The following is a 476,265-nucleotide window of genomic DNA, read 5'->3' as shown; positions in this document are numbered from 1 at the left end:
GATCCTGGAATCATGGTCGATACTAGAAACTGACGTGAGCTTTCATAATCATTGATTTAGAGTTCTTAAATGTTTATTTCCTAAAATGTATCGTACCTAACCATTAGATGAAGCTGGAACTTATCAAGGAAACCTGATCACCTTCCTCGGTAATAGCCAAGCTTATTTAATTGAATATTACATGTAGTTTGAGAAGCACTTGAATGTTATATAGCATGTTTTAATAGGCATTCGAAATAGCCTGTTTTGTTCTGTCATGCTTGAATATGTTTTAATAGGTATTGAAGAAATAATCTGTTTTGTTGTGCTTTGTCATGTGTACTTTGGTCATTTTGAGTCAAAATCTGTATTTATTGCGTTGATGATAATGTTTATAACCGTAAGGCCTCAAGGGGGGTCTCACGACAATGTAGGTAGGCCTTAACCAAGGCCCACCATGTGGTACCCGACTGTTGCGTGCTGAGCTGTTTGCTAGCACAAGTGGGTACATCTGAAACCGTGATGAATTAGAATTTGGTACAATGATATTCTTATCTGGTAAAACAGTCTCATGGTTTTCTTACAAAAGGTTAAAATATTGTGTTTTCTTTCTCCTTATGTATTGTATAAGTGGTAGAATGAAGAATCCAAATGGTGATAGTCTAATGTTAAAGAGACACGCTGTGTCACATGAGGACTTAATTTGAATCCAATATAGTCACAGCCTTAAAAAAGGGTAATACAGCTAAAGTGAGTTTACTCCCCACAATAAAAATGTGATGTATTTTAAATGCTGAATTGAGTTTGGTAACATAATAGTTTCTCTTATTTGTATTTACCAATGATAACTGGGATAATACTTGTGTTTTTAAAACCAACGCCTGATACTCTTTAATGGAGTTTAAATTCTAAAATGGTAAATTGACTAATGAACAAATAGGGTATTGATGTAACAGTGTTTAAGGCCTACATTGAGTTTCCTTTGGATGACTTGTTGTACCTTGATTTTAGTGACGTCATACATCTGTTTCCTGTCTACATTGCCATTGTACAGACAAGTGTATGGGCCTTGTAATGTTTTTCTTTAAATCTTTGATAGGGGGGCATGTGGAATCTGAGCATTAACAATTACAATATGTATTTACATTTCATTGGAAGTGAATGTGCCTAGATAATGAGAACAACAGAAACCTCTCTGTTTAGATTATCTCTCTGTAGGTTGCACTCTGATAACCACAGGAATGTTTACATTGACCATTTGGCATGGGGTTACTGTCTTGGAAACCTGATCTTTGCTAGGTAGAAACACCCTTCAATGTATATATCAGCTTGTAACCAACATTACAGTGAGATTAGACTGAGTTAGATGAGATTGAGGTTGTGTAAGGAAGACCAGGTCCGTAACCTCATGAACAAGACTTTCTAATGCTGCAAAAAATAATATAATTTCTCTCTCCGTTGAGATAATTATTACAACCACTATATGAAACGGCCGATTTCTAACAGGGATGACCTCATATGAATGTCCCTGATAATAATAAATACGAATGGGTTAAATTATGTGACTCGTTGATATGCTTACACAAATTCTTCTTCCTTCTCATAGCAGCAATAAAATAATTTCCCATTCACCCTGAATAACAGACAATCCAATCAGCAACGAGACTTAAAGCTGACCCAGATAACAAAAGGTATCCATGCCGGATGTTTAATTCAGCTCATCTAAAAAAAATATTAATTGACCAGGTGAGTTGACATACAATTATTTTAATTATATACAAAAATGTATTAAACTAAATGTATTTGATGTAGCATACATAGGAAATGTGAGAATCGTCAGCTACTAGTCTAAACTCGCTTTGGTAATGTTTTCCGATTACAGTACTACTAGCTGCCCAGCTAGCATGTGACCGACGGGCCAGTAGCGGGCCCCTGCCGGCAAAGTCAGTGGCCCACCAGTGGGCGCCGCTAGCGGAAAGGACCAATTATAAATGGCTATACTAAAAAGTGAAGAATCATCAAATATGTAAATAAACAGATTTGAAATGTCTTTCAACTCGTTGTAGAAAACCAATTGTATATGATAGAGGGGGTGGTAAACAACTTATTAATCACGGCTGGACTAAGGTGCTTGGTTAATGCCTTGTACCTATGAAAGTTGTTACCATGTCGTCATGTATAAATGCTTGATGGCATATATTTTTTAGTAATTACAAGTTTCTCCTGAAGCTCAACATCTTAAGCAAGCCGATGTTCAAGGTCTTCCAGCATTAGCCGGTCTTTCAGAGGAAACAGAATGTCCTCTGGTAGAGCTATGTCCAAATGTGTCCCATTGGTAATTCATTGTGTTCTGGTGGGGCAACTCCCTCACTTCCTCTGCCAATTCCCTCAGATGCTGAAGAATGAGCCTGTGGAAATCTAAAACTTAGCGTTGTGCAAGTTATGTCAAAAAAGCCATTGGAAACCCATTCTTAAATGTAAGTCTAATTTTGAACATGGGTCCACAAGGGACATGCATGAAATATTGGATTTACCATCAGACTGGCGGGCAGTAGGGCCCAATGAGGAAAAGGACTGATTTGAACTTGTTTGAAAGTGTACAAAAAGGCCAGTGAATTAGGATACATTGAAATACTGTAGTAGAACCTCGGATTCAGGAGGAACAGTGTGGTTTTCGTCCAGGCCGTGGAACACTGGACCAGCTCTATACTCTCTCCAGGGTGATGGAGGGTTCATGGGAGTTTGCCCAACCAATCCACATGTGTTTTGTGGATTTGGAGAAGGCATTCGACTGTGTCCCTCGCGGCATCCTGTGGAGGGTGCTTCGGGAATATGGGGTCCTGGGTCCTTTGCTAAGGGCTGTCAGGTCCCTGTACGACCGAAGCAGGAGCTTGGTCCGCATTGCCGGCAGTAAGTAAGACTTGTTCCCTGTGCATGTTGGACTCCGGCAGGGCTGCCCTTTGTCACCGGTTCTGTTCGTAATTTTTATGGACAGAATTTCTAGGCGCAGCCAGGGGCTGGAGGGTGTCAGGTTTGGGGACCACATGATTTCGTCTCTGCTCTTTGCGGATGATGTTGTGGTGTTGGCCCCTTCAAGCCAGGACCTTCAGCACGCGCTTGGACGGTTTGCAGCCGAGTGTGAAGCGGTGGGGATGAGAATCAGTACCTCCAAATCCAAGGCCATGGTCCTCAGTCGGAAAAGGGTGGCTTGCCCACGTCAGGTTGGTGGAGAGTGCCTGCCTCAAGTGGAGGAGTTTAAGTATCTAGGGGTCCTGTTCACGAGTGAGGGAAGGATGGAACGGGAGATTGACAGACGGATCGGTGCAGCTTCTGCAGTAATGCGGTCATGTATCAGTCTGTGGTCAATGCGGTCAATCTATGTTCCTACTCTCACCTATGGTCATGAGCTTTGGGTCATGACCGAAAGGACAAGATCCCGGATACAGGCGGCCGAAATGAGCTTTCTCTGCATGGTGGCTGGGCGATCCCTTAGAGATAGGGTGAGAAGCTCGGTCACCCGGGAGGAGCTCAGAGTAGAGCCGCTGCTCCTCCACATGCTTGGGCATCTGTTTCGGATGCCTCCGGAACGCCTTACTGGGAAGGTGTTCCGGTCTCGTCCCACCGGGAGGATACCCCGGGGAAGACCTAGGACACGCTGGAGGGACTATGTCTCCCGTCTGGGAATGCCTCGGTGTCCCCCCGGAAGAGCTGGAGGAAGTGTCTGGGGAGAGGGAAGTCTGGGCATCCCTGCTTAGACTGCTGCCCCTGCGACCCAGCCCCGGATAAGTGGAAGATGATGGATGGATGGATGGGGCCTGAGTACTATCCAAATACACTGTATATTGGCCATATAACTCTGGCCTTATGGCTTAATTGTTTTTGTCACGCATGTCTTTGACTTTTCTTACCTTTCCTTTTTGGACTATTTATGGTCAAATATTCTAAAAGCCAAATTGCCAACTAGAATTTTGTGGCCATGTATTTTATGATTGTCAAATTGTGGAATAAAGCAGAGTATGAAAGAATTTGTGTCGTGTCATTGTGATATGTGCAGAATGTTTCACTTTACTGAATGCAGAAAATGACCACTTTATAATATTATAGTAATGCCTTATGGTGTATTATGTTTGTGTGATACGACATTTCATCACTTTACATGAATCAATCAAAGATGACTTTATAGTGGCTTATAATTATGCTATAACACAACATGAAAAAGATTATGATGCACACAGTGATTTGCTGCTCATTGACCCCATATTTTAGATGAATCACAGAGTTGATCATTATAATGCTGCATAATCCTTGAGGAAAGATTTCCCAGTAATTGTGAAGCACTATTTTTCTGTACATAATAGGTCATTATAATTGAACATATAATGCATTATGAGTACTGGTATACAACATCACACGCCTTCAGGAGTCTTTACGAGTGTCTATAACTATGTTTATACTGCACTATTAATGTATTATATTGCATTATGAGTACATGTATAATGCTGTATAATGCGTTACGCATATGGCCTTTAAATAAAGTGTTATCAAGCTTAATTCTGTCAGGGTTTTGGACATATCTTTGGCCACTAGAGGCCCCATTGTATCTCTTGTTGGTTTTCAGTTTGGACATTCCTTTTCATCCAATAAAAGATTTGAAGACATTGCAGAGAACTGTCATCTGGTTTTCTGCATTTGGGTTCACCGTTTTGATCTGTTCCAGTTTTCACACTTGTTCTAACCCTGTGTTTCTGACAATTTCTATATTACCCAAACACACTTACCCAGTTTGTCAGATGTTCATCCTCTTTTTGTGGATGATGCACAGCACACATGGAGCAGTCTTCCTTTTCTTTGAAGACTAATAATTGAACAACAAATTTGTATTTAATGTCAAAACATGCATAATTGTTTAGGAACCTGTAGCTATTAAATGAACACATGACAGATTAAACTGAATCTCTACCAAAAAATCTACTCTGGTATTTTTAAGTTCACACCTGACTCTTGCAGAATGATTCGAGCAAAGTCTTCTTTTTTTTCTCTAAAATCTAAAAGAAAAATCCAGAAAATCACATTGTATGATTTTTAAATAATGAATTTGCATTTTATTGCATGACATAAGTATTTGATCACCTACCAACCAGTAAGAATTCCGGCTCTCACAGACCTGTTAGTTTTTCTTTCTCCTCCTGTTCTCCACTCATTACCTGTATTAACTGCACCTGTTTGAATTTGTTACCTGTATAAAAGACACCTGTCCACACACTCAATCAAACAAACAGAGTCCAACCTCTCCACAATGGCCAAGACCAAAGAGTTGTGTAAGGACATCAGGGATAAAATTGTAGACCTGCACAAGGCTGGGATGGGCTACAGGACAATAGGCAAGGTCCCCCTGCTCAAGCCAGCGCATGTCTAGGCCCGTCTGAAGTTTGCCAATGACCATCTGGATGATCCAGAGGAGGAATAGGAGAAGGTCATGTGGTCTGATGAGACAGAAATAGAGCTTTTTGGTCTAAACTCCACTCGCCGCGTTTGGAGGAAGAAGAAGAATGAGTACAACCCCAAGAACACCATCCCAACCGTGAAGCATGGAGGTGGAAACATCATTCTTTGGGGATGCTTTTCTGCAAAGGGGACAGGACGACTGCACCGTATTGAGGGGAGGATGGATTGGGCCATGTATGGCGAGATCTTGGCCAACAACCTTACCTCTGCAAGAGCATTGAAGATGGGTCGTGGCTGGGTCTTCCAGCATGACAACGACCTGAAACACACAGCCAGGGCAACTAAGGAGTGGCTCCATAAGAAGCATCTCAAAGTCCTGGAGTGGCCTAGCCAGTCTCCAGACCTGAACCCAATAGAAAATCTTTGGAGGGAGCTGAAAGTCCCTATTGCCCAGCGACAGCCCCGAAACTTGAAGGATCTGGAGAAGGTCTGTATTGAGGAGTGGGCCAAAATCCCTGCTGCAGTGTGTGCAAACCTGGTCAAGAACTACAGGAAACTTATGATCTCTGTAATTGCAAACAAAGGTTTCTGTACCAAATATTAAGTTCTGCTTTTCTGATGTATCAAATACCTATGTCATGCAATAAAATGCAAATTAATTATTTATAAATCAGACAATGTGATTTTCTGGATTTATGTTTTAGATTCCATCACTCACAGTTGAAGAGTTCCTATGATAAAAATGACAGACTTCTACATGCTTTGTGTGGAATCTGAGTATTAATAATTCCCATATGAATGTACGTTTCATTGAAGGTGCATGTGTCTAGATGATGAGAACAACAGAAACCTCTCTGTTTAGATTATCTCTCTGTATGAATGTTTACGATGGCCATATGGCATGGGGGGTTGACTTCTAAAGACATGGTCTTAGTTAGAAACGCCCTTAATGTATAGGCTAGCTGGTAACCAACATTACAGTGAGAAGGTAATGGAACGTTCACCGAATGACATCTGTGCTGCAATTTTCCAATAAACGTGAACGAACTTCTCCCTCGATTTGATACGGGTTCTACATTATTTGACCACTATACGAAACCGCCGATTTCTAACATTTGTAAGTGGGAAAACTTGCAAAATCCGCACTGCATCAAATACTTGTTCTCGCCACTGTATGTTTATATTGTGTGAGTTTGTTATATGCCTGAATGTTTCAGCAAAGGCACCGTCTAATTTCAGTGCAGCATCTGTAATTTCATTACTCTTTCTGTGTAAAATCTTTACATTTATATGTAAATATTTTGACTTTTTTTTAACTATATAACTTTTGGACACACAGGGAAAAATGCCCAAAGACTGATGGTAGGGGCATTCTGTACAGCAAGGCAAAAACAACCGCTGATATACACTCACCTAAAGGATTATTAGGAACACCATACTAATACTGTGTTTGTCTCCCTTTCACCTTCAGAACTGCCTTAATTCTACGTGGCATTGATTCAACAAGGTGCTGAAAGCATTCTTTAGAAATGTTGGCCCATATTGATAGGATAGCATAATCACCTGGCTGCGTAAGTGAAAGTAAAAGGAAATTGATGGCAGATGAAATAGCAAGATGAGTAGTACAGAGTAGTACTTGAAAAACATGACATTTTAAATTTGCAATTTCAAATCTATGATATGGGTTGTGGGCAAACTGGGTAGGTATATTTGACTCATCATGTTTGTGAATTACCTTTCTGATAACTTGTGTCCAAGAATTAGATTTAAATTCATCAATCAAATCAATCAAATGCATTTATAAAGCACTTTTTACAACAGCAGTTGTCACAAAGTGCTTTACAGAGACACCCGGCTTTGAAAACCCCAAGGAGCAAACAACAGTATTGTTGAATTTCAGTGGCTAGGAAAAACTCCCTAAGAAGGTCGAATTTTAGGAAGAAACCTAGAGAGGATCCAGGCTCAGAGGGGTGACCAGTCCTCTTCTGGCTGTGCCGGGTGAGATATTAAGAGTCCAAATGGATTAATAAATGAATTTCTCTGGGCTAAATCCAGAGTCTATTTGATTTTAGACTAGGTCAGAAGTATGACCAGGTGGACAAGGACAGGGACAGCAACGGGCCCCCCAAACCAGGTAATCCGCAGGTGTGGACCAGGACCTCATCTCCTCCTAAAATGTAAAACTGGAGGAGACTGAGAAAAGTTAGTAGTACATCCCTCATATCCCCCAGCACAATAATATAGCAGCGTAACACCTTGGAACTGAGACGGGGGGGGTCCGGTGACACTGTGGCCCTACCCGGGGGAGGCCCCGGACAGGGCCCAACAGGCAGGAAATCAATCCAACCACATTGCCAGGCATCAACCAAAGGGACACCCACCAACCGCAACCCCCCTGAATGAGGGCCGAGTATTGCTAGCAGCGTACAGCCCAATTGCACAAGTGCGCAACAGAGAGTCAACAACAAGCCAGTGACGCTTCCCCCGAAACGCATTGGAGGGAGGGCATCCCAGTGGCGACGAGAGCCCACCTGGCAAGACAGCAAGGGTGGACAGAATCAAGCCTACTGGTCACCTTCACGCCCCCGGGCCAGGCTACACCTAATTATAAACCGTGCTGTAGAGATTAGTTTTTAGTAGGCACTTGAAAGTTTGCACTGAGTTTGCATTTCTAACCTTAATTGGCAGATCATTCCACAGGAGTGGAGCTCTATGAGAAAAGGCCCTGCCGCCAGCTGTTTGTTTAGAAATTCTAGGTACAATTAAAAGGCCTGCATCTTGCAATCTAAGGTTACGTGTAGGTATGTATGGCTGGATCATTTCAGCAAGGTAAGTAGGAGCAAGTCCATGTATGGATTTGTAGGTTAAGAGTAAAACCTAAAAATCAGCCCTAACCCTAACAGGCAGCCAATGTAAGGACGCCAGGACAGGAGTAATGTGTTCAATTCTTTTGGTTCTAGTTAGGATTCTAGCAGCCGTGTGCAGCACTAATTGAAGTTCATGAATTAATTTGTCTGGATAACCAGAGAGAAGAGCATTGCAGTAATCTAGTCTAGAAGTAACGAAAGCATGGATTAATTTTTCTGCATCAGTTTTTGATAGAAAGTTTCTCATTTTTTTTCTCATGTTTGGAAGATGAAAATAAGCAACTCTTGAGACATATTTTATATGTTCTTCAAAGGAGAGGTCAGGGTCAAGGGTAACGCCAAGGTTTTTTACAGTTTTTTGGGATACGACCATGCAGCCGTCGAGGTTCACAGTGAGATCTGCTAACAACGCTCTTTGTTTTTTGGGTCCTAAAACGAGCATTTCTCTTTTTGTTGAGTTTAAGAGCAAGAAATTCTCTGTCATCCACTTCCTAATATCTGAAACGCATGCTTCCAAAGTAGCAAATTTAGGGGCTTCTCCATGCTTCATTGAAATATATAAATGTGTGTCATCAGCATAACAGTGAAAGTTAATATTGTGATTTCGGATTACATCGCCCAGAGGGAGCATATATAGTGAGAACAATAATGGGCCCAGAACTGAGCCTTGAGGAACTCCAAACCATACCTTTGACTTGTCAGTGGATATGCCATCCACACTAACGAACTGATATCTTTCAGATAAAAAAGATTTAAACCAGGCTAGAACATGTCCATGTAGCCCAATATGGGATTCCAGTCTCTCTAAGAGAAGGGAGTGATCAATAGTGTCAAAAGCAGCACTAAGATCAAGAAGCAACAGGACGGATGCGGAACCTTTGTCTGAGGCCATTAGAAGGTCATTTGTTACCTTCACGAGTGCAGTCTCAGTACTATGATGGGATCTGAAACCGGACTGGAGTATTTCATAAATGTTATTTGTCTTTAGGAAGGCATTCAGTTGTTGGGAAACACATTTTTCTAAGATTTTTGAGAGGAACGGGAGGTTCGATATTGGCCTATAATTGTTTAATATGTCGGGATCCAGGTTAGATTTTCTTAGAAGAGGCTTAATTTCCGCTATTTTTAGTGAATTTGGTACGCATCCGGAGGAAAGGGAGCAATTTATTATGTTCAGCATTGGCTGACCTAGCACAGGAAATAGCTCCTTAAGTAATTTTGTTGGAATCGGGTCTAGCTGAGAGTTTGTGGGTTTAGAACTCATTACAAATGTTGTAAATGTGTCGAGCCATACGGTATCAAAAAATTCAAGTGTCCCCATTGACACTTGGTCAGGGATGTTCAGGACAGGACAGGAGAGGGCGCCGCGGGACGAGGCGGCGGCTGCAGGGCAGGAGAGGGCGCCGCGGGACGAGGCGGCGGCACCTGGGCAGGAGAGGGCACGGCGGGACGAGGCGGCGGCTCCTGGGCAGGAGAGGGCGCCGGTGGACGAGGCGGCGGCTCCTGGGCAGGAGAGGGCGGCGCTGGACGAGGCGGCGGCTCCTGGGCAGGAGAGGGCGGCGCTGGACGAGGCGGCGGCTCCTGGGCAGGAGAGGGCGGCGCTGGACGAGGCGGTGGCTCCTGGGCATATACACTTTTGTACTATTATAATAAAATTACTATTATAAAATAATTTTAATTACTACATGTTTTTTCTTTCTGCCGGATAACAAGCATCTCTGAACTGACCACATTTCAGCCCTCTAGGTCACTTGATATGACTTTAGAAACACAACTGAGCCCTAGCACCAGGTATTGTGAAGCTGTGTGCAAAAGCAGATCAATATAGAATGAAATTGAGTACTTTAGACCATTATTTGCCAAGGTATGGTCATGCGTATAGTAAAATGCCCTATGGAAACTCCCCATAGGACTTTGTCAGACAAAATGCTGACAATAAAATGCTTACTGTGGGGCAACCTCTTCGTGTAGAAGCATAATGAAATGAAATCAAATGAAAGGTAACACTGATGTTACTTGTAGACTATTTGGATTGTATGTCAGGGGTTCTGATATAGAATGACTACAAAAAATATGGAATCTCTATTTTTAAACTATTATAAAAGTGACATTTATTTGCACACAAAAAAATAAATAGGTACATGATTCCCCTTTACAAATATCCAAAAAAGAAATGCTGTAGAGAGAACTACACTACTGTTGAAGTAAAAGAGGACAGTACCTTGAAAACATACCTTGGGCTAATGCCCTTTGAAAAGGACAGTTTAATTAGGTTTCTGTTGCATGTTGTTGCTCTGTAAGCTGAGGATTGTAATTCTGGCGATGTGGTGCAGCCTTAACTTAAAAAACAGGGCCAGAGTTATTTTTAACAACACTATAGTGGTGGCTGTCTATCCCAACACAAACATCCTCTGAACTGATCCTTTTTCAGACAACCTCAAGCAGTTTGATGGGCTGTGATCGTCTGGTACTGCCTGATGACTGCCGAATGACCCACTGTGCTGTCCGGACGACCCTCACGGTTCCCTCTGATGGAATCACCAGACCTTTTTTAAATTCAGCAGGTGGTAGCTCTGGTCCTTGATGGCAGATGCAGCATCTGTCACCAGGCTGGCGAGGCAGACATCACACGACAGCTTCTTCAGAGCCTGTCGTACAACAAATCCTGAAATTTGAGTTAGTAATATCATAACTTATAACAATAATCATTAATAAGCATGGGGAAATTAAGGGAACACTTCTCTTTTTGGACAATCGTGAGATTGTTTTTCCCCCAGATTGTGACTATTGGCACTTTTGGTTATAGGGAAAATCAACTTTCAGTTAGCCTTCACCTGAAATGTACATGAGAGCGTTGTCCACAAGACCATCGAAGTTGACGGGAAGGTAGCTGTGATCATGTACTAGGGCAGGACTGTCAGCAAAAGGGGATGGAAGATCTTCTCCTCCTGCTGCAGAGGACACATCTACAGCTGACAGGCTCTCTGCATGGTTTAACAACCCCACACTGGGCCATCAGCTTTACATCCTAAAGATGTACTTGAACTGGCTGGCATTAGGGTTGTTATTCCATCATTTAAAAAATAAATAAAAAAGATATACGAGTATAGTAGAGATATTCAATACATGCTTTAAAATGTTTTATACTTAAAAGATTTGTACAAAAGACTAATTAGAACTAGCCACCCCTGAATGATCTTTCCACATAAAATAGGTTGAATGACATTATCATACAATTCAGACTGTATCAGTGATGATAAGTTCTGCAAACAAATAGTCAAACACAGGCATTTTTCTAAATACTCAAAATGGTTTGTGACACTTCCAGGTATTGTGTATGTCTTCAGAAAACATGTTACCAAAAGTTAAAAAAACATATGGACCGACAAACTGAAAACAATACAAGCATTTGCTGACACTGTGTCACTTAGTGTTGCGGCTGGTAAATATAAATTATGAACCCTACCAGATGCTCTAAAGGAGTTGAAGAGAAGCTCCAAGTGGTCCTGGCTGAACCTGTAGGTCAGGACATATTGCTGTCCTTCAAGCAGCACAGGAACCAACCGGATTGAAAATCATGTGCAACTTTGCTGGTTAGCAGCTAAACTGTAACATTAGCTGCCATAGGTCTCACTCAAAGCTTATTGTTATTAGCCAGCAAATAACTACAACCACATCCACAAATATTGTAATTTAGACAAAAGATTAGTTGTCATAAAATCGTTATTGGTGTCAGTAAAACCTTTATAATCGAACAGCTCGTTTGTGATATCCGCCTTGATTACTTACGCAAGTAGCCGTGATCCAACTATGCTGCACGATTTAGACGTTTTTAGAAAAGAAAAGCTGCAATTTCAACATTTTCAAGCATTCAGAATTATAGCCACGTTAATAACGTTTGTAAGAAACAAAACCATTTGTAAATCCGTCAATGTTTCAGCGAGATAAGAGTATTTGCGTTAGTGCTGATCACTCACCTTACATCAGGTACCACAGAGCCCGCCAAGAAGCCTGCCTGTGACAAGATGGCCACCGGTGATGCCGGAATTGACTGCGCCATGAGACGTCTAGCCTTTATATATGATGTCTATGGCGCGGGGTGCCCGCCAAGAAGCGGCTCCTGGGCAGCGCGGGGCGCTGAAAACACCCGGCGTCTTGGGGATGGCACCTGACGTAGGCCATGCGTTTGCCGCACCAAGCTGGACGGGGACTCGTCCACTGGCGGCGAGAACCGGTACGACGGGTCCCTAAAGCCCCACCAGTCCTCACTTCGCCCTACATCTGGGAAGGCCCCCACCGGCGTTGTTGCCCAACACCTAGGAGCTGGCACCGGGCAGGGCTGGGGCACCTGGACCACCCCGCATGTGAGCATAGGTGGCAAGGACTCGCCCTCCGGGGATGGCAGCCATGCCTCAGGGTCCTCCGATTGCCCCCACAGCACCCCCCCAAGAAATTCTTGGGGCTGACTCATGGAGGTTCGATTGCGTCGCCTCTGTCGACGTCTCCTCCTGGGTCGACGCTGGGTTGGCCCGGTGTGCAGCAGGGGATGGTAGGGGTTCTCCTCCTCCTCTGTTTCGCTGTCAGGCCAACAAAGGAGTTCCCCTACCGTCCATCTCTGAGGTGTCCTTTGGTGGTGGTTCATTCTGTCACGTACGAGGTTGTGGTAGGACACAGGCGCAGAGTTGAAGTTGTTCAAATAATCCATGTTTAATAACAGAAAGAATCAAACAAAACAAAACGCAGCAACCAGTGACATGGGTTATCTTCAACAGGGAAAAACCAAAATGAACCACATCAGCATGGCCAACTCAATGAACTTAAATAGGGTCCCCAATTGGAGGCAATGACCAACACCTGCCTCCAATTGGGGAGACCAAAAAGGATTAGAGGTGGCTAGATGACACCTCCTGTCCTGTCCTGGCTATGCCCCGAGCCCAGCGCAGAGATGGCTAGGGGCACAGCCAGGACGTGACACTGAATAAGTACTGTAATGGTAAAAGCAGGATATAATTGGGAACAATGCATTTAATTACAAATGTAATACACATTATCAGAAAATGTATAATAAGAACATTGGCTACGATATTATTAATCACAATATAATTATCAAATCCAGGTCTGGGTAATCTATTACTAATACATTTTCTAGCACATCTGAATTTTTTAAAAAGTAGCATGTATTGCAAACTAGCTAGCAGTGTTCGCTAACTAGAGAACCGCTATGCTATTTTACTAAAAAAGAAATACTGCGACTAACGTAGTCAAGTGTAGATATTGAACAATTTCCCAGGATAAATGTCCATCTACAAGTATCAAAATATGTACATATAAATGAACAGAATGCAACGATATTGTTCAAAATTTTAGTTTTACCCACCCATTGACGTTCTTTCAATAAAAAAGTTAATCTTCGGTTTTTAAACGAATCGTCAATCTTTGGAAAACCCGAGCCTCGATGATGGTGATGTCAATAGGCTTAAGTTGGTGCGTGTCAATGAAACAAATTTGTTCACCATAATTATTAATGGGAGTAAATCGCGTCACAACTGGACGCAAAAAATTACTTTGGCGTATGCATAGCACGAAATTGTAAAGTGTGAACCTGTGATATATGTACGCAAAAGGTACAAAGCTTTTGCACACCTGCAAATCGACCAGTGAAGAAAAAGTGTTGAACAAAAACTCCCGCACACTGTCTATATAACTCGCATTATCAAAAAACTTTAATTAAAACAACATTTTCAACCTGGTTCGACCTGATGAGGGTCCTCGGACTGAAACGTTGTTTTAATTAAAATGTAATTTAAAAAACATATCTGAAGTAACTTCTAGACGACATACCAAAACCTAACTTCGCCAGAGCATTGTTGTTACTTTGGTAACCAATGCAAACTCAGCCACCATAGCTGTCATGTGTACACCCCTGCATGGGTATACACATGGTAGGTGGATTTTAATGTCGTCTGCATGTGCCTTTCAGGCTACGTGCATCGTTAAACCGTCCACGTTATTGGGAAACCGGCCTCAGCTGTGTGAAGCGAAATAGAGGCTAACAAAAAATAAATAACAAAAAGTCAGATAAAGTGATTCAGGGAAGGGATAATAATTTTGGCTTGTGAATGGTTACTAAACAACTTTCAAGTTAATAGTGAATGACAGAACAGGATTTCCCCCGTTTACTATTGCTAATTGGTGGTACTTGAAGTTTCTAATCCTCGTGCCTGTTCCATCATTACCCCATCACGATTGTTGGAAAATAACTTCCTTATATAGGAGTTAGCACGGCCGTCCACGTAATGTAAAATAAAACAGGATTAATTGGACCAGGCGACCTTCTTCCACTGCTCCAAGGTCCAGGCACTTAAAGACAGCGGTCACAGGGGTCACCATGGGCATTTTGAACTGTCTGTGGCTAGACAACCCCATGTGCAGCAGTGTGCAATGCACTGTGTTGTGACACATTCTTCCTGTAACCATCATTAACATTTTCTATGACTTGTGCCTCAATAGTCCTTGTCGGTTCGGACCAGATAGTATGGTCTCATTATTTTCAGCCGTCTCACTTTATTTTTATTTTTTTACATGATGGAACTTTCAACCCATTACAATACTCTAAAATAACTGAAACATTTAAAATACATGTAGCATAAATACTGCCCATCTCTGTTTATGAAGAATCCTAGAAGATACCTTTGGCAGGTATTGAGACCTCTTAATTTCTTTGGGGTCTTCTTTTGTTGTTATATACAAATTTATATTTTTGGTCCATCAATCTACACACACTACCCCATAATTACATTGAAAATATGTTTTTAGAAATTTGTGCCAATTTATTGAACATGAAATGTCTCATGTATAAGTATTCTTCAGACCCCAAAAAAGCATGTGCACTTTATTTGGGAATAGGTTCCATTTCAGACAACCTATCATAAGGAATAGAAGGAGGGAGGTTACAGTATGTGTCTTCAATTTCCTGTCACTCTCCCGCAGCCTATAGCATACCATAGGAAGGGGAGGGAGGATGTGATAAGTTGTTGAAATGTACATTTATCACACTATTTCCTGACAGGATATTCACTCTTGTACCCAGTGGGCAGAGGAAGCCAAGCGACAGGATCGTACAGGCTGGCGACTTGTACCAAAACAACAGGATGCATGATGCTTACGAGATAAGGAGTAATACCCTTGACAAAGTTAGAGAACCTGTAAAAGTAATGCAATGCAATAAAAATGTATTCCCTCCCAAAGTGGAAATGCGTCCTAATTTGCTATCATACAAAGTACTGTACTTTGGGATAGGCAACTCCCTGATCCAGAGTTGCCTTTGAAAACAAGCAAGGATGCTGTCTTAGCCAAAACAACACATTATTTAAGGACAAGTAGCAAGGACGTAACATTAAACCGCATATGGTTGTCAATATGCATAACATTTTTAAGACTCTTGCTGATATCATGAAACATGTCTTTGTTGGGTTCCATTGCTTTAGGTCAGAATTGATATGATAAGAGTGAAGTGTTCACTTCAACAAAAAACATAATGTCAAAAAGATTGTTCCAAGGGAACACTTTTTTGTCCAAACAAAACTGTTTAAATGAAGTCTGCTTTTTTCCAAGTACACAAAAATCCAGAAATGTAGAGATCTTTATAACATTTATATTTTTCTGAATAGTAATGCTAAATGTACAAAAAATCATCCCCTATTGACTGAATTCATTTGGGAAGTTGAAACCGATGTTATGTCAAAATGTTAATGTCAAAATGTAACCACTTTGACATGCGTCCATGCATATCTTTTTTGTTCATAGAAATGGAATTGACAAACTAAGTGGGAGAACATGTTTGAGGTAGTCTGGAGATGTTGTTTTGCTGTTTGTTCCTATAGAGACAACAAATAAGTTTTACCTCAATGCTTTCTCTTAAGCCCAAATGGTCTCTATAGAGTTAGAAATGGGTATACATCTGCAATCCCACCTGAGTTTGTACTGTAGCTTTAAGCTAAACATCAGAGTCTAGGTTTCAGCCTTGACTTGCGTGTTGCTGGGAAGCTGCATTGATTATTCACACTTCACAGAAAGGCACAGGAAGGACCAGGCATCAGCATTGATTTACCAGTCATGTTTCCCGAGAGGCGTTGCTAGGACCGCAATTTTTAAGTATATAATTGTCATTCTTATTCGTGCTTATGAATTTACCATTTAAATTTGACTCATCTTTTTTATAATTATTTTATTGCAAGTTCACTCGTAGAATTAAGGATTTAAGAGATAAGAAAGATGATGCGCATTTCTCCGCTTTGCGCAACATTTCACCGCCAACACACGCTTTGGGCAATCGGTTCTTGCCAAACCAAAAGCCGCGTTGACATCAATCACATACAGGGGCGTCAGTTTGCGCCGCGCATCAAAAATAGGCATAGCGTAGGCCAGTCAACAACACGAAAATACTCAGCCTAAAAAATGACCGTTATGGTCGAATATATGGGATTTTTACTTCTGTGCCCCTGAGAGTATGGTCCCACATTGTATTTAGAATGTTCAGTGAAGTAGCTTAACTGGCAGATTCAAACTGTGCTTTCGCACGTGGGCTGGCCAGAGTCAGAAGCGTTCAGCGCTGTCATATATCACAACTATGCAGTGTTTTCAACCTCATAATGTTTATTTTAGGTTTCAGACATTTCAATATACATAAGCACGAGTAAAATAATATATTTGGAGTTTGTCAAATACACACTGATGGCTGTGGAAGCAGCAGTAACAATCTATTCAAATATAATTTGCCGAAGTGTTATTCATATCAGACAAACATAGGTTGAAGTAACTATTAAGTTTACTCTATTCTTCTCACAGTTCACCGGCCAATTTCTTGTATGTATTTCGGGAGAAACTGATAAAGTACGTGCTCTAAATCCAACTGACAGGACAACATTGCGGCACCCATCCCAAAGGTTTTTTAAAGACCAAACACACTCACTTACATGTATTTGAGAATCAGAATATCAGATAGTTGATGACATGGTAAGCAAGTTTGTGAATATTTTGAATAAAAAAGGAAATAAAAGCGATATCTGTCATAGAGTGTTATTGAGGTTGCGGTGTGTCACGTGACAAATATGACGCGTCGCCATGGAAACATTAAGGGAGAACGTTCTAAAATAAAAGTTGCCTTGAAAAAACTCACTCTGGGAGTCAGTTAGAATATTAAAATTAGACGTTAAAGGTTAATATATGCATAATAAATGACGCTGGCTTATCTTTTTATTAAGCGATTTATCAGTGTGTATTGTTAATTGATGGTATAAAGTTAAGCCCCCTTAACAATTTCAAATGCCCCCTCAGTCATTTCATTCTGCAGCCAGGCACTTCAGCGTTTGTTGGTTGTTGTTCCTGCCTCATTTGCTGAAGCAGAGAGAAGCTTCAGTGCCTTGAGACGCCTGAAGACCTGGCTGCGCTCTTCAATGTCACAAACCCGACTCAACAGTGTGGCTGTTTGTCATGTTCACAGAGAGAGAATGTATAACTTGGACAAGAAGAAACTGTGTCAAGAATTTGTTCAAGTTATTGTTTGGGGCATGCATGTTTTTGGGTCATTTTAGAATCAGTAATAGTTTATTTTGTTACTTTTTTTGGACAATGTACATTGTTTCTTTCTATATCTAAACTGAATTGCATGTTTTATTTTGTGCAAATAAACCTTTAACATTTATTGGTTTGCTTGATTTTTCAGAACATTTTAACCAAATGCTTTCAAAAAGTGGTGGAGACAAAATCAGCCATTTCAAAAAGTAGTAGGGACAAAATCAGCCATTTCAAAAAGTGGTGGGGACAAAATCAGCCATTTCAAAAAGTGGTGGGGACATGTCCCCAGCGTCCCCAGTGTAAATTACACCTATGATCACATATGTATGAATTGATTATAGATGCGTGTTACGAATCAAGCCACAGAAAGCACATCTGTTGGGTGTCCTACAGGCCCCAATGCTTCTCATAATAGGCGCCCACATTAATGTTTTTTTCTCCAATATGCCAGATCGAAAGCGCTACAATGTAGGCTATTATTTCATCGCGTTGAAAGTGAGAAGATGACTATTGAAATGGATAGGCTCAACAAATAAGAATGACAGATTTTACTGTTGTTGAGGACAACTAAACTCTTACATTAGAAGGCATACTTTAATGTGGATAACCAAAGGTGCCAGCTGGCTCCCTACGCAAATCTCCTAAATGTGTTTTTTCCAAATGTAGATACAAATAAGATCCATTAGCTTGTGGTGGAAATACACATTAAAACTAGTCTATTTCGTAATAACACCTGATAAAAAGAAAAATAAATGTGGTAAATTATCGTTTGTTTTAAGTTAATATACCTTCACACCATATTCTTTCCTATATCTTTTGAACTTCACCCTTACTCACCATGTACGTTCCTATAAGTCCATCATCTTTAACTAGTTCTTATATGGTACCAACAACACTTACAGTGTAAGTACTAGGAAAGAAGGCTTTAATTTGAAGTGGTGTCTGTTCCCACATAGTTACAGTGTAGTTTGAAGGAAAGAGGGCTGTAATTTGAAGCTCTGTCTGTTCCCACATAGTTACAGTTTAGTTACAAAGAAAGAGGGCTGTAAAGCAGTGTCTGTTCCCACATAGTTAGAGTGTAGTTACATGGAAAGAGGGCTGTAATTTGAAGCGGTGTCAGTTCCCACATAAATACACTGTAGTTACAAGGAAAGAGGGCTGTAATTTGAAGCGTTGACTGTTCCCACGTAAATACACTGTAGTTACAAGGAAAGAGGGCTGTAATTTGAAGCGGTGTCTGTTCCCACGTAGTTACAGTGTAGTTACAAGGAAAGAGGGCTGTAATTTGAAACAGTCTCTATTCCCACATAGTTATAGCGTAGTTACAAGGAAAGAGGGCTGTAATTTGAAACAGTGTCTGTTTCCACATAGTTACAGTGTAGTTACAAGGAAAGAGGGCTGTAATTTGAAGCTCTGTATGTTCCCACATAGTTACAGTTTAGTTACAAAGAAAGAGGGCTGTAAAGCAGTGTCTGTTCCCACATAGTTAGAGTGTAGTTACATGGAAAGAGGGCTGTAATTTGAAGCGGTGTCAATTCCCACATAAATACACTGTAGTTACAAGGAAAGAGGGCTGTAATTTGAAGCGTTGACTGTTCCCACGTAAATACACTGTAGTTACAAGGAAAGAGGGCTGTAATTTGAAGCGGTGTCTGTTCCCACGTAGTTACAGTGTAGTTACAAGGAAAGAGGGCTGTAATTTGAAACAGTCTCTATTCCCACATAGTTATAGCGTAGTTACAAGGAAAGAGGGCTGTAATTTGAAACAGTGTCTGTTTCCACATAGTTACAGTGTAGTTACAAGGAAAGAGGGCTGTAATTTGAAAGTGTCTGTTCCCACATAGTTACAGAGTAGTTACAAGGAAAGAGGGCAGTAATTTGAAGAGGTGTCTGTTCCCACATAGTTACAGTGTAGTTACATGGAAAGAGGGCTGTAATTTGAAGCAGGGTAAATTATAAACATTTTATTAAAACAAATAAAAACAAAGAATCAAATACTATTACAAACAACTACTGTACCACCACTGCTATCTGAACCTTCTGTTTTTAAATATATATATATATATATATATATATATATATACAGTACAGGCCAAAAGTTTGGATACACCTTCTCATTCAATGCGTTTTCTTTATTTTCATGACTATTTACATTGTACATTTTCACTGAAGGCATCAAAACTATGAATGAACACATATGAAATTATGTACTTAACAAAAAAGTGTGAAATAACTGAAAACATGTCTAATACTTTAGATTCCTCAAAATAGCCACCCTTTGCTTTTTTGATAGCGCTGCAAACCCTTGGTGTTCTCTCAATGAGCTTCATGAGAGAACATGGGGTTGGGACCATCAGTTGTGTTGTGCAGAAGTCAGGTTGATACACAGCTGACAGCCCTATTGGACAACTGTTAGAATTCATATTATGGCAAGAACCAATCAGCTAAGTAAAGAGAAACGAGTGGCCATCATTACTTTAACAAATGAAGGTCAGTCAGTCCGGAAAATTTATAAAACTTTGAATGTGTCCCCAAGTGCAGTCGCAAAAACCATCAAACGCTACAATGAAACTGGCTCACATGAGGACCGCCCCAGGAGAGGAAGACCAAGAGTCACCTCTGCTGCTGAGGATAAGTTCATCCGAGTCACCAGCCTCAGAAATCGCAGGTTAACAGCAGCTCAGATTAGAGACCAGCTGAATGCCACACAGAGTTCTAGCAGCAGACACATCTCTAGAACAACTGTTAAGAGGAGACTGTGCGAATCAGGCCTTCATGGTCAAGTAGCTGCTAGGAAACCACTGCTAGGAAACCAAGGAGAGGCAACAAGCAGAAGAGATTTGTTTGGGCCAAGAAACATAAGGAATGGACATTAGACCAGTGGAAATCTGTGCTTTGGTCTGATGAGTCCAAATTTGAGATCTTTGGTTCCAACCGCTGTGTCTTTGTGTGACGCAGAAAAGGTGAACAGATGGATTCTACATGCCTGGTTCCCACCGTGAAGCATGAAGGAGGAGGTGTGATTGCTTTGTTGGTGACATTGTTGGGGATTTATTCAAAATTTAAGGCATACTTAACCAGCATGGCTACCACAGAATCCTGCAGCGACATGCCATCCCATCCGGTTTGTGTTTAGTTGGACCATCATTTATTTTTCAACAGGACAATGACCCTAAACACACCTCCAGGCTGTGTAAGGGCTATTTGAACAAGAAGGAGAGTGATGGAGTGCTGCGCCAGATGACCTGGCCTCCACAGTCACCGGACCTGAACCCAATTGAGATGGTTTGGGGTGAGCTGGACCACAGAGTGAAGGCAAAAGGGCCAACAAGTGCTAAGCATCTCTGGGAACTCCTTCAAGACTGTTGGAAAACCATTTCAGGTGAATACCTCTTGAAGCTCATCAAGAGAATGCCAAGAGTGTGCAAAGCAGTAATTAGAGCAAAAGGTGGCTACTTTGAAGAAACTAGAATATAATGTTTTCAGTTATTTCACACTTTTTTGTTAAGTACATAATTCCACATGTGTTCATTCATAGTTTTGATGTCTTCAGTGAGAATCTACGATGTAAATAGTCATGAAAATAAAGGAAACACATTGAATGAGAAGGTGTGTCCAAACTTTTGGCCTGTACTATATATATATATATATATATATATATATATATATATATACAGTGGATATAAAAAGTCTACACACCCCTGTTAAAATGCCAGGTTCTTGTGATGTAAAAAAATGAGACAAAGATAAATCATGTCAGAACGTTTTCCACCTCTAATGTGAACTATAACCTGAACCATTCAATTGAAAAACAAACTGAAATCTATGAGGGGGAAAAAGAATAAGGAAAAAAATCACAATAACCTGGTTGCATAAGTGTACACACCCATAAACTAATCCTTATTGAAGAACCTTTTGATTTTATTACAGCACTCAGTCTTTTTGGTAGGAGTCTATTAGCATGGCACATCTTGTCGTGGCAATATTTGCCTACTCTTCTTTGCAAAAGTGCTCCAAATCTGTCAGATTGCGAGGACATCTCCTATGCACAACCCTCTTCAGGTCACCCCACAGATGTTCAATTGGATTCAGGTTTGGGCTCTGGCTGGGCCATTCCAAAACGTTTATCTTCTTCTAGTGAAGCCATGCTTTTCTGGATTTGGATGTGTGCTTTGGGTCGTTGAAAGGTGAACTACCTCTTTATCTTCAGCTTTCTAACAGAAGCCTGAAGGTTTTATGCCAAAATTGCCTGGTATTTGGAACTGTTCATAATTCCCTCCATTCTGATTAAGGCCCCGGTTTCAGAAAAACAGCCCCAAAGCACGATGCTGCCACCACCATGCTTTACTGTGGGTATGGTGTTCTTTGGGTGATTGCAGTGTTGTTTTTGTGCCAAGCGTACCTTTTGGAATTATGGCCAAAAGGTTCAACCTTGGTTTCATCAGACCATAAAACATTTTCCCACAAGCTTTTGGGAGACTTGATTTTAACAAACTTCAACTGGGCTTGGATGTTTTTGTTTGTAAGAAAAGGCTTCCTTCTTTCCACCCTACCCCATAGCCCATTCATATGAAGTATACGGGAGATTGTTGTCACATGTAGCACACAGCCAGTACTTGCCAGAAATTCCTGGAGTTCCTTTAATGTTGCTGTAGGCCTCTTGGAAGCCTCCCTGACCAGTTTTATTCTCGTCTTTTCATAAATTTTGGAGGGACGTCCAGTTCTTGGTAATGTCTCTGTTGTGCCATATTTTCTCCACTTGATGATGACTGTCTTCACTGTGTTCCATGGTATATCTAATGCTTTGGAAATAATTTTGTACCCTTCTCCTGACTGATATCTTTCAAGAATGAGATCCCTCTGATGCGTTGGAAGCTCTCTGCGGACCATTGCTTCTGCTCTGAGATGCAATTAAGAAAATGTCAGGAAAATCCTACTAGAACAGCTGAACTTTATATGTGATTAACAAGTGTCACTTTAAATGATGGCAGGTGTGTAATGACTTCTATTTAACATGAGTTTGAATGTGATTGGTTAATTGCCCACTTTCCTTGTAACTACACTGTAACTACTTGGGAATGGACACCGCTTCAAATTACAGCCTTCTTTCCTAGTACTTACACTGTAAGTGTTGTTGGTACCGTGTAAGAACTAGTTAAAGATGATGGACTCACAAGGAACTTACATGGTAAGTAAGGGTGAAGTTCACAAGGTATAGGAAAGAATAAGCAATAACAGGATGATGGCGTGAAGGAATGTTATGAAGTATTAACTGAAAACAAATGATAATTTTACAGGTGGTATTACGAAATAGACTAGTTTTAATGTGTATTTCCACCACAAGCTAATGGATCTTATTTGTATCTATATTTGGAAACAACACAACATTTAGGAGATTTGCCTAGTGAGCCAGGCACCTTTGGTTATCCACATTAAAGTAAGCCTTCTAATGTTAGAGTGTAGTTGTCCTCAACAACAGTAACATCCGACAAACTCTTATTTGTTAAGCCTATTCATTTCATTCCTCAGCTTCTCGCTTTCAATGCAACAAAATAATAGCCCACATTGGAGCACTTTCTAACCGGCATATTGGAGAAAAAACTTTCATGTGGCCAATTATGAGTAGAAGCATTGGGAGCTGTAGGACACCAAACAGATAAGTGCTTTCTGTGGCTTGATTCGTAACACGGATCATCTATAATTAATTCATACATTTGGGATTGACGTCAACGCGCCTTTTGGTTTTGGCGATGAAAAAAGCAGATAAATGCACATTATCTTTCTTTTCTCTTAAACCCTTAATTCTGCAAGCGAACTTGCAATAAAATAATTTAAAGTCACATTTAAATTGTAAATTCATAAGCACGAAAAAGAATGACAATTATATACTTTCAAAATTCCATTTTTATCACCTGTCTACGTAAGTAATTTTGGAGGAGTATCGTTCTTCGTTCATAAGTACACGTAACACCTACATTGTTCCTACATAACTACCCATTCTTACCATGTACTTACATTCTTGTTACTACGTAGTTACGTGGGAACTACCCTGTAACTAACGGGCTGTAATTTGAATGGTTACCAAATATTTATAAATATAGCTGCATGCAGCAATTAAGGTGTCCAAGCTATAAGAATGTAATATGAGGACTAAGCTATTGTTTTTTGGTTTTCACTACTTTTACATTTGGGCTTATAAACAATATGTAATGTGGATCATCATGAATTTGGTATCAATAGATTCAAAATAACCTAAGCTCATACAATCATGCATGTTAATGTACTTATAAAGGAGTATTTGAGTGAAAAATGCACAGAAGTAACAGAAGTAACAGTTTTTCAATTACAAATGTCCTTTGCAAACAATTTGTCTTTCAGAAATATGCATTGTATTACAATAAATGTGAACAGAACAATGATATAATTCACCTTTTGTGCAAGCAGCCTAATTTGTTTATGACACACATTATTATTTTCTATTTATGATTACATTCAGACCACACACAACCATGTGGAACAGTTCTCAGTTAGCGTGTTATTAGCATTCCTCCTTTGTGTTCTGGTCACTCAGCTATCCAGCTTGTGCAAACCGAAATGGACATTCCAAAACAGTCCTTTTGATTTGCTAGAATACGTAACAGATACCTTCCCCTGATTGGTTAAAAGACAATATTCTGCCTATCAATATCCTTTCATTCGTCGATGGAGCATTGAATTTTGAAAATCAGCAACCCTTCCATTGGTCAGGTGTGCCATAGGTTTAGGTTGCACTGGATGGATGACGACAACCAAGAAATGTGCCACATAAACACAATGCACATGGCCATTTTCAGCAGAACCTCAGGAAAACAGCAAAGAAAACTGAATCTCTCTATCATAATTTTGAAAATATGTAATACTAAGTCATAATACTGACTTAGTATTATGTAGGCAGAAACGCCTAAAGCACCGCCTAAGGATGAAAAAGTAGGCCTGATTGTATAGGGTGTGTTGTGGAAATTCTTGAACTGATGTATACTTGGTCCTATACATGTATGAATGGGTTACTAGTTAAAGGTACTGAGTCCCCATGTTTGGATGAGAAAAGGAATGTAGGAGAAGGGGATCTGGTATTTACCTAGGGGGCATCATTGACTAGTATCAGCAGATTAAAGGGTTACTCATTCATCTGTCCATCTGTATAACTCATCAGGGCATCTATTGTCTGTCCGGATGCTGTAAGAGCTCTTTAGAGTTCAAGAAGTTTCCCACGTGGGGAAGGACAGCTTGCCCCTTGTGTGAAGCCTACGTATTGACAGATCAAAGGGAATGTGTTTTATTGACAAGACAGATGGGCAGCATCTTACCACACCCCTTTTAACTGTAATAAATACGGACTGTTCATGTATCTACTTCAGAGACTCCTCTGATGATTATTTTTGTAAGCATTTGACCCGTCTCTCTATTTGCAAATAAACTGTTAATTGTGCTAGAGAATTTTGTCTCTGTCCTTACTCCTTTAAAATTTCTGATCTATGAAATTGCCATCACAGGTATTTGTGTTTAGGATTAATTAAACAATTAACATAAAGTTACTTTCTGGAATATCACCCCCATTTCAGGGTGGTTGCGGTTGGTTGTTGTCCCTTTGGTTAATGCTTGGCAATGTGGGTGGATTGACTTCCTGCCTGTTGGGCCCGGTCCAGGGCCACCCCGGATAGGGCCACAGTTTTACTGGACCCCCCTGTCTCAGCCTCAAGGTTTTACCCTGCTATATCATTGTGACTGGGAAGTAGGGTCATTTCTCCTTTTCCACTGTAAATCCTTGTAAACCTAAGGAATGCACTCTCTAAATGTTCCTTGTCTCCTGCTCCATTTAAACGTAGGAAGACATGAGATCTTGGTCCACACATTACGAGTACCAGGCTCTAAAGACTTGTTGCTGTCCCGATCCAAAGTCCTCCTGGTTGTGTTGCAGATCAAGTCAATACCTGACGATTCTAGCTGCCAGTCCGCTGACTTTCAGTGGGTCTAATGTCAGGACTCTGTGGTGGCCAATTCACGTGTTAAAATTATTCCTCATGCTCCATGAACCAATCTTGCACAATTTGAGCCTGATGAATCCTGGCATTGCTGTCCTTGAATATGCCCGTGCCTTTCAGGGAAGAAAAAAATCGATCGATGTGATAACCTGGTCATTCAGTACATTCAGGTACTCAGTTGACTTTATTTTATTGCCACATAACTTTGCTGAGATAAAACCTGACCAACTGAAGCAACCCCAGATCATAACACTGCCTCCAGATGCTTGTACAGTGGGCACTATGCATGGTGGGTGCATTTCTTAATGCGCTTCCCATCTTACCCTGACATGCCCATTGCTCTGGAATAGGATAAATATGGACTCATTAGACCACATGACCTTTCTCCATTGCTCCAGAGTCCAGTCATGACAGTTCAAAGATGAGGGTTCACCACTCTTCTTCCATGTTTTAATGCGTTTGACAGTTCTAATCCCAATTCCAGTAATTTCAGCAACCTCCTAAGTTATTTTCTTTGCTTGATGCAGGCCAATCATTTCAACCTTCTGAAACAAAGTAACATATTTTCTGTGACCACAGCATTTGTCTTCCAACATTTCAACCTTCTGAAACAAAGTAACATATTTTCTGTGACCACAGCATTTGTCTTCCAACATGGTTTAACACTAGAAGAGCCAAATGCTTACGCCAATTGGTGTTTGCGTTTGTAATTAAAATAAAACTGCCATTTTGAAAGCTACACCCTCCCCCTTCCATGACTTTTCCTAAATGGGCTTATAATACATTTTCCGTTGTCGGAATTCTAAACTGACAAACAGAAAGCGATTTAGAGACGCTTTACCTGTTTTTTTTACCCAGTTTTCCTACTTAATCCACCAACAGCCCACGCCACTTAGCGTTGGTACCCAAATGGTACCCAGGCGTTAATCACCCCTCAATGAATGCCTGACATCAATGGATGATCAAACCTTGGTTGAATCTGAATAACTTACAAATGGCTTAATTAGGCTATTACTGAAACATAAAAACGATATAGGCTACTTATCACACATTACTGTTTTTCAATAGGAAATTCAGCTTATTGCTTACTGAGGGAAAGAGGTTGTTGGCCAAGATCTTGTGATACATGGCCCCATCCATCCTCCCCTCAATACGGTGCAGTCGTCTTGTCCCCTTTGCAGAAAAGCGTCCCCAAAGAATGATGTTTCCACCTCCATGCTTCAAGGTTGGGATGGTGTTCATGGGGTTGTACTCATCCTTCTTCTTCCTCCAAACACAGCGTAGAGTGGAGTCTATTTTTGTCTCATCAGACCACATGAGCTTCTCCCATTCCTCCTCTGGATCATCCAGATGGTCATTGGCAAACTTCAGACAGGCCTGGACATGCGCTGGCTTGAGCAGGGGGACCTTGCGTGCGCTGCAGGATTTTAATCCATAACGGCGTAGTGTGTTACTAATGGTTTTCTTTGAGACTGTGGTCCCAGCTCTCTTCAGGTCATTGACCAGGTCCTGCCGTGTAGTTCTGGGCTGATCCTGCACTTTCCTCATGATCATTGATGTCCCACGAGGTGAGATCTTGTATGGAACCCCAGACCGAGGAAGACTGACCTTCATCTTGAACTTCTTCCATTTTCTAATAATTGCGCCAACAGTTTTTGCTTTCTCATCAAGCTGCTTGCCTATTGTCCTGTAACCCATCCCAGCCTTGTGCAGGTCTACAATTGTGTCCCTGATGTCCTTACACAGCTCTCTGGTCTTGGCCATTGTGGAGAGGTTGGAGTCTGTTTGATTGAATGTGTGGACAAGTGTCTTTTATACAGGTAACGAGTTCAAACAGGTGCAGTTAATACAGGTAATGAGTGGAGAACAGGAGGGCTTCTTAAAGAAAAACTAAAAGGTCTGTGAGAGCCAGAATTCTTACTGGTTGGTAGGTGATCAAATACTTATGTCATGCAATAAAATGCAAATTCATTATTTAAAAATCATACAATGTGATTTTCTGGATTTTTGTTTTAGATTCCGTCTCTCACAGTTGAAGTGTGCCTATGATAAAAATGGCAGACTTCTACATGCTTTGTAAGTAGGAAAACCTGCAAAATCTGCAATGTATCAAATACTTGTTATCCCCACTGTATATGTTGTTTACATTATTTTTCAGTTGTTAAATATACATGTCTACTGCGTTAACCTAGTCTAATCGAATCTAATGAATAGCAAGGGAATAGCAATGACATCAATGGATGAATGGGTGATAACCCCCTCATCAACCCAGACACATCTATGCATGTGATTGAAGTGTGATGATGAGGGTAGAAATTGTATATAATCTGAACTCTGTGAGCAAGTCGGATACAACTCAGACATTGAGTACACAATGGCAAACCAAACCCGATGATTTGACGCCCTGACAGCATTGCAGATGCTGCAAAATTTAGATGAGATGGACTCAGATGGAGGATCAGAAATAGATGCCGGGTCTTCATCTGAGTCAGATATTGAACCGCCACCACCAATGCCTGAGCCTCCTCGCAATAAAAAAATTAAACGAACCAACGGCGACCCTAAATGCCACTGTGAGATAGGAGTCTGGAAGAGATGCCACGATTTGGGTAAAATAAATTTTGTCAACTTTATCAATTGTATTTCTACAAATTGTCACAAACAGTGGTGTAGTGCAGTGTTGCATGGACAAGGAACCAGGTGCAGGCAGGGGTAGTCGGTGTGGATTCTTTAATTGATAAGAAAGAAACAAACACCGAGCACAAAACACACAAAGTAAAGGGCTGACTAACGCAGCAAAAAACGACAATATGAAATAACACAAGTACTTACAATAACGGCAACATACACGACATCCAAACATGACAAGCACAATGAGCCACCATGTGGGGAGCAGAGGGGAAACATACATACACATACAAATTAGCTAGATTGGGACCTGGTGTGGAAGATTGGAAACATGTGACAGTCCGGGATGTGTTCGTGAGAATAAGGGAACTTGTGAAACTATGGTACGGTGGCGCTGCTGCTCACCGCACCATGACACAAATAGGCTGTAGCCTATGTGTTATTCATTCTTTGACATTTATCGTGTTGCTCAAGCAACCGTGCTTCCGGCCTATGTATACTATTCATGCGCATAATCTTTGGTTGTCGCAAACTAGTCGATAATGTTTCTTATTTTACCTTGTACATCATCAAAATGAAAACTAAATACTAAAGGATTTACCTTTGAATAATTGAAGTGTTGAGTAATTTTCTTTTTTTACAGTAGGGCCCAATAAACAAATTAAAATACTATAGCCTGTGTTCTTAAAAATAATTGTTAGTTTATTTTTTCGTATGATAAAACCTTAAAGACACATTCTTGTATTTTTCTAATTAATTTACCATTTAAAACAAACACATTTTGTTATTTATTATTTTATACTATATAGATGATGACTCAGTAGATGAACTGATGCTCTGGCTGGATGGTGATGCTGCGGAGAAGAATATCCATGCTAATAGGGACGATTCATATGCTAATGACACCAACCGGCACTTGGCTCTGGCGGTTTTTGGGGGTAAAAAAGGGATGGCGGTTCTAGTGTCAAGAAATGAGTTAAGATAAAAATAATTGTAACCAGCGGAAACATATTAATCATTGCAGTAATTATTCAATCATAGGCTCTAAAGCAGAGGTGTCAGACCGGTTCCACGGAGGGCCGAGTGTCTGCAGGTTTTTGCTCTCACCTTGTACTTGATTGATTAATTAGGTCACTAATTGGTTAGTTTCTACCCTCACCTGGTTGTGTAGGTCTGAACTGGGAACCAATTTATAGGAAAAACCAAAAACCTGCAGACACTCGGCCCTCTGTGGAACCGGTTTGATACCCCTGCTCTAAAGTATCTCTTTATTTAAATCCAAACAGTGAGGTTTTTTTGGGTCAGGCAGTGTAACCGTTTGACGTTAGAAGTTTGGGGTAACTTCAAAGTCAGATGAAGTGTAGCAGTATGAGGCACTCAAAAGTCAAAACGTCTGGCATGAAATAGACAAAGCACCAGCATACCTTGAAGCGGGTGCAATGACATCAGAAGTGGAGCTATATGCATCTGATATTATTGCATCCCTGACAGGTTAATGAGTTGATGACACCGCTGCACATTAACAAAATCAATAGGTGACTGATTGTTTCCCAAGGCTGTGCTAATGGTCCCTTACTATTGAAGTAATTGTTTGAATAAGCAGCCCAAAAGCCTTAACGTTTTTAACGTTTAGGCTGTCCATGCCGATTCAATGCTGGCATCTATTTTCTTGTGGTTTTTTCTCTTTCATTCGTGAATGACATTGATACAATAACTATAGGTGACAATAACTGACTTTCTCGACAAGTGAAAAGACGGATTATTATAACGTAGCTACTGAATGTTGTAGCTAGCTACGTTTTTGTATATCTTGACACAAAAAGCATGCACGGATGCGTTCTTCGAAAATCTACCAAATATCCCTATGACCCTGGAGGTCACAAATGTCTCTGAGTGACTGACTGACTGACTGAGTTAAATAGCGTAGTGGTTAGAGAAGCGGACCTGCAAGCGATAGGTCCCGCGAACAAATCTCCAAAATCAAAACAAAGTATGCAAGGTTGTGTTAACCACTACTGTTATGTTTTATTCATGTTTCTAATTTGCTACAAAGCATTGTTGAAAAATAAATGCCAATTTCTCAAAAAGGTTATATTGATGTTGTTGTATATAAAAATAAATAAACACATCCGTAGCTTTTCGTGCGTACATTAATACAGTAGTCTGATGTTTTGCTCCACAATCACCAACATTGTCAAAACGGTGCAGAAACCCCAGGCACCCAAACGCACGTTTGCAATCGTGAACATCCGCACACAAATATGTTTTACCCGTGTGTCACGTCCTGGCTGTGCCCCTAGCCATCTCTGCGCTGGGCTCGGGGCATAGCCAGGACAGGACAGGAGGTGGCCTTTAGCCACCTCTACTCCTTTTTTTGGTTTCCCCAATTGGAGGCAGGTGTTAGTTATTGCCTCCAATTGGGGACCCTATTTAAGTTTAGTTTGTAGGCCCCAAGGCGTGGTTCATTTCGGTTTTGTTTATCCTGTGTAAGGAATATCAAAAAAATTGTTGCCTAATCATCAAAAACATTTCCTGTCTTGAGTTTTTCAGTGCAACTCTCGGGTGCATTTGACAAATAAACCTTGATACTTAAACTATATAACACTTGAACTATTATATAACACGAGGTAGGCCTATCACCTATCAATGTTCTGAGAAAGATGCCTCGAATATAACTAATCACCTTTAAATTAGTCGGCTAATATAGTTGCAGAATGTTTTTACCAATTAAACTAGCGCTTCATCAGTCACTAAACTGCTTATGCGCGTCCACATTTTGGCGCATTATGATCACACACACAACAACCGAGGCGCTCAATTGTTATTTTGGTTCAAATAAAACATTTAATTAAAAAAAAAACAAGCATGCAGCCTGTCATAATTATTTTGCGAAGTAATCCAAAAGTAATTATAATTTTTTTTCAAAAGTATCTGTAATCCGATTACATCAGGGGCTATTTCTTTATTATTATTATTTTTGGTCAATTTGAGACCCGGGGCTATTCATAAAAGAGGCGGGGCTATAGCCCCAGAAGCCCAGGCCTAATGATGCCACTGGTATACATGGTCTAAATTTTCATTGTGTCATAATGTAATGTACACAAGAGGTTTATGGATGCATTTGTTTTACAGTGGTCAGCCATTTCCTCTGCCATCTTGTACTTTTTCTCGTAGCTGTGAACACCCTATAGACATAGACCCTATAACACCCTATAGACCATATAGACATGTATTAGACCAATGGTTGCCGATTGCCAGGTGTTTCATGAAGTTTTCACTGTACAAAATATCCAAGAGAGGTCCTTGATGCAATTTTGTATGTACTGGGGAACAAGGCATATACACAAAGAATCAACATTCTAGGTCAATTAGGGTGGAAATGGCATAATTGTGGAAAAAATGCATTAAGGTGTGGCCTATGGCGCCCCCTGTAGAGACATTTTACACTGGTCAGTCATTATGTCCACCATCTATCCTAACTTTCAACATTCTCTGGGGAGACATGTTTAAGATGTGTGCTGCTGGCCAGGTCAATCAGAGATATTGTTGATTTTAACTACATTTTCATAGGTTTTGTAAAATTTTCACAGTACAAAATATCCAAGAAGGCAGACATGATAGGTTCTTGCAGTCTTGCAGCTCCTGGGGAATGAGGCATGTGAACAAAGAATCAGCATTCTAGGTCAATCAGGGTGGAAATGGCATCAGTGCAGAAAAATATATTAAGGCACCCCTTTTGGAGGATTCAGGTTGGGTGTCTGTGTGAATAATATACCTGGTGGGCATTTTCATTGTGTCACGATATAATGCACACATGAAGTGTATGCATCCATAATTTTACACTGGTCAGTCATTCTGTCCGCCATCTGTAATATATCTCTTATTTCTTACAACTCTATAGGGAGGCACATATGTGACACCTGTACACCAACAGTCAGGAAAATCAGATTACCGGTCGATTTTAAAGTAATTTTATAGTGGCCGTTAGAGTAAGCATAAAGGAATATTTTCGGGGTGGAATTGGCATGACTGTGGAAAAAATGCATTAAGACGTGGCCTATGGCGCCCCTTGCGGAGGAAACTACACAGCAGGACCTGATCAATGACCTGAAGAGAGCTGATAGTCCGTATTGCCCAGCGACAGCCCCGAAACCTGAAGGATCTGGAGAAGGTCTGTATGGAGGAGTGGGACAAAATCCCTGCTGCAGTGTGTGCAAACCTGGTCAAGAACTACAGGAAACGTATGATCTCTGTAATTGCAAACAAAGGTTTCTGTACCAAAATGTTCTGCTTTTCTGATGTATCAAATACTTATGTCATGCAATAAAATGCAAATGAATTTCTTAAAAAACATACAATGTGATTTTCAGGATTTTTGTTATAGATTCCGTCACTCACAGTTGAAGAGTACCTATGACAAAAATGGCAGACTTCTACATGCTTTGTAAGTGGGAAAACCTGCAAAATCAGCAGTGTATCAAATACTTGTTCTCCCCACTGTACAGGTGCTGGTCATAAAATTAGAATGTCATCAAAAAGTTGATTTATTTCAGTAATTCCATTCAAATAGAATATCCCAAATTTAGTATCTCCGAAAATTAGAATGTTACTTAAGACCAATACAAAAAAAGTATTTTTAGAAATGTTGGCCAACTATAAAGTATGAACATGAAAAGTACAAACGCAATTCCAAAAAAGTTGGGACACTGTACAATTGTGAATAAAAACAGAATGCAATGATGTTCGAAGTTTAAAATTTCAATATTTTATTCAGAATACAACATAGATGACATATCAAATGTTTAGAAAATGTATCACTTTAAGGGAAAAATAAGTTGATTTTAAATTTCATGGTATCAACACATCTCAAAAGAGTTAGGACAAGGCCATGTTTACCACTGTGTGGCATCCCCTCTTCTTTTTATAACAGACTGCAAATGTCTGGGGACTGAGGAGTTGCTCAAGTTTATGAATGAAGGAATGTTGTCCCATTCTTGTCTAATACAGGCTTCTAGTTGCTCTGTCTTAGGTCTTCTTTGTTGCACCTTCCTCTTTATGATGCGCCATATGTTTTCTATGGGTGAAAGATCTGGACTGCAGGCTGGCCATTTCAGTACCCAGATCCTTCTTCTATGCAGCCATGACATTGTAATTGATGCAGTATGTGGTCTGGCATTGTCATGTTGGAAAATGCAAGGTCTTCCCTGAAAGAGACGACGTCTGGATGGGAACATATGTTGTTCTAGAACTTGGATATAACTGTCAGCATTGATGGTGCCTTTCCAGATGTGTAGGCTGCCCATGCCACACGCACTCAGGCAACCCCATACCATCAGAGATGCAGGGTTCTGAACTGAGCGCTGATAACAACTTGGGTTGTCCTTGTCCTCTTTAGTCCGGATGACATGGCATCCCAGTTTTCTAAAATGAACTTCAAATTCTGATTCGTCTGACCACAGAACACTTTTCCACTTTGCCACAGTCCATTTTAAATTATCCTTGGCCCAGAGAAAACGCCTGCGCTTCTGGATCCTGTTTAGATACGGCTTATTTTTTGACCTACAGAATTTTAGTCGGCAACGGCGAATGGCACGGTGGATTGTGTTCACCGACAATGTTTTCTGGAAGTATTCCTGAGCCCATGTTGTGATTTCCATTACAGTATCATTCCTGTATGTGATGCAGTGCCGTCTGAGGGCCCGAAGATCAAGGGCATCCAGTATGGTTTTCCGGCCTTGACCCTTACGCACAGAGATTTTTCCAGATTCTCTGAATCTTTGGATGATATTATGCACTGTAGATTATGATAACTTCAAACTCTTTGCAATTTTTCTCTGAGAAACTCCTTTCTGATATTGCTCCACTATTTTTCGCCGCAGCATTGGGGGAATTGTTGATCCTCTGCCCATCTTGACTTCTGAGAGACACTGCCACTCTGAGAGGCTCTTTTTATACCCAATCATGTTGCCAATTGACATAATAAGTTGCAAATTGGTCCTCCAGCTGTTCCTTATCTGTAAAAAAATGTACGGCCTCTTATTGCTACCTGTCCCAACTTTTTTGGAATATGTAGCTCTAATGAATTCCAAAATGAGCCAATATTTGGCATGATATTACAAAATGTCTCACTTTCAACATTCGATATGTTATCGATATTCTATTGTGAATTAAATATACGTTTATGAGATTTGTAAATTATTCCATTCCTTTTTACTCACAATTTGTACAGTGTCCCAACTTTTTTGGAATCGGGTTTGTATGAGCATGTACAGCACTAAATACTTAGTTGGGGCTCCTTTTGCCTGAATTACTGCAGCAATGCGGCGTGGCATGGAGTCGATCAGTCAGTGGCACTGCTCAGGTGTTATGAGAGCCCAGGTTGCTCTGATAGTGGCCTTCTGCTCTTCTGCATTGTTGGGTCTGGCGTATCGCATATTCCTCTTATAGATTTTCTATAGGGTTAAGGTCAGGTGAATTTGCTGGCCAATTAAGAACAGGGATACCGTGGTCCTTAAACCAGGTACTGGTACCTTTGGCACTGTGTGCAGGTGTATACATTATACTTGTTTCACTTTTTGAATGGAATTACTGAAATACTGAAATAAACTTCTTTATGATATTCAAATTTTATGACCAGCACCTGTGTATATATATATATATAAAAAAAACTAGTTATGACTGACAGAGTTTTAGACATTTCCAATACTAAAACACATTGCACCTGCGCAGATTTTAATTGGAGTAGTACAAGAGAAGTTGCACATCATGATATTCAACTTGCACGACAGACCAGACATCATGTAATATTAAGATGATCAGGCTTTTTTTTCTTTATCAGAAGGCAAGAAAGGTACCTAAAACATTCTAGTAGATACTCCAGAGATGACTGATCTGTCATTTGCAACAACAATAAAAACAAAATTGTATGTAATTAAACAAAATAGTATGGTAGATGAAAATTTCACAGAAATTTCAGAAATTGTTATTAATGACATGCTATTTTAAAATGGTATATCGCTAATAATCGCAAGATTATTGATTAATTGATCAAATGATTATTCTGTACTAAAAGATTTATTTCAAAACTACTGACATTGCTGTTAGCTATGCCGTTAATAGGGTGTTCTACTAGGAGAGTTTTGAATAGAACCAGTAGCCTAAAATCCTATGTTATCATTGGCACAAACACAGTATGGCATGGCATGCATATAGCCTATAAAATATTAACTATTATCTAGCCTTGATCTGCAAATGCGATCTAAGATATGCTGTATTAAGTTAGCACTAATCTACAATTAATGTGTAACAACTGTAGTTAGTAAAAGCTTTCGAAAATAATTGACAGCTTTATGTTTTGCTTTTATATAGCTTAGTATTCCGTGCATGCTAAAATTATTAGCTCTCTGTCTATCATGCTGAAGTTAATAATCAATATCGGGAAGTAGGGTAAACATGCCCGCCCATGGAAATCAAATGCCTGTCCAACACGTTAGCGCTGGGCCTGATAAGGGTTAGGATTAAGGTTAGATAGCACAGCACTTGTAACAAGGTGGCGGTAGTGGAGGAACCAGGCGCAGGCGAATATACTCGATGTAGTCGTGTTTAATAGAAAAACAAACACAGCGCACACAAATCAAACTTAAGGAAAATAAAGTCGCTGAACAGTAAACGAAACACTCGCCGGTTACAAGCATAAAGCAACAACAATGATCGACAAATGTGGGGAGCAGAGGGGAAACATTTAAACACATACTAACCAGATGATTGGGACCTGGTGTGAATAGTTGAAGACATGTGACACGAAGTCAAGTCCGGGATCTGTTTGTGGAGTGATGGGAACTGGAGGTGTACGGGACGATCCTCACCGCACCGTGACAGCACTAGGGTTAATGTTAGGGTTAGAAAAATAAATCACTTGTAACATATTGTAGTGATCTTGGTATAACACCACTACTCGCAGCTGCTGACAAGATGTAACTATTTGGAGCAATGGGTAGTGCACCTATCTGTGGAGCTAAAGGATGCAGGTTCAAAACACAGCCTGACTCTTGTTCTATTTTTTAATGGATTAATGGACTACTGTTATAACTAACGTAATATATCTAACGAATTCGGCTGGCAAATATTTCTATTAAATAATACCTATTCCAATGAGACCAGGTTGCAGATATTATGTTTGTGTTTGCATTTACTTGATTTATTATTGTTATTGTGCCTCTTTGTGACATTTCAGAATTCACTGCCCTGTTAAATGCTCTCAATTTGTAAAAAAAATGTGCCTCATAATGGAGCTCAAATTTTGTTTGTGCTGTCGCTACCCCCTTTTTGATGAGATCTCCTATTCACCTGTATGGGTAACACCAAACTGTCCAGGGCCTGGTTTACCAAAACACTAAGATGATCGTAAGATGCATGTAAGTGCCTTGTTATTTCATCAGTGTGTTTCCCGAAAGCATGGTTACTTAAGTGGCTGGTAACATCGCTCGTTAATTAAAGAGCCGTCCGGACCACTCGTTAGTCCATCTTAACCGATCTTAACAAGCATTTTACTGGTTTTGTGAAACAGCGCCCCCCTCAACATGTTTTTCGTGGTGGTTATAAAGTGCATATAAATTAGTGGTTTGGGAAACAGGCGTAGGTTAGTTGTAACAAAGTCCATCTTAAGTAAAAGCTACGTGCATCTTAAGACAAAGTCCAGCTACGTGTATCGTTAAACCATCGTAAGTGCTACGTTATCGAGAAACGAGCCTAGGTTTATTGTTTCTATCAACGTTCCGCTTGAGCTCTTTCCTAAAGTTCTCTCCTTTGATTGGTTATTTGCCCACCTGATTCTATGTACCTACTTGATTTAACAAATGCAACTTGGGGTTCACTTTTTTATTTATTTTGTTTTTCTATTACACACATCAGATTGTTTGATTAAATAAAGAACACTAAAATAATCTATATTTGCTCAAGTTAAAATACTTTCAAGTAGCAATTTATACACTTCTATGTGCGTAAGCAAGCAATGACGCAGTATGTCACTTGGATGGCAAAACAACTCCAGGTGTTTTTAACAGGAAAAGTACACAATAGACTCAAGGAGGGAAGCAGTGAGTGAGACAGAGGGGGAGAGACAAGTGGGGAAGGAGTAGTGTATTGTGAGAAACTATGAATTACAATATTGCCTCCCTAAGGAATTGTGGAAATTAAACAATAACCTCTAATCTATTTACTTCCAGAAAGATTGTTTATATAATGAGATGTCAATAACCCTGAAACTGAAATGTGATTATTATAAATTCTGCCCTTTGAGAAGTCTTGAGGGTGATATTGGGAGAATTATGAAATGGGTATTTTTTGGGGGATGCGTGTGAAGGAAATTTCAGAAATAAACATGGTGACAGAAAATGTGACTCAAAGGAAAAATGTCACGAAAAACTGCATGATATAGAACGAGAGGTGAGACAGCTATTTTGGGCCACTGGGTTTCCTGCAGGTGATGGAAGTGAAACAATCTGTTGGGGAACAATCGTAACACAGTGAGTGAGGAAGGAGAGGAGAAGCAAGGGAAAAAGGAGGCGGTAAGTTTGCAATGACAAAACTTATTATAGCACAAACAAAAAGATAATTTATTCAAACATGACAATGTGTTTTATTATTGTGCAATAACACTGTAAAATGTTACGATTGGTTGTAGGAAGGGGAGTTGGCTTGAGAATATAGGAACACACACCTCTCATGCACCCCCTAACTTCAGTTTATAAAAGTAGAGAGCAGGAGATGGCAGAGTTTTTAAGAACTAGCATTCAGAAACAATCTTAAAAAAATATTGCAGGATTCATGTTTTCTCTAAAAAGGCATCACACAATTTTCTGTAATTTTTTCAGTGGTGAGTTTATATTTTTTTCTACACACGCATTTAGTTATTTCATTCTATGACTGTTGCTTTTCTATATGTATTCTGTATGTATATCAATTCATTAAAAAAATTACATTGGCTTACATACCTAGAGTCAAGTAATTCAGCATAACAATATTGCTTTACTTATTTCTAATTGTATTTTCAAATACCGGGGTTAAATGTTATGACTTGAGTTGTTTTAGAATATTTTCTAATAAAAATGCATGGCATTTAGTTTAAAAGATCGAATCCTGAATGCTGAATAGATGAAAAATGTGTTATACATGACCGTATAGCACAAGGAATTACATCAAATAACTTATGACAGTTCTAATTTGGTAAGCAATGTTAAAACCCATATGGCCAACATACCATATGTGCATATACCATGCCAATTACTGCCTTACTGCTGAATTATTTTCCTTTGTTATGTAATGTTATTTCAGATAATGTCATTTTATAATAATTTAAGATCTGACAATCTTTATCTTTTTATAGGAAACCAAAGTATGGAGATGGTGGTACTTCTGCTTTTGACTGTACCTGTGACGTTGGCCTCTGCCCTCAGATTAACACACAGGTGACTTATTGACAGTTTCTGTATGAACACAACTCTGATTTAACATTGTCATAACGATGTTGGACCATACAAAACCACCAGACCTTGATCAAATAAATATTTTTGAAAAACATATTAAATAGAAATGACTAAATAGCATATTGTACCTTCCTCCAGACAATATTGAGGGGCATTTAATATTACTATAATTATGGCATTGTTATAGTCAAACAATAAATGTGTCCAAACCTGTGGAGACTTCACTTTGCATGTCCTGATAAGTTTACAAAACTCAATTTTGCGCAGAGTGAATTATGACACCAACAAATCAGATGGGGGTCTACAGACGTTGGAGGTCAACAGGAGGTTAGATGACTTGTCAGATGTCATAGAACTAAAGGTCATTACACCATTTCAGAAGCATAACATGGATGCTTTTCAACATAGGTAAGCTGCCTAAAGGTGTAAAGGTATTTTCCTTTTTTAAATAATTAAAAAATCTATAAAACATTTTTAAAGGGGCATACTTTCTCTCTTCTCAGCATTGGTCGGAAACTCCGTCCGAAGCGAGCTCCTCAGCGCGGGTGTCAACTGGGCACGTGTCAACTTCACAACCTGGCCAACACTTTGTACCAGATGGGCAAGACCAACGGAAAAGATGAGTCGAAAAAAGCCCACGACGCCCATGGTTACGGGAGATAATGGGAAGAGATAAAGGAAAACCATTACGGACTAATATTATGGGTGGAGAGATAAAATAACACATATTCAACGTTATTATCCGTGTTATTACATTATATGACAACGTTACTATCCCGTCAGGTGACTGTTCATGGATGGACTGCATTCATTAATGTTATCGGATTGGTTTCATTCCAAATGTTACGTTTCATTAGATTAATCTTAATTGATTTTAGATTCTAAAACGAATTGGAGTTCAAGGGAGTTAATCGTTAAATAATTTATTTTAGATATTAAAAGTTCAAGGGACATTCTAGTGTCTGACTTTTTTTTAATTTGAGTATAATAAAAAAATATAATTTAGTCAACAGAGTATATGGGGGTGGGGCATTGCATCAACATAACCAACACATTTTGGGTGAATATCAATTTAACAATGCTCTGCATCTGCGGGATGAATGAGATTATTGTGAAAGAATGAAATATACTTTTGTACAAAATTAGATATTATATTTAATTGTATTGAAAAATGTATAATATAAAGGACTGTAAGCAATTTGTGTTTGTTGTTTGACCTTCCCATTGGGCTTATGCAGTGTTTAAACATTCCTGCTCAACCTAGCGTTTGTCAAGACTTGTCTGACTATAATGTCTGACTATAATTGACTGGTTATTTATGTACGTAATTGTTCATTCACATTTCCTCCGGTTATTTGTTTTTTGGCGAAGTGTAGTATATCTAGCAATTTTTAACTACACTTCGCCAATAAACACATACTATAAGTCTTCCCTTATGATTTTGAACCACACCCTCATGTCACCTGTTGAAGCCTAGCCTATAGGAAGGACTTGTGTGGCGCGGACGCAGACAGCTACCACAAACTAAACCGACTAGATTTTCGGAATATATTTTGAACCATCAGCTATACGTCTAATACATTACAAACGATGGGCGATATGGAGGAAGAAAGCGGCGATGTTGGAATGTCAAACAATGTAAATGATCAGGTGGGAAGTTACTTCTACTTTTCTTTACTTTACTACTTTTACAGCTGAATAGTTCACGTGTGTTATTAGTTATATAGACAGAAATTGTAGCAGTAGGCCTTTAGGGTTTCAGACTACGATTTTAATGTCCGTGGCGTGAAAACCTAAACGATTGGGAATCACAAGCTTTTCTAAAGTTTTCGATAAACACATATAGTAGTAGGCATTAATGTAAATTGGCTTAAACAACATGTTTAGGGTATTCTCTGCAAAAATATTTGAGCTGTTCCCTCTTGTATCCGCATTCCTAATAATGCATTAGCCTACATTTCTCCCTTAAGGTTAACGTCGGTCCAGAGTTATATTCATTCAACTTTTTAGCGGAACAGATGCACAACGTTTCGTTTTGGCGAAATGAATAGACCCAGATGCTAAACAATACCGACGTGCTGCATGACTTGCTATGTAAACAGCTTGTGTGTATGAATTGCTAATTAATTGGGATCAAAGTAATTGTTTAGTTGATTCCCCCTTCTCATAAGATGCTTTTCTTTTCCCATTAATTTGTCTGCTTCTCTTGTCACTATAAATTAGTACAACACATACTTTATATTGATAACATATTTGATTTCATTATACATTGCCTAAATTACCATTGAATAACTGTTTAACGAATCTACCCATAATCTGTCAAGTTTTGTAAATTACCAGTAGGCCCTAGTTTTGAGGGTCCAGCATTAGACCTCATTGCTCAGGAACCGTTCTACTACTATTGTCTCCCAAGCAGCTCTACAACTAAACTTCAAACTAGAAACTCAATTCCATTGTTTACTTGTTCAGGCTAGCCTAACCAAATTATTCACTAAGCTGTGCTGAAGTAATTTGAATGAAGTCTGCAAATGTCAGTGTTGGATTGTAGTTTAACGAAGTGACGAGATCTGCCTTTATAATTTCACTTCATATTAATTTACAATGGTCTAGAACAGAAGTGGGAAAACCTGCTGGCAAAAGGTTTGAGTTAAAAACAATTATGGGGAATGATTATGATGGGTTAAAAAAAACAGCTTTTGCTGAAGCCGGAATTTACTGGGAACTAGCCAAAAGGAACATTAATGTGAATGAAACTCCTGTACATATTTGGACATGGAAATGTACTCTTCCCTTCAACACTTGACAGATATAGGCCACCCAGTTGAACAAATTACATTGAAATGCTATACTTGGCATTCATTTATTCATATTTTATAATCTAACATGAATTCCTGGAGTTATTCCAAAAGCATGGAAAACTGACAATGTGCTATGGTAAAACTGCCCATGTGCTGCCATTGCATAAGGTGCTCATACCATTATCCTTGATAAGTTATCTCCTGTATAGAAATTGTCATGCCTAGCTACAATTCTGGAGTCTTTGGCAAATACATACTGCTGCATTATTTTTTAGCTAACAGCTGCATTCTGAATAAATGTCAATCTAGTATTAGACCTGGGCACAGTGCTATGAATACTGTAATAATCCTTGGACCACACTCAGGTGGGGCTGTCACTGGATTCTAAGAGGGTAATGTTAACACTGCCACCACCTTTTTCCCCCGGAGGGTCTGGAAGTCAGAAGCTGGAACACAACGAGGCAAGCACCACATATACAAAATAGCCTTTATTGAAAATAATTAATAGGGATACCTCATAATACAGGCGTCACAAGAACTGAACAGGGTGGATCGAGCAGTCGGACCAAGTAGCACAGCACACCATAGAGTAATTAGCACTACACACTGTAAGACCAATAGCACAGCACACCATAGATTATATTGCACTACACACTGTAAAACCAATAGCACAGCACACCATAGAGTAAATAGCACTACACACTGTAAAATCAATAGCACAGCACACTATAGAATAGATAGCATCACACACTGCAAGATAAATAGCACAGCACACTGTATAGCTGCCTATAGTAGCAGGATCTTCTAACTGGGCTAAAGGCCCACTAGACCCGTGCAAATCGAATTTGAATATAGCCTACATATATATTGCAGCATACACGCACAAAGTATTAAAGCAACATCTCCCGGGAAAAGAAGCCCTAACCCCACTCGATGCCCCTCCTGTCAGCTAGTGTCATGGGGCTTATGAAACAATCCATTTAAAACTCTATACAAACGAGACATAAAAAATAAAATAATAACGTTTTTTAAAAGTACTTCCAGAGCCGATGAGACCCCACCCTTGGGTCAGGGCTTATACAACCTTGTTTGGCCGGTGGGCACAGCTGGTTCAGTAACGGCAGTGGACACGCGTCCACGGTTCACAGGTGGTGAATATTAGACAGGGAAGCAGGAAGCTTTTCCCGATGCACAATTCAGTCCTATTACAATGACCCTGTCTTCTCCTTTTACCCTCCCGGCTCTGCGCTTTATAGTCCCAGAGTCCTGTCAGAGCTCCCCCCTAACAAGTCACAGGTGCATTCATTTAATGTCATAAGGCTACCACAGTCATAAAGATGAGTAGAGTACTCCAGCCGGCAGGAAGTGCAGCATTTGCACTACAATACTACTACATTGGTTATGACTTACACTGCCAAAGCACTGGATGAGAAATCTGATTGTTTAGCTTTGTTTATTGACCTTTCAAAAGCTTTTGATACATTTGATCATTCTATTTTGATTATGAAATGGACCTTGTTGAGCTTAGCTGTGGACACCTTTTCATGGTTTCATAATTACCTTACGAAAGCCGGGCATTATAATGGATGGGGTTCCCTAGTGTTTAATTGTGGGTCCATTTTGGACTTTGTTTATAAACGATATCTGTGACTGTGAGAACTGTATTTTTTTTTATTGCTGAGTACTGTACAGTACTGCACGCTGCTGCCCCGTCTCTTGCTCAAGCATTTGCATACTTACAGTCAGATTTCTAACAAAATTCCCTTATAGAGCTTAAGCGATTGTTAAATACAAGTAAAACAAAATCTATACTCTCTCAAATTCCAAATGTACTGCAAAAAAAAAACAAGAAAGCAGGCAAGCCAAGTTCAGCCGGCCCAAAATCATTTTTTTGCCCAAGATTCGAATCCCAGGTCACCCCTGTCAAAGACTGTGTCTTTAACCACTACACTACAGAGGTATACTTCTGCTGGATGTCGGTATAGCCTCTTGGCATTATATCATTTTGTCACGCATTAACATCATGCCAAGTTTTCATTAGACACCATTAACCACTGTGTTAAACTGAGTAACGTTTCTTATTAAGTTTTCCTCAATCACAAATAGCATCTGTGAACTGTATGGATTTTTGGAGTTTTAACAGCTTATTAGCCATTCGTGAATGACATTGATACAATAACTACAGTATCAATATAAGTGACGATAAGACTTTTTCATCAAGTGAAAAGACGAGAGAATCATGTAGCCAGCGAAGTTTTTGTCTATCCTGAACAAATCCTAATATCCACCAGAACTGTTTTATTTTAGGCTTCCTATTACGTAGATACTAAAGGTTGTAGCTAGCGAAGCTTTTGTCTGTCCTGAACAAATCCTAAGGCATAATATGTTTTGGCTGTGACAGGACCTGTTGTTCCTCAGTCCGCATCTCTAACCACTACGCTATTTAGTAAGGGGTGGGCGGGCAGGCAGGCAGGTAGGTCTTCTAGGCCGGTCCGCTTACGTGGTCCAGCAATTAAGGGAACACAGAGTCATCACAGTATAACACCAAGTCAGTTATACTAAGGGATAACAATCTGTCCAGTGAGGAGGCATACATGATTGTGAATCAGTGTCACCTGTGTTGGTGCAAATGAAAGTGACAACATATGCACTGGAGAGGCATCAAGCAAGGCAACCCCCGTTTTGCTATTGTCCATGTCACTTCTGGTAGCATGAGGCGGTACCTGCAGCCCATTTAGGTTGCACAGGTACATCCATACGTGCCATCACAAGAAGGTTTGCTGTGTCACCCAGTACAGGCTCAAGAGCACGGAGGTGATACCAGGAGACAGGCCGTTATACAAGGATTGCTGGACAGGGCCATAGAAGGGCATCAACCAAGCAGCAGGACTGGTATCTGCTCCTTTGTGTGAGGAGGAATAGGAGGAGCACTGCTAGAACCCTACAATATGACCTCCAGCGGGCTAATGTTTTGCTGTCAGAAACCAACTCCATGAGGGTGGCATGAGGGCCTGACGTCCTTTAGTGGGACCTGTGCTCACAGCCCAGCACCATGCAGCTCAATTGGCATCTGCCAATACGCTGTTACAGTGGGCAGGACAATGCCCGGCCTCATGTGGCCAGAGTGTGTAGGCAGTTCCTGGATGATGAAGGTATTGATGCTATTGACAGGCCCTCAGGTTCCCCAGACTTGAATCCAATTGAGAACCTCTGGGATGTTGTGTATCGGTGCATCCGATGCTGCCAAGTAGCGCCACGGACTGTCCAGGGGCACACTAATGCCCTGATCCAGGTCTGGGAGGAGATCCCCCACGACACCATCTGCTGTTTCATCAAAAGCATGCCCAGACATTGTCTGGAGTGCATACAGACACATGGGGGCCATACACACTACTGAGTCACATTATGAGTTGCCATGATGGAATTCACGCAAGTTGGAACAGCTTGTGATTTCAATTGTTTACTTTGAGGTTCAGTGTGAGTTTGAACCCGGCCTTCAAACGGTTGGTGATTTGGGTTTCCTTTGACCGTTGATATGTCATTTTGTTTTCAAACGAATTACACAATGTACAGTAAAGATTTTGATCTTTAATATATTTAGTTAATCAAGACCCAGATGTGTAATTTAAGTGTTCCCTTAATGTTTTTGAGCCGTGTATTTTCGGACGCTATATTGGTCAACATCAAAACCATGTCTGTAATCACCTAATGCCATGTATTCGCTTTCATTTTATGTAATTAGATAAAAACAAAGGGGCTGAACCATATTCAGTAATGCTATTACAAGAGATAATTGTACATAGCACTAATGTGATGTATTAAGCCTACTTGTAATCTTTTTAGAGCCTCATATATTTATTTATTTATACACGTTGTCCCAGAAGGAGCTAGTGAAGAAAAAAAACAGCTACAAGGCCAATATTTTCTCCATTTGAGCACTCTTTGACTGGTCTTAAAATATAAGAAAGTGTTTATTTTGGGAATGACTATTGAACAGTTAGACCTAGTGGAGTCCCAGAGTTTTTGAAAGTGTCTGAATGGAAACAGAACCTCTGCCATAAAGAACCAAAATTTTTATCTTGAATCATCACATATAGATCAGTCATTAACACTGGAACAGGCAAGTGCCTATGCCAATTGGCGTTTGAGATTGTAATAAAAATAAAAATTGCCATTTTGAAAGCTACCCTCCTCCTTCTGTGACCAGGGATTTTCCTGCAAATATAAAAGTCAAAGGTGGCCACCTTCTCAAAATATCATATGGTAAAATATAATTATGTGCTCATACACTAAATAGCCTATCATCGAAATACTGCGAATGTCACTGTAGGAGTAAACTTTTCATATTGACAGTGTTGCCATATGGATACGTTTCCCTATTTAATGGGCTATTTTTAATGGGCTTGGGCAGGTCCATTTACAGATAGGGTTTTATAGAAAAAATTGCGTTTGAGCGTTTATTTTGTCGAGGATGCGTATTTCACAGGTGACTGTTAATTATCTGGCAATATTGCATACAGGACCTTACCGGTCCTGTCGTAGCAAAGACAAGTAATATCAGAAAAACAAGTGGATCCTAGTTTTCATTGAACCTTAATAAAGCCTAAATTACACCCAATCCACATAACATTTGTTAACATTTCAGATTACTTCTAGTAGAATCACAGATTTTTTTCAATAGACTTCACGAGAAACAAAGATGACTGGTGAAAAGACGATTTGATTAGGGTATGTAGGCTACTATCCCCAACAACATAATATATTCAATATACAGTGTAAAAATATTAAATTTACATATTTATGTCACTAATAATGTAAATATATGAACGTGATGTGAAGATCCTGGATCAGTACAAACAGCATAGCTAACTAGTACAGCTGAAGCAAGTCAAGTGAAGGGGATGGACAATAAACAGTGCAACAAGGCTGTAATATATACTGCTCTGTTTCATTTTTAATGCAAGTTAAATTATCAAGAACATAATATAACAACAAAAATAGACAATAGACTGTGATTAATCTATAATGACATGTTTTTGAAGGACCGCGTAAGTGGAGCCGGTCAAGAAGAGCTTTTACTAAGTGTGTGAGTGAATGACTAACTCCCCATGGTAGTGGTTAGAGACACAGACTTACACGCAGGGCACCGGTGTTCGAGCCTTGCCACAATCAAAGCAAATGATGCATTAGGGTTTCTTCAGGATAGACAAAAACTTTACTGGTTACAACCTTCTGTAGCTACGTTATAGTAAGCATAAAATAAAACTCCTTACGGTTATATTGCGACTATTTCTGGTGGATTTTAGAAGTAAGCATCCGTATATGCTTTTTGGGTTGAAATAGGCTAGATCACAACCCCTTAGGCAGTAAAAGAGGAAGGGTTTCCACAATTTTCTAGTCTTTTCACTTGATAGAAAAGTCAGTTATCGTCACCTATATTGATAGTTATTGTATCAATGACATTCACAAATGAATGAAAAATTTGCGTTGTTGTGCCATGAAATGAAATAGCTTTGGCAGTGTAAAGTCAATCAGCAGTCTCGCTAGCAATTGCTCAGTTTTTATGACTATTCCAAGTTGTAAGTTAGTACATACTAGTAGGCCCTATTACTGGCTAATAAGCTGTTAAAACAGCCAGTTACAAGAGCCGCACATAGATGCTATTTGTGGTGGAAGAAAAATAAAATAAGAAACGTTAGTGTTAAACAATGCTTAATGGTTTCTAGCAAAATATTCAAACTTGGGGTTATGTTACAATGTGACAAACTGATCTAATGTCCAGATGCTAAACCGACACTAGGTAAATGTATAACTCTGTAGTGTAGTGGTTAAAGACATCGCCTTTGACGTGGAAGACCCAGATTTGAATCCTATGAGGGCAATAGCATTCATCCCTTTAAATTGTGGGCTGGAGAAACTAGACTTCTTTTTCTTGTTTTGTATGATTCCTAGATCTTCTAATAAACATAGTTTTGATGCTCAATGGCAAAATGTGTTTGGGTGGGAAGAGGGAATGATATGCTCTAGAAGCATTGTGGAGCCAATGGCCCTCATTTATCAAAAGTGCGTACACCAAATTTCCAGCGTACACCTGGCGTACACCCAAAACCACGATGACTTTGAGATTTATCAATATGGACGTTGGCGTACGGCACTCTCAAATCCTACGCCAGCTCAGGAGGTGGTGTACGCACGTTTTGAGTTAGTGCGGAAATGCACAGAAAAAATATCCTAACGCACTGACAAACTAAAAGATATGATATATTATGACCCACTGTAAAAAAAACAACAACATAATTACAAACTTCAGTGTTTATTTTTGTGCAACATGGACTTCAATGTTTAATTTGTGTGACTTTACCAAAGCATTTGATTTATATGTATTCCTTCAGATGCGAGCCTGTGCGCTTTACATGACGTTTCAGGGTTAGGCCCGGCAGTCACGGACTGGGTTCAGTAATAAAAGGCTTTTAATGACCAAAATATAATTCAGACTGACAAAATAATAAAAATGACATTCTTCATCTTTTAAATAATAATAATAATAGAAATAATAATAATAACGACATTCTTCTTCTAAATAACAATAAACGTCATTAATAATAAATATAAAATAATAAGACGAATATTACAAATTGTCATGCAATTATTGTGAATGAATGGTACTCCACATCACATCATCATCTTTTTTTCCGCTTTTTAAACTGCCAAATAAAATAATTTTATTTCTTTCTACCTCCCTTGTGATTGTCTCAATCTCCACGTCAGAGAAGTTTCTCTTTTTTGCCGTCTTCCGTGTGTCCATGGCGTAAAATGAGGGCGTGGGGGAAGCGGAGACTTGAATATATAGGGACGTGTTATTCTAATGACGATCGTTTTCAGCCGCGGCATTTATCAAGGGCAGGTATTGCGTACACCTGGATTTTAAAGGTACGCACTGCTTCATAAATCAGGCGGTGAGAGGAGTGTAAGCAAAATCTTACGCCAACATATACGCCCGTTTCTACGCAAGAATGATAAATGAGTGCCAATGTGTTTGGGGGCTGAGGAAAACAGCCAAGCAGAAACTATGCACTTAAGTCCAATAAAATGTCTACTAATCCTGGGGTCATAGAACCGCCAAATGCCTACCATAATTGGTGTTTGAGTTTGTAATTAAAATAAAGCTACACCCTCCTGCTTCCATGACTTTTCCTAAATAGGCGGTTCTCATCCACACGTATATTATATTCATTCATTACACATTCTTTTAATTGTGATGATTATAACTGACAACTAATGAAAATCCCAAATTCAGTATCTCAGAAAATTAGAATATTACTTAAGACCAATACAAATAAATGATTTTTAGAAATGTTGGCTAACTGAAAAGTATGAACATGAAAAGTATGAACATGTACAACACTCAATACTTAGTTGGGGCTCCTTTCACCTGAATTACTGCAGCAATGCGGAGTGGCATGGAGTTGATCAGTCTGTGTCACTGCTCAGGTGTTATGAGAGCCCAGGTTGCTCTGATAGTGGCCTTCAGTGCTTCTGCATTGTTTGGTCTGGCGTATCGCATCTTCCTCTTCACAATACCCCATAGATTTTCTATAGGGTTAAGGTCAGGCGAGTTTGCTGATCAATTAAGAACAGGGATACCATGGTCCTTAAACCAGGTACTGGTAGCTTTGGCACTGTGTGCAGGTGCCAAGTCCTGTTGGAAATTAAATGAAATCTGCATCTCCATAAAGTTGGTCAGCAGCAGGAAGCATGAAGTGCTCTAAAACATCCTGGTAGACGGCTGCGTTGACCTTGGACCTCAGAAAACACAGTGGACCAACACCAGCAGATGACATGGCACCCCAAACCATCACTGACTGTGGAAACTTTACACTGGACTTCAAGCAATGTGGATTTTGTTCCTCTCCTCTCTTCCTCCAGACTCTGGGACCTTGATTTCCAAAGGAAATGCTAAATCTACTTTAATCAAAGAACATAACTCAGCAGCAGTCCAGTCCTTTTTGTCTTTAGCCCGGGTGAGACGCTTTTGACGCTGTGTCTTGTTTAAGAGTGACACAAGGAATGCGACAGCTGAAACCCATATCTTGCATACGTCTGTGCATGGTGGTTCTTGAAGCACTGAGTCCAGCTGCGGTCCACTCTTTGTGAATTTCCCCCACATTTTTGAATGGGTTTTGTTTCACAATCCTCTCCAGGGTGCGGTTATCCCTATTGCTTGTACATCTTTTTACTACCACATCTTTTCCTTCCTTCCAGCCAGCCTCTTTAACTATTACCTTTTATGTCTTGCCCTCCTTGTGCAGCATCTGTTTAGCAGCAACTATCCCCTGGCATGCTCAAGGTGTACGCATGTGCGATCTTAGCGTGTCATGAAGGGTTCAATGGAGTGTCTGTATTTAGTCATCCCTTGGTGAAACAGTTTCTGGCCGGGTCCCGCCGTCTCTGGCTGGTGGCTTCGCGGACGTTGCCACAGTGGGATTTGGCGTTGGTTCTGGAGTCGCTGTGTGACGCGCCGGTCGAACCGATTGATCAGATACCGTTTAAGATGCTGTCCCTTAAAGCGTTTTTTTGGCCTCTGACCTCTGCTATGAGGGTCAGTGACCTTTGTGCGCTGTCGACGCCGCGTCATGGCATGTTCTCTGGGCTGGCCTCAGACGCTCCGATTCAGTATTGGCTGATGGAGGAGGTACTGGTTGGGTTGGTGCCGTGTGTGCATTTGTTTGGGGCTGTTTATCAGTGCGCCAGCGTATGTGTTTGGTGTGAGCGGGATGGAAGCAGTTCTGTGTCGTGGTTATTCCACGCCACGTCCTGTTTGACACTTATCTCGTTGGTGAGGTAGAAGACCAAGATGTACTCCCTCCCGGTCTCCTACCTCACCAACGAGATAAGTGCCAAACAAAACGGAATAACCACGACACAGAGCCGCTTCCATCCCGCTCACTCCAGTTCTATGAGTGGAGCGTCATACAATGTGATTTTCTGGATTCTTGTTTTAGATTCCGTCACTTACAGTTGAATAGTACCTATGATAAAAATTACAGACCTCTACATGCTTTGTAAGTAGGAAAACCTGCAAAATCGGCGGTTTATCAAATACTTGTTCTCCCCACTGTATGTCGGGAGACAGACCAGAGTATGACGACCTCTTTTATATCCATGGGGCAGATGGCTATGAGAGGTGTGATTTGCGAATTAAAATTTTCAATGCCTGCCTATTGGCAGAGGGGTAAACCAATAGAAGCTCCGCTCATAGAATTGGAGTTACGAAAGTAACTATCAGAATTCTGTGTTAAAAAAACAAACAGGAGTGGCATATCAAGATGCTGATTAGACAGCATGATTATTACACCGGTGTGCCTTAGGCTGGCCCATAGACTGTAGCTCTTTTCCATTGGTGAAAAATGAAGCCACCAGTGTCCTGATACGGCGCTGACATCTTGGACTTGCGTCTGCGCAGATAGCGATCTTGGGACCAGTTCTGCGCAGTAGTTATGCGCAGTAGCGAGCAGGAAGTAAAGCCGTACAGCCGTGAAATCAACGGCCCCACCCCTGTGCCCCGCCCTCACTCTCCCTCGCAGAATGCGCATACCGTAATCAATCGCAAGTCCAAGTACAGTACAACCTTTGCTTGTTAAACCTAGACGATATGTTATAGCCTAACTTACATCATGTTTAACCTTAATTTAGAATAGGGCTAATACAAAAATAATTGGTAACTTCTAGCTAACGATCACCTGCTAGCTATTAACATGGCTATTAACGAGGCTTGTTGTCTTTTTGCTAACGTTAGCTAGCCCATTACATTTATTTACTAATTAAATAGCTTATAAATTTAACTTACCGAAAAAAATTCAAAGATTGATTGGAAATGCCAGATCGGTTAGCACAATGTACTGCAGAACAACCCATTATGTCCGTGTGAAATTACATCAATTATAGAAATTTAGAGATTAAATGTAAAGTTCCAATCTCCTCAGTCCTCCGAAGATTCAGTGGCTCCTCGGCTCAGATAGCTGTCAATCACAGCTGTGAATCACGACGTCACACCATCGTTTTTAGAGCATTAAATAACTAACTAAAAACAAACTTATTTTAAAAACAAACTCTTGAATTTACATTAGCGTGATACAAACTACAGTAAATGACAGAAACCAGCTTCGGAAAAAAGATATTTGAAGGGTAATTTAATTGTTTAGTTGGTCTCGTGTCCCATTGAATAACATGGGGAGGGCGGGGTTTATGACCTATACTGGGACCACTCACCAGGGGGCGATCGAGACGTTTTGGCTTCACTTTTCAGGGCTTGTGTGGCGCGCTTGGGCTGGCCACAATAAAAGGCCACTCTAAAATGTGCAGTTTCACTGTATTCGGGGGGTCCCGGGGGGGGTCCGAAAACCAGTCAGATTCTGGTGTGACCACCATATGCCTCACGCAGTGCAACACATCTCCTTAGCGTAGAGTTGATCAGGTTGTTGATTGTGGCCTGTGGAATGTTGGTCCACTCCTCTTCAATGGCTGTGCGAAGTTGCTGGATATTGGCAGGACCTGGAACACGCTGTCATATACGCCGATCCAGAGCATCCCAAACATGCTCAATGGGTGATATGTCCGGTGAGTATGCTGGCCATGCAAGAACTGGGATGTTTTTAGGTACCAGGAACTGTGTACAGATCCTTGCAACATTGGGCCATGCATTATTATTAGGGGTGTAACAATTAATTTTAACAACGATTCGATTCGTATCACGATTCGTGGTTGTCGATACGATTCAGGGCCGATATTGGTTCATTTAGAAGGATACGATCCGAAACGATTCAGTGATTTGAAATCGATTCAGTAACTTTTTAGCCAAGAATTCAACCAGTCTGACTGAAATAAATACCTGGATACTGGACAGTCCAGGTGAAGTTTCCTAGATTCCTGTTGTTTCTTGTAAGGGAATCATGTATCAATTAATTATGGATATAAACAAACAAGTAAACAACAATTAATGGCAAATGCATTCACATTTTATTTGAATAAAGTGCAACCACTTTTGGGATTTGTTGTGTGAAATCCCATGGCGCCTTAGTAGGTGGTTGGAGAGATTTGTCGTGATTTGTACTTTACTTGACCTTTACATATCCTACAAACAGCGAGCGACTTATTTAGAACATCCCCGTCTTTGCAAAAGCCAAAATGTTTCCACACACTGGACCGAAATGGTGGCTTGATAATTTCTCGCTCGTCGGCTTCTTCTCTGCCATCTGCCATGCTATGTTTTGTTGTCTTTGCGCTGCTGCTGGCACGGGGCGATGACGTCACGGATAGGCAGACTGAATCGAGTAACGTTTATCGCCTTTATCATTAAAAGTGCTAAGAAAAAACATTCATATAAAGTCTGACATGCTTAAATCCAATGGGTTATTTCCTAGTATCGATACAATCGATTGATTACATTTTAAAATGATGTTAGATCGATATATGTCGTCTGGAAGGCCAACTTGCTGAGCACAGATCGATGTAGTTGGATCATAGGAATATAAATCGATACATCGATGTAGTAGATGGATCGTTACACCCCTAATTATTATGCTGCAACATGAGGTGATGGTCGTGGATTAATGGCACAACAATGGGCCTCAGGATCCCATCACGCTATCTCTGTACATTCAAAATGCCATCAATAAATTGCACCCGTGTTTGTTATCCATAACACACGCCTGCCCATACCATAACCCCACCGCCACCATGGGCCACTCAACCACAACGTTGACATCAGCAAACCACTCACCCACATGATGTCTGCCATCTGCCCTGTACAGTGAAAACCGGGATTTATCCATGAAGAGAACACCTCTCCAAAGTGCCAGGCGCCATTGAATGTTAGCATTTGCCCACTCCAGTCAGTTACGACGACGAATTGCAGTCAGGTCGAGACCCCAATGAGGACGAAAAGCATGCAGATGATCTTCTCTGAGATGGTTTCTGACAGTTTGTGGCCGGTTGGATGTACTGCCCAATTCACTGAAACGCCTTTGGAGACTGCTTATGGTAGAGAAATTAACATTCAATTCACAGGCAACAGCTCTGGTGGACATGCCAATTGCACACTCCCTCAAAACTTGCGACATTTGTGGCATTGTGCTGTGTGATGGAACTGCACATCTTAGAGTGGCCTTTTATTGTGGCCAGCCTAAGGCACACCTGTGCAATAATCATGCTGTCTAATCAGCATCTTGATATGCCACACCTGTGAGGTGGATGGATTATCTCGGCATAGAAGTGCTCATTTACACAGATTTAGACAAATCTGTGAACAATATTTGAGAGAAATAGGCCTTTCGTGTACATAGAGAAAGTCTTAGATCTTTGCGTTCAGCTCAGGATAAATGGGGGTGTTGCATTTATAATTTTGTTCAGGGTATTTTCTCTGTGATTTTTTTTTTTTGTCGACTGACATCCATCGCATCTTAAACTCCTTACAAATTGTGTGGACATTTTATAGAATCATGTTCATTTAGCAGCATGTTCGATTGAGTTTGATGAGTTTGATGCTTTGAACGCCCATCTGAAGCGAAAGCTCTTCTGTTAATAGTAGCTATCAGCCATTTCTAGTGGTCTGGGTAGTTGATCCTTTCAAGTTCAAAATTTAAATTGACTGGAAAGCAATGGTACGTTTTGCTAATCAATATACCTTTTCAGCTAGCCCACCTCCATTTTTAATTTAAATTTTTAAATTTCATGTATGGATATTGTTTTAGACAAGTTGCAATTTGTGAAATTCGACTTGTGCGACAGACCAGACTTCATGTAATACCAAAGTGATCCATATTTTTTTTCTTTACTTGAAGGCAAGAAAGCTGGTTAGAACTTTTTAGTAGACACTTCAGAGAACACTGCAATCTGTCATTTGTAATACAAAAAAAGTTATTATAATTAGTTCAACAAAATAGTAAGGTGGCCAATAATTGGGCACGATGGCCGATAATAGGGGGTAGTATTTTTGCCGGACCGCGTAAGCGGAGCCGGCTAAGAAGAGCGAATGTCTCTTACTGAGTGCCTGAGTGAGAGACTGACTGACTACCCAATGTTAAATAGCGTAGTAGTTACTGAAGGGCAATTCCAGCGTTATGGACGTGACATTTGCAGTCAAAACATAAAATATAAATTCTCAGAAAATGCATTTAATACCAATATATTTAAATGTCTGTTTATATGTCCATACTCCCTTAATAAAGGAGTACAGACATTAGAAAAATATCAATCTACACATGCGTTTTATATTTAATATGAGGGAAATACACATGCGTTATGGACGTGACAAAAAAAAGACGCACGTTTGTGGGAGACAATATACTTTGTTGAAATTCTGTGAATTAAAATGCACAAGCCAAAATAAATAATACTAGCCGAATGGATGAGTGTCGGCTCTCTATAGAACATACATTATTTATTTTATTTTAGTTTTAAAAAATCCATTCATGAGGAAAAACGGACGTTACGGATGTGACTTCTTTCCGTTATGGACGTGACCGTTCCGAAATCATCACTTGGCTGACGCTGGAAAACTTGAACAGAGACCTTTTTGTGTGTCTCTTTTTATTTGAAACAACAAACATCTGAGACATCAGTAAGGTAAGTCTGCACAATTAATCAAATTTAAACTGAAATCACCGTGTTATAGATTAGTTCACGCATATCTCTCATGCTGCTAAACTGTAACCGGCATGTGAGCATGTTCAAAACTCAATTCGGGCATGATATTGCTTGCTTGATAATGTGTTTTTATCATCAAGGTGTTTACTTTAGACCCCGAAAGATATGGAATTGATAATGCTAAGATACATAATCATTATATATGCAGTTTATCATATCTATATTCTCCGGAGTTAAGAGCACCGGTTTCCCCTCAGTCCCGTCAGTGAATTGAAACGCTGTCTGATTGTAACAGTGTGTTGGCCTGTGTCTATATAGAACAAACAGTCTGGAGAGCGTTTTTTTTTTTTTGCATGCAAAAAAGCAATCATGTCACAATGATCGCAATATTATGTTTTGTGTCAAACTAATCGCAATGTTTATACCCGTTTTGCGTTGTTGAATGCGCAATCGTGCTTTAAAATAGCCACATTATTGCAAAATTATTGTCTTAAGTCAAAATCACAATGATTACTTCATTTCATTAGGCCCGATGGGTTTTTGCCACGTTTATATTGGTTTGGATGTCAGGAGGATCAAGACGATCTGTGTGAAAGAGACGCCCAAAATACTTACCAATTACTGCAAATAAAGTAGAGATTTTGTCCAGAAATCGCAGATCTACAATCACCACAGAAATAACTGCCTTTGACCACAGAGGGCGTGCGCGGGAAAGAAAGTGAGTCATCACAGAAGGCGCGTCTCATATTTCTCTCTCTCTCTCTCTCACACACGTGCACGCACACTCCATGGTACTAGTATTAATTGATTTCTAAAAAGTTCTGATGTACAGTAATAGAGATCAATTTAATATATGTGTGGTGTTTTTTTAACAGTAAAATGATGAAAGACCAAGGTGAGTTTAAATAAGTTTGACTTCTTTCCACTCCATTTCAAGCAATAGTTCGATTTATATTGTAATGTTGATGAATTTATCTTTTCGTATTGATTTAATCAGAATGCTTCTTGATTGCCTTTGTTATGTGTCATTATATTGCTTGAAATAAATAAATGAATTAATTAATTAAACAAATATGCGCTGGTCAAATCATGCATGATTTAATCGTTACGGACGTGACACAGCACTTAAGCGTCGTGACTTCCTAAATATAGCCTTTATAAATTTAAAGGGAAATGCAGTTATAACAAAGTGAGTGTATTTATTTCTCAGTCATGCCCCCATCTTTCTGCAAAATCCTTACTATCAACATAAAGTATAATTAAAGGAGTCTTTGATCCCTCTTTTTAAAGCATGAAATAGGTTTGTATAAAAAAAGCTATTTTAGTATCTGTGCACACCTTATCTGAGGTGAATAAACAGAAATGTCCTTAAAATTTACATGACAGCACATCAATACAATAAAATACAGATCTAAATGGACAACTTAGAAAGGGTTTTGATTTTTTTATGATAACTTTAATTTTTCACAGCAAGGTTGACATTTGCGTGGAATTGCCCTGAAAGCAGACTTGGGAACTATAGGTCCCGAGTTCGCATCTCCTCGCAGGCGAAGCGAAGTACGCGTTATGAATAATTCCATATAGATGAAAACTTTGCTGGTTAAAACCGTCCATATCTACATAATAGTTAGCCTAAAATAAAACAGTTTACGGTTATATTACGACTGTTTCTGGTGGATTTTCAAAGAATGCATCCGTGCATTTCTTTTGGGTCAGGATAGACAAACTGGCTCAATTCTTATGACTATTCCAGTAAGTTATTAGAGACCGGTAAAGCTTATTACTGGCTAATACGCTGTTAAAACGGCCAGTGGCTAATGCAATAAATAGTCGCTATTTGTGCTGGAGGTAAACTTAGTAAAAAACATCAGTCAGTTTAACTGTATCAATGTCATTCATGAATGGCCAATTAACAATTAAAATGGCCAGTGGCAAAAGAGGATTTGTTCAGGATTTTTATGTCACTAACGATCATCATAAACTTTGATGACTTGATTAATCTGTGCAAGATTTTTCTTCCAAATTGCTGTTGGATATGCTGATATTAAGGAGTTCTACGAGATTAGGCAGCCAAGATGTGTTTTTGAAATCAAATTGCTTCATGCTAACAGAAAAATATACAAATCTGACTACTGTATTTACCATTGGTTTTTAATTATGGTTGAAGCGCACCAATCTTAAATACAACTCAAAGTACACCAAAATACAGGCCAGATACTACCCAGGCAGGCACAAATCACTCTTCATGGGCGATACCCCCAAATAAAGGGTTGTGCTCCTTGTGGTTGAATGTGAATTAACATGAGAATGAGAATGAAGTGTACCCTAATGTTGATCAACATAGTTGATCAATGTTGATCACATACAATGGGACAAAATCTGTTTAACCTTTTAAACTTATAATGAATGAAATTCCTTTTTTATTAGGAGACAAACAAAATATGAAACATATAACCTGTCTGAATAGGCCTATATAAAATTTCGCTGATTATTTTATAGAACCATGAAGATGATCCACCTTCCTATGTAATTCATCAAAGGTATCACAGTAATTAATTACTAGTGTTCCATAACTCTTTGATATTAGGTTAGCTTTATGCAAATCGTTTTATCTGTATGGGCCTAGTAATAAAACATTTGAATGGATTTATCTATCAAGAATTTAAATATGGTGGGTTTTCATTTAATGTATGTTTAGGGCCTTATTAAACAAACAAAAGTACTATAGCCTGTGTTCTTTGAAATAGTAATTTTTACTGGACCGCGTAACCGGAGCCGGCCTAGAAGAGCTGACTGACTGATTGACTACCCCTAGTTTAAATAGCGTAGTGGTTAGAGATGCGGACTATGGCACAACAGGTCCCGCGTTCGTCTCAGTCAAAACACTTTATGCCTGAGGATTTGTTCAGGAAAGACAAAAACTTAACTGGCTACAACCTTCAGTAGCTATGTTATAGGAAGCCTTAAATAAAACAGTTCTGGTGGATTTTTGGATTTGTTCAGGATAGGAAAACACTGGCTAAACGATTCTCTCGTCTTTTCACTTGACTAAAAAGTCATTTATCGTCACCTATATTGATAGTTATAGTATCAATATCATTCATGAATGGCAAATAAGCTGTTAAAACAGCCAGTGGCAAAAGAGGATTTGTTCAGGATAGACAAAAACATTGCTGGCTACAACCTACAGTAGCTACATTATAGGAAGTCTAAAATAAAATTGTTTACTGTTATATTGCAACAATTTCTGGTGGCATTTCGAATTATGTATTAGGATTTGTTCAGGATAGACAAAAATGTCGCTGGCTAAATGAATCTCTCATCTTTTCACTTGATGAAAAAGTCAGTTATCGCCACCTTTATTGATAGTTATTGTATCAATGTCATTCACGAATGGCTAATAGGCTGTTAAAACGGCCAGTGGCAAATGCCATACAGTTCATAGATTCTATTTGTGATGGAGGTAAACTTAATAAGAAACGTTAGTCAGTTTAACACAATGCCTTATGGTGTCTAGCGTCATATTTAAACTCAGCGTGATGTTAATGCATGACAAAATGATCTAATTTTGAAATGCTCTAAGGTTCTAATCCAGGGATGGCAACAACGATCAACGCTTTTTATTGTGGGCCGACTGAACTAAGCTTTCTTGTTCTCATGTTCCGTAAGACATCCAATAAAAAATAATTCATCTAAAAGCCCTGGCCGTTCTAGTGTTAATAACTGATTAAACATGTGACAGTACAAGTCTTGTAACAGGCACTTTGTCTCACCTGGTTCTCTTTTTCGGTTAAATGTGGAGTGATTAACAGTAATTTGTCGACTTTAGTACATTGTAAACAAACAAATAAAATGTTCTGTTCAAACACCATTTTAATAGAAACTTTAGAGGAAAAAACATTTACGTCACAATATTAATAAATCAATGATGGGTTGAACGTGTAGCCTATTGTCCATTTTACAACCGAAACGTGCTTTATGTAAATGCGCTATGTTACATACGTGAACTAGATTTTTGTTTGGGTCTTCTGTGGCATATTGTATTAAAGATGTCTGGTGGGAAAAACATTGTATTCGGCTACTTTTTAAAATCGGACATCTAAATTATGATTCAGTAATATCAGAGGTTGTGTGATAGTTGGGAGTTCATGGAATCGAACACAGCAACACATAGAAATCCATGAATAAGATTATAGTAGACAGTATTCCACCGATTTCTATGTTTTATTATGGCCATATAAAACAGTCACAGTCTTGAATTAAAAGCAGTAAACACTTCACGCTCATCCATGCTTTTATCTCTATTAGGGTTGGCTACTGTAATGGCCTCTTAACTGGACTCCCCAAAAAGACTGTAAAACAGCTGCTGCTCATTCAGAATGCTGCTGCTACAATGTTAACCAGGACCAAGAGAACAGAGCACATCACTCTGGTTCTTAAATCTTTGCACTGGCTTCCAGTCAGTTACAGAATAGATTTTAAAGTGGTGCTTTTAGTTTATAAATCACTGAATGGTTTAGGCCCCCGATTACATTTCTGATATATTTGAAGAATATAAACTGAGCAGGGCTCTTAGATCCATGAACACAGGTCAGCTAATAGAGCCCAGAGTTCAAACTAAACATGGTCAAGCTGCGTTTAGAAGTTATGCTGCACAGAACTGGAATTAATTACCAGAAGATCTTAGATGTGCCCCTAACATATTTTTAAATCCAGGTTAAAAACACTTCTCTTTTCACGTGCCTATGACGGAGCACTTAAATTTAACCACACTGTTTAGCCTTACAAATATTATAGCTTCAGGTTTTTATCCCGCTTTTATTCAATTTCTATTTTCTTATTCTGTTTTATTATTATGATGTTGTTTTGATGTTTTAATTTGAGTTTTTGTTTTATGCTCTTGTACTTTTGTATTTTTATATCTTTGTAAAGCACATTGATTTGGTTCTATGTAAGAATTGTGCTATATTAATACACTTTTTTTTTGCTTCAATAACAGCAGATTCAGGCAGGTGTCGACGTTTTCACAGATGCCACCCGGTGGCCATACTTATTTATTATTTTATGTTTTTGTCCTGTTTTTGTCCTGTTTTTTACACTGTTATGTGCCGTGGTGTACTGCAGTATAACGATGCATGCCCTGTCGCGGACCGCCCCCTTTGTAGTTGGCGAATATCATGAAGAAAACAAATTATTTTCGACATGATATGGGGTCTCGGGAGGGCATTTATTGTTTGATGTAATATTCTACTGACAGATGACTGAGATATACATAGTTCATCTGCTCTGCATAACTGCATTGTAGCTAAGTAGCGCAGAGTTGTCACAACCTTGATCATGTTATTGGATTGTTTATGTTTGTTGGTGAAGTGATTGCATCCATGACTAGCTCTACTATGATCATAATACCCTCGTGATTCAAGTGATACCTTGTTAAAACTATCAATAAATGTTTCTAAAACGTCAACCAGATTTTGAGACAGATAGCTGGCAGCAGCTTTTTCAGGATTGTTTCTGATTTAGTCTTAGAGACTTTGCACTGATTTAGGAGCTGGTTTTAGGGCTAAAACTCTTTGTGGAATAGTCTTAGAACGAAACTTTAGTAGTCCTAAATTTAGGACTGACACGCCAACTTTTGTTTATGAGTAACTCCTAAAGTTAGGAGGTACTTTTAGCCTTAAGATGAGTTGTGAATACAGCCCCTGGACATGTAGAGGAGAAAGAAAAGAAACACATACAGTGAGGGAAAAATATTTTATCCCCTGCTTATTTTGTACGTTTGCCCACTGACAAAGAAATGATCAGTCTATAATTTTATTTGTAGGTTTATTTGAACAGTGAGAGACAGAATAACAACAAAAAAATCCATAAAATGTTATTAATTGATTTTCTTTTTTTCCTTCACTATATATATATATATATATACACACACTCACCTAAAGGATTATTAGGAACACCTGTTCAATTTTTCATTAATGCAATTATCTAATAAACCAATCACATGGCAGTTGCTTCAATGCATTTAGGGGTGTGGTTCTGGTCAAGACAATCTCCTGAACTCCAAACTGAATGTCAGAATGGGAAAGAAAGGTGATTTAAGCAATTTTGAGTGTGGCATGGTTGTCGGTCTGAGAATTTCATAATCTGCTCAGTTACTGGGATTTTCACGCACAACCATTTCTAGGTTTTACAAAGAATGGTGTGAAAAGGGAAAAACATCCAGTATGCGGCAGTCCTGTGGGCGAAAATGCCTTGTTGATGCTAGAGGTCAGAGGAGAATGAGCCGACTGATTCAAGCTGATAGAAGAGCAACTTTGACTGAAATAACCACTCGTTACAACCAAGGTTTGTGAAGCCACAACACGCACAACCTTGAGGCGGATGGGCTACAACAACAGAAGACCCCACCGGGTACCACTCATCTCCACTACAAATAGGAAAAAGAGGCTACAATTTGCAAGAGCTCACCAAAATTGGACAGTTGAAGACTGGAAGAATGTTGCCTGGTCTGATAAGTCTCGATTTCTGTTGAGACATTCAGATGGTAGAGTCAGAATTTGGCGTAAACAGAATGAGAACATGAATCCATCATGCCTTGTTACCACTGTGCAGGCTGGTGGTGGTGTTGTAATGGTGTGGGGGATGTTTTATTGGCACACTTTAGGCCCCTTAGTGCCAATTGGGCATTGTTTAAATGCCAAGGCCTACCTGAGCATTGTTTCTGACCATGTCCATCCCTTTATGACCACCATGTACCCATCCTTTGATGGCTACTTCCAGCAGGATAATGCACCATGTCACAAAGCTCGAATCATTTCAAATTGGTTTCTTGAACATGACAATGAGTTCACTGTACTGAAATGGCCCCCACAGTCACCAGATCTCAACCCAATAGAGCACCTTTGGGATGTGGTGGAACGGGAGCTTGGTGCCCTGGATGTGCATCCCACAAATCTCCATCAACTGCAAGATGCTATCCTATCAATATGGGACAATATTTCTAAAGAATGCTATCAGCACCTTGTTGAATCAATGCCACGTAGAATTAAGGCAGTTTTGAAGGCGAAAGGGGTCAAACACAGTATTGGTATGGTGTTCCTAATAATCCTTTAGGTGAGTGTGTGTATATATATATATATATATATATATATACATATAATATATATTTTCTCACAAAAATTAGTACAGCCCTCACATTTTTGCAAATATTTGATTATATATTTTCAGAAATGACACTTTGCTACAATGTATACATCCCTAAGTTAAAATGTCCAAATTGGGCCCAATTAGCCTTTTTCCCTCCCTGGTGTCGTGTGACTTGTTAGTGTTACAAGGTCTCAGGTGGGAATGAGGAGCAGGTGTGTTAAATTTGGTGTTATCGCTCTCACATTCCCTCATACTGGTCACTGGAAGTTCAACATGGCACCTCATGGCAAAGAACTCTCTGTGGATCTGAAATTGTTGCTCTACATAAAGATGGCCTAGGCTATAAGAAGATTGCCAAGACCCTGAAACTGAGCTGCAGCACGGTGGCCAAGACCATACAGCGGTTTAACAGGACAGGTTCCGCTCAGTACAGGCTTCGCCATGGTCGACCAGAGAAGTTGAGTGCACATGCTCAGCATCATATCCAGAGGTTGTCTTTGGGAAATAGACGAGTGCTGCCAGCATTGCTGCAGAGCTTGAAGGGGTGGGGGGTCCGCCTGTCAGTGCTCAGACCATACACCACACACTGCATCAAATTGGTCTGCATGGCCCAGAAGGAAGCCTCTTCTAATGATGATGCACAAGAAAGCATTTTGCTGAAACAGTTTGCTGAAAACAAGCAGACCAAGAACATGGATTACTAGAACTATGTCCTGTGGTGTGATGAGACCAAGATAAACTTAATTGGTTCAGATGGTGTCAAGTGTGGGTGGTGGCAACCAGGTGAGGATTACAAAGACAAGTGTGTCTTGCCTACAATCAAGCATGATGGTGGGAGTGTCATGGTCTGGGGCTGCATGAGTGCTGCCGGCACTGGGGAGCTACAGTTCATTGAGGGAACCATGAATGCCAACATGTTCTGTGACATACTGAAGGAGACAATGATCCCCTCCCTTCGGAGACTGGGCCGCAGGGCAGTATTCCAACCTGATAACGACCCCAAACACACCTCCAAGACGACCACTGCTTGCTAAAGATGCTGAGGGTATACCCTAGACCTAAACCCCATTGAGCTTCTGTGGGGCATCCTCAAACGGAAGGTGGAGTAGTGCAAGGTCTCTAACATCCACCAGCTCCGTGATGTCATCATGGAGGAGTGGAAGAGGACTCCAGTGGCAACCTGTGAATCTCTTGTGAACTCCATGCCCAAGAGGGTTAATTTTTGACATGCGTTTTTCTGGTTTTATGTTGTTATTCTGTCTCTCACTGTTCAAATAAACCTACCATAAAATTATAGACTGATCTTTTCTTTGTCAGTGGGAAAATGTACAAAATCAACAGTGTATCAAATAAGTTTTTCCCTCACTTTATGAGTGTCCTTACACAGCTCTCTGGTCTTGGCCATTGTGGAGAGGTTGGAGTCTGTTTGATTGAGTGTGTTGACAGGTGTCTTTTATACAGGTACCGAGTTCAAACAGGTGCAGTTAATACAGGTAATGAGTGGAGAACAAGAGGTCTTCTTAAAGAAAACTAACAGGTCTGTGAGAGCCGGATTTCTTACTGGTTGGTAGGTGATCAAATACTTATGTCATGCAATAAAATGCAAATTAAATATTAAAAAATATGGATGCATACATTGCATGTGTGCATTACATCATGACACAATGAAAATGCAGACCAGGGAGAATATTCACACAGACAGCTGAAACGATTCCTCCGCAAGGGACGCCACAGGCCACGTCTTAATGCATTTTTTCCACAGTCATGCCAATTCCACCCAGAAAATATCCCTTTATGCTTACTCTAACGACCACTATAAAATTACTTTAAAATCGAGCGCTAATCTGATTTTCCTGACTGTTGGTGTACAGGTGTCACATATGTGCCTCCATATAGGGTTGTAAGAAATAAGAGATATATTACAGATGGCGGACAAAATGGCTGACCAGTGTAAAATCATGGATGCATACACTTCATGTGTGCATTATATCATGACACATTGAAAATGCAGACCAGGTATATTATTCACACAGAGACCCAACCTGAATCCTCCACAAGGGGTGGCAAAGGGGTGCCTTAATATATTTTTCTGCAATGATGCCATTTCCACCCAGATTGACCTAGAATGCTGATTCTTTTTTCGCATACCTCATTCCCCAGGAGGTGCAACACTGCAATAACCTATCATGTCCTATCATGTTTTCTAATTATTGCGCCAACAGTTGTTGCCTTCTCACCAAGCTGCTTGCCTATTGTCCTATAGCCCATCCCAGCTTTGTGCAGGTCTACAATTTTATCCCTGATGTCCGTACACAGTTTTCTGGTCTTGGCCATTGTGGAGAGGTTGGAGTTTGTTTGATTGATTAGATTCTGTCTCTCACAGTTGAAGTGTACCTATGATAAACATTGCAGACCTCTACATGCTTTGTAAGTAGGAAAACCTGCAAAAACGGCAGTGTATCAAATACTTGTTCTCCACACTGTATAATGTCCATCCATCCATCATCTTCCGCTTATCCGGGGCCGGGTCGCGGGGGCAGCAGTCTAAGCAGAGATGCCCAGACTTCCCTCTCCCTAGACACTTCCTCAAGCTCTTCCGGGGGGACACCGAGGCGTTCCCAGGCCAGCCGGGAGACATAGTCCCTCCAGCGTGTCCTAGGTCTTCCCCGGGGTCTCCTCCCGGTGGGACGGGCCCGGAACACCTTCAGGAGGCATCCGGAACAGATGCCCAAGCCACCTCAGCTGACCCCTCTCGATGTGAAGGAGCAGCGGCTCTACTCTGAGCTCCTCCCGGGTGACCGAGCTTCTCACCCTATCTCTAAGGGATCGCTCAGCCACCCTGCGGAGAAAGCTCATTTCGGCTGCCTGTATCCAGGATCTTGTCCTTTCGGTCATGACCCAAAGCTCATGACCATAGGTGAGAGTAGGAACGTAGATTGACTGGTAAATCGAGAGCTTCGCCTTGGGGCTCAGCTCTTTCTTCACCACGACAGACCGATACATCGACCGCATTACTGCAGAAGCTGCACCGATCCGTCTGTTAATCCCCGTTCCATCCTTCCCTCACTTGTGAACAAGACCCCTAGATACTTAAACTCCTCCACTTGAGGCAAGAAGAGGGACATCCAGTTCTTGGTAATGTCTCTGTTGTGCCATATTTTCTCCATGTGATGATGACTGCCTTCACTTTGTTCCATGGTACATCGAATGCTTTGGAAATTATTTTGTACCCTTCTGCTTACTGATATCTTTCAACAATGAGATCCCTCTAATGCTTTGGAATCTCTCTGCGAACCATGGCTTTTGCTCTATGACCAAACTTGAGATTTTGTCAGTCTTTAGAAGCCTGATAAATCCCCTGAGCGCTGTCACTGCCTTCTGCCATGTTTTCACACAAAAGAAAACCCCATGTTGCATGCTGCGGCTGCGTCAGACTTTTGCTAACTTTGGTTGATGCCAGACAGTATTTACCGTGGTTTTTCATACGGTTTTAATGAAAATTTTAATTAGAAGTGGTAATGCTAACCGTGGAATTTTACTGTGAAACCGGTAACCATTTCAAATTTAAAGTGTCATTTAAATGTAAGTTAAAATTAAGATTTGACCAAAATTCTAGTTTAGGTGTGGTGTAGGCTACCTTTTATTTTGAGAATTCTATAGCCTGAGTTTAAATTATATATATTTTTTTTGTTTTCTAATAATAAGACGTTCAGTTCAACCCCATTCTTGTATTCTTCAAAATCATAAGACATTTAATACAAACAGATTCTGTAATTCATTCTTTTTTAGAAGTATATCGTTTACTATATAGTTTGATAACAACACAGTAGATTAACTGATGCAGTGGCTGGATGGTGATGCTGTGGAGGAGAATGTCCATGCTAATAGGGATGATTTGTATGCTAATGATGCCAAAAGGTATTGGCTCTGGTGGATGCTGGGGGTCTGAAAGTCCTGGTGGTTCTAGTGTTAATTATAAGATTGTTATAACCAAAATTGTTATGAACAAACAGTTTTATAATTTCAGAGCTGGATACCCAAAGCTATCAAGAAACGAGTGTGCACAACCTTTGTTGAGGCATCTTTCAGGTAAAGTCAAATCGTATTTGTCTTTCAGTGCTGTTTATGTTTTACATTCATCCTTTTACTTTTTGCTAAAGACAATGCAGCTTACGAGGCTAATGACTGTGTACATATGGTAATGCTAATTAAATTGATGTTGAGCATATAATGTTAATGATGATAATGTTGCTTAATATAAGGATGAAACTGATGATTTTCGTTCATTAAAAAGTAAGGCAGAGTAACATTTGCAATGATTACTTTTTCACTTGGTGGGACCTTGAAAAGTGGGTATACCCTAATTTAACTATTGAAATGTTTTGAATCTTCTGATCTTCCCTTATCTTTACATTTCAAACTAGCATCTTCATCCATATCAATCAAACTGCTCGAACGATAATGTGTGTGCAGGACGCATTTTCGACCTGCTGATTTTAATTAGATGACACACATACTTTGCACAACGCTGCACTTATATTCTTAATAATAGTAGGCTATATCAACATTGTAAACAAAACATTATTATATGTTCTATCAGCCTTAACTGATATAGTGTATAGGTCCCATAAACTATTTTGGAGTTATGTGTATGCAATCCCCAGTGGAAAATGTGTATTGCCCCACTAAAAGATGAATATGTTGTAGTTGTTACATTCATACAATTTTGATTTAATTAAATGTTTTCTTCTGATTACCAGTGAAAGCTGTTGTAACTGATTTAATAGGGTTTGAGTTGTTTCAAATGTTTTAAAAAATACTTTGTTAAAATACTTTTCATCTCACAGTCAGTGAATGTTTTTGCATAAATTCTTGCCCTTTATCTGCTACAGATTGATGTGTTCTACCAATTTGAGAAGATAATCATCCAATATTATTTATGCAGAAAAATGTGTTGGTAGAACACGGCTGTGTATGTTTGTGTACATGGAAGTCTTTAGGTTGTTTCTATTTTTGTCAAAATAGAGACTAGACTAAATAAAAAAGAATGCCAATATTAACACTGGTTATGACCGTTTTTTTTCTTCTTAAATATAAAAATATCTGCACTCATTGCTGTTAGTTTTGTTCAGACTGTCAGACAAAATTAATTATATTTAATGTAATAATGTGTGCATTGAATATTTCACTATGCTGCTGTTGATTGCCCTATTCTTTTACATACCTCAGTAATGGCAGGATGTGTCAGTGTGGGGCTACTCGGGACACCCATCAGGCGGTGGCTTTGGGGGACTATTTCAGCACAGCCATTGTCAGCCACTGGGACAGCATCCAGCATTCTTCAGCATACCCCACCGATGCCTTCGGAGAGCTGGAGTTTGAAGGCGCAAGCAGGAGACATAGTAAAGTGTGTGTTTGTGTTTACGTGTGTACGTTCATTCAATTGTTGAGGTCTGTGTGTGTATGTTTTGTCTGCTTATTGTCCCAGGGAGGCCTTAATAACGTGTTGTTTTTTAATTCATTTTGTGATATCCCATTGATGAATAAGGCAATGCTTTGTTGTAGGGCTGGACTATACGGCCCAAAACATACACATTGTTAAGCTGCACGATGAGTCATGCTGTCAGTGTACGTGCCTGGATGAAAATGTTTAGCCTAACCTAATTTGTGCCAAAATAATTATGATGTCGTAGGAACAACACCAACACGGCAAAATCAGAACAGTCATCAATATTTGCTCCTTTTCTCACTCAACTCTATGTCACATGCTCTCCTTGCCCTGTTGACATCCTGGTGCTCTCGCTTTTTACTCTTTTCACCAGAGTGAACATGAAATAAATATTATCAGAAAACAAGTGGTTTTTCTTGCCATGTTGTTCAGGAATGGATTACTAACTATTTCTGATCGAATGGCAGTGATTATTTTATCAATACACACTGACTCACCTCTTTTGCTACTGTATACTTCTATCATAAGACTGTTACTTATTTTCTCACTCCTCTCAGCTTACTTATTTTCTGAGGCTGCCCAAAAAAACAGATTAATGTCACTGCCACCCTTCCTCTTGCTCAAGACTGACACTCACTGTGAATGAAAGCTGACTAATAAAACTGCTTGCACTAATGCATCCACTAAATGCTTACACTAATAATGCTATTTATCATAAGCAAGTACAACTATGCAGCATACAATACGAACATGAAATCAATTAAAAAGACTAATGTCTACATACATTATACATGCAGCGCATCATTAATGACTGACTACTCTGATTTCACGTGAGCTTTCTGACAAATCTAACAAAATAAAGACAGTAACGTTAGTTGAATACACACATGAGCACCAATGTTGGTCACTGGGTGAATGTGTGGCTAATTAACATTCTAGGTAACTTAGCTATGATAGATAATGTTAGTCCTGGTCGCGGAACAACCGACCAGCTCTTTACTCCTGCAAGGATCCTGGAGGGGGCCTGGGAATATGCCCATCCTGTCTACATGTGTTTTGTGGATCTGGAGAAGGCGTATGACCGGGTCCCCCGGGAGATACTGTGGGAGGTGCTGCGGGAGTATGGGGTGAGGAGGTCCCTTTTGAGGGCTATCCAATCCCTGTACAATCCCTGTACGTCCAAAGTGAGGGTTGGCCTCCGCCAGGGCTGCACTTTGTCACCAATCCTGTTTGTAACTTTTATGGACAGGATATCGAGGCGTAGTCGGGGTGGGGAGGGGGTGCAGTTCGGTGTCTTGGGGATCTCAACGCTGCTTTTTGCGGATGATGTGGTCCTGATGGCATCAACGGTCTGTGACCTTCAGCACTCACCGGACCGGTTCGCAGCCGAGTGCGAAGCATTTGGGATGAGGATTAGCACCTCGAAATCTGAGGCCATGGTTCTCAGCAGGAAACCGATGGAGTGCCTCCTCCGGGGAGGGAATGAGGTGTTACCCCAAGTAAAGGAGTTCAAGTATCTCAAGGTCTTGTTTGCGAGTGAGGGGACAATGGAGCGGGAGATTGGCCGGAGAATTGGAGCAGCAGGGGCGGTATTGCATTCGCTTTACCGCACCGTTGTGACGAAAAGAGAGCTGAGCCGGAAGCCAAAGCTCTCGATATACCAGTCAATTTTCCTTCCTACCCTCACCTATGGTCATAAAGGCTGGGTCATGACCGAAAGAACAAGATCGCGAGTACAAGCGGCTGAAATGGGTTTTCTCAGAAGGGTGGCTGGCTTCTCCCTTAGGGATAGGATGAGAAGCTCAGCCATCCGTGAGGAACTCGGAGTAGAGCCGCTGTTCCTTTGCGTCGAAAGGAGCCAGTTGAGGTGGTTCGGGCATGTGGTAAGGATGCCCCCAGGATGTCTCCCTAGGGAGGTATTCCAGGCATGTCCAGCTGGGAGGAGACCTCGGGGTAGGCCCAGGACTAGGTGGAGAGATTATATTTCGACACTGGGAACGCCTCGGGATCCCCCAGTTAGAGCTGGCAAATGTGGCTCGGGAAAATGAAGTTTGGGGTCCCCTGCTGGAGCTGCTGCCCCCGCGACCCAATACGGATAAGCGGATGAAGATGAGATCATGTTAGTGATGATTGGTTGATTAACACTTGCAAATCGGCCTGCTTTCACCAAAAACTTTTGTTTTCTCTCCATGCAATTACTGACACCTTTTTGCTAAATATTATTTATTTCCTACAGTTCCAGGGAAAAATGACGTGTTGATGTTATACTCACAATTGACAGGAAGATAGCCTACATAACACTCATATTACATTCTATTTTTCCACTTTAATTTTTCAATTTTAACTTTATTTTAACAGGGAACTCAGTGAGACCTGATTCGGCTGTGCCCTCTGTAAACATGTTGACAAGTACAGTTTTACAATACATTTGAAAGTCAGCTAATGAAACAGTGACAGTACAGCTTTGACATTGATTGTACCTACCAACAGCAGTCTACAAATAGCTTCTGCTTGGGTATGGCAACACCACTTGGACAATCCACACGAAAAACTGACGTAATATTGTAAAACTAGAACCAGTAGTAATAATAAAAAGTTTAGTTATGATTATGTTCACATTTGCTAATGAATATTTTGGACAGCAGTGCATGGTTGCCTGTCATACCACTGCAAATTTTTATTTTATTTATAATTTATATAATCAATATATTGGGCATATTTGAATATGGGGGGGATGTATCCGAGTGGACCATGTTCTCCACCGCCATTGTCGAAGCGGCCGCTCGGAGCTGTGGCCGTAAGGTCTCCGGTGCCTGTCGAGGCGGCAATCCCCGAACCCGGTGGTGGACACCGGAAGTAAGGGATGCTGTCAAGCTGAAGAAGGAGTCCTATCAGGCCTGGTTGGCTTGTGGGACTCCTGAGGCAGCTGACGGGTACCGACAGGCCAAGCGGACTGCAGCCCGGGTGGTTGTGGAGGCAAAAACTCGGGCCTGGGAGGAGTTCGGTGAGGCCATGGAGAAGGACTATCGGCTGGCCTCAAATAGATTCTGGCAAACCATCCGGCGCCTCAGGAAAGGGAAACAGTGCCCTACCAATGCTGTTTATAGTAGAGGTGGGCAGCTGTTGACCTCAACTGGGGATGTCGTCGGGCGGTGGAAGGAGTACTTCGAGGATCTCCTCAATCCCGCCGTCACGTCTTCCATTGAGGAAGCAGAGGATGAGGGCTCAGAGGTGGACTCGTCCATCACCCGGGCTGAAGTCACAGAGGTGGTCAAGAAACTCCTCGGTGGCAAGGCACCGGGGGTGGATGAGATCCGCCCTGAGTACCTCAAGTCTCTGGATGTTGTGGGGCTGTCTTGGCTGACACGCCTGTGCAACATCGTGTGGCAGTCGGGGACAGTGCCTCTGGGATGGCAGATCGGGGTGGGGGTCCCTCTTTTTAAGAAGGGGGACCGGAGGGTGTGTTCCAAGGAGAATACGGCCGATAGTAGAACCTCGGATTCAGGAGGAACAGTGTGGTTTTCGTCCAGGCCGTGGAACACTGGACCAGCTCTATACCCTCTACAGGGTGATGGAGGGTTCATGGGAGTTTGCCCAACCAATCCAAAAGTGTTTTGTGGATTTGGAGAAGGCATTCGACTGTGTCCCTCGTGGCATCCTGTGGAGGGTGCTTCGGGAATATGGGGTCCTGGGTCCTTTGCTAAGGGCTGTCAGGTCCCTGTACGACCGAAGCAGGAGCTTGGTCAACATTGCCGACAGAAAGTCAGACTTGTTCCCTGTGCATGTTGGACTCTGGCAGGGCTGCCCTTTGTCGCCGGTTCTGTTCATAATTTTTATGGACAGAATTTCTAGGCGCAGCCAGGGGCCGGAGGGTGTCAGGTTTGGGGACCACACGATTTCGTCTCTGCTCTTTGTGGATGATGTTGTCGTGTTGGCCCCTTCAAGCCAGGACCTCCAGCATGCACTTGGACGGTTTGCAGCCGAGTGTGAAGCGATGGGAATGAAAATCAGTACCTCCAAATCCGAGGCCATGGTCCTCAGTCGGAAAAGGGTGGCTTGCCCACTTAAGGTTGGGGGCAGGCTCACTTCCGAGTGCCTGCCTCAAGTGGAGGAGTTTAAGTATCTAGGGGTCTTGTTCACGAGTGAGGGAAGGATGGAACGGGAGATTGACAGACGGATCGGTGCAGCTTCTGCAGTAATGCAGTCGATGTGTCGGTCTGTCGTGGTGAAGAAAGAGCTGAGCCGCAAGGCGAAGCTCTTGATTTACTGGTTAATCTACATTCCTACTCTCACCTATGGTCATGAGCTTTGGGTCATGACCAAAAGGACAAGATCCTGGATACAGGCGGCCGAAATGAGCTTTCTCCGCAGGGTGGCTGGGCGATCCCTTAGAGATAGGGTGAGAAGCTCGGTCACCCGGGAGGAGCTCAGAGTAGAGCCTCTGCTCCTCCACATCGAGAGGGGTCAGCTGAGGTGGCTTGGGTATCTGTTTCGGTTGCCTCCGGAAAGTCTTCCTGGGAAGGTGTTCCGGTCCCGTCCCACCGGGAGGAGACCTCGGGGGAAGACCTAGGACACGCTGGAGGGACTATGTCTCCCGGCTGGCCTGGGAACGCCTCTGTGTCCCCTCGGAAGTTCTGCAGGAAGTGTCTGGGGAGAGGGAAGTCTGGGCATCCCTGCTTAGACTGCTGCCCCCGCGACCCGGCCCTGGATAAGCGGAAGAAGATGGATGGATGGAATTATCTAATCAACCAATCACATGGCAGTTGCTTCAATGCATTTAGGGGTGTGGTCCTGGTCAAGACAATCTCCTGAACTCCAAACTGAATGTCAGAATGGGAAAGAAAGGTGATTTAAGTACTTTTGAGCGTGGCATGGTTGTTGGTGCCAGACGGGCCGGTCTGAGTATTTCACAATCTGCTCAGTTACTGGGATTTTCATGCGCAACCATTTCTAGGTTTTACAAAGAATGGTGTGAAAAGGGAAAAACATCCAGTATGCAGCAGTCCTGTGTGCAAAAATGCCTTGTTGATGCTAGAGGTCAGAGGAGAATGGGCCAACTGATTCAAGCTGATAGAAGAGCAACTTTGACTGAAATAACCACTTGTTACAACCGAGGTATGCAGCAAAGCATTTGTGAAGCCACAACACGCACAACCTTGAGGCGGATGGGCTACAATAGCAGAAGACCCCACCGGGTACCACTCATCTCCACTACAAATAGAAAAAAGAGGCTACAATTTGCACAAGCTCACCAAAATTGGACAGTTGAAGACTGGAAGAATGTTGCCTGGTCTGATTTTGCAGGTTTTCCCACTTACAAAGCATGTAGAAGTCTGTAATTTTTATCATAGGTACTCTTCAACTCTGAGTGACGGAATCTAAAACAAAAATCCAGAAAATCACATTGTATGATTTTTAAGTAATTAATTTGCATTTTATTGCATGACATAAGTATTTCATACATCAGAAAAGCAGAACTTAATATTTGGTACAGAAACCTTTGTTTGCAATTACAGAGATCATACATTTCCTGTAGTTCTTGACCAGGTTTGCACACACTGCAGCAGGGATTTTGTCCCACTCCTCCATACAGACAGGCTAGGCCACTCCAGGACCTTGAGATGCTTCTTACGGAGCCACTCCTTAGTTGCCCTAGCTGTGTGTTTTGGGTCATTGACATGCTGGAAGACCCAGCCACGACCCATCTTCAGTGCTCTTACTGAGGGAAGGAGGTTGTTGGCCACGATCTCGCGATGCATGGCCCCATCCATCCTCCCCTCAATACGGTGCAGTCATCCTGTCCCTTTTGCAGAAAAGCATCCCCAAAGAATGATGTTTCCACCTCCATGCATCACGGTTGGGATGGTGTTCTTGGGGTTGTACTCATCCTTCTTCTTCCTCCAAACACGGCGAGTGGATTTTAGACCAAAAAGCTCTATTTTTGTCTCATCAGACCACATAACCTTCTCCCATTCCTCCTCTGGATCATCCAGATGGTCATTGGCAAACATCAGACGGGCCTGGACATGTGCTGGCTTGAGCAGGGGGACCTTGCATGCACTGCAGGATTTTAATCCATGACAGCGTAGTGTGTTACTAATGGTTTTCTTTGAGACTGTGGTCCCAGCTCTCTTCAGGTCATTGACCAGGTCCTGCCGTGTAGTTCTGGGCTGATCCCTCACCTTCCTCATGATCATTGATGCCCCCTGGGGTGAGATCTTGCATGGAGCCCCAGACCGAGGAAGTTTGACCATCATCTTGAACTTCTTCCATTTTCGAATAATTGCCCCAAATTGATGCCTTCTCACCAATCTGCTTACCTAATGTCCTGTAGCCCATCCCAGCCTTGTGCAGGTCTACAATTTTATCCCTGATGTCCTTACACAGCTCTCTGGTCTTGGCCATTGTGGTGAGGTTGGAGTCTGTTTGATTGAGTGTGTGGACAGGTGTCTTTTATACAGGTAACGAGTTCAAACAGGTGCAGTTAATACAGGTAATGAGTGGAGAACAGGAGGGCTTCTTAAAGAAAAACTAACAGGTCTGTGAGAGACGGATTTCTTACTGGTTGGTAGGTGATCAAATACTTATGTCATGCAATAAAATGCACATTCATTATTTAAAAATCATACAAAGTTATTTTCTGGATTTTTTTAAAAATTCCGTCTCTCACAGTTGAAGTGTACCGTAAAGCTCTATTTTGGTCTTGCTACTCCAAATAACAGTGTGCCAGAAGCTGTGAGGCGTGTCAAGGTGTGTTTGAGCATATTGTAGCCAGGCTTTTTTGTGGCATTGGTGCAGTAAAGGTTTCTTTCTGGCAACTCGACCATGCAGCAAATTTTTGTTCAAGTTTCATCGTAATGTGCTCCTTGATACAACCACACAGTCTTTTTCCAGAGCAGCCTTTATTTCTCCTTAGGTTACCTGTGGGTTTTTTTTTGTATCCTGAATAATTCTTCTGGCAGTTTTGGCTGAAATCTTTCTTGGTCTACCTGATCTTGGCTTATTATCAAGAGATCCCAGAATTTTCCACTTCTTAATACATGATTGAACAGCACTGACTGGTATTTGCAAGGCTTCGGATATAATTTTATATCATTTTCTTTATCTTTATAAAGTTCCATTACCTTGTTACGCAGGTCTTTTGACAGTTTTTTTCTGCTCCCCATGGGTCAGTATCTAGCCTGCTCAGTGTATCCACATGAGAGCTAAAAAACTCATTGACTATTTAGACACTAATTGCAATTTAAAAAGCCACCGGTGTGGGTAAGTAACCTTGAATTGCCATTTTCACCTGTGTGTGTCACCTTGTGTGTCTGTAACAAGGCCAAACATGCAAGGGTATGTCAACTTTTGATCAGGACAATTTGGGTGATGTCTGTTATATGGTTTATAACGGAGCCAAACAACTATGTAATGATAAATGGCTTCATATGATCACTATCCTTCAATAAACAACAGTTTTTTGCATGATCAGTCATATTTTCTAAATCAGTGCCAAAATGTCATAATTTCTGCCAGGGTATGCAAACTTATGAGCACAAATGTAGCTCCATAGTGCAGACCTGTCACCCTATTGAAACTTTTGGCGCATCATGAAACGAAAACTAGGACAAAGAGGACCCGAACTGTTGAGCAGCTGAAATGCGATACTAAGCAAGAATGGGCATACATTTCACTTTCACAACTACAGTAATTGAATGTTGTTAAAAGAAGTTGATGCAACACATTGGTAAACATTTTAGTGTTCACCACAGTGGTGAATTTTTTTTGAAAAGTGTTGCTGGCATCAAATTCAAAATGGACATGTATTATAGGGAATAAATATATGCATGAATGATTTGCACATCATTGCATTCTGTTCTCATTTGCATTTTACGCAGCGTCCTAACTTTTTTTGGAAATGGGGTTGTACCTCAATTGAACTCAAAGGCACCCAGGAAGCCACTAGATCGTCACAATGAGACAGGATGAGGTTGAATTAAAGCTGTCCACTCTTTCTTGTTATACATTTTCTATTATTGACTTGCCATTTTCTCTGTCTCTCTTTCTCTCCCCCCAATAGTTCCTCCGTCTCTCATGTGACACCCCTCCTTCCATCGCCTACAAACTATTGACGGCCGACTGGGGGTTGCCCCTGCCAAACCTGGTTGTGTCAGTGGTGGGTGGGGAGGGGAGGGCAAAGGTCAAGATGTGGGTACGGGAGGTCTTGAGGCAGGGACTGGTCAAAGCATCTCAAAGCACAGGTATGAATGTACTGCAACTGCTTTGAGTTTTTACATTTTTTAATGGTGTGTACAAATTAAGATGGCTGAATACAGATGTGATCCATATTCTACCAACATTGTTTTAAGTTCTGTCAACATTGCCTAGTTCCTAGTGACAGTTAACATCGGGCTAACTGTCACTAGGACCGCTATGAGGTCTGGAGCTGGTTTTCCATCCTTCTTCACCATTAATTGCTCTCACTAGATGTCCCAGGTTTTAATAAGTCCCTGAGTAGAGGTTTGGGAGAAAAACAGAGTGGAACAGGCTTTGAGGCCCAGATTTGAGTATATAAACAATGGCCCTCATACATGAAACATCTGTATGATCAAATTTGATCTTAAAATGATCGTACGATAATTTCACCGACAGGGCTGGTATTCATCAATATTATCTTTGTCATATCTTTACGATCACACTCACTTCTGGATGGAGACCGTGTTAACCAACATCAATAAATAAGATCATGCTTGATTCACAATAAGACCATCATTAACACGAATATTACACTCTTAAAACAAATGTGTTGAAAACAACACAACATGTGTCATTTTCAACACATGTTCTGAGTGTGCTCAGGGACAACACATGTTGTGTTAAATACAACACAGAATATGTGTTGTGAACACACACACACAAATGTGTTACTTTAGTTAACACATTCATGTGTTATTTTTGTATACATCTAACACAACTGTGTGTTATAGATTTTTTTATTTATTTATTATTAAATATTTATTATAAAATAGTATTAAAAAAGCTAGATCAGAATACAATATGTACAGTTATCATGAAATCACACGGAAACATCAAATACTGTTTACATACTGTTTATTCTGCTTTTTTTCTGGTTTTAACATGGAATTCATTCTGTAAAAAAAACTGTTGATAAAAAAAGCATTTCTTAACATTAATGATATAAAACATTCATCAAACACTTTAAATAACATTAATGATATAAAACATTAATCAAACACTTTGAAAATGACAACGTACATCAATTAATATCTGTTATCAACTCATATCTGTTAGGTACTGTAAAATAGACTTCAAATAGAACAAAGTCTGAAACCATTTCCAAAATAAGAAAACTTTCTCATCTTGTTCTCAAATAGAACAAATATACGGATGAACTTAAAAATTGTAGTCAAATAAATAACCATACACAAATAGTTCATATTTTGTACTCACATATCAAATCATCATTAATCAACAGATACTTGTTGAGAGAGCTCAGTTTTGGCTGAGTTAATCAGTTCTCCAACACTTCCAACTGTGAATAGTTTTCTCCATGTTTGCTTGCCGTCAATGAAGACAGTCGCAAGAACTCTGTGTAAAACCGTTAGAGTAACGTTAAACGTGATTTGCCCCTCGTCTTCCATTACCTAGATAAAAGATATAATAACACCACATTATAATGCTGTAATCATACAAAAGTAATAATTTAATAATGAGAAAATGTAAACGTTAAGTGTAGGAGCTATCAAGAAGTTAAATTTGAAATAGTCAGTGACAAGCAATGTAAGTTAGCTAACGTTAGCACAAAGAGGCGCGCTTTTTAAACCACACAAAACTATTAGCCACAACGTCCTTTTAACCACTGCATAGTTTTTGGTAAAAGACTGTTAGGAGTTCAAACTTAAGCTGCCATGATGTATAGTAACCTTTAAGTCTTAAATCAATAAATCCCTAAACAGCTTGGCAAAGCGTGAGACGTTAGTGCTGACGTTAGTGCTACACAAAACACATAGTCGGCTACGGAACATGAAAACGGCATAAAAAAGGTTAAAACAAACAAATTATGTTTCCTGGACATTTAACACAACTATTTCTCATGCTAGGTGGGGAAATATGTATTATTTTACACGTTTAATTAGATTCACTCACCTGAGGCATACATGACGCGTTTCTGATGGCTTGTTAGGTCGGCGCGGCGTCGGTTGGAAAAGAACGCCACTGCGCAGGCGCAGCAAGATAATTTGCGTCGTCACAACAGCTGTTTCCCCCCAGCGAGTTAAAATGCTTTTTTCACATTTGCAACCTGATACATAAATCCAATCTTTCAAGTTGAAATCGCCCGTTGAGTATTTGCAACAGATTATGTGCCTTTTATATAAGCATATACGACTAAACGTGTTTAACACAGTAATTGTGTAAACAACATTTACACATCATGTGTCTGTAGTAACACAAAATGTGTTACAAATCCTTTTACACATATTTTGTGTTAATTTTTAACACATCAATTTTAAGAGTGTACAACCGAAACAGCCTCAGTAACAACCACCACAATTATAATAATAGGTAATATAAATAATGGATGAGCAATATAACATAAAAATCTACCACAATATTAAATATTGTATCACTACTGTAGGCTATTGTTGTATTAGTTATTATTCTGCTTTATTCTGCATTTTCTGCATTGTTCATGCGTTTGTATGTTTTGAAATTCCTAGATGTATGTAATGCGCTAGACCAGGGGTTCTCAACCTTTTGCAAACTGGGCCCCCCCAAAGCTGGTTCATTGCAATTGGGGCCCCCCTTCCCGTCGCCACCCCCACTACACCTTGCATAGATAGATAGATAAATAGCCCCCTAGGCTATTATTTTTAGGCCCACACATTATTATTGTTATTATCATCAGTAACGGTAGGTAGGCCTATTATCATTACTAGGCTATTGTTATAATTGGCACTAGCACCAGACTTCTAATGTGAGCTTGCAGGCATTATTATTATTATTATTATGAGTAGTAGTAGGCCTATTATCATTACTAGGCTATTGCTATATAATTATGAGGTTACATGCTTTATTGTTGGTATTATTATTATCATCATCATCATCAGTAGGCCTATTATCATTACTAGGCTATTGCTATAATTGGGAATTGGCACCAGACCTCTGATATGAATGCATGCTCTATTATTGTTATTATTACTAGGCCTAATAGTAGGCCTATCATCTGCATTTTTTACAGAAGCTTGCAGGTAGGCGATGTTAATGTGAGACCTGAGCCTGCTTTGCCTTGCAAAGATCCTCAATTCTTGGCGCAACGTCTGATAAACATAGCCTCAAATCATCCTCGATTTGTGCCGATTGCGGTATTTCGTTTTGAGTGCAGTCATTTTTGAGAATCCTGCCTCACACAAATATGTTGACGCGAAAGGGAGGAGAATCTTCAAGGCGATGTCACAGAGTTGAGGGTATTCCTGCATCAATGCTGCCCAGAATGATGAAAGAGGGCAGGAGGTAAAGAGTTCCTTCAGTCTACTGTCACTCTTCAGCTCAATAAGCTGTTCCTGCATATCAATTGACAGCTCGTTTGCTGTGCACACAAATGGATCACGAACCCATGCAAAAGAGCAATAATCCTCTTTAAAGTACGTCGCAAATTCTTCTCTCATTGCTGACAGGTGCTCAGACGCTGACTGAAATAGAGAGGAGAAATCGTGTGACGTGCCTGCATCAGTGATAAAGTCTGCAAGACTGGGGAACATGTCGCAGTTCCCTCGACTGATGCGGCCATGCCAGAGGTCCAGTTTTTGTGTGAAGGCATCCACTCTGTCTGCAAGGAGCAAAATATGAGTTTTGCGGCCTTGCAAAGACAGGTTGAGGCCATTCAAGCAGTCAAATATATCGACCAAATAGGACAGAGACGCAAGCCACAAAGTGTCATCCAGATGCTTCGCCAGATTTGATTTGATTTCTGTCAAAAAACTCTCCACCTCCTCTCGCAGCTCATACAACCACTGTAACACCCGCCCCCTGGAGAGCCAGCGAACTTCAGTGTGCAGAAGCAGCTGTTCATGCCCTAACCCCAAACAAGGACCCCAAAACAAGCAAGAGTTTAGCGGCCGTGATTTGATGAGATTTATCATTTTCACAGATTGGTTCAGCACGGAGTCAAAGAGAACTGGCATTTTTTTAGCAGTTAGTGCTTTGCGATGGACCATGCAATGTGTCCATTTCACAAGTGGAGCTACTTGCTGAACGCGAGCAGCTAGGCCACACTCATGGCCCGTCATTGCCCGCGCACCATCCGTGCATAAGCCAACGCATCGGTCCCAAGTCAAACCATTTTCACAGAGAAAAATATCAAGGACATTGAAGATGGCTTCTCCTGTAGTGTACGACTGAAGAGGCCGGCAAAACAGGACATCCTCCTCAATCGCCTTGTCCCGCAGATACCTGACATAGGTGAGGAGCTGTGCCTGCCCATCAATATCAGTGGATTTGTCCAGCTGTAGCGCGTAGTAAGGACTCTTTTTTATGACCTCTATCAGTTGCTCTCTGATATCATTAGACATGTCTGAAATTCTCCTAGCGACTGTGTCATTGGATAGTGGTACTGCACCGAGCCTGGCTGCTGCACTCTCCTATCATTATTCTGCACATGTCTTGCGCGGCCGGTAAAATGAGAGTCTCTGCAATTGTATGCAGTATACCCAGATTAGCTATTCTTTTGGCCACTACATACGATGCCTCCAAACACTGTTTAGACACAGAGCTGTGAACTGAAATTGGTGCCCTGTTGCTGATGGAGGCCATCAAGCTTTCTTTTAAAATATTCAGCCGATTTATCCGTAATGCCAGCATGCTTTGTTTCAAGGTGCCTTTTTAGTTTGCAGGGGTTCAAGCTGTCGTTCGCCTGCACCTCGGCACACACGACACACTGAGGTCTCAGAACAGCCGTGACTGTAAACCCAAACTGCAGGTATGCTTCATCGTACCTTCGAAGCTTTTTTGCAGCAGGTGGTGCGTCAGGTGCCTTGTTGGTCCTCACTAGAAATCTCTCCATTTTTGTTTGATTTTGAAATAATTTGGATGTGGATTGGTTGTGTTTTCAATAAAGTTTAGGCTATGATGTAAAGATGTGTGCGTGTGTGTGGCTATGTTGAGAGACTAGTATCGGCGGCTAATCAGTCGGGACTAAGGCACGATCTTTAATACAACAAACAAAATAATGATTTTATGGGCAATGCAAATTTTATTTTAAGACTTAACGATTGTAGTTCTTTGTCAGTGAGTCAGTGAGTCAGTGAGTGAGTGAGTGGGTGGGTGGGTGGGTGTGTGTCTCGCGTGGGTGTTGCAACACGGTGAAAAAGGCAGAGGGGTAAGAAACAATTACTGGCTATGGCTGAGATGGGGATAATCTTTAAAAAGACTGTTTGTGTGATTAGTCTTTAAAAATACTTTGTGGGAAGTCTTTAAAAAGACTGTTTAGGTTTTGAAGAAAAGTGATATCGATGGATAACAACTAGACTAACGAGAGATGGCACAAGCGAACTTGGCAAGAGACTAGAGTGGAGTGAATGCAGTGATTTATTTTTGTGTGAGAGTGAAGAAACATTTACATTTAACCAGGGCGGGAATGGCGGCGGCCATGCGCATGCGTGATTCATTTGCAGCCTGGACGCGGAGTGGTGTGAGTGTCCTCACTGCTGCGCGAGGCTACTGAGAGACTGACCACCTGTGAGTGCTTTTGGACGGGGGAGGGGCTCATGGCAGCACCCACTGCTCGTTGAGCACAGTAACTGCAGAGTGATACGTGCTTTCGAGTATCCAAACACCACAAAACATTTTTCGCCATCTTATTAATCATTAAATTCACTTCTGACAACGTTTTAGGAATTGACAATTTGCTTCAAAGTTTTCGGAGTTGAGAAGCTCCATGAAGTGATGCGACAGCCAGCTAGTGCCTGCCCCGGCCGCTAGCTCGTCGGTTGGACAGCCCTGCGCTTACCTCACTGTAAGCTGGAGGTCTCTCAGACCGCTATCGTTAATAAGAGGCTTTTATTTCGCCGTTGACGGTTCCTTTGTTTATATCACAACACATGTCCATCATAAGATCAACGGGAACCTGTGGTTAACTTTGGTTAACTGGTCTTTTCAGAGTTAAACTCCAAAAGAGTGCCCTGCGGGCTTGAAAACCTCTCTCACAAGTCTCTCTCACTCTCACACTCACACACACACACACACACAAGTCCACAGCAGGCACAGGCAGGGGAGAGAGAGATACCGTTTCTCTTCGGGAGACTTGATGAAATTATGAAAAATATGCTAAATTCATGTCACTAGATTTGTCGCTAGTCGCTTTTGATTTGATTTGTCGAACAGTCGTTTCTTCTACACTCACCTAAAGGATTATTAGGAACACCTGTTCAATATCTCATTAATGCAATTATCTAATCAACCAATCACATGGCAGTTGCTTCAATGCATTTAGGGGTGTGGTCCTGGTCAAGACAGGGAGAATGGGCCGACTGATTCAAGCTGATAGAAGAGCAACTTTGACTGAAATAACCACTCGTTACAACCGAGGTATGCAGCAAAGCATTTGTGAAGCCACAACATGCACAACCTTGAGGCGAATGTGCTACAAAAGCAGAAGACCCCACCGGGTACCACTCATCTCCACTACAAATAGGAAAAGAGGCTACAATTTGCACAAGCTCACCAAAATTGGACAGTTGAAGACTGGAAGAATGTTGCCTGGTCTGATGAGTCTCGATTTCTGTTGAGACATTCAGATGGTAGAGTCAGAATTTGGCGTAAACAGAATGAGAACATGAATCCATCATGCCTTGTTACCACTGTGCAGGCTGGTGGTGGTGTTGTAATGGTGTGGGGGATGTTTTATTGGCACACTTTAGGCCCCTTAGTGCCAATTGGGCATTGTTTAAATGCCAAGGCCTACCTGAGCATTGTTTCTGACCATGTCCATCCCTTTATGACCACCATGTACCCATCCTTTGATGGCTACTTCCAGCAGGATAATGCACCATGTCACAAAGCTCGAATCATTTCAAATTGGTTTCTTGAACATGTCAATGAGTTCACTGTACTGAAATGGCCCCCACAGTCACCAGATCTCAACCCAATAGAGCATCTTTGGGATGTGGTGGAACGGGAGCTTGGTGCCCTGGATATGCATCCCACAAATCTCCATCAACTGCAAGATGCTATCCTATCAATATGGGCCAACATTTCTAAAGAATGCTTTCAGCACCTTGTTGAATCAATGCCATGTAGAATTAAGGCAGTTCTGAAGGCGAAAGGGGGTCAAACACAGTATTAGTATGGTGTTCCTATTAATCCTTTAGGTGAGTGTATTTTTAAGTAAAGATTGTAATTGCAATAATTGTTAATGGGTGTTGGCTCTGGAAAAAAAATTACATTACGTTTTTATGACATTGTCTTATTGTAACAACTCCCAATGGTTTCAGAGGTATTGAAGATTGCAGCAAGCATTTCCTCATAGGCATTTCCTTATAGGCAACTGCGACTGTTTTTTTACTGAAAGCAACAAGACACACTGAAGGACTAAGGAATACTGTTCTTACTCTCACTACCTCATTACCTTTTCCTTGTGTGACTGCTTTCTCTCCCAGCAATACCAGAGTCAGTGTAAGCATATTTTATGGTTTTCTCATAGGTATCTGAATTATTTTTCTGGAGAACAACAGATAGTTGGTGTGATCGTGTCAATGTGGTGGTGCGTGTCCTTGGCAATGCCATTTCAGGATAGAGGAAATGGCTATTGTACTCCAAATTTGTTCCATTCCCAGCCAAAGAAATCCAGAAAATCTACTAGTTTTATGCTTTGCTCCAGAACACTGCCTTCAAAAAAGTGTTACATTTTGGAGAAACATGCCTTTTTATTAACGTATGAAATGATTCATAATTTCTACTCTACTTGTTGGTCTTTTATCTGCAGTGGATTAACATTCACATATGGCACCCACTGCTTTCTAAGTTTAAAGCTATTGTTGATGCAAGCATCGATAACATTACATTTAAGAGTTGAATGAGAGTAATTGTCTTACTTTCTGTCTCTCTCTCTTCTTGTGTATCTTACTCTTTCACTCTCACAAACTCTTACACACACAACTGCCTCAGGAGCGTGGATATTGACGGAAGGCCTGCGTGAAGGTGTTGGAAGGTGTGTAGGGGAGGCGGTAAGGGATCATGCGGCTGCTGCCTCGTCTGTCTCTCACAACAAGGTGGTGGCTCTTGGCATCGCTCCCTGGGGCCTCGTCAAAAACCGTGAGCAGCTGGTCAATCCGCAGGTAAAACAAACACTTTTATTATTAAACCATTTATGGAGAAGTCAACTGATACCCAGGTCTCTTAAAGCTGAGCCCAATTTTACGACAAAAAAACATAATACAAAATGGAAATATAAAATACACATACACACAGAAAATCACTTAACAATAACTAGTTATTCTGTCAGACATTTGTCTTCTCGACTCTAAAATATTAAAGTGGGACTGTTAGCATTTTAAGTTCTTGGCAGATACAAAGCAACCAGATAATCATAATATATGTTAAATACTTGTTTTTTATGCTGCTAAACCAGCTTTGTATAAAGTTTTAAAAATAAATCAGTTTGAATGAAAAATCCATACTGTGGAACAAGGCATTGTTGGCTGAAAAATTGATGCAGTTAATTTGCCATTGGTAAATTAAGCCCTCTGTTGGCTAGAAGTGGAATTGTAGAAAAATGCCCAACTGAGAATCTACTCAATGCATATACAGTGTCTAAATTAATTAGCTAGTGAGGCTTGAAAACAGGACACACTCTAAAAAAGGAAAACTATTAATATCTAAACTATTATGTTTGTCACCATATAGATTTGAGATATTTTAGAAACGCTAGCTAAGACTGAGTCTAGTTTACCACATGAGATAATGTTACTACCTAGCCAATGTTGTTGGCATCTATATGTAACATTAGCATTGTTGGCTATATTTTAATGACTCTGCTAGCTTTTATTTTTGATGAAATTATCAAGGCAACATTTTATTACACTAAAGATATCCGGGGGGGAGGGATGCTGCACTACAGCTAGGACCAAAACAATTTCCCTGAATGGAGTACACCTACAATAATAAATCATTTCTAAACCAAACTATTTTTAATAACATCTTTCCCCAATACTTCAAAATATAACTAGAACTTTTCTACTAGTATATGGTGGAAATTAGGGCTGCAACTAACAACTATTTCAATAAATTTGTCGATTACTACTTCAGTTTTTTGATTAATCAGAAAAAGTACTAATTCCAGGATTAAATGCACATGTTTTAATAGCTTTTTTGTGTGTTTCTTATCCTTTTACAATGCCTGTAGTAAAACAACTGTAGGCAGTAGTTATAAAACAAATATAAACAATGCAAAAACTGAAGGGTTATCATATTTTAGTTGGAAAAGCATTCCAGGGATTATATCATAAAGCATGTTGACAGACTTGACTGATACTGTAAACGTTATTGCAAATTGTACTGCATTTAAATACCTCAACATTTCTACTGTAAAGAAATATAGAACTCACCAATTTTGACACTAATGGGTTTTGTGATGGCAATTTCATTTAAAGGAGTAAGTACAGAGACAAAATTCTCTTGGCACAATTAATAGTTTATTTGCAAATAGAGAGACGTGTGAAACACTTACAGAATAATCCCGAGCAGTCTAAATTAATACATGACAATCATTAGTACTTATAGTGGAAAAAGGGGTGTGGTAAGATGCTGCCCATCTGACTTGTGTCACATAGGTTTTACCCAAAGGGTGGGCTGTCCCCCCACATTATCCTTCCTGCCATAATGTTTACTGTTGTGTTTACCTAAAGGGGCCAACTGACCTTACTTCCCCCCAAGGACTACATTCCTAAGGAAGAAAGGACTGATACCCTTTGTCTAGGCAGAAGAACAGATGGTCAGAGAACCTAGTGATGCGGATATTTATACAGACATTTGTCACAATCAAAGAAAATAGTTACATACCAGGCAATAGAAAAATAAATTTCTCAAATGTACCTTAGTTCAAAATTTCCATAACAGTTAATTCATCAGTAACATCGTGAATGCTTAGCTAGCCGGAGCTGCTCAACTATATATACAAACTCAACATGCTCATACAGATTACCAGTATGGTGGTGAAAAACCTGACGTTAAAATTAACTCAGCCATGCATTCAAGATAAACAATTTCTCAATTAAAACTTAACTCCATGAATTCATATTGCAATGAATATGAACTTGTATTATATTAACTTGCCGTGCTGAGCAATATTCATCTTCTGTCATCACAGCTACTGTCATCTCTTTAAATGCTCACGCGTTACAATTGTGCTTCTGTGCCATGAGTTCTCCTTTACCAATTTTGCAACAAACAGTTTTTTAAATTCATCAACATGAAGTGGTCCCATACTTGTAAAGTTTTTGGTTATATGCAACTTCCCTTCGGTGTAGCCTCCGCCATCTTAGGCTCCACAATCTTTCATATTTTTTTGGCTGTGACTCTCTCACGATTCAAGGGAGGAGAACACAGAGTAGAAAACTGAGCTTTTAATGTAAACAGAAAGAAAACAAAACCAAGTGCCGTGCACTACAGAATATATCATGGAGACAGGAACACAAAACATGACACTACGAAAATGCCAGAACTAAATTCACAGACTAACAAGGAGAACAAAAACAGGTGGGGCTAAACACAGGTGAAAGGAATAAACTGATCACCTGAAACAAGAACAGGAAAGACCAAACAAGGACATGACAAACCAAGGACACACAGAAAACATGATTCGGAACGGTCCCTTCAGGCCAGGACCATTACAAACTTGTGTAGACCCTACTAATCATTACTATTTTTATTATCAATGTTATTGATTTTTATTGATTAGTTGTTGCAACTACGGTGGCCCACGGGTGGGAAACACAACAACATTTCAAGTTACTCACAATGGAAGTGCTTCAGACCACTAGGGGCAGTGCCAAGCGGAATTAGTTGGGTTTTCAGCTAAATATAGATTTCAATTCATAACATTTACGTTATCGTTTTCATTATTAGCTAGCTATCGTGAACACTTATCAGACTACTTATTTTTTTTTTTTGCAATGAGTTAGTTTATATTTCTGCCGCTCGAAGGAGGTAGTAATGAACATTTATTCCCGATTGATGAAGAGGTCAGAAAAATGTGGTTGGTGGCAGTCCATCGTGACATTAACCTGTCACAAAGATGTGCAGTACACATTTCATTGCCAGTGACTTCGCTGAGGGAAAAGTTGGAGGACGGTGGTACCTAAAAAAGTGTGGTTTCTACCGTCTTCGCATGGAATAGTCACATTCAAAACAGACCTGGTGTTTGGGAAAGGTGACTGTAACCCCCTTCCCCTACAGAGGAAGATGAATGAGGCGAAATGTTTGCTAACAACGATGGAATAGGCAGTCTCTGATCCAATCTAGACGCATTATCACTGTGCAGGCCCTGATCACGCAGCTATGGATATGGCCTTAATAATGCCGAACCAGGAGCAAGCACAAGAAATCCAGAAGCTTCCAACAAAGCTGGAAAACCTGACAACACAACACCACTTTCGTGTACAGTAGTTTACTGGGATCTGACGAAGACATAAGGTACAGTAATTGATTTACTATCCAGCAATCCCAAAGTCCTCCTATATCTCCTACTGTATTATTCAAGAAACCAAATCTTACCAAAAGTAAGCCTATTTAATTAATATTGTCTTAATATTAGGTATGCACTGCAGTGTTGAAACTGTTTAAAAAACAGAATTGCATTAAAACAAGAAATATAATAAATATATAATAATATATTTATAATATAATATAGTATAATAAATATCTGATAGAATCAGGATGATAAGATTAATACAGGCTGCAACATTAGCGAGGTCAAGTCTTGTGCTTCTTGATACCTATAGAAGATGGGGAGTCATAGTAATGTGTGAAGTTCAAGCATGCAGACAGCTCCATGTCATCCAAAGCTATTTGGTGTTCCTTAAAGCAAATGCTCCTGGTCTCTTTCCTGCTGTAGATTTGCAATCTACACCCTTCTGGTGGCGTTCTGGGATTTGATTGAGGTCAGCAGACACCAAGTTAAGAGTCGCCAGTGCAAACACATCTGAGATAAGTGTTCCTTGACGAAAAGCAGTGAGTGACAATTACATTGAATACAGAACTTTATATGGAATATTTTTCATACTGTTATTTTTCCTTGTGTTAAAGTCTAATATTAATGCAAGGGGAATATATTGTACTAAAACAGTTATTTTTGTTTAGCCACCAGTAAATTCGTTTTTCTTGTTCGCTGGGTCTGAAACAGAAGGATTTGGGCTTTTTTTTTTTTTACATTCACCAGTCAACAGAGAGCTAGATAATCACATCTTGTGCCAACCTCCTCAACTTCCTGCTTGGGTCAGTATGGATATGGATCCCCAAGGATAAAATCAAAGCCAACATGCAACCTGAGTTGATTATCCAGACACCAAGGTTGTGATCAACTGCACTGAACTCTGCTGACAGACACCATCTTCCCTACTCCTGTAGAGTTAGGTGTTTTCTTCTTACAAGTTAGACTGTGCCTTCAAGAGCATGTTGGGAATGTTAGCACATGGAGCTGTCACTTTTGTATCCTCTTTGTGTGCTGGTTCTGTGATTGACAATGAGATTTTTAGGCAGCCAGGAATTTCCTTACTTATACTTGATCATGGCCTTTATGGTGGATGAGGGCTACCTCATGGATGATCTTGTTCCATGCAAGCTGTGTCAGCCAGCTTTTCGGCCGAGGCGCACACAGATGCCAGCGCATGAGGTTAGGGAGACCCTATCCATTTGCCAGGCTAAGGGTGCATGTAAAAAGTATGATTCAGAGAGTAAAGGAGCACAAGCTGTTTGAAACAGTCATCCCTCTGACCGTCTCAGGCAGCATCAACCAACTATTTGCGTTGTTAGGGAGATGCTTTGGTGATCCATGCATTCTTTTTTAATACAAATACTAATTCTTAATATTAATTTGTTACAGCTGAACTAGCACCCAAGGAGGGGGATGCATTCAGTTGCAAGACAGACTTTTCTGCAAGTAGTGGCTAAAATTTGTGGTCAACCTTCTCTCTAATAGTGGTTGAAACCTGAAGATCTTTATATACAGTGGATATAAAAAGTCAACACAGCCCTGTTAAAATGCCAGGTTCTTGTGATGAAAAAAGAATGAGACAAAGATAAATCATGTCAGAACTTTTTCCACCTTTAATGTGATCTATAACATCAACAATTCAATTGAAAAACAAACTGAAATCTTTGAGGGGGAAATGTGAGGATGTTATTCTTCTTTTTCTAAGCTGATGCCATTCGGTGCTGCTGCTCTGCTCTCTTGTACCAGCCTGGATTTAGCTTTGGCACTTACCTTCATAGTTGTCTACGTAGTTTCCTATATACATCTTGTACCCGTTTTCCTTCTTGCTAGCTGGAGTCTCGGAGGCAGATTTAACTATTCGATGTACATCATTAATGTTAAATTTGGGCAAATCCTGAAGACACCTTGTAAAAAAACATAGACAAAGCCGGACATAGCACCAGCAATATTATCTCTATTGATTTTTAATATCCGGGACCGGAATTCAAAATGATGACGCGATTATTGGTCATAGTAATAAATGGGAATTCATCAAATTCCGAATTAGAGAAGTAAGCATTCAGTTTAGTAAAGTACTAGTTAAAAAAAAAAAGAGTTGGAAAGCTAATTTTTACAAGAAATACATGCATGCTGTAGCAACACCAATTTAATCTCTGAAGAAAAGAGCAGACTAGTTGAGTTGCAGAACAAGTTAGATCAACATTATCTTGACAAAGCACAGGGAGCGAGGTGGATTGAATCAGGTGAAAAGAACAAAAAAAATTGCATCTCTAGTCTTTTAGTAAATGGTGAGGAAAGGAAAGATTCTAAAATCATAGAAAATGAAGTCTACATGTTTTATTCTAAATTATATTCTTCTCAGTTCTTGAAAGTAGAATGTAATAATCTCTTTAAAAATCTTAGTCCACTAATCCCCCAGATTGATTTATCTTTTAAAAAGATCAGTGACTCTGACCTTAGAATTGATGAACTGGACGCAGTTCTTAAGAAAATGTCTTCAAATAAATCCCCGGGTTCAGATTAACACAGTTAATTTTTATAAATATTTTTGGGAAGATTTGAGAATCATATTATTTGAAGCGTTAAAAGAATGTATAGTTAGGAAAGAATTGATGACTAGTATGAAACAGGGTGTAATTACTCTGATTCCAAAGGCGGGGAAAGACAAACGGCAATTGGACAATTTAAGACTGATTACATTATTAAATACAGAATTTAAAAAAATCAGGATCCATTGCATCTAGACTTAAAAAAGGGATAGCAGACATAACAAGTGAGACACAGTCAGGCTTTATAAAATGAAGAGTCATTCATAATAATATAAGACTTGTTATGGATTCATTAGACTAGTGATTTAATTGATGATGATGGTTTTATACTCTTCATTGATTTTTATAAGGCCTTTGACTCTGTTGAGCATGAATTTATTTTAAAAACACTTCATTATTTTGGTTTTGGCGACAATTTCATAGATAGTATACATATGCTTTATTCTGATATAAATAGCTGTGTGTCTTTGGGGCACAGGACTTGTATAATATTTAATATTGGTAGTGGAATAAGGCAAGGTGGTTAGCTCTCCCTTGTTGTTTATAATGGTAGCCGGAATTCTGTCTATTTTAATTAAGAACAGTGTGATTGAAGGTCTGAATTTGATGGGAAAACAAATAATTATATGTCAGTTGGCTGACGATACAACTTTGTTTCTTAAAAATGAGTTCCAAATTCCCATAGCATTACAAGCTATCAATATTTTTGCAAAAGCCTCCGGACTTCAGTTAAATTTAAATAAATGTGATTTATTGCCATTGAAAGACCAATCCATTCAATCATTATATAACATAAAGGTTAAAAAAGAAGTCCAATACTTGGGTATTGTGGTGACTAAAGACAAAACAATCTCTGAAAAACTAAACATAGAAGACAATGTTGATAATTGTAAAACATATCTAAATAGATTTTTACAAAGAGATCTCTCCATTTTTGGCTGAATATTGTTAACTAAAATGGATAGTGTATCTAGATTAATATATCCAGCTTACTCCCTTCCAATAGCACTCCAAATAGTTAAAACTATCAACAAACCAAATTTCAAATGGCCGAATAAATGTCATTATATAGCCAAGCAGGATTTAATTAGAACTTACGAGGATGGAGGTGGTAATGCAATAGATTTGGATTGTATGAATGGAATGTTGAAAATTAGATGGTTGAAAAATTATATTCAAAATCAAATTTCATTGTGGTCTTATATTCCCAATCGGATTTTTGAAAAAGTAGTTTTTAAGTAGTTTTCTTCTAAAATGTGATTTAGATTTTAAGAAACTTCCTATTAAACTGTCAGATTTTCATCAACAGGTCCTTCTGTATTGGAAACTAATATTCAAGCATAATTTCATACCATACAATACACCTATTTGGAATAATAGGTATATTTTAGTAAATAGAAAATCTATTTTTATTCCAGAATGGTTCTCTAAAGGTGTCTGAGCAATTGCTCACTTCATGGATGTGGAAGGAAATGTACCCAAAAGAAGTTTAAACAGATTGTGAAAGCTCTCCCAGTATCACTTGTAGCTATGATTAAGCAGGATATAATATACTCAAAAATCATTCCAACCTTAAGACAACTTTGCATTAATGGTATTAATTTTCAGAATTACAAATGTAACAACAAGTTCATAAGAAACTGTTTACTTAACTGCCAAACAAGCTCTCTCAAAATAGATTATATTTTTAAAGACTTTGGTAAGGAGACAACAAGAAAGATTAGATGTAAATATTTAAAATTCCCTGTCCCGCCAAAGATGAAAGAAATGCAGTTTAAAATTATAAATAGGATTAATCCAACTAATGATTTCCTAAAACAGAGGTTTAAAATGGATGTAGGAAACTGTAGCTTTTGTGATAATGAACCCGAAGATTTGGATCATCTTTTCTGTTTGTGTGAAGTTTTACAAAGGTTTTGGTTGGACCTTATACAATTGCTTGTATCCAAAGGAATTCAGATAATGAATCTAACAATTAATGATATAAAATTTGGTATTTTTCGTAATGATCTTAATGACTTTGGCATTAACAGTGTAATTCTGTTAAGTAAACATTTCATACATAAATGTGATTTTTTTAAATATAAATCCTAACATTACTTATTGGAAGAATGAGCTAAGTCTTTATTATTGATTAATAACAAGAATGCAATGAAACTGGCTTCTTTTATAAACATTCTTATTGAATAATTGCCCTTTTGATTTATTTTCTTTTGAATATGGTAAAGCTTTTTTTGTTTATTTATTTATTTATTTTTGCCATGTAAATATCATGCCCCATGTTCTTCTGTTCTTTTATATATATATCTTCTAAGATATGCACTGTAGGTTTGTAGTAAGATTTTGCACTGTACCTGATTTGTTTGTATTTGTTTTACTAATAAAAAAAATTCAAATAAAAAAATATAAATAAATATCCAGGACCGGAAACTGGCACACCGGTAGGAAGTGGGCGTGGAACGTTCGATCATGGAATGTGCATAAGGCCTATTTGAAATAATTCACCAATATAAGTTTTTTTTTATTATAATTTATTATTATCGTATGTTGAGTGATGTCACTTAATTTTTCAACCAAAGGTAAAACCCCCAAAACATCCACTTGCACTGCCCCTAGTGGTTTGGAGCACTTCCGTTTTGAGCAAGTTGAAATGCAGCGTTTCTGCAAATATTGCTGTGTTTTGGGCTAATGCTGTTGTGTTCTGGGCTGATGCTGTTGTGGTGTGATCCAGTGTTGTTGTGTTGTGAGTTAATGCTGTTGTGTTGTCTCTTAATGTTGTTGTGTTGTGAGTAGTTGATTGTTTTCTGAAATCCACCGTATGGAGCCCTAGTGGAACTCTTACAAATGGCACAATTCATATACAACCCTGTTTCCCAAAAAATTGGAACGCTGCTTAAAATGCTAATAAATAGAGAATGCAATGAGGTGAAAGTAATTTATCTGTATATTTAATTGAAAAAAGTACAACTCTGTTTCCAAAAGAGTTGGGACGCTGTGTAAAATGGAAATGCAAATAATTTAAAACCTGTATTCAATAGAAAATAGTACAAAGACAACATGTCAAGTGTTAAAACTGAGGCATTTTATTGTTTGTTGAAAAATACACAGATCAGCCAAGTGTGTAACACCGATAAACTCGTTATCATGGCTCCTGTCAGTGGATGGGATATATTAGGCAGCATGCGAACATTCTGTCCTCGAAGTTGATGTGTTAGAAGCAGGAAAAATGGACATGCATAAAGATTTTAAATGCAGTGAACCGGCAACAGGGACATGGGTGGCCAAGGCTCATTGATGCACAAGGGGAGCGAAGGCTGGTCCGTGGGGTCCGATCCAACAGACAAGCTACTGTAGCCATAGACCAGTCAGGGTGCCCATGCTGACCCCTGTCCACTGGGGTCCAAAGCGCCTACAATGGGCATGTGAGCATCAGGACTGCACCATGGACCAATGGCAGAAGGTGGCCTGGACTGATGAATTAGGTTTCCTTTTACATGACATGGATGGCCGGGTGCGTGTGCGTAGCTTACCTGGAGAACACATGGCACCAGGATGCTCAATTGGAAGGAGGCAAGTCAGCGGAGGCAGTGTGATGCTTTGTGCAATGTTCTACTGAGAATCCTTGGATCCTGCCATTCATATTTATGTTACTTTGAGACATACCACCTACCTAAGCATTGTTGCAGACCATGTGCACCTTTTTATGGCAACGGTATTCCCTAATGGCATTGGCCTCTTTCAGCAGGATAATGTGCCCTGGCACAAAGCAAAAAATGGTTCAGGAATGGTTTGAGGAAAACAACAGCCAGTTCAAGGTCTTCAAATTCAAGCCTCCAAATTCCCAAGATCTCCATCCAACTGAGCATCTGTTGGACGAGCTGGACAAACAAGTCCGATCCATGGAGGCCCCACCTCGTAACATACAGGACTTTCAAACATCTTTCAAAAAAGTTGAGACAGAAGCATGTTTTCCACTGTGTTGCATCACAATACTCTATGCGTTTGGGAATTGAGGAGACCAATGCTGTAGTTTTGAAAGTGAAATAGATTCCCTTTCTTGCTTGTTATAGAGTTTAAACTTACAGTTCAGGGTCGCCTTTGTCATATTTTTCATTTCATAATGTGCCAAATGTTTTTGATGGGTGCCTGGTCTGGACTGCAGTCAGACTCTTTTACTATGAAGTCATGCTGTATTAATACATGCAGAATGTGATATGGCCTTCCCTGAAAAATAAGTTGTCTGGATGGCAGCATATGTTGCTCCAAAATCTGTATGTATTGTTCAGCATTAATGGTGCCTTCATAAATGTGCAAGTCACCCATGCCATGTGCACTAATGCACCCCTATACCATCATGGATGCTGGCATTTGAACTGTATGCTGATTACAAGCCATATGGTCCCTTTCCTCTTTAGTCTGGAGGACACGGCGTACATGATTTAAAAAAATCATTACAAATATTAATTTGGCAGACTACAGGACTGTTTTCCACTTTGTCTCAGTCCATCTTAAATTAGTTTTGGCCCAGGGAAAGCGGCAGTGTTTCTGGATCTTGTTTATATATGGTTTTTTCTATGCATGAGTTTTAAATTGAATTTGTGGATGCAGCATTGTACTGTGTTCTTGAACCCATGCAGTGATGTCCACTACAGATTGTCTGTTTTTTAATGTAGTGCTGCCTGAGGGCCCAAAGATTATGGCCATGAAATGTTTGTTTTCGGACATTTCTCTTGAGATTTCTTGACTGTTATGTACTATGGCAAGCCATTTTAACTTACTCCAATAAACATACTCATAACTATTTTAAAGTTACTAGTACTTACTCTTTAGTTACTAGTAACTTTTCCAATAGTTTGGAAAATAGTATCAATTCCAGTTTTACAGTAGTAGTAACTATTCATTAGATACTAGTACTTATCCTTTGGTTACTAGTAACTATTCATAGTAACTACTATTTCAGTTTTACTAGTAATTATTCATTAGATACTACTACCTATTCATTAGTAACTAGCAACTATTACAATTGATGAATATACTTTTATACTAGTAACAAATTGCTTTTTTTACTTGTCATTGGTAATGACTTGATTGATTGTTGAATGAAAAATGTTGCTAGTAACAGCACAACTTTTGATAGTAATACTTGGAATATGTACTAGTAACTAATGAATAAGTACTAGTAAATATTGAATAGTTACTATTAAACTATTGAATAGTTACTATTAAACTATTGAAATAGATACTAGTGACTATAGGAATAATTTCTAGTCGGAAGCGAATATTAGATATCTGAACAGAAGATCCCCATTGAGTTCAACTGCTAAAACATGGAATTTGTTACTAGTAACGATTGAATAGTTACTAGTAACTAGTAAGTCTTGAGGAATACATTTTAAAACAGTTTGCCATAATGTACCATAGATTAAGAGATCCCCAAATTATTTTTTACATTGAGAGAAGTTATTCTTAAATTGTTGCACTATTTGCCTGCACACTCTTTCACTGACTGGTGTACCACTCCCCATCTTTATTTAAGAAAGATTCATCCTCTATAGGATGCTCTTTTTAAACCCAATCATGTTACGGACCTGTTACCAATTAACTTAATTAGTTTTGAGATGTTCCACCAGGTTTTTTAGCATTACACAACTTTTCCAGTCTTTTGTTGCTCCTGACCCATCTTTGTAGATTTTTTTTTTTACATATGGCTTGTAAAATTGATAGTGGGTGTGTATTTTTCAAGAAACAGTAAACATTTTCAGATTCAACATTTGATATGCTGTCTTTGTACTATTTTCTATTGAACATAAAGTTTAAAATGTTTTTCCTTACATTTTTCACAGCCTCCCAACTCTTTTGGAAACAGGGTTGTAATTTGTCAGGTACCATTTTATTTGTCATGATGGAAATAACGAGGTAATAATTAGGTTATTTCCAGGAAGCAACATACAGTGAGGAGAACAATTATTTGATACACTGCCGATTTTGCAGGTTTTCCTACTTACAAAGCATGTAGAGGTCTGTAATTTTTATCATAGGTACTCTTCAACTGTGAGAGACGGAATCTAAAACAAAAATCCAGTGAAACGGTGGCAATAGTGGAGAAACCAGGTGCAGGCGTATACACTCGGTGTAGGGATTTTAATGAAAACCAAACACGAGCATACACAAAGACAAACTCAAAAGAAACAAAGGGGCTGAATCCGTAGACAGCAAAATAGACCCACTCACCAGTTACACGTGACATACAGACAGTACCAACAATGATCGACAAATGTGGGGAGCAGAGGGGAAACATTTATACACATACTAACGAGATTATTGGGACCTGGTGTGATAGTTGCAGACATGTGACACGAAGACAAGTCCGGGATGTGTTTGTGGAGTGATAGGAACTGGAGGTGTATGGGACGGTGGCACTGATCCTCACCGCACCGTGACATCCAGAAAATCAAATTTGTTAAATAATTAATTAGCATTTTATTCCATGACATAAGTATTTGATCACCTACCAACCATTAAGAATTCCGGCTCTCACAGACCTGTTAGTTTTTCTTTAAGAAGCCCTCCTGTTCTCCACTCATTATCTGTATTAACTGCACCTGTTTGAACTCGTAACCTGTATAAAAGACACCTGTCCACACACTCAATCAAACAGACTCCAACCTCTCCACAATGGCCAAGACCAGAGAGCTGTGTAAGGACATCAGTGATACAATTGTAGACCGGCACAAGGCTGGGATGGGCTACAGGACAATAGGCAAGCAGCTTGGTGAGAAGGCAACAACTGTTGGCGCAATTATTAGAAAATGGAAGAAGTTCAAGATGACGGTCAATCTCCCTCGGTCTGGGGCTCCATGCAAGATCTCACCTCGTGGGGAATCAATGATCATGAGGAAGGTGAGGGATCAGCCCAGAACTACACGGCAGGACCTGGTCAATGACATGAAGAGAGCTGGGGCCACATTCTCAAAGATAACCATTAATAACACACTACGATGTCATGGATTAAAATCCTGCAGCGCACGCAAGGTCCCCCTGCTCAAGCCAGCGCATGTGCAGGCCAGTCTGAAGTTTGCCAATGGCCATCTGGATGATCCAGAGGAAGATTGGGAGAAGGTCATGTGGTCTGATGAGACATAAGTAGAGCTTTTTGGTCTAAACACCACTCGCTGTGTTTGGAGGAAGAAGAAGGATGAGTACATCCCCAAGAACACCGTCCCAACCGTGAAGCATGGATGTGGAAACATCATTCTTTGGGGATGCTTTTCTGCAAAGGGGAAAGGATGACTGCACCGTATTGAGGGGAGGATGGATGGGGCCATGTATCGCGAGATCTTGGCCAACAACCTCGAAACACACAGCCAGGGCAACTAAGGAGTGGCTCCGTAAGAAGCATCTCAAGGTCCTAGAGTGGCCTAGCCAGTCTCCAGACCTGAACCCAATAGAAAATCTTTGGAAGGAGCTGAAAGTCTGTTTTTGCCCAGCGACAGCCCTGAAACCTGACAGATCTGGAGAAGGTCTGTATGGAGGAGTGGGACAAAATCACTGCTGCAGTGTGTGCAAACATGGTCAAGAACTACAGGAAACGTATGATCTCTGTAATTGCAAACAAAGTTGTATCAAATAAATTTGTCATGCAATAAAATGCAAATTAATTACTTAAAAACCATACAATGTGATTTTCTGATTTTTTTTAATGATTTCTATGATTAATATTACAGACTTCTACATGCTTTGTAAGTGGTAAAACCTGCTAAATCGGCAGTGTATCAAATACTTGTTCTCCCCACTGTAGCACCTTTTTCAGTTTCAATAGAATGAACCACTTAATACTCCAAGTTTGGAAGACTCATTATGAAAACAATATGCATACATTTTAACACAGTATCATGAATGCCATTCCTCTCTGCAAAAGTACTTAAAAAAAAAGACTAGATAACATAATAAACACATGACAGGAAACAATACAAATATGGAAATATATCAGTTAGACGTAAATGCTAGATGCATTTTACCAACTGTAATTTTGTCATTTATGTAAATATATTTACATGTATTTAAGGCATATTTAAACATATTTCAAAACGGCCAAAATCAAATGTGTAAATATATGTATGAAATAAATGGCCATACATTAGTAATACATATAATACCTATATTAGTACATATAAAAATAAAATTATATATTTTAGAGATATGTGTCAACATATTACACTTTCGTTTGGGCTCTTTTAAATTTAGTTGTTTTGGTTTAATAATTAGCAGGGTTAAGTTTGGTGCCACACAAAATTCCTTCAAACTATCTGCTTGTTTTGATAACCAATTTGTTACATGATTATCTGTCACATTCTGACTTTCTTTGCCCTTCCCCTTCTTAGGGTAGCTTCCCTGCTAAGTACTATGTCCACAACACGTCCCGTGACTCATGTAGCCTTGACATCAACTACCAGGCCTTCCTTCTGGTAGATGACGGGACAGTAGGCCGTAGAGGGGGAGAAGCAGGCTTCAGGGCCCAACTGGAAGACTACATTTCCAAGCAGCGCACAGGCATCTGGGGTAAGAGACATTGAATACAAAGTAGAATGAAGTCTTTGTTCTATCTTTGGCTCAACACAAGCACATGCCTCATTCAAGCATTGTGAGAATGAAGGTTACTACTGTATTTGTTATATAAATGTGAGTAGAGTAAATTAATTTATTTTTGACATAATTTGGCAATTTACATATTTACATAATGACCTGAGCAGGGCAGCAGAGGCAAACAGAGGCACTTCTGTCCTTTAGTAATCCCTCATTAGGCATTACCGAACTATCATATTAGATCCCCTCATGGACTGCTGAATGAAATGTATTTGGAGAGTGTCTCTTTATCTGCTGTTGCAGTTCTGGTTGAACTTGATAGGTGAAGGTCAGATGATGACAACAAGCTATAATAAGGCCTCATGTTTGAAGTTTAGGGAACTTGGCATTATGTCTAATGTAACTGCATAAATTAAGTGAAACATCAGGGTGATGGCTTGGGTCCTGTAAGTTCATGCTCTACAACTTTTGGAAAGTACTACCTTCTTTCACACTAGGTAGTAATCCAAGCATTCATGTCTCCTGTCTGGAATACGTCCAAATCACTATAGATAGGGCTCCCTGCTTGTGCATGTATTTTAAAACCTTTGCCAAAGCACGCCTAGTGTAGAACATTTCCTAGTTCTCTTACTTCCCCTACCTACCTTCAGGCAATTCTGAAACTCTTTGTTCTTCATCGTGGCACCTCTGGTTTCCTGGCTACAAAAACAGCAACTTTAAATAGATTTATCTGAAAATTCTTCTTGAATATGGGCTTAAAGTGCAGTCTCAGCATTAATTTGAGGGCATTCACATCAAAATTGGAGGAAGGGTTTAGGAATTACAGCTCTTTAATATGTAGCCCAGATTAGACATGTAGGACAGATTAGACATGGCCAAAAAACATGCCAATGTCAGCCATGTATTCAGCCCAAGGAGTCAGCTAAAAGGTTGGAAACATGTTGTTGAATGTTTTTTTTTCTCCAGTAGCATAGACAAATCATTTTTCAGGATCTCAGAGCCAGTTTTCCTTCGTAAAATGTCAAAAGACCCAGTGTGGATAATAATCTGCATGTTGCTTGGATGTGTAGAGAGAATAACTGGCAACATTTCTGCTCTTTGACTGATGTGTTAGCCATGGTTAGGTTTTTTAGTCTTTGCCATTCAGATATGCTTGGTTATATCGTCCCCATTTAAGGTAGTATCTGGCTTATCAGATGTGGAGTTAGCAAAATGTCTTCTTTCCCTCGTCCTATCAGTGGTTTTATGGCTATTTCTTGGATTTTGGTTAGCCTTAATGCTAGTATTGTGGTTAGCTTCCCTAGGTTAGTTTACACACATTTAATTCTGAGTCAGTGGATCGTACCTGTTTTGCAGTGAGAGTTCAGGTGGTGGATTGAGGGTTGGTGCTCTTTTTGATTTCTTGCTGGATTTGCCTCTGCAGCATATGATGTCAGACCAAGTCCCCCCTGGAGTGGATGCCTTCGGTCTAGCCCCCGGCGCTGTGCCAGTTATATGTTTCATTGGGGAAGGCTGGTTTGAAAGCCTCTCTGGTTAATCCAGTGGCAATAGCACACGTCCAGGGGAGCGTGTCAGCCAGGTCCATGACAGAATGCTCTAGATTTGATGTAATCCCTTGTATATTAATCTGTGTCTCTCCGTTGCAGCTCGACCCCTAGAGTAGCTGCTACAGAATCAATGTATTGTTCACTCTCACATATTTCAAGATGCATTATCATCTCATTCAGTCGCTCACTCTGAAATTATTCTGATCTGTTAACCAGTTTTGACTGTGTTCTGTTAAGCATAGGGAAATCTAATGAGCTCTCTAACCTAGGTTAGCCTGTTGTGCTATGTTAGGATTAGCATTTGTTGTTTCCACCATACCGGACAGGACCAATAGTCCGAGTGCTCAGGTGACTAAAGCGGTTGATCCGTTCCTCCAGCTGGCTTAGCACCTCCATCATTACAAATCACTCAAAAACATTAAAGAACTATGCTGAGGTCCTATTTTAAAATTGTAAAAATATGATGAAAACAAACAGAACAAAAATGCTACAAATGTAAAATATTAAAGGATGATTAAAATAAATTGAAAAGGTAAGAAAATAAAAAAGTCTGGCAAAAGGCAGGAAGCAGGAAAGTTGCGTTACTGTGGATATAAAAAGTCTATACACCACTGTTAAAATGACAGGTTTTTGTGAAGATAAATCATGTCAAAACTTTTTCCACTTTGAATGTGACCTATACTCACCTAAAGGATTATTAGGAACACCTGTTCAATTTCTCATGAATGCAATTATCTAATCAACCAATCACATGGCAGTTGCTTCAATGCATTTAGGGGTGTGGTCCTGGTCAAGACAATCTCCTGAACTCCAAACTGAATGTCAGAATGGGAAAGAAAGGTGATTTAAGCAATTTTGAGCGTGGCATGGTTGTTGGTGCCAGACGGGTTGGTCTGAGTATTTCACAATCTGCTCAGTTACTGGGATTTTCACGCACAACCATTTCTAGGGTTTACAAAGAATGGTGTGAAAAGGGAAAAACATCCAGTATGCGGCAGTCCTGTGGGCGAAAATGCCTTGTTGATGCTAGAGGTCAGAGGAGAATGGGCCGACTGATTCAAGCTGATATAAGAGCAACTTTGACTGAAATAACCACTCGTTACAACCGAGGTATGCAGCAAAGCATTTGTGAAGCCACAACACGCACGAGCTCACCAAAATTGGACAGTTGAAGACTGGAAGAATGTTGCCTGGTCTGATGTGTCTCGATTTCTGTTGAGACATTCAGATGGTAGAGTCAGAATTTGGCGTAAACAGAATGAGAACATGGATCCATCATGCCTTGTTACCACTGTGCAGGCTGGTGGTGGTGGTGTAATGGTGTGGGGGATGTTTTCTTGGGACACTTTAGGCCCCATTGTGCCAATGGGGCATTGTTTAAATGCCACGGCCTACCTGAGCATTGTTTCTGACCATGTCCATCCCTTTATGACCGCCATGTACCCATCCTCTGATGGCTACTTCCAGCAGTATAATGCACCATGTCACAAAGCTCGAATCATTTTAGATTGGTTTCTTGAACATGACAATGAGTTCACTGTACTGAAATGGCCCCCACAGTCAACAGATCTCAACCCAATAGAGCACCTTTGGGATGTGGTGGAACGGGAGCTTGGTGCCCTGGATGTGCATCCCACAAATCTCCATCAACTGCAAGATGCTATCCTATCAATATGGGCCAACATTTCTAAAGAATGCTTTCAGCACCTTGTTGAATCAATGCCACGTAGAATTAAGGCAGTTCTGAAGGCGAAAGGGGGTCAAACACAGTACTAGTATGGTGTTCCTAATAATCCTTTAGGTGAGTGTATAATGTGAACAATGGGGCCCGGCCGGGCCCAGCCCGAACGAGCGACATGGGGCCGCCCTCCCGTGGGCTCACCACCCACAGGAGGGACCATAAGGGGCCGGTGCAGAGAGGATCGGGCGGCAGTCGAAGGCGGGGGCCTAGACAACCCGATCCCTGGACACGGAAACTAGCTCTAGGGACGTGGAACGTCACCTCGCTGGCGGGGAAGGAGCCTGAGATCGTGCGTGAGGTTGAGAGGTTCTGACTAGAGGTAGTCGGGATCACCTCTACGCACGGCTTGGGCTCCGAAACTACACTCCTTGAGAGAGGATGGACTCTTCACCACTCTGGAGTTGCCCATGGTGAGAGGCGGCGGGCTGGTGTGGGTTGGCTTATAGCTCCCCAACTCTGCCGCTATGTGTTGGAGTTTACCCCGGTGAACGAGAGGGTTGTTTCCCTGCGCCTACGAGTTGGGGATAGGTCTCTCACTGTTGTTTGTGCCTTCGGGCCGAACGGCGGTGCAGAGTACCCGACCTTCTTGGAGTCTCTGGGAGGGGTGCTGGAAAGTGCTCCGACTGGGGACTCTATCGTTCTACTGGGGGACTTCAACGCCCACGTGGGCAACGACAGTGACACCTGGAGGGGCGTGATTGGGAGGAATGGCCCCCCTGATCTGAACCCGAGTGGTGTTCAGTTCTTGGACTTCTGTGCTAGTCACAGTTTGCCCATAACGAACACCATGTTCAAGCATAAGGGTGTCCATCAGTGCACGTGGCACCAGGACACCCTAGGCCGCAGGTCGATGATCGACTTTGTTGTCGTTTCATCTGACCTGCGGCCATATGTCTTGGACACTCGGGTGAAGAGAGGGGCGGAGCTGTCAACTGATCACCACCTGGTTGTGAGTTGGATCCGATGGCGGGGGAGGAAGCTGGACAGACTCGGCAGGCCCAAGCGTACTGTAAGGGTCTGCTGGGAACGTCTGGCAGAGTCTCCTGTCAGAGAGATCTTTAACTCCCACCTCCGGCAGAGCTTCGACTGGATCCCGAGGGAGGCTGGAGATATTGAGTCCGAGTGGACCATGTTCTCCACCGCCATTGTCGAAGCGGCCGCTGGGAGCTGTGGCCGTAAGGTCTCCGGTGCCTGTCATGGCGGCAATCCCCGAACCTGGTGGTGGACACCGGAAGTAAGGGATGCCGTCAAGCTGAAGAAGGAGTCCTATCAGGCCTGGTTGGCTTGTGGGACTCCTGAGGCAGCTGATGGGTACCGACAGGCCAAGCGGACTGCAGCCCGGGTGGTTGTGGAGGCAAAAACTCGGGCCTGGGAGGAGTTCGGTGAGGCCATGGAGAAGGACTATCGGCTGGCCTCGAAGAGATTCTGGCAAACCATCCGGCGCCTCAGGAGAGGGAAACAGTGCCCTACCAACGCTGTTTACAGTAGAGGTGGGCAGCTGTTGACCTCAACTGGGGATGTCGTCGGACGGTGGAAGGAGTACTTCGAGGATCTCCTCAATCCCGCCGTCACGTCTTCCATTGAGGAAGCAGAGGATGAGGGCTCAGAGGTGGACTCGTCCATCACCCGGGCTGAAGTCACAGAGGTGGTTAAGAAACTCCTCGGTGGCAAGGCACCGGGGGTGGATGAGATCCGCCCTGAGTACCTCAAGTCTCTGGATGTTGTGGGGCTGTCTTGGTTGACACGCCTGTGCAACATCGTGTGGCAGTCGGGGACAGTGCCTCTGGGATGGCAGACCGGGGTGGTGGTCCCTCTTTTTAAGAAGGGGGACCGGAGGGTGTGTTCCAACTATAGGGGGATCACACTTCTCAGCCTCCCCGGGAAAGTCTATGCCAGGGTTCTGGAGAGGAGAATACGGCCGATAGTAGAACCTCGGATTCAGGAGGAACAGTGTGGTTTTTTTCCAGGCCGTGGAACACTGGACCAGCTCTATACCCTCTACAGGGTGATGGAGGGTTCATGGGAGTTTGCCCAACCAATCCACATGTGTTTTGTGGATTTGGAGAAGGCATTCGACTGTGTCCCTCGCGGCATCCTGTGGAGGGTGCTTCGGGAATATGGGGTCCTGGGTCCCTTGCTAAGGGCTGTCAGGTCCCTGTACGACCGAAGCAGGAGCTTGGTCCGCATTGCCGGCAGTAAGTCAGACTTGTTCCCAGTGCATGTTGGACTCCGGCAGGGCTGCCCTTTGTCACCGGTTCTGTTCGTAATTTTTATGGACAGAATTTCTAGGCGCAGCCAGGGGCCGGAGGGTGTCAGGTTTGGGGACCACACGATTTCGTCTCTGCTCTTTGCGGATGATGTTGTCGTGTTGGCCCCTTCAAGCCAGGACCTTCAGGCATGCACTTGGACGGTTTGCAGCCGAGTGTGAAGCGGTGGGGATGAAAATCAGCACCTCCAAATCCGAGGCCTTGGTCCTCAGTTGGAAATGGGTGGCTTGCCCACTTCAGGTTGGTGGAGAGTGCCTGCCTCAAGTGGAGGAGTTTAAGTATCTAGGGGTCCTGTTCACGAGTGAGGGAAGGATGGAACGGGAGATTGACAGACGGATCGGTGCAGCTTCTGCAGTAATGCGGTCGATGTATCGGTCTGTCGTGGTGAAGAAAGAGCTGAGCCGCAAGGCGAAGCTCTCGATTTACCTGTCAATCTACGTTCCTACTCTCACCTATGGTCATGAGCTTTGGGTCATGACCGAAAGGACAAGATCCCGGATACAGGCGGCCGAAATGAGCTTTCTCCGCAGGGTGGCTGGGCGATCCCTTAGAGATAGGGTGAGAAGCTCGGTCACCCGGGAGGAGCTCAGAGTAGAGCCGCTGCTCCTCCACATCGAGAGGGGTCAGCTGAGGTGGCTTGGGCATCTGTTTCGGATGCCTCCGGAACGCCTTCCTGGGAAGGTGTTCCGTTCCCGTCCCACCGGGAGGAGACCCCGGGGAAGACCTAGGACACGCTGGAGGGACTATGTCTCCCGGCTGGCCTGGGAACGCCTCGGTGTCCCCCCCGGAAGAGCTGGAGGAAGTGTCTGGGGAGAGGGAAGTCTGGGCATCCCTGCTTAGACTGCTGCCCCCGCGACCCGGCCCCGGATAAGCGGTAGAAGATGGTATGGTATGGTATGGTATAATGTGAACAATTCAATTGAAAAACAAACTGAAATCTTCGAGGGGGGAAAATGAAAAATAAAATCCTTACCAACCAAGCCTGACAGGAGGCCATCTGTGTTTAGATTCTTTCATGCTGCTGACTTCAGGAATGTGAGATGTTTACATTGACCTTTTGGCTTGGTAGAATGTGGGAGAGTGGCTTGTGGGCCATAGAATTTAAATGCATTGTTCTAAGTAGCAATCCTTCTCATGTATATACCTGTGAGCAATCATCTATATGATGACAAGGTAATGGAACAATCATTTGCTGCATTCCAATTTATAACCCAATGTATCTCTCCCATGATTTGAGCGGGTTCACTATTAATTAACCACTACCACTGCCCTATTGCATGTATCAGACTCACTAGGCAACAAATCCTGACCCTTGTATAATTTTAAAGAGGAACTATACACTTCTCAGAGCAAGACTTGATCCATTACCTTTGTCACTCTGTGCTTTTATCCACACATTGCATAATGGACGGAGTGTTAGCCTTCTCCTTCTTCTCTTACATTTTTACCTCCATGGCCGATAAACTAACCCCACTAACACTCGAATTGCCACTGTTTCTCGTCATTAGCATACCAATCGGCCCTATTAACATACATAAGGACTGATATTCAATACCACTGTTGTTTGCTCCTTGGGGTTTAAGGCCAGGTGTCTCTGTAAAAGCACTTTGTGACAACTGCTGTTGTAAAAAGGGCTTTATAAATAAAATTGATTGATTGATTGATTGACATTCTCCTCTGCAGCATCACCATCCAGCCAGAGCATCAGTTCATGTACTGGGTCATTATCAAAATAGAAAAAAAACTTCAATAATTCAAAATAAAACCATTATAATTTAGTTTTCATTTTTGTACATCATCAAAAAGGCAAACATTTTGATGATGTACTAAATAAAATAAGAGACATTATCGACTATTTTGCGACGATCAAAGGATATCCGAATGAATAGCCGTACATAGGTCTAAAGCACGGTTACTTGATGAACACGAAAAATGTCAAAGAATATATAACACTTAGGCTACAGCTTATTCGTAGAAATAAAATGGATAGATCCAAGGATATGTAGCCTTTCTAAGTAAAAAGGTCAATGAATGTGTATTATTCAATTAATTTTATTTGTAAATTTGATTAGCAGAGTAAAAGGATGATCAAAGGATTATTTACAGTAGCTACACTGTCACAGTTCCTCATGTGATCACCTCCCTCCGGGGAAGCCCGACTACATTGTTCCCTGTCGCCGGCCTATTAGCCACCACCGTCCATTCTTCCGTTTTCTATAGTAGCACCGCATTCATGGAACACCCCAGACTCTCCACTATTACCTGTTTCTCATCACATCACCCCGGACTTCCCATCATTACACCGGATCCTCACTACTACTGCCTATAACTGCCCTTGTTTGTTCGAGTTTTTTTTCTACTAGTTGTCCGTGTGTGTTCATTGTATTTCTCACCTAGTGCGCTTGTTCCTTTGTCCCAGCTGTTTTGAACTTCATTGTATTACGAATTACGCTTTTCAGCTTAGTAAACCCTTGTTTCACCATTCATCCTGCGCCTGGGCTCCTTGCTTACCACACCTGACTTGCTCACCGAGTTCAGATTATATACAATTTCTACACCCTCATCATCAGTCTTAATCATTATACTTCAGTCATATGCATAGGTGTGTCTGGGTTGATCAGGGGGTAATTGCCCATTCATCCATTGAGGGAGTGTTGGCCATCGGCAGATGGGGGGACCACTCTGCGCTGCAGCATGTATACTGTAGCTATGATAAAATTGCTTTTCCCGACCCTCGTCACTTGCCCAACAACCAGGGGCCTAGCAGGAATGTTCCGGATTAATCACCCCGGCATGTCACACCCTCTGCATCCACCTCCTCGTAGTCCGGGCCAAGCTTTCTCTCTCTCCTGTCGGTGTGTGTATGTGGGGCTTTCCCCCACTGCCCATCAAGTCTCAGCACCTGCTATTCATTCCCTCATCAGCCTGTCTATATATACACCCTGGTTTCCGTCTGTCCGGCGCTAGGTAGTCGTTATTCACTACTACATAGTAACGTTCACGGCCGCTCCAAACCTTCGTTTGAGTACCCAGTTTAGTTGTTCCTTCCTACTAACCCTGTTTATCATCGTTCCCAAGATTCCACCTTACCCAGCCTCCAAACACCTCCACCTGCCCGCCTGTCAGCCACCTGCTCTGCCTACCCACTGTCTTGTCTACCTCGCCCTGCCTACTTGTCTACCTGCCCACCACCCACCCCTCCGACCTGGCCTCAGTCCTTCCATTCCAGCCACCATTAAAATACCCTTTTCGTTTCTCTGATTGTGTCTGGTATCGTGCGCTTGGGCCCACTCACGGCTCCCCCCGTAACACGGCATTTCCCAAAAGTGTGTCCGTACATGCTCTATAGATTAAACAACTATCTACTAACCCTATATTTTATCCTAACCTTACCCTAAAACATATACTAACCCTAACCAGTAACAGTTTAATTTGAGAGTCCCAAAGGTGTATCTGTAGATAATTAACATCTCTTCCTGTCCCAAATGTAATTGCCATTTATACATCTAATGGAAACTTCAGATTTTCGCAAAACATTCCTCTGTAGTTTTTTCTCAGAAGTTGTAATCATTTTTGAATGTTTGTCTTTCAGGCAGTGGAAGCATTGACATCCCCGTCCTGTGCATGCTGATATCGGGAGAGAAAAACATGCTGAAGGTACAATCACATTATTTAATTTCCAGGATTGTTACAGTGGGGAGAACAAGTATTTGATACACTGCCGATTTTGCAGGTTTTGCCACTTACAAAGCATGTAGAAGACATTTTTATAATCGGTAATCTTCAACTGTGAGTGACGGAATAAAAAAAAAATCCAGAAAATCACATTGTATGATTTTTAAGTAATTAATTTGCATGTATCTCTATATTTTACCAGAGTACAGTGCAGTCCATGCATTTGGACAATGACACAGTTCTTGTTGTTTAGGCCCTGTAATTCCATACCTTGGATTTGAAATATAACAGTCACTAAGACGTTAGTTCAGATTGTCAGCTTTAATTTGAATTACAAAACTTGTGTCCTCTTCCAAATACTGATAGTGATATACTCTCCCTCACTAATCACTTCCATATTTTACAGCGGTTAGATCTCTCTCTTAAACAATCCATGCCCTGGATGGTACTGGCTGGGTCAGGGGGCGTGGCTGACCTTGTAAGTAACATCCTGGAGAGCCTATCATCTTCTCCACCTGTCCCGTCCTCTGCTGATGGAGAGGGGGAGATGGGACCTACTGTGGACCTGAAAGACAGAGTGGCGGAGAGAGTTAGGAAGCATTTTCCATCTGAAACAGAGATGGATAAACTGGTAGAACAAGTAAGAGAAGAGAATGTGGAGCAGCCTTTTTCTGGAAAATTTCTAACCACAAACCAGTGAATGTATTGCATAGGCTATCTATTTAAATTCTCACAGAAGCCAGACCAGAAAATGACCCCTAGAACAATGGTTCCCAAATCTGGTCCTCAGTACACATTTGTATTCTTGGCATAATAAAGCAAACCTGATTTAACTTGCCAGCTGTATATCAGAGTTAAAGACTACTGTATGTTTGACAAACAAAACGTTTGCTGTTGGTGTTACCTGAGGAGACTAGTTGTGAACCACTAGACAAGAACAATGTTTTTCAAACTTGTCAACTATTTTTACCTACCACTCACCCTTGTGCCTACCTTTGCTATGTCCACAGGTTCTGAGCATCTACCAAAACAAGGATCTGATCACAGTTTACCATGGAGAACAGGAGGGACCAGACGACTTTGACACAGTGCTGCTCAAAGCCTTGGTTCAAGGTAATATACATTGTATCACACCATCGGGCAAAAGCTAAATGAGTGGCATTGCTGGGCTTTGCCCCACACGTGAACACTGTTCATACCACTTAAGGGCAGAATTTAAAATCAGTGTTCCATTTGTATTTGAAAGAAAGATATTTTGTTTTTTTAAGTTCTTTATGGAGTCTGACATTATAATATACCTCTTTACCAGATGTTGTGTACAGTCTTATGTTATCTTTAAGTCAGTTCACGAATGCAAGATGTATGTCTGTCTCTGCTTCTCTGTAAATGTGTGTGTGTGATCGTCAGCGAGTAAGCAGCGAGTGTCAAGCAATTCCAGCCCTTACACTGAGGAGCTGAAGCTGGCTGTCGCTTGGAACAGAGTGGACATTGCCAAAAGTGAGCTGTTTAACGCAGACATCCAGTGGAAGGTGCGTCACTCATGAACCCAATTGACTCCTGTTTCCAAGCTTATCAAAGGGCAGGTAGAATTTGTGCCATATTCTTTACAGATCTCTACAAATGCATATGGACTAGGTCTGCAAGAGTGTCAATCGCATTCCACGAAGGGCATTGTCTGCTTGTTTTTTATTTTATTTGTATTTCTGTCCAATGATCTAGGCAACCAGGTTAGGCATGTTATTAAATGTGATAACTTCATGAACTAATTAAGTACATAGGAGTGAAAACCTCCAGAGTGTAATCACTTTTCTTAATTCATTTTGCACATGGTCTAGAGCAGCAGATTTCAAACTAGTCCCTGAGGATCCTGATAACTGCTGGTTTTCTATTCTACCTGGTAGTTACACATTTCACAATCACTAACACCCTAAAACTTGTTTTGTTCCAGTATAGAGACAATTTACCCCAACCCATAAGCACTATTCACCTGTTTTCACTCATTTCTATTTCTTTCAACCTATATTTCAAAACTAGAGTTGAGCTGATCTTATCATTCTCATATCTGTAATTAGGTGTCCTCCAGTAGGAGAAACCCTATTGTTATTGTCTGTATTATTGTTATTAGGGATTCTCCGGTAGGAGAAACCCTATTTTTATTGTCATATTATTACTATTATTTTATTTTCTTCCTTGAAACTGCTCAATAACTCAAAGTCCCTGGTAGAAAACGCTGTAACTTTGTACCTACCATACAGACAGCCACCCCGATTCCTCCACCAGGGGCACTCTAGCGCACAATTCAATTTGCTAAATTCAAAATGATGGCATTTCCACCCTGTTTGACCTATAGTGCTGCATCTTTGTGTACATGCCTAATTTCCCATGAAGAACAAAAAAGTCTCAAGAACTCATAAAATCCGCCATCTTGGATTTTTCTGTATAGTGAAAATGTGGATAAATCTACTAAATGTTTCTACTTTTACAAAGTATGTCAGATTCACCTGCCTTTTGGCATCCAGGTTTTTCATACATGCCTCCCTAGATTGATTTTGGGAATAAGAGATATCTTGCAAGATAGCTGATAAAATGTCTGATTACTGTACAATATATGTATTTAAAATATTAATGTCTGCTTTGCTTTATGGAAGAATAACCTATACACTTCATATTCATATTTTGACACCACCCCCATATCACACGGTGCATTTGTTTGCTGATAATTCAAAGGATGGCGAAACGGCAGCTGCCAGAAATCTGACAATTATCAACACAAGCTAATGCTAATAAATGACTTCTTCTTGACTACTTTTTCTGAACCATACATTGGATTTACTCGTCAGTAAATTTCAAGACTCTAGGCAATACTTCTGAACAGGGCTGATAATTAAACTAATTGCAATGTCAATAGTTGACGGAACAAATGTAGCCCTTCATGCTAACTCTAATGACCACAATAAAAATTACCTTTAAAATCAACCGGTAATCCGATTGACCTGACTGTTGTTGTACAAGTGTCTCATACAGTTGTGCTCAAAAGTTTGCATACCCTGGCAGAAATTGTGAAATTTTTTCATTGATTCAGGAAAATATGTCTTTTTCCCATTTTGCCACAATTTTGAAGTATGCTTGGGGTCATTGTACATTTGGAAGACCTATTTGCGACCAATCTTTAACTTCCTGACTGATGTCTTGATGTTGGGTCCACATTATCCACATACTTTTCCTTACTGATGATGCCGATCTATTTTGTGAAGTGCACCAGTCCCTCCTGCAACAAAGCATCCCCACAACATGGTTCTGGTACCCTGTGGTTCACGGTTAAGATGGAGATCTTAGGCTTGCAAGCCTACCCCCTTTTCCTCCTCACATAACGGTGGTCATTCTGGCCAAACAGTAACGTTTTTGTTACATCAGACCAGAGGACATTTTCTCCAAAAAGTATGATCTTTGTCCCTTGTGCGGTTGCATCCTGCAGTCCGGCTTTTTTATGGCGTGTTAGAGCAGTGGATTCTTCCTTGCTGAGCGACCTTTCAAGTTATTTTGATATAGGTCTAATTTTATTGTGGATATAGATACTTTTGTACCTGATACCACCAAGGTCTTCACATGGTCCTTTGCTGTTCTTCTGGGAGACAGAATGCGTCTCTTTCCCAAGTGATATGACAGCTGCGTGGTCCCATGATGTTTATATTTGTATAATATTGTTTGTACAGATGAACGTAGTACCTTCAGACGTTTGGAAATTGCTCCCAAGGATAAACCAGACTTGTGGAGGTCTACAATTTCGTGGAGGTCTTGGCTGATTTCTTTTGATGTCAAAGAGGCTCTGAGTTTAAAGGTAGGCCTTGAAATACATCCAAAGGTATACCTCCAATTGACTCAAATTATGTCAATTCGTCTACGGCACAGTCAACGTAGTTTATGTAAACTTCCTCTTCTGTGAAATGGTGGAAAAAGTGGTTTCAGTGACTTTAACCTAAGTGAATGTACATCTATTTTAATCTTAACCTGGGTTTGGAACTGTTTCACCATAAATGCATCACAAACCTATACGCGCTGGTTCCCCACCACATGCAGCTGGTGCCCTTTTCATTTTATTTGCTCCTGCCCCTGAGACAACCTGAGTCCGCCACTGTGTAGACGTTTATCCTGCTTACAATGCAGATTCCAAAGAACAACAACGTAAACAATCATATGCTAGCACAAATTGTGTTTATATTCATATTTACATGTTTTATAAATGAATGTATGCGTTTTAAGATTTGTATTGCTAAAGATGCAAACCGGTTGTTCATTCAACACGTTCTATATTTAAATATAAATTCCTATCAAATAGATATAACGACTGAGTGGCATCTGTACCAACATAACCATAAAAAAGCCTACATGAATTAGCAAAGCATATGAATATAAATAGAAACAGTAATTTATACTTGTTTGCTTATGTTGTTGGTTGCATATACTTTGTGGTATAGACACCTTTGTTCTGTACATTACCCTGGAAAAATTGGCTTGTCCCGTTGCATAGTCCATTATTCCAAGGTTATGTACAGAACATCTGTGTTTATCCCTAACTTATAAGGGAGCCAAGCAACGAACACTCGTATGTTTGTAAGTTTTATTAGGGTTTCAGCAGTTTAATGGTGAAACCCTATTGTGTTTGTTCCGGTTCATTATTATTATTAGGGTTTCAGCAGTTCACTGGTGAAACCCTATTGTGTTCGTTCTAGTTCATTATTATTAGGGTTTCAGCAGTTCAAAGGTGAAACCCTATTGTGTTTGTTCCGGTTCATTATTATTATTAGGGATTCAGCAGTTCATTGGTGAAACCCTATTGTGTTCGTTCTAGTTCATTATTATTAGGGTTTCAGCAGTTCAATGGTGAAACCCTATTGTGTTTGTTTCTGGTTCATTATTATTATTAGGGTTTCAGCAGTTCACTGGTGAAACCCTATTATGTTTGTTTTGGTTCATTATTATTATTATTAGGGTTTCAGCAGTTCAGTGGTGAAACCCTATTGTGTTTGTTCCGGTTCATTATTATTATTAGGGGTCAGCAGTTCACTGGTGAAACCCTATTATGTTTGTTTTGGTTCATTATTATTATTATTAGGGTTTCAGCAGTTCACTGGTGAAACCCTATTGTGTTTGTTCCGGTTCATTATTATTATTAGGGGTCAGCAGTTCACTGGTGAAACCCGATTGTGTTTCTTCCGGTTCATTATTATTATTAGGGCAGTTCACTGGTTTAGGCTATCCCTTCTTCAAATTTAGATACGTTTATCGATTTCACGTATGCTTATTTGTGTGATTAGCATGAATTAGCAATTAGACTGTATCTTTTGAACCGTTCGAGCTACAGACACAAAAAAATTGTTTTACACCCGTTTAAGCTATCCCCTGTTCATATAATGACAGGATAATTTATTTTACATATGCAATTTGCGTAATTAGCATTAATTATCTATTAGGCTGTTTCTGTTGAACCGTTCGTGCTACAGACACAAAAACAACTTTGTTTCACACATTTAAGCTATCCCCATTGGAAATTATGTAACGGTTATCGATTTTACATATGCTAATTAGTGTAAATAGTGTTAATTAACTACTAGGCTGTATTATTTGAACTGTTCGAGCTACATACACAAAATCTGTGATTGGTAATATGCTAATGTATGCTAATTACCCTCACCAACACTTTCTTCAGAAAGTGTTGGTTTTCTTCAGAAAATGTACTTGTGTAGTTATTATGATTACTATTATTATTCAGGCAAAAAAGGGTGGTTTTTTTGCAAATTCCTGTGAGATTAAATGGCTTAAAGGTGCTAAAATTGTTATGGTAGAAAAGGGCCAAGGGTCGCAAATTCTTGGTACATAGGCTCTTATCCCCATAAGAGCTTTTGCACATATCTTGGTATTCTAACAAAGCTATTTGGACATAGATTGTGTTATATGGGGAAAACAGCCTGTGTGAGAGAAATTCTGTTTAATCTCTAGGCTGAAGAACCAACATTATTTGGGGAACCTATATCTTTTTTTACATTGTATTTTTAATTGTATTCATTAGTTTCAGCCAAAATAAATGTAATATGCATGGAAATATCAGAAAATAACAAAACTACATAAGGGTTTCAATAGAAATGTATCATACTATATCGCAGAAATGTTTTTCATAAAAAGAAAATTGGACTTTCCAACACATGAGGTTTCTAAATAGAGTCCATAGAAGTCTGTTTTTATGTGTTTTTATTGTAGCCAAGGGGGTTGTGATTACCAGGACACATCATAATAGATTGTATCTGTTACAGAAATTAATCAAGGACCCAAAATTTCCAAGTACTGAAATCTGGCCAAAATCACCTTGGACCATGGAGGCAATTCTGAAATTGTGAAAAACACTTCAAACGCTGCTTCTATAGCATCAAATGACCGATGTTAAGTGGGATTACATTTGGTATACATGATCAGGGTTGTGAGTTTAGTTTATATGAAAGATGTTTCCGTTTGGCCACATGGGGATACAAGTGAAAAGGAAAAACCATACATGTAGTATTGTTTACAGCTATGGACATGAGTTGGATTTGCATCCTATTGGAAAAACTACAATCTGGCTACTAATAGCTTAATGCTAAAACCTGCTAAATGCTGCTTGCAGCTTTTAGCGGGGAAAACCAGGGATTGAAACCTGCCAGCGACAACAATATTCAACCCTTCTAATCGGCTGAACTTTTCTGGTTTCAAGGTCTTTTTGTTTTGTTTTGATTTCCTCTTCTTCGATTAGACATCCTGACTACTAACGGCATTGGGCATTTTTAAATAGCAAAATATTTATCAAGCGAGAGAATGCAGTGAGATGCTTCTTGTGCCCCGATTGGTCCTCTGAAACGCTGCTTGCAGCTTTAATTGTTAACTTGACATTGCTATCACGCATTTTCGAAGCGTGGGCATTCCAGTCGTGTTTGAAAAAGAAAACATTTGATACAGAAAAATATAAAATTAAAAATATATTTTTTGGTACTTGACACTGAAAGCGTACATCAACAAAAACATGCACATTTAATTCACACTGTTAAAACAAATAATTTAATAGCCCACATAATTATGGCTAATGTAGTTTCACACATGCAACCTACCCAGTCCCAGGTCGTCTTGTCTGAACCCTGATTGTTTTGAAAGTCTGGTTACCCGCCTGTTCTGACTCACACTTTTCATTGCCCTTATGTTAACAAAACAAGCAAATAATGCATAACTCTCTGTAACTTTTAGTTTGTCGACCCAACTTGGTGTTTCACCTCCAGAGAGTGGCAAAACATTTCTCTTTTAAAACAACATCTCTCTTCTAACACCTACAGTTGTGCTCATAAGTTTGCCTACCCTGGCATTTATTTTGAAAATGTCTTTTATTTAAGGATAGTGATCATAGGAACTATTTATTATCACAAAGTTGTTTGGCTCCTTTTTAAATCATAATGATTACGGAAATCACCCAAATGTCCCTGATCAAAAGTTTACATACCATCGAATGTTTGGCCTTGTTGCAGACACACAAAGTGACACATACAGCTAGAACTGGCAATTAAAGGTGAATTTCCCACACTTGAGACTTAAAATTGCAATTAGTGTCTGTTTAAAAATAGTCAATACGTTTTTTAGCTCTCTTGTGGATGAACTGAGCAGACTAGATACTGAATCATGGGGAGCAGAAAAGAACTGTCAAAAGACCTGTGTAACAAGGTAATGGAACTTTATAAATATGGAAAAGGATATAAAAAGATATCCGAAGTCTTGCAAATGCCAGTAAGTACTGTTCAATCACTTATTAAGAAGTGGAAAATACTGGGATCTCTTGATACCAAGCCAAGGTTAGGTAGACCAAGAAGAAAGATTTCAGCCAAAATTGCCAGAAGAATTGTTCGGGATACAAAGAGAAACCCACAGGTAACCACATGAGAGGGGAACACAAGGCCTATAGTGAACAGAATACCATCCCCACTGTGAAGCATAGTGGTGACTTATTGATGTTTTGGGGGTGTGAGAACTGAGAATCTTGTGAAAATTGATGGCAAGATGAATGCAGCATGTTATCAGAAAATACTGGCAGACAATTTGCATTCTTCTGCATGAAAGCTGCGCATGGGACGCTCTTGGGACTTTCCAGCACAACAACATCCCTAAGCACAAGGCCAAGTTGACCCTCAGTGGATACAGCAGAAAAAGGTGAAGGTTCTGGAGTGGCTATCACAGTCTCCTGACCTTAATATTATTGAGCCACTCTAGGGAGTCTCAAACCTGCGGTTCATGCAAGACGACCAAAGACTTTGCATGAACTAGAGGCGTTTTGCCCAGATGAATGGGCAGCTATAGCATCTGCAAGAATTCGGGGGCTCATAGACAACTATTACAAAAGACTGCACGCTGTCAGTGCTATAGCTGCCCATTTCTTTGTTGCCATGTTTTGTTTTATGATTGTGCCATTCTGTTATGACCTACAGTTGAATGTGAGTCCCATAAGAAATAAAAGACATGTTTTGCCTGCTCACTCATGTTTTCTTTACAAATGGTACATATATTATCAATTCTCCAAGGGTATGCAAACGTTTGAGCACAATTGTACTCTATGCCAAAACATTAATACAATCAGAATTTAATTTTACATTTGTCATTTTATCTTGTAATTGTTGTTTGGAAAATATGTCTGGGATTAGTAAGTAGGATTTATGCTTTGGCTTAGCTCACATAACTACATAGATGCTCCTTCAGCTACATTTGTATGCATTTGGACAAACAGGAGAGTTCAAGAAAATTACACAAACCTGAGTCTTGTATAAATTACCCAACTTGTATTAATATTCTATAAAATGTATCTAAATGTACAGTGCCTCTCAAAAGTATTCACCACCTTGGACCTTTCCATATTTTATTGTGTTACAACATGAAATGAAAATAGATTTAATAGATGTTTTGCCACTAATCAACAAAATAGGTCCATATTTCATGGTGAAATATGTAATCAGCCAAGCTTAATTATGAATATAAAATAGAACATAGTTCTGTGCTATGACACACCTGATTTGAGCTGTTGTGCAACCAATTGCCGTTTATTTATGAATTGTGTTTTAAACAAGATGGGCTACGTTGTTTTTAGTTTATGGTGTACAAATGCATTGTTCAAATAAATTTCCGGCACCCTGACCATCCTCTTCAACAAGAACCAGAAAAACACCATAATACTATACATCAGAAAATTGACTGGGACATCACTGACTAGTGCAATAAGAAACACAATTTCGCCTTGGCTTACCTTTGACCTCTTCCTCCACTTCTCCCCCACAAATCATAGTACGAGGATCTGGAGGATTCCATGACTGACGCGCTGATCAATGACAAACCCCAGTTTGTTCGCCTCTTCACTGAGAATGGCCTAAACATCTTGGACTACATGACCTATGGGCGTCTGGAAAGCCTCTATTGTTCAGTCACTGACAGCTCCCTGGCCTACTCCCTGTTGCAGCGTCGCCTAGGGGAGCGTCAGGGTATTGTAGGCTCGCAGGTCAGGCTGCAGAATGTGACTCTCTCTAAAGGCTTAGATGGATCACAGGGAGTGCCATGGCTTGCAAATAAGATCAGTTTGTTTGAGGTAAGGAATTTCCATTTTTATGTTTTAGTCTTATGTTTACTTTAGCATCCAAAACCTGAATGACAATTCACATCACATAAAAGAAAGTTAAAGCAATATGGAATTAAGACGGCCTGACCTAGGTTCAGAGAGTCAATATTCTACTTTGGCAGGTTTGCACTTGGTGCATTGCTTCCATTGCACCTGTTTAGCACAGTCAGATGATTGAAAATAAATACTATTTGAATCAAGGTCTGCGAGAGGTATAGCTTGTTCCAGTGTTGGTGTAAGTTTAATTTCAGTAATTTTAGACCATGGCTGTGTGAAAAGAGCTTTTACTATCAATATAAAGGAGCAAAACAATTACAAAAAAATGTGTTTTATTTAATTAGTATCATTAAATGATGTAATTTAATATTTAATATTATTATTTAATCAATATGAATTCATTATTCTCTTTTTCGTCCTGTTTTATCATTCCTCTCTTTCTTCTGCCCCTCTTCTCAGGTGTCGAGGGTCCTGGAGGACATAATGGGGGATGTGTGTCAGCCATTTTACCATTCACCGCTGGAACTTGAAAATATCACCTCCCAAAGAAAGGCTCTCAAGGTACTCTCAATTTCACCTCTATTCTTTCTTTTTGCATATTTCATAGATTTTTTTAATTCTCTTATCTGTGTGCTTTGTAATTCGATGGGTTATTTAAGTGGTTTATTTGCTCATTTAGTGGTTTATTTGCTTTTTGAATAAACTTTTTTAATTTCATGTTTTTTTCTTTCTTTCTTTCTTACTCTCACACTCTCTCTCCCCCTGCCCTCCCATCCCTCTCTCCTTTCTCTACCACTACATTATTTTTCTCAGCTTGCAAGTAGGTTCTTGCAGGGTGACTGCCAATACCGGAAAACTCGCTGTCTCTTTCCCTGGGCTAGTCTCTTCATCTGGGCTGTGCTGCAGAACCGCAGCAACATGGCAGTCTTTTTCTGGGAGATGACAGGCGAGTCAGTGCTCAGTGCTCTGAGTGCCTGCAAAATCCTACGGGAGTTGTCCAGGTTGGAAAGCGAAGCTGAGGCGAAGCTGGCCATGAAGGAGCTAGCTCAGAGGTTTGAGAACCTAGCTCACGGTGAGATTAAATACTTTTTTTGAAATTTCTAACATGATAACGTGATTTTGTTATATTGAAATGTGTTTCAATACTTGGCTCAAATTTTTTTCTTTAAAACATTGTCATTTGATACCTCAGAATATGAACGCTGGAAAAAGACAATTTGGAAATACAATGTTGAGTATTTAGGATAATTTTATTTCTATGTAGATGTGTTTAGTAAGTGTTACCAAAGCAGTGAGAGTCGTTCCTTCACCCTGCTGATTCGGAAGTCTCCCATGTGGGGAGGCACCACATGTCTTGAGATGGGAATTGCGGCAGATGCTCGTCTCTTCTTCAGCCACGACGGCGTGCAGGTCTGTCTATCTTAATGTCTTTCTGTCAGTGAAAAAGTATGTTGTAAACCTGGCTGGGCTATTCTGCCCAAATAACTGGTGATGTGCGACTGAATCTTTCTGACATTCTTTAGGCTTGCATCGAAAAATACTAATATTTGTTCCTGGGCAGTAAGTGTCATCATTATCATCATTATCTTCCGCTTATCCGGGGCCGGGTCGCGGGGTCAGCAGTCTAAGCAGAGATGCCCAGACTTCCCTCTCCCCAGACACTTCCTCCAGCACTTCCGGGGGGACACCGAGGCGTTCCCAGGCCAGCCGGGAGACATAGTCCCTCCAGCGTGTCCTAGGTCTTCCCCGGGGTCTCCTCCCGGTGGGACGGGACCGGAACACCTTCCCAGGAAGGCGTTCCGGAGGCATCCGGAACAGATGCCCAAGCCACCTCAGCTGACCCCTCTCGATGTGAAGGAGCAGCTGCTCTACTCTGAGCTCCTCCCGGGTGACCGAGCTTCTCACCCTATCTCTAAGGGATCGCCCCGGCCACCCTGCGGAGAAAGCTCATTTCGGCCGCCTGTATCCGGGATCTTGTCCTTTCGGTCATGACCCAAAGCTCATGACCATAGGTGAAAGTAGGAACGTAGATTGACTGTTAAATCGAGAGCTTCGCCTTGCGGCTCAGCTCTTTCTTCACCACGACAGACCGATACATCGACCGCATTACTGCAGAAGCTGCACCGATCCGTCTGTCAATCTCCCGTTCCATCCTTCCCTCACTCGTGAACAAGACCCCTAGATACTTAAACTCCTCCACTTGAGGCAGGCACTCTCCACCAACCTGAAGTGGGCAACCCTTTTCTGATTGAGGACCATGGCCTCGGATTTGGAGGTACTGATTCTCATCCCCACTGCTTCAGACTCCGTCCCAGTGCATGCTGAAGGTCCTGGTTTGAAGGGGCCAACACAACAACATCATCCGCAAAGAGCAGAGACGAAATCGTGTGGTCCTTAAACCTGACACCCTCCGGCCCCTGGCTGCGCCTAGAAATTCTGTCTGTAAAAATTACGAACAGAACCAGCGACAAAGGGCAGCCCTGCCGGAGTCCAACATGCACAGGGAACAAGTCTGACTTACTGTCGGCAATGTTGACCAAGCTCCTGCTTTGCAAAGGACCCAGGACCCCATATTCCCGAAGCACTCTCCACAGGATGCCACGAGGGACACAGTCGAATGCCTTCTCCAAATCCACAAAATACATGTGGATTGGTTGGGCAAACTCCCATGAACCCTCCAACACCCCGTAGAGGGTATAGAGCTGGTCCACTGTTCCACGGCCCGGACGAAAACCTCACTGTTCCTCCTGAATCCGAGGTTCTACTATCGGCCGTATTCTCGAAACGACAACAAAGTCGATCATCGACCTTCGGCCTAGGGTGTCCTTGTGCCACGTGCACTGATGGACACCCTTATGCTTGAACATGGTGTTCTATATGGACAAACTGTGACTAGCACAGAAGTCCAATAACTGAACACCGCTCAGGTTCAGATCAGGGGGGCCGTTCCTCCCAATCACACCCCTCCAGGTGTCACTGTCGTTGCCCACGTGGGCGTTGAAGTCCCCCAGTAGAACGATAGAGTCCCTAGTCGGAGCACTTTCAAGCACCCCTCCCAGAGACTCCAAGAAGGTCGGGTACTCTGCACTGCCATTCGGCCCGTAGGCACAAACAACAGTGAGAGACTTATCCCTGACCCGTAGGCGCAGGGAAACAACCCTCTCGTCCAGGGGTAAACTCCAACACATGGCGGCAGAGCTGGGGAGCTATAAGCAAACCCACACCAGCCCGCCGCCTCTCACCATGGGCAACTCCAGAGTGGTGAAGAGTCCATCCTCTCTCAAGGAGTGTGGTTCCAGAGCCCAAGCCGTGCGTGGAGGTGAACCCGACTACCTCCAGTCGGAACTTCTCAACCTCATGCACGATCTCAGGCTCCTTCCCCGCCAGCGAGGTGACGTTCCACGTCCCTAGAGCTATTTTCCGTGTCCAGGGATCGGTTTGTCTAGGCACCCGCCTTCGACTGCCGCCCGATCCTCTCCGCACCGGCACCTTATGGTCCCTCCTGTGGGTAGTGAGCCCACGGGAAGGCGGCCCCACGTCGCTCCTTCGGGCTGAGCCCGGCCGGGCCCCATGGGGAAAGGCCCGGCCACCAGGCGCTCGCATACGAGCCCCAACCCCGGGCCTGGCTCCAGGGTGGGGCCCCAGCTGCGCCATACCGGGCAACGTCACGGACCTCAAAATTTTTCTTCATGGAGGGGGGCAGTAAGTGTTATTTCTTAATTGCTTATGCCTAAAAAATATATAAAATGGCTATTATTCCCCGCAGATTTAGCTTTTGTGACCAGGACAGTGATATTTCCTACACTGTACTGAAATGGTCCCCACAGTCACCAGATCTCAACCCAATAGAGCACCTTTGGGATGTGGTGGAACGTGAGCTTGGTGCACTGGATGTGCATCCCACAAATCTCCATCAACTGCAAGATGAAAAAAGCAAACAATAATAAAATTATAAGTATGGGTGAATCAAGATCATTCCCGCTGGGCCACTGGTTGTTGGGCCGGGGACGAGTGTCAGGAAAAGCAATTTAAACATCATTATACTTACTGCAGTGTGGAGTGGGCCACTGGCCTGCTGATTTGGGGTAGTGCGGCCCACTTTCCGAGCGCCATTTGCATCTGACAGAAATACTGACAAGTTATTATAAGATGTTAAAAGATGGAGAACGAATAGTAAAAAGGAGAAGTGGAAAAGGCAAGGTTAAAAAGAAAGGCATTGGGCATTGTAGAAAGACGCGACCATATTGTATGTTATTTATCATTTAACTTTTTATTAGGGCAGTCAAAGTTAATGCGTAAACGTGTACAATTAATTTAAAATACTTTGCATATTGCTGGTATTTTTTTTGCATTTTACATTTTTGTGATTCAGAGCCATCCATAGTTAGTGAGCAGTCAGGATTGCAGTACTCGCCTGCACTTATTGTTTACTTGTAAATCTATTGGCGGTTGACTTGTCCTGAGTGCTTGACAGGTATTATTTTCAATTTATCATTGGACAGGAACCATTTGTGTTATGAGTGTTCGGCTATGCTTACCCGGCTTCTGTTTATGAATCCTGCCTAACAACGTGTTAGTGTGCTATACATCGGTTAGTTCAATGGATGTGTGGAAACCTCTCCTTTGATCCCGCAACTCAATCTCCCTCCAAACACCCATCGAACGAAAAGGCCAGCCATACGTCCCTTAAGTAGGAACCATTTCACTAAATGGTCCTGATGTGTGTTGTGTGAATCCCCCTGCTAACTCCTTGTTTGTAGATGAAGTAGTCGTTATTTCTTGTTTTTCCAAATCTAAGCTAAGCATGTCCCCAGCAAGCAACACACTGGTGGCCCACCGGCGGCCCACTAACTTTCTGCTGCTGCGGCCGCCGAGTGTTTCTGAAAAGTGTTTGTTTTTAGAGTGCACGTTGCAGCTGGCCACCGGTGGGCAGCTTTTATTACAATGCCTTCCAACAATACCCTGATCAGCAGCTCACCAGTGGCCCGACGGCGGCTGGCCGCTTTTATACACTAAACCCAGCGGGATGCCTCACGCCCCAATATTATTTTTTTTAATATTTTTTTTTATATACGATTTTTATATACGAGTCCTGGCCCACATCTACCTGGTTTGGGGGACCTGTTGCTGTCCCTGTCCTCCTGGTTGTGTTGCAGATCGAGACGATGCCTGACGATTTCAGCTGCCACTGTGCTGACACCTCCCCCTCCCCCGTGTTTTCCCTTTCCTTGTCCATCTGGTCATGCTTCTGACCTGGACTAAGTTTAAATAGACTCTAAACTCAGCCCACACGCATTTATTAATTGGTATTCTTAATACAGTGCCTTGCGAAAGTATTCGGCCCCCTTGAACTTTTCGACCTTTTGCCACATTTCAGGCTTCAAACATAAAGATATAAAACTGTAATTTTTTGTGAAGAATCAACAACAAGTGGGACACAATCATGAAGTGGAACGAAATTTATTGGATATTTCAAACCTTTTCAACAAATAAAAAACTGAAAAATTGGGCGTGCAAAATTATTCAGCCCCCTTAAGATAATACTTTGTAGCGCCACCTTTTGCTGCGATTACAGCTGTAAGTCGCTTGGGGTATGTCTCTATCAGTTTTGCACATCGAGAGACTGAAATCTTTCACCATTCCTCCTTGCAAAACAGCTCAAGCTCAGTGAGTTTGGATGGAGAGCGTTTGTGAACAGCAGTTTTCAGTTCTTTCCACAGATTTTTGATTGGATTCAGGTCTGGACTTGGCCATTCTAACACCTGGATATGTTTATTTGTGAACCATTCCATTGTAGATTTTGCTTTATGTTTTGGATCATTGTCTTGTTGGAAGACAAATCTCTGTCCCAGTCTCAAGTCTTTTGCAGACTCCATCAGGTTTTCTTCCAGAATGGTCCTGTATTTGGCTCCATCCATCTTCCCATCAATTTTAACCATCTTCCCTGCCCCTGCTGAAGAAAAGCAGGCCCAAACCATGATGCTGCCACCACCATGTTTGACAGTGGGGATGGTGTGTTCAGGGTGATGAGCTGTGTTGCTTTTACACCAAACGTAACGTTTTGCATTGTTGCCAAAAAGTTCGATTTTGGTTTCATCTGACCAGAGCACCTTCTTCCACATGTTTGATGTGTCTCCCAGGTGGCTTGTGGCAAACTTTAAACAACACTTTTTATGGATATCTTTAAGAAATGGCTTTCTTCTTGCCACTCTTCCATAAAGGCCAGATTTGTGTAGTATACGACTGATTGTTGTCCTATGGACAGAGTCTCCCACCTCAGCTGTAGATCTCTGCAGTTCATCCAGAGTGATCATGGGCCTCTTGGCTGCATCTCTGATCAGTCTTCTCCTTGTATGAGCTGAAAGTTTAGAGGGACGGCCGGGTCTTCGTAGATTTGCAGTGGTCTGATACTCCTTCCATTTCAATATTATCGCTTGCACAGTGCTCCTTGGGATGTTTAAGGCTTGGGAAATCTTTTTGTATCCAAATCCGGCTTTAAACTTCTCGACAACAGTATCTCGGACCTGCCTGGTGTGTTCCCTGTTCTTCATGATGCTCTCTGCGCTTTAAACGGACCTCTGAGACTATCACAGAGCAGGTGCATTTATACAGAGACTTGATTACACACAGGTGGATTCTATTTATCATCATTAGTCATTTAGGTCAACATTGGATCATTCAGAGATCCTCACTGAACTTCTGGAGAGAGTTTGCTGCACTGAAAGTAAAGGGGCTGAATAATTTTGCACGCCCAATTTTTCAGTTTTTTATTTGTTAAAAAGGTTTGAAATATCCAATGAATTTCGTTCCACTTCATAATTGTGTCCCACTTGTTGTTGATTCTTCACACAAAATTACAGTTTTATATCTTTATGTTTGAGGTCTGAAATGTGGCAAAAGGTCGAAAAGTTCAAGGGGGCCGAATACTTTCGCAAGGCACTGTATGTTCACCTGGCACAGCCAGAAGAGGACTGGTCACCCTCCCTGAGCATGGGTCCTCTCTAGGTTTCTTCATAAATGTTGCTATCTTAGGGAGTTTTTCCTAGCAACTGAAATTGAACACTACTGTTGTTTACTCCAGGGGGTTTAAGACTAGGTGTTTTGTAAACACCACTGCACATTTAATGCTTAAGGCAGTGTAGAAATGCAGTCTGTTCCAACACGGCTTTTATACAGACAGAGGATTTGTAACTCATCATCCAAAGTTGGGACATCTCTAGGAATGTTTATCAACTTTCAAGGTGTTATCTGCGTTCATTGCTGCAGAACAGCTGTATGTTGTTCATCCAATACTTGTTCCCTGACAAAAGCCTTTTTTATAAATTTGAAAAGTACATACATTTTTAGATTTTGGTAACCTGCACTTTTCTGGCAGATACAGTACCACTTTTCTTTGTACCATTTCCGGTTATTCACTGGACTTGAACTGCATACATTTCAATAAAACATTGAAAATGGGTATGTAAAACTTCTGACTGCTGGTGTGGGTTCATTAAGTTGATATTCTTTCCAGTACTTTGGCTTTGGCAAGTTTGCAATTGGTCCGTTGCTTCCTTTGCACCAGTTAAGCTCAATAAGGTGATTGAAAATATATACTATTTGAATCAAGGTCTGCCAGAGGTATAGCTAGTTCCAGTAATGGAGTCAGTCTAATTTCCGTTCCATTTATTTTAGGGAGTATGCAAAAATGTGTTTACTATATTCTGTGTTGTTTGGAAGTGCTTGAAGTTATTTTGGATCAAGGCTGTGTGAAAAGAGCTTCTGCTATCAGAAACATGCCTCTGCACAGTTGTGTCGATCAGTAGTGCTTTGGAGGGGTGTAATTTAAATCGTGCCACCACTAACAATTACTGATATTTGAAATGTTATAGTTTTTAATTACATTTCCCATCTGGGATTTTCCTGCAATGCATAGAATATAACCATGTACATTTAAAGTTTATGAATCATCATTGTGTGAAGGAGGATAATGTCATGTGTATACTTTGATTTGACTGAAAACCCAGACATCTCTTATCTCTCCCATCCAGTCTCTCCTATCTCAGATCTGGTGGGGGGATATGAAGAGGAACACAGCCGTGTGGAAACTTCTACTCACCTTCTTTTGTCCGGTACTGATGTACACCCAGCTGATCTCCTTCAGGTACCTTTAAGTGCAATATATAGTGCTGCTAGAAAGTATGTGAATAGGGGTAACTCCTTTACCCCTGTTTTTGTCTATGAAAAATATTTTTCATCTATCTGTTGGTTGTGTTGTTATGATATGGCATTGTACACTGCTCCAAAAAATGTATGGAACAAGTTATCATCACAGTATATCTCCAAGTCAGTTAAACTACAGGAATATTAATCTGTCCAGTTAGGAAGCATAAGCGATTGTGAATCAATGTAATCTGTTTTGGTGCAAATTAAAGTGACAACAGGTGCATTGGAGAGGCAACAGCCCTCAAAAAGGGAATGGTTTTGCAGGTGGTGGCCACAGATAATTGCTCTCTCCTTATCCTTCCTGACTGATTCTTCTCTAGTTTTGTGTTTTGCTAGTGTCCTTGTCAATAATGGTAGCATGAGGCGGGGCACAGGTAGTCCAGCTCCTTCAGGATGGCACATCCATTTATGCCGTTGCAAATTCCACGGGAATTCAGCTCAGCCATTATCACAGCAGTTTATATACCCCCGCAAGTGGATAAAACGTGTGCGCTGAAAGTCCTATATGGAGTAATAAATGGACTAGAGGACGCTCACCCAGAGGCAGCTGCTATTGTTTTTGCCGATTTTAAAAGAGCAGATATGAGGAAAGTTTTACCAAAATACCACCAGCACATCGCCTCCCCGGGCGATCAGACTCTTGACCGTTGTTAATCACAAATACGAAATGGTTACAAACACCTCCCCGTATTTGGGAAAGCAGACAGAGGTTTTGCTCCTTCCATCCTAAAGAAAACCTCTAAACATCAATGAATAAATAGACACTGTCTCAGCATATATCTCCAAATGCTTCGACAATGTCATCCTAACCAAAAGCCCTGGGTAAATGGTAATTTACCTTCTATGCAAGGTTTGAGGCAACCAACACAATTCCTTCAGTGAGACTTGCTGAAGACCAGAAAGGCTACACTCTGTCCCTAACCAATGCTGATCTGAGGAGAGTTTAAAAAAAGTTAACCCTCCGAAGTCACCAGTGTCCTCAGGGGGTGTGCTGACCAACTAGCGGAGGTTTTCACATATTCAACGTCTCCCTGTCTCTGTCTGTAGTCCCTTCCTGCTTCAAACAGACCAGCATCGTCCCTGTACCGAAGAAACTTTCCATCACCTGCCTGAACAACTACCACCCAGTAGCACTGACCTCCACGAGCAGCTGGTCAGAACTCACATCTGCTCCACCCTTCCTGACACCTTTCAATTTGCATACTGCCACAACAGATCTACGGATGATGCCATCGCCCTGATGACACTCACCGCCATCTCCCACCTGGAAAAAGGCAACACATATGTGAGGATGCTATTTGTGTACTACAGCTCTGCATTCAACACTATTGTGCCCACCAAGCTTGTTTCTAAGCTCAGGACCCTGGGACTTAAAGCCTCCCTCTGCAATTGGATCCTGGACTTCCTGATGGGCCGACCCCAGGTGGTGAGAATGGGCAACCTCACCTCCTCTGCACTGACCCTGAGCACTGGAGCCCCACAGGGCTGCATACTCAGTCCCCTCCTGCACTCCCTGTTCACGCACAACAGCGTGGCCACACACAGCTCCAAAATCAAAATTTGCGAACCACTTACAGAGAGGAGGTAAGGAACCTGGCTACATGATGCCAGGACAATAACCTCTCTCTAAACGTCTGCAAGACTAAGAAGATGATCGTGGGCTTCAGGGAGTGGCAGAAGGGGGGTCATGCCCCCATACACATCCTGGGAGCTGAAGTGGAGTCTCCGAATTCAAGTTTCTTGGTGTGTTCATCAAGGATGACCTCAGCTGGTCCAGACAAGCAAACTTGACAGTGAAAACTGACCAAGAATGACTATACTTTCATGAAAAAATTACTTTACTTCCAAAATCTCGCTAACTTCTACATGTACACCATTGAAAGAGTCATCTCAGGCTGCATTACTGCCTGGTATGGCAGCTGCTTCGCTACAGACCGCAAGTCCCTCCAGAGAGTGGTAAAGTCTGCGGAGCGCATAATCAACTGCCATCTCCCCTCCGGCCAAGGCATCTACCATATACAATGCCTAAGGAATGCATGGAACATCAACCAAGATCACAGTCACACCCAGGCTATGGTCTGTTCACACTGCTGCTGTTTGGTAGACACTACCGGAGCATTGGAGAACGCACTTCCAGACTCAAATTTTTTTTAGTCTGAAAGTGCTCCTCAGTCAGTAACACTGATCCATGATCATAATGATCAGCCACAAACATTCCAGATGCTCTGATGCCCTTTCTGGTACTTTAATGGACATTAGAATATTTGAGATCGATGGTAGTTTATATTTTCTGTTTCTGTGTATATTACTGCAATACTTGCCACTTCTACAATTTTCCATATTACTACCAATATTGCTGCTCATCTACAGTACTCTTTTTAATCTGCTGCTATGTACAGTGTTATGTACAGTGGGGAGAACAAGTATTTGATACACTGCCGATTCTGCAGGTTTTCCCACTTACAAAGCATATAGAAAATTGGAGACCTGCACAAGGCTGGGATGGGCTACAAGACAATATGCAAGCAGCTTGGTGAGAAGGCAACAACTGTAGGCGCAATTATAAGAAAACGGAAGAAGTTCAAGATGACGGTCAATCTCCCTCGGTCCGGGGCTCCATGCAGGATCTCGTGGGGCATCAATGATCGTAAGGAAGGTGAGGGATCAGCCCAGAACTACACAGCAGGACCTGGTCAATGACCTGAAGAGAGCTGGGACCACAGTCTCAAAGAAAACCATTAGTAACACACTACGCCGTCATGGATTAAATTCCTGCAGCGCACGTAAGGTTCCCCTGCTCAAACCAGCGCATGTCCAGGCCCGTCTGAAGTTTGCCAATGACCATCTGGATGATCCAGAGGAGGAATGGGAGAAGGTCATGTGGTCTGATGAGACAAAAATAGAGCTTTTTGGTCTAAACTCCACTCGCCGTATTTGGAGGAAGAAGAAGGATGAGTACAAACCCAAGAACACCATACCAACCGTGAAGCATGGAGGTGGAAAAATAATTATTTGGGGATGCTTTTCTGCAAAGGGGACAGGACAACTGCACCGTATTGAGGGGAGGATGGATGGGGCCATGTATCGCGAGATCTTGGCCAACAACCTCCTTCCCTCAGTAAAAACATAGAAAATGGGTCGTGGCTGGGTCTTTCAGCATGACAACCACCGGAAACACACAGCCAGGGCAACTAAGGAGTGGCTCCGTAAGAAGCATCTCAAGGTCCTGGAGTGGCCTAGCCAGTCTCCAGACCTGAACCCAATAGAAAATCTTTGGAGGGAGCTGAAAGTCCGTATTGCCTCGAAACCTGAAGGATCTGGAGAAGATCTGTATGGAGGAGTGGGCCAAAATCCCTGCTGCAATGTGTTGAAACCTGGTCAAGAACTACAGGAAACGTATGATCTCTGTAATTGCAAACAAAGGTTTCTATATCAAATACAAATGTCATGCAATAAAATGCTAATTAATTACTTAAAAATTATACAATGCTTTTTTCGGGATTTTTGTTTTAGATTCCATCACTCACAGTTGAAGAGTACCTATGATAAAAATTACAGACTTCTAAATGCTTTGTAAGTGGGAAAACCTGCAAAATCGGCAGTGTATCAAATTGTTGTATCATACACTGAACAAAATTATAAACGGCACATTTTAGAGTGGCCATTTATTGTGGCCAGCCTAAGGCACACCTGTGCAATAATCATGCTGTCTAATCAACATCTTGATATGCCACTCATGTGAGGTGGGTGGATTATCTCTGCAAAGGTGAAGTGCTCACTAACACAGATTTAGACAGATTTGTGAACAGTATTTGAGAGAAATAGGCCTTTTGTGTACATTCACCTCATGATAAATGGGGGCAAAAATAAAAGTGTTGCGTTTATAATTTTATTCAGTGTATGTCATTCACTAATGAATATGTTATTATATATGTCATTCATGAGTGATAGAAAAACAAATGTTTTTTTGCGATTAAATGAAATAGCTTTGGCAGTGCACAGCTCATCTTCAGTCTCGCTAGCAATTACAAAATTCTTATGACTATTCCAATTAGTAAGTTAGTAGATACTAGTAAGTCTATTACTGCCTAATAAGCTATTTAAAAGGCCAGTGGCAAAAGCCACACAGTACATGCTATTTGTGGTAGAGGTAAACGCAATAACTAATGTTATTCAGTTGAACACAATGCTTAATGGTGTCTAGCGACTGGGCAAATGTATAGCACTGTGGCATAGTAGTTAAATACACTGCCATACGTGGGAGACCCAGGTTTAAATCCATTGAGGGTAACAGCAATTATCCCTTTTTTTACTGGCTGGCTGAACTAGGCTTGCCTGGATCCTTTTCTCTTTTTTTATGAATAAATGAATGCAAAATGCAATCTTTCAGTGTCATTTGTTAAATTAGGTTGCCTTTATCTGTCAATAAGCTCTGTGCACAAGCGTATGGACGAACTTCCGCTTTAGCCAGATGTCGGCATGTAATTTTCCGGTTTACTTAAGGCGATCACCCGCGTCGCCCCCAAATTTTCAGTTTTTAGTAGATGTCTCCCAGACCTGCCTAAAATAAGCATTAGTGATGTCCATCGAATTGTTGATGCCTGGTCCCCTGCTCCAACAAGCAAGCGGAACAAGGGATTCAAACTCTACGTATCGAGTTATCTGCACAACTACGAGGGTAAGTAGTTTACTGTCGGCTAAGCTAGTTAGCGACGTGTTCCTTTTTAGTATTAGGCAGGACAATAGAACGCATAAAAATTCACCCTAGCCTCAAAAACGGCAAAAGAACGCTGGCTGAGCTGGAACGCTAGCGCGTCCCCATAACAAGTGAATTGAAACAAACCTTTGTTCAGCCTCTTCTAACCTGAATGAAGCTTAAAATTCCATAGCCTCAAAAAAGCACCAAAACAGGTCTCCTCTTTTATTTTACTACTGTAACCTCATTTCACAACGAAACTGAAAAATAACAACTGGCATAGGAAGTAAACATCTGGTCCTATATGATATTAATTGCGCTTAAACCTGTGTTATGTGGAAGTATATAAAAAATCGCCTTTTCTGACTATTTCTAGTCTAGCGTTTGAAGTCATGAATGGCGCAAGCCATATTTTATTAAAAAGAGGACATTCTCCTGATTAAAATGATGCCCCACTTGTACCTTAAAACTTAAATGAGTCACGTTTATTATATTTCTGTTTTTTCCCGTACAACAACATCACTCAACTTGTTGTGAGTTTAGGTGTTTACTAATGCGGATGAGTATTAGTAAGTAAACCGGAAACTGCAATACCGACTTCTAGACAAAAGCGAAAGTTCGTCACTACGCTGTTGCACAGAGTCTATAGGGTTGGCGTACATATCTATATGTCCAGTTATTTTAAATAAACATTCCTTGGGTGGACCTACTTTTTTATATTACTTAATTCTATTTTATTGTATTAGAGCAAAACACTTGTGTATAACCTTGCACTTTTTGGGCCATTTGAACTGTGTTGACATAAGAAAGTATTACTGTGTGATCATTCAAGCTCTATTGAATACCAATTACTACTGTGTTATACTAGAGTATCTAAGTATTTTGCAGGTGGCTTTAAGACGTGGTATAAAAAAAATGTTAACCTGTCATTTGTCTTTTACAGGAAACTGGAGGAGCAGCAAGAGGATCAGGGGAGGTCTAATGACATTGTGCAGGGTAGAGACAATGACAGCCTATATGGAGAGACGATTTTCTCCTTTCCTGACATGAAGCACATGTAAATTCCCTTCTACAAACCTAATTATATAACTGAATGTCACTCTGTAGATGTTTTACCTAACCTGGTGGGGACCTAAAATCCCCCCAAGGATAGGAAAACGTTGGGGTCCATGAGTGAATGGGCTATTATCTGCTTTGTTCAGAACTGGGTGTTTAGGTTGTGTTTAGGTTAAGAAGTTAGGGTATGATTTATGGTTACAGTATATTTTTGGGGGATAAGGTTAGTAATATTACTTTTAATGGGAATAGCTTTCAGGGTTACCACAAGGATAGTCTGTAGATAATTATTTTGTATCTGTTTTGTGCCTTTATCATTTGTTATAGGGTGGCTTGTGCACTAACCTTCCCGTCACAACTACAGGGGTTGGACAATATAACAGAAACACCTAACAAAATATTAATTTCATGGACCTAATAAGGAGTATAACAACATCATGAGGGAACTGTGTTTGCACCATAGGGTGCACCTCATACTGTGAAATGGCCTCATATTCTTTTTCTGTTATATGGCCGTTCAGTACAATCATTAGACCCAATGACTCCCACAAGATGAATGCCCATAATTGTGCCATTATAATTGAAGGCTTCCTTTGGCTTTTTTCGAAAGATAAACCTGTCTGAATGTATAGTTTTTGTTGAGACAGGGTCACAGAGGTGCTGAATCAATTGTGAGATCATTTTTAGGGTTGTGCTTTTGGGGCATTGAGCAACTATTTTGTCTGTCCGTCTATCCTGATCCGTCAGTTTCAGCAAGCAACCAGTCCTTACTCATGCACTTGTCGATGTTCGGCATATGCTGTCCTGATTTTTTTGTCTGTTCCCTTTGACTCATTGAATCATTTTGCAGTTTTTGTGGCTGATGTTTGGAACTGTAAGTTGCCTCATGTCACTATGAAAACTCAAATATCAAAATACCAATTGTCCGACCTCTTTCACAGATGTATTGCTAATTAGCAATCAACTAATGTGACCTCTGCAGCTGCATTTGTAATTGTGATATAGTTAGTTCAAAGTAACTAACTTTTCTAAGTGGGGTTTGTGTTATTTTACCTGTATATTGATATGTGAATGGACATCTACCTAATACATTGTTTCAGTGTAATCTTTTTTTTCGTCTCAGTGTACATGATGCACAGGGTTTTAATAGTCCCAGATACCCTCTTAAAGGTAAGTAAAATGATACATTCCCTGGACCCACCAACTCATTCAAGGGTATTTTTTCTTTTATTTAGATTATTTTCCACATTGTAGAATAGTAGTGAAAACATCAAAAGTATGAAATAACATGGAATCATGTAGCAACATTATAGACTCCACCCTTTGCCTTGATGACAGCTGTGCACAGTCTTTGCATTCTCTCAACCAGCTTCATGAGGTAATCACATGGAATATACTGTATTTCAGTTAATAGATGTGCCTTTATGGAATTTATGGAATTTATTTCCTTTGAGCCAATCACTGTTTCTCGGCATTTAAGCCAATCTGTTGTGTTGTGACAAGGTGGGGTTGGTATACAGAAGACCTTCATTATGTCTGTAAGGTAGCAGTCCATATTATAGCAATAACAGTTCAAATAAGCATAGAGAAATTACAGGCCATCATTACTTTAAGACATGAGGGTCAGAAACCATGAAGCGCTATAATGAAACTGGTTCTAAACGAGGATAGCCAAAGGAATGGAAGGGCCAGAATTACTTCTGCTGCAGAGGATAAAGTCATTAGAGTTACCAGCCTCAGAAATCGACTATTAAGTGTACCTCAGATTGCACCCCAAATAAAGGCTTCACAGAGACACATCTCAACATTTACTGTTCGTTGGAGACTGCGTGAATCAGCCCTTTATGGTTCAATTGACGCAAAGAAACAACTACTGAACCACACCAACAATGAGTAGAGGCTTGCTTGGGCCAACAAACACAAGAAATGAAAATTAGTCCAAATTTGAGATTTTGGGTTACAACCACTATGTCTTTGTGAGACACAGAGTGGCTGTACGGACGATCTCTGCATGTCTGGTTCCCACCATAAAGCACGGAGGAGGAGGTGTGATGGTGTGGGGGTGGTTTGCTGGTGACATTGTCGATGATTTATTTAGAGTTCAAGGCACACTTAACCAGTGTTGTTACAACAGCATTCTGGCTACTGTATAATCTAAAATATAAATATATTTTACATAGTTCCATATGTGTTATCATAGTTTTGATGTATTCACTATAATTATAATATAACACTATAATAATTTCCACAATGTGGAAAATAAAGAAATACCCTTGAAAAAAAGGTGTGTCCAAACAATTGACTGGTACTGCAAGTATATTCAAATGTGTACTTAATATTAATGAAAAAGCTCCATCATTTACATGTAAGTTGTTCTCTGCTTCTTCAGGCACACGCAACACCCTACCTAAACGGCCTTTCATCTTGTCTCGATGGCGTCAATTCTGGTTTGCCCCCGTCACATCCTTTTTAGGCAATGTTCTTATGTACTTCATGTTCCTCCTGCTGTTCGCCTATGTGTTATTGGTGGATTTTAAGCCACCACCTCCACTTGGACCTGCCTTCACCGAGTATATGTTATACTTCTGGATATTCACGATCGTCTGCGAGGAATGCCGAAAGGTGGGATGATAAAAATCACCATAGAGCAATATTTCTCAATCCTGGTCCTGGGGCCAATTCTTTATACACCTTTGGATAATCAAGGACCAGGACTGGGTATAATTCCCTTTACCCTTTGTTTTTGTACATTTACAGATGTGATCAAAAGTTTGCATACCCTTGTAGAATTGGTACCATTTGTTAAGTGTGAGTGAGCAGGCAAAACACGTCTTTTATTTCTTATGGGATTCACATTCAACTGTAGGTCATAACAGAATGGTACAATCATAAAACAAATCACGGCAACAAAGAAAAAAGTTAACTGACCCCTGTTCAAAAGTCTGCATACCCTTAGTCTTTGCCTACCCTGGCAGAAATAGAGACTTCATATGATAATTATCCTTAAATACACATTTTTTTTGCATGATCAGTCATACTTTCAAAATCAATGCCAAAATTTCTCTATTTCTGCCAGGGTAGGCAAAGACTAAGGGTATGCAGACTTTTGAACAGGGGTCAGTTAATTTTTTCTTTGTTGCCATGTTTTGTTTTATGATTGTGCAGTTCTGTTATAATCTACAGTTCAATATGAAATCCGGAAGAAATAAAAGACTTGTTTTGCTTGCTCACTCTTTACAAATAGTACATACTGTATATTACCAATTCTCCAAGGGGTATGCAAACTTTTGAGCACAACTGTGTATGGACTTCAGAGTGTTACAACTATGTGATAATAAATGGCTTCATATGATCATTGTCCTTAAATAAAGGATTTTCTTTTGCATGATCAGTAATTTTTTCTAAATCAATGCAAAAATGTTAAAATTTCTGCCAGGGTATGCAAACTTATGAGCACAAATGTATGACTGTACAATCACAAGTAAATCAGTCTACAGTTAGTTTTATGTAGTAAATCCAGGTATCCCCACACCCTGGTGGAATCGCACTAAGCAAGGTACAGGTGCTGGTCATATAATTATAATATCATCAAAAAGTTGATTTATGTCAGTAATTCCATTCTAAAGGTGAAACTTGTATATTATATTCATTCATTACACACAGACTGATATATTTTACATGTTTATTTCTTTTAATTATGATGATTATAACTGCCAACTAATGAAAATCCCAAATTCAGGATTTTTAGAAATGTTGGCCAACTGAAAAGTATGAACATGAAAAGTATGTACAGCACTCAATACTTAGTTGGGGCTCCTATTGCCTGAATTACTGCAGCAATGTGGCATGGCATGGAGTCGATCAGTCTGTGGCACTGCTCAGGTGTTATGAGAGCCTAGGTTTCTCTGATAGTGGCCTTCAGCTCTTCTGCATTGTTGGGTCTGGCGTATCGCATGTTCCTCTTCACAATACCCCATAGATTTTCTATAGGGTTATGGTCAGGTGAGTTTGCTGGCCAATTAAGAACAGGGATACCATGGTCCTTAAACCAGGTACTGGAAGCTTTGGCACTGTGTGCATGTGCCAAGTCCTGTTGAAAAATGAAATCTGCATCTCCATAAAGTTGGTCAGCAGCAGGAAGCATGAAGTGCTCTAAAACTTCCTGGTAGACGGCTGCGATGACCTTGGACTTCAGAAAACACAGTGGACCAACACCAGCAGATGACATGGCACCCCAAACCATCACTGACTGTGGAAACTTTACACTGGACTTCAAACAACATTGATTATATGCCTCTCCTCTCTTCCTCTAGACTCTGGGATCTTGATTTCCAAAGGAAATGCAAAATTTACTTTAATCAGAGAACATAACTTTGGACCACTCAGCAGCAGTCCAGTCCTTTTTGTCTTTAGCCCAGGCGAGACGCTTCTGACGCTGTGTCTTGTTCAAGAGTGGCTTGACACAAGGAATGTGACAACTGAAACACATGTCTTGCATACGTCTGTGCGTGGTGGTTCTTGAAGCACTGACTCCAGCTGCAGTCCACTCTTTGTGAATCTCCCCCACATTTTTGAATGGGTTTTGTTTCACAATCCTCTCCAGGGTAAAATATCCCTATTGCTTGTACACTTTTTTCTATCTTTTCCTTCCCTTCGACTCTATTAATGTGCTTGGACACAGAGCTCTGTGAACAGCCAGCCTCTTTAGCAATGACCTTTTGTGTCTTGCCCTCCTTGTGCAAGGTGTCAATGGTTGTCTTTTGGACAGCTGTCAAGTCAGCAGTCTTCCCCATGATTGTGTTGCCTACAGAACTAGACTGAGAGACCATTTAAAGGCCTTTGCAGGTGTTTTGGGTTAATTAGCTGATTAGAGTGTGGCACCAGGTGTCTTCAATATTGAACCATTTCACAATATTCAAATTTTCTGAGATACTGAATTTGGGGTTTTCATTAGTTGTCAGTTATAATCATCAAAATTAAAAGAAATGAACACTTGAAATATATCAGTCTGTGTGGAATGAATGTATACATTATATACATTATACAAGTTTCACTTTTTGAATGGAATTACTGAAATAAATAAACTTTTTGATGATATTCTAATTATATGACCAGCACCTGTATATTCTGACTTCAGATGACAGTTTTTGCAATATTAATGTCTTATTTGTTTTCAGACTTTCTTATTGGGCACCATGACATTGCGTCAGAGGATGAGGAAGTATATTCAGGATGTTTGGAACAAGTGTGACCTCATCGCCATCACACTCTTCGTCATAGGCCTCATCTGCAGGTAGACAGTGCTGTCTTCCAAACAAACACACACCTGGGGTCCCATTTATCACCGGTGTGCATACATGCAAATCTGTGGGTAAACCATTCATGCAATTATTTAGTAAAGTGCGAGATTCATCCGTATGCTTGAGAATTCTGGTAAATTTCTGCACAGACATGACCATGTGTACAGTGCTGCTTGAAACTATGTAAGCCTCTAATGTAATTATAGATGTTTTTTAGTGTTCACCATTAATTCTTTATTTAATCAAAAACATAACAGGTCTGTAGTTAACATAACAGGTCTGTAGTTTTTATCTGAAATTCCAGGTGTGTAGTTAACAATTCCTTAAGCTGATTTAGAGGAAATCAAGTGATGTATCAAAACATAATTAAAAAGGAATTAGTACAGGTGGAAAAACAAGTGAACCCCAAGTTGACCTGATTAAATCAATTAAGTATGTAGGATCAGGTGGGTAAATAACTGGGTACCAAATAAAATGTATCAAAGGAGGGGAGTGTAGGAGAGAGGTTGGCTAATAAATAGAGAAAAGAAACCTGGTCAGTTTGGTTTTACCAAGGTAAATGCAAATCACACCTATCCGATAGTAATTTAGATCTCAGAGGACATCAGGAAGAGGCTAGTGAGAGCACATCAAACTCGGGAAGGCTACACAGCCAGCTTAAAAAGATGAACTCCATCAGTCTGATGTAAGGCAAATTATTTACATGTGAAGAGGATTTAACAAGACAGCAACTTGGCCAAGAATTGGACGCCCGAAGAGCCAGAAGAAAAATTTAAGTTGCAAGCAGCATTTAGCGCGTTTCAGCATTGAAGCTGCTGCTAGCCAGATTGCAATTTTTTTTTCACCTTATATCTATAGTTGCAATCAATACGACATGTAAGGTTTTTCCTTTCTTATAGTGCCTCCATGTGGCCAAATTGAAAGATCATTCACACAAAGTAGGATCAAAACCCTGATCATGTGTACCAAATGCAATCTCACTAAGTGACAAAGAACAATAGATCGGGTCGTGGGGGCTGCAGCTCCAGCAGGGGACTCCAAACTTCCCTTCCCCGAGCCATTTGCCAGCTCTGACTGGGGGACCCCGAGGCGTTCCCAGGCCAGTGTCAAAATATAATCTCTCCACCTAGTCCTGGGCCTACCCCAAGGTCTCCTCCCAGCTGGACGTGCCTGGAACACCTCCCTAGGGAGACATCCTGGGGGCATCCTTACCACCTCCACTGGCTCCTTTTGATGCAAAGGAGCAGCGGCTCTACTCCGAGTTCCTCATGGATGGCTGAGCTTCTCACCCTATCCCTAAGGGAGAAGCCTGCCACCCTTCTGAGAAAACCCATTTCAGCGGCTTGTACTCGCGATCTTGTTCTTTCGGTCATGACCCAGCCTTCATGACCATAGGTGAGGGTAGAAACGAAAATTGACTGGTATATCGAAAGCTTTGCCTTCCGGCTCAGCTCTCTTTTTGTCACAACGGTGCGGTAAAGCAAATGCAATACCGCCCCCGCTGCTCCGATTCTCTGGCCAATGTCCTGCTCCATTGTTCCCTCACTCGCGAACAAGACCCAGAGATACTTGAACTCCTTTACTTGGGGTAACGCCTCATTCCCTACCCGGAGGAGGCACTCCACCTTGAGGATAAAGGTGCTAATCCTCATCCCAACCGCTTCGCACTCGGCTGCGAACCGGTCCACTGAGTGCTGAAGGTCACAGACCGTTATTGCCATCAGGACCACATCATACACAAAAAGCAGCGATGAGATCCCCAGCCCACTGAACTACAACCCCTCCCCACCCCGACTACGCCTCGATATCCTGTCCATAAAAGTTACAAACAGGATTGGTGACAAAGCGCAGCCCTGGCGGAGGCCAACCCCCACCTGGAGTCCGACTTACCACCGAGGACCCGAACACAGCTCTCACTTTGGACGTACAGGGATTGGATAGCCCTCAGAAGGGACCTCCTCACCCCATACTCCCGCAGCACCTCCCACAGTATCTCCCGGGGGACCCGGTCATACGCCTTCTCCAGATCCACAAAACACATGTAGACTGGATGGGCATACTCCCAGGCCCCCTCCAGGATCCTTGCAAGAGTAAAGAGCTGGTCGACCAGGACAGAATCCGCATTGTTCCTCTTCAATCTGAGGTTCAACTATCTGCCGAACCCTCCTTTCCAGTACCTTTGAGTATACTTTGAGCAGGCTGAGAAGTGTGATACCCTTGTAATTGGCACACACCCTCTGGTCCCTCTTTTTGAACAGGGGAACCACCACCCCGGTCCGCCACTCCTTAGGCACTTTCCCCGACTCCCATGCAATGTTGAACTCCCACATGTTACTCAATTGGTATTATAATACAAATTATACTTGAAGTATATGATATTTCAAAAGTCTGACACTATTAGAGCAGTATTACACCTTAAGCACCAAACAATTAAACTAGGTAGTTGTTTTAATTTTTCAGAATGTAATACATGTAGCATAATTCTATGAGCAAAGTAACTGAATGGTTCATCAGTCTCCCCAAGCTCAGAGCATATTAATTAATTCACCTTTTGCTTGTTGTAAGATAATGATGGGGTCAGAAGAGATTATCATTTTCTAAGTTGTGTTTACTTAGGTATATGTATTATCATCAATGACTGAGCAAAAATTTATCTTAGAATTGTTCAATTTTTATGATTAAATGACTATTACAGGTGGCAACAATAAAACCAATACCTTTCCAGATTTTAATTTATTTGGAAAATACCCTCCCTATTCTTAATGTAAAAATATGTTGACTTTGGTAATAGAAACAAATGAAAACAGAGAAATTACTTTACCACTGAGAATTGATTATCTAATGAGGCTTGAACGCATAACACCCCCTCGACAAAGGGCAAATTATTAATAGTTAAAGCATTGGTTATAATGTTCATGTCACCAGAATGATTTAAGGTGAATTAATGCTAGCTTAATCGTGGGCAACGACAGTGACACCTGGAGGGGCGTGATTGGGAGGAACGGCCCCCCTGATCTGAACCCGAGCGGTGTTCAGTTATTGGACTTCTGTGCTAGTCACAGTTTGTCCATAACGAACACCATGTTCAAGCATAAGGGTGTCCATCAGTGCACGTGGCACCAGGACACCCTAGGCCGCAGGTCGATGATCGACTTTGTTGTCGTTTCATCTGACCTGCGGCCGTATGTCTTGGACACTCGGGTGAAGAGAGGGGCGGAGCTGTCAACTGATCACCACCTGGTGGTGAGTTGGATCCGATGGCGGGGGAGGAAGCTGGACAGACTCGGCAGGCCCAAGCGTACTGTAAGGGTCTGCTGGGAACGTCTGGCCGAGTCTCCTGTCAGAGAGATCTTTAACTCCCACCTCCGGCAGAGTTTCGACTGGATCCCGAGGGAGGTTGGAGATATTGAGTCCGAGTGGACCATGTTCTCCACCGCCATTGTTGAAGCCGCTCGGAGCTGTGGCCGTAAGGTCTCCGGTGCCTGTCGAGGCGGCAATCCCCGAACCCGGTGGTGGACACCGGAAGTAAGGGATGCCGTCAAGCTGAAGAAGGAGTCCTATCAGGCCTGGTTGGCTTGTGGGACTCCTGAGGCAGCTGACGGGTACCGACAGGCCAAGCGGGCTGCAGCCCGGGTGGTTGTGGAGGCAAAAACTCAGGCCTGGGAGGAGTTCGGTGAGGCCATGGAGAAGGACTATCGGCTGGCCTCGAAGAGATTCTGGCAAACCATCCGGCGCCTCAGGAGAGGGAAACAGTGCCCTACCAACGCTGTTTACAGAGAATCCTCTCAATCCCGCTGACACGTCTTCCATTGAGGAAGCAGAGGATGAGGGCTCAGAGGTGGACTCGTCCATCACCCGGGCTGAAGTCACTGAGGTGGTCAAGAAACTCCTCGGTGGCAAGGCACCGGGGGTGGATGAGATCCGCCCTGAGTACCTCAAGTCTCTGGATGTTGTGGGGCTGTCTTGGTTGACACGCCTGTGCAACATCGCGTGGCGGTCGGGGACAGTGCCTCTGGGATGGTAGACCGGGGTGGTGGTCCCTCTTTTTAAGAAGGGGGACCGGAGGGTGTGTTCCAACTATAGGGGGATCACACTTCTCAGCCTCCCCGGGAAAGTCTATGCCAGGGTTCTGGAGAGGAGAATACGGCCGATAGTAGAACCTCGGATTCAGGAGGAACAGTGTGGTTTTCGTCCGGGCCGTGGAACACTGGACCAGCTCTATACCCTCTACGGGGTGTTGGAGGGTTCATGGGAGTTTGCCCAACCAATCCACATGTGTTTTGTGGATTTGGAGAAAGCATTCGAATGTGTCCCTCGCGGCATCTTGTGGAGGGTGCTTGGGGAATATGGGGTCCTGGGTCCTTTGCTAAGGGCTGTCAGGTCCCTGTACAACCGAAGCAGGAGCTTGGTCCGCATTGCCGGCAGTAAGTCAGACTTGTTCCCAGTGCATGTTGGACTCCGGCAGGGCTGCCCTTTGTCACCGGTTCTGTTCGTAATTTTTATGGACAGAATTTCTAGGCGCAGCCAGGGGCCGGAGGGTGTCAGGTTTGGGGACCACACAATTTCGTCTCTGCTCTTTGCAGATGATGTTGTCGTGTTGGCCCCTTCTAACCAGGACCTTCAGCATGCACTGGGACGGTTTGCAGCCGAGTGTGAAGCGGTGGGGATGAAAATCAGTACCTCCAAATCTGAGGCCATGGTCCTCAGTCGGAAAAGGGTGGCTTGCCCACTTCAGGTTGGTGGAGAGTGCCTGCCTCAAGTGGAGGAGTTTAAGTATCTAGGGGTCTTGTTCACGAGTGAGGGAAGGATGGAACGGGAGATTGACAGACGGATCGGTGCAGCTTCTGCAGTAATGCAGTCGATGTATCGGTCTGTCGTGGTGAAGAAAGAGCTGAGCCGCAAGGCGAAGCTCTCGATTTACCAGTCAATCTACGTTCCTACTCTCACCTATGGTCATGAGCTTTGGGTCATGACCGAAAGGACAAGATCCCGGATACAGGCGGCCGAAATGAGCTTTCTCCGCAGGGTGGCCGGGCGATCCCTTAGAGATAGGGTGAGAAGCTCGGTCACCCGGGAGGAGCTCAGAGTAGAGCCGCTGCTCCTCCACATCGAGAGGGGTCAGCTGAGGTGGCTTGGGCATCTTTTTCGGATGCCTCCGGAACGCCTTCCTGGGAAGGTGTTCCGGTCCCGTCCCACCGGGAAGAGACCCCGGGGAAGACCTAGGACACGCTGGAGGGACTATGTCTCCCGGCTGGCCTGGGAACGCCTCGGTGTCCCCCCGGAAGAGCTAGAGGAAGTGTCTGGGGAGAGGGAAGTCTGGGCATCCCTGCTTAGACTGCTGCCCCCGCGACCCGGCCCCGGATAAGCGGGAGAAGATGGATGGATGGAATAATGCTAGCTTAGACTGAGACTTAATAATGGCGACGTTGCATTCCACTAATTATTTGCCTATATTAGCAAAACATTGTAAAAATGAAAGCAGTGGATTAACTTAGCAACTGAGCATAGATTAGCTACTGAGGCTGGAAAACCATTTCTAAAATAATTATTAATAGCTAAATCGTTTGTTATAATTTTCATGTCATTAGAATAATTTTAATACAGCATCCAATTATCTATCCTAAACTTATATTATTGAAGGCTGCCTGTAGCTTCATCTTTTTTTGTCAGCACATGAGACAGAGTTGTTGTACATACTCTGAGCTGGAAGTTTATGAATCCTGCCAGCAGTTTTCTACAACAACAAAAAAAGTTGTTGAAATTATAAATGTAATTTGTGTAAATTGTAAGGAACACCGAGGGTTGTGTGGTTCCAATTGCAGAAACGCAACTGTCGATTTATTGATGTACAGGGGAGCAGGCAGGAGCAAAAACAGCAGAGACGAGGAGTAAGGTTCAGAAACCAGATCAGTCCACGTAGGCAAAGGTACAGGCAGGGATCGGCAGAGGAGAAACCAGAAGCAGGCAGGTCACGATACCGGGTGATCAGTCCGCGAAGGCAACAGTACAGGCATGGGCAGACGGTAGGAGAATCCAGGGACAGGCAGGCAGGTCAGAATACCGAATGATCAGTCCATGAAAGCGACAATACAGGCAGGGTTAGGCGGTAGGAGAATCCAAGGGGCAGGCAAGTCAGGACGCAGGTTTCTGGATAATGAGTGAGGACGGGAACAGGAAGTGCGAGAACAACAGGCTGGGAGTCAAAAGGAGATGAGCGATACAAAGGCTTGGCAGGTCCACTACGAACAATACCTCACACTGGAGTGGAGGCAGAGCACAGGCTAAATGGAGAGATAAACAGGGCACAGGTGTTCAGTATTCCGGTGATCGGGATCTGGATTGCTGGGTGCGTTCATGCGTGTCGGGAAGTGAAAGTGTAACGGTGGCAGGCGAGGAGCGTGACGGGGAGGAGCTAGATCCGGAACGACGCGAGAACCTCACATAAATCACTCAGTCGTTCTCTATTTGTTTTAACACAAGTCGCTAAAAAAGTTGGTCAGTAAAAATATGTGAAAAACAACGATTTCTCTGCTAATTGATTCCTAATTGGTATTTATTGACAGTGGTCTGCTCCTGTGTGCCTTAGAGAGTTTCATAAATCACACTTTTTTTATGGGTACGGCTATTGTAACAAAAAAACTCATATGTTCAGCAGCACCTAGAGGTATTTGGAATTAGGAAGCATTTAGTGTGACTGTGTGACTTAGTGTTGTTTTGAAATTATCATGAAAACCACCACAGTACATGCTGGCCTAATATGTGGAACACATTTTCATTATTTGCTTATGATCTGTGTGTCAGGATGTTCCAGTGGTCGTATGAAAGTGGCAGAGCGATGCTATGTGTTGACTACATGGTCTTCACCCTGCGTCTTATCCACATCTTCGCCATTCACAAACAGCTGGGGCCAAAGATCATTATCGTCGGCAAGATGGTGAGAAATAAAACAACAAAATAAGACATTGCTGGGTTGTGTTCAGTAATGACACATGTTTTGGAATTTAAAGGTAAAATGAAATGTTGCCATTAAAATAAACCGCAGGCTTGATCCGAGAGGATAATATAAACCAAAGTAAATAAATATTTTATATCTTATAATGCTCCCAATATGTTTGATGGTCCCAACAAAAAACCTTTTCGTTAGACTATGTTTAAGCTATCCTAACCTGTTATTGACCTTATTGTTAATTTGCAGTTTATGAACAATTTATTTTTAGAATTGCTCTGCAGTTTTCATCATCCTTGTATGCACCTTTCACACAAAGCTACAATAATTATTTTTGTAAACATATCCAATTTAAACCACACATTTACAAGTCTAAAACTTGTCAGCAACAGTCCCCTATTCTGAATTTTTATTTTTTGCTGGCAGTGGGTTATGGGGTGCTCAGGGGAAATCAGTTGAAAGATTTGTCCTTTTTACTGCACGACTCAAAGACCTTTCAGTAAAAAGAGTTATATCACTAGAAAATGGAAAAAAATCTTACGTTCTCTACAATGGCCTTAAAGTACGCTCCGGAAAATGGAGAAAAAAACCTGAATGCAAAGATGTGCAAGTCATTTAAACCCTATATTCAATAGAAAATAGTACAAATACAACATATCAAATGTTGAAACTGAGAAATGTTATTGTTCCTTGCAAAATTATCAGTTTCTCTGGTTTTACTATTCATAGGTATGTATTTGAGTAATATTAACAGTTTTGTTTTATTCTATAATCTACTGACAACATTACTCCCAAATTCCAAATAAAAATAATGTCATTGAAACTATTTATTTGTAGAAAATAACAAAAAAATTACCAAGAAAAGATGCATGGTTTTCAGATCACAAATAACGCAAAGAAAACAAATTCATATTCATTTTTCAACAACAAAATACTAATGTTTTAACTTGGGAAGAGTTCAGAAATCAATATTTGGTGGAATAATCCTGGCTTTTTAATCACAACTTTCATGTGTTTTGGCATGCTCTCCACCAGTCTGTCACTTTGCTGTTGGGTGACTTTATGCCACTCCTGGCACAAATATTCAAGTATCTCGGCTTTGTTTGATGGCTTGTGACCATCCAGCTTCCTCTTGATAAAATTCCAGGTTTTTAATGGGGTTCAGGTCTGGTGATTGGCCTGGCCAAGACAGGGTCTTGATCTGGTGGTCCTCCATTTACACCTTGATTGACCTGACTGTGTGGCATGGAGCATTGTCCTGCTGGAAAAAACTATTCTCAGAGCTGGGGAACATTGTCAGAGCAGTAAGAAGCAGGTGTTCTTCCAGTAACCTTGTACTTGACTTGATTCATGCATCCTTCTCAAAGACAAATCTGCCCGATTCCAGCATAAGCATCCCAGATCATCACCAATCCTCCACCAAATTTTACAGTGGGTGCGAGAAACTGTGGTTTGTAGGCCTCTCCAGGTCTGTGTCTAACCATTACACGATCAGACAATCAGCATGGCTCTTCTTTGCTTCTCATTGATGAAAGGCTTTTTTCTAGCTTTGCATGACTTCAGCCCTGCCCCTAACAGCCTGTTTCGAACCGTCCTTGCCGTATATTTCAACCTAGGTGATGTGTGCCATTGTTTTTGTAGGTCACTTGAAGTCATCCTATGGTTGTTGAGTGAAATTCGAATGAGTTGACTGTCATCTCGGTCAGTGGACAGTTGTTTTCGCCCTCTGCCAGTCTGTAGCTTTGTTGTCCCCAGTGTCTGTTGCTTGACCTTGTTCTTATGAACCGCCGTCTTTAACATGAAAATTTTTTTACTCTGCCAGTAAAGCCAGAATTGAACCCTCCTTTTCCTCACTCAAAGCTTTTCTTTTCAACTCTTTTGGCATGCTGAATAGTTATTTTTTTATTCAAATTACCTTTGAGGTACTACTTCCACTGTTTTTGCCATCCAGCTGGTCCTATTGCAAGAGGACAGTGATGATCATAGCAGGGGTCTTTATACTTTTCCTTGTTAAATTAGATTTGGTTCAGGTAATCACCTAATCAGTGCCTCATTAAGTAAAATGAGGTGTGCCTGTGTTGGAATTTAACAGACACTGGAATGGAATGGCACCCATGCGCCTATTATTCCCAGAAACTGTCTTCTGAGGAGAGGAATTACCATGCCAGCGCAGCACCTCAACTTCCGCCAGGCCTGCTGGACTCTATTCTTTGAGCGTTTCCAGTTCTCCGCACCGGTACAAAGAATGTCTGGGTGGAGGCACTCACCTATCCTCCCCTCTTCGTGCATTGTGGGTCTTGTCTCCTGGGACATTGATACAGACATTCAGAAGGCAGGGAGAATGGACTCCAAGCCAGCAACGTGCTCTCTGGACAAGACCTATGTGCCCTGGAGAGTACAGGGACGGCTGGTGACCTGGGTGCACACAAGCCCTGCTACAGGCCATCCGGCATCAGTCGGATCCCGGAAACTAAATATTGAAGGCCTGGAATGAGGAAGCCTGTGTGGCACTGTGTCATGTCATGCTACATAGCTCTCTAAGGCCCTGCAAACGTCTCCAGCAGGGAAACTCCATCCTCTCCGAGTACCTCAGCGGCCTTGGTCACACCTATCAGCAGACTTTCTCATGGACCTACAGCCTGCAGAGGGGAAAACAACCTTCGCTGTGGAGGTGGACAGGTTCTCAAAAATTGTCAGATTCATCCCACTACCCCATCTGCTTTCCAGGCCTCTGAGATGCTTTTCCAGCAGGTTTTCCGGGTGTATGGACAACATATATATATATATATATATATATATTGGGGAGAACAAGTATTTGATACACTGCCGATTTTGCAGGTTTTCCTACTTACAAAGCATGTAGAGGTCTGTCATTTTTATCATAAGTACACTTCAACTGTGAGAGACGGAACCTAAAATAAAAATCCAGAAAATCACATTGTATGATTGTGAAATAATGAATTTGCATTTTATTGCATGACATACGTATTTGATCACCTACCAACCAGTAAGAATTCCGGCTCTCACAGACCTTTTAGTTTTTCTTGAAAAAGCCCTCCTGTTCTCCACTCATTACCTGTATTAATTGCACCTGTTTGAACTCGTTACCTGTATTAACTGCACCTGCTTGAACTCGTTACCGGTATAAAAGACACCTGTCCACACAATCAATCAAACAGACTCCAACCTCTCAACAATGGCCAAGACCAGAGAGCTGTGTAAGGACATCAGGGATAAAATTGTAGACCTGCACAAGGCTGGGTTGGGCTACAGGACAATAGGCAAGCAGCTTGGTGAGAAGGCAACAACTGTTGGTGCAATTATTAGAAAATGGAAGAAGTTCAAGATGACGGTAAATCTCCCTCGGCCTGGGGCTCCATGCAAGATCTCACCTCGTGGGGCATCAATGATCATGAGGAAGGTGAGGGATCAGCCCAGAACTACACGGCAGGACCTGGTCAATGACCTGAAGAGATCTGGGACCACAGTCTCAAAGAAAACCATTAGTAACACACTAGCCGTCATGGATTAAAATTCTGCAGCGCAAGCAAGGTCCCCCTGCTCAAGCCAGCGCATGTCCAGGCCCGTCTGAAGTTTGCCAATGACCATCTGGATGATCCAGAGGAGGAATGGGAGAAGTTCATGTGGTCTGATGAGACAAAAATAGAGCTTTTTGGTCTAAACTCCACTCACCGTGTTTGGAGTAAAAAGAAGGATGAGTGCAACCCCAAGAACACCACCCCAATCGTGAAGCATGGAGGTGAAAACATCATTCTTTGAGGATGCTTTTCTGCAAAGGGGACAGGACGACTACACCGTATTGAGGGGAGGATGGATGGGGCCATGTATCGCGAGATCTTGGCCAACAACCTCCTTCCCTCAGTAAGTGCATTGAAGATGGGTCGTGGATGGGTCTTCCAGCAAGACAACGACCTGAAACACACAGCCAGGGCAACTAAGGAGTGGCTCCGTAAGAAGCATCTCAAGGTCCTGGAGTGGCCTAGCCAGTCTCCAGACCTGAACCCAATAGAAAATCTTTGGAGGGAGCTGAATGTCTGTATTGCCCAGCGACATGCTTTGTAAGTAGGATAACCTGCAAAATCGGCAGTGTATAACATACTTGTTCTAGTTGGATCCAGAGACACGCAACAATCATGACCGCAAACGCTGTTACCCTGAAACTCCACGAATTTTGGGAATCAATCGGCATCTGCATGGTTCGCCCAGACTGAAGTGCAGTTCGCTCTGCGTGAGATCACCGCGGTACAACAAAATACTACTACGTTGTGTCAGCTCTCGGAAATTCGACAGCATTTAGAGTGGTGAGCTTTCTGAAAACTCCTCCGGCAACTGAGAAGTATACAACGCTCAAAGCCCACCTGAGGGAGCCAGCAGGCTTTTCTCCCTTCAAGGACTGGGTGACAGCAAACTGTCTGAGCTTATGGACCATATGCTGGATCTCTTGGGTGAGCACACACCCGATTTCTGTTCATCCAGCTTTTCCTGCGTCAGCTGCCTTTCCAAGTGAGAGCTGCACTAGCCAACACCACAATCACTGACTGTCAGAGACTGGCTGAAGAGGCTGATACATTTTTCCTGGCGAGTCAAGGAAATTGGGTGGCCGCGCTTTTTCCCTCGCACATCGCTCCTGTGACGCTGGATGACTCCACCCTTGTCGCTGCAACAACTTCCCGTCGGCAGCAGCCTTCTCGCCCCCAACTGTCTTCAGGCTTGTGTTTTTACCATGCAAAGTTTGGACCCAAGGCTAACAAATGCCGTTCGCCATGCAGTTTTGGTGGGTCGGGAAACGCCAGGGCAGGCTCTCAGTAGTGGCCATGAGCATCGGCCGTGTGGGCAGGCTGCATTTAATCCGCGATAGCATCCCCTTTCGGTGTTTTCTGTGCGACACGGGAGCACAGAGGAGCGTCTTGCCTGCATCCCGTTTTGGACATGGTGACCGGTGGCCACGGCCCCCCTATGGAAGCTGCCAATGGGAGCCCCATCCACACATACAGGACGAGGTACTTTGAATTGTGTTTCAAAGGACAGAGGTTTGGCTGGGACTTTGTTACAGCAAAAGTTGCCATTCCCCTTCTCGGCTCAGATTGTTTGTGTGCACATGGACTGTTAGTGGATGTAAAGAACCACCGTATGATCGACACCGTCACGTTTTGTTCTTATACATGCACGCTCAGCGGGGCTGGCTCTATAAGACTGTCAAGGCTGCTTTCAGCCTCGGATGACTTCCACCGTCTGCTTTCCGGGTTCCCAGACCTCACTCAGCCCACTTTCTCTGCCTCTGCTGTGAAGCATGGTGTGGAGCACCATCTCGCCACTACTGGTCCACCCGTCTACGCCCGTGCCCGGCGTCTCGACCCGACCAAGCTTGCCGTGGCAAAGGCTGAGTTCGCAAATATGGAACACCTGGGTATACCATACCATACCATCTATACCATACCATACCATCTTCTTCCGCTTATCCGGGGCCGGGTCGCGGGGGCAGCAGTCTAAGCAGGGATGCCCAGACTTCCCTCTCCCCAGACACTTCCTCCATCTCTTCCGGGGGGACACCGAGGCGTTCCCAGGCCAGCCGGGAGACATAGTCCCTCCAGCGTGTCCTAGGTCTTCCCCGGGGTCTCCTCCCGGTGGGACGGGACCAGAACACCTTCCCAGGAAGGCGTTCCGGAGGCATCCGAAACAGATGCCCAAGCCACCTCAGCTGACCCCTCTCGATGTGGAGGAGCAGCGGCTCTACTCTGAGCTCCTCCCGGGTGACCGAGCTTCTCACCCTATCTCTAAGGGATCGCCCAGCCACCCTGCGGAGAAAGCTCATTTCGGCCGCCTGTATCCGGGATCTTGTCCTTTCGGTCATGACCCAAAGCTCATGACCATAGGTGAGAGTAGGAACGTAGATTGACCGGTAAATCGAGAGCTTCGCCTTGCGGCTCAGCTCTTTCTTCACCACGACAGACCGATACATCAACCGCATTACTGCAGAAGCTGCACCGATCCGTCTGTCAATCTCCCGTTCCTTCCTTCCCTCACTCGTGAACAGGACCCCTAGATACTTAAACTCCTCCACTTGAGGCAGGCACTCTCCACCAACCTGAAGTGGGCAAGCCACCCTTTTCCGACTGAGGACCATGGCCTCGGATTTGGAGGTACTGATTTTCATCCCCACCGCTTCACACTCGGCTGCAAACCGTCCAAGTGCATGCTGAAGGTCCTGGCTTGAAGGGGCCAACACGACAACATCATCCGCAAAGAGCAGAGACGAAATCGTGTGGTCCCCAAACCTGACACCCTCTGGCCCCTGGCTGCGCCTAGAAATTCTGTCCATAAAAATTACAAACAGAACCGGTGACAAAGGGCAGCCCTGCCGGAGTCCAACATGCACAGGGAACAAGTCTGACTTACTGCCGGCAATGCGGACCAAGCTCCTGCTTCGGTCATACAGGGACCTGACAGCCCATAGCAAGGGACCCAGGACCCCATATTCCCGAAGCACCCTCCACAGGATGCCACGAGGGACACAGTGGAATGCCTTCTCCAAATCCACAAAACACATGTGGATTGGTTGGGCAAACTCCCATGAACCCTCCATCACCCTGTAGAGGGTATAGAGCTGGTCCAGTGTTCCACGGCCTGGACGAAAACCACACTGTTCCTCCTGAATCCGAGGTTCTACTATCGGCCGTATTCTCCTCTCCAGAACCCTGGCATAGACTTTCCCGGGGAGGCTGAGAAGTGTGATCCCCCTATAGTTGGAACACACCCTCCGGTCCCCCTTCTTAAAAAGAGGGACCACCACCCCGGTCTGCCATCCCAGAGGCACTGTCCCCGACTGCCACGCGATGTTGCACAGGCGTGTCAGCCAAGACAGCCCCACAACATCCAGAGACTTGAGGTACTCAGGACGGATCTCATCCACCCCCGGTGCCTTGCCACCGAGGAGTTTCTTAACCACCTCTGTGACTTCAGCCCGGGTGATGGACAAGTCCACCTCTGAGCCCTCCTCCTCTATTTCCTCAATGGAAGACGTGACGGCGGGATTGAGGAGATCCTCGAAGTACTCCTTCCACCGCCCGACGACATCCCCAGTTGAGGTCAACAGCTGCCCACCTCTACTGTAAACAGCGTTGGTAGGGCACTGTTTCCCTCTCCTGAGGCGCCGGAGGGTTTGCCAGAATCTCTTCGAGGCCAGCCGATAGTCCTTTTCCATGGCCTCACCGAACTCCTCCCAGGCCCGAGTTTTTGCCTCCACAACCACCCGGGCTGCAGTCTGCTTGGCCTGTCGGTACCCGTCAGCTGCCTCAGGAGTCCCACAAGCCAACCAGGCCTGATAGGACTCCTTCTTCAGCTTGACGGCATCCCTTACTTCCGGTGTCCACCACCGGGTTCGGGGATTGCCGCCTCGACAGGCACCGGAGACCTTACGGCCACAGCTCCGAGCGGCCGCTTCGACAATGGCGGTGGAGAACATGGTCCACTCGGACTCAATATCTCCAGCCTCCCTCGGGATCCAGTCGAAGCTCTTCCGGAGGTGGGAGTTAAAGATCTCTCTGACAGGAGACTCGGCCAGACATTCCCAGCAGACCCTTACAGTACGCTTGGCCCTGCCGAGTCTGTTCAGCTTCCTCCCCCGCCATCGGATCCAACTCACAACCCCTCTCTTCACCCGAGTGCCCAAGACATACGGCCACAGGTCAGATGAAACGACAACAAAGTCGATCATCGACCTGCTGCCTAGGGTGTCCTGGTGCCACGTGCACTGATGGACACCCTTATGCTTGAACATGGTGTTAGTTATGGACAAACTGTGACTAGCACAGAAGTCCAATAACTGAACACCGCTCGGGTTCAGATCAGGGGGGCCGTTCCTCCCAATCATGCCCCTCCAGGTGTCACTGTCGTTGCCCACGTGGGCGTTGAAGTCCCCCAGTAGAACGATAGAGTCCCCAGTCGGAGCACTTTCCAGCAGCCCTCCCAGAGACTCCAAGAAGGTCGGGTACTCTGCACTGCCGTTCGGCCCGTAGGCACAAACAACAGTGAGAGACCTATCCCCGACCCGTAGGCGCAGGGAAACGACCCTCTCGTTCACCGGGGTAAACTCCAACACATGGCGGCAGAGCTGGGGAGCTATAAGCAAACCCACACCAGCCCGCCGCCTCTCACCATGGGCAACTCCAGAGTGGTGAAGAGTCCATCCTCACTCAAGGAGTGTGGTTCCGGAGCCCAAGCCGTGCGTAGAGGTGATCCCGACTACCTCTAGTCGGAACCTCTCAACCTCACGCACGATCTCAGGCTCCTTCCCCGCCAGCGAGGTGACGTTCCACGTCCCTAGAGCTAGTTTCCGTGTCCAGGGATCGGGTTGTCTAGGCCCCCGCCTTCGACTGCCGCCCGATCCTCTCTGCACTGGCCCCTTATGGTCCCTCCTGTGGGTGGTGAGCCCACGGGAGGGCGGCCCCATGTTGATCGTTCGGGCTGGGCCCGGCCGGGCCCCATGGGGAAAGGCCCGGCCACCAGGCGCTCGCGGATGAGCCCCAACCCCGGGCCTGGCTCCAGGGTGGGGCCCCGGCTGCGCCATGCCGGGCGACGTCACAGGGCACAAAATATTTTTCATCATTAAGGGGTTTTTGAACCGCTCTTAGTCTGACCCGTCGCCTAGGACCTGTTTGCCTTGGGAGACCCTACCAGGGGCATATAGCCCCAGACAACATAGCTCCTAGGGTCACTCGGGTACTCAAACCCCTCCACCACGTTAAGGTGGCAGTTCAAGGAGGGGGTATAATCCGCCAATCCAACAGCCCGTGGGCATCACCCCTCCACCTCGTCCCCAAACCTGGTGGTGGCTGGCGCCCGTGTGGGGACTACCGGCGGCTTAATGAGGCAACAACATCTGACCGCTACCCAGTCCCGAATATACAGCGCACCTGGCTGGTAAGGCGATTTTTTCCAAAGTGGACCTTGTCCTGGGATATCATCAGGTGCCTGTACACTCACTGGACATTCCCAAAACGGCTATGATCACGCCGTTTGGTCTTTTTGAGTTCCTGCGCATGCCGTTCAGCCTTAAAAACGGCTCATGGACTCTGTTTTGCGGGACCTGCCTTTTCTTTTCGTGTACTTGGATGACATCCTGGTGGCGAGCACGTCCAAATCTCAGCACCTGGCGCACCTCCGCACCCTGTTTGAGCGGCTTAACCAACACGGGCTGATTGTCAACCCCGCCAAGTGCTAGTTCGGTCTCTCCACCATTGACTTCCTGGGACACAGAGTCACTAGTCCCTCTCCCATCAAAGGTGGAGGCGGTCACACAGTTCTCACGCCCGCTCACTGTCAAATCCCTGCAAGAGTTCCTCGGCATGGTGAATTTTTACCACTGCTTCATCCCTCGAGCCGCTCATCTCATGCAGCCCTTGCACAAGGCCTTAAAAGATCAACCCAAACACGCTGTGGACTGGACTGAGAGCAGGGACAAGGCTTTTGCTGCCACTAAAGCAGCCCTGGCGAACGCCACCATGCTGGCGCATCCTTCTCCTATGGCCTCTATCGCCATCACCTCAGATGCCTCAGACTATGCTGTTGGTGCTGTCTACGAGCAGTGGGTGGGCGGGGCTTGGCAGCCGCTGGCCTTCTTCAGCCATCAGTTGCGCCCCAGTGAGCAGAAGTACAGCACTTTCGACCGGGAGCTGCTGGGTCTCTACCTCGCCATCAGACACTTTCGTTCCCTGCTGGAAGGGGCGGCACTTCACTGCTTTTGTGGATCACATGCCGCTAACTTTTGCCATGGCTAAGGTGGCTGAGCCGTGGTCCGCCCGCCAGCAACGTCATCTGTCCTACATTTCAGAGTTCACTACGGACATGCAGCACGTTGTCGGTAAGGACAACCGCGTGGCGGACTGCCTGTCACGGGCTGTGGCAGGGGCAGTCCATCTTGATTCATTCCGGGTTTTGGAGTCGGGGGACAAACATTTTTGTGGTGGATAGTGTTTTGCTTTCTTGCTGAAAAATAAACGACACACACACTCATGTGCTCAATGTGAGAAATTGTCTTTCGTGATCTACTGCAATTTCCACACTAAACTATTATACTTTAGTAACTAGCTGTATTGTTCAGCATTTATGGTACCTTCACAGATGTGCAAGTCACTAATGCCATTTGCACTAATGCACCACCATACCAGTATGGATGCTGGCTTTTGAAGCACTGATAACAAGCCGGATGGTCTCTCTCCTCTTTAGCCCAGAGGATGCGGCTGGGCTAATGATTCCCAAAAATAATTAAAATTTTTGATTCTTCAGGCCACAGGACAATTTTTCACTTCACCTCAGTCCATCGTAAATTAGCTCGGGCTGGTGTTGGTTCTGGATTTTGTTTATGTATGTTGTTTTTTTTCTCCTAAATCCCACTAACACGCCCTCTATATTGGAGGCAGAGTTGGAGGCTGATGGGGAAGCATCGTCAATCTCCATGGCAGAAGTCACTGAGGTAGTCAAACAACTCCACAGTGGCAAAGCTCCGGGGATTGACGAGATCCGTCCAGAAATGTTGAAAGCTTTGGGTGTGGAGGGGATGTCTTGGATGACACACCTCTTCAACATTGCGTGGGAGTCGGGGAAAGTGCCTAAGGAGTGGCGGACCGGGGTGGTGGTTCCCCTGTTCAAAAAGAGGGACCAGAGGCTGTGTGCCAATTACAGGGGTATCACACTTCTCAGCCTCCCTGGGAAAGTCTACTTAAAGGTACTGGAAAGGAGGGTTCGGCAGATAGTCAAACCTCAGATGGAAGAAGAACAATGCAGATTCCGTCCTGGTCGCGGAACAACCGACCAGCTCTTTACTCTAGGGAGGTGTTCCAGGCACGTCCAGCTGGGAGGAGACCTCAGGGTAGGCCCAGGACTAGGTGGATAGATTATATTTCAACACTTGCCGGGGTACGCCTCGGGATCCCCCAGTTAGAGCTGGCAAATGTGGCTCGGGAAAGGGAAGTTTGGGGTCCCCTGTTGGAGCTGCTGCCCCCGCGGATAAGCGGATGAAGATGAGATGTTTATTTTTTTTTGCATGGTAGATTTTTAACTAGCATTTGTGGATGCAGCATTGTACTGTGTTCACAGACTATGGTTTTCGGAAATGTTCCTGAGCCCATGCAGTGATGTCCACTACAGAATCGTGTCTATTTTTTATGCAATGCCCGAGGGCCTGAAGATCAGTATTGGTTTTCGGCCTTGTGTACAGATTCTTTGGATTCTCTGAATCTTTTAATGATACTATTTTACCCATGCAGTCTTTCACAGAATGGTGAACCCTCCCTCATCTTTACTTCTGAGAGACTCATCCTCTTTGGGATGCTCTTTATGTACCCAATCATGTTACAGAACTGCTGCCAATTTACCTAATCAGTTGTGTGATTTAGTTTTTTAGCATTACATGACTTTTCCATTCTTTTGTTGCCTATGTAAGTGTTGCTGACATCAAATTCAGAGGGCATATATTTTTCAAGAAACAATAACGTCTCTGTTTCAACATTTCATATGTTGTCTTTGTACAATTTTTTATTGAATATAAGGTTTAAATGATTTTCATATCATTGTGTTCTGTTTTATTTACATTTTACACCACATTACAGGTTATGTGTCCATTTGATGAGTAAAACAGTTTAATAAATTTTAGAGTAAGGCTGAAATGTAACAAAATCTGGAAAAAGTGACTGGTTTTTAATACTTTCTTAATGCACTGTACATCACCATATTCAAATATATAATATGTAATGGACTGCAGTATTAACATATAACCTAATGACATTACTGAATTTATCCATATGTAGAAATAAACTAATTTGCCAAATGTTTTTTTGCCACCATCTGAAAGACTCATTGTAACCAGTGCCACCAGTGGACATTTTTCATATAGACGTTGTTTAGTGAAGTCCCTTATTAGGTAGAATTCTTTTTGCATTGATCAATTTAGGACCATCATACCAGCTATTCATTTTCCTTTGAAAAACGCTTACATATGGCATACATTTTTCCAACATTTCCCTGTTGTCTTATGTCAACTGTCATATGATAATGTTATGTCTTTGCATAATATGTTATATCCATGCTCTGTTATAGATGAAGGATATCTTCTTCTTCCTCTTCTTCCTGGGAGTGTGGCTCATGGCGTATGGCGTGGCCAATCAAGCACTGTTGTACTCCTATGACCCCCGCCCATCCTGGATCTTCCGGCGTGTGTTCTATAGGCCATACCTGCACATATATGGACAGGTCCCAGTGGAGGAAATCGATGGTATGGTGTGCGAGTACCCAGCCATCACCCTGTCTTGAGAAATCTGTTGACATATCTTGAGACGTTGTAAGACAGACTGTTATGCTAAAATGTTTGCATACTCTTGGAGAATTGGTAATATACAGCTCTGGAAAAAATTTATATACCACTGCACCTTTTTCTTTCCCTTTCAAAAAAGTTGAAAAGGAAAGTTTTGAGTCAATTTGCAGTGGTCTCTTAATTTTAACCCTTCTTTTCCTCACTCAAAACCTTCCTTCTCAACCTTTTTGGAAAGGAAAGAAAAAGGTGCAGTGGTATATAAATATTTTCCAGAGCTGTATTTACCTTTTGTAAACAAAACATGAGTGAGCAGGCAAAACACATGGCTTTTATTTCTTATGAGATTCACATTCAAATGTAGGTCATAACAGAATGGCACAATCATAAAACAAAACATAGCAACAAAGATAAAAAGGAATTTTTATCCCTTAGTTCTTAATTTAGTACATTGCCCCCTGTAGCATCAATGACAGCGTACAGTCTTTTGTAATAGTTGTCTATGAGGCCCCGAATTCTTGCCGGTGGTATAGCTGTCCATTCGTCTTGGCAAAATACCTCAAGGTCATGCAGTCTTTGGTCATCTTGCATGAACCGCACATTTGAGATCTCCCCAGAGTGGCTCGATGGGGGTATTTCAGAAAGCAGGTTTAGTGAAAACCTAGAGTTAATTGACTCAGAATTGATGGAAACTCTAGGTTTATGGTTTCAAAGAGCCAGTTCAAAGAGTTTGTCCTACTCTTTCACTCAAACCTGCCATCTTAATGTGTCAAACAGGATGTGTCCTTTTCTCGAAGAGCGAGTAGAAGCACAACTACTCTGCAGAAATCTCCATCAGGAGAGAGTGATCAGACCCCGCTTGGATGTTTTTTCATTCCCTAATGATTATCTGTTTGAGAATTACAGTTTTTCTGCACAATCGATCATTTATCTCGAAAATATTCTCAGCCCTCATATTCCTTTCTATGATACATGGGGGACATGCTCTCAGTTTAGAACAAATTCTTTGTGTTGCAGTTTTCTGTATAATATCGGTCACGCTGAGAATATGTCTATGGTAACCGTCTCTGTTAGGCTGTCAGAGATGTGACTCTTGCACTCAAAGATTTTCTGTACACTTTAGTAATGTTCCTAAGTCACAAACCGACAGGACTCATCAAAAAAGAAGTCCAAAGAATTGCAAGTATCAGTTTAAGCAGTAATCAGTTTATTCAGTATGAAGCTTTGAGACTTGAAGCATAAATCAGTTAATATTTTAGGGTTTCCAGGGGTGATTGGCTGCATAGACGGCACCTATTCCAATCACAGCTCCTTCAGTAAATGAAGGAGGTTATGTGACTAGGAAGTCTTTCCACAGCATTATTGTGTAGATAGGCCAACAAAGAATTGTACTTTTTTCGAGAATTGTACCTATTATTTCCTTAGAAAATTTCACTTACTACTTAAATACTGCATGTAGCCACTAAAAGGTGTTTAATGTGGTAGGGGATTGCTTGTAATGATATTATACTTTTCTTGTTTGAAGTATATACAGTGGATATAAAAAGTCTACACACCCCTGAAAAAATGCCAGGTTCTTGTGATGTAAAAGAATGAGACAAAGATAAATAATGTTGGAACTTTTTTCAGTTTTAATGTGACCTATAACGTGAACAATTCAATTGAAAAACAAACTGAAATCTTTGATAACCTGGTTGCATAAGTGCACACCCTTAAACTAATACTTTGTTAAAGCAGCTTTGATTTTATTACAGCAATCAGTCTTTTTGGGTAAAAGTCTATTTGCATGGCACATCTTGACGTGGCAATATTTGCCCACTTCTTTGCAAAAGCGCACCAAATCTGTCAGATTACAAGGACATCTCCTGTGCACAGTCCTCTTCAGATCACCCCACAGATGTTCAATTGGAATCAGGTCTGGGCTCTTGGCTGGGCCATTCCAAAGCGTTAATCTTCTTCTGGTGAAGCCATGCTTTTGTGGATTTGGATGTGTGCTTTGGGTAGTTATCGTGCTGAAAGGTGAACTTCCTCTTCATTTTTCTAACAGACGCCTGAAGGTTTTGTGCCAAAAGTGCCCCGGTTCCAGCTGAAAAACAGTCCCAAAGCATGATGCTGCCACCACCATGCTTCACTGTGGGTATGGTGTTCTTTGGGTGATGGGCAGTGTTGTTTTTGCGTCATACAAACCTTGTGGAATTATGTCCAAAAAGTTCAACCTTGGTTTCATCAGACCATAAAACATTTTCCCACGTGCTTTTGGGGGACTTGATGTTTGTTTTTGCAAACTTCTGCTGGGCTTGGATGTTTTTCTTTGTAAGAAAAGACTTCCGTCTTGCCACCGTACCCCATAGCCCATTTATATGAAGAATATGGGAGATTGTTTTCACATGTAGCACACAGCCAGTACTTGCCAGAAATTCCTGCAGTTCCTTTAATGTTGCTGAAGGCCTCTTGGAAGCCTCCCTGACCAGTTTTCTTCTCGTCTTTTTTTTGGAGGGACATCCAGTTCTTGGTAATGTCTCTGTTGTGCCATATTTTCTCCACTTGATGATGACTGTCTTCACTGTGTTCCTTGGTATATCTAATGCTTTGGAAATAATTTTTTACCCTTCTCCTGACTGATATCTTTCAACAATCAAATCCTTCTGATGCTTGGAAGATCTCTGCGGACCATGGCTTTTGCTCCAAGATGAAACCAAGAAAATGTCAGGAAAAACCTACTAGAACAGCTGAACTTTATTTGTGATTAATCAGTCACTTTGAATGATGGCAGGTGTGCAATGACTTCTATTTAACATGAGTTTGAATGTGATTGGTTAATTCTGAACACAGCCACATCCCCAGTTACAAGAGGGTGTGCACACTTATCCAACCAGGTTATTGTAAAAAATTTATTTTTCATTTCCCCCCCTCAAAGATTTCAGTTTGTTTTTCAATTGAATTGTTCACATTATAGGTCACATTAAAAGTGAAAAAAAGTTCTGACATGATATATCTTTGTCTCATTTTTATACATCACAAAAACCTGGCATTTTAACAGGGGTGTGTAGACTTTTTATATCCACTGTAAATTATGTTCTCTGATAACAACGCCTAATAGCAACGTAAGAGAGCTTCTTTCTGCAACACGGCATAGTGTGTCAGGTTCCTCGGATACATGATCCCCAAGGCTTACAAATCATTTTCTTCCTGTAATGTAAGATTTAATAGAATATCGTGGTCCAAGAGGACTTTGTTTGCATCCATGACACTAATGTATTTGTCCTCTTGCTCAGTTGTGCACCAGGGCCCCCCACACCTCTTTCTGTTTTGCTTGGAGTCAGTTTGCCCTGTTCTGTAAAGAGTGTAGTACAGAGCATTGTATGAGATCTTCTGTTTCTTGGCAATTTCACGCCTTCATTTCTCAGAACAAGAATAGACTGATGAGTTTCAGAAGTTCTTTGTTTCTGTCCATTTTGAGCCTGTAATCGAACCGACAATTACTGATGCTCCAGATACTCAACTTGTCTAGCAAATGCTAGTTTTAATGCTTCTTTAAGTAGCATAACAGTTTTCAGCTGTGCTTATTTTTTCTATTGATCAATTAGCCATTTGGATTAGCGAACACAATGTGCCAATGGAACACAGGACTGATGGTTGCTGTACGCCTATTTACAGTTAGGTCTGGAAATATTTTTTTCTCTGTATGCCACCACAATGGATTTGAAATTAAACAACCGAGATGCAATTGAAGTGCAGACTTTAAGCTGTAATTCAAGGGGTTGAACAAAAATATTGTTTGAAATGTTTAGGAATTGGAAACATTTTTATTCACAGTCCCCTTATTTCAGGAGCTCAAATGTAATTGGACAAATTAACATAATCTGTCACACCCTGATGTGTTTCACCTGTTGTTTTGTCCCCGCCCCTCACCAGGTGTTCCCGGTTCCCTATTAGCCCCGTGTATTTAAACCCTGTTCTCTGTTTGGCAGTTGCCAGATCGTCTTGTTCCGTACAGTCGTTTCCAGTGTTCTATGTGTTCATCAGCCAGTCTACCTGTCCTTCTATTCCCCGGTTACGACCCTTGCCTGTTTTCCGGATTACGAGCCTGCCTGCCCTCTCCTGTACCTTCGACCATCCGAACGCCCGAGAACGAACACTGCCTGTCCCCCACCACGAGCCTGCCTGCCCTATCCTGTACCTTCGACCATCTGACCGCCCGACAACAAACCCTGCCTGTCCCCTACCACGAGCCTGCCTGCCCACTCCTGTACCTTCGACCATCTGAACGCCCGATAACGAACCCTGCCTGTCCACCACTACGAGCCTGCCCCCTGCCTGGTTGTTCAATAAATACTTTGGACAGCCCTCCTCTGCCTCTGTGTCCGCATTTGGGTCCCCACCCGTTCATCGTTGTGATAGAACGATCTGGCCATGTCGGACCCAGCGGAGTTGGAACATCTACACAACGCAGTGGCCTGCCAAGGGGTAGTCGTGGGTCGACACGAGGAGGCACTCCACGGCATCGCTGAGGAACTCCGTGAGCAGAGAGTGCGCCAACAGGAGGCCAACGAATGCCTGCTGCGAAGGCTAGAGAGAATAACCCTGGCCCTGCCCGCACAGGTAGCTACCCACCTGCCTCCTGCCCCGCCTACTCCCGATTTCCCAACGCCCCCCCCGATACCCCAAAGGGAACCACACTTACCTGCCCCCGAACGGTTCTCTGGTGACTCCAGTTATTGTGTTCCTTTTCTGTCCCAGTGCTCGCGCATCTTCGAGCTCCAGCCGTCCTCGTTCCCTACGGAGAAGTCACGGGTTGCTTACATTATTGCCTTGATGTCCGGGCGGGCCTTGGCCTGGGCCACGCCGATCTGGGACCAACAATTGCCCGTCTGTTACAGCCTAGCAGCCTTTACGGCGGAGGTAAAGAAGGTTTTCGATGCCCCTCTGTCCGGCAGGGAAGCGGCACGCCAGCTCCTACGACTCCGGCAGGGCAACAGTAGCGTGCCGGATTACGCCATCAGATTCCGTACCCTGGCAGCGGAGTGTTCGTGGGGTTCTGAGGCGCTACTCGACACATTCTACAGCGGCTTGTGTGACCCCATCAAGGACGAGCTTGCTGCCCGAGATGTGCCCACGTGTTTGGATGGTCTCGTGTCCATGGCCACTCGAATAGGTAGCCGACTGCGGGAACGGGACCGGGAGAGAGGACACCGTCAACCCGCCCAGGCACTTCCGCATCCCGGCGGGCTGGGCGGTGGAGCGTCACTGGGTCTGACGACACCACCCGAGTCCTTCCGAGACTCAACGAGGTTAACCGAAGCCCCTACACCTGAGCCCATGCAGTTGGGCAGGGCGCGTCTGACTCCGGAGGAGCGTCAACGCCGAATGCTCAGTCACAGCTGTCTCTACTGCGAAGGGCAAGGACATTATGCCGCCAGCTGTCCGTTAAAAGGGATGGGCTCACCCGTAACAGCAGGGATACGGGTGAGTCAGACCAAGACACGGTGGGCACCCACTGCGCGCTTTCCTTTTCCTGCCACTGTTATCTGGGGTTCCCAAACCCTGAGTGTCAATGTTCTTATTGATTCCGGGGCTGATGACTGTTTTATTGACACCTCCCTTCTTGCGCAGTTGGGCATCCCCTCAAGCCCCTTACACCCACCCATAGAGGCCACAGCCCTGGACGGCCGCTCTATTGGGCGGGTGTCTGAGATATCGGTTCCTGTTACCCTGACCCTATCTGGTAACCACAGTGAGGAGATCCAGTTCCTGCCCTTACGTTCCCCTAATGTTCCCATAGTGTTAGGCCACTCATGGCTTGTGAAACACAACCCCCACATTGACTGGACTACTGGCTCTGTTACAGGTTGGAGCCCCTTTTGTCTGGCACACTGTCTGAAGGCCGCTCCACAGGTTCTGACCAGGGCCGCCCCCCTGTCCACGGACATCGATTTGTCATCCGTCCCAGCTGACTACTGGGACTTAAAGGAGGTTTTTGACAAAGCCCGGGCCACCTCCCTACCACCACACCGGCCATACGACTGCGCCATAAACCTCCACCCAGGCACGTCGCCCCCCCGTGGACGCCTGTACTCCCTTTCCGGACCCGAAACAAAGGCCATGGAGGAGTATGTGGGGACTTCCCTCAGGGCCGGGATCATCCGACCGTCTTCCTCTTCTGCTGGTGCAGGGTTTTTCTTTGTGGCCAAGAAGGATAAGACCCTGCGTCCCTGCATAGATTATCGGGGCCTGAATGACATCACGGACCGTTATCCACTCCCTCTGCTTGCCTCCGCATTCGAGATGCTCCAGGGTGCCACGATCTTCTCGACGCTGGACCTCCGCAATGCCTACCACCTGGTACGGATCAGAGAGGGAGATGAGTGGAAGACGGCGTTCAACACCACTAGTGGACACTATGAATACCTGGTAATGCCGTTTGGGCTGACCAACGCTCCGGCTGTCTTTCAGGCTCTGGTAAACGACGTGCTCCGGGACATGATTAACCGCTTTGTTTTCGTGTATCTGGATGACATTTTGATTTACTCCCGCTCTGCCCAGGAACACACCTCCCACGTACGACAGGTCCTTCAGCGGTTATTGGAGAACCGTCTTTTCGTTAAAGCTGAGAAGTGCAAGTTCCACCGCTCCGTCATTCCTTTCCTGGGCTACATAGTGGCTGCGGGTAGCATCCGGATGGACCCCGGCAAGGTCCAAGCCGTCACGGATTGGCCACAGCCCTCTTCACGCCTGGACCTACAGCGCTTCCTTGGCTTTGCCAATTTCTACCGGAGGTTCATCCGGGGTTACAGTGAGTTGGCTGCCCCGCTCACCGCCTTGACCTCCACTAAAGTGGCCTTCCAATGGTCCCCCGCAGCATCCCGTGCCTTCGCGGTCCTCAAGCAGCGCTTCACCTCGGCCCCCATCCTGATTCACCCGGACCCGGCCCGGCAGTTTGTAGTGGAGGTGGACGCCTCCAGCGTCGGTGTAGGGGCCGTTCTGTCACAGAGATCGGACCAGGACCAGAAACTGCACCCCTGTGCTTACCTCTCCCGCCGCCTGACACCTGCTGAGGCCAACTACGACGTGGGCAACAGGGAATTGCTTGCGGTCAAGGCTGCATTGGAGGAGTGGAGACATTGGCTGGAGGGGGCGGAACAGCCCTTTCTCGTTTGGACTGACCACAAGAACCTTGAGTATCTGCGCTCGGCCCGGAGGCTCAATTCCCGCCAAGCCAGATGGGCCCTGTTCTTTGCTCGCTTCCAATTCACCCTCTCCTATCGGCCTGGCTCAAAGAACACCAAACCGGACGCGCTCTCCCGCGTGTTCGGACCTGCTGCGGACCACCAAGAGCCTGAGCGTATCCTTCCTTCCTCCTGTCTGGCTACGTCGTTGGTTTGGGGGGTGGAAGAGGCAGTACGGAACGCGCAACGGCTAAATCCGGATCCTGGGGGGGGGCCGCCTGGCCGCTTGTTTGTGCCTGACCATGTCCGGTCCAAAGTCCTGGAATGGGGCCACTCCTCGACACTTACCTGCCACCCCGGCGCCCGACGGACCTTGGCCTTCCTCCGTCAACGGTTCTGGTGGCCCACCATGGGGGTGGACGTCCCCGCTTTCGTATCCGCCTGCACGGTGTGTGCCCAAAACAAGACGTCACGCCAAGCCCCAGCCGGTCTCTTGCAACCGCTTCCGGTCCCTCGTCGCCCATGGTCACACATCTCCCTGGACTTTGTCACGGGCCTGCCTCTTTCCGACGGCAACACCGCTATCCTCACGGTGGTGGACCGGTTCACCAAAACGGCACACTTCATCCCCCTGCCCAAGCTGCCATTGGCCAAGGAGACGGCCCAACTGATGGTACAGCACGTCTTCCGAATCCACGGTCTGCCGGTTGACGTCGTCTCCGATCGGGGTCCTCAGTTCACTTCCCAGTTCTGGAGGGCTTTCTGCACCCTCATTGGTTCTTCCCTCAGTCTTTCCTCCGGTTTTCACCCCGAGTCAAACGGCCAATCGGAAAGGGCCAATCAGGACCTGGAGACGGTGCTGCGGTGTCTGGTTTCACACAACCCCGCCACATGGAGCCGGCAACTGGTATGGGTTGAGTATGCCCACAACACCCTACCCTCCTCCGCTACTGGGCTCTCCCCCTTCGAGTGCTCTCTGGGCTACCAGCCTCCGTTGTTCCCAGAGCAGGAGGAGGAGGTCGGGGTTCCATCCGCCCAGTTCTTCGTTCGGCGCTGTCGCCGTACATGGAAGCGGGCCCGTGCGGCCCTTCTGCGCACCAACGCCAGGTACCGTCGACAGGCCGACCGCCGCAGGACCCCAGCACCCCGCTACCGTGTTGGCCAGAGGGTGTGGTTGTCCGCCCGGGACCTGCCCCTTCGTGTGGAGAGCCGCAAGCTGTCTCCCCACTTCATCGGGCCCTTTCAGATCTTTCGGGTCATCAGCCGTTCGGCTGTTCGCTTAGTGTTGCCCCGCTCCCTCCGTGTCCACCCGACCTTTCACGTGTCTCGTATCAAACCCGTCACTAACTGTCCTTTGTCTCCTCTCCCTAGGCCTGCTCCTCTCCCCCGTCTCGTGGACGGCCACCCAACCTTTTCTGTTCGGCGTCTCCTGGGGGTTCGGGCCCGGGGCCGGGGCTTCCAATACCTGGTTGACTGGGACGGCTACGGGCCGGAGGAGCGCTCCTGGGTGCCGGCTAGGGACATCCTCGACCCGAGCCTCATCGCTGACTTCCATCGTCGGTGTCCCGGTCAGCCGGGTGTGCGCCCGGGTCGGCCGCCAGGTGGCGTCCGTAGGGGGGGGGGTTCTGTCACACCCTGATGTGTTTCACCTGTTGTTTTGTCCCCGCCCCTCACCAGGTGTTCCCGGTTCCCTATTAGCCCCGTGTATTTAAACCCTGTTCTCTGTTTGGCAGTTGCCAGATCGTCTTGTCCCGTACAGTCGTTTCCAGCGTTCTATGTGTTCATCAGCCAGTCTACCTGTCCTTCTATTCCCCGGTTACGACCCTTGCCTGTTTTCCGGATTACGAGCCTGCCTGCCCTCTCCTGTACCTTCGACCATCCGAACGCCCGAGAACGAACACTGCCTGTCCCCCGCCACGAGCCTGCCTGCCCTATCCTGTACCTTCGACCATCTGACCGCCCGACAACAAACCCTGCCTGTCCCCTACCACGAGCCTGCCTGCCCACTCCTGTACCTTCGACCATCTGAACGCCCGATAACGAACCCTGCCTGTCCACCACTACGAGCCTGCCCACTGCCTGGTTGTTCAATAAATACTTTGGACAGCCCTCCTCTGCCTCTGTGTCCGCATTTGGGTCCCCACCCGTTCATCGTTGTGATATAATCATTAATAAAATGTAAATTTTTAATACTTTGTCAAGAATCTTTTGCAGGCAATGACTGCTTTAAGTCTGGAACGCAAGGGCATCACCAAATGCTGGGTTTCCTCCTTCGTGATGCTTTGCCAGGCATTTACTGCAGCTATCTTCAGTTGACTGTGTCTGTGTGTGTGTATGTGTGTAAAACACCTTTGAAGATTGTGATGCTTTCCAAACTTCTCAATATATTAAGCAGATGAGAGTGAAAGTCTTTCAACCTCTATCGCTCTCTCTTGTCCACAATTTTTGTTTGTGTCTGTCTGATTTTCTGTCTTTGCAGTGGGGAAGGAGTGGGATACTAATTGCACTGACAATTTGACGCTGATTGAGGAAGGCATGGAGCCCTGCAGGAGTGAGCACAATAACTGGCTAGTTGTCATCTTATTGGTAATCTACCTGCTGGTCACCAACATCTTGCTGGTTAACCTGCTCATTGCCATGTTCAGGTAAATACGTTTCTGTCTGATCCTACATATGGCCTATGTTCATTCATTTGGGTTTTCCTTTGTACTTGTAAAGTGCAGACATAATTCTGGGTGTATGGCTTCAATTTGTCAGACTTATTAAAGGGGAGTTTATTTAGTGGTGCCCAAATCTCGCTTTCATAAATGACTATTGGCGTCTTTTAAACTGTAAAATATTTTGGTCCAATTTCTAATTGCCATAATAATTTTAAATAATTGTAATAATTTTCCTTGAGTGCACTCACTGCAATATTAAAGATTTCTGATGCAGATATGGTCAGACCAATGTATGAATAGTTTTGAGTGTGTTTAATTATGTTTTTTTTCCAGATTAATACATGTTTGTGTTTCTGTCTGGGTTTTTTGTCTGGAAAATCATATGTTTTGCTCAGATTTACCGCAAGGGCCCAATTCTGGCAGTATTGTTCCAGAATATTCAGGTTCTGTTGCAGACCCTCTTCATTTGGTGATAAAAGAACAAAAGCATAGGCATAAGGCAGATATTTCAAGTCTGTGTCCAATCGTGTGAGGCCAGGATCTGTGGAACTGTCAAACATGTCTGCTAGTTAATTTATATAAATGTTAAATAGATTTGCACACCTGTTTTGTGTACATACCTTTTGTGTACATACCTTTTATTACACTGAACAAAATTATAAATGCAACACTTTTGTTTTTGCCCCCATTTATCATGAGCTGAACTCAAAGATCTAACACTTTATGTACACAAAAGGCCTATTTCTTTCAAATATTGTTCACAAATCTGTCTAAATCTGTGTTAGTGAGCACTTCTCCTTTGCCGAGATAATCCATCCACCTCACAGGTGTGGCAAATCAAGATGCTGATTAGACAGCATGATTATTGCACAGGTGTGCCTTAGGCTGGCCACAATAAAAGGCCACTCTAAAATGTGCAGTAAGAATTCTGTCTCTCACAGACCTTTTAGTTTCTCTTTAAGAAGCCCTCCTGTTCTCCACTCATTACCTGTATTAACTGCACCTGTTTGAACTCGGTACCTGTATAAAAGACACCTTTCCACACACTCAATCAAACAGACTCCAACCTATCCACAATGGCCAAGACCAGAGAGCTGTGTAAGGACATCAGAGATAAAATTGTAGACCTGCACAAGGCTGGGATGGGCTACAGGACAATAGGCAAGCAGCTTGGTGAGAAGGCAACAACTGTTGGCACAATTATTAGAAAATGTCAAGATGACGGTCAATCTCCCTCGGTCTGGGGTTCCATGCAAGATCTCACCTCGTGGGGCATCAATGATCATTAGGAAGGTGAGGGATCAGCCCAGAACTACACGGCAGGACCTGGTCAATGACCTGAAGAGAGCTGGGACCACAGTCTCTAAGATACAATACAATGTGATTTTCTGGATTTTGTTTTAGATTCAGTCTCTCAAAGTTGAAGTGTACCTATGATAAAAATTACAGACCTCTACATTCTTTGTAAGTAGGAAAACCTGCAAAATCGGAAGCGTATCAAATTTGTTCTCCTCACTGTAAGTGGATAGTGCCTGCCCTCCCTAAATGCGTTTTTGACAATTGATAATTTTTTGTAAAGGACTATTTGCTTGTTTACAATATTGGGCTTGTTTTTGAAGCTGAGGTTGCTTTTTTGTTTTGCAAAAGTTGGCAACACACGGGTCCAGACATTGCGGAGATGAGTAAAATAAAGTCAAAAAACTTTTACATCCAAGCATGTCAAAATATTCCATTTAAACTTAATAACCTCAAACTACATCTAATCCGCATAACCTTTTAAAGAACTTTTCAGATTACTTCTAGTAGACTAGAATTACAGATTTTTAAAGAAAGGTTGCGAGATAAACAAAGATAAGGTAAAAAGGCCATGAGATTAGGGTATGTACAATCACCAAAAACATTAGGCTATATATGCAATATATAGAGTAAAAAATATATAATTAACATATTTAAGTCACTATCGATATAAATATATGAATGTGATGACGCTGGATCAGCGACAGCAGCAGAGCCTAGTTAAGATGAAGGAGGTCGAGAGAGGGAGGTTAACGATATGGTGTCAAGGCAAGGATGGAGGACAAAATAACATGACAAGGCTGTAATATATACAGCTCTGTTTCGTTTTTTATGCAAGTCTATATTAACAAGAACATAGCATAACAAAAATATGCAACAATAATAATGACTGCAGTTAATTATAAAGCTGATGAGTGATTTCATATTTATTTTTAAATAACATGTTAATAGTTCTAGGTTATGTTAAGAATAAATATATTGTTGTTATGTTAAGAATTAATATACACACACATTCTTTACAATTGTAATCTCATTGCAATGACAGTGACACTACGAGCTATGTTCTCCCATGAGCACTACCTGCATACAGTGTTTGATTCTGTTCCATTTGTATTAGGCCTGTTGCCTTGCGCGCCAGTGAACGAATGAGTGAACAATACAGGCTAAGATGTAGAACAACATAATCACATTTTATCAAATAAAACCTAATTTCCCAACAACAAAATGGTGGCTAGTGAAAATCCTGAGTGGCTAATAACTTTGGAAAACCACTAGCCACAGTGGCTAGAAAGTTCATTTCAAGCGCTGATTGTTAGTATCCATATTTGACTTGCTGGATTAGGAAAAAAATATTATAGAGACATGTGTAAAAAGCCTAGCACTAAGAGGTATTTATGCAGTGTTACATCATCTTATGTGGCCAAGCTGTCAGGGTTGAAATGGCAAAAGACCAGAAATAGTAAATGACTGTGTCTCTTACTGATAATTTTGTTTTATAATTCAAAACCAGATATCAAACATCAGGATGTAACCTGTCCAACAAAGGCAAATAACATGTAATAAATATTTGTAAGTAAAATCTTAAACATGTACAAAAAACATCTAACCCTACAATTAGGAATTTTCACCCCTGTTCTGTGGGTAAGAGAACATCATTAACATCCTCTGTATGAATTCGAGCTAACTTGTTCATGACAATGCAGGAGTAATGCCCTCTACAAAAACATTTTATACAACAAAACCTTTATTACATGATAATAAGAGTAAAATGTAGTAGGCCCTCTGTTCTATAAAATACAAATACAGTGGATATAAAAAGTCTACACACCCCTGTTAAAATGCCAGAACTCTTTTCACTTTTAATGTGACCTATAATGTGAACAATTCAATTGAAAAACAAACTGAAATCTTTGATGGGGGAAAATGGAAAATAAAAACTTTACAATAACCTGGTTGCATAAGTGTGCACACCCTCTTATAACTGGGGATGTGGCTGTGTTCAGAATTAACCAATCACATTCAAACTCATGTTAAATAGAAGTCATTACACACCTGCCATCATTTAAAGTGACTCTGATTAATCACAAATAAAGTTCAGCTGTTCTAGTAGGATATTCCTGACATTTTCTTAGTTGCATCTCGGAGCAAAAGCCATGGTCCGCAGAGAGCTTCCAAGCATCAGAGAGATTTGATTGTTGAAAGATATCAGTCATGAGAAGGGTACAAAATAATTTCCACTGGATGTCCCTCCAAAAAAAAGACGAGAAGAAAACTGGTCAGGGAGGCTTCCAAGAGGCCTACAGCAACATTAAAGGAACTGCAGGAATTTCTGGCAAGTACTGGCTGTGTGGTACATGTGAAAACAATCTCCCATATTCTTCATATGAATGGGCTATGGGGTAGGGTGGCAAGACGGAAGTCTTTTTTATGAAGAAAAACATCCAAGCCTGGCTGAAGTTTGCAAAAACAAACATCAAGTCCCCCAAAAGCACATGGGAAAATGTGTTATGGTCTGATGAAACCAAGGTTGAACTTTTTGGACATAATTCTAAAAGGTTTGTATGGCGCAAAAACAACACTGCCCATCACCCAAAGAACACCATACCCACATTGAAGCATGGTAGTGGCAGCATCATGCTTTGGCGCTGTTTTTTTTCAGCTGGAACCGGGGCACTTTTGGCACAAAACCTTCAGGCGTCTCTTAGAAAGATGAAGAGGAAGTTCACCTTTCAGCACGACAACTACCCAAAGCACACATCCAAATCCACAAAAGCATGGCTTCACCAGAAGAAGATTAACGCTTTGGAATGGCCCAGCCAAGAGCCCAGACCTGATTCCAATTGAAAATCTTTGACATTTTTTTTTAAATTAATTTTTTATTTAAACTAAATATGTCTGGTAGGTCTGCTGTATTTAGTTTTTGGGCCCAGCCACTTTTATTAATTCCCAGCCAAACAACAATTTCTGCCTATGCCACAGCACCTTACCACCAAGTCCACATTGTAGAATTTTGTAGAATAGACCTTTGAACCAAATAGGATCTAATGCTTTCTTAAAATCAATAAAGCAAGCAAAGACTTTGCCTTCTTTTTTTGGTGGATGTGTTTATTAATTAGTGTGGGTAAATTATGCAGTGGTTAGATGGAAAGAGAATTTGATACTTGTGAACAAAATGTTTTTCCTAGGAGAAATGTTTGAATTCTTGTATTCAGAATACTTGAGAAAACCCTTCCCAGGTTGCTTTTCAAACCTTTTCCAATGTAGTTATTAGATTCTTAATTCATCTCCACTTTTGTGGATTTTGGAAATAAGCCCCTTGTTCTAGACATCACGAAAGCACACAGAAGTTAGAACCAACTTTAGAATGGGATTTTGGATTTTAGGTGTGCTGTTTTTCAGAAACTCTTTTTATCTATCCATCCATCCACCTTCAGTCTCTTATAAAACAGAATGCCTTGTCTCTGGTGCATTGTGGACCACATGCTAATCCCTTTTTTCTCTCCACCCAGTTACACTTTCTCCAAGGTACAGGGCCAGAGCGATACTTACTGGAAGTTCCAGCGGTACAACCTGATTGTGGAGTATCACTCCCGGCCCTCCCTCGCACCCCCTTTCATTATCCTCTCCCACGTTCACCTCTTCATCAAGAGATACATCCGCAAAGTACCCTCGATCAAGATCCTCCATTTTGGTGAGAATTCTATACAATTAATTGTTAAAAGTTAATTTTAACATCTTGATTACCTTTTGATCTCATCGGCTTAAGTCAACCCTTTGTTTAGTTCTCAGCCCACATATTTATTAGTATTGGATTGGTGAAGACACAGGCTAGAATGTATTTTCATATACCAGTCATATCTTTTCTCGGGCCAACCTTATTTTCTGTATAGTTTAAGAATGTTGCTCTCGGAGCTGATGGCTCTCATTCACCTTCACAGTACACATGTGACATTTTACTTATTTATTTATTTGATCCATTTATTTGAGCTGTAATTTTAAAGTTAATTTTAAAGCAAAATTAATCTGCAATGTGGTTGGCATTTAGGCTGAAGACTGTCATAACTGTCCCCGGATTCTTCACATTTTATCGAGTTACATGATTTTTTTGTTTGCCTCATTATGGCAAACTCAGTGGACAATGGATTTTAGGAACAGTGTCAGCACTACAGGAACTGTGAATGTTTCACCTTGTTCCATGATAAAACAGGAGCACAAAGATTTCCAATGTGAGAACTGTTTGCTAGCTGAGGACTACAGGGAGGAATTGGTAGCCTTAAGCAAAAAGATAGTGAACTTACATTACTGGGAAATCCAAGTACACCGACATTCTCGTTCTAGTCTACACCTTTTAATCCACATCACTCTGGGTGGAGTGGTGTATCGCTGACGGGCAAACTATCGTCAGTGAATTGGCCTCTGCCATCTGTGGACCCAACCTGGTCAGAGTGTCTTGAGGAGGATGTGGCAAGTGGATTGTTTGTGGATTCATCCCAGAACCAGCCAAAGAGACACGTTGCTGTCCCGCTTGAAAGTCACAGAAGGAGGGTCCCTTCCCTTGTCTGAGCCCTCTGCCAGAGCAGTATCAAAAATTGCTGTCCTGACATCAAACTGCTTCGTCCACCCTGGAGCCAGACGTCTCGTCTCAGTCTGCTCCTGTCGTTAATTCATCCCCAAAGTCTGTCCCTCATATGTCTTCATCAAGATCTCATAGGTCCTGTGTAAAAATTGGGCCAAATATGGTGATTAGGGATGGGAGGATAGACGATTTTAGTACTAATCGCGATGGAAAATACTCACGATTATGAAATGGTGGAGAAATTCCATAATCAAGATAATCGTAAATCGGGAGAATCCTCACGAGTGAATTGAAAAAGTTCTGCTAGTCGCTGAAGTTTCCATGACTGCTTGTTTTTATTTAAGTGGAGCGCACGTCTCATCTCACGCTGTATTACGCCACTAAACATCCTCTGCAATATATGGTCAATGAAGCCGAATGGCTTTGCTAGCTTAAATAGAAGAATATTGTCAATCGCAATAAAAATTTAAAAAACATTCTTAAATGTCATTACAACAGTACTACTCTAACCACTACACTTAGTAGTCTACATACAAAAGCTTCTGGTCACATCTCCACTTCCTGCTACAGTGAGGAAAAAAATTATTTGATCCCATGATGATTTTGTTCGTTTGCCCACTGACAAAGAAATTATCAGTCTATAGTTTTTATGATAGGTTTATTTAAACAGCGAGAGACAACAACAAAAAAAAATTGATTAATTAGCATTTTAATGAGTGAAATAAGTATTTGATCCCCTCTGCAAAACATGACTTAGTACTTGGTGGCAAAACCATCCATCCATCCATCTTCTTCCGCTTATCCGGGGCCGGGTCGCGGGGGCAGCAGTCTAAGCAGGGATGCCCAGACTTCCCTCTCCCCAGACACTTCCTCTAGCTCTTCCGGGGGGACACCGAGGCGTTCCCAGGCCAGCCGGGAGACATAGTCCCTCCAGCGTGTCCTAGGTCTTCCCCGGGGTCTCCTCCCGGTGGGACGGGACCGGAACACCTTCCCAGGAAGGCGTTCCGGAGGCATCCGAAAAAGATGCCCAAGCCACCTCAGCTGACCCCTCTCGATGTGGAGGAGCAGTGGCTCTACTCTGAGCTCCTCCCGGGTGACCGAGCTTCTCACCCTATCTCTAAGGGATCGCCCAGCCACCCTGCGGAGAAAACTCATTTCGGCCGCCTGTATCCGGGATCTTGTCCTTTCGGTCATGACCCAAAGCTCATGACCATAGGTGAGAGTAGGAACGTAGATTGACTGGTAAATCGAGAGCTTCGCCTTGCGGCTCAGCTCTTTCTTCACCACGACAGACCGATACATCGACTGCATTACTGCAGAAGCTGCACCGATCCGTCTGTCAATCTCCCGTTCCATCCTTCCCTCACTCGTGAACAAGACCCCTAGATACTTAAACTCCTCCACTTGAGGCAGGCACTCTCCACCAACCTGAAGTGGGCAAGCCACCCTTTTCCGACTGAGGACCATGGCCTCGGATTTGGAGGTACTGATTTTCATCCCCACCGCTTCACACTCGGCTGCAAACCGTCCCAGTGCATGCTGAAGGTCCTGGTTAGAAGGGGCCAACACGACAACATCATCTGCAAAGAGCAGAGACGAAATCGTGTGGTCCCCAAACCTGACACCCTCCGGCCCCTGGCTGCGCCTAGAAATTCTGTCCATAAAAATTACAAACAGAACCGGTGACAAAGGGCAGCCCTGCCGGAGTCCAACATGCACTGGGAACAAGTCTGACTTACTGCCGGCAATGCGGACCAAGCTCCTGCTTCGGTTGTATAGGGACCTGACAGCCCTTAGCAAAGGACCCAGGACCCCATATTCCCCAAGCACCCTCCACAAGATGCCGCGAGGTACACAGTCGAATGCCTTCTCCAAATCCACAAAACACATGTGGATTGGTTGGGCAAACTCCCATGAACCCTCCAACACCCCGTAGAGGGTATAGAGCTGGTCCAGTGTTCCACGGCCCGGACGAAAACCACACTGTTCCTCCTGAATCTGAGGTTCTACTATCGGCCGTATTCTCCTCTCCAGAACCCTGGCATAGACTTTCCCGGGCAGGCTGAGAAGTGTGATCCCCCTATAGTTGGAACACACCCTCCGGTCCCCCTTCTTAAAAAGAGGGACCACCACCCCGGTCTGCCATCCCAGAGGCACTGTCCCCGACCGCCACGCGATGTTGCACAGGCGTGTCAACCAAGACAGCCCCACAACATCCAGAGACTTGAGGTACTCAGGGCGGATCTCATCCACCCCCGGTGCCTTGCCACCGAGGAGTTTCTTGACCACCTCAGTGACTTCAGCCCGGGTGATGGACGAGTCCACCTCTGAGCCCTCATCCTCTGCTTCCTCAATGGAAGAAGTGACAGCGGGATTGAGGAGATCCTCGAAGTACTCCTTCCACCGCCCAACGACATCCTCAGTTGAGGTCAACAGCTGCCCACCTCTACTGTAAACAGCGTTGGTAGGGCACTGTTTCCCTCTCCTGAGGCGCCGGATGGTTTGCCAGAATCTCTTCGAGGCCAGCCGATAGTCCTTCTCCATGGCCTCACCGAACTCCTCCCAGGCCCGAGTTTTTGCCTCCACAACCACCCGGGCTGCAGCCCGCTTGGCCTGTCGGTACCCGTCAGCTGCCTCAGGAGTCCCACAAGCCAACCAGGCCTGATAGGACTCCTTCTTCAGCTTGACGGCATCCCTTACTTCCGGTGTCCACCACCGGGTTCGGGGATTGCCGCCTCGACAGGCACCGGAGACCTTACGGCCACAGCTCCGAGCGGCCGCTTCGACAATGGCGGTGGAGAACATGGTCCACTCGGACTCAATATCTCCAACCTCCCTCGGGATCCAGTCGAAGCTCTGCCGGAGGTGGGAGTTAAAGATCTCTCTGACAGGAGACTCGGCCAGACGTTCCCAGCAGACCCTTACAGTACGCTTGGGCCTGCCGAGTCTGTCCAGCTTCCTCCCCCGCCATCGGATCCAACTCACCACCAGGTGGTGATCAGTTGACAGCTCCGCCCCTCTCTTCACCCGAGTGTCCAACACATACGGCCGCAGGTCAGATGAGACGACAACAAAGTCAATCATCGACCTGCGGCCTAGGGTGTCCTGGTGCCACGTGCACTGATGGACACCCTTATGCTTGAACATGGTGTTCGTTATGGACAAACTGTGACTAGCACAGAAGTCCAATAACTGAACACCACTCGGGTTCAGATCAGGGGGGCCGTTCCTCCCAATCACGCCCCTCCAGGTGTCACTGTCGTTGCCCACGTGGGCGTTGAAGTCCCCCAGTAGAACAATAGAGTCCCCAGTCGGAGCACTTTCCAGCACCCCTCCCAGAGACTCCAAGAAGGTCGGGTACTCTGCACTGCCGTTCGGCCCGTAGGCACAAACAACAGTGAGAGACCTATCCCCGACCCGTAGGCGCAGGGAAACGACCCTCTCGTTCACCGGGGTAAACTCCAACACATGGCGGCAGAGCTGGGGAGCTATGAGCAAACCCACACCAGCCCGCCGCCTCTCACCATGGGCAACTCCAGAGTGGTGAAGAGTCCATCCTCTCTCAAGGAGTGTGGTTCCAGAGCCCAAGCCGTGCGTAGAGGTGATCCCGACTACCTCTAATCGGAACCTCTCAACCTCACGCACTAACTCAGGCTCCTTCCCCGCCAGCGAGGTGACATTCCACGTCCCTAGAGCCAGTTTCCGTGTCCAGAGATCGGGTTGTCTAGGCCCCTGCCTTCGACTGCCGCCCGATCCTCTTTGCACCGGCCCCTTATGGTCCCTCCTGTGGGTGGTGAGCCCACGGGAGGGCTGGTGGCAAAACCCTTTTTGGTAATCACAGAGGTCGGACGTTTCTTGTAGTTGGCCACCAGTTTGCACACCCCTCAGGAGGTAAAAATATGAATATTATAGGGTAAAAATAATGCATATCTACAACATCCATACAATAAACAAAGTGATCTAATTAAAGTAAAACGCTAGCATAGTAAAGCCAGCAACGATGTGCCTTAAATATATCATATTTATCAAAAATAAAGCATGGAAACATTTGCTAAATCTAGAAATCACCCTAGAAATCAATATTTAAATAAACCTTATTAATTAATCACATACCAATGATGCCTGTATGTCCAAAATAGAGCAAATTAACTTGGCGTGTTTAAACAACTCCAGTGTACTTTGTTACACTTATTATTGATGACTCCATAGCAACTTAACAGTTTAGGCATTGGTCAAAATAAAAGAAAGAAATTCCAATTGTGACAAGAGAGAAATTAATGTTGCGATGCAGTCCAAACAACTGTAGATAGATCGCTTTTTAGGAAACTTTTTCCGAACCAAAACATTGTCGGGAGCGAGAACCAAAAGTTGTGTGGGATATTACATGCTCTCGTTGACAGATTTGAATGTTTTATGGTAGCGCATGTGCACAGGGACACTGAATTCGCCGGGACACTGAATTCATCGTAACACCGGTAAGAAATGAAATCAAAATCTCTTGCCAGACTACTTGTTTTATTTAACTGGTTGAGCGCATATCTAAAAATCTTTGTCATTGAAGATGTACAAGTAAGTTTGAACAAAATTCAGTAAGCATCTAACAAGAAGTGTGACTAGAAGAGGGTAGAAAATGTACTTGCACTAAGTATAATGTATGTTACAGATGTGCAATGTATAAATGTGCAATGAAGGCAAATGCAGTACAAAAAGCAATTTTAAATGCCACTAAACATCCTCTTCAAAGCTGGCAACCATATACATTTAGAGATGTTATTATAGTATTAGTTAATTATTAAAAACCTTCCTTGATATTATTATATTGTAGTGGCTTTTTAAATTCACAAGAACAATATTGGGATTGTTGTTAAATCGGGATAAAATCATGAATCGGGATAATTCTCATATCGTCCCACGCCTAATGGTGGTCGATAGTCTATTGTTATAGGTAATTTAGTTCCTAATGTTCCTAATTCCCCATGCTAATTCATGCTAAATTCCCCTGCATTTTATGTTCCGATAAGTGCTACAACAGATGTCCTACAACCAGTGGGTGTTAACATTTCATGTTTTACAATGCGTGTGTAGCATGGAATTTTCAGCACCAAATTTCGTGTGTGAAATCTTGCTTTTTTGTGTAAGATATAAAGAAGGGGTTGGGACTTACGATTATGGAGAGTTTCTGCCCATTTTCTATTTTAACATGTGATGGGCCTTAAGATCTCCCCATTGTAATGGTCCCTAAATAACCACTAGTACAACCTGTAGTATATGCTGGTTAATAAACAGCCCATGTTTCACACAAGGGCTGTAATCCACCAAAGCAAGCAAGCAAGTTTATTTATATAGCACAATTCATACATCGAAGCAATTCAATGTGCTTTACAAAGAAAAATATATGAAAGTACAATAACATAAAAACAAATACTCAAATGAAAACATCAGAACAAAAGAAACCATCATAATAATAAAAATACAATAAGGATACATAAAAAGATTAAAAATGGGATAAAAACATAGGAAGCTATAAGGCTAAACAATGTGGTGAAGTTTAAGTGCTCAGTCATATGCACATGAGAAGAGAATGTGTTTTTAACCTGGAATTAAAAATGTATACGTTTAGGGCACGTCTAAGATCTTCTGGTAGTTTATCACAGTTGTGTACATCACAAGTGCTAAACGCAGCTTCTCCATGTTTAGTTTGGACTCTGGGCTCTACTAGCTGACCTGTGTTCATGGGACTTAGAGCCCTGCTCGGTTTATATTCTTCAAACATATCAGAAATGTATTTGGGTCCTAAACCATTCAGAGATTTCTAAACTAAAAGCACCACTTATAAATCTATTCTGTAACTGAAAGCCAATGCAAAGATTTAAGAACCGGAGTGATGTGCTCTGTTCTCTTGGTCCTGGTTAACATTCTAGCAGCAGCATTCTGAATGAGCTGCAGTTGTTTTACAGTATTTTTACAGTCCAGTTAAGAGGCCATTACAGTAATCAACCCTACTAGAGATAAAAGGATGGATGAGCTTCTCTTGGTCTTTTTGGGACACCAAGCCTTTTATTCTGGCTATATTTTTTAGATGATAGAATGCTGTTTTGGTGACCGCTTTGATATGACTGTTAAATGTGAGGTCTGAGTCTATCAGATCACCAAGATTACCCACTTGATCCCTGGTTCTAAGGGCCAGAGAATCCAGCTCTTTACTAATACTTGTTCTTTTATTTTTGTTGCCAAACACAATAATCTCAGTTTTATCTTGGTTTAATTGTACAATTTTGGTTCATCCAAGTATTTCTGTGCTTTATACAGGGACACAGAGAGTCTATTGAGCTGTTGTCATACGGTTTGAGAGCCATATATATTTGAGTATCATTGGCATAGCTGTGGTAGTTAATGTTGTTGTTCTGTAGAATTTGGCCCAGACGTAGCATATAGAGATTGAACAGAAGTTCGCCAAGAACTGATCCCTGTGGAACTCAGATTCATAATTACCAATGGTGACAAAGTAACTTCGGCCATCTAGATAAGATCTGAACCAATCAAGGACTGTCCCGGAGAGTCCTACCCAATTTTCCAGCCTATCTATAAGTGTTCTATGATCTACAGTGTCAAATGCTGCACTGAGATCTAATAGAACCAGAACTGTTATTTGATCAAAATCAGTATTCCGCCGTATATCATTTAAAACTTTAATCAGGGCTGTTTCAGTACTGTGGTGAGGTCGGAAACCTGACTGAATTTTCTCTAAGAGACCGCCTGAGGTCACAAAAATCCTGAGTTGATTGAAGACAACCTTCTCAATGGTCTTGGCTATAAAAGGGAGATTTGATACAGGTCTATAGTTGTTCATTATAGATACATCCAGTGTTCTCTACTGTAAACACTATTATTCTGAAGGAACAAACAACCCCTGGGGTCGACCAGACATTATGACTAGGTTGATCGTATCGTTGATGGGTGTAAATTAACTGTTAAAAATTAAAACTTTTATTTTGGTACGTATGAGCAAAGATGATTTGTGAAATCAAAATGGGAATTTTAAGTCAGCATTAACTTTTGAGTTGCATTATATGGCAAAACTTTACAAAGTTACCCAGAAGGTTGATTTTAAATTTGCAAGAACAACAGTGATTTGTTGACAGGTCAAGATATGTTAACCTACGAGCATTAAAGCAAGATAGTTTTCTACACATTGGTAGAAATTCTTAACAGGTAACAATGCTTACAAACTGTAGTGTTTGTGAGTTTGTGAATACTTGTTTGTGTGTGTGTTCATGTGTGCGGATGATGGGATTTCCGGGTAAGATGTGTTGCGTTCTTGTAATGACTAGAAGCAACTTGTGAAATCTGATTGCTGTATGATGGACTTATGTTCTGTTTGTTACATTTTGTTTGAAGAGATTAATGGCGATATGGTGACAATAGCCAGCGTTCATATGTAAGCGTATTAGTTTGTCGATAATAGATACAATTAAATGACGTAATGTCATGCGATAACTAATGAGAATGGCATTTTTACGGGCCGAGAGTATCAATGTGCTTGTCATACGTATACAAGTAGTTAAACTGTATCCGTTTCGCAATTTTAAGCAATGTAATCGCTATAGTTCTAACGTGAAGAACGATGACGTACAACCAATGACAAAGGTAAGCGGCATTACCTTTTGGAGGTGTCTGGGTTGTGTTGTCATTATTAAATCCGCGGCTACCACAAAAGACAGCTGTTATTTCAGCGCGGAGTATGTCGTTTGCATAGTAAGTACAAGTTATTTTTGATTTGAATTGTGTTGCAATTATAAATGCTAACAACTGACACATTTGAACTAAAAATGTATAAAACAATTACATGCTGGTGCAATCCAAGCACTTTCATATTGTCTGTTTTATATCTCTGGTTTAGGTTGAATGGAATTAAACCCAGCCTTGTTTGGAAAACACATTTTTGGACCTTCTAACCTTGGTAAGTAGACTTAATATTATTAAAAATCATCTTTAAATACCTGTATACGCTTGGTCTTCTGTAAACCCTCTTTGACTTTATTTCAGACCAAGTAATCATCAGCGGTGTTGATTGGACTGCACAGTTGCAATCTTACACATCCTGAACAGATACTTTTTGTGTAAGTCTAACTATTTACAGACATTTTCAGCATTGTGCTAAAATGTTATTAACAGTACGACAATGTGCCTACAGCTGAATCTTTGTACTCTGTATATCAACCAACAGAGTGAGGACCCAGTGATGATGCAGACTACATCACCATAATGGCTTCAGTTATGGACCCACCATCTTGTGGTTGCACAGCTTCAGCACATTTTGTTTCATTATTTTCCCACATTACACAATGCTTGAAAGCTGAAAGTAATGCATATTTTACCTTCAACTCATCAAAACTGTGATGTATGTGAATGTATGTTTGAGATAGAATATTATTTTAACTTGTAAGTAGATTGTTATTTACACGTGAAGCTGGAAAAATGGCAAGAGATAAAACTACAGACCAGACTCAGAACAAGCATCAACATCTATACATAATCAACAGACCACACCCCAAAATACAAATGAAATGGCCAAAACCTTGTTACACAGCGATACAGACATGAATCCACAGATGCAAGGTTTGTTATTTGAGATTAGTAGCCCCCATTTTTACATGACCTACTTGACTCCGCAACGAAATCTCTGACGCAAACTCATTGCGACGACCCAGGTGATTTCAAAAGGTTCAGATCTTTAGTACAAAGTGGGGGTAATGATAATAATAATAATAAATTGAATTTATATAGCGCTTTTCTTAGACTCAAAGTCGCTTTACAGGGGAGGTAGATTATAAAAACAGAACAAAACAAAACAAATAAAAGCAAAACAAGATTCAGGCACAAATGAGAAGGGAGGGGGCGTGGGGCTACGGATAGGCAGAGGTGAAGAGATGGGTCTTGAGGTGGGACTGGAAGATGGTGAGGGACTCAGAGGTGCGGATCTCTTGGGGGAGGGAGTTCCAGAGCCTGGGAGCTTCCCTGGAGAAGGCTCTGTCCCCAAAACTGCAGAGGTTGGATTTTTGGATGGAGAAGAGACCAGCTGAGGTGGATCTGAGGGACCGTGAGGGTTGGTACGGGGAGAGGAGGTCAGTGAGGTATGAGGGGGCCAGATGGTGGAGGGCTTTGTAGGTGAGGACCAGGATTTTGTAGATGATCCAGTGGGAGATAGGAAGCCGGTGGAGTTGTTTTAGGATTGGAGTGATGTGGTGCCAGGATTTGGAGCGGGTGATGAGTCTTGGACCAGTTGGAGTTGGTTGATGTTGGTAGAGCTGATGCCGTGGAGAAGTGAGTTGCAGTAGTCCAGTCGGGAGGAGATGAAGGCGTGAATGAGTCTTTCAGCAGGGGGGGGGTGTGAGAGAGGGTCTGATTTTGGCGATGTTGCAGAGGTGAAAGAAGGAGTGCTACAACACATTGAGTTGTTTGGTGAATCTCTGATCACCCCCGTACATGTGACCATGAGAGCAGATCAATATAATGAACACACATTTGGTAATTTACTTGAAAGTGTTATGCAGAGTAATGCTGAGATTATGATTGATCACTAGAGCTGGTGGTACAAATTGTCAACAACCATGAGGGTGGTGCCCCACTATTAATAGATCAGATTGTTAATAAAAAAAAGAAAACATTTATATGTGGTTGTGAATGATGATTCTACATGTTTTTCCGTTTGTTTGATGGGTATGTTGAACCTACAGTACACATATGCTGAGGCCCTGGTTAGTGGTTGTGAGGTATATGTGGAGGTTGGTTTAGCCTTAGGTGATTGTGTGACATTCACAGATGTTATTCGGTTTGAAGAAATGACAGGGTGTAAAATCGTTTTTCAATTAACACAGGATGCTCACTTTACCAAGTTAAAAAACAGGGAGAACACCCACCCTAGAACCGTCTTTATGTACTTACACGATAACCATTTCTATGGTATCATGAATCTGATGGGTTTTCTGGGTGTGTCATATGTTTTTGAGTGGTGTTATACAGGTTTTAACACCCACGGTGATCATGGCTAACCCTAACCCTAACCCTGTCTTCAAGAAGATTGTCATACCCAACCCCATAACACAAAGCAGTGCCATGACTGTAAGCGGATATGTTATTCTGACTTTTGTTATAGACAGCATAAAGGCTTGAAGCTCCACAAAGGTGCGGGCGTTAGGTTAGCAGTTGTGATCAGAAGAAATACTGTGTCGATTGCGGCTGTCATTACAACGTTAGTATTACCAACTATAAAGCGCAACAGTGCTGTGATGGCAATTTCTAAAGTCCAAACAATTTATGAAAATGGTAGGTAAGACTCAAAAACTCAAATGCACAATAAACAGTTTATTCTTGCAAGGACAGAATACACAGGTTACAAAGTAACAATGAATAATCTCTAAATTAACACAGGACAATCGTCAGTATTTAAGGGAGGCAAAGGGGTGTGGTAAGATGCAGATGCTACCCATCTGTCTTATGTCAATACAACTCATTCCCTTCGTTCTATCACATATCACAAGGCACCTGTTGTCCTCCCTCCCCCCTGGGTAACCTTCTCAACCTTGAGGAGGACTTAAAGCATCTGGACAAACTACAGAAAGACACTAATGGGTTATACAGATAGGCAGATTAACGATTAACCCTATAATCTGCTGCTACCAGTCAAGGATGCCCCCTTAGACAAATACCAGATACCCCTCTCCCACATTCCTCTACCTATCTAAACATGGGGACTCAGTCCTTTAATCAGTAAGAATACATCAGTTTAAGAAATGTCCCTAACAGTACACAGCTAAAAACGTGTCCTGATTATAACATGGATCTGACTGTTGAAATGAATCATCAGTGTTTCATAAAACCCTATAAACCCGAGGACCCCAGTGAGCGCTACATATTTTAAGATTTTGAGAGAATTGCCAATCATGTGAACGGTGTACACACTGCATATTTTGGGTGCGCAATAAGCTATGATAATGAGACGTGGTGTTCAGCCGGAGATGGTTGTGTCGCTGCTTTTTTCCAAAAATTAAGACAGCCGAAATATACTGACTACACATTTATAGCACACAACTCTAAAGGTTTCAGTGGTTACATTTGATGCAGTACCTTGCTAACAATGGCATTGGCACGACACTTATTGCTAATGGTAGCAAGCTCATGATTTTTACAGACAGCACATTTAATTAGAGATACATTGATTATCATTGCTTCCTGCCAATGAAGCTGGCGGCTTTGCCACTCGCTATGGTTTTTATATAGAATATACAGTACAGGCCAAAAGTTTGGACACACCTTCTCATTCAATGCGTTTTCTTTATTTTCATGACTATTTATATCGTAGATTCTCACTGAAGGCAAAACTATGAATGAACACATATGTAATTATGTGCTTAACAAAAAACATATATATATTTTTGAATCCTCAAAGTTGCCACACTTTGCTTTTTTGATAGCGCTGCAAACCCTTGGTGTTCTCTCAATGAGTTTCATGAGGTTGTCACCTGAAATGGTTTTCACTCCACATGTGTGCCTTGTCAGGGTTAATTAGTGGAATTTTGTCCCTTATTAATGGGGTTGGGACAATCAGTTGTGTTGTGCAGAAGTCAGGTTGATACACAGCCGACAGTCCTATTGGACAACTGTTAGAATTCATATTATGGCAAGAACCAATCAGCTAAGTAAAGAGAAACGAGTGGCCATCATGAACAACTGTTAAGAGGAGACTGCGCGAATCAGGCCTTCATGGTCAAGTAGCTGCTAGGAAACCACTGCTAAGGAGAGGCAACAAGCAGAAGAGATTTGTTTGGGCCAAGATACACAAGGAATGGACATTAGACCAGTGGAAATCTGTGCTTTGGTCTAATGAGTCCAAATTTAAGATTTTTGGTTCCAACCGCCATGTCTTTGTGCGACGCAGAAAAGGTGAACAGATGGATTCTACATGCCTGGTTCCCACAGTGAAGGATGGAGGAGGAGGTGTGATGGTGTGGGGGTGCTTTGCTGGTGACACTTTTGGGGATTTATTCTGCAGAGACATGCCATCCCATCCGGTTTGCGTTTAGTTGGACCATCATGTATTTTTCAACAGGACAATGACCCCAAACACACCTCCAGGCTGTGTAAGGGCTATTTGACCAAGAAGGAGCATGATGGAGTGCTGCGCCAGATGACCTGGCCTCCACAGTCACCGGACCTGAACCCAATCGAGCTGGTTTGGGGTGAGCTGGACCGCAGAGTGAAGGCAAAAGGGCCAACAAGTGCTAAGCATCTCTGGGAACTCCTTCAAGACTGTTGGAAAACCATTTCAGGTGACTACCTTTCCAAGCTCATCAAGAGAATGCCAAGAGTGTGCAAAGCATTAATCAGAGCAAAGGGTGGCTACTTTGAAGAAACTAGAACAGGAGTCACCAACCCGTCGATCGCGGTCGACAAGTCGATCTTGGAAGCATTTTAAGTCGATCGCGAAGAGTTTTCAAAATCAGAGAAAAAATACATATATATATTTGTATTAATTATTATTTATTAATTTAAAATGCACCATGTGTGAGTCTATTGTGTGCAGTAAATGGTGTCTAGGGGAGGGAGAGGCTGTCCAATCAAATAGCCTATAGTTTACATATGAAGAGCTCTCTCTATGTTTACGGTTCGGATGGAGTGGTGACGCGTTCATGTAAACGGCACCTAAAAGCTTTCTCAAAGAACCAGCAAAAGTAATGATTATGAATATGTAAAATATTTCAATGAGACTTTTAATTGTTTATTAATAAACAAATGTTTTTTTTGTGTTGGCTGCAAAGATGAAGTTGATGATACTGACCCGCGATCTTCGCAGAACGTGCCGGAGAGAAATGCACATTTCATATGGATTAATAACTAATTTTCCTACTAAGAATTTATTAGAATTAAGATACAATTAATACAAAACGAAATACGTTTTAAAGAAAGGCTTTGTGCTTTCTGTTTTTCACATTGAATATACAGTATGTGTGTGGGGAGATAATCTCATCTGAGCCCCCAGATTGAGGGAGTATTGCTTTGAAATCTGTTGGCTATATTGTTAAAAAGAGGTCTTTATGTTGTTGAAAAAGGGAAAGAGAATTAGTGCTGTACATTATTGTTTTAGGCCTGTAATTGATTGTTTATTGAGGTAATGACTAATGATTAGTAGTAGGTCTGTAAGTTCTGTGAACATATTTTTGAAGAATTGAAGGATGACATAATATTTTGTATGCTAGTTGCACTTACCATTTTGAAGTGTTTGAAATATGTTTTAAAAGGGAAAGTGAAACATTATTGGCTTAGGCCTGTAATTGACTGATTGTTGTGTTTATATATGAGTAATAAGCCTGTGGAAATACTTAATGTTATATTAATGTTGAAAATGTTTAATTATAGTTGACAGTTTGTATTGTTATATACTATTTGTATAATAATTATTTTGCTAGTGACTAACAGGCAACAAAGAATGTCAAACTACATTGTGGCCTCGTTTTTTCATAATGTTTTGCAAGTGGTAGATCTTGGTTTACATTTGGACTTGGGATGTGATCTTAGGCTTGAAAAGGTTGGTACATAATTCCACATGTGTTAATTCATAGTTTTGATGCCTTCAGTGAGAATCTACAATGTAAATAGTCATGAAAATAAAGGAAACACATTGAATGAGAAGGTGTGTCCAAACTTTTGGCCTGTACTGTATCAATACAGCATGCCCTGAACTGGGGTGAAATGAAAAAAGGGTGCCTACTATGTTGATGGTGTGTCTGTCTATTAACTTGAACACAAACTCATCTTGTTTAAAAACCCCTGTGACAATCAGCCGATTAGCATTTTAGGCAGACAGATATACCCTGGTCTATCTCTGGTCTTCATGGAGAGTTTTATTGACGCAACACATCCACCTTTTGGTTATTTACTTTTTGACTTTAAAGCTACAACACCAGAAGACTGCCGTCTGAGAACAGGGTTATTTTCAGGGGATTGGCCTATCGTCTATGTTCCTAAGAAAGTTTGATCATGTCTAAACGCACTAGTAGAAATGTACCACTTTGAAGATGCTTTTTAAGGCACCGGCAAGTCAATGGAAAGTTATTTTTCATTCAACTTCCACCGACCTAATTCTATCACTCTGTGAAATAGCTCTTAATCTAATACGCGGAAATATACCCTTAACAGAATCGCAGCTCCAAAAAGTAAGGAGACAAAAAGCCAAAATTATATACATCTCTAGAAAGAACACTTCTGTCACAAAGAAAAGATTAACCATCAACCAATCTGGAGGTTTTCTGCTACCGTTACTAAGCGTTGCAGTACCATTCCTAACCAGTCTAATTTCATCGAGGCACGGTTAAACAACATGGATCATGCTCAGAAAAGGTTTCTGGTGCCACAACATCAGGTAGAAAAACAGAGCAAATCCAAAACTACTAGCACAGATATAAGACAATCTGTTGAAAATTATTTGGACTCATAAATCTGCAATATACCCGTTGAAGCCTGATGTGGATTTACATGAAAAAGCTAAAAGATACTATGCCATTTTACAAAGATTTTTGACTTGTTAAACAGGGGGAGCTTGACACAAATACACTGACTTTAAGTCTAGCCGGGTCTGAGACTGGAGCTGATGAAACTGAAACTATTGATCGAAATGTTAACCTTATTGATTACATTTTGGATAATGTGCCTGCGAGGAGTAGGAATAATGTTGAATATATTCTTAACAGAATGCACAAGTCTAAAGATTTTACTTCATGGACTTCAAATGGTGAATTGATTTTCAAAGGAAAGATAATCAAGGGTTCGCACCTGTTGGATCTGATTAAAAGTGAGACAGCAACCAACAAACTTGGTGACGCTAGAAGGTCTTTGGGGTGGGGGGAGTTCTCAACATGCCTTTTACAACTTTTCCAAATTAGCTTGTAAGGCATACAATCAATTTGTCTGGTGACACAATGGATCATTTAGCCACACACCTATTCCAGTACCACACCCCCCACAACTGGTTATCAACCAACCAAAGCTTTCTTTGAATCCCTTACCACAGACCCCACAAAATGGCTTCCATTTTAATGTATTATTATTTTTTTTATAATTTGTTATTCACTGTCAAAGTGTATGATTTGCCTTGAATAATTGTATGAAAAATACTATGTAAACATTGATGTGGTTTTACGATTGGTTTTATTTTTGAATAATAAAGCAGACATACACAATTTACTTTTACACATCTATTTCTTCAACAACCATGACACAAATTAAACAATTCACAAGATGGAGCATATTGTGTGCAATTAAACATTTGCAAACTTTGAGACTATTATTTCGTAAATCATCAATACAAAAAGACATAGGATCTTTATTACTCAGACCTCTTGTCATTAGATAAAGAACACACAATGTTGTCCACAAGTGGTTGAAATCATGTCCTGGACATTGAACTATATTCCATTCTCACAGGTTTGCAGAATTACACTGATTGACTTACATGAAAATACATGGAAAATACATTAAATCTGGGGGGGTTTCCAAAACTGTCATGAAACCTTCCAACGCCAACGTCTGTGATGTGAATAGCCAGCCAGTGCTCCGATGATTGCGCGGATGTGATTTAACAATCATCATTGATGCAACATCTCAGACTGGTCCACTAGGTAGTTGGTCGCATGCCAGCACACCATAAAAATGAGTCCTAGATGAAAATTGGTTCACCACAACAGTTATCTCTGTGGTATTCATTTCCACACCGTTTTCCTAATAGTAGTCAACCATGACTTGTCTCCGGTTTGACACTACGATAATGGAGTCAACATTTTTATAAACAACCAAATAAATTGTGTGGGGCAGTGGTTGTCTGAACCTCATCTCAAGTCGTACATTCCCTGACTTGATCAAGGATAGGTGCTGACCACATTCCTCATCCGGTGCACAGTTGAATGCATAATGGGCATAGCCGTGTAAGAAGTCAGACCTGTCAATAGCCAAGGCTTAGTCCTTTAGGTGTTTTCCTGAAGCTAAGGCCAATTGGTAAAATGCACGCACTGCTGACCCCGTTGTGTAATCTGGTTGGAACGGTTTGCTATGAAATTGCTGACCGTCCACATACATAGTCATGAACTCCAAATTATAATGTCTGAAATTAAATAGATTTTTGTGTAACGTCCTGTAAAACTGTCATTGTCCACCAATCCAACGACAATACATTTTGGCAAGGGTCCTAAAAAGGTTGTCCTGGTTGCAAACGCGACCCCCACCGGTAAACTAAATGTCTTCATACGCACTCTTTCAGTCAGGTATTTGGCAGTGGTTGAGTAATGCTTGATTGTGCCAAGTTTCATGGCCAATCATTTCAAATGTTATACTATCCGCTGAATAGGCAGCCCTTTTCGTGAGTCCATCGTTCTCGCCTGCAGGGTCCGTAACATCCATGTAACCTGCGGCATCTTTATAAAACAAACCAGATGAAAATGTTCTTTAATGTATCACATCCATAATCCATAATGGCTCTGTAGGGTAATATGTTGCTACTTTTGCAAATTAAATGATCACACAAGGAGACATACACTTGTGAAAATAGGGTGGCTATCGGGTAGTTGATAACCCCAACACGTGCTCCGGCATCAATATTAGTTCCATCTGGTTTAGTGACTTTTACACGTAGGTACAAAGTGTTGTTTAGGTCAATGTAGTCTTCGCCATTTCCAGCAAGAAAGATCTCCAGAGGGGCTGTGTCTGAAATTGCTGATAGGGTTGGTATTTCAATGTGTGAATTTTTCTCAATCGATGTCTGTGTAAAAGGAACTGTGAAAAAATCCATCTCCGTTTTCTTACATCCACCAGACATGTGCTCTAAGAGACCAATGCAAAATCATCTGTTTTACTGGTTTTACTATTCATAGGTATGTGTTTGAGAAAGGTTAACAGTTTTGTTTTATTCTATAAACAACTGACAACATTACACCCAAATTCTGAATACAAAGTCATTTTGAGTATTTATTTCTAGAAAACAACTGGTCAAAATAACCGAAGAAATATGCATTGTTTTCTGACTTCAAATAATGCAAAGAAAACAAATTCATATTCATTTTTCAACAACAAAATACAAATGTTTTAACTTAGGGAGAGTTCAGAAAAAGAAATTTGGTGGAATAACCCTGATTTTTAATCACAGGTTTCATGCGTCTTGGCATGCTCTCCACCAGTCTGTCACATTGATGTTGGGTGACTTTATGCCACTTCTGGCACAAAAATTCAAGTAGCTTGGCATTGTTTGATGGCTTGTGACCATCCATCTTCCTCTTGATCAAATTCCAGAGGTTTTCAATGGGGTTCAGGTCTGGCGATTGGGCTGGCCATGACAGAGTCTTGATCTGGTGGTCCTCCATCCACACCTTGATTGACCTGGCTGTGTGGCATGGAGCATTGTCCTGCTGGAAAAAACTATTCTCAGAGTTGGGGAACATTGTCAGAGCAAAAGAAGGCAGGTGTTCTTCCAGGATAACCTTGTACTTGGTTTGATTCATGCAAACTTCACAAAGACAAATCTGCCCCAGTTCATCATTGATCCTCGTTATCCAGGTCTGTGTCTAATGATTAGACAACGAGGTGTTGGGCAAAGCTGAAAATTTGACTCATCAGAGAAGATGACCTTACTCCATTCCTCTGTGGTCCAATCCCTATAGTCTTTTGGAAACTTCAGCCTGGCTCTTCTTTGCTTCTCATTGATGAAGAGCTCTTTTTAGCTTTACCCAACTTCAGCCCTGCCCTTGGAGCCTGTTTCAAACCGTCTTCGTCGTGCACTTCACCCCAGGTGCTGTTTGCCATTTTTTTTGTAGGTCACTTGGTGTCATCCTACGGTTGTTGAGCAACATTCGAATTAGTTGACATTCATCATCTTGCACTGTTTTTGCCATCCAGCTGGTCCTATTGCAATAGGATAGTGATGATCACAGCAGTGGTTTTTATCCTTTTCCATATTAAATTAGATTTGCTTCAGGTAATCACCTAATCTGTAACTCATTAAGTAAAATGAGGTGTGCCTGTGTTGGAATTTAAAAGACACTGGAATGGAATGGCTGCCATGCATATAGAGATGCTGATTTAAGAAAAATTAGGAGTGGACTCTTAATTTCTTCCAGAGCTGTATGTTCTTTAATCAAACTTGTGGGGTTCCCTTTGAGTGTCCTCCGAGCGGTGTGTCTTCTTTTAACCATGGCTCTTGTTTTTGTCTCATTCTTGTGGTTTTTACTCTTTACCAGGTGGTCTCTTTCTAACACCTTGAGTCATAACCATCAATCCTGATCCATCCTGCTGTTTTGTTTGGCATGCCATAACATTGCTGACAACCTCGCCAACATAAATTCCTCGCTGCATTTTTCAAATGTGGTTTTGCCATTGAGAAACCACGCTTCAACAAAGGTATTGCCACCCGGAAAAGCCCTAGGAAAAGGCCCCCTACACCAGCCCCATACATTGCAGTTCTACCATGATACCCCGGTAATCTGTTACCGGCCTGTGTTGTGTAGTTTTCAACATACCTTGGAGGATCATCGTAGAGTTACTGTGGTTGCATCTTAAATTCTAAAAGTTTGTTTGATGGGTCTGAAGTGTAATTTTGCTATCACCTTTTCCACTATGAATGAAACCAATTGACTCTGATCAGATTTTACTTCAATACAGATCTCATCAAACTGACTAAGTGGTACGTAGTGTGGCTTGTCGTAAGAACTTCCTTCTTTTCCCCTGCAATATGTACAACGGGACATGGCTGTCCCCACCTCGTGGATCATCAATTATATCTGTGCAGATGTATAGGGTGTTAAACCCTGCCAGAATATCTGTGGGGAATGGGGCGTATCACCGCTCGCCTGGTTTTAAGCCTAATATCTGTTCCAACTGCACAAAATGTCAAACTAAAATGGGGCTTGCCTTTTAGAAACATACCCCACCCATACGCCATTTGGTTTTATATAAATGTTGATCGCTGCCACTAGTTTTCCTTTGTCATTATAATAACCGGTGTTGAGTTCATATTTCCAAGTTTTGTCGTGTTTCGAGTCATGTAGTTCAAATGCATTTCACCCCATGTAAAAGTCTTCCACGTATGTGGGTTTTGGAATTATATAAAATATACTTCCCAATCACCTTTCAAATCTATACCTTTGGCAAATTTTGTGGTATAGCTCGAATTTGAATTGTTTGGATAGACATGTCTCGATGTGTTACTAGGCAGCGTAATGTAGAAACCGCCATCACCCATGCTGATCGCAGTCGATGTAAATTATGTGATCCTGCAAATCCTAGTTTTATCCAATTTCTAGGTTAAGGACTTCTGATGCTCCTGATGCTATCCAACTGTTGAATTTCTCAGGACAACCAAGCCATTTCACAAAACTAATTTTCCCTTTTTGTACTTTCTCATCCAGAACTGCTTCCACTTAAAAGTTTTACCCTTAGCCACAATTGTTTTCATTAATTCCTGTTCATAAAAGGTCCCAACGATCACAACACCATCGTAATATTTTATTCTATATACAGGAGGTACCCATGGAATGCATTCTGTTATTGTAAAATATTCATCTGTGTACCCTTTTTCATAGCCTTTGGTAAACGCCACTCTCAACTTTGAGAGTCTCGCCGTACCTCGAACTCAGAACTTGTAACTTTGATTACCATTTCTAATCATTGTTGTACCATACAGGTTCTTGAGAACTTGTCTAACATTTTCTTCACATCTTAATAGACTGTTGGTAGGTATGGTTGTAACTATGAACTAAACCTTGAATAACCTCAACAGTGTAACCTCACAGTGAGTGTTGGCAGCTGTGAGATACCTCCACATTCGTGATTTAATTGTTTTATTTATTAAATCTTGCAACGATACTCACTTTCACATCATTTCCTGTAGTATGTTGTACTTCTTCATAAACGGATGCTGATTTAAGAAAAATTAGGAGTGGTCTCTTAATTTTTGCCGGACCGCGTAAGCGTAAGCGGTTAGAGAAGCGGACCTGCGAACTATAAGTTCGTATCTCCTCGCAGGCAAAGCGAAGTACGCATTATGAATTTTTCCGTATAGAGGAAAACTTCAATGGCTAAAACCTCCAGTACCTACATTATAGTAAGCCTGAAATAAAACAGTTTACGATTATATTGCAACTGTTTCTGGTGGATTTTCGAAGTTCGCATCTGTGCCTGCGTTTTGGGTTAGGATAGACAAACACTGGCTACAACAAACAGTAGTTATGTCATAGTAAGCCTTAACTGAAACTGTATACAGTTATATTGCGACTGTTTCTGGCATGGAAGTTCATCTTCAGTCTCGCTAGCATTTACTCAATTCTTATGATTATTCCTAGGAAATTAGTAGATACTAGTAAGCTTATTATTGGCTAATAAGCTGTTAAAACAACCATTGGCAAAAGCCACACAGTTCATAGACTCCATGGTGGAGGTAAACTTAACAAGAAAAGTTAGTCAGTTTAACACAATCCTCCATGGAGTCTAGTGACTGCTGAAACATATAATGCTGTGGCGTAGTGGTTAAAGACAGTGCCTCTCATGTGGAAGACCTAAGTTCGAATCTATTGAAAGCAACAACATTTATTAATTATTTCTGGTAGATTCCACGATTCTCTCATCTTTTCACTTGATTAAAAAGTCAGTTATCGCTGCCTTTATTGACAGTTATTGTATCATTCACGTATGAAGAAAAAATTACATTGTTTTGCCATGAAAGAACAAAATATGTATAGCCGTATATATGGTCATTAGCTGTATATATGGGAACAAGCATCATGACAAAAAGAGTACAAGTACAGAGACCAACACAGTGGTGTCATGACAGTTGTTCTGATTATAGCATTTCAGGTTCAAGCTTATATTCTCTTCCGACAGTACAGGTGACAACATCAGCACTTGCAAAAGTGTACACACAAAAAAGTGTTGTTGCCATGATGTAGCGTAGAAAATGCAAGGTTGCATACATACGTAGATCCAGGAGACATAGGTAATCATAGAATGTCGGTTGCCCATCCAACCTGGTGAAAGCTCACACACGAAAGCAGTGGCATGTTACTATTGGTGGTTTTGCTAACTCAGCTCTCCCAATAAGGAATAGAGTCCTGTTCACCTCTATAATACAAGGAGCAGGAGCCCCACTGCTGCTATTAAGACGTACCCCCAAAACGGAGACTCCTTCTAGTTGTTTCTGCTAGGCCCAAGGCCCAAGTCTACCACACATATATGGGGACTAGGAGCATTACTCAGCTGACATTCCATTCATTACTGCCCCTGAACACAGATAGAGACATCATGAGTTGCTGACAGGGAAAGACAAGTTGTTGAGTATATGCAATGTTTCAAGCATAAAGAGTACAGAGACCTTCTAACAGAAAATTAAAAAAAATAAGAATATAATAATTAATAAATTTTCTACAACTCCACTTGATGGTGTGCTGTGGTATCTGGCACCAAGACATTAGCAGCAGATTCTTTAAGTCCTGTAAGTTGTGAGGTGGGGCCTCTATGGATCATACCTGTTTGTCCAGCACATCTCACAGATGCTCGATGGGATTGAGATCTGGGGAATTTGGAGGCCAAGTCAACACTTTGAACAGAACATTGCCCAAAGCATCACACTGCCTCCGCCAGCTTGCCGTCTTCCTATAGTGCATCGTGGTGCCATGTGTTTTCCAGGTAAACAACACACATGCACCCAGCCATCCACATGATGTAAAAGGAAATGTGATTCATCAGACCAGACCACCATTGCTTCCATTGCTTCGTCCTCCAGTTCTGATGCTCACGTGCCCATTGTAGGTGCTTTCTGCAGTGGACATAGCCGCAGACCAACGCAGCCCTATATGCCACAAACTGCGATGTACTGTGTGTTCTGACACCTTTCTATCAGTACCAGCATTATCTTTTTCAGCAATTTGAGCTACACTAACTCGTCTGTTGGATCGGACCACACAGGCCAGCCTTTACTCTCCACGTGCATCAATGAGCCTTGGCTCATGACCCTGTTGCCAGTTCACCACTTTGCCTTCCTAGGACTACTTTTGATAGGTACTGACCACTGCAGACCGTGAACACACCACAACTGCTGCAGTTTTGGAGATGCTTTGACCCAGTCGTCTAGTCATCACAATTTGGCCCTTGTCAAAATCCCTCTATCCTTATACTTGCCCATTTTTCCTGCTTCTAACACATCAACTTTGAGGACAGAATGTTCACTTGTTGTCTAATATATCCCACCCACAGAGAGGTTCCATGATAACAAGATTATCAGTGTTATTCACTTCACCTGTCAGTGGTCATAATGTTATGGCTGATGGGTGTATCAGTGTTATTCACTTCACCTGTCAGTGGTCATAATGTTATGGCTGATGGGTGTATCAGTGTTATTCACTTCACCTGTCAGTGGTCATAATGTTATGGCTGATCGGTGTATCAGTGTTATTCACTTCACCTGTCAGTGGTCATAATGTTATGGCTGATCGGTGTATCAGTGTTATTCACTTCACCTGTCAGTGGTCATAATGTTATGGCTGATGGGTGTATCAGTGTTATTCACTTCACCTGTCAGTGGTCATAATGTTATGGCTGATCGGTGTATATGTGTAACTCAGTGTTGTCTAGCACTGTCATGCCACGTCGTTATAGCAAATGCAAATTGGTAAAATAAAGATTAAATAAACTTTCAAATCTCTACCAAGCACATTAGCTTGCCTAACATGTTTTTTCCCTCTTTTAGTATTGGAGGTAGACGGGAAAGCTGCTAACAAGCTAATGACGTGGGAGGCCATTCAGAAGGAGAGCTTCTTGATTGACCAGAGTAAGATCCAGAGAGGGAGTGACTCTGAGAGGCTCAAACGGATGTCAGTCAAGTAAGTGTGCATTTACACCAACCCTCTAGTTTCAATCCATTTCTCTTTCAGCATTTTCCTATAACAAATGATAGTATTTTCCAGATATAATGAGTAAATTTACATAAATAAGACATTTAATGCCAGCTTGAATATATATCTTAAGCAGGGTTTTCCTGAATTCAAAAGCTCTCCCCTGACTTCCGATTGCATTCATTTTGTTCATGAAAAAAAAAATGGACAGAATCTAGGGTTCCCTGACAATTGGGCTATTTGTTATGGGCATGAGAGGTTTTTTTTACAAATAGGGTAGTATAGAAAAAAAGAAAAATATTTTAAAAAATGTGTGGAGTCCATGGAAGATTTTGCAGTTTACTGTCAATAAAATTTGGTAACCTGTCATGCAGGACCACACCAGTCCTGACATTGCGGAGATCAGTAATCAGTAAACAAGTGGATCCTGGTTTTCTTTTATACCCAGGCATGTCAAAATATTTCAATGAAACGTAATAACCCTTAAACTGCATCCAGTCCACATTAGATTTAATTTACGTTCTAAATAGTATTTCTTTGAGAGTTTACAGGATAGATGAAGATTTCTGGTGTAAAGACGTTTACTGAAGATGAAGATGCTGGATCAGTGCAAGCAGTACAGCAAATTACAGCTGAAGTTAGTCGAGATAGGGAGATAAACGATGTGGCATCAAGGCGAGGATGGAAAAGAAAATCACTGTAAGGCTGTAATATATACAGCTCAGTTGAGTTTATCAAGTCAAATTAATAGGAACATAGCATAACAACGAATTAGGCTGGATGCAGTTAAATCCCATAAAATATCTAGTAGCCATCAACAGGCAGAAGAGACTAAAAGAAATATTAGGGAGCAAACCTGCAAATGTACAACTCTGTTTCCAAAAACGTTGTGACGCTGCTTGAAATGCAAATAAAAACAGAATGCAATGATGTGCAAATCATTTATCACTAGTACAAAGACACCATATTAAATGTTGAAACTCAGAAATGTGATTTTTTGCCCATTTTGAATTTGATGCCAGCAACACCTTTCTAAAAAGTTAGGACTGCTCCGGCGCTCTCTCCAGTCACGGCTGCAACAGCGCACTCTCCTGTCCCGGCCGCTCCGCCTCTTACTCTGCGTCCCATGTTGCAAGGATCTGTACACAACTCCTGGAAGCTGAAATCATCCCAGTTCTTGCATGGCCAGCAAACTCACCGGACCTGTCACCCATTGAGCATGTTTGAGATGCTCTGGATCGGCGTATACGACAGCATGTTCCAGGTCCTGCTAATATCCAGCAACTTCGCACAGCCATTGAAGAGGAGTGGACCAACATTCCACAGGCCACAATCAACAACCTGATCAACTCTATGCGAAGGAGATGTGTTGCACTGCGTGAAGCAGATGGTGGTCACACCAGATACTGATTGGTTTTAGGACCCCCCCGGACTCCCCTAATACAGTGAAACTGCACATTTTAGACTGGCCTTTTATTGTGGCCAGACTAAGCCAGACCTGTGCAATAATCATGCTGTCTAATCAGCATCTTGATATGCCACACCTGTAAGGTGGATAGATTATCTCTGCAAAGAAGACGTGCTCACTAACACAGATTTAGATTTTTTTTTAACAATATCTGAGAGAAATAGGCTTTTTGGGTACATAGAGAAAGTCTTAGATCTTTGAGTTCAGCTCATGATAAATGGGGGTAACAACAAAAGTGTTGCGTTTATAATTTTGTTCAGTGTAAATCTCTTAATACCCTGTCATGTTACTGAACCTTTGCCAATTGATATAATTAGTTGTGTTATATTCCACCAGGTTTAGTTTTTTGGCATTATACAACTTTTCCAGTCTTTTGTTGCATCTGTTCCAAATTTTTTGAAACGTGTTGCTGCCATTAAATTCAAAGTGGGCATATATTTTTCCAGAAACATGTCTCATTCCAACATTTTATGTGTTTTCTTTGTATTATTTTCAACTGAATATAGGGTTTAAATGATTTGTACATCATTGCATTGTTTTTCTTTATATTTTACTCAGTGTCCCAACTTTCTTTGGAAACATAGTTATACATGAAAGTAGTTTGAATAGGAAGTATAGGAATATTAATTTCAATAAATAATTATTTTTAATTAAAATAATAATTGGGCAAAGAATCAACCCATTTGGGATCCCCTTTGATATGTTAAAAAATGTAAATGTGCTTCTGGACCTGTCTGCAGCCTTTGACACGGTGGATCATAGGATTCTCTTGAAACACCTTGAACAGTCCATTGACATCAAAGGAACTGTCCTGAAATGGTTCAAGTCATACCTGACTGATAGGAGTTTTTCAGTCCACCTAGCCTAATTTTCATTGACCATGGCACCTCTTTCTTATGGTGGCCCCCAAGGCTCCATTTTGATACATTTGATACACTGCCGATTTTGCAGGTTTTCTCACTTACAAAGCATGTAGAAGTCTGTAATTTTTATTATAGGTACTCTTCAACTGTGAGTGACGGAATCTAAAATAAAAATCCAGAAAATCACATTGAATGTTTTTTAAGTAATTAATTTGCATTTTATTGCATGACATAAGTATTTGATACATCAGAAAAGCAGAACTTAATATTTGGTACAGAAACCTTTGTTTGCAATTACAGAGATCATATGTTTCCTGTAGTTCTTGACCAGATTTGCACACACTGCAGCAGGGATTTTGGCCCACTCTTCCATACAGACCTTCTCCAGATCCTTCAGGTTTCGGGGCTGTCGCTGGGCAATACAGACTTTCTGCTCCCTCGAAAGATTTTCTATTGGGTTCAGGTCTGGAGACTGGCTAGGCCACTCCAGGACCTTGAGATGCTTCTTACGGAGCCACACCTTAGTTGCCCTGGCTGTGTGTTTCGGGTCGTTGACATGCTGGAAGACCCAGCCACGAGCCATCTTCAATGCTCTCGCGATACATGGCCGCATCCATTCTTCTCTCAATACGGTGCAGTTGTCCTGTCCCCTTTGCAGAAAAGCATCCCCAAAGAATTGTTTCCAACTCCTTGCTTCACGGTTGGGATGGTGTTCTAGGGGTTGTACTCATCCTTCTTCTTCCTCCAAACACGGCGAGTGGAATTTAGACCAAAAAGCTCTATTTTTGTCTCATCAGACCACATGACCTTCTCCCATTCCTCCTCTGGATCATCCAGATGGTCATTGGCAAACTTCAGACGAGCCTGGACATGCGCTGGCTTGAACAGGGGGACCCTGCGTGCGCTGCAGGATTTTAATCCATGACGGCTAGTGTGTTACTAATGGTTTTCTTTGAGACTGTGGTCCCAGCTCTCTTCAGGTCATTGACCAGGTCCTGCCGTGTAGTTCTGGGCTGTTCCCTCACCTTCCTCATGATCACTGATGCCCCACGAGGTGAGATCTTGCATGGAGCCATTCCATTTTCTAATAATTGCGCCAACAGTTGTTGCTTTCTCACCAAGCTGCTTGCCTATTGTCCTGTAGCCCATCCCAGCCTTGTGCAGGTCAACAATTTTATCCCTGATTTCCTTACACAGCTCTCTGGTCTTGGCCATTGTGAAGAGGTTGGAGTCTGTTTGATTGAGTTTGTGGACAGGTGTCTTTTATACAGGTAATGAGTTCAAACAGGTGCCGTTAATACAGGTAATGAGTGGAGAACAGGAGGGCTTCTTAAAGAAAATCTACCAGGTCTGTGAGAGCCGGAATTCTTACTGGTTGGTAGGTGATCAAATACTTATGTCATGCAATAAAATGCAAATTAATTATATCAAAAATCTCTCACAGTTGAGGTGTACCTATGATAAAAATTACAAACCTCTACATACTTTGTAAGTAGGAAACCTGCATAATCGGCAGTGTATCAAATACTTGTTCTCCCCACTGTATGTTGCCCTTAGGGTAAATTTTTAAGAAACATAATATCTCCTTTCATTGCTTTGCTGATGATGTACAAATTTACATGCCGATAAAAACAACATCTAAAGACTCTGTATAGCCTATCCTAGACTGCTTAAAGGACTTCAAAATCTGGTTTGGGACAAACTTTCTTACTTTAAATGAAAGTAAGACAGAGTTTCTTGTGTGGACGAACTAACTTCCTGGGTGATCCTCTTGGTACCCTAGGCCCTCTAGCCTCTTATAGTAGATTGTTTGTTAAGTATATTGGTTTTATCTTTGATAGCTCCTTCAAACTTGATGAGAAAATTAGTCTAGTAGTGAAATCTAGCTTCTTTCAGCTAAGACTTTTGGCAAAGGTTAAGGTCTATCTTCCTCCGAGGGATTTTGAGAAAGTTATCAATGTATTTATTACGTCTTTAGCTGGATTACTGCAATTTCTTGTACCAAGGGGTAGATCAGAAAATCATAAATCTGCTCCAGTTAGTACAAAATTTCGCCGCTCGACTTTTAACCGGTATAAGAAAACGGGAGCACATAACACCAATTTTGGCCTCCCTCCATTGGCTTCCTGTTCATTTCACGATTGATTTTAAGATTTTAATGCTTTTCTTTAATGTTTTAAATAGATTGGCCCCTTTATATCTGTCTGAACTTTTACATCGTCATTCTCCAGCCTGAGCACTGAGGTCAGCTAACTAGTTACTTCTAGTTGTCCCAAAAGCTGGGCTAAAAACTAGAGAGAGCTTTCGCGGTGGGTGGTCCCATCCTCTGGAATAGCCTACCACTGCATATTCGAAATGCCCAGACTATACACACTTTTAAGTCATTGCTAAAGACGCACCTGTTTACTCTGGCTTTTTATCTTTAGCTGAGTTGGCATTAAATGTCTGTGCTGCTATTTTGTCTGTGTCTTATGTGTATCTATGTAATTTTTACATGTAAATTTCATATATTTTGTATACTTTGTTATTTTGTCCTGTAAAGCACTTTTGGTCTTATATTGGGGAGTACATAGGCCGCCTTCCAGGATTTTGGTATTATACCTCAGATAATTATTAAATTAAAAACATGTGTCAGTGATTCTGCAATAAAGATGGAACCAAGCTGCAGAAAAAGCAGGTCTAAGAAAATCTGTGTATTTCGTAATGTTGCGGAAATGACCACTTTTGATGGAGAAAACTGTGAATACTCAAATTTTATCTTTAGTGATCCAGCAATTGCAGGAAACAATGATGAGTCTCGATCCAACAGATTGCTTGTTGAATGATGTCTGGACCATTGCTAAATAGGAGTCAACCCAAGGGGTCATCCCCCCTTCCCCAGGGCAGCAAATTACCATTGTAAAATAATTTTTCACGACAGATGGACTCCATACTTACAGAACAAAGAGCAGGTACAACCAAATAATTTTTTACAGATTAACAGAGAGCCCCATAATCTGCTAATGACTTTTACAGACGTGAGCCATAAACAATTAAAGTCCAATTAAAGGCCACATTTTACTTTCTCAATTTCATGTCCCACACCAACATTAATCTCAGTTAGGGCATCCAGCACATAATTTACAGAGAATGTTTGAAGTGAATATAAGGATTTGGAAGTTGCAGGAGACGGTGAGTTCACTATGCATTGTTGTGGCTGGGAGAGGGAGGAACAGGTCGCCCAACCCATTATTTCTATTAAACATGAAGCTGGCTGAGATACCGTGTAGCTGGCTGAGATGGTAAAATGCACTGAATTTGGCAGGCAGTATTCTGAAAAAATCTATTATTTTTAGCTTTCAAATGAACTCATGACTATGGCTTGCCTATACTGCGGGTCGCAGTCCTGTGGATCGTGGCAATCGCCAGAATCAAGCTAGTCAGCTTCCATCTCTGATAAATTGGAGTGACTTAGTTCAGAATAAAAGCAGTTATTTATACAGGACTCCACTGCATAGTAGTGCAATTCAAAGCAAACAATACATTATGGGTAGAAAGGTACTTTCAATAGATCTATGAGATAGAGATAAAGTTGTGGAATGGCCAAGTCAGGGGATGGATATAAAAAGATTTCAAAGGCTTTGTCTATCCCTTGGACCATATTTATGACAGTTATTAAGAAGTGGAAGGTGTATTGCACCAGTCAGACCTAGCATAGATCAGGCAAGCAGGAGACTGCCAAGAAGCCCATGGCAACTTTGAAGGATCTTCAGGCCTTTATGGCAAAGACTGGTCAATGCATGCATGTGACCACAATATCACAAGTGCTCCACAATTCTGGCCTGTAGAGAAGGGTTGCAGAATGTTCTTTGTTGCCAAAAAGCACATTGTAGATTCTGAAGCAAAGTTAAAAAAGATGCTGTCTTCAGTGGGGACCAAAATACATATTTTCACCAAAAGAAGACCATGCATATAGGAAAACACTATGGTGGCAGCATCCTCTTGTTTGAGTGCTGAGAAGTTTGAGGAAAACCTGCAGTCCTCTGTCAGTAAGTTGAAAAGGGGAAGATGGTTCACATTTCAACTTGACAGTAATCCAAAGCACACCACCAAAGCAAACGTTCAGTGATTGAAGGCCAAGAAGTTGAATGTGCTTGAGTGACCTAGTCAGATACCAGACCTTAATCCCATCGGGAATCTGTCCAAAGCAGAGTGCAGTCCATAAGCAGTCACCATGCACTTTGACTGATCTTGAACAATTCTTCAAAGAAGTTAGCAGAGACGTATTCAAAGAGACTCATGGCTGTAATTCAAAGAAAAGGTGGTACCACCAAGTATTAATTCAGATGTGAGTTGAATTTTACTGTTTTCATTTGAATACATTTTCAGAGTTTTCATTTTCTTTTATCGCATAGCCAGAAATGTCAGATTTTATGTGTTATCATGTCAGGCTGTAAAGCAACAAAAGGTAAAAACTTTGAAAGGAGGTGGTGATTTTCTGTACCCACTCTACTGTAAAATAGTTAAAGCTCTTATTGCAGCGAAAGGTGGCTATACTAAATATGAATGTTTTGGGGTTGAATACTAACGCAAGCAACATTTTTCTTGTCACAAATATTTCCCAGCATAAACCCAATGCCACTAATAATAATTGATTTTGAGTGTCAATGTTTTAAAATAAAATAAACAAATTTTTCAGTTGTCTATGAGTATGCTTGTTTATATTTAGATAAACAGAAGAAAATCAGTTTTTCTGTAGACTAGGGTGACCATATTTTAGTTTTCAAAAAAGAGGACAGACAGATACCCGCAGTGGGTGGTAAATACAAATGCGTTCACAACCATTCAACTATGTTATTGAACTTTAATACATAATGTAATACATCCTTTCCCTTCAACTGTTGGCCCTCAACAATAGAATAATAACAAACACATTTTAAAAAAAAAATTTTGCTTTTAACACCTTTTACATGACACTGTTTCTTTTCATGGCCATAGGTTAAAATAAAATAAAAAAAATCACAATTTCAGTCAAAAATAATGTCAGTCCTCCTGATGCTTTCTGGTATAATTTCCCGAAGATCGAATCTTTCCCAACAGTCCTTGATTACCAACAGTCCTTGATTACAACAGTCCTTGATTACCATTATCAAGTAGGCATGAACGTCTTTGTAAGACATGTTTTTAAAGTTGTATTGTGTACACAGAAGCCCCTTCAGTGACTCAACAGATAAGTGATTCCTTTCCTTTATCCACTTGCTTTGCACCCCTGAAAAAACTCTCTCTACATTTGCATTGTGAGAAGGAATAGCAAAGAAAAACTGTGCAATCTTTAGTAGCTCTGAATGAAAATCGATGCTTTTGGACCTTTCAAAATATTTGTTCCACTTCTTGTGTGCTTGCAGATTACTGAACTCTCCCTCACTGTTACACCTTTCTGTGAATTTCTTCAGGTTGGTGACCTGATCAAAGCACTTTGCATCATCAATTGGCACCCCCTTTTCTCCCAGGTGTTTGATACAGGCTTCTATGTCATTCCAGTCAGGTGTCTCAATCAGATGCATCCACATAAAAGAGGATAACTCCTCCATGGGTGCCATCCATTTCTCCAGATATTCCAAGCATGAACTCTACAGACCCTGTACTTTTATTACCAAGTCCATCCTTGTGCTTTTGTGCCAGTAGTCCCTTAAATTTAAGTTATTGGTCTTGCGTTCAAGAAGCATGGGGTGGACTTTGTTCAAAAGGTTCTTCACTTCCACAATTGAATTGCTCTCCCTTTCCATCTCCTGAATGTGTGAATGAAACACACACGAGTGAGTGTTTCACTGAACTCATCTTCAAAAAACTTCTTGATCAAGGAGAGTGTTTTTTCCTGTGACAAAAATAATGCTTTCAAATCTGGAAAAATCTGTAGCAGCCTCTCAATACCTGGGAATAATGACAGCCATCGTGTCTTGCTGTGAGAAAGGAGACTTCTGTATTCAACATCATCAAATTCACTGTAATCCTTCAGATTCTCTGTGCACACAGTGAAAGTATTGACATATTTTGAAGATGATGTTCTCAATATCGACATCTAGTGTGTCTGCCCCGTAATGAGCACAGCTGTTCAAGACGTGTGCTGGGCAACTCACACTGATTAACAACTTGTTCTGCAAATACTTCTATACATTTGCGAAAAAATTCTTCCTCATCAAGCCGGATTCCCCCGAACATTGTATTGCAGTTGTCACCTGTAAATGCAATACATTTTGAAAAAATCCCATTATTTTCCAGTGTTTCTTTGATGAATTGCGCGATCGTATCAGCTGTCTCATTTGGAGTGTTTTTAACTTCGACTCATTTACTTTGCACGCCACCATTTTTCCAATCAAAATATTGAATAAGCAGAGGGAATATATTCACAGCACTGAGATTGCTCCCATCAGTAGAAACACCACAGTAAGGTATGTCTTCTAGTGCTTTCAGAGCTATGTCGACAGAATACGGTGCTTTCACAGCGTTAACAATTGCTTCAGTCTTAGTACGAGTGCTTGAAGATTTTCTTGCAGTCTCGGAATCAGGGAAAGCCTTTTTTAACAAGGCAGACGTGCAGTCCATTGATCTGTATCTATTGTGATGCTTTGTGGTGTGGAATGCAAAAACTCCATCCACAGCAGTAACAGCATCTTCTGTTTTATCTGGACTTCTCAATTAGTCAGTTAATTTATCTGACAAACTCTCTTCTTTAGCTGCAATTTTGTGTTTTGCGGAGCTTATGTGGGTATGTAGGTCGCTAGCACCTTTATTTGACTTTCCAGGTCATGCATTCTGCTTCACACAGAACCCGACCAAGAAGAAAACACAGGACATTTCTCTGTAAATCGTCTGTGAATTTACATTTGCGTTTGGGCATTTTTACGCTGTTCTGGAGCCATGTGCCACTGTTACCAAGCAAGCTGCTGCTTTGTCTCTTGGCTGTTGCCTTGGTGAGGGTAATGATTGAGATGCAGTTTGACCAATGTTTGCATAGGCCTACATGACTGACCAATGGTGTCGTGTGACCTAAAGAGAAAGGTCAAAGCAATGCAAAAACCCCCAAAACGCACACAATGAATGGCGACTATAGAAAGCAAAAGCTGAAACCCGGACATTGTCTGGACGCATTTTTTTAGGTCCATAAAGAGGAGGACAACTGTAAGTTTCTTTAAGATTAGATTGAGTGAGCTCGTGTTTGTAAGAACAAGTATCGAGCCACAAACATTATGAACAATCGACTATCAAATGCTGCAATAAATAACTGAATTACTCTCTCCCTTGATGACCCGGGTATGCGATCATTATGTCAACCACTATACGAAACGGCTGATTTCTAACACAGTGTACCTTTCAGGGATCTGAGAGGATTAGTCAGGGGTTTGAATACTTTTTGAGGCATTGTGTATATGTATGTGTATATTTTGTATTATTAAAATGGAATGTGGTATATGACCAATATACAGCTCCAGGATCTTATATCAACTTTGGAGTGGACAGTTACATTCAATTTTCTCAAGAGCTATTCCCGAGAAGGACACCAAAATTTGTGTTGTAATGCTGTTTCAGTTTGCGCCATTGGTTTGCTTCAGCTATTGTGTGTGTGAACCCTACCAACATAAAACAAACTTAACCCTGACTGGATTAACCTCACACATGCTACGTGCACTGAGTGCCTTTCCGACAGTAGACACAAACACTTGCCACATAAAGAACACTACATACATTGTTTTGCAAGCTTCTCTCATTGACTCGAATACAAACAGCTGCAAACACTGGTTGATGTTACTGCAGCTAGGTAGCAAATGTCAGCTAACGAAGTGTGACCAATGCACTGAAAATTATGACTGATGATGGTTATAAATGTGTCTAGTTGTATTGAGTGGTTAAAGTAAATAAATGTCTAACATATCCTTTGTTTGAACAACTTCCTGAAAGTAAGCCACCAATAACAGCCTGTCAGATTCCCACACATGCACTGTGTGATTCCCACACCTGCATGATGTGCCACTTCTGAAGGCTGGAGGGGCAGTGGATCCCCTTTGCGAGGCAAAGGGCGGGGGTTGCAATCTTTAAAACATGTTATTATGTTTTTAAAGTGCTTTCAGTGCATGTTAATAATATTACTGAAAATACATAGTTATGTTTACAGTGAAATATTGAGGTGGACAAATCATAGTTTTCCCAGGATGTGTCCCCCCTGTCCTGCCCCGGGATTTCCGCCTATGCTGCCAAGTGTCCAGGCAGTCTGCAATAAGTCATGTCTGCAAACAGCTCTTAGCCATGGTATATTGGCAATATGCCACACCTCTTTGCGCCTTATTATACACTTTTATCAAAATATATGTAATGCATTTTCATTAAATAGCATCTGTGTGTGCTCTGTGACAGGGTGGACAATGTGCTGAAACATATGGCTGAGACAAGGGATCATGATCGCAGACTGAGGGCTCTGGAATCTGAGGTCAGGATTTCCATTTATTCCGCCATTCTCTTTCTCTCTTTATATTTTTTGTGGTTGTATGTGTGTCCATCCACCAGCAGTGGAAGAGAGAAGGAACAAGTATGCACCAGCTCTCTTTGTCTGTGATTATTGCTTGTGAGGCCAGTATCATTTTCTTTCACATTGTGAATGGACATTTTATTATCCTCATGGGAATCTCAAATGTATTTGATCTGTATTTTGAACACACCCACAACCTATGGATAAATGTTGCCCCAATGCCCTGTGATAGCAGTTTGTTACTTGCAAGGAGAGAGTACACAAGTCACAAGGTAACAGTGAATAATCTCTAAAGCATTTGGAAGGAAATTCAATACTTATACAAGAATGGGTGGGGGTAAGAATCTGCATGGTCATACTACAAAAACAACATATGTTCCTTATCCCTCCTACCCCTTGTCTTGTGTCTTCCTCTATCCTGTCCTAAAACTCTTTGATCTGTGTCTACCCCCATCCTGACAAAAGGTTTACGTTTACCTCAACACCTCAGTCTTCCTTTCCTACAGTTACAGCACAGCCAACATTCCTTTTATTATCTAAACATGCAGACTCAGTATTATTTCATGAACTCAATAATTAAATCTAGTATTTGTAAAAAACTAAGAACTTCTGTAACAGCCCCCAAAAGAATGCTGGTACCTTCCGGGTGTAGCCAGCATGGCCAGCCCCACACCTGCCTCATATAGGATCATCATCTGGGGAATTGTTTAAGAGCTCAGAGGGAGCAGCTTGGGGCGGAGGGCAAAAGCAAAGAGAAAAATCTGGCACCAGGCAAGGCTTTACGATGAAGAAAGATGGCTAGGTGGGGGTGCCGCAGCTGCCAAAATTACGACCGCCGGTACCCATTCCTACCAAACAACAAATGGGAGGCTGCCCCAAAGAGAATGCTGACTCCCTATTAAAAGGGTTTGTCTTTTGAGTTTGATTTCTCCCTCACCTCCCCCCTCACCCTTCTGGTTCAGTAAATAAAACGCCCTTCTGGGACCTGAACACACCCTGTGTCCGTATCTCCCCATTACAGTGGTTAAGTTATGGATCAAAAACATTTTGTTGGGGTAAAGGTTAGGGCTAAGGTAAGATAGGGGTTTGAACGAGAATCACTTTTTCTGGACCCACAAGTTAGGGTTTGATTAAAATAAGGGTGTTAGGGTAAAGATTAGGGAAGATAGGATTTTAAATGGGAAACACCGTTTGTGTACTCAGAGCAACTGGGATTCTTTAAGTACATATGTGGGTGAGGTAAAGGTTAACTGGATGAAAGATAAAGAACAGTTTTATTGGACTTTTATGAAGATACTTGGAAACGGCTTTTATACTAATCTTATGTTGTATCTTATGAAGTTAGTCAAAGAGATTCCTGGACATCTCAAATATTTTCTCAGAAATGTGTTTGTTATGGGTAACAATGTGTTGCAACCTTTCTAACTTATTGATGGACTGTCTATCAAAGAGTGCATCTCTCTTACTCACTAAGATGAAAGTAGAGCAAATTTTATCCACCCCTCCATACACATGGCAGTTCTTACATAAAACATTCTTGAACTCACTAAATACAATATACCAAAACAAATCCCATTTTAAGTCGCCTATCTTATACATTTTGATGAATATAGGAATCATATACTACAACCCTGTTTCCAAAAAGTTGAGATGCTGCGTAAAATCCAAATAAAAACAGAATGCAATGATGTGCAAATAATTTATCCTTGTATTTAATTGAAAATTACAAAGAAAACATATAAAATGTTGAAACTGAGAAATGTTGTCATGCCTGTTTTAAATTTGAAGTTGGGACAGGGGCATGTTTAACACTGTGTTACATCACCGATTCTTTTAACAAACGTTTGGGAACTGAGGAGACTGAGGGGAACTGAGGAGTACAATTGCTGTAGTTTTGAAAGTGAAATGTTTTTGCATTCTTGCATGATATAGGATTGCAGCTGCTCAACAGTTCGGGGTCTCCTTTGTCGTATTTTTCGTTTCATAATGTGCCAAATGTATTCAATGGGTGACAGGTCTGGACTGCAGGCAGGCCAGTATATCACCCAGACTCTTTTGCTACGGAACCTTGCTGTTGTAATACATGCAAAAAGTGGTTTGGCATTGTCTTGCTGTAATAAACAAGGCCTTCCCTGAAAAGGGCATCATCTGGATGTTGCTCCAAAATCTGTATATATTGTTCAGCACTAATCGTGCCATCACAGATGTGCAATTCACCCATGCCATGTGCACCAAAGCACCCCCATACCATAATGGATACTGGCTTTTGAACTGTGTGCTGATTACAAGCCGCATGGTCCCTCTCTTCTTTAGTTCAGAAAACCTTGTGTTCATGATTCCCTTTTTTTTATTTGTCAGACCTCAGTCCATCTTAATGAGGTCGGGCCCAGAGGAGGCGACAGCATTTTGTTTATACATTTTTTATTCTTTGCACTGTAAAGCTTTCACTTTTTATTTTCACAGCAATGTGCTGTGTTCACAGACAATACATAATCATGTCAGTTTTTAATGCAGTGCCGTCTGAGGGGCCCGAAGATCACGGCCATCCAATTTTGGTTTTCAGCCTTGTCCGTTGCATACAGAGATTTCACTGGTTTCTCTGAATCTGTTAATGATATTATGTACTCTAGATGATGAGATCCCCAAACTCTTTACAATATTACATTGAGAAACATTATTCTTAAATTGCTGCACTATTTGCCTGCCTGTGGTGTACCCCTCCCCATCTTTACTTCTGAAAGACTCTCTGGGATGCTCTTTATATACCCAATCATGTTACTGACCTGTTGCCAATTGACCTAATTAGTTGTGAGAACTGCTTTTTCATTACACAACTTTTCCAGCCTTTTAATTAACCTTTCCAAGCTTTTTTTAAATGTGTTGCTGTTGTCAAATTCAAAGAGGGCATATATTTTTCAAGAAACAATAACATTTCTCAGTTTTAACACATGATATGTTGTCTTTGTACAATTTTCTATTGAATGTATGGTTTAAATAATTTGCACATCATTGCATTCTGTTTTTCTTTACATTTTACACAGCGTCCATACTTTTTTGGAAACAGGGTTCTAAAAACTCTACTATTTGGTTGTGGCTAAACATCAATAAGGAAAAACATTGTTTACAGATCCCCACTATAGACCCTTTGTAAAGGGTCTATAGTGGCTTTTTAATGACACTATTAATGGTTACTTAAGTATATGTTAAGGTATTATACACCATTTATAAACCAGTATAACACATTGCTCAAAATAATGTGATAGCTGGTCTGTTCTTTCCAAATTGTGAGCCAATATTTTATTTCAGTTTTGTTGGTTGTGAATGTTTGCAACTGGACCATGCCATACCATACCATCTTCTTCCGCTTATCCGGGGCCGGGTCGCGGGGGCAGCATTCTAAGCAGGGATGCCCAGACTTCCCTCTCCCCAGACACTTCCTCCAGCTCTTCCGGGGGGACACCGAGGCGTTCCCAGGCCAGCCGGGAGACATAGTCCCTCCAGCGTGTCCTAGGTCTTCCCCGGGGTCTCCTCCCGGTGGGACGGGACCGGAACACCTTCCCAGGAAGGCGTTCCGGAGGCATCCGAAACAGATGCCCAAGCCACCTCAGCTGACCCCTCTCGATGTGGAGGAGCAGCGACTCTACTCTAAGCTCCTCCCGGGTGACCATGCTTCTCACCCTATCTCTAAGGGATCGCCCAGCCACCCTGCGGAGAAAGCTCATTTCGGCCACCTGTATCCAGGATCTTGTCCTTTCAGTCATGACCCAAAGCTCATGACCATAGGTGAGAGTAGGAACGTAGATTGACCGGTAATTACTGCAGAAGCTGCACCGATCCGTCTGTCAATCTCCCGTTCCTTCCTTCCCTCACTCGTGAACAGGACCCCTAGATACTTAAACTCCTCCACTTGAGGCAGGCACTCTCCACCAACCTGAAGTGGGCAAGCCACCCTTTTCCGACTGAGGATCATGGCCTCGGATTTGGAGGTACTGATTTTCATCCCCACCGCTTCACACTCGGCTGCAAACCGTCCAAGTGCATGCTGAAGGTCCTGGCTTGAAGGGGCCAACACGACAACATCATCCGCAAAGAGCAGAGACGAAATCGTGTGGTCCCCAAACCTGACACCCTCCGGCCCCTGGCTGCGCCTAGAAATTCTGTCCATAAAAATTACGAACAGAACCGGTGACAAAGGGCAGCCCTGCCGGACTTTAACATGCACAGGGAACAAGTCTGACTTACTGCTGGCAATGCGGACCAAGCTCCTGCTTCGGTCGTACAGGGACCTGACAGCCCTTAGCAAGGGACCCAGGACCCCATATTCCCAAAGCACCCTCCACAGGATGCCGCGAGGGACACAGTCGAATGCCTTCTCCAAATCCACAAAACACATGTGGATTGGTTGGGCAAACTCCCATGAACCCTCCATCACCCTGTAGAGGGTGACTCCTGGACCATGCCGTTCTTTGATATTTTCCCACTTTTGGAAAATGTGTTTGTACTGTTCCAGGAACAGTGGTGGATTTTTTGTCTAATGATGTGTCTTTGCCCATATTTACAACAGACTTTATGTAATCATATTATTGTATGTTACCCTTCACAATATTATTCATATCTCCAAAGACTGTTATTCAATAATCCATTTAGTGTGTGCAACTGAAATATTTTTTGAATTTGAATATTTTCAAAATTGCTGGCTTCCTAGCTAGTTACCCTAAGCTTTAGTGGTGTTAGCTTGGAATGTATTGCTCAGCAGCAATAGTGCATTGCTACAGCAGCTACATTAACATAACAAATCTGTAACGTTACTAGGCTCAGTTGGCGCACATCCTCTTGGTAGGCAGACACATTTGTATTAAGAAATTAATATAGCATCAGTTAATTTATCAGCCCTGGAAGTCTGTTCATCTTTTCTACAGTCACATTAGAAGACAGAAGATAATATACTGATTCTGGCTGTTGTTCATAATATGGCATATACAGTGAGGGAAAAAAATATTTGATACCCTGCTGATTTTGTATGTTTGCCCACAGACAAAGTAATTATCAGTCTATAATTTGTTTGTATATTTATTTGAACAGTGAGAGAAAGAATAACAACTAAAATCCAGATTGATTAATTGATTTGCATTTTGATGAGTGAACTAAGTATTTGATCCCCTCTCAATCCGAAATATCTCTGGCTCCCAGGTGTCTTTTATACAGGCAGCTTGGTAAGAAGTTGACAACGGTTGATGCGATTATTCGCTAATGGAAGAAACACAAAATAACTGTCAATCTCTTGGTGAAAGTGTTGTGGTCAGATGAGACCAAAATTGAGCTCTTTGGCATCAACTCAATTCGCCGTGTTTGGAGGAGGAGGAATGCTGCCTATGACCCCAAGAACACCATCCCCACCATCAAACATGGAGGTGGAAACATTATGCTTTGGGAGTGTTTTTCTGCTAAGGGAACAGGACAAACTTTACCGCATCAAAGGGACGATGGACGGGGCCATTTACTGTCATATCTTGGGTGAGAAATTTCTTCCCTCAGCCAGGGCATTGAAAATGGGTCCGTGTATGGGTATTCCAGCATTACAATGACCCAAAACACACAGCCAAGGCAACAAAGGAGTGGCTCAAGAAGAAGCACATTAAGGTCCTAGAGTGGCCCAGCCAGTGAATCCAAGTGATCTGACCCTGGCATCGTTCTGACATGTGAGTAGTCAGGAAAATCTGGAACAGATTCAACCATTGTAGTTGTAGAAATCCTTCTTAAACATATTGCTGGTACTCACACACTCAATTATCTGTGTCCAGTCAGTGATGTGATGTATCATCAGAAAAGGGGTTGTGATGTCCTGATCTGTTGAAAGTATAACTGCAAAACAACGATTAGTGTGGTTCAACAGTCCATTGGACTTTCATCCGCTGAGTATTGTTCCGTCAACTCCCAACAATGAAGACAATAGATCAGTCCTGAAACATGTGGATCTCAGAAGTTCCATCATCAGAGTGAAGTGTACACTCTATTCAGAAAAGTTTCCATAAAAGTCTACGTCAAATTTCCTTTTCCATCCTGAACTGGCTTGGTTGATGTTTCATTCAATGTGATATTTTTATGCTCGATCGCACCTGGCAGTAGAATGAGATTCCGTTGTCTGATCAGACTTGACATTGCTTAACCAAATCAAAAATGGTTACATCTATGCTATACACAATTAAAATGTTAGACCTTACATCAAGCAAAACAATTTCCAAATTAAAAAATGTATAACAAATCCTAAGAATGGAAGATGTAAAACATAACAGATGCCAATGCTCTGTTACAAATATGCAAACAGAAAAAAAAGTGTTTTCATGTAACTCTTAATAAATATCAATTTTGATTTGCTTTGAGCCCTAAGCTCAACTCTTTCCCATCATAAAGAATGATCATATTATACATCCCCCCTGCCTTCACATCATTAAGTCAATGAAAATTGACACCATAAGTGAATGCAGAACAATCCAACAAACCATCCTGAACCCGAACTGGCCATCATTACAGGACAGACATGAAAAACAGAGAATTGGTAATAGGGATGGATGTGGAATACATTCGAGAAGGTGTTGCATACTGTATATTCATAAAAATATATAATCAAAATGAAAAGGTTAAAAGTAAACACAATCAAAGACAACAAATGTGTAAAATGATCACTTGTGTAAAGGGATCATAAACCCAATAACCCATTGACAAATGTATTTTAAAGCTAAACAGCTCTCAATTTTGATTACACTTCAGAATCTTTTCTCAGATCAATGAAATTGGCTATCATGTATTTATAAACTCCAGTAGTTTGGTGTCACATACCTCACTAAATAAACAAATTACCCTCTAGGGCAGACCTGGGCAAACTACGGCCCGCGAGCCACATCCGGCCCTTTGTACGTCCCTGTCCGGCCCGCGTGAGGCCAATCATAAATTATAGGGATGCACCGAAAATCAGGCCACCGAATAATTGACAATCTTTTCTTTCGGTGTTTCAGTTTTTGGTTTTCAGCCTTTGGAAATGTTATTTTGAAAAGCGTTACATTTGTATTACTTACGTATGGACGTATATGCGTGCGTGAGCTGAGAGTGAAGGTGAACAGCAACAAGTGACACTAGCCAGGTTACCCTCAAGATGTCGGCTCACGCTAAGAAAAGAAAAGTTGATAACGAATGCCGTGTTTTCAACAAGACATGGACTGCCAAGTATTTCTTTACAGAAATTAAAGGTAAAGCCATTTGCTAAATCTGTGTTACACAGGTCGCTGTGTTAAAGGATTATAATTAGAATCACCACTACACGACCAAGCATGAGGATAAATACAGAAATCTGTCGGATGAAGAGTGCGCGTGGGAGTCTGATGCGTTGCTAGCAAAACTGCAAACTCAACAAGTTTTTACGAAACTTCACACCCCCAGAGATGCAGATGTCAGGACAAGTTATGTAATTTCTCACAAAATCGCCAGAAAAGTATGGCGTTTTCTGATGGAGAGTTTATTAAAGAGTGCTTATTGGACTCTGTTGCGTTGTTGTGCCGGGAGAAAAAGGGCACATTTGAGAATGTGTCACTCTCCCGACGCACTTTAACGAGGCAGGTTGAGGACATCGCTGGAAACTTGGAGCTTCAGCTGAAGAACAGAGCGGCAGACTTTGACTGAGGTTTAAATTCTATCCTATCCATTGCTTTTGAAGATGTAAAGAGTCCTCGCAGACCTACACAGTAACTTAACGTTATTGTGGAATTTCCAAAACATTCATAATTATGAATAAACTAAAAACTGATATGACCACCCAAGTAAGCCTATGTTACTCTTGCTATCCCAGGGCAGTGTGTGGGGGGATTGGCTCAAGCACTCCTTCCCCCTGTGCTGCTCTCTGAAGGGTGAAACTATTTTAGTTAGTCAACTTTTTTTAGAACTGATACGTATCTTACTTATTCTTTAAAACACAAATGTCATCTCAGTTACTAGTGAAACACAAAATGACTAACAAAATATTTTTCTTAGTTAACTAAAGCCAATTTAGCATTTCAAATGAAATATTGAATTTTATTTGTAGGTGATAAACTCACTTTTGGCTGTTTTCACCCTTTTTGTCATAATTTCACATGAGAATATAATCCTGATCTTTTGAGTAAAACCAAATGAAAACATATATTAGTATCAAATTCAGTGCACATGGAAAGCAATGTGTTTTACTTAACCCTTGGTAGCCTATGGGGCTTTCGGCCGGATTTCATTTTGGGTCCTAGATTCATTTCTGTAACAGATACAACCTATTATGATGTATCCTGGTAAAAGCAACCCCTCTGGCTACAATAAAAACACATAAAAACAGACTTCTGGGTCACTATTTATAAAACTCATCTGTTTGAAAGGCAAAAAAAAAATTTCTGAAAACATTTCTGCCATTCAGCATCAAGATTTTTTTTTTTAAAGCATTATAAGATTTTGTGTCAATGGTATTTCCTCATACTTTCATGCCTTTAATATCAAATTACACTGTAATTGGGTTGAAAATAATGAAATAATTATATAATAGAAGGTAAAAAATATAGGCACCCCCAAAAAATTTGGTTCTTCAACCTAGAAATGAAACACTATAACATAAAAGATAAAAACCCAATATAACGGTTCCTTTAGTTTAATGACACAAAACGGCCAGCAGGTGGCAGCACTAGATCGCTAGTTACGTTTGGACTTATATATTTTATAAACTCAGAAAAATTACCAACTTCTTCCCAAAAACTCAAGAACATCCCCATACTATTTTGACTAAATATACATTTTTATATCTTATATATAATACAAACGATGTATTATGGTTCAAAACATCATATATAGTGATGTACACGCATGTAATATTCATAGTAGTGTACAAATGAGCCTTTCTAAGATGCATTGGCAATGTCGTTGCCTGGTGAAAGGTTCTCATAGCAACCCAAACTATACAACTATACAACCCATATTATACACGGAAAACCCCAATTATACACGGAACGCTTCAGGAAAGTGGCTACAAATAATATACCATTGGAATCGGACGATTATGGCGAATCTATTTTTCGGTCCATTTTGGTCCATGAACAAAATTAATGCAACACGAGAGCCATCTTTATTCACCATGAGGCTACGATGTTAACCTTCCATAGTTCTTTCATTTTTCTCTCCAATAATTACAAGTTAACACATGCTTGTATGGTATGTTCCAACCCCCCTAAGGTCCAAGGGTCTATCGATAGAATCTATGACAGTCATATGGACAGTTCCTAGTAGGGGGTGTGGACAGGGTGTGTGGGGCCTATCAGTAATGGTCACCACATCTTATCTATTGTCTGTTGTTCATCGTTAATCAGCACATATGCATTGTGTTAAGTTTCTCGTGCCCATTTCCTCTCAATTAGCATGGACATTCTCTTCTGCAGCATCACCATCAAGCCAGAGCATCAGTTAATCTACTGGGTCATTATCAAACTACATAGAATATTCAAAAAAAGATATAATGAAATACAGAATTTGTTTGTTTTAAATTGTTAATACATTTTATTAAATACAAGAATGTTTTTGTATTGAAGGTCTCATCATACTAAACAAACGACTAAAAAAATAATACATAGAAAAAGAGGTGGTGAACCGCAGTAGTGGGGCTATCGGGTTGATTTCAACGCCAATGCATACCTCTAGTCTCCTTGATTATTAGCATATAGGATTTTTCTATAGGTAACATGAAAACGTTATTGAAAAACCGAGAGGAGCTATTAGAAAAAGACGAGGTCCAAAATGAATAGGCTGTGAACGGCGAGTCTTTGCAAGTTTCTCCCGCGGGTTGTAGTGGGGCTATCAAGTTGATCTCAACGCCAATGCCTAGCTCTAGTCTTCTAGGTAGGTGGCATATAATATTTTTCTATAGATGACATGAATAAGCTATTGAAAACTGAGAGGATTTATTAGAAAAGGATAGAAATGAGATATTGTTGGAATTTTGTTATGTTATTATTATTTAGCCTAATACATTTGTAAAATATTAATCTTCAGTAAAATAAGCAGAGAAAATTCAAAGAGAGACGATAGGATGTGTGGGCGATTTAGTTTCTCTTTCCCTCCTAAAATAATGTAGATTTACATTTTCGATTTAAATTTGATGAATTACCCTACACAATATGATTAATCTCCTATTGAAAAACAGTAACATGTGGTAAGTAGCTATATCATTTGTATTATGTTTCAATAATAGCCTTATTAAATTTTCATTTATATGGGAGTATCGCGCATTCATCCATTGACGTCATGCATTCAGTGAGGGGTGATTAGCGCCTGGGTACCATTTGGGTACCAACGCTAATTGGCGTGGACTGTTGGTGGATTAAGTAGGAAAACAGGGTAAAGAAACAGGTAAATTGTCTCTAAATCGTTTTCTGTTCGTCAGTTTAGAATTCCGACAACGGAACAATTTTGTTTACTTTAGCTCTAAGGAGCACGGCGATATCGCTATTTGAAAACCTCAAGTTTGACCATACACTGTAGCACCCCCCAATGGACAATTGGCGCCTTACTCTGCATGTATCATTAGATTATCCTACAATTGATACGTACCAAATATGGTGAGAATCGGAAATACGTTTGTGGAGATATGCTTTCACTTCCTGTGAAACTGTAGGATGCAGGAATTTGTTGACATATGACATCTGGTGTGTTTGAAATATCCAATTTTCTTTTAGTAATTATTGATGGGGAGTATCCACAGATGCTATATCTGTTGTTTCGTGGAAATCGGACGAACAGTCTAGGACAGGTTCCTTTTAGTATCGTTTTAATCTATTCAAAATGCCGGGAAACAAAGATGACATAGCTAATAGGTGAAAGAGGCAATTTTGTTTGGCTCAACACAAAGCACAATTTGAGATGGGTCTGGTGACTTCAGCTCTAAGGAGCACGAAGAAATCGCTATTTGAAAATCTCAACTTTGACGATACACTGTAGCGCCCTCCAATGGCCGATCTTGTCCATATTTTTATGCTTGTTGAAGGCCTATAGGAGCTTATACTGATAACGTTTGATGGCGATCAGACACTTTTAAAGCCTTTGATTCATAGCTTGAATTTCATTGGCCTGGGGCAGTCACATGGTTTGCACTACCAACTTCCTATTTTTTGTAGTACAACAACCTGATGCATTCATGCTTGAAAGATCTGTTTGCATTTAGGCGTAAGGAGCCTTCAAATAGACTTTCTGGTATAGTGCCCCCACCTGGCCAATTAGTGCCAAAAATTGTATGCCTCCTTTACTCCTCTTTCCAACCATGGACACCAAGTTTGGTAACTATGAGACAAAAGGTTGTTGATATATGACTCACTATTTGTTCAGAACTGATCAGCTATCGCAACTATTTTGAGCAATGTGTTATAATGTTTTTTACAGCACATTGTAAACTATATTATTTTATTAAACTGTATTTTCTAAGTACAATTAAAATGTATTCTAAGGGTGTATAATACATTAACACATGCTTACATAACCATTATTAGCATCATTACAAGGCCTTTATAAACTCTTTACAAAGGGCATCTCATTATATAGTGTTACCGCCTATTCTAACAACATTTTAGCCTAAACATCTGCTACATGACAATTTCCAGATCAAATGGTGTATTTCAGTGTTGGAGCATGCCTGCAATTGCCTGTACACCCAGCAGCTCTCCAGTTAAGAGGGGCTGATACAGTCAAAGTATTGGCACCCTTCATGAAATTGAACAAAAACAAAATAATTTCTCAATCACAAAATATTTTATTGAGTACATTTTCTTATGCAAAACATAGATTTCCAAAGTATCAGTCCACCTAGAATCAATATTTTATCAAGTCTACCCTGGAGTGGATGACTGCACTGAGTCTCTATCTGTAAAATCTGACACGATAGGTGGGATCTTGGACTCCTCCATGCAGAATTTCAAGATCATTGATCCTCTTAGGTTTGCACTTGTGGACTGTCCTATTTAATTCAGACAGCAGGTTTTCAGTATATGTCTGTAGACTGAGATGGCCATTGTAAAGCATGCAATTTCCAGTCCCACAACCTATCTGTGTTGATTTCTATGTATGTGTCATTGTCATGATGCCATGACCAAATCTCAATCTCCTGGTAGGGACAACCAGTTTTAAGTTAAATATCCTGTTACTTAGTGTTATTCATAATCCCATCCATCTTAACAAGAGCCCCATGACCACTAGTAGCAAAACAGCCATAAAGCATAAATTATCTAACTGTAATTTTTACTGATGGTCTAAGATGCTTTTCCCTGTATGCAGTGCTCTTTTGCTGCCAAACGTTCCGATGTTACAATGTCTGTCAGGTGACGTGACTGACTGGAAATACTGTAAATATTGAGTTAGCTAACTGGGTGATGGAAACTTGAAACTCACTTGCAACCTACTTCCAACCGCCAGTGTTGAAAGTCATTGTTTGTCTTTTTTGTTCCGAAACTAAAGTCCACACACTGCTGGGAGCTGTAGAAATTTACAACATACAGCCTAAAACTATGCTCATTTTAAAATTTGTAAATGTGATTCATACTTACTACTCAACACTTTATTTGTACAAGTAATTCTATGGATTCCGTATGTAACTGATCTGTAAAATTCGACTCACAAATATGTATTGGCAATAATCGTTTCTTTTTGTTACCGATTCATTATTTGTTTTTGGATTTTGACATGTTTGTGAAACTATTTCTTGACAGTGCTTTTTATTTTGCAGTTACATTATGTATTTGTAGCTAACTGTATATATTTGTGACTCACTTCTTATCGGTTTACAACATTTTGATAGAAATCTGTTGTTAAGCTGACAGCTCTTCGGTTTTACCCATTGTGATGGATGACGACAGGATTTTACATGAGTACGACCTCATATTTATATCAGAGAGAAACAGGTGCAGGTGAAATTTAACCCTGGTCTAATGGACTGACTTGAAAAAGTAACAGCTCATGCACTTCATTAATTCCTTACTAATTAAGTCAAACACTGTCCATAGTTTAAAAAAAGCTGTGTCTTTAACGTAATGCACTGCCTTTTAAACAGAAAAGTGTGTACAATATTTAGGGCCTATTCCAATATGTAGATGAGTTTCAATTATATACAAATGAATCCATAAGCCCTAAAATCTTTTTACATGTTGAGATCTCAGAGAATTGTATATTTATAATTATAAAATATTAAGATTTTGGTAGAAATATAGGTAAAAAGAAAGATTGGACCCGGAATGGAGAGTACCACTCTTGTTCTTTGCAAGTTACGGGCACTCTTTGTTGTTGTAATATTTCAAACATACATGGTAGTTCCACCAATAAAGATTCCAGTCATACCATTGTGAAAGCACTGGAGTATATTTTGTGGAATTTGACTTCAAACTTAACATTGAGTGTTTTTTTCTCCCTATTTCTTTCCCAGTTGGAGTACTGCTCAAGTGCACTAAGCTGGATAGTGGAAACCCTATCACAGAGCAACATGGCCAAGCCATCACGCCCCCCACCAACACCTAAAGGTACCCTCCCTTGTTTCTCCTCATCACTTTAATGCTAAGAACATGGAAAAAATAATAATTTATGAATAAGCTAAATCTGTTGTCCATGAATTGCACAACATTAAATAAGGCCCATCGTACTATACAAAAAAGAAGTAAAAACATTTTAACTGCCAGGCGCAAAGCAATATGATGTGTCAACATCATAATTGTTTTTTAATACATATGTTAATCATTAAGCACCATCAAATTGATTTTGACCAATATGTTTAGGAAAACAGATTGATGTCCAATTTGTCCTAATGGTAGAACTTTATATTTGTTTGTGTTTTACCTGTTTTACATATGCTGTTGTTTGACCTGTTTAAAATGATAAAAAAAATCCTTCACTTTCTCCACATTGTCTTGTGGTATATACACAATTTTTAATTGATTAAAAAAAAGTCATTCATACTGACAAAGTGAAAACACATTTTTTTTAAAATGTGGGTCGATTCATTGAAAATAAAAGACAGTTATCTCATGTACGTAAATATTCAGACCCTTTGCCATGACAATATGATTTTAGCTCAGAATCATCTTGTGTCTTTAATCATCGTTGAGATGTGCCTCATACTTTTGTGGGGAGGAGTAGATCAGCTATGAGTGAGCAGACATTATATATCTATAAACCAGCCACATTAGCATTTAAAAAAATAAGAATGCATTCACACAAAACTATCATGACAGCACTGACCACAGTGCCGCAATCCCCTGTAGGCATATGGGCCAACAACCTGGGACAAATAAATTAGGCTGTGAATCTATCGTATGCCAAACTCAAGCAGATGCAAGTTCCTCCCGTACTTGTCCTCTAGTGACCACCCTGGACCACAACGCTATGGCCAGTAGCATCCATATATAAATATGTGAACATACCTAGGCTCACTTATGCTTACACATCCAGATGACATGCATACAACCATATCCAGATATGCATACCTACATTCACACACCTTACCTATGAATGAGCAGCCTCTTGCCCAAACCCTAACCAGCCCCATGCGAAAATGCCTCATTACCAGTCAAACCCTGGTGTTTACCACAAAAATGGTACGGCAAATGACTGGCTATTTGCCTGGATAAATACATGCTACACAGGCCTGTAGCTAATTTTAAAAGAAAGAGTTATTGTTCATGATATAAAAAAATATTTTGAGAACCAAAAATGTATTTTAAAACAAACTAAAAACTAAATTAAATTTGATTATCAACCACCCTCTAATATGGATAGACAGCCCCCTTTGCTTGAGGTGCTTTTTTGCTTTTGAAACTTTTTCTTTGATTGAAACACTAGTTTTTCGTTTGCACTTTTGCCCCTACAGCCATTGGGCGGGCTTTTGTGTGAGGTGTGGATGATGCTTCTCCATTGGTGAGCCATTATTTGAGTATCAGTTTGGCTACAACCAATACTGATCATCCTTTCTTTCCAACGCAAAGGGAGTCTTAGGACACTGTTAGAAATCAGCCGTTTCGTATAGTGGTTGTAATAATTAGCATACCCGTTTGTCAAGGGAGAGAGAAATTATATTATTTATTGCAGCATTAAAAGGTGTTGTTCTTGAGGTTACGGACATGGTCTTCCTTACACGACCTCAATCTCATCTCACTCAATCTCTTCTCACTGTAATGTTGGTTACAAGCTGATATATACATTGAAGGGTGTGTCTACCTAGCAAAGATCAGTTTTCCAAGACAGTAACCCCCATGCCAAATGGCCATCGAAAACATTCCTTTGGTCATTAGAGCACAACCTACAGAAAGATAATCTCAACAGAGAGGTTTCTGTTGTTCTCATTATCTAGGCACATGCACTTCCAATGAAATGTACATTCATATTGTAATTGTCAGGTTTCTTCCATCCAATTTCGACATAGTTTGTAGTTAAGCTCCTACGATTCAGTGTTGGTTCAATACATTCTACTATATTATGTACATTACAAAAAGACCATAAGATTAAATTAATATATACTTTTCAACTTTTTTGGAAAGGATGCTATTTGTGGTGAAGTAAATTCATAAGAAATGTTATTCAGTTTAACACAATGCTTCATTGTTTCTAGCTAAATATTCAAACATGGCATGATGTTAATTAATGCGAGACAAAATAATTTCATGACGAGGTAATATGTTCCAATCTGTCCAAGTACTGGCATACTAGTTTACTATACTAAACAGTACATACTTCGTAGGCCTACCTAGGCTTCTTGCAATAGGTATGTAGTATGTTATCGGAGATTGATCAGACACTGTAGTTTGTAGATGTTCACTATGTTGGAAAGAAAGGCTGAACAGTATTGGTTGTAGCCAAACTGACACAAAAAATTCATAACCAACGGAGAAGCATCATCCACACCTCCCACGAAAGCCCGCCCCACAGCTGTGGGGTTAAAGTGCAAACGAAGAACTAGTGTTTTCATCCCAAAAAAAAGTTTCTATAGCAAAAAAGAAGCTCTGCAAGCAAAGTGGGTTGTCTAGCCAAAAAAGTGTGGTTGATAGTGAGTTTTGTTTTTAAAAGATTTTTTGTCCTCAAAATACTTTTTTGCCCACTAATACTAAAAAGTTGACTGCACTTTATTTTTTACTTTGAAGCCTCATTTTTGCTTTTAGAACAATTATTTTTGCTTGAAAATAAGACACACATATACCTCCATAAAGAACCCCCTAAAAATGACAAATGGACAAAGGGAAGGGATCAGATTTCTGTATCATTGGATTCGTCATACCAAGACACAACTGCGTTGCATACAGCCTTCATATTATCTTCCTCCATGTCTTCATCCCTATTCTCACGCAGTCTCTGTATGATGTACTACTCTGATTTCAGTTCATACAGAAATGTCTTAGCTGCCATGTGAGTTTTGGTCAGCGATATTTGAAAACCCAATACTTCCAAAGCCTTGGCCAGCACGTTTCAGTCACAGTGTTAAAACTGGCAGGTCAAGACAAGAATGTCTTCTCTGGCTCGGTTGGTCCACTTGACATTCAATCCATGCATTATGGAGAATAGCCGCAACAAAGTTTCCAGGATCATACCCAATGTTGCTTTGATGATCTTTGAGTCGAGGGATCATGGTCCGGGTTAGTATAGTTGGATTCAGTGTTGTCGTCACACACCCAGAACTCAGCCTTGGGTTCTTCAAACTCCAGTTGGTAGTATTCTTGAGACACGTTTCACAAAGTCTGTTGGCTGCTTGATAATCACAGGCCGACTGTCTGTTTTTATGCTGTGTTGTGGAATGTGTTGGCTTAAAACAGGGCATCAGGTTGTATGTCAGTCCAACAGTGCTCAGTTATAGTCACACTAACATACCGACATTATCTGGATATTGCTCCTATCTAACATAGTTACAATGCTTCATTCCTTTGATGACTTTGAACAGCACATCGATCATATTAGGTGTGCCCTGCTTTGGCCCCAAATAAAAAACATTTCAAATGGTGCTCCATAAACTACTATTAAATACCATTTCATCAGTCACACCTGGCTTAAACACTTAGCCTTCTGACAATTCATAAAATTCTACTTCTGGTATCTCAAAAAAGTAAAAGCAGATAATACAGTAATCAACGACTATTTGTGTTAAACAAATAGTCGTCCTAGTGTTAAACAAATAGTCTCAACTCTTAGTGTTTCAATTTAGTTTCCAACCTATTTGATGTTGAGAGCTAACTAGTGGTATTGACCAGTCATTTATCAGACCAGCCTTTATACAATATGAAACAATTGCCCGCTGCTTCTTTAGGATTGATTTTAATTTATTTTCAGTTGCACATCCCACTTATATACACATCCCACTTATAAAACATATACAGTTCTTAATTGTTTCACATATAAATTGTTTACATTCTTCTATTTGCACTTATGGTTAGATGGTAACTGCATTTCGCTATACTGTACTTGTACTAGTTCACTGACAATAAAGTTGAATCTAATCTAATGAATTGGAATGAAATAGCAATCACGTCAATTGAGGCATAGGCGCCGATTTATGTTTTCCTCTGTGGGTGCTCATAGGCGCACGCCATTTATATATATATATATATATATATATATATACACACACCTATATATACCTATATATACACACCTATAAATACCTATATATACACCTATATATACATATATAAACTCACTACGCACACCTATTCATTTACTTATTAATAAAGCCGTAAAGTAGATCTTTCAAAATTTACCACTTATCACAAATACAGGATTGGAGATGAAAAGTTTAACTGAAACGTAGGCCTAACCGCGATCAGTTCGTGGGAAATTAATGTTTTGCGCTATTCTCTAAATATCGATTAAAAAAAACGACACATATAGTTTCTGGGAGTTTCTCCCTAATTTCTGCTACGAGTTTTTGATAGTGGCATTTTTTTTTAGGTTAGAATCCATTATTCCTATAGGCTAATTATTGTTTATTTTATGAATGTAATAAATAACTCGTATTAGCATATGTCCAAACGATCCAGCTAAAATTAACGGTTGTTGTAGGCTAAAACGCACAGTTGAACACCAAAATTTGCAATTTTGTTTATGACTTTTTGCCCCTTTATTAAACATTTAAAAAATTCACAATTTAATATGGAAAACGTGTCGATTTTACTGGTTTTCTAAGGCCAAATTAGAACCTGGATTTGATATTTTTCCCGTAGTGCTGAAGAAGGCGGATTGATTACAGAAAGCAGTACGCACAAACACGAACGTCGCACGGCACTGTATAGTGGGGGATGGGAGTGGGGTCACTAAAAAAAGAAGCGTTTTCATCTGAGAAACGCTGTGATTGGTGGATAGGGAGCACCCGGAGCAGGCGACTGGTTATGTCGCTGTCACTAACATCGACATAACCAATCACAGTGTGACAGACGCTTTACATATCACCAATGGCAAGTTTAATTTTAAATGAATGTAGCCTACTGGCGGACTGGCGGTCTGGCACACGTGGGTGCTCGTGCTCGGTATTTTCGTGGGTGCTCGCTATTTTCCGTGGGTGCTCGAGCCCCGGAGCACCCACGGTATCGGCGCCTATGAATTGAGGAATGGGCGACAAGCACCTGGTCAACACAGACACACCGAGGCTACATATCCTTGGATCTATCAATTTTATTTCTACGAATAAGCTGTACCCTAAGTGTTATTCATTCTTTGTACTTTTTTGTGTTTATCAAGCAACCGTGCTTTAGGCCTATGTACAGTTATTCATGAGGATATCCTTCGATCATTGCAAACTGGTTGATAATGTTCTTATTTTACCTTTTTTATCATCGAGAAAAACAAGGTAACTTGGATCATGTACAGCTCTGGTAAGAATTAAGAGATCACTCCTAATTTTTCTTAAATCAGCATCTACATGTATGGCAGCCATTCCATTCCAGTGTTGGTTTGGAACAGGCTCCTCCCAGATAGCAATGAGTCGGCGGACCAGAGGCGGTCCTCCAGAGACAGTAGAAGCGTCAGAATGTCTAAATCGCAAAACGTTTTCAAAACGGCAGCCGCTTTTTAAAAGGCGGACCTTCCGCAGCAAATGCTATTTTCAAGCGATCTGCCGCTTTTATATATATATATATATATATATATATATATATATATATATATATATATATATATATATATATATATATATATATATATATATATATGTTTAATATCTATAGCATGCAGTTTAGCGAGAATAATGATTGATCAAACCAGACAAATTTCCATTTGGTGTTTTAATTCCACATTTCAAAGTACAGTAATTGTCATTCAAACAAGATGTGTCAGATCACTGAAATAACAGGCAGAAAAAAACATACATGTAAATACACACTACAGAACATGCAGGTTTCCAATTAAATTTTGGTAAAAAAAAATAAAAACAGCCATACAAGCAAATTATAACAAACACAATAATTGTTAATAATATAAAGAGGACAGCTCTGGGATGAAAATAATTACCAGTAAACATAAGTAATGAGGATATTTGGTACCAAAGAATGTGCAGGATACCAAATAAATCAAGGTATAACATCACATTTTCAAGCCATTTCTAACAATAGGAAAAGTGGTAATAATTTAGAGTAAAGCTCTAGAGTAGAATAGACCGTTATAATGGCATTGCTGACCTGGAGCACAAGATTTACACGCTATATTTAACAATAGAATAACAGTTAAGCACTGTGATGGAATGAAAAATGCTGATGTTAAAAACAGAGTAAATAGAATATTTGGTACCAGGTAATGTGCAATATCAAGTATCAGAGGTACGAAATAGTATTTCCAAGCTATTATTAATAGAATAACAGTTAAGCACAGTGATGAAATGAAAGTAGAATTTTTGTACTTGTTAATGTGCAATATCAAGTAACAGGTATGAAATAGGATTTACAAACAATAATAGAATCGTTAAGACGGAATTAAATAAGCCAATACTAAAGTTAAGATACAAAAAAAAACAGGGTGGATATGGTGAGTGTAGTCTGGCACTTCTGGCTTCTTGATGTTACTGACTGCAGGATAAAGAAAGTGTTCCAGTTCAGTGATGCTGGGGTGTCAGTAGTCAGCCAAGGTTTAAGGGGTCGGCTGTGGGTCCTTCTCAGCTGTGCTGCTTTTTCTGCCTTCACGGTCAAAAGCTCCTTTCAGGTAACGCACCTACAGGGGTTTCCAGAATAAAAGAATAAAGTAGTCAGTCCTGGTCCCTCAAATACTAAACTACGACATTTATATCTAGGTCTACTACATGTACAGGTATTAAACTAACAACCACAGGTGTTGTTTGCAAGTTGTACCTGATTGCCCAGTGAGAGCAAACGTCTTCAACATTGTCCCTACTTGCTTCACCTGCTCTTGAAGTGAGCCGCTGTCATCCGAAGCTACAAAATCAAAGGCATATGGTAATTCTGAACCTACATTACACACAAAAAAAGTAAAATTTAAGAAAGAGTGCACGTTCTCACCTGCTTGTGCATTGCATTCCCTCAGGGCTTGGTTCTCCTCCCTCAGAGCTTGGTTTTCATTCTGGAGTCACTGGAAATCTACATAAAAATAAATAAAAAGATCAACTACTAAAGGCAATATTTTCAATACTGTTAAAACACTAGACAATAAGACATAGGCCTAGAATATACCTTCATTGCTGAAAACTTTGTGCTGTACACGAGATGCCAGGGGCGTCCAAGGGCAAAGCGATGACTTTCTCCTATTGATAATCATTGACGTAAAAATATGTTTGAAGTAATTGCATACATTTAATGAATTGGACTTAAATGTAAAACATAGTTTAGTGCAACGTATTACATACCTCCAGCGTTTTCACCCATATGCTGCCAGGGTAAATTTGCTGCTTGGGGTGTAAAGCTTAGTACTTGACGAGCTGGGGGAACAAACATAACAGCTTTAATTTCACTGCAGAGATTGCATATTCAGTAATAAAACAATAATTGAACTGTGCAAAGCTAATGATATGTACAACACACCTCGACACCTTTTATCCAGAAAGTCAAGTGCCCTAATGAAAAACAGATTATGGATAAAAGGATTCCTAATCGTAAATAGAAGCAATAGTTTCCAAGACAAAAAACGTCACAAACTCTTGGCTCTGTGAAGTGGAGTCTGGATTACTGGGGAGAAACCTGGTTCTGAGAAAGAGGGAACAGAAATTTGAAAATCTAACATATCTAAGTGTATAGTTTAGTTACGGGATCACAAATTAAGCATCACAGCAATACATTTTACATACCAGCTCTGAAGTCTACAGATGGCTCAACGTTTTCTGGAATCGATGCAACTTCTGTAGCATGTAGTGATTCAAGTGAATGTCCTGTTTGTCCCTCTCAACTCTTTTCAATATTATTTTCCTTTTGGACCAGTAACTAGACATTGTGACTAACAATGCATTTACCTTTAAAACCAAAAGGAAAATAATAACGCCAGGAAGGCGTTCCGGAGGCATCCGAAACAGATGCCCAAGCCACCTCAGCTGAACCCTCTCAATATGGAGGAGCAGCGGCTCTACTCTGAGCTCCTCCTGGGTGACCGAGCTTTCTCTAAGGGATCGCCCAGCCACCCTGCGGAGAAAGCTCAAACCAGAGAAACTGATAATTTTACTGTGGTCTCTTAATTTTTTTCAGAGCTGTATATTATTCAATCAATCAAATGTATTTATAAAGCCCTTTTTACAACAGCAGTTGTCACAAAGTGCTTTACAGAGACACACGGCCTTAAACCCCAAGGAGCAAACAACAGTAGTGTTGAATTTCATTATTACTATTATTATCCTTGGTATGGCAGTGTTATCCTATCTGCTTTCTTATTGTTCTTTATTGTGATTATTGTGAGCTTTAGCCAAATGCAAAGCATACTTCGTATTGTTTATATGACGTAATTGTCATAACATATGTCTCTCAATAAGGGACGTCTGACGTGAGTGAGATTTAATTGGTCCACCCTAGCCAACCTATCTACTTAAGATGGTCTTTTCTTCTGTATAAAATAAGGTCTTTGTACCTTATTGCAAGTCATTTACCTTGTTTATCATCAAAATAAGGTCAAAATGAAAACTAAATTCGAATGGATTCATTTTAAATAATTTAGGTGTTGTGTAATTTTCATCTGGTACATTTGTACGTGATGACCCAGTAGATTAACTGATACTCTGGCTGGATGGTGATGCTGTGGAGGAGAATGTGTACGTTAATAGGGCTGATTCGTATGCTAATGACAAGAAACTGCGTTCGGCTCTGGCTGATACTGATGGTCTGAAAGGTCTGGCGGTTCTAGTGATAAGAGTACATAATACTACCCAAACCGTGAAAACACAATTTGTCCTGTACCTCTTTATATGTACAAATTTGATTAACTTTGAGCTCTGAGCTCAGTTCTTATAATCCCTTATAATAAATAATCATCAGACATATCACTGTTATCACTTCATCAGCCAAACACATGAGAGATAATACCAGGAGTTACATGGAAACAAATAGAACATTGAGACCAGGCATGGATCTAACATCCAGACAATAAGGTGGTCAGAATCCGTACAGCAAATTAAGGGTAACACAGAAAACATATAACAACACAGATGTCACCTTATACATAAAAAAACACAAAAGAACAAACCAAAAACATCGTAGTCAACCAAAGTTGATTTAAAGCAAAACAGTGTACGTGATCATGGGGAATAAACTCATTTCAGCTACCTTACCCTCTTTTTGTTTTATAGGTTCGGACGATATTGGATTCAAATTCAGACTTCATAGGACATAGCGTGTTTTTCTAAACGTTTAAGACTATTACCTGGTGGATCCTTTATTCTACCAATTATCCATTCCAGACAAGGTGAAAACACAGTATTGTAACCTTTTGTAAGAAACTACTATGAAATCACATTTTACCAGATTAGAAAATTAACATTGTTTAAATCCTAAATTATGAGTTGATTATTTTCACATGTGCCGTTATGACAGATCAACATGGGATACATGGGATCAACATGGAATAGAAAATCTCAATTTCTTGTAATCGGCACCCTGGCAAAAGCCGACAGGGTTGGCCACGCTGTGGAAACACATTTCTGACATAGTAAATGTGTTTGGCTCAAATGTACATCAAACAAAGCAAAACATTTAAAAATAAATCACTAAATGGCTAATAACAACCTCGTTAAACCAATACATTTCACCGTAAAATACAAATGCATCCAATCGGAAACCTTGTGCACTGGAATACCAAAAGGAAAAATGCTATTTGGACATGGAACCACTATGTCTTTCTCTTACAATACTTTAAACTGTGGAAACATTTTCACAATTTATGCAAGTAAAAACTTCTCAGAGTCTGGTATAATTATTTCAAGTTTAATTACGTGGATTCACAGGAACAATTGCTTTCACAAAACAGTATGAGTACAGAGACCAACAGAGTAGTGTCATAACAATTGTTCTGATTACATATTATGGCTTCTAGCTCTTTATACTCCTCCTTGTCAGCCCCCAAAATATTATCTCTAATGCTATGAAATACATACAAAACAAGTCAAAATACTATTAGGAAATCAAGATAGAATCCTATACTGCCATGGAAACCATAGTTCTAGGTCAGAGTTAACAGATCTCCTGATCTGAGTTAACCCCAGTCCCTGTCCTACACATACGGAAGAATACAGAGGAGACACAGGCAACTTTACCTTGGAGCCAACTGAACAGGGTCGTAGATAAGATAGGGTTGAGGCTTGGAACCTCGGTTGTGGCCCTAATCACTTCTAAGAACAGGGCATGCTGACCTAGGTCTTCTTCTATACGTGGCAACCATGAATAGTCTAAAGCAATCCAAGGCCTAATCTAAAACACTAAGGCCTAATCCATCTATTACAGTTATTTTGCAGAATAATGGATAAAATAAGAATAGGGGAATAAATTAATCTTTAACACAGCTATGCCTTCAATACCCTCTGATTTCAGTGGGTATTGAGCCTGACAGGGTCTGTGCGGTCCTTTAGGTGTTTACTACAAGAAGCTGTCCATTTTTAATTAGTCCAACATATTTATGCTGTGACCAAAACCAACATCCTGAATTTCTGAAACCTTCGCCGTACGTCACTGTGATGGCAATTTACAAATTCCAAATAGTTCTATGAAAATGGTAGGTAAGACAAGAGAAATCAATTACGCAATAAACGGTTTTAATCTTGCTTGCAAGGAGAAAGTATACAGGTTACAAAGTAACGGTGGATAGTTTCTAAATAAAAACATCATTTCGACAGTATTTATTACATAGGAAGAAGGGGTGTGGTAAGATGCTGCCATCTGTTTCATGTCAATCAAACACCTTTCCCTTTGTTCTATCACACACGTCAAATGCTATCTTCCCCCACCTTATCCTTCCTGCCATGATGTTTACTGTAGTGTTTACCCAAAGGGGCCAACTGACCTTACTGCCCCCTGTTGTATCTTCTCCTATCCTGTCCTAAAACCCATTGATCTCCATCTGGACAGACAATAGATGTCCCCTATGCAAATACCAGGTCCCACACATTCCTGTACCTATCTTAACAGTGGGACTCAGTCCTTTATACAGTCAGAATACATTGTATAAGAAATGTCCACAACAGTCACCCATATCCATAACCTGAGCTGAATCACTTTCTACTTTATCCATCACCTTATTTACCAGCTCCTGTGAAACATCTCTAGGCCCTGTACTTTCTAAATCTGATGAATGGCAAAAATGAACAGCCAGCCAATGTGTTTAACTGCTTGTAAGACACTATGTTTGATTTGCATGCATTTGTCAGAACATTCTTATGTGATCTCTTGTTGTGTCATCAAATCTCTGGCCAACTAATTAACTAGACCACAACAGGACATTAGAGATGAACGTTTTGGATAAAGCTGACCTTCGTCATCTACAACTGAGAGGGGTAGTAAATCGCTCAGTGGTCTGTCCTCCATTAGCCCCTACTGTATTTAGTCCTACCACTCAATTATCAAAGTGGGCACCATTCCTGGGTTCTAAGGACAGAATGTCCCGCTCCAGAATCAACTAAAAATGTATTCTGTTTACAATTATTTGTAAGAAACATTGTGGGTTTAATTTGATAATCTACATGTTCTCTAAATGCTTGTTCATTAAGTCTGTGCATAACATGAGTATGCGGGGCCATTTAATAGATTGGTCTCACAGGTGGATGCTCCCTGGTCCGTGTCCTCTGACCATCAGCAGGCGGTTAGTGTTCCTACGTGTTCTACTTGGGTCGTTCACGGTTATTCCATCGCAATAGCCGGAACTGTCTCTATTCTTGTGGGAACTGTCTCTTTTAACTGAGTCAGACGAATTGCGAGGCCAACGATCTGTAGCACCATATCTAAAAGCCACGTGGGCTGGGACGATGCAAAAAAACTCCTAGGTCTCCCAGCAATCGGCCTAGCGGCAGAAGAACAGTCCAAATCTGCAACAACCTAAGCGGAGAGAGCTAGAACATAGAGATAAGTAAACCCCATACAAGCATCCTTAAAGCTCTCACCAGCCACCGTTGTACACATACCGTAGCCTACGTCTTCCAAACAACTTGCCATAGTACCTTCTGCAACTCCTGTATATTACCTCATCCATATTCCGCCAATCTGCCTGAGAGGCCATGCATCAGATCCTGATCGAAACTGCCATTAACCGGAAAACCTAACAACTCCCAAAGGTACCCCATTAATCTATGTGTGACGAAATGTCTGACCTATTTTTATTTCGATTAACATGCTCCACATGCGTAATTAAACATTTCAGTCCTTTGCATCTAACAGTGGTCCCACTACTGTACTGTTAACAGTTTAAACCCTATTTATCGGTATTGTGTTCTTACCTCCTGAGTTCAAAATTTGACTCCAGGTACCTCTACAGATTAATTCCAAAACTCATTCCAGCTGGGCGCCCTGTCTCTCACCCCTCGCATAACTAACCTAAGTTCGGGGGAGGATTTAGGCTCCAGAGACCCCGTCTCTGCCCGTGCATGGTTGCCCTGTCTAGGACATGAGCATGAGCCCCCAAATTGTGATGGCAATTCCATCAATTATAACTCTTTCTAAGGCGGGTAAGACAGAGACCAAAATGCTCTAAAACACAATTTACATTATATTAATTTATATTTGCAAATAGAGAGATACACAAAGGTCAGTGAGATCTCTGAAGCTGTTGGAAATACATTCAATACTTATACAAGAATGTATAGGGTTAAGAATCTGCATATTTATCCTGTGAAGACAACATACGTTCCTTATCTCTTCTTCCCCTTCTTCCTCTGTCCTGTCCTAAAACTCATTGATCTGTGTCTACCCCCATTCTGACAAAAGGTTTGCGTTTACCTCAACACCTCTTCTTTTCCCACATTTCAAAAACAATCCACATTCCATTTGTTAAACACAGGGACTCAGTATTTTCCTATTCACTAATACATCAGTTTGACAAATTTCTATAACACACACATGTGCTAGCATATTCTGGTGTAGTTGATGAATTCGAGCTAAAAGCTGCACTGGTTTCTTCAGGGGTGGAATCTTCATCATGTTGCCGTCACCCAAATGTGTTTTCTTGCCAACTAGCTGTGCAGCGGTTAAGCTGATAGTTTTCACTGTTGTTTCAAACCCAATGTTGATCGCTGTACAATCCACCATGTTTTGTAATGTACACATAGGTTTACTTTGGCTAGTCTGAATGACCAACACTGGGGTCTGTGTGGTTTAAATACACAGACCACGCCAGTCACCTATCGCGTTGTAAAACATTAATCTGTTGCACACACATAGCACTTATCGTGATCAACTGCCTAGGTATATAACACTCCTGAACCCTAACGCCCTTTCGTTAAACATGAAATATCTTGCTAGTAATCTTAACATAATTTGCCTTGGGAATTTAATCGGGAATTATCGTTACATCGCATGTCTGGGTATATAAAAGATCTAACCCCTGGAGCCCCATTGTTAAACATCAAACACAACAAAAAAAACAAATTACAAACTACACACCCCCCTGCCATATTTAATTCACCGGACATGCATGCGCCGTACCAGAAGTTACACCCCCTAACAAATGTCACACAGGAAGTACCACCCCCAGCATACGTCACACCAGAAGTCACACCACCTGTATACGTCACACTGGAAGTCCCATCCACCTGTCAAATCAATCATCAAAGTGGCAGTTGACACAATGTATTTACTATTAATGTCCTTTACAATCAACATAGTTGTATTCTCCTAATATAATATGATCATTTCCAAACAAATTCAAGAGGTTTTTATAGATGTTTTTTAAATATCTTTTTTTGGGCCATAGACCATTTGAGATCTGTTTGTAAGACAGTTTCATCTTCCCTGAGTGTCCTTCAGGACAGTTTGTACGTTTAGATCAACATTCTGGTTCATCAATATTTTCACCCCTTTTGAAATCAGTGTATGTTCCCCCCCATTCCTTTTTCCATCCAGCTTCATCAGCCATTATAAAATTAGTTTTCTGTAAATAATTATTTAATTCCTTTTATTTTAACCATCTGAATTTGACATAGGTTAATTGGATCTGTGAAGAATGGTAGAGACTGCCCAAATACATGTATACAAAGCTAGTAAAGCCATATCCAAAGAGCAATGATCAATTCCAAAGGCATAATCCAACAAAGTCTGAATACTTTATGTACATGAGAGATTTCAGGAACTTCTTAATGTGGTTTTGTTTTGTCATTATTGGATATTGTGATTTCATTGATAGCAAAAAATATTTTTAGGATTTCATAAATTCTGTCAATAACTCAACAAACTGTGGATAAAGTGGTGTGATTACTTTCTGAGCAACTGTATATCTTTAGTTTTTCTGTTTTTCTTATCCTCCAGAGCCATTCTCTTCCTGTTCTTCCATCTGATCTTCTATGACACTCATGGTTACTGAGAGGAACAGTTGATACGTAGTCCCATTCTGGATTCTTACCTATCAGCCAGTGTCCATTGTATTCAGCTGCTGCCAAAAGTTTTATGTTGTCATGTTAAAATGCTGTATTCTAATGTTGTCTTAGTTTTTATTGTGCGCTTAATTGTTAACTTTCCTCAAAGACTACAGTTGGAACCAGGGGAAAGACTGGAAATTACGCTTAAGGAGCTTTTGAAAATGTGAGACTGATGCCATTTAATGTTAATTAATAAATGCCCTCTCTTTACATGTAATTACGTAAAGAAAAATGATGTCCTTAAGCATTAACAAAACAGCAACCCAACTTCCTCTCTGATTATGGAAACAGATCTCTGTCTCAGGTCTTGCCAGGATAAAGTTTGTTATCCCACTGAGACACCAATTGATACTTGACAAATTACTAGGTGTGGAAATAAGATTGTTATATTATTTTTATTTGCACAATTTCCTAAAAATGTAAACTGTCAATCAATTCTGTGAAATGTGAAATGTTTCTTTTTTGATGTCATAAGGTGTGTGTGTGTGTAAAACGTGATATACTATAGCCTATATCCAATATGTATTGAAGCAATGTTATAATATTACACAATCTTTACACTTGTATTTCTTGAATTTTTACTTGGTTTTATATTGGGTCATTATTGTATTGGATATGAAAAGGAACTCCAAATTGCTTATGCTTATATATATACAGTTAGGTCCGGAAATATTTGTACACTGACAAAATTTTTATAATTATGACTCTATACGCCACCACAAAGGATTTCAAATGAAACATCTGAGATTCAATTGAAGTGCAGACTTTCAGCTTTAATTCTTGATTGTTTGTGCATCTTTCTGCTTTACGTTTTGTTTTCAGCAAGTGAAATACATTCTTGATCGGGTTGAGGTCAAGTGATTGACTCAGCCATTGCAGAATATTCCACTTCTTTTCCTTATAAAACTCCTGGGTTGCTTTCGCAGTATATTTGGTGGTCATTGTCCATCTGTAAAGTGAAGCGCCGTACAATCGACTTTGCTGAATTTTTCTCAATCTGAGCAGACAATATATCCCTATACACTTCAGAATTAATACAGCAGTCTTCTGTCACATCATCAATAAACATTATTGACCCCAGTGCCATTGGAAGCCATGCACGCCCATGCCATCACACTGCCTCCACCGTACATATGATGTGGTATGCTTTGGATCATGTGCCGTTCCAAGTCTTCCCCATACTTTTTTATTCCTGTCATTCTGGTACAGGTTGATCTTAGATTCATCTGACCAAAGAATGCGGTTTCACAACTGGGCTTGCTTTTTTGCCTACCTCCTGGAGAGTGTTCTTCACTTGGCTAAATGTTGTGAAGGGGTTTTTCTTCACCATGGAAAGGATCCTACGATCATCCACCGCTGTTGTCTTCTGTGGATGTCCAGGCCTTTTTGTGTTGTAGAGCTCACCAGTGCATTCTATTTTTCTCAGATTGTACCAAACTGTTGATTTGGCCACTCCTAATGTTCCTGCTATCTCTCTGATGGATTTTTTCTGCAGCCTAAGGATGGCCTTTTTCACTTGCATTGAGATCTCCTTTGACCGCATGTTGTGGGTTCACAGCAACAGCTTCCAAATGCGAGTATGCCACACTTGGAATCAACTCCAAACCATTTACCTGCTTAACTGATGAAGAAATAATGAAGTATTAACCCCCACCTGTTAATGAAACAGAGTCAATTGTCCAATTGCTTTTGGTCCCTTGAAAAAGAGGGGGCTACCTATTAAAGATCAGTAAAGACGTCCTCCAATTTGGATGTGAATACCCTCAAATTAAAGATGAGAGACTTCACTTTAAGTCAATATTCATTATTTAACTGTAATATATTTTGGTGAACAGCCAAAATAACTACACTTGTGTCAGTGTCCAATTATTTCCAGACCTAACTGTATGTATACCGTATATAACTGTATTTGACTGCTTTCAGTTAGGTACACCTTTGAAGAGTGATTTTTTTCACATAATGCTCCAAAACTGTGAAACAGTCTACCACTCCACATCCGCTCTGCCCCATCCTTGCCCATATTCAAAAAGCACCTTAAAAATTTATTTTCAATAAGTCCTTTGATCCCTAACCCCCAAGTCCCCCCTCCCCCCTCATTTTTTAAGTGACCTTGGGTATTATGAAAGGCGCTATATAAGTATAAGTTATTATACTGTGCTGTTCAATGACAATAAAGTTGAATCTAATCTAATACAGTAGGGAGAACAAGTATTTGATACACTGCTGATTTTGCAGGTTTTCCCACTTACAAAGCATGTAGAAGTCTGTAACTTTTATCATAGGTACTCTTAATTTGCATTTTATTGCATGAGTATTATATATTTATAAGTATTTGATACATCAGAAAAGCAGATCATACGTTTCCTGTAGTTCTTGACCAGGTTTGCACACACTGCAGCAGGGATTTTGGCCCACTCCTCCATACAGACCTTCTCCAGATCCTTCAGGTTTCGGGTTGTACTCATCCTTCTTCCTCCAAACATGGCGAGTGGGGTTTAGACCAAAACGCTCTATTTTTGTCTCATCAGACCACATGACCTTCTCCCATTCCTCTGGATCATCCAGATGGTCATTGGCAAACTTCAGACGGGCCTGGAAATGCACTGGCTTGAGCAGGGGGACCTTGGGTGCGCTGCAGGATTTTAATCAATGACGGCGTAGTGTGTTACTAATGGTATTCTTTGAGACTGTGGTCCCAGCTATCTTCAGTTCATTGACCAGGTCCTGCCGCGTAGTTCTGGGCTGATCCCTCACCTTCCTCATGATCATTGATGCCCCATGAGGTGAGATCTTGCATGGAGCTTCAGACCGAGGGAGATTAACCGTCATCTTGAACATCTTCCATTTTCTAATAATTGCGTCAACAGTTGTTGCCTCCTCACCAAGCTGCTTGCCTATTGTCCTGTAGCCCATCCCAGCCTTGTGCAGGTCTACCATTTTATCCCTGATGTCCTTACACAGCACTCTGGTCTTGGCCATTGTGGAGAGGTTGGAGTCTGTTTGATTGAGTGTGTAGACAGGTGTCTTTTATACAGGTAACGAGTTCAAACAGGTGCAGTTAGTACAGGTAATGAGTGGAGAACAGGAGGGCTTCTTAAAGAAAACAGGTCTGTGAGAGCCGGAATTCTTACTGGTTGGTAGGTGATCAAATACTTATGTCATGCAATAAAATGTAAATTAATTATTTAAAAATCATACAATGTGATTTTCTGGATTTTACAGAAATTACAGACCTCATGCTTTGTACATGCTTTGTAAGTAGGAAAACCTGCAAAATCGGCAGTGTATCAAATACTTGTTCTCCCCACTGTAGTCATCACATTGCAAAGCAATACTTTTTTATGATGGTGATTTGTATTAGGATGATTGAGGTCAGTTTTAGATGAGCGTGTTCGGTATGATTTATTTATGGTTATTATTTACTTGTATTACTTTGATTTGAGCACTAGTTTGCACTGAATATGCTCAGGGTCTAAACTAAATTGCAGTACAATCCATATGACTCAGAAAAATGTAATTCTTGCCATGTTCTGTGAATTAGATTTAAAGGATTAAACTTCTCATCTGGTTCATGAGTCTTGAGGGACTGTATTATTCACACATAACATATGGTTATGTTACCTTGTCACATTGCACTTGTGAATACCTTGACTCAAGTGTGTATAATGCGTCTGATGTTATACTTGCCTGAACGAAATGATGCAATTGTTTGCAAAATTGCGAGGATATTATGAGCTTAATCATTATGCAAGTGACAACTAATATTAGTACTGTATATATAGTATCTGATGTTAGTGCTTAAAACTGAACGAAAATGTAAAACTCAGCAAAAGAACATTAGATGGTAAGGGAAACATCTGAGTTGCTTTAGCTAGCACATATATTATACACCAGAATGATGTCTTCCCAGTGGAGGTTGTTTCCCAGGAATTTGAAAGCCAACCACGACCTGAAAAGTTCATTCATCCATGCTGTGGAGGTTTTACCAATATAAAGGAAACACTTCAGTTAATGATCAATATAAAGTATATTGAAAGCAGGTGCTTTCACAGGGAACTCCAGCGTTTTAGACTACAAATCTATGTTATGACTTTCAAATTAAATTACAGACTGTCATCTTTAATTTCAGAGTGTTGTCCATTTCATATGATCCATTTAAGAAGTACAGAATGTTTTGTACAGTTTTCCCATTTTAGAAGTTTTGGCACAAACTCTCCCCTGCCAGCTGCATTAGTGTCGCATCAGTGTCCCCTAGGGAGAAGACTGGCAAGTTCTTGAACCTTCTGATGTCAACCAGCAGGTCCAGCCCGCCCTACACAGTTGCCTCCCATTGGGATCTCATCAAGGGAAGTTTTCAAGATGGGGAAGCTGAAAAAGAAAGATTGGCAGAGCCATTATATTCTGCTCTTACCTGACAATGCAGGAGCTGAGGAAGATTGCCAGGAGAAGGGTGGAAAGGCCCATTTGCCACAGCATCATATCCAGAAAAGAATAGTTCTGGGACATTTGGGAATTATCCCCCCAATGGTTTCATAAACTTAGAGTCCACGCAAAGTTACACATTTTGCACATTGGCCTGACAAGGTTTTTATTATTCATTTTTCCCCCTCGAAGATTTCAGTTTGTTTTTCAATTGAATTGTTCACATTCTAGGTCACATTAAAAGTGGAAACATTTCTGACATGATTTATATTTGTCTCATTCTTTTACATAACAAAAACCTGGCATTTCAACAGGGGTGTGTAGACTTTTTATATCCACTGTATATCACCTTGCTTTTTGGCCATTTGGGTGATTTTGCTCTTCATGATGATCAAAGATAATTAAATTAAGTAAATTAAGAGCTTCATACCGAAAGGCTACTTCCCTGATATGAAAAATCTGCTCCCCAACAATAAACATTTCTTTGTATAGCATCCTGTTAATAGCTTCCAGCAAGTGAGTCACATGCATTTGTGTGAAGTTACTGTAAGCATGAGAAGTGCAATTCTCAAAACAGACAATAATATAGGTTTTTGCTCACTGCTTTAGAACAAACCTTTCGGTACAAGCACACAATGAGCCATTAAAAAATAATTATTGTAATTTTCAGTCATACCTTTTTCTTACTCTTCAGCCGAGCAGGTGATTGCTGGAGGGTGTCTCCAATCTTTTCAACTACCTCTAGGTAGGTGGCCTTTGGGTAGGCTTTCAAGGCAGCACCTATATTGTTAAATCTAATTGAAAAAGCCATGAATTGACAAACTTACATTCAATGTTACATTGTTACAGTGAGGGGGAAAAAGTATTTGATCCCCTGCTGATTTTGTACATTTGCCCACTGATAAAGAAATCAGTCTATAATTTTAATGGTAGGTTTATTTGAACAGTGAGAGACAGAATAACAAAAAAAACCGCATGTCAAAAATGTTATAAATTGATTTGCATTTTGATGAGTGAAATAAGTATTTAATCCCCTCTCAATCAGAAAGATATCTGGCTCCCAGGTGTCTTTTATACAGGTAACGAGCTGAGATTAGGAGCACAGTCTTAAATGGACTGATTTATTGACCTGTCCACAGAAGCAAGCAGTCAGATTCCAAACTCTCCACCATGGCCAAGACCAAGAGCTGTCCAAGGATGTCAGGGACAAGATTGTAGACCTACACAAGGCTGGAATGGGCTACAAGACCATCGCCAAGCAGCTTGGTGAGAAGGTGACAACAGTTGATGCGTTTATTCGCAAATGGGAGTAACACAAAAGAACTGTCAGCCTCCCTGGGTCTGGGGCTCCATGCAAGATCTCACCTCATGGAGTTGCAATGATCATGAGGACAGTGAGGAATCAGGCCAGAACTCCATGGGAGGATCTTGCCAATGATCTCAAGGCAGCTGGGACCGTAGTCAACAAGAAAACAATTGGTAACACACTAAGCCTTGAAATACTGAAATCCTGCAGTGCCCGCAAGGTCCCCCTGCTCAAAAAAGCACATGTACAGGCCTGTCTGAAGTTTGCCAATGAACATCTGAATGATTCAGAGGAGAACAAGGTGAAATTGTGCTGGTCAAATGAGACCAAAATCGACCTCTTCGGCATCAACTCAACTCGCTGTGTTGTTGATACTGAGGTCCGTGCTGTTGATGCTGAGGTCCGTGCTGTTGATGCTGAGGTCCGTGCTGTTGATGCTGAGGTTTGTGTGGTTAACCCAGCACCTAAAACGTGGATCTAGCAAAGTTGCCAGAGAGAGAGAGCTCTTTTTCTTGTGTAATGCAAATCTTTCACTGAGCCGTTTAGATAGGTTTGCACCTAGTCGTGAGCTCATGTCTGATGTTATCTAGGAACTCATTTCATGAACCGAAGATTTCAGCATCCGGATCATCCGGAATTACTTTCACTCACTTCTCCTCTGACATTTCTACTGCGGCTTGGTGAAATTGACCAAATACCCCGAGACATTGATTTAAGGAGTAACATTTCAAGCGCCGTGACGTCGCCCGGTATGGCGCAGCCGGGGCCCCACCCTGGAACCAGGCCCAGGGTTGGGGCTCGTATGCGAGTGCCTGGTGGCCGGGCCTTTCCCCATGGGGCCCGGCTGGGCTCAGCCCGAACGAGCGACGTGGGGCCGCCTTCCCGTGGGCTCACCACCTACAGGAGGGACCATAAGGGGTCGGTGCGGAGAGGATCTGGCAGCAGTCGAAGGCGGGGGCCTCGACAACCCGATCCCTGGACACGGAAACCAGCTCTAGGGACGTGGAACGTCACCTCGCTGGCGGGGAAGGAGCCTGAGATCGTGCGTGAGGTTGAGAGGTTCCGACTAGAGAGAGTCAGGATCACCTCTACGCACGGCTTGGGCTCTGGAACCACACTCCTGGAGAGAGGATGGACTATTCACCACTCTGGAGTTGCCCATGGTGAGAGGCGGCGGGCTGGTGTGGGTTTGCTTATAGCTCCCCAGCTCTGCCGCCATGTGTTGGAGTTTACCCCGGTGAAAGAGAGGGTCGTTTCCCTGCGCCTACGGGTCGGGGGAAAGGTCTCTCACTGTTGTTTGTGCCTACGGGCCGAACGGCAGTGCAGAGTACCCAACCTTCTTGGAGTCTCTGGGAGGGGTGCTGGAAAGTGCTCCGACTGGGGAATCTATCGTTCTACTGGGGGACTTCAACGCCCACGTGGGCAACGACAGTGACACCTGGAGGGGCGTGATTGGGAGGATCGCCCCCCTTGAGCGGTGTTCAGCTATTGGACTTCTGTGCTAGTCACAGTTTGTCCATAACGAACACCATGTTCAAGCATAAGGGTGTCCATCAGTGCGCGTGGCACCAGGACACCCTAGGCCGTAGGTCGATGATCTACTTTGTTGTCGTTTCATCTGACCTGCGGCCGTATGTCATGGACACTCGGGTGAAGAGAGGGGCGGAGCTGTCAACTGATCACCACCTGGTGGTGAGTTGGATCCGATGGCGGGGGAGGAAGCTGGACAGACTCGGCAGGCCCAAGCGTACTGTAAGGGTCTGCTGGGAACGTCTGACCAAGTCTCCTGTCAGAGAGATCTTTAACTCCCACCACCGGCAGAGCATCGACTGGATCCCGAGGGAGGCTGGAGATAGAGTCCGAGTGGACCATGTTCTCCACCGCCATTGTCGAAGCGGCCGCACAGAGCTGTGGCCATAAGGTCTCCGGTGCCTGTCTAGGTGGCAATCCACAAACCCGGTGGTGGACACCGGAAGTAAGGAATGCCGTCAAGCTGAAGAAGGAGTCCTATCAGGCCTGGTTAGCTTGTGGGACTCCTGAGGCAGCTGACGGGTACCGGCAGGCCAAGCGGACTGCAGCCCGGGTGGTTGTGGAGGCAAAAACTTGGGCCTGGGAGGAGTTCGGTGAGGCCATGGAGAAGGACTATCGGCTGGCCTCGAAGAGATTCTGGCAAACCGTCAAGCGCCTCAGGAGAGAGAAACAGTGCCCTACCAAACGCTGTTTATAGTAGAGGTGGGCAGCTGTTGACCTCAACTGGGGATGTCGTCGGGCGGTGGAAGGAGTACTTCGAGGATCTCCTCAATCCCGCCGTCATGTCTTCCATTGAGGAAGCAGAGGATGAGGGCTCAGAGGTGGACTCGACCATCACCCGGGCTGAAGTCACAGAGGTAGTCAAGAAACTCCTCGGTGGCAAGGCACCGGGGGTGGATGAGATCCGCCCTGAGTACCTCAAGTCTCTGGATGTTGTGTGGCTGTCTTGGCTAACACACCTGTGCAACATCGTGTGGCGGTCGGGGACAGTGCCTCTGGGATGGCAGACCGGGGTGGTGGTCCCTCTTTTTAAGAAGGGGGACCGGAGGGTGTGTTCACACTTCTCAGCCTCCCCGGGAAAGTCTATGCCAGGGTACTGGAGTGGAGAATACGGCTGATAGTAGAACCTCAGATTCAGGAGGAACAGTAATGGTTTTCGTCCGGGCCGTGGAACACTGGACCAGCTCTATACCCTCTATGGGGTGCTGGAGGGTTTTGGGAGTTTGACCAACCAGTCCACATGTGTTTTGTGGATTTGGAGAAGGCATTCGACTGTGTCCCTCGCGGCATTCTGTGGTGGGTGCTTTGGGAATATGGGGTCCTGGGTCCTTTGCTAAGGGTGTCAGGTCCCTTTACAAACGAAGCAGGAGCTTGGTCCGCATTGCCGGCAGTAAGTCAGACTTGTTCCCAGTGCATGTTGGACTCCGGCAGGGCTGCCCTTTGTCGCCGGTTCTGTTCATAATTTTTATGGACAGAATTTCTAGGCGCAGCCAGGGGCCGGAGGGTGTCAGGTTTGGGGACCACACGATTTCGTCTCTGCTCTTTGTGGATGATGTTGTCGTTTTGGCCCCTTCCAACCAGGACCTTCAGCATGCACTGGGACGGTTTGCAGCCGAGTGTGAAGCGGTGGGGATGAGAATCAGTACCTCCAAATCCGAGGCCATGGTCCTCAGTTGGAAAAGGGTGGCTTGCTCACTTCAGGTTGATGGAGAGTGCCTGCCTCAAGTGGAGGAGTTTAAGTATCTAGGGGTCTTGTTCACGAGTGAGGGAAGGATGGAACGGGAGATTGACAGACGGATCGGTGCAGCTTCTGCAGTAATGTGGTCAATGTATCGGTCTGTCGTGGTGAAGAAAGAGCTGAGCCGCAAGGCGAAGCTCTCGATTTACCGGAAAGGACGAGATCCCGGATACAGGCGGCCGAAATGAGCTTTCTCCGCAGGGTGGCTGGGCGATCCCTTAGAGTTAGGTTGAGAAGCTCAGTCACCCGGGAGGAGCTCAGAGTAGAGCCTCTGCTCCTCCACATCGAGAGGGGTCAGCTGAGGTGGCTTGGGCATCTGTTTCGGTTGTCTCCAGAACGCCTTCCTGGGTAGAGGTTCCAGTCCCGTCCCACCGGGAGGAGACCCCGGGGAACACCTAGGACACGCTGGAGGGACTATGTCTCCCGGCTGGCCTGAGAACGCCTCGTTGTCCCCCTGGAAGAGCTGGAGGAAGTGTCTGAGGAGAGGGAAGTCTGGGCATCTCTGCTTAGACTGCTGCCCCCGCGACCTGGCCCCGGATGAAGTGATAGAAGATGTATGTATATTCCTCAGATGAAAAATGTAGCAGGTCTTTTCTGAGAGTAGGGAGGACTACTCTCGCTGCTTGTACAGCCGTTCAAACATTGAAAACGTGCTGTTCCAACTTGTTTCTACCTCTTGAATCAGCTTATGTTGAGGCCTGCTCATCTGAAGCTGAACATTTGACAGCCCCTCCATAGCTGTTGTACTTGTCCTGACTTGGATGACAATCTTGCGTCCCAGAGCACGGATTTCTTCAAGCTCAGGTGTTGACTCAATTGCTTTTTTCACCACCAAGTTCAGGCAATGGGCAAAACTGTGTACAATTTTGAGGATATTTTGAGGATATAAATACAGGCCTTAATGTTTCCTGAACCATCAGTGACCATACCACTAACTTTTCCGGTTAATCCCCATTCTGTGATCAGAGTGGATTTTGCCTCTACAATATTTGCTGCATTGTGAGTCTTCATGAACTTGGCAACTTCCAAAAGTTTGGTAGAGAGCTTCCACTCTGATGGTGCCATGTCACTGCCAGAGAAGACTATTAATCAATGTCCACATGTCGGATGTTAGACTAACTGCTGCAACCTTCCCCACCTCAGTCTTGGCCTTCTCCTTGGTCTCAGCATACCTCTTAGCCATCATTGTCTTCAAAGCCTTTCTACTTTGTAGGATGTAGGAAGGGTCCATCAGATTAACAAAAGCCTTAAAACCTCCATTTTTATTGAAAATGGTTGAGCATCTATTACAATCATTTCCAGAAGAGCGTCATCCAGCTCTTGTTGTCTGGAGCCTATCACAAAGAAAACACTGTTTCAGTATACACTTTATTAATACTTTTCATTGCATTTCTAGGCAAATATAAACTTTGGGCTACGTACTGTGACTGGATTCTGATGCAGCACCTGCAGTGTTAGACAGGGGTGTGACATCTACAGGTTTGGAATGTTTAGCCCTAAGATTCAACATTCCAGATGTATTGTTATTATATGACAAATGTTGTGGGCAAAGCAAGCACTGGACCTTAAAAAACATTGGTAAATTCAATTCAAAAGATTAGACCAATATGCTAAATAATTGCATTTCAATAAATGTGACCATATTCTAGCAAGATCTCCATACAATAATAATAATATTAGGAACTCATAATAATACAAATAATTGTTAATAACAAGGCTCTCCAACCCTGCTCATGGAGAGCAATCCCCTGTAGGTTATGCTCTAACCCTGATCTAGCACACCTGACTGGAATACGCTAGTTAATAAGATAGATCAATTTAGTTATAATATATGATGGGTTGGTGTGATATTTCAACCTAGGTGGAAATATCACATTACCTTAGTAGGGGACACCAGGTCAAAGTCTACTCACATGTGTGTCTTGAACTCCTACTGACAGCCCTCAAAGTGACAGGATTTCACTTCCTTTTATACTCATATGATGTTGGAAATAGTGAAATTGTTTGCAAATTAATGGCTCTGTTTTTATGTGGTCACTGGGTTTCTTGATTTGTTTTCTTGTCAAAACGAAGATTATCTACAGAGATATGAGCTAACAGAATGCATGTTTTAAAGGATTCATTTTGATGACATTAATAATTAATGACAAAATAAACAACTTGCAATTAAATTGGTTCTCCCATTTTCAGATGCAATATAGTTGTATGTGTATGATGCTGTGGAATCATTTTTGAGAAAAGTTATTTGGCAATATAATTGCTAAATGCTTTGTACAGTGTTTGCAAAGTTTATATGAAGATTTTTAAGGCTGTATGATTTCTGTAATTTTGTTTCTTTCAATATATTACATAGCCTACTCAACTTTCAATATTGTAAATGAATCACCTTGTTTTTGATCAGTTACAATCCTTGTGATTTGAAGGTTAATCATACTATTTCACGCAACGCCCATAATCTCCCCAATATTGCTTAACGTGAGGCTTTTTGTTCCTTTTTGGGAAGTGGCTTAGTTTGGCTCTGTTGACCTACAACGACCATGCTCGCCTGAAAAGGTTTGGAACGCTGTGCTGCCCTTACAATGCGATCTCTTGTACAAAGCTAGACAGCCAGTGAACATTCAAAAGTCCTCCAATAAACACACAAGGCTTGACTTTTCTTGTATTTTACTGAAGCTATTTCCTCTTGTTGTTTTGTTTTGTAAAACTGAAACAGCTGTACTGCTAGCTAACAGAGCACAAGTTTTGCCAAACATAAAAACGTTTCTAACATGACATTTCTTACCAATGCAAGTGATTAAAAATGTTTAACCATTACTTACAGGCACATAGTCTCCAAGGCAGAAGCGTATCAGAAATAAATTCAGCAACATTAATCCAGCACTGACTTTGTTGCCTGTCAGAGTTCTACTGAAGAAAATGCTTCCCTGAATTATTAACTCTGACCAGTAGAGGGCAGCACACAGCATGACCTTCTGAACTTTAAAGTTAAGTGAATGGGTTAAATAAGTTATTTGTTGGAAAAGTAAAAAAAGGTGAAAATGTATTTAATGTTTTCATGTTAAGTTAAAGACAGCACAAACACCCTATAGACTACTGGTTGGAAACGACTTGTCCTTTAAAACAAGCATGTTCAAAAATCTGTGACGTCTGCAATCACTGTGGTATTTTATTCTAAGGATCAATCCTCGGCACTTTCGCTTTGAGCAAACTCGGTTGAAATTTCGAAGCAAGCCTCGGAGCCTCAGCTTCATGTGTCCCATCACTAGTTATAGGTGCTTTGGCTTGCATCTCTTTGATGTGGGAGAATGTATCAATGGTGCAGAAGTTTCCAAATTGTAACAGAGGATTATGATTGTTTTGCAGCTGCCTTTGCAGCTCTGTCAACCAAATCATTACCCTTGTTTTCCTCAGTATCAATTTTCCCATGAGCTATTTTATTTTTAGAAATGCTACTTGTGCAGGCAATTGTAACTTCTCTAGTAGAGCTACCTCTTCAGGTGTATTTTTGACAGCTGCCCCTAGTGATGCAATCATCCCACGGTTTTGAAATATTTCACAAACATTTAGAGTAATTGCAGAAACCTATTGTGAGTGTGTGTAGATGTTAGCTATTTTGCCTTGCACTAGCTTACATGGTCTGACAATCAAAGGAAAGTAAATCTGTACTAGTTGTTACAGCCCACCCCAACTTCCTCAGTCCTCCCTCGACCATGCTGGTGTCATTGTGTACAAAATCAAATCAGAGTTATCAATTGGAAGAGATTTTGCATTGTCATCATCATTGCAAGTTAGGAGGGAAGGTCTTTGATTTAGTTTACAGTGAAGTTCACAGTAAAACTAAATGGAAAGAAGTAGCCTAATACTGTTCAATTGCATGGTAATAGGAAAACAGCCATTTGCATTGCAACTACACAAGGTAATATGAAGGTAACAGAATCAGAAATAACTTTATTGCCAAGTGAGTTTAACAACACATAATGGAATTTGTTTTGGCCCACAAACAATTTATACAAAATAAATTAAAACAAGAAAACAGTACACTGTGAGCAAAAGATGACTCATATATTTGAAATGCTCATTCAAATTTTCCTTATGTAGTATTATTAGAAATGACTGTATTGTATTACCAATGATTTATTGTAAAACAAAGCAATTGAATACTATCATGGTAGATAGATAAATTAGCCAACTGCAAACTGCCGTTGTAGATGCTCTGCTCAATGAACAGCTGCAGTCTCTTCCCCTTGGATTAGGATCAGCTGGAAGAAGAGATGTGGTTGTGGACACTTGTTGACACTTGAGCCAATCCACTGCAATGGATTTGGGAGTGACATTATCTTGGTCAAGTCCTCCTCTCTTCAGCACCCAATAGAGGTTGTCCTTGAAGAAGTAAGCGTCTCCTAGAAGGTAACATTGGATGGACAATAGGCAGAGTTGAGTTTGGCATGCTTCAACCTTATGCACATTTTAACCTAATATGAACTAACTTTTGTTTCAGAGCTCACACCAGGGTGTCCATGCAAAATTCTTCCCTGTCAGGTCACATGTCCCAAGAAAGTCTGCCCATTTCATAGAACAACCCTCAATTATCACAATCATAACATCAACACTGCAGCCATATCTCATTAAGGCTCAAGTCTTTCTCAAGGTCTCACCTTCTCCCCAGCTGATAATGTCATCAGGCTCCGTGGGCACCCCTCCCCAGAGGGTGGCCTTCCTGGGATACCCACCCTCTAGTTTTCTGCCTTCCTCCTTGTTACCCTCGTTAAACCTCCAGAATTCACCCACGCTGAACAGGTAGGTCTTCCCATTGTGGGCCCAAACAAAAGCAGCTTCCACTCTCTCCACCTCCCGTCCATCTTTGGTCCTCATCCCCCACTCAGCCAGAGGCCTGGGGTAGCCCGGCAGGGCCATAGTGTCTTTGAACACCCAGTACTGAGCACCTGCAAAGGCATGGGCAACTTTATTTTTTTCCTCTCAATAAACCTCTACATGCTTTGTAAGTGGGAAAACCTGCAAAATCAGCAGTGTACTTGTTCTCCCCACTGTATGTCAGAGTAAAGTACACAACCTCTGGGAAAGAATATGCTTCATTAAGAGGATGGTGTGAAGTTATGTTATGGATGGTATATTATCTGGTAACAAAAAAAAATTACCACATACTTTGCTGTTTCTCAGGTAGTATTTTGAAATAGACTAGTTTTAATGTGCATGTTCATCATACGCTGATGGATCTCATTTGTAACTACATTTGGAAATGTGGGAGAAGAAATGTGTTAATGGCTGACATCTGTAAAAGTAATTAGTAGATCATAGGGTTCTGTTAATCTGTTAAAATACAACATATATAGTGGCATTCTGCTGTTTCATGAGTAACTAGTCTGTTATAAAAGGATGGGATGCAATATACATAAATTAAACATATGATTGAAACATTAATGACAAGTGGAATTGCGACACTACTCAATTCCAGAGTGTTTTCCTCATCGGGTCTCATGCAGTCAAGCATCAGTAACCTATCCTTTATAAATGATAAACCCTAGTCCAAACTTCATGTCAACATCTACACTACTTGAATATATCAGTAAGAACTGTTGATTTAAAAAATTATGTTGCCTGCACTAATAAATGGGATCCGATTACTAACTCTGCTAACTAAGCCTAGGTCTTGTTTAGTGTTTATTCATTTCCCACCGATGAAGAAGATGATGTGGTTGTCACTCTTCCTCTCATAAACTGCATCAATCTTGTTGGTTCCAGTGGGGAGCCCTATCCAGAAGTTTTTAATCAGGGCTGGGTTATGAGAGACCAGAAAACCAGTTCTCTGAATCCTCCAGAAATGTGGACCTGAAAAATAATTTATGTAAAAACAACAAAAATAATTTATGTAAAAACATCAATGATCTGCATTGACTCTCAAAAATATTCACACATGTTGGACTTTTCCACATTTCATTGTGTTATAACATGAAATCAAAATGGATTTAATTAGGAGTTTAGCGCCACTGATCAACAAAAAACTCCATAATGTCAAAGTGAAAAATCTACAAACCACACACCACTAGCACAATCTAGTGATTAAATCTGTTTTGATTGCATATTATTGCATATAACACAACGAAATGTTGAATGGGCATGAATACTTTTGAAATCCACTGTATGTAAACCTTGGAATGCAGATGCTACATATTGCCTTTCAAGTGGCTTTGAAGCCCCAGGTTGTCAGTCCTATTTTAACATATTTTACATAACAATATTTGCTGTTAACTTTATTTGAAACTGTAATTTCAAATAATTAGGTGAATGGGGATCTCTGGGCAAGACAACGTACAGTACAGTAGATCTTTCATGAACCAACAGTTTGTTTGATTTAATGAACATCATTAGTTCTAGTACCTTGGACAAATCCCAAATAGCATATTTAGGATTTCAGAAGAGACTACAATCCAATTTCAACTTACAATTTAAAAAATAAGGAACTGATCACTCACCTCTTGTGTGCAATAGTAAATAGAGATATTCTTGCACACTGGTAATGCTTACAAGTGTTATATTTTATTGAAAAGCTGCAACGTTTCGGTCAAAGACCTTCATCAGTCAACTCAGAATTCCAGTTTAACAGAGATCAAACATAATAAACTAATAAAAATAAACATTATAATAAAACATAATAAAATTGATAAACATTCAAGAAAGCTGTATTATTTGTCACAATGAAAATTGCAGAGAAAGTCAAAAAAGCATTTCTGCAAATGAGTAAGAATATTTTTCTGCTGCTGTCACAGGCTGATGGGCTATTCTCTTACCTTTAAAAAAGAAAACTTCTCCTCGGATATTTGCAACAGCATCAAAACCACCCTCACAGCGATCCTGGATAGAGGGGTCCAAACTACTCAGAGAAAGAAAAGGGAAGCATGAGTAAGGACACTATACTGCAACCCTTACCACTGAACCACTGAATATTGAGTGTTAATTGTGTGTTAGATAAAAGCACATATTCTCTGTATATCTCATATTAATAACATCTGATCGGGTTCATAGTGTAAATCAGTGAATTGTATTTTTGAGGTATGGCTTAATAAGGTTTAATTGCCTCTGGCTTCACTCACTGTTTGGTTGGCCTTGGAGGTGGAGGATTGGGCATGCTAGGTTGACTGGAAGTTGTTTTACCACCACCACCAGGTTGCACTGGCTTGGTGTCTTTCCACCCTGGGGAGAGAAAGGATGATTTCAGTTTGTTTTTCAATAGAATTGTTCACATTATAGGTCACATTAAAGGTGGAAAAAGTTCTGACATTATTTATTTTTCTCTCATTCTTTTACCTCACAAGAACCTGGCATTTTGCAGGGGTGTGTAGACTTTTTATATCCACTGTACCACAAATTACAATTCAATTCCACAGTTAAAATCTAATTGTTTTTAATGACATGGGCCACACACATTGGCACATACAGTGCTGCTTAAAATAATGTGAACGATACAGGGATGGTCATTATGTTCGTATGAAACATAGCTTGTGGCACCCTCCTCTAGCAGTTATCATTTGGAGTAAATGTCTCCAACAGCCACTAATCAGTCTCTGTTATCTTTTTGATGTGTATTTGCCCAGTGCTCCTTACAAAACTCAGCCAATTTAGTGAAGTTCGGGAGGTGTCAGGCATGTGCTGCCCACTTCATGTCCTGACACAGCAAGTCGATTGGATTAAGGTGAGAATGTTGACCTGGCCAATCCAAAACATGTCTAATTACCCCTGAGCCATTCCATGGTAGATTACTTTTAATGCTTTGGGTCGTTATCTTGTTGCTTTGGGTCTCTTCCATTGCTGCTAGAAGTTTGTTTTAATATCTTTTGTTCTCCATGACACATTGATTACATTAATAATCTTGTTTTTTCTAACCTAATACAACCTTTAAGTGTTTGGATTTATTGCACCCATTAAAGAAATGCTTATTTTAGTGGATGTAACCTGATGTTAACCTGGTTCTGTCCTATAAGCAATTCACTACTCATTCAGTTGTTCTGAGTGTGTTGTGGGTGATACTATTTTACATTAGTAGCCTACTCTTTCAGCTGGAGTCTAATTGGTAACATTTAGAACCCATTGCTGGCTTTTGGGCCCCCTCTCCCATATCGGTTTTGGCTTTTCCAAGTGGTTAGACATTCATGCCTAGAACCTGTCCTGTAACAATCCAACACGCATGCTTGCTGTGAGTCCCATGTATTTACATTACCTGAACAGTATGAATTGTTTTAGTGCTCACTAGATGTTAACTTCCGGATTGCAAGTTGAGAGCAACAACCAGTTCAACAAACACACTCATCGGTGGGTATCACTCACATATATATGTATAAGGGCATGCTGGGATATATAAAAATTGACAGACTTACTTTGGGTTTACTGTTAAAAATTCAGGTTGAACCAAATTAATTGATTTACATTGGATGAACTAATAAAATGTAAGTTTGAATTACTGCTTTAAATTTGATAGGTTTAATTAATGTAAAAAATAAAATCAGTGTTGATGATGTGCAGTCAAACAGGTCCAGAGGAGGAAAAGCAGCGGCAGATCTTGACCACCACCATACTTGAATGTTGGGAATGTTCTTTTAGTGGTAGGCAGCATTGGGTTTTTACCTAACGTAATGGTTTTGATTGTGACCAAAGGGTAAATTTTTGATTCAATGATCCAGATAATGACTTTCCAGAAACCTCCAGGTGCTCTCTAGCAAATTTAGGACAAGCAGTTTGGCTGTTTTTTGACAGCATAGGCTTCTTCCTAGCAACCCTCCCATTAATGCCTTTTTGTTTTAGTGTTCTTCTTGTTGTTGAAATATGCACAGTAACCAGAGACACAGCAAGGGAGGTCAACAAATCTCCATATGTTATGTTTGGCTTGGCATTTTACTTTACATTTATTATTTTTCTTGTGGCTTATGGGGATATTTTGGAAGGGCATCCACTTGTGTGACGAGTTGCGATCATGTTAAATGTTCTCCATTTTAAATGATTATATTCTTAAATAAAGAATTCAGAAAAATCTTAAAATGTCATTATGAACATTACAGGGGCTGAATTCTTAAAATTGCTCAAAGTAAAATAAATAGTAATGTAATTATAAAATAACATGACTATTTAAAATGGATAGTGATCAAAAATATAAAATACTTTTATAATGTTGAGCACGGGAGCACGAGTGGTTTTACAAACTTTAGTGAAATTACTGTTTTAAATATTACTGATTAATAATATTTAGAATTACTGATTAAATAGAGATCCAGATATTTTTTTAACCACTGCTCCTTTTTCTTTCCTTTCCAAAAAAGTTGAAAAGGAACATTTTGAATGAGGACAGAAGCATTTAATTTGCAGTGGTTTCTTAATTTTAACCCTTCTGTTCCTCACTCAAAACCTTTCTTTTTTACTTTTTTGGAAAGGAAAGAAAAAGGTGCAGTGGTCTCTTAATTTTTTCCAGAGTTGTATATGTATTTATGCTCCAGAGATATTTGGAGCAGCACTAACCAATTAGCCTGGACTAGCAGACATTTCTCTTTCATTTGGGGAAAGTATAGGTTTTTTCCCCCCAAAGAGATGCTGCAACAAAGTGGCAATTGCATTTTGATCAATAACACGTATAGAGCTCAACATTATCTCAAGAATTTGGAAGAATATCTGTCTAGTCCTGAATTTGGGGTGCCTCTAGGCATCTCTGTGCCTGGGGGATATATTCAGGGCCTGATAGCAGAGGTGCCTCTAGGCATCGCTACTCGTCACTTTTGGTTGTCCCCAATTAGAGGCAGCTGGCCCATGTTGCCTCTAATTGGGGATCTTATTTAAGTTAAGTATTTTTCCACACTCGGTGTGGTTCATTGTTGGTGTTAAATACAGTTCTGGGTTGGTGGTGGGCCTTTTGTTGTTTTCTGTGCTGTTTTCTGAGAAGACAATTAAAATAATGTATTTCAGCATCTCCTGCCTACCAGCCACCGGGACAATAATTAACCATTACAGATAGATAGTGTATTTACGTATCAGTCTGCTTTTTCTTTTCTAATATTTTTTTTACATAGATTTCTCAATGTGTTCAAACTCTGTCAGCCCAAGGAAGAAGTTGTTTTTCTAGCATCTGTGCTTGACTCCTATCCTGATAAAGGGCATGCTTATCTGCTATAGAGGAATAAACATCAGTGAAATACTTTAGTGCTAGATCGGCCTCTGGAATGGCTGAAATGTGTTTTTTTTGGCCTTTGGAATTCTGACATCACAAATGCATCCAACTGGTCACTGGTCGCTGATATCTAGCGGAAATACACGGCTTGCTGTGTAATTTTCAGGAACATTTGTCATTATACACTGCTCAAAAAAAATTATGGGAACAATTTAATCACATATCGGGTCTCAATTAAGGAAATATATCAAAGATCAAAATCTTTACTGTACAATGTGTAATTCGTTGAGAACAAAATGATGTAACAACGGTCAATGGGAACCGATTGAGGACTGGATTCAAACTCACACCGAAAATAAAAGTGAACATTTGAAATCACAGCCTGTTCCAACTTGTGTGAATTTCATCACAGCAACTCAATGTGACTCAGTAGTGTGTATGGCCCCCATATGCCTGTATGCACTCCCAACAACGTCTGGGCATGCTCCTGATGAGACAGTGGATGGTGTCCTGGGGCATCTATTCCCAGACCTGGATCAGGGCATCAGTGAGTTCCTGGACAGTCTGGGGCACAACTTGACCGCGTTGGATGCACTGATATATAACATCCCAGAGGTTCTCAATTGTATTCAGGTCCGGGGAACATGAGGGTAGTAATGGTAGCTGACAAAACATGTATCAAAATGCTCTGAAACCTTTGCAATACTGTGGTGCCAAAACATTGTGTCGAAGCTTGTTTCAAAGTTGCCAAATCACGCGATCTAAGCAAACAAAGTGTGTCATACTGTTTAGATCAGGTTTCAATCACTTAAGCCAGTCCCTGAAATAAAAGCCAATGAAAATGGCCAGATTTCCTGAGTTTGATGGAGGAGAGAGAGAGACATTATTATCAGAATGATTCAGTTGATTTGGATAAAGGGAGCACAAAAAAAACAAGTTGTTAAAAGTTACCTTATGAAATTTGTGAACAACAACTGGGCTACTACAACTCGCATACACAAGTTGCATACACAAATTAACATATAAGCATATGAATGTCCCCTTATATATGAAAGTCCGCAAACATTAGTATTTCATATGGCCTATACAATTGGCACACACAGGCCTAATTAATGCACAAATGACAACTATTAAAATATAACTGTATTGCTTAATTATATAGGCTACTTTAATAGTCAAGCATCCTTATAAGGACATTATGTGTAACATCCTTGACATTGTCATATTGGTGCATTGTTGGTTTTCGTTTCCATATCTGTCTATGAAAACAGTGCTTGCATGAAAATGCTCCAATACAATGCATATTTCCAGCTTTAGGAATTATTGCGCGTATCTTCAACTGTGCATACTGCTGCACTTCAGATGTTACTGCTCCTTTATTAACACTGTAAGCTAAATATTCCATGATTAGATACCGCTTCTAGCTCCACTTAACTGTTGACTTATTAATTTACTATTTATTGTTTAGGCCTGTATGCAATGCCAGCGTACGCACCACTTTGAGGTCAGTTTCTATTCTGGGTCTTCCAGTTGCATTACACATTTGACCAGCAGATGTCACCAGCGTGCAATGTTTTGAGTGTTTCGAAACAATGAATCCTTTTTTGATGCAATTGTTTCAATTGGCTCAAAGTTTTGGAAAGCTTTGTTTCTCCCATTACTACGTGAGGGCCAGTCAATGGCATCAATACTTTTGTCAGGAACTGCCTTCACACTCTGGCCACATGAGGCCAGACATTGTCCTGCACCAGGAGGAACCCAGGGCCCACTGCACCAGCGTAAGGTCTGACGATGGGTCTGATGATTTCATCCCTGTACCTAACAGCAGTCAGGGTACTGTTGGCTAGCATGTGCAACCCCCCACGGCCTCCCCAGACCATCACTGACCCACCGCCAAACCGGTCTTGCTGGATGATGTTGCAGGCAGCATAACGTTTATCATAGCATCTCCAGACTCTTTCACGTCTGTCACATATGCTCAGTGTGAACCTGCTCTCATCTGTGAAGAGAACTGGGTGCCAATGACGGACATGCCAATTCTGGTGTTCTCTGGCTAATGCCAAACAAGCTGCACGGTGCTGGGCTGTGAGCACAGGTCCCACTAGAGGACGTCAGGCCCAGTTTGGTCAGAAACATGCACACCAGTATTCTGAGAAGTTCATTTTGTATGGCTCTGGCAGTGCTCCTTCTGTTCCTCCTCGCGCAAAGGAACAGATACCGGTCCTGCTGCTGGGTTTCTGCCCTTCTATGGCCCTGTCCAGCTCTCCTCATGTAACGGCCCATCTTCTGGTATATCCTCTATGCTCCTGAGATTGTACTGGGAGACACAGCAAACCTTTTTGTGATGGCACGAATGGAAGTGCCATCCTGGAGGAGCTGGACTACCTGTTCAAACTGAATGGGCTGCAGGTATCACCTCATACTACCAGTAGTGACAAGGATACTAGCAAAACACAAAACTAGAGAAGAATCAGGAGAGAGCAATTGTCTGTAGCCACTCCCTTTTTGTGGGTTGTCTATGTTGCCACTCCAATGCACCTGTTGTCACTTTGATTTGCACCAAAACAGATGACATTGATTCACAATCGCTTATGCTTTCTAACTGGACAGATTGAAGTTGCACTGACTTGGTGTTATACTGTGATGATTATGTACCCCTTGTTTTTTTTGAGCAGTGTATATTCAATCAATGTAGACTATTGGGCTCTAAACTTAGCTGTTTTGTCTTGGTGATTAGCTATTTTAATTAGGGCCAACTCCACCTGTGATTCCCAGTGTAGGTTAAAATCACCAATAATAATCAATTAATTTGATATAAATGTGGCCAATTGGTTCATTAGGTGATCACTTAATGCATAACTCTTGGCAGATCGAGGGATAATATACTCAAAGAACTGCCAAATTACTTTCTGTTTGGATGTGCATTGACGCTACTGGTGCTTGCAGTTCATGCTGTCTCACAATAACTTGTGCATAATATTTAATTGTATATGAGCCCGCTCATTCACACGGATTACAAATGTTCCCCTTGTGATTTCAGCTTTAGAATTAGGGATTGGTGTGGCCTGGCTAGTCAAATGGTTAGTGCTGTTGCCAATAACATACATTTGTTGATTTTAATATCTACTTGAATCCAGCCCACTACTTTTGACTCAGTTCCCTCCATTGTCTAATAAAATTATATTTTTCAAATAATCAGTATACCGTAGAGCTCCTGAATGGCCATCTTGTCATCCAGAGGGAGGCTGTAAGTTGACATATCCTTCACAGCTCCTTGGTAGTAAGGCTTCATGATGGATGGAACCGAGGAGGAGTGGGACAGGCCAAGGGCATGGCCAAACTCATGTACCGCCACTGTGAAAAGGTCTGTGGTTACACTATCCCCTGAGAAAAAAAGCATGTGTTGTTAACCGATTATTCGTTCAACAAGACTAGCCATATAATTTATCTGTCTGTGTTTGTTGAATAACAGTCCTTTACATTCATTCAAACATTTATCGACGTACTTGTTCTGGGCCAATTTCTTTTACCTTGAGACCTTCATTATTTGCCAGATAATTATCATTAATGAAGTTCAACAGGGCTACTGAGCTAAAAATAGCTCACAATAATTTTCTGAAGTGTCAGATCCCCAGTCCTCAACAACCCATCCCTCCTATTATACATACAGTATATGTGTCTTTAAATACCTTCGTTGCTCCAGTACTCATCGTCATCAAAGTGTGTGTCACCGGCAATGTCATCCCTCCCTGGGAAGAATGCGTGGGCCAGTGTGCCCCCTCTGCCGTCAAAAGGGTACCCGTCGTCATGAAGAGAACGGGAAAAAGACACTCTGATGTCCCCGTCACTCCCAGAGAGATGTCGGAAGCTTAGGGGGGCTGCATCACTCCAGGCCTTTAAGGCCAGATTCAGGATCCTATTCACCTCCTCAGGATGGGAAACCGAGCTTGACAGAGAGGGGTTTGGATAACTGTGGACACTGGATAAAGGAAAGACATCAGTAGTTCGAACGCTGTACCTTAATACACAATACGCTATAATATTGCTTGCCAAGTGTAGCAAGGTACCTTGTGGAAAGTAACTAATAACAAAGTCCCCCACCATAAAATATTTTGTCCTCCAGGCAGGCTTAATCAAACACTCAAGAGAATGTACAGTAACACTTAACAAAGAAGATCACTCTAATGGTGTTACTGTTTGAATGGGTGTTTCGGTTTGCATCAACTAAAAATGTTGCGTACCTCCATGTTAGGTCGGTCCTGTCCCATCGAAGGCCTGACAGGGCATATCTTTTCCTCCTCTTCAACATGTCCTCTGTTCCCATAATGTCAGGGAGAGAGCATCTTGGTGTGTTCATTAGATTGATAGTAGCTTCATCTGAACACAGGGGCATATGACACCTAATGACTTAATTAAAGCGTTCATCTACACTCCAGTATAATATTATAATGCATTGTAACAGTGATTTTCATAATTATCTTATTATGAAAATCATTGGAAAACATTCTTATGCATAGAGAGACACAAACTTTATAAACCTTGATGAGAGACATAAAAGCTCATATTTGCATACAACAGGTTTCTACATGTGTTAGTGTTACCAATTGGTGCATCTTAAATGTTAATTGAACACTCCTTATAAATTCTCGGCACCTCAGGGACTATTATCAGTACAAATACACAATCAACAACAAAGGATACTAAAATTGGCTTAAAGTGTCATGTAGCAAAGCTTTACTCTAAGTTGACAATACGTTACCCAGTATGCCTGTTTCCTTCAGCCCTCCGAATCTCTGCATCTGGCGAATCGCCTGCTCAATCCCGTCCTTTGTCTGCAGCTTGCTTGTTCGTGGGTCAGGAGGAGGGAGGTACCCATACCGGCTCAACCAATCCTGACAGAAAGCAGGGGAGAGCAAATTTGGATTTCAGTTGTTGCGATGCTAAGGAACACAGTCGATGACAGCCACCCATCCTTGAACACAGTACTCATTACAACAACAAAAACAGGACAAAAAACTCCAAGGATTTTTTCCTATCCAATGTAGTAGCATTTAATTAGTTTTTTTCTGAGCAGCCGCTAGTGGGTGCTGTCTCACTTCTTCACAGCGAATGAACATTCAACCTGAAGTGATGGTCATTCATTTCATGGGTGACCTTGTGGAGTTAGGCGGGATCTTGAAAAGAAACAAAACTGCTAGTATTCTGATAAAAATAAATAAAGTTCTTAACGTTGTCCGCAGGCTCAAATTACTAATGGATAGAGCCTGATAACAGCACATTGTCACTACTGCAGTGATGTTCATTATTTGTGGCTTCTGGGCTTGACCAAACTGATCAGTTGAGAATGTACACCAAATAACAACAGATTATTTGGTCTATGCCAAAATACAAGTGGCCCTGTATAGCTAGGTATTGTTTTTGTTGGCTTGTCTAAAAGATAACATCATCTGAGCTTTTTGTTGGTAAATGCCACTTTGTGATATTCTTGATTTAATAATTTCTCATCTTTGCTATTTTTCCATGTGCCACTTCTATTGATAATGTATTGCAGTGTTTCTTCATCCTGGACCCAAAGGGGTGCACATTTTTGTTTTTGCCCAGGCACTCACACACCTGATTCAAATTAAAGGCTTGATGATAGGTTGATTATGTCAATTAAGTGTGTAAGTGGTAGGGCAACATTTGAATCAGGGGGTGAGTGCTAGGGCAAAAAAAATAATGTGCACCTCTTTGTGTCCCGAGGACCAGGATTAAGAAACACTGATATATTGTAAATCACAAATGCACTACACCTTGCTGTGAATGTGCTTTCCAACATGTTGCAAATTATGCACACTTAAAGTTGTTTGAAGCTTTACATTTTGTGAGCAAATAAATTGTAATTTCTAATAGCTTCTACATACAATTATTTAGTGACTGATTCCTCAGCTATGTTTGCTAATAGTCAGAGAGCCATGGTGTTGGCCCAGGGTTACTTGTTTCTTCAAACTGGAGATGTGATTGGTGACTTCCTCAATGACCTTGACACGCTCACAACTCATATTATTGGGTGACTTCAACCTTTCAATTTCTGACGTAGTCATTTTTTACAGCTTATTTTTTCCACTCCTTTTTGTCTTTCTCTGTCAACTCCTACTCACAAAACCAGCAATGCACTTGATCTAATCTTTACTAGATGCTCTCCTCCACCCCTACACTCTCAGCCCCCACCAGTCTTACCCTGACACAACACTTTCAGTCTCCCCAACTCTTCTTGCCTCTTCAATTCTGTTGTCTCTCCCATCTCCTACATCCTTTTTCCTTGCTTCTTTTGAGTCTGCCTCTTCCATCCTGCTGTCCTTGCTTTCAAAGTTCTAGGATTCTCATTGTCCCCTTTCCTCCTGGCCAGCACCGCCATTCCCTTAAGCTCTGTGACTTAATGACTCACTGCTAGCTCACTGGAATGGGCTTTAGGCAACTGAAACTGAAGGAAAACAAAACTTAGAATGACCTAGCCTCATTCAAATCCCTTCTTGCCCCCTTCTCTTCCTCTTTATCTGCTGCTAAACCAGTTTATATCGCTTGAAATTTCATGCTTCTTCCTCTAACCACAGGAAACCCCTTTTAACCTTTTCCTTACTCCTTCACCCTCCACCTCCTCCCTGCCATTCTCCCTCTCTGCAGAACAGTCCCAAAAACACACTATATGGCCAAAAGTATTTGGACACCTGACCATCAAACCTATTTGAGTTTATTGGATATCCCAATAAAAAGATGTCATGACAGAGCCATATGTCATCTTTCGCAGTTCAAACATTTTTATTCAATATATATTTTTTTGATCTCAATACATTTCAGTTGATGCTTTGCGTTCAATATTAATTATTTTGTTTGTTCTTATTGAAACAAAAGTAACTCCATACCATTCAGCTTGTAATCAGCGCACAGTTCAAAAGCCACCATCCATGATGGGCGTTCATTAGTGCACGGGTGACTTGCACTTCTGTGAAGGCACCATTAATGTTGAACAATATATACAGGTTTTGGAGCAACATATACAATCCAACCTAAATTTTGCTTCTGCATTTATCTCAACCCCACCAAATAGGAAAGGTGCAAGTGTCTGCCATACATGATTCCGGGAAGTAATTAACGTTAACCTTTTTTTTTACATTGTAAGCTTGAAGGCTTGTTTGCATCGAATGAAACAGTTTGATTGCAAATGAAACAGTTCCAACAACGTTTTTTTGCTTTTATTTCTTATCCTTAAAACACTACAGCAAGTTTATTGTGTACTTATATTCATCTAGGTACTTCTACATTTCTCCTTAGGACTACTTGTAGTTCTTGTAAAAAGATACAGTTTCAGCTTCAAGTGGAAGCTGGTTCCACCATTGTGGTACTGTGGAAGAATTTAGTGAGGAAATAGAACTGTTTAAAAGAACCGGCAGGGATGCCCAGACTTCCCTCTCCCCAGACACTTCCTCCAGCTCTTCCGGGGGGACACCGAGGCGTTCCCAGGCCAGCCGGGAGACATAGTCCCTCCAGCGTGTCCTAGGTCTTCCCCGGGGTCTCCTCCCGGTGGGACGGGACCGGAACACCTTCCCTGGAAGGCGTTCCGGAGGCATCCGAAACAGATGCCCAAGCCACCTCAGCTGACCCCTCTCGATGTGGAGGAGCAGCGGCTCTACTCCGAGCTCCTCCCGGGTGACCGAGCTTCTCACCCTATCTCTAAGGGAACGCCCAGCCACCCTGCGGAGAAAGCTCATTTCGGCCGCCTGTATCTGGGATCTTGTCCTTTCGGTCATGACCCAAAGCTCATGACCATAGGTGAGAGTAGGAACGTAGATTGACCGGTAAATCGAGAGCTTCGCCTTGCGGCTCAGCTCTTTCTTCACCACGACAGACCGATACATCGACCGCATTACTGCAGAAGCTGCACCGATCCGTCTGTCAATCTCCCGTTCCATCCTTCCCTCACTCGTGAACAAGACCCCTAGATACTGACTTACTGCCGGCAATGCGGACCAAGCTCCTGCTTCGGTCGTACAGGGACCTGACAGCCCTTAGCAAAGGACCCAGGACCCCATATTCCCGAAGCACTCTCCACAGGATGCCGCGAGGGACACAGTCGAATGCCTTCTCCAAATCCACAAAACACATGTAGATTGGTTGGGCAAACTCCCATGAACCCTCCAACACCCCGTAGAGGGTATAGAGCTGGTCCAGTGTTCCACGGCCCGGACGAAAACCACACTGTTCCTCCTTAATCCGAGGTTCTACTATCGGCCGTATTCTCCTCTCCAGAACCCTGGCATAGACTTTCCCGGGGAGGCTGAGAAGTGTGATCCCCCTGTAGTTGGAACACACCCTCCGGTCCCCCTTCTTAAAAAGAGGGACCACCACCCCGGTCTGCCATCCCAAAGGCACTGTCCCCGACCGCCACGCGATGTTGCACAGGCGTGTCAACCAAGACAGCCCCACAACATCCAGAGACTTGAGGTACTCAGGGCGGATCTCATCCACCCCCGGTGCCTTGCCACCGAGGAGTTTCTTGACCACCTCAGTGACTTCAGCCCGGGTGATGGACGAGTCCACCTCTGAGCCCTCATCCTCTGCTTCCTCAATGGAAGATGTGACGGCGGGATTGAGGAGATCCTCGAAGTACTCCTTCCACCGCCCGACGACATCCCCAGTTGAGGTCAACAGCTGGCCACCTCTACTGTAAACAGCGTTGGTAGGGCCTCTCCTGAGGCGCCGGACGGTTTGCCAGAATCTCTTCGAGGCCAGCCGATAGTCCTTCTCCATGGCCTCACCGAACTCCTCCCAGGCCCGAGTTTTTGCCTCCACAACCACCCGGGCTGCAGTCTGCTTGGCCTGTCGGTACCCGTCAGCTGCCTCAGGAGTCCCACAAGCCAACCAGGCCTGATAGGACTCCTTCTTCAGCTTGACGGCATCCCTTACTTCCGGTGTCCACCACCGGGTTCGGGGATTGCCGCCTCGACAGGCACCGGAGACCTTACGTCCACAGCTCCGAACGGCCGCTTCGACAATGGCGGTGGAGAACATGGTCCACTCGGACTCAATATCTCCAGCCTCCCTCGGGATCCAGTCGAAGCTCTGTCGGAGGTGGGAGTTAAAGATCTCTCTGACAGGAGACTCGGCCAGACGTTCCCAGCAGACCCTTACAGTACGCTTGGGCCTGCCGAGTCTGTCCAGCTTCCTCCCCCGCCATCGGATCCAGCTCACCACCAGGTGGTGATCAGTTGACAGCTCCGCCCCTCTCTTCACCCGAGTGTCCAAGACATACGGCCGCAGGTCAGATGAAACGACAACAAAGTCGATCATCGACCTGCCGCCTAGGGTGTCCTGGTGCCATGTGCACTGATGGACACCCTTATGCTTGAACATGGTGTTCGTTATGGACAAACTGTGACTAGCACAGAAGTCCAATAACTGAACACCACTCGGGTTCAGATCAGGGGGGCCGTTCCTCCCAATCACACCCCTCCAGGTGTCACTGTCGTTGCCCACGTGGGCGTTGAAGTCCCCCAGTAGAACGATAGAGTCCCCAGTTGGAGCACTTTCCAGCACCCCTCCCAGAGACTCCAAGAAGGTCGGGTACTCTGCACTGCCGTTCGGCCCATAGGCACAAACAACAGTGAGAGACCTATCCCCGACCTGAAGGCGCAGGGAAACGACCCTCTCGTTCACCGGGGTAAACTCCAACACATGGCGGCAGAGCTGGGGAGCTATAAGCAAACCCACACCAGCCCGCCGCCTCTCACCATGGGCAACTCCAGAGTGGTGAAGAGTCCATCCACTCTCAAGGAGTGTGGTTCCAGAGCCCAAGCCGTCCGTAGAGGTGATTCCGACTACCTCCAGTCGGAACCTCTCAACCTCACGCACTATCTCAGGCTCCTTCCCCGCCAGCGAGGTGACGTTCCACGTCTCTAGAGCTAGTTTCCGTGTCCAGGGATCGGGTTGCCTTGGCCCCTGCCTTCGACTGCCGCCCGATCCTCTACGCACCGACCCCTTATGGTCCCTCCTGTGGGTGGTGAGCCCACGGGAAGGCGGCCCCACGTCGCTCCTTCGGGCTATGCCCGGCCGGGCCCCATGGGGAAAGGCCCGGCCACCAGGCGCTCGCGTGCGAGCCCCAACCCCGGGCCTGGCTCCAGGGTGGGGCCCCGGCTGCGCCATACCGGGCGACGTCACGGAACTCAAATAATTATTCATCATTAAGGGGTGTTTTGAACCGCTCTTAGTCTGACCCGTCGCCTAGGACCTGTTTGCCTTGGGAGACCCTACCAGGGGCATATAGCCCCAGACAACATAGCTCCTAGGGTCACTCGGGTACTCAAACCCCTCCACCACGTTAAGGGGCGGATTACTCTCCTTGGTTGTTTACCACAGATATTGACAAGTCTTTTGTGTGCCTGGCAGTAGTTGAAAAGGTTTCAAGTTGGGTAGAAGCTTTGTGGTACAAATTTTCATATTCCATAGTACAATGACATCATATTGCTTGTTCTAGGTATAATCCAGTAATTTAGTAAGGCCATTTTGTGTTTCAGCTCTGCTCACTTGTACAGGATGTGCCCACAAAAGATATCTATAGTTTTGGCTAAACATCTTGTTATCTTTCTAAGCCGAAGTTCGCAGAGAAGCTGGTGAGACATGTAGACTAACCATGCATAGGAGGGGAACAGAGTGGGCTGTACTGAATGTATATAGGCCTGAGCTCAACCTTGAACTGAAAGCTCTTGACCTGACTTTGCAGAGTGTGCTTGTTAACTGCACCATGTTTGTAAATCTTGAATAAAGCTTTACTTATGAAAATAATCCACAGTCTCTGTGCCTTTCCCATTAATGATTTCCACAACAACACAAAAAAACAATGAGCCAAAAACTGCTGTAAAATGTTTGAGACAAGTGATAACAAGGTTTGGTGTACCAGAAATGATTTTATCCGACCAAGAGACATTGAGTGTGTATTGTTTATTAGTGACCACATGCCTGCTTATTTGTTCTGTATGTGTGACTGTTCCGTTGTTTAAGGTTTAATGTAAAGGTAGAAAAATGTGTGTGACATTGATGACATTTGTGAATCAATTATTCCCAATTTAGGCTACATATTCTCTACCAGTCAAGATAAAATCATAAAAAATAGTAATGGGAGGCTAATAGTAACCTAGATTTTATTATTTTTATTTTCACTGCTGTTATTAAATGTTATTAAATTAAATATGGTATAAACTAATTTAAGTATTTAAATTAGTCTAATTTAAACTATGTTCTACTTCCCTAGTACAAAGATCCTGAAGGGTACATTTGTGTAAAAATAATATATTAAAGGCTTTTGCCATATAAACTTCAAATTCTATGTTATTAACACTAGAATCACCAAATGCCTACACTGTAAAACAAAAAATATATAATTATTTAACAGGATATGCCCTGTACAAGATCCCGGATACAGGCGGCCGAAATAAGCTTTCTCCGCAGGGTGGCTGGGCGATCCCTTAGAGATAGGGTGAGAAGCTCGGTCACCCGGGAGGAGCTCAGAGTAGAGCCGCTGCTCCTCCACATGCTTGGGCATCTGTTTCGGATGCCTCCGGAACGCCTTCCTGGGAAGGTGTTCCGGTCCCGTCCCACCGGGAGGAGACCCCGGGGAAGACCTAGGACACGCTGGAGGGACTATGTCTCCCGGCTGGCCTGGGAACGCCTCGGTGTCCCCCCGGAAGAGCTGGAGGAAGTGTCTGGGGAGAGGGAAGTCTGGGCATTCCTGCTTAGACTGCTGCCCCCGCGACCCGGCCCCGGATAAGCGGAAGAAGATGAAGATGAAGATATGCCCTGTATTCTTTTACATTTTTTTCTGTTATCCCATAAAACAATGACATGTCTGTGGATTTACAGATATTTGCAATAATTTAAATGTACACCCTTAAAATCAGAGAACATTTAGCTACATTTAATATTACATTAATATTATGTTTATTTAACTGCAATTTATTGTATTTGTACAGATTTAAATGTAAATTTATGTAAAATGTGAGGTAATATTTTACACATAATAAAATTACAAAAATCAATAGTAAAGTTTTGTCCTTAAAATTGCAGTTTATTTAAAGTTATTTTATGTTTTACGGGTAATTAATAGTATTTGTACAGACTCAAAAAGTAATTTATTGGAAATTTCTGTTGAAAGACAAATCAAACATTATTTTACAGATTTTGTTCTGTGAGGTAGTGTGGGATCATGGGAGTTGTTCTCTTTACCACCACTATGCTAGTACTAGCAGGACTGCTAACAAGCCTGCAGCTAAATCTATCTGGAGTGCCCGTGACATCTAGTTCTAACAGAGAGAAGCTGCTCACATACACGTCCCTCTAGAAGAAAAACCAACAGCGGAACAGTCAACACAAGCCATTGTAACGTACTCCAAGTAGTTTTAGCCAGAGTCTTGTTAGCAGGCCTGCTAGCACTGTTAGCATAGCCTAGTCGATGAACCAGTTTTTCAAAGCTCCCTTTCAGTGCATATGGTGATCAAGTTTATTATCAATGTCATATATGTTGACACAGAAGGGTGCTGGGATTAACCAACAGAAAACAATGCAACCAGTGTTCATTTTGGGCTCCGGCAACAAATCCATATTTGGGGAGCTTTTCCAGAAAGGAGCCAGATTTTTTTTAATGGGGGCTTGCTCTCTTCTACATTGTCATTATTATTATTTGTTGTCATTACAAACTAAAATGTAGTTAATATTTGGTTTTACCATGCCCTGGCATTAAAGAAATACCTATGTGGTCCATGACAGCAAGGCCAGGGTTCATGGTGGAACTCCGGAGCTATGGCTTAGGGCCAATCCACACACACACGTTGTCTTTTGTTACATCAATAACTAAAATTAATTAAAGACTGTTACTTTTACATTGTCCCATAAAATGTTATTGTCATGTGTGCACAGTTGGTATTTTGGCATAAGAGTGGTTCTAAAGGAAAAGTCAAGTGTTTGTTGGAATGCATGAGGGTCATTCGATGGGCTACATGAATATAACTGTAATGTCACCATGATGTCAATCCAGCCATTTCCTTTTCATATAGGCCTACATATGCAGTGTTTGCTCTGTAGCTGTTATGTACCAGTGGTGGCTGTAATGAGATTTTTGTTTATTCCTCTATCTCCATTGCTGTCAGTCCTCATGTTGGTTCTTTTTTTTTTTTTTGAAGAACCACTTCTAAACATGGGGCATATACTTGCTTGTGTTAAGGCCAACTAATGTACCACTGCTGAGTAGGCTAATGTAGAGGAAACACTGCATATGGGTCAGTGTGTTGGAGTTCTGATGGAACCATAGACTGAGAGTCTATGATTGATTTGTGTGTGTGTGAGTGTGTCTATATTAATACAACTATACCATACACAGTCGGGGAGGAAAGGATTACAAAAAAAACGTAACTGTAATCAGTTACGATACCAACTAAAATATTGTAGTCGGATTACTTCAATTGAAAAAGAAATAATTATGCATGCTTATTTTTTTTATGTTTTAAAAACATAATCTTTGAACCAAAATAACAATTGAACACCTCAGTTGAGTGTGTGATCATCATTCGCGCAAACGTGGACGCGCATAAGCAGTTTAGTGACTGATGAAGCGCAAGTTTAATTGGTAAAAACAGTGTGAATCTATATTAGCTGACTCATTGAAGCGTGATTTAGTTATCTACTCGACGCATGTTTCTCAGAACAATGATAGGGGATAGGCTTACCTCGTGTTATATTAGTTCAAGTCTTATATATTATATAGTTAAAATGTCAAGGTTTATTTGCCAAATGCCAGAGGTGGGGGACTCAAGTCACATGACTTGACTCGAGTCTGACTCGAGTCACAATTTTCAGGACTTGTGACTTGCTTGATTAAAGTATGAAAATGACTTGACTTGACTTTGACTTGAGAACAAGTTACTTGAGACTTGACTTGAAGTGGAAGACTCGACAATGACTTGAACTTATAATAAACAAACAGCAATAAAATTATTATATATGTTGCGAAATCAGCACCACGAATCAGCGTATGTGCCTTTAACGCTGCACAATTCAAACCACGCCAAACATGGCAGACAGTAACGTTAGTTGAGCTCCACAAATAGTATCGTTTGTATACAAGGACTTTGAACTGGACCGGGTAAATAAAAAAAAGATTTGCCAGATGCAAAATATGCAACAACGTCAAATTTCATTTCGTTATTTCATTTCGTTATTTTAAGAACCACAAGGAAAGGTAAGAAAGTAATCTCTATATTCAGTTTCACTAAGATCTATAACGATTAAGTTACTAATGTAATGAATTAATCTTTTGTTTGTCAGAATTTGGCCTTGGTTGCATATTATGTTTTTTTTTTCTTGTTAGAAATGTGACCATTATCATTAATGAATACGTCTGGTAAATAGATGAAAGGGAATTTGACTATAACAGTGGCATAGCCTGAATTTTAATGTTGATGGGCATCTTAAAATGAGCGGGCATGTATATTATAACACGTAGGCTATAATGTCTGTATTAAATGTGGGCATTTTCAAGTGTTTGTGGACTGCGTGTGGAAACTAAAAAGCATTGTGCTTACACCATAACAGTTAACTTTACTGCATGAAAGGCTAACATGGAGGCGCCGATGTGATTACTAGCACCTAAACATTTCGAATAGTTTTTTTTTTTTTACTCATACAGACAAGAATAATTACAACGTAATTACATATTAGGCAGTTTTTCAGTCACAATAATTAGTTTATAAGGTTGTTATTATTAGCCCTTATTACATGGATTGGCTGAACTCCAGTGCAGAATGCGTGTTATTTCTTGATAACAGACCGTTGCCATGAAAAACAGCGCGTTGCTATGGACGCAGCAGGATTCTAACCAGAGACGGAACGGACTATTTTCTTTAGAGGAAGCAATACAATCGTATTTAAATCAATAAATTCCTTTTGAAATCAATATTTTGTGTCAAATTATAGATTTATTTGGTAGGTAGCCATGTAATAAGCGGGATAAGGTATAGCGAGGCGGTTGTTATAGCGAATACAACCCCTTCAGGCTGATTCAAGATCCCTCCGCTTCGTCCCCCCCAAAAAATTGTACCGCGGAGGAGAAAAATATTTGATTTTGAAATCGAGCTTCGCACTGAGCGCACGTCAGAAACAGAGTGTGTGTGTGTGTTCCTCTCTTTAGTACTATGACTTGACTTGAAACTCGACTAGGACTCGACTTGACTTGCTTAGGGTGAACCCTTGACTTGACTTGCTTGATTTATCTGAACTGTGACTTGAGACTTGACTCGAGACTTGATGGTTAAGACTTGAGACTTGCTTGGACTTGACCATGTGTGACTTGTCCCCATCTCTGCCAAATGCACTGAACAATTGGCTTTACGATTGCAAACGCGAGTTCGCGTGCCTAGGGTTTCTGCAACGTTTTGACAATGTTGGTGGTTGTGGAGCAAACATTAGACTACTGTAGATGAATGTACACGTGAAAAGCTACGGATATCTTAATTTTCATATACAATAATGTCAATATCCTTTTTGAGAAATTTACATTTATTTTTCAACAATGTTTTGAAGCAATTAGAAACATGAATAAAACAAATAACAGAAAAGTTTAACACATCCTTTGATTTTGGGTTATGTTCAGATAAACAGCCAAATTCTGGAAGATCGCGGGTTATTGGATTAATTGGAACTACTGTGTAATTTAGAGATGTAGCCCAATCATATTGAAGTAGAAAGCAATGGTTTTGAAACCCTTTCCAAAGGTGCTGTACAAAACCCATAATTTAAAATGCAACTTCCGTTTTTGACCAGCTATGTAAACTCTTAACACTGACTGATCCAGCAAAAGGTGTTCAACTGGTTATAGGCAATTCCGATTTGTTTTCGAATGCCTCTTAATGTGAAAGTAATCCGATTACGTTATTGATTTTGAGTAATCTAAAAATGACGTTACTGATTACAAATGTGGACAGGTTACTTGTAACTGTAACGGATTACCTTTAAAAAGTAACCTATCCAACCCTGACCATACATTATTACATGTTTATTCTTACACTGCAATTAATTAATTATAACAGCCTACAAATAAAACTAAATACACAAATGTTCTTAAAACAATCTTGGTCTCCTATCGCTGGTCAATTTTGTCTGTTTGAGTTGGTGTGCTGCTGCTGGGCTATTCTGTCGATCCACTAGTAGGCTAATGGCTGTTACCTGGATTGTTTTACACCTACCTGCTTTTTATTTATTTTGAATGAATTGTAGAATGTCATCAAAGAACAAAAGACTGTTTTGTGGGTTGTTTTAGACAATCCAATTGAATTGTCTATCTATCTAGCTTGTATCTAGCTAACTGACCAGGCTAGCCTAGCTTGGGGAAAAAAACACGGCTAGCTAATGAAAAGTTACTGATATACTTTTGTGAAGTCGGTCACTCTGCTAGTAATAACTCTGATTTATGGCAGCTTAAATTTTTTTCAAATACTTTAATCCTTAAACTGTCCATAAAAAAAGAGGTAGCTGGTCCATTCACTTACCTTAGATAGGCTATCCAGCTAAAATAAATATCTAATTTATATCTAGATTATTGAATATTTTATTCAGTTAATGAATACCAAGCAATATACCTAAGTTGGAGTGAATCAAAATATATGTAACATTCCATGTATTGATGTACATAATATATAAATTCACTGATACTACTTATTCTAATTCCAGAGACTTGCTCATCAAGGCAAGGTGATGATTGAAAGTATGTACAAAAAAAACCACAGAGGATGTAATTTTTAAGAAGTCATTTTAAAGAAACAAAGATGTGAATGTTTTATAGGTGTTTATTGTATTATAGATCATTATTTAGTCCAACAATTTGATTGATACTCCTTATCATAGCAACCATCTTCATCTCTCATCTAGTTTTCCTTTGTGTAAGTTACCCACACATTTAGTTTTTGTTTTTTTGTATAGAAAACTGTTTGTAGCTGTTGAGTAATATTTTGCATGCCTATGTCTCCATCAGTAATCCAATAGTTTATATTGTTTTTTTGTGTGTGTATATGTTTTCCCTTCATGATCCAGGCATTTTGGGAATGAAATATCCTCCCACAAGATCTTCAGAGACAGTGAGTATTCTAGTCATCCTGACAAAAAGACAGTGAATGGATACCGTACACACTAGTGGCTATTTTGTTGCCAGTGGGTTTATGCACATACATTTTTTTGTTTTCCCAAGAATTGACAATTTTTGTGGGAAGAAACACATGGTTAATGGACTGCACTTATAGCGCTTTTCTACCTTAACAGTACTCAAAGTGCTTTATTCTTTTGCATCTCACCCATTCAAACACACTCACACACTGGTGGCGGAACACATGAACACAAGAAGAGCTTGGCCTCAAATCCATCAGACAATATTTGACTCATCAATGCTGTTCTTGAGTTTAAGGTCATAGCCAGTCATCCTGACACAGCTGGACAATGAGTCTAGTGGTGCCAAATCTAATACAAAATGCACGTAGTGCCCCAAACACTAAGAACATGAATCCCTATTTCCAACAACTTTTCCATCATGCTGGCCGGTAGGATTTGTAACACAATGGGGGTGTGCAGTAATGTAAGTTAGCGGGTCATTCCCACAAAATTATCCATGAAGTAGCTCATGGCCTCTAATAAGTCCCATGATATATGAAAAAAAAAAATATTCTGTACAGATTTTTCGTTAAACAACACTGAAATGTATGATACCATTTGTTAGATGGATATATGTTAGATAGAGGTTGGCCCAAACCTGTTATGTATGTGTAGGTATACGGGGAAGAAGAGGCACCCAACAGATAACCAAGTCCACCACTAGTAAGTATCAACTGCAGTATATAAGATATGCCAATTGTAACCACCATTCTTAAACCTTACATTGTGATTAATATACACTACCGTTCAAAAGTTTCGAGTCACATATTTCCTTGTTTTTGAAAGAAAAGCATTTTTGGGCATTAAAATAACTTCAAATTAAACAGAATTACAGTTACATGTTGTAAATAACTTTTATATTTTTTTTATGGAATATCTACATAAGCGTGCAGAGGCCCATTATCAGCAACTATCAGTCCTGTGTTCCAATGGCACATTGTTTGCTAATCCAAGTTTATCACTTTAAAAGGCTATTAGAAACACCTTTTGCAATTATGTTAGCACAGCTGAAATCTGTTGTGCTGATTAAAGAAGCAATAAAACTGGCCTTAGACTAGTTGAGCATCTGAAGCATCAGCAGTTGTGGGTTTGATTACTGGTTTAAATGGCCAGAAACAAATAACTTTCTTCTGAAAATTGTCACTCTATTCTTGTTCTGAGAAATTAAAGTTATTCCCTGTGAGAAATTGTCAAAAAACTGAAGATCTGGTACAACGTTGTGTACTACCCCCTTTTTCAGAACAGCTCAAACTGGCTCTAACCAGAATAGAAAGAGGAGTGGGAGGCCCCAGTGCACAAATACATTAGTTTGTCTAGTTTGAGAAACAGACCCCTCACAGATCCACAATTGGCAACTTCATTAAATAGTTCCTGCAAAACACCAGTCTCAAAAAACAGAGTATGTTTTGTCTTCCTTCCTCTGGGTTGGCACACTGAAATGGCAATAAACTATTTTCAAAGACATGTTGTCATAATCAGTCTTTTATTTAATCATCGGGAGAACATTGACGGAAAGACCATCAGACATTTCATAACAGGGTAAACGCTGCTGCAGCTAATACAATTATTAGATGGTTGGTTTGAGTTTGGTGTACCAATTGGCCCACAAAATATTTCAACTACATTTAACTGAATGTAATAAAGTTTGTTTAAGCTTGTTTAAAGGAATGGTATAAAAGAAAATCCTACTTTTTAAGGACTTCTCAGTAGATCTTTGTCCTTTTTTCTCTTTTTTCCATACAGATCCACCAGGGATGGATCCAGCTGATTACTGGCAATTTGGAAGAGAATTGTTCTATCTGCTATGTTTCACTGTCACTTCTGGTACACATGTAATGACCTTTTGCTTTGATTTGACTTTATTTGTAAGTCTCCAATCCCACTTTAATTGAAACAGTGAAAATCTTCTAGATGTATCATTAGGGTTCCTATATACCTATTGTTATTTTAGTTTTCTTATTCTCCCCTTCCATGAAGTTGCCCAATAACTCAAGATGTTTTTGGGCAACTTTTTCTCTATTTTGGCACATTGAAACTACAGGCCACAAGTAACTCCCACAAATCAAATGGCTTACATTCGCCCATAGGTGGCGATACAGGCCACACCCCAATGTTTCTTTTTTCAAGGTGATGATATTTCCACAAAATTGTGACAAATGTATGCAACTTGGCACAAATGCTTAGTTTTCCATGAGAAGTAAAAAATAACTCAAGAACCCATAAAGTTTGCCATTTTGTATTTTTCTATGTAGCACAAATGTGGCTAAAACGTACAAAAGTCTTGTAATGTCCCACTCGTCCAATTGACTTGTACGTCATTACACATGTATGGGATACATGTCTGACTGAACGGTGTTAAAGGCTAAGAGATACCGTATCGCTCGACACATTCACAAAATTTGTAATGAGTTCTAAACCCACAAACTGTCAGCTAGACCCAATTCCAACAAATTTACTTAAGGAGCTATTTCCTGTGCTAGGTCAGCCAATGTTGAACATAATAAATTGCTCCCTTTCCTCCGGATGTGTACCAAACTCACAAAAAATAGTGGAAATTAAGCCTCAAAAATCTAATCTGGATCCCGACATATTAAACAATTATAGGCCAATATTGAACCTCCCGTTCCTCTCAAAAATCTTAGAAAAATGTGTTTCCCAACAACTGAATGCCTTCCTGAAGACAAATAACATTCATGAAATGCTCCAGTCCGGTTTCAGATTCCATCACAGTACTGAGACTGCACTCGTGAAGGTAACAAATGACCTTCTAATGGCCTCAGACAAAGGTTCCGCATCCGTCCTGTTGCTTCTTGATCTTAGTGCTGCTTTTGACACTCCCTTCTCCTAGAGAGACTGGAAACCCATGTTGGGCTACGTGGACATGTTTAAATCTGGTTTAAATGTTATTTATCTGAAAGATATCAGTTTGTTTGTGTGGATGGCATATCCTCTGACATGTCAAAGGTATGCTGTGGTGTTCCTCAAGGCTCAGTTCTGGGCCCATTATTGTTCTCACTATATTTGCTGCCTCTGGGCGATGTAATCCAAAATCACAATGCTGATTTTGCTGATGACACACAGTTATATATTTCAATGAAGCATGGAGAAGCCCCAAAATGTGCTACTTTGGAAGCATGCGTTTCAGATATTAGGAAGTGGATGACAGAGAACTTCTTGCTCTTAAACTCAAGAAAAACAGAAATGCTCGTTTTAGGACCCAAAAAACAAAGAGCGTTGTTAGCAGATCTCACTGTGAACATCGACGGCTGCATGGTCGTATCCCAAAAAACTGTAAGAAACCTCTGCGTTACCCAGAGATGGGGACAAGTCACACATGGTCAAGTCCAAGCAAGTCTCAAGTCTTAACCATCAAGTCTCGAGTCAAGTCTCAAGTCACAGTTCAGATAAATCAAGCAAGTCAAGTCAAGGGTTCACCCTAAGCAAGTCAAGTCGAGTCCTTAAAAGTTTCAAGTCAAGTCAAGTCACAGTACTAAAGAGATGAACACACACACACACACACACACTGTCCTCTGTTTCTGACGTGCGCTCGGTGCGAAGCTCGATTTCAAAATCAAATATTTTTCTCCTCCGCGGTACAATTTTTTGGGGGGACGAAGCAGAGGGATCTTGAATCAGGCTGAAGGGGTTGTATTCGCTATAACAACCGCCACGCTATACCTTATCCCGCTTATTACATGGCTACCTACCAAATAAATCTATAATTTGACACAAAATATTGATTTCAAAAGGAATTTATTGATTTCAAAACGACAGTATTGCTTCCTCTAAAGAAAATAGTCCGTTCCGTCTCTGGTTAGAATCCTGCTGCGTCCATAGCAACGCGCTGTTTTTCATGGCAACGGTCTGTTATCAAGAAATAACTGGAATTCAGCCAATCCATGTAATAAGGGCTAATAATAACAACCTTATAAACTAATTATTGTGACTGAAAAACTGCCTAATATGTAATTACGTTGTAATTATTCTTGTCTGTATGAGTAAAAAAAAAAAAACTATTCGAAATGTTTAGGTGCTAGTAATCACATCGGCGCCTCCATGTTAGCCTTTCATGCAGTAAAGTTAACTGTTATGGTGTAAGCACAATGATTTTTAGTTTCCACACGTAGTCCACAAACACTTGAAAATGCCCACATTTAATACAGACATTATAGCCTACGTGTAATAATATACATGCCCGCTCATATTAAGATGCCCATCAACATTAAAATTCAGGCTATGCCACTGTTATAGTCAAATTCCCTTACATCTATTTACCAGACGTATTCAGTAATGATAATGGTCACATTTCTAACAAGAAAAAAAAACAACATAGTATGCAACCAAGGCCAAATTCTGACAAAAAAAATATTAATTCATTACATTAGTAACTTAATCGTTATAGATCTTAGTGAAACTGAATATAAAGAGATTACTTTCTTACCTTTCCTTGTGGTTCTTAAAATAACAAATGAAATTTGACGTTGTTGCATATTTTGCATCTGGCAAATGTTTTTTTTATTTACTCGGTCCAGTTCAAAGTCCTTGTATACAAACGATACTATTTGTGGAGCTCGACTAACGTTACTGTCTGCCATGTTTGGCGCGGTTTGAATTGTGCAGCGTTAAAGGCACATACGCTGATTCGTGGTGCTGATTTCGCAACATATAAAATAATTTTATTGCTGTTTGTTTATTATAAGTTCAAGTCATTGTCGAGTCTTCCACTTCAAGTCAAGTCTCAAGTAACTTGTTCTCAAGTCAAAGTCAAGTCAAGTCATTTTCATACTTTAATCAAGCAAGTCACAAGTCCTGAAAATTGTGACTCGAGTCAGACTCGAGTCAAGTCATGTGACTCGAGTCCCCCACCTCTGGCGTTACCCTTGACCCTGATCTCTCCTTTGAGGAACTTATAAAATATGTCTCAAGAGTTGCTTATTTTCATCTTCGAAACATTGCAAAAATCTGAAACTTTCTATCAAAATCTGATGCAGAAAAACCTATCCATGCTTTCGTTACTTCTAGACTAGATTACTGCAATGGTCTTCCTTCCGGTTACCCTGACAAATCAATAAATAAACTTCAATTAGTGCTGTACACGGCAGCTAGAATCCTAACTAGATAATTTTTTTTTAACACATTACTCCTGTACAAGCGTCCTAACACTGGCTGCCTGTTAGGGTTAGGACTGATTTTAAGGTTTTACTGTTAACCTATAAATCAATAGGACTTGCTCCTACTTACCTGGCTGAAATGATCCGGTCATACATACCTACACGTAACCTATGATCGCAAGATGCAGGCCTTTTAATTGTACCTAGAATTTCTAAACAAACAGCTGGAGGCAGCGCCTTTTCTCATAGTGCTCCACTACTGTGGAATGATCTGCCAATTAAGGTTAGAAATGCAAACTCAGTGGAAACTTTCAAGTGTCTACTAAAAACTAATATCTACAGCACGGTTTATAATTAGGTGTAGCCTGGTCTCTGGAACCACACTCGTTGAGAGAGGATGGACTCTTCACCACTTTGGAGTTGCCCATGGTGAGAGGCGGCGGGCAGGTGTGGGTTTGCTTATAGCTCCCCAGCTCTGCTGCCATGTGTTGGAGTTTACCCCGGTGAACGAGAGGGTCGTTTCCCTGCGCCTACGGGTCGGGATAGGTCGCTCACTGTTGTTTGTGCCTACGGGCCGAACGGCAGTGCAGAGTACCCAACCTTCTTGGAGTCTGGGAGGGGTGCTGGAAAGTGCTCCAACTGGGGACTCTATCGTTCTACTGGGGGACTTCAACGCCCACGTGGCCAGCGACAGTGACACCTGGAGGGGCGTGATTGGGAGGAACGGCCCCCCTGATCTGAACCTGAGTGGTGTTCAGTTATTGGACTTCTGTGCTAGTCACAGTTTGTCCATAACGAACACCATGTTCAAGCATAAGGGTGTCCGTCAGTGCACGTGGCACCAGGACACTCTAGGCCGTAGGTCGATGATCGACTTTGTTGTCGTTTCATCTGACCTGCGACCGTATGTCTTGGACACTCGGGTGAAGAGAGGGGCGGAGCTGTCAACTGATCACCACCTGGTGGTGAGCTGGATCCGATGGTGAGGGAGAAAGCTGGACAGACTCGGCAGGCCCAAGCGTACTGTAAGGGTTTGCTGGAAACGTCTGGCCGAGTCTCCTGTCAGAGAGATCTTTAACTCCCACCTCCGGCAGAGCTTCGACTGGATCCCGAGGGAGGCTGGAGATATTGAGTCCGAGTGGACCATGTTCTCCACCGCCATTGTCGAAGCGGCCGCTCTGAGCTGTGGCCGTTAGGTCTCCGGTGCCTGTCGAGGCGGCAATCCCTGAACCCGGTGGTGGACACCGGAAGTAAGGGATGCCGTCAGGCTGAAGGAGTCCTATCAGGCCTGGTTGGCTTGTGGGACTCCTGAGGCAGCTGATGGGTACCGACAGGCCAAGCGGACTGCAGCCAGGGTGGTTGTGGAGGCAAAAACTCGGGCCTGGGAGGTGTTCGGTGAGGCCATGGAGAAAGACTATCGGCTGGCCTCGAAGAGATTCTGGCAAACCGTCCGGCGCCTCAGGAGAGGGAAACAGTGCCCTAGCAACGCTGTTTACAGTAGAGGTGGGCAGCTGTTGACCTCAACTGGGGATGTCGTCGGGCGGTGGAAGGAGTACTTCGAGGATCTCCTCAATCCCGCCGTCATGTCTTCCATTGAGGAAGCAGAGGATGAGGGCTCAGAGGTGGACTCGTCCATCACCCGGGCTGAAGTCACAGATGTGGTCAAGAAACTCTTTGGTGGCAAGGCACCGGGGGTGGATGAGATCCGCCCTGAGTACCTCAAGTCTCTGGATGTTGTGGGGCTGTCTTAATTGACACGCCTGTGCAACATCGCGTGGCGGTCGGGGACAGTGCCTCTGGGATGGCAGACCGGGGTGGTGGTCCCTCTTTTTAAGAAGGGGGACCGGAGGGTGTGTTCCAACGGAGGGTGTATTCCAACTATACACTTCTCAGCCTCTCCGGGAAAGTCTATGCCAGGGTTCTGGAGAGGAGAATACGGTCGATAGTAGAACCTCGGATTCAGGAGGAACAGTGTGGTTTTCGTCCGGGCCGTGGAACACTGGACCAGCTCTATTCCCTCTACGGGGTGTTGGAGGGTTCATGGGAGTTTGCCCAACCAATCCACATGTATTTTGTGGATTTGGAGAAGGCATTTGACTGTGTCCCTTGCGGCATCCTGTGGAGAGTGCTTCGGGAATATGGGGTCCTGGGTCCTTTGCTAAGGGCTGTCAGGTCCCTGTACGACCGAAGCAGGAGCTTGGTCCGCATTGCCGGCAGTAAGTCAGACTTGTTCCCAGTGCATGTTGGACTCCGGCAGGGCTGCCCTTTGTCACCGGTTCTGTTCGTAATTTTTATGGACAGAATTTCTAGGCACAGCCAGGGGTCGGAGGGTGTCAGGTTTGGGGACCACACGATTTCGTCTCTGCTTTTTGCGGATGATGTTGTCGTGTTGGCCCCTTTAAACCAGTACCTTCAGCATGCACTGGGACGGTTTGCAGCCGAGTGTGAAGCGGTGGGGCTGAGAATCAGTACCTCCAAATCCGAGGCCATGGTCCTCAGTCGGAAAAGGGTGGCTTGCCCACTTCAGGTTGGTGGAGAGTGCCTGCCTCAAGTGGAGGAGTTTAAGTATCTAGGGGTCTTGTTCATGAGTGAGGGAAGGATGGAACGGGAGATTAACAGACGGATCGGTGCAGCTTCTGCAGTTATGTGGTCGATGTATCGGTCTGTCGTGGTGAAGAAAGTGCTGAGCCGCAAGGCGAAGCTCTCGATTTACCGGTCCATCTACGTTCCTACTCTCACCTATGGTCATGAGCTTTGGATCATGACCGAAAGGACAAGATCCCGGATACAGGCAGCCGAAATGAGCTTTCTCCGCAGGGTGGCTGGGCGATCCCTTAGAGATAAGGTGAGAAGCTCGGTCACCCGGGAGGAGCTCAGAGTAGAGCCGCTGCTCCTCCACATTGAGAGGGGTCAGCTGAGGTGGCTTGGGCATCTGTTTCGGATGCCTCCGGAACGCCTTCCTGGGAAGACCCCGGGGAAGACCTAGGACACGCTGGAGGGACTATGTCTCCCGGCTGGCCTGGGAACGCCTCGGTGTCCCCCCAGAAGAGCTGGAGGAAGTGTTTGGGGAGAGGGATGTCTGGGCATCTCTGCTTAGACTGCTGGCCCCGCGACCCAGCCCCGGATATGCGGAAGATGATGGATGGATGGAGATATGTCCCAAAATGGTGTATTTATTTGAATATAGGTGAATTGAGAACCATGGCACATTTCATGTGTCCATGAATGAATCCTACATTGACAAGTGTATAATATAACTGCTGAATACCTTACATTTACAGATTGCCTTTAAGGAATCAAAGCAGCTAGTTTATAATACAGATGATTACATTTTGAAAATCCTTTACTTCTGAAGCAGATAAAATGTGCAGAGGTATATCAGCATTGTTTGCAGTGCTTAATTTGAGCCATATTCTGCAAGTATTGGACTGTTTAGTATTGGACTGCTTTGTATTGGAATCTATTAGCAAAGATCTGGTCACTCTCATGGAATGAAACATATTTTCACTGTTTGCACTTTATAACAAAAGCTACAAGACTATTATGCCTCCTAGTTAACTGTCCTTAAACTCCGTTTTTCATTCATTTAACAGAATAAGATTTCAAAGATATAAAACTATTGCTTATAAACTTTTGCAAGGGACTTTATATTAGTCCAGGAAATATACATTATCTGTCAAATGTTTGGACACACCTACTCATTCAATGGTATTTCTTTATTTGTATTATTTTCCACATTGTACAACACGTTTCTAAGGTTGGGACGCTGTGTAAAATTTTAAGAAAAATAAAATGCAATAATGTGCAAATAATTGAAACCCTATATTCAATAGAAAATAGCACAAAGAAAACATATCAAATGTTGAAACTGAGAATTGTTACTGAAAAATATATGGCCACTTTAAATTTGTTACATTTGTTGCCACAAACATGGTTCAAAAAAGCTGGGACAGAGGCAACAAATGACTGGAAAACCTGGTGGAACATCTCAACTAATTAGGTTAATTTGTAACAGGTCAGGGACATGATTGGGTATATAAAGGACATCCCAGAGAGGATGAGTTTGGGGATTTCATCATCTACAGGACACAATATCTTTAAAAGATTCAGAAAATCCGAAGAAATCTCTGTACACAAGGGAAAAGACTTGAAAAACAATATTGGAGGGCCGTGTTCTTAGGGCCCTCTAGCAACACTGCATTAAAAACAGATACAATTCTGCAATGGAAATCACTGCATGGGCTCAGGAACACTTCCGAAAACCACTTTGCTGGATCCACAAATGCAAGTTAAAACTCTATGCAAAGAAGAAATAATTGGACACTGACACACGTTTTGTTATTTTGACTATTTACCAAAATATATTTAAGTTACAGTTAAATCATGAATATGGGCTTAAAGTGCAGTCTATCAGCTTTAATGTGAGGGTATTCAAATTTGAGGAAGGGTTCAGGAATTACAGCTCTTTAATATGTAGCCCCCTCTTTCTCGAGGGACCAAAAGTAATTGGACAATTCAGAAATTGTCTGAGAAAAGTATTCTGAGAAAATCTACCATAAAGAGAAGATTTCACAAGTGCAAATACCGCGGGTACATCACAAGGTGCAAACCATTCATAAGCCTCAAGAATAGAAAGGCCAAAAAACATCTTGATAAGCCAGCCCAGTTCTGGAACAGCATTCTTTGAACAGATGAAACTTAGATCAACCTGTACCAGAATGATGGGAAGAAAAAAAAAGTATGGAGAAGGCTTGGAACTGTTTATGATCCAAAGCATACCATATCATCTGTAAAACACGGTGGAGGCAGTGTGATGGCATGGTATACATGGATTCCAATGGCACTGGGTCACTAGTGTTTATTGATAATGTGACAAATGACCAAAGTAAGCCGGATTAATTCTGAAATATATAGGGATATATTGTCTGCTCAGATTTAATCAAATTCAGCGAAGTTGATTAGAATTTCTTTAAGGCACAGAAGTGGATTATTCTGCAATGGCTGAGTCAATCACCTGATTTCAACCCAATCAAGCGTGTATTTTACTTGCTGAAGACAAAAATTAAGGGAGAAAGATCCAAGAATAAACAACAACTGAAGACAGCCACAGTAAAGGCCAGGAAAAGCATCACAGGAAGAAACCCAATGTTTGGTGATGTCCATACATTCCAGACTTCAAGCAGTAATTGCCTGCAAAGGATTCTCGACAAACTATTAAACATTTAATTTATGATTATGTTAATTTGTCCAATTACATTTGAGCACCTGAAGTAAGGGGACTGTTTATGAAAATGGTTGCAATTCTTAAACCTGTCACACAATATTTATGTTCAACCCCTTTAATTAAACCAGAAAGTCTGTGCTTCAACTGCATCTAGGTTGCTTAATTTCAAATCCGTTGTGATGGCGTATTTATGAAAATTGCGTCAGTGTCCAAATATTTCCGGACCAAACTGTATTAACAAGATCCAGAACTGCGGCTGCCTTCTCTGGGCCCAAGCTCATTTAGGACTGTCCTGTGGTTTGACGAATCACAATGTCAAAATATTTTTGGGAATCATGAACGCCGCGTCCTCCAGACTAAAGAGGAGAGGGACCATCCGGCTTGTTATCAGCACACAGTTCAAAAGCCAGCATGGGGGTCCATTAATGCACATGGTATGGGTGACATCTGTGAAGGCACCATTAATGCTGAATAATATTTACAGGTTTTGGAGCAACGTATGCTGCCATCCAGACAACGTCTTTATTAGGGAAGGCCTTGCTTATTTCAGCAAGACAATGCCAAACCACATTCTGCACGTATTACAACAGCAAAGCTCCATAGTAAAAATCCAGGCCTGCCTGCAGTCCAGATCTGTCACCCATTGAACATATTTGGCACATTATGAAACGGAAAGTAAGACAAATGAGACCCCGCACTGTTGTGTATCTGAAATTCTATATCAAGAATGAATGGGAATACATTTCACTTTCAAAACTAAAGAAATTGGTCTCCTCAGTTCCCTTCATTCTACGTGGCAGTGATTCAACAAGGTAGTGAAAGCATTCTTTAGAAATGTTGGCCCATATTGATAGGATAGCATCTTGCAGTTGATGGAGATTTGTGGGATGCACATCCAGGGCACTAAGCTCCCGTTCCACCACATCCCAAAGATGCTCTTTTGGGTTGAGATCTGTTGACTGTGGGGGCCATTTCAGTACAGTGAACTCATTGTCATGTCCAAGTAACCAATTTGAAATGATTCGAGCTTTGTTATATGGTGCATCATCCTGCTGGAAGTAGCCATCAGAGGATGGGTACATGGTGGTCATTATGGGATGGACATGGTCAGAAACAATGCTCAGGTAGGCCATGGCATTTAAACGATGCCCAATTGGCACTAAGGGGCCTAAAGTGTGCCAAGAAAACATCCCCCACACCATTACACCACCACCAGCAGCCTGCAGAGCGGTAACAAGGCATGATGGATCCATGTTCTCATTCTGTTTCCGCCAATTTCTGACTCTACCATCTGAATGTCTCAACAGAACTCGAGACTCATCAGACCAGGCATCATTCTTCCAGTCTTCAACTGTCCAATTTTGGTGAGCTCGTGCAAATTGTAGCCTCTTTTTCCTATTTGTAGTGGAGATGAGTGGTACCTGATGGAGTCTTCTGCTGTTGTAGCCCATCCGCCTCAAGGTTGTGCGTGTTGTGGCTTCACAAATGCTTTGCTGCATACCTCGGTTGTAACGAGTGGTTACAAAGTTGCTCTTCTATCAGCTTGAATCAGTCGGCCCATTCTCCTCTGACCTCTAGCATCAACAAGGCCTTTTCACCCACAGGACTGCCGCATACTGGATTTTTTTCCCTTTTCACACCATTCTTTGTAAACCCTAGAAATGGTTGTGCGTGAAAATCCCAGTAACTGAGCAGATTGTGAAATACTCAGACCGGCCCGCCTGGCACCAACAACCATGCCACACTCAAAATTGCTTAAATCACCTTTCTTTCCCATTCTGATATTCAGTTTGGAGTTCAGGAGATTGTCTTGACCAGGACTACACCCCTAAATGCATTGAAGCAACTGCCATGTGATTGGTTGATTAGATAATTGCATTAATGAGAAATTGAACAGGTGTTCCTAATAATCCTTAAGGTGAGTGTATATACAGTATTAATGTATATCATAGTATTAATGTATATAATATATAATTATATTATAATACATTAAAATTGAAACATGTTTTATATCTGAGAAAGAGAGAAAACTTTGTCAGTACATTGGTTAATTTAACCATTCTTAACCACCAATGATAAAATATATCTACATTTGCCAGGTGCAGATTGTTACTGGCCCATCACTTTAACCAGCAAACTATCTTACTGCCTGTGCTCTCAATTGTAGCAATTCTTGGGGAAATGCGACCACACTTAGGGAGGTAACTCTTGGAACCGTTAGTGAGTATTACGAAATTAGGTTTGTCAACTGTCAAAAAGGGGTGTGACACAGTACCTCAGTGGTTTACCACACGGTTCTTTAGAGAATTTACAGCATAGCTGGAGGTTTCTCTTGAGAACAAATCAGCTTGGTTTTGATCTACAACAGGGTTGTGTGCGTGCATGTCAAAATGCTTGTGTTTTTTTTAGTGTACGTACCACATCTATTATGTATACAGGGCACACTTGTAAAAGAGTATGTTTTCTCAGTGTTTTTCAATTCCTCAATTAATGTAAATCTGTCAATAGGCTATAGCCTATATAAATTATTTTGATATGCAATAAGAAACAAGAAATAGATCATATGTGCAATAATGTTTGAATGGAGTACATTCGTTTATGGTGAGTGGTTATGATGACATACAAAGACATAAATAATGGACCAACTCACCAGTCCTCTGGTATACTGTTCAGGCATTGGTGCAGGTTCTCCCATCAAGATGAACAAGTTGAAGGTAACGGTCACCCATATCAGTTGATACTCAAACATTTGCCCGTAAATAACAACCCTGTTTCACATAAACTTAACGTTAGTAATATGTCAGAAAATGTTCACACCACACTGATTACAATCTACATGAAACATGCCTTTTAGCTTCAATCTTGTGTTGCTTCCAGATTTATTTGTGAGTCAGTGCTCTCCACAGCTCAATTTCCCTCGTGCTGTGAAAGTAAACTCAAGGGACTAGGCAGGGCAAATGTATCGATTTTGTAAGTGAGCCTCCACCCGCCCTTTTTCTCTGAATCATCTCTGTATGTACGCACACAGACACACCCACACGTGTAAACAAAACCAACAGTATTTTTTTCACGTTATCATACAACATCTTGTAGAATGCCAGTTGATGCATCCTTAAAAAATACTGAATCATCATACAAGGTTATAGTATAAATAATATTCTATGTTCTTATATAATTTAATCAAATCAATAATACCCTGGTACTGTATATAGGGAGCTAAAGAAGCAGAATAAATGGCTTTCAAATTATTAGGTAATTCAGACAGTACAAATTTTGATTTTTTAGAATGTTCTTGTAAATCTATAATCACAAACTGACAACAAACATGTTTTTTCAGTTGTTTTGAAATAAAGCACTTGCAAGGCTGTTGCGCAACAGGATCTATGGGGAAAGCAGATTGCATTTGAAAAATCAAAAGGAATAAATCAAATGTTGGTAGTTTTGAGGTCCAAATCCGGTTTGAAACTGGGAAACTTTCATAACTCTACAAAAGGAAATGTTGCACCATACAAATAATTCTGTATGGTTGATAATGGCTTGAAATGAGCAATTATCTAATTCACGTAGAGATACTGTAGGTACTATCATGGAAGTCCACTATACACTTAAAAATGATATGAGTTTGATTAGGATATATAGCAAAATGAATAGGAAATATAGTCATTGACAAGGTTAGATTTTTTTTTTTTTGAAATAATAGTTTCCTTCAAACTTTGCTTTCGTCAAAGACCTTTGGCATTCTAGCTGTTAATTTGTTTAGGTAATCTGAAGAAATTTCACCTCATTCTTCCTGAAGTTTCCTGTAGTTTTTGGTCATTACAAAACCATTACAAAAGTAATTACAAAACCGTACAAAACGGTCAGAATTCAGCACCAACACAACTGGCGTGCACCACCCTCACGGAAGTATTATATGTTGACATATATTTCAAAAACATATATTTTTTATATGTGCCTATAATTTTTTTATACGTATACTAATACATGTATAATATGTATTAATATTTACATTCGATTTGGGCTTTTTTCAAATATGTTTTAATATGTCTTCAATATCACAGGAAACTCTCTGTAATTACAAACAAAGGTTTCTGGCCTAGCCAGTCTCCAGACCTGAACCCAATAGAAAATCTTTGGAGGGAGCTGACAGTCCGTATTGCCCAGCGACAGCCCCGAAACCTGAAGGATCTGGAGAAGGTCTGTATGGAGGAGTGGGCCAAAATCCCTGCTGCAGTGTGTGCAAACCTGGTCAAGAACTACAGGAAACGTATGATCTCTGTAATTGCAAACAAAGTTTTCTGTACCCAATATTAAGTTCTGCTTTTCTGATGTATCAAATACTGATGAAATGCAATAAAATGCAAATGTATTACTTAAAAATCATACAATGTGATTTTCTGGATTTTTGTTTTTGATTCCGCCACTCACAGTTGAAGTATACCTATGATAAAAAGTACAGACCTCTACATGCTTTGTATGTAAGAAAACCTGCAAAATTGGCAGGGTATTAAATACTTGTGCTTGCATTTTTATAGTTGTTACACCCATGTCTACCTCGAGGTTACTGATGCTACCCTAGTACATTACTCGTTTGCATATCTTGTATGCCATTTATAAATTTCCATTTGTACCCAAACAACTATAATGCCACATGTAACATACACTATACCTAATACTTGTAAACATTCTGCCCTCCTCTATTAGCCTTAATTGCACATTTTGTATTGCTATTTGTACTGGATTTGCCTTCATTGCACATCTACACATTCCACTTGTAATATACATATACTTAATACTTGTAAATATTTGTAAATTCTCTGTCCTCTATTTACACTTCTAGTTAGATGCCTACTGCATTTTCTTGTACTGTACTTGTACTGTTCAATGACAATAAAGTTGAATCTAATCTGATCTAATTTTTCCATTCATTTGGTGCCTCTGTCCCAGCTTTTTTTGAAACGTGTTGCTGGCATCAAATTCAAAATGAGAATGTACTTTCCAAGAAACAATAACATTTCTCAGTTTCAACATTTGATATAGTTGTGCTCATAGGTTTGCATACCCTGGGAGAAATTGTAAAATGTTGTCATTGATTGTGAAAATATGACTGATCGTGTCTTTTATTTAAGAATAGTGATCATATGAAGAAATTTATTAGGAGAAAGATTAGGAGAAAAATATAACTTAGTCTATGTCACTGCACGTTAGCTTAGTTAGCTAGCAAATCATATTCATTAGCTATATGGGTAGCCCCTAATACCTAAAAACAACAAAACATGAAACCAAGTGCAAAATAGGTAGTACAAACTAATTATTAATCAATCTGGATAAAAAATAAAAACAATTTACTGATGCCATCAATTATTTTGATAATTGATTGTTATGTTGTGTCTCTCACTCTCTTTAGCACCAACTTTTTTAAATATTTTGCATTTTTTAAGGTTCAGATATAAAAAATCAAATAATTGAGGAAAAGCGAAGAAAACAATCTCAAATAGTATACATAATAACTTCTTACTCCCCAGATTTCTCATTTATGTAATAAGTTTGTGAAACTTCACAAAATTAAAGCGAATGTGTAAGGCAGCATTTATTATGCACTGCTCAAAAAATTAAGGGAACACTTAAATCAAGTAAAGATCAAAATCTTTACTGTACATTGTGTAAGGTGTAGTTGTGTAAAATCACCAACTGATTGAGGGCAGGATTCAAACTGACACCGAAAATCAAAGTAAGAAATTGAAATCACAGGCTGTTCCAACTTGCTTAATTTTCATCAATGTAACTCATAATGTAACTCAGTAGTGTGTATTGCCCATGGACAGTCAGTGGTGCTACTTGGCGGGGTCAGATGCACTGATACATAGATCCCAGAGGTTCTCAACTGGATTCAGGTCTGGGGAACGTAAGGGCCAGTCAATGGCATGAATGTCTTCGTCATCCAGGAACTGCCTAAACACTCTGGCCACATGAGGCCTGGCATTGTCCTGTACCAAGAGGAACCCAGGGCCCACTGACAATAGGTCTGAGGATTTCATTCCGTTACCCAACAGCACTGTTGGCTAGCACGTGGAGGTCTGTGCGATCTTCCAAAGGTATGCCTCCACAGACCATCAGTGACTCACTGCCAAACCAGTCATGCTGGATGATGTCACAGGCAGCATAACGTCTACCACGGCGTCTCCAGACTTTTTCATGTCTGTCACATGTTCTCAGAGTGAACACCTATAATTAAAGGGATATATACCAGAGTGGAGTTTGGAGAAGCTCTCTCTTGCATTTTCATTCCTTCAGCCTGCATCTTTGCTCTTGTAAACATCTTAAATCTCTGGAGAACTTTTATCATTGATACTTGTACTGTATTTGTAATAGTCTCTTTATATATTCAATTCATTTTTTACAATAATTAATTTACTATTTGGAAATAATTTAAAACGGGTCAAAATCCAGTTCCTTCACAAAGACACGCAAAACGCAAAACTAGAGAAGAAAGGAGAGAGCAATTGTCTTTGGCCACCACCTGAAAGAAAGTTTTGTCTTGCTGTTGCCTATCCAGTGCACTTTTTGTCATTTTCATTTGTACCAACACAGGTGAAATTGATTCACAATTGTCACGCTGTTAGGTATGGAGACGGAGGCAAATGCAGAAGTCCATAGGGTTTCCCCTTTTTATTAAACAAACGTATGAATAACGTAAATGAGTGCCGGGCACTACAAAAAGTCCAATGGCGCAACAGGCGCAACAGGCGCAACAGGCGCAACAGGCGCAACAGGCGCAACAGGCGCAACAGGCGCAACAGGCGCAACAGGAGCAACAGGAGCAACAGGAGCAACAGGAGCAACAGGAGCAACAGGAGCAACAGGAGCAACAGGAGCAACAGGAGCAACAGGAGCAACAGGAGCAACAGGAGCAACAGGAGCAACAGGAGCACACGACATATACACACACAATGACCCACAAGGACAAGGAGAAAAGGGCTGAACTAAATACACTGAGAAAACGAGGAAAACAGAAACAGGTGGGGGCTAAAACACAGGTGAACTGAATATAACGTTGAACAGAAACAAGAACAGGAAAGACCATACAAGGACAAGACAAGGAAACACAGAAAACACGAAGCGGAATGGCCCCTTAAGGAAGGGACCATTACACATACAAGGACAAGACAAGGAAACACAGAAGACACGCAGCGGAATGGCCCCTTAAGGAAGGGACCATCACAACAATGGCTTATGCTTCCTAACTGGACAGATTGATATCCCTCAAGTTTAATTGACTTAGTGTTATACTTTGATGAAAAAATTTTCCCCTTCATTTTTTGAGCCGTGTATTTTAAGGGGTTTAAGTTTCACTACCGCACCAGCACCAAACAAGTACTAACAAGGCTTGCGATTTAGCTAAGAATCGGAATTTAGTTTGATTGTAGAAAACAGTCATATTTAGATTTCTCAATTAAACTAGTTTTATCTAGCATTATCTAGCTATCTTAGTCTTCTCTCGGTATGATGGAGTCAATACAGCCAGTTTGATGGAGTCAATACAGCTACTAGTGGTGTGCAGAGCATTTACAGTTATGGATTTCATCCAATTATTGAATGTCATTATCCATTATCCATGATTTGTGTAAATATATGTGATTCTCCTGTCATGCTCACGATGCAGAATGCTGAATTGGATGACTCTGCTGATTTCCATACAAGATAATTAGAACATATCAATTATAGTACATATGCAGACGTTGTGGCATAGGCTTGCTGTTAGAAAAATAAAGTCAAAAGTCGAACAGCTAGTCTTGTCGAACTAAAAGCAGCTGGAATCCATGCATTGACTAGCATGTTTTGTTAATATAAGTGTTGTAAAAAATAAGCCGCATGCATTGTCCATTTGAATTGTCAGGATGTTTTTTATACTAACAATGATGCAGGTTCTGAATGATGGAGCAATAACACATAGATGTATCGGCTTTACCATCATTTTAAACACACTTTTCTGATCAAAAGTATATCTGATTACAAATATCACGTGACACAAATGGATACAATTACTGATAGTATGGAGTATGACGAGATACCATAAATACTTAGCTGATGTTCCTTTTTTCTCCTAAACTCACCCCTTACATGCCCTTTCCCTGATGCTGTATGCGTCTCCTGAGTTGCAGAGAGTTTCAGTACAATTGTTAAAACATGACGTTACAGCATTATTTCTTAATGATGACTGGGACCTAGTAGTTTTGTAAAACACTGTACTATGAATTTAATTTCTGAACAAAATGACTTGAAAAATTCTACAGTTTCTCATTTCACATTTTATTTTCTTTAAAGGGTTCAAATGGCTTCACAAAAGGGATTACATTTACACAGTGCAAACATGGTGAACACACAGTGGTATTTTGACAAATGTGCAATGACAAATCGATAAATAACAGTTTCAAAGAGAAGTAACAGAACAGCCTAGAACAAAATAATGATAGTCACTGTAAAGTCAACATACAGTAGGTTTATCGTTATTAAATCAAAAATACAATATCTTACAGTATTTATGTTTATGAATGATTGATTACTGATTATCAAGTGCTACAGTATGTAATTTGGTCATGCTCAGTACAGATATGCCATTGATCCATTACTCTGCTAAATATTGTTGCTTGTAATTTTAGACGATTCAACTGAAGCTGAGCATACTTTCACATTAACAGAATTATTCTTGCATTCACTGTGATACTTTCATGGTTAACACTGCATGTCCCCTAAGACAGATATTCTGCTTTTATTGTGCATTGTCATTAAAAGTGCAATCAGATTCAGACCCAGGCTAAATGGATAATCATTGATTCTTGTTGATTGTCAGTTGCTGAGGTTTTTGGGTTTGACTGGTTGCTAACCTGAACACCACCCCCAGGCAAAACGGATAATCACTGATTCTTGTTGATTGTCAGTTGCTGAGGTTTTTGCTTTTGACTGGTTGCTAACCTGAACACCACACCCAGGCAAAACGGATAATCACTGATTCTTGTTGATTGTCAGTTGCTGAGGTTTTTGGGTTTGATTGGTTGCTAACCTGAACACCACCTCCTATCACCATGATGGTTGGTGATACTTGATGGTAAATGTCTGTATTACTATAAATCGATATTTGGGCCAAGAAACGGGTCAACTCCATTTGAATTCCAGTTATTTCTTAAATTACAATGTAAATCCTATGCTCTTCAAAGCATTTCAACTAGGAATAATCGGAATAGAAATTTGGTTTCCTTTGATAATTTAATTTAATTTAAATGGAATTGAATCCAACCCTGAGTTGGCATCCTTACAGTTTCAGTTTCCCCACCATATCTGATCAATAAAATATCTGCATGGTTGTAGAAGCTAATTGTTGATAGGAGAAATTTAAATTGTTTTGTGAAAGGTGAATGTTTTATGATTTTCACAGAATACAGTAAAGGTCAAATGTTTGGAAAAACATTCATTCAAGGGTATTTCCTTTTTTTTTAATATTTTCCACATTGTAGAAAAATAACGAAGAGATCAAAACTATAAAATAACACATATGCATTCACGTTGTAACCAAAAAGTGTTAAACAGATCCAAATCCATTTCGTATTGTAGACTTTTCAAGGTAGCCCCCCTTTGCCTTGATAAGAGCTTCACACACTGTTTGCATTCTCTCAAGCAGTTTCATTAGGTAGTCACCTTGAATGCATTTTAATGAACAGGTTTGGTATGTTAAAGATTAATTTGGGGAATTTCTTTCATTCTTAATGTTTTTGGGGGAATTTATTTCATTCTTAATGCTTCTGTTGTGTTGTGACAAGTAAGGGTTGATAAACATCATCATTATGTCTGTACAGTAGTTGTCAATTTTATGGCAAGAAAAGCTCAACTAAGCAAAAACAGCAGTCCATCATAACTTTAACAAATAGTTATTACAAAATTCAAGAAATGTCTTCAAGTGCAGCCACAAAAACTTTTAAGCACTACGATTAAACTAGCTGGTAACAATTTACATGAAGTTTAGTGTCATAACATGGTCATAACTCTGTCATAACCATGTACTAAGGTGTCATGTCAGCTGACATAACATATTATACCCTGTCATAACATGGTCACAACACTGTAATGAAATATTATGACATGTATTGCGTGTTTTATAACTGGTTATGACACATACACAAGTTTGTTATGTCAAAACATAAACCATTCCGTAACACCAGTCTTCTTATAAACAGTATTTGTATATTACATTTCATTATAAATGCTATATATCAATACAATTATGCATGAAGTGATATCAGATATTTACCTTCCCCAACGTTTCTCATGACTAGAATGCCAGCAGTAGATTTCAAGAGAAGGACTTGACATGTTCTTTGTGACTAATGACCAACATTATGGCATGTACAGCTAGGTGATAGGCTTATCTGTTTCCAGTGATTATGGTCATAATGCTTCTTATGTATTGTCTCATACTGTATTGTGTCTGTTCAAGTAGTGACACAGGATGGTCATAATGCTACAGAATCATGACGTCTTCATAAGCTGTATTTTATCGGTTCAAGTAAAGTTAAACAGGATGGTCATAATGCTATCATGACATTTTTATAAACTGTATTTTCTCAGTTCAAGTAAACTGACACAATGTTTAGTTATTTATTCAAAATAAAAGGGTCATGGCACATTACTTTCTATAGTATATCAAATCTACACTAACATCAATTGCATGACTAGCATGGACTCCTTTTATCTAAAGTAAAGGCATAACACATACACACACATATATATATATATATATATATATATATATATATATATATATATATACTGTATATATATATATATATATACATATATATATATATATATATATATATACACACTTTCAAAAGTTAGGGGTCACTTAGAAATGTCCCTTTCTTCAAAATAAAATGGCGAGAAACAAATAACTTTCTTCTGAAACTTGTCTGTCTATTCTTTTTCTGAGAGATGAAGGTTAATCCATGCGGGAAATTGCCAAGTAACTGAAGATCGCATACAATGCTGTGTACTACTCCCTTCACAGAACTAGGCAAACTTGCTCTAACTAAGCAGAATAGAAAGAGTGGGAGGCCCAAGTGCACAAATAAGCAAGACGACAAATTGGTGTCAAGTTTGAGAAACAGACACCTCACAGATCCTTAACTGGCAGCTTAATTATATAGAATGAACTTGCATAGATGTCATAACCAGTCATAAAAAACCTGCAATGCATGTCATAATATTTCAAAATGTATGTGTCATTACAGTGTCGTGACCATGTAATGACAGGATATGACATGTTATGTCAGCAGACATGACACCTTATGACATGGTTATGACAGACTTAAGATCATGTTATGACACTACACTTCAAGTAAAGTGTTAGCAACTAGCTTTCATGAGGACCGCATAGAAAAGGAAAACCCAGTGTTGCTTCTGCTGCAGAGGATAAGTTCATTTGAGTTACCAGCCATAAAAGAAAAATGCTTCACAGAGTTCAGGTAACAGAAACATCTCAACATCAACTGTTCAGAGGAGACGGTGTGAATCAAGCATTCAAGGTTGAATAATTTCAAAGAAGTTACTACTGAAGGACATCAATATAAGAGACTAACTTGGACCAAGACACATGAGAAATGGGCATTAGACCGGTTTAAATCTGTCCTTTGGTATGATGAGTCCAATTTAGAGATTTATGGTTTCAAACAAGTGCTGTCCCGCCATGTTTGTAGATTTGTCTTAAGCTATTGACACTGTATAACGCGTGAGTAAGTTGTCATTAAGGACTAGGACCTTATGCTTGTCATTGGTTTTTATGACTATCTTAAGGATAGAAGTCAGGCTGTCAGAGTAGATGGCATCCAGTTGGAACCAATGGAGTTGGTTAAACGAGTTCTACAAGGTTCCATACTTAATCCGTTACTGTTCAGTCTCTATATATACACTCACCTAAAGGATTATTAGGAACACCATACTAATACTGTGTTTGACCCCCTTTCGCCTTCAGAACTGCCTTCATTCTATGTGCCATTGATTCAACAAAGTGCTGAAAGCATTCTTTAGAAATGTTGGCCCATATTGATAGGATAGCATCTTGCAGTTGATGGAGATTTGTGGGATGCACATCCAGGGCACGAAGCTCCCGTTCCACCACACCCAAAGATGCTCTATTGGGTTAAGATCTGGTGACTGAGGGGGCCATTTCAGTACAGTGAACTCATTGTCATGTTCAAGAAACCAATTTGAAATGATTCGAGCTTTGTGACATGGTGCATTATCCTGCTGGAAGTAGCCATCAGAGGATGGGTACATGGTGGTCAAGAAACATTTGCTCAGGTAGGCCGTGGCATGTAAACGATCCCCAATTGGCACTAAGGGGCCTAAAGTGTGCCAAGAAAACATCCCCCACATCATTACACCACCACCAGCAGGCTGCACAGTGGTAACAAGGCATGATGGATCCATGTTCTCATTCTGTTTACGCCAAATTCTGACTCTACCATCTGAATGTCTCAACAGAAATCGAGACTCATCAGACCAGGCAACATTCGTCCAGTCTTCACCAGTCCAATTTTGGTGAGCTTGTGCAAATTGTAGCCTATATTTCCTATTTGTAGTGGAGATGAGTGGTACCCAGTGGGGTTTTCTGCTGTTGTAGCCCATCCGACTCAAGGTTGTGCATGTTGTGGCTTCACAAATGCTTTGCTGCATACCTTGGTTGTAACAAGTGGTTATTTCAGTCAAAGTTGCTCTTCTATCAGCTTGAATCAGTCGGCCCATTCTCCTCTGACCTCTAGCATCAACAAGGCATTTTCACCCACAGGACTGCCGCATACTGGATGTTTTTCCCTTTTCACACCATTCTTTGTAAACCCTAGAAATGGTTGTGCATGAAAATCCCAGTAACTGAGCAGATTGTGAAATACTCAGACCGGCCTGCCTGGCACCAACAACCATGCCACGCTCAAATTGCTTAAATCACCTTTCTTTCCCATTCTGACATTCAGTTTGGAGTTCAGGAGACCACACCCAGGACCACACCCCTAAATGCATTGAAGCAACTGCCATGTGATTGGTTGATTAGTTAATTGCATTAATGTGATATTGAACAGGTGTTCCTAATAATCCTTTAGGTGAGTGTACAATATCAGTAATGAGATAAGACAAAGTCAAATTAGTCTGTACACTGACAACACTGTCATGTACGCTACTGCTTCGACAGCTGACCAATCATTACTGAAGCTGGAGACTGATTTTAAGATAATACAAGGATATTTTTTTTATACTGAAACAGGTTTTAAATGCAAGGAAAACACATTTTTTGATTTTTAATAGGTGCAAAAAGCTGGTTGAAAATACACTTGCACTCACATGCTTAGATTGCATTGCATTGCATCATCTTCCGCTTATCCGGGGCCGGGTCGCGGGGGCAGCAGTCTAAGCAGGGATGCCCAGACTTCCCTCTCCCCAGACACTTCCTCCAGCTCTTCCGGGGGGACACCGAGGCGTTCCCAGGCCAGCCGGGAGACATAGTCCCTCCAGCGTGTCCTAGGTCTTCCCCGGGGTCTCTTCCCGGTGGGACGGGACCGGAACACCTTCCCAGGAATGCGTTCCGGAGGCATCCGAAACAGATGCCCAAGCCACCTCAGCTGACCCCTCTCGATGTGGAGGAGCAGCGGCTCTACTCTGAGCTCCTCCCGGGTGACCGAGCTTCTCACCCTATCTCTAAGGGATCGCCCAGCCACCCTGCGGAGAAAGCTCATTTCGGCCGCCTGTATCCGGGATCTTGTCCTTTCGGTCATGACCCAAAGCTCATGACCATAGGTGAGAGTAGGAACGTAGATTGACCGGTAAATCGAGAGCTTCGCCTTGCGGCTCAGCTCTTTCTTCACCACGACAGACCGATACATCGACCGCATTACTGCAGAAGCTGCACCGATCCGTCTGTCAATCTCCCGTTCCATCCTTCCCTCACTCGTGAACAGGACCCCTAGATACTTAAACTCCTCCACTTGAGGCAGGCACTCTCCACCAACCTGAAGTGGGCAAGCCACCCTTTTCCGACTGAGGACCATGGCCTCGGATTTGGAGGTACTGATTTTCATCCCCACCGCTTCACACTCGGCTGCAAACCGTCCAAGTGCATGCTGAAGGTCCTGGCTTGAAGGGGCCAACACGACAACATCATCCGCAAAGAGCAGAGACGAAATCGTGTGGTCCCCAAACCTGACACCCTCCGGCCCCTGGCTGCGCCTAGAAATTCTGTCCATAAAAATTACGAACAGAACCGGTGACAAAGGGCAGCCCTGCCGGAGTCCAACATGCACAGGGAACAAGTCTGACTTACTGCCAGCAATGCGGACCAAGCTCCTGCTTCGGTCGTACAGGGACCTGACAGCCCTTAGCAAAGGACCCAGGACCCCATATTCCCGAAGCACTCTCCACAGGATGCCGCGAGGGACACAGTCGAATGCCTTCTCCAAATCCACAAAACACATGTGGACTGGTTGGGCAAACTCCCATGAACCCCCCATCACCCTGTAGAGGGTATAGAGCTGGTCCAGTGTTCCACGGCCTGGACGAAAACCACACTGTTCCTCCTGAATCCGAGGTTCTACTATCGGCCGTATTCTCCTCTCCAGAACCCTGGCATAGACTTTCCCGGGGAGGCTGAGAAGTGTGATCCCCCTATAGTTGGAACACACCCTCCGGTCCCCCTTCTTATAAAGAGGGACCACCACCCCGGTCTGCCATCCCAGAGGCACTGTCCCCGACTGCCACGCAATGTTGCACAGGCGTGTCAGCCAAGACAGCCCCACAACATCCAGAGACTTGAGGTACTCAGGGCGGATCTCATCCACCCCCGGTGCCTTGCCACCGAGGAGTTTCTTAACCACCTCGGTGACTTCAGCCCGGGTGATGGACGAGTCCACCTCTGAGCCTTCATCCTCTGCTTCCTCAATGGAAGACGTGACGGCGGGATTGAGGAGATCCTCGAAGTACTCCTTCCACCGCCCGACGACATCCCCAGTTGAGGTCAACAGCTGCCCACCTCTACTGTAAACAGCGTTGGTAGGGCACTGTTTCCCTCTCCTGAGGCGCCGGATGGTTTGCCAGAATCTCTTCGAGGCCAGCCGATAGTCCTTCTCCATGGCCTCACCGAACTCCTCCCAGGCCCGAGTTTTTGCCTCCACAACCACCCGGGCTGCAGTCCGCTTGGCCTGTCGGTACCCGTCAGCTGCCTCTGGAGTCCCACAAGCCAACCAGGCCTGATAGGACTCCTTCTTCAGCTTGACAGCATCCCTTACTTCCGGTGTCCACCACCGGGTTCGGGGATTGCCGCCTCGACAGGCACCGGAGACCTTACGGCCACAGCTCCGAGCGGCCGCTTCAACAATGGCGGTGGAGAACATGGTCCACTCGGACTCAATATCTCCAACCTCCCTCGGGATCCAGTCAAAGCTCTGCCGGAGGTGGGAGTTAAAGATCTCTCTGACAGGAGACTCGGCCAGACGTTCCCAGCAGACCCTTACAGTACGCTTGGGCCTGCCGAGTCTGTCCAGCTTCCTCCCCCGCCATCGGATCCAACTCACAACCAGGTGGTGATCAGTTGACAGCTCCGCCCCTCTCTTCACCCGAGTGTCCAAGACATATGGCCGCAGGTCAGATGAAACGACAACAAAGTCGATCATCGACCTGCGGCCTAGGGTGTCCTGGTGCCACGTGCACTGATGGACACCCTTATGCTTGAACATGGTGTTCGTTATGGACAAACTGTGACTAGCACAGAAGTCCAATAACTGAACACCACTCGGGTTCAGATCAGGGGGGCCGTTCCTTCCAATCACGCCCCTCCAGGTATCACTGTCGTTGCCCACGTGGGCGTTGAAGTCCCCCAGTAGAACGATAGAGTCCCCAGTCGGAGCACTTTCCAGCACCCCTCCCAGAGACTCCAAGAAGGTCGTGTACTCTGCACTGCCGTTCGGCCCGTAGGCACAAACAACAGTGAGAGACCTATCCCCGACCCGTAGGCGCAGGGAAACGACCCTCTCGTTCACCGGGGTAAACTCCAACACATGGCGGCAGAGCTGGGGAGCTATAAGCAAACCCACACCAGCCCGCCGCCTCTCACCATGGGATGCTTAGATGGCTCTCAAATTAATAAGGCTCTGCATATTAATACTGACAAATACTTAGGGATTTGGCAGGATGATAAATGCATTTTGATGAATTCTGTAAAAGGTTTAAGATCAAACTCAGCTTCCTCTATTGAAACAGAACATTTTTTTTTTCTTAACCAAAACTGATGTTCATTTTTGTGTCGCCTGTCTGTGATCATGCTGACTGATTTTTGGTTTTTGTGCTCTCTGTGCACTGACAGAAGTATAGAACATGTTTCATGTGTGGAAGGGCCTTGCATGGTGGGTACGTTGCTGGGTTAGGGTATCTTATGTACCTAAATCCTCCAGAGTGGCACGTCAGGCATGCTCTGATTGTACATGACTCGAAAGTAATACATGATTTGTACTTTTCTGCTTAGACTGCTGCCCCCGCGACCAGGCCCAGGATAAGCGGAAGATGATGATGATTTGTACTTTCAGGGGTGAAATATGTATTTGATTTATACATGTATGCATTGAAAAACAAGTAAACTGTGTTTGTTTACTACACCGAAGGGACAACGCAGACCTTGCCAGGCCCAATACCTACTACTATATGAGGCCACAGAGGGAATAACACCAATGTTTAAAGCAATGTACATTGTCTTGTGTTTTTTCTTTTTCTGTTTGTTTCTTTTAATCAACCTAAACTGTATGTTTTAACATGTATATGAAGGGCCCAGCTGTAAAAGAGACCTTGGTCACAGTCTGTGTTCCTTGTTGAAATAAAGTTTTAATAAACTGGTGTGTCTTTGTGAGATGCAGAATGGGTGATCTCCACAGGTGTGGTTCCCACAGTGAAGCATGGAGGAGGAGGTGTGATGGTGTGGGGGGCTTTCCTAATGACACTGTCTGTTTATTTACAATGCAATGCACATACAACCAGCATGGCTACTACAGCATTCTGTAGTAATACGCTCATCTGGTTTGTGCTTGATGGGACTATCATTTGGACAATGGCCCATAACATACCTCTATGCTCTGTATGAGCTATTTTACCACAAAAGTGGGATGGTGCTGCATCAGATGACCTGGCCACCCCAATTGAGATGGTTTTGATAAGTTGGACTGCAGAGTGAAGAAAAAGCAGCCAAAAATTACTGAGCATACTTTGTATTGCCCCCTTTAACATCAATGAATGTGAATGTGATAAGAAATAAAATACATGTTTTGCCTGCTCACAGATGTTTTCTTTATGAATGTTACATGTATTACCAAGGGCATGCTAACTTTTGAGCACAACTGTATTTGTGCATATATGTTTTGCATGAATTTTCCGTGTGGGACTGTATCATTGATATAAACATAAATTGGTTGTAACAAAAAGTCTACTGTATATGGGAGTTACTTCAAGTCTGATGAAAAAGCACTCCAAGAGTGTGCAAAGCTGTGACAAAGGCAAAGGGTGGCTACTTTGAAGAATCTAAATCAAAAGTATAAAGTTTTTGGTAACTGCATGATTCCAAATGTATTATATCAATGTTTTTATGTCTTCACTATTTTCTACAATGAGCAAAATAGTCAAAAGAAAGAAATACCCTTGAATGACTATAGGTATATCCAAACTTTTTCTAGATAGTTTATATAGCCTCTCAGTGCTGATGCTTAGGGTTCAACTAGATACCATATCAACGTTTTTTTCTGGTTCATTGTAAAGGAACCATATTTGGACACACATTTGTAAACATTTAATGCATATTTGGATATTTCTTTGGCTGAACCAATTCAAAGAAGCCTTTGTGTCTTCTTGTGGTCACAGTTTTGGCTATTTTATTTGTGCTGGTCACCTCAGTAGATTCTCTCTCATTTTCTCTTCTTTTACTGTAGTCTGGCCCAGTACTGACTGAGGTTCTGGCCCATGCTGTGCTCGTTCCCAGGAACCTGCACTGGTACCGAAACCCCGGGAGAAATTAGCCCTGAGAGGGAGGAAGGAGAACGCAGTATGGACAAAAAGAGAGTTAGACCAAGAGAAGAAAGTTGGAGTGAAATTAAAAGTATGAAGTGGGTTTTCAGAAAAGTTGCTTGGCAGAATTTCATTACTGGATGAAGATTTAAAACTTCTTACCAGTGAAAATATAGGGTCAATAATAACATTTTATTGTACATAATTCAGAGGAAATCTTTTAACTTAACCAAACAGACAACACGCTTACAGATCATCAGACTGAAATATAGACAACTACATATACATACAAACTACACACACACACAAACATTGTGCAACTCACCAGTGTTTGGGTTGGCAGAGGGCGGTGGAGGCAGATGGGGAGAGGGGTACGATGAAGAATCAAAGGTCCTAGGGGTCGAGGGGGATCGGGGTAACATGCAAGAGTAAGAGTTGGAAGACTGGGACGATACTGACTACTCACAGACAGAGAATCACAGACACAATGAAGTACAGACACAGGAGATGAAAAAAACAGTAACATGAGAAACAAAGGGAGGAGGCACAATAGAAAAGTTAATGATGAAAGAAAGCAATTTGATTTAGGATTTTTGCTGTGAATGAGTCATCTACCAATGCTGCTATTACATGTTCCTTTAATGGTGGATTTAGATACGTAAATTGAGCTGAACACGAGAGCAGAGCAGGGATGGTTGACTTTGATGGTGTTGAGGGTCACAAAGACTAAACGCATCATAAGAGCCCACAGTGGCATGGGTATGCGTACAGACATCTACATAAGTACTTTTACACCATAAGTAACATATTAGGCCCACACCTGCCTACATGCAGTGAGAGATCATTTCCCATGTACATTTCGGCAGAGAGATTGTTTAACTAATTCCAGGCAATTACATTCAAGTTGCCATTTGCTCATCTTTGATATAGATGGACATCAGAGGGATAGTACCAGTCCAACACCACAAGATGGCAGAGCAGTCTCATGTTTGCCAATCATTGATAATGGCACATGATGATGTCACCCTAGGCCAGGGGTTTCCAAACTATTCTACGGAGGGCCATGTGTTTGCAGGTTTTCGCTCTCTCCTTGTACTTGATTGACTAATTAGGTTACTAATTGGTTAGTTTCTACCCTCCCCTGGTTGTTTAGGTATGAACTGGAAACAATTTATAGGAAAAAACTAAAACACGCAGACATATGGCCCTCCGTGGAATGGTTTGGACACCCCTGCCCTAGGCCAACACATTACTTGAAAGGGGTAGTCATAACACGTTTATGAAGCCAGCCACACGTGAAATAAATAAAGCCTACTGATTTATAAAGTCTATTCTATATAGCCTTATTAATGCAAATGCAATTATGCAAAAAAAATGCAAAATAAGTCAAGTTTAGTTATTGGTACAGCACACGCACCTGGATTCCAGTTGAGAAGACGGTAAGAGAGCTGTAGCTGGGAAGGGTAGACTCATTCTGACTCATCATGGACCCTAATGAGATAAAAAACCAAACACATTAACTCCTGTGTGCCACCAGGAGTTAACCCCTGTGTAGTGCTTGAACAATAGCTACAACCACAATTCACATACTAATATGTTTCTTTTGGCTAATCATTACGGTTTCTTATCAAGTACAGTGGAGAGAACAAGTATTTGATACACTGCCGATTTAGCAGGTTTTCCCACTTACAAAGCATGTAGAAGTCTGTAGTTTTTATCATAGGTTCTCTTCAACTGTGAGTGATGGGATCTAAAAAATCCAGAAAATCACATGATGATTTTTAAGTAATTAATTTGCATTTTAATGCATGACATAAGTGATACATCAGAAAAGCAGAACTTAATATTTGGTACAGAAATCTTTGTTTGCAATTACAGAGATCATACGTTTCCTGTAGTTCTTGACCAGGTTTGCACACACTGCAGCAGGGATTTTGGCCCACTCCTCTTTACAGACCTTCTCCAGATTCTTCAGGTTTCGGGGCTGTCGCTAGGCAATACAGACTTTCAGCTCCCTCCAAAGATTTTCTATTGGGTTCAGGTCTGGAGACTGGCTAAGCCACTCCAGGACCTTAAGATGCTTCTTACAGAGCCACTCCTTAGTTGCTCTGTCTGTGTGTTTCGGGTTGACTGCTGGAAGACCCAACCACGACCCATCTTCAATGCTCTTACGGAGGGAAGGAGGTTGTTGGCCAAGATCCCCCTCAATACGGTGCAGTCGTCCTGTCCCCTTTGCAGAAAAGCATCCCCAAAGAATGATGTTTCCACCTCCATGCTTGTGTTCTTGGGGTTGTACTCATCCTTCTTCTTCCTCCAAACACGGTGAGTGGAGTTTAGACCAAAAAGCTCTATTTTTGTCTCATCAGACCACATGAACTTCTCCCATTCCTCCTCTGGATCATCCAGATGGTCATTGGCAAACATCAGACGGGCCTGGACATGCGCTGGCTTGAGCAGGGGGACCTTGCGTGCACTGCAGGATTTTAATCCATGACGGCATAATGTGTTACTAATGGTTTTCTTTGAGACTGTGGTCCCAGCTCTCTTTAGGTCATTGATCAGGTCCTGCCGTGTAGTTCTGGGCTGATCCCTCACCTTCCTCATGATCATTGATGCCCCATGAGGTGAGATCTTGCATGGAGCCCCAGAAAGAGGGAGATTGACCGTCAACTTGAACTTTCATTTCTAATAATTGGGCCAACAGTTGTTGCCTTCTCACCAAGCTGCTTGCCTATTGTCCTGTAGCCCATCCCAGCCTTGTGCAGGTCTACAATTTTATCCCTGATGTTCTTACACAGCTCTCTGGTCTTGGCCATTGTAGAGAGGTTGGTGTCTGTTTGATTGAGTGTGTGGACAGGTGTCTTTTATACAGGTAATGAGTTCAAACAGGTGCAGTTAATACAGGTAAAGAGTGGAGAACAGGAGGGCTTCTTAAAGAAAAACGAACAGGTCTGTGAGAGCCGGAATTCTTACTGGTTGGTAGGTGATCAAATACTTATGTCATGCAATAAAATGCAAATTAATTATTTTAAAAAATCATACAATGTGATTTTCTGGATTTTTGTGTTAGATTCCGTCTCTCACAGTTAAAGAGTACACATGCTTTGTAAGTAGGAAAACTTGCAAGATCTGCAATGTATCAAATACGCGTTCTCCCCACTGTAAATGTGATGGTAATGGTATAGACAGATCAATATTGATATTTTGGCCTAGTCTAACTATCTACTAAATCCTAATGTAAAGGTAGGTTTTGATGGATTTTATTTGACTAATTAATCATTCATAAAGCTTCATTATGGTAATTTTCCTGGACTTGTTTGCCGAGTGCCAGTTTCCCACTACTCCAATGGTCAAGTTTTATTAGAAAGTGCCTAAGCTGAATCTTAGGCTAAATTTCATTTTCATTCAGAATTGCAGGGCGCTATGCACACGACTTGCTAAATACATACACATGATATCATCAATAACCTGAACTGCTGCCATGTTGATGGTGATAGACGGAGGTATTGAAGGAAGTGCTTAGGGGTGCGTGAGCCTGCGAACATGAGGTCCCACCCCCTGACCTTCTCTGGTTGCGAAGCTTTTCCTCTCTCCTCCACTTAGCTCTTCGGTTAGAGAACCACACCTGTAAATCACAAAGATCTGTTAATGCTCCTTCATTTCTGTAATCCTGACTTAATTCCACACGGAATGGGTGTTCATTAGGTACCAAATAGAATAAAACAGCTGAGGGATATCTACTGTAGGCTCATTTTGTTTTCTTCTGTTGTTATTAAATATAAACATATGTTTCTGTGTTTGACCCTAATGGACACAACCCTGGGAGAAATCAGTAGATGGAGGGACAAAAATAACCTTCAATACCTGTATCCGTGCCTCTGGAAGGTCAATCTTGTTGGCTAATCTCTCTCTTGCAAATACGTCTGGGTAATGTGTTCTTTCGAATTCTAAGAAACACATGAACTATCATCAGTCAAACTCATCAATAGTACAGTGATCCACTTCAAAGTGCTTTTACAAAACACCCAGCCTGAAACCCCAAAGAGCAAGCAAAACTCCCTAAAAGGGATGAAACCATGGAAGAAACCTAGAGAAAACCTAGACTCTGAGGGGTGACCAGTCCTCTTCTGGATGGCCAGTCCATTTCTGGCTGTGAACACTTTAAGAATACACATTGTATTTAATTAATTAATGCATGTTGGTGTGATGGTTGCTCCGTGTAGCGCTGCGGGCTCTTCCCCTCTCCCACTGCTGGCTGGCGACGATGGCATTCTGCCTCTCCTTTTTATGCACTCGCTTCCCTGGCACCTCACAGAATAACCCTTCCCCTATAAAGGCACTTTTTTTGGTTTCTCGATCAGTTCGTTTGTTTTCAGTCTTTCTCTTCATTTTTCCTTCACTACCCAGGTCGAGATGAGTCAGGGTGGGCAAGGGGATGCAGAAGTGCGGGATGGGGGCGAGTAGCTTATGTGCCGTAGGCGGTGAATGAGCATGGCCATGGAGTATACACTGTTGTTCCGGACGGTGGCAGCATCTAGTGGCTGGAATGAGCCGGCTCTAAGGACCATTTTTCGCAGGGGACTGTGAACTGAGGTCCAGATGGAGCTGGATTGCGTCAGCAATTCCATGCCACTGGATGTCTACATCGCCCAGGTAATTGCCATTGACGGGCAACCGTGGGACTATGACCGTTTGGCGCACTGCACCCATCCCTCTTCCTCTCGAGTGGAGCCAGAACCTGAACCCATGGAACTGGGGATTATGAGGCTCACCGCAGAGGAGCAAGAACAACGAAGTCAATGGGGCCTGTGCCTGTCCTTCTGGAAGGGGTGTGCCTCAAGCCAGGCGCAGAGCAGGAAGGTTCTGAGTAGCCAGGCAGCGCAGGCTGGCACAGTAGGTGCCTTGTGTTTGCATAATATATCAGGCCCTTTCTGTTGCTTAGTGGTGTTGTCTGGTGGCTTTGCCTTTCATACATCCACAGCTCTGATTGACTCTGGGGCTGCGGGGAGCTTCATCGACCATTCCCTGGTATCCGCCCTCGGGCTGCCGTTGCGACGTTTGAGGTCCTCGATGCCTTTCCAGGCTTTAGATGGCCGTCCTGTGAGGTGCGGTTCCATTACTCACGTGACCCACCCACTCACTCTCACCATCAACAGCTGCCATCAAGAGAGACTGGAATTATAGGTGATGACTTCTTCCATACAAGCCATCACCCTGAGACTTCCATGGCTCCAAAAACACAACCCCAATATCGCCTGGAGCAAGCAGAAGATCCTGGGATGGTCCCTGGAGTGTCAGAAGACCTGCTTGACCATCACGTGTGGCGCTACATCGGTGAAGAGCCAGGAGGGCGCCCTCCCTGCCAACATCCTGCCGGAGTACGCAGACTCAAGCAGGGTGTTTTCTAACGAGATTTTATCACGGACCTGCCATGATCAGATGGGTACACCACTGGTGGAGGTAGCGAGGGGTCTGGCAGACAGGGTTGAGGCGATACTGGATTCCCGTCTACAGCGGGGCCGGGTCCAGAGCTGGGTCCGGGCGGTAGACATCTGCCATCCCTTCCTGAGTTCAATGCCCACCGCCCAGATTGGCCGGCTCCCCTAACTGCCGGCTGTCGACGATGGCAAACGCACCCCTCACTCACACACAAACATACCTTTTTTGAGTTAGTCATTATGATGTCTATTTTTGTTCCTGGTTTTCACCTACACCTCACAGGTTATTATATCTACTTCTTTGAACGTGCGGTACTGCCTTTTTGCATTGGAAATTAAAAGAAGACTAAACGTTGATTCTCAGTTTATTTTTATTCATTTTGTTTCATTTCCTTTTTATGTACTTGCTTCCATTGCACCTTACAGTTGGCTGTGTCCAGAGTTGGTAAAACATAATAAGTCAGCAGCATGACCAGATGGACATGGACAGGGACAATAGTGGGGGAGGAATGGTCAGCAGAGTGGCAGCTGAAATCCTGAGGTATCATCAGCTACTTGATCCGCAACACAACTTTGAGGAATTTGGACAGAGACAGTAAGTGTCTATCCTTAGGCCCTCTCTGAGGGCATAGATGGCCCTGACGGTTCCCCTCTAGTAAAATGTATAGCCTTGTAACATTGCAGGCAGGAGGCAAGAGAGAGGGCATTGGATCTTGTACCAGGATGTGACAAGCCTACTATATAGCCTGCCTCTGAGTGATGTCATCCGGAATGACAAGGTCAATTTTCACTGCTATTCTGATGACACACAGTTGAATATATCAATGAAACATAAAGAACCCCCAAAATTAGCTACCCTGGAAGCTTGTGTTTCTGACATGAGGAAATGGATGACAGAGAACCTTTTGCTCTATACTCAGAAACAACTGAAATGCCTGTCCTAGGACCCAAGAAACAAAGAGATTTGTAGGTGAACCTTGATGGTTGTATGGTCATATCCCAAAAAATGGTGGGAGACTTCAGATAGGGCCACAGTGTCAGTGGACCTGCATCTTAGCCCAGCGGTTTTACACCGCTATATAATTTTGCTGGGGAGTAGGGTCAGTTCTCCTTTGTGAATTCAAGGAATGCGCCCACAAAATGTTCCTTGTGTTACGTTCTGTTTTAACTTAGGAGGACATGAGCTCTTTGACCACACCTCAGGACCACCAGACCTGAATGGCTCATAGCTGTCCCTGTCCAAAGTTCTCCTGGTTGTGTTGCAGATTAAGCTGCTGCCTGATGATTCTGGCTGCCACTGCTCTCACCCTTGCTGATTGTTCCTGTCCTTGTCTACCTGCTCATGCAACTGACTTAAATTACGTTTGTAGCCTCTCGAAACAGCCCACATGCATTCATTAATTATTCGTATCGTGTGCTCTTATAATCTTCACCCGGCACAGCCAGAAGAGGCCTTAGTTGTTGCTTACTCTTTCGGGTTTCAGGCTAGGTATCTGTAAAAACACTTTATGACTGTGGATGTAAAAAAGGCTTTATAAAAAACTGATTTGATGCTATATTTATCTATGGCTAGTTACTCTCATTATAAAGACAATAGTTTAAATCTAGTTTATTGAAGACCATGCCTGTGGAAATTAACAATAGAGATTGGTGGCCAGAAATCTCCAGTGTAATGTATAAACAAATGTGTATGTAGTTGTTATTGCTGTTGACACTTTGCTGTTATTCAAGCTACTGCTGATCATTAGTAGTCTGCAAACCACCTTCACAGAACGATTAGATTTAGTTGAAAGTTAATGTAACAGGTACGGAAAAGTATTTGTATTCCACCAAATATCCCTCATTTTACTGTGCATGAATTTTTGTTTATTTGCTCCGTATTCAATGAAGGGATAGGGTATTTAGTTTGCATGGGTAATGCGCCCCCTGCTGGTCGTTTTGTGTACATACTGCTTTCGTCAGACGATGTTGGATCTGGCCAAGAGCGGTAGGTACTTTGTGTAGTGCGTGACAGATGTGTAAAATACGAAGTTTAATGTGTGTTTACGTGATTTAACAGGCTGATTGTTGTTATTATAGATTTTTAGCAGTTGGAATGATTCATTCTCTTCCGTGTATTTCTGTTTATTACTTAGTTCTGAGTGTTTTAGTGAGCTAGCTTACATGCTATTTTGTATCTGCGTTGGTATTCGCCATTTTGTGTTCTGCACTGCGTCTGTATAAGCTTACATATATATTTTTCTAAATACTTCTAAATACTACAAAAGTATTTTTATATTCTTATGTTGTATTTTTGCATTTATTGTTTCATATGTTGGGATTTAATTTTATTGAGAAATGAAATTATTTCTCAGACGATGTTGGATCTGGCCAAGAGCGGCGTGTGTTGAGGACATATGACCAACGCTGTGGTTTTCTTTTTTCTAAAACACTGAACAGACACCCAACAGCAATAAATGTCCTGTGCCAAAGCCTGAGTCTCCAGTCGTCTGCTTCACACGTTAGACACAACGCAGGTAACCGGTACTGAGGCCAGAGAAGGCCTAGGGCCCCGTTAAAATTCAAACTGAAATAACATGTTCAAAATATAACAATACATAATTTTTTATATTTACTTTTTGTCTTAAGATCTGATCATGTTACTCAAAATAATACTCAAATTGAACCATGTCTTCTAATACATTATTTATGTTTGAGACTGAACCCCCACTCTTACTCAAATGGTCTGTCCCATGTTGTTTCTCACGACAGAAACCAATGGACATTAGCTAGCTTACTCAGTCAGGCTGAGCATGCTACACTACAGAAGAGACGGAGAGCAATTTTTTCATAATATGAAATGCTTATATGTGAGCAGGACAGAAAAAAGAAGGAAAGAAGAAAATACACTCACCTAAAGGATTATTAGGAACACCTGTTCAATTTCTCATTAATGCAATTATCTAATCAACCAATCACATGGCAGTTGCCTCAATGCATTTAGGGGTGTGGTTCAAGACAATCTCCTGAACTCCAAACTCAATGTCAGAATGGGAAAGAAAGGTGATTTAAGCAAATTTTAGCGTGGCATGGTTGTTGGTGCCAGACGGGCCGGTCTGAGTATTTCACAATCTGCTCAGTTACTGGGATTTTCACGCACAACCATTTCTAGGGTTTACAAAGAATGGTGTGAAAAGGGAAAAACATCCAGTATGCGGCAGTCCTGTGGGCGAAAATGCCTTGTTGATGCTAGAGGTCAGAGGAGAATGGGCTGACTGATTCAAGCTGATAGAAGAGCAACTTTGACTGAAATAACCACTCGTTACAACCGAGGTATGCAGCAAAGCATTTGTGAAGCCACAACACGCACAACCTTGAGGCGGATGGGCTACAACAGCAGAAGACCCCACCGGGTACCACTCATCTCCACTACAAATAGGAAAAAGAGGCTACAATTTGCACAAGCTCACCAAAATAGGACAATTGAAGACTGGAAGAATGTTGCCTGGCCTGATGAGTCTCGATTTCTGTTGAGACATTCAGATGGTAGAGTCAGAATTTGGCATAAACGGAATGAGAACATGGATCCATCATGCCTTGTTACCACTGTGCAGGCTGGTGGTGGTGGTGTAATGGTGTGGGGGATGTTTTCTTGGCACACTTTAGGCCCCTTAGTGCCAAATGGGCATCGTTTAAATGCCATGGCCTACCTGAGCATTGTTTCTGACCATGTCCATCCCTTTATGACCACCATGTACCCATCCTCTGATGGCTACTTCCAGCAGGATAATGCACCATGTCACAAAGCTCGAATCATTTCAAATTGGTTTCTTGAACATGACAATGAGTTCACTGTATTGAAATGGCCCCCACAGTCACCAGATCTCAACCCAATAGAGCATCTTTGGGATGTGGTGGAACGGGAGCTTCGTGCGCTGGATGTGCATCCCACAAATCTCCATCAACTGCAAGATGCTATCCTATCAATATGGGCCAACATTTCTAAAGAATGCTTTCAGCACCTTGTTGAATCAATGCCACGTAGAATGAAGGCGAAAGGGGGTCAAACACAGTATTAGTATGGTGTTCCTAATAATCCTTCAGGTGAGTGTAGAGTGAGTTCTGTAACCGTAATAGCTTAGCAGCTGCAGCTACTACTTGTGTCATAAACATGAATAGATTAGCGGCTGAAGCTATTACTGAATATGATGATTTGACAGTCACATAAGAAAGTGCTATCCCTGATTTGGACCATCATGAACAGACATTGTTTAAATTCCGTCATGTTGTTCTGCTAACATCACGCATGTTGATTATTATGACGCAGATGTTGATGATGATGATAGTGACTGTGCTACTGATCACAGCGATATTAGCAATATTTACCCTCCCCTGGCTCCCCTAGAAACTTTTTTGTGACTGTTTAGTGACAAATAATATGTCTGATCCAGGTATATGTGGCTCTCCCAGCTGACAGATAAGAAACATTGCAGCACAGTGAGAAAAGCTAGATACAGTGGGGAGAACAAGTATTTGATACACTGCCGATTTAGCCGATTTTCCTACTACAAAGCATGTAGAGGTCTGTCATTTTTATCATAGGTACACTTCAACTGTGAGAGACGGAATCTGAAACAAAAATCCAGAAAATCACATTGTATGATTTTTAAATAATTAATTTGCATTTTATTGCATGACATAAGTATTTGATCACCTACTAACTAGTAAGAATATACTCTGTGCACCAACGTAGTGACAAACTTTCGCTTTTGTCTAGAAGTCTGCATTGCAGTTTCCGGTTTACTTACTAATACTCATCCGCATTAGTAAACACCTAAACTCACAACAAGATGAGTGATGCTGTTGTATGAAAAAAAAAGAAATATAATGTACGTGACTCATTTAAAAGTGGGGCATAATTTTAATCAGGAGAATGTCCTCTTTTTAATAAAATATGGCCATTCAATGACTTAAAACGCTAGACTAGAAATAGTCAGAAAATGTGGTCTTTATATACTTCCACGTAATGCAGGTTTAAGCGCAATTAATACCATATAGGACCAGATGTTTACTGCCTATGCCAGTTGTTATTTTTCAGTTTCGTTGTGAAATGAGGTTACAGTACTAAAATAAAAGAGGAGACCGGTTTTGGTGCTTTTTTGAGGCTATGGAATTTGAAGCTTAATTCAGGTTAGAAGAACGAAGGTTTGTTTCAATTCACTTGCTATGGGGACGCGCTAGCGTTCCAGCTCAGCCAGTGTTCTTTTACCGTTTTTGAGGCTAGGGTGAATTTTTATTCGTTATATTGTCCTGCTTAATACAAAAAAAAAATGGAACACGTCGATAACCAGCTTAGCCGATAGCCGGTCGGCACACCACAGTAAACTACTTACCCTCGTAGTTGAGCAGATAACTCGATACGTAGAGTTTGAATCCCTTGTTCCGCTTGCTTGTTGGAGCAGGGGACCAGGCATCAACAATTCGATGGACAACACTAATGCTTATTTTAGGCAGGTCTTGGAGACATCTACTAAAAACTTAAATTTTGGGCGACGCGGGTGATCGCCTTAAGTAAACCCGGAAAATGATATGCCGACATCTGGCTAAAGCGGAAGTTCGTGCATACACTTGTGCACAGAGCCTAATCCGGCTCTCACAGACCTTTAGTTTTTCTTTAAGAAGCCTTCCAGTTCTCCACTCATTACCTGTATTAACTGCACCTGTTTGAACCCGTTACCTATATAAAGGACACCTGTCCACACACTCAATCAAACAGACTCCAACCTCTCAACAATGGCCAAGACTAGAGAGCTGTGTAAGGACATCAGGGATAAAATTGTAGACCTGCACAAGGCTGGGATGGGCTACAGGACAATAGGCAAGCAGCTCGGTAAGAAGGCAACAACTGTTGGCACAATTATTAGAAAATGGAAGAAGTTGAAGATGACGGTCAATCTCCCTCTTTCTGGGGCTCCATGCAAGATCTCAACTGAGGGATCAGCCCAGAACTACACGGCAGGACCTGGTCAATGACCTGAAGACAGCTGGGACCACAGTTTCAAAGAAAACCATTAGTAACACACTACGCTGTCATGGATTAAAATCCTGCAGCGCATGCAAGGTCCCCCTGCTCAAGCCAGCGCATGTCAAGGCCCGTCTGAAGTTTGCCAATGACCATCTGGATGATCCAGAGGAGGAATGGGAGAAGGTCATATTGTCTGATGAGACAAAAATAGAGCTTTTTTGTCTAAAATCCACTCGCCATGTTTGGAGGAAGAAGAAGGATGAGTACAACCCCAAGAACACCATCCCAACTGTGAAACATGGAGGTGGGAACATCATTCTTTGGGGATGCTTTTCTGCAAAGGGGACAAGACGACCGCACTGTATTGAGGGGAGGATGGATGGGGCCATATATCACGAGATCTTGGCCAACAACCTCCTTCCCTCAGTAAGAGCATTGAAGATGAGTCTTGGCTGGATCTTCCAGCATGACAATGACCCGAAACACACAGCCAGGGCAACTAAGGAGTAAGAAACCTCTGAAGGTCTTGGAGTGGCCTAGCCAGTCTGGAGAGGCCTAGGGAGCTGACAGTCCGTATTACCCAGCGACAGCCCCGAAACCTGAAGGATCTGGAGAAGGTCTGTATGGAGGAGTGGGCCAAAATCCCTGCTGTAGTGTGTACAAACCTGGTCAAGAACTACAGGAAACATATGATCTCTATAATTGCAAAAAGTTTTCTGTACCAAATATTAAGTTCTGCTTTTCTATTATTATTTTTTTTTTCATTTATTTGATTGGGACAGTGCATGTTAATGAACAAGACATGTTGTACATGCATGTAAAAATGACGGATTATAGCCAAGGGCTAATTTCCATCCATAGTCCCACAGGCTAGGATCACACAGCTCACAAAAACATTGCAAAATAAAATGTACATCTAAGTCAATTCATAAATTAGCTAAATCCTATATACAATATTCACACAAGACTACATTCAACTTCACAGACACTCATCCATATACACATTACAAAGTAAAACAATCTAAGAAGGATAAAACATACATACTAATGTGTGCAACTTTGATTTTCCCATAGCCATTTCTTCAACTGGACTTTAAACGAGCTATATGTAGTACATTCTCTTAATGTTAGAGGAAGTCTATTCCACAGGTTCCCACCCCGGACAGACAGGACCGTCTGACCGAAAGTGGTGCACCTGTGAGGTATTATCAAGTCTCCTCTGGTAGAGGCTCGCGTGGTCCTCAGAGAAGTATCTTTAGATTTAATAAAGTCCTTCAGAGGTGGCGGAGCGAGGGAGTGAAGGACCTTGTATATCAGACAGGCCATCTGTTTTTTTAGAACTTGATAGCGGTTTTTTATCTAGTGTTTTTAATGCCTTTTTATATAGACCTTCTATTGTTTTAAGTGTTGTGGGGCAAGCAAGAGACCCGGTAGTCAAACAGTAATCAAAATGAGAAATAATCATTGAATAAAAAGATGTTTTAGCAGCACCCATAGTAAAATTATTTAGAATGTGACAAAAAATTTGAAGATTAAATTTGACAACCTTTGCTACTTTTTTTACATGACTTTTGAAGCAGAGTGTTGAATCAAGGACTACCCCAAGGTATTTAAATTCTGAGACCAGGTGAAGTTCCTCTCCATTCAGAAAGACATTCGATCTACTTACTTCGACATGGCGTTTTGAGAAGTACATACACACAGTTTTTCTGGTGTTCAACATGAGGCATGAATTCTTGAGCCAGTCCTGCACATAAGATAGGGCAGCTGTGAGATCAGCAGCTGCTTGTTGGATGGTTTTTGCTTGAGTGTAAATTACTGCGTCTTCCGCATACATCTGCGAGACATGAATTTGGTAGGTTATTGATAAAAAGAGAAAACAGACCCGGCCCAAGGACAGACCCCTGCGGGACACCAACTCCAGAGTCTGAACAGGGAGATTTGACACCATCTACTACCACATACTGTTTCCTGTGGGACAGGTAGGATTTAAACCATAAAAGTGCTTGATCAGATGTTAAATTGAGTCAACCTGGATATTAAAATCTGATGGTTAACAGAGTCAAAGGCTTTCTTCGAATCTAAGAAGACAGCCCCGACACAAGGACTCTTGTCAAGCAAACCTTTTTGTATTTTCTGTTAACACACACAGGGCACTATCGGTGGAGTGATGGGTCCGAAAACCGAACTGTAATGGATGTAGTGAAGGTTGGACATTTTCCAAATGAGCCGTCAACTGTCTGACTACCCACTTCTCTGCTATTTTTGATATAACGGGAAGTATGCTGATAGGTCTATAATTAGACATGTCTGTTGTAGCACCTGATTTTAGTATTGGTGTCACTGCAGCCACTTTCCAATCTGCAGAGATTAGAGTACCTATGATAAGAGTTACAGACTTCTACATGCTTTGTAAGTGGAAAAACCTGCAGTGTATCAAATATTTGTTCTCCACACTGTACCATGCTCCCAAGAAAGTCATTATGCTCAGTAGCTACAAGCAATTGTTTTGAGAAAAATAAATGGCCAAACGGATATTCACGGCGAAAGAATGTTTATTGTTATTTGCTTTGTTTTAATGGAATTACTAGGCCTATATGATAACATTATATAATGTATGGTAGCCAGTGGTGCAATGTGCGCCTATGCTATTTGGTAGAATTTGTTTTATATGTATATGAAGTATAATGGTGAACGTTACACAACAGAAAACACATTGTCCTTTATAGAGAGATGGCACATTCGGTTTTCTATCACTCATTCAATGCGCAAATAAGAATGGTACATTTTATTTTGTTTCAGAGTAATTTACTTTGCAATGTTTATAAAAACTGCAGCAGCCTATGTGGTATTTACAGTTCTTTCCTCTAAATTATGTAGATTGAAGTCGGTAGTGCAACCTTACTGTAGCATACTGTTTTTGCACTTTCAGCCGCCTATGGTCGTCTTTGGAAAATGCCCCCCCTCCCCAAAGAGCCTCTTTGGGATAGCGCAACACTCCAGAGGGTGTCAAGATGGAGGAACTAAAGGTGGAGGCGGTGAGGTCATTAGCAGTCCCGAAAACCAGGAACTGCAGAGCTTCATCCGGTTTGCCAATTTCAGTAACAGGGAGATTAACACTAGAGCCGCAAGGCCTTCAGACCCCCAGTATCTGCAAGAGCCGAACACTGTTTCACGTCATTAGCATATGAATCGTCCCTATTAGCATACACATTCTCCTCTGCAGCATCACCATCCAGCCTGAGCATCAGTTCATCCACTGGGTCACCATCAAACTACATTGAATGCTGCGTAAATACTGCATATATACGGAGAAAGACTGCGATGAGGGTGTATTGTTTGTATTGTTTGTGCTACATAAAACAGTACAAATCAATTGGGTTTAGTCCTGCTGAGTTAGTTCTTGGACACACTTTTCATGGCCCATAAACACTAGAACACTAGAATGCCTATGCCAGTTGGCGTTTGTAATTAAAATAAAACTGCCATTTTGAAAGCTACACAATCCTTCCATGACTTTTCCTAAATAGGCGTATATTACATTGTTCTATTGTCAGAATTCTAAACAGACAAATGGAAAACAATTTAGAGACTATGTTTTTTTAACCCTGTTTTCCCACTAAATCCGCCAACAGCCCACAGTATTTAGCGTTGGTACCCAAATGGTACCCAGGTGCTAATAACCCCTCACTGAATGCATGACATCAATGGATGAATGTGCGATACTCCCAGAATGATAAGAGCCTTGGTTGAATTTTAATGAACTTACAAATGAAATACAGGAGTTCCATGATCATTCAAAAACTTAATTAGGCTATTATTGAAACATAATACTTAGATATAGGCTACTTACCACTTGCTACTGTTTTTAAATATGAAAAACATTGTGTAGGCTTATTGTGTAGGCTAATTCATCAAATGTAAATATAAAATGTAAATCTACAAATGTATTACACTAAATAAAAATTCATGAAACAAAATACCAAGGATATTGTTTATCAGTCACCAATAACCAATTCAACAACGGCATATGTTGTGGCAATGTGATATCTCCACGGTTGTCGGTTGGTAATCGTGAATCCCAGGCGTCCTATCCAGTTGACCATTCATTGCCCTTTTCCTCTGAATTACGTACAGCTAGAATATGTACTGCTAAGTTCATTTCTGTCCAGTCAACATCTTGACAGTTTTCTCTAACCTTGTGCTTACCTGCTCCAACTGTACCATGAATTCTTGAATGTGCACAACACATTTGGGCAGGGTTCTACACAGACTTTAGTTTTTCTTAAGTTTTACGTATTAATATTATACATTTATTTTACCAACCCCTTCCCAGATGTAAGTCTGACAATGCTGTTAGATCATCAGTCCAGACATTTTCTCATAGCAAAGTACATGACATATCCTATAATATACAAGAGCCCCATATGAAATGTATATACATTTACAAACAAACAAAAACATTTAAGTATTTTTTTGTTTTTATTGATCACACACCTCACACTCACAAGTTGGTCAACAAGCAAAGAAATTTAAATCAGAACTGTGTTGGACATCATAAACATTAGAAAGGATAAAGGAGCAAATCCCATCTAGTTAACTCCAATGAAATTGTAGGTCTTCAGTGGCAATAGCCATGATAAACAGTTATTTTTTCCACTTAACTCCAATCATTGAAATATATGTTACAGCTATCAACTGATCAAATTTTGAAATATTATCAAACTGTCCTTTTAACAAATAATTAATGTCTCCCGGCTGGCCTGGGAACGCCTCGGTGTCCCCCCGGAAGAGCTGGAGGAAGTGTCTGGGGAGAGGGAAGTCTGGGCATCCCTGCTTAGACTGCTGCCCCCGCGACCCGGCCCCGGATGAAGCGGAAGAAGATGATGATGATGATGTCCTTTTAACAAATAATTAAAATATAAGAACTGAAGCTAATATGAATGCTTTATTCATTGGGTTATTTTCTTCACAAATGGTGAAGAATTGTGAAGTCATGAAGAAAAGAAAAAACATTACTATAAATTGAAGCAAACAATAAATATTATCCAACTGACTATTATACATTAACACAAGCAAAGAAGGAAGCTTTACTCTTCCTTGTTGTCAGAAATGAGTCTGAGTGGTCTGCGATTCCATCTTCACCTTCCTCTGCCGTTGGACCCGTTGCTGGACCAGCTGTACCTGGACAAAAACAGGATAAAACAGTGTCAACCATTTGATTCAATTTGTAAATTTCTATCACTTTTACAATTTTGTCAAATGTCTTGTTGAGTCATGACTTGTGGAACTCATATAAAAAATCTTTACATTTGAGTACTTGTGAGGTGACTCGATGTTCCTCTATGTTAGACAAAAACATGAATCTGTCTTCTCAGAGTTTATCATTCCAAGTTAATGAGGTGTTTATCCCTCTTATACCAATGGACAAAAAACAACAACTAAAGCAGACATTTACTAGAATAGCAGCAGGAAGTAGGGGTGCTGGGAATACTGCTGCCGCCCTCTGTTGTGGCTTCAGACAGTGACTTCCCTGATGACATTAGACAATGACTTTTAGCTTTCATCGACTGTAACATTGCGTGTTCCTCCGTCTTATATCGGTCTCCCCCCTCTGCTGAGCTTTAAAACTAGAAATTGTGTGTTTTTGTTTATGTTTACAGGTTATTTGTAAATTTTGATCTCTCTCATGTTTTGGTTGCTCTTTGTTCTCTTTCTACAGACAAAACCAAGTCGTTTGTTGAAAATATTCCGTTGCCATGCTGGCTGAGATATACAGTGGAGAGAACAAATGCAAATTAATTACTTAAAAATCATACAATGGGATTTTCTGGATTTTTGTTTTAGATTCCATCACTCACAGTTGAAGAGTACCTATGCTAAAAATTACAGACCTCTACATGCTTTGTAAGTGGGGAAAACCTGCAAAATCGGCAGTGTATCAAACATTTGTTCTCCCCACTGTATATGGGACGCCTAATCATGACGTGAATGCCACAAAACCACTGAAATTGTGAATGTAACAATACACAAGACATAATTAGAGGTTTTATAAATCATGACTAGTTGTCCTTTATATCTGAAATGAATGTCCATCCAACTGTCCCGTATATCAGTAATTAATGTCCATTCTATAACTTACGAACGAGCGACATGGGGCCGCCCTCCCGTGGGCTCACCACCCACAGGAGGGACCATAAGGGGCCGGTGCAGAGAGGATCGGGCGGCAGTCGAAGGCGGGGGCCTAGACAACCCGATCCCCGGACACGGAAACTAGCTCTAGGGACGTGGAATGTCACCTCGCTGGCGGGGAAGGAGCCTGAGTTAGTGCGTGAGGTTGAGAGGTTCCGACTAGAGGTAGTCGGGATCACCTCTACGCACGGCTTGGGCTCTGGAACCACACTCCTTGAGAGAGGATGGACTCTATACCACTCTGGAGTTGCCCATGGTGAGAGGCGGCGGGCTGGTGTGGGTTTGCTTATAGCTCCCCAGCTCTGCCGCCATGTGTTGGAGTTTACCCCGGTGAACGAGAGGGTCGTTTCCCTGCGCCTACGGGTCGGGGATAGGTCTCTCACTGTTGTTTGTGCCTACGGGCCGAACGGCAGTGCAGAGTACCCGACCTTCTTGGAGTCTCTGGGAGGGGTGCTGGAAAGTGCTCCGACTGGGGACTCTATCGTTCTACTGGGGGACTTCAACGCCCACGTGGGCAACGACAGTGACACCTGGAGGGGCGTGATTGGGAGGAACGGCCCCCCTGATCTGAACCAGAGCGGTGTTCAGTTATTGGACTTCTGTGCTAGTCACAGTTTGTCCATAACGAACACCATGTTCAAGCATAAGGGTGTCCATCAGTGCACGTGGCACCAGGACACCCTAGGCCGCAGGTCGATGATCGACTTTGTTGTCATTTCATCTGACCTGCGGCCACATGTCTTGGACACTCGGGTGAAGAGAGGGGCGGAGCTGTCAACTGATCACCACCTGGTTGTGAGTTGGATCCAATGGCGGGGGAGGAAGCTGGACAGACTCGGCAGGCCCAAGCGTACTGTAAGGGTCTGCTGGGAACGTCTGGCCGAGTCTCCTGTCAGAGAGATCTTTAACTCCCACCTCCGGCAGAGCTTTGACTGGATCCCGAGGGAGGCTGGAGATATTGAGTCCGAGTGGACCATGTTCTCCACCGCCATTGTCGAAGCGGCCGCTCGGAGCTGTGGCCGTAAGGTCTCCGGTGCCTGTCGAGGCGGCAATCCCCGAACCCGGTGGTGGACACCGGAAGTAAGGGATGCTGTCAAGCTGAAGAAGGAGTCCTATCAGGCCTGGTTGGCTTGTGGGACTCCAGAGGCAGCTGACGGGTACCGACAGGCCAAGCGGACTGCAGCCCGGGTGGTTGTGGAGGCAAAAACTCGGGCCTGGGAGGAGTTCGGTGAGGCCATGGAGAAGGACTATCGGCTGGCCTCGAAGAGATTCTGGCAAACCATCCGGCGCCTCAGGAGAGGGAAACAGTGCCCTACCAACGCTGTTTACAGTAGAGGTGGGCAGCTGTTGACCTCAACTGGGGATGTCGTCGGGCGGTGGAAGGAGTACTTCGAGGATCTCCTCAATCCCGCCGTCACGTCTTCCATTGAGGAAGCAGAGGATGAAGGCTCAGAGGTGGACTCGTCCATCACCCGGGCTGAAGTCACCGAGGTGGTTAAGAAACTCCTCGGTGGCAAGGCACCGGGGGTGGATGAGATCCGCCCTGAGTACCTCAAGTCTCTGGATGTTGTGGGGCTGTCTTGGCTGACACGCCTGTGCAACATCGCGTGGCAGTCGGGGACAGTGCCTCTGGGATGGCAGACCGGGGTGGTGGTCCCTCTTTATAAGAAGGGGGACCGGAGGGTGTGTTCCAACTATAGGGGGATCACACTTCTCAGCCTCCCCGGGAAAGTCTATGCCAGGGTTCTGGAGAGGAGAATACGGCCGATAGTAGAACCTCGGATTCAGGAGGAACAGTGTGGTTTTCGTCCAGGCCGTGGAACACTGGACCAGCTCTATACCCTCTACAGGGTGATGGGGGGTTCATGGGAGTTTGCCCAACCAGTCCACATGTGTTTTGTGGATTTGGAGAAGGCATTCGACTGTGTCCCTCGCGGCATCCTGTGGAGAGTGCTTCGGGAATATGGGGTCCTGGGTCCTTTGCTAAGGGCTGTCAGGTCCCTGTACGACCGAAGCAGGAGCTTGGTCCGCATTGCCGGCAGTAAGTCAGACTTGTTCCCTGTGCATGTTGGACTCCGGCAGGGCTGCCCTTTGTCACCGGTTCTGTTCGTAATTTTTATGGACAGAATTTCTAGGCGCAGCCAGGGGCCGGAGGGTGTCAGGTTTGGGGACCACACGATTTCGTCTCTGCTCTTTGCGGATGATGTTGTCGTGTTGGCCCCTTCAAGCCAGGACCTTCAGCATGCACTTGGACGGTTTGCAGCCGAGTGTGAAGCGGTGGGGATGAAAATCAGTACCTCCAAATCCGAGGCCATGGTCCTCAGTCGGAAAAGGGTGGCTTGCCCACTTCAGGTTGGTGGAGAGTGCCTGCCTCAAGTGGAGGAGTTTAAGTATCTAGGGGTCCTGTTCACGAGTGAGGGAAGGATGGAACGGGAGATTGACAGACGGATCGGTGCAGCTTCTGCAGTAATGCGGTCGATGTATCGGTCTGTCGTGGTGAAGAAAGAGCTGAGCCGCAAGGCGAAGCTCTCGATTTACCGGTCAATCTACGTTCCTACTCTCACCTATGGTCATGAGCTTTGGGTCATGACCGAAAGGACAAGATCCCGGATACAGGCGGCCGAAATGAGCTTTCTCCGCAGGGTGGCTGGGCGATCCCTTAGAGATAGGGTGAGAAGCTCGGTCACCCGGGAGGAGCTCAGAGTAGAGCCGCTGCTCCTCCACATCGAGAGGGGTCAGCTGAGGTGGCTTGGGCATCTGTTTCGGATGCCTCCGGAACGCCTTCCTGGGAAGGTGTTCCGGTCCCGTCCCACCGGGAAGAGACCCCGGGGAAGACCTAGGACACGCTGGAGGGACTATGTCTCCCGGCTGGCCTGGGAACGCCTCGGTGTCCCCCCGGAAAAGCTGGAGGAAGTGTCTGGGGAGAGGGAAGTCTGGGCATCCCTGCTTAGACTGCTGCCCCCGCGACCCGGCCCCGGATAAGCGGAAGATGATGCTATGCTATGCTATGCTATGCTATGCTATGCTATGCTATAACTTACTATTCAACAGTGCTGTAGTATAAATAGTTTTTTACCAGTGTATTCAGTATTGTTACTGATCATTTAAATTAATCAGGCAGGACGTAAATATAATGACCACATAAAATGTGTAGTTACAAGTTTCAGTTTGCTGTGGGTTGGTGCATGTTTTAAGACTTGAGGTTCTCCACAGCCTTCTCTCCTAAACCTTCTTGGCACTGCATAACAGCCCCTGTAATGTACAAAAAAATCACATTACATACATCATGGTGTATTTCTCTCAGTATTGTGATTAACGTTTAGGAATTAAAGTCAGGAATCATGAAACACACAGCCATTAATGTCTAAACTGCTGGCAACAAAAGTGAGTAAGTCAAAATTGGGCCCAAAGTGTCAATATTTTGTGTGGCCACCATTATTTTCCAGCACTGCCTTAACCCTCCTGGGCATGGAGTTCACCAGAGCTTCACAGGTTGCCACTGGAGTCCTCTTCCACTCCTCCAAGATCACGGAGCTGGTGGATGTTAGAGACCTTGAGCTCCTCCACCTTCTGTTTGAGGATGCCCCACAGATGCTCAATAGGATTTAGGTCTCGAGACATACTTGACCAGTCCATCACCTTTTTACCCTCAGCTTCATTAGCAAGGCAGTGGTCATCTTGGAGGTCTGTTTGTGGTTTTTATCATGTCGGAATACTGCCCTGCGGCCCAGTCTCCGAAGGGTGAGGATCATGCTCTGCTTCAGTATGTCACAGTACATGTTGTTATTCATGGTTCCCTCAGTGAACTGTAGCACCCCAGTGCCGGCAGCACTCATGCAGCCCCAGACCATGACACTCCCACCACCATGTTTGACTGTAGGCAAGACACACTTGTCTTTGTACTCCTCACCTGGTTGCCACAACACACGCTTGACACCATCTGAACCAAATAAGTTAATATTGGTCTCATCAGACCACAGGACATGGTTCCAGTAATTTGTTTGTCTTCTTTCTTGTGCATCATCTTAAGAAGAGGCTTCCTTCTGGGACGACAGCCATGCAGACCAATTTGTTGCAGTGTGCGGCGTATGGTCTGAGCACTGACAGGCTGACCCCCCACCCCTTCAACCTCTGCAGCAATGCTGGCAGCACTCATACGTCTATTTCCCAAAGACAACCTCTGGATATGACGCTGAGCATGTGCACTCAACTTCTTTAGTCAACCATGGCAAGGCCTGTTCTGAGTGGAACCTGTCCTGTTAAACCGCTGTATGGTCTTGGCCATCATGCTGCAGCTCAGTTTCAGGGTCTTGGCAATTTTCTTATAGCCTAGGCCATATTTATGTAGAGCAACACTTATTTTTTTCAGATCTTCAGAAAGTTTTTTGCCATGAAGTGCCATGTTGAACTTCCCATGACCAGTATGAGGGAGTGTGAGAGCGATAACAGCTACTGTTACAAGCCTGCTCCCCATTCACACCTGAGACCTTGTAACACCAACGAGTCACATGACACCAGGGAAGGAAAATGGCAAAATGGGCCCAATTTAGATATTTTCACTTAGGGGTGTACTCACTTTTGTTGCCAGCGGTTTAGACATTAATGGCTGTGTGTTGAGTTACTTTGAGGGGACAGCAAATTTACATTGTTATACAAGCTGTACACTCACTACTTTACATTGTAACAAAGTGTAATTTCTTCAGTGTAGTCACAGGAAAAGATATAATCTAATATTTGCATAAATGTGAGAGGTGTACTCACTTTTGTGATATACTGTATATTTGAAATTAGATTGTTTTGGTCCTCGTACAAAACTGGACCAGAGCGTCTGAGTAATCATGCTAGTGCTCTAGTATGGGTGACTCGCAACAAAAGATAATCAAACAAATGTGGATAAAATACAAAGCTAAAAATAGATTTCAGCATCTGGTCAGGGGGGTGCTGATGACACAACAGGAGTTGTAGCAGCACTTCCAGCACTCTTGCTTTCCATGGCTATTGGGGCCTCGTCCCTTGTTGTCTCAGTAAAGAAGAAATAATGGGAATTAACTAAATGGTTTCCTCAGTTTATAAATCATGCAACCTGCAAAAGGTTGCATTAACCTACGCATTAAAATGTATAATGTATATGCTTAATTACACTGAATAATCAGTGTGAATTCTACTGAGATGCCCAAAATCTATTATAGAATGCTTGTGTATAACAATGTTATTATTCATAATAAATAATTCTCACCAAAGGTGCTAGATACATTTTGGGAGTTTATAGGATTTCAGTCACAAACAGCAGAGCGCAACACAAGCATTGTAATAATTGCTGTTGGCAATGGCAGTGAAGTGCTGCTTGAATTAATGATATATTACTTGTCTCAGTCTACATATCTTCCTTGAGATTGACCAAAATATTAAAGAGACATTGTCTTTATGATGACAAAAGCTAAAGTTGCTCTGCATTACTTACTTGATATTAAAGAACACACAAGCCAGTTATATAAATGTAAAGCTACAATCAATAAATGTTGCTTACCCTAAAGCTTCCGAATAAAAACACTAACAATCATATTGCAAACATCCGTCTTAAGCTTTACTAGTAACATTTATGTTGATCATCCGTGTTTAAAGTCACTTTAGATACTTGCCCTGTGGTGCTTCTTACAGTCAGGGAAAGCTGCAATGATAAATGAGAATGCATATTAAGGACTTTAACATTTGTTAAAATATGACTACAACATTGTGTCCTTCCACGCATCTGCTTAGCAGATTTTTCCATGTAAAAATGATCTTGTGCTGGAAATTTATATTTTAATGTTCCACTATGAAGCTTAGTGCACATTACAGCAATAACGTACACGTCAGAAATACTTTAAAAACATGGATGATTACCACGTGCGTCACACCTTAAATATACTAATACTCGACTTGGGTACAGTATATATTTCTGTCCCAGTGAGTGAAACACTGAGCCCAGCCTGCCTGGGGAGAAAGCTATCAACGAATCTACTGTACTGTAGCTTGCTAACTTTTGTGCTAACGTTAATTGGCTTGCTAGATAGTTAATGTAATTCGATGGGAACTACCAAAGTGGTTTTAGCTATATGTCAGATAGTTATCCATCTGCTTTGTAAAGAACTTAAATAAGCTTACCTGAGATTCCTTGTCCAGAAATGATGACGGTGCTCCAGAAATGATGTCGGCTTAACGAACTAAGCTGATGTTTGTTAACGTAGTCATACAGTACCGTTTGCTAGCTGCAGTAGTTCGTTAGCAAGGTATGTTAAAATAAAACGTGTACTACCTGCAGTAGTTAGCTAGGTATACTATGATGTAAGCAACACAACTAAATTAGAAAATGAATAAATTATAAAATTGCTAGATTAGAAAAGACGAAAGTATGATTAACGTCAATGATTACAACATTTCTAAATAGCAATATCTTCTACTGTAGGCTAACCACAGTAGCAGAAGAGTGCTGGTGAAAACTTGCAGACATGACTAAATCAGAACATAAATCAGAATTGTCTTAAACTGGAGTGAAATTAAAGGCCTATCGGTCGTGTCTGCTGAGGTACTGTAAACTTCTGACAACTATTTAGGAGTACAAACTATAATGCACAAGAAATGGCGGGATGTTCGATCTGTGGCACATCTGTGTGTGCACAATTTACAATTTGTGCACACATTCCATCTGATGTGTGTGATTATATGGCATTACTTTGAATTGAGCTGAAATGCGGGGATTGGGGAATTCTTGTTTCTCTAAAGATCTTTAGGTGAACTTTGAAAGATTTGGAATATGTGTTTCCAATGTGGTGGCAAGTAATGACATTGTACGTTGTGACAGGAGTTAACATTTCCAGGTTGTAGTTACATAAGATTGTTACCAAAATGGTATGAAAGTTGTTTTATTTATTTATTTTGAATTTGCATAAGCATAACAACAAAGATGACAAAATCAGGCAATAGAACAAGAGTTGGATACCACGTCACAAAATAAAAACATATAGGTTTCCATTGGTGTGGTGTTTTTGATTTAGTGCATGCGTTTGTGAAGGACGAATTTCTGGGTCAATGACAAAGTTGTATGTCATAGAGCTCCACCCCCTAGAGGGGCTTTAGCTCCTAGTGGTTTATCCTTGCAGCGTTAGGCCTGTACTTAAAACTCATTATGCAAGATGCGACAGCCAATCAGGGCATGCCTGCCTCTATATATGACCTGTGAGCCCAGAGAATGCCCTCCCTTTTTTATTCAGCAAGCTCTTGCTGAGTTACTTGTGATTAGTCTCCTCAGCCTGAGAATTTTTGTCGTCTGCATTCTTCAGCCCAACGTCTCCACCATGAAGCTGCTGCCTGCCGTTGCGCTGACTTGGTGCCAGAACAGGACTTGCACAGGTCATTTGTTTTCCTGCCTGGGACCGGCCCACGCCTGCAAGGTTATTTTCTGACCTCCCGGCTTGCTCCTCCTGTGCCCCTTTGTCCCTTTCTACACGTGTAGAGGAGGAAATCAACATCTACGCCGTGCTGGACTCCAGTGGATACGATGACTCCAATAAAATGTCTGAGGACGTACGGAGGATGGTCCTGCGCAGAGCCCGACTCCTCTGACACAGAAGGACCTGCTCCCTCCCCAAGTGGGGTGTGGCGTTTCTCCTGCACCTCCCTCTCTCCTGGGAGACTTAGAAGACGACCTCTCCTCTGCCGCTTCCCTCCGCCCGCCCCCTCTCCGCGTGGAGTTTGCGGGCATGATTGAGAGGGCTGCCTTACAGACCTGGCTGCCACTGCCTCCTCTGCCGACGCCAAAGGAACCTTAGCTACACGGTGCACTCCGTCATCACCTGATTTAAGAGGACCGACGAGGGATGGATGGAACTGTCTCGTCACTTCCCCCTGGCTGGCCGTGCTGCTCATTCGGCCTCATGACCCTCTTCTCAATGCCCGGGTTCTTCTGCTAAACGACGTCAGCCTCACCAAGCCTCTGCTGCTGCCTCTTCTGCTGCCCCGGCTTCTCCTCCTCCGGCTGCAGTGGCTCCTGCTCCCGTGCGACCCAGCCAACCCTCCCCCAGACTGGATACTCCATGGCCACTTAAGAAGCCCAGGCCGTCCTGACTAGGCGTGGAGTTGGCTGTGAACGCTGACGTCACCCTCACATCCTCCATGTCTCCCTCCCGCCGCAAGGTATGGGTGGAGTCTGACGGCGTCGCAGATTCAGCCCTGCAAAATGTTTCTTTCAATAAAAAAATTAAACGGTGCTTTGGTGAAAGTTGTGCTTTTGTTCAGGTCTGAGTCTGTTAAACCACTTGTACCTTTTGCATGCCCTAATTTGCCTCCTTTGGTGGCTATTAGAGACTCTCTGTCTCTATGTCTGCCCCGTTGGATATGAGCAGTGGCGCAAGTGAGCGGCTTCTCCCACATTTTCACCCTGCAGCCTGAAGGTTTTCTAATGTTTTTGCTTGTGCATGCTCTATTCCCTTCCCTTTTTAGTGTAATGGTAAGGGCTATGTTAGCAATGTTCAGGGTAATGAGTTTTCTCAGGTATAACTACTCTATCCTCTCTACCCGCCATCTCCCATAGACTTAAGCGCCAGCTAGCAGGTTCCAGACATCCCAAACTGCAAAAAGTCATTTCAGGGAAGCCCCCCCCACCCCCCAAAAAAAGGAGGACAATAATATGACTTATACAATCATTTAACCCACCATGGGCAATGCTGAAGTCGCTGTTGCAAACTGTAAAGCGTGCAAGACTGTCATTATTTTTTACTCTTATAAGACAGGGGTACATTTTCGTGTAGTCTTGCGTAAAATGTGTCTTGTATTTGTGTTTTTTGGGGCCCTCTGCCATGGCGCTCTTGTTTCTATACTGAACTGACTGAGTATTCAGTTCGGGACTCGAGAAGAGATAAAAGCCCGCCCACACTGACAATTGATTGGTTGACTTTCCGAAACAGGCCAATCAGGATACTCTCTGTATTACATGCGCTTCATGAGGCACACACGCAGACTAGCACACACACACGCAAGGTCTCTCGCTCCCTCTCTCCCGTGCGCGCTCTACACGGTTTGAAGCACAGTCTCTGTCTCGCATGCGCGCCCTTGATCACTCGTTCTATATTCCGGGATATTTTAACTTATTTGCGGGCATCAGGGAGCCGCTATCAATATGCGGGAGACTCCCGGAACTTCAGGGAGACTTGGGATGTCTGAGGTTCAGATACGTCTCTCACTCCACTGCCAGCCGGTCTCGAGTGTACTTGCTCTAGAGTGCAGCCTGGCGTTGCCATAGCCCTGTTCATTGGCCTTCGGCGAAACGTCCGCGTATGCAAATGCCAGGCTCCTCTCTTTCCCGCCATTCACGGGCTACCGAGATTTCACACATTATAAACATAACAGTTGTGGCTTCTCAATCTGCTCGCTATGACAGGCTCAAAAACCAGGTAACGTCTGCGGCTCTTGCCTCCGTATAGCTACCTGTTTTCCACTCGCTGTTTTTCGGTTTGCCTGTCAGGGTAATGTATACGAGTATACGAGGATCCCATTCGGCTCCGCGCATCTTCTCCAAATGCTTGGAGATGGAGCTAGAGCACCTACGCAGGGAGGGCATCAGGATTTTAACTCCTGATTCTAGCCTTGTCCTTGGTGCTAGCCAGGATGTACACCTTCCGAGTGGTGCCCCTTCTCACGCAATTGGGCCTCGCTGTGAATTGGAAAAAGAGTGTTCCAAGACCAGCCCAGCAGGTTTCTTACTTGGGTCTGGTCATTGACATGTGCATAATGAGAGCACGCATTTCAGGCTTTCTATCTGCTCTCTGCCCTCAACCTGTGCCGTCCACCCTGCAGGCGTTCGGTTCAGGGTGTCATGTCCCTGTTGGGCATGTTGGCGGTTGCACACGCAGTGGTCCCTCTGGGCCTACTGCACATGTTCAGCCTGCAAACCTGGTTCGCTTGCCAACTGGTTGACCCTGTGCGCCATCACACCTGCGAGAGTACCTGGAATATTGGAGAGACCCCGTGGGGCTCTCTCAGGGTGCACCCCAGGGCAGGGTGTCATAGTGTGTTCAGGTTTTCACAGACGCCTCTCTCCACAGATGGGGCAGTGTGTGTCAGGATCAGGTTCTGTCGTTCTGGAGGGTCTCCGTGCACACTCCACGCGTGGTGTTGCAGCCTCCTCTGCCCTTTTCCACAGGATTGGAGTAGATGACATCTGCACTGCGTCGTCGTGGTTGTCGCCTTCAGCGTTTGTCCATTTTGATTTACTGGACGTTTCTCCTGCACCTTTTGTTCACTCAGTTCTCAGCAGCTGCCTGAGACCTCTGAACTGTTCTATGGAATCTCGTGCTTTGCCTTGATTCTATCTCTGCTTTGATGTGACAGAATTCTGTAGCCTACTTGGCTCATGGGTATGATCGCTGCCTGCCAACCCTTGGTCTGGGGCTCCATGCAAGATCTCACCTCTTGGGGCATCAATGATATGAGGAAGGTGAGGGATCAGCCCAGAACTACACGGCAGGACCTGGTCAATGACCTAAAGAGAGCTGGGACCACAGTCTCAAAGAAAACCAGTAGTAACACACTACACCGTCATGGATTAAAATCATGCAGCACACGCAAGGTCCCCCTGCTCAAGCCAGCGCATGTCCAGGCCCGTCTGAAGTTTGCCTGTCTGAAGAAGGATGAGTACAACCCCAAGAACACCATCCCAACCGTGAAGCATGGAGGTGGAAACATCATTCTTTGGGGATACTTTTCTGCAAAGGGGACAGGACCACTGCACCATATTGTGGGGAGAATGGATGGGGCCATGTATCACGAGATCTTGACCAACAACCTCCTTCCCCCAGTAAGAGCATTGAAGATGGGTCTTCCAGCATGACAACGACCCGAAACACACAGCCAGGGCAACAAAGGAGTGGCTCTGTAAGAAGCATCTCAAGGTCCTGGATTGGCCTAACCAGTCTCCAGACCTGAACCCAACACAAAATCTTTGGAGGGAGCTGAAAGTCCGTATTGCCCAGTAACAGCCCCAAAACCTGAAGGATCTGGAGAAGGTCTGTATGGAGGAATAGGACAAAATCCCTGCTGCAGTGTGTGCAAACCTGGTCAAGAACTACAGGAAATGTATGATATCTGTAATTGCAAACAAAGGTTTAGTGTACCAAGTACTGCTTTTCTGAAGTATCATATACTTGATGTATACTTATGTCATGCAATACATTTTTTATTAATTACTTAAAAATCATACGATGTGATTTTCTGGATTCTGTCACTCACAGTTGAAGAGTACCTATGATAAAAATGACAGACTTCTATATGCTTTGTAAGTGGGAAAACCTGCAAAATCGGCAGTGTATCAAATACTTGTTCTCCCCACTGTAACCGTCACAATTTGGCCTTTGTCAAAGTCGCACAGATCCTTACGCTTGCCCCTTTTTCCTGCTTCTAACACATCCACTGTGAGGACAGAATGTTCAATTGCTGCCTAATATATCCCACCCAATGACAAGTGCCATGATAACGAGATAATCAGTGTCATTCACTTCACCTGTCAGTGATCATAATGTTATGGCTGATCGGTGTATAGACCACGAGTACCTACCACACAGACACCTGCCTTGAGTCCTCCACTAGGATACTACATTACACAATTCAGTTGGATAATTCCAAAATTATGGCATTTCCACCCTGTTTGACCTACACTGCTCCATCTTTTTGTACATCCCTCATAACTCATGCGGAACAAAAAAGCTTAAAGAACCCATAAAGTATGCCATGATGGATCTTTCTCAACAGTGACAATTTGCCAAAACCTACTAAATATTTAAACTCTTACAAAGTAAGTCAGATTAACCTGCCCTTTGGCATACAGGTCTCTCACACATGCCTCCCTAGATTGATGTTGGGAAAAGGAGATATCTTGCACGATGATGAAGAAAATGGCTGATTACTGTACAATATACACTCACCTAAAGGATTATTAGGAACACCTGTTCAATATCTCATTAATGCAATTATCAGCAATTTTGAGCGTGGCATGGTTGTTGGTGCCAGACGGGCCGGTCTGAGTATTTCACAATCTGCTCAGTTACTGGGATTTTCACGCACAACCATTTCTAGGGTTTACAAAGAATGGTGTGAAAAGGAAAAAACATCCAGTATGCGGCAGTCCTGTGGGCGAAAATGCCTTGTTGATGCTAGAGGTCAGAGGAGAATGGGCCGACTGATTCAAGCTGATAGAAGAGCAACTTTGACTGAAATAACCACTTGTTACAACCAAGGTATGCAGCAAAGCATTTGTGAAGCCACAACACGCACAACCTTGAGGCGGATGGGCTACAATAGCAGAAGACCCCATCGGGTACCACTCATCTCCACTACAAATAGGAAAAAGAGGCTACAATTTGCACGAGCTCACCAAAATTGGACAGTTGAAGACTGGAAGAATGTTGCCTGGTCTGATGAGTCTCGATTTCTGTTGAGACATTCAGATGGTAGAGTCAGAATTTGGCGTAAACAGAATGAGAACATGGATCCATCATGCCTTGTTACCACTGTGCAGCCTGCTGGTGGTGGTGTAATGGTGTGGGGGATGTTTTCTTGGCACACTTTAGGCCCCTTAGTGCCAATTGGGCATCGTTTAAATGCCACGGCCTACCTGAGCATTGTTTCTGACCATGTCCATCCCCTTATGACCACCATGTACCCGTCCTCTGATGGCTACTTCCAGCAGGATAATGCACCATGTCACAAAGCTCGAATCATTTCAAATTGGTTTCTTGAACATGACAATGAGTTCACTGTACTGAAATGGCCCCCACAGTCACCAGATCTCAACCCAATAGAGCATCTTTGGGATGTGGTGGAACGGGAGCTTCGTGCGCTGGATGTGCATCCCACAAATCTCCATCAACTGCAAGATGCTATCCTATCAATATGGGCCAACATTTCTAAAGAATGCTTTCAGCACCTTGTTGAATCAATGCCACGTAGAATGAAGGCGAAAGGGGGTCAAACACAGTATTAGTATGGTGTTCCTAATAATCCTTTAGGTGAGTGTACACTTCATATTCCCTATGGAGTAGTAAGCAATAAGAGATCAATTACAAGATGGCGGAGCATTGACATCAGTAAACAAGAAACCAGGCAAACCTAGTACAGCCGGACCGCAATAGAAAGCATTGCACTCTTGTGATTTAAACCTGGGTCACCCAAGTGAAAGGATGTGTTGCTAAATACTACACCTCAGAGCTCTATGTTCAACAGGTGTCAGTATAGCCTCTTGTGTCTATGAACAATTCCTCTTTTGCCACTGGCCTTTTAAACAGCTAATTGGCCATTTTTGAATGATATTGATACAGTCAAACTGACTAACGTTTCTTACTAAGTTTACCTCCACCACACATAGCGTCTATTAACTGTTAGCTTTTGCCACTGCCTGTTTGAACAGCTTATTAGCCAGTAATAGGCTTTACCAGTACAAACTAACTTACTGGAATAGTCATAGGAATTGCTAGCGAGTCTGCCAAAGCCATTTCATTTCATGACAATAACTATCAAGAAAGGTGACGATAACTAACTTTTTCATCAAGTGAAAGGACGAGAGAATCGTGGAAATAAAATAAATAAATGTTGTTGTTCACAATAGATTCGAACTTGAGCCTTCCACATGAGAGGCACTGTCTTTAACCATAACGCCACGGCATTACGCATTTCATCAGTCGCTAAACACTATTGAGCATTGTGTTAAACTGACTAACGTTTCTTATTATGTTTACCTCAACCATAAATAGCATCTATGAACTGTTATCTTTTGCCACTGGCCGTTTGAACAGCTTATTCGCCAGTAATAGGCTTACTGGTATCTACTATCTTCTTAGGAATAATCATAAGAATTGAGCAATTTCTAGCAGGACTGAAGATGAACTTTTCCATGCCAGAAACAGTTGCAATATAACCATATACAGTTTTAGTTAAGGCTCACTGTAACGTAACTACTGTAGCCTATGTTGTAGCCAGCAAATATGTTTGTCTATCCTGACCCAAAATGCATGCATGGATGAGTACTTTGAAAATCCACCAGAAACAGTCGCACTAAAACCGTAAACTGTTTCATTTGAGGCTTACTATAATGTAGTTACTGGAGGTTTTAGCCAGCAAAGTTTTCATCAAAACGGAATAATTCATAATGCGTACTTTGCCTCACCTGCGAGGAGATACGAACTCAGGACCTATAGTTCGCTGGTCTGCTTCTCTAACCACTACGCTATTTAACTAGGGTCAGTCAGACCGTCAGTCAGTCGAAGACATTCGCACTTCTTAGCCGGCGCCGCTTACGCGGTCTGGCAAAAACTGAGTTAATGTAAGTACATTGGACAACAGAAGGTAGATGATGCAATGAAGTAACCAACTTCTATGCTGTCTGAATCTCTTTGTCACACACATATGCACACTCTTAGAAACATATTTAAAAAAAATATACTTGCAGTGACCTACCAGTGTTTTCCATTGCCAATAGTTTTCTCAATGGCCTTAGAGTGTAGAATGTTGGGTCAGAAGTCTGTATGACCATACACATACAGTCATGAAGGTCCCTTGCCACACTATTTCCCTATCATGCTAACACTCCATGGCCATATCTTTGTCTATGGCATTAGACAGTGGACAGCTGAGTCAGAGGTCTTTTTGGCCATACACACATAGACATGAGTATCCATTACCCGACTATTTTCTCTATTGCTATATATTTTATTTCATTTATAATACTCCATACTTAATATCAAAGTGTGTGACCATGTCTGACCTTTCCAGCTTCCAAATTGACCTATTTCACTATCGTTGCCATATAGGCGTACCCCATCCCATTGTTGTTTGCAACTAGATTTAAGCTTGGAATTACAGAATGTACTGTTTTGTATTGCTTAATAGATGGGACAACCATACAACCTAATAATAGTAAGTAGCTATATTTTATGGAATGGAATATTTTATATTAAGCCCTGGGTTCATGCAGCCCTGTGTTTATCTTTTTGTCTCAGCATGATGCCTGTGCTAAGAAAAAGGTCAAATAAAATAAGAAATTGTGAATGACTCTGGGACATTCTGGCTCCAGCAAAGCATTGTGTGATTGCATGAAGCTCAAGCATGGTAAACTCTTATTGACTGGAACCTGTCTGACCTTTTTCCAGCGCCTCAATCTGATCCTGTGTGAAGCTAGTCCTGTTCCTCTGTAGCTTCCTCTTCAGCTGCAGCCTCAGTTGAGACTCCTCGCCCTCATCCCTCTCCCCCGGCCCTGCTCCTACTCCTCCCCCTCTTCTTCCTCCTCCACCATCACCACCATCTCCTCCCAGGCCTCTGTTGGTGTCCAACAGACATCCCTCAGGCACTGACGTTGAGAGGGTACAACATAAATATGTAAAACAAATTACATTGACAGAAATACTTTTATTCAAGTTTGGGTTAATTCCACTTCAATTCAAGCATTCAAGGTAATTGAATAAAATTCAAAGTTTGAAAATGAGAATGTGAATTCTCTCTACTACCTACTGTAACTGAATTAAAATGTAATTAAACTAAACCTGCTGGTATTATTTAACAACATTAAACAGCAGTCAGATACTAATTCCAATGGGCATGAAAATGAGACCACATTCCAAAGGGCTGTGCAATAGGTTGAAGTATGACTTCCTTAATGTGATTGATGTACTGTTGGTATGCTGCTGGACTGTCGGTATGATGCAACTAGGATTCAAACACCTGGCTGCAATGACAGAACTGTACTTTGAGTACTTTGAGTTTCAACTCACCTGTGCTATGTTGTGCTTGTACTGCAGTTGGATCATGGTACCAGTTGTTAGGCCCGGTCCAGTTTGAGCCACTTTGCAGGTTCAGCATGGTTAACTTCTCATACATTATATGTTCTCCCTCTTAGCTAGAAAAAGGAACCGTGACTTCCAGGCCTCTCTCACGTCCCCTTTGACCCTTTGCCCCACTCCTCCCCACGTAGATTAATGACCTGAAAAGCTGGGGGCAGAGAAACAAGAAAGAAGGAGGTTTTGCCTGGTTCCCACTGTGGCAATATAGCCAGATGATAGACAGATATGGAGTTAGTTACATGTGGACTGTCATAACGTGTGTGTTGCACATTCATATGCTAGTATTCCACAGGGAACTACAGTGCATTAGAACGTGCTCTGAGAGGAATGACAATTTATTATGCTTTTTGCTTTTAGGTCCATCATCATAACTAAACACATATAAATGTGATGTATCCACTACTACAACCCTGTTTCCAAAAAAGTTGGGATGCTGGATAAAATGCAAATAAAAACAGAATGCAATGATGTTCAAATCATTTATCCCTATATTTAATTGAAAATAGTACAAAGACAGCATATCAAATGTCGAAACTGAGGAATGTGATTATTTTTGAAAATACAAGCCCATTTTGAATTTGATGTCAACAACACTTTTCAAAAAGGTTGGGACAGGGGCCAGCTTACCACTGTGTTGCATCACCTCTTCTTTTGACAATACTCTGTAAGCATTTGGGAACTGAGGAGACCAATTTCTGTAGTTCTGAAAGTGAAATGCATTCCCATTCTTGCTTGATATAGGATTTCAGCTGCTCAACAGTTGCCATATTTTCCATTTCATAATGTGCAAAATGTTTTCAATGGGTGACAGGTCTGGACTGCAGGGAGGCCAGTTTAGCATTCAGACTCTCCTGTAGTACGTGCAGACCAAAGCCATTCTGTTGTAGTACGTGCAGAATGTGGTTTGGCATTGTCTTCCCGCAGAGGTGTCGCTAGGATCACAATACATTTGGGGCTTAGCACAGAAAGAACAGGGTTTTAAATGTAAATGCGGAAAATTTCGATGAACATGCTAGCAGCCTACACGTCTACATTGTCATAATGCACGATCGGAATTATAGATGAATAGATCAGAGGCCAATTTTATTTATTTTTTGATCAATTTGAGATCCAGGCCTAACAACGCCACTGTCTTGCTGAAATAAGCAAGGCTTTCCCAGTCTAGATGGTGGCATATGTTGCTCCAAAACCTGTATATATTGTTCAGCATTAATGGTGCCTTCACAGATGTGCAAGTCATCCATGCCATGTGCACAAATGCACCCCCATACCATCACGGATGCTGGTGGTTTTACTCTGTGGCGATAAGAAGCTGGACAATCCCTCTCCTCTCTAGTCCAGAGGATGCGGTGGCCAAAAATAATTGCTAATTTAGATTTTTCAGGCCACAGGACAGTTTTCCACTTCCCCTCAGTCCATCTTTAATGTACTTGGACCCAGAGAAGGTGGTGGCGGTTCTAGATCTTGTTTATGTATGGTTTCTTTGCATGGCAGAATTTTAACTTGCATTTGTGGATGCAGCGACCTACTGTCTTCACAGGCAATGGCTTTAGAAGTATTCCTGAGCCCATGCAATGATTTCCACTACAGAATCATGTTTGTTTTAAGGAAGTGCTGCCTGAGGGCCCGAAGATCACGACCATCCAATATTGGTTTTTGGCCTTGTCCATTGCATAATGACATTTCTCTAGATTTTAATGAGATTCAGATTCTCTGAATCTTTTAATGATATTATGTACCCTATATGATGAGATCCCCAAACTCTTTGCAATGTTACATTGAGAAATTCTTAAATTGTTGCACTATTTGCCTGTACAGTCTCTCAGAGTGGTGAACCTCTACCCATCCTCACCTCTGACAGACCCATCCTCTCCAGAATTATCTTATAATACCCAATCATGTTACTGACCCGTTGCCAATTTACCCAGTTAGTTGTGTGATATTCCACCAGGTTTAGCTTTTTAGCATTATACAACTTTTCCAATGTTTTGTTGCCTCTGTCCCAACCTCTTTGAAACATTTCTCTGGAATCAAATTCAAAGTGGGCAACAAACAATAAAATTGTATATATTGCCTTTGTAATATTATCTATTGAATACAGGGTTTAAATGATTTGTACATCATTGCATTCTGTTTTTATTTACATGTTATGCTGCGCCCCAACTTTTTTGGAAATGGTAAGCCTAGTCGTTTCAGGGGTTAAAATCATTTAAGCATAAACACAGGCATTTCTTATTTTGTTTTACATCCATACTGTAGAACGATTCCTCTTTTGTACCTTGTAATCCTGCATTTTACACACTTGCCCAGGTGAAGTATGCAGGTAACAATGAGAGTGGCAAGGTATTAGGGGTTCAGAGTAAACTTGTGGTTAGAGCATCTGTCCAGTAACTAAAAGGTTGCTCGATTTAATCACTGTATTGGCAAGGCAATAAACTGTCCGTTTGTCCTTAATTTTAATTCCCCCTACCAAAAACCCTACCAAGCCAGAGTCAAAGTTCACCATCACTTTGGCTACCAAAAGATTACTGAAAGTACTCTAACCAAAACTCTTACATGTTTTGTCTGTCACTGTCTCAGTTGTCTCTTTCCTTACCTTCCTTGTAATATCCACAAAAATCTCTGGTCATTTGAATTCTAAGTCACAAATGTATCAAAAGCAGTAAACTCACCCAAGGATGTGGTGAAAGATGTGATCTGAGAAGAAAAAACAGTCATTACTCCTGTTTGGACTCTTTTATTCCCTTGTTCATCCCTATCCCTTGTTCTCTGGTTTCGTTGACACTACTGTGGGAGTAAAAGAGAGGGAGAGTGAGTGCTCCAGAGAGAAATGTGTCTGAGGGCACTCTTGTCCTCAAAGCGATGGATAGAGGGTGGTTAAAAAGAAAAAGGGAGTGAGAGAGAAAGAGTGGAAGAGAGAGGGCGAGGGACGACAAGGGGGGGTAGGGAGGGGTGACAAAGCAAGTCAACATCACTGTCAAGATTGAACTTAATGCCGGGGAAAGGAGGAGGGGAACTGAGAGGAGGGCAAAAAGCAAACATAATGGAGACATAGTAGAAGATAAATTGAAGGAATGTATTTCTATAGAACATCTCTTAATACTTAGATCCAAAAATAAGTTGGATTTGGACAATTCAGTTTTTTCACCAAAAAAGGCATACGCAGCATTCTAACTACTTTTACTGCAAGCTATTATCTCTTAATATATCTTTCTTAAACTTAATTTTAGTATATTGTTAGATCTCACATAATATTGACACATAAACAAAAGGACTGATAATGTTTTTATCTGTGTATAAGATTAAATAACCACATAATTTTCTATTTCATTTTCTATTGTCAATTTTTCCTCCAGTCTATAGGAGCTGTAAAATACTTTTTAGCCTAGTATTCTTTTCTCCGTGGGCTATATTATCATACTGTTACAATGTGTACATCCAGTACTCAAATTGTAATACACGATAAACATTTGAAATAACACATTTTAAGTTGGAAGGACTTTAAAAGAAAAAATGATGTAGCTAATTTGTAAATGTTGATTTTCTTAACAAACTTTGCTTGGAGTAGTCTGAATTGAAAAAGCTTGTTGAATAAATATCACAAATTCAAACAATACATCTTGGGTCAGCTTTATGCCCAAAAGTTGAGCAAACTCACTATTCTACGGCAGTAGGTTGCCTTTTTAATTATACAAAAGGACTGAAAGTTTAGACAATAAATTGGCATTGACGTTGATTCAAAGAATTTCGAGTTTGCGCAACATTTGATTAGCAGAAGTCTAGCAATATCTCACTATTATATTACTGGTTGGCTTACAATTGTGTAGGTAGGATTAACATCTGTATGTTGTCATTTTTTATGCGAATATTGCCAAGACAATGCATTGCTGGTGGAAGATGTTTCACTTTAAATCCGTGATATGAAACAGGTGGAATAAATCCTGAGTCCATGAATACAATTATACAATTACAAAAAGGAAATTAAAAAACAGGAGTAAGATCTAAAAATGTACTTGACGTCTTTACTGCTCTTTAACTGTGAAATGATTTATGCTGGGGTATTGCATCCACTGATAACTGTGGTACTGTGCTACCAATGTTCTATAATGACTTGTTGGATGATTCAACCAGTGATGGAGCACTGTGTCTAGTGTCTGGTTTCCTAAACCATGTTAAAGTAGTGTTGCATGTGGTTATAGAAACTCCCTCAATGTATACCAAAACATATAATTAATGACGCAGGTATGACATAAGCAAAAGAACGAGAGGATGCAAGGTATAAATATATCTCTTTGTAGCAGAACGAGAGACAGTGGGAGAGAACGTGGAAGCATGTGACTTTAAAAGGGTTGTTGGGGCTTGGGGACGGGGAGGGTGCCAGCTTCTTTTATTTCCGGTTGATAAGACTTTGCACTCCCTTTCTCTCTGTCGCTCTCTCTCTCTCTCTCATGCTTGCCAATCATTTCTCAATGCCTCTCCCTCCTTCACTCAGTTTTGTGATTTCTACCAGTCTGGCCTAAGAGAACAAGAACATGTGACAAATGGCAAAGACTGAGAAGGAAAGGAGTAATGAAGAAGATTAAGGGGGCAACCGAGGACCAAACAAATTGAAGGAAAGAAGAAACAGAAAGAGAACATTGTTCAAATGTTTAAGTTGGTAATGGGTTAAATTGTGTAGTCATTTTCAAAATGTTTGTCATAGTATTTTTTTTTATGTGTGTGATTTTGTATAACAAAGAGAATGTGAGAAAAAGGTTCAAAACATAAAGAAAGACAAATGTATTTACATGAAAAAGGACACATATGAAATATAAAATATCTATCTAGCTTTGAAAATATTTTTTGAATATATTTAAAAAGCTTATTTTGCCAGATGATAGACAGATATGGACAAAAATAATATATTTCACATGTATACATGTTTCCTACTATGTAAACTGTTCAAAAATTAAGAGAACACTTCCATCACACATCAAGTCTTGATGAACGAAATATGTTGAAGATCAAAATCTTTATTGGACAATGTTATTCGTTTCGAACAAAATTACATTACAATAGTCAGTGGAAACCAAAATCACCAACTGATTGAGGGCTGGATTCAAACTCTCACTGAAAATCTAAGTAAACAATTGAAATCACAGGCTGTTCCAATTTGCATACATTTCATCAAAGCAACTCATAACGTGACTCAGTAGTGTGTATAGCCCCCACGTGCCTGTTTACACTCCTGACAATGTCTGGGCATGCTCCTGATGAGATGACAGATGGTATTTCCTCCCAGATCTGGATCTTGGCATCAGTGATCTCCTGGACAGTCTGTGGCATCAGATGCATCGATTCATAAAGTCCCAGAGGCTCAGTTGGAATCAGGTCTGGGGAACATTAAGGCAAGTCAATGGCATCAATGCCTTCATCATCCTGGAACTACACAGTCTGACCACATGAGGCATTTTCCTGCACTAGGAGGAACCCAGGGGCCACTGCACCAGCATACGGTCTGACGATGGGTCTGACGATGGGTCTGAGGATTTCATTGCGGTACCTAACAACAGTCAGGGTACCGTTGGCTAGCACATGGAGGTCTGTGCAACCCTGCAAGTATATGCCTCCCCAGACCATCACTGACCCACTACCAAACTGATCATGCTGGATGATGTTGCAGGCAGCATAACGTTCACTATGGCATCTCCAGACATCTGTCACATGTGCTCAGTCTGAACCTGCTCTCATTTGTGAAGACAACCGGGTGCCAATGGCGGACCTGTCAATTCTGGCAGATGCTGTTTGAGTTTCATGGTGCTGGGCTGTGAGCACAGGTCCCACTAGAAGATGTTGGGCCCTCATGGTCAAAAACATGCACACCAGTAGGCCGCTGGAGGTCATTTTGTAGGGCTCGGCAGTGCTCCTCCTGTTCCTCCTCATGTTCCACACAGGGGCAGATACCGGTCTTTCTGCTGGGTTGCTGCATTCTTCTTGTGTAATGGCCCGTCTCCTGGTATCTCCTCCGTGCTCTTGAGACTGTGCTGGGAGATATAGCAAACAATCCTTTGATGGCACGTATGGATGTGCCATCCTGGAGGAGCTGGACTACCTGTGCTACATGAGTGGGCTGCTAGCAAAATGCTAAACTAGAGAAGAAACAGCTAGGAAGGATATGGAGAGTGCAACTGTCTGTGGCCACCACCACCATAACCATTCCCTTTTTGGGGGTTGTCTTGCTGTTGCCTCTCCAGTATGTGGTAGAAATTGTGTTATTCCATTGTACAATTAAATCATATTGCGTTGTACAATTAATTCAGTAATTTTATAAGGCCATTGTGTGTTTTGTCTCTGCTCACTTGTACTTCTAGTTATCTTGGTAGGCCAAAGTTTGCATAGACGCTGCTGAGACATGTAGACTTACCATGTATGGGAGGGGGATACAGTGGGTTGTACTCAATGTATATAGGCCTGAACTCAACCTTCAACCGGGAGCTCTTGACCTGACTCTGCTGAGAGTGTTAACTGCTCCAGATTTATAAATCTTGAATAAGGCTTTACATGTGAAAATAATCTACAATCTCTTTGCATCTCCCATTTTGTGATTTCCATTACAATTCCCCCTGCTGTCACTTTCATTTGCACCAAAACAGGTGACATTGATTCATAATCGCCTATGCTTCCCAACTTGATATCCCTGAAGTTTAATTGATTCTATGTTATACTGATGATTACATGTTCCCTTCATTTTATTGAGCAGTGTATATACACACTACCAGTCAAAAGTTTGGACACACTTACCCATTCAACCTATTTGACACCATGCCGAAAGGGAAAGATATCTCAGAGGACATCAGTCTATGGACCATCTCAAAAAGATTTGAGCCCCATCAGTCCCCTGTGTGGCATGTAAGTTACTAATGGAGATCAATAAACAGGACAACAACTTGGCCTACAAGTGGACACCCTTCCAAAATATGTTACATCCAAATATAACATCTGGTGATTTGTAAACCTCCCTTGCTTTATCTAAGGCTACTGTGCATGCTTCAATAATAAGAACACTTCGGTTTTGATTATGAAATGTTTTGACTATTATGTCTAGAGAATGGACTTCCAGAAACTTCAGGTTTGTCCAGGTGGTCTCTGGCAAAGTTAAGATGGGCAGTCAGTTTTTAGGACAGCCGAGGGTACTTTCTAAATCCAAATGAGTTTTTGCCACAGATCAACACAAAAAAGTCCTTAATGTTTAATGCCGCATTTCCACTGGTGCTTTACCCCAGTACCAGGGCTACACCAGTGATTTATGCTAATGTTGGCTCTAGACTTTCCTGTTTCTACTATAAATTTGGTCCCAAGGATTTAAGGAGGGGCTCAGGTGGGGAGGGAGGAGTAAACCATCAATGCGATTTGGTTGTCTGGTTACAAAAAATAAAAGAAAATATTTTTCTGGTAGTAAAATAAAATAAACAATAACGCCATGCTCAGTTTATTTACAATATGGTGTTTTAACTTGAGTAATAAAACAAATTTCTTCCTCAAACTCGATGGAGGGGCGACCAGCTCCTCCACCGACACTTGTGACACTGCAACTGTAAACCATCATATTCGTTATTTAGTTTAAGTAGTTTGTCAAAATATTCCAATAGCACAACATGCAGCATTTTCAACTGAGTCAATGGCATTGTACCACCTTTGGTCGTTCCAACTCTTTCCGTCGTGAGACTTTGCTTCCCTGTACTATTGCTTTATTTTCATAATTTTATCAGGGATCTGTATGTTAGATCGAATGAAAACCATTACGAGAGGCCTAAAGACTCAGTAAATGATAGACTACACATTGTTATTTGAATAGCACATGTGGTGTTTTTGTAGCTCGTTATCCCGCAAACCCCACCCTTCAGAGGCGGACTCTGAGGGGCAGGGGCAGAAAAAATAAAAAGGGCACCAGCTGCATGTGGTGCAACACCAGCGTGCAGAAATTTGTGATGCATTTATGGTGAAACAGTTCCAAACCCTGGTTAAGATTAAAATTGTTTTATCATGTGACTCCGATTTTCACACACTCACACACATACACGTGACGTCACTAAGAATGAGCTCCACAGTTGAAGTGAGTAGTTTACATACACTTAAGTTGAAGTCATTGAAACAAATTTTTAGACCACTCCACAGATTTCATGTTAACAAACTATAGTTTTGGCAAGTCGGTTAGGACATCTACTTAGTGCATGACACAAGTAATTTTTCCAACAATTGTTTACAGACATGATTTCACTTATAATTCACTATTTCACAATTCCAGTGGGTCAGAGGTTTACATACACTATGTTGACTATGCCGTGGGCTAATTGACATAATTTGAGTCAATTGGAGGTGAACCTTTGTATGTATTTCAAGGCCTACCTTCAAACTCAGTGTCTCTTTGCTTGACATCATGAGAAACTCAAAAGAAATCAGCCAAGACCTCAGAAACGAAATTGTAGACATCCACAAGTCTGGTTCAACCTCGGGAGCAATTTCCAAATGCCTGAAGGTACCACGTTCATCTGTACAAACGATAGTACGCAAGTATAAACACCATGGGACCAGACAGCCGTCATAGCGCTCAGGAAGGAGATGCGTTCTGTCTCCGTGCTTTGGTGCGAAAAGTGCAAATCAATCCCAGAAGAACAGCAAAGGATCTTGTGAAGACGCTGGTGGAAACAGTAAAACAAGTCCTATATCGACTTAACCTGAAAGGCCACTCAGCAAGGAAGAAGCCACTGCTCCAAAACCGCCATAAAAAAGCGCAGTCTGCGGGTTGCAACTGCACATGGGGACAAAGATTGTATGTTTTGGAAAATGTCCTTTGGTCGCATGTAACCAACATTTTACTGTTTGTCCATAATGACCATTGTAATAGTTGGAGGAAAAAGGGGGAGGCTTGCAAGCCTAAGATCACCATCCCAACCGTGAAGTACAGGGGTGGCAGCATCCTGTTGCGGGGGGTGCTTTGCTGCAGGAGGGACAGGTGCACTTCACAAAATAGATGGCATCATGAGTAAGGAAAATTATATTTTGAAGCAACATCTCAAGACATTGGTCAGGAAGTAAAAGCTTGGTTGCAAATGGGTCTTTCAAATGGACAATGACCCCAAGCATACTTCCAAAGTTGTGGCAAAAAGGCTTAAAGACAACAAAGTCAAGGTATTGGAGTGGCCATCACAAAGCCCTGACCTCAATCCTATAGAATCTTTTTTAGGCAGAACTGAAAAATTGTGTGCGAGCAAGGAGGCCTACAACCTGACTTGGTTACATCAGTTATGTCAGGAGGAATAGGCCAGAAATCACCCAACTTATTATGGGACGCTTGTAGAAGGCTACCCTAAAAGTTTGACCCATGTTAAACAGTTTAAAGGCAATGCTACCAAATACTAATTGAGTGTATGTAGACTTCTGACCCACTGGGAATGAGATGAAACAAAATATAAACTGAAATAAATAATTTTCCCTACTATTATTCTGACATTTCACATTCTTAAAATAAAGTGGTAATCCTAACTGGCCTAAGACATGGAATTCTTACTAGGATTAAATGTCAGGAATTGTGAACAACTAAGTTTAAATGTATTTGGCTAAGGTATATATAAACCTCTGACTTCAATTGTATATTGTGGAGCATAGTCAGGGTAGGGAGGTAGTCAGGGTGGTGGAATCAGAGTAGATGGAAGTTATTACTACACTTTCTGCTTGATTTGAGTTGGATCAAGTCCACAAGTTAACATAGAAATGGCTAAGCAAGCTACCTAGCAAGGCATCCTCTAGCATATTGTATAACATGGTATACAACTTAAAAACCAAAACAAACCAGAAAATGATGTCTAGACATGTTAGTAATGCATCTTAAGTAAGCTGCAATCTTTTAGTTGGTTTAAATGTAACACATATTGCTATGTAACCAACCTCACACACAGTAGTCTAGGGCACCCATGAGGACACTGCATCACATTTTCTTCACTGGAAGGGCACCCAGAGAGCACTTCATCACGTTTTCTCCACTGGAAGGGCACCTGACACGTGTCCTAAGTTTGGAACGGTCCTATCAATCAATCCTTTGACGGAGGAATTTTTTATGTTGCCACCTGGCGGCTCCTAACACTCAACAATATTTATAGTCATGCTTATTTAGAACCTAGTTCACTCACCGAGCCTGAGGTACTGAGAGTCGCCCCTATCGTACATGCGTTGGCTTTATATAGCCTTTAGGTTGCCTTGTGGTCCATTCAAACTATTTTCTGGTTTTCTCCAAGGTGTGGGTATTTCCCAGATATAACTCACAAACCCTTTTTCAAAATCTTATCTAACTAATGCTGATCTTCAGTCCGTCCAGGCATTCCCGGCTCAGATATCAGATCTTTAAGTATGGCGGGGACTCAAGTTTCGTATTCCCTCTTGGGAAGGAATCCCTGGTCAATCCACTTCTTTTTACCTGATTGGAATACATTTTATTACTTTGGAATATTGATTACTACGGCAATCCTCGTTCATCTTTATACTCTTACTTCACACTGGTAATTACACACACACAAGTCTAAGCGACCAGACTTGGTATTCCTGAGTCCTGGATTTTCGAAGCAGACTGGTTAGGCCCAGGAACACATGGCATTGACAAGTTATCCCTGAGTCATGGGCATCGTAAAATGTTGTGTAGCCACAGGAACACTTGCAATTTTACTGTATGGTTTGTGTTAAACGACCTATACCTTATGGGCGCTTATGATAACTGATATAGGCACATACACATAGGTAAATCGAAGTGACCAGATTGGTCATCCCTGAGTTCCAGGTTGCTACACAATGCCTTGTGTTCTGTACTTGACTGATGAGGAGCATTGAGGATAACATAGGCCGTGAAACACGTGATTTTTAAAATGTTTGGTTTGTGACAAAAGATTAGCTACCTTTTCTAAGAACTTCAAGTAGGTCAAAGATTCTCATCTGCACAAATGTTCCCAACAGTTCACTCAGCAGCATTCAATGGGGGTTTACATTTATTCCCCCTAACTACAACTGTTCTGATTTGTTTTTCCCATATTCCTTTTGTATTAATTGTTGCACAAAAGGTAAGAACACATTTCTTGGTTGTTGTGAAACCTACTCGGCAATTAATGACAATTATAAAATAGAAAATATTTGGTCAGTTAATTAGGTGAACTTTCACCACAGCTCATTCAGGCGGAGTTCAGGTTCAAGTTCAAAATGTATATATCAAATGCACTGAATAACACAGAGTTATTCTGAACAGTGAAATTCTTGTTACATTGCACACGACATCTACGTAGTAAGAATGAAGGAATATAGAAAGCAAAAATATAAATATATAAAGTAAAAAATATAGCAATAATATACATAACAATGTAAGCTAGAAGCAATTTTAAAGAGTGTAGAATTTGAAGTATGAACAATATGGTTAGATGGAAAGACATCAGAGCATTTGAAATGTTCATGTGTGATCAGTATGAGGAGCCTTATGTCCTGAGGGAAAAAACTGTGAGTCTGGAAGTGCGTTCCCTGATGCTCCGGTAGAGTCTACCAGAAGGCAGCAGTGTGAACAAACCATAGCCTGAGTGGCTGTAGTCTGATGCTTGGGGTTTGCCCATTCTCAACACTTGGTGTCTGCTCGTAAGGAAGTCCAGGATCCAATTAAGGCACTCTGAGCTTAGGAACAAACCTGAAAAACCGGTTTATCCTGTTTTAGATATTATCTGTAGGATGGGAGGAGCAGAACTGATGTGTGATCGCCTTACCAAAATCCGGGCGGGGGAGGAGTTTGTAACTACACTGAAAAAAGGATTTCATTGGTTCAATGTGAACATTTTAGAGCAATGATTTACACAAAGCATAAAACATTCAAAATGAACAGTGTTAACATTGAATCCAGAAAAACATTGTATTATCAATGAAACTGTAATATTCTAATTGGAACAATTTGTAAAAGTTGTTTTGAAACAAGGTATATTTCAAATTGGTTTAAACAATATGCTTTAAACAAAAATCTCTCTTAATTCATATTTATACGATTTATCAAATTGTTTCTCTTTACTTTGTTACAATTAGTTTATTATAAATTACATTGTTATTTTAATTAATTTAATTCATAATGACCACATATATTGACCACTACACTGAAAAAAATTTAACGTTGTTCAAACATTGTCATGATTCACACTTACATTTTATCAGTTGACCCAATGTAAATCATTGGATTTGGTCCAACCTCAATTTTACTCAACTAAAGGATTATTAGGAACACCTGTTCAATTTTTCATTAATGCAATTATCTATTTAACCAATCACATGGCAGTTGCTTCAATGTATTTAGGGGTGTGGTCCTGGTCAAGACAATCTCCTGAACTCCAAACTGAATGTCAGAATGAGAAAGAAAGGTGATTTATCCAATTTTGAGCTTGGCATGGTTGTTGATGCCAGACGGGCTGGTCTGAGTATTTCACAATCTGCTCAGTTACTGGGATTTTCACGCACAACCATTTCTAGGGTTTACAAAGAATGGTGTGAAAAGGGAAAAACATCCAGTATGTGGCAGTCCTGTGGGCAAAAATGCGTTGTTGATGCTAGAGGTCAGAGGAGAATGGGCCGACTGATTCAAGCTGATAGAAGAGCAACTTTGACTGAAATAACCACTGGTTACAACCGAGGTATGCAGCAAAGCATTTGTGAAGCCACAATACGCACAACCTTGAGGCGGAGGGGCTACAACAGCAGAAGACCCCACCGGGTAACACTCATCTCCACTACAAATAGGAAAAAGAGGCTACAATTTGCACGAGCTCACCAAAATTGGACAGTTGAAGACTGGAAGAATGTTGCCTGGTCTGATGAGTCTCGATTTCTGTTTTGACATTCAGATGGTAGAGTCAGAATTTGGCGTAAACAGAATGAGAACATGGATCCATCATGCCTTGTTACCACTGTGCAGCCTGCTGGTGGTGGTGTAATGGTGTGGGGGATGTTTTCTTGGCACACTTTAGGCCCCTTAGTGCCAATTGGGCATCGTTTAAATGCCACGGCCTACCTGAGCATTGTTTCTGACCATGTCCATTCCTTTATGACCACCATGTACCCATCCTCTGATGGCTACTTCCAGCAGGATAATGCACCATGTCACAAAGATCGAATTATTTCAAATTGGTTTCTTGAACATGACAATGAGTTCACTGTACTGAAATGGCCCCCACAGTCACCTGATCTCAACCCAATATAGCATCTTTGGGATGTGGTGGAACGGGTGCTTCGTGCCCTGGATGTGCATCCCACAAATCTCCATCAACTGCAAGATGCTATCCTATCAATATGGGCCAACCTTTCTAAAGAATGCTTTCAGCACCTTGTTGAATCAATGCCACGTAGAATTAAGGCAGTTCTGAAGGTGAAAGGGGGTCAAACACAGTATTAGTATGATGTTCCTAATAATCCTTTAGGTGAGTGTATATTTAAGTTCAAAATCTTAACTGTACATTGTATAATTTGTTGAGAAATAAATGAAGTAAAAACAGTCAATTGATCCCAGAATCACCAACCGATTGAGGACTGCGCTGAAGTCTATAATTTCATCATGAAAACTCATAATGTGACTCAGCAGTGTGTATGGCCCCCACATGCCTGTATGCACTCCTGACAACGTCTGGGCATGCTCCTGATGAGACTGTGGATGATTTACTTGGGGATCTCCATCCAAACCTGGATCAGTGCATAAGTGAGCTACTGGATTACATCCTTGCTATGTTGTCAGCAGGTGAATGTCAGACTGTCGCTGTGCATTGTGGGATTGTTGACGTGCTGTACTCTGCTTGCTGTTACTTACCTGGCTACATGCCAAACTTTTTCAAATTTACTCTGTATAAACTAATTGGTCAAATTCTACTTCAAGAGTTTTACCAACGGAATATTTATTGACTTTTTCCCCTACTTTTCTCCACTGGAACTCTTTTTGAATTACTCACCCCTGAACACCCGACGCTAAGTATCATTACTATGCCTTATCATTGTAATTGTTGTAGCTACAATTAGATTCCTTGATATTCTTACAAGTTCGCTCATCAATGACAGAGTAAATAAATCCGCAAACGATCAAATTGAGGATCTAAACTCAACACTGCGAAAAACTTTAAATACGGTTGCACCACTAAAAACAAAAGAAATACGCAACAAGAGACTTGCTCCCTGGTACACAGACAATACTAGAGCACTCAAGAAAACCTCCAGAAAATTGGAGAGAAAGTGGTTCTCCACCAAGTTGGAAGTATTCAGACTAGCCTGGTTAGACAGAACCATACAATACCGAAAATCACTCACATTTGCTCGATCAGCTTATTTCTCCAACCTGATTGAGGTGAACAAAAAAATGCCAACTTTTCTCTTTGATACAGTTGTAAAGATAACAAAAAAGCAACGCCCAAAAGATGAAGTGGGTCTTCACTTTAGCTGATGAATACATTAACTATTTTGATGAAAAGATCATCACCATTAGAAAACAAATAACTGACTCGTCCTTAAATAGTTATAGTCCCCAAAATCTCAGTTGTCCTGAACCTCCCTGACCAGGTGTCAATGGGGACACTTGAATTTTGTGATACCGTATCACTCGACACATTCACTACATTTGTAATGAGTTCTAAACCAACAAATTGTCAACTAGACCCAATTCCAACAAAATTACTTAAGGAGCTTTATCCTGTGCTAGGTCTCCTGTAATAAATTGCTCCCTTTCCTCCGGATGTGTAAAAAATCTGTTAAAAATAACAGAAATGAAGCCCTTTCTAAAAAATAATAATCTGGATTCCGACATATTAAACAATTTTAGGCCATTATAAAACCTCCCATTCCTCTCAAAAATCTTAGAAAATGTGTTTCCCAAAAACTGAATGCCTTCCTGAAGACAAATAACATTTATGAAATGCTCCAGTCCAGTTTCAGACCCCATCATAGTACTTGGACTGCACTTGTGAAGGTAACAAATGACCTTCTAATGGCCTCAGACAAATGTTCCTCATCCGTTGTGTTGCTTCTTGATCTTAATGCTGCTTTTGACACTAGTTATCACTCACTTCTCTTAGAGAGATTGGAAACCCATATTGGGCTATGTGGACATGTTCTAGCCTGGTTTAAATCTTAATTATCTGAAATATATCAGTTTGTTAGTGTGGATGGCATAACCTCTGACAAGTCAAAGGTATGTTGTGGTGTTCCTCAAGGCTCGGTTCTGGGCCCATTATTGTTCTCACTATATATGCTGCCTCTGGGTGATGTAATCCAGAATTACAGTGTCAACTTTCACTGTTATGCTGATGACACACAGTTATATATTTCAATGAAGCATGTTGAAGCCCCAATTAGCTAATTTGGAAGCATGCGTTATAGATATTAGGAAGTGGATGACAGAGAACTTCTTGCTTTTAAACTTAAGAAAACCAGAAATGCTCGTTTTAGGACCTAGGAAACAAAGAGCTTTGTTAGCCGAACTCACTGTGAACCTCAACGGCTGCATGGTCATATCCCAAACAACCTTCAGAAACCTCTGCATTACCCTTGACCCTGACCTCTCCATATAAAATATGTCTCAAGAGTTGCTTATATACATCTTTGAAACATTGCAAAAATCTGAAATTTCTTTTCAAAAACTGATGCAAAAATGCTAATTATTACAATTGTAATCTTAATATGTTCACCTGGCACAGCCAGAAGAGGGCTGGTCACCCCTCTGAGCCTGTGTCCTCCCTAGGTTTCTTCCTTAATTTTGGCATTCTTAGGGAGTTTTTCCTTGCCACTGAAATTGAACAGTACTGTTGTTTGCTCCTTGGGGTTTAAGGTGTTTTGTAAAAGCACTTTGTGAAATCTGCTGATTTAAAAAGGGATTTATAACTACATTTGATTGATTGATTGATTGGATGGTCTGTGGCGCTACTTGGCGTCGTTGGAAATACTGATACATTACATCCCAGAGGCATCTCTGCCTTTGTCATCCAGGAAATGCCTACACACTCTGGCCACATGAGGCCGGGCATTGTCCTGCACCAGGAGGAACCCAGGGTCCATGCATCATCCCAGTACCTAACAGCAGTCAGGGTACCGTTGGGTAGCACATGGAGGTCTGTGTGACCCTCCAAGGATATGCCTCCCAAGACCATCACTGGTCCAAGACCATCCATATCAACCAACACACTCAGGCCACCTCATAATCCCCAAGTCCAAGCTCAAAGCCTTTGGTGACTGGGCATTCTCAAGGGTTGCTCCTAGGCTCAGGAACTCTCTCCTGAAAACCATCTGTAACTCTGAGACTATCCCTATCTTCCAGCAACGCCTCAAGAGTCCGCTTTTCTAAATCGCCCCTAGCCATGCCCAATTCCATTCTTTCACTCTTCTTTTTTATCTCATTGAATGTATTATTTTTTAAATTTTTTATGATTGTTTCTGTTCCTATTAGTTTTGTACAGTGTCTTTGGGTCCCTGAAAAGCACTATATAAATATAATGTATCATTATTATTCACCAACTTTCCTCAAATTTGCCCTATTGATATTGCCATCAACAGTAATATGCTACCTCAGCGAGAGCGTCCTCCACACTGTAAACCCTAATGTATTTCTTACTCAAACGTTTCTACTAAGTATAACTCAAAGTTAGAGATATGTTCCTAATAACTTAAAATGTTTATGTTATACAGAGTTTTACTAAATGTATATGTTTAAAATGAAAAGGTCCCTAGCAAGCTCTGCTTCAGGTTGATATTTTGATATGCATACACATTGATTGATTAATTCATCTTAGCTACACAAACATCAAACACATACACTTTTCTAAAGTAATCCAATCATGTAGTGAAACAAATATTTGCTCCCACTACTGCAATAATTGTAACAATTACATAAAAAATCTAGCTGTCAAAACTTCAGCAGGATTTCATTGGGAATTGTGTTTCTTTTTGCAAGCTAATGCTTTTTGGGTGGCTTTGTGAAATTGTGGTAAAGTTCCCAGGTTATCCAGGTTATCCACAAAACTTTTAAGTTTTGAACCAAAAGGTTTTGAGTTATTTAAATCATAACTTTTTAGTTATATAATAGTTGTCATTACTTACATTATTTAATTTCCTTTAAATTACAGTATCAGTATGATGTACACATACACATTGAGTTTTTCCTACATTAATAATTATGGTAAAATTGCTAGACTGCTATTAGGGAGGAAGTTGAATCGTGTTGGTATGTAACTATATTTTGAATTCTAACTTTATTACTATGGGTGCTTATGATAACTGATACAGGCACATACACATACGTAAATCAAAGTGACCAGACTGATCATCTCTGAGTTCTGGGTTACTACACCATCCTTTGTCTTCTGGACTTGAGTGATGAGGAGCACTGAGGATAACGTAGGCTGTGAAACATATGATCTTTTAAATGTTTGACTAGTGACGAAATACATTTTGGATATGCTGCTCGCATATTCAACCTCTGTGCGGTGGACGATCTCAGTTTACACAGATGAAGAAAACTCTAACAAGGACAGAATTGAAGAAACATTTGACAGGCTATGAATCTAAATCAAAATTTTGACAAAAAACATTCTACAGAAATTAGAGATAAGGCAATACAAATGCATAGATCAGGAAAAGGAAACAATATCAAGGGTCACTTTCGCATACACAACATTAAGCCTAGTCTAGGACTAAAAACACAAACTCAATGGAATTTTCTATTGAAGTAGATTTTTTTGTCCTAGACAAGTCTTAATCCGTGTCTGCGAAACTGGCCCCAAGTGTTTGGAAATAGGAGTGAGCACAGTTGGATCCAAAATCAGGAATTTAATGCTGCATCACGCCACATTGGTACTGCCAAAAAAAGGTTTTCCTTCAAAACTCAGCATTCAAAAAAGGAGTCTTGTTGACCACAGAGAGGCCAACAATCACTTTAAAGAGCAACAGTTCAGTGGCTAGAAGTGGAGTAATAATTCAACCATATCAAGAGCTCTTCATAAAATAGGCTTGAATAAAATGGTGGAAAGAGAAAAGCTGTTACCCAAGAAAGACCATCTAAAAGTATGTTTGGAATTTGCCATGAGAGTGACCCACTGTGGTTAGGTGAGAACAAGATAGTGCTTTTGACCAAAAGTTAAACCGGTATATGTGATGCAAACTTAACATTGCCAATGCCTCAAGACATAACATCCCTTCACTGAAGTCGGTGGCAGAATTGTGCTGTAGGGTTGCATCTCATCTTCTTAAATTTGAAGGAAGAATGGCTGTAGCAAAACACAGGGAAATACTGCAGAAAACCTGCTTCAATCCATTACAAAACTGAAGCTTGGGAGGAAATTCACTTTTCTGCAGGACTATGATCCTAGGCAAAAACACAAGAAGGTTTTTGAAAATATGAATTTCAAACCTTCCATTTTGGGCTGGATAAGTAATACGGTATATATATGTGTATAATCTATTATTTGAATCACATTCATACCTCACTTAGCCATGGAATTCCAAGTTTGAGTGGTTTTGATGACACATTCACATTACACAGTTTTCAGGGACATGTTTTGGTTCAACGGCGCCACATTTGTGACTAGTGTGCAAAAATAACAATGTATCATAAAAATTGTTTTGCAGCTAAATGTTGCTAAACCAACTATTCAAGTGTGAGGATGTATACAGTGCCATCCATACATGTTGGCACAGTGAAGTGAAGATTGCTGTTTTTGCTATACACTCAAGTCATATGACAATATAATTTAGAAGATTATTATGAGGCAAAAGTACAGACGGTCACCTTTTATTTCTGGCTGTTTCAGCACTTTTAATGTTTTACCTAAGAATAACAGAGTTCCATCCGCCCAAATACGTCATTATTAACCATCATTTCAGTCAAATTTTTTTAAAGGCTTAATGGCAATTCATTTGAAAATGTGGGACATCCTTTTCAGAAAATTATAATTTACTTGAAATGTATAATTCTCATTAACATCACTGGTTTTATTGGTCCTACTGGAGACACAATCATACTAAATATTTAAGGTACTATATTCAGGGATTAAGAATATGAAGATGCATGCACATACATTCTACACTGACTGATGCCACCACTCAAGCAGTGCACTACTGTGTATATGGGTTGTGCAAGCAAGCTCAAATGTGTATGTATGGGTGTGTGTGTATGTGTTTGTGTCCGTGTGTTTCTGTTGTGTAGCTCCAGGCCATGCATTTTTTGGGGATCTTGTTAGTTCATTCCTGTCACTCCTGTCTTTCTCTCTCCATCCCTCTCTTTTTTTAGCGCTGGGGGGTTTATGCATGGGAGGAGGGAAGGCGGGCGGTCACCATAGCAACAATGCCATGACAAATTTTCATCAAGTTCTTAAAACAAAAAAACAAATGGAAGTGCATTATAATTGCTCTTACTGACTGGGACCTGTAATGCATTCATATATTATAACTAAGGCACAGGAAACCAGAGAGGATGCCACATCTAGGTTGATGTCAGTACATGTACTTGGCTATGTATTTATTGTACTCTCTCATTTTCCATCATTACAATTTTTATTGACAATGTTTTTATACCTTTTTAGAACAAATAATTGGAATTACTTATCTCTAGTAGGTCATTTCTGCTTCTGTGTCATTGTTCCTCCAACTCAACAGTCTCCCTTGCGCTCTCTCCCTCGCTCTGTTGTAAAGCCTCAGGCGACAGTATGATGCGTCCTCCCTTCATTCCTCCCTCTCCCTCTCTCTGTCCCTGTCACCTTCAATTGCTCTGTGAAACTAGACACTGCCTAAGGGAGGGAGGGAGGGAGGGAGGGAGGGAGGGAGGGAGGAAGGGAGGGAGGGAGGGAGGGAGGGAGGGAGGGAGGGAGGGAGGGAGGGAGGGAGGGAGGGAGGGAGGGAGGGAGGGAGGGAGGGAGGGAGGGAGGGAGAAAGAGAGATGGACAGACTGGGGGGAAACAGAGGTAGTATGGTTATGAAAATAAGGCAACATTGACTATACCTACACAAAGAAAAAATTGTTTAAAAAAGATTGTTTATGGTTCCCAGGAGAACTACTTTTGATTCCAAGTAGAACACTTGCGATTCCAAGTATGACACTATGGAAAATAATCTGTATAGAATACATTTTATTCAAATTGGTACAGATATGGGTTATTCACTTGTGAATAACCTGAAGGACCCTTATAGACTGTACAGTAGATAGCACAGTTTCTTTAATAGGGTAGAAAAAGTATGGATGAAGAAGGACAAACCTGTAGGGCTGGGCAATTACAGCACACATATTCAGGTCTGCAGTTCAATTCAACATCACATGAACATTTGTCATTACTTACAGCTCCGAACAACATTAAGAGACCACTGCACCTTTTTCTTTCTTTTCCAAAAAAGTTGAAAAGGAAAGTTTTGAGTGAGGAACAGCAGCGTTCAAATGCAGGGGTCTCTTAATTTTTGACGGAGTTGTATTAAGACTAGGACCTCCAAATGCCTATGGGCACTAAGTTTGTAATTAAGTTTGTAATTAAAATGAAACCGCCATTTTGAAAGCTGTATATACGCCCATTTGAAACTTTTCCTAAATGGGCGTATATAACCTTGTTCCGTTGTCACAATTCTAAATTCACAAATGGAAAACTATTTAGATATTACTTACCTGTATTTCTACCCAATTTTCTGACGTAATCGGCCAACAGCCCATGGCACTTAATGCTGGAACCCAGGCAGCCCGCTAATGGTACGCAAATGGTGCTAATCACCCCTCACTGAAAGCATGACATAAGTGGATGAAAGTGTGATACAGATGAATGATAGAATTTTGGTTGAATTTGAATGAACTTACATATTAAATAAAAGATTTCCATGACCTTTCCACAATTGAATTAGGCTATTATTGAAACACAAATGATATAGGCTACTTGACAATTCAACATATTTATCACACGTTACCATTTTTCAATAGAAGATTCAGCTTCTTGTGTAGGCTAATTCATCAAATGTAAATCTAAAATGTAAACCTAAATATTTTTTTTAAGAAACAAAATACAAGACATTCTTTACCAATATCCAACTACCAGTCCAACAAAGGTATTACATGTTGCTTTTTATCTTAGGAGAGAAAGAGAAACAAAATCGCATACACATCCTATTTCCATTAGAATTTTCTCTGCTTATTTTACTGAAGATTAAGATTCTACAAATTATTCACAAAACGAAATAACAATGATCAATTCATCAAACATATTAGACAAGTAGTAAATGTAGGGTATGATGTGTCACTTTGGTCATTTATGATTTATGTGATGGCAATTCCATCGATCAGAACTCTTAAAGAAGGAAGTACAGAGACAAATTTCTCTTGCACAATTAAAGGTTTATTTGCAAATAGAGAGACGCGTCAAACGCTTACAAAAATAAAAACCAGAGGAGTCTATAACTTGATACATGAACAGTTCGTATTTATTACAGTTAAAAGGGGAGTGGTAAGATGCTGCTTGTGTCACATAGGTTTTACCTAAAGGGAGGGCTGTCCCCCCACCTTATCCTTCCTGTCATAATGCTTATTGTTGTGTTTACCTAAACAAACCAACAGCTTCTACTTCCCCCCAAGGGCCACATTCCTAAGGAACAAAAGGACTGACACCCTTCTTGGTCTAGGCAGGAGAACATGGTCAAAGTACCTAATAATCCTCTGATATTATACAGACATGTGTGTCACAATCAAAGTAAAGATTTACATACCAGGCAACAGAAAGACAGACATTTCTCAAATGTACCTTAATTCAACATCCGGTTTGCTGGGTGGGACTTCCTGTATGAAGTGTGTAAGGGCGTAACTTCTGGAATGACATATGAATGTCCCGCAACTTTGTAATTTATGATTACATTGTTGTGTCCATGTTTGATGTTTTACAATGACTGATAAGCACCCCAGATGAGTGTTATAACAGGTGCGATATGTTTGATGTTTAACAATGGGGGACTTAGGGTTCCGGAATGTTAAATTCCCAGGCAATAAATGTGCTATATCAGCAGCAAGATGTTTGTTGTTTACCAAAAGTTCACCAGGGTTTAGCAATTCTATATGTTCTGACAAGTGGTACAACAGATGGGAAACATGCTTTTTTGTGTAAAATATAAAGAAGGGGTCGGGACCAATTTTCATTTTAACAGGAAATGGGCATTAAGATCAGATCTGCCATAGTAATGGTCCCTAAATAACCAGTAGCACACACTGTAGTATATGCAGGTTGAATGAGCAATGCTATTATTTTGAAGGAACAATTAAAGCCTTGGCCAACCACACATTATGACTGGATTGATTGTATCGTGGTTGGGTTTAAAATATTGTTAAAAATGAAAACAATGATTTTGGTACATGTGTATGCATGAGTAATGGTGATTTTTGGAAGATATGTTATTTCAGGTAAACAAAACATTTTTATAAACGCATCTTATGAAATTGTACAACGGGGATCAAAGCGAGATTGTTTTCTTCACATTGGTAGAAATTTTTAACAGGCAACAATGGTTAATAACTGTAGTATTTGCAAGTTTGAAAAAACCTGTCTCTGTTAGTGTGGGCGGATGCTGGGAACTCGTGTTAGATGTGCTGCATTCTCGTAATGACTTGAAGCAACAATTGCTGTATTATGGGCTTGTGTTTGTTAAATGTTGAAGAGATTATTGGCGATATGGTGACAATAGCCAGCGTTTATATGTAAGCGGATGAGTTTGTCATTAATAGATACAATTTAATTACGTGATGTCACGGCTGAGCCGCGATAACTAATGAGAACAGCATTTCTACCAGGAGTATCAATATTTATGGTTGTCAAACATCAAAAACTATCTGAACTAACTAGTTAAGCTTTATCCACAATTTTAATAATTGTAGCCGGTATAGTTCTAATGTGAAAAATTATGACGTGTAACCAATTACAAAATTAAGAGGCGTGACCTGCTGGAAGCGCCCCGGCTGCAATTTAAAGACAATATTAAATCCGCTGCATCCACAGAAGACAGCGTAGTATGCTGTTTACATTGTAAGTACAAGTTCATTTATTTGAAATAATTGATTTGAATTACGTTGCAATTACAAACGCTAACAAACGACACATTTGAACTTTTTAAGAATGTGTAAATACATTTTACGATTGAGCAATCCATGCGCTTTTATCTGTCTTTCATATTGTCTGTTTTACAGTGAGGAGGACAAGTATTTGATACACTGCCAATTTTGCAGGTTTTCCCACTTACAAAGCATTCTATAATTTGTATCATAGGTACTCTTCAACTGTGAGTGACGGAATCTAAAACAAAAATCCAGAAAAACACATTGCATGATTTTTAAATAATCAATTTGCATTTTATTGCAGAACTTAATAGTTGGTACAGAAACCTTTGTTTGCAATTACAGAGATCTTATGTTTCCTGTAGTTCTTGACCAGGTTTGCACACACTGCAGCAGGGATTTTGTCCCATTCCTCCATACAGACCTTCTCCACATCCTTCTGGTTTAGGGGCTCTCGCTGGGCAATACGGACTTTCAGCTCCCTCCAAAGATTTTCTATTGGGTTCAGGACAGGAGACTGGCTAGGCCACTCCAGGACCTTGAGATCTTTTCTATATATCATTGAATTCTGATCATAACATATCCATATGGAGTTATACTCGCAATACAAATGTTCTGTGCAAACACAATGCACATTTGTGGAAGAAAAGGCTTCACAATGAATGTGAACAGAAAAATGAAATAATGTGCCCTTTGTCCAACACGTTTTTGAGTTTTCATTTAAATCAGCCCAAAAACACATGTGGAACTGTTCTACCATTACACAAACACTTCTCAAACCCTTTTTCTAGCACAAAAATGCATTGAATCACAATAAAAGTGAACAGAACAATTAAATAATTCACCTTATGTGCATACAGGACAATATGATTATGACAACCATAAATATTTTTCTATTTATGATTGAATTCAGATCACACACAGCCATGTGGAGCAGTTTTTCCAACACAAATGTTTTCTGCAAACCTTTTTCTTACACAAATATGCATTGTTTCACAATAAATGTGAACAGAACAATGAAATAATTCACTTTATGTGCATACAGTCAAATTTGTTTATGACACCCATAATTATTTTTCTATTTATGATTGAATTCAGACCACACACAGCCATGTGGAACAGTTCTCCCATTCCAAATACGCAAAGCAGACAATATCTTTAATGATCACATTTGTATTACATTATTTCATGATAAATAGGTTATTAGATGTTACTTACCAGACTGTTCTTGCATTAGCATTAGCCTGTTGTTAGCATTCGTCCTTTGTTGTCCGGTAACTCAGCTATCCAGCATTTGATAACCTTGACGGACTATGGCTACATTTAGTAAAAGTGTTTTTACGTTTTGCCATTTTATACTAATAATAATACTTATAAAACTGTTGAAAACACATATCCTTTCTTTGTCTTTTCGACAAGTTAGCGTTACGCAAGGACACAATGCTAAAACGTTCACTAATGCTAAATTAGCATGCTACCCAGATAGCAATGAGTCGGCGGACCGGAGGCGGTCCTCCAAAGACAGTAGAAGCGTCAGAATGTCTAAATCGCAAACACGTTTGCCAGCTTTCCGCCGGCGGCAGACGCTTTTTAAAAGCGGCAGTCGCACTCCTACCGCCTGTGTTCTGCGGCCGGCCCGTGGTCCAACCGCCTTTCCACCGCCGTTATACAAAAGGTTTTCGACCGATCTGCCGCTTTTATATATATATATATTTAATATTTATAGCATGCAGTTTATCGAGAATAATGATTGATCAAACCAGACAAATTTCCATTTGGTGTTTTAATTCCACATTTCAAAGTACAGTAACTGTCATTCAAACAAGATGTGTCAGATCACTGAAATAAATAATAGGCAGAAAAAAATAAACATAAATACACACAGAACATGCAGGTTTCCAATAAAATGTTGGTTAAAAAAAAAAAAGAACAGCCATACAAGCAAATTACAACACAAACACAATCATTGTTAATAATATAGAGGTCAGTTCTGGGATGAAAATAATTACCAGTAAACATAACAAGTAATGAGGATATTTGGTACCAAAGAATGTGCAGGATACCAAATAAAACGAGGTAGAACATCACATTTTAAAGCCATTGAGTAAAGCTCTAGAGTAGAATATTCCATTATAATGGCATTGCTGACCTGGAGCACAATATTTACACCATGCTGCATTAAGATGTGTCTCTTGTATCTGTGATAAACAAAACTTGATAGACATATATAAAAATACAGAGGTAAAAACAGTAGTAGAACAGACCATTATAACTGCAATGCTGACCTGTGGCACAAGGATTTACAAGCTATATTTAACAATAGAATAACAGTTAAGCACTGTGATGGAATGAAAAATGCTGATGTTAAAAACAGAGTAAGTAGAATATTTGGTACCAGGTACTGTGCAATATCAAGTATCAGAGGTACGAAATAGTATTTCCAAGCTATTATTAATTGAATAACAGTTAAGCATAGTGATGAAATGAAAGTAGAATGTTGGTACTAGTTAATGCGCAATATCAAGTAACAGGTATGAAATAGGATTTACAAACTATAATAGAATCGTTAAGATGGAATGAAATAAGCCAATACTAAAGTTAATACAAAAAAAACAGGGTGGGTTTGGTGAGTGTAGTCTGGCACTTGTGGCTTCTTGATGTTACTGACTGCAGGATAAAGAAAGTGTTCCAGTTCAGGGATGCTGGGGTGTCAGTAGTCAGCCTAGGTTTAAGGGGTTGGCTGTGGGTCCTTCTCAGCTGGGCGGCTTTTTCCTCCTTCACAGTCTGATGCTCCTTTCAGGTAACGTGTAACGTTAACCTGGACCGCCTCATCAGTGGCATCCTGGGTTGCCGGGTTCTTCCGGAGGGCCCCTGTAGAAAATACAGATCTGTCATTACATTTTAATGGCATAAGGCAGAAGGGCATCTACTTAAAAAAATTACTTTGAACAATGGTCTTCAGGAACAGGTCTCTAAAACAGGTTTTATCCCCTATACCAGTCCAGGTTGTATTAACGGCAAGGTTATTAGAGAAAATACTCTGAAGCATTCTCCACACTGTTGTCTTCAGGTCCCTCCCACATTTGATAGCCAAAAACCGAAGCTGAAAATCCAAAAATTTGTTAAATTAAATTTCTCGCAAGCTTCTCATACATAAATATAAAATGTGACAGGCTGTGGATTTAGACTGTAGAATATACTGTGTACAAACTTAATTTGACTTTTTAGATTACCCTACGGCCTTATAAACGAACGCAACACACTTACAAATCGTTCCTGGAGCTCTTTATCCTCCCTCAAAATGTTGTCAAGAAACACCAAATATTCCTGGGTGTCTAGGGGGAGTAACATCCCCTGGCAGGGATAGCTCTCCAACAGACACATTGGCACTAAAATGTTGCAGCATAGTGTCCATTTTGTTTTCCATGCTACGCACAACATCGCCAAACTCTCCAAGACGTCGCAGCACTAGGGTCTGATCTGCACCTACAGGGGTTCCCAGAATAAAAGAATAAAGTAGTCAGTCCTGGTCCCTCAATTACTAAACAATGACATTTATACCTAGGTCTAATACACGTACATGTGGACCCAGTGGGAATTAAATCAACAACCACAGGTGTTGTTTGCAAGTTGTACCTGATTGCCCAGTGCGAGCAAACATCTTCAGCATTGTCCCAAATAGCTTCACCTGCTCTTGAAGCGAGCCGCTGTCACCCGAAGCTACAAAATGAAAGGCATATGGTCATTCTGAACCTACATTACACACAAAAAAGTAAAATGAAAGAAAGAGTGCATGTTCTCACCTGCTCGTGCATGGCTCCCCTCCCTCAGGGCATGGCTCCCCTCCCTCAGGGCATGGCTCCCCTCCCTCAGGGCTTGGTTCTCCTCCCTCAGGGCTTGGTTCTCCTCCCTCAGGGCTTGGTTCTCCTCCCTCAGGGCTTGGTTCTCCTCCCTCAGGGCTTGGTTCTCCTCCCTCAGGGCTTGGTTCTCGTTCTGGAAAACTAAAGGCACTATTTTCAAAACTGTTAAAAAACTGGACATTAGGACATAGGCCTAGAATATACCTTCATTGCTGAAAACTTCATGCTGTACATGCGATGCCAGGGGAGTCCAAGGGCCAATAACGGAGCGATGACTTTCTCCTATTGATAATCATTGATGTAAAAATATGTTTGAAGTTATTGCATAAATGTAATGAATTGGACTTAAATGTAACAGTTTAGCGCAACGTATTACATACCTCCAGCCTTTTCACCCATTTGCTGCCAGGGTACATTTTCTGCTGGGGGTGTAAAGTTTAGTACTTGACGAACTGGGGGAAAAAACATAACAGCTTTAATTTCACTGCAGAGATTGCATATTCAGTAATGAAACAATAATTGAACTGTGCAAAGCTAATGATATGTACAACACACCTCCACACCTTTTATCCAGAAAGTCAAGTGCCCTAAAGAAAAACAGATTATGGATAAAAGGATTCCTAATCTTAAATAGAAGCAATAGTTTCCAAGACAAAAAACATCACAAATAACATCACTTACTTGTACTCAAACTCTTGGCTCTGAAGTGGAGTCTGGATTACTGGGGAGAAACCTGGTTCTGAGAAAGAGGGAACAGAAATTTGAAAATCTAACAAAGTGTACAGTTTAGTTACAGGATCACAAATTAAGCATCACAGCAATACATTTTACATACCAACTCTGAAGTCTACAGATGGCTCAACATTTTCCTGGTTTTCTGGAATCAATGCAACTTCTGTAGAATGTAGTGATTCAAGTGAATGTCCTGTTTGTCCCTCTCAACTCTTTTCATTATTATTTTCCTTTTGGCCCAGTAACTAAACATTGTGACTACCTTTAAAACCAAAACGATTGACCAACAGTAGGTCTCTTGGGTGAAGATAATCGGTTATGCTCTGGCCAAGGTATCTGCAACAAAACCGGATTGTTAACGTTAGGAATATACAGTAGCTATGCTGTGGGGGGGGAAACATTATCAGCCAAATGTGGAACAGTGAAATTGTTAAAAATAAAATGTATTCATTGGGTGTTGTGATTCAAGTGAACACAGAATGTTCCTCAAACATAAAACGTACAGCAGTTCAGAGAATTAGAAATCACAATCGCCTTAAATCCAGTACAGTAGCAACACAGCACAAAACATGCTAGCCACAGTGTGTACTGTAACAAAGGCAAAACAGCATGTGCTAGCTAACACTTACTCTAGCTACTGGACTAGCAGCATACTTGTTCAGGCAAACAAAATAATTTAAACAACATATATACATCGTTATTTTTGTAAGAAAGACTAAGTTAAAATTTTAGTGTTTTCTAGATGTAAAGGTTTTGCTACCTATTATAGCTCGTTAAAATTCAACATGTACTAACAACATTGCGTTAACAAGGCTACTTTAGCTAGTTAGGCCAGAACAAAGATGACTACACATTTTAAATATATAAACTAAAAACAATGTCAACATAATATTGCGTTACACAAAAAGGAAACATGTACTTACTTAAACGATGGTAGTCGATGACTTTGCTAGCTAGCAGACTGTAACTCGCGATTGAGCGACGAACTGATGCGAATGTGTCCAAACCAACATGGCCGGTCGATTTTGAGAGTAGCCTATTTAAAAGCGTCTTGCCGCCGAAGGACCGCGGTCCTTTAGACCCAGGCAACCGCCAGAGAAAATGAAGCAGTCAAAAAATCTCGCAAGAAATGGGAGTGACGTATTCAGCGGCAAACGTTTCATCCCCGCCAGCAGGACGCACCTATAGCCGACAGCTAAGGGCCGGCGGCAAAAAGAAGCCTTGCGGATATTTTTTGCTATCTGGGTAGCTAAGCTGACATACTGATGCAACCTCTTCGACAACAAGGAAATATGCCACGTAAACACAAAGCGCATCTGCGTTTTCATCGGAATCTCATGGAAACAGCGAAGAAAACAGAATGTCCCAATCACAAACCGTTTTGAAAATATGTAATACTATGTAATTGTTATGCAAATACGCCCCAGGCGTGGGCGGTACCGCCTAGTCCGTCCTCAGGGGGTTAAAAGGTATCTGCTATGGACAAACACATGGATCACTGCTATTGCATGCAGTCCTCTCAATCATGTCAGATTACTGTTGACAGGGAAGGATTTTGTTTTACAAATCTATTGCTGTACCTGGGCTCATTTTAACTGTCCCGGATTTAACCGGGTTACAGATATCCGGCCTAAACCCCAAGAGCAAACAACATGGTTAATGCACAGTAAAACTCCCTAGTATGGTTGGAATCTAGGAAGAAACCTAAAAAGGAACCAGACTTTACATTACATTCTGATAGTTAACAATTGTTTTATTGTCTCACTAATAACCAGGAACTTAGTAACATACACCAGTCAGCCATAACATTATGACCACATGGCTAATATTGTGTAGGTCCCCCTTTTGCCCCAAAAACAGCCCTGTCCCGTTGAGGCATGGACTCCACTAGACCTCTGAAGATGTGCTGTGGTATTGTGATGGCAATTTCTAAAGTCCAAACAATTTACGAAAATGGTAGGTAAGACAGAGGAAAACTCAAATGCACAATAAACAGTTTATTCTTGCAAGGAGAAAGTACACAGGTTATAATGTAACAATGAATAATCTATAAATTAACACAGGACAATCGTCAGTATTTAAGGGAGGCAAAGGGGTGTGGTAAGATGCAGATGCTACCCATCTGTCTTATGTCAATACAACTCATTCCCTTCATTCTATCACATATCACAAGGCACATGTTGTCCTCCCCCCCGACTGGGTAACCTTCTCAACACTTGAGGAGGACTTAAAGCATCTGGACAAACTACAGATAGACACTGATGGGTTATACAGATTTATGATTAACCCTATAATCTGCTGCTACCAGTCAAGGATGCCCCCTTAGACAAATACCAGATACCCCTCTCCCACATTCCTCTACTTATCTAAACATGGGGACTCAGTCCTTTAATCAGTAAGAATACATCAGTTTAAGAAATTTCCCTGACAGTATCTGGTATCAAGATGTTAGCAGTAGATCCTTTAAGTCCTGTAAATTGCGAGGTAGGGCCTCCATGGATCGGACTTGTTTGTCCAGCACATCCCACAGAGGCTCAATTGGATTGAGATCTGGGGAATTTGGAGGCCAAGTCGACACCTTGAACGCATTGTTGAGGTCCTCAAACCATTCCTGAAACATTTTTGCTTTGTGGCAGGGTGTATAATCCTGCTGAAATAGGCCAAAGGCACATGGTCTGCTACAATGCTTAGGTAGGTGGTATGTGTAAAAAGTAACATCCACATCAATGGCAGGACCCAAGGTGTCCCAGCAGAACATTGCCAAAAGCATCACACTGCCTCCACCGGCTTGTCTTCTTCCCATAGTGCATCCTGGTGCCTTGTGTTCTCCAGGTAAGTGACGCACACACACTCAGCCGTCCACATGATGTAAAAGAAAACCTGATTTATCAGAGCAGGCCATCTTCTTCCATTGCTCTGTGGTCCAGTTCTGATGCCCACGTGCCCATTGTAGGTGCTTTCGGGAGTGGACAGGGGTCAGCATGGGCATCCTGACTGGTCTGTGGCTACACGGCCCCATACGCAACAAACTGGACTGTGACACCTTTCTATCAGTACCAGCATTAACTTTTCCAGCAATTTGAGCCACAGTAGCTTGTCTGTTGGAACAGACCACACGGGCCAGCCTTTGCTCCCTACGTGCATCAATGCCGGTTCACCGCTTAGCCTTCCTTGGACCACTTTTGATAGGTACTGACCACTGCAGACCAGGAACACCCCACAAGGGCTGCAGTTTTGGAGATGCCTTGACCCAGTCATCTAGCCATCACAATTTGGCCTTTGTCAAAGTCACTCAAATCCTTACGCTTGCCCATTTTTCTTGCTTTAAACACATTAACTCCCTGAATGTAAGTACCCCATATCTGGGGTACCTCAGTTACTTCATTAAATTCAGTCTTATATGAGAATGGTAGGCCCTATCTGGGAATCCAGGGTGCCTGCTGATTGCTGAGAGTCTTGTCTCTCCAGCGATGGAACAGAATGGTAATATTGTTCGTTGATAGCTGTTTTGCTAATGAGTGCCTGGACGTTCAAACTCTTATTTGGAAAGGAAGCGGACATACGTTTTGGCTTTAAATTGGCTAATGATAGACATTTCACATTGAACCCCACCCTCTTTGCAGAAATTAAACATTAAACCGCTTAATGTTATTAGAAAAAAGCAGATATAATGAAAATCGTTTTTTTTCCTCGTTATTCCATTTTTGGAATAAAACGAATAACGAGAATACGGAAATGCATCAGGTTGGTGACAAACTGGTGTACCTTTCGGTCATTGGATTATGTCTTAAAATAGGAAAACAGATCACCAGAAAACGGTTCAGTCCATGTATGGAGTGGTTAATCGTTATTCTACTCCAAACAGGCAAACAAATCATTGTTTGACTTAACCTGTTCGTTATCCATTTTCGGTTAGGGAAACACCGACAGATTTCCACGTGCTGTCGTTCCCCGTTTCCCACGGAAAATGAGCATAGTTAACATAGACGGGGAAATGGGAGGTGCGGTCGAACGGGGTGCGTTCATGTATGTTTCATGCAGGGCAGCACTTTACCTGGCTAAGTTAACCTCTCTCTGGGCTCGAATTGCTGAAGAGCTAACTTATGGACAGATTCCTAGCAGGATTGCTAGCTATACAGTCAGGTGAGTGCCAAATAATTTCTAATGTTTGTTGCTGGAAAAAAGTAGCTCAACAAGGTATCGTCATTATGTTAAACTAGCCAACTAATGTTAAATGATTGTTGAGCATGGCTAGCTAGCTACGTTAATTAGCTTATCGATTAGCTATGTAAATTACATTTCCATTTGATCCGAACCAACTCACAACCTTAACTGGATGGGTACAGTAGTAAGTGTTGTATAGCCAACATCCATGTAAATCTTTTTGTTTTATAATGGAGTTTGAAGTTATATAGGCCAAACGTTTTATATGCAATGATATGTTCTTGATATTCATTTTGAGTGTGTATGCTTGTACTTTATTGGGGCACATAGGTCCACTCGTGTGTACAACAGTATAGAGGAAGACAGGTCTGTGCAATCCGTGACACTCATTGTTTACCTTAGCAACTAGCATGAAGGGTAAAGTAAGCTTCAGTTCATGTTGAAAAACCCACTGGTTTAAATGTGTTTTGCTTTAAACTAACATGCTATTTTTTGGTTTTAAAACGTTTATGTTCTAACTGGCTCCATAACAAATAATAGAAACATGTTTCACTATCATAAATATTTAGCTAAATAGTTGCTATAGCCAGATAGTCGGTGGCATAGAAAAGCAGGCTGGATAGCAGTCGTGTGAGCTGCTATAACACCAATCGCAGTGCATGTAGCAATAAAACTAATACCTTTGTTATATCAAGGAAATGCAGTTCCCTACATAAGTATTGGGACAATGATGCCAACACTTCTATTTTGGCTGTTCATTCACCATACCAAATGTACACAACCTCCAGAGGTGGGGGACTCGAGTCACATGACTTGACTCGAGTCTGACTGGAGTCACAATTTTCAGGACTTGTGACTTGCTTGATTAAAGTATGAAAATGACTTGACTTGACTATGACTTGAGAACAAGTAACTTGAGACTTGACTTGACTTGAAGTGGAAGACTCGACAATGACTTGAACTTATAATAAACAAACAGCAATAAAATTATTTTATATGTTGTGACATCAGCACCACTAATCAGCGTATGTGCCTTTAACGCTGCACAATTCAAACCGCGCCAAACATGGCAGACAGTAACGTTAGTCGAGCTCCACAAATAGTATCGTTTGGATACAAGGACATTGAACTGGACCGTGTGAATAAAAAAAGATTTGCCAGATGCAAAATATGCAAAAACGACAAATTTCATTCGTTATTTTAAGAACCACAAGGAAAGGTAAGTAAGTAATCTCTTTATATTCAGTTTCACTATGATCTATAACGATTAAGTTACTAATGTAATGAATTAATCTTTTGTTTGTCCTAATTTGGCCTTGGTTGCATATTATATATATATCTTTTTTTTTTCTGTATTAAATGTGGGCATTTTCAAGTGTTTGTGGACTGCGTGTGGAAACTAAAAAGCATTGTGCTTACACCATAACAGTTAACTTTACTGCATGAAAGGCTAACATGGAGGCGCCGATGTGATTAATAGCACCTAAACATTTCGAATAGTTTTTTTTTTTTTTACCCGTACAGACAAGAATAATTACAGCGTTTATAAGGTTGTTATTATTAGCCATTATTACATGGATTGACTGAATTCCAGTGCAGAATGCGTGTTATTTCTTGATAACAGACCGTTGCCATGAAAAACAGCGCGTACGCAGCAGGATTCTAACCTGAGACGGAACGGACTATTTTCTTTAGAGGAAGCAATACAGTCGTTTTTAAATCAATAAATTCCTTTTGAAATCAATATTTTGTGTCAAATTATAGATTTATTTGGTAGGTAGCCATGTAATAAGCGGGGTAAGGTATAGTGTGGCGGTTGTTATAGCGAATACAACCCCTTCAGGCTGATTCAAGATCCCTCCGCTTCGTCCCCCCAAATAATTGTACCGCGGAGGAGAAAAATATTTGATTTTGAAATCGAGCTTCGCACCAAGCGCACGTCAGAAACAGAGGACAGTGTGTGTGTTCATCTCTTTAGTACTGTGACTTGACTTGACTTGAAACTTATAAGGACTCGACTTGACTTGCTTAGGGTGAACCCTTGACTTGACTTGCTTGATTTATCTGAACTGTGACTTGAGACTTGACTCGAGACTTGATGGTTAAGACTTGAGACTTGCTTGGACTTGACCATGTGTGACTTGTCCCCATCTCTGACAACCTCTAAATAATCGTATCTATCTTCCAGTTACAGATGACTAGCAAAATGCGCTGGAGTTACGGAGACTGTGTTCTTCTCTCCTGGGCCTGTGTCTCGAACGCACACCCTCTGTCTGCATTGCCAGAACCCACCATGAACACATCCCTGTCTTCATATTCAGGGCCTGACAGAACTAGGTCAGTGGTCAAAATACAGGCTCCATCTCAATACTTTAAGCATGCATCACTCTTCTGTTCCGTTATTGAAATGATAAGTGGTTTATCCAGACATCCTGTGTCTAAGCAGAGTTCAGAAAGGTTTGGTAACATATTTTAAAGTGATAGAAGAGGCCTATTTCAATCTCTGTATAAACAACAAGGTTGTATTCTACCCCACTCTGATTCCCAGATGTACCATCATTATGCCTTTGACAGCTGTATCATGCCCCCCCCTTCCCAGCAAGGACAAATGGAGACCTAAAACACAGACAACCTCACTAGTTCAAGGCCTGTAATGGTGATGAAGTGGAGACATAATCCACTGGCCCCTAAAGCAGTTCCACTCCATTTTCAGGGATCTATTAAGACTTAAGACACCAAGTGGGTCCAATTAATGATGAGGTAGAACAGAAAACCATCAGGCTCCGGCCCTCGTAGGGTAAGATTTGAATACCCCTGCTCTAACGTGTGTGTGTGTTCAATGACAGGCTGGCAGAGGAGAGCTGCAGGTCTAGACAAGCCAGCAGAATAGAACCCCAGAAACATGGGAGAGGGCCTCAAACACACTTAGTGCTGGAGATCACCCTATGAATGGCAGACAAGGTGATTTGAGAAACATGTCAAGCCAGTATGTCAGTGATACTATACATGCTAATCTAACACTAGTACACTAGCCAAATATGCACTATTTACATCACATTTTAATCTTATCATGGTTACTGGTTTATCATGACGATGTCTAGTCATATAGTCATATTATTACACCCTCTCTCTGTCTGCCTCCTTCTCTGTGTTTGTGCTTTTATTTGCAGATTGGGGACAGGTGGAGCTGATTGGGTTGTTGAGAGGTTGCACCTGGGTTTGGGACCAACTAGAAGATAAACGTTCCAGGTGGCCAGTCCTGGATCGCTCTCTCCCACAAGGACCAAGGTTTGTTTGATTATGTGTTTTGATTAGGTTCACCCCTCAACAAATTTTACACTCATCCAGGATTCTCTACTCATATGTCTTCTTTCACACTTCACAGGTCTGTTTTCCTTTATTGTTTTATACTTGGTTATTTAATTTAAAAAATGTGTTACTTTTTTAATGCCAACATGTGGACTCACCATCTGAGAGCCGGGTTGTGACAAAATATAACCTTCAACATGCATCCAACCCATTTTCCTTTTAATGAAGTGATCACTGATTTGGATTGTATTTAGAGTTTGTGTCGATACTATTCATTAGATCAACATATGCATATGTACTCGCTATCTAAGTATCAATTTATTTGACTAGTTATTATTGGTTAGATCAGAGATATCAAACCGGTTTCATGGAGGGCTGAGTGTCTGCTGGTTTTCGCTCTCACCTTGTACTTGATTAATTAAGTCACTAATTGGTTAGTTTCTACCCTCACCTGGTTGTTTAGGTCTGAACTGGGAACCAATTTATAGGAAAAACCTGCAGACACTCTGCCCTCCATGGAACCGTTTTGACACCCCTGGGTTAGATTCTAACTGCATTTAGTTGTATTGGGCTTGTTCAATGACAAAGTTGAATCTAATCTATTCAAGCAGCATATTTCAATTTCTGTAAGGGCAACAGTTATATTTTACCTCACTCAGGTGCAGGTAATCCCCTGAGAAGTACAAGTAAAGTCCCAAAGCATTGACAGTCTCACTAATGTTTAACTATTTCTGCTTGTTTAGAGGACAAAGTCAACCATTGAATTAAACTTAGTGTTAAGTCACAAAATGATTTCCATATCAACAATTCCCCAGGTTTCACATGCCCATGCAATACTGCTGAAACTAACAGTAATTTATTATTTTCAAGTAAAATGTAAGAAACTGGTAACTGACTGACCATTCATAATTATTCAGACCACCTATTAAAGACCTCTATAAGAATCATGTACATTAGTCATAATTCATGAAGCGACCAGTCTACACACCCACAACAACGGTTCTGTCGTGATACAAACGGATTATGTAAATATATTTATTCATCCATGTTTTTAACACTTATTTTCATGTCTTCAACTTTTCTTTTAATAAAGCAAATAAGAATGAACAAACATTTGTGTTTGCAACACAAAGTACATGCTCACTTACAGGGATGTAAACACATTTGCACACAATTTTATACAGATGCAGTTTGTCTGTATAGGACAGTTCTGGACACTGATATCAAGTCATAAACATGTTACCAACTTTTTACATTTGTATTTCTTTCAATGTAGAGTAGATGTTTGCTAGTGCAATCCTTGTTTCATGTGGATAGTTTCAAGATATCCCTATGAAGAGTTTGAGCAAGGGTTTGATTTGACTAAATAGAAAAGTTCAACTATTCAACCCTTTTCTTTAGGGAACCTGGTCTGAGAGATATGTTAGCTGATTATTAAGCCCTTGATTATGGATTTGGGAGTGCCTGTTCAGGGCTACAACACAATTGTGAAGCATATGGTCCCTGAAAGGGTTTGATACATCTGAAAAATGTGAACGTTTGAAAACAAAATTCTCTACTTTTAACATCTGAATTCACTGTAAAGAATACATAAAGCTCATTTAAAAATATTTCATGGATATTTTGCTTATGGAAAGAAGACATTTTGTTTCATAATTAAGTTAACATTCATACGGGAGACAAATTAAAGGAAAAACCTGAATAATTGAGTGGAGGAACATAATGAATGCAGATGCTTGCACACAGGTGTACTGACAATTTACAACCTACCGAGCCCTGAGGCAAGTATAGAAATGCTGTGCAGGCCCAGTTAACCTCGATTTTGGATCAAATTGGTTAGAGAGAAGGAGATAAGTCACTTTGAAAGAGGGTTCATTAATTGGATGGCATGGATAGCAGGGGCTTCAGTCACAGAGACAGCTCAACTGGTTAATGTTTCAATAGGAAGAGTAACAAAAGTTAGATCTGTATTTAGATCCATGGGACAGACATCAATAAATAGGGTTGGGAATGTGTGTCGAAAGCACACATTCAATGACTGTGATGCTCATTCATTGATGTAATATGCAAGGAAAAACAACAGTAACTCTTTCCCAGGTGACTGACAATGTCAATGCAGGACGTGATCAGATTTTCAAGAAAAACAGCCTGTTGAGAACAACACAGAGAAGGATATTATAGTAGGGTTGCGGTGCATGAACTCCTCATTACAGAGTTTCTTCCTGTAATTTGTCATCCATCTAAAACAAAAACAAAAATTATCTCATGAAGGTGTTGGGCCACGACGAGACACCAGAACAGGTTCAATGCACCGTGGCATAGATTCTGCAAGTCTCTGGAACTTTACTGGGCGGATGGAACACCATTAATTCAAAAGATATGGTCATTCAACAGCACAGTTCATGATGGGATGTTAATTGTATCATTCAGTACACCTGTATGGTAGGGTTACAGTAAATTAACCCTTTATTTCTTTAGGTTTTCCCTTTAATTTGCAAATTTTTCGTCAGTATGTACTAAGTAGGCTGTGTCTCTACATTCAACACCTCCTATGTGGCCTAATGAATAATAACAATGTGGTGACTACTACAGAACTAGTGGCTCTACTTAATCATACAATATGACAAAACCTTTTCAGTCCAACTCGCGGTCTTACAGTTGATTTTCTCTTCCATCTAAAACATGGAATTGTAACTGTCTGAAAAAGCCCAAAAAGCCTTTCAGGATCTCATGAATTTACTGTGTATGTAAGCTTATTTGTATGATTCAAGGGATGTTGATACAGAATATTAGTGGTTTGCCCTGTAACTCTGCCTACATACAATGCAAGTAACTCCATCAAATACGAATTCATGACTAGTAGCTTAGAAATACATGGCCTTGAGTATTTCAGAGAGAAAAACCCACGTTGGATAGCCTTATTTAGATGGCCAGATAATAATATTAAATTATTAATCGATGGGCCAATCCATACACGGACCGACAACACCGCACATGATCGTTTTCTCGAATCTGATCGTGGTTTTCAAACTACGGGGGACATTTACCGCGACATTACAGTCTTGCATAAAACCAAAGTTGTCGCAAGGGAGCGTCAATAAAGTGCATCATCATTTTCAAATATCAACAACCAGTGGCATCGTTAGCCCTGGGCGTCAGGGCTATAGCCCTTTTTTTTAAAAAAGCCCCTGATCTATTCATCTATAATTCCGATCGCGCATTATGACAATGTGGACGTGTAGCCGCCTAGCTCATCAAACTTTTCAGCATGTACATTCAAAACCCTGTACTTTCTGTCCCCAGCGGGGGCCAAGCGTGCCGCACAAGCCCTGAAAAGTGAAGCCAAAACGTCTCGATCGCCCCCTGGTGAGTGGTCCCAGCATAGGTCATAAACCCCGCCCTCCCCATGTTATTCAATGGGACGCGAGACCAACTAAACAATTAAATTACCCTTCAAATATCTTTTTTCCGAAGCTGGTTTCTGTCATTTACTGTAGTTTGTATCACGCTAATGTGAATTCAAGAGTTTGTTTTTAAAATAAGTTGTTTTTTAGTTAGTTATTTAATGCTCTAAAAACAGTGGTGTGACGTCGTGATTCACAGCTGTGATTGACAGCTATCTGAGCCGAGGAGCCACTGAATCTTCGGAGGACTGAGGAGATTGGAACTTTACATTTAATCTCTAAATTTCTACAATTGATATAATTTCACACGGACATAATGGGTTGTTCTGCAGTACATTTTGCTAACCGATCTGGCATTTCCAGAATTTTTTTCGGTAAGTTAAATTTATAAGCTATTTAATTAGTAAATAAATGTAATGGGCTAGCTAACGTTAGCTAAAAGACAACAAGCCTTGTTAATAGCCATGTTAATAGCTAGCAGGTGATCGTTAGCTAGAAGTTATCAATTATTTTTGTATTAGGCCTATTCTAAATGAAGGTTAAACATGATGTAAGTTAGGCTATAACATATCGTCTAGGTTTGACAAGCAATGGTTGTACTGTACTTGGACATGCGATTGATTACGGTAGGCTTTACTTCCTGCTCGCTACTGCGCATAACTACTGCGCAGAACTGTTCCCAAGATGGCTATCTGCACAGACGCAAGTCCAAGATGTCAGCGCCGTATCGGGACACTGGTGGCTTCAGTTTTCACCAATGGAAAAGAGCGAAAGGGCGTCGTCCATTTTTTTACAGTCTATGGGCGGGGCGGGCGGGTGGCTAAGCCCCGAATGTATTGTGATCCTAGCCACGCCTCTGTCAACAACTCTTGACTACATCACCTATTAACCTCAATACAATGTTAAACTGTTCAAGAAGAAATGGAAATGGGCTGCTCTCTATAGATTGCTAAACCTTTTCATTGATAATATATGTTGTCTATGAACACATTAAAACAATGTGGAGTTTAGAATTTCAAATGCTTCAAAGCACTGTTTTAATCTTCAGAGGGATGGCTCACATATTGCACAGCCCATGGTTTCCCAGTTAAGCACCTACACATTTTTAGAGAAGCATTTGAAATTTCAAAATTTCAATAGCTTTCGCAACATGAGACTGAGACATTATTTTGATGCTGCATTATACCCTACAAAGAGCAGCATCTCGCACACCCATTAGTGAATTCTGATTTATAAAAATAAATACATAGAGTGGATATAAAAAGTCTTCACACCCCTAATATAATGCCAGGTTTTGTGGTGTACAAGAATGAGACAAAGATAAATAATTTTCCACTTTTAATGTGACCTATAATGTGAACAATTCAACTGAAAAACAAACTGAAATCTTTGAGGGGGAAAATGAAAAATAAAAACCTTACAATAACCTGGTTGCATAAGTGTAAACACCCTCTTATAACTGGAGATGTGGCTGTGTTCAGAATTAACCAATGTCATTCAAACTCATGTTAAATAGAAGTCATACACCTGCCATCTTTTAAAGTGACTCTGATTAATCACTGATAAAGTTCAGCTGTTCTAGTAGGATTTTCCTGACATTTTCTTAGTTGCATCTCAGAGCAATGGTGTGACCATGGTCCGCAGAGAGCTTCCAAAGCATCAGAGGGATCTCATTGTTGAAACCAAGGTTGAACTTTTTGGCCATAATTCCAAAAGGTATGTTTGGCGCAAAAACAACACTGCACATCACCCAAAGAACACCATACCCACAGTGAAGCATGGTGGTGGCAGCATCATGCTTTGGGGCTGTTTTTCTTCAGCTGGAACCGGGGCCTTAGTCAGGGTGGAGGGAATTATGAACGGGTTCCAAATACCAGGCAATTTTGGCACAGAACCTTCAGGCGTCTTTTAGAAAGTTGAAGATGAAGATGTTCACCTTTCAGCACAACAATGACCCAAGGCACAAATCCAAATTCACAAAAGCATGGCTTCACCAGAAGAAGATTAACGTTTTGGAATGACCCAGCCAGAGCCCAGACCTGAATCCAATTGAACATCTGTGGGGTGATCTGAATAGGGCTGTACAGTGGAGAAGTCCTCGCAATCTGACAGATTTGGAGTGCTTTTGCAAAAAAGAGTGGGCAAATATTGCCACGTCAAGATGTGCCATGCTAATAGACTCCTACCCAAAAAGACTGAGTGCTGTAATACATTCAAAAGGTGCTTCAACAAAGTATTAGTTTAAGGGTGTGTACACTTATGCAACCAGGTTATTGTGAGGTATTTTTATTTTTTTTGTTTGTTTTTCAATTGAATTGTTTACGTTATACAGTGGGGAGAACAAGTACTTGATACGCTTTCAATTTTGCAGGTTTTCCCACTTACAAAGCATGTAGAAGTCTGTAATTTTTATCATAGGTACTCTTCAACTGTGAAAAATCCAGAAAATCACATTGTATGATTTTTAAGTAATTAATTTGCATTATATTGCATGACATAAGTATTTGATACATCAGAAAAGCAGAACTTAATATTTGATACAGAAAACTTTGTTTGCAATTACAGAGATCATATGTTTCCTGTAGTTCTTGACCAGGTTTGCACACACTGCAGCAGAGATTTTGGCCCACTCCTCCATACAGACCTTCTCCAGATCCTTCAGGTTTCGGGGCTGTCGCTGGGCAATACAGACTTTCAGCTCCCTCCAAAGATTTTCTATTGGGTTCAGGTCTGGAGACTGGCTAGGCCACTCCAGGACCTTGAGATGCTTCTTACAGAGCCACTCCTTACTTGCCCTGGCTGTGTGTTTCGGGAGGTTGTCATGCTGAAAGACCCAGCCACGACCCATCTTCAATGCTCTTACTGAGGGAAGGAGGTTGTTGGCCAAGATCTCGCGATACATGGCCCCATCCATCCTCCTCTCAATACGGTGCAGTCATCCTGTCCCCTTGGTAGAAAAGCATCCCCAAATAATGATGTTTCCACCTCTGTGCTTCACAGTTGGGATGGTGTTCTTGGGGTTGTACTCATCCTTCTTCTTCCTCCAAACACGGCGAGTGGAGTTTAGACCAAAAAGCTCTATTTTTGTCTCATCAGACCACATAACCATCTCCCATTCCTCCTCTGGATCATCCAGATGGTAATTGGAAAACTTCAGATGGGCCTGGACATGCGCTGGCTTGAGCAGGGGGACCTTGCGTGTGCTGCAGGATTTTAATCCATGACGGCTGTAATGGCAATTTCAAAAGTCAAAACAATTTACAAAATTGGGGTAAGACAGAGGAAAACTCAAATGCACAATAAAGAGTTTATTCTTGCAAGGAGAGAATACACAGGTTACAAAGTAAAATGAATAATCTCTTAATTAGTACAGTATATAAGGGAGGAAAAGGGGTGTGGTAAGATGCTGCCCATCTGTCTTATGTCAATACAACTCATTTCCTTTGTTCCTAAGCTTCACACATGTCACATGTTGTCCCCCCCCACCTGGGTAAACTTCTCAACCCTTGAGGAGGACTTAAAGCATCTGGACAAATTCCAGATAGGCAGATTTACAATTAGCCCTATAATCTACTGATACCAATCAAGAATGCCCCATAAGACAAATACCAGATCCCCCTCTCCCACATTCCTCAACTTATCTAAACATGGGGACTCAGTCCTTTAATCAGTAAGAATGCATCAGTTTTCAGAAATTTCCCTAACAATCCGCCCTATATCATAAAATAACATGTAGTGTCACCATGCAACTATTAAACAAAATGATTTGCAGAACAGGTAACATCAACTCATTAAACTTCAAACTACTACTGACAATGTTCTTGAACAACATGATCTTTTATGATATCATCATCCCAGTAATTTGGGAACTGGAACGTCTCTGAAATATCTGAATCCTCATTTACATGCTTCTGGACCATTACCTGTGTTGCAAACTTAGAAACACACATTTTTATTAAACAAGACCAAAATATACCACAAACAAACAAAATGGCAATAGCGGCTAAGGCAGTAGTCAATAACTTGTATATTGTCAACCCCCACGGACCAACCATGAAGGATAGCCCTGAGAATGCGTCCCACCCATGAACTGTATGAAGTATTTCTACACCGTCCTTAGTTTCTTGTACTAAATCATTTACCTTTTTTGACGCATCTGAAATGTATGTACAACACTCAGATCCCGCCACCTTACAGACACTGCCCTGGGAAGCCAAAATTATATCTAGTGCCATTCTACTTTATAAAGCGACTGAACGGGTTTCACTCAGCTCCATACCTATTCAATTGTGTCAAATTCATGTGTTTCTCTAACACTGTGGACAGAGCCATTATCTCTTCCTGTGAGGTGTATGTGCCATATCCTGGGATCAGTACACTGAATATACACTCACCTAAAGGATTATTATGAACACAGGTTTGCCTGGTTTCTTGTTTACTGATGTCAATGCTCCGCCATCTTGTAATTGATCTCTTATTGCTTACTACTCCATAGGGAATATGAAGTGTACACTCACCTAAAGGATTATTAGGAACACCATACTAATACTGTGTTTGACCCCCTTTCGCCTTCAGAACTGCCTTAAATCTACGTGGCATTGATTCAACAAAGTGCTGAAAGCATTCTTTAGAAATGTTGGCCCATATTGATAGGATAGCATCTTGCAGTTGATGGAGATTTGTGGGATGCACATCCAGGGCACGAAGCTCCCGTTCCACCATATCCCAAATATGCTCTATTGGGTTGAGATCTGGTGACTGTGGGGGCCATTTCAGTACAGTGAACTCATTGTCATGTTCAAGAAACCAATTTGAAATGATTCGAGCTTTGTGACATTGGTGCATTATCCTGCTGGAAGTAGCCATCAGAGGATGGGTACATAGTGGTCATAAAGGGATGGACATGGTCAGAAACAATGCTCAGGTAGGCCGTGGCATTTAAACAATGCCCAATTGGCACTAAGGGGCCTAAAGTGTGCCAAGAAAACATCCCCCACACCATTACACCACCACCAGCAGCCTGTACAGTGGTAACAAGGCATGATGGATCCATGTTCTCATTCTGTTTATGCCAAATTCTGACTCTACCATCTGAATGTCTCAACAGAAATCGAGACACATCAGACCAGGCAACATTCTTCCAGTCTTCAACTGTCCAATTTTGGTGACCTGGTGCAAATTGAAGCCTCTTTTTCCTATTTGTAGTGGAGATGAGTGGTACCTGGTGGGGTATGATATGAGGGGAACATAGTGCTCCCTCCTGTATTCAGGTGAGTCCAATGCCACTTATTATCCTTCAACACCGGGCATGTCAGTACATAGCAATCCTCATCCGGGGGGCAGTTCATCATGTCACAAGAGATTAACATAGTCTGTTCAAAATCAGACCCTGTCTGTATCTGTGGTTCGGGCCTTTTCTCATGGTGTACAAATGTCTCTTTCCTTGCTTCATCAGGTGTCATATTTACATTCTGTCCATGATCATCACAGTTCTAGCGGTATGATGATGACAATACTTAAAATCTGGCTCCATGGTTGCAGGGTGTGTTGGAGTTGTTGGTTACTAGCACCACAACCCACGCCGCCCTTAGGTAACTTCAATCTACCTATTATTTCGCCGTATCTCCTAACGCTGGAGCCTTCTTACAGTGTATGGCGTGGACCTAGGTTCCTCATTCAGCAACTTTGACCGCAGACTGAGTGACCAGTTGAACTTGGTATAGACCCAACCAGCATGGCTTGCTCCAGTGCTTTCTCTTGCAGTCCTTGATGACTACCCAATCCCCAGGCTCGATGTCGTGCAGCGGGCCTTCAATGGGAGTTGGTAGAGCAGTACTCACACTCCTGTGGATGTTGTTCAGAATCTTTGACAGATTAGTGCAGTATGTTAACATAGTATCATTCACATGTTCTGTGGTGAGGTCTGTGTGAGTAGGGGCGCCTAGGGCTGTGTTCATTGGTCTTCCAGTGATGACCTCATGAGGGGATAGGCCTGTTTTCACCCTGGGCCTTCCTCTCATGTATGTAAGCACAAGGGGGAGTGCTTTAACCCAGTTCAACCCTGTCTCTTCACCCAACTTTGAGAGTTTAATTTTAATTGTTCCATTTTCTCTTTCCACTGCCCTTCCACTCTGCGAGTGGTAGGCACAGTGAGTCTTCGGATCAACTCCTAGGTACTCAGACATCTTCTGAGTGGCTCCATTCACTAAATGTGATCCATTGTCACTTGACAGTTTCTTAGGAATACCCCATCTGGGTATGATTTCAGTCAATAGTGCCTTAGCAATCGCTGTTGTATCAGCCTTCCCAGCCGGGAAAGCCACAACCCCGCCCTATATAAACCTCAAACACACTAGGGATTTTGATTTTTTTTTTTTTGCATAATTCGTAAAGCCCTGTGTGTGCCAATACTTATTTACAATATTCACCATCCCCCCTTTTGAAGTGTGATCTTTTCCATGAGAGAGCACCGCATAGAAATGAAACAGACATTTTGGTAAGCAGGGGTTACCATTAGGACCGATCCAAACAGTATTCACATAGGATGCCCCTGCTTTCTTCCAAGCGGTTCTCTCTTTAGGTGAAGCCTGAGATTGCGCTTCAACAAGGTCAGAGAGGGAAAATGTGGGTGTCAGATGGGACATCTGCAAAGCAGAATGAGGGGGGGGCCTGAGCAGCGGCTTTAGCAGCTGCATCTGTTCTGTGATTCCCAGGGGAAACAACATCTCTGCCTGTAGTATGGGCCTCACATTTACATATGGCCACTTCCTTAGGTAACAAGACAGCTTCCAAAAGGTTACGAATAAGGTGGCCATGTTGGATCCATGCACCAGAAGAAGTAATAAACCCCCTCATTTTCCACAATGTACCAAAGTCATGTACAACACCAAAAGCATATCTACTGTCAGTGTAAATGGTAACACTTTGACCCTCAGCAAGGATGCAAGCTCGAGTGAGAGCAAACCGCTCAACAGCCTGAGCGGAGAGATGGTCTGGCAGTCTGTGACACTCAACCACATCATGATCAGTCACAATGGCATAACCGACATTATTAACAGGGGAAGTAGGAGATTTACTAGCAGACCCATCAACATAAAAAACAAGATCCCTATTCGGTAGAGGTTCATCAGACAAGTCATCACGAGGGGTTCCCTGTTGGTTAATAACAGAAAGGCAATCATGCGGTTCGCCATCAACCTCTGTGAGTAGGAAAGTGGCTGGGTTCAAAACAGGACTCCGTACAACAGTGACATGGGGTAATGACAATAAAACGTTATGGTAATGCAGATATCTAGCACCAGACAGATGACTAGTCTTGTGTTTCAACAAAATAGAGGCAACAAAGTGAGGAACTTGTAACTCAAGCGGGTGATAACATACCAGAGGCCGTGACCGCAAAACAGCATCTGCTGCCGCTGCCGTAGCCTTCAGACAATAGGGAAGGCCTTGTGCTACAGCATCCAGTTTAGAAGAGAAGTATGCAATTGGCCTCAACTTATCACCATGTTTCTGCATGAAGACTGAGGACATATAACCATCCTTTTCACAAACTGCTCGAACAAACTTCTTCTTAGGATCAAGGAGCCCTAAAGTAGGAGAGGTAGCCAGGGCCTGTTTTAAGGAAGTAAAAGAAGCATCTCCCTCTGGGGCCCACACTACCCTATCATGTGATATCCTGTAAGGGCTGTACCAAACGAGCATATTCAGGAACCCATTGTCTACAGAAACCTGTCATGCCCAGAAAGGACAGAAGTTGGGTTTTAGTGAGAGGTTTTGGGATGCCAACAATGGCTTCTATCCTGTCTGCACTGAGACTTTTACCCTCTGGCGTTAGTTCATGGCCCCAAAAAATTACTTCCTTCTGGACTAGCTGTAGCTTATGTAAACTGGCTTTATGACCTTGCGAGGCCAAGTACTGCAGCAACAGTACAGTGTCCTTTTCACATGTATCTTTATCTGGAGAACAGACAAGAAGATCATAAACGTATTGAATAAGGGTACTACTATGTTTAAATTGGAACCCTTCCAAGTTATCTTTTAGCGCGGAGGCAAACACGGCAGAAGATTCACAATAACCTTGAGGCTTATAGTAGGGGAGTAGGGACATAGATTGACCGGTAAATCGAGAGCTTCGCCTTGCGGCTCAGCTCTTTCTTCACCACGACAGACCAATACATTGACGGCATTACTGCAGAAGTTGCACCGATCCGTCTGTCAATCTCCCGTTCCATCCTTCCCTCACTTGTGAACAAGACCCCTAGATACTTTAACTCCTCCACTTGAGGCAGGAATTCTCCACCAACCTGAAGTGGGCAAGCCACCCTTTTCCGACTGAGGACCATGGACTCGGATTTGGAGGTACTGATTTTCATCCCAACCGCTTCTCACTCGACTGCAAACCGTCCCAGTGCCTGCTGAAGGTCCTGGTTTGAAGAGGCCAACACGACAACATCATCCGCAAAGAGCAGAGACGAAATCGTGTGGTCCCCAAACCTAACACCCTCTGGCCCCTGGCTGCGCCTAGAAATTCTGTCCATAAAAATTACGAACAGAACCGGCGACAAAGGGCAGCCCTGCCAGAGTCCAACATGCACTGGGAACAAGTCTGACTTACTGCCGGCAATGCGAACCAAGCTCCTGCTTCGGTCGTACAGGGACCTGACAGCCCTTAACAAAGGACCCATGACCCCATACTCCCAAAGCACCCTCCACAGGATGCCCCGAAGGACACAGTTGAATGCCTTCTCCAAATCCACAAAACCCATGTGGATTGGTTGGGCAAACTCCCATGAACCCTCCAGCACCCTGAAACCACACTGTTCCTCCTGAATCCAAGGTTCTACTATCGGCCGTATTCTCCTCTCCAGTACCCTGGCATAGACTTTCCCGGGGAGGCTGAGAAGTGTGATCCCCCTGTAGTTGGAACACACCCTCCTTCTTAAAAAGAGGGATCACCACCCCGGTCTGCCATCCCAGAGGCACTGTCCCCGACCGCCACGCGATGCTGCAGAGGCGTGTCCCACAACATCCAGAGACTTGAGGTACTCAGGGCGGATCTCATCCACCCCCGGTGCCTTGCCACCGAGGAGTTTCTAGACTACCTCAGTGACTTCAGCCCGGGTGATGGACAAGTCCGCCTCTGAGCCCTCAGCCTCTGCTTCCTCAATGGAAGACGTGACGGCGGGATTGAGGAGATCCTTGAAGTACTCCTTCCATCGCCCGACGTCATCCCCAGTTGAGGTCAACAGCTGCCCACCTCCACTGTAAACAGCGTTGGTAGGGCACTGTTTCCCTCTCCTGAGGCGCTGGACGGTTTGCCAGAATCTCTTCTAGGCCAGCCGATAGTCCTTCTCCATGGCCTCACCGAACTCCTCCCAGGCCCGAGTTTTTGCCTCCATAACCACCCAGCTTCCTTCCCCGCCATCGGATCCAACTCACCACCAGTTGACAGCTCCGCCCCTCTCTTCACCCGAATGTCTAAGACATACGGCCACAGGTCAGATGAAACGACAACAAAGTTGATCATCGACCTACGGCCTAGGGTGTCCTGGTTCCACGTGTACTGATGGACACCCTTATGCTTGAACATGGTGTTCGTTATGGACAAACTGTGACAAGCACAGAAGTCCAATAACTGAACACCGCTCGTGTTCAGATCAGGGGGGCCGTTCCTCCCAATCATGGCCCTCCAGGTGTCACTGTTGTTGCCCACGTGAGCGTTGAAGTCCCCCAGTAGAACGATGGAGTCCCCAGTCGGAGCACTTTCCAGCACCCCTCCTAGAGACTCCAAGAAGGTTGGGTACTCTGCACTACCGTTCGGCCCGTAGGCACAAACAACAGTGAGAGACCTATCCCCGACCCGTAGGCGCAGGGAAACGACCCTCTCGTTCACCGGGGTAAACTCCAACACGTGGCAGCAGAGCTGGGGGGCTATAAGCAAACCCACACCAGCCCGCCGCCTCTCACCATGGGCAACTCCAGAGTGGTGAAGAGTCCATCCTCTCTCAAGGAGTGTGGTTCCAGAGCCCAATCCGTGCGTAGAGGTGATCCCGACTATCCCGACTAACCTCTCAACCTCACGCACAATCTCAGGCTCAACGTTCCACGTCCCTAGAACTAGTTTCCGTGTCCAGGGATCGGGTTGTCGAGGCCCCCGCCTTCGACTGCTGCCCGATCCTTTACGCACAGACCCCTTATGGTCCTTCCTGTAGGTGGTGAGCCCACAGAAAGGCGGCCCCACGTCGCTCCTTCGGGCTGAGCCCAGCCGGACCCCGTGGAGAAAGGCCCGACCACCAGGCGCTCGCATACGAGCCCCAACCCCGGGCCTGGCTCCAGGGTGGGGCCCCGGCTGCACCATACCGGGCGACGTCACGGTCCTCAAAATGTTTTCCATCATTAAAGGGTTTTTGAACTTCTCTTAGTCTGACTTGTCACCCAGGACCTGTTTGACTTGGGAGACCCTTGCCCTCGTCGTCTACACCCGACAGAGGGATAGTGAATCACTCAGTGGTCTGTCCTCCACTAGCCCCTACTGTAATTATGGTTCTACCACTCAATTTCGGAAGCGGATCCCATTCCTGTGCTCTAAGGACAGAAAATCCTGCTCCAGAATCAACCAAAAATTCAATCTGTTGACCATTAATTGTAAGAAACATTGTGGGTTTAACTTGGTACTCTATGTGTTCTCTAAATGCTTGTACATTAAGTGTCTGCATAACATCAATATATGCGGGGTCATGTAATGGATCAATCTCACTGGCAGATGTGTCCCTTCCTGCCCCATCTGACCGTCAATATCCTTCCTCCTGGTTGGTCCCGTTCCAAGTTCAAGTTACTTTATTTATACCCGACGGTAGATTTTGTTTGCAGTAGAGTCCTCACACATATCACACATCATATAAATCATCAACAAGAATACAAAAAAAGAAAAAAAAAAAAAAAAAAGAAAAAGAGGAAAGAGAAAAAGTTCTTACTGGTCCAGAATAAAATAAATACATAGGCTACATAGAATAAAGTTAGTGACAGTAGAGTCCACATACTCAAGTATGAAGTAAAATGCATAAAAACTAAGACCACAATGAAACTAGAGTTTATTTCTAAAACTAATGGCTGCAGGGACGAAACTGTTTTTGTGTCTTTTTGTTCTACACCTGGGGACTATGAACCTACGCCCAGAGGGTAGAAGCTGGAACTCTGTGTGCAATGGATGAGAATTATCATTTAAAATCGAGCTAGTTATTCGGTGTAGCTGTTTTATGTACAAGGTCTCCACATTAAGCTGGGGATCACCTATCAGCCGGCTGGACCACTTTACTAATTTATTGAGCGAATTTATATTTTTCAAGGTGAGATTCCCAAACCAGGCTGCTAGCGCAAAAGATAAAATTGACTCAATGAAGGCATGATAAAAAAGGGTCATGATGGACTTATCAATGTGAAATTGATTCAGTTTCCTCAAACAGAACAAACGTTGATGCCCCTTTTTACAGATTTGTTCACAGTTGGTACCAAATGTAAGTTTGGAGTCTATAACCATCCCCAGGTATTTATACGATTCAACACACTCAACATGTTGACCCTTGATCGATGTAATTTCTTGTGTTTGAGTTGTTTTTCTCCTAAAATCGATAAACATGTCCTACGAGCTCCCTGTGGATTATTCACTGTAAATCCACTGGAATTAAAATTGTCTCTATTCCTTTGGCCCGCTTCTCTCGTATCCTTTTCAGGATATCCGCGTACCCAATGTTCAAGTGACCCACAACGAAGGCAACCTTTGTCTGCATTGTTTCGGCATCTGCCTTGAGTCCGTGCTCGTCCTCCAGCTCTACCGCGTCGTCGACCTCCTTGGTCGTAGCCGCTCTAGAAACCTAGTTGGGCCATCTGTAGTTTCAGTTCCCGGTCCCCTTTGTCTTCTTTTGTCTTGTTATCTTGGTTCTGGTAGACTTTTTCAGCATGCTTGACATATGGCCATACGAATTCCATACGGCCCTCATACAAGGCCACGCAATGTCCCTTCACGTTTTTGTACGTCTGGGAGCAGACCCGAAATCAGCCTCATCTTACACTGCTGTTCCCAGGAAGAATCATTACCTTAATCTGGCTTGCGTCCTATTCCGCTGTGAATTTTGAATTCTTTCTCAAATCTATTACGATAGTCCGTAACACTTTGTCCCTGTTTCTGTTTGCAGTCAGAAATTTTCTCCCAGTTCATCCGTCTCTGGAAAAAAACACCTATCCATCCACACAGCGACATGATTGTTAACCTGTATTGAGAACTAATGTCCCAATTATACGGGCCATTATGCACGGGCCAGTCTCCTTTCACCCTACCCCACCTTAACTCTAATGCTTTCATCATTACCATTTCTACTTCAACTATATTTGGTTTATATTGGTCAAGCATCTGGAGAAATACACAATTGAATTCCTCCCTTCCTTATTTGTCTGGGTTGGGTAGTGAAGTGGCAATGTCTTTCAGATCGGCAGGCGACCATGGGTGGTAGACGAAAATAGTTGGGTGCGCGTGGTCTTCACTTCCCACGGATGGATTAGCAACTTCTACCGTCGGGAAATTACCTTCAGGCTTCCTAGACGACGTGACGCTCCTTGTCCTCCAAGCAATTGGGGATGTCGCACCAAGGTCGGCCACGAGTGAAGGATAAAACTTCCGGGCAGGAAGATTTTTTTTTGTGTTTTTTACACACACACACACTCACACACTTACTATTTTATTTATTTCATTTTAATGTATTATTTTCATTTTCTAACATACAGTACGCTTACTATTTTATGTATTTATTTTAATTTTTTATATATTATTTTAATTTTCTAACTTTTTTCTTCTTTGTTATTACTGTTATATTGACAACAGACTACTTGTTTTAACTGTAGCCTGTTACTTTACTACTGTAAAGTCATTAAACACAAACTTACAAACATACTGAGAGATAGATTGACTGATTCATTGTGATTAATTACTTATTGACTGAGATTGATTGTGATTGTGTTTGAGTCAATTATAGTTACAGTATTACAAAAAGTATAGATTATAATTAATTTATTGTAAATATTGTTTCCTATTATTGTTATTAATATTTTTAAATACAAATGCTTGCTTTGGCAATATGTACAGTGTTAAAGCCATCTGAATTTGTGTGATTGGTCAATGTGGCTGTCATCCAGGAAACTGGCCAATGAGCACTGAGCGCGCCTTCATTTGAAAGTAGCTAAGTCAGTTTGAATGCTGCAGGACTTCAGCGCTACTCTGTCGCACCACTCCTAATGAATTACGTGGATCATTACCTGGATTATTTTACATCTGCATCCCAAATTATTATTTGAGTGAATATGAGTTGTGGGATTTCAACGGAGAACAAAAATGGGAATATGGACACAGTGGAAGAGTCAGGATCTGTTTGCTCTCCTAGCATGAACTTCACGTTATAACGTTATCCTGGTGATATCAGGTAGGAAAACATTTCCCTGTTGTTTTTCTAAGTTATTAACCTAACGTAATGTTTGTGTTCATATCCATAATTTAGACTGTAACGTTGTCAGACTGTTAGGTTAGCTAAATGCTGAGTAATTAACGTTAACTGATGTTACAGGTAACTTAATGTGGTAACGTTATCTAACATTAGCTAGCTTGTTAAGCTCGGCATGATTCATGTTAGCAAAACACAACGTTAATATTGAGTGTGGTTTTAGTCGAGATGGTTTGCTTGTTCTGTTTACAGGCATTTATAATACCATTAACGTTTTGGTACTAACATTACAGACACTTGTTGCTGAGTCAACCTAATGTACAGCTCAGTAATAGCGTTAACTTACGTTACGTTGTTATAACGTTACGTTGTTATAACGTTGTACTTGCTTGTGTAATAACGGTAGCAGTTTTGGTGAGTGGTAACAGCCTTACTGCCTTCTGAAAATATTAATTTAAAAGTTATAATGCAGCCTAACTTCTGGTCACAATGTGTGTGTGTGTGTGTGTGTGTGTGTGTGTGTGTGTGTGAGAGAGAGAGAAAGACAGACAGAGATAGAGAGAGAGAGAGAGAGAGAGAGAGAGAGAGTTGAGTGGTCTAATCTAATGTTATGCATTATCATTAGAACTAACTGGAATCTTTTTGTGTTGGTCCCCTGCCCTGCCTTGTTAGCTTTAGATGGTCAGATGTGACTATTTCACATTAGAGAGATAGGTATACTTTATTGATCCCAAGTTGGGAAATTGCAGTGTAGCAGCAGCATTGCACACAGTAACAACACAGTAACAACAGTTAACAGCTTGTTATAACATCCACAATATTAACCTACACAAACTGTGAGGATTTAGGCTATTTTCGTCCCCTTACAAACTGTTCATATCCAATGCCCTCACAGTATGGTCCAGGTCAAATTTGATGAAATGAGAACCTGAGGATTCTTGAGTTGTTTTTTCCATTTTTCTGCAGCTGTTTGGGAAAATGCTACAAGACTGAAAGTCCAGCAGTGTTAATTTAAAATGAACTATAAATAAAATTCAACTTTTTACTGTAAAGACCTTTCAGTAATATTTTCTCTCTATGTGTGTCCCCTCCAGAAGCAGATCCAGATGATTACTGGCCATTTGGAGGAAGTCTGATCTTTCTTCTGTGTTGCACCTCTGTTACAGATTCATTGACCTTTTGTGGTATGTTTTAATTAAATACACTGTATAGTTAGGATTCTTAAATGTTATCAGAACTACCTTATACAAAGCCCCCAAAGGGTTAGGAGAATGAAGAAGAAGAAGACCACAACTCCCTCAGCTCAAAAGCACAATTTGTTGCTTCCTCCACCTCATTTTGATAGAAATGCTTAGGCACACATGTTACACACATGGAGAAGTACCATTTTTAGTTTTTCAGTTCCTCCTGGGGGGCTCTAAAGAACTGTTTGTGAAGAATTGGTTGATATTGTAAATTTACATCTGAATACATTTAATAAAAGGATTTTAGAATCAATAGTGGTGTTTACTTTATTTGTAGTTAATTTCCTACGGCATTTTAATTGAAACAGTGAAAATTATATATATATTTTGTATTGCTTGAGTATGTTTTCAGTTGAGGATTATTCACAGTAATTTCGAAGATCATATTTTGGTGTCTGATCGTAATTATGTAGCAAAAATCTGTAAAATAATGGTATTTTTCTGTAGAATTTTTTGGATTATCCCTTTATTGAAGGTGATTGACCATAATTATTTGGGAAAAATCTGTAAAATAATGGTATTTTTCTGTAGAACTTTTAGGATTGTCCCTTTATTGAAGGTGATTGATCATAATTATTTGGGAAAAATCTGTAAAATAATGGTATTTTTCTGTAGAATTTTTAGGATTGTCCCTTTATTGAAGGTGATTGATCATAATTATTTGGGAAAAATCTGTAAAATAATGGTATTTTTCTGTTGAATTTTTAGGATTGTCTCTTTATTGAAGGTGATTGAACATAATTATTTGGGAAAAATCTGTAAAATAACGGTATTGTTCTGTAAACATTTTAATGACATTTTCTGTAAATTTAATGTTTTTACTCATTGTTTGAATTAGGGTATTTTACTTTTTATTTTACGGTCAATGTTTGGCAGCCGTAGCTGCCAGTCATAGACCGTGTTTTAATGCTTTTTTTTTTTTTACAGTGTAATAATTGAGCCAACAGTTGTTGCCTTCTTACCAAGTTGCTTGTCTATTGTCCTGTAGCCCATCCCAGCCTTGTGCAGGTGTACAATTTTATCCCTGATGTCCTTACACAGCTCTCTGTTTGATTGAGTGTGTGGACAGGGGTCTTTTTTTACAGGTGACTAGTTCAAACAGCTTTGGGTCATGACCGAAAGGACAAGATCCCGGATACAGGCGGCCGAAATGAGCTTTCTCCGCAGGGTGGCTGGGCGATCCCTTAGAGATAGGGTGAGAAGCTTGGTCACCCGGGAGGAGCTCAGAGTAGAGCCGCTGCTCCTCCACATCGAGAGGGGTCAGCTGAGGTGGCTTGGGCATCTGTTTCGGATGCCCCCGGAACGCCTTCCTGGGAAGGTGTTCCAGTCCCGTCCCACCGGGAGGAGACCCCGGGGAAGACCTAGGACACGCTGGAGGGACTATGTCTCCCGGCTGGCCTGGGAACGCCTCGGTGTCCCCCCGGAAGAGCTAGAGGAAGTGTCTGGGGAGAGGGAAGCCTGGGCATCCCTGCTTAGACTGCTGCCCCCGCGACCCGGCCCCGGATAAGCGGAAGAAGATGGTATGGTATGGTAGTACCAACAGGTGCAGTTAATTCAGGTAATGAGTGGAGAACAGGAGGGCTTCTTAAAGAAAAACGAACAGGTCTGTGAGAGCCGGAATTCTTACTGGTTGGTAGGTGATCAAATACTTATGTCATGCAATAAAATGCAAATGTATTATTTAAAAAGCATACAATGTGATTTTCTGGATGTTTGTTTTAGATTCCGTCTCTCACAGTTGAAGTGTACCTATGACAAAAATGACAGACCTCTACATGCTTTGTAAGTAGGAAAACCTGCAAAATCGGCAGTGTTTCAAATACTTGTTTTCCCCACTGTAGGTCACATTAAAGGTGGAAAAAGTTCTGACATGATGTATTTTTGTCTCGTTCTTTTACATTTGTCTCGTTATTTTACTTTGCATTTTAACAGGGGTGTGTAGGCATTTTATATCCACTGTATGTGTATTAAAAAATTTAAACGGGATCAATAACTGCCACCTTAACGTGGTGGAGGGGTTTGAGTACCCGAGTGACCCTAGGAGCTATGTTGTCTGGGGCTATATGCCCCTGGTAGGGTCTCCCAAGGCAAACAGGTCTTAGGCGACGGGTCAGACTAAGAGCGGTTCAAACCCCCCTTAATGATGAATAAAATTATGAGCACCGTGACGTCGCCCGGTATGGCGCAGCCGGGGCCCCACCCTGGAGCCAGGCCCGGGGTTGGGGCTCGTATGCGAGCGCCTGGTGGCCGGGCCTTCCCCCATGGGGCCCGGCCGGGCTCAGCCCGAACGGGCGACGTGGGGCCGCCCTCCCGTGGGCTCACCACCCACAGGAGGGACCATAAGGGTCCGGTGCGAAGAGGATCGGGTGGCGGTCGAAGGCAGGGGCCTAGACAACCCGATCCCTGGACACGGAAACTAGCTCTAGGGACGTGGAATGTAACCTCGCTGGCGGGGAAGGAGCCTGAGTTAGTGCGTGAGGTTGAGAGGTTCCGATTAGAGGTAGTCGGGATCACCTCTACGCACGGCTTGGGCTCTGGAACCACACTCCTTGAGAGAGGATGGACTCTATACCACTCTGGAGTTGCCCATGGTGAGAGGCGGCGGGCTGGTGTGGGTTTGCTTATAGCTCCCCAGCTCTGCCGCCATGTGTTGGAGTTTACCCCGGTGAACGAGAGGGTCGTTTCCCTGCGCCTACGGGTCGGGGATAGGTCTCTCACTTGTTTGTGCCTACGGGCCGAACGGCAGTGCAGAGTACCCGACCTTCTTGGAGTCTCTGGGAGGGGTGCTGGAAAGTGCTCCGACTGGGGACTCTATCGTTCTACTGGGGGACTTCAACGCCCACGTGGGCAACGACAGTGACACCTGGAGGGGCGTGATTGGGAGGAACGGCCCCCCTGATCTGAACCCGAGCGGTGTTCAGTTATTGGACTTCTGTGCTAGTCACAGTTTGTCCATAACGAACACCATGTTCAAGCATAAGGGTGTCCATCAGTGCACGTGGCACCAGGACACCCTAGGCCGCAGGTCGATGATCGACTTTGTTGTCGTTTCATCTGACCTGCGGCCACATGTCTTGGACACTCGGGTGAAGAGAGGGGCGGAGCTGTCAACTGATCACCACCTGGTTGTGAGTTGGATCCGATGGCGGGGGAGGAAGCTGGACAGACTCGGCAGGCCCAAGCGTACTGTAAGGGTCTGCTGGGAACGTCTGGCCGAGTCTCCTGTCAGAGAGATCTTTAACTCCCACCTCCGGCAGAGCTTTGACTGGATCCCGAGGGAGGCTGGAGATATTGAGTCCGAGTGGACCATGTTCTCCACCGCCATTGTCGAAGCGGCCGCTCGGAGCTGTGGCCGTAAGGTCTCCGGTGCCTGTCGAGGCGGCAATCCCCGAACCCGGTGGTGGACACCGGAAGTAAGGGATGCTGTCAAGCTGAAGAAGGAGTCCTATCAGGCCTGGTTGGCTTGTGGGACTCCAGAGGCAGCTGACGGGTACCGACAGGCCAAGCGGACTGCAGCCCGGGTGGTTGTGGAGGCAAAAACTCGGGCCTGGGAGGAGTTCGGTGAGGCCATGGAGAAGGACTATCGGCTGGCCTCGAAGAGATACTGGCAAACCATCCGGCGCCTCAGGAGAGGGAAACAGTGCCCTACCAACGCTGTTTACAGTAGAGGTGGGCAGCTGTTGACCTCAACTGAGGATGTCGTCGGGCGGTGGAAGGAGTACTTCGAGGATCTCCTCAATCCCGCTGTCACTTCTTCCATTGAGGAAGCAGAGGATGAGGGCTCAGAGGTGGACTCGTCCATCACCCGGGCTGAAGTCACTGAGGTGGTCAAGAAACTCCTCGGTGGCAAGGCACCGGGGGTGGATGAGATCCGCCTTGAGTACCTCAAGTCTCTGGATGTTGTGGGGCTGTCTTGGTTGACACGCCTGTGCAACATCGCGTGGCGGTCGGGGACAGTGCCTCTGGGATGGCAGACCGGGGTGGTGGTCCCTCTTTTTAAGAAGGGGGACCGGAGGGTGTGTTCCAACTATAGGGGGATCACACTTCTCAGCCTCCCCGGGAAAGTCTATGCCAGGGTTCTGGAGAGGAGAATACGGCCGATAGTAGAACCTCGGATTCAGGAGGAACAGTGTGGTTTTCGTCCGGGCCGTGGAACACTGGACCAGCTCTATACCCTCTACGGGGTGTTGGAGGGTTCATGGGAGTTTGCCCAACCAATCCACATGTGTTTTGTGGATTTGGAGAAGGCATTCGACTGTGTCTCTCGCGGCATCTTGTGGAGGGTGCTTGGGGAATATGGGGTCCTGGGTCCTTTGCTAAGGGCTGTCAGGTCCCTGTACGACCGAAGCAGGAGCTTGGTCCGCATTGCCGGCAGTAAGTCAGACTTGTTCCCAGTGCATGTTGGACTCCGGCAGGGCTGCCCTTTGTCACCGGTTCTGTTCGTAATTTTTATGGACAGAATTTCTAGGCGCAGCCAGGGGCCGGAGGGTGTCAGGTTTGGGGACCACACAATTTCGTCTCTGCTCTTTGCAGATGATGTTGTCGTGTTGGCCCCTTCTAACCAGGACCTTCAGCATGCGCTGGGACGGTTTGCAGCCGAGTGTGAAGCGGTGGGGATGAAAATCAGTACCTCCAAATCCGAGGCCATGGTCCTCAGTCGGAAAAGGGTGGCTTGCCCACTTCAGGTTGGTGGAGAGTGCCTGCCTCAAGTGGAGGAGTTTAAGTATCTAGGGGTCTTGTTCACGAGTGAGGGAAGGATGGAACGGGAGATTGACAGATGGATCGGTGCAGCTTCTGCAGTAATGCAGTCGATGTATCGGTCTGTCGTGGTGAAGAAAGAGCTGAGCCGCAAGGCGAAGCTCTCGATTTACCAGTCAATCTACGTTCCTACTCTCACCTATGGTCATGAGCTTTGGGTCATGACCGAAAGGACAAGATCCCGGATACAGGCGGCCGAAATGAGCTTTCTCCGCAGGGTGGCCGGGCGATCCCTTAGAGATAGGGTGAGAAGCTCGGTCACCCGGGAGGAGCTCAGAGTAGAGCCGCTGCTCCTCCACATCGAGAGGGGTCAGCTGAGGTGGCTTGGGCATCTTTTTCGGATGCCTCCGGAACGCCTTCCTGGGAAGGTGTTCCGGTCCCGTCCCACCGGGAGGAGACCCCGGGGAAGACCTAGGACACGCTGGAGGGACTATGTCTCCCGGCTGGCCTGGGAACGCCTCGGTGTCCCCCCGGAAGAGCTAGAGGAAGTGTCTGGGGAGAGGGAAGTCTGGGCATCCCTGCTTAGACTGCTGCCCCCGCGACCCGGCCCCGGATAAGCGGAAGAAGATGGTATGGTATGGTAATATTTTGGGAAAACTAAAGGAGTGTGCAACATGCTGCTCTATGTAGGGAATAATGTAGCATGAAAATGATGTGTCTCAGTTTCATTCTGAGAAAGCTATTGAAATTTAGAATTTTCAAATGCTTCCCTAAAATTGTGTAGGTGCTAAACTGGGAAACCAAAGGCTGTGCAATGTGTGAGTCGTCTTTCTTAAGATCATAAGAGTGCCTTGAAGCATCTAGGTCATGTGATCAAGGAGCTGCTGAATTTACAAGCAATTTTGTAATATATGTGTATTAAAACAATTGGGATGCAATATTTGGGGAAACTAAAGGGTGTGAAACATGCTGCTCTATGTATGGAATAATGTCGCAGCAATAGGATGTGTCTCATTCTCATGTTGAGAAATATATTGAAATACTTCCCTATAATTGTGTAGGTGCTTAACTGGGAAACCAAAGGCTGTGCAATGTGTGAGCCTTCCTTCTGAAGATTATAACAGCGCTTTGTATCATCTAGGTCATGTGATCAGGGAGCTATTGAATTTCCAACAATTTTGTCATGTATGTGTATTGAAAAAAAAATCAGGATCCATATGTTGGAAAAATTAAAGGGTGTGCAACATTCTGCCCTATGTAGGGAATAATCTAGCATGACATTTATGTGTCTCAGTCTCATTCTGAGAAAGCTACTGACATTAATCATTTTAAAGTGCTTCTCTAAAATTGTGTAGGTGCTTAACTGGGAGTCCAATGCCTGTGCAGTGTGTGACCCTACACTCAGAAGAATGTAAGAGTGATTTGAAGCGTCTGGGTCAGGGGCGTAGTTTATGGGGGGGATGGGGGGGAGGTAACCCCCTCAATATTCAAATCCATCAGTTACAACCCCCCCAATATTTCGACATGAGAATTACAGTAGATCAAATGAAAAGTATGAAGAATTCATATATTTTGTAACAATAATTGTTCCTACTCAAATATGAGTTTGTCATAATCAAATAGGAAAAAAAATAATAATAATACTCCCCTCCATTGAACCGATTGGTAACGCCCAAGGCGCACTTTTTCCAAAACAACGCGAGTGGAGAGCACACGAGTCACGACGACGGGTAACGTTCAAAAATGAAGAGAAGCTCTGCACAGCCGACTTTATTTAACTGCAGGTCAGAGAGGGATGTAAAAAAACAACAACCATGTACTGAGAATGAGGTATGAGAATATTGTGTAATAGCTAAGTACACACCAGTGAAACCAGATATATTTTAGCTAGCTAATCTCCATTTCAATGTATTTAACTTATAGCTCACTTATCCGTGGCCTATTCAGTGAAGTGGAAACTCTGGTCAGGTTGCTTTTGGTTGTACCAGTGTCATCTTCTGAAGCAGAAAGGAGCTTTAGCGCCCTAAGAAGGTTAAAAACTTGGCTACGCTCAAGTATGTCACAAAAGAGACAGAATCATGTGGCAGTTTGTCATGTCCACCAAGACAAGTTGGACCTCTTAGACAACAAGTTGGTGTGCCAAGAATTTGTTGTTGGTTGTGAGAGACGCAAGCAGATATTTGGAGCTTTCATTTAAACTGTGTAATCATAATCACTGTTCTGTGCCTTTGAGCAAGTGGTGTATCTAAATTTAATGTTTACAGTTGTTCAAGAGCCCATGTGTTTCCCTTTAAAAAAATTAAATGCATTAAAATGGAATGTAAAAATCTTAAAATAAATGTCTAAATTTTGTCTCTTTCATATTTGTATATGTTGATTTTGTAATCAGTTAAAGCATATAGAAAGAAAGAAAGAAAGAAAGATGATCCAATAACAATACACATGAAAAAAAAAAACAGGCAGCACACAACTTTAAACCCCCCCAATGTTCAAACCAAATCTACGCCCTTGGTCTGGGTGGTGTGATCAAGGAGCTATTGAAATTCTAAACTATACGTTTTGTTTCAATGTGTTCATGACAAATATATCCTTATCTATAATATTCATAATAAATGTTTTGCCATCTAGAAAAAGAAGCCCATTTCCTTTTCTCCCTGAACAGTTTTACATTGGTTTGACGTTTTTATTTGAAAAGGTTCACGATGCAATTTGTGGACGTTCCCTTGCGACGTTCGTTGGTTATAGGCAGATGGACTATACTATTGCCATTTAAATCGAGAAAACGAGACCTGTGCAGTGTGGTCCAACCTTTTTCTTTCATAACGAGACTAACCCGAGGCCTGTAGGTTCAGTTGTTTGCGAGCTATTGAGCTTTGAATCAGTGGTGTAGTCTACGTGATACGCAGGTATACGCCGTATACCCACTAGGAAAAGTCAAGGATTTCCGTATACCCACTTACAAAAGCGCGATGATACGTAACAACATCGTTGTGACAGAACGTTCTCATTTTCATTCATAAATTCACCCCGTCTGTGTTGTGAAGCACTGACACTTGGACCTTTGAGGCTTCCGTGGCGGTGCCCTGGTTACCTATGGTTACCTTCTTCTGGTTACAAAGTCCGTCCCTGAAGCTACTGCCGCGTCGGGTGACACAGCTGCCGCAGATCATGACGACCGGATTACCGTTACATAAAACCAGCCGACAATCCAACCGCAACGTTACTGTTACCTGGTAAGTGACAGTATCATAGATATATTGTTCTATATCTATGGACAGTATCTTATATGATGTTGTGTGTGTGTGTGTGTGTGTGTGTTTTAAAAGCATTGAAAAAGTCTTAAATTTGATAATCTCAGGACTTAAAAGCCTTGAATTTGGTATATAAAGTCTTGGATTTCGTTACAAATGTCTTATATTGTTTGCCTTCCCTAGGATTAAGTTCATACCATAAATAAATGAACTGTTACTAATGTAGGCTAATTAAAAACTGACCGGAGCGAGGACCGAGACACAAAGTAAACACGCCTCTCTGACCGGTACCGGGAGGGGGGGGGGTAGCTCGGTTAAACTGATCGGCGGATGTGCGGAATGTGTCGGGTGTGTCGGAGCCTGGCTGGCCACTCGGCGCCTTCAGACAAAGCTCAAGGTAACAGGCAAACGGCTTATTAGCTAGCCAAACACCGAGCGGCTCCATTAATCTGCTCTTATAACAAACCGAGCATCTGTGATCCGTGCAGGACTTCACTGTGAGCGGACTGTTTAGAGACCATGTTACCGGTAGGTAACGTTAAAGGTTCGCTGCTACTGTAGCGGAGCTGCAGGTAAACCACCAGGGCTCTCAAGTGTCACACATTGAGCGTGACAGTCAACGTAAAAAGCAAACGGGGCTCTGTGTCTGTCAGACGGTCTGATATTTACCCTATCAGCAGAGCAATCACGTAATGCACAGCAGACTATGGTGCAGGTAGATTATTTTTATAGTTTTTTTTAGGTACTTTATTTCTCTCAAAATATCACAACTCCTCCAAATCTCAGAGAACACGGATATATTTTGAATGTGCACAAAGTTTTGAACATGAGCAGAAATCTTGCTCAAAACACATCTGAAATATTACAGTCCAGGGGTGTATTCATTCATTAAAATGAATGAATTTATCATTGAGGTGAATAATTGTCATATGCACATTAAAGGAGGTTACTTCCTCAAAAAAGGTGTCACTCTTGTCCTTAAAACTTAAGAGCCCTGAGTAAACGCTGACCTGAGCTATATGTTTTCAGTGTTAAACACAGATGCAGGTATTCATGCACAACTGTTGTTGGTGATTTACAGAGGTGGAAGATCGTGTATTGCAGTGAAAGTAGAAAAAACAGTGTTGAAGAGTTAGAAATTACTTGTCAGTTACAAGTCCTGCATTCAACATTGTCCTTACGTAATAGTACAAAAGTATTATCAAAATATACTGTAGGCTACTTAAAGTACCAAAAGTAAAAGTGCTCATTATCAGTTTAATATATCTTATTTTATTGGATTTTATTATAATCCAATAAATTGTATTAAATGACTGATACTTTAAATATAACTGTTATATTAACTCGCCTTAAACTTGAGACATTAGTTAATGAGTGGCCTGTTGATACCTTGAACCTGTTATGGATGGATAATCTCTAAGGGAAGAGCATGGCTGGTTTTCTTAGTGTGTGATGTCATGTGGTGTTCAGGTTCAGTTGCATTTTTCAAAAAGTTAAATATGTCTCATCTGTTCTCAACTTTAAGTGTTTTTCCAGGGCTTTCAATAAACACCATCAATACTGAAGCAGTTGTCCGTGTATACTAGTTTGTATAAACGTCACAGTGCTTAGTGTATGGGGTGTTGCCCTGGGACAGGCGAGTATGAGGCTGGGAGGGGAAATCACAGTATACTCACTACAAAAATATAGACTACACCACTGCTTTGAATGTCTGAATATCTGTCAAATATCTTTACCACGGTATTCAACACAATGTTTAATGATCTCAAGCTACATATTCAAACATGTCGTGATGACAATACGCGACAAAGTGATCTTATTCGCAATTTTATGTCAAGGTAGTATGTCCCAATCGGCCCCAATACTGGCATACTAGCTTATACTTAACTGTACGATCACCATCAACCGTGAAGTATATACTTGCAGTACGTAGTATGCCATTTGAAACGTCGACAATTCTTGCGTTGTACACAGGTGTGTGGTTCTCCAATTCCAAAACGTTCGAGGCTTAAGGCGTGTCGTTCACTTTGTTTCCTAAACGCGTTTTCACCACTATCCATGTTTTCCAGACAACAACGCTTCTGTTTGGACTATTTGATTTACACAAAACGTCCCAGGAATACCTTAAAAACTATTGAAAATAGCCAAACTCGACTACTATTGTCTTAAATCTTTTTCTAAAGGCTATCGTTCCTAGGTTAAGGCTACCTCTCGTGTATCTTTCATGATGCCAAAATCAAACTTTTATGTAAGGCTTTGGTGTTTCGCAGGTGAGTTTATTTCTCCATACTATATTTTAATGGCAGTGAAATGAGCTAGGGCAGAAATCAGAGAATACTTTGTCGACACCGCAACTAATGCGAAACATTAGTCTTTTTGTGGTTACCTGTTCATTCTACTGATCATTCTACTAACTTTAGAGTGCGGTTAGACCAACATAGATACTTGATAATCGATTTTGGTCTGTATTTCATATTTACTAGCGTTTAAGCCACGGTGAGTTATTTGACATTGTTTGGATAGAAGTTTTGGCCATTTGGATGAAGAGATCATGTGACTGCATCCATTTAAGTTGTTTGTCATCAGGGTTTCCGTAACCTTGAGTCTCCTGACACAGTTTTTTACTGGCACACCTGATTCAGCTATAGTCAAAGGCTTTGGAGTTTTGTTACCTAATTGAATCTGGTGTTCCCAGTGATGGCCATTCGAGGCTTCATTACCGTTCTTCTAGCAGCAGGATATTATGCTAGCAGTGCTAACTCAGATTTTGTTTTTGAAAATAAAAGTCATCATTGATAAAAGTGAATATAGTTAACAATCTTGTCTGTACATTTAGTTTTATGTCCGTTCCAATGTTATTCTTGTCTTTTCTTTTTCACAGACTAGATTAACTATATTGCCTTATACATTTCAATGATGGCTTTTATTGTTATAAAGAAAATCTGAGTGCTGGCAGCATAATAACCTGCTGCTAAAATAACACTAATGAAGCATAGAATTGCCATCACTAGGTGTTCCAGTTTATATTTAAAATGAAAGTGAAATGTCTGGAGGAGGAGCGGTTTGGGTTACCATCGTCTACGTACACAAGAATTTGAACATACCTCACCATGTTTCATTACATTCCCACACAATTTAGTTTAATGTCTTATTGGAAAGAACAGTTAACATTGGAATTTCACTGTGAAATTAATCTTCCCCTTCACTATTTTAAGGTATCTTGGTTTGTCTTATGAAATAATCATAATATTTTTAACTATACAAATATGAAAGTATGTGAAAATTTGGTGAAAACACCTGTGGCTGAGGAGGGGCTGTCTCCAAATCCTGAGGCTCCAAGATCATTTCTGAAGAGACCTGTGTCACTGAGGAGGTAGATGGCTCCTCATACTGGCCACTGCCAGAGGGTGCTCTAAAATATTTCAGAAGTTCCCCTGAATTTGCATTAAAATACAGTGAGTCTGACACCCGAAATATTTGTTGCACAATTAAATATACATGTTATTATGCACAATTTATCAAACTTTCAGAAAAGGAACCGAAGACATATGATACAAACCCCTTTGTTTAAGACACCCCAAAAGTGTCTTTTGATCTGATTCAACTAGTCAAAGGCTTGGAGATGCGTAACCTAATTGAATCTGGTGTTCCAGTTTGTTTAAAATGAAAGTGAAATGTCTGGAGGAGGAGCGGGTTTCTGTTACTATCGTCTATGTAAATTTGGATTGCGGTTCAAAGATTTTGATTTTCATTATTCCTTTATTATGTAGTTTCAAGTTTTATTGGAAAGAATAGCTCCTACCACTGTAAAATTCACATTCCCTTCACTGTTCGAAGGTATCTTGGTTTGTCATGCTCAGGAAGAATGTGGTCAGCCACCCATGGAAGACAGAATTGTCGGAGGTGTCGATGCGAAGCAAGGAGCATGGCCGTGGCAGGTGGATATTCAGGTAGGTCCCAGCTGAGTAAATATGTGGAATGTGCCAAATACCCCCCAGAAAATAATAAAATTTATATAAATAAATATATAATAACACAAATAAAATGGCAATTGTTTCAGCTTGCCAGTGGGCAGGACATTAAACCAAAAAGGAGGTTAATTTGCATCTGTGTGTTACAAAATGTACTTTGATATGTGTTAATAAACATTAAAAGGTTCCATATGTGGGACTATTGTAGACCATTTATTGTCAAATAAAGTCCTATGCATGCACAGTATGTGGACGTAAATGGAATAGCTTGTGTCAGATTTATTTTGACAAAAGGGAAGGGAAGTGAAGAATTTGGTCTTGACTAGCATTTGGGAAGTCTTTAACAATTTTGACGTATACATTTGAAGTCTTCTAGCAGGCAGCCATTGCTTTCAGTAGTAAACCAACAATGCTGGAGTTGTCCCATACTCTTACCAAGTGAGCTACACAGGAAAATTAGAATGACATACATTAGCATAATATAAATGATCATTCCACTAGTGTGAGCATTGTTATCAGCATTGCACATAGTGGCTAGTGATTTTAGCTGATCTGCTGAAAGAGATGAATAATAGACTTGTTTTGATGATTCCCGTTGTCCTGCCACCTCCTCTATGTTTAGACTACGAAGGATGGTCATGTTTGTGGGGGCTCAATCATCAATTCGGAATGGGTGCTGTCTGCTGCCCACTGCTTCCCAAAGTAAGTATTTACTGTCAACTCTAGAGAGGCTTGAGCACATCGCTAAATAACAAAGGACCCATGTGCCAACAAACTCATCTACCCCTATCCCCACACATTCACAGCACTCCAAATTTTACATGGTTCATTTAGCGTTTACATTTGGGAATATTTCTGATTTACTTAATTACCATTAAGAGCTGAAAATGTTTCATTACCCCACACAGTCAACCATCTGAGGTCCTCAATGTAGGGATGTCACGGTACCGGAAAGGTAGTAGTCGATACCAATACCAGTAAGATTCCATGATTCTAGATACCCAATTATTTTCCATTGTAAAAAACTAAAAAATAACAATAAATCACATGTACTTTACATGTACTTCAACACACAAACATTTAAACATTACAAAAAACAACAGCAGTGGCATGTAGCCTTAAAGTAATAAATAAATAAACTACAAAAATTTAAAAAAAATGTTTGTAGCCTTCAAGTATTTAAAACAAAGTACTCTGCTTAAAATACAATGAATCAACTTTTTATGACACAGAATTTCAATGGCAGTACCCAGCTGAGGCATGAAAAAAACGAAACAATAAAAAGGTAAACATAGGCTATAGATTAGAATAAACACTGATCAGGGTCCAAATATCAAGTGTAGCACTGGCATATAGCCTTAAAATAAGAAAAGCAACTGACACAAGCTGTAACTCTCTATCATCATTAAGTTTTTGAAATATGTGGAAGATATGTGAATGTCTTCCACATAAATGGTAAGACAGAGGAGAGGGTTATGTGCTTCTCACCACTGAGTGCATCAACAATGCCACGTTTCCATTGGTGCCAAACCCCTGATGTTTTTACCATGTAGTCCAGATTATTTTCCTGTTTCCACTGACACGAGCCAGGGCCAGTCGACCACTAGTCCATGGCTTAGTAGCCCGGCTCTCACTTGGTTTTTAGGCAGGGTTTGCGAATTGACATGTGACATGGTGTGAATACTCGGCATGTTGTTCTAATGGTAATGTGTATTGTTTTCTTTAGGCCTCTCGTAATGGTTTTCATCCGATCTAACAAACAGATCCCTGACAAAATAATGAAAATTAACCGAAGATTCAGAACGGAAAGAGTTGGATAGACCATATGTGGTACGACTCAATTGAAAAACGGAGCGCTGAAACCAAGACGTTGCCTGCAGACCCTTTTACAACAAAATTACCCCAAATCCTTCTATTAAAGGTAGATAATCTTGACAAATATGATGGCAATTTTATAAATCAGAAATCTTAAAGGAGGAAATAAAGAGACTAAATTCTCTTGGCACAATTTAAGTTTTATTAATTATTTGCAAATAAGAGAGACCCGCAAACGCTTACAAACATAATCATCCGAGGAGTCTCTAACTTAATACTGGTCAATCAACAGTATTTAAACAGAGAAAAAGGGGTGTGGTAAAATCCTGCACAACTGCCCCAACTCAACAGGACACATTCCCTTTGTTCTATTACAACCTAAGCTTCACACAAAGGACAAGCTCTCCTTCCCCCCCATAGGTAACTTCTTCAATTCTAAGAGTTCCAACCGAACCCGGACAGACAATAGATGCCCTGAGTTATACAGATGTGCAGATTAATGAGTAACCATTTCATCTGCTGATACCAGTCAATGATGCCCCCTAGGCAAATACCAGATCCCCCCACATTCCTTTTCTAATTTGAAAAAGGGTACTCAGTCCTTTAATCAGTGAGAATACATTGGTAAGAGACATTGCCACAATACAAAATACTTATCAAACTAAGTAATGATACTGGCTTACACAAGTGTTGCAAGTGTAGGGAATGTAGGTGGAGAAGGAGCCGGTCGCAGGAGTTTGAGGAAGAAATGTTTTATTCCTTAAGTTCAAACACATTATTTTAAACAAACTGAGCACGGCATTATTTTATTTTTCGTAACCGGAAAACTAAATTGCATTGATTGTTGACTCCTCCTGAGCCCCTCAAGTCCTTGGTACCAAATGTATAGTGGAGCCAACATTAGCATAAATCACTGGTGTGACCCTGGTGCCGGGGTAAAGCACCAGTGGAAACGCAGCATAAAAGGACTCTGGACCAAAAACGTCTTTGACGTTGTAATGTCAGTGTCTATGGGCTTCAGATGGCATTTTTTCTGTTTTCTGCCAGCACAGCACACAGCTTTCTGCTGCTCCAAAAGCCTTTCCACCATATCATATGAAGAATTCCAATGAGTGGGTTCATGTATGAGTTTGTTCTGGGAGTGGGTGGTCCATCTGTATTTTGACGAGTTGACGTGAAAACCTTGGTGATCTGGTGAAGGCGGACACATTTGAGATCTCCCCAGAATGGATAGATGATATTAAGGTCAGGAGATTGTGATGGCCACTCCAGAATCTTAACCCTTTTTCTGCTGTAACCATTGGAGGGTCAACTTGGCCTTGTGCTTTGGGTTATGTTGTGCTGGAAAGTCCAAGAATGTCCCATGTGCAGCTTTTGTGCAGAAGAAAGCAAATAGTCTGCCAGTATTTTCTGATAACATGCTGCATTCATCTTGCCATCTATTTTCACCTGTGCCTTTAGAGCTCACACAACCCCAAAACATTAGTGAGCCACCACCATGCTTCACAGTGGGGATGGTATTCTGTTCACTGTAGGCCTTGGTGACCCCTCTCTAAACATAGTGCTTATGGTTGTGACCATAAAGCTCTGTTTTGGTCTCGTCACCACCAAATTACATTGTCCCAGAAGCTCTGAAGCGTGTCAAGGTGTTGTCAGGCATATTGTAACCAGACTTTTTTGAGGTATTGGCGCAGTAAAGGCTTCTTTCTGGCAACTCTACCATGCAGCTCATGCAGTATCGTCATATTGTGCTTCTTGAAACAACCACACCGTCTTTTTCCACAGACACTAATTGCAATTTAAAAAGCCACAGGTGTGGGAAAATCACCTTTACTGCCTATAACAAGGCTAAACATTCAAGGGTATGTAAACTTTTGATCAGGGCCATTTGGGTGATTTCTGTTATCATTATGAGTTAAAAAGGAGCTAAACAACTGTGATAATAAATGGCTTCATATGATCACTATTCTTAAATAAAAAGTCTTAGCATGATCAATCATAGTTTCAAAATCAATGCCAAAATGTCACAATTTCTGCCAGGGTATGCAAACTCATGAGCACTGTAGCTCAATAACTGCAAACAGCAGAGGCTATACACTCAGTGCAAGCAGTAGTTTAAAATTACTGACATTTTGACAGACCATTAGTCTGGAAATATTTATAATGTTAATGTTATATTTTGATGACCGACTGAATGGTAAGGTTGGTAGCCTACTGCTACGAGCTATGGTTTCATTACGTTAGCCTAAACACTGTAGCCTTTAGCATGTAGCCACATGCTAAACATTGTATGGAGCAAAGATGTTAGCAATGTCTAAATGCTTGGCTACAAAGTACCTATGGTACTGTACAAAAACGAGTATCGTCATATTTTCTGAATTTTGGCATCGACTTGGTACCGAGTGTTTCCAACACTCAATTCCTTGATACTGACTCCTAAATCACAGCTGGTATTTTAACGATTAGAACATCTATTTTATTGTTTAACACAATGATAAATGGCTTCTAGCTAAATATTCAAACTTGGCGTGATGTTAATGCATGACAATGATCTAATGTCGAGACACTACCTTGTCAGAAAATTGTATGTGTCAATCTATCCCAATACTGGCATACTAGCTTACTGCAGTGCATACAAAAAAGTATGTACTTCACCATCACCCGCGAAGTACGTACTTGTAGTATGTAGTATACGAATTGAGATTCAGCCAATGCCTTCAATTTCCTTGTAGTTCACATAATGTAGCGGTTAGCTGTTCAACTGTTATTGTATGGACAACCATCTACAGTAATCTTTATACAAATGTACACTTCAGTTCCATTAATTAACGTTCTGTTGTCCAAGTTATTTCAGCAAAAATGGTATGGCTCATGTATAAGTAGATTTTCTGCTGTTTTAATTGCGTAATGGTTGAAGACACAGTCTGCCACATAGACTGTATATATAATGGACGACGCCCTTTCGCTCTTTTCCATTGGTGAAAAATGAAGCCACCAGTGTCCTGATACGGCGCGGACATCTTGTACTTGCGTCTGCGCAGATAGCGATCTTGGGACCAGTTCTGCGCAGTAGTTATGCGCAGTAGCGAGAAGGAAGTAAAGCCGTAAAGCCGCGAAATCAACGGCGCCACCCCTGTGCCCCGCCCTCACTCTCCCTCGCAGAATGCGCATACCGTAATCAATCGCAAGTCCAAGTACAGTACAACCTTTGCTTGTTAAACCTAGACGATATGTTATAGCCTAACTTACATCATGTTTAACCTTAATTTAGAATAGGCCTAATACAAAAATAATTGGTAACTTCTAGCTAACGATCACCTGCTAGCTATTAACATGGCTATTAACGAGGCTTGTTGTCTTTTAGCTAACGTTAGCTAGCCCATTACATTTATTTACTAATTAAATAGCTTATAAATGTAACTTACCGAAAAAAATTCAAAGATCGATTGGAAATGCCAGATCGGTTAGCACAATGTACTGCAGAACAACCCATTATGTCCGTGTGAAATTATATCAATTATAGAAATTTAGAGATTAAATGTAAAGTTCCAATCTCCTCAGTCCTCCGAAGATTCAGTGGCTCCTCGGCTCAGATAGCTGTCAATCACAGCTGTGAATCACGACGTCACACCACCGTTTTTAGAGCATTAAATAACTAACTAAAAACAAACTTATTTTAAAAACAAACTCTTGAATTTACATTAGCGTGATACAAACTACAGTAAATGACAGAAACCAGCTTCGGAAAAAATATATTTGAAGGGTAATTTAATTGTTTAGTTGATCTCGCGTCCCATTGAATAACATGGGGAGGGCGGGGTTTATGACCTATACTGGGACCACTCACCAGGGGGCGATCGAGACGTTTTGGCTTCACTTTTCAGGGCTTGTGCGGCACGCTTGGTCTGCCACATAGGAAACCAGCCAGGGACAACAACAATCAACCTTTTTAATCACAGGCTGGCTGAACTAGGCTTGCCTGGTTCTTTTTCAGTTTTTTTTACTATTTTTAAGCATTATTTGAAGATTTATTTGGGGAATTTAAATGATATGCTGATAGTGTTAAACTAAATTTTCAACTTTAATTTGAGATTTTCATCCATAGTAGATGAACAATTTAGAAATTATAGCATGTTTTGTACAACCCTGTTTCCAAAAAGTTGGGACACTGCCTAAAATGTAATTTAAAAACAGTGTGCAAATTGTTTAACCCCCATATTCAATAGGTAATAGTACAGGGACAAGATATCAAATGTTGGAACTAAGACTTCTTTTTTGTTTCTTGAAAAATATATGCCTACTTTGGGATCTCATTTGCGGTACATAATATCATTAAAATATTCAGAAGAATATCTGTATTCAGGGGACAAGGCCGAAAACCAATATCTGTGAAAATGTTATGTTGCTGCAATCACAAAGTAAAAAAAAAAAATTTAACTCTACAATACAAAAAATAAACCATATACAGTGGGGAGAACAAATATTTGATACACTGCTGATTTTGCAGGTTTTCCTATTTACAAAGCATGTAGAGGTCTGTAGTTGTTATCATAGGTACACTTCAACTGTGAGAGAAAATCACATTGTATGATTTTTAAATAATTAATATGCATTTTATTGCATGACATAAGTATTTGATCACTCACCAACCAGTAAGAATTCCGGCTCTCACAGACCTGTTCATTTTTCTTTAAGAAGCCCTCCTGTTCTCCACTCATTACCTGTATTAACTGCACCTGTTTGAGCTCGTTACCTGTATAATAGACACCTGTCCACACACTCAAACAGATTCCAACCTCTCCACTATGGCCAATACCAGTGAGCTGTGTAAGAACATCAGGGATAAAATAGTAGACCTGCACAAGGCTGGGGTGGGCTACAGGATAATAGGCAAGCAGCTTGGTGAGAAGGCAGTAACTGTTGGCGCAATTATTAGAAAATGGAAGAAGTTCAAGATGACGGTCAATCTCCCTCGTTCTGGGGCTCCAAGCAAGATCTCACCTCGTGGGTCATCAATGATCATGAGGAAGGTGAGGGATCAGCCCAGAACTACACGGCAGGACCTGGTCAATGACCTGAAGAGAGCTGGGACCACAGTCTCAAAGAAAACCAGTAGTAACACACTACGCCGTCATGGATTAAAATCCTGCAGCACACGCAAGGTCCCCCTGCTCAAGCCAGCGCATGTCCAGGCCCGTCTGAAGTTTGCCAATGACCATCTGGATGATCCAGAGGAGGAATGGGAGAAGGTCATGTGGTCTGATGAGACAAAAATAGAGCTTTTTGGTCTAAACTCCACTCGCCGTGTTTGGAGGAAGAACGATAAGTTCCACCCTAAGAACACCATCCCAACTGTGAAGCATGTAGGTGGAAACAGTAAATTAATTACTTACAAATCATACAATGTGATTTTCTGGATTTTTGTTTTAGATTCCGTCACGCAGAGTTAAAGAGTACCTATGATAAAAATGTCAGACTTCTACATGCTTTGTAAGTTGGAAACACTGCCGATTTTGCAGGTTATCAAATACTTGTTCTCCCCACTGTATAAGCAAGATCCAGAACCACCGCCGCCTTCTCTAGGCCCTAGTTCATTTAAGACGGACGGAGGCTGTCAGGTTCAAAATCACTAGTAAGAGGTTGTAAGGCTCTGACTTAGTTGTAAATCAAAAGAACCCACTGGAAACCGCAAACGGGTCTTAAGCATTTATTCATAGAGCTCTGATGCAATTGGAAAAACACAATATGCATCATTTGCATCAAGAGAGCTGTCAGTGTCAAGACCAAGCCGAAGCAAAGCGAGTCCAATTCGAGACTGTGATTTCGGATATTAGATCACCACCATTAAATGACCTAAAATGTTTCATATTTTTGTATTCATATTTTGGAAGAATGGAACATTTCCCATGAAAACAGAATTAGCAGAAAGTAGTTTAAATTGGGGAAAATACCTATTGAGCCTTACATCTAATAGACTGATCTATTTAGTTATATTTTTATTGGTCTTTTGACCAGTCACCCAAGATGAATTGCCCTTGTTGCGGAATATTCTTTTCCACTTCTCAGGTTTGAGGGTTGAGTCCACTTGATTCTTATTTCTCAATTATAAATTATCCATGAAACCAATACTTTTATCCTAATAGTTTATTACAAGCTTGTAGAGGATACACAAAGTACACTCGTGCATTTTCCTTGGCAAATTGTAGCAGGTCAAGTCTTGCAGGCATGGAGTCTGTAATATGTGTTTTAACTAGCCACTCAAAGCACTTCATGATGATTGGTGTGAGTGCTACAGGGCGGTAGTCATTCATGCAGAGGACTTTTTGCTTTTTTGGCACAGGAACAATGATGGACTTTTTGAAGCAGGTGGGGACCACTGACTTACGTAGCGATAGTTTGAAGATATCAGTAAAGACATCAGCCAGTTGGTCTGCACAGACCTTGAGAACACAGCCTGAGATGTTGTCTGGTCCAGGTGCCTTATGGGTGTTAATCCTTTTTAGGGCTTTACAGAGGTCTGACCTGGTCATTTGGAAAGGGCAGTCGTCCTGGTCCATTTGAGTATACATGCCAGGGATGATGTTCTCAAAGCGAGCATAGAAAGAGTTCATATGGGTGTTCTGTCTGCTGTTTTCTAATGGCAGCCTGCAGTTATTTCATTGCTATCTTAGCCTTAGCATCCGGGGACATGTAGACTGCCATAACAACAATAGATTTAAACTCCTGAGGCAAGTAAAAAGGCCTGCATCTAATCATCAGGTATTCCAGATTGGTTGACCAATGAAGTTAGTTTGTACACCATTTTTTGTTTACATAAATGCACAGCTCTTTATAAAGTGTGACGTACATGATGGTTTGGGAAACAGGCGTAAGTACGTCGTAACAAGGGCCATCTTAAGGCTACATGTGTCATTAAACCATCGTAAGTGCTACGTTATCGGGAAACTGGTTACCGGCTATCGGACCATTGCTCAGTGGTCCAAAGTCCTCTCTTCAGATAAAAGTAAATTGTGCATTTCATTTGGAAATCAAGGTCCCAGAGTCTGGAGGATGTGTGGAGAGGCACAGAATCCAAGTTGCTTTAAGTCCAGTATGACGTTTCCACTGTCAGTGATAATTTGGGGTGCCATGTCATCTGCTGGTGTTGGTCCACTGTGTTTTATCAAGTCCAGAGTCAGTGCAGCCATCTACCAGGATATTTTAGAGCACTTCATGCTTCCATCTGCTTACAATCTTCATGGAGATGCTGATTTCCTTTTCCAGCAGGACTTGGCACCTGCTCACAGTGCCAAAACAACTGGTTTCTGGTTTGCTGCCCATGGTATTCCTGTGCTTGATTGGCCAGCCAACTCTCCTGACTAGAACCCCATGGAGAATATATGGGGTTATTGTCAAGAGGAAAATGACATGCATCAGATCCAACAACACAGACGAGCTGAAGGCCGCTATCAAAGCAATCTGGGCTTCCATAACAGCTCAGCAGTGCCACAGGCTGCCTCTGTGCCACACTGCATTGATGCCATCATTGGTGTAAAAGGAGCCCAGACCAAGTATTGAGTGCATAAGTTAACATACTTAGGAAAACTTTGCATGTGTTTTGAGTTAATTATCTGATTAGAGCTCTTCTCAGGTCGACATTTCTGTATTATACATTTTTTATTTTAATATTTTGAGAGACTGGATTTTTGATTTCCATTAGCTATAAGCTGTAATGATCATGATTGAAACAAAAAAAAGGCTTGAAATGTTTCACTTTGTTTAATGAATTTAAAATATATGAAGGTGTCCCTTATTTGAATTACAGGAAAAAAATAACTTTCCCACGACATTCAAATTTTTTGAGATGCACCTGAATATTATTGCTCATTAGACGCAACAGTACACCAAGGAGAAACTGAGCACAGCTATTGAACTTCACATACACTCAAATCCATACTGTGTATTTTGTTCATCTGCCTCTTTCTTAAAAATTAAAAGACAATTAGAATGTTTGGAAAAATTTGCCCAGGTTAAATGTGACCTGGTTAAATGGTTAAATGTTTCATCAATTGACACCTAATGTCAACTCTTCATCAGGTTAATGTGAAATAACATTTTATGAAAAACCTCTATACAAGTAGGCGTAGCTTCCCACTACCCACATTACTTTCTGTTAGCATGTGCACATATTTTACAATGATCTTTTAGGTAACTACATCAATGCACTCCCTCTCCTGTTCTTGGTTCTCATCATTCCTGTAAGTTACCTTTATTTTGCAACTATATTTTATCAGTTTCTTTATTAAATAATTTACTAAACTTACGTGACGAGCTAAGTAACACGCAAGACTCTTAAAAATGTTTTTTCAATGTTCGTTACATTTCAAACAGACATTCTCATCAATGTCAGTTAAACTGCTTGAACAATAATACGTGTTCAGTACGCATTTCCTACTTGCTAATTAGGCTATGTTTTGGAAATTTCACACATTCTGTGCACAACACTGTGCTAAATTATTTTATAAATTACAGTATGCTATGTCAGCATTTTAAGCTAAACATTCAGATATGTTCCATCAGCTTAATTTGATGTGGTTTATAGCTCCGGTAAACTATTTTGACACTTGACAATATTCAATTAAGAAGTATACACAATAGCTAAAGTGTATAGCCCCTCAACCCGATTAATCATTTTGCTAGCTAGATACAATATAGTTATCAAACACAAGTTTGATTTGTTTTCCTTTTGGTTACCAGTCAATGCCGTTGTAATTGACTCCATTGGACACATACAGTATCTCACTAAAGTGAGTTCACCCCTCACATTTTTGTAAATATTTGAATATATCTTTTCATGTGACAACACTGAAGAAATTATACTTTGCTGCAATGTAAAGTAGTGAGTGTACAGCTTGTATAACAGTGTAAATTTGCTGTCCCCTCAAAATAACCCAACACACAGCCATTAATGTCTAAACCGCTGGTTTATTGAGGGAATCAGTTATGAACCATTCCTTGTTAGACCGATGTATCTCATCTTCATCCGCATATCCGTACTCGGGTCGCGGGGGCAGCAGCTTCAGCAGGGGACCCCAAACTTCCCTTTCCCGAGCCACATTTGCCAGCTCTGACTGGGGCATCCCGAGGCGTTCCCAGGCCAGTGTCGAAATATAATCTGTCCACCTTGTCCTGGGCCTACCCCGAGATCTCCTCCCAGCTGGACGTGCCTGGAACACCTTCCTAGGGAGACGTCCTGGGGGCATCCTTACCAAATGACCGAACCACCTCAACTGGCTCCTTTCGACGCAAAGGAGCAGCGGTTCTACTCCGAGTTCCTCACGGATGGCTGAGCTTCTCACCCTATCCCTAAGGGAGAAGCCTGCCACCCTTCTGAGAAAACCCATTTCAGCCGCTTGTACCCAGCCTTCATGACCATAGGTGAGGGTAGGAACGAAAATTGACCGGTATATCGAGAGCTTTGCCTTCCGGCTCAGCTCTCTTTTCGTCACAACGGTGCGGTAAAGCGAATGCAATACCGCCCCCGCTGCTCCGCTTCTCCGGCCAATCTCCCCCTCCATTGTCCCCTCACTCGCGATCAAGACCCCGAAATACTTGAACTCCTTTACTTGGGGTAACGCCTCATTCCCTACCCGGAGGAGGTACTCCATCGGTTTCCTGCTGAGAACCATGGCCTCAGATTTAGAGGTGCTAATCCTCATCCCAACCGCTTCGCACTCGGCTGCGAACCGGTCCAGTGAGTGCTGAAGGTCACAGACTGATGTTGCCATCAGGACCACATCATCCGCAAAAAGCAGCGATGAGATCCCCAGCCCACCGAACTGCAACCCCTCCCCACCCCGACTACGCCTCAATAAACTGTCCATAAAGTTACAAACAGGATTGGTGACAAAGCGCAGCCCTGGCGGAGGCCAACCCCCACCTGGAACGAGTCCGACTTACTACTGAGAACCCGAACACAGCTCTCACTTTGGACGTACAGGGATTGGATAGCCCTCAGAAGGGACCTCCCCACCCCCTACTCCCGCAGCACCTCCCACAGTATCTCCTGGGGGACCCGGTCATACACCTTCTCCAGATCCAGAAAACACATGTAGACAGGATGGGCATATTCCCAGGCCCCCTCCAGGATCCTTGCAAGAGTAACGAGCTGGTCGGTTGTTCCGCGACCAGGATGGAATCTGCATTGTTGTTCTTCAATCTGAGGTTCGACTATCTGCCGAACCCTCCTTTCCAGTACCTTTGAGTAGACTTTCCCAGGGAAGCTGAGAAGTGTGATACCGCTGTAATTGGCACCCACCCTCTGGTCCCTCCACACCCAAAGCTTTCAAAATATCTGGACGGATCTCGTCAATCCCCGGAGCTTTGCCACTGTGGAGTTGTTTGACTTACCTGCCATGGAGATTGACAATGCTTCCCCATCAGCCTCCAGCTCTGCCTCCACTATAGAGGGCGTGTTAGTGGGATTTAGGAGTTCCTCAAAGTGTTCCTTCCATCGCCCAATTACCTCCTCAGTTGAGGTCAACAGTGTCCCATCCTTACTGTACACAGCTTGGATAGTTCCCCGTTTTCCCCTCCTGAGGTGACGGACGGTTTTCCAGAAACACCTTGGTGCCGACAAAAAGTATTTCTCCATGGCTTCCCCAAACTCATCCCACACCCACTGTTTTGCCTCTTTCACAGCAGAAGTCGCAGCCCTTTGGGACTGTCGGTACATTGCAACAGTCTCCGGAGTCCTCCGGGATAACAAATCCCGGAAGGCCACCTTCTTCAGTTGGACGGCTTCCCTGACCACCGGTGTCCACCAGGGTGTTTGATGCATCTTAGACCTTTTAGACCACAGCTCCCCGCCGCACCTTCGGCAACGGAGGCTTTGAACATCGACCACTCAGGTTCAATGCCCCTAACCTCCACAGGGATGCCAGAAAAGCTCCGCCGGAGGTGTGAGTTGAAGATCTTTCGGACGGGGGCCTCCTCCAGACGTTCCCAGTTCACCCGCACTACCCATTTGGGTTTTCCCGGTCTGTCCAGACTCTTCCCCCACCCCCTGACCCAACTCACCACCAGATGTTGATCGGTTGAGAGCTCCGCCCCTCTCTTTACACGAGTAAAACATGCGGTCTCCGGTCCAATGACACGTTCACAAAATCAATCATCGACCTTCGGTCTAGGGTGCTCTGGTACCACGTACACTTATGAGCATCCTTATGTTCGAACATGGTGTTCGTTTTAGATAATCCATGATTAGCACAGAACTCTAACAACAAACGACCACTTGAGTTCAGATCAGGGAGGCCGTTCCTCCCTATCACACCTCTCCAGGTGTCTCCATAATTGCCCACGTGTGCGTTGAAGTCCCCCAGCAGAATTATGGAGCCCCATATAGCACTCCATTCAGGGTCTCCAAGAAGTCCAAATACTCCGAACTGCTGTTTGGGGCATATGCACAAACAATAGTCAGAGATTCTCCCCCCACATCCCGTAGGCGTAGGGAGGTGACCCTCTCATCCACTGGGGTAAACTCCAACATAGCGGCACTCAGCCGGGGGCTTGTGAGTATACCAACCCCCGTCCGGCGCCTCACACCCTGAGCAACTCCAGAGAAGAATAAAGTCCATCCCCTATCCAGGAGTATGGTTCCAGAACCGAGACTGTGAGTGGATGTAAGCCCCACCAGATCTAACTGATAGTGCTCCACCTCCCTCAAAAGTTCCGGCTCCTTCCCCCACAGGTAGGTGACGTTCCACGTCCCCAGAGCCTGCCCCTGCCGCCCGGGTCTGGTCCGTTGAGGCCCCTGGCCTTCACTGCCACCCATATGGCAGCGCACCCGACCCCAGCGGTTCCTCCCATGAATGGTGGGCCCATAGGATGGACAGGGGGGTGCCACGTTGCTTTTTCGCGCTATGGCCGACCGGGCTCCGTGGCAAACCCGGCCACCAGGCGCTCGCCGGCGAGCCCTCCCTCTGGGCCTGGCTCCAGACGGGGGCCCCGGGCTTCCTCCGGGCAGGATAACTCCTCCTCTTCCTCGTTTATACATAGGGTTGTTTTGAACCATTCTTAGTCTGGCCCCTCCCCTGAGACCACTTTGCCATGGGAAAACCTACCAGGAGCACTAAGGCCCGGACAACACAGCCCTCAGGTTCATAGGAACACACAAACCTCTCCACCACGATAAGGTGATGGCTCCCGGAGAGGTGTTACAGAGACCGATGTAACAGAACGTAATAGTCTGATGCATATTCCAAGGTGTTCTCCTTCATAGTTAAAATGCAGGTTACAATGACACAGCTCTAGTTGTCTCTATTCTAGCTGCTTCAACGGCCAGGTCAGGAGAATCTGTGTGTTCTCCTTTGTTAATGCCAAAATGACCAGTTTTATCTAAGAGCTCTATAGCTGCAGGCCGGGTCGAAAGTGATTATTACTAGTAGCAAAAACTAACTTTTCTGTCCGTGACTTCAATTCACTGTGCCTAATATCTAAACACAGATGCCCTCCTGTAGCGTGTGGCATCGACCCCAGGTTCCTCTCTCAGCTACCTGGACAGGAGATGTACCTGGTATGGACCCAACCAGCGTGGCATGAGGTCGTGCAGTTGGTCTTCCCCAGTAAACGTTGTCAAGAAACGGAGCTTTTCCTTAGCTTATGTTGAAGTATCACTCTCAAAGAGTAGATCAAGAACCATTCAGTTCATCCTCTAACCAGATCTCAATTATAATATAAAAACATCTGATTGTCTCAGAACTATAATCAAATTCACCTTTGCTTCACATAAATGATTAAATAACTTATTGCAAATCAAAACATTTCATACCATCTCAAAAACCCATTTCAGGCAACCCCCCCCCACATACACACACACACACACACAGGTGTTTGTGTGAGTGAGTGGCGCACTCCAGGGGGTCTGTACTTTACCATTTAGACTATGTAAGATTCCTCAACTTGGTTTCTAGAATAGAACTTGATGCAGAATTCCTTTGTCAGTTTAAAAAAAAAATCTGTTTTATTTTTGAGTTACACTATAACGTAAATTAGAAGTGTAAGTATTCTTTAATTAAATCTATTATAATAATTATGGATATGGAAATATTGGTTGATATTTTTCCATAAATCCAGCAATGAACATGTAACAAGGAACGTCATCGAAAAGAAAATAACATAACAGCCATTACCTCATCCATGGTTGAACCAACAACTAATAAATACCATTTGTGAACATTATGAACCCCACCACCACCCGTTCTTGTTGGAGGACGCTGAACCGACAGAATGAACATGTAACAAGGAACGTCATTGAAAAGAAAATAACATAACAGCCAACTCATCCATGGTTAACCAACAACTAATAAAATACTGAGCGCTCTCTGTTGCTGTGTGGAGAATGGGGATGTGTGGAGCAGCCTGTGTCAGTTACCGCTTTTATTATTTTCCCCTCCCCCGACTGAACGTCACTCACTCACTCACTCACTCATCCAGGCATGTACTGCGGTCTCATGAGAAAACGCAGCTTTTTGATATAACGGTTTTCTTGTTCCCGAATACAAATATTTTTTAAAGTAATTGTTTGAAATAAGTATTTGTAAAAACCAAGTTATTTGTGCCTTTCCGAATACTGTTTTCGGGTTCGGCTCCACCCCTAGTAAACATGTATGGAATAACAATGTGCTCCCTGCACCTTTTTACCCACTTATTCCATAATGAATGACATTAAAATGATTTCTTCTAATCAAATATCAAACTGAACAGTCACATTCTCATAGTCACTATTCATCCCAACAAATGTGTTCTTTCTTAGCTAAACCAAATCTAAATTTGTAAGAGGTATTCTACTCAACCATTACCATGTTAGATTTTGTTACATTCCAACATGAAAGCTATTGAGAGGAAAATATATTTAGCTTGCACTTAAAGTTTGATTATCCCAAAACTGAATATACTCATGTTGGGCAAATGACCACAGGTGAGACCAGTCAGAACAATTGAATTTAACCCATAGTAATAGGCTACTTTGCTTTAATGGGAAAGGTTGGTAGAGGCCATCCCAGGGGGTCTGCCCCCCTTCCTGGAGCCCAGGACTTTACCCACTTCTGGTAGGCCATAAAGGCCAAATAGATTGTTTAAAATGTTCATGAAAGTTTCCTCACAAAACGTGACAAATTTAGACGTCATGCTTTCAACATAGCCGATATCCTACCTTAACTGAAGGTTCTGAGTTATTGCTCTACCCATCTGATATCGTTGCTGTTTATAAAAAAATTGCTTATCTTATCAGCACAGTAACAACAGGGAGAAAAAAAACCCTCAAGAAAGGCCACGTTAACAGATGCAGGATGTCACTAAACTCAAGGAACAATCAGGAAGTGATCCCCAGGATATTCCAATGAGACCTGTAAACACTGTTACATTAAAACCCTATTTGTGCATCAGACAATTTACCATTTCAGAATTTAAACTCCAATAACGAGTATCAGGCGTTGGACTTAAAACACAAGTATTATCCCAGTTATCACTGTAAATACAAACAAAGTGAAATTACAATACTAAACCAAACCCAATTCAACATTTAAATTAGGACATCTAATTTTACGGGCTTTGGCTATTTTGCCCTCAGGCTATGACTATATCGGATGCAAATCCAGTCTTCATGGGAAACAGCGTGTTTTCTTTACATTAAAGACTATCGCCATGTGGTTCTTCATTCTACTCTATACAAGGAGAGAAAAACAATATTTTAACCCTTTATAATGAAAGCACAAGACCATATTTTATCAAATTAGGAAAGCATCATTTTACCAATTTCCTATCTATCACTCAGGTTGATTTAATCTGAAAAGAAATGTATTCTCGTATAGAATCCAAAATTATCATGCGAATACCTCCATGTGCGGCAGCCACCCGCTCAACACTGGAAGTGTCAGCGCGTAGGTAAAAGCCGCAAGAGTGGACCTCCCCAGAGAATCACATTAACGACGCGATAAATGCGTTCACCCAAGTGTACACCAAACACACACAGGGAGTACCAAAAAGGAAAAATGCATTTACTAGGTCGACCACAACCAGATATCGACAATTTAATCTCCAAAACCCATTATATACAGGAGCAATCCCTACTCCATCTCACAGTCCAATTGCGTAAAATCCTGCACGAATCGCCCCGCAATAGGTTGACAGCATGGGAGTGTTACTTGTGCCATCAGGACACAGAACAATGGTGGTTTCTCAACTACAGTGGCTATAACTGAAATACCCTAAAAATAACTTCTATTTACCATACTTCTTCAAATCTATCAACCCTGACATACCCGAAACCAACCACCCAAGTTTACTAAATCCTGAAAAGGTATGAATCCTGTATACTCTAAATATGTCATAGAAAAAAACAGGATTGTGTTAAGGAATGATCTCACTGGTTGATGTGCTCTGGTCCGTCTCCTCTGACCATCAGCATCCCTCCCTCAAGCAGTTCAGCGTTCCGGCGAGGCCAGAGAGGATACCGGAACTGTCTCTATTCTTACAGTAACACTACATCTTAAACAGCCGTCATCCTTATTCCCCCGGGTATCTTCCCAAGTCCAGTCGAATGTCTAGCGGTAGCTTCATAAATTTAAATGTAGCGGTTAGCATAGTCTCTTCCTCAACCCCGGGTCTTTGGTCTTAACCGCTGTAAACACCGGCTGGGCCAACAGAGGTTACGTATCTGGTGTCTTCTCCCCACTTTCAAATCATTTCTAGATTTCTTTTCTCTGGTTTTACTTAAACATGTTTTGTTCTAAACATCAAGGATCGGCCCTTTTTCTAAAATATATTTTTTTAAAGCGCAGGACTTTGTCTGGCTTTTTAAAAATGTACAACCATCTGATTAATGCAAAACAGTATTAAAGTATTTAGTAAGATACTATTTATTCATAGACAATGAAACAGCATTTATTTAAGATTATAAATTATTTGTCTACTGAGAACTAATTGTATTTATGTTTATACATTTTGATATTGACATTTTCTGTTAATTTCTGTCTGTGTTAAGTAATTATCAAGCCAGAGCCCTCCTTTCCCTGAGAAACACAGCACCCTTGGTCAATTGCCTAAGGGATGACACTATACAAATTGAAGAAATGCTTCTTTGATGCATCAAATATTTCTGAAAGTCAGGGCCACCACTGGCATATCGTTCAGCGCCAAAGCCACTATTGTTCTAAAGCAGTCACAAAGATCTTCAAATCTAGTGAAAATTAAAAGGCTAAAGTCCAACCCAATCTTTAAAGTCTATCTTAAAGAGTGATATAATCTACCTCTTATTTTTAGCTCAAATCCTAATTACCAGACACACATCCAGGGCAACCTCATAAACCAAACTCCCTGAGATGGGCATCCTTGATGAACAGCTTCACTTTAGATGCAAGGTCTTACACTCAAACCTACACATCACCCCTCCCTACCTTGAGAACCCCAAGAGCCCTAAAACCAGACCCCTTCCTCTGAGAAGGCTAGTCTTCCACTTTTCTATCTTCCATTCTACGGCCTACCTCACAAGTCAGGGCTATCACCGGTGTATCACCCTGTACCAAAGCCCTTATTATTCTTTTCCTTGTGCATTCACTATTGACTTACTTTAAAACCCTTATATACAAATCTTAAGTGACAGAAACCTAGGGAAATTTTAAAAAGCAAGTCATTAAACTGTATACACACACACTGCCTGCCCCAAGAGCCCTAAAACCAGACCCCTTCCTCTGAGAAGGTCACAGCCCCCATCACCCAGACCCCCCTTGACCAGGACCCCCTTCCCTAACCTGAGACTCCCAAAACCAGACACCCTCCTCTGAGAAGGCCATCACCCTGACCCCCCTTGACCACCTGACTTCCTCTGAAGAGTACCACAGCCTCTCCCTAATCATAAGAAACCCAGGCTCATCTCCCTCCCATGAGAAACACATGTAAAAAAGCATCTTACACCTGTGAAAGCATATATACTGTGATGGCAATTTCTTAAGTCCAAATAGTTCTATGAAAATGTTAGGTAACACAGGAGAAATCAATTGCACAATAAACAGTTTAATATACTTGCAAGGAGAGAGTACGCAGGTTACAAAGTAACAGTGAATAGTCTCTAAATAAAACATCATTTCGACAGTATTTATTACATAGAAAAAGGGGTGTGGTAAGATGCTGCCATCTGTCTCATGTCAATCAAACACATTCCCTTTGTTCTATCACACAAGTCAAATGCTATCTTCCCCCACCTTATCCTTCCTGCCATAATGTTTACTGTAGTGTTTACCCAAAGGGGCCAACTGACCTTACTCCCCCCAAGGACCAAATTCCTGAGGAACAAAAGACTGACACCCTTCTTCAAAGTAAAGATCTACATATCAGCCAAATGGAAAGACAGACATTTCTCAAATGTACCTTAGTTCAAAATTTCCATAACAATACATAAATCACTTTTTTTTTATGTATTCTTTCACTATCCAAACATCCTGGGTCAACATCATAAAAATCACCCCTCCCTGAAAGACACCTGGGAAGTCCGGAAATGAACCCTTTTAACCCTTTTTGACATAAACGATAAATTATTAGTCCCATAATCACCTTCACCTTCGGTCACACCACTCAAAGGTCAATCCCTAAAGACATAAATCAGACATTGAACACACGAAAGTGTAATAAAGTGTATACTATCCCTCTTTGGTGGGATATTGAGATATGCTAGTGGAGGTTTTGCACTAGCAATGATGCTGGTGATTTTCTGATAATAATAATATTTATTTATAATAATAATAATATTATTACTACTACTACTACTCTTTGGTGCACTCAATACTACTAAATATGTTGGAAATAATAAAAATGAAAAGCATCCTGAATCGGTAGCGAATTGGAATTGATATATTGATTCATGTGCCATCCTTAAACTGGGCTAATCACTGGCTAAATAGCAAATAATGTCCACTGTGTACAAGCTCTGACATCTGGTGTATGGAGAAAAAAGTTCACTCTTGAGCTCCTGAGATGCTTTAACTCTGCTCACAAAAAATTCTAAGACTCCATTTTGCAGCATTAGATATGCTGGTGGCAATTGTTAATTAGAATATTGATTTATTTTTTATAACTTGTTTGTGTTGCACCACCTTCCTTTTATTCATAATCAGGAAACTAAGAGTGTATCGTTATAAAGTATATTGGCTAACAGTTATGTTCAGGCACATTTTCTGAAAAGGTGGCAGGTTTTTGCTAGACCGTATAAGCGGAGCCTGCTAAGAAGGGTGAATGTCTCTTACTGAGTGAGTGACTGACTACCACTTGTTAAATAGTGTTGTGGTTAGAGAAACAGACTTGTGAACTATAGGTCCAGAGTTTGTATCTCCTTACAGGCAAAGCGATGTACACGTTGTGAATTATTCCATATTGATGAAAACTTTGCTGGCTAAAACTGAAACTGAATACGGTTATATTGCGAATGTTTCTGGCATGGAATATTTCATCTTCAGTCTCGCTAGCAATTGCTCAATTCTTATTATGATTGTTCCTAGGAAGTTAGTCGATACTTGTAAGCCTATTGCTGGCTAATAAGCTGTTAAAATGGGGATTGGCAAAAGCAATACAGTTCATAGACTCTATTTGTGGTGCAGGTAAACTTAATAAAAAAAGTTAGTCAGTTTAACACAATCCTCAATAGAGTCTAGCGACTGCTGAAATGTGTAATGTGGTGGCGTAGTGGTTAAAGACAGTGCCTCATGTGGAAGACCTCAGTTCGAATCTATTCAGAGTAACAACATTTATTAATTATTTCTGGTAGATTCCACGATTCTCTCGTCTTTTCACTTGATGAAAAAGTTAGTTATCCTCGCCTTTATTGATAGTTATTGTATAAATGTAATTCACAATTGAAAGAAAGTATGTTTTGCCATGAAGGAAAACTATACGTTCTTATGCCATGAAATGAAATAGCTTTGGCAGACTCGCTAGAAATTTCTCAATTCTTATGACTATTCCAGTAAGTTAGTAGATACCGGTAAAGCTTATTACTGGCTAAGATGCTGGTATAACAGCCAGTGGCAAATGCAATACATAGCCGTTATTTGTGGTGGAGGTAAACTTTTTAGTCAGTTTAACTGTATCAATGTCATTCACAAATGGCTAATTAACTATTAAAACACCCAGTGGCTAAAGAGGATTTGTTCAGGATAGAGACAAGAGGCTATACTGACACCCAGCAAATGTACGGCTCTGTGGTGTAGTGGTTGGCGACATGGCCTTTCACGTGGGCAACCCGGGTTCGAATCTCGAGTTGGCAACATGTTCTATTGGGGGCCGGCTGAACTAGGCTTGCCTGGTTACTTGTTTATACAGAAATGCTCAACAGCCTACAAACAGACTACGCTCATGCCAATGGCAGGACACATTAATGACTAAGTGAACACTGCTTATGTAATTCCTTTGCTCAGGATGAGAGGATAGTTGTTTATCCTTGGTTAGTGGGAGATATTTTTGGAAGCAGGTGGGCTTTGTGGTCTATGTGGGATCAAGCAAGATCTATATCATTGTGTCCTGTTCCATTTAAACATAGGATATGAGCCCTTGGACCCCACCTTGGGACTACCAGGCCTGTAGGACTCGTAGCTGTCCCTGTCCAAAGTTCACCCCATTGTGTTGCAGATCATGTTGTTGCCTGACAATTCCGACTGCTACTGCTCTCACCCCTCCTGATTGTCCTTGTCCACCTGGTCATGCAGCTGACTTGGGATCAGTTTATAGAATCTGGACCCAAGTCATAAGCATTAATTAATTATTACACTTTCTGGGCCCAGTCTACATGCACTGACCCCCCCCAAAGGGGGTCAGGAGCCCTATTATTTTTGTTACGCATGGAGGTCAATGGGGAATGGAGGTCTATGGTGATTCAATGGGAGTCTAAGGGGAACACAGATGTCAGTGGGGTATGACTTGACATCAATGGTGAATGAAAGAGTGGGTATACACTAACTTGTCAACTACAGTATCTAAACATTTTTGAATCTTCTGTTCTAACTAATATTTATATCCATGTTAAACTACTTGAACAATAATGCATGAGCAGTACACATTTCGAACGGGCTTATTACATTTTGGAAATGTCACGTTTATCCATACTATGCACAATGCTGTGCTTAATGTTAATCAATAATAGTAGGCTATACTGACATTGTAAACTAAACATTTTAATGTGTTCAGTCAGCCTTCCTTAATATTGTGTATAGCTCTCAAACCTTTGACATGTATCAGTATGGAATTAAAGAGTCTATACATAATAAAGTGTATAGCCCCACTACAAGATTAATAATGATGCTAGTTTGTTACAATATGTTGTTAGAGTTATATTCACAGAAGTTAGATGAGACAGTCCTCAGGAGCCCCCAACATCCTGGGGTCCCAAGCAGTTGCCTGCTTTACCTGCTCACAAGCTACACTTTTGGTTCTGTGGATCTGAATCTGCAACGTGCGTGTAGTCTGCAGCGCAATAAAGTTTTGGAAATTAGAGGAAAATGTCTGGCATACCATAACTCTAAAATTCACATGTGCGTATTGAACTGTAGGGGCGTACAGAATGGTTGGTTCAGTAACATTCCCCATAGGTAACGTCTGGAACGTCCTTGCTTCCCAGGCAAAGGAATGTTAACATTAGGACTGCCAGGATATTTTGACCCCAGTAACCACCAGAGCCGAATGCCGTTTTGCCTCATTAGCATACTAATCATCCCTATTAGCATACACATTCTCCTCCGCAGCATCACCACCCAGCCAGAGCATCAGTTCATTATGAAACTATAAAGAGGACTCTAAAAAATAATGAATTACAGATTTTGTTTGTTGAAAGTTGTTAATGAATTTGAAGAATACAGGAATGTTTTTGTCTTAAGTCTTATCATACAAAAAAATACGATTAAGAAAAGAATACATTTACATTTACATTTGATGAATTATACAAAAAGCTGAATCTCCTATCGTTTGTATTATGTTTCAATAAGAGCCTAATTTAAGTTTTTGATTGGTCATGGAAATCTTGTATTTCATTTGTAAGTTCAAATTCAACCAAGGCTGATCATTCACCTGGGAGTATTGCACATTCATCCATTGATGTCATGCATTCAGTGAGGGGTAATTAGGGCCTGGGTACCATTTGGGTACAAACGCTAAGTGCCGAGGGCAGGGAAAACTGGGTAAAAAAAAGAAAGGTGAATAGTTTTCTTTTTGTCAGTTTAGAATTCTGACAACGGAACAATGTAATATAGGCCTATTTTGGAAAAGTAATGGAAGGGGGAGGGTGTAGTTTTCATAATGCAATATAATACAGTAATAATGCAGTATAAGCATAGTTATAGAATCCGGGATGCTGGGCTTCTAGGCAGAGTTTTAATGTTATAGTAATGGTGTATTTATATTATAGTAAGTAATTTTTGTGTGATTAGACATTTCATCAGTTTACCTAATGCAAACAAAGATGATTTTATAGTGACTTAAAGTATGCTATAATACACCATGAAGACTATGATGCACTAATATTGATTTGCTGCTCATTAACGCCATCTTTTAGATGAATCACAGTGGTGATCATTATAGTGCTGTATAATCCTTGAGGAAAGATTTCCCAGTAATTTTGAAGCACTATTCTTTACATTATTGCTCATTATAATTACACATACAATGCATTGAGTATTTGTATACAACATCACAAGACTTCATGAGTCTTTACGAGTGTCTATAACTTTGCTTATACTACATTATTACTGTATTATAATGCATTACGCATATGGCCTTCAAATAAAGTGTTATCGAATGTCTTTGTTTCTGGCCATTTTGAACCTGTAATTGAACCCACAAATGCTGATGCTGCAGATACTGAACTAGCTTAAAGCATGCTTCTTTAACCAGGACATGTTTTCAGCTGTGCTACCATAATTGGATTTTCCAATATTCAATTAGCTTTAAAAAAGTATAAACTTGGATTAGCAAACACAACGTTCCACTGGAACACAGGATTGCTGGTTGCTGATAATGGGCCTCTACACCCATGTAGATATTCCATTAACAAATCAGCTGGTGCCAGCTGCAATCATCTTTACAAGATTTACAGTATCTACACTGTATATTTGATTGATTTTGTTATTTTAATGGACAACAAATTAGCTTTTCTTTCCAAAACAAGGACATTTCTAAGTGACCAGCTTTTTAGAATGGTAGTTTACATGGCCATCCACATGATGTAAAAGAAAATGGGACTTATCAGACCGGGCGACCTTTTCCACTGCTCCAATGTCCTGTTCTGACGCTTGCCTGCCCATTGTAGGTGCTTTCAACAGTGGACATGGGTCATCTTGGGCACTCTGACTGCTACACAGCCCCATACGCAGCGGTGTGTGATGCACTGTGTTCTGTGACACCTCCCATAACCACATACACATTTATTGTGATTTGTGCCACGGTAGACCTTCTTTCAGTTCGGACCGGATGGGATAGCCTTCATTGCCCTTGTACATTGATGAGCCTTGGGTGCCCAAAACCCTGTCATTTGTGGTTTGCACCCCCCTCTGACCACTGTTGGAGGTACTTACCAAGGCTGACTGGTAGCACCCCACAAGCCTTGCTGTTTCAGAGAATCTCTGACCCAGTCATCTGGCCATGACAATTTGGTCCTTGTCAATGTTGCTCAGATCTTTACTCCTGCCCATTTCACCTGCATCCCACATGTTGAGTATGAACTGATAACTGATTGTTCGTTTATCGTCTAATCATACCTTTATGTGCCCTTATTAAGAGGTGATTATTTTAATTTGCTATCGGAACTTATGCTAAGGCAGAGACTGGATAACTTGGTGACATTCACAGGTGTGCAGACTTGAGCAGGTGAGGTAAAACATGCACTGGAGCCCGGTACAGGAGCCCTGCCCACAGGAAGCAGAGTTGGAGGTTGTGACAAAAATAATAGTAGACTAACTGAAAAATTAATCTACAGATTAATCAACTACCAAAATAATAATTGGTTGCAGCCCTACATGGTTGCGCCATAATGGTGTTTTACTTTATCTGTATCAGTCCGTTTGATTACATTTGGTACACATAATAAGGGTTACGAATCTAGCTAATGTATGAACTGTGTTGCAGTTTGCTCACATGGGGCACCATTGGACAAACACATACTGTAAAAACAAACCAAAATATATTTTCCATCCACCCCTTAACTGTGTGTATGAATGGTATAGCAAGGTATAGAAATATGCAGAATTACCTTCAGTTATTAGCAAAACATTTGGACAACAAAGCTGTATTCATTGTAAATTGACTGCCCTCCCCTCTTTCCCAGTCCATACGACTTGTCGGGCTACACGCTATACCTGGGACGTCTCAAGCTCAACGGTTGGAATCCCAATGAGTTGTCACGCCAAGTGACGCGCGTCGTGATCCCATCCAGCTACACGGATCCCAAGTCTGGACAGGACATGGCGTTGTTGCAGCTGGACAGCCCGGTACCCTGGTCGAAGCATATCCATCCGATCTGTCTGCCTGATGCCGGGACAGATTTCTCTGGGGACATTTCCTGTTTTGTTACCGGCTGGGGAAACATACGTGACGGAGGTGAGAGGAGATGGTGATGATTTATTCGGCTAATATAGTGATTGTCCCCCACCAATTAAATCAGGAGGGAACGGTGAAACAGTTTGGTCTATGTTTGTTAGTGTTTTCCGCAGGCGATTTCTCTGGCCAAGCTATGCATTTTTGACACAACTTGGGTGAATTGTGTCTTAAAATTGACAATTCAGAATTACGTTGATTACCACATGCAAAGACCTAATATGTAACATGCCTGCATAGTTGTATCTGCATCAAAGGGTGTGAGTTAGTGTTTCAGTACCAGTCGTACTAGTGGCTGTTTTAAGTGTGAAATAATTCCAGACTGCAGACCTTGTGGTTGTTTTGTTCCGGTCTACCCATTAGCAACAACTTATGTGTTTGCGCCACATTGTTAGGACAACCTTTTTTGTGGCATTGGCTCATTACATAGACTTGTTGTCGTCGATACCCGATTCCAAATGTTCTGCCAATATCTAACAATTTTCCGATACCAGTATCAGATATGTGCACCCCCTGGCCAGTGTATATTATATGGATAAGTGATCATGCCCTGAGAAAAACTGTACTTATGGTAATAGGCACAAGTGGTAGTACACACGCAAAATAAATACTTGGTTAAAAATTCGGTAATGTTTTCAACCCAGCGCTGGGTCAATATTGGGTGTGTGGTACCCATCAGCAATGGGGCATCACATTTCCTACCTTCGTACAGAGATAGTTAGTTAGTACTCCCATACATTGTGTCAAGCTTAATTCAGTTACGTTTCATGCCCAATATCTATCAGCTGTAATGTAACAAAAAGCGAAGGGTCTGAATACTTTCTGAATGCACAGTACTTAACTTAATATATATATAGGAACCATTCAGGGAACTCGCTGCGTTCCCACCACAGGATCCATACCCAGGAAATAGGAACCATTCAGGGAACTCGCTGCATTTCCACCACAGGAACCATACCCAGGCAATAGGAACCATTTAGGGAACTCGCTGCGTTTCCACCACAGGAAGTTCCGGGGACTATATTCTATCCCCAAAACAGTCCCTGCTCGGGGAAAGGTACTTTCCCAAAGTACCGGAACTTTTGGGAGTGGGGCTTGCAGTGCTGAATTGGAGCAGAGGCCAACGGTGAGGAGACGCAGCCCACGGGTTAAATGCATTGAGCAATCGTACCAAGGTTTTTGTTACATTGTTTTATAATATTAGGAGACATTTAATATATGCATTATTTTGTGATAACCATAAAAGTTGAGACTTTGGTCAGGAATTAATGTCCTAGCTATTCATTTACATATATTCTGTGGCGCATAGTCTGTTGCATGGTAAGGTCAATCATCATGTGATTGGGGTATTGTTTCAAGTGTGTTTTTGTTTTTAGTAGTTAATCCTTAGCCTTTTTTCCTTTGGCTGAACATGCATACATTTAAACTATTCGAGCAGCCAATATCAATCATACACTCTTACACAATATATGTGCCTTCTACTCCTGTCGCCAACAATTCATTATTTGTGTAAAATCATTTTGTTTTACACTAATGTGAATTTAAAATGGCTACCAACTCTGCCAACTGTTATTACCCCTGTATTTCCTTTGAGCTCCTAATGAAATTTTAACTCCAAACTAATTTCAGCACATGATTGGTCTCTATATTGTTTGTGTTGTATTTAGAGGTGTGATACAAAAGCTGGGTGGATAGTTTTAGTGACCAAGGAGCTTATTGTGCACTCATTTCTCATGTGTAGCAGACAGACATTGTCTTTTATTCAGAAAGCAACCTAAAGTGCATTTGATGTGAAACTCCAAAGCGATGAGAACCAGCATACATTGTTCCATTCACATTAACACCACCGAATATGAAGTCCTGGCCTTATTGCATGTTCATGCTGAGGACCAAAATCCAGCCAGAATTGGAAACGGCGATCATGATGATAAGGTGTACACACAAATCCTGCAAGTTAACTGAGCTGGACATTATTCACACCGGGAAACAGTGCCAGGAGAAGCTTAAAAAATATAAACATGTTGTTAGTTATTTATACTTGTATTTTGCGCCTACATTTGTGGAGATAAAAATATAGTCATGGAACCAAATGTATAGTGGCTATTTCCATAAATCTGAAAACCGAAGAACTCCCACACTGTCTCGTTTACTGCTGAAATATTTATTAAATCACAACCGATAAATAACTTTTTTTTAAATTTGCGATAGCGTGAATCCGTCTTCTCACACTCCGTCTCCACAATAGCTTGTAAAATCCAATAAAACACGATCAACAGCAGCTCAGAGTTTACTGTTGCAGTCTGGCTTTGTATGGTGATATGTCATAGTGAGAACATACGTCAGCGAGCCTGACCTTGGCAGGGTTTCAGTCTGCCGCGGAACCACACAACAATGAAGGAACCTTTTAGTTCCTTGAAAAGTAGTTCCTGGGACTAAAGGTTCCGGGTTCCTTTGGTTGAAACGTGGCTTATGACTGTGATGAATGTGGTGGTGATTGCAAAACTGCTTGCATTTTACAGCAGCACTTCATTTGCAGAAACATTAGAAAAAGAACAATCCATTCATGGACCATTTTTGTTCAAGCTGGACTGTCGCTCATAAAATATGACCGACTAATACTTTCGCTTGCTGTGATTCCTTTGTCCTGCTGCCAGTTTGTTTACCAATATGCCAACGGAGGAGAAAGAAGAGAGGCAAATGTACCGATATCCTTTGCAGATCTCGGATGAGATACTGCAATCCGCCATTACCTTGCATTTTGCTTGCAAATGCTCAATCCCTAGACAATAAAATGGACGAATTACACTCACAGATTAACTTTCAACAGGACATTGCGAACTGTTGGGTGCTAGCACTTGTAGAGACATTGCTCGATCCTACAGTGCCAGACTTGTGCGTCACCCCTGCTGGCTTTTTTTATCTAATGGCAAGACAGAACGTTGAAGTCCGGTAAACGTAAGGGTTGAGGGGTCTGCATTATGGTTAACTCTCACTGGGGAAATGATGTTGCAGTACTCTCAACCCTGTTCACCCGACCTGGAGCTAATGACTGTAAAGGTACGGCCCTTCTACGTTTCGCGGGAATTCCACTCCGCTATTATCACAGCAGTCTATATACCCCCGCAAGCAGTTAAAACACATGCACTGGAAGACCTATAAGGAGTAGTAAATGGGCCAGAGGACTATCACCCTGAGGCAGCTTCTGTTGTTGTTTGCCAAAATACCACTAGCTGTGGTTAGCAGAATCTTGACCATTGTTATTCACAAATACGAAATGGTTACATACCCCTCCCCCGCCCTGCTTGTGGTAAGGCTGATCACTTATCAATTTTGCTCCTCCCATCCTATAGACAACGCCTAAAACAAGATAAACCGGTTTCTCAGACAGTTCAACACTGGAATGAGGGATCCATTATTGCGCTACAGGACTGCTTTGAAACAACGTATTGGCAGATGTTCTGTGAAAACACAGACTCTGTGTCAACATATATCTGCAAGTGGATCGATGATGTCATCCCGAGGGTCAATGTCAGGATTTTCCCCCAACCAAAAGCCCTGGGTAAATGGTAATGTCCATGCTAAGCTCAGAGCCTGGACCTGGAGGCTTTGAGGTGATCCAGATATGAACTATGCATTGCTATCAGGGATGGAAAAAGACTACAGGAATGAGATGGGGTCACAGTTCTGACCCCAGACACATGTGGTGTGGACTGTGACACATCACAGACTACAAAGGGAGAAATAGCAGTGATGCTCGTCCCACCGCCTCATTCCCTGACCAGCTCAACACCTTCTAAGCAAAGTTTGAGGTGACCAACACAATTCCTTCGGTGAGGCATGCTCAGGACGAGGACAAATGCACTCTGTACCTAACAACTGCTGACCTGAGGAGAGTTAAAAATAAAGATGAACCCTTGGAATTCACCAGGGCAAGATGACATTCCAGGCCGTTTCCTCAGGGGGTGCGCTGACCATCTAGCGGATGTATTCAACACCATATTCAACCTCTCCCTGTCTGCAGTCCCCTCCTGCTTCAAACAGACCACCATCATCCCTGTACCAAAGAAACCTTCCATCACCTGCTCTAACGAATACCGCCCTGTAGCACTGACATCAAACTTATTGTAGTATGCAAAATAACACTGTGGGTGGGGGCTATCAGAGTTTACGTTAGACTTTTTTTTTGACAGCCAATATATGTCTGTTAAAATTCCAGATATGCAGCCATATAGAACAGCTACCGGACATGTTTTAAATAGCCATATAATATCCTACATTTAAACAGCAATAAAACAAAAATGCTATGATCTAACAAATATTATTTTATTGAAATTAGTCAGCAGAATTAACTGAGCATATAGGCTGTAACTGGGCAATCAATTATTATGTAATTACCTGATCACAATAAGTTTGAGCCAGATAGCAATTATTTTATAGATAACCATCTCTTTGCAAAATATTTTGATTACAAATTGTTTCCAAGCTGAATAAGGGATTTTAAAGCCAATGTTATAAATGTCTCAACAAATACCATGCAAATTATGTCAGTTTCCATAGAATGTCTGGACTATGTGTGCAAAAGAGCGTTTGACAGCTCTGCAAAATGTATAGGCGCAGATCATTTTCTGAAACTCGTTTGCTTCTAAATGTCAGTGTGTTTAACCTAGTTTAGAATTATTTTGCAATGCACCATAATGTAGCCTAATTTCGCGACATTATTAATAGAAAACACATTTCAGTCGCTGGTCAGATCAACTCTGATCGACAAAAAAAAAACATTATTGTGTGTGTAAAACATTTTGACTAATATTGTAGGTCCAATTTTGTCATTTCCAACCATATTCCTGATTAGATAATGGCCATTAAAATGTATGCCAATGAGTATGTTGTCCCATATTAAATGTTGAAACACGTTTTGCTACATACGGAAGGCTATTTCAAATAACGACACTTTTCTGTGCTTTTTATCTTGCTGGCCTCAGTTGCAACATGCTTTTCTTTTTTTTTTTTTTACGGCCTGGGGATGTCTGCTTCACCTTGGACATTTCAGAGTTGTATGCTAGAGTTGCTGCTGGAATGTGAGGCTTTTGAATCTTTCGCCATGCTCAGTCACATGACCAAACACTCAGTAATTTCTTACTGAAACAGCTGAAGCTTGTTGTTCTTATAGGACCGATCATATATGTCACACTATTGGGTTATTTAATATGCTATTTATCTATTTATTTATTTGGCATATTTCCCACCAAATATTTTGGCCTTTTGATATTTTCATCTGCCGGACAACTACACCCAATACTGGCAAAAGGCTGGCATTTGCCCGGCTAACGTAAACCCCAATATATAAATATCTATTTAGCTATATAAATTATATATAAATTATTTATATATAATATATAATTAAGCTATTTATTTTTCAGATATTCCAGTTGAGAAGCCTGATATAATGGAGGAAACCGCTTTCTCTCCAGAAAGGCTTGTATACGCTGGTAACAGAACATCCAGTAGTGTGATTTGGTGGATTACATTGGATGATGCTGTTCTGTGATTTATCGCTGGCTAGGAAAGATTCCTTCTGTTGAGTGTCCCCTTACATTGTAATGCCACTTTTACAAACCATTAATGTTCGTGCATATTCCCAGGGTAAGAAGGAACCTAAAGTGTGCGATTTAATTTCATGAATGGATAGTTACATGGCTGGAGTATTTGGGAGAAATAATGCCAAATTGGTAAGTAAAGTAAAAGTTAAATGGTTTATTTTCCTCGGCCTGCCTGTCTTTTATTGTGAACAGCGCTGATAGTGTTGCATTGCATATTCCGAAGATAACTTTTAGTGGGGAGGAAACTCCGGGACCGCAAGGTTTAGCCCACGTTTTCTAACCCTATCGCCAGAATAATGCGTTGAAGGTTTTTTCATGGAGTGGAGAATTGCTTTCTGAGGAAAATATCTCTGATGTAGTCTACATTGAAAAACAATTTAAAGTCTGTTGTGCATTTATGACAACCTGTCTCCACCACTCGTCTCATAAAATCAAGGAAGAAAGAGTGCCATTCTATGGGGTTTCTAACAGATGTTCTGATTATTTTCAGGAGTTAATCAAACGCACACATTTTCAGCAAATGTGGCCACAAAATTATCAGATATGGCCATTGCCCTATGATTGTGCTAAGCTTACATTTACGGCTAGCCAATTTCTAACAGTCATGCTTGCTAGCAAAACAGGCTGCATGCTTATCTTCAGTCTAATGAATTAGGCATTAATAATGTCAGTCTATAACCAACAACCTTATCATGCTCATAAAAACAAATAACGCTCTTAATTTATATTTCAATGAAAGGTACTCCGGTACTGTACACAGTGACATTACCTTGACTTTATGTATGGAGCCTCTGGCTTCGCAAGGTGATGTAAGTCACAAGTGACCTGTAGAGGCTGCACAGCCGTCGGCCACAATCGGAAACAATTTCTGCCGATAGCAATAGTTTGATCGGCGCCGATATGACGTTTTACAATCGGCCAAAGGATTAATCGGTCGACCTCTAGTCTCATCTCCAACAATGATGAGACTGCTTTCAGAGAGGCGGAAAAGAACCTGGCTATGTGGTGCCAGGACAACAACCTCTTTCAACGTCTGCAAAACCGATATGATCATGGACTTCAGGATGTGGGAGAGGGGGGGTCATGCCCCCATACTCATCGTTGGAGTGGAGAGAGTCTCCGAATTCAAGTTTCTCGGTGTGTTCATCAAATATTACCTCACTTGGTCCAGACAAGCAAACTCGGCAGTGAAAACTGCCTAAAAACGACTATACTTCCTGAGGAGACTCAATACATTTGTCATGTCTGTAAAAACTCAACTTCAGCATGCTTTTCACCATTGAAAGCATAATCTCAGGCTACATTGCCTGGTATTACATCTGCTCCGCTGCAGACCGCAAGTACCTCCAGAGGGTGGTAAAGTCTTGCGGAGCACATCATCAGCTGCCATCGCCTATCCGTGCATGTATCAAACACGATGCTTGACGATAGCACAGAACATCATCAAAGATCACAGCCACCCAACACTGTTGCCACCTGGTAGACGCTACCGGAGCATCGGGGCATGCACTTCCAGACTCAGTTTTTTCCCTCAAGCCATAATGCTCCTTAACCAGCAACACTGATCTATGATCATACTGATCACACATGAACATTCCAGATCATCTGATGATTTAGGAAGAAACCTAGAGAGGAACCAGGCTCGGAGGAGTGACCAATCCTGTTCTGGCTTTGCCGGGTGAACATATTGTAATAATTAGTAAATGCATTTGGGTCCAGACGCTTTAAAATGACATGCTCACTTTCACACTGGCATACTTTCAATTGTTTACTTAGATTTTCGGTGAGTTTAAATTCAGCCTTCAATGATTTTTGAGCAGTGTGTATTTTGTTTGCTATTAGGGAGGACTGTGTAGTGAGCCTAATGTGCTCCTTTTGCTGCTCAAGTAGAGATAGATAGGTGACTTGCTCACACTCATTCTCTGTAAATGCCTTGGCTTCAGCATTGGCCTATTTCGAACTAAGGACCAGTATTCTTAGGTAATTCAGTTTTACTTAGAATTTTTTTTTTGCTACTAAGCTTATGTCAACAGTTTTAATTTGCCAAGGCCTACCTAGCATTTTTTTTTTAAACAGGATTATTATTATTTTCTTTAACCAAATAATTATATTAATTGCCAGTATAATCGCTAGAATACTCAATTAAAAAAAGTTTTCTTTGTGACAGCTCAACAATTTACACACAAAAAGCACGTTTTAGAAATTTCTGCCCATTTATTGAAAATGGAAAAGCTTAAATGTCTTGTTTAAATATTGCCATGTTGTTCCAAATGGAGCTCCGATACATCCTGTATTCTTTGATTATCCTTGATGTCTGTAGAACTTGATTGAAAGTCCATGTGTGGCAAATTCAATGGTTTTACTTTATTTGAATAGTCAGGATTCTTTCAACCAATGAAGTAAAGGCTTGCTAAGGTTAAGCCTAAAATAAGTTTTAGGGTAAGATTTATGTAAAAGGTTAAGTTTAGGGATAAGAAAAGGCTTGAGGTTAGGGTTAGTTTATTGAATTGTGATTGATAGTAAATAATAGTGTTTTAGGCATGCACCTGTCTATAATGTCCTGCCATGAACTCCAAGGAACTCTCTGTAGTCCTAGAATTAGAGGTAGAATTCTGTTAAAGCATAGGTCTTACGAAGGTCATAAACATTTCTGAGGCATTGAAAGTTCCTAGGAGGAATGTGGGCTCCATTATAAAATAAAAATGTGTGAAACCCCTAATACTTCCTAGAGTTGTTTCATTTTTGCTGCTGTTCCATGACTTTTAGCACCTGGGCCATTGTTACACTTTGCACGGTGTCTCTCAGCTCAGCCGTGACTAACTATTGTAGATAATACACTTTTCTGTGGGCCAAGGGATAATCAATGCCTTGGAAATGTTCATATATCCTACTGCTGATTGGTGCTTTTGAAGAACTTTATTCTAGATATGCTTTGAATGTTCCTTCGTCTTCATTATGTCGTTTTTGTTCTTTTTAGGAATGTGGGTTCCCAAAGTACGGCAGTGGTTCCCAACTACGGTCCTCAAGTACCCCCAACAGTAAAGATTTTCATTGTAGGCCCAGCCCAGCACAGCTGATTCAACTTGTCAACTAATTATCAGGCTCTCATTGAGTTGAATTGGGTGTGCTTGTCCAGGGCTACAACAAAAGTGTCCTTTTGTGGGTACTCAAGGACCGGAGTTGGGAACCACTGTCCTAGAGATTGTTGTATTTAACCTGAAATCATGTAAAACAACTTTCTGGAAAAGTTTGACCTAGATTCATATTTGGGTGAAATTCTGCTTAACCGGAGTTGTTCTTAAAGTCCAGTGGAGTCATTATTCACCTCCTTCCCTGTATTGAGTTAGCATTAATAGCATTGACTAAATTTATGAAACTGTTTCCCAAGCAGTGTTGGGGAACGTAACTTTTTCAAGTAACTAATTTTAGTTACTAGTTACTTCCCATAAAGTAACTAGTTTTGTAACTTAGTTTCTTGCTGTAGAAAGTAAGGCATTATTTTACTTAGTTACTTGAAGATAAGTCCTTTGATTCTGTATTAACATTTATTCCCAAAAGGCACATATTTAATGGGATGTCATATAATTAATTAGTCAGGTATTGTGTAGTCAGTGTCACTCAACAGCATATAATCATTATACAGCAAGAGTGACCAATCCTATTATTTCAAGTAATCATATACCATAATGCCAAATAATAATTACGTTTAGTTCTTTAATCAAGAATCTCTTAAATCAATATATTATTTTGTATTGCACATGCCTCCACATTTTCGGGCCAGGCTTATTATACAGCCTATATGTGCAGAGCTGGTGCTGCCATCTTTGCGTCCTTTGATGCCACTTGCTACTAGAGCGAAGTAATGCTACATAAAACTACGTAGATTGCACTGAGTGGAAATTGAGTAACGTGTTATTTATTTGAAAAGGTAACTAGTAAGGGATTACTTAAATTAAATAACTAACTACCTTTAAAATTTGTCTGACTACTGTAATGCATTACTTAGTAACACGTTACCGCCAACACTGGTCCCAAGCCACTAAAGCTGCATTGTTAGTGGAAACAAACCATTCAAGAACTCAAACCTTGAACACCAAAAGTGTACCTTGATTCGTCGGAGGACAGATCATCCATACATACAAACTGCTATCTTTCTGATATACAAGGCAAGAATGTGTCCGCATAGACCAATATGGATTTTCAATCTCTCCAAAAGGGAGTGATCAATGGTGTTGAAGGCAGTACTAAGGTCAAGAAGCACAAGGACAGACACTGAAACTTTGTCTAATGCCATTAAAAGGTAATTTACCAGTTTCAGTACTGTCATGGGATCTAAAACTACACTGGCATTTTCTAATGATTCTTTCAGGAAGGCAGTTGCTGGTAAAAAGCATTTTCTTGTTGGTCCTTGTTTCAGGTCCTTGCCAAGTGACTTTGTTGTTGTGATGCTAAATGAAAAGGATGGTGATTCAATATTTCAGGATGGAGGAAAAACCGCTACATACACTATCTGTCCACAAGATGAAAGTAAATCCAAGATATGGTTGTCAATGCGTAGGTCCTGAAACATGTTGGGAAATTGCTCCATATACCTTTTGGAGATGGTCATTAGTCTTTTTAATGTGAATATTTGCCAAAATTGTGAATATAATTCCCTGTGGGATTGACACGATTAAAATGCCACCCCCTAAGAAACTGATGCAGCGTTTAGCTTGAATTAATCAACTACACCAGGCACAGGAGTGGAGGTTAGAAGACGGGCGAATTGGTGGATGCATTTTCAACCCCGGGATACCAGATGAATTGTCCGAAGGTGAGGTGTTTAAACCGGGTTTGACTGATCAAATTACCTTTAGTACTAGTTTATGGAGCGCCTCACAAAAAGTTTTATTTGGGGCTGAAACAGGGCACACATAATATGGTAGAAGTGTTGTTTAAAGTCATCGAAGGAATGCAACAGTATGACTGTTAGATTGGCGCAATTTCCGGAAACTGTCATGTTTGTGTGACTGCACACTGTTCGACTGACGTACAGCCCTGAAGCCCCGCCTTAAGCTAACACATTCCTCAACACAGCATAAAAAGGTAGTCCACCTGTCTGCCTTCGACTCAACCATTGTCCCCACCAAAAACTACCATTGGCTTGGCCGGCTTGGCACTCAGCTAGGACCTCTTAATCTATCATACCTGTCAAATGTTGTTTAACTGCGTCTCGATGCAATTAGACTGGTTAGGAACGGCACTGCTACGCTTAGTAACGGTAATAGAAAACCTCCAAATTGATTGGTTTTTTCTTTGCGACTGAGTTATATAATGTTGGATTTTCTTCTCTCCACTTTAGGCAGCTGTGATTCTGTCAAGGCTGTATTACCACGCCTTTGATTAAGAGCTATTTCACAGAGAGATAGAATAAGGTCTGTGGAAGCAGTTTCTAAAATAACTTTTCTACTTGCCGGAGACTTAAATAGTATCTTCAAAAGTGGTAGATTTCTACGAATGCGTTTAAACATGATCAAACTTTCTGAAAACAATCCTGTTTTCAGACTGTAGTCTTCTGGTGTTGTAGCATTAAAGTCAATAAGTAAATAAGTGAAGGGTGGGTGTGTTGCATCTTTAAAACTCTCCAGGAAGTACAGAGAAAGGCTGGGGTGTATTTGTCTTCTTAAAATGCTAATCTACTGATTGTCACCTGAATTTTTTAACAAGATGAGAATTTGTGTTCAAGTTGATAAAGGGCCTTTTGGCAGACACACAGTAGCCATAACAATACGAAAGTATGTGTCTAGAGCAGGGTTCGGCAAGTAAGTTTGGCATTGGGCTATTATTTTGTATTTATTTTTTATAATCTTTTTTTAATTAAAAAATAACTCAAGAAATAAGAAGACTTGAATATGGCCATTAATGGCATGTTTGAATCATGTTTTTGATTACGTACATGTTTTATTTCCTCTTTCCATATTGTGAATAATAAATGTGTATCATTTTAATTTACTTCTTTGTTACACATTGGAGCCTAACATATTGTAATAATTATTTGACATAGCCTACTTTTATTCTCAGAATTATTCCTTGGCATCCACACATTCTACATTGCATTTTTTAATTGTTTGCGTGCTGGAGGTAGGCTAGGCTATTACGTTGTGTGTTGAGCTAAACATTTAAGCTAGCTGTATACACAAAATGGCACTATCAAAGAGTCTAAAGAGGAAAGTTGACAGTGGAAATGGGGCATTCAGAGATGAATGGAAAAACAACTATGCCTTCATCTTACCTAGTTTCTTGAATGCAAAGCCAGTGTGTCTTATTTGCACTGAAGTTGTCGCTGTTTTCAAAGAGTATAACATTATACTGTTAGTTTTTTCATACGACACATTTCCGACCGCTATGTCAGAGGTCTGTCAAGCAAACCACACTTGAATGCTCTTCAGAACTTTTCAAAGTAAAAACTCACAATTAAATTCCAAATAAAACATTGTTGCAAAAATGTTCTTACATTTTAATTTTGTAGGCAAAATCACTAAAGAGGAAGTGTTTATGTGAGTATGTTGCTGTCATGACTGAGATCTATTTCAGCGCTAGCCACAGTCAAAATAATCATGCCGTGGGCCGGATATTATTGCTGGCGGGCCAGTTTTGTCCCACGGGCCGTCATTTGCCGAACCTTGGTCTAGTGGTTTGAAATCTCCAAATATTATGTTTGGGTGACCAATCGGATAAGTCTTTGTCATGTTGCAGAATGGTAAAAGACTACAGACATCTTTATTCTGAATAGTCTCCCCTTCTTGAGCCGTAAACTTCAAAAGACATGCGTTGGTACAACCGCCGAAAAGAGCCTCACATGGGTCAATGTGCTCTGGAGCATCAAAGATCTTCAAGAAAAAGCTTGGACATCTGCGGATGTGTTTTCGAGCAGATTCCACTCACACTCCTATATGTATTGAACATGTACGTTTTGTTGTTCTTTTGAAGCTTCAAGCTTCAAAAGAACCCATACTGAACCCATACTGAATCTTTTTCACCGGCTTGTTGTCACCGGCTTGCTGAACAATGACACTGGGTATCCGTGCCAGAAACAGCCTAGAAATGCATAGGCTGTGAACACCATCACGTTCAACATAATATGCCCCGATTTTCATTTCACCACGGTTCAGGGCATGCTGTATCGATTATATTCTCATCAGAGGCCAGATATTCAAGCCATTTGAGAATATTTTCTGACAACGATTGTAGTTGTTTGAGGGGATTGTGTCCTTGGTGTAAGGTATCTGTTGCAAAAGACTTTCATGCAAGCTGAAGCAATAGTAATCGATCTGAAGGGGTCAACACAACCACATTCCAGGAACTCAAGTCTGTAATGCATACAAACCTCTCTCAAGATGATCACATTATTCACACAGTAATTTTATAATTCATCCTTCATGACAAAGTTGTCTGTGGAAACCGTTTTGTGCCACTGCAAAAGCCAATCTTTTTCTTTAGCCATCATGGTATTCACACTGTAGTAATATGGTTCCAGATGGGGGCCAACATAGTTCTCATCCTCCTTGCCGTTAAACTTGAAAGGAAAGGACCCTTTTTTAGAATCCTTAAAACCCATAGCACATGGCAAAGTCGCCAGCTTCATCGGTAGGAAGCAATGACTATCAATGTATCTGATTGAACTTGCTGCCTGTAGAAATAATGAGCTTGCTACCATTAGCAAGAAGTGTTGTGACAATACCGTTGCTAACAAGGGGTTGCATCAAAATGTAACCATCAAAAACTTTCGAGTTATGTGCTATAAAGGTGTAGTCAGTATATTTCGGTTGCCTAAACTTTAGAAAAAAAGCAGCGTATTAGTTCTTTCCATTTCTCAAGCTTTATGTGTAAATTACAATCCACTTAAAAGTTAAAGTAATACGTCTCATTTCATGCTTCAATACCCGGAGGTTCTTTACCAATATATTAGAAATTTGATCAGTTTTCCAACTGTATTGAATACAGTACTATGTAGTTGACCATTGGTTCCCGAGTCGAATAAAGCATGTATCTGAAATGTATATAATAAAAATTTAATATTTTGTGCGTTAGTTCATGTTTTGCTGTTAGTTTCAGACAGGTTATAGGAACTTTCATCTCTCTCCTCCGCATGTCTTGCGTTTGAGCTCAACATAGCCTACTTGCACACCGGAAAGGCTGTTTTATTACAATTTAAATGGAGATATGCGATCAGATACTTTTAAGCTATGAGGCCAGGTGGTTAAGACTGCTGTAAAGGAATAGAAAGATTGTTTGCAATGTAATGAATAGTATCAAACACGGCTCACACAATTTCAGAAGCTCCGCAGCTCTGATGGGCAATAAATGTATTTATTCTAGCCTACTATTTATAGTATACAATTTTTATAGACCTTCATTTCTGCACAGGCCAGGGAACGCTTATTCTCAAGCAATAGCTTATTTCACAAATAAATGACAGCAAAACTACAGGTGCTGGTCATAAAATTTGAATATCATAAAAAAGTTGATTTATTTCAGTAATTCCATTCAAAAAGTAAAATTTGTATATTATATTCATTCATTACACACATACTGATATATTTCAAATGTGTATTTCTTTTAAATGTGGTGATTATAACTGACAACTAATGAAAATCCCAAATTCAGTATCTCTAGAATATTGTGAAAAGGTTAAATATTGAAGACACCTGGTGCCACACTTTAATCAGCTAATTAACCCAAAACACCTGCAGAGTGTTTTTGATGTTAAAATAAGGATTCAGAAGTTGCTGATGGAGAGTTCACTATGCATTGTGGTGCCTCTGAGGGAACAGGTGACTGGTTGTGTGTGGACACCCAACAATTATTTCTGTCAAATATAAAACCTGTTCAGATAATGTATGCTAAATGCTTTTCCAAATGCATTTTTATCTGTAATGATTGAAGAGTCCAACTGAATTTGCCTATTTGTTTTTCTAACATCTGGATGGATCACCTGAAGCGGTAGAAATTCCATCTAAGTAAAAACTGGATTTGGCCATTTTAATTGCTACAGTACATCTATTTCTCTGTTGCCTGAAGAGTTGTCAATCAGATACCAAGTCAGTCTTTCTAGCAATTGCCCAGGCCTGATTTCTCTGCCTAAGGTGTTCAGATATCTCTTTAGAACCAAGGATTTGCACAATCTCACACTGTGATATTTAAAAGAGGCATGTCTGTCAACTGAAGGGATAAATGTGGATGAGAAGTGCTCCAGAGCCAGATCCAGGTCTGAGAATTCCTTTACAGAGAACAACTCGGGAATAAAATACATCCTGCAAAAAGACTCTACCTGTTAATTATAAAAATAAAATCTTCGAAATTAGGTGCGGGTCAGCATTTTGTTGTTAATTACTTCTAATACAAACAACTGGACAATGATTACTAGTATCGTTTGCAAAAACAACAGTTGATCTGTATTTGTGGGGTTTGTCAGATTCTGTTAAATTATTGAGGAGTTAAAGGGTTTTTAACATTAATCCTAAAGTAGGCATTAAAATCAGCTGTAACAAAGATATTAATTAATACGTAATCTCTTCAGTTTATCAAAGACTGGCGTTAGCCCAGAATAACAATCTCAGAGGACAAAAAAGGGACCAGACATTTACACACAGTATCAGCTTCACCTGTCAATGCAGCAGGGGGTTGGAATGTCCCTGTTACATAAACATTTAAATTTTCAGCAATATATACATCAATAACAAATAGCTCAAAAAGCTGAGGTACAGAAACATTTAGTGCTTGGGGTTCTGCAGGGTTTGATTCAGCATAGATGGCTACTCCTCCACCTTTATCCTATCACATCTATCATTGACCAATGTACCTAACTATGTGTCTGAGAGTACCTGAATATCCCAATTTGTAGCATGTATCCAAATATTAGTCATATCCATTTTAGGCAGCATACTTTGCACATTTGATAGCAATATACTGCTTCCTGCAGTTCAATGGATGTGCATCCCACAAATCTCCATCAACTGCAAGATGCTATCCTATCAATATGGGCCAACATTTCTAAAGAATGCTTTCAGCACCTTGTTGAATCAAAGCCACGTAGAATTAAGGCAGTTCTGAAGGCGAAAGGGGGACAAACACAGTATTAGTATGGTGTTCCTAATAATCCTTTAGGTGAGTGTATATTGGTGTACAGAGGCCCATAATAAGCAACCATCAGTTTTGTTTTCCAAGTTTATTTTGGTGTGTTTTTCTAATTGATCATTGGAAAAACATTTTGCAGTTAGCACAAATGAAAACTGTTGTGCTAATTAAAGTTGCAATAAAACTGGCTAGTTGAGTTCTTTAGACTAGTTGAATATCTGGATCATCAGCAATTATGGGTTTGATTACAGGCTTAAAATGACCAGAAACAAATAACTTTCTTTGAAATTAGCTGATTAGAGTGTGGCACCAGGTGTCTTCATTATTGAACCTATTCACAATATTCAAAATTTCTGAGATACTGAATTTGGGGTTTTCATTAGTTGTCAGTTATAATCATCAAAATTAAAAGAAATAAACACTCGAAATATATCAGTCTGTGTAGAATGAATGTATACATTATACAAGTTAAATGGAGTTACTGAAATAAATCAACTTTTTGATGATATTCTAATTATATGACCAGCACCTGTATTTCATTATTTCTAACTATATTTCCTATTCATTTTGCCTATTCAAATTAATTTCATGTATGTTTTCATGGAAAAAAAAGTGACTAGGGCTGGCCAATTAGAAAGAAAAAAATTGAATCACAATTTCTTTTGACAAATATTGCAATTAAGATTCCCTGTGCCTTTAGAGCTTAACCCCCCCCCAAAAAACATCAGTGAGCCACCACCGTGCTTCACAGTCGGGATGGTATTCTGTTCATTATAGGTCTTGTTGACCCCTCTGCAAACATAGCGTTTAAATGGAATCCCCTCTCCAAACATAATGGTGGAGAAGCATTATCTACACCTTCCTCCAAATCTGCCTTCATTTTGAAATTGTTAACAATCGCAACTGACAAACTTGTGACTGCAAAGAAATCCAATGATGAAAGCAAATATCTAAAGTGTACCTGCAGACAAGCATAGTTGAAATGGAATCAATATGGTTGATGGAAAAATTTACCAAAAAACACACACCCAACACAATAAGTTCTACTGTTGGGTCTGGAAATATTTGGACACTGTCACAATTTTCATAAATTTGGCTCTGTATGCCACCACAGTGGATTTGAAATGAAACAACTGAGGTGCAATTGAAGTGCAGACTTTGAGCTTTAATTCAAGGGCTTAAACAAAAATATCATATAAAATGTTTAGGAATTGCACCTCAGTTGTTTAGGGCTCAAATGTAATTGGACAAATTAGCACAATCTTAAATAATAAAATGTTCATTTTTAATACTTTGTCGAGAATCCTTTGCAGGCAATGAATGCTTGAAGTCTGGAACGCATGGTCATGGGGGGGACAGCTGTGGGACTTTTTGTGTTGGCGCATGCACATAACTTGTCCTTCTTTGAATATTGGGGGGGACGTGTCCCCCTGTCCCCCCATAGAATTACGCCTATGGTGAAATGCATGCTCGAGCAGGTTGAAATCAGGGGATTGACTCTGCCCTTGCAGAATATTCCACATCTATACCTTAAACTCCTGGGTTGCTTTTGCAGTATGTTTTGGGTCATTGTCCATCTGTAAAGTGAAGTGCCGTCCAATCAACTTCACTGAATTTGGCTGAATTTGAGTAGACAATATATCCCTATACATTTCAGAATTCATCCGGCTGCTTCTGTCACTTCATCAATAAAGACTAGTGACCCAGTGCCATTGGAAGCCAACCCTCTATTTGGTCTTGTGAAGTCTTCTCTTCGTGGTAGACTTGGATAATGATATGCCTACCTCCAGGAAAATGTTCTTCACTTGGCTGGATGTTGTGAAGGGTTTTTACTTTACTATGCAAAGGATCCTACGATCATCCACCACTGTTGCCTTCCATGGACGTCCAGGCTTTTTTGTGTTGCAGAGCTCACCAGTGCGTTCTTTTTTTCTCAGAATGTACCAAACTTTTGATTTGGCTACTCCGAATCCTAATCTCTCTGATGTATTTAAAAAAGAAAATTGCAGCCTATGGATGGCCTATGACCGCAGCTTCCAAATGCGACTGCCACACCTGGAATCAACTCCAAACCTTTTACCTGCTTAACTGATGAATAACGATAGAATAGCCCACACCTGTCCATGAAACATATTTTAATCAATAGTCAATTACATTTGGTCACTTAAAAAAGTGGGGGCTACATATTCATTCCTGAACCCTTCCTCCAATTTGGATGTGAATACCCTCAAATTAAAGCTGAGAGACTGCACATTAAGCCCATTTTCATTATTTGAATATATTATTCTATATATTTTTAAAAGCAATAATCAGAAAAGTAATCAAACCTCTGTTGTAGCATAATTTAAATTATAAAAAAAAAAAATATATATATTCTCTTTCTCTCTCTTAGTCTCCCTGAGTGGTGTGGGGACACTGCAGCAAGTTCAGGTGCCAATCATCTCAACATCTTCCTGTCAGGCGATGTACAGCCAGTCCTCAGAGACAGTGGACATCCTGTATGACATGATCTGTGCCGGCTACCAGGAGGGGGGCAAGGACTCCTGCCAGGTATGCTTGCATCATCTCTGTGTGTTACGTCTGTAGAATCCAGTTAATTTTAGTCCACAACCATGTGAATGTCTACACACTAGCTGAACCACATTTCAGCAGCATGTTGAAGCATCAGTCTTATCTTCAGGCTTATACGTTGAATATCCACCACTCTTTGAACAGTTTAATTACTTTAAGTAAAACGGGTAAGTGGTTTGATGTAGAGGCTTTTAGTATCTATTAGGATCTCCATTAGCTGCAGCCAAAATTGCTCCATCGCCACCTTCACATCTAGATTACTTTTGAGTAATACTCTCAAAACAAAGATTTTTAGTGTTTTGTGTTTAGAAACAGCATATTATTAGTAACCCATTCCAGAACTGACTGGAGCTCTGTTAGTGGGTCATTTATTTAACTGTTGTTTGAGTGGTCAGCAATGTGGTATAATATTTTGTATTTAAACTGTAGACCAGAGTTTACAGCCATTCCTCTCTATTCAAGAATGCCTCAGGAAGTGGAGTCATTTATCTCCTAAACAGTTATGGCCTAAACACTATATTCAACTGAATTTGTATTACAGATGTTTTTATTAAATAAATCCTTCTGTCTTCTAGTAATGTTTAACTCTCAATCCATAATATATCAGAGGATGTAAATCCAGATTTGTGTTTGTTTTTTCAACAGTAAGTTAGATTGTTTTGATTAGTTTGCTTGTTAACAGAAATAATTAATGGTTACGAACATCAAAGTTTTTTTAATGAAAAAGTCTCAAGTGACTGACATTTTTTTTCACTCAGTTTTCAATGATATACTTGATTTGCTACTTGCAAATATACAGTATCTCACAAAAGTGAGTACACCCCTCACATTTTTGTAAATGTTTGATTATATCTTTTCATGTGACAACACTGAAGAAATGACATTTGCTACAATGTAAAGTAGTGCATGTACAGCTTGTATAACAGTGTATATTTGCTATACCCTCAAAATAACACAACACAGCTATTAATGTCTAAACTGCTGGCAACAAATGAGTACACCCCTAAGTGAAAATGTCCAAAATAGGCCCAAAGTGTCAATATTATGTGTGGCCACCATTATTTTCCAGCACTGCCTTAACCCTCTTGGGCATGGAGTTCACCAGAGCTTCACAGGTTGCCAGTGGAGTCCTTTTCCACTCCTCCATGTCGATATCACGGAGCTGGTGGATGTTAGAGACCTTTAGCTCCTCCACCTTCCGTTTGAGGATGCCCCACAGATGCTCAATAGGGTTTAGGTCTGGAGACATGGTTGGCCAGTCCATCACCATTACCCTCAGCTTCTTTAGCAAGGCAGTGGTCATCTTGGAGGTGTGTTTGGGGTTGTTATGTCGGAATACTGCCCTGCGGCCCAGTCTCAGAAGGGAGGGGATCATGCTCTGCTTCAGTATGTCACAGTACATGTTGGCATTCATGGTTCCCTCAATGAACTGTTGCTCCCCAGTGCCAGCAGCACTCAAGCAGCCCCAGACCATGACACTCCCACCACCATGCTTGACTGTAGGCAAGACACTTGTCTTTGTACTCCTCACCTGGTTGCAGCCACATATGCTTGACACCATCTGAACCAAATAAGTTTATCTTGGTCTCATCAGATCACAGGACATGGTTCCAGTAATCCATGTCCTTAGTCTGCTTTTCTTCAGCAAACTGTTTGCAGGCTTTCTTGTGCATCATCTTTAGAAGAGGCTTCCTTCTGGGACGACAGCCATGCAGACCAATTTGATGCAGTGTGCAGCGTATGGTCTGAGCACTGACAGGCTGACACCCACCTCTTCCCCCTCTCCAGCAATGCTGGCAGCACTCATACGTCTATTTCCCAAAGACAACCTCTGGATATGACGCGGAGCATGTGTTCTCAACTTCTTTGGTCGACCATGGCGAAGCCTGTACTGAGTGGAACCTGTCCTGTTAAACCGCTGTATGGTCTTGGCCACTGTGCTGCAGTTCAGTTTCAGGGTCTTGGCAATCTTCTTATAGCCTATGCAATCTCTATGTAGAGCAACAATTCTATTTTTCAGATCCTCAGGGTTCTTTGCCATGATGTGCCATGTTGATCTTCCAGTGACCAGTATGCGGGAGTGTGAGAGAATTTTACATACCTGCTCCCCATTCACACCTGAGACTTTGTAACACTAACGAGTCACATGACACCAGGGAGAGAAAATGGCTAAATAGACCCAATTTGGACATGTTCACTTAGGGGTGTACTCACTTTTAGACATGAATGGCTGTGTGTTGAGTTATTTTGAGGGGACAGCAAATTTACACTGTTTTACAAGCTGTACACTCATTACTTTACATTGTAGCAAAGTGTCATTTCTTAAGTGTTGTCACATGAAAAGATGTAATCAAATATTTGCAAAAATGTGAGGGGTGTAGTCACTTTGTAAGATACTGTACCTTTGCCACATTTTTGCAATGCAGCAAATAATTGACAAATTTAAGGATTTCGGCTTGGCTGGGGCTACTATGAAAATGTGTATTCTTGGGGTACTTGAGAACCAGAGTTTAGAACCACAGTATCAGACCAAAGAATAATAATCCTCTTCTATAAATAAATAATTGCAAAAAAATAATTGCCAGCTATCATATTTTACTTCAGTATATACTACCAAAAGTTTCAAAATGTCTTTGTTTTTAAAGGAAAAGCATTTTTGGGGGGGAATATCTATATAGGCATTAAGAGGCCCATTCTCAGCAACCGTAACTTCTTTGTTCAAATCGCATGTTGTGTATGCTTATCCAAGTTTATAATTTTAAAAGGCTAATTGATCATTATCATCCTTTCTGCGTTTGTTAGACTAGTTCAGTATCTTCAGCATCAGCGTTTGTGGGTTCGATTACAGGCTCAAAATTGCCAGAAACGTTCTTCTAAAACTCGTCAGTCTCTCATACAAGGATGTGTAGTACTCCCTTCACAGAACAGCGCAAACTGGCTCTAACCAGGATAGTAAGAGGTGTGGGAGGCCCCGGTGGTACACCTGAGCAAGAGGACATACATTGTTGTCTAATTTGAGGAACAGATGCCTCACAGGCTCTCAACTGGCAGCTTCATTAAATAGTACTGCCTCAGTGTCAAGAATAGGCAACTCTGGGATGCTGGCCTTCTAGGCAGAGTTCATCCTCTCAAGTCTGTGTTCTTTTGCCCATCTTAATCTTTTCTTTGCAAGTGTAGAGGTATGTATGCATGTGTCAAATTCTTAGGAATAGACATTGTGCTATGGAAATATGTTTAAGAATGTAATATTGCACCAAAGCCTGGGTGTGAGCTTCTTTTTCTTACGTATTATCTCTCTCTTTCCCCCCACAGGGGGACTCAGGAGGACCCCTAGTCTGCAAGATGCAGAACGGGACCTGGGTACAAGCCGGGGTTGTGAGTTTTGGCCTGGGCTGTGCCGCGGCCAATCAGCCTGGCATCTATGCCAAGGTGTCAACCTTCTCCAGCTTCCTCCGCAACAACATACCAGATATACAGCTGTATGGCCGGGGCGATCACAGCTTGGCCAGCGGAGTGGCTGTCCTGACTAGCTTCCTAGCCACACTACTGATGGCTCATCTGTTTAGATAAGAATTCCTAAAAGTCTGAAGTTATTTTTCTGTGGAATTTGACAAATGAACCAGATTTTGGACATACATTGGCTTTTGTACATGATGATTTTAAGTAAATAGTTCTGCATATTTAAATTTTCCATTTTAAAAATGTCCATATGCTAAAGCAGTTTCTCAATCAAATTGAGTGTAGAGATTATGAACACCTTTTTTATGCTATAATGAATGTAAACCTGGGAAAGTGTGAAATGTCTTGGAACATCCTCTCAAGTTCTTATAGTGAGATGGTAAGATCGTTATTCATATCCAATATCTGAAATAAGCATGGTCCTGAATAGTGATGGCCAATCGAGGCTTCATTAGCATTATTTTAGCAGCAGGATATAATGCTGGCAGCACTCAGATTTTCTTTATCACAATAAAAGCCATCATTGAAATGTATAAGGCAATGTAGTTAACAATCTAGTCTGTGAAAAGGAACAGACATTAAACATAAAACATACAGACTAGATTATCTATATTAGCATATATATTTCAATGATGGATTTTATTTAGAAAAAGAAAATCTGAGTTAGCATTGCTAAGCATAATATCCTGCTGCTAGAAGAATGGTAACAAATCCTCGAATGGCCACCACCAGTCCTGAATATACCAGCTATTGTTCAATCAGAAGAATAAACAGGTCAATATCATGGACACTTGAACACTGAATTTAACTGTTACATAGAGGTTATAAGTTTTCCGTTTCAACCCAAATGTCAGTGTATGTCCTGTAGAATTGTGTTTTTAAGATTAAAGTTTATATTAATTGACCCAGACTGATCAGTGTTGGCCTATTGATAGCCTTAAACAAATTAAAATCCACCATTTCAACCTGAAAGCCAATGGTCAGATCTTACCCATGATGTAAGAAAATTAACATCAATAGGGTATCCTTGAAGTGAAAGTATGTTTATTTTTTTGGTTAACTGTGGCAAAGCTGATTTCTCTGGGAAGATGCAGTCTCTTTTCATGAAATGCTTTGAATTCTTTTAAGCCTACAATTATTCAATAGCAATTCCTGATAACCTTTTAAAAGATCAGCAAAAAGTTAAACCTGACAATTTCTTGTGAATATGGTTTTGATTAACCCTGCCATGCTGGTGGGTAGTTATTTAATGTAATCTCCCAAAGCATGGTAGTGTTGACAAAAGTTGTATACTGCAAATAATTGGTAAAAAGCTGTCTTCACATAAACGTTACCCAAGTTTTTTTCAAGAAACTGCAAATCCTATGTGAAAGCCTTATCGGCATCAGATGTTGCATAACTTTATTTCATTAATTCAGTATTATTCACATTATGTATTTTATGGGTTGATGTGTCCAAAATATGCAAAAAGAGCAAATATGAAAGGGGCTAATACTTCTTCACAGTACTATAGTTGGCAATAACTGATTTCTACATCTGAGGCTGTACTGAACTTGAACCACACCAAAGTTAATCTCTATTTCTTCATGTACTCGTACCCTTTTACTGTAAGTGGACAATTGTTAGTTCCCAAATAACGTGTTAATCTGCAGAAACCCACTTTTTCCTCCATTCCCCAATGTTGACATATCCAGAGGCATTTACAGAACCGTTTCATTTCAGCAACTTTCAACAGATTCTGAAATTGGAAATTGCTGCAAGCCTTCCACAAGGCTTAAAACTAGACTGGGTTGGTCATCTTGGTGCTATGAAATACTCCCCCACTTGGGAGGTCACATTGAAATAAGATGGAAAGGGCTTCAACAGGGTTATTTTACAGTGAAATTGTTCACTTCAGGCTTTTAAGAATTTCTGATCAGTATTGTATTCATTACCACCCAATTGAGAAAGCCAGATGAAATGTGAGGAATTGGACCTGTGAATGGGACCAATGAGAAATGCTAATTTTGGTTTTCTATTGGAAAGAGCTTATCATCGCATGCCCCAATTAACATCACCCAAATACTGCAACTGAAATCAATGCAATTTCAATGTATTTTTTTCTGATAGTGTAGTAACCTGCATAGACTGTTAATCAGGCAAACCATTCCTCCTTCAGGGCCGGGGACAGCAGCAGTCAGACAGGTTAAGACCTAATAAACTTTAATAAAGATAACCATGAATATGGTATGAAATGGTAGAAAAATAAACATATGAGCCATATTAGTGTCCATTACAAAATGCGCATAAGAATTTGATCAATAAGGGCTCATCCTTCAGATGATTGCTCCTGAAAGTTGATCTGTATAAGAGCATCTGCTAAATGTCAAATGTATGAAACTTTGGAAATATGCTAAATTTGCCCCACACTATTACACAAATAGCCTGTTCCCAGATCAGTTTGTGCTATCTTGTCAAAAACACATCTAGGACAGGGGTACTATATAGGGTCTTTCATCACCTAATGGTTAAGCTGAGCTACAACCTAAATGGTACCTAACTCCCCATCCTATTGGGCTCTAGTCAAAGGCTGCCACTTGAGTTGCATAGTCAATGGCTATGTTTACACTGGCAGCCAAATGTTTTACTTGTTCACCATTAAAGCCCTTTAGGCCAATCAAATCATTTCATAACTGATACAGGTATACACATTTGTGGAAAAAAAGAAATTTGACTGTGACTTGTGATTCTATCTCCAGTGTCTGGTTGTTGCTTAATTCAAGAATTAAGCAAATAAGTCAGGTATCAGGGGGGATGGAGTCAGAAAGGATCATGGGAGACCCTAGCTGTAACTCCTGCTGTAGTGATTCCAGGTCGGCTGGAGTCATGCGGTGAACCTCGAGCCAATCAGAGAGCAAAGAGGCCGAGAGGGGTCCTGAGTCATTGTAACTAAAGGAGAAGAAAAGAGAGTGAGGGTTAGTGATTACTTCTGCTGGTGCTGTTAATCAATTTGACAGTAAAATGACATTATAAACATAGTCCCGTAATATTCATTATAATTACAACTGCATTTTCCCTACTCTAATAGTGCAGCAAATCTGGAAGAAGATCGAGCTTTCCATGTAGTATGTGTTGTTCCTTCTCATAAAAAACATTACTGTTGTGAAATATGAAACAAAACGCCCTTTCATTAAATCTACATTAGCAGAACAGTTTATGATGAAGTACTGAAGTACACTGAACAAAATTATAAATGCAACACTTGGTGTTAGTGAGCACTTCTGCTTTGCTGAGATAATCCATCCACTTCACAGGTGTGGCATATCAAGATGCTGATTAGACAGCATGATTATTGCACAGGTGTGCCTTAGGCTGGCCACAATAACATGACATGTTTGTGAGACACAGACCAAATGAAAAGATGCTGGAGGAGTGCTTGATGCCATCTGTCAAGCATGGTGGAGGCAATGTGATGGTCTGAGGGGGCTTTGGTGGTGGTAAAGTGGGAGATGTGTACAGGGTAAAGGGGATCTTGAAGAAGGAAGGCTATCACTCCATTTTGCCATACCCTGTGGACGGTGCTTAATTGGAGCCAATTTCCTCCTACAACAGGGCAATGACAGGACACAGCTCCAAACTATGTAAGAACTATTTAGGGAACACACAGTCTGCTGGTATTCTGTCTATGAAGGAGTGGCCAGCACAGTCACCGGATCTTAACCCTATTGAGCTCATGTGGGAGATGCTTGACCGTATGGTATGTAAGAAGTGCCCATTAAGACAATCCAACTTGTGGTAGGTGCTTCAGGAAGTATGGGGTGAAATCTCTTCAGATTACCTCAAACTACTGACAACTAGAATGCCAAAGGTCTGCAAGGCTGTAACTGCTGTAAATAGAGGATTCTCCTGTTCTCCACTCATTACCTGTATTAACTGCACCTGTTTGAACTCGTTACCTGTATAAAAGACACCTGTCCACACACTCAATCAGATTCCAACCTCTCCACAATGGCCAAGGCCAGAGAGCTGTGTAAGGACATCAGGGAAAAAAATTGTAGACTTGCACAAGACTGGGATGGGCTACAGGACAATAGGCAAGCAGCTTGGTGAGAAGGCAACAACTGTTGGCACAATTATTATAAAATGGAAGAAGTTCAAGATGACGGTCAATCTCCCTCGGTCTGGGGCTCCATACAAGAGCTCACCTCATGGGGCATCAATGATCATTGATGATCAGCCCAGAACTACACGGCAGGACCTGGTCAATGACCTGAAGAGAGCTGGGACCACAGTCTCAAAGAAAACCATTAGTAACACACTACGCCGTCATGGATTAAAATGTCCAGGCCCGTCTGAAGTTTGCCAATGACCATCTGGATGATCCAGAGGAGGAATGGGAGAAGGTCATGTGGTCTGATGAGACAAAAATAGAGCTTTTTGGTCTAAACTCCACTCGCCGTGTTTGGAGGAAGAAGAAGGATGAGTACAACCCCAAGAACACCATCCCAACCGTGAAGCATGGAGGGGGAAACTATATTCTTTGGGGATGCTTTTCTGCAAAGGGGACAGGATGACTGCACCGTATTGAGGGGAGGATGGATGGGGCCTTGTATCGCGAGATCTTGGTCAACAACCTCCTTCCCTCAGTAAGAGGATTGAAGATGGGTCGTGGCTGGGTCTTCCAGCATGACAACGACCCGAAACACAGCCAGGACAACTAAGGAGTGGCTCCGTAAGAAGCATCTCAAGGTCCTGGTCTCCAGACCTGAACCCAATAGAAAATCTTTGGAGGGAGCTGAAAGTCCGTATTGCCCAGCGACAGCCCCGAAACCTGAAGGATCTGGAGAAGGTCTGTATGGAGGAGTGGGCCAAAATCCCTGCTGCAGTGTGTGCAAACCTGGTCAAGAACTACAGGAAACGTATGATCTCTGTAATTGCAAACAAAGATTTCTGTACCAAATATTAAGTTCTGCTTTTCTGATGTATCACTTATGTCATGCATTAAAATGCAAATTAATTACTTAAAAATCATCATGTGATTTTCTGGATTTTTTAGATCCCATCACTCACAGTTGAAGAGAACCTATGATAAAAACTACAGACTTCTACATGCTTTGTAAGTGGGAAAACCTGCAAAATCGGCAGAGTATCAAATATTTGTTCTCCCCACTGTATGTAGCCCTCATATATACTCACGCACGTCTTCTTTATATTGGTAGTTACCAGTTATTCAGTTAAACATGTTCTAGGATACACGTGTTAAAAGTTTGACTCACCTGTCTCTGAGGTCTGAGTGTTGGAGATCAGTGAGGGACTGGTTAAAGAGGTCGTCCAGGTCAAAGCCCACTCCATACCCTGCCCCACTGCCCTTGGGAGTGACGGAGAAGACGGGGGGCAGCACATCTTCCACCTAAGAGTGGCAACAACATGTTTAATATCTGCAATCAAAAATCTCTGAACCAGGTGATTTGACTCCTGAATGCTGATTGGCTTATAGCTCTGGTATACATTAAGAATCATATATCACTTTTGCACATAGAAAGTTAATTCAGTATTTTGTCTCAAGTGCTCCCTCTGGCTGGTCATTTCTGCACCTGCTTTTATATCACCAAACCAAAGAGACTGCAATAGATTTAAAGATTGTTACTGTAATACTAGCATACATACAAGCAACAATGACCAGAGTGCCTGAAATATTCCCCATTTAAACTTCCTCACCAGTCCACCTAACAGTTTGCATGTTTGCAGTCTTATAATCTTGATATACTCGCTTTAGGCACTCGTAGTACTATCCTTCCCACCTTAAACCACCCTTGACTAGCTAATACTATTCTGGTCTTGTTCGGTAAGGGAAGACAAAGTAGTGATGGCCATTCGAGGCTTCATAAGCATTATTTTAGTAGCAGGATATTATGGTGGCAGCACTCAGATTTTCTTTATCACTATAAAAGCCATCATTGAAACGTATAAGGCAATATAGTTAATCTAGTCTGTGAAAAAGAACAGACAATAATAAAATTGTAACTGACATTAAACAAAATTTACAGACTAGATTGTTAACTATATTACCTTATATATTTCAATGATGGCTTTTATTCTGAAAAATAAACTCTGAGTTAGCACTGCTGGCATAATATCCTGCTGCTAGAAGAACGGTAATGAAGCCTTGAATGGCCATCACTACGACAAGGAAGAGATAAGTCACATTATTGTTTAGAGCCAGGATTCTAGACAGTGCCCCTCTAATGAGTAAAGATGTATTTTTAGCAAGAGTAAAACGAAAGCATAGCCCGAAAGCATCGACTCAGACCCACCTGTGACTTTGAGAGCTGCAGTGTGACCATATGGATGTCAGGGGCCACAGCGGGCTGTCCGGTGTCTGTGAACCCTAGGCTAGGCTGAGGCTGGGACGGAGCCCCTAAGGCCCCACAGAGAGGGCTCTGCGTTTGGGCCCCAGGCTTCTCTCTCAGTGCCGAACACTGCTTTTCTACAGGCCTCACGCCACTGGTGACCAAGTTAGGGTGAGAGATGTTGTTGTTTTGGCCTTCCTCTGCTCTCATGTTGCCATCGGTTTCTCTGCGTGACAGTGCTGGGGCTTTTGTCAAGAATGTCTCCAGGGGGAGTGCCTGAGGCTGGAGGAAGCTTGTCTGACAAGCTTGTGGTGTATTGTTAACAGGTAGTTGATGCTGTTGAGAAGTCCCGGCCCCTTCCTGCTGCTGTCTGTCCCAATTCCCCTGACAGTTGAAGCTCCTCTGTCCTTCGAACTCATCCGGCGTTGGTTTGAGCGTATCGTTTTTAGCTAAGCCACAGGAGGACCCTTCCACCGTGCCAACGGCTCCAGTCACAGCCACTAGTCCCAACTCTCCTCCCTTTGCCTGGTCTACCGTCAGTGAACCTTGGGTATTGATTGGCTGAAACATGTCTGACAGATTGTGCTCCATTTGGGATACTGTATTTTTGTGCTTTGGAATCTCCACTGCTTCCTTGTCTAATTTTGAGTGGTTTACACACATTTTTGCCTGGGTGTTATCGCTCGACTTCCTGCCTGGGTGAGAATTTCCTTTGCAGCCCTTTGCTTTCACTCCCGCAACGTCGAGGCTCTGTGATTTGTCAGCACGGCCGTCCATCATCCTCTTCCAGCGTTCCAATAGGCTCTTGTCGTTGTCACTCAGGAGAACCCCGCCCAGGGAGTCTCCTTCTATTCTTGCCTTCTCTTTCATCTTTCTCTCCCGCTCTCTGGCTCGCTCCTGCCTCCTCCGCCTCTTCTCTTCTCTTTCTCTTTGTCGGTCCTGTGCTGTGACAGGCCGCCGTAGTTCCGGAAGAAAAGAAGATAGGGAGGATGACAGAACGGCTCCAGTTCTAGTTGCACTTGAAACAGTAGGACCTTCATCTTGAGAAAAAAGAAAGAAATATTCTGGTTAAACAAATAGCACTCTAAAGAACTAAGGAAAGGTTTGGGGGGAAAAAACCTAGGAGTAGCTTGTCGAAACTTTTCTATTTTTTTTTACCCAAAAATTGTAGACCTTGCTGGTTGGTCCGATGCCATAATTTATTTGAACCAACACCCAACATTCATGTTGCCTCATCTTGAAAGCAGTCTATGGACAGGTTTCCTATTATTTTTGATAAGCCGGCTGTGTCTCTGCTTACCTATAAGCAGCATCTCATTTGGATCCCAATTCATTTTCAATTTAAACTGTTTAAAAACTGATCCCAAATGTAAAGACCAAAAAGCTTGTTATTATGTCAGACTGTAAAATGCATAATCAAATGGGCTAGCCTACATTTTCAATGCGCTAATTATCAGATCACCTATTAATAAATTACAAAATAAATATAGATAGGTTTATGTGCAGATAATCCCATAGTTTTAAGCAACAAAAACGTAAATGCATATCAGGGATCCATATTGAAGGCTTTCTCACGGTTAACTATGTTCACCAAAAAGAACCAATTATGTAAAAAAAGAAAAACCTTTTACCTTTTTACATGGGCTTTGCCTTTCCTATTTATTTTGACCCTGACACTGCTGATGGCAAACATACATTGTACTGTAGGTCTCAAAATATTCACTGCCTTTGAACTTTTCACATTTTATTGTGTTAAAAAATAAAAACAAAATGGATTTCTGAATTTCCTACTAATGAACACAAGAAAGTTACAGTACAGAATATACTGCAAATTGTTTTGGATTACTTACAAATATAAAATGTGGAATATAATTGATTGCATAAGTATTCACCTCCTTTGCTATAAACACCTGAATGTGATGCAAACAATTGTCTTTTGAGGTTAGATAACTAGTTGAATGGTCCACTCGTGTTTCTCATGATTTCAGGTTAAATGCACCTGTCTCTGTCCCAAAATTTCTAACAAAACTACAACCCCATTTTGAAAAAAATTGGGAGGCTGTGTAAAATGTAAAGAAAAAGTAAATGCAATGATGTGCAAATCATTTAAACAATATATTCAATAGAAACTAGTACAAAGACAACATATCAAATGTTGAAACAAACATTTTACTGTTTCTTGAAAAATATATGCACACTTTGAATTTGACGCAGAGACCTACCGCAACTCTAAAGGAGTTAGTCTTCCACTACTGAGCTGGGACACTGTGAGCTGGGAGAAAACAATAGCCCAGGTGCTTCACAAAATTGGTCTTTATGGTAGAGCGGCAAAAAGAAAATATCTCACATCAAATCTTGGCTAGTTTGCCAGAAGCTTTTTAAGATAGAGGGCAAAATGCCTGTAGCAAAATACTAATAAATCCTGGAAGAAAACCTGCAAGAGACCTGGGACAAAGGACTGGGATTATATTAATCTTCCAGCAATGATCCCAGACTGGCCCAGTCAAAGATCGGATCAAAATCCAGTGGGGAATATGTGGAAATGTTTAAGGAAAAAATTTAAGGAAACACTGAAATCACACATTGGGTCTCGATGAAGAATATATATTAAAGATCAAAATCTTTACTGTACATTGTGTAAATCGTTGAGAATAAAATGACGTAACAACGGTATATGGAAACCAAAATCAACCGATCAAGGGCTGGATTCAAACTCACACCGAAAATCAAGTAAACAACTGAAAGTAAACAACTGAAATCACAGGCTGTTCACTTACACAGACTTCATCACGGCAACTCATGTGACTCAGTAGTGTGTATGGCCCCCACGTGCCTGTATGCACTCCCAACAACATTTAAGCATGCTTCTGATAAGATGGTGGATGTTGTCTTTGGGGGATATCCTCCCAGACCTGGGGGATCTCCTCCCAGACCTGGGGGATCTCCTCCCAGACCTGGATTTTTGAGCAGTGTAGTTGAAAATTACTGAAAAGATCCTCATCCAAGCTTTTTTGTATTTGTAATAAATGTAAAAATGTAATAGATAGATTTTTCAGTTACACTATGGAACTTTTTTGTTGATCAGTGGCAAAAACTCTTCATTATATTTTCTAACACAATAAAATCTGGATAAGTCCAAAAGGGTGAATAATTGTAAAAGCCACTGTACATCATTCTGCCACCACAACAAATGACAATACAAATGGATAAAAAAAACGACACTCACTCATGGTCAAGTATGGCCTTCCAGTGCACATGAGTTTAAATCTGGCCCAGTGCCCCCTCAGCAAAAAACCTATATTATAATATCTATCTAATAATGCTTAAAAATATATCTTATATAAACATATTTATACACCATTTACACCACATGGTTATTATGAAAAGGGAAATAAAGTAACATTGTGTAAAAATAAATCCAAATCACCCACTCTCGCAAATACATGTATGTGCTTCAACACTGTTGTTGCTTGCTCCTTGGGGTTTCAAGTTGGGTGTTGTGTAAAAGCACTTTGTGACAACTGCTGATTTAAAAAGGGCTTTGTAAATACATTTGATTGATTTACCTTTTAGCCTAAATTAAAAACGTTTATTGAGTGTAACAGAACAACAAAACCCACTGTTATTTCAGATATTGTGGTGGCAGCATTATGTTATTGGTATGCTATACTTGTCATTAGCAGGGACAGGGAAGTGTCTCAGGATATTAAGAAAAACATATTTTTGCTTCCTCCACTATACCATTGCTCTACACCGGGATTCACCCAGTCATCCTCTGCTCAATACTACATCCTACCTTATCCACCCTTATAAGGAACCTTAATACTTTGTAGTATTAACAGGAACAGTATGACTCAAGCATGTCAGTGCTTTTAAAGAAGCAGAGACTCAAAATGTTAGACCTGTCAAATTTACCTCTGGCTTTGTTTCGGAGAGCTGACTTCAGCAAGGCTTTCTTGAGAGCTGCTTTAGTGTCCTCTGAAATGGCTCCATCTTTCCTGATCCCTTCCACTGGCCCTGCTGTTCCCCTTGCACATTTGGACAGTGACTGAATGAGGGACTGCGATAGGTTCTGAGCTTGGGCCTGGGAAAGTGTGAGAGAAGACATGGAGTTGGGCACAGGAGCCATGGTGTTCTGTGCCAAACCGGAGGAGAGAGAAGACATGGGCTGGCCATGAGACATAGGCTGATTCTGCATGGCTTGGGCCAGAGGCCCCCTCTGGGTGGTGGGTACCAGCGGCTCAGCCTTCTGGCTTTCCCTCATAACTTCAGATGGTGAGGCACCCTGGGAAGAGACCGGCGTGATCAGGTCTATGGTCTCGGGCTGCCCGCTATCAGAGTTGGCGCTGGGCATGTCAACGTCCTGGCAAGGCACTGTCTGGGTCAGAGGGGGCAATGTGTGGGTAACCTCCAAAAGGGGCGGGGCCTGTTCATGAAAAGATGGAAGCTGATTGGCAAAAGTCTGGTTCCCCCCAGTAATTTTAAGATTCTGATTGGCTTGCGACTCTGAAACTGGTTGCAGGTGAACCTGTGACGGCCCTGGCATGGGAGCCAATGAGTTACTGGTCAGGTTGACTGTTGAGTTTTGAGCAGACCATTGGCCACTACTGCAGCCATCAACAGCCTGCCTCAGTAAAGGCCGGAACTGGATCTTCTGATGGTTGTTCTGCTTCCGTCGGTGGAAGTCCTGGATCTCCACCAGGATGGCATCTTTGATCTGCTCTCGGCTCATCTGAGCCTTGTCGAACTCAAAGTCGAAGGCAGGAACACAGATGGGCTCGTCATCCTGGTCATGATACTTGGATAGGTAGGGGTGTTCCAGTGCCTGGCTGACACCAATCCGCTCGCGAGGGTCAAAACGCAGCATGGCAGCCAGCAGGTCCAGCGCAGCAGGCTCAGCCTGTGGGTACAACTTGGCCAGTGGTACCGGGTTGCGCAACGGCAGGCTCCGCACATAGGAGCGCACTCGGTCGGCCCCAATTGCCCCAATCACGCCCTCCGGAGGTGTACCTAGCACAGACAGAATAAGCTGCAACTGGTGGACATAGTGCTTCCCTGGGAACAGCTGCTTTCGTCCTAGCATCTCGGCGAAAATGCAGCCCACGGACCACAGATCGATTGCCAGGCTGTAATGATGCAGCGAAAGCATTAGTTCAGGGGCGCGGTACCAGCGTGTGGCCACGTACTCAGTCATGAAGGATTGGGACTCCTCCGGGTGCGAGCTGAGGCCCCGGGCCATACCAAAGTCACCAATCTTTAGCTCACAGTTTTCATTGACCAGCAGGTTGGACGGCTTGAGGTCACGGTGGATGACGTTGGCCGAGTGCACATACTTGAGCCCACGGAGGAGCTGGTACAAGAAGTAGCGCGTGTGCTCCGGAGTCAACGGCTGGCGGGAGTGGATGATCTGGTGGAGGTCACTTTCCATCAGGTCTAGAACCACATATCTGGAAAAGAGAAAGGTGAAGGAAGAAAAATCACTAACATGTAATTCTTCATTGTTTATTTCATCACCATCTGATAAAAACAACTTCAAAATAGACACTTTTATGAATGTGAATTTTGTTTTATTTATATATATATATATATAACGAACATACAATAAAAAAACTTCTGTAATAAGGTTTCATCTGACAGCCGTTATATTTTGGGGACATAATGAAGAAGAGTTACTTACACAGACTTGAAAGCAGAGTGAGGGAGGCTAGGCTGGAGGATGTCTTTGATGGCAATAATGTTGTCATGTTTGAAATGCTTAAGAATCTTCAACTCTCGCAATGTACGCTTCGCGTTTTGCACCACCTCAAATGCATTGGGAATTTTCTTTATCGCTACTTGCTGACCTGTAGATAAAAGTTGACCACCAGATTAAAATATTGCTTAGAAACATTGAATATGACAATATACAGCTCTGGAAAAAATTAAGAGACCACTGCACCTATTTCTTGCGTTTCCAAAAAAGTTGGAAAAGGAAGGTTTTTAGTGTGGAACAGAAGGGTTAAAAATAAGAGACCACTGCAAATTTAACGCTTCTGTTCCTCACTCAAAACTTTCCTTTTCAATGTTTTTTAGAAAGGAATGAAAAAGGGGCAGTGGTCTCTGAATTTTTTCCAGAGCTGTATATCCTTTCCTTGTCAAACCACTATCTTGCAAAAATCCCTACAATGATCAATTTCTTTCCATTTAACCAGGACACATTTGTAAAACCTGTCCAATTAAACCAGTCCAACCTGCTAATTTGGTAAGAGTCAAAATCTCGCAACTCCAGTTTTCTGGGTCCAATTCCCACAGGGAGCCAGCACAAAAAAAGTATAGAAATGTATGCAATCACTAAAGTCACTGAAAGAGTTTCTGCTTAATAATGTAAATATAAAACATTACTCTTTTAAGTCAATTACAAAGCACAGGAAGTAACACCAAAACTGTTTGGGTCAGAGAAATGTGCAGATGCGACAAATCATGCTTTGCTCATTATTGAAAATAAAATAGGTTCAATAACTTATTCTACACAACATTTTAACCTATACGCAATGATACATATTGGCTAAAAAAAATGTAATCTCTGTTTCTGTGTAAGTTCCACAGAAACCAAGATCTTTTAGATTTCCATATAAATTTCCCTATAAATACAATACTACTGAAATGTATATGTTCCACAGTGGAACATGCACATTTCAGTCATACTGTATTGATCAGGGAATATCTGGAAATATTTCAGTTTTTTTTATTACATGTTTTGATATTCTCTTTGTTACATATAAATGTTGTGTACTTTTGTGTGCATTTACTCGCATTTTTTAATTACTTCAATCTCCAGCGCCATCCAAACATCTAACATAATATGAAAATTAAATGTTTCAGTATGTTTATGCACTTTGAGATTATCCTAATAATGAAAAGCTCTCTATAACTGTAATAAATTATTATTATTTCTATAATTGTGACGATGGGGTGGTTGAGCGGAGGGAGCCAGGCGCAGGCAGAGTGCGTTCGAATTTATATTTATTTACATATAAAAACAAACGGCATACGTGAAAACTGAAAGGAAAACGCTCATAAACAGTGGAACGTGTAGCGGCTAACTAACACGGGAATAAACACTTACCAACTCATAACATGACAAGCAACAATAACCGAGAGGAGTGAGGGGAGCAAAGGAGAAACATTTAAACACATACTGATGGAATGACTGGGACCTGGTGTGCATGATTGAAGACATGTGACAATGAACCAGTCTGGGATGTGCTTGGGAATTAATGGAAACGGGAAAAGTGGAGATGACAACACCGTCCATCACCTCACCGTTGCAATAATATATGTTTTGTGGTCATCCAAGTTAACACGATGTATGCAAAATGTTTAAAACTGCTAACAAAAACGTGTTGGTAAGTTGCCCCGGGAATGTCAAGAAACCAATGCCGTAGTCTCCTGCAGGCCCGGCGTTGTGGACGGGCATTAGGGGGCAGTGCCCACCCTAAAGAACTTCTATGCCCCCCCACAAATAAAAACATAGTTGAATGGAAATTTTGCATGATTTAATTTTTGATTGATAGATTATTTATGTTGCTTTAACAACGGATTGATGTATAATAAACATATTTCAAGATGGAATTACTTGAAACATAAATTTTCAATATATATAAAACAGACCTAAACGAGCTGCATATGCACAGATTTGAATTGGAATAGTACAAGACGTGTAATATCAAGTTGATCATGTATTATCAAGTTGATCAGTCTTTTTCTTTACTGGAAGGCAAGAAAGGTAGTTAAAACTATATAGTAGACACTAAAGAGAAGAGAATGGTCTGTCATTTGCAACACCAATAAACAGAAAATATAATATAATTGAACAAAATAGTAAGGTATCCGATAATTGGGGACGGTGGCCGATAATGGGGGTCATATTTTGGTTAGCTATGTCGCTAACCAAAATATACATATTTTCACAGAAATTTCAGAAATGCCAATTAATGACACACCATTTATATGTCACTAATATTCACAAAACACAGGCCTATAGTTTCCTGGATGTCTTTAGGACATCCCCTGTTTGGTGGTAATTTTCTCTGCATTATAGCATCTGCTAAATGGAATTGAGCTGTAGTCAAAATGATAACTAGAAGACAAGTGTTTCCGACAGGATCATTTAGAAAAACCTAGTGTGCACCATTTTGATTACAAACAATACTGTAGACATATGCCATTTTCACATATGTTGATGTACAGTTGGTGCTGGAGAGAAAACATTTTGTTTTATGTCCATTTAATTAGCTATTCTGAAAGCCAATATTTGACAAGAGACATTTTCAGTCACAGCCAAAATACTTCTCAGCAGCCTCTCACCATTATCCCGCCTCCTGGCTGAGGACACAACACCATAGGCCCCTGTGCCAATGGTCTCTATAATGTCATACTCCTCGCCAACCTCAAAGTGCACATCAAGGGAGTGTTCTTTAAGCAAAGCCAAGTTCTTAGCTGCTGTGCTGGTGTCCACGGTACCGCCCATTTCAAGGCTTGGTTCTGGCTGCAACCTTCCTACTCCATCACGAAGGTTCTTGTGGTTGTTCTCCCTACTATTGCAGTTGGTAATTAAACTCTGTGTTGCCATGGCCAAAGATTTAGCAGTGACACCTTCCCCCTCATCCTTGGATGACATGGTTCTAGAAGAAAGGGAAAAGAAAGGGATATGATTAACATGATTAGTCCAAAACTATATTTTCTTCACCACAGTCATCTTGGTTAACACAGACCTAAAGTCTTGCGTAATTGGTGATATGCTCCAAAAGGATCCATTATTCTCATAGAAGGAATTGTTTTCACTAGTTTTTGACTCTAGGCCTGGAACTAGTGATGGCCATTCAAGGCTTCATTAGCATTATTTTAGCAGCAGGATATTATGCTGCCAACACTCAGATTTTCTTTATTACAATAAAAGCTATCATTGAAATCATAAGGCAATATAGTTAATCTAGTCTGTGAAAAAGAACAGACAACAATAACATTGGGATGGACATTAACCATAAAATGTACACACTAGATTTTTAACTATTTCAATGATGGCTTTTATTTAGAAAAAGAAAATCTGAGTTATTACAGTTAGCATAATATCCTGCTGCTAGAAGAATGTTGAAGAAGTCCCAGGGGTCACTAATTGGCAGACCACGGTTTGGGTCCGGACCTAGACAGTGTCCTATCCAGACCAGGACCTATAACCGATATATTATTGACATCTAATACATTTTGATGGAACATTTCCATTTTAATGGGCACAATATTTCTAGTCTTTGCGACACTGGTTTAGTGGCCCAGGAAGCTCAGACCATTTCCATGCATTGTATATCACCTCACGTGATGCTACTCAGCCAATCAAATCGGTGCATTCTGATAAGTGGCAAAATCTAACCGAGTTATACACACACACGGAAGAGAGTCGAGAGGTAAATCAGTCAGAGTAAAGCTATTGGTGTGCTCAAAAAAAAGTAGACTGTGAAAAGAGAATGGACAGACAAATACACTCACCTAAAGGATTATTAGGAACACCTGTTCAATTTCTCATTAATGCAATTATCTAATCAACCAATCACATGGCAGTTGCTTCAATGCATTTAGGGGTGTGTTCCTGAACTCCAAACTGAATGTCAGAATGGGAAAGAAAGTTGATGTAAGCAATTTTGAGCGTGGCATGGTTGTTGGTGCCAGACAGCCTTGTTGATGCTAGAGGTCAGAGGAGAATGGGCCGACTGATTCAAGGTGATAGAAGAGCAACTTTGACTGAAATAACCACTCGTTACAACCGAGGTATGCAGCAAAGCATTTGTGATGGTAGAGTCAGAATATGTCATAAACAGAATGAGAACATGGATCCATCATGCCTTGTTACCACTGTGCAGGCTGCTGGTGGTGGTGTAATGGTGTGGGCGATGTTTTCTTGGCACACCTTAGGCCCCTTAGTGCCAATTGGGCATCGTTTAAATGCCACGGCCTACCTGAGCATTGTTTCTGACCATGTCCATCCCTTTATGACCACCATGTACCCATCCTCTGATGGCTAATTCCAGCATGATAATGCACCATGTCACAAAGCTCGAATCATTTCAAATTGGTTTCTTGAACATGACAATGAGTTCACTGTACTGAAATGGCCCCCACAGTCACCAGATCTCAACCCAATAGAGCATCTTTGGGATGTGGTGGAACGGGAGTTTCGTGCCCTGGATGTGCATCCCACAAATCTCCATCAACTGCAAGATGCTATCCTAACAAATATGGGCCAACATTTCAAAGGAATGCTTTCAGCACCTTGTTGAATCAATGCCACGTAGAATTAAGGCAGTTCTGAAGGCGAAAGGGGGTCAAACACAGTATTAGTATGGTGTTCCTAATAATCCTTTAGGTGAGTGTACATGTTCATTCTTCCAACAGTTAGTCAAAACCAGTATGTCTCATGTTCCGAGACCATGGCGATAAATAAAAGCAGGAATGTGAAGCACCACTACGAGACAAAGCACAAATCTTTTGAGGAAAGATACCACCCCAGACCTAACTGAGGGCACAGAAAATCGACAATCTAAGAGCCTGATATGATTGATCCGCCACAATCCTAACGCATTAATTCACTGCCCAACAACATGCTAACGAATATTTCCTAAAGGTAGCTTGGACTTTCAACATAAAAAAACATTAGCTGACAGAAGGGTTGTAAAAGAGTGCATTAGCGCAGTAGCTCACTCCTTACTCGAGGGAAAACAAAAATAGTTTTGTGAAAGAATCAAGCCATCAGCCACAATCAGTTTTGTCAAATCTCAGCATCATCAGCCACAAAGAGAACTGATATATTTACCCAGGATGTTCTAGCACAGCTGGATGAAGCGATTCATAAAGCCCCCGTGCATAAGCTTAGCTGTAGATGAGTCCACTGATGTGTCTGACAATGCTGTCCTTCAGACCAGTACAAGAGGAGAGGACATCCACCTGGCTATAAAGGAGATAATGAAGTGCTTTGAAAGACAAGTTCTAGCCCACCTTAAGTCCGGCCTCCCCCAACACTGGATCCCTACCAGTTTGCCTACCGATCAAACAGATTTAAGGGGATGCCATCTCCACAGCTTTACATTCTGCCCAGACCCACCTGGACAAAACCAACACCTATGGGAGAATGCTAATCATTGACTTCAGCTCAGCATTCAACACGGTCATCCTCTCTAGGCTGGTTAACAAACTCCATGACCTGGGAATCAGCCCCTCTCTCTTCAACCGGTCTGTCAGGTTAGACAACTTCACCTCCTCTACCCAGGTCCTGAACATTGGTGTTCCACAAGGCTGTGTGCTGAGCCCACTCCTGTAATCCCTCTTCACCCATAACTGCATTCCTGTAGACAGTTCCAACACCATTGTCAAGTTCGCAGGCGACAACATTGGCAGTAAGCCTGATCAGAGTCAGCCTCCAGGAAGGAGGTCAAGCACCTGGCGGCATGGTGTGCTGACAACAACCTGGTCAATGCAAAGAAAACCAAGGAGCTCATTGTGGATTACAGGAAGTCTAAAGGCTGCAGTCATGCCCCAGTTTTAATTAATAGCACTGAGATGGAGCATGTGTGCAACTTCAAATTCCTGGGTGTCCACATCTCTGAGGACCTCTCCTGGACCCTCAACACCTCAGCCCTGGTCAAAAAGGTGCAGGATCGCCTGCACTTTTTGAGGAGGCTGAAGGAAGGCCGTCTGTCTTCATAGATCCTTGTGAACTTTTGCCGCTGCACAATCGAGAGCATTTTGACAAACTGCGCCATAGTGTGGTTAAGCGGTTGCTCCATAGCCGACCGGAAGGCCCTGCAACAGGTGGTGAAAACAGCACCGCACATCACTGGGGCCCAGCTTCCAGCCATCGTAAGCCTCCAGTGCAAGCAGTGTCTGTGCAGGGTGTACAGGATCACAAAATGTTTGGAAAGAATGAAAGAAGACAAGAGCTTATCTCTTACCATTGTATAGCTCATCAATTTGTCCTTTCGCCACCCTTTCAGACAAACATGCTAAGGTGATGAACACAATGATGAGAATATTCTATGGGCATCCTCTTCCCATGAGAATCACATGCTTAGGGAATTCCTCAGAGAAGTTTATGCAAAAAAATTCCTGCTGCACAGGAATGTAAAATGGCAGGGTGTTGGAGCGCATTTGGTCCATCCAAAGGGAACACAACTGAAGAGCAAGAATGCAACACCATTTTCTCTCTTTTTAGAAGATGAGAAGAGGACGGACATGTCTTTTTTGGTTGATATCACTTCACACCTGAATGAACTGAATTTAAAGCTACAGGGCAAGGACAATTCAGTTTGTGACATAATGACAGCTGTCTGGTCCTTCAAGAGGAAACTTGAGATGTTCATGGAAGACCTGAAGAGAGACAGCGCACACTTCCCAACAGTGCAGGAACAGGTTCAGGGTGAGAGAGATGCATCTTCTATTGTTGACAAGCTGTTTGTAAACTTAAGCAAATGTTTTGACAGCTTCAGCCTTGGACAGCAACCCTGTTCATTCAGAACCCATTCACCCATCAGAGATGTCAGGGGGTTCTCCAAGGAAGTCACACAGCACTTCACGTGGGCAAATGCTGGGCCTCTGCAGATGCAACTGGTCGATCTCCAAGCAGATATGGACATGAAAGAGCATTTTGGAGGAACTGACCCTGACATTCTTTGGCTCCAAATAGTCTCAGATACAGCTTTGCCAGATCTGAGGAAAGTAGCCCTGTATCTGAATTGACCATGTTCGACTCCACATACAGCTGAGGTAGCTTTCTGTGCAATTAACTTTATTAAATGTACACGTGTATGAGAATGGCCCTGACACCATTCCAGCCCTGATTTAAAATCCTGGCAGGACAAGATAAAGCTCTATATGCTACCTCTGGGCCAAATTCTATAGAACAACAACATTAACTACTACAGCTATGCCCATGATACTCAAATATATATGGCTCTCAAACCGTATGACAACAGCTCAATAGACTCTCTGTGACATTGTATAGAGCACATAAATACCTGGATGAACCAAAATTGTTTACAATTAAACCAAGATAAAACCAAGAGATTATTGTGTTTGGCAACAAAAATAAAAAAACAAGTATTAGTAAAGAGCTGGATTCTTCGTGCCCTTAAAACCAGGGATCAAGGGCGTAATCTTGGTGTTTTGATTGACTCAGACCTCACATTTAACAGTCATATCAAAGCGGTCACCAAAACAGCATTCTATCATCTAAACAATATAGCCAGAATAAAAGGCTTGGTGTCCCAAAAAGACCAAGAGAAGCTCATCCATGCTTTTATCTCTAGTAGGGTTGACTACTGTACTGGCCTCTTAACTGGACTCCCCAAAAAGACTGTAAAACAACTGCAGCTCATTCAGAATGCTGCTGCTAGAATGTTAACCAGGACCAAATCTTTTCATTGGCTTCCAGTCAGTTACAGAATAGATTTCTAAGTGGTGCTTTTAGTTTAGAAATCTCTGAATGGTTTAGGCCCCGAATACATTTCTGATATGTTTGCAGAATATAAACCGAGCAGGGCTCTTAGATCCATGAACACAGGTCAGCTAGTAGAGCCCAGAGTCCAAACTAAACATGGAGAAGTTGTGTTTAGCACTTATGCTGTACGAAACTGGAATAAACTACCAGAAGATCTTAGACGTGCCCCAAACATATACATTTTTAAATCCAGGTTAAAAACACCTCTCTTCTCACGTGCCTATGAGTGACCACTTAAACTTAACCACACTGTTTAGCTTTATAGCTTTCCACTTGTAATCTTTATATGTTTTCTTATTGTATTTTTATATATTATTATGATTTATTCATTTGCTTTGATGTTTTCATTTGAGTATTTGTTTTTTTGTTATTGTACTTTCATATATTTTTCTTTGTAAAGCCCATTTAATTGCTTCAATGTATGAATTGTGCTAAATAAATAAACTTGCTTGCTTGCTAAACAAGAGAAAGTTGAGGAGTGAGATATGAGAAAAAGAAAAGGGGTGTTAAATCTGTTCAATTGTTAAGATAGTTTATTATAAAATTGGCTGAGACTGTTAAGAGGTGAAATTCAGATAAAATAGAAAAAGGGAAACAAGCTTTTTTTTTGAAGCACTTTATTTTTATTATGCACATTAAAAACAAGAAACCAGGCAAGCCCAGATCAGCTGGCCCGCAGTAAAATGTGTTAATCGCGGCTGCCCTCTCGAGAATCTAACCCAGATCGCCCACGTGATTAACCACTACACTACAGAGCTGTACATTTACCTGGTGTCAGTACAGCCTCTTGACATTATATAAATCATCTTTTGCCACTGGCCCTTTTAATAGCTAATTAGCCATTTGTGAATGACATTGACACAATATCTATCAATATAGATGCCGATAAACTGACTTTTTTGTCAAATGGTAGGCCAGCGAAGTGTTAGGCTATCCTGAACAAATCCCAATATCCACCAGAACTTGTATTTTAGGCTTCCTATTACGTAGCTACATAGGGTTGTAGCCAGTTAAGTTTTTTCTGTCCTGAATCTCAGGCATAATGCGTTTTGACTGTTACAAGAGTTGAATGCGGGACCTGTAGTTCAGGAGCCCGCGTCTAACCACTACGCTATCTAACAAGAGGGCAGCCAGTCAGCCAGCAAGAGACATTCGCCTTTCTAGGCCGGCCACGCTAACATGGTTCAGGAAAGTATTTTAATTATAGGCTGAGTAAGGTTGTCACCCAAGTTGGTATCGGTTATGGTATGTTATGTTATTTTACTCTTATCACTGAAGAAGACAAACAATAACGGAGATATGGCTTTGGATGCTAAATGTTAATAGAAATGCTAATATACCACAATTAAGAACTGTATCCACACAGTGTGCTGTGAATCGGTCCTAAGAACAGCTCCGGCCTTATGCATCAAACTATATGCCAGCATTTCCCGACTTTTGTTGCAACCCATTTCCATGCAGCATGTCTGGTATAAAGATCAGTGTAAACACTCAATGTCGTGTCACTATTTCTGTTGTGATGCGGCACATGGATTGCAATGATTGTGTAAAATGTACTGTAATGGCACGAAACAACGCAATTTGTTTGTACAAGCCCTTATTAGGTATTTTATCCATTTACCACAACCCCCTTGACCCTTTCTAGCTTAATTATAAATCTGTTAGTTGAAACCATGAACGCTATTTGGCTGAAAGCCCAGAGTAAATAAAACAGGTATACTGAAGATTTCACTAAAACACAAATATGTAAGGTTATATATTACCAGTGAAGCTGTTAAAGAATAGGCCTACCCTGTCAAACTGCTATTGTGAACAATGTCCTATAACTTCAAATTAGCCTAGTCTATTACAGTAGTAGCAACAATTATACCATTTGAACAGTAAAAGTATAGATGTTATATGGAAGATTGGCTGATTAGTCAACGAGCCACGAGATGTAACCTAGTTGATAGTATGTAAGGAAACCCCAATAGGTAATCTAACCACACCAGGATACAAAAGTAATCATTTTGCACCGACAATGACAAACACTGTACAGTAGTGTAGGCTACCCTCTTTGAAGCATGGGCGCGGTATTACCTGCGTCTTTAGAAAAGATCGTTCCAGAACAATGGCCAGCCAAACGACTGCTTCCATAAATTGAGGTAAACCCTTAATCAAATATGCTTCACATCACAAATGTTAATCCATAAATGTCGAAAATTAACAACAATAACTGCAAGGGGTAATACTATTTCGATCCGGTTAAATTCCATAGTGAGTAACATTAAAAAAAAACACTTCCGGGTCACGAAAATGTGGAACATTTCAAAATAAAAGAGGTCAATATATTACTTCAAAACTGAACAATTGAATTAATTGCTTAACAAAATATACCTCTCAAAACATTGATAACAATTAATATTTTATCATATTTCAGAATAATTTCAATAAAAAGTGGCTATTAAAACACGTTGCAAGGTCAGAATTCAGACAATGCGAATGACTGAATAAGGAATACATATTGTCTCATAGCTCAAAAACTAGTCTATATGCCACAGAGAAAGCAAGGTAGGAAATGTTTACTCTACACACAGGAGAGTGTGTAGAGTAAGACAAACCTGTCTAATCATGGGGAAGGGTGTGCTACATTTAGCAACACAATATTTTCCACACCCTCTTTAGCCCTCAATGCAAACACTAATAGACTGTACATGGGATAAATATTGCCTCATCCAGGAAAAAAAACTATTATATACGCTGCAGTGAATGTATTGTAGGAAATATTCAGGACATTGTATGGAGTGATTATATGCTAAAAATAAAGGGACATTGTGTATTTGTAATTGTTGATTCCATTTTAGTCCGCCGATACCATTGGCCACAATGTAACTCAATGGATATGAAATACATATTGCCCAATACAGAAAAACCCTCCATTGGTGATTAGTTGTCTGAAGAGAATATAACTTGATGATGTGTCTGTGTTTAGTCTAAGCAATTGTGTGAGATGCTGTTTTTGCACATTTCACATCTATCAATATGCATTACACTGACCGTTGTTTTGATACCCAACTGTTGTAACCAGGGGAGCAATACATGTTGCCTTTTGGGATTTCGAACTTTGATATTCTCACATTTGTCTCTCTGGCCAGCTTTATGCAGAGTATATATGTTGTCAATACATTCGTTAATACTATATTTTTTATCATCAAGGAATAGAACTTTTACTTCTGTAAATCTCCTGTCATAAGGTCAGACCAAATTGGTATTACAGAGAGAAAGTTTTAGCAAAGTGTGTCCAACAGCCCTTTCTTAAAGTAAAAGTTCTGATCTGTGCATGGGACACCACTGCTAATGTATTTGATGATTTTTTCCCCACACTTGAATAAAACATTAAATGAAAGGTAATTTTGTGTCTTTTAGAACTTCCTTATCGCCCAGTTTTTCAGATAATCTGCACTCTATTCATCAATTGAATTGTATGGTTTTACCTTCACAATGGCAGTTCAACTTTCCTGCTTGACTATGCACCAATGTACTATTAGTTCTGCTCCCCAGAACTATGCAAATGTTATACACTAAAGCACAGATTTCCTTGAGATGTGTGTAATTCAACAAGCTGAATGTGTACATGCTAACCCTATACCTATCATGTTTACCAGAAAACTGTTTTTGCCAGACTGGGTAAACAGAGCAGGCTAAGAAGAGCGAATGTCTCTTACTGACTGACTGACTACCACTTGTTAAATAGCGTAGTGGTTAGTGAAGCAGACTTATGAACCACAGATCCTGAGTTCGTATCTCCTTGCAGGTGAAGTGAAGTACACATTATGAATTATTCCATATGGACGAAAACTTTGCTGTAACTAACTTTGTTAGTATCTACATTATAGTAAGCCTGAAATAAACCAGTTAAAGGTTATATTGCGACTATTTTCGAAGTACACATCTGTGCATGCATTTTAGGTCAGGATAGACAAACACGTTTGCTGGCTTAACGTAGTTACGTTATAGTAAGCCTTAACTGAAACTGTATACAGTTATATTATGACTGTTTCTGGCATGGAAAAGTTCATCTTCAGTCTCACTAGAAATTGCTCAATTCTTATGATTATTCCTAGGAAGTTAGTAAACACTAGTAAGCCTATTACTGGCTACTAATTGGAGGAGGTATACTTAATAAGAAACGTTAGTCTGTTTAACACAATCCTCAACCGAGTCTAGTGACAACTGAAACATTCAATGCTGTGGCGTAGTGGTTAAAGACAGTGCCTTTCATGTGGAAGACCTAAGTTCGAATCTATTGAGAGCAACAACATTTATTATTTCTGGTAGATTCCATGATTCTCTCATCTTTTCAGTTGATGAAAAAGTTAGTTATTGTCGCCTTTATTGTATAAATGTCATTCAGAAATGAAAGAAAAATGTATGTTATTTTGCCATGAAAGAAAAAAATATGTTCTCATGCCATGAAATTAAATAGCTTTGGCAGACTCGCTAGCAATTGCTCAATTCATATGACTATTCCAGTAAGTTAGTAGGTGGTGGAGGTAATTTGTGGTGGAGGTACACTTAGTAAGAAACGTTAGTCAGTTTAACTGTATCAATGTCATTCATGAATGGCCAATTAACTATTAAATTTTGTTCTGATTTTATGTTTCTCAACATTAACGTATCAACTCCAATGCCACTTCTGTTCTGAGCAGGTAAACATCGGAGGTCTGTATTTGCTGTTTCTTCCCTGTGAACTTTACATGGGTTTGTATTATGTAATGATAATGCAAGTTTCTTCCTCTCTGGACGACGAAATGGTCTGGCCTTGATACCATCTTTAACAGAATGTATAATAATGCCTGAATATGAGACTTGGAAATCTAGTGTATTCACACTGTCCAGAACAATAATACATTTTAACTTGCATGAAGAATGGCCACAGTATCCATTTATTTTAACATATGTTTTTTCGGGTTATGTTGTCGTGTTGGCCCCTTCAAACCAGGACCTTCAGCAAGCACTGGGACGGTTTGCAGCCGAGTGTGAAGCGGTTGGGATGAAAATGAGTACCTTCAAATCCAAGGCCATGGTCCTCAGTCGGAAAAGGGTGGCTTGCCCACTTCAGGTTGGTGCAGAGTTCTTGCCTCAAGTGGAGGAGTTTAAGTATCTAGGGGTCTTGTTGACGAGTGAGGGAAGGATGGAACGGGAGATTGACAGACAGATCGTTGCAGCTTCTGCAGTAATGCGGTCGATGTATCGGTCTGTCGTGGTGAAGAAAGAGCTGAGCCGCAAGGCGAAGCTCTCGATTTACTGGTCAATCTACGTTCCTACTCTCAACTATGGTCATGAGCTTTGGGTCATGACAAGATCCCGGGTACAGGCGGCCGAAATGAGCTTTCTCCGCAGGGTGGCTGGGTGATCCCTTAGAGATAGGGTGAGAAGCTCGGTCACCCGGGAGGAGCTCAGAGTAGAGCCGCTGCTCCTCCACATCGAGAGGGGTCAGCTGAGGTGGCTTGGGCATCTGTTCCGGATGCCTCTTGGACGCCTTCCTGGGAAGGTGTTCCAGGCCCAGCCCATCCCACCGGGAGGAGACCTAGGACACGCTGGAGGGACTATGTCTCCCGGCTGGCCTGGGAACGCCTCGGTGTCCCCCTGGAAGAGCTGGAGGAAGTGTCTAGGGAGAGGGAAGTCTGGGCATCCCTGCTTAGACTGCTGCCCCCGCGACCCAGCCACAGATAAGCGGAAGAAGATGGATGGAATATGTTTTTTCTATTTCTTTTTCTGAGCAACTGTAAAGTGATGATTTCGAAAAATTACTACACATTAAGAATTGGCCAACGTAAAACCACTGTTGTTTAGAGTGGGAAGCTTAAACCCTCCAAAATGTGCTGCACCTGACAGAACACAATTCAGTGTAAAGTTGCTGATACTGATATCAACCTTTCCAGTTAAATGTTGCTCATCAGATTTAGTTTCCACAGAGCTTGCAATGTCCTCATTAGATAGACAGTTCACATAAAGGTGTATCTCTAACTGATTGTATTCATTTCTAATGTCTTGGGTGTCTGATTGAGCACTTTGGACATTGATACCTCTTCATATGAATTATAGGCTACATCAGGATGATCAATCAATCAATCAAATGTATTTATAAAGCCCTTTTTACATCAGCAGTTGTCACAAAGTGCTTTTACAAAACACCCGGCCTTAAACCCTAAGGAGCAAACAACAGTAGTGTTGAATTTCAGTGGCTAGGAAAAACTCCCTGAGAAGGCCGAAATTTAGGAAGAAAACTAGAGAGGAACCAGGTTCAGAGGGGTCAGGATGAACATCAAATGTGTCTAAATGTTGTAAATTAAGTTGGCCATCTGGGGGTGTTGTCTGAAAAGTTGGCATTGTCTCATTTAAAGTGACTTTAGGAAACAGATGTTCTACATGAGCCTCATTTTGTCCTCACCAGCAATAGCATGTATAAATGATTCAAAGTCTCCTTTAAGAATGAATCCATTTTGCAAAGGCTGTACTTTAACACAACATGAGACTGATCTGCATAAAAAACTGCAGATTCTACATCACAATTTTGTTTATCTCTGGATAGGTCAACACAATCAAAGTGATACCAATTTATATAGGCATCGCATGCTAGCATAGGTCGTTTACTGTTATTCTGCCATTTACAGAAACAAATTACTGTTTTGTGTTTCTTGTGCTGTGTGATTCATTATTCCTCACCATATTTACGTTTCACTGCTTTCCTCCTCCCTACTCTGTGTTTAATTGGTGTTTTTGTATCAATTTGTTTACTCTCTTTGATTTTGTCATACTGACTTAAGGTTATGCTGTCATCTCCTATATCATTACATATGGATGACTGACTCAAAGGTTGGTCAACTCAACATGTTCCTTAATCTGATTTACAAGACTTTGAATGTTACTGTAATTCTTAACCAATGTACTTCTAACATTTTTGACATTATGGTTAGTAACTCTAGGTGTTCCAGTTGGCAGTGGTACAGATTTGGCAACTTCCTCCCAAAATTGAAATTCAAATGTGTCATTATGTTGCATAATGACATGTATTGCTCTTGAAAATAGAATAATGTCTTTTCTTTTTTCCTATTTCTTTGTTGAGACTCAATTTCCTCTTTCTTTGTCAGGACACAACCCCCCCATACAATTTGTGTCAAATTTGGTGGTTTATCAAGTGTGATGTCAAATTATTCTGATCTATGCCTTTAACAGTGTGGTCAACTTGATGGGTAACTCTATCACCAACAGTTTTACCATCACTACAGTAAACTTACGACACGAGGTCCACCATTTACAACTTTTTTCTGTGGCTCCAGCATCTGATTAACCCTTAAGTCCAGCACAGACCTGACTCGTGTACAGAGTGCTTGCCTCAGCACTATAAGTTCGATACCTTCTCCTTGCTCCAACCCCTATGCCAACCCTGAACCCACACAACTGCTTGCCTCATGCAGTCCTGCAACACTTCTTTGAACCAAGGCCGTAGACACGGAGTCAACATTGGGGGGGGGCAAATCAGGTGGGGGTCTGAGGGTCCTCCCAGAAAAACATTCAAAAACGTTAAAAATATTTATAAGACTCTTAACCATCAATATTCACACAATCTGATATCACCATGTTGTTGTTCCTACAACATGATAATTAATGTTGCTCCAGGACCATCATTGCAACTGACCTGTAATTACTGAAGGCCTCCACGAGGTACGAGGCCCCCTCGATGTCCAGAGGGGGGGAGGGACCTCCCGTACCTGACACCCCTGAAGGGGACCAGCCACCACCGGCCTGAGGAGAGACACATGAAACGAGGGGTTAATACGGTAGTCAGGGGGAAGGCGCAATCGATATGTCACCTCGTTGACTCTCCTCAGGACTTTAAAAGGACCCACAAACTGCGGGCCCAGCTTCCGGCAGGGCAGGTGGAGGGGCAAGTCCTTGGTCGAGAGCCAGACCCGGTCGCCCGGCCGATAAACCGGGGCCTCCCTGTGGTGGCGGTCAGCGAAGGTTTTCTGGCGGCGGACAGCGAGCCGGAGGCGAGCCTGCACAACCTCCCACATGCCCGTCGGAACCAATCGTCCACTGCAGGGGTACCGGTCTGGCTCGGCGTCCAAGGTGCTAAGACCGGCTGATATCCCAGCATGCACTGGAATGGCGACATCCCCGTGGAGGAGTGGTGAAGGGAGTTCAACGCGAGTTCTGCCCAGGGCAGGAACTCCGCCCACTCCCCCGGCCGGTCCTGGCAGTAGGATCGAAGGAACCTGCCCACCTCTTGATTAACGCGCTCCACCTGCCAGTAAGATTGGGGATGGTAGCCCGAAGTCAGGCTGACCGAGACCCCCAGGTGCTTCATGAACACCTTCCACACCCTGGACGTGAACTGTGGACCCCGGTCAGACACAGTGTCCTCGGGCACCCCATAGTGCCGGAAGACGTGTGTAAACAGGGCCTCTGCGGTCTGTAGTGCAGTGGGAAGACGAGCAAGGAGATCTTCTGGGCATCTGTCAGCGCCTTCGGCTCCTTTTTGCTCCATATAGATGCAGGTGTGTTATTCTGACAGGCTCAAGTAGGAATGAGGAGCAGGAATCCGAAGACTGTATTTTCATAGTGAAAATAATTGCCAAGCCTGACAATGCTCTAACCCTAACTCATTTTTAAAATATGAAATATTTACCACAATAGTTTTTTACTCCATCTCCATTTTTCAATGCGGTCCATATTAATATTCATTCTTGGTGAGGTACTATTTAAAAATACATTTTCTTTAGTTTATAGGTTTTGATTTGAAGATATTACTTTTATTATCTATATTTTTACAATATGCACTAAGCAAAGCGGCAAAAAATTAAATATGTGATTTAATATTATCAATATCGCGTTATAGCGCCAACTTTTACTTTGAAGGCAAAATCTCAAAACCGGAAGTCTTACTGTTGCCACCGAATCTCTAATGTTGCAAGCTGACGCTAATCGAGTTATCGATTGTACATCCTTGTATTCTTGTTCGGTTTGGAGTGACAGGAAAAAAAAGAGCCAATACACCCGACACCCAGACTGTATGAAAGTCCCGCCTACTGGTGGAATTCGCGTATTGTTTTGAACGGATGCAAAGATCACACTTTGTGATAAAAAATATGTGATTTAACACTAAATCAGGATTATTTTAGTATACTATTCCTGGATTACCAAATGGCTTTTATTAATGGTTCAGATGATCACAAAAGCATATGGGCTATTTGGCTATTTAAACAATTCCACACATCCTACTGAAATGATTGGCATTAAAGATCCGACCCTTCATTGGTTTAAATAATATCAACAACTTGTATCTTGTATTTTTTTTAAAACATGAATGGAGGCAATTTGAAGATATTAGTTGTAGACATTGAAGACAAAAAACATCAACTAGACTTTGACATAATCAATTATATAAACTTTAAGGGATTTGTGCTGCAGTCATTGACTTGATGGATAATTCAGTTGAAAAGTGTCAGCCTCTTGGCATGACAACACAGTTTTTCGCTCAAATATTGCGGTACTTGGGAAATTAAATGATGCATGGCCAAAGAGCTCTATTTTCATGTAATTTGACCAAAGCCAGAATCATATCACTCTGCATCCTAGTGCTGTCTTGCCCCTGAAGCTAAGCCGTGTTGGCCTGTGTATGAAAAAACGGGTAGTATAGAAGTGGTGTTGGGGGCCAGTAGAAGTAATTCTTTATGAGTCAAACATCTTAAGTGACTTTAGTGACTTTACTAGCTTGCCCTCATCATTTGGCTTTATTAGCTATACTAGCTACACATGTCCACAAATATAAACCCAAATACTGTACATGTTGTATCTTGCAAGAGGTTTTTGCTGCTTGATTTGGAGGCTGGACATTGTGTTTACATGGTTTTAAAAAAAAAACTGTGTGATCCAACTGTACAAAAGGCTATGGAGAGCTAATATATTACTGAGATCATTATGATATCTACTGTTAACTTATAGCAGTGGTTCTCAACCGGTGGGGCCTGCCCCCCTGGGGGGGCGCGGACACTTTCCCAGGGGGGCCCGTTGTAGGCTACAGGATGGGAGAAAAAAAAAATCTGGAACATTCCCCCCATGTTGAAATGCAAGTGGTTGGACTATTATAACACACAAATCATCCTCCTGGCGACTTTTGTGTCAAAAGCTACTAGCGACAAATCTAGTGACATGTATATAGCATATTTGTCATAATTTAAACTCTTCTCCCGAAGAGAAACGATATCTCTCTCTCCCCCGCCTCTGCTTGCTGCACTGTGGACGTGTGTGTGTGTGTGTGTGTGTGTGTGTGAGAGAGAGAGAGACAGCCCGGTCAGCGAGGTTGTCAAGCCCGCAGGGCACTCTTTTGGAGTTTAACTCCGAAAAGACCAGTTAACCAAAGTTAACCACAGGTTCCCGTTGATCTTATGATGGACATGTGTTGTGATATAAACAAACGAACCGTCAATGGCTGAGAGACCTCCAGCTTACAGTGAGGTCTCTGCGCAGGGCTGTCCAACCGACGAGCTAGCGGCCGCGGCAGGCACTAATTGGCTGTCGCATCACTTCATGGAGCTTCTCAACTCCGAAAACTTAGAAGCAAATTGTCAATTCCTAAAACGTTGTCAGAAGTGAATTTAGTGATTAATAAGATGGCGAAAAATGTTTTGTGGTGATTGGATACTCGAAAGCACGTATCACTCTGCAGTTACTGTACTCAACGAGCAGCGGGTGCTGCCGTGAGCCCCTCACCCGTCCAAAAGCACTCAACAGGCGGTCAGTCTCTCAGTAGCCTCGCGCAGCAGTGAGGACACTCACACCACTCCGCATCCAGGCTGCAAATGAATCGCGCATGCGCATGGCCGCCGCCGTTCCCGCCCTGGTTTACTGAGCCGGGTGTAAATGTAAAGGTTTCTTCACTCACTCTCACACAAAAATAAATCACTGCATTTGACTCAAGTCTAGTCTCTTGCCAAGTTCGCTTGTGCCATCTCTCGCTAGTCTAGTTGTTATCCATCGATATCAATTTACTTCAAAACCCAAACAGTCTTTTTAAAGACTTCCCACAAACAGTCTTTTTAAAGACTAATCCCACAAACAGTCTTTTTAATGATTATCCCCATCTCAACCATAGCCAGTAATTGTTTCTTACCCCTCTGCCTTTTTCACCGTGTTGCAACACCCACGCGAGACACACAACCACCCACCCACCCACCCACCCACTCACTCACTCACTGACTCACTGACAAAGAACTACAATCGTTAATGTTGAGATAAATGAAGTTTAAATAATGCTGATTTAATAACCATGTATTCTTATGTTTTTGTTTTATTAAATTGTATGCTGCAGCCAGGTTAGGGAAATATGATTGAATACAATAACCATAAAAAGTTTAGAACTCCATACATTACACTCAGCCACACTCACTCAGACTTTACACCTGGCTCAGATAGAGAGACAGGATTGAAACCCCACAATTAACATACAAATGAAACTGCCCCCTATACAGCACAAAGAGTCCTTCTGTCTCCAGCCCCCTGATGTTCTAGTCTAGGTTAGGACAATAGAATGTAAATTACTGTAACCTGGTTAAGATTTCACACCTGTATGCAAATAACCTGTTGATCTATGACCGAGAGTAAGAGCATGCCCTTCTTCATTGTACAGTGAAAACAAAGAGATTTGTCCAACATGTCACCATGCCAACAAAGAACCAATAAGGATGGGTCTTACTCACGAGAGTGAAAAGTAACCGCCCCTGTGGCGGGAGTATCAAAACCGATGTTCGATCTTTATTCGGGGCGAATATTTTGTGGAAGCTCGAGGGTTGAGCAAATATTTGACCGCTGCAGTGTATTTCATGTATTTTGACTTATCAATTCATATTAATAAACCTGTGAGCTAAATTTCCATTTGGACCGGAGCCTCGTCCTTCTTCAGAAATTCTGATACACGTAAAATTCTT

At 41.6% G+C, this 476,265-nt stretch overlaps 5 protein-coding genes and 4 long non-coding RNA genes across 12 annotated transcripts; 5 read left to right on the top strand and 4 right to left on the bottom strand.

Moving 5' to 3' along the window:
- Positions 1-40,357: 40,357 nt before the first annotated feature.
- On the top strand, positions 40,358-234,679 carry LOC105030609 (transient receptor potential cation channel subfamily M member 4). Of its 2 annotated transcripts, XM_010904569.4 has the most exons (27): positions 40,363-40,650; positions 66,616-66,677; positions 67,818-67,995; positions 76,100-76,280; positions 84,202-84,371; positions 98,676-98,853; positions 108,025-108,089; positions 108,514-108,747; positions 109,118-109,220; positions 109,515-109,636; positions 117,448-117,744; positions 118,231-118,332; positions 118,585-118,843; positions 119,036-119,181; positions 125,802-125,914; positions 131,616-131,729; positions 132,852-132,898; positions 134,118-134,350; positions 136,906-137,021; positions 143,830-143,962; positions 156,089-156,263; positions 165,945-166,110; positions 170,931-171,112; positions 194,775-194,907; positions 205,639-205,711; positions 219,213-219,306; positions 233,683-234,679. In XM_010904569.4, exons 1-27 carry the CDS (start codon positions 40,591-40,593, stop codon positions 233,709-233,711), a joined length of 3,765 nt encoding a protein of 1,254 aa, XP_010902871.1. In that variant the 5' UTR covers positions 40,363-40,590; the 3' UTR covers positions 233,712-234,679. The 2 variants fall into 2 exon arrangements, with proteins under 2 accessions (XP_010902872.1, XP_010902871.1); XM_010904570.3 differs by lacking the exons at positions 194,775-194,907; positions 205,639-205,711; positions 219,213-219,306; positions 233,683-234,679 and adding an exon at positions 179,898-179,930 and having other exon boundaries at positions 40,358-40,650.
- LOC105030608 lies at positions 179,920-180,938 on the top strand. The gene is made up of 3 exons (XR_829614.3): positions 179,920-179,957; positions 180,044-180,117; positions 180,225-180,938. It is a non-coding gene; the product is annotated as an uncharacterized LOC105030608 (long non-coding RNA).
- A 12,048-nt stretch (positions 234,680-246,727) lies between the features above and the next one.
- mmp25b (matrix metallopeptidase 25b) lies at positions 246,728-283,457 on the bottom strand. Of its 2 annotated transcripts, XM_034292475.1 has the most exons (11): positions 283,356-283,454; positions 283,159-283,276; positions 257,713-257,845; positions 257,195-257,330; positions 256,643-256,932; positions 256,158-256,337; positions 249,898-249,997; positions 249,595-249,677; positions 248,483-248,635; positions 247,444-247,731; positions 246,728-247,188 (listed from the first exon to the last, which is right to left on the bottom strand). In XM_034292475.1, exons 2-11 carry the CDS (start codon positions 283,255-283,257, stop codon positions 246,923-246,925), a joined length of 1,728 nt encoding a protein of 575 aa, XP_034148366.1. In that variant the 5' UTR covers positions 283,258-283,276; positions 283,356-283,454; the 3' UTR covers positions 246,728-246,922. The 2 variants fall into 2 exon arrangements, with proteins under 2 accessions (XP_034148366.1, XP_028975946.1); XM_029120113.2 differs by having other exon boundaries at positions 283,159-283,457.
- Positions 283,458-296,616: 13,159 nt separating this feature from the next.
- On the bottom strand, positions 296,617-335,003 carry LOC105008339 (paired box protein Pax-6-like). The gene is made up of 8 exons (XM_010867621.3): positions 334,753-335,003; positions 332,012-332,228; positions 331,384-331,590; positions 302,451-302,533; positions 302,055-302,211; positions 300,004-300,077; positions 298,912-299,044; positions 296,617-298,599 (listed from the first exon to the last, which is right to left on the bottom strand). The coding sequence occupies exons 2-8, from the start codon at positions 332,115-332,117 to the stop codon at positions 298,502-298,504; spliced, it is 858 nt and encodes a 285-aa protein (XP_010865923.1). The 5' UTR covers positions 332,118-332,228; positions 334,753-335,003; the 3' UTR covers positions 296,617-298,501.
- Positions 311,920-313,273, top strand: LOC109615763. Its single transcript, XR_002196759.3, has 3 exons — positions 311,920-312,010; positions 312,181-312,236; positions 312,961-313,273. It is a non-coding gene; the product is annotated as an uncharacterized LOC109615763 (long non-coding RNA).
- A 22,914-nt stretch (positions 335,004-357,917) lies between the features above and the next one.
- LOC114839334 lies at positions 357,918-359,001 on the bottom strand. The gene is made up of 4 exons (XR_004575787.1): positions 358,961-359,001; positions 358,794-358,877; positions 358,425-358,643; positions 357,918-358,028 (listed from the first exon to the last, which is right to left on the bottom strand). It is a non-coding gene; the product is annotated as an uncharacterized LOC114839334 (long non-coding RNA).
- Positions 359,002-363,823: 4,822 nt separating this feature from the next.
- Positions 363,824-367,195, top strand: LOC109615795. Its single transcript, XR_002196791.2, has 4 exons — positions 363,824-363,892; positions 366,102-366,250; positions 366,760-366,874; positions 367,084-367,195. It is a non-coding gene; the product is annotated as an uncharacterized LOC109615795 (long non-coding RNA).
- A 26,000-nt stretch (positions 367,196-393,195) lies between these two features.
- On the top strand, positions 393,196-444,959 carry zgc:92313 (serine protease). 2 transcript variants are annotated; one of them, XM_013131976.4, is made up of 6 exons: positions 393,196-393,288; positions 397,144-397,256; positions 397,900-397,979; positions 422,428-422,699; positions 440,805-440,962; positions 444,296-444,959. In XM_013131976.4, the coding sequence occupies exons 2-6, from the start codon at positions 397,188-397,190 to the stop codon at positions 444,551-444,553; spliced, it is 837 nt and encodes a 278-aa protein (XP_012987430.2). In that variant the 5' UTR covers positions 393,196-393,288; positions 397,144-397,187; the 3' UTR covers positions 444,554-444,959. The 2 variants fall into 2 exon arrangements, with proteins under 2 accessions (XP_012987430.2, XP_010865163.2); XM_010866861.4 differs by lacking the exon at positions 393,196-393,288 and adding an exon at positions 395,226-395,576.
- Positions 444,960-445,805: 846 nt separating this feature from the next.
- mapk7 (mitogen-activated protein kinase 7) lies at positions 445,806-466,532 on the bottom strand. Its single transcript, XM_010866860.3, has 7 exons — positions 466,373-466,532; positions 459,118-459,434; positions 456,449-456,614; positions 454,687-456,218; positions 450,736-451,811; positions 449,698-449,831; positions 445,806-447,370 (listed from the first exon to the last, which is right to left on the bottom strand). Exons 2-7 carry the CDS (start codon positions 459,428-459,430, stop codon positions 447,220-447,222), a joined length of 3,372 nt encoding a protein of 1,123 aa, XP_010865162.2. The 5' UTR covers positions 459,431-459,434; positions 466,373-466,532; the 3' UTR covers positions 445,806-447,219.
- Positions 466,533-476,265: the final 9,733 nt, after the last annotated feature.

Source organism: Esox lucius, chromosome 5 (genome assembly GCF_011004845.1).
Source record: "Esox lucius isolate fEsoLuc1 chromosome 5, fEsoLuc1.pri, whole genome shotgun sequence".
NCBI lineage: Eukaryota > Metazoa > Chordata > Actinopteri > Esociformes > Esocidae > Esox > Esox lucius.
Note: the sequence above shows the minus strand (reverse complement) of the source record. Positions and strands in the feature narration are given on the sequence as shown.

Excerpts from the sequence above, each read along its gene's own strand:
- LOC105030609 (XM_010904569.4), top strand. The coding sequence starts at position 40,591 with ATGGGCGATATGGAGGAAGAAAGCGGCGATGTTGGAATGTCAAACAAT. Across the intron at positions 108,090-108,513 it reads GAGAGAAAAACATGCTGAAG|CGGTTAGATCTCTCTCTTAA; the intron begins GTACAATCACAT and ends CATATTTTACAG. Across the intron at positions 205,712-219,212 it reads TGAGGGCTCTGGAATCTGAG|TTGGAGTACTGCTCAAGTGC; the intron begins GTCAGGATTTCC and ends TTTCTTTCCCAG.
- mmp25b (XM_029120113.2), bottom strand. The coding sequence starts at position 283,257 with ATGTTTGAGTATCAACTGATATGGGTGACCGTTACCTTCAACTTGTTC. Across the intron at positions 249,998-256,157 it reads GGCCATTCAGGAGCTCTACG|GGTGGAAAGACACCAAGCCA; the intron begins GTATACTGATTA and ends TTCTCTCCCCAG. Across the intron at positions 247,189-247,443 it reads CATTATCAGCTGGGGAGAAG|GAGACGCTTACTTCTTCAAG; the intron begins GTGAGACCTTGA and ends GTTACCTTCTAG.
- LOC105008339 (XM_010867621.3), bottom strand. The coding sequence starts at position 332,117 with ATGTATGAGAAGTTAACCATGCTGAACCTGCAAAGTGGCTCAAACTGG. Across the intron at positions 331,591-332,011 it reads ACAAGCACAACATAGCACAG|TGCCTGAGGGATGTCTGTTG; the intron begins GTGAGTTGAAAC and ends TCTCAACGTCAG. Across the intron at positions 302,534-331,383 it reads GATTGAGGCGCTGGAAAAAG|AATTCGAAAGAACACATTAC; the intron begins GTCAGACAGGTT and ends TGTGTTTCTTAG.
- zgc:92313 (XM_010866861.4), top strand. The coding sequence starts at position 395,531 with ATGATGCCAAAATCAAACTTTTATGTAAGGCTTTGGTGTTTCGCAG. Across the intron at positions 395,577-397,143 it reads AAGGCTTTGGTGTTTCGCAG|GTATCTTGGTTTGTCATGCT; the intron begins GTGAGTTTATTT and ends CACTGTTCGAAG. Across the intron at positions 397,980-422,427 it reads GCTGCCCACTGCTTCCCAAA|TCCATACGACTTGTCGGGCT; the intron begins GTAAGTATTTAC and ends CCTCTTTCCCAG.
- mapk7 (XM_010866860.3), bottom strand. The coding sequence starts at position 459,430 with ATGTCATCCAAGGATGAGGGGGAAGGTGTCACTGCTAAATCTTTGGCC. Across the intron at positions 456,615-459,117 it reads AGCCAGGAGGCGGGATAATG|GTCAGCAAGTAGCGATAAAG; the intron begins GTGAGAGGCTGC and ends TTTTATCTACAG. Across the intron at positions 447,371-449,697 it reads CACTCAGACCTCAGAGACAG|TTACAATGACTCAGGACCCC; the intron begins GTGAGTCAAACT and ends CTTCTCCTTTAG.